Below are 534,216 nucleotides of genomic sequence, written 5' to 3' on the forward strand. Positions count from 1 at the left end.
ATAAATTGCCTCTACGAATTAATTTTATAATGATTTACGTGCATAAACACCTCCTGATTTGGATGGGTTATAATCAGAAAATGGGTCATAAACTAGGACCAACAAACACTAAAATCGTTGTCGCCAGTTAAATTATCTCCCAAAACTTATGAGAAAATTTAGTGTGACATGGCTCCTGAAAGATTCATGTTTTAAAATGTATGGTTCTTGTCAAGGTATTTATTTAGTCACCCGGGATTTGTCGGACCTTGATCATGAATTAACATTCGGGTAAAATAGAGAGTCCGGGAGAAAAAAAAATTTTCGAAAGAAAAAGTCCCCAATTTCGGTTACTTGAGGACGGAGAGGGGTCACGACCTCCCCCCACTGAGTATACACTGTTATAACCAAACGAAAGGTAATTTCATATCCTCATTCCTCAATATCTTCACAGATTCAGAAAGAAAATACAGATACCAACAAATGATCTACTAGTTATCTACTGTTTTAAAGAGTTAAAAGCGGAATAAAAAAAATGTTTGCGGAAAAAATATGTTTGCGACTACTTTCGAGACGAATTCGATTTTGGCAAAATCGGATGTACACAATGAACTTTCCCAAACACCGGGAGCAGCAGGATGTGACGTCGGGCCACTCCCCACCTCCCCTTCGACGCATGCGCCGCAGACGGATTGGCTGATGAAATCCCAATTGAACTTCCTTCACTTCTGGAGAGCGAGCGTGTTTTAAATGCTGCTAGTCGACGTTTGACAGTTCATTCCCAAACAATTTCACGCTATGTGTTGTCCATCTGGTATCTCCCGAATGAAAGGCTCGTTTCGGCCATCAACATTCAGGACTATTTGATGATTGTTAACTATATGATTTAAAAAAAATCCTAAAATATGGCAAGCAACAGAAAACCGCTTGCTAATCACGACTCAAAAGTCGAAAATAATGAATCCACCGATGTGCAACTGAAGAAAAAAATAACCCTCATCAATGGGGTCGCCATCATCGTAGGTACCATCATAGGCTCCGGGATTTTTGTGTCACCTAAAGGAGTGTATGAACATTCAGGATCTCTTGGCGTGTCTCTGATTATATGGGCACTTTGTGGTGTGTTTTCTATGTTTGGTGCTCTGTGTTATGCTGAACTTGGAACTTGCATAACTAAATCAGGTGGTGATTATGCCTACATAATGGAAGCATTCGGCCCTGCTTTGGCGTTTCTAAGACTTTGGGTAGGTCTTCTTGTCATAAGACCAGCAACTCAAGCTGTTCTAGCTTTGACGTTTGGATACTACATGCTGGATCCGTTCTACCCCGACTGTTCACCACCAGATGAAGCATTAAGATTATTAGCTGCTGTTTGTTTATGTAAGTATATGATTCTCTTATTTTTGATGAAGGCGAAAATTATTTCATTCAACAAGGATGCTTGTGTTGAATTGGAAAAAAAAATCGCGAATCTTTACTTTTGTACCAAAATCTTACTTCAATTCTCTCCATAAGATTACCCCAAGATGAGTAACTTTTTGTATATCTGAGTATAAAGCAATCCGAGTTTTCTGCAGGGGGGGGGGGGTCAGAGTCATCTCCTGGGGGGGGGGGAGTGTTTCAGTCTTTGCATATGGAATAAATTACCGTCCTAAGATTGATATTGTGGTTAGAAACAGATGATACTGAGGGGTTATCTCCCGAATCATCCCTTGCTGGTCCCCTGCGTGAGCACACCATGATCCAAATTTTTCATTAAAAAAGTTTACTTTTTACGAATCCGGGGAGATTATATCGAATAAGTGTAAAAAGTCGTTTTGGTAGATCTAGGAAGTACATTTGTAGAGTTAGCATGTTCCCTGAAGTGAGCGATAATGGTAAAAAAATTCCTTAGAAATACTGTACAAGTTTAAAATGAAGTGTGACGCAATCCCCTTATTCACTTACCTTACCGGTGAGTATGGGAATGCGTTGCGTTTCATTTTAAACTTTTTTTAATTTATGGAATTTTCAATCACTGCAGTTGACCTTAGGGCATAAACTGATCACAAGAACATTTTCTTTATATCGTAAAAATTGTTAAAAATCAGGTACACCCGAACCTGTTTTTATGCAGTGGATAGGAACCGCAATAAAAAAAAAAAAAAAAAAGAAAAAATCGCATAAAACAAATTGTTTGAAATTTCACGAGTTGCTGTGAAAAGTTTTTTTTGCAACACAGTTAAAAATTATTTTTTTATGCGGTGAATGGGGACCGCATAAAAAAAGTCTGACGTAGAAAATAACCCAAAAATTTACGGAATAACAGGAATTGCTTCTTTAAACGAAATCAAGATAAACCAAGTGATAATTTTGCAGAATAGTTGGAAAAAATTTCACGAATAAGGAAATTTTAGGAGGTCACAGTGACTTCCCATCGGAGTAACCCTGTCGTCACTTAAAGACACTACCCCCGCCACTTGTTTTATAAATAATTTCATCAATTAAGTCCCAATCTGATTGAAATTTTCATATACTGCCAAAAAAAAAAAAAAACCGCACAAAAACAGGTTTGAGTGTACCCGTACTTTTTAAAAAGCATGGTACTTTTGTAGTTAATATTTCCGCATAGTTTCGAAAGTACAAAACATAATATTGTTAAATAAGATACATATAATGCAAAATAAAATCCTGAAAAATCTGGAAAGCGTGATCTAAAAGTTGTAAACATTCAAGAAATATGACGTCAAAGAAAGCAATAAATTTTATATGTTTGCTATCTTTCATTTTGAATTTGTTCCTTAAAAACCAATTATTTAATCTGAATGTTGCGACGATAATTAACGTAGATATTCCTAAACTTTAATAAAAATATAATTGTCAGTTCTTTCGTGGTAATAAAAAAAGTTCGTCCTACTTTTAGGTTGCTCGTTTCTCCGTTCTAAGGAAATGTTCACTGTAATTATTTAGCAAAAGTTAAGTTAAATTAATGTAAAACTGCTCTAGTAACATTAAATGGTAATTCAACGAAATTACGATGAGTACTTTGCGGTACGTTCCTAATTGGATGCGTAGCTTCGAAACAGTGTGAACGAATCATGGTGTGCACGCCTTAAATGTTCGATGATGAAATATTGAGATGAATGAAACAATGGTTTAACCTGTAACAGGTGAACTCATGGAACGATTTGTTCAGTCTCGAGGAGCATCATTCGTTTGCGAGACGATCAACTCTATTAGATTCAAGGCCAACTAATTTTTCGAATCGAATTTGTGCAAATTTCCGCGATGCCGTCAACGTATCTGAGAATCAGGGTCGGCCCGAACTTAATTTTTAGTTTTCCTAGTAGAACTCCAAATTTTGCCGAATGAAACTCTAAATTTTGCCGAATGATGATAATTTCGCCGAATAAGACAATTTTGGGAAGTCGCGGTGACCTCATGTGACTTCACATCGGGTGCCCCTGCTGAGAAATGTCCTCGTCGTTAGAGCGTTTTAAAATGAGAATAACATTTTGTGCTCTATAGCAGCAGCAAGTTTTATTTTCATGAAAGTTCACAACGTTGTATTTGTTTTGTTATTTTGTGGAAGTTTTGCAATTAAAATCATCCATGTAGTCAAATTTTCTCGCAATAATGTTTCTCAGGGTTGCCATCCTTGGAGGAACAATTTGAGGAGAATGTGGTGATTTTGAGGAGCAAAAAAAGAAAAAAAAAACATTTTTTTTTTTTTGAAAAAAAAAATTGTTGGTTTTGCTTCGTTACTTGAGAGTTAATCTACTTATTCATAAACATATAAATAAATTCGATTGCAATATATTTGCAAGTTTTTGTTTCCTTCTGCTGTTATTTGGTGTTTTTAAAAGACGGTTTAGTTTAGTTATATCGATTTAAAACTATCGTCTTACAAATTACTTAGTCTTATTTTCAGTTCTAGTTACTTCTTACTTTCTGCATCGTTATAATTTTCATTGTATTCTCAGGGAATGTGCATGTTATTTCAATGGAGATGAAATCATTTGGCTCTGTAACTCTCGAACTAGTTTCTTTTTTGGATTAAATTAAAAGCTTTAAGTACACAAAAAATGATTAAATTTGATAGCTTTCTAGAATTTCTAGAATCTAAATATTTGCTGCCCAGAACAGCTTAAAAAGTTTTAGGCTGAAAGAAAAAATATTTAAATGTAATGTTGTAAAAAATAAAAAAATAAAAAAAAGGTCCAAAAATGGATTAGAGGAATAATTTTTCAATCTTAAACGTGTCAATTTAGTATTGTAAACATTTTTTTAAAAAATTATATCTTTCAATATTCAACTTTTTAAATTCTTAAACCTGAGAAAAATGAATAATCCAGCAAAATTCGTCTCCCAAAAGTAGTTAGTAGTGAGTGAATTTGGAAACATAAAAAAATGCTTGTTATTACTACATTTCGTAGATACGTGGTGATCAGTACACGTAAGAAGAATAGTTGTAATTAACTATATTTTAAATTTAGAAAAAACTAGTTTGTTACAAAATAATGTAGCTTTTTAGACCACTGCTGTTTTTTTTCCTCCGGGTTACAAAATGGATTTCAACATTAAAAAGCTTACGCAGCTTTGCTTTTTGTTTACAATATTCATTGCTGTATTGAGGTCAACATGCATGATCAAACATTGAGCTGTATAATGATTTTAAAACCCAAACGATTTTTATTGCTTTAATATTTGAAAATCCGAATATATATAATTTTGAGATGTTCAACCAGCTAAGTTTAATAAAAGTATCCTGAAAACATTGATTTACATAACTCATTCAAGTGGTTAATTAAAATAATGTTGACATTATATGAAAAAAAGAAGAAGAAATAAGGAAATATTATTTTCTTTATCAAAGATTTGGTAGATAGTCGTATCAATCGTACTTTGCGTCATATGTTGACAGAGATATTTTTAACGCTTCAACAAAAAATATTTCTTGTATTCATTGTGGTAAAGGGATGAGGGGGAACAAGGGGGTTTTTCCGAAATTTTAAAGTTTTTTTCTGATAGAGCATGCTTAAAAAGATTGGATTTAACCATTTTTAAATAAAACAAAATTTAATATTTTTTAACAATTATTTTAATCGGTGAGCAGATTGAAATTCAGTTTTTTATGTTTCTGCACATGACATCACAATTGATGAAATGCCATTCACTGATGCTATTAGCGCACAGCGCAAATTATAGCATGGCAACGCGGTTGACAGCAGAGCATCAACATTTAATCGCGGCAATGTAGTAGCGCGCCAAAGTACATCACTTGTGACGCCATAAAGATCACGCCTTATTTCCAAAATCGGACATTAAAAAAAAAAAAAACTGTTTTTGAAAATAAGTTTTTTTTTTTTGCTCTTTCTGTCAATTTCAGTGACTAAACGTAGTACTTTTGACTGAAGGAATCAGCTCCATTGAATTAAAAAAAGAAAAATAACAGTTTCAATATTAAAACTTCGAACAACGGCAACCCTATGATTGGACCACTTTTGCTTGGGCAACCCTATACCACTGGTTTTGTATTATTTTTACCTATATTTTTTATATAACTTATGTGGAAACTCGATGAGGGTAAATTACTCATTTTTTGGTTACCCTCTAGCCCCTGATAACCCTGGTTAGGGGCCGGAAAAGGGAAGGTAACCGAACTTTAACGTTTTCTTTACAGCTTTTACTCTTCATGACAAATTTTCCGGAAACGCGATGAGGGGTTAATTATCTCCCTCATTGAAAACCTTTTAACCCTTGACAACCCTGATTAGCGACCCACGATTTTTGGAAATTCGATGAGGGTGAATTATTTATTTTTAGGCAGCTTTCAACCCCTGGCAACCCTGATTAGTTCACTTAAAGGCGATAGAAATTCTTACTTTCATGTTGTGTTTACAACTTACACCCTTGTGCAAATTAATTGAAACAAACTCGAAAAATATAGAAAACTAAGAAAAAATGATATTTTATTTAATTTTATATAAAATCAAAAGTTTTTAATGCATAATTTGATGTCCAGGACTTCTTACTAATATTTAGACACGATTCCGCGTGGAACCAACCATTTTTTACAATTATATATAATGTTTTTGTCCTTGTCCCAAACATGAATTAGAGTAATTTTTGGCTTCTCCATAGTTGAACGGTTCGTATGTAATAGCCAATTCTTGCATATATCTCAAAGATTTTCAATTGGCTTGATATCAGGAAAGTTCCCAGACCATTCTAGTGTCTCAATTTGGTTCTCAGACATGAATTTCTTGACCATTTTGGAGGAATGGAAACGATCAAAGTCCTGCTGGAAAATCCCCGTTCCATTTGGGTATCGTTTTTTCAACTATGGTAAAAACTTTTTTTTCCAGAATGGTAATATATTGCTCAGAACGTATCATACTTTAAACAGGCTGCAAAGAACCAACCCCATCGTAAACGAAACATATTATTTTGATTGTGTTTATCAAATTGGTTCATGTTCTTTCACTTGGAGATCTCTGCACTTGTTGAGTTCCTTGGCCTAGGACTGAAATTGCTTTCGTCGCTAAACAGTACTTTCCTCCAGTATTCAGCAGTTTAATTCTTTCTTATATTTAAACTCCCAAAAGTATCGCTTTTTCTTCTTTCGTTGTTCAGAAGCTGTTTCTTCATCAGCCGATAGGCTTCAAAAAGACGCCTCCGAACAGTAGTTGGGCTACTATTTATTCCATTCTCTTTTGAATCTCCATTAAATGCTGCGCTAGTCTTTCGAGGGTCTTTTTTACTATGAATAAGTAAAAAGAAGTCCTCTCTTGGCGTTAATTTCGATTTTCGGCCTTATTTCCCTCTCCGCTTTGGAAATATGGATCCTGTTTCCCTATTTTAATTTATAATTCGGCTCACAGTTGCAATACTAACGCCAACTACCTTTGAAATCTCTTTATAGGCGTTTAGAAAGAGTAACAATCTTTGTACGCTTTCGCGGTATCACATCCATCGTATAACCGCTATATATAGGGGCCTTAATCCATTACAGACGATAATGAAATCTCAAATCACGTGATCATAGCTGCAGCTTTCATCTTCGGAAATTCCTGCACATGCACTCTCAGAAGCCCCCTGATTGGTGTAAATTAATGTCAGGTAAAGGATTTAGTCGTCCCATGAATATTTTTACACATTTTAGTTTGATTGGTGACGAATACTTGGAATGATTTTAAAATTAATGGAAAAAAATTTTGTTTCAATTTAATTGCACAAGGGTGCTCTTCATCTATAGTAACAATTTCAGGAAACTCATTTGAGGGTAGTCAAGCCTAGTGGAATCTTAGACTATTGAAGGCGTTTCGTTTCTTCAATGAATAAAAGAAAACTGTAAGACAGACATTTTATGAATTTTTAAGAATAGATTGAAACGTGTGAACAGTTTTTATATAAAATTCAATGGTGCGTGTTTATTGTTTACAAAGTTTTATAAGTAAAAAACAACAACATACATTTTCAATAAAAACTTCGCATTAGTAAGCTCAATCAGTTTGCTGAAATATTAATTCCTTAGCTCCACATGTTTGTTTATCAACGGATCAAATTTAGTCTTCTAAAATAGTGTGATAATACATTTGGAACTCTGTAGTTGCCGATAACCAACGAAATACACGCGGATGACGCTATAAAATCAATTTTCAGTTTACAAATAGCAGCACTAGTTTCAAAAGAAATTCAACTGATTATTTTCAGAATTCGCAAGCACGTAAATTTTGTACGCTTGTAAATACAAAACGAATACGAATTTACTACATGAACTGCAAGGTATTTTTGTAATATTTATCAATGTTTTAGATTTATATTTTTAGGTAAAGTCGTAATTTTTCAAATGGATTTTTAATAATAAACAACCCTTAATAATAAAAAAAGACTATGCCTTTTTAGTAAATTTGTGCCAAACGATTGCTGTTTTTAACAGATTACAGTCGTTGTAAAAGTAATTTTAAAGACATTAAATATTACACACTTGTTCCCAACCTTTTTGGCCCATCGCTCCTCAGAGGTTGATTGACACTTACCACCTCCCCTCCCCCGCCCTCTTCCGTGAAAAGCCATAAATTGGCTCTAGTGAAGTATAAATGATGTATTATAACAAAGCAATTTTATTCTATCACTCTTAAACTAAAAAAAAAAACCAATTATTTAATTTAGTACCTTTTTAACGTTTTTCTCCATTGCTTTTCCAGTACAAACTGATAAGTACCTGAATCGAGATACTTGACCAAGGTCACTGAAAGACTTTTCAAAGCCAGCAATACAATTTTTATGAAATAATTATTTTTTAAATAAGAGTTTGGGGGAACTAAAGGCAATAACTGTTAAAAATTGAAGAAAGATTAAGGAATCCTTAAAAATTCTTTAACTTGGGGATGAATTATGAAAAGATTAACCAGACTTTAACTTCGGGAAGGGTTTTACCAAACACATTTCTCGTAAAATTATTTGATCAATAAAATCTTATTTTATTTGTATATTATAATATTTTCGTCACGATCTGTCAAAATTTTAATAAGAGGGGCTGCTTTAAGAACATAAACAGAAGCAAAAATGACATCTATTAAGCGAAGGAAAAATATCTGATGCGTATACTACATAATTTCACCATCTGTTAAATAATCGATGTCTTTTTTAGCAACTTTCAAGAATACACGTGTGCATTCGAAATTTTACTTAAATTCATATTTTTTGACAGTTCTGAGGTAGGTTAAAATTAGACTCTGGCCTTTTCAAATTTAAAGAATTTTAACATTTTTGTTTGCGTCAGGTTTCCAAAATTTGGAGAAAACGCTGTCTTGTTTTCTTTTTCGAAAGGATATTTGCAGTAACTACGATACAAAAAAAATGCTATCGATAAAGCACTAAGTTTGTACTATTTTTCAAACAATTTCATTTTTCAAGTGAAATTGAAAAACATTAAATAATAAAACAATCACTACAATTTTTCCAGCCAAGAAATGTAATAAAAACTTTTTTTGGAACAGTTTTGAAAAATTTCGGAGGGGGTCTGAACCTTAGAGACGCACCTCTTAAATACGGCCCTGGTTTCTGGATATTTCCCTCCAAATTTACGATAGGCTGTTACGACCACAGAAAACTCCTTCTAACGTGCCCAGTGCACTTTAAATAATTTTTCCACTCGGCAAAAGACAGAAGTGTTGTCATGCTGCTGCATTTTACACGCAACAGTAGTCTAAGTCATTTTTCTCAAAACTAACTAGGCATATCATGCGTAAAATCGCATCTATACAATGCTCCGTTAAAAGAAAGATAATGTGTAATTTTGTCATTCTAACAAAACCATTTTCCCTTACTCGTTTTAAGAAGCAGACTAGAATAGATATCTGTTATAGCGTTTGGTGTGGAAGCGAGGTGTTGCACCATTTTCGCTCAAAAATTCTGTTGTAACACAAAACGCAGGAAGGAAAATCGATATCGCGAACACTGAGGGGTTTTCCGATCACGTGAGTCACACTTAAAAGGGTGAGAAAATATCTTTTTTCAGATATTCTATACAATTCTGAATGTTACAAACCTCAATTGGAAGGTGTTGGATTTCTGCAATACAAAAGAACAACTAAGTGTAATATTTCGCGAGTGTAGATATTTTTGTAACACAGTTCAATCATGCAAGATTTCGCAATGAGATAATTGCTAATATATTTTAAGATTCAAAGTAAATGGCTGTTGATTGCGTTGAGAAATAGCAGACTATCATGCGTATTTTAAATTTTGAAGAAACTGAACTCCGGACTTGAGGGGGGGGGGGGGATTTTTAGACAAGCAACAGTTGTAGTGTAATTCAGTGTTACATTTTCATCTCGTCTGATTTTTTTTTAAATTTGAACCATTAAATATTACTAGTTTTTGAAAGATTTTTTTTTTATATTATTTGAAAATTCGTGTGAGTTTTCAGTCACACACGCGGCGTTGAATGAGATGGAAGGAAAGCAAAATTTTTAAGTTATTGTTTCAGTAATCGTTTGTGCATGTGTGTGGGTTTACATGGTTTTTAAATTGTTTTTTTTTCCTCTCTCTCACAGATACACTTTAAATTAATATTCGCAATGAGCTATAAATTAGAAGTTTTGAGAAGAAACTAATAAGCTCGTTAAAAACATAGATGAAATATTTTCTTGATTTTTAACGAAGTTGACAACAGAATTTTTTTCAGCAAATGCATTAGCAGATGACTGCACAGTTTTGGTGAGTTGATGATTGTGGGCTATTGCAACGAATATCTTGAAAACATGCGTAAAATCTAAAATCTTATTAGTTTTTAGGAATAAAATCTTTGATTTTTTTAATTAAAAAAACAGTGGGTGTTTGGTACTGTATTGTATTTTTGAAAATAAACTATGGATTGCTGAATCAGTGTATATACACTGCATATAAAGGCTTTCAAAATTATCTATTTTTCTTAAATTATTTTAAATCTTATGAGGGTAATTTCGACTGATTATCTTGACATTTGAAGCCAAATGATTAAAATGTATTGCCATAGCTCAAAATTTTTTCTTACTATTAAAAGCTTATTATGTATACTTTTTGTATGTTGTCATCCTACCAGATTTGTATTTTGTGCAGTTTAAATTATTCACAATATGGATCAAAATGTTACGTGCTTTTTCTCCTTTTAATGTCCCACAGTGGAATTTACCCTATGAATGAAGTATCTTTTCGCCAGTTGTCAAAATGTACTTAAAGTTATTCATTGTTTCAAAATTCAATCTTTATTACTAATAATAAAGCTGAAAGTCTAGATCTCTGTCTGGATCGCTGTGACGCGCATAGCCCCTAGTTCGTTCAGCCAATTTTCATGAAATGTGGCTCAAAATTAGTTTGTAGCATGGGGGTGAGCACTTCGAAGCAATGTTTCGAAAATTCGATTTAGTTCTTTTTCTATGATTTTATTTTGGATATAATTCCTCTGCACTGAGCGAATTATCATAAAATGAACGAGTAAATTACCATTACATAGACAAGCAAGTTATCGTAATTTGGACGAGGAAATTGACATAGCATATTGGTGAGAAATTCATCATCCATTATTTGTAAATATACAGGCGAACCAAATGACCTTTTCATTTTTTCCACTACGGGCAAAACCGTGCGGGTACCGCTAGTAAATAATAAAGCATCCCAAAACCCTCATCGTCATCTTTGACATTGTAGGGTACATTTCTGGTTTATCTCTGGACATTTTCATTCGTTTTGTTTGCATCTGATGCTTCTCGAAAAGCTTTGGCAAAATTTTAGCATCCGATTCACTCTGTTTCGGAACTCTCAAATGAAAACATTGCGTAATCTAATTAATTTTAAATTTACCCGATATAGGGGGTCTACGAAACACAAAAAACCTGCTGATTATCTATAAACGAATAAGTTTGGGAACCTATGCTCTTGACCTCTAGAGCAGAGATTCGCTCTTTAGCGGCCGGCACCGGTATATAGAAAAATTTGACCGGTTCTTAGAAATGTTTGCTCCGTCCACGTTAAAAAGAAATTTTAATTTATTTTCTTTAAGTAAATGAATAACAACACAATACTTACAACATACTAGACGACATTTTTTACTTGAATTTTGTAATTACTTTCCTTTAATTTCTATAATTTTCCCCGAATGTTTATTTAATTTTGCATAGTTATAACAATTACGTATTTATAGTTTTAAATGTGTTTCATAACAGTTCTATAATACCAAGGAAAGCTTTTTTTATTTATTCATTATTTCTTTGGGGAAAAGAAAAAGGTTTCAAAATTAGTTTACAAGTTTTTAACGGTTCTTAAGTCAAAACTTTTTTTTTTTTTTTTTGGCAAAAAAAATCTATTTTGAGACATAGTTTATCTTTTAAATGTTCAATATTTGTTACATTTTATAAATTATTTCTCTAGCCTGTTTTTCTGTCAGTCCTCGAGACCGTCCTTATTACTTTATCAAGTTCCATGATTTACTGTTCATTTTAAAGCTTTCATGTCGGCTAAGTAAGAAAAATAGAACCACTTTCTATAAATGCACCGGTTCTCTTAAGTTTGGGATTTAAAATAATCTAAGAAGGAGGTACTTTAATAAATTACAAATTTACAACTGTATTGTCAGAAGAGAGTGCCGAGTATTGTCTGTTTTTCACGAGAAGGCACTTGACTCCGCCTTTGTCACGTGCTATCCAATGATTCTATTTCGCTGTTTTCGGCATGGATGTAAAGGACACTAAGACTGTTTTTTGGCACATTAAAAAGTTTGCCAAAGTTAGGGTTGTCAAGTTGTCTCATTTACAAGCGCAAGGATATGTTTACCGACCGCCCCCGCGTAAAATTGAATGCTGCGTTCGATGAGGAAAACGATAATATCTGAGTCGGTAGGGCATCCAGCTTTCATCCGAAAGGCCCCGGATTCGAGCCTCTGTGAGTGGCCTGCATTATAGCATTTTTGAAGCATGCATTTTGCCTAAGGAATCTTATGAGTTAAAATTAACGCTGCGGGAATGCTCTTCGTTTTCTTTAACTCCTTGATACAGCTTTCACTAACCATTCGGAACTACGACAGATTTTTTGCAGTAAGTTGCCGTACTAAGCCAGGATTAAGGCAGAAATACATAAAATACACCCCCCAGTTCAGTAATTCCTTCCGAGGACTGCAGGTTCGTGCGCACTCATCAGCCCGGAATAGGAAGTAACTGAGCTGGAGGCAGAAAACCTCTTAAAGGAGCCAAGAGAGCCAAACAAAGTGGTAGCTAATGTGTATTTTTATGTATGACAGATTATGAATTTTTTAAGTCATTATCGCATGTAGTTTGTCAGTTTTGAGTCTGGTAATTTATACCTAGCGAACATGTGAATTTTTACATGGAGTGTGTTTACATGATATTTTTGCGTCAGGGCTATAAATTGTGAGCACGTAAATTTCGTACGTGTCAGCTAATCAATCTTGATTATTCTATTGAAAGAACAAATCTGTCTCCTAAACTAAGCCTACGAAGTTCTGGAGTAGGAAAGATGTTAACCTAGTTTCAAGTTGTTCTTCCCGAAGTCGATGATCTGAAGAACTTCATTCAGAATTCTAAACCACATGAGCGTTTGAACAATTTTAGACCATATTTCCTTCAATTCACAACTGAAACTTATACCATTTTTCGAATTGTGACCTAAAACAATTTGGAACGAAACGTGTTGTGTGTGCGAAAAATGATTACCGATTTTTAATTGTTCGTTATTTGAAACGCGTTTTGCATTGTAATAGTGTTTACAAGTTTTGATCCTCTGTTTTTAATGCACATTTAATTAGATCCATTCAACGCGAATGGATCTAATTAATATCGGTTTTTCATGAGTCCTATCAATTGATTTATTACAATAATTATGTTAAAGTCTTTCACGTTATATAAAACTAGCGGTACCCGCACGGCTTTGTCCGTAGTAGAAAATGAAAAGGTCATTTGGTTAGCCTATTTACAAATAATGGATGATGAATTTCTGGCTAATTTTCTGAGTTCATTTGCTCACCCATGTTCCAGGTTATGGTAATTTTCTCGTCCACGTTATGATAATTTGCACGGTAAAATGTTCTTAAAATTGGAGTAGAAAAAGAGCAAAATCAAATTTTCTAAAACCCGCTTCGAGGTACCCACCTCTATGCTACAAACTAATTCTGTGCCAAATTTCATGAAAATTGGTCGAACGGTCTAGGCGCTATGCGCGTCACAGACATCCGGACAGAGATCCGGACTTTCAGATTTATTATTAGTAGGTAAAGATTATAGTACAAAATATTTATTTAGATGTAGACTTGACCCAATATAGCGTAAACGCGTATAAAAATGTTTGTACAGCTGACTTAGCTCAAATAGTGTAGACACATAGTTAATGAGCAACTTAACTCAATGATTCCTAAAACTGCGTGCAGGGACTATCTGAAGTTGAATTTTTAGGAGGGCGGAAATTCTCAATTTACCGAATGGAACTTCGAATTCTGCCGAATGATGATAATATTGCTAGACCGTCTGACAAAATTTGCCGAATTGCATACTGTTTGGGAAGTCACAATGACTTCCCGTGGCTCCCATCGGGGTGCCCCTAACTGTATGCCTCGGTCTCCGGGGAGCCATGAAGTCTTTACGGGGCCCTGTGTGTTTTCAACAACTTCACAGTAATTATAAAAGATAAAACTAATAATTTTCTAATATTTTACTTCACTTGCATTTGCAGAAAAAATATGGGCTCTGTGATGCATACAGGGTGTCCTGAAAAAAAAAACTCTTTTAAAAATTATAACAGGAAAACGTAAATGATAAAAAATAATTCTTGCAGAAAATTCATGTGGTGGGTCGCAAATTTTTCCCCTGATTTCCAAATTTTAGTGGAAAATTTTTCCAATAGATGGCGTTGCAGATAGCAATTCCGCAAATAAAAAAGAATATATATATATATATATATATATATATATATATATATATATATATATATATATATAGAAAATTACATCATGATGTTTCGAAAATAATGAACAAAAGAACGAAACAATATTTTCAAACAATCGTCGGCTGTAATCCCATGTCGCAATCGGAGGAAAAATCAGTGAATTTCAATTCTTCTTTTTATACTTCCCGGCTTAGTGTGTTAAGTGCCATCTATTGAAACATTTTTGAACTAAAATTTGGAACTCGGAGAGAAATTTATTGCCCACCACATGAATTTTCTGCAAGAATATGGTTTTTTATCATCAACCGTTATCCTGTTATAAATTTTTGAAAACAGTCAGTCTTTTCCAGGACACCCTGTACAAGGGTTTCATTAATTTTGCCTGTGAGATATGATTATAGTCACACTTATATTCGGAGAAGACTACTGTTGGGAAACTTTAAATTTCAAGAAGACGCCTTGACTCAAAATACTTAGGGAACATTGATTTAGTTTAATATGTTTTATTGTGAGTTTCCTGGATTTTGTTATTTTGAAAATTAGGTCATAAAGGCATTGTGAGATTATGACTATTCTTTGCAACTTTCACAGCTTTGAATTGCGAACGGCAATCACCCCAAGCTCCATGAAATGAGGGGGCGCCTCAAGGCACCCCCCACTTTGTGTGTCTATGATAGGGCGCATTGCGGCTCCCTATCATAGACACACAAAATAGCAAATGATTACAGTGATTCTCTATGTTTCTTTAGGGCACGAAAATATTCCTCTTTCTGTGTCCAAAACAATCGTTTCCTTTCTATTATTGAAGCAATTTCTGAGAATAAAGCTTTAGAATCAAACAAGAGACACTTTTCCTTTGTCTAGTTCCCAACAAATTTCTTAGAATTCTGCCCCTGCTTGCAACCAGAAAAAAATCTTTGCGGGGGCACATTGAAAAAAAAAAGTTTTTTGATCTAATAGGAAGAGGGGAGGGCGGTCAAATTTTTGAAACTTTTAGTTGCAAAAACACAATTTTAGATCTTCTTTGCAGATGCTATGAGGGAAAAAGATAGATGGATCTTAGCGGAAATTTCTGAGCGCAATTCTAAGCAGTTTTTGATGTTGTTGATTATTTGGGGGCTTTCCACTAAAACTTACAAATATTTGATGCAAAAGAATGACATTTTTGTGTTTAACATATATTAAAGCAAGTATGAAGTTGGTACAAGTAAAACCAAAAACCTCGTGAAAAGAATCATTGGATGAGTCCAGATCGAAATTTAATTTTTTGATGTAATTTACTTCGAAAAATATTTTCAATTTATAATCAGCAAATTAATTATTCGTGTTCTTAGTCTGATAAATGTGAGTAACTAATTTTGAATTGTTTGTTTTTATATTGTGGGATAACATTTCACGAGATCAATATTTGGATATTTTACATTTCCATTTTTTGAAAAGTTTTTGGGGTAATAATGTTTCTTAGAAATATTAGAAACAGGTTCGGTGCTTGGGCTTTAATTTGTATTATGCATAGCACTCTGATTGTTCTGTACATTAATATGTAAAAAATGAAAGTGCGTTCACGCGTATGTCATATACTGATGTCATAACTAACTTGATTTTTCTTTGTGTATCGGGGGGGGGGGGGGGAGGCGCGCCAGGAAACTTTCGCCCCGGGAGCAGTCAGCTCTTCGGACGGTTCTGATCCTAAATAGCAGTAATTTTGAGCTTTTTCTTTTGACCTACATTTTGGAAACAGTAAGAAGAGATGTAATTTCAGATGAATGTAACTGACTGGTCACATTACAAAAAAAAAAAAAAAAAAAAAGCATATTTCATTATTGTCTGCACTTAATTACTTCAGTACAAATAACATTGAACGGAAACTTGTAACCTTCACTGTAGAAACTTTAAATCCAGCAATTGGTTAGAAGAAGTGCGAGAAAATATGATAACATTTTCATTCATATTTTTATGAATTGGCTTGTATAGCGTTAGAAATTAATTGCGCCTCTTTACAACGACTTTACTATGAGTTTCTGAACATCTAAAAAAAACAGCGTTGATATTCTTTTGAAATCGGAAGCTTTTGATCTTGTTCAACAATAGACGGTAAAGTGTTTGAACCCAAACGCATTTAAACTCATTAAGAAGCAATTTGATGAGTTGACAGATTATTACCGCCACCAAAACAATAAAGAACATCAGTTTAAAAATTAACTTGCTCTATCGCGTTTTTGACAGGAATACTGAACAAATAGACAACTATGTGTTGGATGACGTCTGCGATAAATTTTGACTTTCTTGGAATAAAAATTCTTTTTAGATAAGCCAGAAAAACAAGAAAAAATGTGATCTGTGATCAAAACATGTAGCAATTATTTCACCTAATATGACACTTCAATGCTTTTAATTAGTTTTTTATTCAAAGAAAACAGAAATAATACTATTTTGCAATTACTGTAAAAAATAGAAGAAGGGTGAGTTTTTGATGGGTATTTTGCAATAATGCGAGTTTTGACATTTCCGGAAATATAAAACCTGTTGTCGCGAAGTCATTTAGTTCTTTGAAAATAATAAAAGATTGAACAAGACAGATTACAAGACAAAAATAATTGCACAACATTCTTCATTGGAGATTACTGGGGTATTCTAGTTTAGAAATTCAAAAAATTCAATTCCCCCCCCCCCTTCATATTCTCAAAGTTTCGACCTTTTAGAATAAGTTTCTAAGAGGATTTCTGAAAATTCAAATTATTTTTAGAGTTGCAGTTAATTTTGTTAAAATAAACCCTTATATGCTGAAATGAAACTGCAAACTTTAAACGCGTTTTTCTCGAAACTAGTTTTTTCGATACGATTGACAATATATCTCAAGTTCTAATGCACCGATTTACTTGAATTTTGTACAGATTTTCTTAGTACTATCAAAATTGTCTCCGCATAGGGATTTTTTTTTAATTTTTATTATTTGAAAAAATACAAAATTTAAAAAAGGAGCCGAAAAATGAACTATAAACTAGTATGTTGTGGCCATCACGAAACTTTCTTCTATATTTTTCTTTTTTTTTTCTGATCCCTCCCCATGCTTGACGAGGAAGCAATATTCCCAACAAAAACAAAATTACACATGCAAAAACTTGACGACCATCCCAATGTCTGAATTATTGCAAAAGCAAAGCAAAGAGCGAAAATTGAAAGTTATTTTAAAAGCCTTGCTTGAATTAATTACAAATATTTTATTTGTTAACAAACATAAGATGGCAACAGTTAAAAATTTTAAATCATTGAGATAATATTTCCGATCATTTCCATACAATTAAAATCACGAGAAATACGCAGACGACAATCTATTACGATTTATCTTTCTTATTGTTGCATTATTAAAGCTATTTTTATTCAAAAAAAAAAAAAAAAATCAACACCTCTTGGAGCGATTGGCGTCAAAATTGAACCAAAGCCTGTTTACATATGGATTCACATATATTCCAAATTTCAACCAGAACGTAGCATTACTTCTTGAGATAGGGCACTCAAAATGGAAAAAAAGAACGGGTGATTGCGCTACCCCTTTTTAGCTGTTGACACAAAAATAAAATCAGTTCTTATACCCACTAAGGGCTACTTGCCGATAAATTTTTCTTTCATTCCGTTCATTATTTCTTGAGATACAGCAGTCACAATTGACGACAAAAAACGTTCTATAGCTCAACCCCCGTTTGAGTTATTGACACCAAAATTGAATCAGCACCTGTTCCTGTTAATGGCAACATATGGACCAAATTTTGTCTGATTCCGCCAGTTACTTCCTGAGGAATAGCAAGCACGCGTAACTCAAAAAACGTCCCATTGCTCCACCCCCCTTGGAGGAATTCGCGCCAAAAAACCAATGGGCACAAGTTCACATAGGGGCACATATGTGTACCAAATTTCGTTCGATTTCATGCGGTAGTTTTTGCTGTAGAGCGGCCACAAAAAACTGGTCACACACAGACGTGACACACACACACACACAGACAGACAGACATTTTCCAAAAATAGTCGAAATGGACTCAGCACACCTCAAAACGTTCGAATCAGTCAAAATTCGAAATTTGAAAATTTGCACGAATCCAATACTTTCTTCTATGTATTAGATATAGAAGAAAGTAAAAAAAGACGCTATTTTGTGAAAAAAAATTTTTTCAAATCGGCTACGTCTAGACAATTCTACATCCTTGTTTAGTAAGAATTAACATTAACTTTGTGTTTCAGATCACTTGGAGGATTGGAATCACGTTAACCGGGAACCCCCCCCCCCTTTTTTTTAAGAGTCCCCACCTCGACAGCCTCCATCAACTACAATTTTGAATTTTTTTTAAACTATCATGCATTTTTATACTTTTAAAGTATCAATAAAAAACTGGTAAAAATGAATAGAGTGAAAATAGCTACTTTTTTTTTCTATTACGCCCGTAAAATCACCTTACAATCAAGCCTCTAGAATACCCCCTTAAAAATAAATACCCCCCCCCCCCCAAAATGAGAAATTATTAAAATAAATCTGAAGTAGAGTGAGGCAGTTATTGCCGCAAACATTAAGTATAAAGCATATATGTCAAATATAAACGAAATGTTTTATCCTCGTATAATGTGTGTCGCTAAGTTATTCATTATGTGATCAATATGATAGAGCTTGCCTCAGAAAAAAATATCATTTTCCCAACAGTTATTTTTTCAATTAATTTTTTAAAATGTCCGATTCTTCAAACAAAGCGTGGTCTTGATGACGTCACAAATGATGAACTATGGCGCATCTTTCTACCGCATTTCCACGTTATGATAATCAAGAAGCGAATTACAATTGCGCTCTATGCATGCTATCAACCATATCGTTGCCAATACACGAGAGTAAATATGCGAATTAAATATTTTGGACCATGAATGGCAACACTGAATGACATTTCATCATTTGTGATGTCATCGGCAGAAGCGTTAAACGATAAAAGAGCACAGATTTAAGTATTTTTTTTTAAAATATTAAACTTAAACACATTATTTAAAAAATGGTCAGATTCTATGTTTTTAAGCATGCTCTTTCAGAAAAAAATACTTTTAAAATTTTGGAAACGACCCCATTGTTCCCTAAGGGTGTCAAGTGTGTAGCTGCACTTACCAGGGCTTCTAATATTATTTCTTTCACGAAAGCAGATGAGAGGGTCACCTACTGGTTATCTAAAAAATTTTACTTTTGTCACTAACAATTTTTTGCATCTCACTGCTCACTTGTAAACATACTTTAAAATATCATGTTTTGCAATGTCACTTAAACTCCAATATCTTTTTCAGCTTTTTTCACAAATGTTTTAAATTTTTTGTGTTAGAATAATTTTTCAATGGGGATTATTTCCCTACAAATCTGTTAGGAGGTCCTAGGATCCGTATAAAAAGTTAGATTTCTTAATTTTCCGTAATTTTCTTCTTCGCTACAAACTTACAACATCTTTATTCTGCATTTTGACCATTTTTGCACTTGGGAAGTATGTATCTAGGACTAACGATTTCGAAAATAGATTTCTTGCTGATTAAATTGAAGCACGCTGTATATCTACTTAAAATTGCACAATTTTGTTAGTATATTTATTGTCAGATTTCTCAACTGTTTTATTGTATTATTTTTAGGTCTCCTAACATATGTTAATTGCCGAAGTGTGCGATGGGCAATGCGCGTTCAAGATATCTTCACTGGGGCCAAATTGTTTGCACTTGTTGTCATTATTCTAGGAGGTGCTGTTCATATTGGTCAAGGTAAGTCATTGAATACCTAACCTCATACAAAATTCTTAGTTACAAGCAAAGATTTAAGAGATTTATGAAGCACAAATATTTGTACAAGAGACCTTTTTTAATGAAAAGTCACTACATACATTGTAAAGTGTAGAGGCTCAATTTTTTCTTTACCAAGCATGCAAACAGCTTTTATATGAACAAATAAAAACATTTATTGTAGTGACAGAACAAGTATAAGTTTTAAGGGGGGGGGGGAACCAGTTTATACGGATTAAGATGGCCTCCTAGTCAACCTCAAATATATAAAGTAAATGCGCCAAATAAGGCTACCTTAAGTTTCGGAACCCAATATCTCGTTCATTTATGATAGAATTGGCTCTCGTTTTTCAGCAGCTTTAACATAAAGAGACGATTTAGCTTTATTAGGAACATGGGTCTCTAATAAAGCCAAATCTGAGCAAGGATTACTTTTCAAAGTTGAGTCCAAAAAAAAAAAAAAAAAAAAAGTAGAATACAAATAAAAAGAAAAAAAAATTAAAAATGTCCGCCATGTCAGTATAAAAAATATTCAACTACATTTGACAATATCAACAAGTTCCGTCTAGAACTAAATGAGCCAACTTTTAATTATACCCATATCTACTTTCTAGTATCTGATTTATATTCTCAAAAATATCTAAAATCGCAAATTGTTTCAAACATAATTTTTTAATATTTTAAGCTGATTTTTAGGAATAAAATATGCCTTACTCATCTAAAAAATTAGATGCGAAAAAAAAAAACGAACAAATACAATAGCAGCACTTTTTAAACAAAGCAGCTAATACACTTTTTTCCATTAAAAAAATCTTTAACCGCTTTCAAAATGAAAAAATATAAATAAAATTAATGAGCGCATTAAAATAAATACATCATATCAAAAAAAAAATCGTTTTTTCCCTTGTCGCCAAAAAATAATTTTTTAAATGAATTAATGTACTTTCCAAAATAAATAAAAACAGTAAAATGTCAACCCAAAGAAATAATTTTCATTATAAAAAAAAAAAAAAATCGTCGACGCAATTTTTATGCAGAAACATAAAGGACTTCGAGTTTATCTGCCGAAAACTGAATACATAAATTAAAACTTCGAATTGGGAATAAAAACAAGTCACATTAACAATAATTATTTCACAGTTAAAACCATGACTGCGGAGTCGGAGACAATTTCATTTTGGTGTAAAAGAGATTAGGGAGCAGAAGGTTTTTAATTTAGAGACTCGGGATTTGGAATCAGTCATTTTTCATTGAAGTGCGCAACTCTGCTAATGTTTGCGGAGTCGGAATCGGACTTATTTTGGGATAAAGGAGTCGAAGTCAGTCCGTGTATAAATTTTTGCCAAAGCTACGGTGCCAGAGTCGAAGTCTCGGAGTCCGACTAACTGTCGGGCACGGGAGTCGGAGTCAGGTGCCCCTAAATTCTCGGAGTCGGAGTCTGGATTTTGTCGTCAAGAGCTATTTCCAACAAAATTTGTTTGAAGTAAATCCGCCTTAAAGTATGGAATCTACATTGACTTTCAGTTTCCCCGTAGGCGCTAATGTTAAGGGATTTGAACTATTCAAAATTAAACGGAAAAAGTTCAAATCAAAAAGTGAAATACAGGAATGAGGTGTCCTCGCTGAGATCTTTCGAACAAAAAAACAATTTGTTAGAATCAGACAATTCACTCAAAAGTTATTGGGGGGGGGGGGGGGACAGGCAGACAGACCGACAGACATTTTCCCCCCTCTCAATACCTTCTTTCCAATTTTTAATTTTTCGATATTTATTTAATAATTTTTGAGCAATCACGACTGCTTATTGTTCTCATTTGACTGTTTTGATGTGCTATCATTTTATTTTCTCACCAGCACCCTCTGCAGCACCACCGTCGACGGCCTCGCCCTCACGATGCTGCTCCTCTTGCGAAAACCGTCTCCAGGTTGCGTCCATATCCTACACACACACACACGCCTACACACACTCATGCCTGCGCACCGACACAAACACACACTCCTAAACACACACACATAATCATGCCTGCACACAGACACAAACACATATGCCTACATACACACACACACGAACGCCTACACACACCGCTCGAGTAGACACACCGCACTGCATACACAACACGCACACACATGCATACATACACACACGCGCACCCACACACATGCGCCTACACAAACACACATGCGCATTCATGCACACACACGCTCGTGATTGCGAAAAACATAATTTGAATTCAAGTTGCCAAAAATTCAAATTATTATTTTTTTTTTCTTTTTTTTTTCTTTTTTTTTTTTACTTTTTTTTTTATTTTCAAGATGCATTAAGCATTCTTTCATGCTTTTTTCTTCTTTCTCTGACTTTTATTGGGAAAGTAGTCTAAAAACAAACCGAAAATTCCTCCCATGTTTACTTACATCGAAAGAAGAAAAATCAATTGTCACGGGCACAATTGATTTTTTTTTTCTTTTCACTCTCTTGCATAAATCGTGAAAATGTGTGCAGCGCAGTATCATATTCTACACCCGATACTCCGGTGTCATATTATAAGAACACCTTAGACCTCACAAGGCGAACCACAGCTTTATTGGGTTTCAGTCTTCGTTTCTGGGTTACCAAATCACGGGAGAAATGACCGTACACGACGACCTTTTTCTTTTTGAAATAATCAACTGCATAAATTATGCTTCAAGAACAATAAACAATTTTTTTCAACACTAGTAAACTGCAGTGAACCGTAAAGAAACAAAACTTAGTGTAAAATAAGATCAGGTAGTTTTGAAATCATTCTTATGAAATAACTTTAGCTTCATTATTGCCTAGTAACAGGCACGTAGCTAGAACTTTAAGGGGGGGGGGGGTCCAAGGTTGCACGAACTTCAAAAGAGGAGGCATGCTAAAGCAGAATTAGTAGCTGATAATTACACAAGACTAAGATAAATCCAATTAAAACTGATCATTAAAATATGATAATTAACTAAAATTAATTAAATAATTGAATTTAATAGAGTCATTAGTTAAAATTAGTTAACAAAAAGTTTATGTTAAGTGGTAATCACATACAAAGTTTCCAAATATGGGTGAACCTCTGTCCTCCTGAAAATAAGTGATATATTTTCTATTAATAAAAAGGGCACAAGAAAAGAAAAACGGAAAACGAAAACTGTTCTAGAAATTACTTGGAAAATGCATGCGATAATTTAATAGAATATTAAAGCTTTGTAATATATTTCAACAAAATATGTACATATGTACTTATGCCATTTTATTTGAAAACTAGAAAGTCACCCGTCAAGGCATGACGGGTGAAAATTGCTTCAACTCTTCTTCATTTGAACGAAGCAATTGCCTGTTTGTTGATATTTTGATAGTTGAAATTTTAACTCTAACACCAGTGGATTAACCCTAAACTCCAGTAGATAGCGTTCATTGTTTTCGTTTCTTCATTCCTCTGATATGACACAGTCTTACCAGTAAAACTGTTCAAGTTACCGGATCGAGTTCAGCCTTGTCACAATAAAGCCTTTCCTTGCATGTTAAACATTACCAAAACATATTATCGAATTACATACCATGCCATGGTGCGAATTCATTGTTGAAACACGCGGGTTACTCGATCATCGGCACTATTTATATGAGGATAAATAAATCTATATCTATGGAGTCGAATGTATAACTATATGAATGTTACATAACGTAACCCTGTCCGATTTGAACAAGATTTCAGGCAAAATCCCACAACTCTCTCAACGAAAATATTAACAAGGTTTCATTTAAAAAGCTTGAATTAGTTTTTATTTATTTACATTTATAATATTCTTTTGATACCACGAAATAGAATGATATTTCCAATCTTATCCGTTTTCTAATTATCATTCCTAATCATCAATTAAAAGCTTGAACAAAATATTAACTCTTTGGGGGACGGAGGCTTCCTTTGTTGCAACCATTTTTTATATATATATTTTTTCTTTCTTCAGCCAACTGATACAGTGATTTCAGTTAGCTGAAAAAAAAGAGAAGCAAGAAATAAATGGTGTTCTCAAGTGAAGTCGCTATTCCTCAAAGGGTGAAAGCTGTTCGAAAAAATTTTAAATATCGGAAAAGGCGTATTGCCGTTTTTTATCATTATTTTTTTCTTTCTAACGGGGCTGTGTTAGAGGCTTTAGTTTTTTGCGGAACAAGTGCGAACCAACGATATGGCATCCAGTCATTCATATGCCACCATTAAGGCGCGGATGTGAATGTCACAGGAAAATTTGATGCCCAGTTTCCACCAGATGGAGACACCTGAGCTCTCTTCGATGCGAAACTGCAAAATGAATTTAATTTTGTCAAGAGTATTCACAGTCAAACGAACTAAGGGATCTTTTACATGCCGATTAATGAATGTATACCTAATGAATTAAATTAAGCATCTGTGTAATTTTATTTTAACAACATGTTGTTAATTTTAACAACAATACATATCATATTTTACGACGCAGGTAATGATTTTTTTTCTTCAATACGATGTTAGCAAAACACTCTATTGCAAGAAATAGTAAATATCTTTAGCTTGAAGAAAATAAGTGTTTAAAACAAAAGGCAAAATATAACAGAAAAGCTCAAAAACATTTACCTCGTATTCACCTTTTTTTGTTTCTTTGCTTGTAACGCAGTAAATAGCGGTAATTTTCACCTAGTAATTTATAGTTAAATGCACATGCCTGTTTTTTGTTAATTTAATGCTACCTTCAATTTACTAAAGATGGATGCATAGATGCTAATTAAATAACTCCTTAGTACAAAGCCAGTGAATAACAATCAGAAAATGTATTCCAATGATGCAAATACAAATGGAACAACATCGAATAAGATTTTTTTTCGTCAATTAAAAACTAACTGTTTTTCTTTTGGGATCATAGAATCACAATTCAGTAAGATTTAAAAGTAATAATTTCTAATAAATTACTTATTACATGCGTTAATATGGCCGAACTTGTAATTTCATAAACTGATCACAGTAAAATATTCAAGTACTTTTCAATTTAATTTTTCTATAAAATTTTGATACCGTAAAAAGTTTGTTACATCAACTTGAAGTTTTATTTATTCATTTATTTTATTTATTTTACCTTCAAACACGAATTTTTTTTGGGCATTTAATATGTTCCATGATCATGCTTAAATATTGGGGGGGGGGGGGGAAACATCAGTAAAATATCTACGTAATTTGTTACTCAGAAAGGAGAGAGATGCTAAAAGTAATCTAAAAGTTCAAATAAAATTTTTATCAAAATGTAAAATGAATCTGAAATGAACCATGCCAAAAATATAGAGTTAAAATGCAAAAAAAAAAAAATCAATAATTATTTTTCTCATCCTCAAACACACGAAATGTGTAGAATTTCTTTTTTCGCTGCTTGCTTAGAATCTAAAATTAGTTTTTAAATGAAAAACACATTAAACACGTAAAATTGCTCGTATTATCAAGAAAACTTTAAAAAGGAGCACTGCGACTTACCTAGTTTGGGTAAACTTAATTTTCTTTTGCATACAATTTTGTTCAAGATATGTTTTCTATAAGTATAACGTAGATAAAAACTGCGTGTTAAAACAGAAAAGAATCGGAATTCAATTACTGATTCACCAGGAACGCACCTCACTCTGGCTGTCTTTCGTACAACATGCGTCTACGAAATCCACGAAAATCCAAAAAGAAAAGAGAAAGAAATAAAGAAAACCACGCCAATGAGCCTGTGGGATACAGCGGAAGTGGCAATAAATGCTTGTTTTTACTTTGCCAATGGCAATTTGATGGACCAAGGAGAGGGGCTGAATTTCAAGGTCACAGGACCAGCTGGTTTGAAAGTCGAAAGGGACATTTCCCCGTTTCGGACGGAGTAGGTGACACAGCAAAAAGCAGACGAAAATTGGGAACCTGCAGTTGTTGCACGAGGTTCTCGTGTTCTGAATTGACTCAAGCGCTGAGAAAATTGCCGATTACTGGGAATATTTAAGGGGAGAGAATGCTGCGTTTTATAAAATCATTATCTTTCGGAAAAATTTTGTTCATGCGAGATGCAACAACTGAGAAAAAAGGAGAAGGGTCTTTCGGGAAGGGGGGGGGGGTCCGGACCCCATGGACCCCCCCCTTGGCTACGTCCTTGCTAGTAACTAAAAACTGCTTTTTGATGACGCTTTACCATTAGTTAAGCTTTCTGATGACGATGAAGTCACGATCTAGCAAATTTAGTTCGAAAGATACTATGAAACTGTTTATGAGAACTTATGTTGAAGAAATAATTGGACAACTATTGAGTACACGCTTTACAAAATTATAACACTTATGCAAAATTTCTAATGGTTGCTACATCAAAAAATGGGCTTATAGCCGTATTGGGATTCATGGTCTTATTTGGCGCACTCATCTAACGTTACCACGGACACTTGACGACACCATTCGCATCTTCCTACGGCACTCAGGTTGGGAATCCTCCTTAGCATTTTTTCGAAAAAAAAAAAAAAATAAGAATTGAATTCCTTACAGAAAAGTACAGACTGTTCATATATTTAAAAGCTTAAAAAGCAATGTAAAAACCACCAGGAACGCAAATTGTAAGAACATTAAATTAAAAAAACGAACTTCCGAGAAGCTATTAAAAATAGGGGAATATGAGACAAAATTAAACCATTAAGGTTACTACAGTAAATTTGAGCGTCCCAAAAAAGCTGAAAAACTTACCTTTTTTTTGGGGGGGGGAGGGGGGCAAAGTGAAAACGTAAAATGTTTTTCTGATGGAATAATTTCTATTCGATTATTAAAAACATAATAATATTTATATAAAATGTGAGAAAAATAAGTAGGTAAAAAAAAGTGAATGAATAAAAAAATAAGTGAATGAATAAATAAGGGAATTATTGTTATGTGATGAAAATGTAAATAAAATAATAAGTAAATGAAGACATAAGTGATTTTATAAAAGATTGAATAAGTAAAGAACACGAACTATATTTCACTTTGCCCCATCCAGTTTGCCCTACATGCACTTGACTAACTCAACAAAGCATTTAAAATACAAGTATATAAGCTTACTATCAAACAAATAAATACTTCACCGAATATTAGTAGGGCTCAATTATTATTTAAAATGTTAATAACAATAACTTTATCATTTCGTAAATTAAAATTATTTTTGACATGCAATAAATTATTTAAATATGAGTATCATTTTCTTAAATTGCTTGCATTTTCATATTCTATGATTTCCAGGGGTAACTTTTTTTTGACTGGGTTGAACAACATGGGTTGCTTTATAGTTAAAATACTACTAGATATGTGGCGCTAAAAGCAGAGTAAATATTTCACCATTTCACTTTCCCACATTTCTCTGCAAGATTGAAAATCATTTCAGTACTCTCAAATTATTCACAACTCCAGAGCTCGAATATGCTACTTTCCGCTGATTAACAATACTAAAGTAAAGAAAAGGGTAAAACATTCCATTCCACGTGTTTTCTTTGGAATAAATTACAGGTTTCAGACAGTTTATGGTGTAATGTAATTTCAGAAGAATAGAAAAGAAAACTTTCCACAAACACGCTGAAAAGTTACTATCATTCACTAAGAGTCAAATCAAGCTATAAGTTACAGCATTTGTTTTTTTACCTTTTTCATCCGCCATTAGACAGTGGCTGAAGCGCCCCCTGTAGTTTATTGGAGTTGCGAATAGTTTAGAGATGAAACTCGAACATTACGCAAGCAGCCATTAATTTGCTCTTACAATATCTGACGTTATTAACAATCTTAGCAAGTTATGGATGTGAGCAAAATATCTTTTACTAAAACACGTCTTCACTGTTCTACAAGATTAAAAAAATGCCAAGCTAAAGGAATTTAAAAAAAAAAACTCTTCACGGTCGTTCCAAATGTGCGCAGCAGGTCTACCCGCAACCTTATCTATTTGTGAAGAAATATTTAAATTTCATAAGTCAAAATCCGTAGAGTTAACAATCTCATCTCGAATTTAAGCCATAAAAATAAGCAAGACCTCATAGTGGTAAAGTCACATCATGTGCAACGTGATGAATGGTCCAGAGTACATGAATTTTTCATGAGAATTTCACTTCTTTGGCCTGATAAAACAGAATGCTTTTCTTCATGAGCATAACCTATGAAGCCATGACTCCGATAAGACTTAAGTTGGGTATTAGTTTCAGGCTTGCCTTTCGCTTTTGAGAAGTGGTCGCATAAAATTTTGTTTCAGGTGTTGAAGGATATGGTTCAAACGGGGTGTGATTTTTATTTCATTGGGGATTTTTCAGTTGTTTAAAGTTTCATTGAAGACAAATATCGTGATAGTATCAAAACTACGGATTTTTGTTTAACCGTTCTCAGAACTAAAGTTGGAAGCAAACATAACAATAAAAATTACAGACACTCGTTACCAAGTTTCAAAAAAGCTTGATTTTTTAAAAGACTTCCATCTATTAAAGCGGTATAATCTTATGGTATGTTGTTTTGTTCATAGCTCAAATGGACGTCTTGTAACCTGGAACTTGTGTATGAATGAGAAAAAAAAAATAATAAAAAAATATCTGCGTGTATTGATTCCAATTATTCCAAGAAAATGACTCCACAAACGAAGAAAAGTGCGGATTAAGTCAGGTAGAGAATTTTTTTTTTATCATTATCTAACTTTCTGTCATAAATTTGAGTGTCGAAGCATGCATATTTTTCTGAGAAAGTTTGGTTTGAAATGACTTGAGCCGCTCTTTTCCTCCTTTGTAGAGTCATTTTCTTGGAATAATTAAAAACACTAGGAGCATTAAATATTGTCCTTTTCTGACCTAGACAAGTTATTTTGTCCTTTTGAGTGCATTATGAAAAGTGCTTAGTATTTTTTTTTTAATTCTGTTATTGTGTTTTTTTTTTCATTGTAAATGTATTTCAGAAATAGAATAATGTAACCATCACGATTTTTCATATAAATGCTTTATACTAAAGGAAAAAAAAACATATACGTGTCTAAGCATTTGGAACTAAAAATTAATAATTGTCCCCCTCTTGGATTTGTTTGTGTGCTAATTTAGTTGACACCATTCAAATATTAAAGGTTTTTGAAACTAATTCATGTTTCACAACATACAAGATATTCGTGATAAAGATCCTAATATGTGTCTTTACTTAGCCCCGTTTTCGATTATTGACATAGACGAAAATAAAAATCCTAAGAAAGCAATGATAGTGGATAAATTTCGTGCTTGCTCCAGATAAACTTTGATTCAAAATATTTATTATGATTAATATTGCTGTTGTAAGACAACAAAATGTATAATAATGGGTTTTATATTTAACATTTGATGGGGAAATTACATGAAATTTGTTGTTTTCCATCCTAAACGAAAAGATAATTTTATTTTAAAATTGAATTTTTTAGCGTTAAGTTGTATCTTAAGATTAAGCGAATCATTTAATGAAATCCCGAAGTCTCTAAGTGTTCTAGATCCTGAGATAAAAGTAAAAGCAGGCCTCAGATTTTTCCGTGACAATCAGGCCAAGTACAATAAAATTGCTTAAAAAAACTCTGGATCTGCTAGAAAAGATCGAAAATCTTTCGCTGGAAGACACTTGTCCAAACATTAAAATCACACTTAAAATTTATCGAATCCTTCCTGTTACGGTAGCTTCTTGTGAACAAAGTTTTAGCCAACTCAAAATGGATAAAAAAAATAGTACTAACGAATAGCAAATATTGATTTTGTTGAATTTATGTGAAATGGTGGAGGGAGGCAGGGGTTCTCCGAACTAAATTTTTCGGGAAGGAAATTTCAATTGTACCGAGGTATAAAATACGAGTTAGTGTACACATTAAACATTTTTAACATCTAATGAGATTAAATATGTGGCATCATTGAAGGTAATTTAAAAAAGAAAAAATAACATCGAAGTTTTAATATTATCCCCACATTTGCCGAATCAATAGATTAAAATTTTCTGCTTAAGAAAAGTTTTTTTGGGAGGTCAGAGACCTCTCGTGACTTCCCATCAGAACGGCATGGGGGGGGGGCGCAATTTCTTTTGTTCACTAGGGGTGCTAGATTCCGTAGGTACACCACTGAATGGAAAACACAATGGAATCTGGTTTATAGCCCAGTCAATAAAGGTTTTGTGTCGCAACTAATTTAGGGAAAGCTAAATTTTTGCAGGTTGTTAGTACATAAAGTGTACACTAAAAAAATACAAAGTCCCGACCTCTACCCCTCTTGCTTTCTCCCCCACCCCCTCCGAAACATTGCAAGAATAGTACTATGATTATACGCTTTTTGCGCTTTTTGTGTCGCAACTAATTAAGAGAAAGCTGAAGTTTAGCAGGATGTTAATACGTAATGTATTCTTTAAAAAAGTACAAAACCCCGATCCACACCCCTCTTGCTTTCCTCCCCACCCCCTCCGAAACATTGCAAGAGCAGTACTATGATTATGCGCTTTTCGTCAAGCAACTAATTTGGAGAAAGCGGATGTTTTTCAAGATGTTAGTACAAAAAGTATACACTAAAATAAGACAAAGTCCCGACCCCCATTCCTCTTTCTCCCCCCCCCCTTCCGAAACATTGCAAGAGCAGTACTATGATTATATGCTTTTCGTGTCCCAACTAAATAGGGGAAAGCTGATTTTTTTCTTCAAGATGTTGATATACTACGTATACACTAAAAAAAAAACACAAAGCCCCTACCGCTATTGCTCCCCCCCCCACCCCGTCTGAAACATTACAATAGCAGTATTATTATTATACGCTTACAGCTGGAAAACTAATGATGATACCGAAGTATTCCTTTTTATTTCACTTCTTACAATATTATAAACCAGTGGTGCCCAACCTACGTTCCACGGGCCACATCCGGCCCATGAAAGTGATCAGTGTGAACCGTTGTTTTGCGAAATGTTACAACTCGAGGACTATGTAGCAACTGGTTTCTGAAAAACAGATTGCATTTAAAAAAAAAAAAAAAAAGACATAAAGTTATTATAACTACAATTTTTCTGTTAGAAGGGGTCATTTAACAGTTTGTTGGCTTGGTCTGAAATATTGTTACAATGCATTCCATGCCAAAATTCAGCTTTCCCCTAATTAGTTGCGACACGAAAAACGTATAATCATAGTACTGCTCTTGCAATGTTTCGGAGGGGGGTGGAGAAGAAAGCAAGAGGGGTGGGGGTCGGGACTTTGTATTTTTTTAGTGTATACTTTATTTGCTAACATCCTGCAAAAATTCAGCTTTCCCTAAATTAGTTGCGACAAATCCTATTTTTTTACTTTCATTGACTGGGCTATTATCCGGTTCCCGTTTGTTCGGATCAAATACTCATATATATAACAGCGAATGATCGAGTAACGCTGACATCATCAACAATGACACTCGCGCTACGACATAATTTTATAATATTTGACATGCAGGGAAATGCTTTATTTTGACAGGGCTGAACTGGATCCGGTAACTTGACTGTTTTACTGGTAATAGCCATTTTAGGATGATGAAGAAACGTAAAAATGGTAAACAAGGAACACTCTACTGGAGTTTAGGGTTCATCCACTAGAGTTAGGGTTAAAAATTTCAGCTATCAAAGTATCACCAAACTGACAATTGCTTCATTCAAATGTAAAAGCAATTTTCACCCGTCATACCTTGAGCGGTGATTTTCTAGTTTGTAAAGTTAAAAGTGAAACTATATTCACCTATCGAGTTAAAATAGCGAGGACTGAATTATGAATACGGCAAACATTAGTTTTTTTTATTAAACGTAAAACTCCTGCATAGGGTCACGTGGGGAGCATCAAACTTCTTGCTCCTTGGCGCCCTAGATTTATTGGCGAGTGTTTGCAAGCGATAGATTGACAATTTTAATCTTTCCGCTTCTTGAAATCTTTTAAAGATTACTTGCAAGGGGGCATTCATTGATTAGGTAAGGGTCCCGAGGAGGAGGGAGACTAGAAAAATCTCTACACACCCTTAATTCGGGGGGGGGGAGCAAACCCATTCATACGTATTATATTCCAAACCGATATTTATATTAGAAATCGGGCGGCCAAGTGGTTTTCAGGGATCATATTTCATTTGCGTCTGGAATTAAAACATGTATAAGGAGGAGCTGTTAATTACTTGTTTTATAAAGAATGAATAGTATAAAATATAATAATAGAATTGCACCATCATAGTATGTTTCAGTTTTTATCAATATCGCATCATATAATATATTTGAAAAAAAAAATCTTTGAACGTCAAACAGGAAGTTTCAGTGTAACTGATCCTTTTCAAACAACATTTTTTGTTTTGAAAAACGAAATGGAATCTTACGTAAAAATAGGGGGAGGGGTTTGAAAAATCTAACTTACCCTTACAGGGGGTAGAGGGGGGAGGTCGAAAATTGCCAAAATGATCCTTACGTAATTAATGAATGGCCTTCAACTTATAAACACAGTCTGCTACAGGCATAATTGAGGAACGGCAAATGGGAAAATAAATTTTCTACTTGTTCCAAATTAGTTTCTAAAAATGTCAAAAAATTGCAATGAATGCTTATGAATTTACCAGAAAGCAGTCATAATGTCCTATGCAAATAATACAATAGAATACTGAGAGAGTATTTCATTTAAAATAAAACACACGATTGCAATATTTACTATCTAAATTTTATTTAGAACAAAAAACCAGACAGAAGCACTTCTAGTTTATCAGAAATGAAATATACAACTTATTCGTTATTAATTATTTGAGTACACTAACCAGAATCATAAATCCATAATGATGGAGGTGCCCATCCCTCCAAAAGCACCGCCTCAAATGCCACGTAGTCCTCCCCCCCCCCCCCGAAAAAAAGACCCCGTTAAAATAACCTTCCGCTAAAAATTTCATTAGCTTATTTTGTGCAATAACTCCCCCCCCCCCTCGTGGACACTTCGAATCACTATTGATAATTCATACAAAAAAAAAAAAAAAAAAAAATACAATTTTACTTACAGTTTCACTTACCCTTAAATAGTATTTCTTTTGTATTTTCCTTCTAATTCTCCTATCCTGGAGTTTTTCAGTTATTTCTTTCGCATAATAGTGTAGCCTAATTTTTAAATATTCAAATAAATTAAATTTTATTAAAAATATTCGATGATTTTCAAGTGGGGTTTGGTTTTTCGCGTGTTTCAAAAGTTCAGGAAAAATGTTAGGCTGGATTTCCTGGAAATAATACGACAAAAGTAACGACATAGTATTGTAGTTGCGCAATTTTCCTACAACTTGTGCTCGTCGGAAACTTCTTTCAGCTATTCTGCACAAGATTACTACGGCTTTCCCAGGCTTTTTAAGCCCCCCCCCCTATTTTTTCCTGAAATTAAGTCTGCAGTGCAAGAATCTTTACACATTTCACCAATGCACTCAAAACGTTTCAGAACTTTTTTCGATGATACAACATCAGTGAGATCTGTTTAAGCTTTCAAAATTTATTATGGAGTCGCATTCTTTGTTTTGTTCTGTTTCATTTTCTAGTTGAAATTGCGCATTTATTCTTTGTGTGTCTACGTTAAATGCTGAAGAAACTTTTAAAATATTTGTGGAATCTGTTAGTTTTGGTAATATATAAAATGCTTTTCGCCAGAAAAGCGATAATTGGCTTTCTAACTCTATTTTTAGCTAATAAAACCAATAAGTTAATAAATAACTGAGATATTATTAAAGTAAAAACTTACTAGTGGAATGTTATTGGTCCTCCCTTGGGGGGGGGGGGCGGTTTTTCCTTACATCCAAATGCAGAACAATAAGAGACCATTTTGTTTTAAAACAACTCTCCCTCGTAGAAACACATGCTAAGCTACATCGCGGTGAGTGCTTGTCACGTGGTAAAAACCATTTTCGTGCTGGCGTGAGAAAGGGTTGCCACATACTCTCTCTAAACATCTTCACTCTGAAACTTGGAGCGCCAGTCGAACACCACTGCAACTGAATTATGAATGATAAAAAGTTCGCGAGAAACAATCCTATGTAATTTTGTTACAAAACAGGGCTATTTCACCGTCGCGTGCGGGACAGTCAGACGATTAAATTTCACCAACATTTCCTCATATCTCTTTATATTTTAACTAGTGGTACCCGCACGGCTTCGCCCGTAATAGAAAAATTAAAAGGTCTTTTGGTTCGCCTGTCTGGCGAAATGCATGGTGAACAAATAATGCATGGTGAATTTTCTTGCCAATTGGCTTGTACCCATGTTACGGTTCCACGTTATGATAATTTCGTAATTTACTCGACCATCTTATGATAGTTTTGTTCTTAAAATTGGAATAGAAAAAGAACCACATCGAATTTTTGAAAAATAGCTTCGAGGTGCACACCCCCATGCTACAAACTAACTTTGTGCCAAATTTCATGAAAATCGGCCGAACGGTCTAGGCGCAGACATCCTACAGACATCCAGACATTCTCCGGACAGAGAGACTTTCAGCTTTATTATTAGTAAAGATTAAAAAGGGCTAAGCATTTTTTTTTAAATCTTTTAATTTTATACGAAAATACTTCAGACACAGTTATATTTTTATTCAATAATTTTTATTTTTAAAATTTAATTGATTTGCATCCGTTACATGTGGGACATCCAAAGTCAACCTCTTGTAACTTGCTGTATGAATAAGTTAATATTTCTGCTCTATTTATATAGTAATGACAAAATAAATTGATGATTTTGAAGATGAAATATTCTGATTGACTATAATACTGAACTGTTTGCATTGACTGTAGCATTTTTCAGGTCATACAAAATATTTGGAGAATGCTTTTGAGGGCGAATTCACTGCAAAATCCATATCCCTAGCTTTCTATTCCGGACTTTTTGCATACGGAGGCTGGTATGTATTCCATTATATTTAGCAAGATTTTATACTAAAATAATAATTTTTATATTAGATGGTAATGCAAACGAGTACCTTTTAGAAAGCTAAGCTTATTTGGCACACTGTGGTGAAAATAGCGTACAGATGTTTCGGAACTCATTGAGCCACCTTTAGTAGAATAACTCCAACCTCTTGGATTGAAAAACAAGAGCCAGGGTTCGTACCGGTCATGGAAATCCTGGAATGTCATGGAAATTTATTTAAAGTCACGTAAAAATGTCTTGAGTAGTAAGAAAATAACATAACGAAAAGAGCGCTGGAAATATTGGGTGATTTAGTAATATTGCATATAAATTGAACGATCTCAAAAACAAATCCGAGTTTTGGAATCCAATTTCATGCGCTTCTGTAACAGCCGCTCGCCTTTTTTTGTGTGATGTGATTTAACTACTGAGGCATCACTAATTTTGAACTCACCATTATTTTCAGTACTTCTTATATTTTATATTCTGTGGTAGTGGATTTTAACGTTCTTGGTTTTGCCACGCCCCCTCAAAAAGTGTAATTGAATTGCATCGGAGTTCATTTCAACTGCTCGTGAAAAGTTCATTATTAAATGTATCAGAGTTTATCTTATGTTGAAGACTTTAAAATAAAGATTTTAGTCAGGCGATAGAACATAGAAATAGGGGAATCTTTACTAATAATAAAGCTGAAATTCCCTCTGTCTGTCCATATCTCTGTCTGTCAGGATCTCTGTGACGCGCATAGCGCCTAGGCCGTTCGGCCGATTTTCATGAAATTTGGCACAAAGTTAGTTTGTAGCGTGGTGCACCTCGAAGCGATTATTAGAAAATTCGACGTGGTTCTTTTTCTATTCCAATTTTAAGAACAAAATTCTCATAAGATGGACGAGTAAATTACGAAATTATCATTACGTGGAACCGTAACATGGGCACAAGCCAATTGGTGAGAAAATTCACCTTACATTATTTGTAAATATACAGGCGAACCAAAAGACCTTTTCATTTTCTAATACGGGCAATGCCGTGCGGGTACCACTAGTTTTAATACTATAAAACAGTAATGCCCAACATACAGCTCGCAAAACTGATTCTTTTGGCCAGCTGAGATATCTGATTTGGAAAAATCAATTTGCTGAAAAAAGTAGCTTTTTTTTAATGAACGAATATGCTGTCCAGTTACATGGGTAATTAGATGCACTATTGACATCAAAGGGCAATGTTTTTATGAAGTAAATTTATTATTAGAAACTTAGTAATGACTCATTAAATCTTCGTCCCATTCATTACTATTCTGCCCTATTTATTAAATATTGATTAGACAATTTAACGTCAGTGTATTGCATTCACTATTTGAATTTACGTGATAAAGACAAATAAGAATAATTTATTAGTTTCTGCAATGTGCACTGATGTTTTTTCAGTCACAAGTGAGTGCCCCAATGAGGTAGTAGCACTCATTAAAAGTTTTTTTAATGCCCATTTCCGAAATTGGCGTGTTTGACATTAAATACAGTGAAACCTGTGTAAGTTGACCACTTGCGGTGCACTACTTTAGTGGTCTACTTAAACAGATGATCAACTTACAGAGGTTGATTTATACGATAAGGGCTAATTCCGTGCCTGAAAAAAGCGCTCAACTTAGACACGTGGTCAACTTACAAGGGTAGTCAACTTCACAGGTTTCACTGTAGTACTATTCTCCTTGTGTAACAAGGTCATAAACATTTTAATGAAGTCATGACAGAGTCTTGGAAAAGTCATGGAATTTTTTTATCCAAATTGAGTATGAACCCTGTAAGAGCTTTATAAATCTGAAATCTAACCTCAAAGCTTTCAGTTCAAATTTTTGACAAGCAAAATTTTTTTATTAGTTTTTTGTTAACGTAAGAGTAACTGCAATATATATATATATATAAAACCTTTAAAATATGCTTGTGCACAAACCACTCTGCGTGGCTAGGACCCAATTTCAAAGTAATAGAAAAATCCGAACTTTTCCTACAGAACTTGAGAATGAATTGAGTAAAATGAAGACATGCAAATTGAAAGTTTCATTACTGAACGGACAAAACAATTTTTAACATCTTCGCAGATAATTTTTGACAACTTAAGTGTCGTTAACACATCAAAAAATCTGTCATTTTTTTATTATGAGTCGAAAAATTACAATAATTAGTTCATTTATGTTAATTTGAAAAGCAGTGAAGATATTTGCACACTTGTTAACCGATACATTGCGGCAAGTATAAAGCTTGGTGCTCAGAAAATCTTAAGCAATTCCTAGTAAATTTAGAGGGGAAAAAACATTTGAAATGAATATTTTGCAATTTACGGTTTTGAATATTCAAATGAAATATAGAAAAACTGATTAAGTAACCGAGGTAAATGTAGTAGACTAATATTTTAGTAGTTTTACTGCATTTACTGGCATAATATTGACGAATAACTCCTTAAGTATTGAGAAGTTACCGGAAGTTAAGCAAAAATATTTTAAAACTAATTACTGGTTCAAAGTTATTCTGCTATACTGACGATTTTGAAGGATTTCCGAAATGTGAAGAATTTATTTTTATTTTACTTTACACTTTCGGCCTCACCGGGACACGTATGTTCCGCAGACATTTCCAAAACACCTCATGGTATAAATAAACTTGGAATTTAGTGCTTGTCTCACTGGCTCTCTGTGATTACACTGATACTTCAGTGGAACTTTTTACCAATAAGTTACCGGTTTTACCATTTTACCAACTTGATTTAAGCTACTAAAGCTATAATTTTTTGAAGACTTTTGTTGAAAGGGTCAGGGGCGGACTGTGTCCCGGAAGAGGGCGCCAATCTTGGCCTCCAAAGAACACAAAAACAAGGTGGCAAAAAAAAAAAAAAAAAACCGTCTTGTGACTGCCGATAGAAATGAAAACTTAAAACTACAAAATAAATTTGGTGCGTTTGATGCGCGTGTGTGGTGTGTGTTTAATTTTCACTTAAAATTAATTGTAGTTTCAAAAATTAAAATTTTATAATTTGTAAATTCAAAATATCAGCTACAGTCTAGTTTTTACATTTATCAGCAAACCGAGCATCAATTATATACATTTATAAATTGTCTATTTCAGTTCCTTTACAAAGTAAATATATTTGAAAATAAATTCTTAGTTTGTGTTATTCCGTTTTCCTTGCATAAAAGTGATAAACAATACACATACTGAACTTTCCACATAATCAATTTACTGTATTACCCCTCTTTAGTCGACATGTCGAGAGATTAACCAGCATGATACCGGGAAATTGGGATAGCAAAAAAAAAAAAAAAAAAAAGGAAGTTGCATCAAAAAATAAAATAAATTAAATTAAAAAATACAATGTTTGAATGATAAAGGGGGTTCAGGCTTAAGGGCGCATCAGCCCGCGGGCCAGTCCGCCCCCGGAAAGGGTTAATGTTTCAACCAGAAAACAAAATTTTCCACATGTCGGAAATAACTCTTTTTATTTCTTGTCTCTCTTTCTCTCTTTTGAAGCTATGATTTTTATGGGACGTAGTGACTGACAGTCGGATTGCACTGAAAAAAGAAATAGACGTAACAAAAGTCCGCCGTGCATGCGCGGAGCTTAATTTACATAATATATCTGTAGTTTAACAATTTTTCTGTAGTGAAGCTCACGTTGCGCAATTGAGTGGGATATGTTTTTTATTATCAGTTTTAAAGGGTAGTCACTGGATAGTGGACAAGCCGAGAGAAGCTAATATTGAATTGATAAGTTTAACTGCGTAACTGAGGTTTAATTGTATTTGTTGTTTCAATGTACTTTCAATAATAAATGTTGTTCAATAAAATGGCTTCTGTCGGCCAGTCCTGCGACAGCCGTTTTTTTTTTAATGTTAAAAAACACATCATTCTCTCGGTTAATCTAGAACCACCAACCCTTTAGTCTGCAGCCGAACGCCATTTTTCATAATTTAACTGCATATTTTACAATAATGTAGAACGCATAGAGTAAAATAGAGAGGCCACGCTTTACCAAGAAATTGAAGCTGGAAGTTGCACCGATGTATCAGGATTATCAGTTTCTTGCTAAAGATTGTGGATACATTTTGATTCAAAACATTGCATTATTGAATCTCAGTTGGTAGTTAAGATATTGTTGTAAGTTCATGAAGCACATTTTTCAAAACGTGAAAACGTGAATTAAAATGTAAACCAATCCACCAGCCACCTTTTATTCGGTTCTTTTGCAAGATTGGTAATCAACCGTCCTCGCGAAGTGACCACGTTATCAAAACCTCACTCATTTTCGCACCGATGCATTCTGGCTTAAATTTCATCTCCTTTTTACCACACACGTGTCCTCTCTTTTAAAATTTCTGTACTCTATGATAGAACGAGATATTTTGATAAATTCAAATCAGCTCTCGAGAGTTGATGCCAAACAGTAATTTCAGAATCTTTCAGTCATACTTCAGCTGAATACAGCGTTGCTCACTTGTTTTGTAAAATGAAATACAGAAACTGATGTTATAGTTTGGCCAGCAAAGTACTTTCTATTGTTCCTTTTGAAGTCAAATGTCCTAAAATACATGGCAAAATGTTAATCCACCATGGCTCAAATTATTCTAAATAACTGCTGCATAGTTTCTCCTAACTTTTATCATTATCTTATAGGGGGAAGAATGATTTTCAAATCTGGATGACAAAATACTAAGTATTAAAATCCGTGGACTTTTTCACAACATTAAAAACTGACACATTATAAATGAAGGATAATTAAACACAAAAACATATTTGCACTATAAGAATTTATAGCATGAAATCAGCAATTACAATCCATTAGCATTTGTTTCAATATATGGCAATATTTTAACAAAGCAAAAAAAAAAAAAAATTTTAAGGAGTGCAACTTGTATGGTTTCTAGGAAGCCATAAATAGGTTGATAGCGAAGTGTTAAGAATAGTTCTCTCCGAAAAGTAATCGGAAGTAACTGACGCAGCGACCGGTTTATACTGCCGTCGCGTGTTGAAATCAAGTTATATAATCCTCTTAAAGGATAAATTTTTTCTTTCCTTAATAACTACATGGCCTTTTCACGAAATTTGAAGAAAATGAAGGATACGTGTTTAAATTTGCAATTATTACCAAGAACAACAACATAAAATGTCTATTTAAAAAGAATCACGGAAAGTGAATAATAGAAAATTGAATGGTTTTGTCAGAATAAATTTTTGCTCATAATGAATTTCATAATATGCGTTCCTCTGTCTGTCTGACCATATTTTAAGCAAAGATAAATAAATCCTTCGACTGATTCCCAAACTTTGGTAAATAGCTTTAAATAGTACATTATAATAGAATGACATATAAATATGTTTTTGACCAGGCATGACCATTGGCTTTACTTCTCTTTGCATCGGGAGTGGCGCTTTGCTTGCCCTAAGCCACCGTTTTAATAAGCAACCTTGTGTGTGTCTGCATGCTATCGCTTTGAGAACAGTCGGGAGTTAGGACTCAAGCGAGGTATTGAAAAAATCAGAATTTTTCACAATACCCATTTGGACCTGTCCTTTTTTTTATAGCACTCTAATTAATGAAGACATAAATGTAAATACAGTTGACATTATTTCGCAAATCTAATGGTAAAAAAATTCTAAAACATTCTGAAATTTTTGCTGCCATTCAAAAGCGCAGAATATTTTGCATAATAGGAAATTTGTTCAGAGCTTCTAAGCTAGTTATAACTTGCGTTATAGCCGTTATAGCCTTTATTTAGTACATAATCTGAGGCTCTTTGCTGCTACAAATTCTAATGTTCGTGCTCTTTTGGGTGCCATTTCTATTCCGCATCAGATTAATACTACTCAGTGATTAAAACTTTTATCTCATTATGTGTTAGAAAATAAACTTTTAAATAAATGTTTAACCCCTGCTTTTTCCTTTAAAAAAATTCTTTATTGTTGGACGTTTTTACTTCCTTTTACAAAATGGAAATATTGTATTCTTGAAAAAAAATTTCACTCAAAAATTGGCCTTAATTTCCATTTTTCTCACCCCCGAATGAATGTTGAGTTTTTTCGCCGACCCGACCACACATAGATGACACCCGAAATATTCAGTTTGACGATCCCCGAGTTAATTTCAACGAATTTTCTCGTGCGTATATATGTGCGTATGTGTGCATGTATCTCGTATAACTCAAAAACGGTATGTCTTAGAAAGTTGAAATTTGGTACGTAGACTCCTTGTCGGGTCTAGTTGTGCACCTTCCCATTTGGTTGCATTCGGATGTTTCTAAGAGGGTCTTTTGCCCCTTTTTGGGGGGAAATCATTGTTAATTTCGATGTAAACTCAAGTGTTGTTATAATTTGTCGGACACTTGCGATACATCGCCAGTCTTTTGGTCGCAGAGTTTTGTCGCCAACTTGGTGACAAATTTGGCAATTTTTTTTTTTTTAATTTGGTTTCAATTTAGCCACTGTTAGTGATATTTAGAGGGTAAACAATTGAATCACATTAAAATTGCCAATAATGGGGAGATGACATTAAATTGGAGTAAAAGAAGTCATGTGATGCACACATCAGCTCGTTTGCAAGTGTTTTTGCATGCGTTTGGGGCATCGTTATCTAATTTAAGAATTTCTTTGTAAAAATGATATTTAGTTTAACTCATTAAGTGCGTTTTGTTTATTTTTTTTATTTTGTCAGCTTAAAATGACTTTTAATGTTGCAGTTTTTTAACAGCATGATTTTTTTAAGTAGAGTAAACACATTGCTTTTCGGCATGTCACGATTTTGCATAATCGTTTGGAAAAAGGAAAGAAAGAGTTATAATTTAAATGTTTACATCTTGAATTCAAATTCTGGTTTTCGTAATCACGAGTTGCTATTGGACCTTAAACGCTGGGTCTCTTGTTTCTACAAATGGCTCCAGTCGCCCAAAATCGACTTTATTTTATACGCTAACCTCTCGACTTCACACAAGGGAGAGGAATAAGGCACTTTTTGATTACTTGTAGGGAAAAAAGAAGAAAAGAAAGAAAAAAAAAAGTTGCTTTAAATTCAAGACCATTGAATATTAAACATCATGAAAATATGGGGCTAGCTGTTACTTAAAACGATGAACTATTACTTAAACTTAGTTCTTCAAATTTTCTTTAAGTACAAATCCGAAAGCAACCAAAAATCAAGGCAGTTTTTTTTTTCTTGTTTTGATTAATATTTCATTAAATTTGTCACAATAATGTAGAATGAACTTAAATAAGAATTTACACTAAGATGATGTATTCTGTTTTAGGAATTACTTAAATTTTGTCACAGGCGAGTTGAAAGACCCGTACAAGTAAGTATTCTGTAATTTTTATCAATTTAATTTGTAAGACATTCCCTGAATTTCTACCACTATGATTCTGAACGTAGCATTATCATGAAGAAAAACACTTGGTAACATTAATAAATATGCATGTGTGTTATGTATAAGTTAGTGTAAAAGTCTTAAATCTGATCAAAGTCGACATAAGCCGGCAAGCAAAATGCATTTCCATCAAAAGAAATACAGTAAAACCTGTGAAGTTGCCCACCCTTGTAAGTTGACCACCTGTCTAAGTTGACCGCTTTTTTCAGGCACAGAATTAGATTTATATCATATAATTCCACCTCTATAAGTTGACCACCTGTTTAAGTTGAACACTGAAATAGTGCACTGCAAGTGGTCAACACACACAGGTTTCACTCTAGTGATGCTTCAAACTGCGTTTGAAAGTAAAATCACATTAAAAAAAAAAGCTAATGATGCTTCGAAATTCTTTCGAATGCGTAAACATGTAGATTATTGACAGTTATAAAGACATACGAAAACCAAATTAGACGTGTACATCATGATATATTCGCAAGCTTATCTTAACGTATTATTTATTATAACGTATCTTAATAAGTTATACTGAATACTATCGACAGTTTTATTGCAATTTTATGCATATGCGCTGTCTTATACACTCGATATATTTGTATTTAAAAATTTCTATGTAAGTGTCATGGAGTGTTGATTTCAAGCAGGTGAGTAAAACTCAAGCAAAATGCAATTGCGACTGAAAAGTGAATGGGGGGGGGGGCGAAAAAAAAAAAAAGAAAACGACAGGTAAAAGCCATAGAATTTTTAGCGGCGGCAAAAAAATGAAGGAGAAAAAAGCACAGAATTTTGCTAAGGATGGTCTTGAGAGCATATGAGTGGTAATTGATGCAAATCTAACTGCTTAACTCACGTTTTTCTTAAGATTTTGATGACTTATGTACATAACTCTTCTCGAAGAAATACTTAGACATGAATTAGAATTACATTATTTACCCCTAAGTATTTTGAGATGTCACCAACACTTGGTAATTTCATTATGCAAGTATGGCTTGTTTAAGTAAAACAATTGATTTACTAATATCTAAATATAAACTAAAAGTTACTGCTTGTGCTAAATAATGTTTCGTGAACAGATATACAAAGTAAAATAAGTATATATAATCTAAAAATTTTGACACTTTTGCTTTTTTTTTAATAATTTGTAGTTTTGGTTTCTAAATTGAAAAATAAAATAAATGAACCATAAAAAGGGGGGGGGGAGAGAGACGTTTGCCCTCCCAAATCGCTGCCATTGGACGGGAGTTTACCCTAGGTAAAGCGATGTCGTTTCAGTTATTTTAGATACGTAGATACTGTAACAGCAAATGATCATTTTTAATCATTTCTAGATTATTTTTTTTACAATATTTAATTAAATTCATTTAGACCATATTTTTCGATTTCATTTTGAATTAGTATTTTTAAAAAAACACATCACAATTTTTAACAGTATCTGGAATTGTTCGACACTGCACACGTTTTGCACTGCATAGGTAACTTTTTTTTGATGATAGCTTCATGTATTTTGGTTCAAAATTTAAAATATTGTGCTTCAATGGTGCTTTTTTTTTTGTGTGCGAATGGAAAATCTGCGTAACCAAACTATAGCTTATAGAAATATGGAGTAGTCAACTATTGAACAAAGCAATTAAAAATAAGAAAAAAAGACATTAAAAATACATATAAAATAATTCTTCAAAACTAACCCTTGGTAGTAAAACCTTAATTATTCAGAAACAAATTCAATGTTTATTTATTTATTTATTTATTTTTATAGTTCAAGTTATTCTCACCTGCAATATGAACGCATGTGACAAGAAACACTCGAATCATTAGTTTTAGTTTTGAGAATCCTAAATAGAATTATGGGTCAGTAAGGAATCTAGCTTCACTGTAAAAAGGATTCAGAAACGTTTCTGGAAAGTAATGGGCAGCTAATGTGCCCAATTTCTGCCTGGAACATATCTCGCAAATCCCAGGAACGTTTTCCGCTAAAAATCAGTAACCTTCCTGAAATTATCCTTGACTCTGTCTGAGAAATCTGGAAACCTGAACTGTTAAAGCTAATCTGGAACTTTCAAGGGAAATTCGATAGGTTTTATGTAGCTAATTCGAACCTTCCTCAGCTACTAAGCAAGTTCCAAAAGCATCAATTCAACTATTGCCACAGAAGAAGTGAAAGTAAGAACCAATCACCTCTTTTTCAAAGCTGAAGCTATCCAGAGAGCTTTTAGTCAACCTGGATGGGTTATATAATCAGGGTTGCCAGATTTAAGAACAGTAAATACGGGACGGGCATCTAGGCCTAGGATTGAAAAGGGGGCGAGAGAATATTTTTGAGGAGTCTGTTCATGATAAATATGAAAAATTCAATCGTAACAAAGCCTTACATCTCACAAAATGTCGCCTATTAAAGTATAAAAATCGTTTTCATTGCGATCGACGACGCATGCGCAGAGGCATATTTCCAACATTATTCAATGAGCAAAGAAAAGGCTATTTTACGGGGAAGTAGCTGAAAATCTGTGTAATCCAGAAATGTTCCACGTAAATAATCAGTATGACGTTTCGGAATTTTTTTTAGTGTTCTAAAGATTAGCGAAATTAAAATACCGTTTAACTTTTTTTTTTCAAATTAAGTATTTCATTAGGCATGGCGTTCAGAACCAATTGAGTCAGTGAGAAGCAAAGGGATGTAAGTGGACAATTTAAAGCTTCGAGTAGATCCGCGTTAAAGTTCAGATCCTACGTAGGCTTTCATTTAAAAAAAGAAAAGTGTAAATCATGCCGTGCTAAAGTACCTACTAGGGAGACTAGCAGAAGAGAGGTTATCCAATCGTTTGTACTGGTTATCTCCAAGTTTTAGTTTTGTCACTTACATCCCTTTGCTTCCCACCATGGGTGCCCATCCCTCCTAAGTTCAATGGCGCAAATTCCCCCCCCCCCAAAAATTTTTCTCAACCCCTTTTTCTCTTTTTATTTTTTATTTTTAGCTTTCTTTTTTATTTTATTTATTTTTAAAAATATTTTTTATTAATTTATTTTCAAAAAATAGTTTTTATTTATTTTTTAAAAATATTTTTAAATTTATTTTTAAAAATATTTTTTAATTTATTTTTTAATATTTTTAATTTATTTTTAATTATCATTAATATTTTATTAGAAAAGTACTGTGCTACACCAATAACAGTACCAAAGACCATATACTATCTCTTGAGCCCCAAGACAGATGAGGGGCTCATCTACCATTTGCACTGATTATCTACAAAGTTTTAATTTTATCATTTACATCCCTTTGCTTCGCACTTCCTCGATTCGTGACAAGAAAAATGTCCAAAAAAAAAACTGATCTGCGCCTTCGGCATATTGGTAGCGACATGTTTGAATAAAAAATTACGGCTTAAAAGCTCTATGCAAATTATGTCTTGAGTTTTGAAAGTGTAATTTCGTTTATAATGAAATTAGAAAAAAAAAAAAGCAACACACCCATTGCAAAGAACATGTTAATTGAGTAATAGATATGGGCGAAAGAGTCCTTTCGGTGTGTTCGTGCATGACTGCAGGTAAACGAGTGTCAGTTACCGTATGATCTCTTGTCGGTTTTCACGGAAATGTAGGTTTCTGCATCAGTAGGCACTCAATGCCAAATCAAGGATAAGGTTACCCTTTATGAGGTGTTGGTTTCGTTTTCCTTTGTGATTTCAGATTGTTTTCCAGAATCTTTAAACTATTACTCAGCGAAAAGAAAGTTGAGCAGTCTGGCACCAGTTTGGTGCAACTGAAAATTAATGCAATTGTTTTTTAGGACTTCTTGAAGTCCATATTACAATTTTTTTTAGTTGCTTCTAAAATTGACCCACATACATTTTGATGATGATAAAAAATGCAAACTCATTAAGTATGAACTATGGTAAATACTTTGAGAGTAGAGAAAACGGATTTGATTTTAAAAGACAAATAATAGTATGTCTTTGAGAAAATCTCATGACAATTGTCAACATCAAAAGTTGCCCTTTCTTCTTTTTTTTTTTTTTTAATTAAATTCGAGAGGAGGATAACAAAACGTATTAATCGTATTTTACTGTTTCCAGACCCATCAATTCTAATCTTTCCAGGGGGGAGGGAACAAACGATATAAGTTCAATGCAAAAATAAAACACGTCCACTTATCTGTTAATAAAGTAACTTCTCAAGGCCGGAAGGAGGGTAGTTAATTGCACCTTCTTAACTAATTCCCTTTATAGACGGACCTGGCTATACTTTAGATATGCTTTTTTGTTTTAAATCGATTTTGGAATTCTAATTCTAGCGTAATTAATCTGTCGACGTCTTCGTATTTATTTTCAATTTCGGGGGCAAAAATCCACCCGCGCCTTTAATTTTCCTGCAAATAAAAAAGTTTTTTATGTCAGTTGGAATGTGGATAACAAACAGTAAATATTAAAAAAAAAAAAGATTAACAATGTTTTCTTTCCTTTTTGGCAGCCATGATGGTACTCTTTCTTGCTTATTTCTCTTCTCTTTCTTCTCTTTTTTGCGTAAAGTGGCTTTTCCAATCTTGTGTCTTCCCTTCGTTTGCGCTTCTTTCCCTCTTTTGATACGTTTGGTGTGTTTTTGGTTCATGGACCTGTTTCTTGTTACCTATGTTTTTAAATTTGCGATCATTTCAGCTCCCCCCCCCCTCCCATCATTAGAGACGTAGAGACGTGGGTCATTTCATGTGAAATTTTGTTCATTTTTTTAAAAATATTTATTTATTTATTTTTAATTATTATTTTATTAGAAAGGTTCTGTGCTACCGCCAATGACATACCACATACAAACACACACAAACTGAATAAATAAATGAAATATAAACAGAATAAAATAAAATAAATAATTTGAATAAAAAAGAAATCTATAAATAAATTTAAATAAATAATTTTAAAAAATTAAAATATCCCCCCCCCCACGCAACTTACATCATAATCCCTCCCTTTGGGCCCCTCCCCTGCTTTGATAGCAAAATTCAAATGGCAGTAAAATTTAAAACACAACAACAAATGCTCTAATGACAATTTAACTATTTACTACTTTTAGTTACTGATTTAATCCTACTTTAATTTCTTTTATCTGCAGAAATCTTCCGAGAGCTATCTGGATTGGACTGCCGCTAGTTACTTGTGTCTACGTTCTCGTGAACATCGCATATTTTGCTGTTGTCCCGTCAACCGAATTGCTAGCTTCCCCTGCCGTTGCCGTGGTAAGGAAATTCACCCTTTTCTCGTTCAATTAGTAGGTTCTGAAATTCTTTTTGACGAAGCATTGATTGGCAAATTCTTAACGATTCTAAATCAAATTCGCGAATCAGTCTGAGTAGAAATATCAGAATACAAAGTGTTTCGGTTACATGTGTTTTGTGTCTTATCCTCGTATAAATAATAGCCGATGATCGAGTAACCTACATGTTTCAACAATGAAACTCGCGCCACGGCATGATAATTTGATAATGTGTTTTGGTAATGTTTAACCTGCAGGGAAAGGCTTTATTGTGAAAAGCCTGTACTGGATCCGGTGACTTAACAGTTTTACTGGTGAGACTGTGACATTTCAGGGAAATGAAGAAACGAAAAAGCGGTCAACTATGAACGCTACTACTGGAGTTTAGGGTTAATCCATTGGAGTTAGGGTTACATTTTCAACTATGAAAATATCACCGAACAGACAAAGGCTCGTTCAAATGTAGAAGCAATTTTCACCTGTCATAACTTAACGGGTGACTTTCTAGTGTCATGAGATTCAATAAATTATGCTTTTTTTTTTTTTTTTTTTGGAAAATTTACTAAGGGGCTTGAAAAGTTAATCATTTTATTTTTTTATACATTTTATTTTTTTAAGTATAGGATTTTTAGTTAGACCGAGAAATCTTTTTTCTCCACTCATCGTTTCGACTACTTTTGTTACTAGGGTAGATATTGTCTTATTAAATTTTCAATAAAAATGCCTAAATATTTCTGCTTAATAACGCAAAAAGCAAAATTTCGAAAAATAGTTTGTTACGAAAAATTAAAACTCAAAGTTTTAAAACATGAATAGTACTTGGGTCGTTGCCGGGGCGAGAGGGGGGAGGGGGATTTGAGTGGAGAATTTACGGATATAGCCATCTCCAAAACTCAAATTATTCACTTTTGACCGAACAAAAGGACTAAAACTAGCTTTATCCACCATTTATTTTTATTTCTATCTACCCCACTGAATGATACGTTTAGTCAATAAAAACTTTTCTTCTTCAATCAAAGTGTGTAGCAATTCGTTGTCAATTGGACTTAGATTGAATGTTACACAGATTCATTGTTCATTGATTCACTGCGCGTTTAGGTCTAAAAAATTCAAGTTTCTAATTTGTCGCCAGTAGCCTGCAAACACTTTTACATTAAGAGCCTCTATTTTATCATTAATACCCACTTTTTCCAGGACCATTTTTATTTAAAAAAATTTCGGTTGAATGTTAGTTAAACTAAGCCGCTAGACTAAGACCTTTAGTCTCCAGAGGTGGCGAAAGGCAAGTGATTATTTTAAAGTCTAGCGTGGTTCACATTTTTTGTGGTTAAAATGTAGCACTGTCTTTGTAGATAGTGATGTATTTGTATGATAATTTCTACAATCAAAAATGACATGATTACAGTCAAAACATACGATTTAACTCCCAGGGGTGCCCACAGGGGGGGGGGATTATGGCGCAGGTTGCGTCATCAAAATGTTTGGGGGGAGGGATTTGAAATTTTTTTAAATTTACTTATTTAAATTCATTTATTGATTTATTTTTAAATCGTATTATTTATTTTACTTTATTTTATTCTGTTCATATTTTATTTCATTTAGTTATTAGTTGCTGCGTGTGTGTGTATTTTATTGGTGTAGTACAGAACTTTCTAATAAAATAATAATTAAAAATAAATAAACAAATAAATAAGTTTAAAAATAAATACATTTAAAAAATTTAATAATAAATTAATTTATTTTTAAATAAATCAAATTAAAAAAAGAAAGCTAAAAATAAAAAAAGAAAGAGGGTTAAGAAAAGTTGGGGGGGCATTGAACTTGGGGGGGATGGGCACCCCTGTAACTCACATGTAGTTGGAGCAAACATAACCTGGCAGCGTCGTAATGCTGTGATTAGGATCTGCGTAGTCTTCACAATGCTAGTAAACTTTGCCCAACTACAGTTGTGATCAATCTATATTTTTTATCGAGAAAGAATTACTTAAAAAGCCTTAAAATCATTAGAATGAACATATCGATCAATGAAAGCGATGACTTTAGACCACGATGAGTTTGCGAGAAAAAATTAGACAAAATAGTTGTCGCATTATGACTGCAGGAATATTTCTTTAGTGTTTACTTCAAAAATCAATCTTATTTTCTCAGTGAATCCCATGTTTTTAGTAATAAAGGAAGTTGCGGATGTAAACTATATGAAAAAAAGAATAAAAGTTCTTACTTACATGGAAAGACTCCCAAAAAATCTGAATGTTGAGCATTTATTAAAAATTATCTTGCCACAAAAGATTTTCTCTACCTGAACTTCTGAAAGAACTTGTTGCTTGCTGCGTGTTGTTGCCATAGAAACGCTTCTCCTAGATTAGAGGTTACCATAGCAATGAAAAGGCATTCGAAAAGCGTGAGGGGAAATTGTTTCTGTTACGAAATGGGAAGTCAGGAGACATTTTTGCTTTTCATCTCACCTCCTTAATGACTATAGGAATGCAGAGAATTCGAAATTTAAGTTCACGCCGCCGTATTTTTGTTTTTTTCCCTACCCTTTTTTTGGAAAAAAAAGAAAAAAAATTCTTCTCTTGTTTTACTGAAATATCCGACATCGGTATTTTCTGAAATTAATGAAAATATTCAAACTCATTAAAAGTAGTAAAAAAAACTTTGATAAAATTTAAAACCTAAAACATTTACTCGATCCAAAAAATTACTATTATGTGGGCTATAAATATTTAATTTAGTTCTTAAAAATCTAGTCATTTAACTGTAGGGTTTAGCAACGCTTAAATTTGTTAGTTCACTTTTTCCTTTTTTTAACATTATTTTACTTAAATGAAGTGTGAAAATTTATCAATTCGCAACTCCAACGAACTATAGGGGGCACTGCAGTCACTGTCTAATGGCCGACTTAAAAACTAAAACAAACGCATGTGGTAACGAAGAAAATGCTAAAGTGTTGTGATTTTTGTTCGTATGTATGATATTTTTCGCTTTATTCTTTTTAAATTAATTTTCAAAGTCTTGTGGATATTCTGGCCCACGTAGAAAGAAATGAGAATTCAAGAAGCATTACTAAACGTCAAAGATTAATGCAAACTTCGTAGTTCTAAGCAGCTATTTCCACGATGTTGAATTCGATATTTATCAATTCTTGATAAAACTAAATAATAATTGTGGCCTGACAAGAACAACAATTAATGCTAGAAAATTAATATGACATTACAAATTATTATCGAAAGAAGATGATACTTCTTTGCCTTGCTTGGCTAGCGCTTATTGTTTTGCATTTGTTGCTGAGTTATTTCTCTCGAATTCCCGAATCGGTTAATTTAAAATTTTTCTGTTTCGATTTTTCTAATTTCTGAGTTACGATTTAATTATGTCAAGTTATGCAAATCATCTACAGAATTCTTACGGATATATGGTGGTAGTTTTCTTTTCAGTTGATTGACCATTATTTCTTTTTACTTATCGAATTCTGTAATCTTACTACCATTTTATTCCACTCATGATAAAAATTAAAAATGGTTTAACTAAAAACGCGAAATCTCGCCAAGGCTACTTTGCTCGCACAATACTAAAACTATAACACTAAACAAATTTGGCGAAACCTTTCAGCTGAGAATAAAAGGAATAAAGTAAATTCTTTCTTGGTGAAACATTTTTCATTTTCTTCTACGATAATATATTCAAGAAAATATTTTGCATACCGTCCATTCCAACTAAATGCTGCTGTAAAAGATGGTTAGTTAGATTAATTTAAGATTAAAAAAAACTCATATTCTTACAAATTCATACAAAACAATAAAAATTTTACCTTGTATAACGTTATCCAAGTTTGTTAATCCAGTTTTCGCTTTCACTATTTTCAACCAACTCATATTTTAGAAGGAAATAAGGAAAACTAACATTATTTTGAGAAGATCGAGAATACTACTAAGAGACGAATTAATTTCTGTAGCTGAAAGCAAACTAAGACTCATCGATTGCGTTAATAAATACTCAGAACAAACTGCCTGTGTTTACGTCAACAGACACACGTGGAACGCAACGTGGCAATGTTTTAGTTTCATCGGCAGTTTTGTAAATCACCGCAAGGTAGCGTATTCGAGCGCTGGAGTTCCGAATAATGTGTTGCTTTCATTGCAAATGCATAAATATAAACACACTTCCTAGAAGTTTCGTTTCACAAAATAATATTTTTCATTTGTTGAAAGTGGCAAAAAAAAAAAAAAAAGTACATGCTTATGAGAAATGTTTTGCTAGGCCAATGTTTAAAACAGATTGACGAAACCAGAAATAAAGTAAAAGTTATGTCGTTAAAAAAATGCATAACAAGTATTGAGCAATTACGAATTGCTTATTATCCTCTCTAAACCAAAAGTTGATGACGACGATTATTTTAAATATTTATTTAGAGAGCGAAATGTTTGTTGTCATAGTTTCAAATCGTCTGCGGTTTATTTTTAATCATTTTCTTTTCAGGGCTTAACTCAAGAAGATCTTACCTTAAAAAAAGTTTTTTTGTGTGTAAAATTGCGTTTTTTCAGGAAAAAAAAAACACCTTATAGATGAACTGTAACAGCAAAACTTCCTCTTTATACACAATTTCCATATTACTACTTCTTATCATTTAAGATCGATAAGAAATAAAATACATAATGTTATACACCGTAATATCTTTTATGATATGTGTAATCTGCCATAAAATATTTAACTTTTTTACCGTAGCCTAATCACCATTTCTTTTTTATGGATATGCGTCGCATTTCCTATTCTAGAAAATCACCAGTCATAATATGACGGGTGCTAATACAGTGCTCAAAACAATGAAAGGATATTGAGGTTTTGGGTTGATTTTGAACCTCTAGAACTTTTTGGATGATTGATATACTATCGACAAGCGTTAGTGAACTATTTGAGAGAAAAATTACTAGGGCTCGACCGATGGCATTTTTTGGCCGATGGGCCGATGCCGATTGTTGGCCGATTGTTCAAGGATGGCCGATGGCCGATGCCGTTGGCCGATGGCAAAAAAAAAAAAAAAATCAAACAGAAATAAATTGATAAGATTGTCAGGGATTTAAAGGATCATTGATTCATTTCACTTTACTTCCTTTCTACGAATAAAGAATTGTAATCACAAAAAAAAAAATCAGATTTCGACCTAAATTTCTATTTTACTATCACCAAATTTATACTTCACAAGTTTTTTCGGCACATCTGTACATGCATATGTACCTAGGAACATATAGATAACCAAATATCCATTTTGAACGCCTCCTCAGTTAATTATCGCAAATTCTCTTGTGATGTCTTCATGCGCGTAAACTTGCGTCACTCAAAAACGTTATGAAATAGTAAATTGAAAACTCATACGTACGTAGTATGATCTAAAAGTTCGAGGACAAGTTTTATAAATCCTTACCCTGAATAGTTCACATTACCGAAGCACATCTATCTACAAAATAGTCAGCTTGAACGACTATGCACTTCTGCCAACGTTCATGTAGCTTTTTTAAGTACTTCTGGAAGACATTTTTCGCAACCTCCTGTAAGGCCTCTTGCGCTGTTGCTTTAACTTCATCGTGGGAAAGAAAACGATTTTCATGTTGAGGATGCACGGTTTGATTGGTCAATACTCTGATATGACAAACCAATGAAAATAACGTTTCGTCGGAGTTAGCTCCATGTGACTTTTACCTGTTCCCAGCAAAAAACATTTGCATGGACGCCGCTTTCATCCGCCAGGAGAAGATAAAGCTGCATCATAGAAGGTAGCAAAAAATGGCTTCTAGGCGTGTTCCCAAAAGTTATATGAACACTGGCAGAAGTACATAGTCTTTCAAGGTGACCTTTTGAAGGTGGATGTGCTTCGGTAATGTAAACTATTCTGGGTAAGGTTTTATACAGCTTGTCCCCGAACTTTTGGATCGCACTACGTACAATCTGCATAGAGTGTAGTTATGCTTCTCCTTTTTTTAACTGTTGTATGATGAAAGAGAAAGAACAACAGCCAAAAAAGAAAAAAAAAAAAGAAAGAAAGACAGAAAGAAAAAAGGAAGAAAAACAAAGAGACTGTTTAATAACCAATTAATTTGTTTTTGTTTTTTGTTTTTTAATTGAACATTCAACTAAGATTTCAGTAATATTGTAATAATGTATGGATTTAGGTACATTAAACATAGTTAAAAAACGTTAAATTATGTTGTTTAATCATTAAAAAAAATAAGAATAAAACTATGAAACCGTCAACAAATTACGCAATTAAAGTGGAAAAATTGCACGTAGACATTTTTTAGTCATCAAATTAACCAAAAAAAAAAATGTTACAGATAAATTACAATATTAAATCAAAATAGGAATATTTTTATACTTATTTAAAATTTACGAATAGAAAAGTTTGCATTTTTCATGAAAGCTATAACAGTGACATAAATTTTGCTGAAAAAAGAAATAGCCATGAAAAGAGCGAGGTTCTTTAAACGCCGCTACAATAAACAAACTCAATAATTACACTAAGTTAATAACTGAATACATATACTACTTGATCTGATGTTTGAACACGTAATATTGAACAATTTGTTTAATCTTTTATGAAGCTTTTCAAACAAGTTCAAATTAAATTTTTCAATTTAACAATTTTCTGGAATTTAAAAAATTGCATAATAGAAAATCCTTGAAACTTTTCTATAAAAAACGAAAATATCTCATTCATTGATTTTATATAAATACATAATAAAAATAACTACTTACAACAGAAAAAAAAATCGATCGCTATTTTAATGATGCAAAAAAAGATGGCGCATTACGAAATATAGTTGAAACAAGTACGAGAAATACGCAAAATGACATTTCTTGACTAAAATAAATAATCGCTAAATATTTAAGAAATGCTTGAAACGACGAGGGAGGTTTGGGGGGGGGGTGTCACCCACTGATTTTGGAGTAACTCACACTTCGGCCTCATTTTTACTTCCTTTTACAAAAAAAAAGGAAGTATTGTATTCGCGAAAAAAATTTCACTAAAAAATCAGCCTTAATTTCCATTTTGCTCACCCCTAAACGAATGTTGAGTTTTTTTTTTTTTTTTGAACCCGACCACACGCGGATAAGTGCCTAAGAACGTATAGAACCCGAAATATCCATTTTGACAATCCCCGAGTTAATTACAACGAATTTTCTTGTGACGTCCGTATGTATGTATGCGCGTATGTATGTCGCATAACTCAAGAACGGTATGTCCTAGAAAGTTGAAATGTGGTACGTAGACTCCTGGTGGGGTCTAGTTGTGCACCTCCCCTTTTGGTTGCAATCGGGTGTTTTTAGAGGGGGCTTTTGCCCCTTTTGGGGGGGGGGAATCATTGTTAATTTCGATGCAAACTCAAGCGGTGTTATAATTTGGCGGACACTTGACGATAATTTGCCAGTCTTTTGGTCGCCAAGTTTTGTTACCAACTTGGCGACAAATTTGGCGATTTAAAAAATATATTATTTTTTTTAATCTGGTTTCAATTTGACCACTGTTAGTTATATTTAGAGAGTTAACTATTGAATCACATTAAAATTGCCAATAATGGGGAAATAACATTAAGTTGGGGTAAAAAGAAGTCATGTGATGCACACTTTAGCTCGTTTTAGTACAGAATCGCTACCACCAACGCCTCGGAAGAGTTTCTGAATCTACTTCAGCACTTCCGAAGAAAAAATTCAAGTCCCTTTGATTTCCGAATTATGTCACTATTCAAAACGTCCTTTATCAATTTCTTACATTAATGCTCTAATGTCTTCCTAAACAATAGATAAAGTTTGAAAAAAAAATCTCTAATTTTATGAATGGTATTAGTTTCAAACAACTCAGAAATACAACTAGAGTTTAATTTCAGAAATTGAGGGAGTGGGAGGAGGGGCTCGCAAGTGTTCTCGGAAATTAAAAAAATAGTCATAAAAAATAGAGTTCAAAATAATCATAAACATTGAGCAAAAAAACCCTTTCAAAACTTGCATCCGAGTTTGTTTTGACGTGCAGTGGCGGATATAAAATATAGCAAATGTTGCAATTGCGCGAAAGGCCTCATTACCGCAGGGACACCGTAGGAGTTACAAAAATGCTTCTGATAAATGTTTTACAACTTCTATGATAGAGAAATAGGGCCCCAAAATGTATTTCGACGGGTCTCAAACTTGTAACTCCGCCGAAGCGATACAGAAAAGACTGCATTACTGTGATTCATATTACAAATATCGAAAAATTAAAAATTACCGTCGGTTCAACGGGAATCTAATAAAATGACACAAAAACCGGTTTCGCCATCTCATATTTGTTTCCATAGTCTCTAAATCGGTAATATATCACCAAATGATCGTCAGTCTGAGACGCTATATTAGTTTTGCATTGAAATAAGTAATTAATAGCCACAAAAAAATGAGTAAACAGGCTTTTCAGAACACGCGATCGAAAACAAAAAGGGAAGTGCACAACTGGAACGTACGCACACCCCACATGCGAAAATTTATCCTTCTACAGCTTACCATTTTTGAGTTATAACTTATGAGAGATACATACGTACATCCAGCTGCAAGAAACAAAGCAATAATTAATTTGTTTGGTACCTAAGAATGCAGTATTAAAAACTCTTTCAGGGGTTACTGATAGGGGTGTCATACAGAAATTTAAGTAAACAATTTTGTATGGAAACTATAACTTCCTTTACTTTGTATTAAAAAGTAAAAGAGCAAAAGTCCTTTTTTTTTTTTTCAAAAACATCGGCCAATTCCATCGGCTTTTCGATGTTTTTTAAGGCCGATGGGCCGATGTTTCCTGCAAGCTAGCATCGGCCGCCGATGCCGATGCCGATGGCTAAATTGTTGAACCATCGGCGCCGATGCATCGGCATGGCCGATGCATCGGTCGAGTCCTAAAAATTACACTTGTATGGCAAAAAAAAAAAAAAAACTTTTTTTTTTCAACTTTTGGGTACAAAAAAAAAAGCACTTTGTGCGTATGAGAAAAGCGATAAAAAATTGTGGTTTTCTTAAAAGAAAATTGCTTCTAATAGGGGGTATGGTAACCCCGGACGACCAGCAATGTAAAACACCTCTGAGGCATGGATAAGGCTATTAATGAGGGGCTGGGGTATTCTGCCCCACTCCTCATGAAGCGCTCTTTCCGGCTCTTGGAGAGTTAGGGGAGGTGGTAGGCGTCCAAAAACTCGTTGCCTAGAATGTCCCAAACATGCTCTATTGGGTTCATATCTGGAGAACACGCAGGCCATTCCATTCGAATGATTCTTTCCGCCAAAAGAAAATCATTCATCAAGTAAGAACGATGTGGTCTGCAATTTTTCGTCCATTAACATGAAGTCACCTCCAATTGCTGCAGGGTAAGGGACTACAATAGGTGTGAGGATCTCATCCCTACTTTGACGACCGGTCAGAGTTGCATTCGATATGACATGCAGCTCGGTGCGCCCATCAATGGAGATGCCAACATGCACCATCACATCACCACCACCAAATTTGACACTTTCGGGTGCGAACGCTGGATTGTTTCTAGTGCCAAGCTCCCTCCAGATGAAAATACACCATTAAATGGATAAAGACAAGAACGGGACTACACTGTAACAAATTTCGGAAACGTTTCTGGATTTATCGGAAACGTTTCCGAAATAGTAGGAATCCTTCATCCAATAGCGAACTCCTCAATATTCAGAAAGCTTTTTGTTATTTCAAGATATCTAGAAGCGGAAGTGATGACGCAACGCTTCGAAACCTATTTCATCCTTCCAACACTGGCGCCAATGAGTCGGAAATAACGAGAACTTCTTTTTTTCTTATCTATGGTTGCTGCAGTCAGCAACTGTTTAGCATTGGATTGCTTGTTATTTCATGTCTAGAGAGTAGTAAAATGTGTCGAAACTAATTTTACGCCTTTGCATTTTGGACTGCCCTTGATTTTTTAGACGATGTACGCAGCTATTATAGTTAATAACCATTTGCTTCTTTACAATTTCCAATGCGACCATAATTAGATATATATTGTGTGTTCAAGCGTGAATAGTTTCAACACCCGTGTTTATACTTAATGAAACGAAACCCTTTGGATTACTTATTCAGTTGTAATGGAGGTACTTAGATTTTCTTCCGCTCATGTTCACTTGTAAGTATTAATGAATATTTTAAAACATGTTGTTATATACATTTATATTTTTGTTGATTTGCATTTGATGAGGCTCCAATTGTAACTGTTTTTGGGTTTATCGAATTAATTTAAAGTTATCCTACATACCTATGTGCGCGGTGTACTATTTGTTGTAACCAACTGAAACTGATTAATTACGCAAAAGAAATAAGATTTATATTTGAGAAGCAATCACAGAAAAGTTATTTCGAAATACTTGGATGTACATACATTTTGGTTCAAAAAGAAAAAAAAATCAATTGTTTAATTCATTAGAAATATGGTAATGCAAATATTTTCTAGTATTGTAATATGCTTCACAAAAAATGTGCCGGTATAATTTATCTTTTTTTATTATAATTTATTCATTCATTTAAAAATATTTATACCATTAGAAAATGACCATGTTATCTATTAGTAAGAACATAGTTATGAAATTAATTCATCTGCTTATTCATTTTGTTAAATGTGGTTAACAATTAAAAAATTCCTTGACATTAGTTCCGAAATAACATTTCCTTCGTGGATATACTAGTTTAATGTAGGACAGTCAGGAGGAATGAGTCAGTGGCAAAAATGGAACAGCTGCATTTACATGCTGAAATAAAAAGTAATATTATTTCATGTCATCGTTTTAAAAGTGATCAGTTTTTAAATACTATGTTATTAATATGCAATGCACATATGGTGAGAAGACGAGGGGCGTTCACCACGCAGACTGTGCCATTGACATTTTCAAGGGGTTGCTTTTTTAAGGTGGGGGGCGCTTTATATCATTTTATGGGTGCACCATCACTCTTATGGTGTGGGGGGGGGGACTCTCGTATATATGAAATGGAATAATCATGTAATAGAGTTCAATGTTTTAATAAATAAAATATATAATGCATTTTGCGCACACTCTAAAAATAAAATCAGTAACCTATTTTGATTAAGTATCTATATTTGTGATAAACTGGAAAAGGGCAAGAACAGAAGAATAAACCCGAATGGTTCCAGCAGGGGGACTTTGGTGTCATATTTAAATTCATCAATTTCTCTGTTGGTACTTTTCGGTACACTTTGTTCGTCAAAGAAATTGACTTGACGTGAACGAATTTCGGAACGCAAAGTGTAGGTAAGTTCTGTCAAATTTTATCCGAAAATAAAAGCTATCAAGTTTGATACAAGATATGTTTTTAAGTTCTGCATTAAAAATACAATATGTTGATAATTTTGTCTTGAAAATATTGAGAGAAAAACTGAAGTTTAATATTGTTTAACAAACAATCCCACTTTTGAGAAAGTACTCCCCTTCCCTCCCCCGACGATTTTGTGATTATGAATGAAACTACTATATTATTTCATAAATTTTCAAAAACTTATAACTGTGCATATGTTATGCTGTTAACCATGCTATTTGTCATTAGAAATTCAGAAAAAAAAAAAAAATCCACGAATGATTCTAAAATTGCTTGTTTCATTGCTCTTAGATATGAAAGAATTGAAACTGATATGGCATGCAATACTATAGTAAAGAATTATTTTTTAGAAAAAATCACGGAAAAAGGATTCCGAAATTCTCAGAAACGTTTTTGAAAATTGTTTGGAGAATTCCGAAATACTCGGAAACGTTTTCGAAACTTTCATGAACCACAGCTGCACAGAATACTCAGAAACATTTCTGGAAATTACGGAAAGAGGATTCCGAAATACTCAGAAACGTTTCTGAAAATTACAGAAAGAGGATTCCAAAATACTCAGAAACATTTCTGGAAATTATAGAAAGAGGATTCCGAAATACTCAGACACGTTTCTGGACATTACAGAAAGAGGATTCCGAAATACTCAGACACGTTTCCGGACATTACAGAAAGAGAATTCCGAAATACTCAGAAACGTTTTTGAAAATTTCATGAACCGCAGCTGCACGATATACTCAGAAACGTTTCCGATTTTTTTTTACAGTGTAGTCAGAGAAAAAAACATTGCTCCATTCATTTCTTCTCCAATTCACATGCTCTGTTACCCACTCCCTGTAACGCGACGGTGTCTCACAACTAATGTGACACAGACCATTGGTCGACGAGCATACATACTTACAGCGTGAACGCAATTTCGGACAGTTTGTGTCAAAATTGTGGTGCCAGTAACGGAGCGAAGGTGTCGTTGTAGTGGGGTGGCATTCATACTTTGGTGCCTCGGAGCCTTAAAGCTAAATAACGGTTTTCGTTGAGCGTTGTTGACCGTCTGCGACCTTGCCCTGATCTTCGGCTAGCATTTCCAGTCTCTACACTGTAAAAAAAATCCAGAAACGTTTCTGAGTATATCGTGCAGCTGTGATTCATGAAAGTTTCAAAAACGTTTCTGAGTATTTCGGAATCCTCTTTCTGTAATGTCCAGAAACGTGTCTGAGCATTTCGGAATCCTCTTTCTGTAATTTTCTGAAACGTTTCTGAGTATTTCGGAATCCTCTTTCCGTAATTTCCAGAAAAGTTTCTGAGTATTCTGTGCAGCTGTGGTTCATGAAAGTTTCGAAAACGTTTCCGAGTATTTCGGAATTCTCCAAACAATTTTCAAAAACGTTTCCGAGAATTTCGGAATCCTTTTTCCGTGATTTTTTCTAAAATATAATTCTTTATTATAGTATTGCATACCATATCAGTTTCAATTCTTTCATATCTAAGAGCAATAATACAAGCAATTTTAGAATCATTCGTGGATTTTTTTTTTTTTTTTTTGAATTTCTAATGACAAATAGCATGGTTAACAGCATATATGCACAGTTATAAATTTTTGAAAAATTATGAAATAATCTAGTAGTTTCATTCCTAATCACAAAATCGTCGGGGAATTGGAGTGGGGGTACCTTCTGAAAAGTGGGGATTGTTTGTTAAACAATCTTAAACTTCAGTTTTTCTCTCAATATTTTCAAGACAAAACTATCAACATATTGTATTTTTAATGCAGAACTTAAAAACATATCTTGTATCAAACTTGATAGCTTTTATCTTCGGATAAAATTTGACAGGACTTACCTACCCTTCGCGTTCCGGAATTCGTTCACCTCAAGTCAATTTCTCTGACGAACAAAGTGTACCGAAAAGTACCAACAGAGAAATTGATGAATTTAAATATGACACCAAGTCCTCCTGCTGGAACCATTCGGGTTGATTCTTCTGTTCTTGCCCTTTTCCAGCTCATCACAAATATAAATACTTATTCAAAATAGGTTACTGATTTTATTTTTACAGTGTGCGCAAAATGCAATATATATTTTATTTATTAAAACATTGAACTCTATTACATGATTATTCCATTTCATACATACGAGAATCTCCCACCCCCACCATAAGAGTGATGGTGCACCCATAAAATGCTATAAAGCGCCCCCCTCCCCTTAAAAAAGCAACCCCCTTGTAAGTACACTGTAAAAAATCTCGGAAAACTCTCTGAATATACAAAAAAGTTTTCCGTAATAAACAGATTCGCCCTCCGCAGTTTTCTGCTATAATCAAAAACGTTTCCCGTTTAGCAAGAAAGTAAGAGTCTACGCATGCGCAGCTCACATGGCATTTTTATAGTCCAGCAGTAAATCTAAACTGAAACTTTCGAAAGCACGCAATGAAAACAAGTGCTGACTCATGTATGCGAAGTAACACTCATCAAGGGGATTAGTAGAAGTTTTGTTCCTCGCATGAATTCACTGAAGATAATTTTAAAGTCTTATATTTTCTTGCTTATGTATCGTCATGAGATTGAATTTGAAGCTATGTCACTTATTTTTAAGTACGAAGTGCAAATTCTCGACGCATGCTCGCGGAAGGAATACAAACTGAAATTAAAAACCAAATAACTGCCGAGAGGACGCCATCTAAATTCATTGCGTCGCATAACTTGTGTAGGTAATTTACTTTTTTCTTGGATACTTTTCTTCTTTCTATACCAAATGGGTAATTTTTGTTGGCAGAATTTTATTCTGTCATAAAAATCACCTTTTTGGTGACCAAAGCCTGCAAAAGACCACCACCGACGAATAGGTAAGTCGCTTTGCAACTCTATTACTTTAAAGAGATTTAGTTCATATAAATCTCGTTAAAAAAACTATTTTCTTCAGTATCATTTTTTCGTTGTGAACTATTGCAATTTGAAAATATTTTACATTACATAGAACACATATTTAAAGTGCAAGTGTGTCTAGTTTTATTCTGTAAAATTTATGAATTGAAGATTATAAAAAAATTTAAATAAGTGTTATTGTGTACTTTGTTTTTATGTGTCAATCTCAGTGAATATTTGGCTGAAAATTTATGTATCAAGCATTATGAATTAAATGTTATAATATGCAAATTGTCAGGTTTGATAGTTCGTCTTTAAGGTTGCATGTTTTCATTCTCTTGTAAACAGTGTAGCTAGATTGTATGAAGTAAAAAAAAAAAATATCTCTTGTAATTAGGAACATAGTGCTTCAGTATTATCTAAATGACGATATCTCTTTAAATATTTGCATTAGCGAAACGCTTTAAATTAGTTAAATGTGTATTAATCTTTTTAACAAATAGATGCATATATGTATTTAAAAGTGTCTTCATTTTTTTCGTTTTACTTGCCTCAATTTTACCAAAAGCAAAAAAAAAAAGACTTAATAAAATAATTTTGTATTTTTACACCATATTAAAGTATTTGACTTATAATTTATATGATACTTTGATTTATAATGTATATGATACTTTGATTTATAATGTATATGATGTTGCTTTTTCAAGGGGGGGGGGTGGGCGCTTCATAGCATTTTATGGGTGCACCATCACTCTTATGGTGGGGGGGGATATTCTCGTATATATGAAATGGAATAATCATGCAATGTTTTAATAAATAAAATATATAATGCATTTTGCGCACACTGTAAAAATAAAATCAGTAACCTATTTTGAATAAGTATTTATATTTGTGATGAGCTGGAAAGGGCAAGAACAGAAGAATCAACCCGAATGGTTCCAGCAGGGGGACTTGGTGTCATATTTAAATTCATCAATTTCTCTGTTGGTACTTTTCGGTACACTTTGTTCGTCAGAGAAATTGACTTGAGGTGAACGAATTCCGGAACGCGAAGGGTAGGTAAGTCCTGTCAAATTTTATCCGAAGATAAAAGCTATCAAGTTTGATACAAGATATGTTTTTAAGTTCTGCATTAAAAATACAATATGTTGATAGTTTTGTCTTGAAAATATTGAGAGAAAAACTGAAGTTTAAGATTGTTTAACAAACAATCCCCACTTTTCAGAAGGTACCCCCACTCCAATTCCCCGACGATTTTGTGATTAGGAATGAAACTACTAGATTATTTCATAATTTTTCAAAAATTTATAACTGTGCATATGTTATGCTGTTAACCATGCTATTTGTCATTAGAAATTCCAAAAAAAAAAAAAAAATCCACGAATGATTCTAAAATTGCTTGTATTATTGCTCTTAGATATGAAAGAATTGAAACTGATATGGTATGCAATACTATAATAAAGAATTATATTTTAGAAAAAATCACGGAAAAAGGATTCCGAAATTCTCGGAAACGTTTTTGAAAATTGTTTGGAGAATTCCGAAATACTCGGAAACGTTTTCGAAACTTTCATGAACCACAGCTGCACAGAATACTCAGAAACATTTCTGGAAATTACGGAAAGAGGATTCCGAAATACTCAGAAACGTTTCTGAAAATTACAGAAAGAGGATTCCGAAATACTCAGACACAGAAAGAGGATTCCGAAATACTCAGACACGTTTCTGGACATTACAGAAAGAGGATTCCGAAATACTCAGAAACGTTTCTGAAAATTACAGAAAGAGGATTCCGAAATACTCAGCCACGTTTCTGGACATTACAGAAAGAGGATTCCGAAATACTCAGAAACGTTTTTGAAACTTTCATGAACCACAGCTGCACGATATACTCAGAAACGTTTCCGGATTTTTTTTACAGTGTAGTTTAATATCTTTTGGTCTTTTGACCATATTTATCGAATCTTCCACGGCTGATGAGCTCCGAATTCAACCTTTCAACTTTATTCTAATAATTGCTACTTTTAATTTTCTTTTTCTCATTGCTATTCATTGCTTGTGTATTTCATATATATACAAAAATATATTATTGAGAAATAATTCTTGTTTGTTATATTTGCAGCTTCTTTCCCTTAAGGGCAGGTATATTGCAACTAAAATAAATCGTACTAATGAAGCTCTGCTGAAATAAATAATATTTCATGTATAATATAAATTATAAATCAAAGTATCATATACATTATAAATCAAAATATCATATAAATTATAAGTCAAATGCTTTAATATGGTGTAAAAATACAAAATTATTTTATTAAGTCTTTTTTTTTTTTTTGCTTTTGGTAAAATTGAGGCTCGTAAAACGAAAAAAATTAAGACACTTTTAAATACATATATGTATCTATTTGTTAAAGAAATTAATACACATTTAACTAATTTAAAGCGTTTCGCTAATGCAAATATTTAAAGAGATATCGGTTTTAGATAATACTGAAGCACTATGTTCCTAATTACAAGAGATAGTTTTTTTTTTACTTCATACAATCTAGCTACACTGTTTACAAGAGAATGAAAACATGCAACCTTAAAGACGAACTATCAAACCTGACAATTTGCATATTATAACATTTAATTCATAATGCTTGATACATAAATGTTTAGCCAAATATTAACTGAGATTGACACATAAAAACAAAGCACACAATAACACTTATTTAAAGTTTTTTATAATCTTCAATTCATAAATTTAACAGAATAAAACTAGAGGAAAATAGTTTTTTTAACGAGATTTATATGAACTAAATCTCTTTAAAGTAATAGCGACTTACCTATTCGTCGGTGGTGGTCTTTTGCAGGCTTTGGTCACCAAAAAGGTGATTTTTATGACAGAATAAAATTCTGCCAACAAGAATTACCCATTTGGTAGAAAGAAGAAAAGTATCCAAGAAAAAAGTAAATTACCTACACAAGTTATGCGACGCAACGAATTTACATGGCGTCCTCTCGGCAGTTATTTGGTTTTTAATTTCAGTTTGTATTCCTTCCGCGAGCATGCGTCGAGAATTTGCACTTCGTACTTAAAAATAAGTGACATAGCTTCAAATTCAATCTCATGACGATACATAAGCAAGAAAATATAAGACTTTAAAATTATCTTCAGTGAATTCATGCGAGGAACAAAACTTCTACTAATCCCCTTGATGAGTGTTTCTTCGCATACATGAGTCAGCACTTGTTTTCATTGCGTGCTTTCGAAAGTTTCAGTTTGGATTTGCTGCTGGACTATAAAATTGCCGTGTGAGCTGCGCATGCGTCGACTCTTACTTTCTTGCTAAACGGGAAAGGTTTTTGATTATAGCAGAAAACTGCCGAGGGCGTACGAATCTGTGTATTACGGAAAATTTTTTTGTATATTCAGAGAGTTTTCCGAGATTTTTTACAGTGTAAAAACCGTTTCCATCTCGTAGAAATCATATTTTGCAAAACTCCAATAGCTTCTGCTGCTTTGGCTTGTGTTTTGTTTCCTTCTAGCCTGACAACCACTTTAGAAGCTTCTGATTCCGTTAAATGAGTTCGTTGAGGCATCGCATTCATCGAAACAACGCGCTTACTGAATGTCGATCATTATTTTCTGCGTAGTCTTACAATAAGTTAAGAGCGAAACCTCATTCGCCGCCACTGAAACGTCGTCTTCGACGTCAAACTCAAAATTTGCATACTGCGACGCTTAAAATTAAAAAGAATTTGCATTACAACTCCCTTCTTCGATTCTATGCAAAAAAATATTTGCTAATACCTTTTTTTGTACAAAAACTTACAATATCCTTTAATTGTTTTGAGCAGTGTATCTTGGTCACTTCCATTTCATTTGTAGAAACAAGAAACCCGAAGAGTAAGAACCTATCGCAATTCGCGATTGTGAAAAACATAATTTGACTTCAAAACCTCAAAATTAAAATGAAGGCTGGATGCTGTTGTTCTTGAAAATTTCTTGAAACATATTAATGTATGTCAAGGTTTTAAAACAGGGTATCGATATTGATATCACATGATGAGTACCGAGATCTATTTCTAAAAACATTTTTCGTCATTTGAAAATGATGACATACAAGACATTGTTACTAAGCATGCTCTCGAAAAATATCTCAAATGGAACGGTAAAAAGATCTCTAAAAATTAAAAAATAAATTAGCTTTAATATTGAGAGTAAAAACAGCCTTATATCACTTTATATGAAGTTAGTCGACAGGAAAAAAAATCTTTTTCTAAAGTAAAGACTTTGCTAATTTGAAGATGTTGTTTATTTTGAAAAGGCTAAAAAGTAATTCCACTGTAATACATTTATTATTTGTTGAACAAACTATCCTGCAAGAACTCCACACATGTTATACTCGGGATTCTCAAATAGTGGTCTGGCGGACCGATAAGAAAAATTTTACCGTTTCAGAGTTTTTTGCTTGTCGACATTAAAATATGTTCTTTACTCAACAAAGAAAACAAATACATAATAATAATAATAATATTCCTGTGCATCTTTTATGTGATTTTTAAAATTTTTATAGTTTTCTTTGATTTTTCCGCAATGTTAATTATTTATGTATAATTACTAGCAGTACCCGCATTGCGATGCCCGTGCTAAGAATTTAAAGAAAGTTCGTTGAATAAAAAAAAAATCCACGCCCCCCCCCCCCCCATCCTTATGTGAAATGATAATTTTTTCTTTCTCTATATATTGTTCTTAAACTAAAGCTTTGGCGAATTGCGTGAAATTTTGACTTAATTCATTAATTTTGAAAAAACTAATGCGAAATTTAGAATTCGGTTTTCGAAGTGCAGACCCCCGGAGTACGTTCGAGTTTTGTACCAAGTTACAGAGCTGTAGGTGCTATGGCGCCTCCTGGCCATCGGGTACAAAGAAACAAACGCCGTCACCTTTATATATTTAGATTACAATAATGACTTATATTATTCTTACCATTTAAATTTTTTGTAACTTATTTAACACCAAGTTTAACATTACCATTTATTATTATTTTTATTATTATTTTAAGGAAGGAAAGTCTCCGAATCAAAAGTTTTTGTTTCTTTTTTTGAAACAGAAAAAAAGAAAAGGGAGTAAAACGAAAAAAAATAGGAAAAAATATCTCTCTAGTCCGCAAAAAAGGAAAAAAAGACCGGTCCGCGATTTTTCCCCCTCAAAAGCTCTCGTTGGTCCTCGGATCAAAAAAAAAAAATAACAATAATTGAGGAATATTGTGTTAGATTCTTGTTTCATTGCATTGCATGAATTTTATGAAGAACTTGGTTCTTTTTTTCAAAAGCTCTCGCTGGTCCTCTGGTCAAAAAAGGTTTAGGAACGCTGTGTTAGATTCTTGTTTCAGTGCAGGAATTTTATAAAGAACATGGATTTCCCTTCTATAAAATACAGTTTAAGTTTTAAAGGTTTCCAGAAGCTATATTTCAAATAGTAATTTTTGGCACAGTAACGGAAGTATCTTAAGGAATCTATCTGATATTGAGCAAAAAAAAAAAATTCTGAAAATCTAAAAAATTTAACTGCATTAAGTCGAAGTCGAGCCCATGTTCTTTTATAAAATTCACGCAATGAAACCAGAACCTAAGCTATACGTATAGAGGCTTCGTAGGGAGGCCATTTCACAATATCTAGTCCAAATGTAGAGTCCACAACGTGACACTTTATTGCCATAAGTATTTAATTTACTGTGATTAGCAAATCATTTTATTTTCGATTTGCCCTACCATCACACAAACGCAAAATAAAAGAATGTGCTAATCTGACAGTAAATCAAATAGTGATGGCAAAAAAAATGTCATGTTGCGGTCTCTTACATTTGAATAAAATACTGTGAGATGGGCTAGGGTGTTTTTTGTAATTAATGATCCGGGGTCTGTTACTATGGACTTGCACTAAATTAAACCCAAACGATTATTCAACTGTAAAATGTTTCGCAAAAATTCATATTATCACTGAATATTTGTCAGCGGTATTCAGAAAATATTTATTGTACGTCTGCTATGAAAAGAATTCCACCTGCTCTACATGGTTTCCTGAAGAGTATCATTTTCTTTTCTTTTAATAAACTGTTGCATAACACTACAGATTAATTCTCCTGGAGAGCAATAATTTTGCACTGCTGGTGAAGAGCAATGATTTTTGAATTTCTCCCAACCCGCCATTACTTACTGTATATTTTACATAGACTGTATTTTAATTTCATTAAAAAAAAAGAAAACCATTTTAGTCAGGTTGTGGTATGACTATCGTTTAAAACTAGACTGCTCGGTGCAATATATGGGCACATTTTTTGAGGCAAGCCTTCTGAACTGCCACTATATAGGGAGAGTTAGGAAGAGTGGGATGGTAGGTGGAATGGAACAGTATCATTTATGCAGAAATAAAACGTAAAAAATCAATTCTAGCCTGCCCAATAGGTGCAGCAGGTTAAAATCAAGCGAAAATAGATTCAAGCTACTGCATCAACTGGATAAGCAATCAAGTATTTGATAACCGATCGAAGCGAGATAAGGTCACAAAGCGTTCCAAATGGAAGAGGTTGCCCTTCCGGGGGTTGGTGAGAAAAAACGAATCGAAAGCTCTTGTTATTTTTTTTTTATCTAACGTACACCATTAATGACCCCAAAACGAATAATACGTACGGAGCAAACCCCTTACTGTTTGTTCTTTTTGAGAGCAATAAATATCTGATTCATACTCATTCTATCGAAAATATTGTTATCATTTTTCCCTGAAAAATTTTATGAAAATGCTAACAAATTATATAAATTTCGTAGCTGCTAGTTAAACATAAGCTCATTTAAAATAGAATATTAAAGTCATTTTATATTAACACTGCAAGACATTGTTTCTTTAGCCATTTATTAAGTTTTTTGAAACTGGCATTGTATTGGGCTAAAAAGAAATTAAGAGTTGATAAGGATTGAGATGTTCTTTACCCTCTCGAAATTTCAGGATAAACTCTTCAGTGATTTACAACATATTTAGCAAAACGTGTAAAATCGAAGGTGGTCGATCGTTTATGACAATAGTTTCTTTTTTATTTTATGTTTGTGTATTTTGTTTGAATAAGCATTAGGATGAAATGGCTTGGGGTGTAAAATTTTCTTTTTAATTTGTTGCAAAACCATGTAGAGCAGATATTTTAAATGTATGTGGTTTTCTAACTCTTATCTCTCTATTTTTCACAGCGGTTCCCCTTCCCTAAGTTTAAGGGCGCACCCCCGTAAACATCGCGAAGACCCCCCTCCGAAAGCAAGAGCCCCACCTCTAAAAATGAGAATACCCCTCAAAACAACCCCTCCCTAAAAATTTCAATGGCGCAGTCTGCGCCATGACCCTTTCCCCTAGATGGGCACCCCTGTTTTTCATGTTATGTCTTGTGAAGGTTTCTACATCGTTTTTGCACTTTTAATGAGAGAAAATAATTATTAATTGAATGCGAATACGTAATGCTTAAGGTTTGTGGTTAAGTTGCCTTTGCTTTGAGAGTCCAAACAGAGACTACCGCCATGCACATCTGTTGTGATCAACACTCGATCAAAAGAAGCTTATAACAGTTCGACAAACGACGCATGTTACTATCATAGCAGTTCGACAAATGACGCATGTTACTATCATAGCAGTTCGACAAACGACGCATGTTACTATCATAGCAGTTCGACAAACGACGCATGTTACTATCATAGCAGTTCGACAAACGATGCATGTTACTATCATAGCAGTTCGACAAACGACGCATGCATCTATCATTTTTTTGTGGTTCTGACATTCTATTAATGTCACCAATTTCCTGGAGAAAAGGAAATTAAGGTTCCAATTGTTCTTAAATATGCTAGTAATTTGAAGCTGAAACATAGAACATTAGATTCAGACTTGATGTGAAGATCGGCGAAGCTGATCTGACTTGCTGTAAAAATAGTCCAAGCTTATCAGACTTGCTGTGCAAATCGGCCAAGCTGATCACACGTGATGTGAAGATCAGTCAAGCTGATCACACTTGATGAGATCAGCCAATCTGATCAGACTTGATGTGAAGATCAGCTAATCCGATCAGACTTGATGTGAAAATCAGCCGAATACATTTGATACGAAGATCAGCTAGCTTGGTTAGATTGGATGGAAGGTGTCCGAGAGGCTGATTAGATGTGGTGGAAAGATCAATTAGTCTGGTTAGACCTGTTGAGAAGATCAGCCCAAACTAGACCCCTATGATGTGAAAACCACAAATCAGTTAACTGCGTGCTCTGAATGGCGCAAGGTGGTGATCTTGCACTTATTTATTATCAAGTGCTATCTCAATCCCGTTCAAATCGTTATTGTGGCAAAGTGGAATGATGTTGGTGGTAATTGAACGAAAAACCCAAGTGATCGAAACCCATTGACGTTTTTGTTTGACCAAAAGACAGCAAGGCTGGCGAGGGACATATATTTTTCGTTTTCTCATATGATTATTTATACCTTTTTCAGTTGAATGTCATACTGATTACTCTACTCAGGGGTCATCCACGAATAATGTCACTCACTCTTTTGGGGGAAATTCCCAAGACCCAAGAAGACATCTCAAGATCATTTAAAAAAAAGAATTATTAATCAATATTTTGTTTACAGTCGACTCCCGCTACAACGCGATTTGATTTACGCGAAATGGCTGTAACACGATTTTTTCCCCAAGTTACAAATTTTACAGGTAACGCGATTTTTTCGTCCACAACACGATTTTTTTAGAAGGAAGTCTCGGTTTCGTTGGTTACTAAATATTGATTTAGTGAATGTTATTACATCCCTTCAAGCATCACTGAGAGTGAAAGTTCCCACATCAAACCAGTCTACACACCGAGTTGTTAGTGCATCAAATAACCGCTCAGCATCTTTCATTTATTTATTTTTTTCATTCTAAATATTAAAGTTGATGAAATATATTGGTCTGGCTTAGTGGAAACTTTATCCAAAATTTGTGAAGATAGGAAGAAAAGAAAGTTTCTGATTTAAAAAAAAAAAGGCTTAAGATTCTCGAGGTGCTTGAACAACTGCAAAACGCCGATGGTAGTACAACAATAAATATGAGTGGATCTTCCATGCGTACAATTAAAAGTCATAACAAAACGATGTCCGTAAAAGTTCACAACTTAGTTTTAATATTTAAGCTTGCAGATCAGTCTAGCAAAGTAAATAAAATGAAAATGGAAGCTGCTCTTGTATTATGCATTAAAGAGATCAGGAAGAAAGGCTGTTGTCACAAATTTAGCCACAAATAATCATAGAGCATAAATTATCATTACCTTCCTTTTTTAACTCATAAATATGTTACTGTATCTACTGTACAGTGTATAGTACTATTATAGTGCATTATTTTATTATTATTACATACTGTGCGTACCGTGCTGTTTTATTTTATGTCTTTCCCTCCCATTGATCATTCATTTTGTGCATCTTAAAGTATTTCGTGTTGAATAAAACCCTTTTTATTTTTTAAATACAGTAAAAGTTCTGTTCTTTATCTAAGAAACTGTAATGTATGGTTGAGGAATGCTTTAAAGCAGTTTGAGGGGTGTTTATAAGTGTCTAAAGAAATTCGGTACGGTTCTAAAAAAATTATGTACGTATATTTTTCCACAAAGCGATAATTTCAACTTACGCGAGGAGTCTTGGACCGCATCCCTCGCGTAAGTCGGGACTCGACTACTATTGTAATTGACCAATACATTAAAATTTTCGCTAAACTTCTGTCACGAAAATCTTGTGTAACTATTTTGTCTCAACACCAGTTTTTTCTTTCCAGACGTTCTCCACCCTAATGCTCGGACCGAAAGTAGTTTGGTGCATGCCCATTTTCGTTGCTCTCTCCGTGTTTGGAAGTGTGAATGGAAATCTATTTACATCTGCAAGGTATTTTTATGTACACTTATTTTTATGTATAAAGTTCAGACATAGAAGAAAATCAATGTATTAGGTATGTTGCTCGAAAAAAAATAGCTTGGTTAGAATGAGTTTGGTGGAAATAATCATAACTTAGTTTTGAGTAAGTGAAGGTTTAATTTTAAAAATCTGTCAAAAATCAGGACTGAAACGTCAAGAGGAGGAATTTTATCCTCATATAAGTAGGAGAATGTGGGGCAAAGTTAAAAAGTTAAAATAACTTACTTTTTTCAAAATGAAGAATTGGAATTTCGTTCTGAAAAGTTCGGCACATAAAGAAAGAGCTATAAATTTATAATAAAACTTGTATTGAAACATTATTTTTGGAGGTAAATTTGTATCTCCCCAAAAAAGATGGAAAATTTGTTCTTGTCTTAGCCAAACACGTTATTGACGTCGTCAAATGGCGCATTTTATTGTTTACATCTAATCTATCTTTAATATGACCACAGTATAATAGGAAATTCTCTTGGCCGCTGATCTAGCCTGCTGCCCGGAGAAACTGATTTACACCACTACTTTTCTCACTAAAAGAAAAACATTAGGTTAGTGAACAAATTTTAGGCTTTCCTAGTAGCCAATAAATTTCAGCCTCCTTTTCACAACTTAGAACCCAAATCCATGCTAAAGGCAAAATGTAGATTTCTTGACTTGCACCACAGTCATTCTTGCCTGTCCAAATATACGCCATGCTTCCCTAAAAATGGTGGCAAATACAAATATTAGACATGTAGAGAAATAAAAAAAACTGCTATGGGATATGATTGAGACACGTCGAGTCAATGACAACTTGAAACATACTTACGCGGCGTGTGAATTATAGAGTATCGTAGTAATAATCTTTTTTTCTGCGATAGAAATCCTAAGAGTTAATCAGGGAGATGGGGACACCCCGATGGGGAGGTTACGAATAGTCACTGCGACCTTCCAAAAATATCCTTATTCGGAAAATTTTGTCTGACAATTTGGCAAAATTGTCAGACATATATGACAATTTGGCAAAATTGTCATCATTCGGCAAAATTTGGAGTTCTATTCAGCAAAATTATCATCATTTGGCCAAATTTGTAGTTCCATTTTTCGAAATTATCATCATACGATCAAATTAGCAGTTCCATTCAGTAAATTAAGAATAAAAAAAGCATTAAATATCGTCGTATTATCTACCTTCTAAAGTACAAAACCAAATAATTAGAATTTTGAAACTACAATGCTTTAGTCCTTCATAGCCATCGCCTACTCGATCCTGCTTCGCTCGTACAGTTAATAATAGAAACCTTGTAAAGAGAGAAAAAATAGCTGGGGTTTCTATATTGGCTCAAGTCACTCCAAAGATAGATTGTTTCGATGGCAACTCGTCTATTTTATATAAGAACATGTTTCATAATTTAGAAATAATTAATGGTATTTGTCAAATTTGGGCTGTCGCCTCATTTTACGATCACATTAATTTGATGAAGTACCGTAACATCAGCTATTAATTTTATGCTTCGCCATTAAAAGCAAAAAATTGTTTGCCACACGATATGATAAACACGTGGCTAAGCGTGATTTGAGGTGTTAACGATGATCCTCTACTTCCTCATATTCCGAGATCCTCCGTTTCTTCCATATTTTCGATTTTTTAACCGCAACTGACCTGACATCTGAAAAAAAGTTGACATTGAAATGACATTAGTTCTGATTGCGTTGTAGTTAATTTTCTTTATTTATCCATACAGGCGTCCCTTTTATAACACGGTACTTGTACAACACGGTTTCGATATTACACGGTACCAAATTTGCGATTATTATAAGAGGGTTTCGTTATTACAAGGTACAAAACTTTAATTCATAACTGCACGGTTTTGATGCAACACGAATTTTAAAGGAAAGAATTTAATTTTTGTTCAATACACTGTAAAAAAAAGTATGATAACAACTGTAATAAGTTTTCACTTTGTTTTTGTGAAACTTTTACGAAAAATTGTCTGTCTTGGGCTCAAAAGTTTGGTTTCCCCATATAACACTAACTTTTAAATACATAATACTTGATTTTTCTCATCGGTGTTCTAAAAGCAAAGAGGTGAATATTATTTTGTTTCCAATGCATTGTAATAAAATAACATTATCATTAAAAATAAGCTAAATTTCGCAAATGATGAATAAAAAATGTAGTGGAAACAAAATATAAAATAAATAGAATGATTCTATTTATTTTATTTTAAATTTTGTTTTGTTGTCGTTGCTCAGACGAACTTTATTGCTATAGATTTTTTTCTTATTTTCCCGTAGGCGATATTGTTGAGGGATTTGTACACTGTTAAAAATTTTCCGGAAAATTTACGGTAATTGTTACTGGCATCCATGTTGCCAGTAACTATTACCGTAAAAATCAAATGTTACTGTAAAATTTTACGGTTTCCTTGGTAGACCGCAACAACCAATTGGCGCTGGGATCGCTTATTTCTCCGGTAAAAATTACCGTAAAAATCAGCGATGCGTTAGCCCGCCATTTTACAGTAACAATTACCAGAAAATCTTCCTGAATTTTTAACAGTGTACTGTTGAAAATTGAACGAAAAATATTTCAAATCAAAAAGTGAAATACAGGAATGAAGTGTCCTCGCCGAGATCTTTCGAACAAAAAAAAATTGTTCGAATCAGACTATTTACTCAAAAGTTATTGGGGGGGGGGGGGTAGACAGACGGGCCGACGAACAGTCGATCTGTCGCTTTTTTGTTTTTGTTTTTTTTAATTTTTGACTTTTTTTGTTTTTCGCGATATTTCAAGATGCAAAAATTCTCTCATGCTTTTTTCTTCTTTCTCTGACTTTTACTGGGAAAGTAGGCTAAAAAAGCATAAAAGAAGGCTTAATTGCATCTTGAAAATATCTTGAAAAAATGTCAAAAAGAAAAAAATTAATTAAATAAATATCGAAAAATAAAAAATTGGAGAAAGTGTGGTATTGAGATGGGAGGAAATGTCTGTAGGTCGGTATGTCTGTCTGCCCTTCCCCCCTAATAACTTTTGAGTGAATCGTCTTATTCGAACAATTTTTCTTTTGTTCGAAAGATCCCGGCGAGGACACCTCAATCCCATATTTCACTTTTTGATTTGAACAATTTTCCGTTCAATTTTGAACAGCTCAAATCCCTTAATATAAGCGCTTACGGGGAAACTGAAAGTCAATATAGATTCCGAACTTTAAGGCGGATTTACTTCAAACAAATTTTGTTGGAAATAGCTCTTGACGCCTAAATCCCGACTCCGAAAATTTTGGGGCACTTGACTCCGACTCCTGTACCCGAACAGTAGTCGGACTCCGACTCTTCGTTTGTTACTTTGTAGATTTTGCAAAAATGTACACGGAGGAAAATGTCCGACTCTGACACTCGAAAATTCCGCTCAGACTCCTTTATCCAAAAATAAGTGCAACTCCTCAAACATTGGTAGAGTTGCGGATTTTAAGTTTAAAAAAAAAACGATTCCAACTTCGAGTCTCTGAATTAAAAACCTTCGGCTCCAGAATCTCTTTTGTCCCAAAATGAGATTGACTCCGATTTTGCAGCCGTGTTTTTTGCTTTGAAATAGTTATTGTTTATGTGATTTGTTTTTATTTTCACGTTAAAGTTTTAATTTATGTATTCAGTGTTTGGCAGAAAAATTTTGGAGTATACTTTAAGTTTAGACAAAAAGATATGCACAGACGATTTTTTTTATCGACAATGAAAATTATTTCTTTAATTTCAAATAGTATCCTTTTTATTCAATTATTTTTTGAAAGTACATCTATTCATTTTTATAAAAAAAATTTTTGTCAACAGGGGTAAACAACAGGTTTTTTTCTTTTTGGAAGAGGTTAAAGATTTTTTTTTTTTGAATGGGAAAGAAATATATTAGCTGCTTTCTGTTTTAAAGGTGGTGCTACTTTATTTGTTCGTTTATTTATTTTTTTACGCATCTGATTATTTAGATGAGCGGGGCATATTTTATTTTTAGGTGTCAGCTTAAAATATTAAAAAATTATGTTTGAAATAATTTGCGATTTTAGCTAATTTCGAGAATATTGATCAGATACTGAAAAGTCATTGGTATACGGGAAAGTAGGCTCGTTTAGTTCTGAACGTAACTTCTTGTTATAGAAGTGAAATAAATCTATTTTACATTTTTTATTAGATTTTTTGCTATGGGATCACACGAAGGTCAACTTCCAGAAATCATTGGGATGATAAATACCCGTCGATGTACACCTGTTCCAGCTCTCCTTCTAACGGTAAGTCTTGCTAAAATCAACTTTAACTTTTATATTACCTTATGAGTCTGCTACTAATAGTTAGTGCCTACTTCATACAAGATGAATTTTTCAAAAAAAAAAAAACTTATACGTCATTTATCAATATCTATTATCATTGTATCAACCAATTAATTTAACAGAAACGATTCGTGGATTCTTCTAGCTTCTGCTGTAGACTTCTTTGTTATGTTTTTCATAACAGCAATCCAACGAACGTTAAAATCTGTTTTACCAAGTAACAAGTTTTTTATTCAGGAAAACTTGGCATAGCTCAGCAGCTTTAGCACTTATACTTGAGCTGATGTTGAACTTTGAGCAGTTGGATTTGTTAGTTTTAGTGCAAATCTCTGCAAACTTAGATGAGCAAAATGAGCTCCTATATTGCAGTTTGCTACAGACCGGAAGTCTTTGCAGATAAAAGCTCATTATTTTCCATTGAAAAAGGCGTTCCTTGTAACGCCGAAACAAGTGCCTGCAGTAAACTGCAGTTTGTGCTATTTGACGTTGTTATTTCTTATTTTTTACTTTTATGCACAAAAGTATTTATTCAATTTATTATTACAATTGTTTGAAGTTTAGTGCATTGTCAGAAATATAAATATAAGCATTAATAATACTTTATAAGCTTACCTAAGTTAACTGTTAATCATAAATATTTTTGGGAATGTAAGTTTAATTTTAAGGGAAGACACTAACTTTGCTAGAGATCTACGTATGCGTTGACTTTAACTATGCAACAATGCGATGCTTCCAATATTTTTTACCTGACTGCGCGTGCGCGACGCAAAGGAGGATAATGTGTTTATGAGTCTGTCTGTTTGCTCCTATGTGGCGTTATGAAGGCTAAACGCTTTGGCCAATTTTGATGATTCTTATGTCAATCGATTAGTCTTAACTTTAGGATTGTCAACAACCAGTCACCATATTATCAGTTCCTATCAGTTGATCCTTCTAGTCTGCTTTTGAATTTATAATTTGTCTTATGTATGCATTGATTATAAAACTGTTTAAATGATGTAGTTATTCAGTAGTACTTAATAACATTCTAAACTACTGTGCTTATGTTTTTTTCTTTTTGGTTTTCACGCAGTCGGGTTTTTGTTTTTATTTAATAATTTATTTTTTTTTAATACGATATGGGGCTCGTTGGAGTGAGTCCTATGTACTCTAGTTTTATGCCGAAAAATTAGTGAAAAAATTGTAAACCAAACTCAAAGGGGGAAAAAAAGATCGGTTTTGATGATTTGAAAAATATTTGAGGGGAGAATACACCCACGAGCCTCTTAATTTGCTCCAAAAGTTCATGCTTTCAAACTGTGCACCTCTCTAACCCCTCAGAAGAGTGTTGTGACTCTGGGTTAAAGTGATACACGTTATTTAACATAAACAAACTATTTATTCTACATTAAGATTTAAAATTAAGATTTACACATAACAGAAAAAGCACAGAGGTTGGCGTGCAACCTTCTGTTCTGGAGTCAGAGATGGAACTGGATGTTAGGGGATCCTTACCCCTTGGAAAGGACAAACTTTGGACACTTTCTATTGGCTGATGTCCACGTGAACAGTGCGTGGTGTACATGTGCAGTACACGTGATGTGTGGGTGTTATACCCCACATAGATATTTTGAGACTGACTGATCGTCACCACATACTCCCCTCCTAGCGACAGCGAATTTTTCAAGACTGAAACCGATCCGGGAACCGAACACGACGTCCTGAACGGGTTGTTTGATTTGAACAACGCTGACTTGTAGAAGATGAGGTGCTAGGTGGTGTTTCTGCAGTGGGAGTAGTGCTAGGACAAGGATCAGTTACTTCTGATTGCACTAAAATGCGGGCTTTAGCCGGTCAATGGACACTGAAATTATTTTGCCATTGACATCAATGTGAAACACTTTATCATTTCATTGATAACACGGAAGGGGCCATCGTACGGGTGACGTAAGGGATGTTTCACACTGTCACAACGTAAAAACACATATTCTGTAGTTGAAATTGAAGAGGGCACAAATATAGGTTTAACACCATGCCGTGACATGGGCGGAGTGCGAATATGACTCATGTGGTCTTTTAACTTTCCGACAAATGTAGTCGGATCAGTAGGCACACAATTTTCTTCAAAAAATTCTCCTGGCAGCCGGAGGGGAGAACCGTACACAAGCTCGGCAGAAGAACAGCCTAGATCGAGTTTAGGAGCAGATCTGAGACCAAGCATAACTGTGGGGAGTACTTCTGTCCAGCGCTCAGTTGCATAATAGCATTTTATTGCTTGCTTTAGAGGACGGTGAAACTCTTCAATCAATCCGTTCGCAATTGGATGATACGCTGTAGTGCGGATTTTTTTCACACCGAGAAACTTTGACAAGCAACGAAATAATTCTGACTCAAATTGCCTGCCTCGGTCGGTTGTTATGATGGAGGGGCATCCGAAACGTGAAATCCAGGTTGTGTAGAAATTTTCTGCAACTGTTGGAGCAGTCATATCCTTCATGGGCACAGCTTCAGGCCATCGCGAGAACCGATCTATCATCGTTAGACAATAGATGTAACCGTTAGAAGGTGACAGTGGTCCCACGATGTCAAGATGGACATGATGAAATCGATTGGATGGTTCGCTGAAATTTTGAAGTGGCGATTTGATATGTCGGTGCACTTTTGATTTCTGACATGGAACACAATATTTTGTCCATTTTACAGAATCTGTAGACACTGAAGGCCAGATAAAACGCTGTCGAACGAGCTTACTGGTGCGTCGAGAACCAGGATGTGCAAGGTTATGTATACTGTCGAACACAAGTTGACGAAATTCTTTTGGGATGTATGGACGAGCAATTCCAGTAGATAAATCGCAATACAATTCTGACTCAGAATTTGGGAGCATGATTTTCTTTAGTTTCAGAGAAGTATTTTTAGATAACAACAACTTTAACTCAGGGTCACAAGCTTGAGCTTGGGATATTTCATTGTAATCAATTTTACTAGGGAAGGATATGGCAGAAATGCGGCTCATTATATCAGCTGCTATATTAGAATGGCCAGAAATGTGGCGTACATCACAAGTAAACTGGGAAATAAATGATAATTGGCGAATTTGGCGAGGTGAACATTTTTCAGGTTTCTGGCGAAAAGCAAATTCTAGAGGTTTATGGTCAGTATACCAAATGAATTCTCATGCTTCCAACATATGACGAAAATATCGGATAGAAGCATAAGCTGAAAGTAATTCGCGATCATAGGTACTATAATTCATTTCTGTTGGACTTAGACGTCGAGAAAGAAACCAAGTGGTTGCAACTCATTATCAATAAGTTGATGCAATGCACTACCAATTGAGAAATCGGAGGCGTCAGTGTGCAATACAAGTTTTGCAGACGGAGAAGGATGAGCTAAAAGAGTAGCATCAGCCAACAATTGTTTACATTTTTGAAAAGCGGCAGTAGCTGAAGTCGACCAATTAATTACAGTTTTATCTTTCTTTTTTACAGATCCTTTCAAGAAATCGTGCAATAAAATTTGCGCTTCCGCTGCATGCGGCAGAAATCTTCTGTAAAAATTCATAAGACCTAAAAATTTTCTTAAGTCATGTACAGTTTCAGGTTGTTTATAATCGAGAATAACTTGAACTTTACTAGATAAAGGTTTAATTCCTTCAGGAGTAACTAAATGACCTAAAAAATTTACCTCAGATTTACCTAACACACATTTTGATGCATTTAATTTTAATCCATATAAATTAAGCCTCTCAAAAATTTTGCGGAGATGCATTTTGTGTTCTTCAACAGAATTAGAAAAAATTAGAATGTCATCTAAATAAACATAGCAAAAAGATAAACCACGTAACACATCGTGCATAAAGCGCATAAAAGTTTGGGAACCATTGACCAAACCGAAACTTAATTTAGTATATTCAAAAAGGCCCCATGGGGTGGTCACTGCAGTTTTTGGAATATCAGGTTCATGAATCGGAATTTGGTGGTATGCTCTGAAGATATCAATTTTAGAAAAAATGGACTTACCGTGAAGCGCGTGAGAAAAATCATGTAAATAGGTAATTGGATAAGAATCAAATTCTGTGACAGAATTCAATTTGCGATAATCACCCACTGGTCGTATCGATAAATCCGCTTTTGGCACACAATGAAGAGGCGAGCTCCAAGGACTTTTAGAAGGGCGAATAATTCCTTGCTCTAACAGATATTCGAATTCACTTTTTACTTGATCGTAAAGCGATGGATGCAAACGACGAGGTTTCGAAAACACAGGCGGGCCTCGCGTTAAAATGTGATGCTCTGTTGAGTGCGGAATTGACTTCCGAATTAGCGTGGGGTTTGTTAACTCGGGAAATTCTTTGAGGATTTCTTGAAAGGCACAAGAATTTTCACACACTAAATGCACTGATTTTTGAAGAGTTGGTTGAACACTCCCAAAAGCACGTAAAGATGTTTCAGAATGGATCAACCGTTCTTTGCGTAGATCTATTATTAGATTGAAATGCTTCAGAAAATCCGATCCAATGATGGGGCAAGTGACGTCAGCAATGACAAATGTCCAAGGAAAATTTATTCTAAGTCCGAGGTCAAGTTGCCGGTGAACCACTCCATACGCAGGAATTTTGGAATTGTTCGCTGCGTATAAGGAAAATGCTGAGGTGGAGTTTCGCTTTTCCGGAGCTGAAGGAGGTAGGACTAAAATTTCTGATCCGCTGTCAATTAAAAATTTTTGACCAGTTTTTCGATCGAAAACAAATAATCTGCTGGACTTTGAGAGATTTTCCGTCATCCCAGCTATGGCGGAGTGAGACCGTTTTTTTGATCGTCGAAATTGCAAGGTGCCGTACACTTTTTTGCATTTTGTTGAAAACGGCGATGGTAATAGCACATTCCACTGGGACGCTGTTCATTTCTTGAATAGAAGCGCCGACGGTTGGTCGAACTTCTGCGGTACGGAGAACGGGATTTTCGGGTGGACAGCTCGTCGACTTTCCGCGTGAGCTCCGAAATTTGACGCTCCAACTTCTCCATGGGGGATTCAGGAGCAGGCGGCGGAACACTGCTTGTTGTCGCGAAAACAGAGTGCGGCATGGAAACTTCCGCGATTTTATCCGTTATCTTCGACAAATTATCCAAGGACTCGGAACTGGCGGAAAAAATTGTCGAAATGTGCGGCGGCATTCTTTGCATCCACAAGTTCTTGAGAAAATTGTCATCTAAGCGGTTTGCAGAGAGTTCTTTCAATTTTCGAAGGAGTTGACTTGGACGGTCATCTCCCAGCTGGAGGTCGGAAAGCAGCTTTTTGATGGTTAGTGTTTCCGATTCAGCAAACTCCGATATGAGTCGCTGTGCAAGAGCCTGGAATTTATTTTGCGCTGGAGGATTCAGTACAATGTCCGATACGTGTGACAGAGTCTCTGAGTCGATATTGGCAACTAACGCTGCATATTTCGTTTCATCGGCTGTAATTCCGCTGTAAAGGAATGCGTTGTCGCACTGCAAAATCCATAGGCGAACATTTGCTCTCCAGAAAGGGGGAAGCTTCAGCGCTATGCGAGAAACTTGACCCGTAGCTGCTGCGAGGGGTGCGTTATCAGTTGACATCTCGCTCGGAAGAAGGGGAGAGGGATGCGCAAAATCCGCTGACTAGCGTCTCCTTAAGATGAAGCTGTAGAAATGATGAAGATTTTTACTGCTGCATTCGTTAAATTGCCGGGTCACCAGTGTTGTGACTCTGGGTTAAAGTGATACACGTTATTTAACATGAACAAATTATTTATTCTACATTAAGATTTAAAATTAAGATTTACACATAACAGAAAAAGCACAGAGGTTGGCGTGCAACCTTCTGCTCTGGAGTCAGAGATGGAACTGGATGTTAGGGGATCCTTACCCCTTGGAAAGGACAAACTTTGGACACTTTCTATTGGCTGATGTCCACGTGAACAGTGCGTGGTGTACATGTGCAGTACACGTGATGTGTGGGTGTTATACCCCACATAGATATTTTGAGACTGACTGATCGTCACCACAAGAGTGTCAATGAATGCTCCTTTTCCCTTCAATTAAAAAAAAATGGCTATAAAACTGTCGAAAGCTGAAAACAAGAGGGGGGGGGGGGCTCTATTAACGAAAATTGGGACGTTTTGGGGAAAATGGTGGAAGCTTTTGGATTCATTTTGCATTAAAGTCAGCAATAATTATGTTGGAAGCATTTTGAAAGTTTCTTTTTTTTTTTTTGCATCACAAAATTTTTTAATATTTTACATGTTCCTTATGCACTAGGGCAGCCAAATTAACTTTCCGGGGGGAGGAAGTGGTAGAAAACGTTGCATGATTAGGTTACTGGAGGGAGGCGGGAGCCTGATTTAGAATAAAATACGTTGAGGAGAGGGCGGGGGGTAAAAGATGCTTTTTATAATCTTTTGAAGCAAAAAAACACGAAAGAAATTGGGCTGCTACTGCGCAAAACTATTATTTTTTATTTTGTTCAAAGTCAAAGCTGCTTTAAATGATTGTCGAAATGCAATATTTACTTTCAAATAAGTCTGTTCTTTTTCCGTTTTATTAATCTCCGATCTTCCATGACAATATTGTCCGAAATGCTTTCCTTAGCATTCGAAGTGAAAGTTGTGGTGGCGCCATCTATTAATAAGAGAGAAAAGCAAACATAGTTAGTAATTAAGATAAATAAATACCTTTGTGTGTGCTAAATAGTAAAGTAAGAACTAACTACGTCAAAACGCACAAATTACAGATTACTGCAGACACGTGTTTCGGCGTTACAAGGAGCGCCTTTTTCTGTGCAAAAAGTAATGAGCTTATGGATGAAAAGACATCAGACAAAAGCTCTAAGAGCTAAAAAAGCAAGCAGCTTAAAAGACATGCATTATTTTGAGGGTAAGTTGTTCTAAAAACTGCAGTTTTAATTTTATGTTCGGTATGTTGAAGACTGTTTTTTTCTAATGAACCAGAATCAGTTTGAAAGTGATGAGGTTTTGTCTATTTTAAATTCCATTGATCCTTATATTCAATTTTCTTGTGAGAAAGAACGGAATAATATTTATTACGTTCTTGATTACAAGAAAATCGGAAATCGACACCAAACAATAGCAACTTACTATTTTAGTTTGAAAATTTTAATACTAAAAAAAGTTTATTTAAATCAAACTTTTCATGCGTTTAATTTCATAAGTATGATTCTGTTCTTGTTAGACGTATTTAAAATAAGATACCGATGCACCTCATTTTTAAAACAGTAGATGGCAGCACCAACGGTTTTAACAAACGTGTTTTTCTCGCATTTTTTCAGGTCTTTTTTTTTCTTCTTTCAAGTAAAACAACATGAAGATTTTAAAATACGCAAAATACTAAATAAATAAATTTTAAAAAAGCAACAAATGCGACTCAACACCTCGCAAGAAATGTTTTACTAAACTGAGGTAAAAATTCTGCCGGATCTGTTTCCACCTTTTGTGGGTTATATATGGAGTTCAGCATTTTTTTTTTTTGCTTAAATTAACTAAACGAAGGCACATCAATCTCAAATTTCCCCCCATCACTTGATTTGAACATTTTTTTTCTTCAATTTTGATCAGTTAAAACATTGTCTTTGGAGAAATTTAAAGCATGAAAAATATAATGATCTTCAAAACATTTTTTTTCAAAATTTTGTTCGGTTTTAGTTCAAGTATATTCATAACATATTTTTTTTCACAAAAAAGTGCTGCACTGTTTTTTTCTTTTTGAACAACCAGTAATACTTTTAAGTTTACTTTAACGCGACTTGGCTTTTCTTAATCCTTTTGTGATGATGGGTACATGTTTAGATGCCAAGCACGGTCGGGAGTTGCGGGTCAAACTAGGTACCAAACAAAAATCAGAATTTTCTGTCATGCTTATTTGAGGGCCATGACCAGGCTTTTACTTTACCGAGGGTTTTACCAAACGCATTTATTTATTGAGAAATATTTATAATGAACAAAAAGCATCATTTAGGATAGTTTTTTTAAATTTCGGACGGGTTTGAACCCTATAGTCCTCCTCTTTATATACAGCCCTGACTCATTTATCCTTTTCTCATCTTTATAGTACAGTAATTCATTAATATATTAATTAAGAAGCCAGTTAACATTCTTTTGAAAATTTGTGAGTAAAAAAAAATCTATGCGCAGACCCTGATTTCCGTAAGGGCAAGTATGGCGCTTGCTCTGGTCCCTTGGTTTTCGGAGCCTACAATCCCTGTTATTTGGTTTTTATGTTTTCAAAATGTGAAGAACGTAAAGGAAGCAGTATCATTTAATTTCATACGAGGCCGACATCTATTTGTGAGTTTAAAGGGAGTAACTGCTCCACTTCTCCTCCACTCCAGTAAAATGAATGTTCCAGTATGCGCCCTTGGTTTCGAAAAAAAAAACTTAAGCACATTACATTTTTTATGACGGATGGTTTTGTCCTTTTATTTTTTCTCTCTCTTTCAAAAAAGTCATGAAATAATAACTATACATAATAGGGTTGTTCAATTCGAAACTCCAGGGCACGAATACGCTACTTTGCGGTGATTAATAATACTAAAGAAAAAGGTAAAACATTCCATTCCACGTATTTTCTTCGGGGTAAATTACAGGCTTCAGACAGTTTGTGGTGTAATGTAATTTCAGAAGAATAGAAAAGAAAGCTTCCCACTAACATGATGAAAAATTAACTGTTATTAACTGAGCGTCAAAGCAAGTTATAAGTTACAGCGTGCGTTTGTTTTACCTTTTTCATCCGCCATTAGACTGGCTGCAGCGCCCCCTGTAGTTTATTGAAGTTGCGAATAAGGGGAAAATGCATTTTATTAGTGTAAACTGAAAATGATGCATTGTTTCAGAAGAAAGTAAAAAGCTTTTAAATACTTGCATCAGTTAAGTGAAGTGTGCTGAGACATGTGTTTGTAGTAAATTTTAGCTAGCCACGATTGTTGCAAGATTAATGTTACGGTATCTTGCTTCTTTTAGTTTTGGCTATTTAAAGAATCGTACCTGATCTAATGTATTAAAAATATTCGTACTATTTCTGAACATTTGACGTTATTATCCTAAATGTTTTTATGTTTTCTGAAAGCACTTAATCGTTTGATATTTATTAATTAGACTACAGAAGCTTTGAGTTTGAACCAATACGTTTATGAACCTAAGTTACGATATCAGGAGATTTACCGTGAAGATTAGGTATTTTTTTATTGAAAATTATGTGTGCTGATGTAGAAATCTTTGGAATCACTTCAAGTCTTAAAGTTGGTTCTTGCATTTTCAATTTAAAATAAAAAGTTCTTCACTAGTTTTTTTTTTTTTTTTTTTACTGTTGTATATTTGAGCATCATTACATATATGAGTTCGATTTTTGAGAAACAGAATATAGTACAGCAGTCTGTGCAATGTACACTGGTGTGCAAAACTTAAGCAACAAGTGGTTTTTCGGCCACAGCTCCCCAACAAAGTATAAGATAACCATGAAATTGCAGTAAAATATGCACGTAACTCAGTAGAAAGACTATGCAAATTTTAGAAATAAAACGTCGTAGGTGATGTAAGTGTACGTAAAACCTTTTGAATCGGTGCGCGCAGGTCAAAGCTGTGATAAAAGGATGAAGAGCACCGTAGTTAAAGACATTCGCTGCAAGTGCAAGTGATTTGTTTTGTTAAACATGTCTTCAAGAAATCATTTAGAGGACTTTACTCGAGGAAGAATGATTGGGAAGCTTGAGGAGGGGCGTAGTGTGACCAGTGTCGCCGAAGAGTTCGGGATCAACAAAAGTGTTGTTTCTCGTGCTTGGAATATCTTTAAAACTACTGGTACAGCTGTTCGGAAGGTTGGTGGTGGCCGTCCAAGGAAAACAACACCAAAAGATGACCGTTACGTTGTCGTACAGGCGAAAAGAAACCGTTTTCAGTCAGCGAGCGCCATATCTCAGCAACTGTTCACAGCCACAGGACGACAAGTATCAAGATTTACAGTGGCCAGACGCCTCCACAACGGTGGCTTATTTGCTAGACGTCCTGAATGCTGCATACCTTTAAAAGTTAGCCATCGACGGCACCGTTTAGAGTGGTGCAGAGAACACGAAACCTGGACACCTCATCAATGGAGTCGTGTTCTCTTCACAGATGAGAGTCGTTTTCGTGCTTCAAGCGATTTCTCAACGTCAGTTGATCTGGAAAGAGGTTGGAGCTCGATTTCATCCCAATAACATCGCTGAAAGAGATCGTTACGGTGGTCCTGGAGTTCTCGTCTGGGATGGCATTATTGGTGAACGGGCGGACTGAGCTTCAGATCTTCGACCGAGGTTCTGTAACTGGAGATCGCTACTGAGGTAATCCTACCCCAAATGCGTCTGTTCCGAAGGGCCATTGGACCATGGGCGGGTTTAGGCTGTGAATTCTGGGGGTGCAACAATACAACAGTGGCGTAGCTAGGGAGGGGCAAAGAGGGTGGTCCGCCCCGGGCGGCATACTTTTCGGGGTGGCGATTCAGGCCTTTTGATGTGAAAAAAAGTCAAATAAGGGATTATACTTTAAATCTAATACTGGAGGCAAAGAAGAAAAAAAAATTAAATCAAATAAAATTAAAAAAAAAGCACACATTGAAATGTAAGGTTTTGATATGACTGAACGATTCGAAGTTGAAATACTTCCGCAGTAAACCCCTGAACCTTCCTCATTCACTTAACGTCCTCTAAGACAGACTTAAATTGTAATTTTAAAATTTAAATTTCGAAAAATATTCACATAATATCAAATATATTTCTGTAAATATATGTTTTTGTATATAAATATCAAATATATTTCTTTAAAAGTTTTCTTTACCAGTGCAGAGTTAATGCGGGGAAAACAAATTGTTGGAACTTTGTTATCGAATAAAAGCTGCCTCCCTATCGTCCCCAAAGGCTAAAACTTCAGTTTTGATAAAGATTCGGTAGAGAACCCCCCCCCCCCCAACGTTACTTTTAAATTTACTATTAAATTTTTGATGTAAATTCTAAATATTTCTCCGAGCTAGGCACCTGAACGCCTCCCCCCCCCCCTTTTTTTTACGGAATAATAGGGATTAAATCAGTTTTCCTTTGCTTCCTTAAATGAAGTTTTCCATTTAAGTTCGATGATTTTCAATGCTTTAATGTATTATTAGCTGCGTCTCAATGAAAAGGCGACAGATAGAGAAATCGCCCCGGGCGACAGAAACTGTAGCTACGCCATCATTGCAATACAGGAGATCAGGGGGGAGATACAGCTCTGCCAATGGCGACTGGAGCTGCAAAGGAGACTATTTTTATGATAAAAGCGACTATTTTAGTCAAAATATGGGCAAAAGCGACTGTTTAGAAATCAGTTGTAAAAAAAAAAACGGCGACTATTTTAGTAAGTGTAACTAAAATACATAAAAAAGCTTTTTTTTTTTCTACTAGGAGAAAAAAATTGTGACAAAAAGAAAAGAAATCGCATTTAAGTTTACCCCCTAGTTGCCGGGGAGAAAAGGAAATGTTTTACCGTGTTTAACTTTTAAAAACAATCGTTTTAAAAAGTGGGAAAATGAAATGTAATGAAACATTCACGACCAGAAATGTGATGTTTATATTTTTTGCATAAAAAAAGTTTCGTTTTTACGATTGCGATTTTCGTCAAGGTGCCGTTTTTGTGAGTGAGGTTTTTGTTAAGGAATAGTTTTTGCAATCGCGATTTCTGAGAAAACGTTGTTTCCACTACTACTCCTTTTCTTTTTTTTAAACTGTTTTTTGGCTTTTAATTTCTTTTATCCGTACTATACATTCATTTGTTTTAAAACGAGAGCTAATTTTCAATCGATTTGAAATATTATGAATGTGACGCTTCGAGCTCTTTTTATACAGTTCGTCTTTTACTGTTGTCTTTAATTAACAGTTAGACAAAGAGAAATTATTTTAGAATGTGTTAGTACTAGTTTCTCTAGTGTTTGTTGAGGGTTGTTGAACTAAAGTTTGGAAAATGTTTTTTTTTTTAAGTTTTTCTTTTCAAAGGTTGGGCATGGCAATTAATATGATATGAATGCTATTTTTTTTTGAAAAAAAGGGAGACTATTTTGGAAACTCTTTTCTGTATTTGATAACTGTTTTGGAGACTATTATTCATATTAAAGGCAACTAAAGCAACTCTCTTTAGTATTTTTTTTTTTGTAGCGGAACGCAGTGGCTGCCCTGGGGGGGGGGGGGTCTTCCTTCAGAAAAGTTTGAAATTTTACAGTGGAAATGTTGGTTTTTAGTTGATTTCAGAGTGATTTTATTGCACTGTATACTGGAATGATGTGTAAGGACTTTATATCGTTTTTGAGATAGCATGATTACAATAGCATATTTTTTGACTTTAGTAGCCATGGTTGCTTCAAAGAAAAAGAAAATTATAATGTTATACCAATACATACCCAATCACAGAGTATAAAGTTATTATATAATGCAGCACTGAAAAATGATTAAAGGAATGTTTTTATTTGATTTATGTAATTATTTATCATCTTTCTTTTTCAAATGGAAAAATACTTCTTTTTAATTCGTGTAGCACAATAGTAGTTCTTTTTAATTCTCTTGCACTGGCGATGTGCGGTTACCGGGGTCACACAATAAACTGCCTATTATTGTATTTTTGGGTTTGCTTTCAAGTAAATTAACTTTCATTGTAGTTGTAGAAAAATATAAGTTGTTTTACAAAATTTCTGATAAGAAAAAATACATATTTTTATATAAGTATATATTTTCTCCTGATAAAATATATTCCCTTTAAATTTTCTTTGAAAATCCAAACAAAATTGCTAGGGGTGCGGCGCATCCCCTGGCACCCCCGTAAATCCGCCTATGAATTGGACCAAACTTCATTTTTATGGATGACAATGCCCGGCCACACCGTACTGCTAATGTTCAAGAGCTACTGGAAAGTGAAGATATCAGACGAATGGATTGGCCAGCTTACTCTCCAGATCTAAATCCCATACAGCATGTGTGGGATGCATTAGGGAGACGTCTTGCGACACGACAGTATCCTCCTCGTAACACCCATCAGCTGAAAGATGCGTTAAAGGAGGAATGGAGACGTTTACCCCAAGAACTCCTGGATAATCTTGTGCTTAGCATGGAGAGACGATGCCAAGCAACTGCAGCAAGGGCAGGGCATATCCCATACTAGGGAACATCTGCTAGTTGTACTTAGGCTTCTTCAGGCAATCATGTGTAACGCCACTATATATCAAATAAATCCTTTTTTTGTTCCATACCCTACTTTAAGCTTTATATTCATTTCTGCACCATTATTCTTTCACCATCATTTAAGTACAAAATAATGTACATCATATTCAAATTTCATGTCAATCGGATAATTTCTTGTAGAGTTATGACAAAAAACGCACTTGTTGCTTAAGTTTTGCACACCAGTGTATAATTGTACCTTGGAATGACAGCAGCAACCAATATCAGAGTTAGACTAAATTTAATTTATGATAGAGATATGTTCACAAAATACTAAACATTTAGGTCCAACAGCGATCAATTTATGTGACAATCTCCTCGCTGGTATGTTTATATATATTGGCACACCAATGAGGGTGTATGTGAATAGAGTATTTTAAAATGGATTGGTGGCGTTCTATCAAAATGGAATTACGAGAGAACGGTGACAGATTTTAGATTCATTCTTGCGGATTATTAACGCACGAAGTCAGGATTTTTTTTTTAAATATTCAATTTCAAAGTGTTATGTGGTTTCAAAATTTTATCAACAGATGACGCTGTGAATGTTTTCAATCCATCATTAGAAATTCACTAAATATGTTACCTGAGGATTCTCTCAAATTCTCCACCGTTCGCTGTAACGGTATGTCTCAAACGAAACACAAAATTAGCGGTGACATTCTCTAAAGTATTTATTGCAATATTTTCATTTATCACTGTCGATCTTGACTGGGTAGTCAACCGGTGTGGGATTATTTATTTATTTATTTATTTATTTTTGATGAAAAATATTAATTAATTCCCATAAAAATAAATCGCATGGATAACGATCTGGTGAATACGAAGACACTTGTGTAATCCAATGCGGTTATTAAAATATTCCTCAAGGAAAGTGAAATCCTTCCTAGTCCGATGAGGACACGTGTGCAACGATTCTGAAATTGTTATACACTTGCCCACTGACAAACATGCCAATGGATATGGATTGGTGTTTCACTGAATTCTTACTGTCGAACAATTGTCACCGTTACAGCAAATTTTAATTAAATATATTTAAGTTTAAGTCAACTAAGTAATAATAGAAAATTTTTAAAACATCTGTAATAATTTCAAATATATTTGTTCTTGAACTCCTTTTATCTTGATATTTAGCCTTGTTGTATATTATGGGAAAAAAAAGGCTTAAGTTATTACAGGAAAAAAAGTATTAAACAGCTTAATGTTAAATACTTCCTGGGTTGAAATGTTAATAAGGTCAATGTTTTAAATTCTTTTCAGTGTTTCATGTCCCTCCTGATGTTGACAACCAGCGACATTTACGTCCTCATCAACTATTTGAGTTTCGCCCAGTGGCTGTGGACAGGTATTGTGATTCTGGGATTGTTGATTATGCGAAAGACTAAACCTGATCTGCACAGGCCCATCAGAGTGAACCTCATTTGCCCCTTGGTGTTCTTGTTATGCTCAGTATTCCTCACAGTCATGCCCATGTTCGCTGAACCGTTCGAAACTGGAATGGTTCTCCTCATCATGCTCGCTGGATTCCCCGTGTACTTGGTGTTCTTTTACAAACCGAAGAGAAATGTTCCAGGAGAAGAAACTTTCAATTGTAAGTATGCGTTTCCATATTTACAATTAATATTTCAATGATACAATTTCATAATCACTCGTAACTTAGGCCTCCTTCACACGAGGCAACTTGGTTGAAACAACTTTCGTAAAGTGATTATCAAAAAGCAAACAGGTAGAAAAGCGAAGGAATCGGCAAGCATCCTTTACTCGACATCCTTACCTCGGCACGCACGGTAGGCACTTGTGCTGCTACCAAACTCATTCCGATGTGTTGAATCAACTTTTTAGTTGCTTCAACCATGGCCCCACAAAATTTCGCTTTCGCTTATAGGCCGTGACAATCCCCGAAACTCATGGCAACAAAAAGTGCGCTACAGGCAATCCCTGTTTTCCATTACGTAGCCACTGATTGGTGGATGCACAGGAATGGATTCAGCGCCTCTTGCGGTCAAAATGGGCGACGTATGAAGTTTCAAATATTTCGAAAATTTCAACGGCAGATCATAGCTGCATCGGTTTAACACAGAAAAGTCATAAATTGTCAAAGCCCATAAAGCGTCAGTGCCATTTAGTGGAGCCGTGCTTCAACTCTTCGGGGCATATTCGAACCTTCACTCTAGGCACGAGTAAACTAGTTGAGTCAATTCGGCTTAGTTTTAACAGCGTTATAGAATTGCTGCTCGAATTAATTCGGCTTATTAGAAGAAAATGTGATTTCACAATATTGCAAACTCGTGTGAAAATAACGAAAAACGCCAGTCAATGACAATCAACGTTTGCGAAACATTTATTCAACTAACTACCTCGTGTGTAGGAGATCTTAAGCTTGACAGTAATCTTACATATCACAGTCGACGCTCGATTTTACGAACTACAGTAGACGTCGGCTAATTGAATCAGTGGTTAATTGAATCAACCGCTTTATTGAATCAAATTGACGAAAATAGAACAAAATCCAGCTTTATTGAATTAGCCACTCTATGGAATCAAAACTGTCTGGAACAAACGTGATTCATATAAGCGACGGCCACTGTACTTGGGACAAAGAAAAAAGTTCGTAAAAATGAGAGTTCGTAAATTAGAAACGCATCAATATATTTCATTGACACGTTCTATCAATATAATTATTTTTTTTGTTTGCTCCAAATCAAAAATCGCCTAAACACAGAAATTCTGGTCGTAAATTAAGGTTAGATGACAACTTTAAATCTAATTTATTTCTCTATAAGAGCTAAGACGGAGGAAAATGAAATTACAATTTAAGAGTAAGGCATTATTTTCTTCCGTGCAATTTATTTTCCCGGCTGCTGGAATTCTTAGAAAAGAGCAACGGTTGGTCTTACGATCAGTTTTTGTAAAAGCGATTTTTGCCGTTTCCTGTTCGTAAAAAGGAATACAAAAATCACATCGTTTAAATGGAAGACGTTTCGGGACTAGTAGTTCGTAAAAATCTCGGGGGTTCGTAAATTAAGGGTTCGTAAAATCCAGCCTTAATACTTTAATGCAGGACATTTTTATTGATATAGAAAAAAAGAAAAATGTTCATTTTTCAAGTATTTAATTTGTAACACCAATAACCGTGTAAGACAATTCAAGAATGAGACGTTACACATTGTTAAAATTGAAAGTTTTTAGGGACTAGCCAATTCGTAAAATCTCGAGTATTCGCAAATAAGAGGCTCGTAAAATCGAGAGTCATACTTTATTGCTACCAGGGCATGGTTATTGATGTGATATATATACATCACCCAGCCCTAATAAATGCATTGTGCATAAAGAGAGAATAGCTTATATTTTCCGTTTATCTACTCTAATTATTACAAGTTCGTACGTTCGAATTTGAAAGAAATTTGTGAAAAAAAAATCTTTTAAAAAACGTTTTTAAATTGATGTATCATTGAAATCTTCGAAACCTGTATTGTTTCAAAAGCCCGAAATCTACAAATCTATTCTTGCTTAAGTTCAGTCTTGAAATTAGTTTGTTAACGTGACTAACAAAAATATCTTAATTTCTTTAACTTATGTGTTTGGCAAGAATAAAGAAGCAGAATCGGCAGATCTTAGGAGATTCCCTTTCAATAATCATGTAATATTTTTTTAAAAAATGTCGCATATGAGGTAGACTAAATATATCTGTAAATGGTTACTGCCTTTGTCCAATTATCCGTGTGCGATTTTTCAATTTTTGGAACATCCTTACGGTTCAAAACCGCCGGATAATTCGTTTCTTCTGAGTTTTCAATGAATCACCCTATATGAATCATTAAACTATTATTCATGATTTGCGAAGATAAAAAAAATGAAAATATGTAAATGTTGTGATTGATGAGGAAAAGAGGGGAGAGTGAATCCAGTTGTTTCGTAGGAGTGCCGATTAACGTGGTTTCCAACTCATCTATGTTAACATATCTACTGTGTGGCAACGGTTAATTCAATTTTGCTTCTGCAGGTATTTGGATTTAGTCATCTTTGTTAATAACTGCGGTGTAGCGTCTAAATATGACGTTTTGTTCATTAATTGTTGGCCGCTGCAATTATTCCGGACATGTACAGGTTTTATTTTGACTTATAATTATAGTATAGTGGGATTATAAAATCTGAAAATGTGTTAAAAAAAGTATCTTAATTCAGAATATTTGAAAAAAAAAAAAAAAACTTGGGTGTATGCATTTAAAAAAAAGAAAGAAAGAAAGAAAGAGTTTTAAAAGCAGCAAAAACGTATGTAAAAGAACACCGATATATTCATATGTTCTTTTTGACTTCTTCCGGAAAGAGAATATTATTTAAATTCGTCAATAAAATTTTAGATCGCCTTGGAAGACAATTCTAAGGTTCATAACACGGTACAATTCCTTTAGATGTGCATAACACGGCATAAGCAAAAAAAAAAGCATTCTGTTGCTTTTCAAAATTGTTTACAGTTAACATAGCTTTCAACTCTCCGCGTTGCGTTTTTCTTGCTAATTTGAATATTAATTTGGATGTTTTATTATACGTTCAGGGCATCCTTATTATGAAAGCATGACTTTAAAAATATTTTTTTTACTGATTGTTTTTCATAATTGCGTACTAGTAAAACTATATGAGTAGTTATGTTTAAATCTTTTAGCTCTGATTATTAATATCTTATTCCTTATTTTATTTCAGCAAAAATTACAAAGATGTTACAGAAGTTACTGGAAGTTGTTACACCAGATGAAAAGTTTTCCTAATTTCTCAAATTTTCAAACATTCCATGGAACCACGTGTGAGAGAAGCAGCTATAAACTAAAAATAGGGTTGATGGCCTTATTTTTGTTTTTGGACAAATCAGCGAATGTTTAACGTATTTATTAAACACGTAAAATGTTGCCTAATTGTTGAAATATTTTATGTATTGAGTGTAATACAATTTTTACGAATTACGACTAATTAAGAAATATTTTACGTATTTTTGTTGAAATCAAAAATCATATGAAAGTGATTTCTACCTATATCATTCATTGTTGTTATGGAAACAGTTTATTTTATTGGTGCATGAATATTTTGGGCCTTGAGGCTAAGGTGAAAAAAAAACGTATTTGTTTTTTCTCAAAATACTGACACCAAATTGTAATTTATTATAATTCATAGTTTTTTGAAAAAATATATTTTTATTAAATATTTTTATGATATCTACACCTGATTTTATACAAATTAAATTTATGAAAATGTATGATAAATTTGAACATTGTATAAAACTATTTGCTGAAAAAATAAAAAAACCTTTTTTTCTCCATTTTTTTTTTTTTTTTCATTAGAAGATAATCATTGAAATGTTTTCCTAATAGTGTAAAATCAAACTGCAAATTTCAAACCCAGTCTGTTTTTTAAACAAAATACAATTTCCGTACATAACTATTATTAGAAGAATATATATCTGCCTTGTTTCCTAGAAAAATACAGTAAAGCCTGTCTACAACGATACTGTTGGGACTTAAAAAAAGTATTGTTATAGACAGGTTATCGTTACAGACAGTTTGATTATTAATGCTGACATATTGTTGGCGGGATCACGGAAAATATCGTTATAGACAGGTTTATTGCTACAGACAGTATTGTTATACACAGGTTTCACTGTATTGACGGAAGTAGGAAAAACTTTCTCCGCCATCTTGGATGTTCTGTTTTTAAAAGTGTCAGTTCGCTTCCTTCAGGAACGTAGGGGGATTTTCGAACGCCAAAATAGTACCGTACCGTTAGAATTTTAATTAGAGGACCCGGAAATGGCGTTTTTCTATAACATGAGAGCAAAAAAAAAAGCTCCAAAAATAAGAATAAAATATCTATAAAAACATCCGGCTTTTCTGCATCAGACAAATTGTTTTACTGTTCCTAAGTAATTAGAACGTGAATAATTATTTATAACTAATTTCATGTTAAAGTGTAGGTTAGCCTTCAATTAGAAATTCATATTTGATCATGGTCATTGTTAAACCAAGGCTTCACTCGATGCGCGTCTTATCAGGCTCATGTCTGTCATTTCTCAAAAGATCAAAGGCGCCGACTTGCACACAAGAGAGCACTGTAGTATAACCGGGGAAAACTTTGTTTATATTAGTTAACAAATCATTTCTGCTGTAAAAAGAGATGCTTTTTCAATCTTTATCGTAAAATACTATTTCTCATAGGCTTTCATTTCTGGCAAAATGCATCCCTGAAGCACAGGGGACTCCAAAGCATTGTGGGCCTTCGACCTCACTTTTAGTAAGTCGGGGCTAGGGATTACGTATAAATTTTTCGAGACATTTAATGTGAGTTGATATCGAGAAGGGTTCAGACATTACTCTTCCTCTAAATTAAAAAAAAAAAAAATTCTAAAAAGGAAACCTTGCTGTTTATAAATTTTATAGTATTTTACTGCATATTTAAAGGAGGTATTTAATGGCGCAATCGTTAAGATTTCGACAATAATTGTTTTATTCTCACAATATCGGTAAGACTGCAATACATATTTTCTCTTTTGATATTATTTCGTTATAGGTACGTCGCTTGGCTTGGTGAGTTTCCTTTACCTTGCCGAAAACTGAAAAATTGCACTTACATCATAGTCGGTGAAAATTGAAAAATAAAGCTTACATCGTCATATGTTTGCTTCTTTTTCTATTTTTACAAGAATTACGCACTTTAAATATTTATTTATGACTCGGTTAATTTATTCAGCTGATTATATCACATAATAATTTAGAATTGAAATTGATTTAGCGAAATATTTTAGAGATTTCTCACATTTAATAGCTCGTTTTTTATTTGGCGACTTATTTTACTTTTCTTGATTAAAAATCCACGAAAAAAACAATAACATACTGTTTTGACAAATAAATAAATTAGATCATCGAAAGCATTTAAAGTTTTATTACCAATATATTTATTAAAAGTTTCCTGCCAGTAAATGAAACCACACTGGAAACGATATTAAAAGTTTCAATAAAATATTAAAAAATCCGCTGAACAAACTGTATTTAACAACAATAAAAGCTTCATTTTATTGAAACCAAAAAACCAAATACGCGGCAACAAATAAAATGAAAAACCATCGCCAAGATTTAAAATGCATCGTGATGCACATATATGTAATCCTTGGCGTTGCAAAATTTGACAGCATTCTTTATTTCTTGCCATTTAATATTCACATTAAAATCATTGGGGAATTATCTCCTCGCGGAACATGTGAAATTGGCGAAAACTCTTCTTATTGCTAAAATTGCTGCTGCCAATGTTTATTCTTCTGATACTTTGATGGAACTTTTATTGTTTTTTAATCAATTGATACATTTATTTAGCGAATTATTTTACCCTTTAATTGATCTTTGGCTGGATTATAGTAACGTGGTTGCTTCCTAATACTGTTCAGTTTTGATTTGGCAGATTATTAAATAGCTTAATTTAATTTTCTAATAAATTATTTTTTTTTCATTTAAATGTCACTTTTTATGCTACTTAATGGTTTTTTTTTTAATTTGATCTTTAGCAAATGATTAAAAAAATTGTAGAATTTTTTTTTCTTTTTTTTCGCGGCATAATTTATTAAGGTGGCGAAATTTCTCCCCTTTAAATTTCCTCACAATGCGTAAACTTTTGAATACCCTTTACCTTTTGAACAGGTTTGTTTTTATTTTTTTAAATGTTATTATTTTTATTCATTTATTTTTTCGACAGGCAAAAATTTTGAAAATTTTACTGGCATGTTTTTCCTGGTGAATTCATTATTGTTTCAATGTACTTTTAAATGATTTAAATTTCTTTTTCTTTAATATACAACGTACTCCTTAATGATTTGAATTGTAATGTATAATGATAGACACTAACGATCAGTTTTATGGCAAAGTTTTAATTTGATATGTTTTTTACATAACATTCTTTAAAATATTTGTATTTCTATGTATTTTTTGTGCATTTTATTAGTTCTTTAAAAAAATAAAGATATCAAACTGAGCTATTCACCATTTTCAGAATATGTCTTTAAAAAAAAATGATTTTGAATTAAACTTTAAAGTATGAAAAAAAAATACTAAAATATTTTTGAATGTTTCCATAGATATATTTATCAACTAACAAAAATGTCCAGCGTTGCCTGGATCAGAAATAATTATGAGAAACAATCGCTACTTTCATTTGTTTCCTGTTTTAACTGATAAATATATTTAACAGTTGTGCTTGATGAAGCATATGTAATTAGTTTTTGTATAATAAAACTAAAATAATTTTTCTTGATACAAGTTATTGAGCATAGTTCATATGTTTAATTAGACAGTATGGTTTCGTCCACAAGATGTAACGTTTAATTTTATTATATTACGCATAATTTCATTCAGAACCAAATTTACAATATTTGTTTTTTTTAATTGGAAACAGAAATTACTCCCCTCCCCCCCCAAAAAAAAACAGTATTTCCAAAACATGTTATTCACATACGTTTTCAAACAGAAAACTTCTTTTTAAACTCGTTTAAAATCGTTATTTAATGTATAAATTGCAATAAATACTAACTTCTATTTATATTTATTGAAAGTTAGCAGTTACATTACTCGAACAATTTTTAAAATGCTTCATTGCGAAAAGTTAGAATAATTTATCACAAAAATTTTTCATACAGGGAATTTACATTGATTTAACTTGAGAAACATCTTCCTCAGCTTATATTATATTTATGTGTTTTTGTTTCAAAACTTAATTTTTCTTGAAAAACAGAGTTTCATATTGTTTTCACTTTTTACCTAAAATATCTTTTCACACACACAAACACTTTTTTCAGGAAGAAAAAATCCGCTTTTAAATTAACTCAAATACTTTTGAATTCAATTTTGAATACCTATTCTCTTCAAAAATAAACTTATCTGATGTTTATATAGGTGAAAGTTGCCACAAATTCCAACAGATGTCGCTGGAGTCTGACCGGGTTTTTTGTTTGATTAATTGATTTCACACTATAACTTTTATTGAAATGACTGAGCCTGATAAGACGCGTATCAAGTGAACCCTTGGTTAAACAATGCTTTAGGAAAATTTGTAGAATAAAGAAAATAGTTGAGAAAAAAAAATCTGCAGCCTTTTTTTCTCGAATATAACCAAATAAAATTCAGGCTTTTGCTTTGAGGATTTTCCTGTAGTTGGAGGATTTAAAATACTTCCTTTTTGGTTATTTTCCCGCAATTTTTCGAGAAATTTTAGATTTTTTTTTTTTTTTTTTTTTTGTTCAAGCCTGGTTGTTGAACAAGCGTCACTTGACCTAACTTTTATTTTCGAGGTGGACCGTGCAAAGTCGGACGACGCAACTAGTAACCAATAAAATAAACGCTGACGATGCTATAAAATAAAATTTTTACTTCTGAATGGCAGCTTTAGTGTTGATGGAAAGTAAAAAGAGATTTATCTTTCTCACCATTTGCTCCACGCACGTTTTCTTTAGTTATGCACTCATAAGAAAGCCTTTTTTCTTTTTTTTTTTTTTTGTGAAGAATTAAAGTTAACGACTTTGTTTATAGCCTGAAATATTTGCTAGAGATCGGTAAACTTGATAAGCAGTCTCTGTTGTGTCTGGTTGTAATGATTTTCAGTCCACGAAATCCCACTCAGAACATTTAAATTTTTGTCATAATGGGGTCGTTTCCAAAATTTTTAAAGTATTTTTTTTCGGAAAGAGCACGTTTAAAAACATAGAATCTAACCATTTTTTAAAAAATTTCTTTAAGTTTAATATTTTCAAAAAAATTACTTAAATCTGTGCTATTTCCTCGTTTAACGCTTCTGCCGATGACATCACAAATGATGAAATGCCATTCAGTGTTGCCATTCACGGTCCAAAATATTTAATTCTCATCTTTACTCACGTGTATTGGCAACGATATGGTTGGTAGCAAGCGTAGAGCGCAATTTTAATTCGCTGCTTGATTATCATAACGTGGAAACGTAGTAGAAAGATGCGGCAAAGTGCATAATTTGTGACGTTATAAAGACCACGCCTTGTTTGAAAAATTGGACATTTAAAAAAATTAATGAAAAAAAAAAACTGTTGGGAAAATAAAAGTATTTTTTGGGTCCATGTTTTTTTTTGCTCATTCTATTCATTTCAATGACTAAAAGTAGTACTTTTGACTGAAGGAATCCACTCATTGCCGCCAGCGATGTGCAGCCACGTCGTAAGTAATCTGAAGACTAAACTTTGTTTTGTGTGACACGTCAAATTTTGCAATTTTTTATCATTTAAAAACAAATTACTGTTTTTTCTGCTTAAAATGTGTTTGAATCTTAATTAGGAGGAAAAATATAATTATTTTTGTCTCATGCATTTAATTAATATTATTTTTTAACTTTAAAACTTAAAACACGTTTGTCTCCATGATGCAATTTTCCCCGATTTTTTACATTCTAACTCTTATAAGTTAGTAAAACTAATAAAGATACAGTAATGAAATTGGAGAATATCTTTTTCAAACAGTTTAATTTTTATTTGGAAAATTTGAAAAGAAAAAAAAGTTGTTGCAAAAAATGATTTTTTTTTTTTTTCAAAAAAGGTATTTTAGAATTTTGGAAATTTTTCTTTAAATATTTTCTTTTTTCACTGAATTAATATTTTTAAATTGCCGAACAAAAAGTAAAACTTAGATATTTATGCATATTTTTTTTTGAAAATATTTGAAATTTGTCTAAAAATATTGAGTTTTTTAGCAATTTAAAGCAACCCCATTTAAAAAGAAAATTAATTAAAATTAAATTAAATTAAAAATCTATATTAGGTTATGATTTTGCTTGTAAAACAGACGGTGAATCAGTGCAAAAATTTCAAAATTTAAAACTGTTTATTAATTTTTTTTTTCAAAAGGCGTCCCAGACCTCCATAAGAAGAAAATTTTTTAAACAAAACAATAATATGCAGGTTTAGGGCCTATAGTTATAGAGGCCTTAAGTCTGTTGATCTAGGAGGTCAATTGGTCAATTATAAAGTGCTAAAAAGTTTGACTAACTGAATAACAGCCACAGAGCAGAAGGTAGTGTAATCAATACAGTGAAACCTGTGTATAACGATACTGTCTATAACAATAAACCTGCCTATAGCGATATTTTCCTTGGTCCCAGCAAAAGTTCAGCATAAATAACCAGACTGCCTATAACGATAACCCGTCAATAACAATATTTTTTTTAGGTCCCAACAGTATCGTTGTAGACAGGTTTGACTGTACCACGCATGAGGCATGGGAAGCAAAGGGATGTTAGTGACAAAACTAAAACGTGGAGATAACCAGTACAAACGATTGGAGAACCTCTCTTCTGCTTTAGGGCAAGAAATAGTACTAATAGCCCTAGTAGGTTCATAAAACATCTTGTTTTAGAAATTTGGCTTTTTAAAAATATATAATGAAAAATTAAATGTTGGCAATATAAACGTGTTTTCTGGTTCCATATTATTTATATTGCTTATTCTAACAATTTCACTAATTAAAAGTAGTACTTTCGACTAAAGAACCTCTCCTCTGCTTTAGGGCAAGAAATAGTACTAGTAGCCCTAGTAGGTTCATAAAACATCTTGTTTTAGAAATTTGGCTTTTTAAAAATATATAATGAAAAATTAAATGTTGGCAATATAAACGTGTTTTCTGGTTCCATATTATTTATATTGCTTATTCTAACAATTTCACTAATTAAAAGTAGTACTTTCGACTGAAGGACCCCCCCCCATTAATGCAACAGCATTTAATTGGAGGGTTACTTGTTGTGCTGATAAAATATTTCACTCGTTGAGAAAAGAAGGAACTGATTCATTCCGTGCTAGATAACTGCGAAATCTCTCATTTCAAAAGTGTAATTAAAAATTAAATGTTGGGAAAAAAAGTATTTTCTTGCTCTATCTTACTAATTTTGCTTATTCTACCAATTTTAGTGTCTAAATGTAGTATTTTTCAACAGTATTTAATTTGCGGGTTACTTAAAGACAGCCAAGTTGTGCTGATAAAATATTTCATTCGTAGAGAAACGAGATGATGTGTGCATCACATGACTTCCTTTTACACTAATGTAATGTTATTTTCCCATTATTGGCAATTTTAATGTGATTCAATAGTTAACTCTCTAACTATCGCTAATAGTGGCCAAAATGAAACCAGATTTTTAAAAAAACGTTAAATTTGTTGCCAAGTTGGCGACAGAACTTGGCGACTAAAAGCTTAGCGATATATCGCTAAATGTTTGCCAAATTATAACACCACTTGAATTTGCATTGAAATTAACAATGATTCCCCCCCCCCCAAAAAAGCTGTAAAAGACCCCTTTTGGAACATCCGAATGTAACCAGAAAGGAAGGTGGACAACTAGACCTCACTAGGAGTCTACGTACCAAATTTCAACTTTCTAGGACATACCGTTCTTGAGTTATGTGACATACATACGCACATATATATATATACATATATATATAAATATATATATATATATATATATATATATATATATATATATATATATATATATATATACGTACATCACGAGAAAACTCGTTGTAATTAACTCGGGGATCGTCAAAATGGATATTTCGGGTGTCTATACGTTCTTTAGCACTTATCCACGTGTGATCGGGTTGAAAAAAATACTCAACATTCTTTCGGGTCGAGCAAAATGGAAGTTAGGGCCGATTTTTGAGTGAAAATTTTTTCGCGAATACAATACTTCCCTTTTTTGTAAAAAGGAAGTAAAAAGAAAGTGATTCATTCTTTGTTAGACAACTGTGGGAATATTAACTTACATTGTTATTCAAAATCGCCACTGGCAACTAAATAATAGATATTTTTATTCAAATTCTAACGATGCGAACACTTTTTCAGCTACGAAGCAAGTATGTGCATGTACCTTACAGAATTGTGCTTTGCGAACTGCCGTTCCTCCTTTTATTTATGACTAAGTCATAGCTGTTAGTACAGGTTTCTCGCGGTGTGTGTGCGTTTTTGCCAAGTGGAATATCATTACAAATTTGCGTAAGCAAATGGCCATGAACGTTTCCCAACTGATTCAAGTATGCATCTGGTGTGAGTGAAGAGCAATGGTAGGTGGTTTGTTTTATAATGTGTTATGTGAAAATACTTTTTTTTATTTTAATTTCAATGAACTTTTATTAAAATAAATCTGTAATTGTTTTGAAAAAGCAGGTAAAATGTTTTGAAAACCTTTCTCTGAATATTAGCTCTTACGACGTACTTTTATCAGATAAATCTCTTTTTAATGCTTCAAGAAATCCGAATAATTTCAATGTTAAGTTAGTTCATTTTTAAAAATTTCAACTGAATTAAAATTTTAGAATAGCATCCAAATTTTGCATTATGAGTTGTTTCCTTTTTAAAATTCCAATGATTACAACAACAAAAACAATTGATAATGATAGTAAGAAAGAAGAAGAAATTAATTATTGAGGTAACAAGTAAAACAAGAGAAGATTAAGTGATTCTAGCCCGTTTAGATAATTTTAAGCAGTTGATAGCATTTACAATGAACGCATGTAAGAGGCATAATGCTGTAATATTTCTTTTTTGAAAAGCCACAGTAGAGTATTTTTTAAATAAAAAATAACAACTTTTCCTCGAAGAAAATTTTATACGTCAATATTATTTGCTATATGACTTTTCATTCAATTTTATAATAATTGTTATTTTTATTATTTTTAGACGTTCCTTTTTCGGCGACTAGCTGTTCCTTCTTTCTAAATTTCATATCCTTTACCTACATCATTTGTAATTTTAGCGCCTCATAATTGCTTTAAACATTTTGCATGAAGTTTTCTTTAATTTTTTGTTAAATTTGTAAACAAATTTTAGTAATGCATGAAAAAACAATGCAATTCACATGGCTTTTGAGTTTATGGCTATTATGCATAATAAGACATTTTCTTTCAAATTTCATGTCTCCCGAATCTCTTGATAAGATTATAGTTTAATTTCTTTTTTTTTACGTTCAAACAGTTAGAATTACTGATGTAAGTATTCATTACAATATTTTATATCATCTCACTCAATGTAGTTTACCTTTTTCTACACAAAGCATATTTTGGAAGCCCATCTAGTTTTCTCCACTTAGCTGTAATTTTCATGATGTTATTAAAAAAAAAATAAATAAAAAAAAATAGAAATGTGAAAAAGTAGCATGGCATGGACACGGAAAAGAAAGGGGGTAAGTTGAAGTGGGACACATTGTGACAAAGGGGTGGAGGAGGGGTCAAAATGTTGAATAAAGTATGATATCATTTCTGGTCAGCCCCTTAACTCGGCAGTATTTCACTTATTTTACCCAACACCTCCTCTCTCAAACCTCCTCATTCTCGACTGCCAACGGAAGGCATTTTTCAAGATCAAGACTTCGTAAAGTTTGTATTATTTTAGCTATAAAAATTTTTTAAAGCGTAACTTCGTAGATTAATGCTTTCCAACCAGATAAGTTTTCTAGTAATCATTATGCATCTAATTTCTTAAGGCAAAATGTTGGTTAGGTAAATAGTGCTGACTGTTGAATACGTCTTAATACCTAAGGGTACCCCGCGCTTGCCACAGATGAGGATTCTGGGATGAGTGAGGCCCCGAAGACAGCTCAGCATTTTTGAAATACCCAAGATCGTAGCTAAATACGAAGATAGCGATTGAGCACATTTAAAAAGGCATGCATTTTAAAAATCTTTTGACACAGTTGCATTCTAGACCTTTTTTTTACGATGAATCTCTATTTCAAACCCATAAGAAGTTTTTTCATGTTATGACTACTTATTTTCTCTGGCAAAAAAACCACAAATCTTTTCCCTTCTTACACCTCGTCTAAAAATGTGCAAAAAATCAACGTCGTTTTTTTTTCCCTCTCTTGACAGCCAGGTCGAGTGACTGCTAGTTAGACGAGTTTGAATTAAATGCTGCTGAAACGAAAATGCTCTAATAGTTCAAGATCTTGATCACTTAAAAATATGACACAACAGGTTGAAATATGCAACAGATTATGCAAATGGAGAAGAAGTTATGCTGTAAAAAATGGAAAAGATCATGGGACTACCGGCTCGAGCAACGAAGACAGTAAGTTTGTTATATATATATATTAACACATTACTTCTTTGTAACATTTCCACTTAAATTTCAACCGAAATTTCTATTTTGTTTACCCACAAATGACTGTTGATTTTTTTTTCTTTTTGACATGTTCTGACGTGTGACTACGAATGCATAGGTAGCCGATTTTTTTGTCTGTCTCGGAGTCTATTATCACGCGTTTTCTCTTGATGTCTAAATTTGGATACATTCATACATTTGTACATATTCGGGCAATCCTCTAGAAAATGGCAATATCTTTTCCCAGGCTCCTAACGACTTTCGAAAAGTGTTTTCCATTTCGTCCATTTTATATATTTACTAGCGGTACCCGCACGGCTTTGCCCGTAGTAGAAAATTAAAAGATTATTTGGTTCGCCTGTATATTTACAAATAATGGATGATGAATTTCTCGCCAATATGCTATGTTAATTTGCTCGTCCATGTTATAGTAATTCGTTCGTCCATGTTATGGTAATTTGCGCGCCCATGTAATGGCAATTTACTCGCCCATGCTATGGTAATTCGCTCGGTAAATGGGCTTAAAATTGGAATAGAAAAAGAACAAAATCGAATTTTCGAAAAATCGCTTCAACATGCTCACCCCTATGCTACGAACTAATTTTGTGCCTGATTTCATAAAAATCCACCGAACGGTCTAAGCGCTATGCGCGTAACAGAGATCCAGACCTCCAGAGACACAGTCAGCTTTATTATTTTTAAAGATTTATCACCGTCTAAAGAACAAAACAACAAGCATTTAACGGTGCTAAAAAAAACTTAGATTTTTACAATGCTTCAAGTATTTTAATTTAAAATCAAGTTTCGTTTTTGCTAGATTTTATACAATCACCTGTTTCCAGCATTTAAAACCTATCCCCGGCATTTTGCATCACAACCATCAAACAGCTTTTACATACTTCCATGACCAATGAAAGATCAAATAACCTAGTTTTAGTAGCAGCCATCATAACTTTGTTGATAAAGTAAGAATTTTTTGTTTTGAAATTTATAAACTTCCTTATTTGGTGCATTTAATAGTGAATATATAAAAAAAATTTTTTTTTTGCGATCCTGACTCATTATGAGTAACTTTTAGCATTTATGCGCAATTGTGTCCTTTTTACGATCTTTTTCTGCAAAGCTGTGTTCAAGTTATGCAAGGTTTTAACAAAAGTAGCCATATTTTGTGTCTTGTCAGGAAAAATATGATAAAAACTTGAATACCATCCATGTCATTACTATCCAGCGCAAAAATTATAAACATGTGGATGGTACTGATTAACCGAAGATTAAATAATACTAAGTGCATTATTTGTAATGTTTTAGACGCTTGTTTTTTTGAAAGTTAAGTGTTTTAACTGCAGATTTTTAATTCCATTAGTTTATTCGAAACTCATTTGGAAAATTAGTTTATGAGTATTTTAAAATTTTGCAATGCTTTAGTAGTTGTTTTGGTATATTTTACTTAATTTTAGACAGCAAAATTAATAAAGCATTAATTAACCAATTGGTTAATGAATCAAAATCAACGAAAACTAAGTATAAAAATGCATTCATAAAATTTGTAGAAATTAAACTAAACCATCAATATCACTTACTTGTGAATGTATGCAGTTTAAGACAATGGGGTCGTTTCCAAAATTTTAAAAGTATTTTTTTCGGAAAGAGCAGGCTTAAAAACATAGAATCTGACCATTTTTTAAATAATTTCTTTAAGTTTAATATTTTTAAAAAATTACTTAAATAGGTGCTCTTTCATCGTTTAACGCTTCTGCCGATGACATCCCAAATGATGAAATGCCATTCAGTGTTCCCATTCACGGTCCAAAATATTTAATTCGCATCTTTACTCACGTGTATTGGCAACGATATGTTTGATAGCAAGCTTAAAGCGCAATTTTAATTCGCTTCTTGATTATCATAACGTGGAAACGCGGTACAAAATGCGCCAAAGAATATCATTTGTGACGCCATGAAGACTACGCCTTGTTTGAAGAATTGGATATTTTTAAAAAATTAATTAAAAAATAACTATTGAGAAAATGAAAGTATTTTCTGAGTCCATGTTTTTTTTCTTTTTTCTTTTTTCTTTTTTTTTTTTTTTTTGCTTATTCTACCAATTTCAGTGACAAAAAATACTACAATACTACTTTTGACTGAAGGAAACAACCCCATTATATGTCTTTTCTTTATAAAACGTTTCAAACTGCAGCCCTTGTGAAAAGGTAAAAATTTGAAAACTTGGAACGCAAAATAGCACTTTTCTAGATAATCGCTAATATGCACGGATGTGTCTCGCGATTATGAAAGATGGTGTTAAGGCTCTTGACAAGCTTTTTGAGGAAAATCAATGTGAATTTCAATGTAAAATGATTTAATGTCGTGAATTGGCAGGATTATGGTCGACTTGAAGCAATCGACAAGACCTGCCAAAGGTACACTAGCCCCATAAGCAATGAATCATGTGGCTTATCTATCTTTCAAACATCAAATCATGCTACTCTTTATCTACTAGAAAATCGCCCGTCAAGGTATGACGGTGAAAATTGCTTGTACATTTGAACGAAGCCATTGCCTGTTAGGTGATATTTTCATAGTTGAAATTGTAACTCTAACTCCAGGAGGTAACGCTTATTGTTGAAGATTCTTCATTCCCCTGAAATGACTCAGTCCTACCAGTAAAACAGTTAAGTTACCGGATCGAGTTCAGGCTTGTCACAATAAAGCCTTTCCCTGCATGTTAAACATTACCAAAACATATTATCAAAATATCATGCCGTTGCGCAAATTTCATTGTTGAAACTAACGGGTTACTCGATCATTGGTTATTATACATATGAGGATACCAATTTCAAAGACAATAGATTGAGAAGCGTCCAAGCACAGTAAAGTGAAATCAAAAACCAATATTTATTGCTCACAAACCAGGTATCTGAAAGTTTTGTTCAATAAGGTTTTCTTTCATGACTAGAAAGTCACTCGTCATGGTATGACGGGTGCAGTTGCTTTGGAGAGATTTCGCGCCCAACATGCCGCGCTTAGATAGATTTAAATGCCATCAAAATGTTTGACATTGATTTAAAACGAATAAAATAAATATATTAATTATGACAGGAAGTAATAACTTCTTCCCACATTGTTTACGTAGGTTCTTATTTCAAACAAGCCTTTTAGTAAAAACAATTCGTTTGAACAGTAATTTCTCCTTCCATATATGTTTAAAGATTCAATAATCATTCTCCATATTCACATAATGATTCATTTAACTATGAAATTCTCATCTTGTCAAATGTAAGTAAAAAGTTAAACTTTCAAAAGAATTTTCTTTCTATTTATCATCAAAATTTAAATCTTAACTTAATGGTAACTTCTGAGGTTTAACTAAGGTTGAAATCGTATAATTAATTTCTAACAAAATAGTTACGAGAACCAAACCGTTTTCCGAACTTATTTTCACACACAAATGGTCTAAGTTTTATCTAATACATAAAAATACACATAAAATACAAGAGCTGCTCTCCCGTGCGCGCCCATAAATATTATGCCCAGCTTATTCATTTTAAAAGATGGTCTGATCAATTTGAGACGAATCTCTACGTGCAAAAGTTCAACAGGCAAGACCCATAAATATAATTTCCGATTTGAGTACCTCACTTATTTTTTTAGTCATCCTCTTTTTTTTTTTTCAGAAACTAAAGAGCCTTTATGGAAAAGACGTTACACCATCGCACTCCATGGATTTGCCATTTATTTTCTTCTGAATGCTCATAGAATTAACTTGAGTGTAGCCATAGTAGCTATGGTGGACTCTTCGGATCATGAAAATGATACCATGAAATCAATCTCAAATGCATCGACAGAAATGATCAGTGAGCTTTCTCATGATCAAGTATGGTAATTTTTTTAAAAACATTATGTATTTTTGTATTTTTAAGTTCTATGCTGATGCGGGGAGGGGGATGGGCAATCGCAGCATTTTTCTTTAAGCCTTCTGTGGGCGCGGCCTCTATATCAACATGAAAAGTCACCTCTCCGCAGCTCCAAAATCAAAAGGTCACATATCTAACGTAGCAATCAATATGGCCGCCAAATTCCGTTTTACAGCAAACAGCTATTTTACATGGAGTTACCACTTTAAAAAGTTGTAGAGGCAATATTAAGAGCAAATATGCAACATAAATAATCAGCGTGGCACAATAATTTTAATTAAAAAGCTTAATTTAATAATCTTATAAACATTAATGTTGTAGCTTGGCTCTGCTGAAATACATCCTGACCATGAAAGAATTTATTCTTTCTTGGGTAGTTCAATGAAAACGGGACGATATGTGTGAAGTTCAGTTTAGTTATTCTCGTATTAATACTTCTGCTGCAACACAACTCAACTCTCTAACAGTAATATTTCCCAATTTCACTGAATTCTCATAAAAGAAATTAACTCGAATCCCAGCTCGGGCATGGACGTACTTTCTTTCTCCTGTCCTTGTCCTTTCTTTGTGTGAATGTGTTGTTATGCTGTGAATGGTTGTCACCCCTATAAATGTCCTTATGGCATGTGTGTACTGTAGAAGTCGGACTTCACACCAAATTACGGTACAGTTGGAAAAGTGAAGCAGCGCACCCCAAATTGCCAGCATCGCTGGCACACGACAACAACAACAACAAAAGAAATTAACTATGTCCGGGTCAGACTTCATTTTACAGGAATCAAACAACAAATGATTATAATTTATGATAAATTTTCCTTTATCTATTGTTTTTACTTTACTGAATCATCTCGTTTTTCGAAATTTATAATCAGTGAAATCTGAAATGTTCTAACGTAGTTTTAATTTTCTAACTGAATAAACACTTATTAATTACACATGTATTTAATATTTTTTAGCAAGCTACAAAGTATAACTGGAGTCCGAAAATCCAAGGCGGTATTTTAGGAGCTGGATTCTTTGGATATGTGTTGTTTTTAATAGCGGGAGGAAAGCTGGCTGAAACGTTTGGTCCTAAAATCGTACTGATCATCGGAACGTTCCTTTCCTCGTTCAGCACCATGGTTACTCCATTTACAGCCAATGTCAGCCCTTATTTTGTGATGTTTATTCAATGTGTACGAGGAATTGCACAGGTTAGTTTTCAAAAGGTATAGAAATTATTAAGTCTTATGTGAACAGTTCGGTTATATTGACCACAAATGCTAACTCATCTAGTCAAGAATTAAGTACAGACTAACCGACAGGGCGGCTAGAATGGCCGCATTGGAGGCCTTTTTCACTTCGCCACCTACAGCACCTTGTCCAATCTGGTGCGCACCGCCTTAGACGGTGTATTTTAGCGGCTTCACCCCTTCGTGCCAAATACGGTGGAGAAAAACATAACCTTGTAGAAAGAAGACTGCCGTGTACAGGTAAAGGGCAGTAACTGCAGATTTTTCATTTTTCACTTTTTTGCATTTTTGTCATCTATTGTACGTTATCTTTACTGTACAACCTCGCTTATTTGGTTTCCGCTGAAAAAAGGCGCGAAAAAGACGTCTAATTCCAACATTTCCAGACTGTTAGTATTGAATCGAAAACGCGTTTCATCAAATATCTCGAAAACTCATTTCTGCAGATACTGCCGTTTACCTGCACGCGGCAGAAGAACGGAGAGTAGGATTTGGCAAAGGGCCAGCTTTTGTGCCATCGTGATTTCCTTCGGGCGGCAAAAACGTCATTGAGAATTTACGTTTTAATTAATGTCTTCGCTAATTATAATCGTGGAAAAATGAAAACGGCCAACACATGATGTTAAAAAAAATACGAATCTATCGATACCCAGTTCGATGCTCAGTTTTCTCTCATTCACCAGGACGATAACATAGATAGATCCATAGATACCACAACTTTTAATAATATTAGATGTTTCAATTAGAAATTTGGTGACATAACAATCTCCAATGTAAGAATAAGGATTCTACTCTCTGATAAACATCGTTGTCGGAAAATAATGTTATTTATTCTAACCCGGCATAACTTACGTGGGATCCCGAGCAACCCCAGTCACTGAAAACCTTCTGTCTTTGATAGTGCAATTTATGACTGATATGAATCCGAACCTCAGTTGCTTAGTTTCTATACGTTTTCTTTTAAGAGCACCTACTAGGGGTTGGTGTTTTTCATCAAAACGCATTTAGTTTTTTAAACGTTATCTGCAACTTTAGGATAAATAAGGGAGGGCGGTCCAAAACGGGTAGGTCGCCCAAAGCGGGTAGGCCTTAGTATGCCCCCCCCCCATGGTGTGTAAGCGGCGATGAATACGTATGTCTTGTTTACATGAACACCCTCGAGTTTTAATCAGTCCCTGCGAAGCAGCAGGACTGATTAAAACAGTCCAGACCCAGGCTTAAAACTTTAAAAAAAAAAAAAAAAAAAAAAAAAAAAACATTTCTAAAAAAAAAAAAAAAAATAAATAAATAAATAAATTTTTGTAACTTGTGAGCAGTCTAAGGTTAATTTCTTTTTTTTGATTGTCAATAATAGTACGTTATTCTGACACCATCCACCTACAAACTACAATAATCATTTCGTTTGTCTCTTTTTTAAATTTAAGGCTATAATTATTGAAATAAAAAACGTGCCGTCGGGCAAAGCGGGTATAGGATTTAATAATATACTTATTTATGACTTCTTGACTCGTGTGTTGACTTAGACTTTCTATTCAAATAGGATAAGCATAACTTTAAAAAAAAAATATTTTTTAGGATGGCAATTAATTAGTCTATTAATTTAATCAATTATTTCTTTATGTTTTATAAACAAGTATGATGATTTTAAATTGGATAAGTACAACATTTTTACATATTTTTTATAATGGCAGGTAACTAGTCAACTATTTTAATCATTTATAACTTCATATTTGATTGGAAAAAGTACCAAATCACAATTTACTTAAACTTACCTGCTTTGGGCTCCCTGGTGGGGCAAAGCGGTTTTCCCAAATGTTTGTAAAGATTGATAATAAACAAATATATTAGGTTTGAAAAACTACAAAAAAAAAAAAAAAAAAAAAAAACTTTTATTTTGAAGCTCATGTGAACCCTGATAGGAAATAAAACCGAAATTGTTGCGATAAAAATCCAAAAACTACAATTTTCGTGCATTCTTCAAAAACCTACCCGCTTTGAGCCTCCCTCCCCTACCACTGGGGGCCAAATTTCAAAAACCAAAATCTCTTGGGTTAAATGTTCGGCATGGTAAATGCATGTGAAATGTTTTTGATGGTATGTATTAAGTGTCTTCACAGTGTTTTTTTATGTCGCTTCTTTTTTTGAAATATAGCAAGTTTTTCTTAGAAAACTGCTATAGTAATCAATTTAAACTCTCTTAAATTGTTATGTATGTGTAAAAATATCTATTTTTCAAATTCTCAATGAACTTCTGTTAAAATTTAAGTGTATAATATGCGAAAAATGTATGTATAGTTTATTGAGCAAAAATTAATAGATGGGGTCATAGATGTACCGCATGCGATCTTTTGTGTGCTGCTTAGCAAGCGAGGTCCTCAAAGTCAAAATCATTATACCTAATTACATACAATTAAATTTAAAAATATTTTATAATTATCTGATTTATTTATTTATAACATTACTTTTCAAGCATAAGCATTTATAATTATGATTGAAATAAGTTTTTAAAAAAAAGGTAAATAGAGCAATTTTCAAGAATATGTAGCATATAGCTGAGTCGTGAGAGAACACGTCCTTTTACGAACTGTTATGTTATGTATTGTGTATTTTTGCACCGATGAAGAGGCTCCGTTGTAGCCTTGAAATAGCTATATGCTGTATTGTTTATCATCTATTTAAGTTTATTTTTTTTAGCCTACTTTCCCAGTAAAAGTCAGAAAAAGAAGAAAAAAGCATGAAAGAAGGCTTAATGCATCTTAAAAATATCGCAAAAAACAAAAAAAAGTCAAAAATAAATAAAATAATTAAATAAATATAGAAATATTTAAAAAATATATAAATATTAAAAATTGGAAAGTAGGGTGATGGGGGGAAATGTCTGTCTGTCTGTCTGTCCCCCAGTAATAACTTTTGAATGAATAGTCCGATTCGAACAAACTTTTTTTTTGTTCGAAAGATCTCGGCGAGGACACCTCATTCCCATATTTCACTTTTTGATTTGAACTATTTTTTGTTCAATTTTGAACAGTTCAAAAAACTTAACATTAGCGCCTACGGGGAAATTCAGTGCAATTCCGAACTGTGAAGCGAATTTGCTTCAAACAAACTTTGTAGGAAAAAGCTTTTGATGAAAAACTTGTATATAAAATTTCTTTTTGATTTGAACAATTTTCCGTTCAATTTTGAACAGTTCAAATCCCTTAACATTAGCGCCTACGGGGAAACTGAAAGTCAATGTAGATTCCGTACTTGAAGGCGGAATTACTTCAAACAAATTTTGTTGGAAATAGCTCTTGACTCCAAACTCCACTTCGACTCCGAGAATTTAGGGGCACTTGACTCCGACTCCGACTCCTGTGCCCGACAATTAATCGGACTCCGACTCCCCGACTTCGACTCTGACTTCGTAGCTTTGGCGAAAATTTTTACACGGAGGAAAAACCGATTCTTATAGATTCGACTCCGACTCCTTTACCCCAAAATGAGATTGACTCCGACTCCGCAGCTATGGTTTTGACTGTGAAATAATTATTGTTGATCTGACTTGTTTTTATTTTTACGCTAAAGTTGTAATTTAGGTATTCAGTTTTCGACGAACAAACCTGAAGTCATTTATGTTTCTACATAAAGATATGCGCAGACGATTTTTTTTTATTTTTTTTTTTGACAATGAAAATTATTTCTTTAAGTTGACATTTTATTGTTTTTATTTATCTTGGTAAGTGCATTAATTAATTTAAAAAATTGTTTTTGGCAACAGGGGAAAAAGAAACGACTTTTTTTTGATATGATGTATTTATTTTAATGAGCTTATTAATTTTAATTATTATTTTTTCGTTTTGAAAGCTGTTAAAGATTTTTTCAATGGAAAAAAGTGTATTAGCTGCTTTGTTTAAAAGTTGCTGCTATTTTTTTTTACGCATCTAATTTTTTTAGATGAGTGAAAAATATTTTATTCCTAGAAATCAGCTTAAAGTATTTTAAAATTTGCGATTTTAGCTATTTTTGAGAATATTGATCAGGTACTAGAAAGTAGTATGGGTATACGGGAAAGTAAGCTCGTCTAGTTCTAGACAGAACTTCTTGTTTGAATCATATTGTAGCGCAAAGAGCTTTTTGATTGTTTTACTTTTTTTTTTTTCAAATATTGTTCAATTTTAATATTTTACTATTTTTTTAAACAAATAGTTATTTATTTACAAAAAGTTAAGAACTGTGTGCTGGAAACGTCTTGTTGCTGATTCAACTCTCTGGTATTACGTCAGAAAGGCATTATTGTGCTTTTTTCAAGCAAATAAAAGTTGCATTGAAATGCTGTAATAATTTATCTCCACACGTGAAAGGATTAAAAAATCAGCGAGGCAGTTCTTAATGAGATGCCCAATCACACTATACAGTAGATTTTCGGTTTCTGGAGGGAATACGTATGTTCTTTGCATTGGAAGTATCAAAACTTATCGAAATGGATTTGACTCACCCTATCTGATCGCTCTTGAGTACTTTTTGTTGGGCACATTGAAGGACACTGTACTAGAAGAAACTAACGCCTGAAAAAAAGGAGCTTGAAGAGGAGATGCAGGCGGCGGCATACACATTCATTTCCATACACGCACTACAGGAAATACCGGCAAACTATATTGTTTGTTTACTCCAGCTATGTGCTGCTAAAGATAAGTATTTTGAAAAGATTGGAATTTGACTGCCGCATTTGATTACAGATGTTCAGCTCCGTTCCGTATCTTGTGTTATCTGCTATCATCTTTTATAAATCGTTTTGATAAATATACATAAAATTATTTTTTACTATGAGTGATTTTTTTTCTTCTTCCTTTGGTCGCCTATGTTTTCAGACTTATTGTAATTTGAAATTAAATATTCTTCCGCGAGAATAAAAAGCAGCATCTACCTCTTCATTTATCTCACAACCAAGTTCAATTTTAGGGCTGTATGTTTCCATCAATGACAGTTCTATCTGCAAACTGGTTTCCCAAGCCAGAGCGAGGACTTCTATCTGGTCTTGCCCTTTCTGGATACATTCTTGGACTGCTACTGGTTGGAATTTTATCAAGTATAATGTGTGATAGTGTCGCCATAGGGGGTTGGCCTTCAGTTTTTTATGTCTTTGGTAAGTGCATGTAGCAAATGATAACTGAGAAGTTTGCATTCAAACAGAAAAAAGTCTCATTACGTCACTTGTGAAGGGGGGAGGGAAAAAAAGTAAATTGATAAAAAAATTTAAATTGAAATTTCCCATTTCAGGGCCAAACCATATTTTTTTGAAAACCGTAGGCTGATTTAAAAACGATTCTATATACTATATTTTCCCATACTTTTAGTTTCAAGTACCTTTTTTAGCGTCGTTGCAACAACGACGTGTAAGGTCCGAAATCGAGCAGATTAAATTTGTTTAACGATTCAAAAACGGTTTGCACTTAACAAAAGATATTAATGAAAGTGTTTTGCAAAATTTGCGCAAAGCCAGTTTTTAGTACCAGCATTTTTAAGAGATTGGGCACCGGTAGAATCGTAATTCAAGGGGCTGCACTCGTATGTAAATCAATTTTGTAATAAATTTTGGAATTTTTAAAGTATTTTGTAGTTTATCCCTTTTGGGTCAGTGAAATTTTTTTTTAAAGTCCAAAGAGTGACTATGCACCCCCGTACACGTCCTGCTAGCACTAATTAACATAAACATGACATTGATGATGTAATTTGTAGTTTGGATATTTTGTAGTTACCTCTTTTTTGAAAAATGAGCCAAATGTAACTTATTTTAAAACTAATATGAAACAATATCAATACACATAATTTTTTCATTTAAAACACATATTTTCCAAAAGCCAAGGGTTAGAAAAGCACCTTCTTTGACCCCCCCCCCCCCCTGCTGGCTTCGATCGTCACGAGTAAAACCGTTCAGGCCGTGGTGGCCTGCTCGGTAAGCCGTCGGACTTGTGACCGGAGGATTCCGGGTTTGGGTCCTCGCTGGTCAAAGATACACCGTCTTCATTGATGGTGACTGGGGGACGTTAAATATGCTCGTGGTCAAAGTCCTCCAAGTGAAACGATACCTCTGGGAGTGCTGGTCCAGGGATTGCTCGGTTTCTGGTCTGGTTCAAAAAATCAGAGCTGTCTTCATGGTCCCATCCAACTGGTTAAGCCACAAATAGTGGTAGGTACGGAGACTCTGGAGTGAAAGTAAAACCGTTCAAAAAGATGTAACTCATTGTCGCAATATTGCATATTTTAAACGCAAGCTAGTTTCTGTAGACTATCATTAGTCTTGCCAGACGTCCCGGTTTTCAGACAAAATCCAGGTGTCGCGCCCAGTTTACTTCACGTCCCGGAAAAAGATAAATTTTATTACAGATGTCCAAAAAAGTCTAAGAATAATTAACTGGGAAGGATTACCTTGGATAATTTCTTTGTCATTTGTAACATTGACTTGAAAAATTAATATCAGATTAACTTATGAGGATTTTTACAACAAGATTGAAACCAAAAAGACTTTTTAAAAATAGTCCTTACCAATGAAAAGTGTATGTGAATATTGTTCATTTCTTTATACCTTATTCAAAGTGTTTCTTCTCCCTAAAATAGTAACATACAAGAAGTAAAATTTTAAAATTTGGCTGCTTGTGTCATTTTTTATAACCCTTGTTTTAGATTTATAATTAGTGACCATTTACTCATAGCATTGAGAATAAACTGCCCTGTAAAATATTCTAAAAGCCCTGCAGCAATGTGTGCCTTTTTGAATACTCGCGACGCTGGTGGGGGGGGGGGGGAGGGGGGCATCTCGGGTTCCCGGTTGAACATTTCTGAAATCTGGCAAGCCGAACTATCATATCATTTGCCGGAACATTTATTTTTAGACCTGAACGTCGTGAATGCTCGAGGATTCCAAAGAACTTGGACGAATTTTAATACAGTATTGACTTTTCTCCCACACACTACCCGATACATTAAGGTTTTTCAAAAAATTTGCAATTGCAGCTATCAGATTTTTATTGCGGCATTAACGCAATATAATGGCAAAAAACAAAGTTTGTAGACATATTTACACAATATAGATAGATAGATAAATAGATATATTCTTTTCTACGAATTATTCTATCTCGGCAACATTATACTCACTCAGGTTCCGACTCTCGTTCTATTTTCTAAAGCAACGGATTAGGCCGCCATTTTTTACTTCGTTTGTTATCATAATTCATTGTCATATTATTTCATTGCTACAACCATCTAAAAGATAAACGAGCTGTTGTGTGCATCACATGACTTCCTTTTACTCCAATTTAATGTCATTTTTTCATTATCGGCAGTTTTAATATGATTCAATAGTTTACTCTCTAAATATCACCAACAGTGGCCAAATTGAAACAGATTACAAAAAAAAAAATCGCCAAATTTGTCGCCAAGTTGGCGACAAAACTTTGCGACCAAAAGACTGGCGATATATCGCCAAGTGTCCGCCAAATTATAACTCCACTTGAGTTTACATCAAAATTAACTATGATTTCCCCCAAAAAAGGGGCAAAAGACCCCCTTTGGAGCACACGAATGCAACCAAAATGGGAGGTGCTAAACTAGATTCCACTAGGAATGTACCTACCGAATTTCAACTTCTAGGACATACCGTTCTTGAGTTATGCGACATACATACACACATACATAAGTACATACAGACGTCACGAGAAAACTCGTTGTAATTAACTCGGGGATCGTCAAAATGGATATTTCGGGTGTCTGTACGTTCTTAGGCACATATCCATGTGTGGTCGGGTTGAAAAAGAAACTCAACATTCATTCGGGGGCGAGCAAAATGGAAATTAAGGCCGATTTTCGGGTGAAATTTTTTTCTCCAATAGAATACTTCCTTTTGTGTAAAAGGAAGTAAAAAAGGATTACAATGTCATGAACATTTCTTGCTCAGGATAATGCAGAGATTTATAAACATATTTTATGCAATTAACTTCTGCAATGTAAATGTACCTGCAGTTTTGAATTCAGTGAAACCTGTGTAAGTTGACCACTTATGGTGCACTACTTTTGTGGTCAACTTAAACAGGTGGTCAACTTATAGAGGTTGAGTTATATGAAATAGATCTAATTCTGTGCCTGAAAATAGCGGTCAACTTAGACAGGTGGTCAACTTACAAGGGTGGTCAACTTGACAGGTTTTACTTATTAATTTCCGGTATTAGTACCACTATTTTGATCTCTTTTTACGCACCATAACCTTAAGATTTTTTTTTTTTTTTTTTGATTTTTTTTTGCACCTGGAAGCATTTATATAAAAGTTATATTATGCAATAAAATTGCAAGTTTTTGAGAGAAATAAATATTTTATTAAAAGGTTCATTTTGTGGTTTTAGGAGGATTTGGAATTTTCATTTCAATACTTCAGCTGCTTTTTTTGACGAACATGCCTGAAGACGATCCAAGAATATCAAGCGCAGAATTGAAATACATTTTAGATAATCAGGAAAATAAATTAACTACAAAGGTAATAAACACTCATTTTCCTTTTATTGCAATGAAAGCAGATAGAGTAGTGGAAACGAAGTGCTGGCGGAACATATTGTGCATTTCATGCGGCTAAGCTTTATTATGTTCTTGAAAGCAATTTTTTTTTATACAGATAATGCAAGCATTCTATTCAGGGACAAAAAAGGGAAATAATAGTTTTTTTTCCAGAAAAAAATCATTCATTTTGTTGAAATACATTTTATTCCTCTGAACCTCGATTCTGGGATCTAATGGGACATGCTAATTTTCTGATAGGACAGATGAATTAAATTACTGCATATGGAATTAATGACAAATTTATTGCTTGACAGGAAGAAATAATCACGAAAACTACTATTCTACATAATATTCTAAACGATTTTCCAAACAATTAATGCAAAATGCACCTCGCTGTGCGACATGGTGAGTGTTAAATAGTGTTCAACCAGTCGGTCCAGTTTGACAGTTTTCGTTCCTATTATAATGAATGGGCATTTCTAAAGCTTTTACATATTGATATGCCAAGTTTCTGTACTCAAAACTTGTTGGTCCATGATGTATTTTAAAGACAATATTTAAATATCCTACCGAAGATTTTTCTTGTTCAGATGTAAATACCTTTTTAAGAACAGCTAAGGTTTAAAATAAGGGTTTTTCTTTTATCAATAGTTTTATTAATAGCTGCTGTGTGTACACAATGCCGCCTTATATTTTGCCATATTTTTAGCAACAACTCTGGGGGCGCGTAAGGGTCTTGAGCGGAATCAGAAGCTTCCGAACAACTAGGACATAATTTGATAAAATAATATGGCTCTGATAAAACGAGCTATGAACTTGAAGGTATTTACCTCTTTTAGGGGATTTTATTAAAAAAGAGAAGCGCTATTAGAGCGCGGTTTGAAATTCTTTGGCAAAATAATTAGCAAAGGACCGAACTCAACTGAGAACCAATTACTCTTACCTATTGCTCTAAAAATAGGTAACCACTGGCAAGGTCATAGCTTAATTTATCTGAGTCACACTATACCATACAGTTACGAAATATTCAACGCTTTGATTGGAATTCAAATTCTGGTCAAAGCGCTGGAGTCTTAAGCTGTTACTTATGGCAATGAGTACTTTTTTTCTTAATATTTCGCATAACGCTTCTATATATAACACTAAGCTTGTGTTAAATGCTTATGGTTATGAATTTTAAGAAATATTCTTTTTTCTCTGTGACAGAGACCAGCTGTTCCGTGGCGGAGAATATTGAGTTCTATGCCAACGTATGCCTTGTTTCTTGGCGCATTTGGTAAATATTGGCTATGCATTCATTTCCTGTCAGTTCATCCAACATTTCTAGCAACCGTTCTTCATTTTCCGATGAAGCAGGTAAATATTTATTTGAGTTGAAGTTTCTTAAATCTGAGTTTTCGAATGAAATATTCCATTTCTAGAGTAAAACATGGGGGAAGAATAGGTCCTTGTAATAATGCATTACCGAACCATTTCTCCTAACTCCGTAGAGTTATTGTTGTTTTACGATGATACTAAGACCCGTGCAATAGCTTCACTGTATTTTAAGATTATGAGTGGAGAAGCACAGCTTAAAACACTAGCAAGCTGCAGAAGTACTGAAAACTAGATTGATCAAGGGTTGCTTTCGACGGCCACAATCGGTCGACCGGTGACTAACCGATTCTTAAACGCAGTGTTTTATGAGATTTTCCGGTTTACTGGTTGCTACCAATGTCGTTCTATCAGCCTCATTGGTTGATCTACCGGTCGACCGCAAGTTAAACTGGTTGATTGAACCACGACGTGACATTTTTGACCAATTTATAAGTAATTTCACCTGCGTGTTATTAGTCAGCGCCATGTCTGAGTAAGTATCCGGTGATTAACCGAAAGCATTAATCACCGGTTCCTTGAAGCATTGATTGGTGAACAATCGGTTAGTAACCGCTGACGTCATTAGCTGTCATGCGATCAACCGAACGTTCGCTACCGGTCGAGGTCGTCGAACGTAAGCAATGTAAACCCTTGATTTCCAAGTTCTTCCCAATCCAGAAATTCATTTAAATACTTCGAAAAATATTTCAATTAATGTTAATGAATGTTATTAATAAATGTAATAATCATAAAGTTTCAAAGTAAAATGAAAGTAGCTTAAATATTTACTTATCTCCAATTGGAAAACCTGTGCAATAAGATTTATTTTGCGTTTCACAATGCATACAAAATCGGTGAAATCTTGCCAAGCACGGGATTTGAAGTCGTTCGTAAAATGATGTCACGCTTTAAAGGGAGGACGAGGGTTCCTGGAATTGTGACAATTTGTGATAAGGGGGATGACGTAGGTAATCCGAAGAGTGACATCGCACATTTTTTAATAACAATAGACTGATGGAAAGTAGCGTGGAATCGTGTGACAAGTGGGATGGGGGTAGAGTGGAGTGCGACATTTTGTGATAACCAAGTCTATGTCCATAAGTTTTAACTCAAATAAAAATGTTTTGCATTTATCTCCGAAGGTAGTGTTGTACAAAGACTATCCTCCGTTTTAACAAATTTGAATAAAAAGACAGTAACATAAGATCCCCTATCCCACTGTTTTATCGTTCCAGGTTACAATAGGTTCAAGTTAATTTTTTTAACTAACATTTTGTTCAATACATTTTTATTTATTTATACAGAAGCTAAACAGCATCACATCAGGCATTACTGTTGTCTTGGTTAAGTAAAACGACGCAGAAAATTCTGTTTTAGGGTAGACCTTTTCTCCGCACACACCCCACCACTTAGCTGAAAGCCTTAGGTTCTTTTTTTTTTTTTTTTTTAACGTTTACGCAGTGCCTTTTTTTCAAAACGAATTATAACTGGAGAGTCAACAGTCTGCTTCTGCTCCCTAGCAAATATCCTCACAAGTTTTTGAGCATCAGTCGAGCTTCGGTCTAGCAATCAGAAAGAACAATCTGTTTTCTACCAAGTCGAGTAAATTTTGAGTTAAACGTTATGAAGCTTATTGTGAATAAATAATAGTTAGTTAAAAAATAACCAATATATAAAAATTAGCAAAATTTTATCCTTTTCTGAGAATTGTATTTGTATGAACTGAAATGTTATTATTCTTTTTTGCGCCTTAAAACTAAATCCGAACTTGGCGACGGGGCAAGTTTAAGCGTTGACGTCTGAGCCCCTTTACGCATGTTCTTTCTGTGTCTTACTTTAAATGTGCCGTGATGCTTTTTTCACTTCAAACTGTCTCAAAACTTTTTAGCATTCCGTGTCCGGGGCAAGTTTACGCAACCGACTTAGACTCAAAAATATTTTTTTTAACGGTTAAAAATGCAAGCTCAGCACTAACCTAGTATACCAATTTTGACTACATTAACTGCTTCATAAAAGCTCAATGTCTAAAATTTCCTAAGTTTAAGCATAAAATTTAAAAAATTCATTGAAAAAAATCCTCGTAAACGTGGCTCGGTCTACCCTGATAATCCATCATACCATTATCTTTTATTTTTATAGAATGGAGTACTGGTTTCCGTGCCTCACGTGCTTTCGATGCTCTGCAATGTGGTATCGAGCGTATTGTCTTCGTTTTTGAGTTCAAAAAATTACTTAAGTATAAGCATACTTAGAAAATTTTGGCATCTTCTTGGTGAGTACGAACACAAAATTCGTGTTGTGTTATTTGCTACCTAATATTTAAAGTTTTCTTCTAATATTTCATTTTCTAAAGTCGAGTAAATATAGAAATTCATATGACTGATTTTTTTTTCCTCTTCTTATACTAAAAATACAATTCAATTCTCTTAAGTCTTACTGCACTTAATAAGTTCAGTACATAACGGTGCTATGTAATTGCATTTTAATTATAATTTGGAGAAAGATTAATATCATAGGATTAATAAATATTGCTAATGCTAACAATGAGAGAGTAGCGTTTCTTTCAAAAAGTGATATTGAGTAAGTGACTTTGTTGACATGGCAAGCGTTTGGTTGTGAAATTATATATATTTGAAAAAAATAATAATATCTTTTAGACTATTAAAAAATGATGTTAAATGAATGAATTAAACAAAATAACTAACTGATCCGTGCGAAGCTTTCGCGCTCGATATTAAAAATTCAAAAAACCTGGTTTTTTGAGTTTTTTTAAACTGTACATTAGGGTGGTCCAAAAAAGGCCCTTTTTAAAAAATTCCTGATTTTTATTGGTCCTACCCCCTCATTTGGTTCCATCTGAGTAAAAAATAATTATTGTGAAGTTTGAGCTCATAATTTTAACATTTAGAGGTAGCTCAACAGCCTCAAAGTTCCGCGTTTTACCATTTTATGCCATAAATGCAAATAGAAATAAAATTGACGCTAGGAAAAGTATATAATTTATTTAATTAAAATTACCTGCATTTTGTAAGTTAAAAATAGTTACATAATAATAATATTTCAACAGTTATTTATATGACTTTCTTCAGTACACATCAGAAACTCTGCTTTTTACATCCGGGATATGCTCCTCAATGTTCTGCGACAACTTGCAACAAGAATTGGAATTGTTCTTCATTGCATGTCATTTTTCTATTAAACTGTTTTATAAGGGCTATACCCCTTTCAGCATTACATTAACAACTGAAATTCCTTGAATAATCCTTTTTGCTTTCCTAAGATCCTCCTGAAGCACCCAGATTTCTGGATCTACGGGAATGAAGGTATCAGCAAAACCCATGCTTTGAAAAAAATGAAATTGACCCCTTTGTCACAAGTTCTTCAAATTTCATATCCATAAAATGTTTTAGCAAAATCTTAGGGCGCTCCACCACGTTATTTTTCCCATTTGCTTCATTCATCGCCTTCACCATCTGTCTTTTAATGCAGTGTGGCACTTTATTGGCAAAAAGGGCTAATGCCACGAGCTCTTCTGACAAATACCACATGTGATTGGCAAGTTTCTGAGTTGCAGTTTTGCATATGTCTTCATCAATATTTTTATACTTCAATAAAGATTTCATTAAAATCGTTATACGGTGCATTTTGAGGCATAGAAGCAGTCGTCCAAACCTTTAAATACACACGTACAACAAATATGCATATTTTTTGCAATCCCTTTTCTTCTATTGACGTGATGGTAAATTGACAGCTAAACATCCATATTTTGAACAATACAAAATTTTGGACATCCATCTAGCATGATGCATAGCCCCAGGAGATACAAATTTGATACCAAGTGGAGAAGCTTTACCGAAAAATATTAAGCATGGTTCAGGACATTCTCCATAATCATCTCTCGCTTGCGTGTCATGTAGTAATCTTTCAACAAATACTATTTATTGTATCAGCCTTTACATCTGTAACTTGTGCTAAAATGTCCTTATTGTTGATGCCTATGATGTATTAGTCTTTGAATTCCCAGTTGGCCTGGAATCGCTTAAAAAGAGGTACGTAAGGTGCGGAAGAAAAACCCAAACATTTATTAAACACCGCACCAATAATTAATTCCATAATCTGATGTCGACATGGAAAATATAGTAACCTTTTCTTTAGTTTTTGCTCTAGTGAAACACGGGTACCCTTGCTTTCCCCAGTATTGACACTCGTTGTGTCAAAGCACATTGCAGAAACTTTGACCGTTAGACCCCAGTCCTGCAAAGCTCACCTTCTTTATTTTTTTTTGTGCCATTGTACTTCTGTTTTTTTTTTTTTTCAATAACTTCCATTGTTAATAAAGTTTTTCTAACTTGGGCTGACAGTTTTGGGGTCTTTGCACGGGTATTCTGGCTTTCTGCCAAAATTTTGTTATTTCTTCTATTGTATTTCTTGAAGATTCTCTTACAGTTTTCTTTAATTCAATATGGTTATGAAGAAACATACCCAATGCCATATGAGTGGAAGGTAGTTTACTACCTGTCATCTCACTTATGGTTGAACTAAGAAGATAAACCTCTGATTTTGATCTAATTGATGTATTTGCCATGCTCAGTTATTTTAAAGTAAAGAGACATATGCATTTCAAAAATAAGGGCAAACTGCCATTCCAACAGTGGTGAAATCAAAACCAAAACAATTAAGAATACACACATAAGCAACAACAAGTTGAAAATTTATTCGATCACGACTGTTAAAGGAATAGATTTTATGTATTAACTTTTATTTACAAAAGTATTTTCAAAATAGCTATTGTTAAGTCTCTATATAAAATAGCAATTTTATAAAGCAATTGTTTTCTTGTTAATAAAAATAGCAATTGTATTTTACCTTAGTAAGGTCAATGGTCGTTTATCGTACGCGTTCTATTCAGCAATGATGAAAACTTTATCTGCGTTGAGCTACCTCTAAATATTATCGAAATGTTTTAAAATTTTGTCTGGTTTATTTTTTATTACATTGGAACAAAATTGGAGGGTAGGACTCAAAAAATGTTCACCTTCGAAATTTTGGACCACCCTACTGTACATTAACGGTAAACAGTACTGTATTTTTAACAGTAACAGATTTGTTTGTTTATTTTTCACTGATAGTTCTAATAAAACGAAAAATAATGTTTTATTTTTCAAGTTTGATAAAGTATTACAGTAGTAATAACGTATACACTAAAAACATCTTTGATAAGTAGTATATATGATACTCTAATGTGCCATGTCAAAATAAACCGATTTTTTTTCTTCGGATTTCAATGAAACAATGCAAATTTAGTTTAAAATCCTGTCCCCAACGATGAGGATTAAATATTCATGCATATTAGGGTTAAAATTCCGCTAAGCACATAAGTCATAAAACATAATTTTTCCGCGCATGGGCATTTGAACTTACTACCGTCTCATTATTGGCTTGTCAATCTAACCAACAGTGCCAACAGGTCTCTAAATCGGGCTGCAATGCGTTGTAAAAAAGATTAAATCGTTTTTTTCGACAAATTAACCGAATGTAAATTGTCTTTTGTAATTTTTTTTTTTGCTTGAAAGCGGTGAAAATGATGCCTTACGAAATTCGACGAAGTATTGAGGAACTTATGGTGTCTCCCTCTCCAAGAAAAAAAACACCTTTCAGAAGTAATCCACAAGGCAGTGCCCCCACCAAGTAGAGCAAAAGCACGCTAATTCGAATCAAACAAAAATCCAAGCGAACCATCCTCTTCTCAATGCAACTCAGGGTACTTGCGATCCCACTGTAACTTCGTTATGGCTAAAGCTAAAAGTCCGAATATTTAGTGACTAAGAGGACATGCGACAGGGAGCTATACTTGCAATTTTTTTTTCATTTATACTTACAGTTTAAAAATTAATGCCAGTCGAAGTTCTTGAATTTTGCCACTGACAGACGATTGATCATCAAAAATCTGAGGTACTTCTATCAGTGGTACAGGCTTGAAATTTTTCATTAAGCTAGTATTTATCATGTAATCGAAGGAAAATTTGAAATATTCCGAAATTTCAGTCACATGGTGTAGTTTTATTATTGTCTTCAATCATTGGTAGTCAGTTAACCAATAAATGACGATCTCTCACTAACAAAAGTCAGTCGGAGTTTAGCATTGTCACATTTAATAATGATAAATAGGACTCTTGGCAATTTTTGTTATTGTAGCTAGTTTTCTTGACGCCCAATGATTAAATATTTCGGCTTTCGGCCCATGTTTTTTTTTTTTTTCAGTATAGCGGAGTCGGAGTCGAACTGATTTTGAGAGAAAGGAGTCGAAGGCTTTTAAATTTCAAGAGTCGGAGTCAGAGTCGGTTATTTTCCTTCCTAGTCTGCAACTCTAAGAAATGCATGTTTTCACTTTTATTTGTTTAAAAACTTTAACAAAAGGCTTTTGGGTAGTTGAAGGTAAAACTTAGTTCTCACATAATTTGCGGTTTTCCATATGCTGTATTTTTATTCTAGGTTGCTTGCTGTATTCCCTATGCCTTGTTGCAATGATTGTATCTAATTCTGACAGCACAGTGACAATCACCTGCACCATTATTGGAATATCTGTTTTTGGATTTGCCAATAGCGGTATCATGATTGTGCCTTTAGATATGACACCAACTTTTGCAGGTAAGTTTTGGACAATTATCCTGCCTTTTCGCACACACAAATTGTGTGACCATCAGATGTTATTTCTTTTCTTTTTGCTAATGCCTGATCATTATGGCTGTTGTAAATAGCATTTGACGTCATGGTTTTCTTGAATGGACTATCCTCGCACCAGTAATGAAACCGACACTTGGTTTCTGACAGCTGTAGTTATTTCTGAGAATTCACGAAAAATTTTGGTCATCGTGAGGGCATTAGCCTCTTTTCCAAGCTTTATTTTTATTGCTTTTATTTCTTTATTTTATATTCCAACGTGTAGGTTGGACAAAATGATTGTTTAAAAGTGGTGTTCCTACAGTGAGCTCTAAGTCCTCCATTTCTGTTTTAAAGTCAAAATTATCAATTCAAAACGTGAATTAACAAACTAACCGCCTACCATGGCTTGTACAAACAGCTGCAGGGGGGTGGTACTAAAAATCTTTGCGTAACCTTACTGAATAAATTCGGTGACAGCTTAGTTGCCTCCACTGCTCTAGAGTAACTTAACTGATATAACTGGTGTAAGTTATACATCACTTGTGGAAGGTTACACCATAGCTATAGCATAAGGCCTCCTCACTAATTTCAGCGTAACGATATACTAGAATTTTCTGTATGCTTACAGAGAAATTGCTTGAAAGGTTACACATTAGCAAAATTTAAGCCTTCATCTGACTTTCTTATTTTTAATTGTAAGTAGACTAAACTTCAAGTTAACTGTTCGATGGTATAAATTTTTCAAATATATTAAATGATAAAGTAATAATTGTTTTCCATATGATTTAAATTGAAATTACAAGAATAAATTAGTAGGTTACAATGCTTGAAATTTCGTCATAACAGCATTTAAAAAAAAAATCATCCTAGAAACACCTTTTTTACAGCTCTTACTTTTAACAATTCGTTTATTTAATATTTATTATCAAGTTTATGCTTTTTCACAACCAACATACACCAAATATTTCGTTATTTTAATATACAAGCGAGACATAAGTGAGGATATAAGCTAAGTGGGGTGTCCGAACCTACAACGCGCGAATCTCACAGACACATCGCAAAGCAGCAAGATCTTCCACCGCTCCGCCACCAAATTCCGATTTTCGTTTCGCCAATAAGAGTTCACATGTTCAGAGCCGATTCTGATCTTTACGCATGCGCTTTAAATTCCACTAAAACCATAAAGCAAGGTTGCTCCAACAATTTGAGTTTTTAAAAGAGTGATACTACACACTTCAGAATTCGTGTAACGTTACACCCATTAATACTGGTAACCTTACACTTTTTTTTACTGTGAAATGTACAACCCGCATGCAGCTGTTTGGTGCGACTTCACCCTTTTCTTGTCGTCTGCACAGGAACTTTAATCAACAGTACATTATGTAATTATCTACTACTAACACTCCGCATTTAAGGCGCAAGCGAATAAAATGGATAACTGTTTTAATGTAAAAATGAAGTCAGCAGTCGCGGAACACACTTATAGTGTTGGCGCCCATGACACTACCAAAATTCAATTTTAGCCAAATTTTCAACCAAAATTCTATTCTATTCAAAGAAACCAAAAGACTTTCAAGGATTTCCAAATATTACGCTAGATTCAACAGAGAAGCGATCGAAATTTTCAAACATTCCAACAATTTTAACGAAAAGGAAGAAGGAATTAAGATCAACAAACTCTAGCATACTACACTCAGACGGATTATCCCGAGGGATACTTCTAGCCAACCAGAAACAGCGACGGACGTCCAGCAGCCAATCCCCAACCAGAATGAAGAGAGCTCAAGTTTCAGCCAACTAGAATCGAGGACGAACGATCATCAGAGAATCCTGGCTCAGAACGAAGGATGGGAGAGGTAGCTCTTCCCACACAAAAAGTGAGAACACTTTGATATCTGCATCAGACTCATTCCACGCTGAGCGTTCGACCTCGTCGGACGTGTTTTTCTCCTCTCTCGTTTTTCTACGATGCCCAAGCACTCGTCACGGAAGAAGTCGGGGATAACGGCGTAGAGGCCCTTGTTAGGGCCGGCGGGGTAAAACCCGTCATCGAAACCGTCCCCCAGGGCAGCAATCGGTCTTCTACCGATTCTCTTATATCAACGACCTCCTCTCGAAGCGAAGGCTCAGGTACTAGGACCACTGGAATATCTCCTAGCTTCAAGGAAATCCTTCTTCGTTACAAGTACGATCTCCAATCTACAAGGGAAAGACACGAGAAGCTTTTGACCAACCTACGCTTGTTGGCATCTCGGACTACCTGGCAATCGTCTGTGACTCCCTCTTAATCATGACGGACAGAAATCGCTGGACAACGGAAGAAAGAAACCTCTACCATGATGCGAATCACCTACTCAGGGAAAATCAAGGGAAGTTGTACAGATTATTTCCAATGAAGACCATCCCCTCGTCCAGCGACAGCGAAGACGAGACCCCAACGCCGAATGAATTCGTGAAGGCCAAGAGAACCTGTCGGAGCCCGACTAAGGATGCGGAGAAAACTATCACCACCATTAACAAGTACGCACCCCTTTTTACAAAAGACGATGAGACACCAAGTCAAGAGACGACTAATCCTAGTATGGTAGGTATCCAGGCTGCATCCTCCGCTAACAAGACAGCTCCCAACATGACCAAGGCTCGGCCTCCTCCACCCATCACTGTTGCCAACCCCCTAATCCAGTTGAGATCTTGGAATTCCTGTCCAGGGTGTGCGCCTGAGCATTACAGGGAAAAATCACTGGTGAGGATCTCCATATTTTTCCTGCCCTTGAAGACGACATCGACCTGATCGAGAAATGCCTCCAGGAAAAACGACTCCAGTTCCACAGCCGAGTCCTTCCCAGCAAACGACTGCTGAAAGTAGTGATCCGAGGCCTGCCCATCAATTTCCCCACCAATGACATTCTCCAGGACCTAAGAAGATACGGCTTTGACGTCATCAAGGTACTCCAAATGAAGATAGGAACCGAGAAAAGACGGTTGCCCCTCTTCCTGGCTGTCTTAAACAAGGATGACAAGTCCGACGACGTCTTTGGTGTCGGAAACATAGGATTCCTCAGGATCAATGTGGAGCGTCTGCGTCCCAAGGCTACAATCATCCAGTGCTATTAATGCCAGAGATTTGGCCATACGGCGGTCAAATGCCACCGTGCGCCCCCCCCCCCCCCATGCCTCAAGTGTGGCCAGAAGCACAGGTCTTTCGACTGCACTAAAGACAAGTCCACCCCAGCCTGCTGTGTCCTGTGTGGAGGAGCACACACAGCTAACGCTCCAGTATTCCCTGAAAGACTAAAGCCAAGACAGCACAAGTCCCCCCGGACCTTCCCAGCCCAAGTTGACAATGCATGGACAAAAAAGACTCCGCGTGCAGCACCCATGACCTCAACGGACTTCCTTCCGAGACAGAATCAAGCCAGGTGTTGGTCCTACTAACCCAGGTCCTCTCCCAGCTCCAGGCTCAACATAGACAAATCGACGCCCTCACAAGCGGTCTCGCAGCCCTAGCGAGACCATAAGCTTGCTCCTCACCCCCCCCCCTTCTTTCTTTTCCCGTAGCTCTGCTTCGGCACGTTTATTCTGCTCAAAACCCTTCACCAGGTCAGGTAAATGGGGGTCCCCCCCCGGCCTGTTAACTATTGCATGGCATGGCATCTGCATCAGTTGCTAGTAAGTCACTTCCCTGGAAGCTTCGACCACGCTAACACTGAAGATGACCGCCGCAGATGCAGCCGAAACGTTTGGAGTAACAACACTCAGACCACGGCACAACAGCCCGGAACCTTACAACATTATGATAACTGTTGTAACTAACATCTACGCATATTCAAATCGTATAAAGTGAGATTGGATGGATGAGGTTCCACGAAACATTACGACCTGACCACCAAGAAATAACTCTACAAAACCTGACTTAACGCTAAGCTCACTTTTTTTCTCGAGGTGATAAGGTTAGAGACACACAAACAAATGGGCAAACGTGCACTGATTTTAATTTTTCTTTAGCAGAAGATTGTATTGATATTCTGTTTTAAACGGTAGCATGCAACGAAAAATCTAATATTGTTTGCTCCAAGTTTGCATTGAAAATGGCGTGCACTTGTAGCGAGTTACTAGTCCAATGAAAACAAAGCTCTTCGAAAACAAATAAAGTTTAAATTGAAAATGCTGTTGGCTACAACGTTTCAATAATGCTGCTGACGATACCTGTTTTATTCCATTATTACTTGTGTTGTTCCAATAGCAGTACTTGCTTTGGACAAGACAATACGTTGTTTCTTCACGTCGCATTGTATTGATCAGTGCTTGAACGGTGGGTAAATATTTTCGCTGCGTTGCTTGACATTGAAAAAAAAAAAAAAAAAAAAACCCCACGTAACAAGTATATACAAGTACGCTCCTTTTGCTCTTCCGTCAGGTGTTTTAGCACCAGCTTTGCATAGATCTTCCTCATGCCCAGATCGTTTCTGCGATTGCTCGGATGTTCAGACGACGGTCAGTGTTCAATACATCACGCACTTTTTGCACATTTGGATCCGTGTGACTGGTCGATGGACGTCCGGTGCGCTGTTCGTTGCGGTCCTCTTGAAAATTCTTGTGCCGCTGGAAGACTTGAGTTCTGGATAAAGTTTCCTCACCATAAACCTCATTGATCATTTGAAGAGTTTCCGTAGGTGATTTCTTGATTTTGACATAAAATTTGATATTAACACGTTGTTCGATGGTACGCTCTATGTTCACTCAGACGAGATCACTAAACACGCACTGCTCTCTTGCACCATGCTAACCCTCCAAGTGTTTGGGGAGGTAACTGACTCGGGTCCTGCCCCTTCCCTCGATCCCCCACCACCACTAGAGCACCAACAACCGATTCACAAACGTTTTACCTAGGCGGCACAAACTCAGTTCGGTTACTTTTTATACAAACCCTGTATATCAAGCTTTTTTTTTTTTTTTTCAGTTTTTGATACATACATTTCGGTACATACTTTGTACAAAATAGTTATGCATATTACAGGTTCCTTGAATGCCTTAAATGCCTCGATCGGATCTGTTGCTGGATTTATACTTCCTATGGTATGTGGTGCTTTGACGAATGAAGAGGTAAACATTTTTTTTATCAGAAAAGTTGAAAATATTGCTTTTAATTGTGTGCATTTGCACAGCTCGTTTTGTTTAAATTTGACATCTTTAGAATGCAGAAATTTCGATTGTAGGCAGCACCTTTTGCACAATTTATCAACTGATACTTATAATTTATGTACACATACAGGATTTAGCAAAAAAGCTTGGCAATAAAATTAGTTGTTACAAGACAACACTTGGTGCTAATTCTTTTAATGAAACATAGTTACTGCCACATTAATGTTATTTTAAAATATAAGAATTATTTTAAAAATAAGAATTTTCGCAGGAGTATTAAGACTTGAAGTTAACTCAAATCGCCGAAAAAGCACTTTCCCTTTTCAGTGAGTTTCTGTCAAAAATAAACAAACTGTCTCATATTCACAAGTTACCACTCATTTAATAGACAATAGATCTTTTTAGTCCCGTTGCATAGGATTATAAGTGAGTTAAATAATTAGTTGATAAAATTGCAAGTACTCACGTTTGATTTTTATACAACAATTATTTTGAAACATTATCATGTAAATTATCTATATATTATGGACATATTTTTTTGTGTTTGAAATTTTAGAATCAAATTTATCCTGTGATGTTTTTTTTCTAGCAAACAGTACAGCAGTGGAACAAATTTTTCATCCTTAGCATTGTAATAGCCATGAGTACGGCAATATTTTTTTGCGTATTTGGATCTTCAGAAGTTCAAAGCTATAATTTTGCTGCCGAAGACGTGTCTCCAAGGACAGAAGAAAGGAAAAATGATTCAAAAGCTGTTGAATCGAAAGACACTTCGTAATTTTTCAACAACATGCGAATAGAATTCTAATTGCACAAATGCTGAACAAGTTTTATGAATATTCTATTTTTACGTTTAGAACATCATTAAAACATGTATTCATTACACATTTCAGAGAAGCAATTGTGTAAGTACAGGTACAAGATTGATGTAAACCCCAGATAGCTCAACCCACTGTTGCGTGTGTGTCATTTAATTGTACTTTTCGTCCAAACGTCCACTTTTTCATGGATCGGGTGAGCTATAAGCCTGAGCTCGAATTTTGTCTCCCGCAAAATGTAAATATAAGCACATTTAATAGATTTTATTTCAATAAAATGCACTTTGCTTTGATTTAAAAAAAAAAAGAGTTAAAAAAAAGCTTTTTATTTTAATGTATTTTTTAGGGTAAACATATGAAGGAGAAATGCCTATAAAGATTATCAGCACAAAAAAAAATACACAAAACACTGAAGCCAGGAAGCATAGCATCCGAAAGGAAAATCTGCAGGGTGACTCAAAAGTCAGTAGACTTTTAACCACGACTGCAGAATCAGAGTCGGACTGATTTTGGAGCAAAGGAGTCGAACTCGGGAGTCGAAAATTTTACGTTCAACAGTCGGAGTCGGTGATTTTCATTCAAAATTCGTAACTCTGCTAGTGCTTGCGGAGTCGGATTCATGGAGTTGGAGCCGGTAATTTCCTCTCAAAGTTCGCAACTCTGCCAGTGGTTACGGAGTTGGATTGATGGAGTCGGAGTCTAAGCTTCTAAATTTTTTCGGAGTCTGGAGTCGGAGCTGGTCATTTCCCTTCGACTCCGCAGCACTGTTTGAACCCTTAACATTTTAAAACTACGCTGCTCGACATTGAAAATGCAACACCAAGAAGGAGTGTTCAGAAATTTATGAAAATTTTAGAGTAGACGTACATCACTGAGTTATGTAAATGATGTGAAATGCGCAGCTCTCCGACGCACGTGAAGTAAGATATAAGGGAAGGAACTTGCAGAATGGGCAATATTCGTGTCGTTATGTCTGACTGGAGAAATATCGAATAAATTTTGTTTTTGTCTTGGAGAATACGGGTAACTCGAGAGAATGTTAGGCCGCCGTCAACGAAGACACTTCCAGCAGATAGACGATTTTACGAGAGGTATGGTGATCGGACTGAGAAGGGGAGGTTGGTCCGTACGGCAAATCGCAGCTGATACCCACATGGATGCGAGCACGGTGCATCGGCTGTGACGAAGATGGTTGGAACAACGAAATGTGAGAAGATTGAAGGGTGCAGGGGCAGCCAGAGTGACGTCAGAACGCCTGGATCGACGCATCCACCGACAAGCTACAGCGGACCCACAAGTCACTTGTTCCTCGATTCTGCAGCAGGTGCAAGACACCCTGAATGTTCCCGTGTCAACCAGAACCATTTCCCGTCGTTTGGTCGCACGTGGTCTGCAATCAAGGCGTCCACTAAGAAGACTGCCATTGACCCCACAACATAGACAGCACCTTTAGTATGGTGCCGGACTAGAGCGACGTGGATGACAGAATGGCGAAATGTAGTCTTAAAAGCGCAACTGGGGCACATCTCGTTACACTTTAGTGATAGGGATCGAAACTTTGTACAGAACGTTTTTCGAAATTCCAAAAACTCAAATTTTAGACGATCTTAGCGGTCGTTAAATGGGGTTCGGGAAACTCTCCTCTGGAAAGTTTTTTAAATTGAAGTCTAAAAATAAGCACTTATACAACACCGATGAAGTTAAGGTATAAGAAGAATGAGATTCATTCCTCCAGAATTTTGTAGAAAGAGTAGTTCCAAAAAAAAGAAAAGAACTTAATTTGAGACGATCTTTCATGATGTTAGGAAGTAAAGGTTTGGAAATTAGTAAAAAGATAAAAAAAAATGAAATCAATCGCCCCCTCCTTGAATTCTTTCTGAATCCGTCCTTGTCTTCATCTGACGAAAGAAAGCGGCGTCCCTGCAAATGGTTTTTTTTTGCTGGGAACAGGTAAAAGTCACACGGAGCTAAGTCCGAAGAAACGTTGTCATATCAGACCATTGTATTCACCAATCGAAGAGTGCATCCTGGAACATGGAAGTCGCCTTCTTCCCCACGATGAAGTTAAAGCAGCAGCGCAAGAGACCTTACAAGAGGTTGCGAAAAATGGCTTCCAGGAGAGCTTCTAAAAGCTATTAGAACGTTGGCAGAAGTGCATACTCGCTTAAGGCGACTATTTTGTAGATAGATGTGCTTCGGTAATGTGAACTGTTCAAGGTAAGGTTTTATACAGCTAGTCCTCGAACTTATAGATACGTGCGTATGAGTTTTCAACTTACTATTTCATAACGTTTTTGAGTGACGCAAGTTTACGCGCATGAAGATATCACACGAGACTTTGCGATAATCAACTGAGGAGGTGTTTAAAATGGCTATTTCGTTCATCTACATATTCTTAGGTGCATATGCATGTACAGATGTGCCGTAAAAACTCGTGAACTTTAAATTGGGTGATCGTAAAATAGAAATTTAGGTCGAAATCTATTTTATTTTTTTTGTGTGTGTGATTACAATCCCCTATTCGTAGAAGGGATGTAAAGTGAAATGAATAAATGATAATTTTAATCCCTGACAATCTTAGCAATTTATTTCCGCTTGATTTTTTCTTTTTTTCCATCGACCATCGCCATCGGCTATTTGGAGAAAAACAATCGGCCATCGGCCATCTTTGAACAATCGGCCAACAATCGGCGGTCAGCCTATCGGCCAAAAAATGCCATCGGTCGAGCCCTATCTAGAAGCGAATTAAATATTGCGCTCTACGCTTGCCATCAACCATAGGGTTGCCAATACACGTGAGTAAAGACATCATTTGTGATGTCATCGGCAGAAGCGTAAACAACGAAAGCGCACTGATTTAAGTAATTTTTTTAAAATATTAAACTTTGACAAATTATTTAAAAAATGGTCAGATCCTATGTTTTTAAGCATGCTCTTTCAGAAAAAAATACTTTTAAAATTTTGGAAACGACCCCATTCTTTAAAAAATATATTAAAAATATTTTCCTTTAGAGTTGCGAGTTTTATGTGTTATTGACACCAGGCATCATTTTATATTCAAAACTAGCGGCAAATTTAACTTTAAAATGGGGTTGTTTCCTTCAGTCAAAAGTACTACTTTTAGTCGCTGAAATTGATAGAATAAGCAAAAAAAAAAAAAAACCCACGGGCCCAGAAAAACTTTCATTTTCCCAACAGTTATCTTTTAATAATTTTTTTTTAAAATGTCCGATTTTTCAAACAAGGCGTGGTCTTGATGACATCACAAATGATGCATTTTGCCGCATCTTTCTACGCGTTTCCACGTTATGATAATCAAGAAGCGAATGAAATATTGCACTCTACGCTTGCCAGCAACCGTATCGTTGCCAATACATGTGAGTAAAAATGCGAATTAAATATTTTGCTCAGCGAATGGCAACACTAAATGGCATTTCATCATTTCTCATGTCATTGGCAGAAGCGTAAATAGTGAAAGCGCAAAGAATTAAGTAATGTTTAAAAAATATTAAACTTAAGCAAATTATTTGAAAAATGGTCAGATCCTATGATTTTAAACATGCTCTTTCAGAAAAAAAATACTTTAAAAATTTTGGAAACGATCCCATTACAGATGGTAACAATTTAATATTTTCTTTAATAGGAGCTTGAATGTGTTTTTTGATTTAAAGTAAATTAAAAGGTTGTGCACATTATTTTTTTTTAACCTCATGAATAGAGCAGTTTCAAAATTAATTTTCTAAAATTCAAAAGTAAACAATAAGTTCTGTCCAGAACTAGACGAGCCTACTTTCTTGTATAACAATGTCGACTTTCTATTTTTAGTATCTGATCAATATTCTCAAAACTTGCTAAAATCGCAAATTATTTCAAACGTAACTTTTAAAAAAATTTAACCTGGTTTCTAGAAATGAAATATGTCTTGCTCATTTGAAAAAATAGACGCGTAAAAAATAAATAAACGAATAAATGAAGTAGTAACACATTGTAATCAAAGCAGCTAGCTAATATATTTTTTTCCCATTTAAAACATCTTTAATCGCTTTAAAAAAAAGAATAAAGAATGAAACTTAAGAAGCTCGTTGAAATAAATAGATTGTCAAAAAAAAAAAATCGTTTGTTTTATTTGGTGTTGCTAATATTAATTAAAATATGAATAAATTTACTTTAAATATAATAGCAAGAAGTTTCGTTCAGAACTAAACGACGCTACTTTCCCGTATCCAATATCGACTTTCTAGTATCTGATCAACATCCTCAAAACAAGATAAAATCGCTAATAAATTTAAACATAACTTTTTTAATATTTTAAGCTGATTTCTAGAAATAAAAATATGTCTCGCTCGTGTGAAGAAATAGGTGCATGGAAAAAAAAATCAAATAAACGAACAAATAAAGTAGTTACATATTTTAAATAAAACAGCTAATATATTTTTATGATTGAAACAATCTGCAAATCGCTTTTAAACAGGAGGGGAGAAAAATAATTTGAAATCGAACGCTAATTAACGGAGATAGTAATAAAAAACGCATTTTCGTCCTAAACAGCTCTTCTTCGCTAACGGAAGGTCCATTTTTTTTCGAATTTGATATGGTTGGAAAGGTCTTTAAAAAATACTCCTAACGAAAAAATTGTCAGGGCGCCCAAGGTGCAATAACCTAAATCCACTAGAAAAAAAGTTATGAGCGTTTTTAGTTAGCGAAACTCAAAAATTTAAATTTTATCTCTTGTAAATTATTGAATTTCATTGTTGGAAGCGTGAAACATTAAGTTTTAATTCATTTTTTAACCGCTTTTTCTACACGGAAAATGCATTTTAGTGCTTTGAGCTTGATATGGTTGAAAAGCTCGTGAAAACTACTTTTAAAAACGTTTACCCCTCGTTTCAGGCAAAAAAACGAAAACCCACTAAGATGACTAGAAAAGGATTTAGAATCAATTATAAGTTAGCGAAAATTCATTTTTATTTGGTTTTCCACGCGACTTAGCCTGAAAAAATAGCTAGATAATATTGTGTGTTGCCATTTCTCGCTTGACCGTAAAGAAATGTCATTTTTTTTTGTTATTGAGGCTTATTGGGTAACTATGGGCATTAAAAATATTTTCATTTTGATTATGTTTTCGTGATTTTAATATTTAAATAAATCATTTTACGGAGTGAGGGAGGGAGGACTTTCAGTTTCGATAAAATTACCTTCTTCTCACAATAATACCTGCATTTGCTATCGCCAGCAACAAATCTCAAGGTGAAACTTTTGATAAAATTGGCGTATTATTACGACGTCCAGTGTTTTCGCATGGACAATTATGTTGCCGGGAGTAGAATTCGTTCATTTGACTGTTAAAAATTTTATATTTCTCACGGCAACGGTCATGAACTATTTTTACAAAAAATATTGTTTGTACGAAGTTTTACGTATTAAGGGAGTTTTGCGGCATCATTTCATTCAGAACGACTTCCATAATTGTGAAATTGGCAAACTTTATCCATTTTGGCACCAATGCCAGGACGAGAAATATTTTTCTTCTGCATTCGTAAAAAACGAGTACAGAAATGTCTATTTGCAAGGAACTGACTACGAATGAAGTCCCTCTTTAAGGTGAGGTTCATTAAATTGTAACCGTGTAAGAAATTATATGCTCCACGCGGTTACGTTGCGTAACATTTGGCAGGGATCCCAAGATTAATGACTTGGGATCTCCATAATTGCGTAATGAGGCTTTCCGCGATTGCCTACTGCGCAGATGCATGAGAGCACCTGGGTTATATGGCTATAGACAGTCATGAAGGCATGACTGCAAAAAAACTAGTGATGTTCCGGATATCCGTATCCGTATCCGCGGATATCCGAGGGAAAATAAAGATCTGTATCCGTATCCGTACCTTTACTTTTTTGACGGATCTTAAACGGATCATTTCTATTCTAAATTTTTTTAAATATTTGAATAAAAGACTCTTAAATTCCGTTTAAATTAGGTTTTATTCCCTATTTAAATTATAAGGTATCATTTCAGAAGCCAATCTGTAGCCCCCCCCCTCCCCATGTTGCAAAAAGGAAGGGGAAATAAGTTTTAAAAGTGTGTATCAGTGTGTCTTTTTGTGGCATCGTAGCTCCTAAACAGATGAACCGATTTTGATAGTTCATTTTTCGTTCAAAAAGTGACTTGGTCGAAAGTGTTCTTAGCTTGGCCTCGTTTTTGTAGAACTTTAATTACCGGAGATATTAATTGAAAACCGATTTAACGTTTTTCGCAATTATGATAGTAAAAATTTACCCGTATGTTAAAAATGTTGGCTCTAATTGAGAGAACGAAGCTTTCTGCGTTTGATATTTATTTGAAACTTTCAATTTATATACAGTATAGGAGCTATCATCTTGTTAAGTAAATTTTAATTGCAATTCTAAGTCTTTATACGCGTGATTAGTAGCGATTTCATAGTCGAAAGATAAGGAGAAAAAGCTCAATGATTTAAAATTTTTACCTGCTGTCAGTTCATATTGTTAACAAATGTGTGTTCTGACCCGCGAAATTCATCTTAATATAAGGTCGGCTCTCCGTGACATGTTTTTTTTTTTTTTTTTTTTAATTTTTAATTTAATATTAGTTTTTGTTATTTATTTGGGGTTTCTGTTATTCTTCATTTTTGTTTTTCTTAGCATCCTTCAAAAAAAGTGAGACTAAATTCTCTATTTACTGTTTGTAAAGGTGTCCCTGCTCTGTATTTCGTCGGTCGGAGAAGTTCGGTGGAATGGGTCAGCACTGCATTTATGCTGAAATAAAAGGGAAAAAAATATTTCTAGCCTGTCCAATAGCAGCTTTACACTCCTGTATCCTACATCTACCGAGTAAGCTAGAAATAATTTTTCACATTCCATCTACGCATTAACGCAGAGCTGACCCATTCCTTCCAACTCTCCCTCAATTTTAACGGAGATTTCATTAGAGTAAATCAAAGTCTTGATTATATTTTTGCTGCAGTTGACATTTTTTGAAGAAACTGTCATTATTCTGACGGGAATACCTTCCGTAACAAATTTTACACTTGGATAGTTGAATTGGGGAGGAAAAAGAACCGAATAGCGGGATAACTTTATGGCATATCTTTTGACCGCTATTTGGGAAAAAGGGCAACTTGGCTGCCCATCATGTATATTGTGAGTAGAAAAATGAATTAGTTTGCGTGTGTTGTGAACATGATCTCTTCAATTCTCCCCCTCTCCAAAATTTGATTTATGGAAAATGTGACAAAGAAGAAGGGGCGAAAATTCTCCTCTATATTGTTTGGTGCCGAAAACCCGATAGGGAAAACCCGGTAGGGAGCCTTGGGATAGAAGGAGAGACTTCGGAAACAAAGGTAAAGATTTGAACCCTTTTTTGCATGAATTTATTCAATCGATTTCGGAATCAAAATGGATGCTACGGAAAAAGCTAAAGTTAAAAGAACCTCGTTAAGAGGAAGTATTACAAAGTTAATCAAAAAATCTGAATCCGTATTAGAATCTAAAGTTGAAGATACTAACTCTGATGAACTAACTGAACTATTAAAACAAATAAATAAAAAAGAGTCAGAACTAAACATCCTGAATTCCGAAATCGAAGATGCCATAACCGATCCAAAACTCTTTGAAAATGAATTAAATGTAAGCGAAGAGTATTCTGACAAAATAACAAGCATTCAAGTGAATAAAACGCCGGTTTGAAAAAGTAAATAATGATCACTGTGCATCTACTATTTCCGGCATTTCTCAACATAATGTAAATCAAGAAATCAAACCTATACCAACATTCAGTTTGAAACTGCCCAAATTGTCAATTAAACCTTTTTATGGTGATTCTAGTCTCTTTTTTGAGTTTTTTGACAGTTTCAATAGCGCAATTCACGAAAATGAAGCGTTGCCAACACTTGAGAAATTTGTATATTTGAAATCTTTGTTGTCAGGGAAAGCATATAATATAGTATCCGGTTTTTCTTTATCTGAGAAGAATTACGATGAATCTTTGAATTTATTAAAGGATCGTTATGTTAAAGAAGAAACTGTAATTGCATGTCATATGAATAAACTATTAAATATTGAAGCTGTAAAATATTCTTCAAATGTGAAAGGTCTAAGAAAATTGTATGATTCTTGTGAAATTAGTATAAGAAATTTAAATTCATTGGAAGTAACTTCGGATTCTTATGGTCACCTTTTAATTCCGATCTTGATGAAATTATTACCGTCAGATTTAGTTCTTGAATTTCACAGAAAGAAAGAACCTTTTAAAAGTGATGTATCTGAGTTAATAGCATTCATAAAGAGAGAAGTTGAGTGCAGAGAGAGAGCGCAATGAATGTGTTTGGAAGAGGCCCGAGTGAGGAGTCCGTTGAAAGGAAGCAGATCAGCTCAAACGATAGATTTAATCCTAAGAGGTATACTGCCGTGCTAAGCACAGATGTGGTATCTGCACATTTTATCAAAATTGAGTAATTGTCACCAGGTGGTCGTTAGTAATTTAATTTACCTAAATGTCAAGTTTTTTGGCGATTTGTGAACGTGAAATATTAAAAAAAGCTTTAAGAAAAAAGTCATAACTGCACAGTTTGCGGAGTTTGCTAAGGCAGTTTGAACGTAAGTGACAAATACTAAGCCTTTAAAGTGGTATCTGCGAAGTTACCACTTTTTCCCTTAGTATTTTTTGTAGATACGGCTTTTATACTTTTGTAAAGCAGCATATTTAATAATGTAGCAGTTTATTGTAACAGAGAAATTAAAATTAGTTTACTGTTGAATAGTTGATACAGGTTGATAATAAAAACTAATACAACTTTGCATAATTGTTAAAGTAAATATTCAGATTTTTCTATTCAAATGTTTATTTAAAATGCAAATTCTAAAAATGAAATGCATGTAAAACATTCCTATCTAATTCTTTCCTACAAAAAAAAAAAAAAAAAAAAAAAAACGCGTTTCATTCTACAGCCAGTAATATTTTTATTTAAGTATCGTCTACTGTCAAAATTATCTTCATGCTCGGTAAAAATTAATCTAGAAAATAAAACACATTCTTTGCATATATAAAACAGAAAATTGTTATGGATTACAGTTTTAACTGTCCGGAGTTTTGAAAATGCTATCTTTCAGAAGGAAGATTCTGTTAGATTTGTATTAACAAAATAAAGCGAAACAGCTAAGTCCAAAGAAAGCAGAGGTTTTCAGTATTATTTAATGATACTTTGAGCACGTTTTACTAAGCTATTTTTGTCGTATCTGTGCAGATACCCCTAAAAATGCCTAGTAATTGTCACTTACGGTGAAAATAGCTTAGTATATGAAAAGGTTTTGAAAAGAAAATTTTTCGTAACTATACATTTATTAATTTTAAATTAAGATTTTTACAAAAATACTCTCTTACGGTTTTTAGATAAGTTATTTACGAAAAGACTACCGCAAGTTGAGCATTTAATTAAGTCATAAATCAAAGAAATGAGATGTAAAACTTTAATCGTCGATTTCTCATTTTGAGCTCTATTGCAGATACCACATCTGTGCTTAGCACGGCAGTATAACACTCCGTTCACTGCTGCTTTAAACATAAGTTCCGCGTCAAATAAATTCTGTATATTCTGCCGCAGTAACCAACATTACGGATCGCAATGTAAGAATTTATCGGATGATAATAAACGCGCTAAATTGAAAAAAGAAGGCAGATGCTATAAATGTTTCAGGCGTCATTTATCAAAAGACTTTAAGATTAAACTAACATGCGATAATTGTAATAGTCAGTCACAAATATCCGATTATTTTGCAAGAAAGAAAAGGAAACCGAATTAAATGCGGATCCACCAGAAAACGAAACTGTTGTAAGTACGTCTCACTCAGAACATAATTCAGTTTTATTACAAACTTGTAGCGCTCAAGCTTCGGCTAAAAATATAACAGTAGACATAAATATTCTTTTTTATACAGCATCACATAGAAGTTTTTGCTACGAGAAGTAGCTGAAGCACTTGATTTAAAGCCATTAAAAAGAGAAAAATTACTAATTTATTCATTTGGGAAAAGAATTCCCGAACCTTCAGAGTTTGATCTCGTTAAATGGAATGTTAAAAGCTTACGAAACCCAGATATGACCTTCCAGATAGAAGCTTTAGTTACTAATCACATTTCAGGAGCAAGTTTAGGAAATCAAAATACTCCATCCCTTAAAATAAAAGAAATAGTGAAATTGCATAACCTTAACCTCGCGGAATGCTCACGAGGGAAAATTCAGCTACTCATAGGAATGGATTACATCTTCGACATCATAAAGGGAGCCCCTATAAATTTATCTAAACATCTATTCGCTCAGAAGAGTATTTGGGGATATTATTTTAGGTAAGATACCAACAACCTTCAATGATCCCACGGCTTGTTTTAGCGTTTCCGTTGAAGATGATTTGAATCAGCAATTAAAAGCGTTATGGGAAATAGAAGCGATCGGATATGATACAGAAAAAGAATCCGTACATGATGTAGAGTTTCTTGAAGAATCCGTACATGATTTAGAGTTTCTCGAAGAATTTGAAAATTACTTAACGTTTGATAACGGCAAATATGAAACAAAATTATTGCGGAAGTTACCGAAAACACAACTGAATAATAATTATGAAGTCGCTAAGAAAAATTTCAATCGTCTGTCAAAACAATTAGTGAACGATAAATTTTTACTTGAAAGTTATAACAAATTTTGCGGGTACAATTGCGTGATAAGGTTATAGAAGAGCAGCAGGATCAGTCCATTTTAGAAAATTCATATTACATGTCCCACGGACCTGTAATAAAAGCGGACAATTTAAAGACTAAAGTTCGAATTGTTTATAATTCTTCTTCAAAGGGAAAAAACTGTCTTTCGCTCAATCAATGCTTAAATCAAGGACCGACCCAGATTTAATCCTTAAGTTTCGTAGACATAAAATTGTGCTCTCCGCGAACTGTGAAAAAGCATTGCAACAGATAAAAATTCATGAATGTGACAGAGATTATCTGAGGTTCTCGTAGTATAAAGATTGTGATTTTGAACAAAATCTGATATCCTGACAAGTAAATCACGTGACCTTCAGCCTAACCTGTCCTGCGTTCCTTAAGTTAGCTGAAGAAAATTGGCCAGTAGGGAAAATGCCATCTTCGAAGTTTGAAGAAATTAAAAATGAAGCTTTGTTGAAACTTGAAAATTACAACTCCTGGAAGAAATTGAAACAATTAACGGCATGGATACAGAGATTTTGCAGAACTATCAGAAAAAAGAAGCAAGATCGCTATTTGGGAGAACTGAAAGTAGAAGGGTCATTCCATACAGATTCAACGAATGAGTGCGCTCGACCATTTTTAATTTTTTTGAAACTCATATGCCAAAAAGATGCATATGAATGATGTTTAAAACCACTTTTATTTTTTCTCTAACCTTAACGCTTGATTTTTTTAGAGGTCATCAAAAGTCATTTTCGTAGTCAAAAATGGTACTTTTAGACCTTTGCATTTTGGTCCAAATCTAGTTGAATAACAATCATGGCAGAACATTTTGCATTTTGATGTTAAAGTACATAAGCTAATAGTCTCACACACTGAGTTATGTAGCTGTAACTTAATAATTAAAATAATGGCAGCAGGCCAAAGTTCAAGGTCAAATGTGAAATTTTTACTCATTTCAAAGGGTCATAACTCGCTTAAAGGATGAAAACACAAAGTGAAATATGGCACAAACTAATCACTGGAGTCACACTAATGAGAAAATATAGCTGTAGTGTGTTTGTTTACCCTTTATAAATTACAGCCCCTCAAAGATCAGAAAATTGAGAAAAATGACATTTTTAGACCCCTGTAAACCAAAAGGGGATGGAATTAAAAATAAAATTTCTTAGCCAATTGAATATTCTATTCAAGTACTATACATGTTATATATTTTGTTTTGTGTATTTGGTTTTAAAGAAAGATACAGGTCTTTGAAATTGAGCGATTTTGCTAGTTGATTCACACACTAAAACAGAAATAAAAAGTGTTGAAAACTTCATTGCACTTTCTCAAATTACGTATTGTGTGCCTATGTAATATATTATACTGGAAAAAGATATTTTAAGTATAAAAATAATTATTTTAACTTTTTTTGATAACTTAGAAATATTTGGACATAAATGAGTAGTTCATGCATAATTGACAGCTTAAGTAGTTTATTTATAGACTATCTACACACACACATTTTCAATACATACAAACATACGCTCAGTACATTAACTTATGTAACTTGCCTAAACACGTGCAAAAGCATTATCTACATAGTTGAAAGGAAAAAAAGGGTGCAATTTTCATTTCTTGCTTCAGTGTATTTTTAAGAAAATGAACTCAGTACTATAGTTCTGGTGGTGATACAGCATGTGGCGTACTGAAATACTTTACTCAAATACACAACAGAAATAGAAAGAACTTTCCTAATTTATGTAATCACGAAACGGATGACAACTTGAGAGCTGAATAGCATTTCTATGCAATATCACACGGTAATGGACATTGTAATAGAATCAGAAGAACCGTAAAAATAATTGATACTACTAAAACTAGCTTGCAAAGAACTAATAGAAGTCACATTTTATTTCCTACAGAAATGTATACCTTCTGCATTTTTGCTACTAAACATTGCATGTATCTTTGTGAGTATTCAGTATATTAAACTAGCTGAAAAAATGCTGCAAGAAAGGTTTGACTCTAAAAGTAAAATTCTCAATACAACATTTAATCACTGCTTTATGCCACCGTATTTAAATATTATCACTGTAAAATTATTGTCTCCTAGCAATAGGTATGAAGAATAGTGTGTTACTAAAAAGACTATCAAAAGAAAAAGCCCATTATTGGCAAAAAAAAGTTTTTACATAGCTTGTGTTGATCATTAAATTTAGAACCGCTGTCATTTTCTTGCTCCTGGTACATTTTCAAAGTATCAAATTATGAATGTGCCTTGGTATAGCATTCCAAAACGCCATACACTTCAGTCACCATTACAACTATAGGACTACTAGGTGTGTTCATTGTTTCAAAACTACACTCAAACAAGAAATAAAAAACGCACTTTTTAAAATTTTAATTTTGTATATATAATGTTTTTGCATATGTTTAAGGCAATTTAGATATGTTAATGTACAGAGCATATGTTTGTGTGTATTGAAAATTTGTGTGTATAGATAGTCTATAAATTAACTAATTAAGCTGTCAACCAAGTATGAACTACTCAGTCATGTCAAAATATTTCTAAGTTATCAAATTAAAATAGTTTTTTTATACTTAAAATATGTTTTTTCAGTATAATATATTATATAGGCGATTTAAGAAAGTGCAATGAAGTTTTCACATCTTTTATTTTTGTTTTATTGCGTAAATTGACTATCAAAATTGCTCAATTTCAAAGACCTGTATCTTTTTTTCAAACCAAATACACAAAACAATATATATAACATGTATAGTACTTGAATGGAATATTTAATTGACCAAGAAATTTTAATTTTAATTCTATCCCCTTTTGGTTTACGGGGTCTAAAAATGTTATTTTTCTCAATTTTCTGATCTTTGAGGGGCTATAATTTGTAAAGGGTAAACAAACACACAATTACAGCTATATTTTCTCATTAGTGTGACTCCAGTGATTAGTTTTTGCCATATTTCACTTTGTGTTTTAATCCCCTAAGCGAGTTATGACCCTTTGAAATGAGTACATATTTTACATTTGACCTTGAACTTTGGCCTGCTGCCATTATTTTAATTATTAAGGTACAGCTACATAGCTCAGTGTGTGAGACTACTATCTTATGTACTTTAACATCAGAATGTAAAATGTTCTGCTGTGATTGTTATTCATTTAGATTTGGGCCAAAATGCAAAGGTCTGAAAGTCCCATTTTTGACTACGAAAATGACTTTTGATGACCTCTAAAAAATCAAGGATTAAGGTTCAGAGAAAAAATAAAAGTGGTTTTAAACATCATTTATATGCATCTTTTTGGGATATGAGTTTCAAAAAAATTAAAAATGGTCGAGCGCACTCATCCGTTGAATCTGTATGGAATGACCCAGAAGAGATGGACGAAGCAGAAATTTATTGGATTAAGTACGTTCAAGAAGAATGTTATCCGGAAGAAATCCACGCTCTCAGAGCAAATAACAAGCTCTCTACTCAGTCAACAATACAGAAGTTGAATCCGTTTCTTTCGGAAGGTGGACTGCTTCTACTAGGTGGAAGCTTGCAAAACGCAAATTTCTCTTCAACTCTCAAGCATCCAATTGTGTTACCATCCAATCATATCCTTGTACAGATGATAATTTATGATGCTCATGAAAACGTGTTCTATTCGGGAGTGTCGGGCACTCTAGTGCAAGTCCGAGAAAAATATTGGATAACCAAGGGTCGCCCAGGCCATCAAGTTCGCTTTGAGCAGGTGTATTGTCTGCAAAAGATTTCATGCTCTACCTGGAAAACAGGTAGTCGCGTCACTTCCATTATCGAGGATTGAACAGTCATGTCCTTTTCATGTTATAGGCATTGATTATGCTGGCCCTCTTTACGTCAAGGATAAGGAGGAAAAACATTACATTTTGCTTATAACCTGTGCCACCACACGTGCAGTACACTTGGAACTTGTGAATGATTTAACTGCAGAGACCTTTTTTTGGCATTTAGGAAGTTTGTGTCTCGAAGAGGAATGCCTTCTGTAGTTTATTCAGACAATGCCAAAACTTTCAAATGATCAAACTTGGACTCGAAGACAATTTTTTAAGTAATAAAACACCTAGAAAATGAACGTTACTTTGCTGAGAAGAACATTAAATGGGTATTTAATGTGGAGAAGGCTCCTTGGTGGGGAGGTTTTTATGAGAGACTAGTGAGAAACGTAAAAACTTCTCTACGGAAAATTTTAGGTAAATCCTCCCTCACTACGGATCAACTTGAAACGACAATTATAGAAATAGAAAGTGTCATCAACTCTAGACAGTTGACTTTTTGTACAACGAACAGAATGAACCATACCCGTTAACACCAGCTCATTTATTAGTAGGGAAGAGACTTCTAAGTTTGCCATCAATAAAATTACTTTGCAAGTCCCAACTCTCTACTAGGAGGTTGCTAATTAAACAATTGAACTATCGAGAGAAACTTATGAAATCATTTTGGAAAAGATGGTTAAAAGAATATCTGTTAGATTTAAATTCAGCACATTTTTCTCTAAACAAGGGAAAAGTAAAGGAGTTTAAGGTAGATGACATAGTTTTGATTCGAGATGATTTTTTACCAAGAAAGTTTTGGAAGCTAGGAAGAATTATTGCAACCTTCCCTGGTAGGGACGGGAAAATAAGAAGTTATGAAGTGAAAACAGGTACGACAATTCTTAAAAGACCAGTGCAATTACTGTATAATATGAAATAGATATTTTTTAACAAATTAAAAAAAAAGTATTTGTTTTATAGTTAGAATTTATTATAATTGTGTAAAAGTGTTCTAAATTATTGGTTTAAACATGATTTTTTTTATTTTGGTTCAAATTTCAATCATGTATATATTGTAAATTCGAAGTATTTGTTAAAGTTATGTTTTCGTTATTGTATTTGTAAATATTGTATATTTATTTTATTCTTCAAACTGTTAGATTTTAGTATAGATTATTGATACATATTTTTTCTTTTCTAGTTCAAATTTAATGTTAATTAAAATTTGCTCAATTTATGAATATGGAAAATGAATAACTTATGAATGTAAAAATCTATAATTATGAAAATTTATGAATTTGGTAAGTAATTATTTGCACAAAATATGGTTTAGTAAATTCATGGCTGAATTTTATTCAGAAAAATTAATGGATGGAGGAAAAAAAAATCTTGGAGTTCAGGTAAGAGAAATTCTGTATCTGACAATTCCTATGGCAACTTGATAAATATTTTTAAGGTCCATTCTTAAGCTATTGAAATAATATTTAATGGTTTTGAAATATGATGAATGAAAATTTTATTCTGTATTTCATACAAAGTATAATGTTTGGAACTTGGATAGAATTTATTAACATGATTTATGAAAATGTATGGTATTTAAATTTATCTCTGAATTTGATTTAAAAAGTAATAAGATTCTTGACTATAAACTCATGTGCTCTCAAGAAAATAATGATGAACCATTGTTAATCCGGGGAGAGTGTGTAAGAAATTATATGCTCTACGCGGTTACATTGCGTAACACTTGACAGGGATCCCAAGATTAATAACTGGGATCTCCATAATTGCGTAATGGGGCTTTCCGCGATTGCCTACTGCGCAGATGCATGAGAGCGCCTGAGTTCATATGGCTATAGACAGTCATGAAGGCATGACTGGAAAAAAATCTCCTGACCGAATAGCGGGATAACTTTATGGCATATCTTTTGACCACTATTCGGGAAAAAGGACAGCTTGGATGCCCATCATGTATATCGTGTCAGTGAGTAGAAAAATAAATTAGTTTGTGTGTGTTGTGAACATGGTCTCTTCAATTCTCTCCCTCTCCTATGGTTGATTTATGGAAAATGTGAAAAAGAAGAAGTGGCGAAGATCATCTTCATGACTTAGTCGCGTTTATTTTCTTTCGTCTTTCTTGGCGGCGGATTTTCTTTTGTTGGCTGCTAACGTTTGGTTTTCTTGGCGGCCGGGACGCTCCCGCGTCCCATGATAAAGCCTTAAGATTAAGAATGGTATACATCTCAGTCAAAAGCAGTTCGAATACATCTAACGTTATATTGCGGCAAAGTCATTTTAAAAAATCCACGCACCTACAAAATTTTTCTGCTGCTAATGAAAACAAAAATAAATAAATAAAAGAAGAGTGAATGATCGCCTCAGCAGCTCAGCTTTTTTTTAAAAAAATCACACAACAGCAATTAAATTATTTTTAAAAAAAAGCACAGACAAAAATATTCTAGGAGCCTCAGTTATTTAAATCTCACAGATCTGTTCTGTAACTTCAGTTTTTAAAAGTTCATAAAAATGTCAAATGAATATCAATTTTACAAAACTCATACAACTGAAAACAGTCATCATTATCATTAAAACATCAGTTTTTAATATAGCTACGCAACTTCTTGAGGAAGCTTAGTCTTAATTTACTTTTTTATCTTTCAGTTAAATTATATTTGTTTTGCAATAGGCAGTCATGGGAAAAATTAGGTTTTGGCGAATAACGGTTCAATACGAAAGCTGCTTATTTCAAGCTAATTCATTTAAAAATTTTATGTTAAAAATTGTCATTGATTCTTTTTTTAACTAAAACTCTTAATATTGCATTTTTTTCCTAATAAATAATCATAAAAATTACAATTCGATAAAAATAATATGCTGTTTCGGAAAAACTGCACAAATAAAAAGTTTTTGTTTCTATATTTAGTCACTCAGATAACACATCTGATATACAGGTCTTACAAAACCAGTGAAGTAAAAGAAGACAGAGATGAGGTTAAAAGATCATCATGATTGTATAATAGAGAAAGGCATAGTTTTAGTAAAGTTGAAGGACACACCGCTTAGCTCTACTTACACGAAAACATAATGCAGCACCGGCCTTTTTGAGTTAAGTGTAATATGACGTTGAAAGAACAAAATTTATTTTTAGGACCGAAGAAGTAATTATTATAATTTACCGTCCAGGAAAATGCTAAGCTCCATGGGTAAGTTTTTTACTTTATAAATTTTACTTACTGTTCGTGTGTTGCGGAATTTGAGTATATGACTGAAATTGACGGAGTTGCCAAGATAAACTAAAAGTAGGTAGTCAATAGTAGATGCTCTTTTTTAAATCTTGAATTAAGTATCTAAGATAATTTTGAAAAGTGTAATTAAAAATTTTATTACTTAAATTATTCAGGTACCTAAAATTCAACGTAGGAAGTTTTGAAGAAAACGTTCTACAAGAATTATGTACATATCGCTCACAAGTGACACTAGTAACACATCCAATAAATAAAACATTGGAGGTAATGAAGATTTAACTTTTAATTAGTTTATTCTCAAGTATTGCAAAACATGTAAAATACATAAATATGATGTTAACTGGATGTTTTTTGTAGTCTATATTAATAGTTTATAGTTTAATATCGAAACTTTTTCTTTTAATTTACAAAATTTTAATTACAGAGGCGTGAAAATTATTAGAATAATTATGATTTTTTCAGTTTTTCTTGAATACGTTGGTAAAAACTTGCAGTAATTCATGAAGGCTGATTTACTTTGTTGTTCCAATCAATTTTTCATTCCTTTAGAGTAGTTTTGGGTGGCCTTATTTTGTTTAATGCTGTCATTTTTAAAAAAGAAAAACATTTGGTTCAAACTAATGAATTGCTTACATTGCTAAAGAAGGTTTGAATAACAATCGAATTTAAAACGAAATTTAAAATTGTCTGATTGCTGTTCTAGTATTTCCTTTAATTTCCTCGGGTTAACCTCAGTATTATTTTATTCTTAAAGCAATTCTTTTCGCAGCTTTAATTAGTTTATAATTGATAGCTGAATTGACTTTTGTCAAAAGATTTTTGCAAGATAATAAGTGAAGCTTGTATTGGGCAAAAATTGTGTATGAACAACATGTAAGTTGGAGCAAGGTGAGAAATATTAATTTTCCTTTGAATATTAGGTTGAAGTCAAGTTGCTCAATCCTTTTCCTGAAATCATATTTATTGCATACTGACTAAAGATTTGGAACTGTTTTTAAATGTTGCTGAAACTTTTTTTATGAGAATATTTCTTTAAAAATTACATGCGTTAAGGAATTTTTCAAGGCCTATTTTTCAAGGAATTTTCCTTAGGCATATTTTTATGATCAGTCAATGTTTAAAATATCAAAAGAAAGCAGTTAATATATCAAGAGAAATACCAATAAAGTATTTTCCCCGATTTGCCTAGCACAAACAAATAAACATCTTACCCAAGTTATATATTGGAGCGTAATTTCCATTCAGGATGATGAATGTTATGCATTGTAGAAAGCATAATGACTCATCATCAGCATGAAAAAGTGCTTGAGAAACGGTTTCATAATTGAAAGATTGGTTTCCAAATGGAGATTTCATATCCATGCATGATGGAGCTCTCTGTGTCTTGATGCTTTATCTGCAACCAAAGTTTTGAATGAAAAAAATATCTAAACACTTCCATGGCATGGAAACTGTCCAGATATGAGCCCAATAGAGACTGAAGCATTATAAAGAAAACATTAAGGAAATAGAACTTTACAAAACAAGAATTGTCTGACAGAGGGACTCATCCAAATTAGGCACTATGACGAGGAAATACAATTAAATTGCCAAAAACTTAAAAGTATGCCAAGACGTATCTAATCCTTAGTAAAAAACAAGGGGGTGCACCGTCAATACTAAATGTAGGAATATTTTCAAAATAAAGTATTATTTCTTTCACTATAAATTTCACAATTACTCTAATAATTTTCACACCTCTGTATGTGCCTTCTATCCTGAAAATATGGCAACCGTGCTTGGCTATTTCCAATCCAGACTTCAGGATTGAGATCTGGTTGTGTGGTGTTTACTTGGAATGATGTCAAAACGAAAATCGAATGTTTTAGCTTGAAACATAAAGTCGATTTGTAAATACTAGTGTTCGCCCAGTGGTCGAAATTCGACCATATTCATAAATGAATATTTGAGAAAACTTGTATGAATTTAACTATTTCCAACATTTTTATTTCTACTCTTGCTCATGTTTACTGCATATCTGAAAACATACAATTTTAATATGTACACACAATACCAAACAGTAATAATTTATTAAAATTTTGGTTTTTGTCTGTTAATCTCAAAATAAATGAATGAAAAGGGATATTTCGGTAATGGGGTTGTTTCTGAAATTTTCAAAGTAATTTTTATTGAAAAAGGATGCTTAAGAACAAAGGTTTTAACCATTTTTTAAATAATTTGAATAAATTTAATATTTTTTAACAACTATTTTAATCGGTGCGCAGATTGAAACTAATTTTTTGGCATCAAAAGCTATAAAATGCCACTCATTGATGCCATTAGCGCACAGCGCAAATTATCATAACCCGAAAACGCGGTTGAGAGCAAACCGTAAATATTTAGTGCGGCAATGGAGTCGCGCGCCAAAGTACATCACTTATAATGTCATAAAGACCACACCTTATTTCCAAAATCGTACATTTAAAAAAGTTTTAAAAAAACAACTGTTGAGAAAATAAAAGTTTTTTCTGGCTCAACATTTTTTTTTCTTATTCTATCTATTTCAGTGACTAAAAGTAGTAATTTTGATTGAAGGAAACAACCCCATTGAGAAACTGGTGTGGTCGACAAATTGCTGGCTTGAATAATTTTATTTTGGATATCATGTTGCTTTGTGCTAACCCTAAGCAAATAAATATTTCCCTACTCTTTGTTTACGTATGCAAAGGAAAAACATTTTTCGCGCTGGCATTGGAAACAAAAAAATTGACGCCAATGGATAAAAGGCGTCCACCAATCACCAATTATCCAAATTTTGAAATCTTCCCGTATGAAATGAAGCATCAAAACTCAATTTATACGTAAAACTTCTGTGTGAACAATGTTACTTATAAAACGTCTACTATTATTGAGTAAGTTGCTTCTTCGTCATTAGAAATATAAATTTCCAAGTATCAAATGAACGAACTCTACTCGTGTCAACATATAACTGTCCATTCAAAAACACTAGGCGTCGTAATAATAGTGCAATTTTTTAAAAAGGTAGACTTTGTGATTTGTTTATGGTTAAGGGCGGTGCATAACTGATGTCACAGTTTTCAACATTTCCGATCCTCTAACCCCTTTGTCACAATGTTTTGCACTTCAGTATACCCCCTCTTCCCTTTGTCATATGTCACGCTGTTTTTCATAAACGTTCCTATAAAATAAAGGCTTGTTGTCACGTTCTCCCCATTGTATGCTCCTCTTGTGATGTCTTTCCTCTCCCTTGTCACAAACTGTTACTATTTCATGAACCCCACCTTAAAACGGGACTTCATTCGTGGACAGCCCCTATTTTGAGGCAACCGTATGCAAATATACATTTCCCTACTCTTTGTTTTCGTATGCAAAGTAAAAACGTTTCTCGAGCTGCAATTGGTGCCAAAAAATTGACGCCAGTAAATGAAGAGCGCTCGCCAATTTAACAATTATCAAAATCTTCCCGAATGAAATGATCCTGCAAAATTCAGATTATACGTAAAACTTCTGCATGAACAATACTTCTTTTAATAAGTTTAATATTATTGAGTAAGTTGCCTTGACCTCTGCCGTTAGAATTATTAAATTCTAAACAGTCAAATGAACGAATCCTACATGCTACATTAAAAATTGTCCATTCAAAAACGCTGGACGTCGCAATAATAGTGTAATTTTTTTAAAAATCGTGTTTGTGACTTGTTTACGGTTTAGGGGAAAACTGACAAATGCTCTTTTCAAAATTTCGGATCTCTCTTCCCTTTGTCGCAAAGTTTCACACTTCACCATAACCCCCTCTTCCCTTTGCCACATATCATACTGTTTTTCATAAACGTTCTTATCAAAAAAAAGTTTGATGTCCCATTCTCCCTATTGTATGTTCCTCTTGTCATTTATTTCCTCCGCTTCGTCACGAACGGTTACAATTTAATGAACCCCACCTTAAAGAGGGATTTCATTCGTAGTCAGTTCCTTGCAAATAGACATTTCTGTAATCGTTTTTTAGGAATGAAAAAGAAAAATATTTCTCGTCCTGGCATTGGTGCCAAAATGGATAAAGTTCGCCAATTTCCTAATTATGGAAGTCGTTCTGAATGAAATGATGCCGCAAAACTCCCTCAACGCGTAAAACTTCTGTACAAAAAAAAAAAAAAAAAAAAAAAAATTTAAAGTAGGCATGATCTTGCCGTTAAATATAAAATTTCCGACAGTCAAATGAACGAACTCGACTCACGACAATGACAACATATTATTTGTCCATGCGAAAGCACTGGACGTCGTAATAATACGCCAATTTTATCAAAAGTTTCACCTTGAGATCTGTTTCGGGTGATAGCAAATGCAGGTATTATTGGGAGCTGAAACTGAAAGTCGTCCCTCACTCCGTAAAATAATTTATTTAAATATTAAAATCGCAAAAACATAATCAAAATGAAAATATTTTAAATGCCCGTAGTTACCCAAAAAGCCTCAATAATAAAAACAAATGCAAGTATTTCATTTCTTTATGCTCAAGCGAAAATTGGCAACACCATAATATTTTCCAGCAATTTCTTCACGCTATGTCGCGTGAAAAAGCAAATAAAAATGAATTTTCACGAACTTTTAATTGCTTCTAGCGCTGTTTCTAGCTTTTCTAGCGGGTTGGCATTTTCGCTCGGTAAACCAGGCAGAACGTGTTTTAAAGCATTTTTTACGAGCTTTCCAACCATACCAAGCTCGAAGCACTAAAATGCATTTTTCGTGTAGAAAAAGCGGTTTAAAAGATGAATTAAAACTAAAAGTTTCACGCTTCCAACAATGAGTTTCAACAATGGAAAAGAGATAAAATCAAAATTTTTGAGTATCGCTAACTAAAAAATGCTTCTAACTTTTTTTCTAGTGGATTTAGGTTATTGGACTTTGGGCGCCCTGACAATTTCTTCGTTAGGAGTATTTTTCAAAGACCTTTCAAACCATATCAAATTCGAAAAAATTGGACCACCCGTTCGCGTAGAAAGAGCGATTTAGGACGAAAATGCGTTTTTTTATTAACATCTCCGTTAATTAGCGTTCGATTTCAATAATTTTTACTGATGACACTAAAACATGGCAATAGCTACCGAACAAAAAAAGAATGAAAGAAATCGGTTCACAAACAGAGGAGGACTCGGTACCTAAAGAAAACGGCTTGCTATTAATATATAAAGATAATGAATGACTTGTATCCGATAAAAGAAACAATTAAAAAAATCAATGTAAGCAGACAAAAATAAATTTTTAAATACGTACGTTAGTAAAATGTATTCTCTGTCCATGGGCGCCCATATGCAAAATTATAAGGGGGCTCAGATATTTTAACCATGGTTAAGCATGATATTTTCCCCATGAAAACCAATTTCAGAACAGATTAGAGTCATTAAAATTTGACATTTTTAATAACTTATTCATTAGCTGGAGAAGAAATATTTTAACATTTTTGTAAAGAAAAAAGTACTAAAAGCAAGGAAGTTCTAATTTGTAAGGGGGGGGGGGCTTGAGCACCCCATGCCCCCTATGTGGGCACCCTTTTCTCCTGTGAAAATATTTTTCTACTGTACTAATAACTCTTTTTATTCTAAAATATGATCGTTACTGCCTATTTAACATACACAACTTCTGAAGAGAAAAAGGGACATTATTCTTGAAAAGGCTGGGAGGGGAACTTCGGATAACTTGATCATTCCATAACTCGAAGCTTTTAGCTGGTCGGTCCCTTGTGACTTCGAGTTTTCGAGAGCTCACTGTATATACGCAGGAAGATTCTGTTTTTAATCTTTACATGTCTTTTCTACCAGAACTGTCTAACCAAAAAATGCTTTCCAATTAACTCTCTGACATTAGTCTCAGGTTAGACCATGTATAGCCACGCGTCAGATTTTTCTTGTGATAAATGAAATGGAATAAATAGTCGTTATCTTTTTATCGATACATTTTTTATTGTCTCTCTTTTTCTTTCAGAAACTGAAGAACCTTTTTGGAAACGACGTTACAATATTATGCTTCATGGATTTGCAATTTATTTTCTTCTGAACGCTCACAGAATTAACATGAGTATTGCCATTGTAGCTATGGTGGATTTTCAAGGTCACGATGGAAATCATACCATGCAGTATTTAACTAACACAACAAGAGAGATGAGTAATGGACTTTCGCATGATCAAGTATATTAAATTATGCGTAGTATTTTGATTTTATGTGTCTTTACTTTCTACCACTTAAATACTTAACTTTATGTATTAATTATCACTTTAAAAAAATGATACCATAATCTATGACCATTTTGTTTCAACGTCAGGGAGCATTCATTTTATTATCTGCATATGAGCTCAACCTAGTCTGCTTTTTGTACTTGTTCATATTAATTCTCCCAGATTATTAAGAAGTACTCACAACATATTTCACTAATGAGAATTAACACTTAAATAAATTGAGTTAGATACATTTAAAACACGGAAAAATTCTGAAATGTATTATTATCACGAATGAAATGATACAATTTATGTTTAATTTCATTGTAAAGTTGTCGTTCCTCTGTTCCTCTGGATAAAGCTTACTACTTTTCATTTCATATGCAACACATCTTTCACACGCTTTGCAGATGACGTAAATTGGAAATGAGATGCCTTGCAAGATGCAGACGATGAAATCGCACGGTGTTTTAAATTTTTTGCCAAGTCTTTAAATCTTGCCACTTTTCTTGAAATTTCGACAGACTTTAAGCCCCTATATCTCGAAAACGAGAAAACGAGGGCACACAATTTATGGATAAAAAAAATGGCTAAATATGCTCTTTCGAATGCAACCATTTTGAACTTTTTCCATGATTACCGAAGTCGTGAGGTTCCCTGGTAAGAAGCCTAGATTCGAAATGTTTGTCAGAAACATCTCAACGAGGCACATTATCTATATTTAAGAGCATAAATGGCACCGATGTTTGCGTAGAAATATTGAATTAAAAAAAAATTTAGGGCCCTGGTAGCCCGATCGGTAGAGTGTCGGATTCGGGGCCGGAGGGTCCCGAGTTCGAACCTCGATGGTCGAAGATCCACCGTCGTCATTAAAGGGGACTGGGCGACGTTAAATATGCTCGTGGTCTCAATGTCCTCCAAGTGAAACGATACGTCTGGGGGTGCTAGCACCAGGTAGCTATTAGCTCCTGAACTAGTTCTAAATTCTCATTAACAGTTCGATTCGGTAATAGTGCTGCCATCTATCGGTATAAAAAAATAACGGAGGCAAGGCACTTAGTATGCAGTCCTCAACATAAATACAGTTGTAGTCAGTTGTGACTCGGAATCGAAATCGAAAAAACATTTCAATGCTCCTTTAAAAAAGTAAGTAATTTTAAATGGTACATTTTAGGTTATGCATTTAATACGACTACATTTCAGATTCCACTCACTTAATTTTTTTAAAAAATAACATTTAACTTTTTAAATGTTAGTTTTTTTGCTTAAAAGTATGGTAAGCTAAAAATGAAAATTGTGTATCGTAAAGATTATAAGATAAAGACTGTGTGCCATAAAAATTTTTGGTAAGAAGCGAAAATTTTAACTTTTTTATTTTTACATTCTGAACTGACACTTCACCCGCACGTTTTCTCTCACGCCACGCTCCTTTTCTTTCTGCGCCTGACTTAGGCACATTTACAACAAAATTGTTTATTTTAATAAACAAAATAGATTATAAGCAACGAATAAACTAAAAAATTCTTGAAATATCGAATATATAAAATTATCGATAGTTATGCATAAGATGTTTCACGTAAAAAACAATTTAAAGGTTCTTACACCTTGATAAAAAAATATTTCTCACATGGGCAGGAACTAAATTTACCCTAATTTCACAAAATATCCTTATATTTTATTTTGCAGTACCCTGTCAAGTATGGCTGGAGTCCGAATATCCAAGGCTGCATTTTGGGAGCCGGTTTCTTTGGATACTTGCTATGTCTGATAATTGGAGGAAAACTGGCTGAAACATTCGGTCCTAGAATAATGTTAATCATTGGAACATTCGTTTCGTCATTCAGCACCTTAGTAACTCCATTTACCGCCAACGTCAGTCCTTATTTCGTAATGTTAATTCAATGTGTTAGAGGAATTGCTCAGGCAAGCTTTCCAAAAGTCTCTCATTATTTTATTTCATTTAGAAGTTAATGAATCCATGTCATGCCCTGATAACTGTTTCAGCAATCACCTTAGATTTAGCTCAAAATGCAGGGTTTGCATAAAAAATATCCCAGTTTCAACAATTTATATTTCGTATATTATTACACTTAGGGGAAGTTGCTGTGCCCACAGACAAAATTTACTTTTCAATTTTTGCTGGTCTCTGGGAATGGATCGAAAAAAATTTCTGGCAGAATCTACAACTTATCACCTAATTTGGCAATTTTTATCAGGTGAAAATCTCAAAGGTTTCAACTTCAAAAAATTTTTCTTAAAAACTATTTTTTTTTTGTCCGTGGGTACAACATCCCTGAAATTACGCGTTTCACCCAGTGAACCTTTAACTATTTATTAAAATACGAAGTAAATAATCAAAACTACTATTAATTTCATAAATAAGAAATCATTTTCTCCTGCGCTTTCGGCGAAAAAAAAATCATTGCATTTTGTCTACGTTCGAAAAATTACACTCAAAAACGGACTCAGTTCAACTGGATTTGGTTTGAAATTTTAAGTGTTTGCTTAAAAAAACATGTGCTGGCATCCAAGCCCTAACGGCTAAAGCAAACTGCTATGAGAAACTGCATCAATTTTCAAAAATAAAAACACTTCTTCTAAATTTTATTTATTATTTCTCTAGACTGTTTGTTTAAATCGCTACGCGAGATCTTCCTTCCTTCTTAATCAAATTCCATGTTATACGATTTATTTTAAAGCGAATCATGCTGGATGATGACAAAACATAGACCCACGGTCTTTTTTTTATTACACATTGCTTCAATGAATAGCATTCGAAATTCAGTGCATTTGCTCGGTTAGTTGGAGTTTTGTGCTGATAAAAGGAATGACGCTAGTTCGAATCCGTGCCAATAAGTATCCGTTTAATGTTTCTTTTTTTTTCGTCAGAGGCTCACATTGGCAGGATTATTTACCGCAACCCCATTTTTTACATGCACAATTACTGCCTTTTCACGAGTAGAAACTTTTAAAGATATTTTTGTTTACATTGAAAATACGTGCAACCAAAAAATGAGTGATGATCACATTATCACCCCATTGTAGTTAACGAGGTTTTGTTACTGATGTCTTTAAATTACATACCTTCTTTTGTGCGTTTAATTTTTTTCCGTTTACTTTAATCCATATACTTTTTTGGATTCTTCTTCATAATGTTCCTTCTTTAAAATTTTTAAAGATGGGAACGATTCGAAGCACAGTGCGGAGTTCCGCACGGGTCGGCTAATTGAATATAATTATGTTGTATAAAATATAAGTGGGGCAGTTTAAAATAGAAAAAGTAATAATAAAATTTATCCTGAATAACTGTACCTTAAATATGAAGCCTCGACATAAATACAGTTGTAGTCAGTTGTGACTCTGAATAGGAATAGGAATAGGAAATATGAAGTTCATTTGAACGAATGAAGTTGGCGAGAAGCATATATTCTGGATGAGAGTAGAAAATTTTTCATATAAAGCTTCATATATATATTAGGGCGTTCTTTCATCAAATGCTGCTCAAACTTAGCAGCATTTCTTAGAATTGAAACAAAACTAACAACGACCTTAAAATGAGCCTTTATTATTACTTATTATTGCCACGTTTGTTACATTTGATACATTTAGAAAAAAAAAATCATGTCAAATTGTTCAATACCTGTTCTATTGGCAACTGCTGCATAGTTTGTGTAATTGTTTGATTTTTTTTTTCTTGACACCAAATTTAATTTCAGGGCTTGATGTTCCCTGCAGTGATGGTGCTATTGGCTAACTGGTTCCCGATAGCGGAACGTGGACTTTTAACGGGGCTTGCCCTCTCAGGATACATGTTTGGACTTCTAGTGCCAGGGATTTCATCTAGTTTGATTTGTGGGAGTATCTCCATTGGAGGTTGGCCTGTTGTATTTTACACCTTTGGTAAGTAAATGTCTCAAATGATGAGTGCAATTAATAGCAACCGGGCTTTTGTTTGCAAGAAACACAAAAAAAAGAAAAAGAAAAAAAAAATGATGACCATAGTCTAATTTTAGGAACGCTTGATATCCTTAAATCGGTGGCAATATTTTTCGTTTTTATAAATATTAAGACTTTTGAAACATTTAAGAAAACTGTAAGTAGTTATACCTTAAACCTTATGTTTAAAATGATTTGAAATTAATATGCTGAAAAATAGTACATTTGGTTAAAACAGTAATTTTTGGGTTGCATGAGTATTGGTGCCACGTCTGTCAATCTCAAAGTCTGGCACCTCGTAATATAAAAATCTTCAGTTAAAATTATGGGTGTTTATTTATGATCACAGTATCTGAATTTGAAAATCATATTCAGATTCAATCAAAATACAGGGATTCTTGAAATAGACTGATTGTTTTCAAAAATTTATAATGGGAAAACGGTTAATGATTAAGAAAACTAATTCTTGCAGAAAGTTCATGTGATGGGCCGTAAATTTTTCCCTCTAAAGTTTCAAATTTCAGTTCAAATGTTTTTAATAGATGGTGCTTCATATTGTAAGCGTGAATCAAAAAAGAAGAATTGAAATTCATCGATTTTTCCTCCGATTGCGACTTGTGATTGCAGCCGACGGTAGACATTTCTCCAATTTTGTAATTTTGTTTGTTAAAAACAATTTTCAAAATATTTTGATGTATTTTTTATATTTCTTTGATTTACGGGCTTAATATCTGCTGCGCCATCTATTGGAAAATTTTGGAACTAAAATTTGGAACTCAACATTTACGGCCCACCTCATGAATTATCTGCAAGAATGAGGTTGTTTCCTTCAGTCAAAAGTAGTACTTTTTGTCACTGAAATTGATAAAATAAGCAAAAAAAAAAACCATGGACCCAGAAAATACTTTCACTTTCCCAACAATTATTTTTTAATTAATTTTTTTAAATGTCCGATTTTTCTAACTAGGCGTGGTCTTGATAACGTCAAAAATGATGCTCTTTGGCGCATCTTTCTATCACGTTTCCACGTTATGATAATCAAGAAGCGAATTAAAATTGCGCTCTAAGTTTGCTATCAACCATATCGTTGCCAATACACTTGAGTAAAGATGCGAATTAAATATTTTGTTCTGTGAATGGCAACACTGAATGGCATTTAATCATTTTTGATGTTATCGGCAGAACCATAAAGAATAAATGCTCACCGAATTAAGTAGTTTTTTAAAAAATATTAAACTTAAACAAATTAATTAAAAAATGGTCAGGTCCTATGTTTTTAAGCATGCTCTTTCAGAAAAAAGTACTTTTAAAATTTTGGAAACGACCCCATTAATTTTTCATCAGTAACCATCTTCCTCTTATAAATTTTTGAAAGCAGTCAGTCTATTTCAGGTAACCCTGTACATAATAAATAAAATTCCTAACAACGTTTTTCTCACTATGTTCAATTTTGAGAAATGCCATGGAAGACTAGAAAAAATAGTGTAGATATTTTTTTTTTTTACTTTGAACATTCCACTATACTTTGTGCTGAAATGTTTTACGAACGGGGTGTGAATTTACATGACGATGCCCCGTGTATATATTTTTCTTGTTATCGCTCTCATGATGTTTAAATGGCTCAACGTAAATGTTATGACAACCTTCTTTTCCGTGAAAAATGATTACTTAAAGTTAATATTGTAAAGTTTTCCTTTATATAAATCCAATTTAATCTCCAAATGTGTGTGTCTAATAAAAACGCTAAAACTGTGCAAGATATTTCTCTGAAAAGTTCAGAAAAGTGCTTTTTTTTAGAACTAGGAAGGTAACCAGACCAGTTGAACTTCTTTTAATATCTATTTCAAATGCAAATTTAAGTAAAGTATCGACACACATTCCTGATTATGTGAAGGAAAAAATGATGACACATAATAACACTTTCGTATCAATAGATAACTCTTCACGTAATGAAATTTACTAATTAATTCTTCGAAGTTATAACAGAAAAAGAACGCTTAGCTTGATTGTTAAAGACACGATTCCTCTAATCGAGTCATATATATATATATTGTTTTTCAGCTGCGTATTTTACGGAGTCTAGAGGGTAAATTTAAAGCATGAGCTTTCAGAACTGTATTTAATGTAAAAAAAAAAAAAATGTATCGGAAAACAAAACCTGTTTCTCAAAAATGATTCTTTATGTTTTATACCATGAAAAAAAAAATTATTCGTGGTTGAAAATAACTGTGAGGTTCAACTTGGATGGAAAGTATCAAATTTAACTTACGGTTAAAATTTAAAAAAAATACTCATAAAAAGACTGCATCCGTTTTGTTTTGCTGTAAAGAAAAAATTGATTTATCTCTTGTTAATAAGATTTTTATGCATAACTTTAATGTTTCTTAGAAAATTTTTATTTACATTGAGAAAAAAAAACTGAAGAAAACTTACTGCAGTTTACCCTCGAACAGTACTAAAACATTTCACTAGTACCTTTTGTTTAATTGAAACATTTTATTATATAACTCAATATTATGTTTAAAAAATTATTTTGGTATTTTTAAGGAGGAATTGGCCTTATTATTACCGTACTTCAGATGCTTTCTTTGAAAAGCTTACCTAAAGATGATCCAAAAACATCTAGAGCAGAATTGAAATTTATTTTAGGAAACCAAGAGAATAAATTGACATTGAAGGTAACAAATATTTTGTTTGATATTGCGATTAAAACAGAAAATTTGCAGTGAATTATGTCTAGTGTTATGAGAGAGAGAATATAAGAACATTAATTATCTTTCATGCTTTTGCTATGAGACACATTTTTAAATGAGCATTTTATGAGTGAACAGCAAATGTTTGACTTATTAATTCAATGGTGCCCAACCGGCGGGTGATGAAGTTGATATATAAGGCCCGTTGTTATGTTTAATATTACAGATCAAAAAATATTTTCAAGAAACGTCTAAAATAATCGATTATCTTTATTTGGTATTGAGCACGATTGTTGTACAGTCAAATATCCGGAAATTTTTTTCGAAAAGACGAAAATGATGACTTCGTATCGATAAAAATAAACGTGCGATAATTGTAACAACAACTTTTTGCTTTCAATATTCTTTCTTTTTATGTGTATTCCAGCAGTAACTTTTAAAAAAAGGATATATGTTCTGGCTCGCGAATCTTCAAATGAGATGCTACTCTCAGGTAAAAACGGTTGAGCACCGCATGTATTATTTTAATCTAACAGACATAGATTTCATGATATGCCCTTGGTTCTGATTTTTTAAATTATTATAAATATATGTTTATGATAATTTTTACAAAAGTTTTAAAGGTTTAATAATCGTATCACTGGAAATCAAGTCCGTTTTATGATGGAGAAGAATTAATTTTTTGCCGAGTTTATTGAAAAATCCACTTGATGGTTGGTTTATTTGGTTTTTATGGCGCAAGAGCCCTTGAGGGCTATATTGGCCAAACGATATTTTATTATATACTATTTATTTTTCATTCAAGATTACAGTCAAGTAAGTAAAAGTTTTTTGAAGTAGAAAACATTAAACTTCATAATCCACTTGAAACAAAGTTGTTTGTGATTATAATACCGTAAACGCGGGGTACTTTGGCCCAAATTTTGGAAGTTTTCTCATTTTTTCTCGCAATAGTTTTGTAACTATTCATATTTCCAAGTTGTGGAAACTTGTTCCACACATCTCGAGATCTCTCGATTTATTTTTTGAATAGTGATCAGTTTATTTCCAAGTATTTTTACCCTGTATTATTGCTTTTTATTTGAGCCAATGTTACCCTTGCGTTTGGGTTACTTTGGCCCAAAGTGGTTTTCGCTATTTAAAATCATTCCGTAACTTAACTAGAGTCAAAAGAAGAGGTATACAGTCGAGTCCCGACTTACTCGAGGGATGCGTTCCAAGACCCCTCGCGCAAGTCGAAATTTCGCGTTGTGGAACAAAGTATGTTTGGAATTTTTTTATAAGCATGCCCAATTATTTCAGACATGTGTTTACACCCCTCATATTGTTTCAAACCATTTATCAACTATATATTACCGTATCTTTTATAAAGAACTGACTTTTTACTGTATTTTAGAAAAAGCGTTACTATTTAACATAAATTACTGTTATGAGGCACAAAATCAATAATCAATGAGAGACATGAATTAAAACAGTACGGCACTTACATTAAGCACATAACTGCATTATAATAGCACTGAACAGTAGATATTGTAAACTTAATTATAGTTTTTAAAATGATGCAGATGACGGTTTATGCAGTGTGGGAACACCCCTTTTTCTGACTTCTTTTAGCCACAATGAAAGAGCAGTTTCCATTTTCATGATGTTTGTATTTTGCTCCTCAGACACTACTCCGCCAGCTTCAGTATTAAAGCTAAGTTCTGAACTTTTACGGATTTCCTTTTCTTGAATTTTAATGGAACGTGTCGAAGATTCACTCATACCTAATTGTCGTGCTACCTTCGAAGTACTTTTTAATTGTTCAACCATATCGAGAATCTTGACCTTTTCTTTAATGCTCAGAAACTTTCTCTTTTTCTTTCCACTTTCACCAACTTAAAATGAAAACGCGCGTTTGAGTGCCATTCCATTTTATCAACGTTCATTATGTAGAATGAAGGAGAAAAAAAAAACACGCGTTAAGAATCGGAGAGGTTATTTGTATAAACTAAGGCAAAGCGTTGTTTAGACTAATGCAGTGTGTGAACTTCTACTTTCAGTGATGCTAAAGGGATGAAAGTCCATTCACAAAACCAAAATTTAGTGTCAACGAAGCCCAATCTAACGCTCGGCTGCTAATTTTCAAAAAAATTCATGTTGCAGGCAAAGAATTTGTGTCGGCAATAAAAAATTCATTACTCATGAAAAACTCGCGTTATAGCCATTTCGCGTAACTCGAATCACGTTGTAGCGATATCCGACTGTATTCATGCGAAAACTATTTATTTGAAAGAAAAATACATTTTAAAAGAAGTTTGAGTCGCACATTTTTCTTAAAGAAAATTGATTTAAAAAAAAAACTGTGTGCATACGTAGTTATTGTCTCGAACATTGCCGACAGAGAACGGTCATCTTTTCATTAGTTTTAGAGGTTAAATAATTTTACTAACCGAGCATCATTTAAAAAAAAATGATCCTAAATTCTCGGCCACTTCCAAAACTTGCTGGTGCGTTCCATATTTAAACATTAGCTCCTTCTCTCACATCAACACCTTTGCTCGTTCATTCTGCATCAACAAAATTCCGTTAACTTTACAACAAGTTTAACAAAATCTGTAAGAAGTTAATGCAACTAGATCAACTTTTTCTAAACTTGCTACAACTTTCAGTTCTTTTTCATTTTTCATAATAATAGCCATGTAACTGAGCCCTGATAAATTAAGAATATTTTATGATTAAAAGGGCCTCGCAAAACTGCATCGCAGACGTCTACTTTTGCTCTCGCGCCGCCAGAAGTTAGTTTCCTATTCGGCAGTATATCACCAAATGATCGTCAGTCTAAGACGCTATATTATTTTTGCATTGAAATGAATAATTAATAGCCACACAAAAATAAGTAAACAGACTTTTTAGAACATCCGATTGAAAACAAAAAAGGGAAGTGCACAACTGGAACGTACGCAGACCACACAACCACTTACGAAATTTTAACCTTCTACAGCTTACCATTTTTGAGTTATGATTTATGAGAGATACATACGTACATTCAACCGCAAAAAACAACGCAATAATTAACTTGTTTGTACATGAATGCAGTAGCCTATTAAAAACTCTTTCAGGGTTGACTAAAATAGAAATTTATACTGAAATTTAAGAAAACAATTTTATGTGACTTACTTCCTTTACTTTGTATTAAAAAGTAAAACAGCAAAGGTCCTTTTTTTTCCCGAAAACATCGGCCAATTCCATCGACTTTTGGATGTTTTTTAGGGCTGATGGACCGATGTTTCCTCCAAGTTAGCATCGGCCGCCGATGCCGATGGCTAAATTGTTGAACTATTGGCGTCGATGCATCGGCCAAGTCCTACTGCAAACCTTAGGGTCCCGGTTTTTCCCCTCTTTTCCCTACATATTATGCATTGGACGAACTCATTTCGGCACTCACAGAATTAAAACACTTTTTTCTTTTGCCCGAACTGAAGTCGGGCATTACAAAATTTCTGCATTTGCTATGCCCGAACCAAAAACCTGATTCACTGATCGAACATGAAGGATATACAAATCTATCCTAATACGTAGTTACATTTCAACAACTTTACGAGATTTGGCATCCCAAATTTTAGTAACCCTAATTTTTCAACAGTGAAAAGTAAAATCCAAAATGCCTTGTACGTCGCCTGCTTTATATAGTGGCTCTAATTTTCCTCATGCATTATCTCTGAAAACATCTGGTAATATTACATAATTAACAGTAATAAATAAGGTGCACAAAAATAAATAAGGTGAAGGCGGAGAAAATCATCGGAGGCAGAAAAAGTAACGTGTACGCTTTTTAAGTTTTAATATTTTGCATGAAAAACACTTTGTTCTTTTTAACATAGTTTAGTTTTTACAACTAAAATATGCTGCTAACACTAGTGTTGCACATAGCATCCTTCTGCACTACTTTGTGAGTATAAACAATGATATTCTTACCTGAATTTATTCATTTTACTTCTTTTGTAGAAAAAGTTTGTCTTATATTATTTGGATTGTGGATTTGTGAAAAATGAAGTTGATAAAATGTTCTCTCGTTTCTCTCTTTTTGACAGAGACCAGCGGCTCCTTGGTGTAAAATATTACGTTCTATGCCAACTTATGCCCTCTTATTTGCAGCCTTTGGTCAGTATTGGCAAGGAATTCATTTCTTGTTGGTACATCCGACATTTTTGGCAACTATTCTTCACTATCCGTTGGCTGAGGTAAATTTTAAAAGAAAAAAAGAACTTGGCTGAAAATGTTTTTTTTTTTTTTTTTTTTTTTTTTTTTTTTTTTTTGACAAGAGTAAAAGTTTGAAGTATGGATGGCAGTTCCTATCAATGTTAGTTTTCGAAACTAACTTACATAGAATAATCCGGTACAAATGTTGCATTTTAAAACCATTTTTTAAGAATAGTATTATGTGATTCGGAGAAAGAAAACACGGCAATTTTTGAATAGAACGACCGATTAACCGGCCCACCGGTGACTAACCAGTCGCGTTCTGATAAAGTTACCGGTAGTCGACCGTAAATGAAAACATTCTATATGGACATTCACCACACTAACCACTGACGTCATCAAACGTCATTAAACCAACCGCCCGGGTAAACCGTTTGCAGTATTCAAACAAATCTTACTAGTCACACAAGAAACCAAGTTATTTTTATGTTTTTTCCAAATGGGTTCTGAAGTTTGCTCCTCACCGATTAAAGACTCGTCCTTTCTTCAAAGGTTGCTATCAATTATTTTACGTTTCACTGCTATGATTAAATGCCTATTATCACTTCAGAAGTATAAACACAAAAAAGAATCCCATCAGCTTTAAACAGTATAAATTCTCTTTTTATAGGCTTGGTTAAATAGTGAGAATCTTAAGGTTGTTTAAGTTTTATATTGCATTTGTGGTAGTTTTACACTGCAAATTTTTGGCTTATACTTCTTGATATTGGAGGATAAGTTTTTTTTCATACAATTTTAGATTCTAGGGGAGGGTGAACCACAGTGAGACAAAAAAAAACATATTTTTCATTTTTCGTATATTGGTGAGTTCTAAAGCACAGAAACATATTTGATTATATTAAGGTATCAAATTATAGTATATTACATCAAAATTAGCCCATTAAATGTTAGAAAAAAAAGTTATGAGGCTTTATAAATTTGATGAAAAGTGTCTCATTGTGGCCCAGTTATGGGCCACTATGAGACATAAGTAGGGCCACAATGGGACAGCTGAATAATCACTGGACCTAAATAACGAAATATCACTTTTACCTAAAGTTTGCAAAATAAGTACCTTTATCTAGTTTATTAAAGAAACTTAATAGTGAAGTTGCTACCTATTAAATGTTCATATTTTGGCTATTGGATATTGTTAATTGACCCTCAAAACTAAAAAATTCACCATCGCCGAATTTTAAAACACCGTGATTGATTTTTAATGAATTTTTAAAAATCCACGCGCAAAAGTGCGCTCTTCTGAAACGTCACGAGCTTACGTCACAGGGCACTAATGGGCAGCCTTCCGACGAAGATCCCTTGTTTTCGCTAGGGACATTTTGAGCGCGCCGATATTTTTATTTTTTAGAAATTCAATAATCCTTTTGAACACACTATGGAGGCCGGATTCGTTAAAGCACAATATAAATAATCTTCCTCAAGTAACATCAATGATGATATTCGAATATTTCCGAGAAGATGAGAGGTTTAATGTTCCAGAAACGCGAGGAGTTAAATGCGAAGAGATAAGCCTTTTACGTTTCCTCTTCGAAGTCGAATGCACGTCCTTCGGTTTCTCCCATAGACATGGGAACCGGTTCGCTAGCGTTTCTCCCCTATCGGAAGAGCACATGACGTCACTTCTTATGCCATTTGACGTCACAAGCGCTTGAACTTTAAAAATTAATTTAAAAAAAACTACTTATCGTATCGCAAAGATTTTTTCACCTATGATGTTCATACATGTTACTCTATCATATAAAAATAAAATTGAAAAATCGAAAACTTCCCTATTCAGTAAAGTATTTAAACAAAAAATAAGCAAAGGTTAAATTTTAGTGTTTTTCAGCAGTATTAATACATTCTGGAAATTGCATTATAAGCACTCTCCCTTCTGAATGGATATCTAGCTCAGGCAGTTTTCCCAGGATATCTTGGCTGCTAATATTCGAAATATCGTTATCTATATAAATGAATTTATTTTTAGAGGAGTTAAAACTCTTCAGGCACTGTATTTCTACCTCATAATCAGAACACTTTGTAATGACAACCAGAGTATTAAAGGCCTATCCTCTGAATCAAGCCCAGAGTTGCAAAGAATTATATTAATTTTTCTAAAGCAAATTTTAAATATTTAAAACTGTTTTTTTTTTCATACATACAAATCAATTTTAATTACAGTAAGCAAAAAAAAAAAATCATCAGGATTAAAAAACGGGAAAAGAATAAAATAATAAATTGCAAATATTAATTGATGATTAACTTATACAATTACTTTATACAAACATTAATTATAATTATAAAGTGCTTTGAAATACGTACCAACAAACTTATGGCAAGTTGATTTGGCAAACTTATCAACAACTAACCGGTTTCTAGTTTTGTTTTGTACAAAGCTGTGTAGTGAAATAAAAAGTTCACTCGTAATAATTAGTTAAAATATAAATATTTTTAATTCAAGCCTATTTTTCATTGTTATTTTTTATTTTATTTATTTATTTATTTATTTTTTTTTTTTTTTTGTAAACTAAAACAAGTAGATAAGTGTTGTACACTTGCTTACTGCTGCTTGTGCCACAATGAGACGTCTCATTGTGGCTCAAAAAATTGTCTCATTGTGGCCCAAACAACAAAATAAAGATTTTGCTTCATATAATTAAAATAAACCATGAGTTAAAAATAAAATAGCTGAATAATTGAAGAGATTAAAGTGTCAGTAACAACATAAACTACAACACTTAGATTAACTGATGAAGTTTTTCAAGATTATGATAGATGTAAGAAATTACCTAAATAACTTTCAGTGTTCAGTAAGTTACCGCCCTATAGCAGGGCTAAGGCAGAAATACATGGAATACACCAGCAGCTCAGTCATTTCCAGCCGAGGACTGCAGTTTCGTGCTTATTAGCACTCATCAGTCTGGCATAGGAGTGACTGAGCTGGAGGTGGAAAATACCTTAAGGAAGCCAAGAGTGCCGAACAAACTGGTAGCTAATACAAGAATTAGCACTGACCAGACGAGTGACTGAAACAATGGTTTGGTTCAACTCGAATATTGAAGGCAAGGCCTGCCTTGCCTTCAATGACTGAAACTTCAGGCAAGGCATTTGAGCCAAACTTTGAAATTCTTTGTTCCACAACCATTCCATTAAAGATGTTTTCAAAGTGAGCTTTACCTCAAAGAATTTATCTCTCTGTTTCGCTGCATTTGTTTTGTAACAATGTTTTAGCTATCATTTTATCTTGTAGCAATGTTTGTACTTCTATATTTTGCGATTATTATTTTTGTTTAAAAAAAAACACTGTGTAGGGGAGGGGGTGCTTGTCACTTAGTACTTAGTGCACAAGGGGTTCGCTAAACTTGTACAGATTTTGGAAGGTGTTCGCAAGGGAAAAAAGCTTGGAAACCGCAGCTGTAGATCATTTTATGTGCAAAAATGGAAGCAATAATAGTACAAAACGCCTTCATGTAGACTCTAATGCTCAGACTAGTTTATCTTTGATTTGTGCTTAGAAAAAAAACTGAATACTGTCTTTTAATAGCTGGACTATCAGCGTACAAGAAAAACAGGGTCCTGCAGGGAATTGCTACTTTTTCAAAACGAATTTATTTTTAAAATAAATTATATTTGTTATACTCCACAATGGTTACAAATACAATGCCATCTTACAAGCATATGAGCTCAAAAAATAATGAATTGTAATTCAGTTGGGAAAATGGCATCATCAAACTACGGCCGCTCTTGTCTAATGCAGAGTGGAAAAAATTCTCATACACCTTTCAAGTAAAGCATGGGGAAATTCTCAAATTTCTCGAGTAATGACTTTTGAAAAATCTTCAAGATTTGGAATTGTTAGATGCAATGGAACAGCGCCGTTTCTACCAGCAATGAAGTGAAAGCGAAATCTTCGCTGTGTCTGCACTAGTGATGGGCATAATTGAGATCTTTTGATAATCCAGATCTCGGGAATCGAGTACTTCTGATAATAGAGCGATTGATAATCAAGATCTTTTTAATTCGAGAACTCGAGCGATTGACTTCTCGAGATCATTGGATTCGAGCACTCGAGCAATTGTCTTCTCGAAATCTTTTGAATCGAGATCTCGAGGTGTCTTAAATCGAGATCTCGAGATGTTTTAAATCGAGATCTCGAGATGTTTTAATTCGAGATCTCTAGATGTTTGAATCGAGTTCTCGACCAGTATCTAGACTTCCTGAGTTCCAGAATTAAGTTAACTTTTACAGGGATACCCGCTAGGTGTCCATGGCGCACACAGCGCCAATAAAATTTTAAGGGGGGAGGAGGCTGAGAGCGTCTTTTAAATCTCATTGGGGGGGGAGAGAGCTCTTGTCCTAGAAGTTACTCCATAATATTTGAGAGGGTGCGTAATCGCTCTTCAGGGGTCGGGGGAGTGGGCAACTCTGACTTCTTAAACAGCCGACTTCTCAAATTGTTTCTGTAGGGTTGCGCACGAGGGGAAGGGGTACAATCAAGCACGTAATTTAGGGGGTCAAGAAGGGGCAATTTCCCCACCCTTATCCGGTTTTCGAAATAATTGTACTGACATATATGTGGACGTAGGTTCTATTATTAATTTGTATAATAGGCACTGAGTACATATACTCTACCCATATGACAGATCTGCCCAGGTAACTAAATCCTTTCAGAAGTCAACTATTGAGAGGTTCATTTGATCATTACATCGATCGAGAAGTACACTGCTCGAGTGATTGACATCTCGAGAACTCGAGAAATCAACATCTCGACAAGTTCACAAAGCGAGAACTCGAGCAGTCTATAGCTCGAGAACTCGAGAAATCAACATCCCGAGAAGTTCACAAAGCGAAAACTCGAGCAGTCCATCGCTCGAGAACTCGAAAAGTGATAATTCTCGAGCAGTCATCGCTCGAGAGCTCGGGAAGGGATAACGAGAACTCGAGATCTGAGGATCGAGAACTCGAGAACTGATGATCGAGAACTCGAGATCTGATGATCGAGAACTCGAGATCTGATGATCGAGAACTCGAGAACTGATGATCGAGAACTCGAGAACTGATGATCGAGAACTCGAGATCTGATGATCGAAAACTCGAGATCTATGATAATCGAGAACTCGAGATCGGGTACTCGTGATAATCGGGTTCTCGAGTGATCTTTGATAATCGAGTAATTCAATTATGAGGACTCGATTATGCCCATCACAAGTCTGCACTAAAGCTTGACTACGGAGCGATGGCGGGTTAAAAGGAAGCGAGAATGGACCACTTTATTTTGTAGTTAATAGAATTTGTGAGAACGCACAAGCAGTCAAGTCTCGTGTTTTCGCAGATCCTAACTATTACAAAATGCAGTGGTCCGTTTCCGCCTCGAATTCACACGTAATCTCTCTGTGGTCAAGTTTTACCCAATGAGCGTTAAAACAAAGGTGTTGAAAACAAAGAAGCGTTGTTCAGTTGACCAAGATTCCATGGCTACTGAATTCTCAACTAATTAAAATCTGTGCATCCATAGTTTCGCATGCGCTAGTTCTTCTAACCTCTATGTTATGGTGAACTGTAACATCTACCACCTACCTACCAGACCCTCTAAATTTGGCAATATCATGTGCTCGAAATGTTATTTATTTACGATTTAAAGTATGCATAATCTTCTCTTTTACAAGACAGTTGTTAAACTCTCTTATAATGTATATTTTACAGAATGGAATACTTGTTTCTGTTCCGCACCTGCTTTCAATGATCCTTAATTGGGCAGTTAGCTTCTTATCCTCTTTCCTCTCCTCGAAAAAGTACTTAAGCATAAGCAAAGTTAGAAAATTCTGGACTCTTATGAGTGAGTGAATTTGTTGTTGAAGTAAGAGATTTTTTTTAAACATTTTATTGTTATATATATTTACGTTTGATATTTATATTTACGTTTTAGACAGTATAAGATATGCTTTACAGCTATGGATGAGCGAAACGCTGTATGGTTAATAGAGGGCAGGTGTTCTGCATTGTGGCGTATCTTTGAGGTCTTGCGCGCTGGCGAACTGTAGAGGGCGGGCCCATCTTCCACATGACGTCATCAAAATTCAATTAGATCAATAACATTTGCAGTTCATTACGAAACATTACTAGTGCTCATTCTTGAACCAAAGAAACAGAGGTACATTTCCTCAGTTCTAATTTATAACTATGCATTATTTCTTCTAAATTAATGTTGAAATTTTGCTTAAAAATATTGGAAAAATATGTGTATAATAAACATAATTTAGTACAGTAGACCCTCGTTTTACGTGGATTTATTTTACATGGTTTAAGATTTGACACCTTTATTTTATTTTACGCGTGCGAGTTTCGTTTTTACGCGGATGTGGCAATGCAAACAGATAACATTTTTCCCTCTTTTAAAACCCAGACTCCTAAAGATTGCAGATTACGCGTTATCAACTGCATTTTGGCCTGCTAATAATCGAGCTTGTGTCACTGGAAACACTTTATGACTAGTTCCAGAGCTATTTCCAGAAGTAAAGTTATTAAACTCACACAATTCAGAACTCACTGGAAGAAGAGCTTTTAAGAGTGACAAAGTATTCCAAAACAAACGAGGATACCGACATCGGTGACGCACAACCAAAAACGTTCACGTTAAAAATTTTGAGCCATTCCTATGCAATAGAAATGATCTTTCTGATTTGTTTGTGAAGGAAGATTCTATAATGGAAATGACGCAAGTGATCATGGATGCGTTAATGCTCTGCAAAGTATTATAGAGAAAAAATTCTTAATGACTGCCAAAAGACTATCATAGCCAGCTCCTGTTTATGAACAGAACACGAAATTAATTTATGTTTTCTTTATGCATGTTGTGCGTAAAAATCGATCTAAGTACACATTAAACTTATTATACAATTAGTCATAACTAGAATGAAATATTTTTTTATCTGCGGAACCTAAGCCTTATTTTAACACTACTATTAGGTCTCAATTTACGCGGTTTCGATTTACGCGGCATTTCCGTGGAACGTAACCCCCGCGTAAAATGAGGGTCTACTGTATAGTACTTACTAAACGAAGAAGAAAAAATAAAGAAAATGTGAATTAAAAATTGACACTTCAAACATTCTATTATGATTAGGAAATGAAAACAAGCATAAAAAGTAAAATATCACGTGGTACCTTATTTTCAGGTAGAGCTATCGCGAATTGGTGGGTGGAAGGGAAGGGAGTCTCTCGACGTCCCCTTAATTTTTTCAATTGTTTATATGTGTATAGAGACATTGAGAGTAGATTCAGCCCCTGGTTTAGGAAGGAAAAGGGAGTCATCACTATAATTAGATCTGAACATTACCAATATCAAAAGCAACTCATAACAAAAATGTTCACATAAAAATAGGAGGGGCAGAGAAATCTCCCCGAAAAATTCCAAACTGTAGGTTTAAAAATGTAGTTTTAGACGATCTTTCATGATGTTAGGCGTTGGGAGAGGAGAGATAGCTTTCTTCCGGTATTTTTTCGAAATTGAAGTCTAAAATTGTAGGTTAGCTTCGACAATTTTAGGGATAGGGGGCTTTCGGGAGTTTTCAAAGGTTTCAAAATATAGTTAGAAAAACGCAGTTTACGGCGATTTTAGGCGATTCTAGAAGGAGAAAACATTCGAAGCCTTCTTCGAGGCTTAAGAATTGCAATTTTTAGCTGAATTTAGATGATATTAGGCGGAAGTATTTTTTGGTAACTCTCTCTCCTAAACTTTTCGTCGTTGAATTCAAAATTTAAAACGAATTGAAATGTTTTTATAGAGAGAGGAGGAGACGCTCCTCCGAGAAATCACACTTTCAAAACGCAGTTTAAGACGATCTTTGTTTGATATAGTGTATCTCATTCGAAAAAGTTTCAAAATATTTCTTTCTCCATCGGTAGTTGAAATGTGGTCCCTTTCTCGATAAAAGAAGGATCATCTAGAGCAGCATTTCTTAAATTGTGTTCTGCGGAATCCCAGGGTTCCACGAAGTTCTCTCAGAGGTTCCATGAGACTTGCATTTTTCATTCGACATATTTCAAATTTGTCACTTAAACAATCAATAAAAACGCTTTCCCAAAATTAAAAATAAATTTACTTTTGCTTTTGTATACTAATATGAGCCTTATTACCAAATCAGGGTTAGCCACTATAGGAATAATTTTACTTGTCGTCTAAAATTGGGCCTTTACGATTCAACTTCGAAATTTTTCCAAGATCAGTCATAAAGCACCTTTTTCTTACTTTTAAACACTTCAATTTCAAAAGCATTCCAGAAGAAGCTACTGACCCCCTAATATCACCAACGATAGTTTAAAAGTGACTTCAATGTTGAAAAACTTATTGCACACCAAATCAAAAACCCCAAATTCCCTTTTCTGCATCATTAGCAAATATTGCCTAAAATTACGATTTTTCACGTAAATTTCAAATATTCTATTATTAATACTAGCCACTCTCCTAGTATCTGTGTCAGCATTTGAAAGCACAATTTTAACATTTAATGAGTGAGAACCAATTTAAGTCAATAATATAACATACAATGACATCAAAGTCTCTGATTTATAAATAACTTAAAACATTGTTGTTAAATAAAAGACACTTTAGTTTTTAAGTTTTAAAACTCTTTCTTTGTAAATTTTAGTGAATTATTAACACTATTGTTGGTAAAACACATCAGTATTTCTTTTCCTAACAAAGAAAATATTTTAATCATAAAACTCATGCAAAAATTCTGAGGTTATTTATCCCTTTTAAAAGTACTCAGAATCACAAATAGGTATAGGTGACTCGTGCGAGGGGGCAAGGGGGGCAATTGCCCTCTCACTTTCAACAGTAAAGGGGCTTTTCCCCTCCACTTTTCTAAGTTCAAAACTAAGGGTCGAATGAAAAATAATAGTGATGAACTATTCACGTGTTAAAGAAAGAACTGACTTAAAATAAGTGTTTGTTGTTTTATGCTTTTTTATGTTATTATTTCGTAAAAAATAAAATAGAACTTTGACTTTGGTAGGAGGGAATCTTCTGCCGCCATCTAAACCCGCTTTTTGAGTCCGTTTCTCGAATTTTTGGAAGAAGGTCAATTCATTAAAAATGACGTAAAAATTAAATTGCCTAATTTTTGAAGAAAAAATTTATCTTTAAGGCTGTGGCGCCCACCAAACCTGCCTCCCCCCGCAACTCCTTTCACCCCCAACTTTTTGGGGGGCACAATCCGACTATGCAAATAGGAGTGTTTTGGTGTTTTATAATACTAAATAAATGATAATTAGCAGTTAGCAATAATTAGGGGAGACCAGGGCAAGATGACGAGCCGGGCAAGATGACGAATGTCTTAATTTTTCCGATTTAAACTAGGTAACTGCATCAGCTGCATGCAAAACGCTCTTCTATCTGCTGTCGTTCGTTCAGCAATAGCATAGAGATGCTGAAATCGCTATATTTGTGTTAGTTCTGAAGCTCTGATTGTTTACCGTTGCCACGGTATAACTTTTATGAATGTGCAAATAAGCTCTGCTGCATATACATGTAGGATATATCGTGTCTCTTGAGTATTTATGAGTAACTTAGTTTAAATACTACCTATTACCATAAATAAATGTCAATTAATCGCCTTTTTTATGGCAATTGAGAAGAATCCGTTTAAACAGGCAGTCTGGGGCAAGGTGACGGGTAGCAACGCGGGGCAAGGTGACAGGCAGCAACGCGGGGCAAGATGACGAGCTTGCCTATTGCCCCTGTTCCGGAATTTATTAAACTAACTATGTTGTCCCCTTTATTAAATTCCTGTAAACGCTGTGTGTTTGTCCACGCGACCTTGCGCTTCTCTTCTGGGGCTAAAGACGCATTGAATCAAGGGAGGTATCGTTCGAAAGCGGGTGACCAGGGGCTATTTATAAACTAGTTGACCAAATGACTAGTTGAATGAATTAAACCAAGTAAAGAATCTCCTGCTCTGCTGATTATTGACAATCATAAAACTCACATAGCTTTGCAGGCTATCTTATATTGCAGTCAAAAAACATTATCATGCTTGGGTCACCATTTCACACATCGCATCGTCTCTAGCTCCTGATGCGTCATTTTTCTGCCCATTAAAAACCTACTATAGCCAAGCATGTGACAACTTTATGGTCATTCATCAAGAACAAACTATCACAGAAAAAAAAATATTGGTAAGCTTTTGAGCACCGCTTACTTCAAACAGCTACAGTTGGAAATGCCGATAAAGGGTTTAAAGAATGGGGTATCGAGTCTCATAATTTTCTTGTTTTTAGCGGACTATGACGTTGTTGGCTCTGAAACTGAGAATAATAGCGCTAATCCTCAGACCTTGGGAGTAGAAAACCAACCTATAAACCCTTTCTAGGTTAAAGTAGAAAATTGCCGCCCTTCTTCTTGTTCGCTTCTGGTGGGGGCAACTCACTCAACCCCCAAGGTACACCACTGGAACTGCACGAAACAACTATTAAAGATTGTTGTGTGATTTATGTTTCTAAAAATCAAAGTAAAAATATAATTTTATTTTTTCGAATTTGTAAGGATTAAACAAAACCTTATTGCTTGACGAAAGTTAAAGAAAAAATTAATTTGAACTTTTCTATATTACATGCATGATTTTAAACTAAGCAGCTGTTGTGTGTGTGCTTCATTCTTCTTCTTCTTCTTCTTCTTTTTTTTTTTCATATCGTTTTTCACTTTTGACTCGTTATTTTTACAACGTTTACATTCTTTGGAAAGGAGAGGAGGGGGTAGAATCAATAAATTAAATGTTTGGTTTAGGGCAGTGTCGGATTCAAGTTTTTATACCGAGCTTCAACCAAAAAAAAAAAATAATAATAATTCTGCATGCTTAACGAGGAAGCAATATTCCCAACGAAAACAAAATTACACACGCCAAAACTTGATGACCATCCCAATTCCTGATTTGTCTCAAAAGCAAAGCAAAGAATGAAAATTGAAAATTATTTTAAAAGCCTTGCTTAAAATAATTACAAACATTTATCTGTTAACAAACACAAGATGGCAACAGTTAAAAATTTTAAATCATTGAGATAATATTTCGGATCATTTCCATGCAATTAAAATCACGAGCTGAACGCAGACGACACTCTGTTACGATTTATTTTTCTTATTGTTGCAATTAAAAAGCTATTTTTATTCACACAAATAAAAAATAAAATAATAAAAAAATTAATTTGAAGTTTGACATCTTGAATTCAAATTATGTTTTTCGCAATCACGAGTGTGTGTATGTAGGCGTGTGTGTTTGTGTGTGGGGAGTATGTGTATGTGTGTGCAGGCATGTGTGTTTGTGTCTGTGTGCTGGCATAAGTGTGTGGGTAGTTGTGTATATGAATATGTGTGTGGGGGGGGGGGTATGTGCATATGTGTGTAGGCATATGTGTTTGTGTCTGAGTGCAGGCATGAATGTGTGGGTAGTTGTGTTTATGTGTGTGTGTATGTTTTTTGTGTGTGTATGTGTAGGTGTCTGTATGTGTTTGTGTGTGTAGGTGTATGTGTTTGTGTGTGAAGGGGTATGTGTTTGTGTGCGAAGGTGTATGTGTTTGTGTGTGTGTATGTGTGCGTGTGCGTGTGTAGTTGTGTGTGTATGCGCGTGTGTGTAGGACATGGATGCAACCTGGAGACGGCTTTCGCTGTAGGAGCAGCATCGTGAGGAGCCGGTCGACGGTGATGGGGCGGAGGGTGGCGGTGGGAAAATAAAATCAAAGGACGCCAAAAACAGTCAAATGAAAGCAATAAGCAATCTGGATTGCTCAAAAATCAGCCCCCCATGGAGCGATTGGCGCCAAAATTAAACCATCGCCTGTTTACATATGGATTCATATTTATTCCAAATTTCATCCAGAACGTAGTATTACTTCTTGAGATATGGCACTCACAATGGAAAAAAAAAGAACATTCGATTGCGCCACCCCCTTTTTAGCTGTTGACACCAAAATAGAATCATTTCTTATACCCTCTAAGGGCTACTTGTCGATAAATTTTTGTTTGATTACGTTCATTATTTATTGAGATACAGCAGTCACAATTGACGGCAAAAAACGTTCTATAGCTCAACCCCCGTTTGAGTTATTGACACCAAAATTGAATCAGGATCTGTACCTGTTAGGGACAACATATGGACCAAATTTTGTCCGACTCCGTCAGTTACTTCCTGGGGAATAGCAGTCACGCAAAACTCAAAAAACGTCCCATTGCTCCACCCCCCTTGGAGGAATTCGCGCCAAAAACCAATGGGCAGAAGTTCACATAGGGGCACATATGTGTACCAAATTTCGTTCGATTTCATGCGGTAGTTTTTGCTGTAGAGCGGTCACAAAAAACTGATCACACACAGACGTGACACACATACACACACACATACACACAGACAGACAGACATTTTCCAAAAATAGTCGAAATGGACTCAGCACACCTCAAAACGTTTGAATCCGTCAAAATTCGAAATTCGAAAATTTGCACGAATCCAATACTTTCTTCTATATATTAGATATAGAAGAAAGTAAAAAGGGAAAATAGGGGAATTTACATTAAAGCATTTTTTATACTGAAAATATTTTTTTTTTTTTAGTTTGAAAAAAGAAAGAAAAAAAAGGATGATTTTAACCTGTTTTCCATATGCTTATTGTTTTAATTACTTTTATTTCATTAGCAATTAATTGAAATCTTTTTCTTCAGGTTCTCTGATATATTCGCTTTGCTTAGTGCTTATGATTTTGACAAATGCTGAAAATGCAGTGACCATTGCCGTATCTGTGATTGGAATAGCTATTATAGCGTTTGTCAATAACGGCATAATGATTGTTGCTCTAGATATGACACCCACTTTTGCAGGTAAGTTCTCTGCCATTCCGTAAGATAATTAGTATCCCTTTAAAACTGGCAAATTTGAGACAACCATAATTAGACGAACCGCAGGCAAAAGAAATTAACGTAAAATAAGAGAAATTTTTTAAAATTAGTATGTTAAAAACTTTAATTAACATTAATATGTTAAAGTGAATTCCTGATTTTGCGTGTATCAAGAGACTGGGTTAAAAATGTAACGAATTCATAGAAAGCAAAAATCAAATAGAAAAAAACTAAGCGTGGTGAAATGACTCTTTTAAAAGGTATCTTACATAATTAAAAACTGAGCGTATGTATGTTCGTATCTATGTCCGAGTCACTTCTTTCGAACGCCATTGAACTGACCATTGAACCAGGTATCAATTGATTCGTAATTTTCCAGTCTCTATGCTATTTTTTACAATCCTCCGATAATAATTAGCGGAGATATCAATTAAAAACTATATTAATTGTGGTAATTAGATTTCGACATAAAATCCCTATTTTTCGAAGGCTTTCCTTCATTTAAATTATTATTCAGTGCTTCATCTCATTTTTCCGTAACAATGTTTTTACTAAAATTTGTAGCGTGATGAAAATCATTGAGAAGAAGATCTGTTACCATTTTTCTTTCTTGAATATGAACAAATAAAATTCTGACTTTTGTTTTGAGGCTATTTCTGCATTCGGGGGGTTTAAATGTTTTCTTTTTGGTTTTTTTTTTCCGAAATCCGCCGCAAAAGTTTACAATTTTTTTTTTTCAAGCCTGATTGTTGAACACGCGTCACTTGAGATAACTTTATTGTCGAGGTAGACTGTGCAAAGCCGGGCGACTCAACTAGTAATATCTATATTTTCGAACAGAACACAATTATTAATAATATTTGAGATCATTTTAACGCATTATAGTGAATCCGAGCGTTTATGGAGAAAATATTCCGTAATAGTGGAGTTCAAAATAGTCTGCAATATAACCGGATGGAGCAGTAACATTTATATAGTCTTAACTTTCAACAGCGTGAATTAGCTTTAAAAAAGCACACAAGGAAACGTGTTGCTTATTTTAGGACTTTTGTTTTCTTTCTCAGGAAAAACGTAAAATGCGGGACATTCATAAATAACAAATTTTTCATCCGGGTTAAATTAACACTATTAAAATACGGTAAAACTGGGACCGAAATGCAGAAAAAACGTTGATTCGGTGGACGAAAAATCGGGGTTTAACTGTTTTGTACATAAAAAAAAGGTTTATATATTTGAGAGTAAATTTGTCTCCACCGGGTCATTGTAGAATCTCCCGAGTCGAAAATACAATGCATGAATAAAAGAGCTATAATAGGCTCACACATGGTCTGGATAAAAAATAAGTAAGTTAGATCCATTGGATAAAAGTCCCCGAAGTTAGTTCCGTATTTCGACTGAAACGCAGTAAATAGAACTGCCATTTTTATGCTGGTGAAAAAACATTACGTCAAGGCAATTGGTGATTTTTGAGATGTGATTTTTATCAAAGTGCATATTATTATGATTTGAGAGTATAAAAGCTGTAGTTGCGCCAAGGACAGATGGAGGATGAACTGGAAGCGGCAAAAGAACGCTTCATTCTGTAGCAGGTATGAGCAGCGGGAATAAAAATATGCGGTACTTAAAAGATCCCTCTAGTATTCATTTGGCTTTGAGTGCTCTTGGCAAAAAAAAAAAAAAAAAAAAAAAAAAATCCTTGTGCAGTTTTGCATCGAGGAGAGACCAGATGCCACAATCTGATGGAGAAACTGGAAATGAAAATTCTCGTGGTAATGACTTTCGCCAAAACTGGTGCAAACGTCAGGGAATGGGTGCTTTTTCGGGGGATCATATTAGGTCTGTAAAAGGGAAGGCTCTTACGCAGATTTATGAGAAAGGTCGTAAGGAGATCAGCAAAAACACGCAAGCAATAAAAATTTTACTATTTGTGCGTTCTCTCTGGTCTTCTCTCTTTATCTTCGCTTGATCCATATCACCATGGCACAACTATACCTGAAGAACATGTTTGCAAATCAAGATCATTGAGTGGCTGATTGAAAATGACTTAGAGAATGCTGATTGAAAGTAACTTAGACTTGTTGCTCTCTAATCTAACTATTCTCCACGCGCATCATCATTTGGCGATGCCATCTCGAATCTCCAGCGATATTGATGTTCGAATGTATTTTTTTAACTCTAACCCTCCCCTTCCCCCTTCCAAGTCGTGATGCTGCTGTGTTTAAAAGGAAAATGTAGTTTGAAATATTGCGAAAATTTTCCGAATTGAAGTATTTATATTTGTCATGAACTCAAAAATCCATGTAGGGTATCGTCCCTTAGGCGGGTGTAACCCGTAGCATACCGCACCCCTCCCTCCTCCTCCTACTGATTCTACTATTCCATGAATCAGTAGGATATCCTCTGTATATCCTTCCATATATTAATGTACACGACTGAAATTAATGATGCCAGCATTTACTGCTAAATCTACAGAAATACTGTTCGGTCTCTAACCGATGTCATAGCAACGGGAATGACGACAATTACCGGCAAATGTCGACATTTACTAGGTTTCAATACTTTAGTGACATATCTACAAACACAATGTTTATACAGATATACATACAGATGGAAGGACTGTTATAACTACACTGTGTGTGTGTGTGTGCAAATCTTCAGACTCTTTTTGAACACTTTTGACCATGAGCAATTGTCCTTGTTTAGAGAACATTTTGCAGCACACTCTTTGGAGTAGTTTTCAAAACACTCTTGAGAACACTCTTTGGAACAATTATTGTGTTCAGCACACATTGGAAATTTTGAGACCAATTTTTTAACACTAAAACATGTTCCTTTTTTTAGAACCCTTTGTAGCACTCTTTTTTTTGGGTTATTTTTTGAATCACTTCTTAGATTATACTGGTAGTTTTTGCTGTTTATTTAACAGCAATCTCGCGGTTCCGCTGCCAACTGGGCCTCGTGCAATGGACATTCTTCGACCAGAGAAGTCCATCTTTTTTCACATCATTTGCGATATCAGTCGACAGTCATTTCTTGTAGCAAAATTTCTAATACTGTTACATTGAGAGATTCTATTAAGTTGCAGTTAAAGAACGCTGTTGAACTTAGATGTGTTTCAACAAAAAAAAAGTCCGATGGTTTAACAAGTGTGCCTAAATGTGTTTCCAATCTGCTCTCAAATGTGTTCTACTGTTACAATTTAACAAATATCCTGAACTGGACACAGTCGGAGGACATTTCAGTGCACTATATTTTTAACGAAGCACATTTGGAACACAACTCGGTAAACATTCTGGTAACTGGAACACTTCTTCTAAAGTAAAGTGTTCTAAGCAAGTTTCCAATGTGTACTGGGAATTTTCAGTACAATCTTCCAGAATGAAAATCTATCGCATTATGACCCCCCCCCCCCTTCTATGGAAAAGTTCTGTCTGTATTGGTGCTGCTAGCTATCATTGTACTGCTCCTGTAACTGCTGGAACCGTAGTGCGAAGAAAATGCGGTTTCTTTCTCAAAGCTCGCAAGGAATTTTCAGAACTATTACACAGAGGAGTGCTTTTTCTTTGGTGCTCAGAGTTTGAGAACTGATTTTAATACATTTGAGACTCTGAATCAAAGTATGAAATTATTTTTTCTCTAACAGATCTACTTTTCCAGATAAGTTCTGCTGTTTTACCCAAAATGTTCAGTTTCAACTCCTTTTTGCGCATTTCTCAATCAAATTTCGGTAACCCGAAGTTCATAACTTAAAAATTCCTTTATCTCGAAGTTTTTATTGGGTTTTAAACTTTTGAGACTGTTGTGGAAACTTCCCATAACTCGAATTAACAAAAACTTGAACGTTTTAGCCGGTCCCTTGGGACTTCGAGTTATGACTGTATAAGCATCTGAAACAAAGATTGCTTCCAGAAAATGTGCCCTATTGTCAGCCTGAAGTCCAGTTACTTTCAGGAAAATTCACTACATAGAGTGAATATCTGGTGAATTTAGTAACAACGCTTCAACGAATTAAGGTCAACTTGAAAGCCCTTGCTTTGCATATATTCACTTCGAGTGATCTGCGAAGATCTCTGTATATAATATTTTCAGTCCCCAATTAAAATGGGAGGTGACCCTAAACAAACTTTTGGAGATCCTCTGCAGTCAAATCTTATAAACATAAACATTGATGGGAAACTAGGAGTGGTGGTTATAGAGGTGTTGAGGTATTGAACTGCTCATTCAAAATATTTGTTGGGAGGAAGAGCATCCCACACTTGTAAAAAAAAAAGGTAAATAAATAAGGAAAGGTTCCTGAATTTTCTGACCTTTATTTAAATAATATACAACAATTTCAAACTTTTTAGGGTTCTTAAAAATCGGAGACCCATGGTCAACAGCCTAATTGGTCTGTTTGGTAATTGAGTTCTGATTTTCTGTATAATACAACAGGAATAAAACTTCCATGTTTTATTTTTTATTTGATCTATAGATGTAACTTAAACCCGTGTCACGTATATTTAAATGTTATATCTTAGAAGTGTCAGTTCCTGGGCAAAAACCGATGTCATATTTGAACTCAGGGCACCAAAATCATATGAAATCAATTCTAAATACCCGGATACCAAAATGACTGTTCCCCTGTGTTAATTTTAGATTTGTGTTGTTGATTTGTGTTGGATAAAACTCCATGGTTAAAAAGGATCTCCTGTGTACTGCTTATTTTTAGGGAATAGTGTCATACTTTTTAATATTTTATTTTACTCTCTTTGTACAATGTAAACATTTTAAAGTTAATGTAAAACCTCGTGCAATATTTGACCACATTTATCAAAGAGAAAAACTCACTCCATAATGCTTAAATCAGTTATAAGTCACGTTATTTTTTTCATTTAAACATACTTTAAGGTAAACACAGTAGTATAGTGACCAGTGCTTCAGTAGTGGTCACTTCAAGGTTACTCATATATTTTGAAAAAAGAAATGAACAATAATTTGGTGATTGATATATTGGTACTTATTGTAACTCTCATGTTGAATGAATTTTATTCATCAGTTATTTGAGATTCTTCAAATGGGAGAATGTCAGATGGCAACCACTGAAACTGTCAGATTTTGAAGTGGCCACTGGTTTGGGAAAAAATGGATAAAATTTAAACGAATTGAAATTCTGGCATTTCTAGAAAATGGGACGATAAAGGAAGAGTTGTGTGGGATCATTGAGTTTCAAGAGAGGTAAATAATATTGCAGACTTATAGTTAAAAACTATACTTCACTGTGGCAACTACTAGTGCGTTTTAAACCTTGAAATGGTCACTACTGAAGCACTGGTCACTATTGGTATGTTTACCTTATGTGGCATATTTATATTTTACAGGCTCTTTATCGGCTTTAAATTCAACAATTGGAGGCTTAGCTGGGTTTTTACTTCCCGTTGTATCTGGCGTTATAACGAACAAAGAGGTAAATACGATTTTTGTATGAAAAAGAGATATTAATAACCTATTTTTGTTCTTTCAACCTTTGATATATATATATATATATATATATATATATATATATATATATATATATATATATATATATATATATATATATATATATATATATATATATATATATATATATATATTTTTTTTTTTTTTTTTTTTTTTTTTTTTTTTTTTTTTGAATTTATTGTTTTTCAATTATTGATTTCTATGGCAAATTACCTGCCATTGTGCCTTTTAAAGTACTGCCACGGAAAAAATGTGTAAAAATTAACAGCATCATCTTAAGTGTATAAACGCATTGTTAACTGAAAAGCAGATTTACAAATGTTGGATAATGTAAATTCAAAGGAACGGTGCAATTACGTCAAACGTTTCTAGAAAGGGCACTCTCAAATTTTGAAAATGTCCAACAATTCATACCAAATAGAAAACAAACACAATACAGTGAAACCTGTGTAAGTTGACACCTTGCGGTGAACTACTTTAATGATCAACTTAAAGAAGTGGCCAAAATATGGAGGTTGATTTTTATGACATTAGGACTAATCTTGTACCCGACAAAAACATTCAACTTAGACATTTTCAACTTACAAGAATGGTCAACTTCACAGGTTTTGCTGTATGTTTTACCTCATGCTGAACCCATTTCTGCGAGTGTGACATTTGTACCTACTATAAACTTGCGCTTCAATACAGTAATTTTACAATACATAATACAGTGAAACCTGTGTAAGTTGACACCTTGCAGTGCACTGCTTAAATGATTAACTTAAGGAAGCGGTCAAATTATGGCGATTGATTTATATGATATAGGACTAATCCTGTACCCGACAAAAGCATTCAACTTAGACGCGTGTTCAACTTACAAGGAAGCAGGGGCGGCAAATAGGGGGATCAAGAGGGGGTGGTTGCACCCCCAAATGTTTTGAATAGAAGGATAGAAAATGGGTGAATTCAATTTGTGGAAGTCGGAAATCAATGTTCATTAAAAAAAATCTCGCTGGTTCTCAGTAACTATTTGATGAAACGCGACACATTCCCAGATTAGAAAAAGTGTTTTTCGTTATTTGGATGACGACTTAGAAATTCATGAAGTATTTTCCGGCCTTTTCAGAACATAGAAAGCTGATAGAGAATAATGGTTGATTTTAACTAAAGAAGACATTTCCTCATATAGGCTAAATATTTCATACTTGTATGCCCAGTGTAATGATGATCTGTCCAATATGAGAGGCTAGTGCAAAGTGGTGTGGCTGCAAGGTTTTCACAAGAAAATTCCTTGATATATTACATTCACTTTTACACTCATTTTTAAGTGTATATTTATTTGATGAGTGTCCATCGCTTTCTTTTGCTAGAAACACGTTTCAGCTGCTCAATGTATTATATGCTTTCATGGAAACTTCTCAAAAATGCATGTGATTATTGAATTTAAAAAAAAAAAACATATACAAATACCGTTTATGGGGCTCTATAATTATGCAATCTCGGAGTGACAAAAAGTGGTCTTCAAGAGTTAAAACCATTAAAACATTTCTCGATAACTTCAAAGCACCGATTTGACGACTGGAAGAATTATTGCAAAACGATTCTTTCAATGGTGAAAAAGCCCATGCCCTTTAGCATGTATGACATCGTTTGAAGTTTTATTGAATTTGTATTGAGGAAATTTTTTTTAAAAATGCTTTACTCTATCAAAACATCCTCAATCCGCTACCCTTAATTTTCGGACTATTCAAGCCAAAGTTCAATCGACAATTGATCTGTGCACCATACTACCATAGTTCAATCTACAATTGAAACTTAAAATAGATTTTGCATAGATGTATATTTCAATCAAGCGTGAAACTTTTCAAAAAAATTCTTTCTCCGAGCCAATTTTAAAAAAGCGCAAAAAAAATAAAAATAAAAAATAAATAAATAAATAAATAAATAAATAAATAATCAAATAAATAAATAAAAGTGACATAAACCCACATGATGATGTGAAGTCAAAGATTTATTTTTTAATATTTTGTATGAAATAATAGATTCAGTTTCAAGTGAAACTAACACAAGATTTGATGATAAATATTTTTCCGTATGGTTTGCTCTATATTATCTGAATTGGATTTCGAAAACGAAAAATAAAATGTTTCAATTATGAGAAAAATTTTTAGCATGAGGCAAAAAAAATTACAAGCAATATACCGACAAGACCGGTTCACATCCAGAGACTGCAGTTTCGTCCTTGATATGGAACCACCATTCTGGAATAGTGAATAACAGAGCTGGAGGCAGAGGACATCTCATTGAAGCTGAGAGGCCCAACGAAACTAGATTATTCAATGATGAAAAGTTAAGTTCCTCACAATTTTTTTAGTTGCCTGGGTGATTTTGAAGAGCAAGATATAAAAAGTGTTTTGATACATAACTTTGTTACTTCAATTATTTTTTAACTATCAATCAGCTTAGCTAGTAGAGAAAGATTTTTTTATGTTTCAGGAGTTTAGAGAATTATTTTTGAAGCACAATGGGCAAAAGATTCAAACAAATGCTAAAAAGCATGCTAAAGAGCATGAGCTTTTTCACCATCTTTTCTATTTAGCTGTACTGGCAAAACAGCACGACACTGGGCACTGATAGATTAGTAACACGATTCCCTGCTCTTCCGAATTCCAAAAATCATGCATTAAAACTTTTCCAAAAGATATTATAACTTTAGTATCGAGATGTTTTGCATGATAACTTATTAGAAAGTGAATCAAAATTTTAATTGTTTCTAAACACTAATTTTTATTCATATTAAACCGATTTTATGACCACTTCCTGTTAGCTAATGTGTGTTTAGGACTGCGCTGTAGCAATACATATTTGAGAAACTCGACCCCCAAACGAAATGCTGAAATGCCGCCCCTGCAAGGAAGGTCAACTTTACAGGTCTTACTGAATATTTTACTTCATGCTCAATCCATTGTTGCGAGTGTGACATTTGTACGTACTATATATTTGTACTTTAATTAAGGAATTTTAGTTTTGATGTATCTGAACATAACAAACATTTGTGTTTCTTCATTTCAATCATGTATCAACTTTCTAAACATATTTTTTGTGTTTAAAAATGTGAATTTATCTTTTATTTTTATTTATCTGCAGAAAATTATTTTTCTTTCTTTTTTTCCAGCAAACACTGGAGCAATGGAACAAGTTCTTCATATTAAGCATTGTGATATCCATGAGTTCATCAATATTCTTTTGCATTTTTGGATCAGCAGAAGTTCAAAGATATAATTTTGCTTTGGAAGACATGTCTCTTAAGCTTGAAGAAGCAACGAAACAAAATTCAAAGGCTGTTGAACTGAAAGATACTTGAAACCACATATGACTAGGATTAAACTTGCACGCTACCACACATAAAGTTCATAATTAGACTTTTTCTATCTTACTATACGATTTTTCATTACAACAACATTGTTATAAGTATTGCATGGATGGATTTCATTTCACTTTTCCATGAAACATCTGCATGAATATGTCGTTATTGTTTAATAAATAGAAATTTATCGTACTCAAAATGTATAATGTTTCTATGTGTCACGGTTTTTTTTTTGTGGTAGTAAGATTTCAGTGCTAAAAATATCGTACTTTGCTTTGCTTTTAAAACCAACCTAAAAGGTTTTCGAACTTTTTTTTAATGTTAAATTGAATTTTTTCCTAAAACAGAAACAGAAGAAAAAGAAAATTGTAAGTCTCCACAAGTTTAGAAACTATTAAAGTCTAACTGTAGCAATGCGGGTCGTGAGAACCGAATACAGTAGATGAGGCACAATGCATAATGTTTTAAGTTTTTTTAAAGCAATAGCTGATACCAATGCGGATGAAAACATACTTTGATTGTTCACATGTTTTCCTTCAGTTGTATATGGGTCATTATGTTGAAAATAGTAGGATCTGGTGGGGGGAAATGGGTCTAAAATTATGGTTTTCTTAGAAAAGGCCCTAAAACCAAACAATTAAATTTATTTTAAGGAAACTTTTGACGCATTGTATATGCATTAAGCATGAAGCAAGACCATTTAATTTTGTTTTATTGTTTTTTCTCAGTGACACATTTAAACGATCAATGCTTTGACAGACCCACTTTCTCCCATGTTCGGGTGAAGAGGGGCTAGTTCAAAAATTATAACTAAACAAAAATGTGGAAACATTGTTTCAACATTTATGGGGGGTTATGAATTCAATGCATTTCACAGAAAAAGCATCAAAATGCAAGAAAAAAATGCATATAACTACAATATATTTTTAAAATCCAAGTGGATGGGTCAATCGCCCCCCTCCACCCTCCTGGAATGTTCAAATAAAGGTCTGTTCTCAGCTATACATCTTTAGAGAAATCTAGATAAAAGGAAAATAAAAATAAAAATGGTATGGAAGGGCAACTGTGGAGACATTACGTCTCAGTATATTGCTGTCAATCACTGTTAGAAAGTACATCTTTCTTCATTATTTATATTAAATGCGAAACATCAATTATGATCTGAACAACTTTTCCTTCCTTTTTGATGTACGCTTGACCTTAAATCTGTTGGTATGCCGTATTTCATTTCACAACGTAGAAAGCTTTATGCTGAAACGTGTAGCAATTTATTCTAATCAAGAGAAATTTACTTTATAAAAGTATACAATCTAACCGCATAATGCTCACAAAAAAAAAAAAAAAAAATGAAGAAAGAAGGTAAGTGGATGGAGTATGATACCGATTTCTTTTGACAACAAATGATTACTTATGCTCAAAAATAATAGGCTTATAAATCAAGATAATATTTTCCCACTAAAGATAGATGGAGCAGTTAATGAACACTTAAGCGAAATTTCATTTTAGGAACTTAACCTCATCGTTAAGAACTAGGTAAATGACAGTTAAAGCATGTAATTCATATATGAAGCGCCTAGAACTAAAATGGTGCAAGTTCCACAATTAAACATTTGAAGATACCTGGTACAAATGGTAAAAGAAACTTTTATCTGTTTTCGGGGAAGAAATAGTACTAGCAACCCCGGTACGTAGGGGAATGTGGGGAAAAATGAAATATTAAAATAACTTAGTTTTTTCAAAATGAACAAATTGCAAAATTGTTTAGAACATTAACATGAAGAAAGAACAATATATTTTATATATAAAAAAAAAACCTGCGTTGAAACAGTATTTGTTAATGTTGGCAGAAATTTGTACTAATAAAAACCAGCACCGGTCGACGCGACGGTGGTACTGGCAGAGAGTGCTGGTGGGAAAATAAAATGATAGGAATTCAAAACAGTCAAATGAGAACAATAAGCAATCGTGATTGCTCAATAAAAAAATACTGCACCGAATATTTATTGGTCCCAATAAAAATTTAAAATATGAGGAGAAGAATTTTATCATTTTATAACAAAGTAAATTTTTGACTCACGACAAAATTTCCTAAAATGAGTATTCATTTTTGAAAACTACTTATATATTATCATCTAATTTGATCTTTAGCGTTACATTTTTAATGAGTAGAATAAACTACATGTGGTACTACATAGTTAAACTATTACTAGATAGGTAGCGCTAAAAAAAAGTAAATATTTTATCATTTCACTTTGCCCGCTATTTCCCTTACCCCACCTTCCCCTACTGTTATAAAACATGGCACGCGTTTCACTCAAAACTTTTTTAAAAAGTCCCATTTGTCTCTCGCTTAGATGTAAATATGAGAGGGCTTTTGGGCCATTCTACAGTCGTGTGCAGGACAATCGGATTCCAATCGAGTCTTTTTTTCCACATCGGATTTTTTTTACCAAAAATTTGTTATAAAGCTCAATATTTTTAAAAAACTGGAGATATCATTTTCTTATCGTTACATTTAGTACAAAGACACGTCAGACGTAGTAATATTTTTATTAAACAATTTTGTACCTTGAAATAAAATTAATTTGCAAGCGTCACGTGCGGGGCATGTAAAGTCAACCTCTTATTTGTTAAAAGATTAAATTAACATTTCTGTTCTAATAAAAATACAATTGTAAAACAAAAAGTCAAGGCTTTAATGTAAATGAAACACATATAATTTCCCAAGAAATGATAGTAAGTACTATTGAAAAAAAATATAATGCATAGCTTCACGTGCAGGACATTTGGAAATGTTACTAAGGACCACATTTTTAGAATGTCAGAAACATAAGTCAATACACAACAGAAAGTATTTTTTAAACACTTTTTGAAAAAAAAAAGTACAGTTTTAGTGAAACACATTAACAAATTAATAAGCCATTAAATGGTCTACTAATGAAATATTTTGAACTTGAAATGGAATATATTCTGAAGATTTGGTCTCTCGTCGCTTCACCGCGGCATTTAAATAAAACACATAGAAGTAGCAGTTTCTAATGAAGTGTTGCATCATTAGTTTATCACTGGATGATTCATATTATTATTGAGAGGGCATTTTTTTTTCCGTAGTTTACAACATGATGAGACAATTTCTGACTAAAACGGTGCACCTGCTAAGGAATGTTAAGGAATTAAGGCGATAATATAATAATTTTAATCCACATTTTTGAGCAACATCAAAATTTTAAATGCATAAGGTTTTACAAAATTGAAATTGATTCATTTTTTTATGCCTTGAGACCAGCATTAATCATGGTTTGACCCTTAACATTATTACTTTAATGTCTTAATTATTCATTTAAATGCCCTTCTTTAATTTTTTGTTCATACGTGAGACAGTGAGAAGCAAAAGGATGTAAGTGCTAAAATTTACATACAACCAGTACAAATGACAGGGGGACCTCTCCTCTGTCTTTGGGTAAGAGGTAGTACTAGTAGCCCTGGTAAATGCAGCTATACAGCAGGATTTAGAATAACTTTTCAATGAAAGTCTACCTAGGACCGAAACATCTATACACTGTAAAAACGATTCAGAAACGTTCCTGGAAAATAATGGGCAGCTGATGGGCCCAATTTCTGCCAGTGACGTATCGTGAAAGAGTCAGGAATGTTTTCCGCAAAAATTCAGGAACCTTCCTAAAATTATCCTGGAAACCTCCTGAAAAATTCAGAAATCTTCCCATTTTAAAGCCAGCCGTATTTCTGGAACTTTAGAATAAACTTATGAAGGTGTAATATAGCAGCTAGGCACCTTCCTGATTTAACAAGAACAATTCACAAGCAGTACTGCAAACATGGCCAAAGCTAAAACAGAATTGCAAGTAAGTATCGAAAATTTTACTTTCTTGCAATTCTTTCAAAGCTACGTAGTCCATGGACTAATTCGCTCTTTTTGAGAACTTTTTAAACAGTCTAGGCGGGCCTTAGTCAAACTGAATCCGATACTCTTTATAAATGCGGTCAGTTAATCTTCAAAATGGGATCTAAAAATATTTTTCATAACAGTGAGAAGTCTGCTTTCATGCGACTTGTAGCAATTCAGGAAACTTTTTGGCAATGATATTTGATTTTTCCAGGAAGTGTATAAAAACCATTAAAATCCCGAGACGTTTAACAGAAATACTCAGGAACGTTTCGGATTTTTTTTTTACAGTGTAAGTTTTATTAAAAACTTAAAGATGTCTACTTTCATCTCTTTGCTTTCTCCGGCTTAAACATAAAAAAGAAGAAGAAATCCTTATTTGGGTCTATTCCACTTCCTCGCACAGATATTAATTATGATGCACAAATCATCCTTATCACGTTAACAAAAGAGAAGCAAGGGAGATGGTTCTTCATTATTTCTTACTTACTAAAGCCAACGTTCCTCTTCCACTGAAGGGCACATCAATTACAAGAAAGGTTATGATTCTGAACGTAATATCGCTCTGCAGAATACATCATCACTATGATATTGTAGTACTTTCAAGGAAGAAAAAAATTATACGTTCCATTCGGAAATACTTAATTGATCTTCGATATGAATACACAAGATTCTGCAGGTAAGTTTTTTGGACTATATGCCTCAGTTAATGTCCATTGTATAATTTTCTGCGTGATGCAGAAAAATTCAACTGCTTATCAAAATATACTAAAAAATGTATCATTTTAAAGTTTAATAAATTGGTGAGATTTCTCTTGTCGAGCGTGGTGGTTACGGTGGACTGGCAAGGATGCTTAGTTAAATGTTAAGGGTCATTGCTTAGCTATAATTGAACTTCCCTTTGTCAGAGGGAATTCGCTGATATCTAAAACTGATGAACCGTGCAAACGGTAGGTGGGGGGGAGGGGGGACTTTTGGGTGTCGTCATGTCCATTGCATAATTGATATGATTGCTTGTCTCTGCTTTGATGCAGTTGCAATGCATATTTTTGTACAATAGATCATTCAAAAGGGTTCTTTCCTTGATTTGACTTGACTTTGAAATGACGCAAGCAGTACATTGCAAAAAAAAAAAAAAAAAAGTCATTTACAATTGAATTTAAAGTTTATCCAACGAAATTTTGAAGAAATAAATTTACCTTTATTTTTATTAGAAACATAAAAATACCATTTTTTATGTTTCTAAGAAAAATAAAGTTTTGCGGCAACTTTTGAGAAAACAATGTGACAGCCTAAAATGCGTCGTCTACTAAATTTTCTAACCTAATTTTGGAAAAATTGATACTCTAACCCAGGATTTCCAGGAAAAATCCGTCTAGCTGATTGAGCAATTTTTCGCAAACTTGGTACACTCTCGTGATCGTTGAAATGTTTGGTTTTTCTAAACCAGAGGTTCCCAACTGGTGGTTCGCGAACCCCCAGGGGTTCGCGAGATGCAAGAAGGGGGTTCGCGAAAATTTCGGTGCAATGGCGGATTTTTCCTAGTTTGGTAAAAAAATTATAGAATATTCAATTAGCACACATAGTTACTAATTTTTTTTTTAATTTGAAAACGCGCCAGACTCTTGTATTAAGCTCAAAAAAAAAAAAAAAAATCATTCAGCGGTTTTATAATCTTGGTTAAAAAGAAATTTTCTCATTTTTTTTTTTTCGATAGACAACAAAAAGAGATATCCTTCCTTCTTTATTGCGAGGCGCCATGCAGAAACGTTGTATTAAGCTGTGGCGGGGATCACGATGACCTTAAAAAGGCGCCATCGCGTGGAGTCAATCAAACAATATACATAATATACATATGTCGAAAAAAATAAAGAATTCTCAAACAATGCATCATAGGGGTATTATTTCTAATCTGATTGAAATATAACTCGGGAACTTCCGTCGAATTCAGTCATCGAATAGCAGACATGACAGCAAAAGGCTCCAAACTTAAAATTTATTACTGGATTTTACCCATCTGTTCGTTTTCAAAAATATATAACATCAGCATGCTCATAGTTCTGGGGAAATAGTTGTTAACAGACGTATTTAGAGATACTTTAGAGATGCTTGAAAACAAGTGATTTTGTTTGCAATTGGTTTTGCTACGTGAACTTGCTACTCTGTTTGTGAAGTTATAATCGTGTTGGTAATTTTTATGATTTATTAACTTTCTGCTGTTATGGATCGATGGTTGAAAACTGGTAGTTTGGTTGAGCGACAAATGGACAAGCAGTCAATCGATCAACCCTCAACATCAGCAGTAACTTTCGAATCAACACAGGATATTCAAATAGATAGCTGTAATGAACTGCCGCCTCCCTCGAATAAACAGAAAAGTGAACTAGGGGAGAAAAAAGGACAAAAGTGAAAATATGACAGTGACTATTTACAAACGGGCTTTTATTTTACTGGAGAAGAGTCTGAACCTAGACCGCTTTGTCTTCTCTGCAACGAAGTTCTAGCGAACAGCAGTTTGAAACCGTCACTTCTGAGAAGACACCTCGAAACAAAGCATCCGACACACAAGGACAAACCTATCGAATAGTTTAAAAGAAAATTGGAATATAATAAAAAGTGTAGCGTCTCTACGTTCCTGTTAGAATCCAACGAAGATAGTAAAATGGTCCTTGAAGCTGCATATCGAGTCAGTTATAGAATTGCAAGATCTGGACAGCCACATACAATTGCAGAAAATTTAATTGGACCGTGTGCTAAAGATATTGCTAAGTGTATGCTGGGAGAAAAGTCAGCAAAAAAAAAAATTGACCTGGTTCCGCTATCAAACAACACAGTATCACGCAGAATTACTGATTTGGCAAGTAATGTGGAGAAAGAACTTGTGAATAGAATAAAAGAGAATAATTTTGCGATCCAACTTGATGAGTCGACTGATGTAGCAAACGCTGCAATATTACTTGTCTATGTTAGGTATATTTTTAACGATACAATTAAAGAAGATGTACTATTTGCAAAACCTTTGAAAACCAACACAACTGGAGAAGCACTTTTCGAACTGGTCAACAGTTACTTTGAAGAAAATGGAATAAATTGGTCTTTGTGTGTGGGTGTGTGCACGGATGGTGCAAAATCAATGACAGGAAAATTTGTTGGCTTTGTGGTGCGAGTAAAGAAGATCTACAAGAAAATTGAATGGACTCATTGCTGCATTCATAGACAAGCATTAGCATGTAAGCGTATTCCCGCAGAATTATCCGCTACTTTGAATGATGCGGTAAAAATTGTAAATTTCATAAAATCACGTGCCACAAACTGCCGTCTATTTCACGCGCTTTGTGAGGAATTGAGAAGTCTTCATGTTACTTTACTTCTTCACACAGAAGTTAGATGGCTTTCCCGTGGCAAAATTTTGACACGCTTATTAGAATTGAAGTCAGAAGTCCAAGCATTTTTTGTTGATCATCCATTTCACTTGTCCACTTGCATATTCGATCTTCTTTGGATGCAAAGGCTTGCATATTTAGCTGACATCTTTTCAAAATTAAATAAATTAAATCTATCCTTGCAAGGTGCAGTTGTTAATATTTTCGTTGTATATGATAAAATTGAAGCTATGATAAAAAAAATTGAATTTCTGGATCCAATGCCTGGAAATGGGTGAGTTTTCTTGTTTCACTTCTCTTAGTAGTTTTTTTATCAGAAAACTCAATGAAACTTGATGAAAGCGTTAAAAGAAATGTATGTGAACATCTGCAACATCTTGAACTATTTTTTGACGAGTATTTTCCTAATAGGCGTAACGTCCCTCTCTCAAACAACTGGATACGCAATCCTTTTGAAGGAAATCCATGCTTAGAGAACACCCTGACATTACTTGAAAAGGAAATGCTCATCGGGTTATCCTGTGATAATTCATTGAAAACTACCTTTAAAGAGCTTTCGCTAATTGACTTCTGGCTCAGTGTAAGAAATGACTATACCGTTTTGTCCAAAAAAGCAATTCGAATTTTATTACCATTTTGTACAACATATCTGTGCGAGAAAAGGTTTTCCTCCTATACTTATCTCAAAGATAAATACAGAAGCAGATTGAATGCAGAGCCTGATTTAAGACTCAAACTGTCAGACATTGAACCAAACTTTCAGTTTCTTAGTTCCGTCAAACAGCCACAAATATCGCATTAAGGATTTTTTCCCCAATTTAAAGTATGCTTAAAAAATAGTTGGTTTATAAAATTTCTTGTTTATAATTTTTCTTGTAGATGTAGTTTTAACTTTTTATTAATGTTTGCACTTAATGATATTTTACAATTATATTTTTGTTTATTGCAATCAAATGCTGCAAAAAATGGAAAGCAAACATGATGTTTTTTTATTGTTTCTTACATGTTACTAATTTCAACATCAGGGGGTTCGCGAACTTTTTTGCCTGTTCCAAGGGGTTCGCAAAGAGAAAAAGGTTGGGAACCGCTGTTCTAAACTAACAAAAAATCAATCAGCATTTGTCAAAAAAAAAAAAAAAAAAAGAAGAAGAAGAAGAAAAAACGTGCACGTGTCATTTCTTTAAAGAAGTTAAAAGTAGTTTTTCGAGTCCCAGTAAAAATGTCGTAAGATAAGCTTTCTAAGACCCTGTGTCGTTGCATAACAAGATGTTTTGAACGTTTAATAATCATTTACATGTGATTTTTCAGAAACGGAACTTTGAGAAACTGTGTTATATTTCATACCATGAAACACAGTATAAATTACATAAATGGGTTTTTTAAACTAAACTACTATGCTGCCGTGGGCGGGTAAAAAAATAATTGCATTTTTTTTTTTTTTTACGTTAGCTTTATTGTACACGCTTGCTCATTTGGTTTCAACTGAAAAAAAGGCGCGAAAAAAACGTCAAATCTCAACATTTTCCTATTGTTGGTATTAAACCCAACACACATTTCTTCAAATATCTCGAAAACTCCTTTCTGCAGATACTGCCGTTTACCTGCACACGGCGGTATACTGTGACGAACGTCACTTTTTTGCAACCTTCAATATTTACATGAAATTCAGCTTTCAATTTCTCTAAAGTTTAGGTAAATATTATTGTAAAAACAACGTTTTGCGTCATTTGAATTCTTAAACTTCAGCTTTCATGCAGAATAATTCTCATTTATGCTTATAATATAACATAAATGAATATTTATTCAAAATATTACGTGTGACGAACGTAACTCTGAAAATGGAACATTTTAGAAATAGACTCGTTTAGTTTTTTTTTTTTTTGACAGGTACATGTCAAAATATTAATTAATAAGAAAGCACTGATGCTTTGTCTTAAAATTGAAACTCCTATCAACAAATTTTCAATTTGGATTAGATAAATGCTTTTTTTATTTGCATTGTGCAAAATTTATTTTTTTCTCCTCTATTTTGAAATGAAACTTTTTATCCCAGGGCTTAGAATTTCTGATCACCAACCTTTTTGTGTGATGGAAGTGTTGCAAAAAACAATGAAAAATAATAGCAATTATAAAGTTAGTTTTGTAAATAAATTTAGCAAATTAAATTCATTGCTAAATTTAAGCAAACATATATTTGTGGAATTTGGAGGTATACGCGGTTTAAATATATAGCGTTAGGTAAATTATGGGGAATCGAAGCATCTGGGATTGTGTTTCTTGTAGTTATTTATAGAAAGCAGTCAGACGCACCGTACAGATGCTAAATGAGATTTCTTTATTCAGTGCACAGCGTGAGCCCCGATTTATTTTTAGCTGCACGATCGTTATTTTGAGATAAGTGCATAGTTTCCCAACCGAAACATTTAAGTTACTAATGCTGAAATAGTTTTTGGACTCTAAATATCGTTCACTCATGATTTTGAAGTCAAAAATAAGTGTAAGATTTCTATAAAGCACCATGTGATTACTGCATTCTCCTTCACGAGGTCTAACAAATACAGTGAGCGGCGTCTAGACTGTGCAACAACACTAAAAGAAGTGTTGTAACGTTACCCGTATTAATGGGCGAAACGTTACACGAATTTGAAAGTGTGTAGCATCATTGTTTTAAAAACTCAAAATATTGGAGGAACCTTGCACTGTGGTTTCAGAAAAATTTAAAGCTCATGCGTAACGATCAGAATCGGTGCATAGCAGGTCAACACTAATTATCGAAATGTTAAAAACGAGAGGTAAAAGCCCTTGTTCTGCGACCTGCCTGAGATTTTTGCATTCTGAGTTCTGACCGCACTGAGGTTATTTCCTCTCTAAGTGCAACAAAATTGTCTTGTTTGTATATTTAAAAAAATAAATAATCGGTTTACACTGCGTGTTAAAAAGCATGAACTTTATAAATCGTTCAAGAAAATCAGATGAAAGCTTAACTTTTTCAAGCATTCAGAAAATTCTGGTGTAACGTTACGCGGAAATTAGTGAGACGTTCTACGAGCGATGTGTAATTTTGCACCAGTTATATCAGTTAAGTTACTCCAGAGCAGTGGAGGCAGCTAAGCTGCCGCCGACTTTTTGGAGTTAAGTTACACAAAAGTTTTTACAGTGAATGGATGCATGCCGCATCGTTTCCGGGTACAGTTTCTCCTCACGGAATACCACTATTACTAAAATTGAATTTTATCTAACAATGTCTTATTTTACTATGTTACTGACTTTAATATTACTGAAGCAGGTTTTGGGGAATTGATTGATGTTATGAACGTTTTTCTCCGTTTTCTTAACATCTCGATCCTCGATATCAGTTGTTTCAGACATTGAATGATAATTAAGGACTGGTACTAAGATACAAGAGAAGAGGAAAATTCATCAAGTCAAGTAGTACTCAGCCTTCCTCAAATCAGTTTATGGCATGCAGAACCTGAAACTGGAAGTACAAAAGTATAATCACCTACTTAGAACCCCAATAAAATATCTCATTTCAAGATTCTTGGTACACCTTCAAGAAAGGTCATAGAACGCAAACAATTACGAAAACAGCAGTACTTTTCTCCTCTATTGATAATTTTCATGCTAAAGAATCAAATGAAAGAATCTATTCCAAAAATGTAAAAGCTTAAAAAAACAAGGTGAAGAATTTGATTTTCAATGATGGGAGAACCTCATGACAGATCATCAGATAGTAATAAATGTCCAATTATTACCGAGTTCACTACATGAAAATGATTGACTTTCTTTTTGTTTTTAGTTAATAACTATTACTTCGGGTATTTATTGCTTAATTCTGTTCGTATGACGGTTGTGGCATTTTAAAGGTGCGGCATCTTACCCTGAATGTACGGGTGACGCGCCCCAGTATAAGAGTTTAGAAAAGAAATATATTAATTATTATTTTTATTTTTATTTATTTATTTATTTATTTATTTATTTTTTTGTGCAGCCATTAACATGTTGTGCGACAAGACAATCATCAAATATCACATTATTATTTATTTCATTTTATGTGCACCCGTCTGGTATTTTACACTACTACCTATCAAAAAGTGCAGCTTCACTCCCGGATTTACCCTATTTAAATGGCGTAAGTCTTTCTAAATGCCTTGAGGAAGTTAATCGAAGACCAAAAGTTATTGACGCTCTCTTCCAGGCATGTTTCTAGGTAGCGTTTTTTTATGAATGTTTTCCTTGACTTTTTTTGCAGAAGCCAACGAGCCTTATTGGAAACGACGCTACATGATAGTACTCCATGGATTTGCAATTTATTTTCTTATCAATAGTCACAGAATAAATATGAGCGTTGCCATAGTGTCAATGGTGGAAGATGCAGATCACGGAAATCATACGGAGAAACAACTATCTAACACATCAATTGAAGTTATCGATGGAATTTCTCATGATCAAGTACAGTAACTTCTTTGCAATTTTTGACTTTATATTTTCCCTCACTTTGTTATTACAATTGTGTTAAATGACTAGTGTTGGATGAAAATTACATGGATACTATGGGTTGATCTAAACGGAATTTAAAGCATATGTACTTTCTCTTTTAGTACCCGATTAAGTTTAATTGGAGTCCAAAAATCCAAGGTGGCATTTTGGGAGTCGGTTTCTTGGGATTTGTGCTGTCTTTAATAATTGGCGGAAGATTTGCAGAAACATTCGGTTCTAGAATAATGATTATCATTGGAACATTCATTTCGTCTTTCAGCACCATGATTACCCCTTTAACAGCCAACGTCAGCCCTTATTTTGTGATGTGTATTCAGTGTGTTCGAGGAATTGCACAGGTAAATACGCAAAAAGGATTTTAAATTACGCGCATTGTTTGTTAGTATGTTTACTGTTTCCACTGATTTATCTTAATTTTTCTTTCAATTTATTACTTTGTGTTCCTGTTATTTGAACTTTTGCACTTTAATATTCTTCCCAAAGTAATTTTTAAGTTGCCGAAAGAGTAATTTTTGAAGTTAAAATTCAGTGGAACCAATGCTTCAATTTATGTTGCTGTGCGTAAGTTTATGAGGGAAGTTCATTTGAATTGTTCGTGAATTTCTAAATTGGCTAAACGCGCTTTTTTTACGCGCAACGTTGAAAACTTAATTTTTTGAAACTAACCGACCCTTGACAGACAAGTTCTGGCAAAGCTTGAATACATTCTGCAAACGGTATGCACGTGCTTGACTATATCATCTAGAATAATAATTGCAAGGTATTTATTACTATTTCCAACATTCCCTAAATGACATTTAAAGAAGTATGTTAGTCTGATTATAATAGATTTCCGTATTCACTTGCTAACTACATGCGACGAACGGAAATGCTTTCATTGGATTGTGTTAACTTCTCTTCCGCTTTCCGAAAGTGTTTTATTGCGCATGCGTTAACGTAATTCCAGTTTTAAGTATGCGTTCGTACTTAAAACAGAGAACAGCGAAAACTCATTTTTAAGTCAAAATTATTACTAATGACATCTTTCTTGAGTTTGTAGTTTGGACCTGTGTGTTGCTAGATCAGTCTAGCCAAACAATTCAATGGGTACAGATTGCTGTAGTGAGAAAACTATATATTCTTAGACACTATAATATATTTTTTGTACATATCTGTTTTTTTTTTTTCCATTGCTTTCTACATCCAAAAAATTTTTAGGGGTTGATGTTTCCAGCTGCCACAGTTCTAGCGGCGAACTGGTATCCCAGAGCGGAGCGTGGACTTCTATCCGGGCTCGCCCTTTCAGGATATGGTTTTGGAGTTTTGGTGTCAGGAATTTTATCGAGTTTAATTTGCGATAGTGTCTCCATAGGAGGTTGGCCTTGTGTTTTCTACATCTTTGGTAAGTAAAAGTCCCAATATGCGTATGAGTATAACAATATCTAGGATTTCGCCCTGTTCGAGGTTAACCACAATAACTTCTCTCCTCGTCAAATTAAGGGATCGTTTAGCTTAATTTTAATTCAGTAGCGTAACTATGGGCTCTAGCGCCCCTGGCGAACGAAAGAAATTGCGCCCCCCCCACCCCCAGGGTTGCCCACATGGGATGTCACCGGAGTTCATTGTGACCTCCATTTAATTTTATTTTTATTTATTTATTTATTTATTTATTTTTATTTTTATTTATTTATTTATTTATTTATTTTTATTTATTTATTTATTTTTTTTTGGAAAATTTTGATCAATTGATTCGACAAAAAGGAGGCAACATTGTTCTTTTTTTTTTCTTATTTTGTTTTTTAGAATTGTTTTCAATGATGCCCAATATTCATTCTCAGTTGATGTAATGTATATGTAATGTGTATAAATATACATACCCCCGCCCCAGCTCTTTTTCTTGTGAGTTTTTTTTTTAATTTTTTAAAGCATATTTCAAATTTATTGATAAAAAAAAAACTCTTAATTTTTTTGAATTAGTCGAAATACCACCCTCTTGGTTGCTGCACCCCTGGCGAAACCACTCTTGCCAACCCCTAGTTATGCTACTGTTTTAATTACAAAATTCTTGCTTTTTTAACATACAGAATTAGCATAAAAGAATATCCCGGTTTTCAAAATTTATATTTCATAAACAATTACACTTAGCACTATAAATGATACATAAAAATAAAGATAAACTGTGAAAGTTTTTTTTTTTTTTTCACTCACAAATGTTCGATGTGTGCGCCTTTCGTTACGCGACACACATCTGTAAAATACATTTTGGAGCCTTTCACTGTCAATTTTTTGCAGTGCTGCACACATCCGATCTTTCAATTTTCGCAATGTTGGTGTCAAACTGAAAGATGAAAATAAACAATGGATTCAAAAAGCGTTACCTTGGAAACGCAAAATGAAATGGTTAAAAACTTGAACAGAGAACATATTTTTGAACTTCATTTAATTTGCTTGTAACTTTTTTTCTAATGTAGTTGAGGGTTAAACTTTCGACCTTAGGTCGAGTTAGATCTGGAGTAAAAAAAGCAGCTCTATCAAATGCTGTCAAAAAGAAAACTGTGGGACAATTCCTTCACTTTTTATTGATGGATTTAATGAAGAAAGTAGTACCTAAATTTCAGCTAAGCCTAAAAAAATTCGAGCTAAAAACGTAAAAACTCCCGCCGCAATTAAGTTAGAGCATTGGAACAAATTGCGCAGAACGCGGAAAATTCTTCCTTTTCCAATGGTATATAATATTATTATTTGCGAATAATTTTTCACCCCCATATTCTGGAATTTACGTGAAAATTAGGCCTAAATTGGAATAAAATAAGAACTATTCATCGAATTGTTTTCGAACTGGGAGGTCATTCCAAACATTTTCTACTTTCGAGTTCGAAACGTTACGTCAGAGCCGATCACGTGACGAGAAATCTCGCAAAGTGGTATTCTGAGGAAAAAAAATTCTTATTGCGATGTGGCGACGAGTCCAAGTTCCAGCCGCGATGGCGGAGGAAGAGTTTTTTGCCGCTTTTGGCGGCGCGGGGGGGGGGGGAGGCACGTGATTTCTTCCAACCAATGGTCTTTAGGCGCAGATACTTTTTGTTTTGCTCCATCCGTGCAAGATAAGGCGCGAATTTTGACGATTGGCACGCTAATGGCTCATACTTCAAAGAATACGTTTTACGTTGCAAAGAATCACATCGAAATAATTTTAGATTTTCTAGAAGCAAATCCAGAATTCATAAAAATAAATTCACCGAAAATTTTACAAAATAGTACACAAAGGAAAAATGAGCCGAGGGCTAAAGGTAAGTCATATTTTATGCATACGAGTATTTCAATATTACAGTGTCTAAAACAAAAATCGAAGAGGGGAAAAAAGCCAATACATACATGAGAAAAAAAATTAACCGTACATTTTGTTGATTTATAATATAAAACCATCTATAATAGTAAGAACGTCTTGTATGAAATATATTTTTCCCGAGAAACTATAATCAAAATAATGATAATAATAATTACTTTAGAAAAAAATCATGATATCAAAAAAAATAAAAAAATCCTAACTGTCTAAACGCAGACGAAGAAATATTAATAGTCCGTAATCGGGGATTGTATATTATGTTGTTGTCGTGTCTCGTGTCGAATGCGAAAGGTTTAGCTGCATCCAAAAGTCTTGATGAAAAAAATCTGTTAATTCAAATTGAATATAAAACACTAAAATGCAGGGGGGGGGGGGGGGGCTAGGTTATGGCGCTGACTGCGCTATTGAAATTTTTAGGGGATGGTGGTGGTGTTTTTGAGGGGTATTTGTTTATTGGGGGGGGGGGGCTCTTGCTTTTGTAGGGGGGAGACTTTGCGATATTTGGGGGGAGGGGCACCCCTGCAACATGTAAAAGGTTTGTTGGGCTAATTGAGCTTTTGGGGATGAGAGCAGTCAGAACAGAGTATACAATCTTCCATATTAGGATTGGTAATGTAAAAACCAACCTTTCCCCCCCGCTCAGTTGTAACTTGTAATTATAGCAACAATCTCAGTATCAAAGACATATTCCAGTTTTTTTCTCTTTTTCTTTAAAATTATAATTTAATAAGCATATGCTTAAATAAAAAGTTTTATTTCTTCATTATTCCTGTTTTCAAATTCCATTTTTTTCTAGGTATTGTTTTCCAAGACCCAATCTTAAGATATCTTCAAAACAGTACTTTTTTAGATTTCCTTTTCAAAACAAGCAACTTGTAACTATGATTACATAATTTCATCTTTATCTTCAAGATTAAAAAGTCAAAACAGCAATCTTGGTTATAAGAGCAGTTTAAAATGAATAAATACTCTGCTTCTGTAAATGTATATTGAAAAATATTCGTAAAGGGAGTAAGATTTTTTAATCATCGTTTCACTTCAGCTGATAAAGAACTTTAAACGTTCAACCCAAAGGAAAGATTCTAAATTGAAGAAGAAATGAAAAAAGGAGCAATCGGGGCGAAATGGATCAAATTTTGGAAACAATTTCCCAGAAATTACCAGGCTTTGTACTTTTTTGTAATTAGTTAATCAATATCAAATTTCAATAAAGAAAAAAAAATTTCTTACAAATTAAATTCAATTGAAATTGAATAATGACAGTAGGTAACAAATAAAGAATTTAGGGGAAAAAAGGGGGAGGAGGATTTTACAGCAAAAGAAGACAAAAAAAATTACATTCGTCAGTGGTGTACCTAGCATGGGTGACAGACGGGGCGGTAATTTGTGATGTCACCGCCCCCCCCCCTTAAACGCAGAAAAAAAGGGGGATTGTATATTCTGTGTAAACTTGAAATTCATACAATTTTCAGAAACAAATAGTCTTTTTGTGAAACAACTAAATTTTAAGTGGGATAATGTACAAAAGGACAAATAAAAACTATGAACGCTTTTTATATAATTTGCCCTATACGCATTTGTGCAGGCCGTCAAGCGGTCAAAACCAATAAAAGGGAGTAGAAAATTCATAGCTCCTTAATTTTTTCAAATGCATTATTTCTTGAAAATGGAAGTCCCCGATCCCCCGCCCAACGTATTTTCTAAGTGATGGATTTGGTTAAAAGAAAATGAAATCCATGGAAATAAACAACCTTAGCCGAGAATGCATTTTTATTCATAAACTGACATCTTTTGCATTGAAAAAGGAGCTCTTAATGTCTCCAAAACACGTGTCTGCAATTTAATTCGGATATTTGTGTATTATAATGTTGTGAAAGTGGGTTTAAGTCTTTTAAGCATTGAAAACTTGTTGTAAAGCGAGAAATGTTGCATATATACCTATTTTATGTTTGCAGTTATAACTCTCCCCCCCCCCCCTCTCTACCCCCTGCACCATTTTTGGGGTTGGCCACATCCTAATTCGTTTTCTTCGTACCAATACCATACCTTTTAGAAAAACCAACTCCCGTAGTTTTATTACGAAAATTTCACCGAAATCCACTTTGCCCCCACCCCCACCCCTTCTTCCCTGCAAAATGTTTTTGCAAAACTCCCGTTTTAGTGTCACAAAAATTGAACGGAAAACCACTTGCCCCTCAATGCAGTTATATGACCCCCCCCCCCCCACTTTTCAATGCACCATTTTCAGGGTTGGCAATATCCTAATTCGTTTTCCTCGTGCCAATACCTTTCAGAAAAACCAACTCCCGTAATTTTATCAAAAAAATTCCACTAAAAACCATTTGCACCCCCCCCCCTCTGTACCATGTTCGGTGTTCGCAACATTCAAATTAGTTTTTCTGAAATGTATTGGCAAGCGGAAAACTAACTCCCGTTTTTGCGGCACGAAAATGGAACGGAAAACCACTCCCCCTGTACAGTTACGACCCCCCTTGCCCCCTGCACCATTTTCGGCGCCGGCAAAATCCTAATTCCTTATTTGTTATCCTCCTGCCAATAAATACCAGTCAGAAAACTTACTCCCACAATTGTATCACAAATTGAATAGAAAACCACTTGCCCCCCCCCCCCCGGTGCAGTTTTAACCCTGCCCCCCTTCCTGAACCATTTCCAAGATTGGCATCATCCAAATTCGTTTTCCTCGATCCAATACCTTTCAGAAAAACAAACTCCCATAATTGTATCACAAAAATCGCATAATCTCACCTACTTCGGGGCAGTCGAGATTTCGCTCGCAAGTAAAGGCGCGAAAAGTCACTTTTTCCCCTTCTTTTGGAGCTTAGAATCACAGCCATCTTAACACAAGGCCTGCGCGCTCATTCAACATGGCCGCCCGTGAAGGCGGTTTGTTTACATCTCATAATAGCTCTACCGTGAATAAAAATTTAGATTTTTTTATAATCCATTAAAAAAAACAGTTAATTTTTACGTGAAATACTCCGATACATCTTTAAATTAAAAATTTATATCGTTCGAGTTTTAATATCGACACAAATAGTTCTTAAATAGTAAACTAAATTAAAATTCATGCATGACACATTAAATATTATATTCGCAATAAATATATAGATAATGAATAAAAATGAAAATTTTAATGGATAAAAAGAAAATACACTTCAACTTCAAATCATAATGCAAAAGAAAGTACGAAATAAATTTTGCTTACTGTAAATTGTAAAATGATTAAGACAGACGGGGAAGATAAACGGGAAGTGCATATTTCTTATTCATAAACTAATAAATATTTTGCATTTTTCACACGAATGATTTACAGTAGTATTGATTTCCTTTGATAAAAATACAGACAAATGAAAAAAAAAAATAAGATGGAATAAAATAAACCAATATTTAGCCATATTTCTAACTGTTACAAACAAAAGAAACAGCATACATTTTTGAGAAAAAAATCACTCCAATACCCAATAATAATTACAAAACATCTGAACAATTGAAACAAACTAAACAATTGGTATAAAAGGACAATACTGATGTAGATTTCAGAGTAAAAAATATAATTAAGATTTATCATGAGTTATCTGTGAGTTTTTTTTTTTTTTTTTTTGGAGAAGTTATTCTACAGTATGTTATAAATCGTTTGCATAATATTTCTCAAAATCAAGAAAATGGTGTGAAAGCTAAGCTTGTAATGGTCATGTACCACATTTCTAATGCATGGCTCGCTAATAGTTGTTAAAAGCTTTAATTCATTTTCATTTGCTATGAATTCCTCCAAAAAAAAAAAAAAAAAATCCACAACATTTCAAAATACATTTATAGAAATAGAAGCTGGGTCTAAAAGAAAAAGTTGGTGTTTTTCAAAAGTCACGATTTCATGTATCTATTAAACTGCACTCTTCAGAGAATTCATATTAAAAAGCTCCTTGAAATTTTAGTTACAAAAAATAATCATTTACCAAAGTGAAGACAAAAAGTTTCGTCATTAAAATCGAAAGCAATAAACGTGTATTACATGAAAAAAACATAAATAAAAATGTGTACCTTTCAATAATAGAGTATAGTACCTTACAGAAATAGAAACTGCTTTAAAAGTTAAAAGAGTTGCTCTTTTTAATGAACCGCGATCTAATGTATTTATTAAACAGCACACTCTTCAGCCAATTGATGTTAAAAAGTTCCTTTAAACAATAGTTACAAAAAATAATCATTACACAAATTGAGGGCAAAAAAGTTTCGTCATTAAAATCGAAAGTGATAAAAATATGAAGCATGAAAAAACATACATAAAAATTCGCCCCTTACAAGTAAAAAATCCTTAAAATATTATTTTACAAGTACAGTAAAACTCCTCTAATACGAACACTATCAAGACAAAATTTTTTGAGGGGTGTCCGCATGACAGAGGTTTAATAATACCTTTTAATTTTACCTTAGAATCGAAGAATTAAATACTGTCCACATAGGAGGGGTATCCGCTAGGAGGGATTTTACTGTATTTATTTTTATTATCAATTATGCTTAAAAATAACCATTGGTAACCACACTTACCTTCTTAACATTTTTTAATCCAACAATAGTAGCTTCAAACATATTTGGAAATGTTAAACATTTGATACGTTAAATTTTCACCACCAAAGTATCCCAACGGCTTATAATGTAAACTTGACGAAACGTAACGTTTTAGCACAGTCAAATACAAAGAACAAAAAAGAAAACATCATTTCAAGTCTCCATAAAGACAGTTGATAACGTATTCACACATTTGGAATAAATATTACTTTGCTATTTGATACTAAAGTTGTGAGATGAAATACAATATTGCATCCGCAACGAGCAGCTACTTGAAGTCCACAACACTGTTTGAACTAAAGGGATTTCCCCGCTCAAAGCCTGCTTGAGGTCACGTGACACCGATTGCGCAATACAGCGCGTAGGCCTGATATATAGAAGGCTGTGTTAGAATACGAACTTGCGAGATTTATACTGCGAGACTGCGATTTTCCTTAAAGCGCCATCTAGTGAGACGATCAGAACTAATCTCGCAAGGTGAATTTCGAGCTTGGAATAAGCACCTTGGTCTGCAAACCATCCCAGGACTTAAAGGAACAAACTGTGAAAATTTCAGCAAAATCGGCCGGGTAGTTCTCGAGTTTTGCGAGTTCAAACACACAGACGCTTTTTGGAGACTTCATTTTATACTATGTAGAGATGAGTTTTTAAATCCGGGATATTAACATCTGGTTTGTTTATTAAAAGAGCACCAAACGTTAGTCTTGTTTCTCATTAACTACTAGTGGTACCCGTACGGCTTTGCCCGTAGTTGAAAATTAAAAGGTCATTCGGTTCGCCTGTATATTTACAAATAATGGATGACGAATTTCTCGCTAATTGGCTATGTTCATTCGCTCTCTTATTCCACGCATGATGATTTCGTAATTTACTCGTCTATCTTATGATAATTTTGCTTCGGAAAATGTTCTTAAAATTGAAATAGAAAAGGAGTAAAATCGAATTTTTGAAACATCTCTTCGAGGTGCACACCCCCATGCTACAAACTAACTTTGTGCCAAATTTCATGAAAATCGGCCGAACGGTCTAGGCGCCATGCACGTCACAGACATGCTACAGACATCCAGACAATGAGACTTTCCGCTTTATTATTAGTAAAGATAAAGAAGATAAATGCGATACAAAAAAAAAAGGATTAAAAGAGATTTTATCGCAGATACATTGACTCTTTACATTTTATAATTGGGGCAAACCCAGCCTGGCAGAGCCGCAATGCTGTGATTATGATCTGCGTTGCCTTAACAAGTTTAGCTTTGCCCCAACTATTAGTTTATTGTGTTTTTATTTATTGCTTTGTTGTAATCATTCCAAAAATGTGCACCGTGATGTTTATTAATTATTTATTTTCCAGTTTAAGAAGTTTTAAAGACAATTAGAGCAGTATTTATGAAACTTTTACAATGTCCTTGCAGTATGAATTAAAGCTATGCAGAATCAATATTAGGGTTAATGCTGTTCAAAAATAAAATGGTAAACGCACAAAGGGATTTTAATATTTCGTTTAAAAAATAATTTGATATTTCAGGAGGATTTGGAATTTTTATTTCAATACTTCAAATGCTGTCTTTGAAGAACTTTCCCAAAGATGATCCAAGAATATCAAGAGAAGAATTAAAGTTTATATTAAAAAATCAGGAGAACAAATTGGAATTAAAGGTAAAATTTAAAATATACTCGCATTTCAAATGGATAAATTTCAATTCAATTCTGTTTAATTCTTAAATAATGAAGTAGGAAATTAATGATGGAAAAAAGAAAAAATATATTTTGCTATTATGGAATATTTAGGGTTTTCGCAAAGTACTGAAAAATGTAAATGTAAGCTTTTTTTTTTACTTATCAAGAATTTTCGATGCAAGTCTTGTGCAGTTTACTGATCATATAGGGGGAAGGGGGCATATATGAACACGGGGCACAGGTGAACGTAATTTTTATTTATTTATTTATTTATTATTTATTTATTTATTTATTTATTTATTTATTTATTTTTAATTTTTTGAAAAATACCAGAGTTATTGCTGTAGGGGAATGTGAGGTAAAGTGAAATGGCTAAGATGACTGAGCTTTTTCAAAGAGAAAAAATTTGAAATTTGTATTGAAAATTACAGTACAGAAAGAAAGAGCATTGTATTCATTAAAATATCATTTTTCACTTTTGGTAGTAAATTTGAACTTTCAAAAAAATGGTGGAAATTTTTTGCTTTAAAAATTCATGGGGCAAAGTGAAAAATGAAATATTTTTCTTATGAAATATTTTCTATTCGATTATTAAAGATATTGTTGATCAAATAAATAAGTAATTAAAAGAAAGAATGAATAAATGAAAATAAAATGGAGGAATAAACGAACACTTTAATTTATTAATTGATATATGAAGAAAAATAAATGAGTAAGTGAAAGAGTAAATGAATAAGAAAATGAATGAATAAATAAGTGAATTACTAAAGGAAATAATGTAAATGAATTAATACATGAACACGTAAGTGTTTAAGGAAATGATTGCGTGAGTAAACGAAATTTGCTTTTTCACTTTGCCCCATCCACTTTGCCCCGCATGTACTCGACTACTTCAGCAAAATATTTAAAACACAAAAAAGCTTAATATTAATTAAATACATATTGTACTGCATATTAGAAGGTCTCAATCGATACTTAAAATCTTAATAACAAGAACTTTATTGTTTTATAATATAAAAAATAATTTTTGACTTGCAACAAAATATTACAATTTGAGTATCAATTTTTGAAAATTGCCTGTATTATCATATGCTTTAAAATTCGGCGGTATTTTCCCCCTGACTGGGATAGACTACAATTGCACCTACATTGTTAAAATATTACCAGATAAGTGGCGCCAAACGCAGGGTAAATATTCCACCTTTTCACTTTGCCCCGCTATTTCACTTTGCCCCTTATTCCTCTACTAGTCCAACCTCTTAACCAAACTTTTTGAGCAATTAGACCCTTTATGTTTCTCTGGTGGGAACTTGTTTGTTTGAGCATATGTTGATTGTAATTTTATCACTACCTTTCACCCCTGAAAACATATTTTGTAACTGTTAAGCTAAAATTAATCATTGCAAACCATTATATAAACATTTAACTAAAATTATGACACTGTTTAACAGATTTAATTAAATTAAGATTTCTCTTTTTTATAAGTTTTCTCTGGTAGATGACGGGACACTTGTGAACTGAATATCTAGGGGCACATGTGAGCGCAAACAGTAGCGTAACATATTTTAAGTTTTATAAAGTTAGTGCAAATATTCATAATTATAATTTTTCTATAATCAGATTGTAAATTCGTTACTTATTATTATTGTTGTCAAATATTTATTTATCTTACATAATTAAACTTTGAGCGTATGTACCTATGTATCTATCTATCTATTTATGTCCGAGTTACTTCTCCCGAACACCAGTAAACTGATCGCATCGAACCAATTTTCGATAGATTCGTATTTTTTCCTTCTTTATGTTTGGCTATTTAACATAATCCTCCGATAACAATTAGCGAAGATATTAATTAAAAACTATTAATCGTGATACTTAGATTTCGACATAAAATCCTTATTTTTTCGAAGGTTTTCCTCCATTTAAACTATTATTCAGAGGTTGCCAATTTCTTTCTCGAACATGAGCAAATGAAATTCTGGGTTTTATTTTGAGGCTTTTCCTGTAATAGAAAGATTTAAAATGTTTCTTTTTTGTTAATTTTATCGGAATCTTCAGCAAAATTTTACTCATTTTTTTTTACTCAGCACGCGTCACTTGACAAAACTTTTATTTTTCGGGTGGACCGTGCAAAGCCGGACGACGCAGCTAGTTTATTTTTATTTTTTGTTTCAAAATCCTTTTGTTCCAAAATAGTGGGTCTACAATTAAGCGTTATGTAATACAGTATCCGCACCGGGATGACGTCATCAACAATGAAACTCGCGTCATAGCATGATAATTTGGTAATATTTTTTTGTAGTGTTTAACATGCAGAGAAATGCTTTATTCTGACCCGGGTAAACTGAATCCGGTATCGTAACATTTTTACTGGTAAGACTGTCAGTTTAGGAAGATGGAGAAACGAAAAAGGGGTCAACAATGAACGCTATCTACTGGAGTTTAGGGTTAATCCACTGAAGTTAAGTAAAATTTTCAAACAGGCAATTGCTTCGCTCAAATGTAGAAGCAATTTTCACCCGTCATGCCTTGACGGGCGTTTTTCTGGTTGATAATATTCTTTGAAAAACAAAGAAATGAAAAAAAAAAATGTTCCTTCATTTCCTCTACAATGGTTCGGCAGTAAACTACCGTCTTTAAATCAGGGCTTAGACAGAACTGCACGCAAAATACCGGCAGCCCAGTTCCAGAGATTCCAGTTTCTTCCTTGTTCTGGAATCATCAATCTGGACTAGTCAAAACCCGAGCTGGAGGCAGATATCATCTCATTGAAACTGGGTAGGCCTACAAACTGGTAGTTAAAAAGAATCTAGAACAACAGCGAGTTCCCACGTTCTGCCTTTAATTGTCAAGTTGAACTGGATCATTGCTGCGGACTCTCGCTGGTGTGCGAGTTCCCAAGCTTTACCTTTAATTGTCTAATTGAACCGGACCATTACTGCGGGCTCTCGCTGTTGTGCGAGCTCCCAAGCTTTGCCTTTAATTGTCAAGTTAAACTGGACCATTGCTGTGGACTCTCGCTTTTGTGTGAGCTCCTAAGTTTTTCCTTTAATTGTCGAGTTGAACTGGACCACTGCTGCAGACTCTCCCTTGTGTGAGCTCCCAAGCTTTGCCTTTAATTGTCAAGTTGAACTGGACCATTGCTGCAGACTCTAGCTGGTGCGCTACATTTTGTAGCTACGAGTTTGTTGGAACTCCCAGCTTCAATGAGATGACATCAGCCTCCAGAATATTCCGAATTTATTAGTCCAGCAAGGACGAAACAGCAGTCTCTGAATGTCATTAACCAGGCTCTCGGTAATTTGCGTGGAGAGGGCGTATCTCTAGAAATTGGTCGATAAACATTTCCGTTTTTGCGCTTCAGGTTGCTTAGAATTTATTTCTTCTCATCATAAGTTCATGCTCGATGCAATGCTTTTTTTCTTGCATTTTTCTGTCAGCATAAACATTTATATACTTCCCATACAAGAAAAGCACATCGTTGTTTGTGTTTTCTATACCTATAAGATACATTATTATTTGACGCATTACATTTAAGGATCCACTAAAAATGTTATTAATCAAATAGTCTTCTATTTTTGTTTCGAACAGAGACCAGCGGTTCCGTGGAGGAAAATATTAATTAGTATGCCAACATATGCTCTTTTCATTGGAACTTTTGGCCAAACTTGGATAGGAGCTCATTTTCTATTGGTTCATGCGACATTTTTAGGAACCATTCTGCATTATTCAATGGCTCAAGTAAGTATTTGCTTCTTAACAAGTGGCTGGAAATTTGGTGTTTCCCCAGTTTCGCCGACAGGAAATGTCCCTCCCCCTGCTTTTCAGTTTCAATCTTATCTTCTGATATATTTAAGGGAGGGGAGGGATTTAAAATGTCTGCGAAACTGGGGTTAAACCGGAAATTTATCTTTTAAGAGGAACTATTTTATCTTTGTGCTGTTAGGCTGCAAGGCTAGGTCCTCTACATAATGATGGATTTGAAATCTAGTTGCCGAGCTGTCTTTAATGGAGTTTGTAAAATCCTGTGCAGTGGACTTTCTCTATTCTAAACACTCATGGGACCGAACAAAAGTGTTCAGATTATGTGCGTTTTCATTATAAAGGAAGACCAGAGAATGCATGTACATACATTCTATTGCGTTAATGAACTATGTCTAGTAATTTGTTTAGTGATCCATACCGGTGGCTGAGATACAGGTGCTAAACTTCAGATTGGTGGCTAGTGCAAGTGCAATGTCTAATTCAACTCAGCATATAACCTAACTCCTTCACTTCTTTTTTTCTTTTTTAATTTCATACACGGAGAGAAAAAAAAAAGAATCATTTTTTAATTTATTTTTGCAGTATGTAGGGGAGACCGGGTCTAGTAGGCGAAGGGGTAAGTGTGCGAATTTTAAATAATTTTCTTGTTTTTGGTTTAACAGCTCCAAGTGCACTGTCACGTAACCACTTAGATGCCTCGCTACTTTCAGTGTATTTTCAGTGAAATCTGCCAAACCAAACGTGTTGCACGAGAAAAAAGTGTTTTCTCGCAGTGTTAATTTTTTTTTTTTTTTGTTCTTAATTATTTTCTTATGAAACATATAATAGTAGAGTAATTTACCAAAACTTATTAAAATTGAATAGCCAATGCTTCTACGCAATAAATGACGTCTTATTCGGATTATTTAATGAACCCATTTTAAAATCAGTGTAACTTGATTTCAATACGGCGACTTGGGGCTATGCTTTGTCACACTTGCCCCGTCACGGGGTAAGTTGGCGAGCTGTTTGGGATAAGTTAGCGAATTCAGAAAAACTCGTAATAGACATAGAAAATTTCGCATAAAGCATCAATGATGCTTTAAATAAGCAAGTAAAACTTACCAATAAATGAAAAAAGCGAAATTAGTATTGTAATTGCTTTAAAATTAGGTACGTTACACCATACAAAAAATTTAACTGATTTTAGAAGTAAATGCTGAAAAATGCAAACTTTATTTGAAATGAATTATTTTATTCGCCTCTGTTCTTCTTTTTTATGTTTCTTTTGGGTTTACATTCTTTTTTTCTTGGATTCAGCGATTTCTTGTATGTTTTGGAGCCTATTTGTGGTGATTTACGTTTTTCTGCTAAGATTCTTTCTTCCTGAAGAGCATTTTTGACTGGAGTATTAAAGTATTGCCAATGCTGTAGACCTCTTCCGTTTCCATCCTTTTTTGATCTGAGGGTCATTCCATACGAAATGAGCAAAATTCGCAAAAAAGTGATGGCCGCATGGTAACAGATTTTTATGAGTAGGTATACAGAGGTTCCTTTTATGCCTATATCAAAATATCTAAAATATTTTTGCTTAAATTTTTTTATTTGAATAGTTGCATGCGATTGAAAATTGGTCAAATTGATCAGCATTCTGATAAATGCTGAATGTTGCACTTTTGAAGGCTTGTACCTTATTAACTATTTAATGAAAACATAAAAGTTATATGTTGCTGCAATCTATGGAGTAGGGTAATTAATCTGATATCAGTAAAATTTTCAAAGTTATTATAGTTAACTTTTAAGCTTGTTTCAAAAACTGAAAATATTTCAATTTTCTCATAATTACGCATTTTATTTTTTAATCTCAATCTTTAAGGAATGCATTAGCTTTGATGAAATTAATACCTAATAGTGTGCTAAGTATCATAAAAGAAATACCTTACTTTTGAAGTTGTATTTTAATTCCTTTGTCTTCAAAATTAGTTTTAAACTTAGTGACATTTTGTAAAATGATGATTTTCCCCTTCACATACACACAAAAATTCAAATGAGGGAAAATGCAGACAACTTTAAAATTTTACAAGAATATAGAGTTGTGTTTCTACTATTTGCTTGAAGAAACTTGAAATTGGTTTTTGATTTCCAAACGTAAAATAAAATTCAGAAAAATAGTTTTTTTTTTTTTTTTTTTTTTTTTGTTTTATGGGTCAATCCATACAGGTTCGATCATTTTTAACTTTTTTTTTTTTTGAATTTCATATTCCTAAAAGCTGCATATGAAAGATGTTTAAAACCACTTTTATTTTTTCTCTCAACTGGACCTTTGATTTTTTAGAAATCATCAAAAGTGATTTTCGTAGTCAAAAATGGGACTTTTAGACCTTTGTATTTTTAACAAAATCTATTTGAATTACATTTATGACAGTTAGTTTAACGCTTTGATGTTAAAGTGCATAAGTTGATAGTCTTACATGCTGAGTTACGTAGCTGTAAGTTAATAATTGAAATAATGGCAACAGGTTAAAGTTCAAGGCAAAATGTAAAAATTTTTCTCATTTCAAAGGGGAATAACTCACGTAGGGGACGGAAACACAAAATGAAATACGACAAAAACTAATCACTGGAACTATGCTAAAAAAGAATATGTAACTGTTGCTGTGTGTTTGTGCACCCTTTATAGATTACAGCCCCTCAAAAATCGGAAAAATGACGAAAATAACATTTTTAGACCCCTATAAACCAAAAGGGAATGGAATTAAATATAAAATTTCCTGGCCAATTGAATATTCCGTTCAAGTACTATTCATGTTATACATATTGTTTTTTGTATTTGGTTTGTAAAAAAGATACAGATCTTTGAAATTAAGCAATTGTGCTAGTCAATTCACATACTAAAACAGAAATAAAAAGTGTGAAAACGTCATGGCACCTTCTTAAATTACGTATATTGTGCCCTATATAATACATTATACTGAAAAAAACATATTGTAATTTTCAAAATCATTATTTTAATTTGATAACTTAGAAATATTTGAACATGAATGAGTAGTTTCTACTGTATGGAACTTGTATGGATTGACCCTTATGTGAAATTACGAGAATTCAAAGAATTAGATAAACGACTAAATGATGCAAACGCAAGTAAGACATTTATTTCAATTAAAAAAATTTACATTTTAGACTGTACTTCATAAATATGCTTTTGAGAAAATGAAACACGGAAGAAATGGTTAGTTTTGCTAAACTTACAAAATAAAAAGAAGTAACTAATGAAATTTTACCTTAGTTCAAGTTACTCTATTAACAAAAATACGCTGATACCAATGATTAAAATTTAGTAGCATCTAAAAGACACTTCAATGTGTTACGTAAAAAAAAAGAGTAAATTTAGAGCATTCCCTCATCTTCAAAAAAAACATCTGAAACAGAGGAAAAAATGAAATTTTTGGAAATTTACGATTTTTCAAAGTACGATTTCGTCATCAAGAAATTCATAAACAGTTACTAAATTAGAGCAGATAGTTAGTTATAGACAGTTTTTCAATCTGAATCATTTTTACTGTTATATTTTCATTAAAAGAGCTAGAAGAGTGATTTAAATTCTGAAGTAAATTGGCAAAATTTCAATCTTTGTTAATATCTCAGATTCAAAAAAAGATTCAAATTAATTTTACTTTGCTCTTTCTCAATAGGAATTGTTTATAGAATGCGGAAATATTTTTTTTAAGTGTACGTTTATAACTTATGGAGTTACTGAGTCACAAACTGGTAGCAATGGACTCTGAAAATTTAGGCTTAGCGTAAGCATCAACTTCTAATTTCAATAACAAAGTAACAAACAGTTTTTAAACTTCCATACTTTGCATTTCCTCATAGATATGTATGGTTTACCTAAATAAAATTTTCATTGAAATCTGTGACATGTCAGCCACAGCTGATTTGCTCATTTCGTATGGAATGACCCCTGACCCTCTCCAGTTTCAGGATAAGGTCGTATTTCATATGGAGTTATCCTCAGAGACTTATGTGGGTTTGGCTGAGACATAGCGCTGTCTTCAGTAAGAAACTCTAAATCTGAATTATTGAATGAAGTAGCAACTGAATCTGCTGTAGGACAGGTACATCCAGTTTTATAATTTTCTTCCAACATGGTTGCTGCTAGGACAAAGAGATTCACTCATAGATCCAGGAAATTGGGAGTCTGACCGATCACTGATATAACTTGGTATAAACTCACAGTCCTGAAAAATGTTTGAATTTCAGGGAAACACACCAGTTCTTTTGAAAACATTCATAAATTTTATGGGGTTTACTTCTTGTAGAAAAGCAACTGTTACCACCGTTGTTAAGTCGTAAATCGTCATTGGCTTTTCCGGATTATTCACCGTCTAAGAATCACAGGCGGAATTAACATAATTTTCAATTGGTCATGTAGACTCTTATTAAGAGGCAGCAACTTATGGTTACAGTGTGGGGGGAATAGAGTAGTGTTATTATTATTTTCACACAATAGTGTAGTAGTTTCCTTACAAAAATCAAGCCTACCAAATTGACGTGAGTCTTAAATGTTTAGTAAGGGAATCAGAGGTTTTTCTTTGAACTTCTAGTGTTTTTAGCAAAATCCTTTAAGAAACCCAGTTGTCATCTACCCACTAGATAATGAACCATACACGCAGCATTACATCTGGTGCGGTTTTCCCGTTGTTGTTTTTTCTCATTTCCAGAAAGAAGAGCACGTACGTTGGCAATTGTATACGCATGTTTATAAGAAATGTTAAGCTCAAGAATAGTGTAACTAATGCAATTATTTGACAGATTACAGAATTTTAATTTCATTTGTTTAATGTTTTGATTTTAAAAACTTAACTTGGGGCAGGTATGCGAATTCGCACACATACCCCGAAAAAAGTTCGCAGCCCCAACTTGCCGGATTGAAATCAAGCTACACTGGTTTAAAAATGGTTTCATAAAATGAGCCGAATAAGACGTCATTTGTTGCGTAGACGCATGAGCTAGTCAATATTAAAAAGTTTTGGTATATTATTCTACTATTATATGCTTTATAAGAAAATAACTAAGGATGAAAAAAATACTTAACACTGCAAAAAAAACAACTTTCTCTTGTGCAACACGTTTGGTTTGCCAGATTTCACTGAAAATACACCGACAGTTCGAAGCATCTACGTGGTTACGTGACAGCTCAATCAGAGTTGTCAAACCAAAAACGAGAAAATTATTTAACATTCGCACACTTATCCCTTCGCATACTAGCCCCAATCTCCCCTAATACCCAGGAAAGTAATTTTTTTCTACCTCTCTCCACCTTCCCCTTAATATTCTTCAATGTTTGTGTTATTATTGTGAATGCATCTCACACTTAGCAATTTGATTTATAGGAATTCCCGAGTACCTATTCTGAACATGTTCATTTAAAAATAGCGTTCATAATTTAGTGTAGCGTTCTTATTATAGGGTGTTCAGAATACAGAGAAGTCAGCCTATGTTAAGTCTATGAGGTTTGGGCCGGTGACATTAAAATGTGTTTAGAACATCGGGGTTGTTCACATTAGGGAGTGTTCAGAAAGAGAGTTCACTGTATGTTGAGCACAATGTGCGTTATAAAAGTAATGAGCATGGTTTCAAAAAAATATATATATCGATCCAATCAGAATCAAATCATCAAAAACTTTTAAAAACTTTGCCGTTTTAAATATATAAAACATCGCTCACGGTATGTTCGCTGTTTGCAGTAAACTGCTGCTAAAAGCCGTGGTGGTCTGATTGGTAAGGCGTCGGACTCGTAACCAAAGGGTCTTTGATGCCAGCTTGTCGAAAGCCCTCCGTGGTCGTTAATGGTGACTGAAGCACGTTAAATATATCGTGGTCACAAAGTTCTCCAAGTGAATCAATACCTTTATTGGGAGCTAGGCCAGGGATTGCTTGATTTCTGGTATGGATAAAAAAAACAGAGTTATCATCTAGGCCTCATCCAACCTGCAAAACCATAAATAGTGGTAGGTACGGGAGACCCTCGAGCAGGGGCGTAGCTAAGGGGGGGGGGGGGGGGTTTGGGGACAAACCCCCCCCCCCGAAACGTTAGTCTCCAAAAAAAAAAGAGAAAAAGAAGAGAGAAGAGAAAGAAAAAAAAAAGAAAAGGAAAAAATTCCAAGCGATTATATATATATATATATATATATATATATATATATATATATATATATATATATATATATATATATGTGTGTATATATATATATATATATATATATATATATATATATATATATATATATATATATATATATATGTATATATATATATATATATATATATATATATATATATATATATATATATATATATATATATATATATATATATATATATATATATATATATATATATATATATATATATATAAAAGAAGTAACCCCCCCCCGAAAGTCGGGTCTAGCTACGCCACTGCCCTCGAGTGTGATATGGTATGACACATTGCTGCCATTTAACAGACTAAATATTTCCCGCATCTTTTATGATCATTCGAATTCCTTTATTTATATTCACTGCAAATAAAACAAATTGAAATTCTTATAATGTGGAAATAAGTTATACGGGTCATTCTCCAGAAAACGTAACTTCTGAACGCAAATTATTTTCAATTTCAAAACCGTTTGTTGTCTTTTTTTTTTTTTTTCATTCTTACATGAAAGTGTTACCTGCTAAAAGTATCCGTAAACAATGGCCCAGGTAAGTTCCAATTATTTTACTCGTTCTTTTTTTAATTTAAATTTTTATATTATTAATATTTAAATTTTTAAAATAATAATAAAAAAATGCCTTGTTCACGGAAATAAAAAATAAAAAAAACTTTTAATTTTAAAAATCGAGGCCAATTTAATATCAAAGTAGTAGTTATGTTTCTTGTGCTAACAATGAGCTATTTTAATGATTAGTGGGTATCTAATATTAAGCTCTCTTAATTAAAGTGTGGCTTAATTTTTAGTTATCCTTCTAAATCAAATGTGTGTTAAAAATAGTGTTTAGTAAATTTGAGAATATACTGGCAATTTATAATTTTAGTAGAATGTCTAATATTGATGTATTTCCCGTCCATCAGTTATTTTCACCTCAGAAATAATGACATTGATAAGGTCTGTCACGGAGGTGAGGAATTTTCCATTAAATTCCTAATGGATAAATTTTTCAGGGAAATATTTTTTTTCTGTTGTTACAATTTGTACATGTTAAACATATGAAAACATGTTCACTTCTTTTTCTTACATTAATTTACATCCCTGAAATTCAAGTTCATGGAGGTGAGAGCTGACTTAGTTTTTCAAACAAAACCAAAATCTTCTTGTTTTTCGACAAAATTCTCACAACTTCTTTGTGGCTGAAAATAAACAAGAGGGCTCCCTTGTATCATGAAAATAAAATGTGATGTCATTACTGCCACTGTTAATGAGAAATGGCATTTTGTATTTAGGTAACGGAGGTGAGAATTTATGTGTTTATCAGTGTTGCCAGATGGTCAAATCCAGATTTCCCCTTCCTACTTTTCCCAAAAAAGCGATGTTTTCTATAAAAATTCCCCAAATTCAAAAATTATTTTTTCACTAATATTTTCATAAAATGAATCGACTTCCTTTAATATTTTTGTCTCCTGAAAAAAATTTTTTCCCCCAAATAGCCAAATTTTCTTATAAAATTCCCCAACTTTTTTTTCTTCCCATTTTCACTTTTTTTTTTTTTTGTCTTCTTTATCTTTATCTTTCTTTATCTTCTTTACTAATAATAAAGCTGAAAGTCTCTCTGTCTGGATATCTCTCTGTCTGTCAGGATCTCTGTGACGCGCATAGCGCCTACACCGTTACGCCAATTTAATGAAATTTGGCACAAAATTAGTTTGTAGCATAGGGGTGTGCACCTCGAAACGATTTTTTGAAAATTCGATTTTGTTCTTTTTCTATTCCAATTTTAAGAACATTTTCCCGAGCAAAATTATCATAAGATGGACGAGTAAATTATCAAGCTATCATAACGTGGAACCGTAACGTGGGCAAGCCAATTGGCGAGAAATTCATCATGCATTATTTGTAAATATATAGTGGAACCAAAACACCTTTTAATTTTCTACTACGGGCAAAGCCGTGCGGGTACCACTAGTCATAAATACAAGCGCCTGACCGACAGATAAGAAATAGCCAAATGTTTTTTTTTTCTACTTGCATTTACTACTCTGCTTCTGTATGTACATTTAAACTATGATTTTTTTTTATTTATTTATCCACGAACACTCTTCATCACACTTATTTTTGCCTGTTTCACATATCAACTAGTGTTTCATGCAGAACATTAATGCGAATTCCGTAGCATAATATTCCACATAATGCGAAATGCGAATTCTATAAAGTTGATCAAAGCTAAACCAACTCTGTTTGATACTAACAGTGTAACTACTACTTCTTGTCGTGAATCTCAATACGAAAAAAATTCTTTTTTCCCCGAGGTTTTTTCTTTCCTTAGGTTTTCCCCAAGAAAAAAAAATTTTCCCCAAAGAATTCCCCTCAAAACTCATTTCCCCAAAATTTCCCCAGAGATCACCAGATTTCCCCAAAATGGGGAAATTTCCCCCAATCTGGCAACACTGGTGTTTATTCATGTGTGACATGGTTCCTCATCCGACTAAAACGAATTAAAATACAATATTAAACAATTAAATATACTTAAACAATTAGTATTTGAGGCACTTGTGAAAGGAATAATAAATAAATAAGTATATATACTTTTAATAAAACACGTTATTAAGCAACATAAACAGTCACACCAGGTGTGTGAGATGCCACGGAGGTGAGAATTCACATATTGTGAACCAAAAATATATTGAAATAAAAATTATTATTAAAAAGTTGTAATGTAAAAATTGTGCGCAAAATAGATATATTTTTGATGAAATTAAAAAGCATTGTTAAATGAATTGTTCCTTAAAGTTTTTACAGTAAAAGGCGTGTGACAGAAAAGTTACACCTTTTGAAGAATGACCCATACGTGCGACCAATACCACTTCACCTCCTCTTTTTCCTAACAACTTACACCAGAAGCAAGAGCATTGGTTATTCAATTCGATTCAAATAAGTAACTGCTAGGGAGCGAATAGGGCAATTGAACCACTCTTACTTTGGGTTGACTTCACTACTGTAGTCATTTCAACACTTTGCACAAAGTTAATGCTAGCATGGCTTCTAGAAACCTTAGATGTCTGTCTCCTATGAAGAACGTAGATGAATTATGGGAAAAAGTTCATGTTCCGAGTCCGGAGAAGCAGAAAAACCTTGTCGGAGGATTGCTATGGCATTTAGTGGCCCAGGTAAGTTTCACTACGTAGGTATTTCAGCGTCGTTGATTTGATTAACCAGATCATTTAGACGTGTGTTAACTACTTAGAGTACTAAAAGGCTTGGGCTACGTTCGGAAACAATCCACCGGCACACCACGTAGTAGTCAGATTGTGGTTAATGACGTCACTGGTATTTTTCTGGTAAGTCTGGTGGAAAAGCTGTGTTTCCGAACACTCGTGGTTACAGAGCGTTAGTTCTAGCTCAACAGCAGACGACGCTTCAATCAAAGCGTAACCTTCGTGATGAGATAGTCATGTGCGTTACGGCCAAAGAGAGAAAAAACTAGAAACACGACTGGATTGGCCAAAAAATGCCACGTGAAATCTCTAACTATGTTGAGGCGGCGGTGCGAGCGGTAGCAACCGGGTCAACCACCAGAGAGTGACCACAGCGTTTCCGAACCGGTAGATGTCGTAACCGGTTCGATCCATCCTTTTTTCAGAACGTACCCTTGTTTGAGACTAGACTATTTGACACAAAATACATTCACAATCAGTGAGTTAAATTTTAATCAACTAATAGAGTAAGAACACATGAGCGCCAGACCTATGTCATAGTATAAAGGTCCAAAATTTTTCAGCGTAAACACATCACAGCAGGTAAGAAAGGTTTACCACTATTTAAGCTGAGTCGCACTGGCTTTGGCAAGAAACAGGTAGCAAAATTTGCGTCAGAAACTGAATCATTCCATGTCAAGTGACCTCGTTGTCTCCACCCGATCATCTCCAATTCAAACGAAATTTCATAGAGGTGCAGACATGCCTTTGAAACTAATCTGTACAAATTTTCAGCTTCCAAGACCCAAACCCAAATCCCGAGGATCTAGGATCAATAAAATAAAGGGCTCCAAAATGGCGGATCAGCTTCGGGAAACGATATGGCCATGTTTAGCACGGTTCCCCCATTAGAGGCCATTTCGGAGCATATTTTTTTTTTCTTTTTGAGGTATCCTAGACCCTTATGATTTGTGTTTTGGAAGCTAAAAATTTTCATTGGTCAGTTTCAAAGGCATGTCTGCACCTCTCTAGAATGTCCTCTAAATCGGAGTGGTTGGATGGAGACCACCAGGTCACGTGACATTGAATGAATCAATGATGTTTAGTTTTTGCAGCAATTTTACGCACCTTTCTTACCTGCTGTAAATCCTTACGCAAGAAAAATTTTGCGCCTTTATACTATGACGTAGGTCGAGCACTCATGGGCTCTTGAACTACAATATTAGATGTCAATATTTTCTTCTTAAATAATTAACTTATGAAGAAAAGTCTAGTTTTAGTTCTAATACAAAATACATTTCTTTGTATATCTTTTTCAGACTGGAATACTTATTTCCGTGCCGTACGTGATTTCAATGTTCTCCAATGTGTCTTCGGGTTTCATATCCTCGTTTTTGAGTACAAAAGAATACTTAAGCATCAGCAAAATTAGAAAATCATGGAACATCATTGGCAAGTTTAAAAACTTTTTATGAGGTTACTTGCAACCTAGTAATAAAGCATGACAAAGGAAAAAAAGTTAGAATATTTCTTTTTCCAGAAATCTATAATTTTAATGATTCAAATACGAATGTGACGACCGTCAACAGACATATTTTATTTCTAGAAATCAGCTTAAAATGTTAAAAAGATATGTTTGACATGATTTGCAGTCTCAGTTAATTAACAGAATATGATCAGAGTCTAGAAAGTGAATGTTATTATACAAGAAAGTTGGCTCGTTTAGTTCTGGATGTAACTTCTTGTTTACCATAAGACATTCGTTAAAGGAAGAAGCGCCGTAAATAGCTATATAAACGCACCCTTTCTCAATTTAGTACCTTCTTAACGACACCATCAACAACAGAGAGTGAAACAATAAGTAAAAACTTGGATTTGGCAAAATAAAATTAATAAAAAACGTAACTTGCTAAACAGTGTCAGGCTAGTCAAAAGATGGTCTAAAATTACGTCTATAGGTAAGAAAACGTGTTCCAACAACACGCATCCTACAAGAAGTTAATTAAAAACTTCAATAAGTAATTTTCAATTACAAGACGCTTTTGCCTTTAAATGATTGCATAATTTTGTATGATTAAATATCGTTGTTGTCCCATGTTTGTATCTATGGAAATGAAGTGGTGAACTGCTTCCCAAAGGAGCTGAATTCACGCATGTCGGTGGTACTGTTCACAATATGCGATTCACCTCCTCTAATTGTCTAGAAGTCCTTCATCTTCAATTAATTCTGTCGCTTGCCTGTTATTTTTGGATAAATCCTTTTGTGGGTGTGTTTCTTTTCATTGTATCTATTATTGTTATTATCACTTAAATTTATAGTTAGTTGTAATTTCTTTCCGAGAAACGATACTTTTCCAACATCAACATCATTTTCTCTTGAGAGCAGGAGAGGTTTGTATTTGCTTTTTGTTATCCATTTGGTTTGAAATTTACGATAAACTTGACTAAATCTGATATTGTTAGTTTCTCTTATATTTGTTTTTGCTTTTTTTTTAAATTCTTTACAACTATAATTATGTAAATATCTGAAAGTATGTTTCAATTGATTAAGCTTTATCTCTATGCATAATTTCAAGGCACTTTATAATTTCTAAATATGATCTTTCAGGTATAAAGTCAAATAGTTAGACAGGACAACAAACCAATACTGGTGACAACAAACGCCATTTGTTATACTAAGAAAAAGATTTTGCCAGAAGTTAGTACCGTTGAGACTAATATTTTTTTAAAAACTTATAAAGCACGACTGCAATTGATGATTAGAATAAATTTTTCACAGGACAAACGCATTCAAAATTACACTCGAAATTGACTTTCACAAAAGGGAAAGTGAGTGACGATTCATCTCACATCTAGCAATGACAGTATCATTTTGCAATCTTTAGACTACTTTTGTTTAATGATAATCTATTAGTTTGTGCTTTTGAAGCTAAATTTTAACATCAATAGGTTGATTTTGGTTCTGTATCATGGAAAAAAAATTGTACATTTAAAATATAAGTATATATTTAATAAGTTCAATTGAAAATTCTTTAATTGAAACTATTTATTATTTTCAGTTAATACCGAAAATACCGGTATTTTACCTCTGCAAATACCGGTATTGCAAAGTTGCTCAAAATACCGGTATTTGGTATATATACCGGTTTTACAAGCATAACTTAGTAACGTTTCTACTAATTGAAGTTGTTTAATTAATAACTGTAAAACGACAAGCAAACCTCAATCAAAGAGCATATTAAAATATGAAAAAAGTCACTTGCGAGACTATAGATACATTGCGTTAAAAATGGACTAAAAATAGTGTCAAAAACGGAGAGATGGTGAATGACTTTCAAGCGGAAACATCATCTTTATCATTTGAAAGGGTTGTTTGTTATTATTTTGTGGGAGAACGCGCCTTTTACTACTCGGAGCAGTCTAATTCTACCTATTACAAACTATATACTGTCCAACTCTGGCAAGTTGAGCTCCGCTGCCCGACCAATTAAACGATTCCATTTGTTGAAATGGGGGTGAGAAAAAACGGCTTAAAAACTTACGGATTTAGTTTGCAGTGTTATTGCCTATTTGGCGAACAATATAATTCAGGTAAGAAGCAGCAAGCGCTACAGGATTTTCTCGCCAATAAAAGGGTTGCAATGGTAGTCCAACTCTGCATCTAAAAATTCCTCTTCCTACCGATTGCTCTCCCTTGAAAGAAATGGACTAGCTCAAGCCCATAGCGCAACTTCTCAGAGGTGGACAGTAAATTGTGCTTCCGCTTCAAGGTCAACGGCAATCTCTTCGTGGTCAAGTTTTATTTATAGCAGTTCAAAGAATAGGTTCTTTAAATCTCTACTCTACTAAGTTCTACTAAGATGCATTCAGAAAGTCTAATATCATGCTTACTAACGAATAAATACCTTTGTGCTGAAAATTCAAAAAATCAGTAATCCAACGTCAGAAAGCACAAATATTGCAAAATATTGCAGACACGTGTTTCGGTGTTACAAGGAACACCTTTTTCAATGCAAAGAAATGTGAGCTTCTGGATGAAAAGTCATCCGAGAAAAGCAACACGGTGGAACAGGAGATAGTATAAATATCAAAAACTAGAAATTAAACAAAACAAAAAAGATAAAATGACACCTGGAGGCAAAATTTATTATATAATTCCATCAGGAAAAAAAACCGTTAAGTAATAAATTTTCCAAGAAAACCCATAAACAATGCAAAAAGTCCAAAAATGAGACCACTCTGAATAAATTAGCAATAAATTTGCCCACGGGAAAAACTATGTATGAAAGCAATGTATCAAATGGAGAAATGCATTTAAGAACAAAGTGAAGGATAAACATATTGGAATTAGTTAATCACAAAACGAAATAAGAAAGCAAAAAATGAAAAAAATAAAAGTAAGAAATGTACGACGTTTACATAAAAAATAATATAAAAACTAAACCAATTTTAACAAAGGAGTCCACACAGAAGAAAAATAGGGAATTGCAGTAAGATCATTGACTAAATTAGAACGGTTCCTCAGGATGTGGAAAGATTCCCAAAAATCAAGATCCAACGAATTGGGGCATTTTTGGATAATTTGATAAGAACCCTCGACCTGAACGTTCGTAAATAATGAGTTCACATCAAAAGAAGCCATTAAAGAATTATTTGGAACGCAATTTTTGATGTGAACTCATTATTTACGAACGTTCCGGTCGAGGGTTCATTGTTATGCCTTCAGAGTAGACTGTCTGAATTTCATTTTACTTCTAAGGAAATTGAGGATTTAGTTTTCCTTACTCAAACTTGTCTAAAGCAATGTTCCTTTGTTTTTAATGCTAAATTTTATACAATGTCGGATGGTTTAGCAATGGGAAACCCACTTAGCCCCATCCTTAGTGATATTTACATGCATTACTTTGAGCTCAAGTTGTTTCAGGAACTACAGTTTCAATTCTATGTTCGCTATGTTGATGACTGTTTTGTTCTTATGAATCACGATCAACTAAGCATTGTTGATGCTTTATCTATTTTAAATTCCATTGATCCTCATATTCAATTCTCTTGTGAAAAAGAACAGAATAATTGCCTTCCATTTCTGGATGTTCTCGTTTCTCGAACTGAGTCCGGTTTTGAAACTACAGTTTATCGCAAACCTTTTGCTGTTTCATTACCCCCACATAGATTATCGTCTCACCCTCCTAATCAAAAATATTCAGCTTTCAACACATTTGTTTATCGTGCAATGAATATTTGTTCTTCACCTGAGCTTCTTAATGCGGAACTCAACTATTTAAGAGCTGTGGCTGTTGATAGAGACTATCCGCCCACCTTAGTTGATTCCATTTATAAAAAACTTTGCAAAAAATCTCAAAATATTGCTCTTAATAGAACTTTTAACACTAAGAATTTAATTGTTCTGCCTTTCTTTCCTGGTATTAGTTTTCAGGTTGCTAAGATTCTGAAGCGATTCCAATTCCAAGTAGTATTTTCTCCTATTAATAAACTTTCTTTCTCTTCTCTTAAAGATCCTATTCATCCACTTAATTGTTGTGGGATCTATAAAATCGTTTGCAATTGCGGACTCGGATACATCGGACAGACCCGCCGTTCTTTGAAATTTCGGTTAAAAGAACATCAAAACTATGTGAGGAAACAACAGCTGAATAAATCCAGTATTGCCCACCACTGTTGGGAATCAAATCATTCTTTTGATTTTAACTCTTATCAAATTATCCAAAAATGCCCCAATTCGTTGGATCTTGATTTTTGGGAATCTTTCCACATCCTGAGGAACCGTTCTAATTTAGTCAATGATCTTACTGCAATTCCCTATTTTTCTTCTGTGTGGACTCCTTTGTTAAAATTGGTTTAGTTTTTATATTATTTTTTATGTAAACGTCGTACATTTCTTACTTTTATTTTTTTCATTTTTTGCTTTCTTATTTCGTTTTGTGATTAACTAATTCCAATATGTTTATCCTTCACTTTGTTCTTAAATGCATTTCTCCATTTGATACATTGCTTTCATACATAGTTTTTCCCGCGGGCAAATTTATTGCTAATTTATTCAGAGTGGTTTCATTTTTGGACTTTTTGCATTGTTTATGGGTTTTCTTGGAAAATTTATTACTTAACGGTTTTTTTTTTCCTGATGGAATTATATAATAAATTTTGCCTCCAGGTGTCATTTTATCTTTTTTGTTTTGTTTAATTTCCAATTTTTTATATTTATACTATCTCCTGTTCCACCGTGTTGCTTTTCTCGGATGACTTTTCATCCAGAAGCTCACATTTCTTTGCATTGAAAAAGGTATTCCTTGTAACACCGAAACACGTGTCTGCAACATTTTGCAATTTTTGTGCTTTCTGACGTTGGATTACTGATTTTTTGAATTTTCAGCACAAAGGTATTTATTCGTTATTTAGTTGGCTTAAACGGGCCGTACGTTTGCATTCTACTTTCTTTTTTCTTTCTTCTTGCCTTGGGTTGTATTTGTTATATCTGGTAGTTTTTGAATTTTGCTTCATTTTTCTTATTTTGCCTTGTTACTGTTTTAATTTGATTTGTATTTTTGATAATAATTTGTTCTTATGTGCTTTGATATTTTGTTTTTGGAATGTCTCAAATTAATAGGTTTTGCAATCTTCGTATTAAGAAGTTTCGCTTTTTGAACCACTTAAAATTTCTTCAAGAATGTAGGCGCAGGAAAGTTATTCCGAATTTTATTTCTTTGAAATGTAACTTACCACGGTCTGCAAAAATTGATAAAGTTATTTTTCGGTCGAAATTGGCTCTACTTAGAGCTTCGATCCAAGAAACTAGGAAACGCGTCTCGTTTATTGAACGTGAGCTCTATGATTTGCATCTCTCTATTTCAAATTCTATTTCTGATTTTGATTATGTTGATAGAACTTCTTGGTCTAGAACCCTTCGCTCTTCGGAGAATCATCAAGTTGTTTTGAAAAAGAAATTAGCTAAACTTTGTAGAAATTCGAAAGTTGTTCCTTCGGAAAATTTACCAGTGGTAAATAAAAATGTTGTCGTTAATATTTCAAGTGTTCCTTTAAGCAGTTCTCAAATTAATGCTCTGAAATGCAATGATAACTTTGCTCTGGCCAGCAAACCTTCTTTTTCTAAGCTTATTGCTCCTATTGAGAAAGCTTTTAAATTTAGTGCCTTATCATCCAATCAAAAAGATTGCGTTAAGCATCTTATTGCTTCTAATGTGGACTTTAATTCTAGAATTTCCAATCCCGTCTTTACTAATACTGTTAGTCGTACTGTAAAGAATTTAATTTCTAATTCAGATATTGTTGTTACCAAAGCTGACAAGGATGGTCAAATTGTTGTTCTTGACAAATCATCTTATGTTGACAAAACTAATGATTTGATTTCTTCTGGTCCATACTTAGAGATTTCTAAAGATCCGAGTGAAAATGAGTTAAAGGCTATTTCTTCTGCTGTCAAGTCTGTTCAGTCTATTCCATTAAATGTTAAACGCTCTGTTATTCCTTCTATTGCTAATTGCGCTAGATTTTATGCTTTACCTAAGGTACATAAAGCTGGCATTCCTTTCAGGCAGATTGTTTCCAATATTGGTACGGCTTCTTATAAACTTGCAAAATATTTAGTCTCTGTGTTTTCTCCTCTTATGAGTCATAATGTATTCACTGTAAAAAAACTCTATCGATTTTGTCAAAAAAATTCAGAATTGCGTTCCAAATAATTCTTTTATGGCTTCTTTTGATGTGAACTCATTATTTACGAACGTTCTGGTCGAGGGTTCATTGTTATGCCTTCAGAGTAGACTGTCTGAATTTCATTTTACTTCTAAGGAAATTGAGGATTTAGTTTTCCTTACTCAAACTTGTCTAAAGCAATGTTCCTTTGTTTTTAATGCTAAATTTTATACAATGTCGGATGGTTTGGCAATAGGAAACCCACTTAGCCCCATCCTTAGTGATATTTACATGCATTACTTTGAGCTCAAGTTGTTTCAGAAACTACAGTTTCAATTCTATGCTCGCTATGTTGATGACTGTTTTGTTCTTATGAATCACGATCAACTAAGCATTGTTGATGCTTTATCTATTTTAAATTCCATTGATCCTCATATTCAATTCTCTTGTGAAAAAGAACAGAATAATTGCCTTCCATTTCTGGATGTTCTCGTTTCTCGAACTGAGTCCGGTTTTGAAACTACAGTTTATCGCAAACCTTTTGCTGTTTCATTACCCCCACATAGATTATCGTCTCACCCTCCTAATCAAAAATATTCAGCTTTCAACACATTTGTTTATCGTGCAATGAATATTTGTTCTTCACCTGAGCTTCTTAATGCGGAACTCAACTATTTAAGAGCTGTGGCTGTTGATAGAGACTATCCGCCCACCTTAGTTGATTCCATTTATAAAAAACTTTGCAAAAAATCTCAAAATATTGCTCTTAATAGAACTTTTAACACTAAGAATTTAGTTGTTCTGCCTTTCTTCCCTGGTATTGGTTTTCAGGTTGCTAAAATTCTGAAGCGATTCCAATTCCAAGTGGTATTTTCTCCTATTAATAAACTTTCTTTCTCTTCTCTTAAAGATCCTATTCATCCTCTTAATTGTTGTGGGATCTATAAAATCGTTTGCAATTGCGGACTCGAATACATCGGACAGACCCGCCGTTCTTTGAAATTTAGGTTAAAAGAACATCAAAACTATGTGAGGAAACAACAGCTGAATAAATCCAGTATTGCCCAACACTGTTGGGAATCAAATCATTTTTTTGATTTTAACTCTTATCAAATTATCCAAAAATGCCCCAATTCGTTGGATCTTGATTTTTGGGAATCTTTCCACATCCTGAGGAACCGTTCTAATTTAGTCAATGATCTTACTGCAATTCCCTATTTTTCTTCTGTGTGGACTCCTTTGTTAAAATTGGTTTAGTTTTTATATTATTTTTTATGTAAACGTCGTACATTTCTTACTTTTATTTTTTTCATTTTTTGCTTTCTTATTTCGTTTTGTGATTAACTAATTCCAATATGTTTATCCTTCACTTTGTTCTTAAATGCATTTCTCCATTTGATACATTGCTTTCATACATAGTTTTTCCCGCGGGCAAATTTATTGCTAATTTATTCAGAGTGGTTTCATTTTTGGACTTTTTGCATTGTTTATGGGTTTTCTTGGAAAATTTATTACTTAACGGTTTTTTTTTCCTGATGGAATTATATAATAAATTTTGCCTCCAGGTGTCATTTTATCTTTTTTGTTTTGTTTAATTTCTAGTTTTTGATATTTATACTATCTCCTGTTCCACCGTGTTGCTTTTCTCGGATGACTTTTCATCCAGAAGCTCACATTTCTTTGCATTGAAAAAGGTGTTCCTTGTAACACCAAAACACGTGTCTGCAATATTTTGCAATATTTGTGCTTTCTGACGTTGGATTACTGATTTTTTGAATCATGCTTACTATTTGTTTTCATTTAAAGTTTACTCAATTTTCTTGATTATATGTAATACAGTTGTTTGTAAAATATTGTTGAAAATTTATATAACGAATCAGCATTAATCTTCCTACATTCAATAATCATCCGTATGTTTTTTCTAGGCAGTGTAATCTATTCCCTGTGTCTTGCTCTTTTGATTTTTACAAATTCTGAGGACACAGCAGCAATAGTCTGTTCTATTATTGCAATAGGTATTTTGGGGTTAATGAACAGCGGTGTGATGATTGTTGCTCTGGACATGACTCCAACTTTTGCAGGTAAGTTTTAAACAAATACGGTGCGAAGAAAGGACTTAGAATTGAATTTATACTATTATTGAATTTTACTGATTTCAAACATTATTTTGTCTGGAAAAACTGCGTAGTACTTTTTAATTCGTGGAAGTAAAAACTATTATATGTTATAATCAAATAAATTTTGATTAAGGTGTATACTGTCATGGTCAGATAAAGAGCAGTAACTACAAACTTTTCATTTTTCTTTTTTTTTTTTTGCATTTTTGTCTTCTATTGTCTGATAGCTTCATTGTAAAAACTTGCTTATTTGGTTTCCGCTGAAAAACAGGCTCGAAAAAACGTCTAATTCCAACATTTCCCTATAGTTAGTATTGAATCCAAAACGCTTTTCTTCAAACATCTTGAAAACTCATTTCTGCAGTCTGCAGATGCTGCCGTTTACCTGCCCGCGGCAATATAATAACCAGTAGAGTGAAAATTCAATTTAGAAATGAAAAATTTGTCTCTAAAACAATTTAAACTTTTCCTTTTAATAATTGGAGTAGTGAGATGGAAAGGGATGTAAGTAGACTTTTTAAAGTTTCCAGAAAAACGCGAAAAGACACCTGATAAAAGAACACGCGTATAGAGTAATGTCGTGCAACTATACTGTCTATTGAGTGGCCAATTTAATGATGCTAAACAATTGAGCTAATAGGGATACTTTTATTTCAATGAATCTGAACATAAAAATGTTCTCACCACACAACCACCTTTTACGCCAATCAGGAATGAATGTTTTCTAATAGAATGGGTACGTGTATTAATGTTCACGCGTTAGAAGTAATACTTTTTAAATGCATAAGTTTGTGCACTCATCTATAGCTATTAAAATTTCGTAGAAATAGGGAATATTACTTTCAAATGTAAGCAAAGATGACGTTTTCGTTTGCATTCGAGGCAGTGAGAAGCAAAGGGATGTACGTGGACTATTTTAAGTTTCCAGTAAATCGTGTTTAAAGTTCAGCTGCCAGGTAGGCTTTCACTAAAAAATTTTCCGAATCATGCTGTACAGCAGCACCTACTGTCTGACCACGGATTGTATGGAAAGACAAACATCCGTTTTACAGCCATAAATGGACGAATCTATTATTTTTTAGCATTTCAGCTTTTGCAGAAGCAGAGCCTCATTAAATTGAGCAGAATACGCGCATCAAATTTTTACTTTTCCCCCCTCATTCAGATAGATTCGTCTTATCTGGACGTTTGAAAATTCCATACAATCCGTGGTTGGATACTTGGGCTTCTAGTACCAAAGATATTGCTAGTACTATCCCTTTCGCTTAGACAGAGCAGAGGTCTACCTAACATTTGTACTGGTTATCTCTAAATTTTTAATTTTGTCCCTTATATCCCTTTTGCTTCTCGCTGCCTCATTAGAGATCTGAATTTGCTGAAACAAAAATTAAATGGAACTTGTAAGAGGATCATTTAATTTATCTCTCATTTGGAAGAAGAATGTCACAATACGGAAAAGGGAAATTTTACAGGAGAAGCGTTTGAAGTTGAACTCTTCAGGCAATTTGCATTAAGAAAAGTAAGTTTGCTGTGCTCTCCAGTGGTTACTGCCATTATTTTGCAAAGAAGATAACGTCCTTTGAAGGCCTGTAAGCGAGAAAAAAGAAAATTAAAAAATTCGTATTGTGGCACTCTTCCTCCAAACGAGCGATATATATTTAGTAAGTTATCGCCCTAGCAGAAAATACTTAAATTACGTACAGTTATGTTTGCAGCCAATAGACGCAGTTCACATTGTATTACAGAAAAAAGATAATACCCCGATAGCAATTATTATAGATGAATATTCTTTTACTAAAGAACTTTAGTAACGTTCAAGCATAGATTTCGACCGCTTGCAGATCACTAGTTTTAACTAGGTAGAGTTCATAATTTGCTTAAGAAATTAATTATCTTTTGTTTAACATATTTGCATTTTATAGGTTCTTTAAATGCTTTAAATATAACAGTTGGATCCTTACCTGGCGTTATACTTCCTATAGTGTGTGGCATTATTACGAATGACGAGGTAAACATGTTTTGATTGTGGAATATTTAATTACATACCATATTAAATGCCTATTTTATTTATAATTTCTCTTTGCCTTTTGTACAGTTACTGATCAACTTACGTTTGTGTATACGTGCTGCAAAATATAAACTTAGGGATGTGGTCATGAATGCGCAAAACAAAACATTAAATAATGTATGAAAAGAAAAAAATCTTGTTACCCTGGGATGCAGTAGCTGATATAGTATTTTTAAAAAAGGCTAAAAGAAGTTTTCGATTTTTTTCCTTGATTTTCAGCATTTTTAGTGTCTACTGTAGCCTTAAGCAAGTAGAACGACAGTTCTTTTGCCTAATGTGCTCAGCACGCAGTGTGAGGTGATATCTGATGTTTCAAGGAGCTTGGAAACAGTCGGCTCGAAGTCCAGAAAAGGCACAAGCATGTAGAGAACACTTCTACTAATCGTAAGGCCATCAAAAAGCCAGTTCAACGAAATAAACGGGTTTCCATGAAAACCATCAATTGTGAAATAGGAATATGAGATCGATCAGTGTGGCTAATGGCGAAAATAGAGCTTTGAAAAAAAGCCTTACAGGTTTTAAAACGTTCAGCTTTTCACAGATGGAAACAAAGTTGTGCGGTTCCAAAGATGTCAAAACTTTTGAGATGGGCCGCAAGTCAGCACTGAAAGAGATTGTTTTTCATTGATGAGAAGCTCTTTACCCTCGAACCAGCTCACAACTCCCAGAACGATAGGATTTGGTCTGCCAACACTCCGAGCACTTTGACAAATTTTGAACATTGCCAAAATCCATCGTGAGTCTTTTTCAGGGGTGGAATTTGCTCAAGCGACAAAAAGAAATCTCAAGTTTATGCCAGTTATAGCGTTAAAATGAACCAAAAAAAAAAAAAAAAAAACCACCAGCATATTTTACAAGCTGTTGCACTTCCTTGGCCAAAAAGCACTTTGGAAATGTAGACTGAAAGTTTTAACCAGACTCTACACTAGCTAACACAGCCAAAAAGACAAAAGAATGGTTCAAAGCAAATTTTCATGGCATAACATCCTCTGTAGTGTAGTCCCCCTATTCACTAGATCTCAATCCCATGGATTACAGGGATCTATCTTCTATCTTAGAATCTAGAGTCTACTCTAAAACCACAAAAACTTGCACTCTCTAAAGCAATTAATTCGGTGGGAATAGGTTAACTTAAAGTTGAAAGTCTTGCAGCTCATGGCTGATGATTTCAATTAGCGGTTACTCCTCTGCAACGCTGCAAAAAGCGGCTTCTTTGAAACCAATTAGATTTATTTATTAATAAATTTATAACTCTTATTATTATTTGTTATTTCTTGTTAATTTATTTTCAATAAAGTTACATAAAAAATTGCTTGTCCGGGTTTCTGCAGCACACTGTATAAGCTATTACAGTGAAGCACCGTTTATACGTTTCTCTTTTATGCGTTTTTATCAATTATACGTTTTTACAATTGGTCCCTGCAAAGTCTAATACGTATTAACCTATACTTATTATACGTTTTTTCGTGTGTACGCTTTTTTCATATAGTCCCATCAAAAACGTATAAACGGTGCTTCACTGTATTAAAAACGTTTTCCTGAGGTTTCTTGAAATTTGTAAAAATGTATTAAACTCTATGTATTGAAATTTAGAGAGAAAACGTTATTTCAATTATGTTGTAAATATTAAAAATTTTTCTTTCATTCAGAAAACATTTGCTCAATTTTAGGATAGTCACTAATTGCGTAGATTTGGGAAACTGTCGCATGAGGCAGGTGAATTTCAAGTACCCTTGTTCGTTTTAATAGCTATATAGTTTATATTCTTCCCGGAAATGTAACGAAGTTACTTTCGTGTTTTTAGGTAAATAAATACCTTTGTGCATAAAAAGTAAAATAAGAAACACCAACGTCAAAAAGCACAAATTGCAGATTACTGAAGACCCGTGCTTCGGCGTTGCAAAGAACGCCTTTTTCAATTCAAAATAAATGAGCTTATGGATTAAAGGACATCCGATCAAAGCTTTTGTCATATCACCCATTTGGAAGAAGAGTGCCACAATACGAAGAAATACAATTGTACAGGAGAAGCGTTTGAAGTTTAAATCTTTAGGAGATTTGCTGTTTAGAGCAAAAGGAAATTGCTGTACTCCCTAGTGGTTAATATTAGATTAAAAAGACTGTCATTATTTTCCAAAGTAGATAACGTCATTTGAAGCCTTTTAAGCGAAAAAAAAAGAAAGTTAAAAATTCCGTATTGTAGCACTCTTTTTCTCAAACAAGCGATATGTCTTTTCATACATAAGCTCATTTCTTTTGCATTAAAAAATTATTTTACTTTATTGTGTTTTTTTTTCTTAATTTCAACAACACATTAATTGTGTCTTTGTTTCTTTCATTTAGCAAACAATAGAACAGTGGAACAAATTCTTCATACTAAGCATTATCATAGTTATGAGCTCAGCAATGTTTTTTTCAATTTTCGGAACTGCTGAAATTCAAAGTTATAACTTTTCACCGGCGGAATTGTCACTCAAGGCGGAAAGAGAAACAAAAACATCATCCTAGGAACATTGAACTGAAATAAACTTCTGGTATCACAAACAACAAATGACTCTCATTCACATTTACTTAGTCAAATTTATAAATTTTAACTTTTTCTAATCGAAGTGAAATTCAAAGATACTACTCATGCGTCGAAGATGAAAAGAAACCGTCAAAGACTACAAATGAGGAGGAAAAGAAAGAAATGTAGCAAAGTTTCATTCTGAGTGATATACTGCTGAGTTTTCCAAACAGATAGAAGCGGAATCTATGCCCTACACATGCAACAATAAATTGAATTTTATTATAAATCACGTTCTTAGCAATTAAAATTTCAAACATCACATGACTATGAACAAATTTCACCATAACCCATTTTTTACAATTAGTTTTTAGATGGAAGCTGTTTTAATACAATGAAAACATTGAAAATAAATTCGGTACCTCAGAGTCAGACTAAAGTAAGTCCAAAGATGGCAATTTTCAGGTTATTACTGTTTTATATGCATAATCTTATTCCAAATAGAATCATCACAACGTAATTTCATTTTAAAAAAGTCTTTATAATTATTACCTGCATAAAAGAACGCGAGCCCTATCCTTTGTGCTCGCCAGACGAAAGTTTTTTCGCTCTCCGGAAAATTAGCAGTAATGTGACGTACGTTATTCATGTTCTGAGGTACAGAATTATCGAGAAATTTTATTACTTTGGGATAGATGAATTATCTTATCAAAATAAAAGCTTTATGTAAACTCACATACGCCTGGGTTTTCCCTGGACGCATTGTTTCGAATACGTAGTATTTTGAAACTGAAAGGAAAATTCTCTGCAAGAACTTTTTTAAAAAGTGATATAGAGTTACTCATCTAAGAGTTATCGTTTTCGAATTTACATTTTGCATTTCATGCTCAAGAAATACATTTTCTGGTATCTAATCTGTATTATGTAAGAGCGAGGGACAGAGAAAAATGAGTGAGTAAATTTTTCAATTTTTTGTTGCCAATTTGGTAGTCAGTGCACTCTATTCACGCAGTGTTGAATTACTAACCTAATGTACATTTTTTCTCAAATGTTTTAATGATGGAAACTTGAATCTTTCAGTGTTTTCAAAAGATATTTAAGAATCTACTAAAGTGAAGTTTTAAAGTATTTTTGTTTTTTTTACATGCTAACAACTTTTAACAAATAGTCACTTTTTTAGCCTACTTTTCCAGTAAAAGTTAGAGAAAGACGAAAAAAGCTTGAAAGAAGGCTTAATGCATCTTGAAAATATTACAAAAGCAAAAAAAAAAAAGTCAAAAATAAAAATAATAATTAAATAAATATCGAAAAATTAAAAATTGGAAAGTAGGGTATTGAGATGGGGGAAAATGTTTGTCGGTATGTCTGTCTGTCCCCCACCCCCTAATAACTTTTGAATGAATAGTCCGATTCGAATAAACTTTTTTTTGTTCGAAAGATCTCGGCGAGGACACTTTATTTCCATATTTCACTTTTTGATTTTACTTCAAACAAATTTTGTTGGAAATAGCTTTTACGCCAACTCCAGACTCCGACTCCGAGAATTAAGGGCCACCTGACTCTGACTCCGACTCCTGTGCCCGACAATTAATCCGACTCCCCGACTTCGACTCTGACTTCTAAGCTTTGGCAAAAATTTATACACGGAGGACAAATGATTGCCTCCGATTCTTGGATAGTCGACTCCGACTCCTTTATCCCAAAATGAGATTGACTCCGACTCCGACACTATGGTTTTAACTGTGAAATGATTATTGTTAATATGACTTGTTTTTATTTTCACGCTAAAGTTTTAATTTAGGTATTCAGTTTTCGGCGGACAAACTCGAAGTCATTAATATTTCTACATAAAGATATGCGCAGAGATTTTTTTTTTTTTTTGACAGTAAAAATTATTGCTTTAAGTTGACATTTTACTGTTTTTATTGATTTTGGTAAGTGCATTAAATCATTTTAAAAAAATATTTTTGGAAACAGGGGAAAAAGAAACGATTTTTTTTTTTTTTTTTTGATATGATGTATTTATTGTAATAAGCTTCTTAATTTTAACTATTATTTTTTTGTTTTGAAAGCTGTTAAAGAATTTCTTTTTTTAATGGGAAAAATTGTATTAGCTGCTTTGTTTAAAAGGTGCTGTTATTTTATTTGTTCGTTTTTTTATTTATTTATTTTTTTTATTTTTTACGCATCTGCGTTTTTAGATGAGTGAGGAATATTTTATTCCTAGAAATCAGCTTGAAATATTTAAAAAATATGATTGAAACAATTGGCGGTTTTAGCTATTTTTGAGAATATTGATCAGGTACTAGAAAGTAGTATGGGTATACGGGAAAGTAAGGCTCGTTTAGTTTTAGACGAAACTTCTTGTTAATGAAAGAAAAAGACAGTTTTTAACCATAAAACATACGAGTCCTAAAGCAAAAATTTTACTTTAGTACAATTATGAACACATAAATAACAAGAAGTTCTGTCTAGAGCTAGACGAGCCTACTTTCCCGTATATCCATACTACTTTCTAGTACCTGATCAATATTCTCAAAAATAGCTAAAGTCGCAAATTTTTTCAAACATATTTTTAAAATACTTTAAGTTGATTTCTAGGAATAAAATATTCCTCACTCATCTAAAAAAATTAGATGCGTAAAAAAAAGAAGAAAAGAAACGAACAAATAAAATAGCGGCAACTTTTAAACAAAGCAGCTAATACACTTTTTTCCATTAAAAAAATCTTTAACAGCTTTCAAAACGAAAAAATAATAATTAAAATTAATAAGCTCATTAACATAAATACATCATATCAAGAAAAAATCGTCTTTTTCCCCTGTTGCCAAAAACATTTTTTTGAATGAATTAATGCACTTACCCCCCCCCAAAAAAAAAAAAAAAAAAAAAAACAATAAAATGTCAACTTAAAGAAATAATTTTCATTGTCAAAAAAAAAAAAAATCGTCTGCGCAATAATTATTTCACAGTTAAAACCATAGCTGCGGAGTCGGAGTCGAAGTCAATCTCATTTTGAGAGAAAGGAGTCGGAGTCGAATATTTAAGAATCGGAGTCAGTCATTTCTCCTCCGTGTATAAATTTTTGCCAAAGCTACGAAGTCAGAGTCGAAGTCGGGGAGTCGGAGTCAAGTGCACCTAAATTCTCGGAGTCGAACTCTTGAGTTTGGCGTCAAGAGTTATTTCTAACAAAATTTGTTTGAAGTAAATCTGCCTTCAAGTACAGAATCTACATTAACTTCCAGTTTTCCCGTACGCGCTATTGCTAAAGGATTTGAACTGTTCAAAATTGAACGGAAAATTGTTCAAATCAAAAAGATATTTTACATACAAGTTTTTCATCAAAAGCTTTTTCCTACAAAGTTTGTTTGAAGTAAATTCGCCTCACAGTTCGGAATTGCCTTGCATTTCCCCGTAGACGCTAATGTTAAGTTTTTTTGAACTGTTCAAAATTAAACAAAAAATAGTTCAAATCAAAAAGTAAAATATGGGAATTAGGTGTCCTCGCCGAGATCTTTCGAACAAAAAAAGTTTTTTCGAATCGGACTATTCATTCAAAAGCTATTAGGAGGGAACAGACAGACAGACCGACGGACCGACAGATATTTTTTCCCATCACAATACTCTACTTTCCAATTTTTAATTTTTCGATATTTATTTAATTATTTTAATTATTTTTGACATTTTTTTGTTTTTCGCGATATTTTTAAGATGCATTGAGCCTTCTTTCATGCTTTTTTCTTCTTTTTCTGACTTTTACTGGGAAAGTAAGCTAAAAAGGGGATTAAATTTCAAAGTAATATGCACACTGCAAATAACAGGAATTGTTTTTAATGACTAAAGTAAAAATTTTTTTGCTGAACATTAGTGCTTTAAATTTTGAAATACTACAATAAATAATAGCACATAAACGTAAAATAATAAAAAATCAAGTTGAAAAATGACTAGTTTTTATTATTTTGTTATATTTGTATGGACTGTCTCGTAATAAACCCCAAATATAATCTCCCATCATATTCTGATTTTACTCGCCTTGTAACATTTTTCAAAGTCCGTCACATCTTGGTGAAAACGCTCTCCTTGCTCCTTTAAGTAGGCACCCATATTATGTTTAAATTGATTCAGGTGAGCATGTAGCACATGAAGTTCATGAGACATTATAAAGTCCATAATTTCAAAGCTCTCAAGCATGTTTTCAATCATTTTCTGATAATTGTTAGCTCTGTTTCCGAGAAAACTCTTCACTAAAGCTTTAAGACTCTTCCAAGCTAGTTTTTAATTAGGATTGAGTAATTGCGTGAACTCATCATTGTTCATTTTTTTTAATTTGTGATTCAACAAAAATACCCGATTTAGCTTAAGCTTCAGATAATTTGGGAAACAATTTTTTTGAATATTCAAAAGATTTTGAACTTTGATCCAGAGTTTTCACAAATTGCTTTATTAGGCCTAATTTTATATGTAGTGGCGGCATCAATATATTCTTAGGGTCTACAAATGGTTCCCATTTGACATTATGTTTCCTACCCGAAATTCGACTCGATTAGGCCATATACGCTGTTGGTAATGTACTGAATCTGCTCTGCTTTCCCATATGCAAAGATGAGAGGAATACGTAGCATACTTGCCTTGGATTCCAACCAGAAAACCAACTATCTTGAAATTTCCTATTACCGACCAAACATATTCTGTGTGTTTTAATTTCTCTAGTACCACTTTAAAATTTCCTTGCTAAACTTCCACGTAACTTTCCTTGCACATTACAGAATGTGATAAGGGGAGACTGGGTAATTGGGTTCTGTTGTGAAGGGCTGCTTTTAAGCTTTTGAAGAGCTATTGATGAAAAATCGCCAGTCAGAAAATAGGCATGGTGTTCCAATTTCCTCGAACAAATACGTCACATTATTACAGTAACAAAATCCATCTTCTTTAGTGAAAAAACACAAACAATTGATGGCAATCTCTTTGATTAGTTATTTTCACATTATTTTCAAGCAAATTTCACTGTTTTAATCGGGAACCTAGAATCTCTGCTTTATTCTTGGGCAGGTTAAGGTCTCGTACTAAATCATTGAACTGTGTGAAGCTGAGGGGTCCTGATGTTGACGCCATCAAATTTCTCCAAGAACATTTTCTTTTATTTTAAGAGGGAGAGGGGGCGCTAAATCGAGGTCTCGCCCCTGTTCGAAAATGACCCAGTTACGTCCCTGAGCAGACGATAAATTTACAAAAAGCAGAGTCAAAAATCAATTAAATTTTTTCTCCTACGCTCAGTTAAAATCTTCAGAGCATACTTATAAAAGTAAAACAAACTAAAACAGACTTTAAAACCTATGGATGGATATTTTAGTGTTTTTCGATGGATAGTATCTGAATTCATGCATTAAAACAGAAACACAGATTTTTTTTTGACCTGTGCTATTGTGGCTTTTTATTGCAATTCGCTTTATGCTCCCCCTCACTACTTTGAAAAACGGTCTATCATTTGGTTTTCGTCAAAGAGATTTTTTTTATTGACATGCCCGTCTTTACCATTTTTCTTCATAAACACCAATACAAAAATCATTAATCTTCATTTGTGTCCGTTCACTTCTTCTCACAGATATTACTCATGATATATATATATATATATATATATATATATATATATCTTTTTCATTACGAAAATAAAAAAGGGGCAATGGAAACGGATCTTCATTACGTTTTACTCACAAAAGAACGTTCTTCTTCCATTGAAGGACACATCAATTACAAAAAATGGTATGATTCTGGATGCGATATCACTCTGTGGAATATATTATCATCATAATAGTGCAATATTTTTAAGAAAGAAGAAACTATACGTTGCATTCGGAAATATTTAGTTGACCTTTAATATAAGTATGCAAGATTCTACAGGTAAGGTTTTTTTGTATAATACTATAAGCCTCAGTTAATGTTCGTTGTATAATTTATATGAGTCCTTGCCTCTGCTATGATGCAGTTGCAATGTAGATTTGTATGATACAGCATTCATAAGGGTTCATCCCTTCGTTCAAACTTAGAGTTGATACAATCAGTAGATTACCAAAAAAAGGGGGGGGGGGAATCTGTTAGTCCTTTGAAATTTATAGCTGGATATATATCTCCAAGTCTATATGGTGTATTTTTGAAGAAATAGTTTCTTCTACGTTGAAGCATCTTAACTATGTGTTGTTTCTGAAAAAAATAAAGATTTGTGGTAAGTTTTAAGAAAAAATTTGACAGCCTGAAATCGTTCACTAACATTTCTAACATAACTTTCGAAACATTGATGCTCTAAACCAAGGATTCCCTAGCTTGTCCCATTTGAGACACTCTTTTAAAGACTAGAATTTTCTCATGACACCTCAGCCTGTCTCTATTATTTATGAATAAATTGAACAACCCTCGTCTCTTCCTGGTGCATCAACTACTTATATTGCGTAACTATTTCATAATTTGGAAGTTTTCCTTCTGTTTTACGATAATAGGTGTAACCACGCTATTAAAATTGGAGTGGAGTCGTTAAAAGTACAGACATTTGACTCAAAAAAGTTACATTGAATAACTGTTGCAATTTAAAAAAAAAAGGTAGAGATAAAACCTCCGGTTATAGCTTGTCCATCATGTAGAGTATCTTCTTACCAATTAACAGCCTCACATTTCCAGGCTTCCTCCCTAAAAAACTCCTTTTCGAAGTGAGGAGCAGAGGCTATTTCGATTTCTCTGAAGGAATCTACACAATACGTCTTATATGCTTAGTGAGAAGACAGGCTAAAAAGAGGAAAAAACAAGTCAAATGACCTGGTTTCTATTTCGTATTCAAAACATTGGAAATCAATTCATTAACATTCAAAGGTAAAATTTCATAATTTGTTTAAAGTAATCAACGAACGTTAAGAAACAAAGTGTTAACTGTTTCGTATTTCTACAAACAATCAACGTTTTGAAAAGTGAAAAATGTTTATTGGAGCAAAAAATCCTAACAGACTACAAAAAGATACACTAAACAATCACATCAATCTTCATCCCTAGTGCCTCAACATACGAGTTGATCTTCTCAGTCACTCAGCTGACAGAGCGAAGCGACGCCCCGGTTGATCCAATGCTTTTCGGGCTTGTCGGAAGGCAAGTCGATCATCATCACGAAATTCGTGGAGTGGCCCGTGGTGCTGAGCGTACCCCTCCGAGCACTCGTTTTGTACATGGGGCAGGTGTACGAAGAAGAGGGCTGGAAGTCTGACTTCTTCCCTGGTTTGATCCACATCTGAGGAAAAAGAGTCAAGGAGGTAGGGTAGACTAAGGACAGGCCGACTTGTCCGACATTTTGGTTCCAAGACAGATTTGGATCCAACCTTGTTTCTAGTGTTTATAAATACGTTATAATATTCGCTGGTTGCTATGTCGTAAAACAATTGATAGGTACTGAGTTGGGAAACATTTTTTCATTTCAATCTCCCCAAAAAACTAATACAGAACCGTTAACGATGTCCTAAATTTGAAAATAATTACATGCATAAGCTAATATGATGTTGTCTGTTATATGGTACATGCTTAGAGTTTTTAACGAAGCTATGAATTTTTAAAATGAAATTCCGCATAAGTGCTGGTGGTATGGCGGACCAGCACTGGTCCTTAGAAAAATTTGACCGGTCGGCAGAGATTTTTGCTCGCCCCTACGCTAAAAAAATTTCCTCACTCAAAAAAATAAATAAATAAATAATAATTATTAATGAAACACGATAGCAAAAATAACATCCCATTCGTCGTCATCCTTTATGTGACTTTTGTATTTAATTTCCGTTGTTTTCAATTATTTTTCAGCAATGCTTATTATTTACATTTCAGTATTAGAATAATTACTTTTCTTAATCTTATCATTTAAATATTTTTCTTAACTTTTTTAATTCCAAGTAAAGATTAATTTATATATTTTTAAATTTATTCATTATTATTATTACCTTGTTGAAAAAAATTAAAATAAACATCAGTGTTCGCAATTTTTTTTTTTTCAAAAGTGCTTGACAATAACCGAGTTAAAAGCATTTTTTTTTTCACAAAAAAAGAAAGTGAGAAAGAAATAGAAAAAAAAGAGAAAAAAAACCTCACCAGTCAGTAAAATACAACGGGCGCCTCTTATATGAATCAAATTTGTTCTAAACAGTTTTGATTCCATAAAACGGCTGATCCAATAAAGCGGCCAATTTTAATAAAGTTGGATTTTATGCTGTTTTTGACAATTTGGTTCATTAAAGCGGCTGATTCAATTAGCCGGCGTCCACTGTGCATTCTCTTTTTTCAACGGTTCTCACATGCAAGATTTTCTCTCTCTCTCTCTCTCTCTCTCTCACTTTTTTTTTTACAAAATAAGAAAAAGAAAAGAAAAGAAGAGATAGAAAGAAAGGAAAAGAAACATCATTGGTCCGTGAATTTTTTTTTTTTTTTTTTTTTTTTTTTTTTTTTGTTTAAAGACCTGGCCGCCACGCGGGTCCAAAAAGGTTGAGAAACTCTGAGCTAACCTACATGTATAAAGGTTTCTACAGTGGAAGGCACAAAAATGCATCACTTGCAAATATTCACATTTTGAAGAACTTTTCGAGAAGAAAGAGAGCGTTTGTTCTGAAACTTTTTGCATTTAAAAGATATTCTTCAGTTGACATTTTCAATAAGCATAAAGTTCCCATGCAATTAGAGAATCTGCAACAGATTGAAGAAACAAGAAATGTTTTTTGATCATTCGATGACACACATGGGCGCTCATATGCAAAATTTTAAGGGGGGGGGGCTCAGATGTTTTCCCCACGGTTTAGCAGGATATTTTCCCATTAGAACACGATTTCAGTACATATTAGAGTTATTAAAATTTCATATTTTTAATAACTTGTTCACTATAAGCTGGAAAAGAAATGTTTTTTTCATTTTCGCAAAGAAAAAAGTATTAAAAGCAAATGAACTTCTAATTTTAAAGGGGGGTCTTGAGCCCCCACTTGCCCCCCTATATGGGCGCCCTTGATGACACACCAAAATTTCTCAGCGTCAAATCTTTATAGCACAAACTGCATTGATGCAGTATTCTGTTGAATGAAAATTGAAATCCGCATTACATACTTATACCAAAGACATGCATGTTATTTATTCTAGAAAACAATTATTATAACGTATGGAAGTAGGTTTTTCACAGGCAACTCCATTTTAACACATCTAGGAAATTGAACCGAAAAAGAAATAGAAAGGATACGACAGGTAGGGTGTCGTAGAGCACTTTGGCATATGACTCATTGAGTCTCATTTTCTGACGATCCCAACGCGCTCCTTCCAGATATAAACCCTGAAAATAGAGAGACACGTTTAACATTAACATTTTATTTAACAAAAGATTTAGTCTTGTTATCCGAACATCGTGGTGACAGTAGTCCAACTTGAAAGATTGGGCATCTAGCAAACCGTTATTATCTTTAAAAAGTTTTTGGCAGCTGATTTTATTGCCTAGATGTCTCGCAAAGTGGGAACTAGTCTTCCTTCTAGTTCATGAAACCTCAGTTTCTTTGCTGTTATTAATTTATCCATTCCATTAAAGCAAGATAGAACATAATGATTTTTTTTCCAATTAAGAGCTTTAATATAAAATTAAATAAATCAATAAACTAAATTTAAAAACTCTTACGTATAAATGAAATTTGCTCATACAATATACTTAGCACAGAGGTGATAGTGGACCTAGGTAAAACTTTTTGAAAACTATGAGGAAGCTTGTCCTACACCCTGTAAAAGTTCTTCAAACATGCATACAAAAATAACTGAAAAAAAAAAAAAAACATTACAGTTTTTTTTTAAATAAATGTTCAGTTTTCGAATGTTGTCAACCCAAAATTTTCGGAAACGACAACTCAAAATTTTCGTAAATTTTGGATCACAAACAACCCTGATAGCAATACAGTAGTTTTTTTTTTTTTTTTCACAGCAGACATTAGGGAAAGAAACTGCTGCGCTGTTGTGCGAAATGGTGCTCAAACAACCTGGGGCTCCTAATCGTGCCCTCCATATTTCGTGGGACTTGAATCAATTGACTTCTCCCCTCCCCCACCCCACCCACACACACACACACACACACTCACAGAGAAGGCACTGGTAATGGCAATAAACCATGTTTTGCTATACTATTTTGTTTCGAATCGTCTGCAGAAGAGAAATTAGTTCACTGTTAGACATTAGGCGACCGAATTTGCAATTTTGTGGCTAACAAAGGAGATTTCAAATTCTAATTTTTTGCATCAGTATTCTTGATCAGACAATTTTTATCTAAGTCCCATATCACTAAAATTTCAATTTTTATATATCATTGCTGAATAACGAAGAATATTTCGTTATTTTTTCCCATTAAATTTTTCCCATTATACTGGCTAAAACTTCCTAAATTGCAGGACCAAAAAGATGATCACTTGCAGAAAACGGGTAGGCGTAGAGTAGAAAACCATTTACAGCTTTATTTAATTTAGTTAAGTATTTCGACGATGATGCTACTATAGAAAATGAATTGATATCAACTTATTTCAGTGGCGTGACCTATGAAATATAAAACTAACTAGAGTGATACATCACCAGATACATTAAATCTTGGAAAAGTTCAAGATTTTACTCTAATATACTTCTACTACTGTCTTCGCTGCATCGAAGTTTCATTTCGAATAACTTTCTTTCAGAGTATTTTCCACTTTAATGTTATATCAACCACAGTCCGCATTACGAAAAAACTTTCCCACAACCTTTGTTCAAAACAAATTTTGCCTCCTCAAAAATATAGGGGGGGGGGGGAACAGTTGAATCTTTTGAATAAATGCTTACTTTTACATAAACACCGTCTTCTGGTTTTGTATCGGAATCAGACTCGAAGGAAAGTACTTCGAATTGGTACCCCAGAAGATCAATAGGTATGCAGTATTTTCTGGCGTAATTCTGAGAAGCTCCTGAAAGAAATAAAAGGAAGAAGAGAAAGAAAAAGTTGATAGAGGGAACTATCACGTCTAGTATATGTGTGTCTTAAAAATATATACAATTAATAGATAGACAATTAGACTTATCCACTATCCTGTCAGAATTTTGTTTTGAGGGAAAAGTGTTAAAATAAGCCAGAAATTTCTCTTGAGCTGGTCAAGATAGTACAGAATATTTATCCATGTATAGTATCATATTAGAATTGGAAATTTGAATACTAAAACTGATCTTAACCGGAAAACACCCTTGGATTTGTCCAAATATCGAAATTGGTCAGCATTACGCCAATTATAATTACACATTCAGTATAGTGAGAAGCAAATAATAGTGAAGAAGAAAATTTCGTCCAATCAAACAGAGAATATAAACTTTTATTTTGTTTCAGAAAAACTAAAAATGGTTTTCGTTATATATTTAGAGTCCGATTTAGAAATCTCAAAACAGTAGGCTCCTTGAGCAGTACAATAGATAAAAGTGACACACATTTGCAACAGCGGAGTTATTGCATATGCTATTGCCTAGGGTCCACAGAGGGTAAAAACTACAAAAGTGAAATGCTAGACAGCAAAAATAGGCTGTTTTGATGTCAAAAGCCACATTGTTATAAACTTCAACCATAGCTCTAAAAATGCCACAACAAACGTTTTAAAGTAATATTTGTATACATTTCTACATGGTCCGTAATTTTTGGAGACCCCTAGGCCGGGCCGGCCACACACACACACACACGCATGGGCTTAATATTGAATCAGGTGTATCAAGCAGTACCAGTGAATGTGTTTACATTTTTTTACTCAAAAAAATCTGTAACAATTCGGCAGTTCAAACAGCTGAAAAAAGACAATTTTAATTCTAGTTTATTATGTAAAAAGTGATGACTTTTCAAACTTTTCGAGCTTTTGAAAGCAGATCGGCAGGAGCAGATGTTTTTCAAAAATAATTTTAAATTTATAAACTTTTTAAAAATCATCTTTTCCGTTTTCGCAAGCAATTTTATGTCCTGAATTGAGCCGCTCCTTAAGTCTAAAAATGAACTTAGATATGCTTGTGATGTAGCATTAGTGCGCTATATTTATATGACGTACCGCGCTCATTGTTTATCATTTCCTGATAGAGTGAAAAACAATGCGATATCGAGCCGATGTATGCCCAGAAATATAAATGCACACTAATGTTATATTATAAGTACATTTTAATTTTCCTTCAATTTGTGAATTTAAGTTGAATAATGCGGGAAGGTTCTTTATTGAAGATCTCCGATGCGACTATGACTATGCAATATGTAATGTTTCCAATATTTTTCTTTCTTTCTTTTTTTTAACGTGAAAATGTTTCAGGCATGGAGCTCATAGAAGTGAGTCCTATACTTTGGTTATATGCCGAAAAAAAAAATGAAAAAAATATTAAACAAACCCATAGAAGAAAAAAGGATCGGTTTTGATGATGTGTTTTAAATATTTTTGTGGGATAATAAATACTCCCGTGAGTAGCAACTAGCTTGCTCCAAATATTCATGCTTTTGAGCTCTGCACTTCTCTAACCTATTAGGAGACTGTTAATGGTTTTTGTAATGCTCGCTGCCTTCCATATAAAAATATAATGGGTATAAAATTTAAAAACTGAAAAAAAAAATATTAATTTGAATTTTGGCATCTTGAATTCAAATTATGTTTTTCGCAATCACGAGAGTGTGTGTGTATGAATGCGCGTGTGTGTTTGTGTAGGCGCATGTGTGTGTATTTGTGTCGGCGCATTTGTGTGGGTGCGCATGTGTGTGTGAATGTATGCATCGTGTGTGCGTGTTGTGTATGCAGTGCTGTGTGTGTACGCGAGTGTGTATGTAGGCGTTCGTGTGTGTGTATGTAGGCATATGTGTTTGCGTCTGTGTGCAGGCATGAGTGTGTGTGTAGGAGTGTGTGTGTTTGTGTCTGTGCGCAGGCATGAGTGTATGTATGTGCGTATGTGTTTATGTGTGTGTGTGTGTAGGCGTGTGTGCGTAGGATATGGACGCAACCTGGAGACGGTTCTCGCAAGAGGAGCAGCATCGTGAGGCCGGTCGACGCGACGGTGGTGATGGCAGAGGGTGCTGGTGGGAAAATAAAATGATATAAATTCAAAGCAGTCAAATGAGAACAATAAGCAATCGTGATTGCTCAAAAATTGGGGGCGCCATTTCCATGACTTAGAATGTGATGGGGGAAAATGGTGGTCACATTTGGATTCAGGGAGTCACGCTACATAAAAATTTGCAAGAATGGTGTTAGAAGCATTTTGACGGTGGGGAGTGACACGCAACCAAAGCTCTGTCTCGCTACTTGCAAAGAAAATAAACTCTACTGCTGGTTAATAGATGGCAGCATTACATTTCCAATGAAAACAACTTTACTTTTGGTTAATAGATGGCAGCACTACATTTTCAAAGATGCATTGAAGACTTCTTGATTCATGCATGGCTCCATAAGTGGGGCCATGGTTAATTACGTAAATGATGTTTCTCCTATTAGACTTGCGAAAATTAAAGAAGTAAAGTTTGTGTTAGCTATTACAACAAACACATTGATTGTACATGAAATACACACATTGTTTGTGTTCATCTTTTCCTTCAAACTCAGTTTGTTTTTTTTTCAAAGGAATGTTTAAATTTTTTACCTCAAACTCGAAAAATATGCAGAAAATTCGAGAATTTTTTTCAAAAATCGTATTTTTTCATGCGCATGAATTTTATTTTATTTTTTTTTTTTTTTTTTTTGAACTTTCTCTCAAAGAGGAGAAAACCTAAATGATTTTTACCGGAAGGCTATCAGCTACAATTCAAGTTTTGAAATCCATGACTTTCCCTGACTTTCTGTGACTTTAGCTCGTAACTTTCGATGACATGGGATGCAATTTTTCCAGAAGAAACATTAATTTTTCATAATAAAATTTGCATTTCGTGAAGAGTAAATTGCAACCATGTTTATAAACATTCAACTTAAAGTGAAATGTAACTAGTTCAGCTACTATTATAACTAAAAAACAATGTATGCAACAATGACTAGTAATACACATGAAATAATTAGAGTTTCAAGTTAATTATTTTGTTACCAAGAACCCCATTTATAAATCTCTAAAATTTCTGGAAATAATTCCAATAAATCATACAAAATTTTTATATAGGTAAGAATTTACATGAAACCAAATTTATTATTTTGTCTCAGAAAAATCTGATGAGACACACAATAATTTTTCAATAACTAAAAATACCAATAAAAGTTTAAGTTGAAAAATTATTTTTCAAAATAAAAGAAGCTTCAAACACGCAGCAAAAATGATATTAAACTACTGGTGAACAGCGAAGCATCTGGTTTAAGCTTGATTTTTTCTTTTGCATTTTTTAAAAATAAATATTTATTTTATGCACAAATTAGAAAATCGCCCGTCAAGGTATGAAGGGTGACAATTGCTTCTACATTTGAACAAAGCCATTGCCTGTTTGGTGATATTTTGACACTTGAAATTGTAACCCTAACTCCAGTGGATCAACCTTAAACTCTAGTAGGTAGCGCTTATTGTTGACCATTCTTTCGTTTCTTCATTCCCCTGAAATGACACAATCTTATCTGTGAAACACTTAAGTTACCGGATCGAGTTCAGCCTTGTCACAATAAAGCCTTTACCTGCAGGTTAAACATTACCAAAACATATTATAATGCCGTGGCGCGAGTTTCATTGTTGAAACACGCGGGGGTACTCGATCATGGGCTATTATATATATGAGGATAATGCATCTAAAACTTATTATCTTTTAAAGCTAGTAGTTTTCTAAAAAAAAAAAAAAAAGAAAAATGTGACTAGCAACAATTTAGTAAATACTAAAATTATGTTTACAAGAAATAAAATTAAACAAATCAGAAAAAAAAAAATAAAATAAATGAAAGTACTTAATTAACTTACCAGACATTACCAGGTATACTACCGCCAAAGTTTTAGGATGGGCTACAAATATTTTTAAAAAAATCCGATTTAAAATTTCCTGATTTCTGTATTTTGTTGATGTCTTAAATGTCCTTAATTAATTCTTTAGACCAATTTTATTTTCAAAAATGTTCATTAACTTAAGACACTGCTGATAATTAATGATATTTTTATAAGTCTCTTGAATGAACTCGGATGCTTAAATTTTTTTGAGTTGAATAAGAGCGGAAAAAATTAGAAATATACCCCCAAAATAAAATCCCAACTACAAAATTAGCCAAATAAGGAGGTTAAAAATAATGCCAAACACAAAATTGCAAACGTCCAAACGGTAGAATCACATCGTAAAGGAAAACGAACGAGTATTATAGCAGAGGATGCAATCGGATTTCGAAATGTGTGAAAACTCGGGACTGAAGGGTAAAAGCGTATGATACGGCTAAGATGCGTAAATTTTGCACTTAATAATTTGTAGAATTTGATAAATATCATGTTCTTGATCCCAAAATCCATGACCAGATGTCCGCTTCCATGACTTTTGAGCATTTTCTTGCTGAAAATTATGACTTTCCATGACCATTTTCAATCATGGTGGAAATCCATGACTTTCCCTGACTTTCCGTATGCGCGGACAGCCTGTTCCGATTAATCGGCGATGAAATATTTTTTGATTAAAATTACTTCAAATGCATAAATTAATAAAATATACTTAATGAATTTGTAAGCAAAAAGTAAATGTGCTTCTTTATTGTTTTAAAGGAAAAATAGGTGGTCGTGAGTTACTAATACGCATGTCTCTCTCGGTCTCGTCTCCCCCCTCCCGCACCCCTCACAATTTTGGAGGAATAACCCTATTTCAACACATTTTTCTTTCTTCTTTTTTTTCCATTTATAATATTCACTGTTTAGAGAACATACATTTCACTGACTACATTATACATTTTACAATTTGTTTTTTTTTTTTTTTAAATTACTCACTTTTTATTTAACAAAAATTGTATTGTATAACATGCTTTTTTTTAAATTGTGATTGAAACAATATTATTTTTTTTAAATTTAATTTTACTGCTTCATACACGGATACTCTTGGGGAAAACTTTGAGGAGTGTTGAAGCAAGAATTATATAGCAACATATGTTCGCAAACTGAATGCTGACGCGCTACATACACAAAATGGCAGAAACCGATGGCCACAACTTTATTACACAAAGGTGATTTTACACAATATTTTAGTTTTTTAATGAATCAATCCACCTCCCCTCAGTTTGAAACTGCAATTAATTTCAGAAATTATTGAAAATACCAAAAAATTCATTCTCCCGTCAGTTACTTGTGTGAAGGCAAATAAAACAATTTAGTGTTAGAAAAAGTAAAAGTTACCTGTTAAAAATGACTGTGTAAAAAAGAATCCAGAAATCCAAAACACGTTCGGAGCTCCAGTTTCAACCCAGGAACCAAAAAATTTTAGCCTAAAGGGAAAATAGGTTTTGTTATTCCAGAGAACGAAAATTCTCGAATGTGGATTTAAAGAAAAAGAGAGAGAGAGAGCATTTACATTCATGAAATGGAAATTCAAATTTAGTCGGAGGAAGAAAACATTTAAAGATGGCCCATGGGGGGATCGAACCCACGACCTTCGCGTTATTAGCACGACGCTCTAACCAACTGAGCTAATGGGCCACGTCTGCACTTGCAGTGCAAGAAACAAAATGAAAAAATAAAATATTAAAAATAAGGTAAGTGAATATAAAGTAATGGCTCATGGGGGGGGGGGGGATATCGAAGCCATGACCCTTGCGTTATTAGCACGATGCTCTAAACAACTAAGCTAATGGGCCACATCTATGACTGTAAGGTGGAAGGAAAATAAAAAAAATGAAAGATTGAAAATTAGTAAACGAAAATAAGGAATGCTCCAAGCGGGGATTGAACCCTAAAGCTTCACAACGTTCTAACCAACTGAGCTAATGGGTCATGTCTGCACCTGTAGGGAGGAAGGAAAATAATAATAATAATATATATATATATACAGTAGAACCTCTCAATAAGGGACACTTAGGGGACCAGACATTTTGTCCCTTAAATAGAGGTGTCCCTTATTTGGAGGTGGATGAATTGATGCATGCTGTGTACGTAGTATAACATCACAATAAACATCAACTATTAACACTTAAGATTAAATACTGAAAATGTCTCATTATGTTGAAGAAAATTCATAATTATTCAAATTTCTAAGTTTATATTATTTTATTAATTAAAATTTAATCAAAAATTTTGTAATGGTAAAGTTTTGTATCACACAGAAATAATTTTGAAGTAATTCAATACATGTATTTGCTTTATGTTATGTAATTTACAATGTAATATACTATGTGAATTACAATTAATATGTTCAAATTTCTTAAGTTTTATATACAAAGCTAATTAGTTGCCATGAACTCTTCGTCGGCCCTGAACCAACTTGAATAAATTGTTGAGAGGGCAAATTATGCATTTTAATTTCAGCAAGTTTTTTTGAAAATACATTACTTTTTTCCTTCACATATAATTATGTCAAACTAACCTCAGTGAATTTTTAGAGGAAAAGTGAAACTTGAATTCTAGTAAACTCACTTTTTCTTATGTGCTTATACATTATTTCTTGCATTTTTTTTTATTTTGTGACTGTCCCTTAAACAGAGTGTCCCTTAATTAGAGGTAAATACATGGAAGTCTCTATTCAAAGGGACAGGGACCAGAAAAAATGTCCCTTAAATAGAGGTGTCCCTTAATGGAGGTTCTACTGTATATATATATATATATATAGTAATCACATAAAAGTAATGGCCCATGGGGGGATCGAACCCACGACCTTCGCGTTATTAGCACGACGCTCTAACCAACTGAGCTAATGGGCCCACGAAAGTAAGAAGGTAAAGTAGCAAAAGTAAACATAAATTCGTTTAGTTTTACACGAGGAATTAATAGTATGAAGGGAGACAAATTGAGACAATCGATTTTCTTCTTTGAAAAAACAATTTTCTTACCAAGTTCACGAAACATCGGAAGGAAAGAAATATTTTTTTTCAAAAAATGACCAAATAAATATTTTAAAACATAGAACATTGAAGAAAGAAACAGCAAACTCTCTCTAATTAATTTATTTCAACAAACTAAATGATTAAATCGTTCGTTTTCGTGCAAATAAAATTGATTGCAGAGAATACAATGATTTGTTTCAAACTGAAACTGAATAAGCTATTCATTCCCTAACAAAAAAAAAAAATCAAATTTTGATCCTGTAAAAAAAATTGTTATTGCAACGGCCGGGAATCGAACCCGGGCCGCCCGCGTGGCAGGCGAGCATTCTACCACTGAACCACCGATGCGACACGTAGTTATGGACTAATGTACTAATAAAATGTTATTTTTGTGTAAATTTTCAGCTTTGTTGCGTCTAGCCGTAGGCTACGGTCTAACTTTTTTGTGTTGGTCAAGTTTGGTGTGATATTCTTTTCTTATACCTATTTCTTCTGGTTTTTCACACCTTTTCGTCAAGTATCATTCAAAAGCGATTTCAAGCTTCGCTAGTGCGGGGGTCGCTCTAGCGTTTAAATAGCTAAAATTTTGTTTTTTTTCAATTAGTTTCTGTACATTCATTTTTTTTTTTAATATTTTTTCTCCTTTATTGCTTTAAATTTTTATTTCATTCAATTGGTTCATCTCTCGAAGGAAGAATTTATTTTTACTATTTGTTTTCATTAAAAGTTTTATTTCTCTAATCACAATTATTGTAATTTTCGCTTAGTTTAAAATGAATTTAATTTCACATATTTAAAATTAATCACTATTTTGAATTTGATACATTAAAAAACATTAAATTTAAATTCGTTTTTTTTTCTTTCATAAACATCAGTAGGGCATCAGGGGGGTGCAAGTGCACTCCTTTTTGCAAAACCATACGCCCATGTTTCCACATGTTTCGCAAAAGCAATTGTTAATGGGGGGGGGGGGGGGGGCAGAGCCCGATCATTCTGATATTGGAGCTGGGGCACATTTCTAGTTCAGCTCTCCCCCCCCCCCCCCCCCCCCCCCCCCCCACAACCACGGCCCGACTAAGATATTTGAAGACACTGGGGACGAAATTCATTTTGTGCCCCCTCCCCATATTCCCGCTTATTCTGTTATTCTGCTTAATATAAAGCAATAAAATATTTCGATACTTGCGTATAACACACCCATGCTAAATTTGGTAGTATCTCGTATCTCAATATGGTATATACATTTCAAAAGCAGAGACACGTAGCATATGATAAATTATATAAGGTGAGGCTAAACTTTGCCCCTTTCAGTAAATACCAAAATTATCCATGATATAGCTTTTAATGTTAAATACAGACTAAACTTGGAGTGGTTTTCTGATTTGCAAAAGAGATTAAATTTTTAAGGGGAATTTTCATCAACAAATCAGAGATTTTTTTCTTGTCTTGGAATTTACAAAAATATCAATGATATCCTTTTACTCTAGATTCTAAGTGAAATCATCATTTATTTTTTTAATTATAAATTAAGGGGATTTTGGCCTCCTTGACATCTAAGAGGGGGCCCGTGCCTCGCGTGCCCTTGCGGTAATCAGGCTCTGGGGGGGGGGGGGGAGAAATGTGGGGAATCCTGAGTTCCTTTCTCCTAACTCACACAGTAGTGTGGATCCACGTTTGAGACTGAGGCAAGGAAATATTCAGCACCTTGCAACTTCCGGGTTATGCTGAGGGGAGTCAATTCACCCTACTTCTGTAGGGGTTTTTTTGCTGAAACTCGAAGTATAAAAACTTTTAAAAAAGGATGGGTTAAGGGCAGCAGTTTCAAGTTTTTGCCCCGACTCAAAATAGTCAAAGATCTGGCAGATCTCTTAAATTTCTCAAGTATAATTTTAATTAGATGCTGATGCTCGGCAGGGACGTAACTAGGTCATTTTCGAGCAGGGGCAAGACCTCGTTTCGGCGCCCCTCCCCCCTTCCCATAAAAATAAATATCAAAAAGTTATTATTTAAAAAATAGAAATTTAAATTAGGGCAGTGATAAGGAGGCCGCATGTGTTGATAAGCCTATAAATGCGACTTTTACGTAGTTATCAGTTTTTATACAGTATACACAGGATAGCATTTTTTAATATTTCGATAGTGGGTAAAAATCATTAAATATTTCATTTATTATTTTCCATACGAAGTTTTTCAAGGAAAACTATTTTGTATTTCCACAAGAGAGTAATTAACAACTTGTTGCGTTATTTTTTTTTTATCAGGTGGCTCTGCCCCAGCTCACTGACACATACCAACCCCCATTGCAATCTTATTTGATTCGCGAAGATTTAAATCATCTGTCAAAAAAAAAAAAAAATCAGATTGAAAAACACGTTACGAGTTCCGCTTCGAACAAAATGAAAAATCTCCTCTCCCTCCCATAAAAAATAGAGTTTAATTGAAGAGCTATTTTTTTGAACACAATCCCACTTCTACCCGAAAATATAAAAATAATTTGATTGAAATATGCGTAAATGAGATGATATTTGAAAAAAATAATCGCTTTGAAGAGCATTTTCCCTCGTTCCAAACTAACTTTAACCAACTTCCACAGCTATAGGTGCTGGTGCTAAAGGGGCTCCTGAGCATTGCAATACGCTAGTTTTGTCCGTTTAATAAACTGCTTTTAAGTTCGTGGTCTCTAATAATATATTTTGCTCTTTAGCTCCGGACTGAACATAGGACTTTTCACTAAAATAGAAACCCTTATACCTGCTGTTCTAATTTGTTGATAAAATTGTTACAAGCTTTATTTGATGCAGAAAAAATCATTTTGGAACAACATGAAATATTAAGGGATGAGAGAAATCTTTCATCCCTTGAAAGGCAATTTATGTGAAATTTTAGCTTAAAAAATTAATTACAAAAAAAAAAACTAATTAGAAATTTAAAGTAAACAACCCCAGGATTAAATCCTTGGGGCTCGAAGTAATTTTGTACAAAATTTTAAGGCTAGGAGCTCTGAGGTCTCCTGGACGCAGGCCCGCCACAGGCATCTTTTCACAATTTCTTTGACGTTACTTTTTTTTGTTTTTTAATGTATCGAGATGCGATTTTAAAATTACCACTTTAAATGAAAACAATAAAACAGAAATGTTTTCAATTATTTATTTTTGAGTATTTATATTATACTACTATGAAGAAATATGTAAGAAAAAAAAAACAGTATTCAACAATATGTCGCAATAACGTGTGAAATAGTTTTTACTCCAATGAAAAATTTAGTGGGCTTTTTGTTTTTGTTTCTCATGTTAAAATAATTGAATATTGCTACTACTTAGTAAATAGATTTTAATCCAACAACTTACAATAGCTCGAATTGATCAGATTGTCTTATTTAAACATTATTTTGAAAACTTTATACTCGACACATTTTAAATTGTCACAATCTGTATAATTAAATATTAATTATTACAAGAGCTAATTTTTATGAAGGACGCGCATTCCCCAACTCCGGTATTTAGTTATACATCTGAAAAACATTTTTTAGAAAAACAGATACCTAATGTGCTTTATATTAAAATTCTTTCTATTAACCTTTAAAAAAAACACAAAAATCTAAAACATATTAACACTACATGTTTTCAGTGAGTTTCTTTTCAAGCTATTTCCATTTACAGTACAACCTTATTTATCTGGACTAACTTGGACCGAAGGCAATTTGAATAAACGAAAATCCAGATAGTACGAATAATAAGCAGTAATTAATTCACAAATAAGAAAACTTATCTTTTATTAGCAGGGAAAAACGATCTTTTGCAGCAAAATTATATAGAATTGTTTTTCGCAAATACTTGGTCATTAATAGTTCAGCTGGCAGTGATATCAGACTGACACTCCAAATACGTCACATAGTTTATTAGATGACAATAATTTGTTGAACCACCTATATATAGCAGTTGTGTATTTAATCAAAATAAGCGAAAATTTGGCACATTTATAGTTTCGTTCTCACTATCATTAATTTAGAATTATCAATTTAGTGAATATATTTTTTAACTCTACAAATTTGATCCGAATGAGCCAGACGTCTGGATAAACGGGAGCCAGATAAATGAGGTTCTATTGTAAATATAAATATGCATCAAAAGTACCAAAGCAAAATTTGAGAGGTATAAAAAATAGTTGATTTCTAACATATTAATTGAAGTAGATGATTTAAGAACATTGAAAATATTGTGTGGATGGCAAAAATATGTCGAAACTAAGTCTAAAATTTCTCATTTTAGCTAAATTTATCTCTAAAAACCTTAGTATTTTCTAAACAAAAATGGGCAGCCTCTCGCATATTAAATTAAATCTCCATTATTATAGTACGAGATTTTTCTCCAAGACTGAGAAAAATTGTAAACTAAACTAGGCCAATAGAAGAGTGCAATGATTTTCCCCTTAGGCCAATGGGGGTAGACAAGCTCTCGTCATTGTAAATGAGAGGAAGACATCATGTTGGCAGCTTTATGACGTTTAAATTGTATAAAAATGACATTTGAGCATTTCTGCTGTTTTGTACTTCTCATAGCTTTGCTCCTATATTCCTCTTCCGAGAGGGAGGTTCTTTAAATAAGATATAACAAGTACTAGCCACTCTAAGAAAATACTCTCATGCTATTTACTGTGCCATCCTCGCTCTCTTTCGGTCTATCTTTACCACGCTTTATCCCATTAAACCATGCAAGCTTTCTGCCCTCGCCCGCACTGAGAGTTTTTTTTTTTTTTTTTACTTCTAATAATTTGTTCTTTTTTTTTTTTTTTACAAAAACTAATTTGAGCATTTACTTTGTCAGTTTAGCGCCCCTAAAATCTGGCGCCCGGAGCACAAGTCCGTCTGCCCCCCTCTAGTTACGTCCCTGATGCTCGGGAGAACCACAAATTACACAGGCATAATCAGAAAATCTGCAATCAACTTCTTGTTTTGTTTTTATTTATTTATTTACTTTTTTTTTCCAGTGTATTTTCATCTCCGAAACTACCCCTTCACACATTCAGTTTTAAAATTTTGAGAAACATTACACAAAAATCATTATTTAGTTTTGGACTAGACTTATTAATAAAATTATTTCTTTGCTTTCCTCGGGCGGTCACCTGCTTATGTACTTAGATAGGAGGAGCTGTCACTGCTTTTATGTAAACAACTTAAACACAAATGAAAATCCGAAAATAGCAATATTAATGGTAATTATTTATCACAGGTACTGGCATGTGTTCATGGTTCAGAATAGTGTATAAGTCGGCAAGCCTCTCCCAGAGACCAATAGTTTTGGTCAGTCTGGTACAACTAGAGGCCCACTAATCATTTGTGTGGGCCCCAGTCCTTCCTGCTCAGAAAATATTGTTATATTTAATGTGCAGAAAAAAAATTGTTTGTCCCTTCTTACTGCTTTAATTTTTGAAAACACTACTTATAAGGTTTTTCTAAACTTCATATCAGCATGAAAGTAAAAAGTATGAATGATTTTGAGAAACTTTATCAGGAAATGAGTGCCAACTATCACCTTGGTTTCTCGTTTATAAAATGAATCGGTATTATGTTTATCCTTTTTAAGTTTGAATAAAATATATGATTCATTTTATTTCTTGGGTGTCTCTGGTCTCCACATTCCTATATATTTAAGTTTCATTGACCCTCATAAACCACACTGATTTAGAAAATGTAACACAAAAGATAGCTTCTTCTCTCTACTTTATTCAAAACTATTATTTAATTCCATCAATAAAAGGAAGGTTCTACAAGATATATTTTATGGTTCACATTAATCTATATTCTATGGGGCAACCATATGGTTCATTTTGAAAATCAATGTATAGTGATTTTCAAATAATTATTATTATTACATTGCTTTAATTTTTTTTCCTTTTTATTGCTTCTTCAAACTTAAATAACATGTGTCTAAAATACACTGATTTATTTGGTAGCATCTTCGTAGACATATCTTCAAACCTATAATTGCGGCAAACCTAACCTAGCAGAGTTGTAATGCTGTGATTAGGATCTGCATAGCCTTCGCAATGCTGCCAGGTAAGGTTTGCCTTACTATAGAATATATTTCAAAGCAGGTTGAGGATCTAAAATTTAATAATTTATTTAAATTGATAGAAGTTTATAGAGCATTAGAAGTATCTTTTAGGATACATATTAAGTTTTAAATAAAAAAAACTAACTAAAATCTATTTTCTTGGACTTCTTTCAGCAACTTTTCAAGTGCTGGATTGGGGGGGAGGGGGGTCGAGGCATAGCCTTAGCCCTGGGCGGCAAATCAACCATAATTGTATTTTTTCCCCTTTTTCATGAAAGCTCAACATAAAAACTTGAAGGAATATGGGCAGAGATGGCTCACTACAACCTGGTTCTCAGCAAGTCCCACCACCTGGTTCTCGTACCACCATTTTCTGAGCCTGGCTCCACCAGGCTCAGAAAATCTTAGAATTTGGCACTGAACTTTTCTGTAGTACTAAGCGGTCGTTATATTTTTGGAAGTGCTGAATTCTAGGGGGAGCAAGGAGAGACCTCTGCCCCGGCCAGAAACTTCTGAGGGCAGCAAATTCCCCCTATATCTGTGGGGAGTTTTAATTGAAATTCAGTATAAAAACTTGGAAATGAAGTTCATCCTGAATGCATCAAATATTTCCTATTGTATATAAAGATGTCTCAGCAACATTAAAACCAAGTGCAAAATAGTAAAGAAGAGGAATTTGCCATTTCAATGCTTGCTCCTAGCATGCATCAAAATTTAAAAAATACTCATGGAAATAAACAAACAGTCCTAAACTTTCTGAAACTTGCAAAAAATAGTGACAAATGGAAGGCAATAACTATGAACAACAAAGACTTATATCCTTTAAAAATGTGCACATTAAGTTGAGATTTTGTCCCCCCTTTTCTTCGGATAATGTTGAAAATACAAGCCCCAGTAAAAAACAAAACCACCTTTATTTTTTATAAAAATTATTTTTATTTGAACAATGAGTGATTGAAAAGCAGAAATACAAAAACTTATAATAAAAAAGTAAATAAATAAATTTTGCAATAAATATATAAAAAATAGAAAGAAAATATAACTAAAATGAATTGCAAAAGAAATAAAACAATTTACACCATTAGAAATTTTATGTAACTGTTTTGAATGATAACAAATAATTCTTAATATCAAAAACTGAACAAGTGTAGTTGAAAATTGCCATTACTTTACCAATATCAAAGCACAAAATTTCAAAAATGTAACACACAGGTATCTTGGGGTTATAAAGAATTCATTTTCTGGCACAGAAAAAGCAGAGTTCCTTATCGCCCCAAAAAAACACAGCGGCAACTATTTAACTATTTTGCAAATGACCAGGTCTGATAAGAGGTACTAGTTTATACTTCTACTCAATAATACAGTTAAATGCAGCATCCTAGGATATTTTCTGCAGAAACAGCACTCCCCCCTCCCCCGGACACAAATGTGCTCTCAGTCAAAAAAAAAAAAAAACTAAAATTAATTCCTTCTGGCACATAATAGCTTCAAGAGTCTTCTGAATCATAAAACAAAAAAAATTAAAAATGCTGAAATATTTAAAATAATTTAATATTTCCAACATCACCTTCCCACCTTAAAAAAATGAATCACTGTAATATAAATGGAAGTAAGGTTACAATGAAGCATTTCTTTAAATAGTGAAAATGTGTCAATCTTAGTTCACAATTACATGCCAAAACAAGAATCAAAAACAAACTTTTAATGAGTTAAGATGTAATTCATTTTTTTCCCTGGAAAAAAATTTTTCTTAAAAATAATTTAAACCACAACAAAAAAAATTATGATTGTTTTGTTCTCATTTTCTGATTTTAGTATGTAATGAGACTTAACATAGGCTGACCTCTCTGTACTCTGAACACCCTATAATATGAGCACCAAGGTATTCTGAACGCTTTTTTTTCAATATGAACACCTCAGTATTCTGAACGCTATTTTTCAAACCTGTTCAACTATTTCCACTCTATATACAGAACATGTTCAATTTGGTACTCTGGAATTCCTATGAATAAAACTGGAAAGCCTGAAATACACTCACAATTTTATCACAATGGTTGAAGGGCATTCAGGAGAAGATGGAGGGAGGAAGAAGAAAAAGTTTCCTGGATATTATTGCTATATGCATGGATATTAGTTGCATCAAGTAGTATATCTTTAAAGTAGGATTACCAACAAGCAATATGTGGCTGAGAATCACGTAGAAACCTTTTCACGTGGATAATAATATGTACTTTGCATGAGAATACACAATGCAAAAATCGATTAAAAAATCATTCTTTTTTCTCTGGTTTTGTACTGATAACTGTATTGTAATATTTTATTGTTGAATGTTAAGTAAAACTTTTTTAATTAAAAAAATAAAGAAAGCAATACAAGAATTTAGGTCCTACTGAGTTCAATTAGACATTGCACAAACCACCAATCCAAAATTTAACCCCTCTATCTCAGTAACTGGTATATAACTCACTAGGCAAAGTATTGAGTGTAGTCCATTATCACAATAGAATAAATATTATGCATTATCCAGTCTTCCTCTATGATAAACATCCCATAATCTTTGCACACTTTAGTTTGGTTTCATGAGTGTTGAGAATAGAGTCCACTGTAATTTTTAGTTGTAGCCTTCTTACATTCTAGTATGATATGTGTGATAGAGTTTCTATCACAGTGTGCATTTTCCCTGTGTCTTCTCCTTCTTTCACAATTTATAATGAGGAGAGACCTTTCACCAGCAGTTCTTCACTCATAGTGTTGTTCTCTGTGGCGAATGAGGTCACGTGAGACGTTGCACCAATCAGAGACATTCGAATTTAGTTCTCAGGCTTCGCATCAAGTGATGGGGTGTTTTGTTTGGTTACTGGCTTGTCACGCTGTAATTAGGAATTTCAGTTAGGGAGAATTAAATACTAATTTGAAATTGAGAATTTGAATTGAGACAGGTGACAAGCCAGGTGAAGGTAATGATGGCAGAGAAGCGTTTGGAGACTCAAGAGAAGGGGGAGGAATGGCTGCGGGGAAGAGGTGTCCGAAAAAAAATCCATGATGCCCGCAAAGGGATTTGAGTATTCTTTTGGTTCTTTTTTTTAATTTCCTTTAAATATGTTTTTGTTTAATTTGAATTGATTTAATTTCTGTTTTCTTTTAAAAAGTGTAAGACACTTTCTACTGACAAGAGTCAGACTACCGTGCGAGATGCACGGGCAGTCGGAACATGAGTTATGTTCCGAGCTGTTTTTGTTTTTCTTCTAGAAATGCATTAGTGTGATTTCTTTTGGTAATCTTTTTAAGGAAAATGAATTTATTTTGAATCGTACACGAAAAAGGATTTTCATAAAAATAAAAACGAAAAAGAACATTTTCGTTTTCTAGCTGAATTGGTGTACTTCTCAGAAACTTTCACAGTTGTTCTTATCTGTAATGTTATTTTGATTAACTGCGGAGACCACCTTCCTGTTGAAAATAAATCATTACTGAAAAAATGAATAAATAACCAGCAAAAAAAAGGTTCTTATGTGACATATTGTCTGTTTTTCGAGGGATTTCAAAGGGGCAGAGTTCCCTATATATGGTATGTGTTATTTTTGAGAAAGGAGTGAAGTGTCTCCTGTTGATTTCAGGTTTTTCAAAATGTTGGAAAAAAAGATGAAATATTGATGCGAAACACTCTTCCAGAAAAACAAATTTAAAAAAATGTAAACTGGAACTATGAACAGACAAAATTTGAAAATAAAAATAAAAGCACTTGGTCCTCATTATTCTTGCCTTTTCTTTTTTGCGGCTGGATATTGCCTTTTGGATTTTTTTTCCTTCAGTTGAAGAACTTTTTCAAAGAAGGGGCTGATGGCAGTTTGGGACCCACAAAGAGAACCAGGCCTTAATACGGGAAGGGGGTGATGTGCTTTTCAGTTTTCAAAGTTTTTAATTTCAAAAAGTGCCTTCAGAGTCGACCGTTACTTTTGCGAACCATTTCTGGGTTAATCTAATCCAAATACCCAAATTGAACTGAAATTATCACTGCCACAATATGCTCCCCATTTTTCATAACATCTATCATTTATTTGTCTTTTTCCCCTTATAACTTTAAAATTTTAAGTGATACATTATCAGAATACATTATACTTATTGTTTAAACATTAATATCTTTATACAAATCTGTTTTACCCTAATTTCCAATAATATGCTTTTTTGGCAGGCTGCTGCACACTTGAACTGATTGTACTACTTCACTCGCTTGATACAATATACGTATAACAATAGTTTATTATTACTATTATTCTTTATTTTTTATTTAGGAAGACATCACTAACTTTATATGCTTAAACAATCAAGACAAGAAGTAGGTTAAAGCAGAGTAAGACAACATAAAATTTCAACATGCTTTTTTAAAAAATTCAAAATGGATGAACTTACCTAGCTAATACGTCTGTTATATAACTACCTAATGGCTTTAAGGATGGATATGACTTTGCAGCCCACATGGCGGGAACTTTTCCGACCAACATACAATCAAATACTTCCTCCAATTCGGAAGACATTACAACAAGCCCTTTTACAGCTTTTTGAAGATTTTTTAGAGAATCACGTACAACAGATGTTAATCTATTAAAACGTATCAACTCCTGCCGAAGAACGGTATTCATTGACTCAGTATAAACAACAGGGTACTTTTCTATTACCTATAATTAAAACGAAAGATAAAGTATATAGTTGAAATTAATAACAAATCTTTCAGTTGAGTTAACCAATAGATTAAAGCGAGTTCATCCAGTCCTTTTAGATAGGAAGTGAACAGAACGTGTTTCAGAACGAAAGGCAAAGAGCTATAGAAATGCTTCTGAATAGAACCGAACATAATCAAAGGGAGGAGGGGGTTGCAAGCTAATTTTATTTTTTAGGTACTGCAAAAGTAAATGTTACACACTCATACTTTAAATTATAAATTTTTGCCATAGAACTGTGAAGAATAGTTAAAAGAATATGCAAACTAGGAAAAATATCAAGTAATAAGCAAAGTGTAGATTTTTGGAAAAAAAGTGATGTTTAAACATATAATATGAAGAAACAGGTTCTCATTTTTGCATGCTGATGAAATACAACTTCTGTGTGTATTGTTCAATCAAGTCTTCACTATTGGAGTAAGCTTTAAGCAGCTTTTAAAAAATACGGTATACTCTCAATACCTCAAAAAGCTCGATGTGACGAAAAATTATTTTCCCTGTTGATTTTGAGTGTTTACCTAAGGTTTTTTTTCATTCTTATGTTGAAGTGCTATCAACATAATAAAATATGTAATAAAAACCTTGTTACATTGAATATTTTTTCGGGAAAACCGCAGTTTACTGTCTTGAAGCAACTGGATTAATATTTCCTCACACACTTCATAATTTCTCTCAGGGGTTTGGACAGATTCAGAGAATTTTATCTACTATCACTTTAATTCTAGAGCCTGCGGAAATTTCAGAAAATGTAAGTCCTGAGAAGCCCAAGAAACCTACCTAAAGCTTTTCGCCCTTTTCTCGCACCATTTAGTTGGACCTTTAGACTGTATTTCCATCTCCACTCAAAACTTGTTTGAAACTGTTCTGTAACTTTTTGGTAATCCAAATCTTTGATCAGTTTAGTCATAGTAAATCACTACATTTTGCTATTTTACTAGAGCGTTCTTTTTTATTCTTTTCTCTATTATTTTTGGCTCATTTTAAAAATTAAAATTTTTGCATTCGGTTTAAGACTTCTTTTCAATTTTCATTTCATGTTTCCACTTATTTTCAACTATTGTGACTAATTTTTAGAATACTAGGGACTCTGCTACCTGCTCTTTAACATTCACCAGCCCCCTGCTTCGTAATCTTATTTGATTCACAAGGATTTAAGTTGTCAATTAGAGAGAAACTGGTTACCACCAGGCTACTGGCTTGGTCAGAAAGCACCCCTTCCCCAGGTTCCAAAATAACTCGTACCAACTTGCAGAGCCATAAGGGCTTAAGGGCTCCTGAGCATTGCTAAACTGCTGTTTTGTACGTTTGAAAACTTGCTTTCATATTTGTGGTCTCTAGTAATATATTTTGCTCTTTAGCTCGGGGCTTGAATTGAGTTGAGTCTAAGATTTTCCGTTAAAATCGAAACCCTTAAAATTTGTGAATAAAAAGGAAGAAACATGCGAATTGAAAAGACGTAACTATGGCAACGCCAAATAGAATATCAATAATTTAAATGGAGATAAGATTTATTCGAACTTAATTTTTAATGGCTTACAACTTTTTCTCTTTGGAGATAGAAGCTCAGTTTTTCCACCATAGGATGAATTAGATCTGAAGTAAAAAAAGCTTCTCTTTCCAATGGTGTCAAAAAGAAAACTGTGGGACAATTCCTTTGTTTTTTACTGATAGATTTAATGAAGAAGTAGTGCCTAAAAACGCAAATAACTCCCGCCGTATTGCGTAGAACGTGGAAAATTCTACGCTTTCCAACGATATATAATGTTAATGTGTACAAGTAATTTTTCACCCCTTTAATAGGCAAATATGTGATTTTTGAGCTTAAAAAATTAATTACAAAAAAATAATTCGAATTTTAAAAAATAAAACCCCAGGTGCACACCCCTGGGGCTCGAAGTAGTTTTGTACGAAATTTGAAGACTGTAGGTGCAATGGGGTCTCCTGGACGCATGCCCGCCACAGACTTCTTTCTAGAATTTCTTTGAAACCTTACTTTTTTTACTATAAAGAGATTACTTTATTATGATTACGACCTTGTTATCTCAAAAACTTGATATCTTGAAACAAAATTTACCGTCCCTTCGACTTCCTAATATCAAGAGTATACTGAATTTTGGATCATTAGTTCTAGAATAAATTGCTCTTTTTTTCTTATTTTATTTAATTTTTTTTAATTTATAGAAGACAAATGTGTTCTATTCCTATTCAACAAAACATTCCAGCCCAATGTAGAACATTCAGGAAAAAAATATTCAAACATATGTGAAAGACTCCATAAAATCATATATTTTCATACACGGTGAATAACTGCAATCGCCTTAATAATATTTGAAAAACAATGTCTTGCAAACCAAATTTGTAGCTAACATGTGAAAAAAAAATGAGTAATTTTCTATCGCACTATAGCAAGATGTGCAGATTAAATCTTGAAAAAAAAATCCATAAAAAGTAAAACCTCCTTTGCAAATCCCTAAGCCCCTTCCAGTTTTCAAATCGTATTTACACTATACTGCATTCAAAAGTTATATAATAGATACTTTTGATATTTAGATCTTATTGTAGCCAAGCAAAAAGATGATCATATCTTGTATAACAATGCATATCACACATAGCACTTCTACTTATGTATATTATTGTTACTTATATTTTTTGTACACAATAAAAAACATCGCCAAATTCAGCTGAGTAGCAGTTGTCATAAAACTTTCCCATTGGGTGCAGCATTGCTCATGTAAATTAACTTTTTTGACTATTGATTGTAATTTCATAATTGTTTTTTTCCCTTCATATAAGAGAGAAATCAAATGATTTATAATTTTCATTTCAACCAAGTTAAGTTTTTAAAGTTTATAAAACAATAATTATACCATTTCAATATCAAAATCTGCAGGAAGTTTCTCAAGGATATCAGCAGCTAAGTCATAGATCATGTCACCAGAGGTTTGAGCTCCAGCACCACTTGATCGAGCTTGAGTTAGAAGAATTCCATCCAAAAGCTATGAAACAGACAGTTAGTAAAAACAAGTATGGTTTTAGCAACATGAATAAAAAGAAAGTGAAAATTACCTTAATTTTTTATCTGATTATATAAAATAAACATGATACTACACACAATTAAAAACCTGAATATAAAGTAACATATAATTCAGTAAATAGAGATGTACATTTTAACAATAAAAAAATAACACATTTCATTTAAAATTTATGGATTATAATGTTTATATTTTAATGAATAAGAATAAACCGAGAAATAATTTTAAAAAAAAAGCACACAACATTATGGTTTCTTTTTGAGATAAAATACTTGTTTCAAAATACTTGAACAAGAAATATATTTATCACTGCTACAAGTGTTGTTGTGAATAAAAGTTAGACAATTTGGATGAAAACTTAGACAAAAAAAACCTGTTAACCTTAAAAGTTAGAATGACTTTTGTATGAGTTATGAAAACAATGTTACTTGTTGTGTTTCTTGATTATCTTTTGTAATATCAGCATTTTCATGTAAACCAAAGACTTCAGGATGTGGATTAATAGGCAGGCTACGGATATATTCTACAATATCATTGTGTTCCAATTGATCTGGGATGAAGTATAGGGAGCTTTCAGAGAACCTGAAACAGGTAACAGGAGTTTCATCAGATAGTGAATTGAAAGGTTTTCTTTTTAATATTACATGTTTAGCTGGGGGGAAAAAACAAATATGAATTCTCTTAAAAAATTTTCACTTGTTTTAAAGAAAACTTTCAAAGCATTTGCGACATCTAAGCATTATGACACTGCTAAATGGTAAACCTAGTTTTTAAAACAATCAAACAAATATAAATCAAAAACATCCTATTATATTACATACTCTTGGCTTGGACATTAACAGAAGTTAGGAAACAGGCAAACTTTACAAAAAAGCTTAAACTGGGTGAATATTAAGTTTTACAAATTTTTAACTTTTCCTCCTTCTTTTCTCTAAGCACTGGTTTTGCATAATATGATTTCAAATTTCAAAAGCATTTAAGTTTAATAGAAATACAAATGTGACTACTTAAAACAAATTCTGAGCATAGCTATACAGGTCTTAGTAGTTTTTTAATGATAGTCTTCAGAATAAAAAAATGAAATGAACTTTAATCCTCAAAATATCAAGGCTTAATCCAAACAAAATTGAAAATTATACATATGGAACATTTCATATATTTTGCTCCCTCCTCCCTGCCATGCATGGTTAATTTAATGTGTAGCAAATATTTAGATACATGCTTAGAATAAACTTGAAGGAATGACTATTTGGATTTTAAGGTGAGGATATTTTGGCATTTTCTCATAAAAGTTTTTTGCGGACTCATTGTGGATAGTTATTTTTCCCATTAATGCAACGGTAGAAATTCTTAAAAGAAGTAACTGGTCCTGCAGACCAGTTAGCATGAATATATGCTAGTTTGTAGACAGTATGACTGGTCCAAGTTAACACTGAATTTAATTTAACATGAAATATGTTCCTTCACAAATTTATAAGCATTTATTTAAATCTTACTTATTTTTCATTTCATCTGTGTATTTTATACGAATCTTAATTCAAAGTGTTTTAAAAAAATAAATAAATAAATGAAAATATTATGAAATGGCTTAGTTTACGGAGATTGTCTACTAATCCTACAGACTACTGAATTCCGTTTTATCTTGATCAGAAGCAGTTTTCAGTGATCTCAGACCAGTGGACTACCAATGATTTCAGACGCTGTAAATGGATGGGCATTTCTTATTTCTCTGAGTAAAATTTTCGTTAAATACCAAAAATAATCACATAATATACTGAAAGGTAGCACTATTTTAATTTTAGAGAGGTGGGAAGGCGAACTGGCTTAATTATTATAACAGAAGAATTTTAATATTTATCTGCAAGTAGAAATATAATATAGAATTTTAATATTTATCTGCAAGTAAATATATATATACATTCAGTGAGCAAAGTTTAAGGAAAATCTAACAAAAACGGTTGAGAATTATGTTCCCTTTAGGAGAAAGGGTGCCAACACAAAAATTTGGCCAATGTGGTTCTCCAGGGATACTAATAGCGCTCTAAATTACAAACAAGCAGCTTTTCATAGGTTTAAAGAAACTGGCCACTGTGCAAATCGGCTCCAATATTGTAAGGCAAGGCGTAAATTTAAGTATTTAGTACGGATTCAGAAAAGAGAGTTGGAGCAAAGACTGGCAGATAACATAGACAGGAATCCTAAGAGGTTTTTTGCATACGCTAATCGTGGAAAGTTCAAAATAGTCATATTGGGCCACTGGTTGATGAGCACAGAATTTTAATTCAGGACGATAGTGATATTTCTAATGTTCTTAATAACTTTTTTTCTAGTGTTTTTAACGACAACTGTATCTCAACAGTTGACACCAGCAAGACACAAGCTATAGTACAGCTTGAGGACATTGTATTTTCCAGGGATGACGTTTTACTTCATTTGAAAAAAAGTAAAGAGACTAAGGCTCTGGGACCAGATAACATTTATCCAAAAATTTTAGTTGAATGTGCAGAGGAATTAGCAGATGTAATTGTAAATATTTTCAACGCTTCTTATAACTCAGGGACAGTGCCAGAAGATTGGAAGCTGGCTAACATTACACAGCTCTTCAAGAAAGGGTCTAAAGGAAGTGCGGGAAACTATAGACCTGTGAGTCAAACTTCGGTAGTTCGCAAAATTTTTGAAACATTGATAAAAAATAAGATAGTAAATTTTTTAGAGACTAATAATCTATTGACTAGTTTTCAGTATGGTTTCAGGAAAGGTAAATCTTGTGCAACTAATTTATTACATTTCTATGACAAAGTTACCATGGCTTTAGACAATAAGAAGCCTGTAGATGTTGTTTACATTGATTTTCAAAAAGCTTTCGATAAGGTACAGCGTGTTGCTCTACTTAGCAAGTTAGCTGATATAGGAATAAGAGGGGAAATTTTCATTTGAGTAAAAAACTGGCTGACCGGAAGGAAACAAAGGGTAGTTGTAAGGGGAAATTATTCTAAATGGAGTGAGGTTTTAAGCAGGGTTCCTCAGGGATCAGTGTTAGGGCCTGTTTTGTTTTTTGTTTTTATGAACAATATTCATAAAAATATATTTCTGGGAACATGAATTGTTTTGCTGATGATGTCAAAGTTATGGGGATTGTAGAAAATGAAGAACAAGCAAATCAGCTGCGAGAGGATCTAGATCATATTACGGAGTGGGCTGATAAATGGGGTATGGCTGTTAATGTTGGGAAATGTCAAGTGCTACATTTAAGGCATGGAAATAAGTGTACAAGTTATTGTTTGCAAGGTTCAGTCATTAGTCAGGCAAAAAAAGTTACTGATCTGGGCGTCTTAATAAGTCGAGATTTAAAGTTTAGTCAACAGTGCAGCATAGCTAGTAACAAAGCCAATAAGATGCTTGGGTTTATCAATAGATCTATTTCAAACAAATCTAAAGAAGTTCTTCTGCCCTTATATAGAAGTTTGATTAGACCTCATTTGGAGTATGCTGTTCAGTTTTGGTCTCCTTATCTTAAGAAATATATTAATGTATTGGAAAGGGTTCAAAGGCGGGCTACAAGGCTAATAAGTGGACTTTCCCACTTAGATTATGATTCCAGGCTTAGAAGGCTAAAAATGTACAGTCTTGAGCAAAGAGACCGAGGGGACATGATTCAGCTGTTTAAATTTATTAAAATGAAAGATGTTACAGGCTAAAGTTTAACCCTGAAAACAGGACAAGGGGTCATTGTTTTAAACTATTTAAATCTCAGGCTAACATGGATATGAAGAAAAATTATTATTTTAGCAGGGTAGTGAAACCTTGGAACAGCTTACCGGAAGAGGTGGTAATGAGCAAGGGAGTAGATAGTTTTAAGAGGGCCATTGATCTTCACTGGGGATTGTAAATTGACTAGGAACAGCTTAGCTGGGTCCAGAGCCTGTTGCTGGTCTTCACTTTTGTATTTGTATTTGTATAATATTTAGCTTCTGCTTGATAAGTTATTGAAAACCAACTTAAAATCTAATTATTTTAAAATAAAAAAATAATTCTAATGCAAAATACACCAATCAAATCAAAACATAAACATACTTGTAATTTTGTTCTACAATTATTTCTGGTGTATAAACTAATGACAACAAGGAAAGGAGCAATCTACGATCTTTGTCATCAGTTACTCGTCCACCATAATTACACTCTCCAGTAAGGTATGTCAAAGCATCTAAAGGCAACTCTTCATAATCATTTAGAAACATCTAAAAAAATGTTTAAAATCTGCATAGTCAAGTAAAAACTGAAGGAAATAAATTCAAAAAAGTTCATGTAATTATCATGAAACTTACACCCTGTCATTTTAGTGCCAAAACAAGTGACTAAAGTAATGCACAATTTCTATATGATTGTTTTGAGTGGGGTATTTGTAGCCATAACTCTTCCATTAAATTTTAGTGAACTATGTTACATCTTTAACCGTTTGACACACTAATTAAATGAGTGAAAATATAATACCTATCAGTTCAACCATTATTTAAGCTTCCTAGTGAAGTTGACTAAAAAGTTAAACCAAACATTTGTCTTAGTTTTATACAATACACTGCTTTGAAATATTAAAGGAAAATATAGCATTTTTTAAAAATTAAATTTTGTTAATATTATTTATTTTTTAATGGTACAATCTGTGTTATTTTTAGCTAAATGAAAGAAGCAAGTGTATGCTGTTCTGATTCAGATAGTAAATGCCATTATCAACTAGTTTCGTATTTCAATTTGTGATATGGTATAGCCATAGTGGTGTTCCCATAGGGTATAACTCCATATACGCCGTATACTCTCAAACATTTTTTAGATACAGAGCATATACCCTGAAGCTTAAAAAATTTTCATATTATTACACATTATGTATATGATCGCATATACATATTGTGCATAACTGATTACTGGGAGTATACCCTCATAAAAATTAATGGGAACATCGCACTGTATAGCATCTATTATTCAAACTCCAACTATCCAAACTGTCCAAACATCTAAACATACTACCCCTCTCTTTTTTTTATGGCTGACCACGCCAACTCAAAAACATTCATCTAATGCGCAAAAGAATAAGGAAATGGGAGATGGAGAAATCAAGACACACACAGAGACATCAGAATTCTAACAGTCAAATCTTGGCCAGCACAATGTGTGAAATAAAGTTGTCCATGCCCAATATTTTATAAATCTATCATATTACTAAATTTGATTGATACACTCACTAACTGCTTTTATTATCCACTGCTTTTATTATCAGAGGCATCCCTGTACAGTTTCTTGTACCACTATCCAAACTTTTCCTAATTTGCTGATCTGGTTCAGTCTTGATGGGTTCAGATAAAATCAGCACTTTGCAGCATTTGCCATTATCCTAAACTGCAGAGTTTTTTTTAAAAAACAGCTACAAAAAGAAATTTATCTTTATCTGCTTTACAAATCAAGCTGTAGTATTAGCTTTGCAAAAGTAAGCATCTTTATCACAATTGATGACCATGCTGTGTCTGTATAGGGTAAAGGCAGGATATTATACTGCTATTTTTCAATCTCCATACAAACCAGTCAACGCTTTTGGTTGAAACAACGATATTAAAACATATATTCAAATTCTTAGTTATGTTTCAGTAAACTGAAGTTACATGATAATAAAGTGAAGGTTATTGCTGGAACTTAGTGATTCATTGAAATATGGAAAACAGCTTCGGTTTATTTAAGCTTAGTTCAAACAAGACTCAATTTGCTCATGTATGTTTTTGTGTAAATGATGCAGCTTTAGTCATCTTATAAAAAAATTCAAAAAAGTATGCAATATTGCACACAATACGTATTTATCAGAGTTACTTCCAAAGTTCAAAGTGATCATTTTAGTATTTGAATCATAAGTTAAATTTGTCATTCAACACAAACTTTTTTTCAACACAATATAAAAATTAAATAATGAAGTTAGAAGTATTTTATGAAGAATTAAGTTATACACACTCACACACACAATATCTTACCTGAAGTTGTGTCATGCTAATCCTTAAATCAGATTCATTGAATTCATATGGAATATTCCAGCCTAGAGGCCCAAATTTTCTTCTTTCTTGAACCAAAGCATGAAAGAAGCAGAGGCCAAACAAAAGTTTACACCATATATCAGGCTATAAGATGAGAATCAACGTATAAATAATAACCACTCTGAAGTAGATAAAAGGTTCAACATTTTTCTAAAATAGCTCGGCAATACTTGTAATTAAAATTAATTAAACTTGTAGTGAAATATTTCACAAACAAAAAACATTGCTTGTAATGAAAAATGGTTATTTTTAAGTTTGATATAGAAGTTTGGCTAAAATATGTTAAAATGCATACATGGATTAGATTTATATTTTGATTATTTCAAAATGAGAGATGTTAATGGGAGTAATTTAGCAGTAAGTTACCACCCCAAGCCAGAGCTAAAGCAGAATTACCTGTGATATACCAGACAGCCCGGTTATCACATTCAGAGACTGCAGTTTCGTTCTTATTTGAACTCCTCAGTCTGGACTAGTGAATAGTCAATCTAGAGGAAGATGTCATCTCATTGAAGCTGAGAGTGCCAACAAACTGGTAGATAAAGTAAATTTATCTTAAATTTTTGCATGGAAAGAAGGACCAGGGATCATTGTTTTAAGGTATTCAAATCTCAGAATAACCTGGAAATTAGGGAAAATAACTACTTTAGTAGGATTGTGGGCACTTGGAACAGCTTACCAGAAGATGTAGTCAGCAAAGGGGTAGATATTTTCAAGAGGGCCATTGATCTTCATTAGATACTTTTAAATTGCCTAGGATCCGGCTAGCTGGGCCCAGAGTCAGGTTGTTGGTCCCACATTTGTATTTGTATTTGCACAAATTTATTTTTCTGGTACAATGTTGCACTACTTTTTATCAAAATAATTTAATTACATTAAATTTTTCACTGAGTTTAAAGTCTTCCGAATTGGCAGGATCAATTCAAACTAGGTTAGTAATTCAATTAAAATGTATTTTACATATGTTATATCTTAAACTATGCACTGCACAACTTTTCGGTACTTAAGGAGTGTTTCTACCAATCGACACAATAATATCATTAAAACATAAGTGAGCAGTTAAAAATTGAAATTGTGGAATAAAATTACCCTGAATAAATTTGATTTACAAAGTTTGGATTAATATTTGAATATTAATACCTTTATTTTTAAAATAAAAAGTCAATAAAATATTTACCTTATTACAACCAGCATAAAAAGAAGTGTTTGATATTGGATCACTGATGTAAGAACGCAAGAGATTGGCTCTGAGACCTTTTGGGGGCTCATTCGTCATTTTAACACCTAAGAAAATGGCGAAATTATTATAATATTGCAGAATAACAAAAATAGTTTTGGCAAAAATTCTGTCATTAGCATTCATAAACTATACTGTGGTGCTAAGCAGGGACAATATCTGCACATTTAAAAAAATTGAGTTATTGTCGTATTTTACCTAAATACAATGCTCTAAGTTCATTTAAGAATGGGAAATATATTTTTTAAAATTCTTTCTCAGTTTCAGCTTGGCTCCAGACACCACTTTTATACTTAGAACGGCAGTATACTGCCTTGCTAAGCACAGATGTGGTATCTGCAGTAGAGCTCAAAATGAGAAATTGACGATTAAAGTTTTACAACTCGTTTCTTTGAGTTATGACTTAATTAAATGCTCAACTTGCGGTAGTTGTTTCGTAAATAACTTATCTAAAAACCGTGAGAGAGTATTTTGTAAAAATCTTAATTTAAAATTAATAAATGTAGTTATGACAAATTTTCTTTTCAAAACCTTTTCATATACTAAGCTATTTTCACCGTAAGTGACAATTACTAGGCATTTTCAGAGGGTATCTGCACAGATACGACAAAAATAGCTTAGTAAAATGTGCTCAAAGTATCATTAAATAATACTAAAAACATCTGCTTTCTTTGGACTTAGCTGTTTCGCTTTATTTTGTTAATACAAATCTAACAGAATCTGCCTTCTGAAAGATACCATTTTCAAAACTCTGGATACTGTAATCCATAACAATTTTCTGTTTTTTATATTCAAAGAATGTGTTTTTTATAATGTTTTATTTTCTAGATTCATTTTTACCGAGCATGAAGATAATTTTAACAGCAGACGATACTTAAATAAAAATGTTACTGGCCGTAGAATGAAATGCGGTTTGTTTGCCTGAAAGAATTAGATATGAATATTTTACATGCATTTCATTTTTAGAATTACATTTTAAATGAACATTTAAATAGAAAAAGTTGAAAATTTACTTTAACCATTATGCATAGTTGTATTAGTTTTTAATATCAACCTGTATCAACTATTCAACGGTAAACTAATTTTAATATTCTGAGTTACAATAAACTGCTACATTATTAAATATGCTGCTTTACTAAGGTATAAAAGTCGTATCTACAAAAAATACTGAGGAAAAAAGTGGTAACTGCGCAGATAACACTTTAAAGGCTTAGTATTTGTCACTTAAGTTCAAATTGCCTTAGCAAACTACACAAACTGTGCAGTTACGACTTTTTTCTTAAAGCTTTTTTTAATATTTCGCGTTCACAAATCGCCAAAACACTTGACATTTAGGTAAATTAAATTACTAATGATCACCTGGTGACAATAACTCAATTTTGATAAAATGTGCAGATACCACATCTGTGCTTAGCACGGCAGTATACTCACTACCAAAAGTTAAGCAGGGAAAGAAAAATTTTAAAGAATGGGATTCCAATTTGCAGACCTAATACAGTGAAACCTTGCTAACTTGACACCCCAATGGAACATGAAAAAATGTCAACCTAAGTGGATGTCAACTTACCGAGGTTCCATATTTTTAATTCCTAAAGAGTTTCTATATCACTTACTTACTAATGCTTAACATTATTCATATTATGAAAATTAATTCCAATAAATGAATTTTCTTTCTTTTTTTTTTTTTTGAAAACACATAATACAATCACTGATGTTATTTGAACACCTTGTAAGGAGTAAATCCATAATTTTTGAAACGAGATAAAAAGCGTCTTGTCGGTCAGGTCAGCTAAAGGGCAATTCCATGAAACTAGAGACATCACAGTAAAAAAAAAAAACTTCATTTTATCAGTAACCTTTTTCTTTCATATGAGGTTAAAAAGACTGTATTTTTATAAACTATGTAAAAAAAGTTATAAACACATTTTTGTAAGTTTTATAGGCAAATTTGAACAACACTACTCAGTGCCCACGTGTCGTTGTATAAGTGGTTCAAAAAGTTAACCCCTTTTTTCACTTAGAAAATTAATTGTTATGTCTACAATCTTATTTTTTATTGAAATTTAGTTTACATAGGAAGAGATTAGACAAACAAAGAAACTTTAAGCTGTTATAATTGTCTTTTAACATTTTTTTTTAAACTAGGCCTCATACAAATGTAACATCAGTCACAAAATTGTATAAAAGTTTGCACTGCTTAAACAAAAACAAACCCAAGTTTTTAAAAAGTCATATTCTCTTCATTTATGATGATATCTTTAATATTAATCTCTTAAATATTTAGAAATAGTTGAGTTTAATTATTTAAAACTTATTTAAAATATGTAACATCAGTCACAGTAACATCAGTAACATTTCTCTTTTCAGTAATAAATCTCAAACAAATTGCACAAATGTCATTAACTGCTGCAGAAAGGCAAAAAAGGAGGCGAGATAATTAAGAAATAAAGGAAAACATGAAAACTACAAAAAGTAAAACAAAGTAGAAGCTAAAAAGAGCGGATGATAAAAAATAAATAAAATAGTTTTAAAAACCTAGCATAATTACCAAAGTTAGTTCAGAATAGAACTAAAAAGAGAAATTAGATGATGAATTAGAACAAGAGTAGAACAAATTTAAAGTATTGAAGTCACAGGTTTAAACTATTAACTGCATTACCCCTCTTTAAAATAATGAAACTTTGGTAAAATCTGTTAATTATTAAAAGCGCTCTTTGTTATATCTTCACAAAGGAAAACTGCAGCCGTAAAAGAATTTTCCAACATGGAATTTGACAAACAGATACAACTAATTCCGAATGTAATACATTTGAAAAAAAGTGCTATATCATCGACACAGAAATATTTCTAAATGTCACAGCTTCATGCAAATTTCAGAGCTATCGCCATCTGACTTGCACACAGTTATGTTATAAAGAGTTATATTTAAGTAATACTTTTTTTTTAATTCATAAGTTGCAGCAGGTGTTTAGCAACAACACTTTTTTTGCAGTTAAGGAGGGAATCACTTCCAGCAGAGAGAACATGTTCCAAAATTGTTGAATGCAACTGGAGAACGGGTTCTTGAAGAATATGACTAAGAATTATATCACGAGAAGTTAGATGCATTGAAATTAAAAACTAAGAGTATTTAGTAACTGTCAAGATTCAAGCAGAAAAACATTGGAAATAGCCTGTCAATGTGAAATGAAATTTATTATTCACATGAGAAAGGAATAAAATAATTAGTGCACTAGATGTAATAAATGCAAGAGGACTTTTTATTTTATGAAATACATCAAAAATATAACTTTTAAAACTTTATAAATGTACTTTTCTTGTAATGTAAATACAATTTTAAACAAAACATGTGCTAATTTCATTTTTAAGGAGAAATAATTTATAATTGCTGTAATTTATTGTAGATGTAACGTCAGTCACAAAATCTTTGTATCATCAGTCATGGGGATTAAATAATTTTTATATTTTCCGTTTTTAAATTTTTCGAATAAAACAAAGTGTTTTCATCAAGTCTAAAATCTCTACTTTAAGGGGAAAAAATCTGTTTAGATTTTAGGTTATTAGTTTGATGAGGATTTCAAATTGTATATAAGTCAATTTTCTCAATGTCTCTTCTGCATAACATCAGTCACGTTTTTTTATTCCCCTTAATTTCACATAAAAAAAATTCCTCAAGTCTGAAAACAAGTGTGGGAGTAGTGATGTACCATATCATGTTATTTTAGATCAATTTCAGGAGAAACTAAATTTAATTTCAAGACAGTGCTGAGTTTGTAAGTTAAAAATAGAGTAAAATTATAACGTCAGTCACCGTGGACAGACCCTAAAGATAAAAAGTCCTGCATACATTTGTTTGAAAAACATGTCATGGTGCCTTCTTTCGTAAAAGGACTTCCATCGGTACATTTATCCTACCCTTTCCAAGCCTGTTATAATTGCACTAACAGCACAGTGTGGTGGCTGACTCTCCAGGATAAAAGATGGAATTCTCTAAAAAAGCTTTCAAGAAAAGGATTGGCTGACCATGAAACTGCAGCATAAAAATCAGAGAAAAAGTTAATTTGAAAGAATTGGTAGCAAAAATTAGACTAGAATAGCAATTAGATGTTAACTTATAGGAGTTCCTGAAAATAGGTGTCAAGTTAGAGAGGTTTTCGGCAATTGAAATTAGCATTGGGTCAACCATAACAAAAATTAATGTCAAGATACAAGGGGTAGTCGAGTTATATGCATGTCGAGTTACCAAAGTTTCACTGTATTTCAAATATTTTCCTCTTTGGGGGGGGGGGGGTGATGACAAATAGGGGAATTCAATGCATATATCGAAAAACAATGGGAGCCACAGCCATACAAGAGATCATATGTAAGAATACATTCATTTTTCAAAGCCAGAGCAAGCAATGGCCTCCTCTTGACTACCAAAATCTCAGACCTGCCAATCTGAATCAAAGATTCAGCAACTTGCTGCAGAGATAGATTAAGGGGTGTATTCATTGATCCATGCTTAAAAGTTGGAAGTGCGTATATAGTGCGACATTGTAGTAGGAAAAGTATTACTCTGTCTAATATAAAAATTACTCTGCGGCATAGAAAACAAAATAATAATAACAAAAATTGTTTTTATAGATGCATGCCTATTTTCTGGTGACTTAGCTTGGTATGTGCAACTGCAACTTTCCTGAACATGTAACATGTTTGGACTTAGCGACTTTTGCTTGAATGCATGAATTGCTGACGATATATTGTGTTTTCTGACATTATATATTGCTGTTGATGATGTACAGTGAAATTCCATTATAACGAATACTGATACAACAAAATACCCATTACAACAAACAAAATGTTTGGTACCATTTTAAAACCCAGTACCTGGACGACCGAGCCTCGCTCGGCTTTAAAAGAATTATTTTTTGTCAAATTGTATTTTTTTAAGGTTCAATACTTTTTGTAATATACTTGAAAAGCTTCACGTTAACGAAATATTATGTACTCGACCTTCTTATAACACTAAAGTACCAAACAAAGAAGATTCTGAATGTAATTAAATCAACATTTTGCTTTAAACTATCTGTTACGTTTGTTTCCACTATACAATTTTCTTGTCAGTAATTAAAATATTTTGACCTTAGTTTTGCTATGGTGAAATCGGTTTTTAACCGAATACTTCCTTTCATACTATGATGCGTTTCACGATTTTATTCCAATCGAGATTTTCTTTTTGAATAAGTACTTTCAGTTTTTACGCCAGAAAATGCTACATACAGCATGATATCCATCAAAACTGATGGTTCACAAACCATTCCAACAAATGATAACAACTGTCTTAACAAAACAAACAATCTCAAGACATACACTTCTTCGAAATAAAATTTAAATGCGTGATTTAAGAAACATGTTAAACTATTTGAAGTGTAAAAAGAAAATAAATAAATAAAATAAAATAAGATGGTCAAGCAATAGTTTCACTTAAAAAAGAAAAAAAGCCTTACATCGACTTACATAATGCTTTTGAATTTGTTTTCAGCCAAGTGTGTTTGAAATTAGCCAAAGTGGCCAATATCAGCCAAGCCTGGCAACCCTAAGCAAGTATAAAATTTTAAAGCGAGAAGAGACAAATTTTCATTGTTATGGTTGCAAATCGTCTGCCTGATGCGTCAATTCAGTTTACTTCAAGGCTTAACTCAATTAGACTTTGAATTAAAAAACCTTTTTTTGCAAAAAATCGCGTTTTTACAGAAAAAACACTGATGTAGATCAACTTGGAATGCTAATTTACAATTAAATCCAAAATTTCATCCAAATCGCTAGAGCCGTTTTCGAGATACAAAATATATACATGCCCACAAGAATTGCTCGTTTAAATATATAAGATTAAGACGATGTATAAAATATCTTGCTTTAGCGAAGTGATTTTTTCAAAAACTTGTTACAATGAAATGTTTTTCTCAAAGTCACTCAGAATATTTTTCCTTAATACTGTTCTTGGAAACTAAAAAATGACTTTCAGAAGTCGTAACGTGAAAACTATGTTTGTACTTTCAAAACAGAGCCTTTCAAGGTGGAAATCAGTTCACGCTGAAAAGTAAGTTGATGTTTGACCACTAAAACCAGTGTCTAGCATCGAGCAGTAGATTTCTGAAAAGTATGGCACCTTGCCAATTCACAAGGGGTTAGAAAGTTTCCAACTTTTCTGGTGGCATAAGCAGTGGCGCTGACTCCATAGGGCTTGAGGGGGCCCGAGCCCCCTCAATAGTTTGTTTTGGGGGGCAGAGCCCCCTCAATAATTTAGGAACATTATTTGTCATTTTATGGTTTCTAAAATCACAAGATTATGTTGGTATTTTTTACTTTCCTTGTTTGAAGATAGTTACATTGTAAAATACCTTCAGTAATGAATTAAAACAAATAACTATTGCGGTAGTAAGCAGGTTCATTGAAAACGTGTGGTGTGAATAATGATAGTGTTATGGTGCTGAGAGCACTCATAGAATTTGTCCCAGTGCGCGAAACTTCGGGTGAAGTCTGTTGCCGGCAACGCTCTCATCTAAGTGTTGCTGATCTGGAAAAAATATATCAGGGTTTGATTTGTACGTTAAATGGAAGGAGTGATAGTTTTCTTCAATTATTAGAGTAAATAAAATAATCTGTATTAACTTTTTAACTCTATTAAAGCATTAATTTTGAGACATTATTTTTATTTAATGAACTCTGAGCCTTATTCAAAGCAAGCTTAAATTAGTTATTTCACTTATAGTACTCAAAGTGCGACACAATCTTTTATGCTTTATTCTTTTAAAGATAGTTTAGATTTATTTAAATATCATTTCAATCTTTTCAGAGCTATATATTCACTGCTCTGTAATAGACTAAAAGCATAATTATTACTTTAAATTAAATTAGCTGTTTACGAAAATACCATGCATGATTTTTTTTTTTTTTTCAAAGCCAAAAAATGTGTCAGCTTGTCGAGTTTCTCAGAGTGTTGATTTACCGAGAGTCGAGATTTTGGGGTTCTAATGTTGATCATATGATTCTAAAATGCTTAAAAAAACTTTAAAACTCACTATTTTTTATTTCAAATTTAGAAAATTTCCCCTGGCAAGGCCCCTGTTATGGCACCCTCCCACCCCCCCAATAGTTGTTATAAATTGGTGTCACTGGGAGTGCCTTTCCATGCAACTCAAGTACACTAATTTGTATAGTGACGTAGCCTAGCTATGGCACTGCACGGCTCCCCACAAAATTGGAACTGTAAAATTATCCCTCACTTAAGGCAAGAGACATGATCTAATTGAAGCAGAAAATTTGTGTACCAATTTTTAGATTGTTTTTCTTGTAAAACGCCATGTCACACATTGTTTGTATAAATTATACACATCAGAAAATATGTAAGTTGGCATTTTCAAAGCACAAAAATCTGAATTGTTTTCCAGAGGGGGGGGGGGGGGGGTCCGAGCTTTAACATACTCCCTAGACCCCGGTGACATCCGGCCCCCCCCCAATAATTTTTCCAAGTCGGCGCCCCTGGGCATAAGTGACGTCCACAAATTAGAATCTTTTATAATGTTCTCTGGGATCAAATCCCTCATACAAAATAACACTTTTTGTGAAGATGAACAATGAAAAAAAAGTTCAGTGCTCAATGTTTTTCTGTTTGTTTTTTTAGAATAAATAATGTGTTTAGTTATATTTTAGATTATTGGGAATTATAAATGTTGTAAATTTAATTGTATTAGAGTGCAGATTTGAAAAATTAACACATAAAGTTTTAAGATGATTCCGTTACAACGAACATTCCGTTACAACAAAAACATTATCGGTCCCTTGGAGTTCCTTGCAACAGGATTTCATTGTATTACGTTTTCTGGCAAACAATAAACCTAATGCTAACAATACACTATATTTCTAAAAATAAATACCTTCAGCATTATTTTTTAAATTTTTATGTAAGAGCTAATTTACTTGACTTTTAAATAAAATTTTGACAGAAACAAAAATCACTTCACCAATAATCATGAAATATTATCATTCTTAATTTCCTTACAGAATAATTTCACAATGGAAATATTCTGTTTAATTATAGCATTAAAAATATGTAGATCCATCAAATCACAAAACATGAAATTAGCAAATTATATTTAAAAATATAAATGCATGCTTTGTTTTAACTAGCTGCATTCATGAAATAATCAAAAGAGAAAACTTCATTTTAGTAAATAAAACTTTACAAACTGAGAAATATTCATTCGAGTTCAAAAGACAATTACAGAAATAAATGTAACAAAGAAAGATTTAAGAAAATACCATTTTGTAATATTGATACAGGAAATGATTCAGCTGGATAACTTGTCAGCCACAAACGAAAATTTATATCAGTTTTGTCAGGAGTAATTACCTATTTGATGATAACAAAAATTAATAAAAAATAATTTGTGCGCAAGTAATCACAGCAAAATAAAATAATATATTGGCTACTGAATTGAAATGATGAAATAATACTTCTTCACAAATGTTTTCTAAGGTATTCATCCAGCTTGTTGCCAGGTGACAATTTTGCAGTACAACCCAGGATCCATCAACTAAGGCTTTATCAATCATTGATTTAGCAATTGGGCCCTGAAAATAGCAATATTTAAGATACTTAACAAATAAAAAGCATTTTAATACATAATCGTAGGTCCTTCATTTCACATTTTTCCAGGGGGGGGGGGACAAAAGATAGATACTTTATGTAAATTTTACCAGAAAACAATGAAAACCATGTTCCCTTATAGGTAAAAACATTAATTTATCAAAGCCAGGAGAGTAACTGACCCCCCCCCCCTCCACCATCCCCTTAAATGACAGGACTGCACAGTCCCAGATGTAGAACAAAAAATTTAAAAGCTTAATTGAGGCAATGAGAAGCAAAGGGATATAACCATACCTGTCCTTGCCCAAGGGAAATTGTTTGAATTTTACTTCCTGTCATGCTAATATCTGTGCCGAATTTGAGAAGTGCAGCCATGGGGTCAGCTCCAGGAGACAAGATAAATATCAAAGGTGTACAACAAGAGGAGTCAGCATAGGATCCAACTAAATCAAAAGTAGGAGGCTCTATGTAAGACTGTCCCATGTTTTCGCACACAAAGTTCTGCAAGAAAAGAAATGTTAACTAATGAGGATTATAATTAATTAGCCATCTGCAAGAAGAAAACTAGCATTAATACAACCAATATAGTATATGCAAACATTTTGGACCATTGGTTTTATAAAATAATCAAATAATAGGAAATAACATTCGATGAAATAACAATACCACAAGTCACATATGAATCGAATATTTCAGAAAGGGCATAAGTCCAACTAATGTAACTTTTCAGGAATCAATAAAAAGTGATTATTTCATTCAGGAATGAACTAAATTCTACGAAATTTTTTATGATTATTCTAGCCACAAGGCGGATCATTACCTCACCTTAAATTACGTTTCATTTTGTCACTGAAATTAATTTAAAATTTTTTTTTTATTTGGATTATGCTCTTTCTGCAATAAATATCCTGAAATACTAGTTTAGAGTGATGAAAATGCAAATCATAGTGAAACAGATTTGTTTCAAACTGATTTATGATACTAAAAAATCAATATAACAAAGTGACAAAAATAATTAGTGAAGTCCGTTTTCATAAATTCATTATCATAAGAAAATACATCCTGTATTTTCTTCTTTCTCTAGTCTTGTTTTAGTGAAATGATAAAGTCTGGCGTAAAAAAATACAAAAACTAACAAACTGAGATAAAAAGCAAAAGTTTAGTATGCAAATTTTCCCTTTATACTTGAAGGTAGTTCAGCCGACAAGCGTTACTTTGTAATATTCTCTTGAAAACGGACTATAAAATAACTAGGCTGAAACCTTTCCTTTGATGTTCTATTGAATATTTAAGCATCATTAATGTTGATGATTGAAAACATTTGTCGCCCAGTAGAATCTTTTTCCAAAATCTCAATTTGGGAGATAAGTCCTCTTAAAAAATGAAGGACACTTGTTTAAGCAGTTACAGACTTAAATGTTTTCAACAGATTTGACGGTGAATCTTGATGTAATTTCAGTATTTCACTTATAAGAGATAGGATTTCACATGGTTATAGTCTGTCATATCTGTTGAGCATTCGCTTTACTGTCCCAAGATCTCGGTCATAAAGGACAAGTGAATCTCCTCTCAGATTAAAGTCATCAGCAATCTTGTTAAATTTCTTCAGTGTTATTTCTAGGAAAAGTCTCCTGCAGTAGTGTTCTTATTTTGACCAGCGCACATCTCACTGAAAGCATACAGTTTTTTTGCAGTTCCTAGAATGATGTTAATAAAACCCATGAGAAAGTAGCGAATTTCAGTCGGATTCCGTGATTTCAAATCTCCTCCAACCCCCCGAACTGACGAACCTACTATTACTGAAATTATGTTAGATCAAAGGAGCTATTTGTTTTTATTTCATAACGCCAAAATAATCTACTTCTATGATCTTGCCATTGCTTCTAACTACTTCTTCCTTCGCGTTTAGTGCAGAAAGGGCATCAAGTCCGGGACTTACGCCCTTTCTGCACTCGAAAAATGTGACACCTAAATGAAGTGCTTTGTTGTACAAGAACTGACTTCCCTGCTACACTAGTCGATGTCTCTACATACAAGCATGGAAAAAACCACAGCTAACTGAATTTTGAAAAAAAAAACGTGACTTATGCCCTTTTCCTGCAAATATTGATTCATATGAAGAGTTAGCAAAACAAAATTTTTATAATTAATTTATTCATACTTGCAAACAAATGTATAAAATATCTGCAAACATTTTTGATTTTTATTTTTATGAAATAATCAAATAATGTGAAATCACATTCGATGAAATAACATGATCAAAAGTTACATATGAAGAGTTAGCAAAACAAATTTTATTACTGAACTATTCATAACTTGGCAATAAAGTGTATTGTATATTACTGTAACTTTTACCTGAACAGCAGGTATTAGCTTGTCAGGCCGAAGACACCTCAGGATGACCATCTTGTGAATTCCAGTCAATTCTTCAAAGGGAGATGGATACTGAAGCTCGTGGGGATTAGGTGAATCATATATTTCTTTCCAAGCTGATATATTGCTTTTAACACCTAGGCAGTTTTTGAAACCGCTTATGAGTTTGAAACCAAATGTATTGAAAAATCATCAGCATAAATTTTAGAATGTATATGAATTTTGAATTATTTTTTATTTTTGAAAGTATATTTTACAAAACGTAGAGGAAAGTAGTCTTTAATTTTTTTGAAGGCAAATTGGTTCAAAAACAAAGATTTTGTCTTAATTCAGGAGACCGATGATAAAGGGGACAGGTGTACAAGAGATTGTTCGTGCCATGCAATATAGAACTTTTAGATAATTTATTCAAAAAATATTCACAATGCATTCATTGATCAAACAAACTGCCAATGAAAGGAGTTCTGGGGTAACAAATAGGCAGATTGAGCATTTTCTCAGGGTTACCAGTTATAAGGCAGCACTTATTCTTATAGAAAGCTTTTTGAAGAATGAATTGGGCTTGTTAATTTAAGCAAAATTCAGCTTTTCAAGTATAAGGCCTATTAAAGCACAGTATGTAATCAATAAAAAATTCAAAAGACAATTAAAATTAATGTAAATAAAAAGGAAGACATCATGCTGGAAAGAAAATTTGAACATTATGAAATTACATCGCAAGGGGAAAGGGAAATTGCTAACATGTACAGGAGTGAATATTGAAAAAAAAATTCTTGACAGATATTTTTGTGTCCAAAATTTGGTTTTTAAGTATGTAAACTGGTTGAATACAGCACATTATTAGCAGTTCCTCTTTTTGAACACCTTTTATAGAAAATAAGTTTCTTAAAGTATAAATGCACTACACAATTATGATAATTTTGTCAGAAATCAACAAAGTGAAAAAATTTGTTTCAATTTTAAGAATGAATTTTTCATTATTAGGTAATGAATAACAGATTTCTCTTAATTATGATCATGAAATACAAATTAAATAACAAAGCAAAAACATCTCAACTTTTCAGATTTAATTAATTCACTAATTATTATTGTTTATCATCTTTTATCCAGTTTTGTCTCACTCTGTTTTGAATTGTTTTAAACAGATGGGAACCCATCAAAGAACAAAAAACTATCACCTCTTAACACATATTGTTTCCTGGATGGCCATGCACTCGGTTTTTATCCAGGAATAGAGAAATCAGTATCATTCTGGATGTTACCAAGCTAATTAAGTGATTTAAAATCAGTTAAAATCTTCATTACATAAATATTGAATGTTATCTTACAAAAAAAAAAAAAAAAAAAAAATCCAAAGATTTAATTGCATTTTTTACTAATATAAAGATTGGTTTAATTTATTTCCCTTTTGGTGAATCAAATTGGGATACCAATAATGAAACATACTTTCCATGAGTTCTCCAAGAAGAGGTAAATTGGAAGCCCTTACAACTTCTGACCAAGCTCTGTCAGTCAACCAATCAGGAGCTGGATTTGGGTATGGATTGTCGAGAGCAACCCCTCCAGTAAGTAAAAATCTCCATACATCTTCATCTACTTCATTCCTTCAATAACAAAATATAAACAAACACAGAGCTGAATGAAATACAGTCGAATCCCATTTTAACAAAGTCCAAGAGAGCAGCAAAATTATTTCAAAGCAATAAAATTTTGGCATACCGATATTACAAATGTGGACATTGCTAATTACTAATTTGAGCTGGGGGTTACCAAAATCTTTGCTAAACTAAGAAGTTGCCTGCATTGAATTTTGCTAAACCGGGATTTGAACATAATTAAATAATTCTAATCATAGTTAAAGAAATCAATATAATGCAATCCAAAATGCATTGCAGGCATCCATGCAAAAAAAAGTCATTAAATAATGCTTAAATGAAACATGAATATGCACTATGTAACCTTTTACCTGTCGTATAAAAGATAACTATATCAATAAAAGAGCAATTTACATGAATAAGAAAAAATGCAAGTAAATTAAATTTTATACACAACTATCATTTTTTTTTAAATTAAATACTTTTCAGGCTATAATAAAAAAATGTTTGTTTTGTTTGCATAATGTCCACTGAATTTATCTGGTAAACATTTAACATAACTTATTACCTCTTAAACATTATTCGTAAATGTTTAACTCGTAAATTTCAGTTTAAAAAAAAGGAGCAGAAATTACATATATTATATATACAAAGCAGGAGCGATTTGATGCCAGAACACACTAAAACGCTGTTACAGTACTGATTTTGCTGAAATATAAATTTCCCTTTCATCAAAAATAAATAATAATAGTTAGACTCAGGATTCAATTGGTATTCCAAAACTGCAAAATTTATAAATTCATTTTAGATACAGAAAAAATCAATAAAAATAATACAAAAATGAATATTTATATGAATAAATATTTTACACTTTGCAAATAAAATATCAATTGATCAATATTTTTTTTTTAGGAAAAAAAGTAATAGTGTATTTAAATAGTGCATCGAAAACATTTCTGTTGCTACTTATACTGAATCTTTAGTCTTCATTTCAAAATACACAATTTTATGTTTAATGAGGAGTTAAATTCAGGTTATAAATGTAAGAAATGAAAAAGGAAGCAGTAGCCACCGGGTTCAGGGGGAATACAACATTTCTCACAAGCGGACAGTATGTTATGTTTGAAGACAGCATTGATGAGCTGTTGGAAAAAAAAAATTGTCTGTTTTTATACAAAAATTGTGAATTGGCTAAGATACAAATGAAAAAATCAAGAGCAAGCCCTATGGCTCCTCCCACTGGAGATAGAAGAGGCATCTCTGAGAAAGGTAGTGTTTTCACACACTTCTTCAGAAGGGGTCTTTAGAATTGATTGGCAAGGCCAAGACCCTAAGTGTTGCTCGGGTGTGCATGCAAAGACGTTGACATAATGAAAATTGATTTTTCATTTCAATACAAATACTCTAAAGCTTATTGTAACACTACAAAAGTACTAACTTTATGCTTATGCAAATATAAATACAATTTATTATCTATGCAAAAATCAAACAATAGTGAAAATATGGTAATTAAGTAATTTGTAAAAAGATGCAATCTGAAAAACAAGAGTAAAAAAATGTTTTTATGAATGGTTAGAATTTTTAGTCTTGAAGGCAAAAAGTATTTTTTGCATTATGTTCAATATATTTGAATTATATGTAATAACAAAAATGACATAGGTGTTCATTGCAGGCGATAAATAATAATTTATATACTTATAACAACAAACACTTTTTTTTACCTTCCACGCAAAATACCAATGCATAGCAAAAATGAAAAAAGTAATTTGTCTTTTTCAAACAACGATCTGCAGACATTTCTATATATACTTGCTGTGAAATGATCATTCAAACACTCAATTCGTGTTTCAAGAACATCTGATTTTTCACTATTTTCAATAGACTGAAAAAGAAAGAAAAATAGAAAAGAAGAAGATGCTGAGTATAATTTCAAGAAAATGAGAAGACTTATTCAGATAAGACTTTTTTTTTTTTTTTAAATGAAGCTATTACAGAAACAAAGCAAGAAGTTACCGCTCCATAGATGGAGCTAAGGCAGAATAGCAAGCAAAATACAATCAGCTAGTTTAAAGAATAGGGAAGTATCAACCTATCAAATATTCCAATTTTAACTATTGCACAATGTTGACAGGCTTACAAAACACAAAAATTCACCATGGCCGGATTTTTAAAACCAACGATTGATTTTTTATGAATTTTTTAAAGAGCGATGCGCAAAAAAGAGGTGTGGCCTAAAACGTCAGCAGCTGACGTCATTTCCCTGTTCCGATCAGAGCTCCATTTCCATGCCGTGTTGCGCCTACCAGGAGGTGAATAGCACTGTCTTTTTCAGCCTTTTTAAAGCATTTAACCAGCATTTTTTCCATCATGGGGCTAGGATTCACGAAAGGTCAATCCAATAATCTTCCTCAAGTAAAGTCATTCATGGTGTTTGACTTTTTTCGAAAGGACGAGAGATTTAATGTCCTAGAAGTACGGGGAGTGAGACAACAAAGTTTCACCATTGTTATTCTTTAAAATTGTACGTACATATCCGTCTATGTTTGCAGTTCATATTATTCGCATTAGTTTCCCTTATCAAGATTGATCATTTCCATTTGTGTGTTGATGGTTTTTTTATCTGAATATATAAATTACAATGTAAGAGCGCTATTCCAGTTCTTACTTGGCGGCTTTTAATGAGGCACGCATTTTGTAACAACCCTACTGCAAGTGATTCCAGTACTAAGTTTTAGAGCAGTTTTTGCATGAAAATTTTTCGCTTTGTTGGCAATAAAAGCTGATCTGCTTTTTGTTTTGTGGAAAATTGTTTTAAATCCACTAATACATGTTAATTATCCTTGAGTTTTTGTGCAACTTAGCAAAAAAAGGAAAAATATATTTTTTTGCTCTTTTGATAAAAATAATAAATTTGAAAATGGTGTTCATTTCATAAAATAAGTACCTTTTTGCAGGTGAGAAAAGTCTTGTATATATAGAAACGCTTCTGGTGATAAACTGAAAATGTATTTTTAAATTATCAATTTGTAATAGTTAAAATTTGAAGATAGTTTGAATGTTAAAAAGAAAGTATTAATAGTTTTTGCATTGTTATTCAAGGCCGTATCCAGAATTTTTTTTCGGGAGGGGCCCGGATTAGCACATTGCCCTAACACACACACACAATATATATATATAGACACACCAAACGCATAAAAATGTTAACATAGAAGACTTTTTGTCTCTATTTTTAATGATTCCACTGTTTGGACTGTTGTTATTTTAATTTCTTATTATTTTTCTTATTCACCTTGTAGTGGTAAGGATAACAGGAGAGTGTCCCTTTAAGTCGGATGTAGAAAATCCATAATTTCAGGGGGTCCGGGGGTTTTTCCCTCCGAGAAATTTTTGAAAAAAAAATCTGTATTTTGAGGCCTTATATTAGGTAATTGAGACTACAAAAATATGAAAAAAAAATAGGCAAACAAAGTCTTTTAAAAGTTATACATTCTTTTGCAATTCAAGATAAAACAAAATAAAAATTGCTTGCTTGACAAATCATGGAACTTAAAGGACAGAGAGGAAAAACGAGAGAGGAGAAAAAGAGAAGCACTTCGTCATCTGCTCATATCGGCTTTTAGTGAAGTTTGTTTTTAATCACTCCCCCTATACCCCCCCTTTTTTTCATTAAATGCCCTACAGTATGAAAATTGTACAAAATAATTTAAAAGAAATGGTGTAGACATTCAGAAAATAAGAACGGAAGAGTAATATTCTAACCATTTGGACAATTCATACTTTATTTTCTTGTAAGATACAAAATTGAAGAACTTTTCAAGGAATTTCAAAAACTTAAATAATTTTCAAAGACTCTCGAACAGTTGAAATTATTTGAAGCTCATTATTTACACTTTTCAGAAGTTGATTGCACAGTCTTACAAAATGATTATAACTTTGTAAGACACACCCGTTTTAAGTTAAAAATAAATGCAACGAAATATTTCTCGAAACAAACTTTTTTTTTTCAATCACAAGTAGTGCAGAAAATGAAAGAGAGTAGAGTAAGTGTTATTTTTTTTCTCATACTAAAGGTATTAACAGTATGCAGTAGAAGTAAGAAAAACAAACAAACAATAACAAAAGAACTTCCATGATACTGAATTCGGCATTAAATAAATGCAAGACAAGAAACATATCAGTCACAAAAATGATCTTGAAAATTATGCTACAAAAACGCGAGAATCGTGATTTTTGCAATTTTTACTCAGGATGTATCAAGGAGCTGAATTTGGCACATCTTGGTAACAAGATACTCGCCTAATCGGAAACTAGGGGCCCAGCCTTTGGGGAGGCCCCGGCTCGAAATCAGTACAGTGTAAGTTTTATAAGAGTTTTAAGTGGAGGAGGGCAGGGTCGTGCACAGAGGGGAGAAGAGACACCTGTTGGCCCGGGCCCGAGCTTAAATGGGGCCCAATATTTTTAAACCTAGGGTTGCAAATATGGATAAACAATATGGAGGGGACCCAAAAAAAAAGCATTTGTGACAGCCTCAAAATTTCTCTGCACGCCCCTGGAGGAGGAAGTGCACAGAAGTCAGTTCGGTAGACTTGAAAAGGCTAAGTCCTAATTAAAGGTCTAAATTTCAAGTGTGCCTTGCAGCTAATGAGAACTAGAACTGCTTTTTCTGTATTTCTTCAAAATATTATAAATTTTGAATAGTAGCAAAATTAAGAATAAAAAAAAAAAACTTTGTCATTTTCCTTTTCTGACATTAGGAATTAAAAAAAAAAAAAACCCTCCTTCTGTTTTACGGTACCAAACATCTCGGGTTTCGAGGGGGGCCCAAGCCCGTCAGGCCCCCCCTCTGGATACGGCCCTGTTGTTATTAAAATGGAAATAGTAATGCATCTATTACTTTCTATTTAAGTTTATTGTGCAGGGTTTAAATTCCTTTGTTTACTTGCATTTTTTTAAAAATATCTCATATGCTTATTAAACATTTATTTATGAACAGTTGTGAACATATATTTCAAACTGTATTTCTCACTTGACATAGTTTTTAATTAAAATGAAGTGCAAATTTTCATTTTCAAATTTTAATTAATAAACACACTTGAAAACACTTCTTTCGAAGATCCTGCTGGGACGACGGAACAATAACAAATCGCTTGTGAGGAGTTTTTTTTGATGTAGATACGCATCCAGGAACGAAGCAATACTTGTAATTGATTCTACTAGCCATGACAAAGAAAATCAAATTAAAAACAATCGCAGAATGCATTAAACCCTACAGACAGCAAAGGATTTTCACTAGCCTTTTATGCGCGCTGCTGTTAGAAGGCTCTTGTTTTCCCGCGCCTTCCCCCAAAGATCGCCAAGCACTTCTTTGTCCTAGCCAACCCCGCCGCCTCGCAGCGCGGCAGTGACGTCAGTCAAAGGACTTACAAGCAAATGACGTCACTCGCGCGTGAACTTTAAAAAATTATTTTAAAAAAAAGTATTAGTCTTATCGTAAAAATTTTTTCGCAGATGATGTTCATGTATGTTACTCTATCAAATAAAAATAAAATTAGAAAATCGAATACTTCCCTATTACAGTCTGCCGTTTCGTCCTTGCTTTGAACTCATAAGTCTGAAATAGCCATAACAGAACTGAAGGAAAAATCTTTATAAAGAAGCTAAGTATATCAGAATGGAATCTGTATCTCCATAATGAGAGCTAAAAATAGTAGCCACACAATTTTCTCTAAACTACGCACTGGAGTGCTGAAATATTTTTAGCTACCAGTATCAGGATGGACTCGACTTCTTTGTGAGATTTTTTGCCTTCAGTTTTCTTATAGCTATTCCAGGCCGATGAGCCCAAAACAAGGACCAAACCAAAATCTCTGGATACTCTAATGAGCTGTTAGGTTATTGCTTGCTATTAGAATAAAGAAGTAATAAAACTTTCTTTTTTAGAAAGGAGAAAGTATTTTGACTGAAGTGAATTAATTTTTTTAATAATGTTTGGAAGCCCAAAGCAGTATTGTATATTTCTTATTAGAGAACAACATCACTTAACTTGATGACTAATTAAATGGACAAGAGCGATGATTAACTATAACTTATTTTCCAATTTTAATATAGACCACAAGGGTCTAATCTCTGACAAATGAAGAATGGGATCTCCCACATTCAGAATTAATTTTCACATTAAAATCATTTGAATTCCACGTAACATTCCACATAGAACTTAAAAGAAGTACAGTAGAAGTATTTTATCTAGTTATGTAGAAGTACAGTGTTATTCAAAGCTTTGCACTATTTTCTTTTGTGATATAGATTGTGACTGTGTTATAGATTGTAGTGTTCCAATTCTTCTACTGTTTTAGAGCAAAATTTTGCAGAAATGTGCACTAGCTTTATTTCCTTAATAAGATCATCTTTAGTTCAAATTGATCTGATTTCTTAACCATTTAAAAAATGATTATTAAATCCCCAATGTCATCAATTTTAATAAAATTTCTAGACATGTTTTTTTTTTTTTCTGCAATTGTACTTTGCCTTCTGATTTCATATTTTCCTCAGCTTCACAAGATAATCTGTTAGATTAAAATAACATAAACATGAACTAAGAACATACACATTCTATTATTTGTTAGGAAAAATTGCTTTCTAATGGATTGATATAACTATTAAGAAACAATATTAGTGGCAGATATTGGTAAAGGAGTTTCATTTTAAAAAATTAAATAAAAAGAAACTTACAATAAAAAGGTGCATTATTCATTTAATTTGCTTTGCACATTTTTTTAAAAATAATAACTGAAAATAAATACCTGATAATATAAAGAGATAAACCAAGAAAGAGAATACTGATACATGGGATCAATGTTACTCAAGCTTGAAATGCAAAAGAATAAAATTGAAGAATGCACAGCAACTGGTTGATAACCGTTACGCACAGCATCTATTTCTAGTTTTGTTTCCTCAGCTATTATCTACAGGACAATTAAAAAAAAAACAAAAAAAACATTTTTTCAGAAATTTAAATTAAGATAAAACATTTGATTTCTAGATTTAACACATATTTGAATTGCTTACTTCTTTAGATGATATTTCCTCAGACAGAATTTTAGAAGATGTTAAGACATGGCAGCCTGTTTCATCTTCCAATATGTTCCCCTTAATTATGAAATTAAACAAATGAAGCATCAATTAGTTCCAGGGAAATGTTTGATCAAATAGAGACTGTCTTTTATATGTTTACAATATATAAGCACAGATGGTCACGGACATGTTCTCAGAATGCAGGCAATAGACCCTACAAGAACTGCTCTCACGTGGACCCCTGATGGCAAGAGGAAGTGCGGGCGTCCAAAACTAACTTGGCGTCAGATAGCCATACAAGAAAGAAGTGGCTTTGGTTGTCCAAGCTGGGGGAGTGCCAGGGAGGCGGCATTAAACCAGTCTTAACTAGGCGTTAAGAGAATCAAATCAATATTAATACAATTTTTGCGAGCCCATCATAATCGCAAAATATTTCAAATTTATTTATAAATCAACTTTTATACTGTTTATATAAAATTGGTGAAATTTTCAGCTCGCAAAATCGTTTACAGTTTGTAAAAAAAATTTTGAAAAAAAAAAATAGAACCGACTTCAAAATTGCTCTAAAAAGTGAAAAATAATTTTATTCTTTAAACACCATCGATAATGCTTTTAAACATAATTTTTGAAGTTGACGCAAAAACAAAACGTAAAATCCAGTGTAACCATGGTTCGTTCATATTTTTTTTCAGAAAAGCATCCAAAGTTACGAACGAAACATTTATATCGCTATTCAAATATGCTGTCATCAATGCATAATGTATGTGATAGTGAAGAAACTGGTCCTGGTTAAATTTATAGTTGTATTTGAGTTATGGCTGTGAATGGTTTTATCTATCGTTTTTGCGCCAACTTCAAAAATTATGTTTAAAAGCATTATCGATGGTGTTTAAAGAATAAAATTATTTTTCACTTTTTAGAGCAATTTTGAAGTCGGTTCTATTTTTTTTTCAAAATTTTTTTATTTCATTCTTTTTAGTGTAAATGTAGGTATTTCAGAAATAATAAGAAGTTACCATCACGAAACTTCACATTTTTTTCTTAAAAATGCTCCATACTAAAAAAAAAACTATTGACACGCGTTAAACTTTAAGCGATTGGCACTAAAAACTTATCTTTGTTCCTCTCTGGAAATCATGCGTAGTTAATTTAATTATAACCATTTAAGTATTACGTTTTTCCTAACTAATTTACATTCCACAGCATCTAAGTTACTCATGATGCAATCCTGTATTTTCTTACTTAGCCCCGATCATCTGTTATCGGCATAGATGATAACGATAAAAATTCTACAGTGTAGTTGAGTCAAACCTAATGGTAGCATTGTGAAGGCTAAGCAGATCCTAATCACTGCATCACCCCGCTTCCAGGTTAGGTTTACCCCTACTATGGAGCAATAGCACTGAAGAAAGGAAGAGTTTGATAATTCACATAGTGTTACTATAAATCAGCAGGGTTACTAAAATAAAATTATTTACGCCAAAAATGAGACGACAGCGCCAGATTCCTCATTATCGAAATATCCCTTGAAGAAATTTGATGCTTGCTTCAGAGAAGCCTTCATTCAAAATTATCATTACAATTACTATTAATGTTACTGTTATATGGCACCAAACTTTTATAACAATGAGTTTCCTATTGTCGCGTAGATGAAGATAGTGAAGACAATGTGAAAGCCAAATGAAGCGAATACTCGTTAGTCTCAACTCGAGATCTTTATTCAAAACCACATCTCCTTATATACAACTTGAGAAAGTGCTGGAACTTTCCAGACTTGGAAAGATACAGAAATTAATAGAAGATTCGAGAAAATACGGGAAACAGTAGAAACGAAATTTTAGTAAAATTCACTTTGTCCTAGTCGGGATTTGAACCCGGGTCGCTCGTGTGGGAGGCGAGAATTCTATCACTGAGTCACCGTTATCCACGGATGAAAAGTGCGAACTTCGCTACAAAATCATTTAATAGGGAAATTGCATAAAATTTACTGTTTTTTGCCCATAACTTTTTTTCTAAAGAAAAAATATGATCAAACAAAGTAATGGGACCTAAGTTGAGCCATCCCCTATCCATTAAAAAAAGAATCATCAAAATCGGTTCACTAGGTGAGACGCTATGAGTGGACAAACAAAAAAAAACATACATATGGTATGAATTGATAACCGCCTCCTTTTTGAAGTCGGTTAAAAATGAGTGCTTTTACAATACTCAATGCCATTAGATGCGAAGAAAAATTTCAAACCTTTATCAAAGCTGAAATTTAGAAATTGTGACGTTTTTCCAGTCATGAGTATTCCTTGAAAACATTAAGACAAGAAAGGCAGAACGATAGTTCAAAGCAAATTTATCAACTTTGTTGATATTTCACAGAAATAAATAAAATAAACAAATAAAGGAATAGTACGTACTACATGCTTTATTATTTTTTCCATGCACATGTTCTTTACAAGCGATAGGTGATAAGAAAGTTCAATTATACTTTCCAAGTCAAAATGTGACTTATGGTCACTTTAACAATGAGTGAGATTCCCTGGTAGTTTCCCATAATGTTCCATAATAAACCTTTGAATTTCGAAACAGCAAAAGTATATCTAGAAAACGTAAACTGAAAGTTTTGAATCTTTTGAAAAAGACCAATTTCTGCAGAAATTTTGATGAAGATTATAAGAGATACAAAATCTTACTTCAGAAGATGACAAAACTTCCAAAATTCGATCTTCAATTTCCTTCAGCTGTCTCTTATTCTCAGCACTTTCCAAGATTAATTTATTTTTACTTTCTTCCAAAGCAGGATTTTCTTTAGCCGCAACAATGCCAAGCAACTGATCTTGCAGTCCAAGGGGAGTAATCATAAAATTTATTAAGGTAACCTGATGGTGAGAATAATTATAGAAATTCCTTTCGTTCAACTTGAATAGTACACAAAGCATAAGCAACTTATTATGTATCGTAGACAAATAATAATACATAGGTACACATGTTATAATGTGGAAAACTTTTAAAAACTAAATTTTGGTTGCTATGTTTAGTGGCAAAAGATTACTAAACTTTGGTTACTGGCGGTTAATTCTTAACCATTACATAGCAACTAAAATGTTATGAAACATGTTAAATAGCAACCAAAATGCTATAAAACAATCATAAATTTGTAACAACATAGCAATGAAAATTGATTAAAAATTATTACAAATACTGACCTTGACAGAAATTTCAGGCAAGTAATGTGGGTTTTGTAGCCTAGTAGTAATATAAAACCTAAAGTCTGGAGAATACTGTATAATGTTATCTCCCAATTTCATCATCTGTCAAAAAAAAAAAAAATTCAGAAAATCATGCGAAATAATTAAAACATTTCTTGACATTCAACAAAAGAAAAAGAAAAATATGTATTTACCTCCATTCCACCTTCTTTGAAGGTAGCCTTGGTTAGTATGGGTTCGAGAACAGGATCCAGATCTTCACCAACATTTTCCAAAAGAACAGGGTGACCAAACTGCAAGGCATACTCAAGCACACGAATATAATTGCTGTCAGTCAATTTAATTACATCTAAATTATTTTTCTTTTCCATATTTTTTATCCATTTACTTGCTTGACCTACAATTTAGAAAACAAAAAAATCAGTTAACCCTTGGAATTCCTCAATAGTTCACTTTGTGCATGGCAAAAATCTGTATAAGATTTGAAATGAAGACAGTGGAATTTTTACAGATCAGTTTTTGAGTGGAATTTGAAGCAGGAATAAATTAATTAATGACAATTTATTTTAAAAAAAAACTATTTTTAACTTCTAGGGATGTAATGTGGCAGCAGGGCTCTGGTGTCCTGATGAAACATATGGAGATTTGTAAGTCTTTTTTAGATAAAATTTAGTGCAGCACATATCATGGGACAATTATTTCTTGCCCAAAATTAAATTAAACAAATTGTATTAATTGCTAAATTTTATTACTACAATGCTGTTTTCTCCTATGCAAATGGATAGCAATGGCAAAAAGAATTTAAAAAAAAAAAAAAAGACTGGAACTGATATTCTACTGACCTTTCATATTAAGTTAGGTCTTTTTAAAAACTTTAAATTAGGTCTTTTTAAAGACTTTGTAACACTAGTGCTGAATTTGAATACACTTAAAGCCAGAATTTCTATGTATTAATAAAGTACAGTTAAAACATCACATCTTTGGAGAGGCCCACATTTTCAAAGTGAATAAATTCTTGCTGATTAATAATAGACACTTAAGTGGGATGTTTCTGATGACAAATACAGAAAAAAAAGAACAATAGCTAAATTTTAGGTCATTATTTTAGTGTTAGTCACGCATGTGATTTTGAGCATTTCTTTCAAACTTCTGTCTAGTGTTAAAAAGCATCTGTGGGTGATGGAGAAAAACTGATTGCATATTTGAATTCATCGCATCATTTTACATTAAGATCAGGTATTTTTCTCCGTGCAACAGAAAAAAAAAAGTTTTTTTTGTAGACTAGTGTTATTTATCAACCTTCCTGTAACAGCTACCTATGCAATCTCCTAGTTTGCTTATTTTTAAACTTTATTTAACTGATAGCAACTGTCAGCAAACAGTTTTATCGCGTAACATTTTCTAATTAATCACTTTAAAATATAATAATAATAATATATCTTTTACCTTGATCTCAATTATAAAATAGTAAAATGAATGTAATAATAGCTTGAGCAGGTCGGGAAATTTCTGAGAGTGTTTGGTAAATTAAAATAACTTTTGCCAAGAAAGCGCAAATCCAAAACATCCGATAAAATATTAAGTTTTTTTTAAGCTAAAGACTTGATCTAAGGAAGCTTGGTTATCACTCAAAAGTACAAAATAAAATCAGTACATGATTTATTGCTTACAACACTCAATAATTGTAGTTAATCCAAAAATCTTCAGATTAAGGTTAATTCTAAAGCGGTATAGTAAAAACTATTCACACATAGGTACAATAAAAGCATTTGTTGGCATTTTGTGTAAAATTAACTCCAGACGTACATATCCCCGAACTCTCTCCGCAATATAGTGCAATATTTTTGTTGAAATTTTAAAGATGAAGTTTAAGATTTAATATTGGAGGAATTTTTCCAGAATTAAAGTATTTCAATTTTTATAAACTCTTAAATTAAGTTGAGGTGTTACCCGCCAGATGGGTGCCATCCGGGAGGGGGAGGGAACGCCCTCCCAAGAAAAGCTTTTCGACTTAGCAAAAAAAGTTTTTTTTCTCTCTCAAGTTACAGCTTTTAAAAATTGAAAGCACAGGATTTGGTCAACATTCATTTGTTAAGCATTAAAGGGGAGCAAATCAGCAACCAGTTTTTTTTAAAAAATTGGTTGCTGATCTCACTTGGTCAGCGTGAAAAAGTAATCGCACTTTCGAAATTGCAACTATTGGATAATTTGATTTTCAACTTGATTTTTTAACGCTGTATGCATCTTTGGTTTAAAATAAAATACAACGCGAAAATTTCATAAAAAGAAATGAATATTTCAATCTCTGTTCAGGGGTTTTCCACCTTCCCGTGAGGGTGGGGGGATTTGAAAAAATAAATAAATAAAAAAGCCAGAGTCGGAGGTGGAGTCAGAGTCGGACGCTTCAAAATCCAAAAGTCTGAGTCGGTCATTTTTCTTCCGCCTCCCCAGCCATGTGTAGCAGGCCTCCACATTGTGCAGCCTGGATAATGCTAACTCCAAAGGCGACTGGTGCCACAAAAAAGTGAAAGGATCATCAAAGGAAGTGGATAGGTGAGAGAGGGGCAGGTTAGGTGAGCGGAGCACCTGGAGCTTCTTTTTTATTTGTAAAAAATTGCACAATTTTTAGGTCTCATTATTAGTTACATAACTTTCTCTAAAACATTCGGGACATGACCAAAAAAATCATGGGAATGGTCACAGTAAGACTCCTTCCTTTCAATGAAATACAAATACAAATACAAATACAAATGTGACGACCAGCAACAGGCACTGGGCCCAGCTAGGCTGGTCCTAGTCAATTAATTAGTCCCCAATGAAGATCAATGGCCCTCTTAAAGCTATCCACTCCCTTGCTCATTACCACCTCTTCCGGTAAGCTATTCCAAGTGCCCACGACCCTGCTAAAGTAGTAGTTTTTCCTGATTTCCAAGTTAGCCTGAGATTTAAATAGCTTAAAACAATGACCCCTTGTCCTGCTTTCCCCGCAAAAATTTAATCCATTTACATCTTTCATTTTGATAAATTTAAATAACTGAATCATGTCCCCTCTGACTCTCCTTTGCTCCAGGCTATACATGTTAAGCCTATTAAGTCTGGTATCATAATCTAAATCTGAGAGTCCCCTTACTAATTTAGTTACCCTTCTTTGAACCCTTTCCAATACAAAAATATCTTTCTTCAGATAAGGCGACCAAAACTGAACAGCATACTCCAAATGAGGTCTTACTAAACTCCTATATAAAGGCAGAAGAACTTTCTTAGATTTGTTTGAAATAGATCTATTGATGAACCCAAGCATTTTGTTGGCTTTGTTACTAGCAATACTGCACTGTTGACTAAACTTGAAGTCCTGATTTATAAAGACACCCAGATCCATAACATTTTCTGCCTGATTTATGACTGAACCCTGTAAACGATATCTCATACGCTTATTTCCATGACCTAAGTGTAGCACTTGACATTTCCCTACATTAACTGCCATACCCCATTTATCTGCCCACTTAGTAATATGATCTAAATCCCCTTGCAGCTGTTTTACTTGTTCTTCATTTTCGACAATCCCCATAACTTTTACATCGTCAGCAAAACAATTCATGCTTCCAGAAATATTATCATTGATGTCATTCATAAATATAATAAACAAAAGAGGCCCTAAAACTGATCCCTGAGGAACCCCACTTAAAACATCACTCCAATTAGAATGATTTCCTCTCACAACTACTCTTTGCTTCCTACCAGTAAGCCAATTTCTAACCCAAAGTAAAGTTTTTCCTCCTATTCCAATGTCAGCTAACTTGCTGAGAAGAGCAACATGCGGTACCTTGTCAAAAGCTTTTTGAAAATCAATATAAACAACATCCACACATTTTTTGTTATCTAAAGCTGAGGTAACCTTGTCGTAGAAATGCAATAAATTAGTAGTACAGGATTTACCTTTCCTGAAACCATACTGCAAACTAGTCAACAGACTATTAGTCTCTAAGAACATCATGATCTTAATTTTGATCAAAGTTTCGAAAATCTTACAAATCACCGAAGTCAAACTTACAGGTCTATAATTCCCAGCAATACCTTTAGACCCCTTCTTGAAGAGTGGCATTATGTTAGCCAGCTTCCAGTCCTCTGGCACCGTCCCCGAGTTATAAGAAGCATTGAAAATATTCAAAATAACATCCACTAATTCCTCTGCACATTCAACTAAAATTTTTGGATAAATATTATCTGGTCCCGGAGCTTTAGTTGCTTTAATCTTTTTCAAATGAAATAAAACCTCCTCCCTGGAAAATACAAAATCCGAGAAAAATATAAAGTGTACTAATTACTTCAATTCTTCGTACTTTAAACAAGTGAATAAAACAATTTTATCGTTTATAACAAATAATATCTTTGTGCTGAAAATAATGGGAGCTTTGGATGATTTTTCATCCAAAAGCTCTCACTGCTTTAAAAAAAACTTTCCAAAAAACTCTCACAAAGCTCCAAAAGCATTGAAAAAGGCGTTCCTTGCAACACCAAAACATGCGTCTGCAGTAATTTGCAATTTTTGTGCCTCAAAACCTTGGTTAATTGATTCATTTAATTTTACTGTTTTTCTACTTTCTTTGTGAAATCCATACTTACATATGTACACATACATACATATGGGTCACCAAAATATCCTTATTTAAACCATCTTTGCACCAATTTTGAGGTTCTTTTATGATGTTTGTGATTAAGTATGTAACTTTTTGCCCCCACCATTGTGATCATCATAAGTTCTTCTGCCACGTATGTTTTAATTGGAGAGAAAAAGAAGGTGGTAGATTTGTTTTAATTACTTTAATGCAGGGTTAAATACTAACACAATTTCATGTGTCTCTCTAAAATGGCCCAAAAATTCAAAGCACATTCACGGTATTCATTCTCATTTGCCAGCTGGTATAAAATAATTTGACTGACCAAATTTAATTTTAAAATTAATTTTTATTGAAAACAATAACATATACTAGACTTATGTACTGTATTAGGATTTTTTAAAGAATAATGTTGGCTGCAATCAACTGCAGAGCAAATGGTATCACTGAAAAATGTATAAGTGAAAATTAATCAGTTGTGTTTCAAGCACCTTGGGGATCCACTAGCAGAGGCCATCTTCTACCAAATTTTACGATGATGCTGTTCTCTATGGAAAAATTGTCTACCGGCAAACCAGCAATTTGCCACTCTCTTATTAATACTGGCTCCCCTAATGTTTCAATGACTGAAAAATCATCTGAACAAGGGATTCCTGACTCTTTGCAAAGAGATTTCCATGATGAAATGCATTCCTAAAAAAAAATTGCTATATGTCATCAAAAGTGAAATATTTGCAAACATTATAGCACATAACATTATTTTATAAATTTTAAATTTAGAGGCAAAATAATTGTATTGAACTGCTTTTTCGGACACAGGCTTCTCTCAAAAATACAAAATGGCTTTATCAGGTTTAAGGCAAAATAAGAAAATTATTAACATCAATTACTTGTCTGAAGTCCACTGTAAAAGCTCCTAGATAAGCAATTACACCAGAAGACAAAAGAACATCCCCAACTATGTTCCCATAAGCAAGAGTCAAGTTCTGAGCAGCTGCATTCCATCGATCCTTTTCCCCACCTAAGCCACCAATCATTTTTGTGGCTCTCTCCTTCTTTTGTTCGCAGAGCTCTAAGTTCTCTTCTAAATCCTTTTTTTCTTTAGTTTTGCTGGTAAAAGTATCATTTAGCTCTTGTAATTTGTCAGTTACCTTGAAAAAAAGAGAAGTTGAAAATAATTAGAGCTAATATTAATAAATTTTAATAGGTTTTTTTTTTTTTTTTGTGAAAAACATATTAAGATGTAAATTTGCAATGAAAACTAAATTTAAGCTCTTTTCAAATGAGCATATAAAAGAATTCAGAGTAATGAGTAACAATTAACTGGTTCAGTTCCTTGTTATGAAATTTCTTAGTTCAAATTTTTGTTCAAATATAGATGTAGGACCATTTTTTTTAAAGACAGTAAAATGTTTTATGTAATTAAAGAGCGTTATAAATCATAGAGGTGCATTAAAAGGGGCCCATATAGCAAAGGAGTCAGGTTACAGACTGGGTCATCGAAAAGATTTGTTTTTAAAGGCATTTTGTCTAATTTTTTTTTTTTTTTTTTGAGGGGGGCTCTGTAATATGGGGACAGGGGCAGGGGCGGATACAGAATTTAATTTTAGGGGGGGTCATGCTCGAGAACGTAGTCTTACGCACAAGAATGCTCTTCTACTCCCCCCCCCCATCATTTTTATCATTGATAAAAATCATTTTTAAAAAGTTTTGTTTTAAAATAATTTTTCAGTTTAAGAATGTAAGCCGAAAAATTTTTCGGAAATGACAACTAGAAGTTTTTGGAAATTTTGGATCATAAACCCCTGGTTGATTGAATATTTTCAAAATACTCGACGCATCCCATCTTGTATGCAGAAAAATAACATCGCTAAAATAATAGTAAAACATCACTAAAAATAACAGTAAAAAAAGGGGGTGAAAATCTAATAAAAAATTAAATATTCAGTAAATATAATGCGGACTTGATAAATTACTCACAGACTGATTAATTCCAATTGTAGAAAATTGGAGGTTGACGAAGACGTTGCAGTCTCAGAGTCTGATACAGGAACTTCAGATATGTTTCCATCGGTTTTGAGTTCATCAGTTTTTTCAACACTCCAAAAAAAAAAGGAGACCACACTGCTTTGTCACCCGAACACTTCATTGTTTTTGTTATAGGTCAGGGATTCCCAAAGTGGGTGCCGCAAGGAGGGGCGAGGATTGCCGCGAGCTGTCCATATTTTCAATATGCGTGTATAATTGAAATAGATTAGGGTGTTGTGAGTCGGAAAAAATTAGGAACCCCTGTTATATGTAGTTCTTTTCTAACATACATGGCTTTTTTCAAAAGATATTCCGTCTCGTACGGTGGACTAGTTTACAAGGAATCTTTATAGAATGAGGTTTTGCGCTAACACGACACTCAAATTTTACATTTCTTGCACAATACTAAATCCAAACACTGATTTAAACTAATAAACTATTTACAGCACATTTAAAAATAAAGTCAGCAGGACTAAAAATGAAACTATCTAAAAATTACAATAGAAAAAAATTATAATCTACAGAGACTTTACATTAAAAAAAAAAACATTTACACGCTCAAAAGTTTCATTGATTGAAACGATGCCTGTAGCTTTGGATATGGTTTTGCAATAACTATGGTTGATTCAATTTGTTGCATAAGTGATCAGGCGTCAGAAACTTCTTTGTTACTTTTCATTATACTGGTTTCTGAACTCAGAGCCGCAGAATAACGGTATCGAGAAAAGCTATTTTACTGTCTTGTCTACATATTTTAAATATATATGCTATTAATAGAAAAGTGACAGTTAATACCCCCCCCCCCCCCCAAAAAAAAATGTCAAAAACTATTTACTATTTTTTATTGTGGTTTTGGTCCGTCTTTTCTGTTTTTTTTTCAAGCAGTCATTTTCACTACTCAAATGCAATGAACCTTAAAACAGATTACAAAGTATTGTCTCAGACTTTGTTGGGGGGATCATGCCTCCCCCCCCCCTCCTTTATATCCACTTCTTACGGCTTCAATCAAGTTTTTTATTTTTTCGAGCAAAAATTCAAATACAGCTGAGGGTTAGGGGGAGGGGTCATGACACCCATGACTCCCTCTTATATCCACCACTAGATGGGGGTGCATCATCCCTCTTTCTGGAGTGGGTACCCCTAGCTTTTTAATGAAGGAATATTAAAAACTCCCAACTTTGAAAATATATGTAGGCATAATATAAGTGCAAGTCATTCTTGAGCATGTCGGCAGCACAGTGGCAGATTTTTTTTCCCAGCAGTCTGAGAGGCTGATTTAAAAACACAAAACATTCTGCAAGGTAAACCAGCATTAGATTAGTTGTAACACTAATCATAAATCATCCACAAGAAATGTCAGAAAATAAAGTGCTAACTTTAAAAATTAGGAATGGAGCATTCACTAAAATTCAAAATAAAATAGGGAACAGGCACAGGTAGCTAGCTGCTGGAGTCCATGCTTTTGACATCTCAGCCATTAGGGGACTCATGCATAAATCTAGGGGGGGGGGGGTGATTTTACAGATTTGACTTTTTTCTTCTTTTTTTTTTTTTTTTTTTTTTTGCTTCATTCTGAACTGAATTTTCCCACTCTAAATTCAACAAATTCATGCAGCAAGGGAAAATAAAAATTGTTCCAAATCAGAAAACTGCAGATCTCCTCAAGAATCTGTGACAGGCTCTTAACGTTATGTTGTTTCTTCGATTGGGGACGGCAGTTACTCGCCAAACTTCGTGATTTTTAAAAGTCTGGAAAGTATTTTCCCGTTTTGAAATTCTGACATTGATGATAAAATTCAGAAAAAAAAGATGAAGTTGAATTTTCTGTCTCATAAAAGTCAAATACAACGAAATATTTACTTACAGCTTTCAGAGCTTTCTTCTTTTCATTCAAAGCTTTCATTTGAATAGCTACTTCAGCTGAAGCTTCTTTCAATTTTATTTTTTTCGGAGCAACCACTTTGTTAACACGATCATATACATCCATTGCTCTCACCCAGCGACACAAACCTTCACATGCAACTGACACTTTCTTGATAACAGCAGGGTCAAAATCTGGATTTGAAGAAAATCTTTGGGAAAATAAAAATGAGGTATTTTGAAAAACATGTTAAATGATGCATATTCATTTCATAGAAAATTTTAACCTTCAGTTTTGAAATTGTCTTACTGTAACTGGAACATTAAAAATATAATCAAATGCAAATCAAGTCAAAAAATTTAGTTGCCCATTAGAAATGTCAGAACTAGATATGGGAAGTAAAATAATACATATATATCATATACAGTCAACTCTCAATAGCTCGAAGTCCCAAGGGAGCAGGTAAAACGTTCGAGTTATTGGTAGTTCGAGTTATGGGAAGTTTCCACAACAGTCTCAAGAGTTTGAGACCCGATGAAAACTTCAAGATAGATATAAGCTTTGAGTTATCAAGATTCCACTGTATGTCGGTCTTTTAAACTGGGACTGCATGCCACTGCAATTTAAAAGCAGTTAAAGCATTTCTTAATTTTTTTGTAACTGGTTTCTAAGCACGTTTGCTTTTAAGAGATTTTTACTTTTCTGTGAACTTTCTATTATTATTCTAAGACAAGGGGTATTGTTGAAGTAGTAGGAACAACTAAATATATACTTTTTTTATTTTGTAGAATGGGGGAAAGGAGTTGCAAAAATTCTGGTTGGCGGAATCATTTTTACAATTTCTAAAACCAACATTTTTTGGAAACAATGGGTAAAAGAACATGATTTGTAAAATGAATAAATCAAGCACGGGTCATATAAGATTTACATTATAAAACATATTTATAATATATTATACATTAAAAAATACATTTTAGTTACAGAAGTCAGTAAAAATTTCTAATCATTCAAGAAACTTGCGGAAATGAGTTATTGCTACATTTTGTTTAAAATAAAAAAAAAAAAAAACACAAGTCTGAAAAACGAACAAAATTCTTCAATGCTGCTTTAATTATATACAAATTGGTAAACTTCAGAATAAAAATTTTAACTAGAAAAGTAGATAATAATTATGTTCTAAAAACACCAAGAAAAATAAAAAGCTTTTTCTAGGAAATAAGCGTATATATGTAAACAAAAGTAATTTTTGATTGTGAATTAAAAAAAATAAAAATGCAAAATATTGGTACTCTTCTAAATTCAGTCAATTTATTGCATAAACAAACACAAAAAGTTTCATTAAGAATTCCTTTTTTGAAAATTTTTAGGAAGAATTTTCAAGGAAAAGGAATCTTTCAATTTATTGAAAATCAAACTATTTTATAGCCATAATATATTGATAATGTGTCAGAGCAGGCATATAACATAGTTTATTTACAATTTGTATTCATACTTGATGATGATGAAATGGTGATGAAGATATGTCCTTGATTATGACCTGGCCTGACAACAGCCAGCAGAACCCTTCCTTCTCGCGCTCTGTGAGAAGAAAATAACAACCTCTCATGTCTAACAGGACCAAGAGACCTGCACTCTCTCTTGTGCTTTTCCAGGGGTCAACTGTCCCCTCTTGGCATGGACAGCGCTTTCTCTTCTCTCTCCCCATTCCCCATTTTTGGAGAAGTGCAGAGTCAATCGCGCATGACATAATGCATACAAAATTACAAGCTAATGAAACAAAATAAAACGGAATCTTGCTAAAGGGAGATTTCATTACTTCAAATGGCTTTGGCAACAATTATCCTAGACAAGGGTGCCCATATGCAAAATTGTAAGGGGGAGTTCAGATATTTTCCCCATGGTTTAGCAGGATATTTTCCCAATAGAAACTGATTTCAGTGCAGATTAAGAGTCATTAAAATTTGACATTTTTAATAACTTATTCATTAATGGCTGGAGAAGAAATGTTTTTACATTTTTGCAAAAAAAAAAAAAAAAAGTACTAAAAGCAAGGAAGTTCTAAATTCTAAGGGGGGGGGGGGGCCTTGAGCCCCCACTTGTCCCCCATATGGATACCCTTGATCCTAGATGCTCCTCAAATTTTCAATAAATGACTTTCATTTTTCTTTAGGCTAATGGCAATATTTAGAAAAACAAAATAAAACACTAGTGTGTGTGTGTAGTACAGCTCTATCAGTTATTTAAAGAGATGTAACTTACTTTTGTCGAATTTTTTGAATTATAGATTCTGGAATATTGTCTTTATCATAAGATTTCAAGGCATCCAAAAATTTCATGTCACCAAGCATTTTTTGAGACGGTCCCCAATAATCTTCTATCATTTTCCCAGAACCACTAGGGTCTGGTTTTCTTTCAGGTTTTACTCCTCTCATTATACATATTGCTTCCATGACTAATTTTACACCTGGTGGGGGATTCTGAAATAAATGCATAAAAGCTGTAGTTGTCCAAATCATTTTTCACATAATAATTAACCGGTATAAATAAAAGTAAATGTAATACTCAAAGAGTATAAAAATACTAAAAAAGTTTCACTCAAATTTTTAGCCTACTTTCCTATAAAAGTGAAAGAAAGAAAAAAAAAGCATGAAAGAAGGCTTAGTGTATCTTTTAAATATCACAAAAAACAAAAATAAATTGAAAATAAAAAAAAAATAATCAAACAAGTACCTAAAAATTAGAAATTGGAAAGTAGGGTTTTTGAGATGGGGGAAAATGTGCGTTTGTCGGTCTGTCTGAGTTTTGATTAGAGGATAACACACAATAGTTTTACCTTTCATTTAATCTTCAAATTTGAAAAAAAAAAAAAAAAAAAAAAACATTTATTTATAAAAAGAAGTAGATAAACTTTACAATATAGTTACTTTGTAGTTATAACTGTCCCCTCATATTAATCTGAACTGGTGTCATATTATTACACTCCGTAGTAACCAATAGAAGACATTCTGAATAAAGTAAGAATAGTCTGAATTACTAACTATCCAAATTTGGACCAAACTGATCAACTAAGTTTTAGTCTGCAGAGTCCAAGATACTTATTATTACAAAACACAAAATACTATTCATAACAAAAGATAGTTTGATAACTTACTTTCATTGCTTTAACTAAAGTTATATCAGCTGGTTTAAGAGTATCAAGAGCTGCAATAGCTGCTTCCATGGCTGGGATAGCTTCGGCTAAATCTCTCTCACACTCATCTTTAATTGCCTGAGCTTGAGCAGCTTTCTTATTAGCCACTGATTCTTCAGCTGCAACAAGCTGTAATTCAAAAAGTAATCATAAAATACCAGTTGAAGCAAAATACATGAAATGCACAGTACCAGTCCTACAGAAGCTCATGTATAAGGAACTTGGAAGGGTTCTTCGAAGCAAGAAATTGCATTAAAAGAATCTCAAAGCTAAACATATCTTACGTTTCTCAGAATCACTCTATTTTTGTTTTCATTTATTATTTCTTTAAAAAAGATCAAAATAAGATATAGAGACTTGAAATAAGACGAGTAATTGCAGCAGTTTCATCGTTCGCCTCAGAAAAAATGAAGGTCAGACACCACTCAAATTCAATGCAATCATTTAAGGGCTTCATCAGAATTCTCTATTGAGGTTCACATTTGCAAAGGCCGGCTCTGGAGAGTCACATAAAGAAAGAAGTGCGAAAACAGAAATAGTTGAATCAATGTAACGAGCTCCGTAGTTTAAACTTGGCAGATAATGTGTTTACAGTTGCATGGCAGTTTTGACTATGCAAAAAAGAAAAAAGGTTATCTGAACCAAAAGTTTTAAAAGTGGGCTATCACAGGCGGCTCATATAAGGAGAGGGTGAGAGGATAAGGGTGCAACTGCCCCTCACTTCCAAAAGTAAAGGGGTCTTGCCCCCTCACTTTTAGAGCTAAAGATTAATGATCGATTTAAAAAAGATTTTTCTGGGTTGATTGATTTATTTCAAGGAAATAAAAACTAAAAATCCAAATAACTGAACTTTTCTCATGTTATTCAAATAAAACTTTGGATAGAAAGAGGGAAGTCTACAATGGCCATCCATTCTGATTTTTGAGGCCATATTCCACATTTTCTGGAGGTCACTTAATCAGTAATGTTAAAATCCAATAATATAGCGATTTTTTTTTTAAATCAGCTTCAAGGGCTCGCCCATCTATCCCCTATAAGGTAACGCACCAGTAGTGGCCACAATTAAGCATATTTTGTGTATTTTTTAAACTGTGGGTCTACAATATTAATTCCAATTTTTTAGCTCAATGAGCGTATTATAACCCAACTATTCCTGAATCGTCCCATTTTCTAAAAATGCCAGAATTTCAATTTTTTTCAATTTTTTATCCATTTTTTTCCCAAACTTCAAATTTGATCCAGTAGTGGCCACTCCAAAATCTGAGATTTTCAGTAGTGGCCACGTGCATGATTCAGTAGTGGCCATCTGACATCCTTTCCTTAGAATTTGCATTACTCACTTTAAATTCAAATAGCTGATGGATAAAATTGATTCAATATGATAGTTACATTAAGTACCAATATATTATTCACATTTTTATTGTACATTTCTTTCTTCAAAGTACATATGTACTTAGGATAAAATAAAGAGTTTTTAGTAGAAAATTTGTATTTGTATTTTTTGAACGCTAATGTAAAAAAAACAGTAAAAGAAAATGAATGTACTTTTTAAGTATTCTACATATGAACTTTGGTAAGTGTGAACTGAATAATTATTACCACTACAAAATTATCTTTACTAATAAAAAAACTGAAAGTCTGCCTGTATATCTGGATCTCTGTCTGTCTGGATGTCTGTGACGTGCATAGTGCCTAGACCGTTCGGCCGATTTTCATGAAATTTGGCAAAGTTAGTTTGTAGCATGGGGATGTGCACCTCGAAGCTATTTTTCAAAAATTCGATTTTGTTCTTTTTCTATTCAATTTTAAGAACATTTTCCTGAGTAAAATTATCATAAAATGGACGAGCAAATTACCAAGTTATCATAACGTGAAACCCTAACATGGGCAAGCCAACTGGCGAGAAAGTTACCATACATTATTTGTAAATACATAGGCGAACCAAACGACCTTTTAATTTTTCTACTAAGAGCAAAGCCGTGCGGGTATCACTAGTTCATAAGAAAATAGTAAGTACACAATTCAATGTAACTCTAGGACAATCTGTTTCTTACAACTTAAAAAGTATATCAAAGGATATAGGAAATTGGCAGCATAAGTTTTCAATACTACTAAAGGCAGGGTGTCCATGCATTTAGTGAGTCATGGATTTCGGCTATGATCAAAAATGGTCATGGAAAGTCATGATTTTCGGCAAAAAGTGCTCAAAAATCATGAAAATTGGCAATTGGTCATGGATTTTGAGTTCAAGAACATGCATATTTATCGAATTCTACACATTAGCTTAAACTTAGGCATCTTGGCCATTTTTTACGCTATTACGTGTTAATCCCAATTTTTCACACATTTCTAAATCCGTTTTTCTTTTCCTTGTGATTTTACCTTTTGGACATTTATAATTATGTATTTAGTATTATTTTTAACCATCCTTATATGTCTTATTGTGTAGTTGAGGACTTTTAGACTTCTAATACTGCCAATCGCATTCGATGCAAAAATTTTAAAACATCCGTGTTGATTCAAGAAACTCATAAAAAATATCATTAATTCTCAGCTATGTCTTAAGTTAATGAAGATTTTAGAAAATAAAATTGGTCTGAAGAATTTATTACGGACGTTTTGTACATCAATAAAATACAGAAATCAAAGAATTTTCTAAGGTAAAATTTTTAAAAAGACCGTAAATGTTACATATTTCACAAATTCGGATATTTTACAACATTTGTAACCTATCATAAAACTTTGGCAGTAAATATCTGGTATTTTCTGGTAAATTATTTTTTAAATACCTTAATTTAATGTTTTATTTTTTCTGATTATTTATGCTATTTATTGTTACATAATTTTAGTAACTACTAAATTATTGCTAGTCATAGATAATTTAGAAAATTACTAGCAGTACCATGCTCCTATTTTTATTCGGTAAGCTTTGAAGTTTTATTCGATTAAACTGATAATTTCTTCCTTCCCAAAAATTTGAATTTTTGGCGTCCCTGACTATTAGCTGTCATAAATAAATATGAATTAATAGATTATAAATTGCAAAACACATACTTACTGACATGATTTAGACTTCCATGAGAAAAATTGTTCCATAAACAAGTGTTATAACTGAGAATTTTATATATCACGGCTTTTTACTAATTTTACGGTGTGTGACTTACTTCTAATAAGTGTTTTATCTTAAGAAAATCTGTATTTTCAAGAAATGATTGCTTAAATCTAAGAAATTAAAAATTATCTGCTTTGCTTAGAAAAGGGATTACTTCAATTAAGCATTGTGCCCTTCCCCCTTCATTTTTTTACCTGCTCAGCAAGCAGGTTGCAATCTCTCTCTCGGTTCTGGTAGAATTTTTCTCCTCTATATGTACTAGCACCAAATTCATGTTTTTTTTTTTTTTTACCAACAAGCTATTTAATAATTCCCCCCCCCCCCGATATGTGCCCTAGGCCAGGGCGTATGGATCTAGGGGATGGCCTGTTGAGTAATCCGGGCCTGTCCATAGAAGAGGTAAACGCACTAGCAGTCGCCACAGTGAAGCATATTTTTCTGGCTTTTTTAAACTGTGGGCCTACAATATCAATTACCATATTTGAAACAATGATCATATTATAGCCCTTCTCTTCCTGAATCGTCTTATTTTTTAAAATGCCAGAATGTCAATTTGTTCAATTTTTTTCAAACCTCAAATTTGATTCATCAGTGGCCATTGTACAAGGTACATGAGTCAGTATTGCCCATATTGCTGTTTAGAAGTGGCCACCGGGTGGCCACTACTAGATCACACAATAATAGTATGTCAGAAATGAGGCAGGTTTTTATGTTAAGAGATTACAACCTATTAAAAGGGAAATTGAGTTGATTTATGAAAAACCTTCCTGATTCAATAGTGGCCACTCGGTGGCCACTTTTGAATTTCCCAACTTTTTTGGTACCAGTAGTGGCCAGGTAAACTGTCAGCAAAAAAACAACTATTTCAAGTTGAAAACGTTCCGAACATGATCTTTTACATTTCATAACATGGTTACAGCTCTAAAAATATTATTTTGAGCATTGTTCTATTCATAATACAACACAATGTTTTTATACCTCGTTATGGAGAAGCGTTAGAAGACAGCTGAAAAAACATCGACAATCCAGGCGACCGTATTAAATAATTTATAACAATTTTCCATGATGCTCTACCTACTCCTCCTTGAACTGCCCACTTCACTATAGCCTGAGGTCTACCTCCTGCAAGTTTGAATCCACTGGGACCCCTAGAATCCTGATTTTTTAAATATAAACCCTAAAGTGGCCACTACTGAAGTAGTGACCACTACTGGTGCATTTACCTTACTTCTTTTGACTCCTCCCTTTTTTGGTGCACCAGCTGCTTATGTGAATTGTTACTTCAAGACAAAATCCTGCAAATAAAATACAAAAAAATAATAAATGTCAGAAATTTCACCTCTTTTTGCGATTCAACATCAACAGTTTCGGCTTCAATAACAACCATAAGACTTTCGATTTCGGCAGCTTTTTTTACAAGTTCTGGCTGAAGTTCTGTAATTTGGTTCTGCATGACTGCTATTTGAGACGCAGCAAATTCAAGCTTTTCAAGACCAACCTAGAAACAAAAAATATTAACTGAGAGTAAAGTAAAGACTTGTGCAACATTTTGCTATTTTTTATTTAGAAACCACATTTCTGAGACTTAGTTTTGAAAAAAAAAAAAACTATAAAATAACGATGCTTTTTATAGAAAAAGCAAGGATTCAACATTGATTTTCAATCTTAAAAGAGTTTTGATGTCCTTGACAGCAACCTCTGATTGACCTATGGAGTTTGACCCAAGTTTGTGTGGCCGTCCCACTATGAGGATTAAACAATTTAAAAATTTATATGAAAAAGAAACTAATGTTAAGCTAAACTAAAACGTAGAATTATTTTTATGTTTGACAAAGAACTAGAATGCTTAAAGAAATTTCAGTGTTTTTACGCCACACAATTTTTAAAGATCAAAATAAAAAATAACGAGTAGTGGTAGTATAAGTAGGCATATTTGGAATAAGCATAAATAATCAAGTTCTTACAGTTAAAATTTGAACTACACAGAAAAAAAGATTTTGAAGAAAATATCTTCCATCAAATTGATTTCATTTTTTGAATCTTGTGTGCAATAAATTAGGACTAATTTTAATGTTTTAAACATAAATAATACTTACAATATAACGATTCTTTTGAGCCAGCAAGTCACCTTGTTTTTTGGATAAGAGATCTTTGAAAGTAATAATAAGTCCTAAATAAGATGTAGGAGTAACATAATTCTTTCTCTGAAGTTCAAAATAAAATCTGAAATAAGGAAAAGCAATTTTCTACAACAAAATAAATTTATTGAAATTCATTGAATTTCAGTTCATACAACTTGAAGTGTTTAAGCAGTTTAATAAAAAAATGCAATAAAACATAACTAAACATTTTTATTTTCTTGCTCTTTACAAGCATTCAAAATATTTGAGCATAATACTAAGAAATAAAAAAATATTAACAAGCAAAAGATTTTCTAATATTTTACTACTCAATCATCATTTTTGTTTTAATGTCATGTATTACAGTGATTTCATTTGTCATAAGCAAGGTAATTATTATTTCAAAATTTATGCAATTATAAACATTTTCCAAATTATTTGTCAGAGTGAAAAAAAAAAATACTTCAAAATAACTGCAGAGAAATTCAAGTTGTTGATTGGTTTATTAAGTAAATGTAGAAAGTTATTCAAAGATGTACAAAATTACTACTCAGGACTTAATGTCTAGAAAACGTTTTCGAGATCTATAGTTTTAAGAACTTATTTTAATAACCTGTGCTTCGTCCAATATGTAAAAAATCACCTAAAATTGAAAAGAAGTATAGAAGTTAAGTCTCCATAAGCTCCCTGGTAAATAAGGGTCTGATATTACTATTGAAGAACATAAGGATATCGCAAGGTCCGGGGAAATTAACATCTTCAGCAATCCATGTTGAAGTAGGGGAATATGGGCAAAGTGAAATGTTGAAATATTTACTCTGCTTTTAGCACCACCCATTTGGTAATATTTTAACCGTGTAGTCTATGTTAGTCAGGATAAAAATACCACCTAAGAATAAAGCATATGATAATACATGCAATTTTGAAAAAATAATACTCATATTTTAATATTTTGTTGCAAGTCAAAAATTATTTTTAAATATGAATAGAGACCTTCTAATATTATGTGCAGTATTTATTTAGTTAATATTAAGATTATTTGCATTTTAATTATGTTGCACAATCAATCAAGTAAAGGGTGTCCCAAAATTAACGCAAGATTTGAATTTGCCGCCATTTTTGCAATAAATGGCTGGCAACCCTGAAAAAAGAACAATTTGGCAGCTGAGAGTTTAGGGTAATCAAAAATGGAGCATTATACGATACAATAACGCGCTTTCATTATTGAACAATTGTTTCAAAAATAATGAAAGTTGAGGCTGATCAAACAGTTACTGTTAATGGCGCTAGGTATCGCAACACGGTAATGCACGGGTGGTTGTGGGCTTGTTGATATAGACCTTTGAATTCAAATAACCCCATAAGAAGAAATTTAAAAATGTTAAATCACACGATCTAGGGTGCCAATTTTGATGACCGAAATGAGAGAGTACGTGACCAGGAAATGCCTGATGCAGTAATTGAAATGTTTCACTCTCTCTAGCTGTATGGTACAATAACACCGCATTTTTACTAACCCTAAACTCTCAACTGTCAAATTGTTCTTTTTTCATGGCTGCCAACAATTTATGGAAAAAATGGTGGCAAATTCAAATCTTGCGTTAATTTTGGGACACCCTTTACATACAGGGCAAAGTGAAATAATTAATTTTGTTTGCTCACTCAATCATTTACGAAATCACTTACGTATTCATTTATATATTCATTAAATCATTTACATTCTTTCATTAAGAAATTCATTTATTTATTCATTTATTCACTTATTTTCATATTCCTTCTCTCTTTTACTCACCCATTTATTATTCTTCATACATTAATTAATTTATTTATTTATTTAAATATTTGTTTATTGTTTCATTACATTTTTATTTATTCATTCAACCTTTAATTTATTGATTTATGTGATCAAAAGTATGTTTCACGATGGTACAGAAAATACTTTATTAAAAGAATATTTTGTTTTTCACTTTGCCTCATGGAAAACAAAAGTTAAATTTTCCACTTTTTTCTTTTTTTTTTTTTTGAAGCAGCAAGTTTTATGCCAAAAATTAAAATGCTGTTTCAATGCAAGTTTTATTACAAAATACTCTGTTCTTTCCTTATGTATTGTAACTTTCAAAATAATTTCCAATTTGATCATTTTGAACAACCAATTTGTCTCATTCATCTTTGCCCTACATTCCCCTACATATAATAAAACAGCTGAAACATTTAAACTACACCCAAGGGTGCCCACAGTAGGGGGATTATGGCGCAAGTTGCGCCATCAAAATTTTGGGGGGATTTTTTTTTCCAGAAGTTTTTTTTTTTTTTTTTAAGAACATGAAATTTTTGATTTTTAGAAGGAAAAAAATATTTAAACTTTTCAACTAGAAATAGGGGAGGGAGGGCCCAAAGTGGGTAGGCCTTCTTATGCCCCCCCTCCCATGGTGTGTTAGCGGCGACGAATACGTATGTCGTGTTTACCTGAACACCGCTGAGTTATCAGTTCGCAAGTGGCATGGCACAACCAGGCTTAAAATTAAAAAAAAAAAAAAAAATGATACATTGGAAAAAAAAAATTAAGTTTTGTAACTTGTGATTAGTCGAAGACCAGTTTATTTTTTATTGTCAATATTTTGACACTATCCACCTACAAAAACTACGATGATCATTCCGTTTTTTTAGAAATTAAAACTACGTAGTTATTAAAATAAGACGGTCATTCCGTCTTTTTAAATTATTAATTCAAGGTTATAATTATTGAAATAAAAAACGTGCCTTTGGGCAAAGCGGGTCGGGCAAAGCGGATATAGGATTTAATCATATATTTATTTAAAATTTCTTGACTCGTGATAGGATTTAATCATATATTTATTTAAAATTTCTTGACTCGTGACTTAGTCTATTAATTAACTCAGTTATTTCTTTATGTTTTATAAACAAATGTACTGACTTTAAATTGGATTAGTACAACTGTTTTATATTTTTTTTATATAATGGCAGGTAGCTAGTCAACTATTTTAATCATTTATAACTTCATATTTGATTGGAAAATGTACCAAACCACAATTAGTTAAGCTTACCCACTTTGGGCTCAACGGTAGGTTCAAAGCGGGTATTTCACATATTTGTTAAGTTTGATAATAAATAAATATTGGGTTTTAAATAAGACAAAAATCACTTTTAAAAGTTCAAGAACCCTGCTAGGAAATAAAACCGAAATTGTTGCAATTAAAATTCAAAAACTAAAATTTTTGAGCGTTATTCGAAAACCTGCCCACTTTGGGCCATTCTCCCCTACATGCATAAATATTACATTTGTGACGTACTCATTCCAAAATTTATTAGCGGTGTCTCTTTTTCAATAAAGGGATCATCAAAGACGGGATGGAGTGTCCGTTGCAAATCAGGATCAGACGATTTGATTTCTTTTTAATATATTATAAACTAGCTGCGTCACCCGGCTTTGCAAGATTTACCTCGAAAATAAAAAGTAAGTCAAGTGATGTGTGTTTAATAATCAGGCTTGGAAATATATATATATATATATATATATATATATATATATATATATATATATATATATATATATATATATATATATATATCTGAAAAATTTCCCGACAGATCGTGGAAAAATAACCAAAAAGGAAAAATTTTAAATCCCCCAATTACAGGAAAAGCCTCAAAACAAAAGCAAGAATTTTATTTGCTCACAGTCGAGAAAAAAATAGCAATAGATCTTTCTTTTCAGTGATTTTATTGACGATAATTAAAACTGAGCTCGCAGTAGACAATAAGTTTCCGATTTTATTTTGGTGTTCCTTTACTTAAAAATGCGTACAATTTTTCTCCTGTTGACTTTACAGCCTTATTGATGGTTTTGAAATCCAAGATAAATAGATCTACTTCAGAGGTATTTTTGCGGGCTTTCAAATGAGACTAAAATCGAACTGATTGGATAATTATTTCGGGTAGAAAGAGTCTTTTAATGCCATTTAAGGTCCTAAAACTAAAATTGGAACTATTCGGTACTTCTGGCAATAGATCCATGCTTTTTTGCCGCTTGAAAATCCCTCTACGTTCCTTCTCGGGTGCCCAAGTATGTCCCTGTCAAATTTGGTCGAGATCCGACATAAACTCGATTTGTATGGAGAACAAGCATAGATATATGCACATATATTCTTTGTTTTATTTATATAGATTTTCTGGAAGTAACACAGTTTTGTATAAGAAATACGTGTAACAATGATGAGAAAGAGGTCAAAAATGGCTAAAATAAAGTTTTTAAATTGTTCCCCCCCCCCCCCGTTATTTATTTATTGTTTGTAAGGATTTTGACCACTATGCTCTAGCCTTTAATGGATTCATTTGCCCCAAAACAATCGTTTGAAACTAATTTTGAAGTTTTCGAATACGGTAAAACCTGTTAAGTTGACCACCAGTCTAAGTTGACCGCGATTTTCAGGCACAGAATCAGATCTATATCATATAATTCAACCTTTATAAGTTGACCACCTGTTTAAGTTGACCACTAAAGTAGTGCACCGCAAGTGGTCAACTTACACAGGTTTCACTGCAAAATATTTTTTAGCCCATCACTTGAAAATTAATGCACTTTCTTCATAAATTAGCTTAAGTTTACGTAGAATTTTTCATTTCACTTTACTCTCGTTTTTTCGACCATTTTCAAATTGACTGTTCTTTCAATTCATAATTAGATGATTTTTATAAAACTTTCAATGACGTTAGGTTCCACTGTTGGAAGTAGATCGTTTTATTCTTCAGGTATTTTAATTATTTTTCTAAAATCATTTTTATTTTCTTCTGTATCTGATATGTTATAGAAGGAAGTATTAGATTCGGGAAAATTTTCGAGTTCTGAATTTCGATGTGTGCTAAATAGCTGAATCAATTTTGAGGATTTCCGAAAAATATCTGTTATAGTGAATTTGTGTGTGACCCATCTTTTTTGGATATGCGACTGCAATTTCGGTAAACTTCCAGTTGAGCTCCTCCACTGTAACGCTCAAAAAACGCCCTCTTTGCCATTAAGAGTAATCTAAAACTGAGTTTCCAGAACTGCAATTTTGAAAAATTTATGGGGAGAGCCACTGAACCTTCCATCTTCTGAACAGGATCAAAGATTATCTGCAATTGCCTTTTTGGAGTTTCAATTTCGAAAAATTATCAGGGGAATGCCATCGAACTTCTCCTTCCACTAACATTACCAAAGATCTATCAAAATTGCGTTTCTTAATCAACAGCATTTAAGTGGAACATTTAAGTGGAGCGCCCCTCTCCCTTCCCCCACTCTCATCAAAATCATTAAAGATTGTCTTAAATTTGGTTTTCAGGCTGCAATCTCTAAAAAAATTTCTGGGGAGTGCTTCCGAAAACTCCTTTCCCTAACGTCACGAAGGGGGGCTACAAGTGCGATTTTAGAGCTTCAAATTCCGAAAAATGCCTGTCCCCTGACCATAGACAGCCTGAAATCGCCGTTTTTATGAACTACTATTTTGAAAACGTTTCGGGGGAGAGTCCCCGAACCCACCTCTTTTACATAACAGAAGAGTATCTACAAGTACTTTTTTGATATTTCAATTTCGAAAAAAAATACCGGGGAAAGACCACCGAATCGTTCCAATCGATGCCACCAAACCTTCCCAATTAATGTCTAAAACTGTGTTTTTATAACTACAATTTCAAAGTTTTTCCGGGGGAGAAGTTTTACCCCCGGACCCCCCTATCTGACTGAATATTATACTTCCGACAAGGTTCAACCTGCTTACATCCAGTAATGACTTAATCCCAAACCAGAAAGGTGAATCCACGCTTTGTATTTTTTTTTATTTATGTTTGAAAAAAAAATCTAAACTTTTTTACTCAAGGGTCATATTGTAAGTTTTATGAGGTGAGATGTGTCAACAATCCAATGATATTTCGGTTCAGATGGCAGTAGTTAGCTTTACCCCCCCTCCCCACGTTAGTTTTCCTGGGAAGTAGAAACTCGAAAGAGTGATACCTTTAACCTTATTCGAAAGCGAGAAAATTTTTTTTTTTTTTTTGGGGGGGGGGGGGGATTTTGCGCCATTGAGCTTGGGGGGGGGCACCCCTGACTACACCTTACTCTAGTCAACTTACTACACATCAGGCATCAGGCTAAACAAACTCTGAGGCATATACAGCCAACCAAATTGTAAAAACCTAACATAAAAAAAATACAAAGTAAAACAAAGAATATTCATTGTTAAGAAACTTTATGAGACTTTGAAGTCATTCAGATTACAATTTTTCCAAGGCCATTTTTCCTTAAATTTTACACCACAAACATACCTCTCAGACATACTGTACACACTTTGATGAAAATGCTTGCACATAGTCACGCAAGCCAAACGAATACTGGAATCGATATCAGATTCTTCCAAAAACTTGTTTGCTACCATTTCAAGAGCATCATCCGGCCAAGACTAAAAAATTTTAAACATTAAGAAAAATATAATTAGCAAAAAAAAAATGGATGTTTATAAAGAATGAATTATAAAATTGCAATCGATGCAATAAATTGGAGTGATACCTATTATGAGAGTATAGGTATTTTTAATAACCTTACAATTACTACATACACAGTCAAACAGTGGCGACAATTGTGGTTTATAAGTGCAAGGGCGAAAATTTTTGGGAAGGTGAAGACACTCTTTTAGGCTATATGCTATGTTGCTATGCTTAAGAAGAAAGGAAGGGATTCTGAGGTTCTCTTCAATAACTAAATTTGAAGTGATGAAGTTCAAAAACCTCCATTTTAGGCTTCTTTTGGCGATTTCAGAAGATTTTAGGGACTAGCACTGTTTTTTTTTTTTTTTTTCTAAATTAAATTCTTGAGAAATGTTATTGCATGCTATATTTACTTACGTAAGGAAATAAAATACTGAAACTAGAATCTTAATACTGAAACTTTAGGCCAACTTTTAAGTTAGGAAAAGAAGTCCAAGTACTCTCTCCCGGAAAAGTTTTTCAAAATTGAAGTCTTAAAATTGCAATTTTAAACTATATTTGATAATTTAAGCTATCAGATGATCTTCCTAAAAATTAAAATCTTAAGAAACTTTTTGACAAGTGTTGAGGCAGAAATAAACGCAAGGCCATTGCCACCCCTCTCCCCTCCCCTACTACATTCAAATGCAAATAAAGATTAAGTATGTTTACCTGCAGGTAATACAAATTTTTAAGTTGATCTTGTAATGACCATATAAGACACTCTCACAAAGAAATTTGGTTAATTAAACTAGAAATAAAAAAAAGCAGCAGGCGGCAGAGTTTGGTAAAAACTTTAAATGAATTTCATCCACAAGTTCATTGATAGTGACTGAAAATGATAACATATATATTACACCTACAAGTATAAAATGTTGGCTTTCTCTAAATGCCTAAAGAATATAAACAAGAATTAAAGTGTAGGGAAAAGTATGAAGCATACAGCAGTTCATACATTTTCTATGAAATTCAGCATTCTTTGAAAAGCTAAATAATGAGCTGGTAATGTATGAATGAATCTAAGCAAAAAAAGAATTGTTAAATAGGCATGCACAGATATTTGAAATTAGGGGATATTTACAGTACTGGTGGTTTAGAGGTTTAATTTAAATAGACATTATAGCATTAGGGTTCTGCATTTCATTTTATGTATCTTCAATAAAAATTCAAAACACATCTTAATAAAAGTATAAAACAACAATTAAAAACACATTTTGTTTTATTTCAGTTTTTCCGATAAACTGTACTGACTGTATTAACAAATTCAATGTTGTTACGCATGGTTACAGTAAATATTGCATACTCAAGAGTAACAAAGACCATTTCTAAAATTGAAGCCATATGAGAAAAGCAGCTACTTTTAGCAAAATTTTTCATTTCTTTTTCTTGCACTGGAGAACTTCTTATGTTAAAACATGTATATGGACTTCACTGCAAGTTGGCCTTACAATATTCAGTGTTAGTTTGTTATAGTGTAGTAATATAGTTATTTTTATGCCTAAATCAGGATTTATAATTAACTAGCAGTACTCACACCGTGCCCATGCTGAGAAGTAAAAGGAAGTCCGTTGAACAAAAAAAAAACCCCGCCCTCGGGGCCCTTCTGATGTGAAATGATCATTTTTCTTCAACAAAAATGTGGCACACCTTTTTAAGAGAGCTATTAAAGTCTCTTTGGAATTTAAAACTATTCGCAGAAACACATAAAAACATTAACGGTTGCTTTAAAACTGAAAATAATCCTTCAACTACTTAGTTCATCACTTAACGCACCAAGTAACTACACTACCATAACTCTGCTTTTTAGCGAGTGAAGTGGTTTCTCCCCTGCAATTTAAAGTGTTTTGTCACTTAAACAGGGCTATAATAAAAACGTTAAAACAACAATCACAATTGAATAATCTGACAAATCAAATTATTTACTTAGATAAGTAACTGTTTTCAACTATAAGAACAAAAACAAACACTGAAGAAATAGGGAAAATAAAACTGAAAAGAAAAATCCTACAAAATCAAATTATGTACCAGAACATTGAAAAAAAAAAATGCCTCCAAAAATCTGTTTGCTTATCACAACAGCCTAGCATGGGCATGGTTCCTTGCAGCTATCGACACTGTCGGTCAGTGCCCTCTCAATCAGTTAACTTACCCCCTCATATATTAGGAATTCATAGAACTAAACAATTAATTAATTAAACATTTAATTTGCAATTACAAACATTTCGGTCAATCTTATTTTTAAAAAAATAGCCTATAGCTTTCCTCAATAAATGAACTATTCAACACAAAAAGAATTTTTCAATTCGACCAGTAGTTCCTGAGATTAGCGCGTTCAAACAAACAAACTCTACTGCTTTAAATTATTAGCATAGATTTCAAGATTTGCTTAGTTAAAATTCCAATCAAATTCTAACTGATCAGTTAAGATTTAATCAAAGTGTTACGGAAACAATTTACCTGAAACCAATCAATAGTACAGCAGTTAATTAAGGATGGAAACATTCTCAATCTGTTTCGAAGTGCAGCACCAATAGGACTCATGGCTAGTACCATATGAAGATTCTGGCGAACCCTTTCAATAAAAAAGTTGTACAGAGATAACGGAGAAGTGTCAATTTTTTTGCCCTGTAAAGAAAGTAAAAGAAAAAATGACATAATGAATCTCTTAGATTTCTGAATTCCAAAAGCACTACTGCTCATTATTACATCATAATAAAATAAAATTTAACAATTCATAGGGAAAAAAAGGTAATTTATTTTAAATATGGAAAAGTTATCAATTTTATGAGCAAGACTCAGTTATGTGAATAGTCAAACAATGCTAAAGCATAAATATTTGGCTTTATAAATTTCAGTATTTTCTGCAAGACACTTATAAATATTTTTTATATGAAAAGCAGATGCTGCTCTAGTTATTACTTTACACTTTAAAAACACATTTCTCCAAAGCACAAATATAAGACAAAATATTGATCTAGGTTATTTCAATGCATCATTTGGAATACAGTACAATATCTTGTACTTTTATACTTAAATGAAATCTGCATTTATTATAGCTAATCAGCAAATATGTAGAATTAATGCAACAAATAATTTATCTTTCAATGATAACAGTAAAAATGTCAATTGTGGTTTGTTAAAAAGGTAACATATTTTACAAGGTGGTAGAACAACATTTTTCTATCTTTCATTAATAAGGTTTTAAAACATTCAATTTATAAATAATTTTTGTATTTTAATTAGCTACTAATTTTATTCAGATCTAAAAAAATCAGTACATATTAATCAATTAATATAACTTTCTTACACAATTATTTTTTGAGGTTGATCTTTGAATTCTGTTATTCTTTCACAACACGTGAAGAAAAAAAACCTGCACATACACAACAAATAGTAAAAGAATAGAAATAGATAAAAAGTAAACACATAAAACGTTAAATATCATTCTAGAAAATTTTTTATATGCATAAAAAACCCGTGATTCGGAAAATAAGACATCATACAGTTTCTCTTGCAGCAGCCTGCATCTTTTCCAAAATGTCAGCTCTCTCGTCAGCTGCATAAAGATTTGGAACATCTCCAGTATTCAAAATCATATTAATGTCTTCCACAAATGATTCATCCTTGATTTGGTTATCATTAAAGAGGAACACAGTAGCTTTGCCATCAGCTCCAGCTTTTCTAAGAACCTAAAACAAAAAAATGTAATTGTTAAAATATGGAATATTTTTATATACATTTTGAAGAATGATATCAAAAACTTTTATGAATGTATGCAAGGGAGGAAAAGCATTTGGTTCAGTAGAAAACTTCACAACACATGAATGTTGTTTAAAAAAGTTCATGAAAAAAAGTTAAATAAAATTATTTTTCACTTTTTGATAATTGATATTTTTCAGTATAATTCAATGTGACAAACTGATTATAAGATCAAAAAAGTAAGCATAGAATAAATCTAATAAATATTTTTCATTTTCCAACAGTCGGAAGGGAGTCTATTATTTTCCCCTAAACTCTGCAGCCCTGGTAGTTATATATCTTACCATTTGATTCATCAAATATTCTAGGACAAAATTCAAACTTTTTCTTATTGATTAGTTGTTTTAAAAAATTAATATTTAATAAAAAAGATAAAATAGGTTTTGATTCGTCCCATATAACAAAGTCTGTTAGAGAAGTATCTGACCTAAAGCCCAAGAAAAAATCAGGCAAACCTGGAGCGTTGGAAACTTAATCACTCATGCTGCAGTTTCCTTGGAACTCCACACCCTTTTCTTAGTGGTGCTGTTATTATTGGAAACATTCTGAGAAGGCCTGTTTTGGAAGGGAGTTCAGCTGGGTTATTGTTGAAGCAATACAGGGTGCGGAGAAAGTTCCCACAATTTTGTTTAAAGCGTTTTTTTTTGGCGTTAAAATCGTATGTTGGCGATTTATTTGGCACACATTGTTTATTGGCATTAAAAGTATTTGAGGTTTAATCTTTTGTTCTTTGTTAGTTCATTGAGTTAGCGAGCTATGAATCCTGAAAATGTGCGTGTTACTGTCTTTAATTACACAAGAAGGGAATGTAAAAAGGGAATAAAAACAGTCAATATTATTCGAATGACTGGATTCAAGAGTAAAACAGTCTACGACGCTTAGTGGTTGTCCTCTGCAAAATGCCTGGAATGAGATAATGGTGGATGTGTGCGCGAGCATCGTCTGCAATTTCAGACTGCGGCTCTGTAAATGTATTGAAGCCCAAGGAGCCAATTTTGAACAATTGTTATAGTTTTTTTGTTTAATGTTATTATTATTGTTTCAATAAAGAGTTTTTATTGCTTTAACTTGTTGATTTGTTGAATTATGTGTTAGTTACAGCCTATTGAAATATCAACTAAAATTGTGGGAACTTTCTCCGCACCCCGTAAAGTCCTCTTTTGTCTGAAATCTCGCCCATTTAAATCATCTAAAGAGCTGGGGAACAATCAGCAGCCACTGGGGGGCATGGCAGGATTTCAGGAGAGTAAGGATCCTGCTGAACCACAGGAATTTGGTTTTTTGCCAATACTGTCAGCATCAAATTCAAGAAATGGGCTCGAAAATCCTCACCAAAAGTGGTGTGCATCTTCTGAGTAATTTCCATTTGGCTGTCCCCAATTTATGGCAAAATTTGATGCAGCATCGCTGCTCCAGTCCTGCTGCCATTTCTTATGAAATTTAAAAAGAACAACAAGGGCACCATACACCACTTCAGTCAAGGACTGTTTTCCAACAACTAACACTTTACACAGAAAGAAAAAAAATCATGCATGAACACGAACATTCAAGATTAGCTCATGCAAACATACTTGATTCATATCCATTAGGTTTTCAAAGAAAAATAAGGCTGGATACTTTTATAACAGACCTTGTATATTAATGGGAAAGTATTTGGCTATATATATATACATATAAAGATACTAAAAAACTTCAAAAAGTGCCAATTTTCAAACCTTTTTAATATCATCTCGCCATTCTGTACTTGTATAATTTTTTGTGATTTCAATTTGAAATGTCTCATATCCAGCCATATAAGTAGCTAATCTAGCGGCACTTTGTCTACCACTACCACCAATTCCTAAATGGGATGAAAATTCAATAAATTAGGAACAAACCAATATTAGAATAAATACAAAAGAAACAAAGAACAAATTCTGTATCCAACTACTCTGATCCAAGTCTTTATCAATTCCTAATGAGCAATCCTATCAATTCCTGAAAAGCACTTCTTAAAATGTTTTGAATCGTTGTTGGTCACAACTGCTCTTAGCAAACTATTACAATGTCTACAATCTAAGGAAGTGCTGCTTTTTTTTCTGATTTCATGAATATGGGACTTAAATAGTTTAAAACAATAACATTGGATGATACCCTCCACACAAAGATTCTAGACACCATTCTATTCTACTAATCTATTCACCCATTCTAATCTACTCATAAACTTCCATTCTACTAAATTTAAGGAACTGACTCATGTGTTTTGGACTTCCCAATGTTTCAGACTGTACATACTAAACCTTGTAGGTCTTAAATCAACATATACATCAGAAAGGCCTAATTAAAATAGAAGTTCTCCTTTGAGTTCTTTTCGATAACTTTACAACCAAATTAGTAAGCACACAATATATGAAAAGGTTAACATACAATAAGTGAGATAGAAAGGTTAACCAATATTGGTATAAATAATTAGTCTTTCAGAGTGTCTTTCATCCACAATTTCATAATTTTTAACAACCCCACTAATCATTTAATAGTGTTATTGCATCTTTGGCATTAAACTGATTAAAAAAAAAAAAAAAAAAAAAAAAAAAAAAAAAAAAAAACCTCCTAAATCAGAGTATAGATATCCAAAATTAAAAAAAAAAAACAAACTTATTATAAAAACCATTCAGAGTAAATTATTATCCTGCTTCAAAGTTATTCTGCCACTAATGATGATTTTGAGCTATGTGAAAAATGTGATCTAAAATAAATGTTTTTAATCAAAAGTGGAGCAACTTTGAGACTGATAAATAAAATTTTTGAAAGTTAAAAAACTTTACACATTAACTTCTAGTCTACATTCTTAAAAAATATGTACAGTCATAACTGTTCAACTGCTGAAAAGAAAAAGTGAGAGAAGAAAAAAAAAAACTTACCAACAAGTAAAACATGACCATTATCTTGCTTCAGAACACGGGAGATACGAGAAACATGCTCAAGAGCAAATTTGAACAAAACAAGGTGCATTGGAGTCTTGGTCATTTGATTAAAATCATCTAAATACCTAAAGAGTTAAAGAGTTTCACAAAGCATTAAAAATAAGTCACTTCGATTATACTGTATGAATTCATATAAATAGGCTTGTTTAGATTCATAAGCTTCTACTTGAATTTCAATCAGGGCTTACATTAAAACGCAGGATTGTAGAACTCTTAGGAATGACGTGCGCCAAGGTGTATCCCTTGCCAACTTGGTAGCAGGGCCCTCTCTCTATAAAACTTGTAAAATTTACACTTCTTGTATAATGAGCTAGGTCCTCTGGAGGGCCCGGCCTTTGTTTCTGACTAGGCTGACATGACCTCTCATCAACCTGTGGATTCCCACAATATTTTCCAAAATCTCACTCAAAAAAATCCATTTGCAGGCTGTTCCCATTCAAATTACCCTGAAACATTTTGGTCAAGGTAAAAAATCCCATCTTGGAATTTTCCTAAGCATGGACCCTGACCCCAATAAATAAAATTTTATAAGCCATAAAATAACCGCAAGGCACTGGATTGCATTTTTTTTCCTAAGTCATAGAACAGCCAATTATGCAAAAGTCAACATTTTGGATAACAATTCAAATTTAACTTCAAATCAAAGCCTTTTTTTAACAGAATAAGTTTTAACTCAGATAGAAAAGTAAATTAAATATTTAAAAATGTTTCATTGTTAAAAAAACTTAAATGGGAGATTGATTGAGAAAGTTTATATATAAATTTCATTATTATTTATCCATTTCGTATTTTAATTCACTTTAATATCATTATATTATCTTGTTAATAATGAATTTGAAAACAAAATTTTCTCATAGCATTTCTACTTAAGATGGAAAAGATCAATTTTGAGACCTTGCTATAGTGCACTTCACTACTGTTGGCATTCATCTTTGCACGAGATAACTTCATAATAGATTGAAAAAATGACAAACGATAACTGTTAATATGTTTTACCTCCCTCACCTTCTTAAATATTGTATTAATTTAGAAAGATTATAATTTGATAATTGCATGAACAAATACTTTTTTTTCTTTAATTACAAGATTATTTCTTTTTCCATTCATAATCAAATTAAGAGAAACTTTAGCATAAACTGCAGTATAATCTCAAACTTTTGAAAAATAAGAGCTGGTTCTCAACTTCCATGTCTCCTATATTTTTAAATAATTTATTAATCCCTGCACAGCTTTGCATACCCATTCATCACTTCTGATAGCTCTGTTAAATCTTGCACTTCATCATAGATTCGAGTTTCCTCATCTGGGTGCATATAATCTCCAAAGAACAAATTCCTGAAAAAGAAGAAAAAATAAAATTACTTTAGTTTTATTAACATGCATTATATTTGATTGAACTTTCGATAAATTCAAAACCTAATGTCGTTTGCATGTTTCTGGCTCATAACATGCAGAGTTTTCCCTCCTGGTTTACCAAACTTTCCAAAAATTTGGCAGCACATAGGTAAATTATTACACTAAAATTTGAAATAAAAATTTTGAAAATTTTCTGAAATATGAACATTTAAAGCAATTTATTACTATGCAAAAAATAAATAAATAAATAAATAAAAAAGAAAGTCAATCAAATTCAGAGGCAATTATTACATTATTCAATTACTTGCTTTCAGTTTTGTGAATGACCCACCCAGCACAATGATGCACATTTATTGAGCAATTTTTTAAACTCTTCATAAAGTAGACTCATTTGTGCATGGATTACGTTCCACGATAATGCAAACGTAAATCAAAACCACATAAATTAAGACTTAATAGTAGTGTTGAAATAGGGGTTAGGTTCCAGATTAAAAAAAAAAAAAAATCATTCTAGTGATAGGTAAATATTGGACACAAAACTGAAGAAACATTTTGTTCATACTACATTTTAAAGGGGGTTTTCCCCACAAGCAATGCTTTGCATGTAGTGTTTGTTGCGATTGGTGCTTCTACTACTGTCTAACTGTATGATTTATGCAAAAAGCATTGAAAATCCTCCTCTTTTGTATGCCTAAGAATTCCCATCTTGGTAAATGCTTTAAGCTGGCAATTTTTGTCACATACCAATTGTTCTAATGCCATTTGTGGTTTCTTAATGCGATTTGCACAAACAAAACATGGGAATTGCCAATCCAAAATTTCAAAAATTGTTCACTGTAACCTTAATTCTGAGCTCTGCATTGTTTAAAATCATTAGAATATGGAGCACATTCCTTCAATTAAATGTTTTTTTTTAAATTTCGGTTTGATTAGATCAGATGATAGATCCCTCAGACTTTATATGTAGGGTAAGATGTTTTTGGACCACACTGTACAATAATTGCAACTGCTGTACTCAATCTAGCACTTTTTGAAGGTAGTCTTATTAAGATGACAATAGGCTTTGAAACTCATTAACTATTTGATGTAACATCTGGAAAGTGGTAGTTCAGTCAGGTCATATACAGCAAACATAATGTTGGAAGCAATATTTTAAAACATTGATCACAGAATTTTTTTTTTTTTTACCTAATATCATCATCCTCAAGAGTACCTGATGTCAAATGGGATAGCACTTTGTTCAAGGGCTGTTTAAAGTGCAGATTTGTTGTTTCTGATATTATTTCAAAGAACTTTAACCTGCAATTATAATTTAGAAACAATAAATAAAATTCAAAACCTTTTATTTTACATTTTAATTATTTAAAAAAAATGGATAAAATACACACCTGTCAGAATCGTCTACTAAACGATCATAGAAAACTCTGTAAGCTTCATGGATCCATAGCCGGATCAGCTTGTTAGCTTCAGTAAGATGAGTTTTGGGCATCAAAAGAACTCCATAAATTACTTTAGCAAAATCTCTTAGATTGAAAACATAGTGGCTTTTTGTAGGTGTAGGCAAAAAATTAGCTATAGCAGCAATGTAAATCTCATTAGTGGCTTGAACCACAGCCTAAAAATTTTTTTTTAAATAAGTTATGAGTAACCAAAGTACATAGTATTGAATTCACAATGAACTAACTCTATTCAAAGAAGAAAATGGATTCAAACACAAATATTCAATTTCAATCAAAGTAATAATTGTTTTCAAGTGGTCTGAGTGGTCTATGATTCCCTGATTAAATTGATGATTAAGTAAAAATATTGAAGAGCACAAAAAACAATTTGTACTTTTAATAATTATCTAAAACTGTGCCTTTAGAAAGACAAAACTATCAAATAAAATCTGTAATTTTAAGTGATTAGTTATAAAATACAGTGAAATTATGCTCACTCTTCAAAAAATAAACTTCTTTATGATCAAAATACTGTATGATCATCGATTACATGGAAAGGCTAATATCCGGTTTATAGGCGGAAATGGACGTATCTATTGGTTTATAGAGGTGTTAGTTGGTTTGATACAGATGCGCACTTTTACCTCTATTATTTAGCCTTAGTTTTGTAAAAGTGAAAATTTGCTCTCAGCAACATTTTTTTAATCTAAAGCATATTCGATTTATATTCTCACGGCAAAAAATAATTGATTTATTTATTCACAACAAAGTTTTGAGCTTACCATTTTGCTTTTACAATCCCGAACGAAATGAAAAAATTTTATTTTCTTTTTGTTATTTCCATACTAATTATTTTTGTTTCTACTCATTTTATTTTAGAGAATGCAATAAATGAATAAGGCCATTAGCGACAAACGTGCGCATCAAAATCCCATCGTTATTTTCCCCTTCTCCCCTGCTAGATGCATTCAGACGGAATTGTCTTTACTTGGCAGATTGCCAAATTACATACAATCGGCGGTCAAACAGTAGTTGAAGATCACTTAAAATCAAATTTCTTTAACATCACAACACCATTTTAGATTCCGTTAATAAATCAGATTCATTGCATTAGAGTTCCATCATAATCGAACTTTACTACAGATTTGTAGCTGTAAATATACATTTAAAGTTCATGTCAAATTATTTTCTTGCTTTATGGCAATACATGTATTTACGAAGTTCCTTAAATATTAAGTTATATCCTCACCTAATTAAGACTCTAAGAATACTTAAAGCATAACATATGGGAAAAAAAGTCAATTGAATTAGCGTTTACCTTTCCAAGCCTCTGAATATTTGTATCATAACCTTTACAAAATTGCCAATTGACAATGGAAGTAAAAACATGACACAATGTTTCATCATCAAACACATCAATCCCCATTATGTTTAAATGTCGCACAAAACGTGATGTAATATCATTCCGGCCACCACCTGGAGGTCCCATAGCTGTTATAAGGTTCTAAATGACAAAAAAAAAGAAGAGAAGTATTTATGTAGTTAACATACTACATATAATAATATTACACTAGAATATAATTATATATGAATAATATTACTCATTAAAAACAATAATAAATACTATTATCATTATTATTCTATAAAAACTTATAAAAAAAGAAATGTTTCATTAACATGGCACTGAACAGAACTATTATTTGAAAAATTTTAGGAACAACAAAGAAAATTTAAAGAAGCTGTAGTAACTGAGAATTTTTCATTTAAAAGAGAAAATGCAAATTTTGGCGATATTTGATATGGCTATAACACAGGCCCATCATTTCAATTTTTTACATGAGAAGTGGGGGAGGGCAAAGGATTATATGTGTATTGAAAACAACAAAATAACACCCACATATTTGTTGATACTGATTTCTTGGAACATGAGGGGGGGCATAGCCCCTCCTGCCTCTAAATCTATACTAATAATATAAAGCTGTAGAGTTTGTTTGAACGCACTATTCTCAAGAACTACTTTCTAAGACTACTACGGTTTAAATTGAAAAATTCTTTTTGTGTTGAATAGTGCATTTACTAAGGAAGGCTATGGGCTATTTTTTTAAAAATCAGATTGAGTGAAATATTTGTAAATTAAATGTTTGATTAGTTTTTTAATTCTATAAATTCCTAATAGATGTCGGGGTAAGTTCGGTTCTATGAATTCCTAATAGATGGCGAGGTAAGTTAACTCATATAGAGGTGCTGGCCGACAGTGCTGTAGCTGCGAGGGACCATGCCGCACAAACTGATTTTTGAATGCATTTTTTTTTTTTTTTTTGGCATTCAGGTACATAATTTGATTTTGTAGGGTTTTTCTATTGGGTTTTGTTTTCCTTATTTCTTTAACGTTTGTTTTTGTTCTTATAATTGAACATAGTTACTTATATAAGTAAATAATTTGATTTGTCATATTATTCAATTGTGATTGTTCTTTATAACGTTTTTATTATAGCATTGTTTATTTGGCGAAACATTTTAAATTGCAGAAATAGACTGCTTCACTCGCTAAAAGGCAGGGTTAAGGTGGTGTAGTTGTTAGTGATGAACTATACAATTGAAGGATTATTTTAAGTTTTAAAGCTACTGTTAATCTTTTTCCTGGGCTTTAGCAAATAGTCTTAGTTCCAATTAGACTTGAAGAGGGTTTTTGAAAAGGTGTGTAAGGACTTTTGGTTGAAGAAAAATGATCATTTCACATCAGAAGTGGGGGAGGGGATTTTTTTTTAATCCACAGGCTTTCTTTAACTTCTTAGCATGGGCAGGTACTGCTAGTGACTGATATAACATAATGTTTAATCAGAATAATACTGTTGTGCTAAACACAAATGCCGTATCTGCACTCTGCAGGTTTTATCAAACCTGAGTTTGTTGTCGCCAAGTGACTTTTTGTAATATGTTTTACCTAAATACAATGCTTTATGATCAATAGTATATGGGCTTGGGCATGTTGGATATATATATTAGAACAGACAGCTTCTGGATTAAATATACAGAGATGTAAAATTTAAATCAGTCATTTTTATTCTGAACTCAGCGGCAGATACTACTTATATGCTTAGCACAGAAGAATACATATCACGTTTTGAATCAACACACAAAAACAAGGTGTGGAAAAGCTTAAAATTACTTTTAATCTTATAAAGCTAAATTTGAATTTAAAAGAAACATTTGAAATAACCAAACTGAATTGATTTTAAGAAATGCAAAACACTGAAACTTAAAATTATGGTAGAAAAAATACAAAAATTAAAACATTTAAAAAATTTTTACCACATCAACAATTTCTAAGATTGATGTGTCTTTTTTATCAAACCAATGACCATGGTCTATCCATTGGCGAAGAAGCTCTATTGGAGGTTGAGCACCATATACTTCCTTAGCAGGCATATTCAAATCGTCCACAAAGACAACACATTTCTTTCCCATGCTGGGACCAAAGACACCTTTCCTTCGTCTAAAATAAAATGAGAAATATATAAATGGTCCATTTAATCATCAATTTTTTATCGATAAGATTAAAAAAAAACTAACTAAACATGCTCATGTAGTAAAGTGAACTAAAAAGTTTTTTAAAAGGTCTTTGAATGTAAAGTATTCATCAGTAAGAGGATAGTTTACAGATAACTTATTTTTTTTAATCCATTTAAAATAATAGGAATAAAATAACTGATCAAGCAATTAACTTTCTGTGAAAAAAAAAGCATGTGGTTCTCCCCATTTACATTTTTGCAAGGATTCTGCATCATTGCAAAGCACTAACACCTAGGCTAGCGAACTAAACTTCTTTTAAATATTCCAAGTTTTAAAATAAATTCAATTATCAGCATGAATAAAGTGATCAATAGTAACTATAACATCAAGACTATGGATGGGATATACAGAAAAATGTCATAACCTCCTTCAAAACATTTAGAGATCATGGGGAAACTGAAATTGATAAAAAATACTTGTGGAATCTCTTGAAAAACATTCCAAGGCAATTTTTCGAAGGGAATATTCAGCTAGGAACAAAGCCCTCAGAAACGAGTTGATGTGTGTATCACATGACTTCCTTTTACACCAATTTAATGCTATTTCCCCATTATTGCAATTTTAATGTGATTCAATAGTTAAATCTCTAAATATCACCAACAGTAGCCAAATTAAAACCAGATTTAAAAAAAAAAACAAAAAAAAATCGCCAAATTTGTCGACAAGTTGGCGACCAAAAGACTGGAGATATATGCCAAGTGTCCGCCAAATTATAACACCACTTGAGTTTGCATTGAAATTAACAATGATTTCCATCCAAAAAAGTGCAAAAGACCTCTTTAGAAACACCCGAATGCAACCAAAAGGGGAGGAGTACAACTAGACCCCACTAGGAGTCTACGTACCAAATTTAAACTTTCTAGGACAAACCGTTCTTGAGTTATGCGACATACATACATACGCACATACATACTTACATACAGATGTCACAAGAAAACTCATAATTAACTCGGGAAATGTCAAAATGGATATTTCAGGTGTCTGTACATTCTTACGTGTATATGTACGTGTGGTCGGGTCGAAAAAAAAGTCAACATTCATTCGGGGGTGAGCAAAATGGAAATTAAGGTCGATTTTGGAATGAAAATTTTTTTGTGAATATAATACTTCCTTTTTTGTAAAAGGAAGTAAAAATCGGAGGTAGCACTACTTAATATGGTCATGCATTTGATAACATGTAATAACATATAAGGTTAAATAAACACTATCAAAAAGCAGTGACTGAATAAATAGACAGATTCAAAGTCTGGCATGTACATGGAAAAGCAATTGCTAATAAAAAATAAATAAATATACAAATATGTTATTATAGCCAAACAAAATGTTACCTATCTAATTTTCCCATTATTATATCTTGTGTCTGGCTAGCACTTGTTCGGGCTGAGAAATTTATGCTGTTGGGTAAATACCTACAAGGAAAGGTTATGATTAATTTTAAATAACTGTAAGTTTTAAATGAGTTAAAGTAATCTCATATTAAGTTTTTCTTATCTTAGTTATTTCATACCAAAAACTAAACAAAACAGCCCTTAATGAGTTTATATTAATCAAACATTTGAAAAAGTCTTTTTTCTTCCTTACTCTAAAAAAGTCATTTAATTTTTAAGCATTTCTTAGAAAACATGCATAAATATTCGGTTTATATTTATAAAAACACATTGCAAAACTTTTTATTACTTTATGGTAAAATACATTCAGTTTTCATCTTATGAAAAATGACGTTCTGGAAAATTAAATTGTTCAACTGATCAAATGTGCTTGCTTCTTTTATTTACTAAATTTTTATTCATTTTAAAATGTAGCAATCATAATCGAATTTACAAGATTATCGTTATACATTCAGTAATAAATAAAAACACCTAATAACTTTGATTTGGAATAAAACACCAAGCAAATGAAAACCAGAAATTACACAAACTGAGTACAATTCTACGCTATGAAGGGGTTAAGGTTGAAGAACTAAGGGGGAGCATTTTTTAAAATAATGATTAATTTTATTATCATTATTTTAAAAAATTCTCCCTCAGTATCTTAATAGTTGTTAGTATAATTTGTTAATGAAGCCATCTAGGGAGAGACGTGTTCCACTCTTACAGTCAAAAAAAAAAAAAAAATAGGTATTTGATCAAGCATCTTTTCACACAAAAATTACTGTGATGCAAATCAGGCTGAGATGCAAATGCCTTTGCTTATAAAAGGATTGCCTTTCTAATATTGATATTACCAAAGACAATATTTAGAAATAGCAAGACTTGGGAATAGTTGAGCAAGAGGAAATGTTTCTTCATACACTATTTTTCAGTCTTGACGGTTAAGATATCATTTTAAAATTATTTATTGTAGCACATGAAGGCACAGCTTAAATGTACGTAATGCAGCAAGAATATGCAATTAATTTTAAAATTTCCCAAAACTAAATCAGTCCTACTCTGACTCTGCAGCTCTGGCATAGATTCAGAGAAAAATGATCAATTTTATGTCTTCTACCTTGACTCTGACTCCACAGCCCAGCCCTTTTTTAATACTTCACCATTCAAAATTAAAATACGTAAAGTTCCAATAGACATCAGAATTTCAGAATTAATTTGGAAATCAAATTAACTTACTTCTCTTTTGGAAGGTTAATGATGAAATTATTTGTTATTGCTGATTTTCCAGTGCCAGTAGGTCCAACAAAAAGAACGGGTACATCATGAGATGTGTAAACTTTCAGCATGAATTTTTGGCGTACTGTTTCATTAGTTGGAATAATTAATTCATTCACCTGCAGATATGTTAAAGTAACTTTCAACATTATCAAAACACAACAAATGCATTAAAGTTAAAAATACCTTTCTGCAAAATTCATAATAAATTTTATAGAATAATAATATGCTTGCAATAAATATTCATCAAATTTAGTATACATAATTTAGAAAGACTGAGAGGGGAAAAAAGTTATGTTTAGTACAAGAAAAAAAAGATGGACAAAAAGTCATATAAGTACAGTAAATGAGGTAAAACACCAGTTATGGCCAGTGCTTCAGTAGTGGCCACTTCAAGGTTACTTATAAATTTTGAAGAAAGAAATGAACAATAATAATGTGATTTTTTGTTGGTATTTAATGTATCTATCATATTGAATCAGTTTTATTCATCAGTTATTTGAATTTAAAGTAAGTAATGTAAATTCTTGGAATGGGAGAATGTCAGATGGTCAGTACTGAAATTTTCAGATTTTTGAATAGCCAGTACTGGATCAAATTTGAGATTTGGGAAGAAATGGATAAAAAATTAAACACATTGAAATTCTGATGTTTTTAGAAAATGGGACGATTAAGGAAGAGTTGGGCTATAATACACTCATTGAGTTTCAAGAGAGGTAATTAATATTGTAGTCCCACGCAAGGGCGCCCATTTAAGGGTGCAAGGGGGGGGTTCAAGGCCCCCTCCCCCCTTTGAAATTAGAATATCCTTGCTTTTAGTACTTTTTTCCTTGCAAAAATGTAAAAACATTTCTTCTCCAGTCATTAATGAATAAGTTATTAGAAATGTCAAATTTTAATGACTCTAATCTGTCCTGAAATCAGTTTCCACGCGGAAAATATCCAGCTAAACCACAGGGAAAATATTTGAGCCCCCCCCTTGCAACTTTGCATATGGGCGCCCATGGTCCCACGGTTTAAAAACATACTTCACTGCGGCCACTATTAGTGCATTTTAAACCTTAAAGAGGCCACTACTTAAGCACTGGCCACTACTGGTCTTTTACCTTAGTAAGTAGCATTGGTGCAATTAAACAGAAGAAATATTTTAAAACAGAAGAAAACAAAACAAATATAAGATGGTTGCATAATTTTACTTGTGTGTGTGAGCATGTGCACCCAAATGTGTGCTTGATTGCCTAAGCGTGCATGGTGCAAATCCAATGTAGAAAAATAAAAATTATAATTTTAAAACCCTGAAGAAAACTTACTCTAGAATCAAAAGGCAATTCTAGTTCTTCTTTGCTCAAAGTATTCAACCAAGTGACCCATGAAAAATTTTCATAATTAAACATATAATCATAGACTAAGCCTTCTTCAGGAAAAATCTGTTGCTTATTGAGTTTAAAACTTTTAGGCTTAGGATGTTCCAAGTTCCCTCCAAGCAAAAGATTTCTATAAAATTCATCAAATAATAGGCGACTTTTTGTATTCATTGTTGCTCCAATAGTCCATACAAGGGAAAAAATAAAAAATGATTGGATTCCACGCTGTGTCTGTAAATAAAATTGAAATTTCAATTGAACAATGAAGTAAATTTTAGAACATAATTTATTTTAAGCAACAAAAATAGTAACGTGCAATCAGAAGCTAAAGATGCAGATAAAAATTATAAATTAAGTACGAATTGAGAAAACAGAATCATCAACTGTGTTAGTGACTGATTAGATTCATTGTATAGCATAACTGAAAAGTACATATAGTATACTCCCGATTATCCGTGAGCGGATTATCCGGTTTGCGAATTATCCGTGCAACATTTCAGAATCACACTTTTCTAAAGCTTCGATGATATTATCGATAACATTATTGAGGAAGTTCAAGAAATCAAAGGTTTCGAATCAGTTGACGCTGAAAATGTCGAAGAGTGGTATAAAAGCGACGAATGTGAATCAGGATTTCAATGTCTAACTGACGAAAATATCATTGAACTTGTTACTAAATCAAACGCAAGTGATGATACCAAAAACGAAGATGAAGAACATGAAGAAAATACAATTTCACATTCTACTGCTCTACAATCTGTGGAACATTTATTGGATTACATGAGTGAAAGAAGTTACGATTATGGAGAAATAATTGCAGTAAGAAAAATTCGTACGGAAATATGCAACAATTTAAACAAACAAAGAAAACAAAAATGTATCACCGATTTTTTTTAAGCAATAAATTTCGAAGAAAAGTTCCTGGTTTGTGTGAGTATGTATATATATTATTTAGTTTTTTCTGATTTCCCCTTAAATAGTTAACCTGCATATTCCTTAAATGATTTTTCGGATTATCCGTGTTTTTCGATTATCTGTGCTACGCCGTCCGGTGATTAACACGGATAATCGGGAGTATACTGTACATATATTCTGAATTGTTGTTAACCCTAATGTACAGCTTTAATATTGATTTCATAAATTAAATAATATATCTACTTTATTTTAACAAAGTTATAATTACTACTTTGCATTTATTGCCCCCCCCCCCTCAACTCCAACCAATTGAGCTAAATATTAAACACAGAAATAACTTTTAACCAACTTTATATACGAAATTTATGTTTTGGGTATTTAAATCTGAAAAGTTCATGAATATTTCAAAGAGAATAGCAGTGTTTTTCCAACAAAGAAGATGACAAAAAGATATTTTTACATTGAAAACAATACAGATATTTCTTGGGAATGAGCTTTGAATGAATTTGACACGGTTGGTTGTTTTGATGACATCAGTCCCACTGAAACAATTGTTAAAATGTTATTTATTAACGCAAATGTAAAATGGCAATAGAAAGAAATACAAATCATTGCTTAGAATAAAAGAGAAATGAAGCTAATTTACAATAAATTTCTAAATGAAAAATTGCTTTAAAGAGTAGTTTTATGATTTATATACCAGAGTAAAAAATACATTCAACTAATTTAAAATAAAATTCTAGATGGAAAAGTTGTTTTCAAGATTTGGACCGCAGCCGAAAAATTCTCTTTTGAAACAATTATTAGAATTTTATTTTTTGCTCACCCATATACAAAATGACAACAGGAAAGAAATAAAAATTCCTGAATAAGGTAATGTTAATTAACGTTTTAATTAATATCTCCGTTAATTAAAGTCATACAATTATGTGATTGGTCCTATTGTTTTCCTTGGAAAATTTTGGATTGATAGGTACCTCTTTCGACTCTAGATTTGCAGCCATTCTCGAGAAGATCTAGCTTCAGATGGGCAGACAGTCAGACGCAAACAGATTTTAATAGTATGGATAGTGTGACAACAAAACTTGTCACAATTTCAAATAATACCTCATACTGGAAATCAATTAACTCCATGCACCGGACCTAGATGTCAGCACCATACAGCGCATCGAATGAAAACCCGTTTTTCTCCCAGCCTATCTGGAGAGAGATTTTTTTTCTCCTTCCCGCCACTTGCTCGGGTAGCCATGGAGGGACGCGGTCGGATGACGAGAGAGGCCTGGAAGAAGCGGAGAAAGAGAGAAGCTTTTCTTTGGTAGAATGACTCAAGTATGAAACAATAGAAAAAATCAACTCTCCACCTAAAAGAACACCGTCTTCGGCCCAAGTGGAATTAGAGTGCAGGCTTGAATAAGCCACATAGTGCCCGATGGAAGCAGATGGCGGCCAGAAACGAGCAACTCTGAACTCTGAAACATAGCCCCGGCACGACTGAGCACGTGTGAAAATGGCGCAACGACTTCCCACCGCCTGAGCTGTTACCATATCCCCGGAGCAAAGAGCCTGGCACAGCGGAGCAGCCCCAGCGCAGCAGAGCAGCCCCTGCACGTGTGAAAATGGCGCAACGACTTCCTACCGACTGAACTGTCACCATATTCCCGGAGCAAGGGTAGGAAACATCCTAGCCCTGTTGGAGAAGTGTCCGGTTCCCTCGCCGAGTAAAGGTGAAATCCGTGGCCGATAAGGCGAAGAATCTGTATCTAGTGCGCGTGTCTCTCAAGCGAGGGCTCGTAGAGGTCGATTCTACGGCCCGCGCGCGACCTAAGGTCGCTGCTATGCTCCAAAATACCTCCGGCGTCGTCGTACAAGTGTTTGATCTGGACTCTGTGGGTGAGATTGATTCTTTCTTGTACATGTATATTTTCTTTTACCATGTTTAACCCCTAGGCGCATGCATTTTTCTTTTACCATGTTTGTTTAATCGGAATAATTTCTAATGATACCATAATTTGCAATCATGTTCATTTTAAGGTGTACACCTAGTTCAAGTTATTGTAATGTCTAATGTCTCCTAGAGAGAATAAAGAAGTGTTTTTCTGACCTAACGTTAATCGTTTTTGATGCAGCCTAACTCATACTCCTAACTCCTGTAACCAGGAGATTCTTGTACTAACCACTATACGCAAACAGTCCGCCCTGCTGGCGGTAAGTCAACACCCCAGCATAACAGATAGCAAAGGAGAGTTAGAGGGGACATGATTCAGTTGTTTAAATTTATCAAAATAAAAGGTATTAAAGAGTTGCATTTTTGCACGGAAAGCAGGATAAGGCTCATCCTTTTAAGCTATTCAAATCTCAGGCTAACCTGGAAATTAGGAAAAATCACTAATTTAGTAGAGTTGGGGACACTTGGAACAGCTTACTAGAAAAGGTTATAATGAGCAAGGGAGTTTTAAAGGTAGCTTTAAGAGGGACATTGATCTTTGTTGGAGACTAATAAATTGGCTGGGACCAGCCAAGTTGGGCCCAGAGCCTGTTGCCAGTCGTCACATTGGTACAGAGGCGTAGCTAGACCCGACTTTCGGGGGGGGGGGGTTACTTCTTTTATTTTATATATATATATATATATATATATATATATATATATATGTGTGTGTGTGTGTGTGTGTGTGAACTTTTACATACTTTGGAATGGGGTGCCCCAAGTACGATACTTGTGTCAAACAAAACAAAATCAAAGAATTTTTTTTATTTATTTATTTTTTGTAATGTTTTGGAAAATTTAATTTTTTTTTCCTTTTCCTCCATTTAATTTAAAGTGAAACTTTCTAGCAACAGGTCTAGTCAAAACCAGTCTATCCAAATCAGGGGGAAAATCAAATATCTGATGAGCGTGTTCCGTTCATTTCAGTGTGACTGCTTAATTTAGAGGTTAACACACATCTACAAAAGCTGGCATCCCTGAAAGCTAATAGATGGATCCATTTCCGCCTGTGAACTGGATGCTTGACTTTCAATCTCATCGGTGGTCAGACTATTTTTACTAACTTGGTTCGCACTAAAAGCATGAAATAAAATAAAAAAAGACTTCTTGATTATAACCTGCAAAAAATGAAATGACTTTTCATATCGTTATATTTATATGTTGCTTTTTATATGTATTTACATTTATGCTAGTTCTAAAGCAGTTAATAAAATTTGAATTAAAAAAGAGGGAAGAAATATAGGCAGTAGAAAGTTATTTGCACAAAACTGCATACCATCTGTTCTCCTTTCAAGTTTTTATTTTTAATTTTATTACCTGCTTTAGAATTTACATAAATATCTATTTGAGAGAGCAACAACAATTTTCGAGTGTTATAAACAGAAGTCTTGTTTATTTTCTAATTTTTAATGCAAACCAAACTAACAGAAATAGTACAGAACAGTCTAGATTCATTTCGTTTTTAAACATTTTATTCATGTAATGCTATGCAGTTTTTCTTTTTAATTAAAATAAAATTTCCTTCAGAAGGGTTCGATGGAATTAATGCTGCTTCAGCAGACTGTACTTCGTTTTCTTCAGAGGACGTTATCTTTCTCTTTTTAGAGCAACCATATTCGTCATTTACATTTTTTGGGGGGGGGGGGGGTTAAAAAGCTTGTTATCGGTTTTGCTCGCTTCATTATACAAAAACGTTCACTTAGAATATACTATTCTAAATAGTTCAGACTGCACGTTTTTAAAAGAATACGCAGAAAATACTGGCTGACATTTTCGACAAATCGATGTGATTACGGTGGATTTTCTGGTTAGCAAAGGCCGTTTAGACTATGATAGCACAACGCCAACAAAAACCTTATGTCTCGAATTCCGGCTATGCTATCATTTTTGGATTCGAATCCCAATGATCTTCAAATCAGCAAGCAAAAGCATTTTCTTCAACTCGAAACAGAAAGGGCTGAGAGGGCAAAAAAAGGAGAAATGCGTTCCACAAATAGGTTTTCTAGGAAGATTAACCGAAGGACAGTCGTTTCGAGCACTTTCTTGGAAGAAGAGTAAAGGGGTGAAATTCACAAATTGAGTATTAGTTGCATTATGGATGAGTATTTCAAGTTCATGGTTAAAGGTCATTCAAGTTAAAAGCCATTTTGCTCTGTTATCTGGTTTAGTACTGTTCTGTGATCGCTCTCTTTCTTAAAATTATGATTCCTTAAAGAAAACCAAGATGATAGGAGGGAAAAGAAAGTTGAAGATTTTTTCAAGTAAAGAAAAAACGAAAATCCTAGAATATTGGCCAGGTTAGATTTGCAGCAATTGCTAACCTCAAGAGGATAAATAATTAATCAAAAAACAAGAAAAGAAAAAATCAGGCGCCAAAAAAGCAATAAAAGACGTTTTCTTCAAAAAGATATGCTCAAAGTTTCTTTTACTGTCAAAATGTTTCCTTAAACTGGCAATAAAGCACTTAATAATGTAATAATAGAATAAAGACCTAACAAAACTAATACAGAGGAATTTTGATCAAGAGCCCATGTTGTCTATAGTATCGATTTCAAATTTTCACCATCATATTCCAAATTTCTATAAAGTTTCTTAAAGCCCCCGTGTTAAAACCTCTTTATCTCGATTGTTTTCCTTCCTGTGAAATTCGAAACATACAGATTCAACTCTATGTAATATTCCCACTGCGCCGCTCATAAAATTAAACATACTTAACAATTTTCAGAATCTATGACAAAAAAAAAGGTTACATATACGTAGATTTAACAAATCAATCTCATTTCTAAAGCGAAGTGTGAAATTTCACTCAATTATCAAAAAAATGTTGCAGCATAGTGAGGAGTGAGGCGTCTTTACGCTTGAGGGTCACTCATTGAGCTGATTTTCAATGGCACTGGGGGGGGGGGGGAGCGAAGTGAATTTTTGACCACTGATTTTTGATTTTTTTTCTTTTCTTTTTCTTTTCTCTTCTCTTTTCTTTCTTTCTCTCTCTCTCTCTCTCTCTCCTTTTTTTGGGGGACAAACATTTCAGGGGGGGTTTTGTCCCCAAAAACCCCCCCCCTTAGCTACGCCCCTGCATTGGTATCTGTATTTGTAAAAAGAACAGTCACACATAATAGAAGAAAAGGATTTACATCCATCAAGCGGACAGATTCATCTAGGTCACTTGGTTGTGATGCCAACATATCTTTCAACAAGCAATTGAAGAGTTTCTTCAATGATGATACTAGGTGAACGTCTGAAGTTTTCAAGAACATAGTACACTTGTGCTTCAAGAAAAATAAAGCTGGTTCAACAAGCCACTCAAACAAATCATCTACTAATGAAATATAATCTTCAGCAATATCTGTATCACTAAGTGATTTTAAATAGGAATCCTTTGTTGGCCTCCATCCAAGCTGTTGAACATTAAAAAAGTTATATGAGAATAGCATTTCACTAATGGTAAAAAAGTTCGCAAAAATACTTTTAACAACAATCACTTGAATTATTATTATTCATATCTGAACAGACAGAGAGAAATTTTTTTTTCAAATACCACAACTTAGGCATCAAACATTAATTTCACAAAGACTTAAACATCTATTATACTAAAAAAGGACAAAAATGAGTATAATTATGGGCTAGAAGTTAAGTGAAGCATTTTAGTACTCATATAATCAGAAAATTTTAGTTATGTACCATGCTAAATCAAATTCATTAAAAATGCATTAATTGTACATCACCAAACATATTTTCTAATCATATGCAGTATTTTATTCTTGTCAAGCTAAAGCAAATCAATTAAGCCATTTTACCTAATAATGACAAAGTTTACAATTAAACTCAATACCAATATTTGAATGCAATTGAATTAATTAAGGAACACTAATCCTATTCCATTTTTGGTAACTTGAATGATTTACATCTAAGTAAGCAAAGAAGGCAACAATTCTGTGCATAAGAACAGAGCCTTGAGGCGTTTCGTGCCAAAACAAGCTCAATCCTCTTCGTAAAACTTTACAGAAGAGACAAAAAACATTCATGAATTGAGCTGGTTTTTAAAGAAAACCGGATTAATGATAGCAAGTTTTTATCTGATGGAGCTTGGAGGGTTCAAAATCACTTTTGGGCATGATAGTATCAAAGAAGAAGTATCAAATTGAGAAATGAAACCTTTTTGAAAATTAATGGGTTGAGCTATTTTTTATACTAAATGCCAGTAATAAACATAAACATAAAAATATAAAAAAAAATCTTGAAGGAAGTTTTGTACAAAACTATCTTTCCATAGTTAAACTGAAAGCATAAAAACAACACCATTTTAACCACACATGCTACAATAAAAAGGCTAATTTTAGCATTATAGAAAAGCAATAACAAATGTAATTAAATTTAGTTAAAAAGCAGTAATTTTGAAGTTAGCCAGCAATTCCTCCGTCAGTTCTGAAGAGTTCATTAATGACCAAAAAAAGGAAATAAATATAAGTGATTATTAAGGCGTCTTCATTTCACATTTGATTTTACAAACTATACCATCATCAAAGAACTTTTTACCCAATGATGAGCCAAATACATTGGTAAACTACACATATTTTTTATCCCTTGACATACAATAAGGTGTTGGAGATCTCAAAGTGTTCTAATGGCACACGAAATGAATCATGTAGGTGAGATTCTTGGAAAGTGAAATGACTGAAGTCTAGGTGATATAAAAGAGCCTGCAATGACATGTGAAATTAATGATGTATATGAGATATTAAAACTTCTGTAATGTCATTTGGAATAAATGATATCTTGGAGATGTCAGTCAAGAATGGTACTTGAAATTTATGATGCTTCCTACAGAGACGTCGAGGAGTTTGTAATGCCATATATAAAATGAATGACCTTTGTAGATGCTGTTGCGTTTCAAATGATTAAAATTATTACACTGTGACTGTAAGATATTTTATTAGTATGTCAAGGGGTTAAAACATTTCTTACGGAAAAATATTATAATGAAATGAGAAAGAGTCAATATTTTTCGAAAAAAAATAATTAAATATAATAAATCTTTAATTTAGAGCATTAACTCTCAATAAAAGAAGCGTAATTTAATTAGCATACTTATAAAATCAATGAAGCATAAAATATGAGTCTTATACAACTAAATGTGTACTTGATGTGGCTCCATGTAAATCATTCCACATCGCGAAACGGTTGCAGGAGATGCCTGTTCTAAATCTGCAGGTTCAAAAATCAGGTTCATTGAAGCACTCATTTGTATTATTTCACCACTCATCAAGCATAGCTACAAATGGAAAATTTAAAATAAAAATGTTCGATGATAACATTACTCAAAACAAAATGGGTTACATGAGGGTTGTTCGGAAAGTAAGTTCCATTTTGAAATAAAAAAAGAACAGGTACAAATAGAGCAAAGAAATTTATTGCACAAAAATTTACCACCCTTACGCTATTTTCCGACATTGTTCACGTGATTTTCATAGCATAGAACAAGTTTTTGAAAACCTTTTCGTAGAATGTTACCGCCTGTGCAGGCAATCACAAGGACACTTACATGGCTTTTGCTGGGATGGTTTTGACCATCCCCCGCACAGTCCTTCAAACAAAGGTAACAATAATTTCAGTTCTAACAAGTCAAAAAATAAAATTCTTATGTTAAAAGATTTTCAAAAATATTGCGCACTTTTCTATAAAAAAATTTCCCATAAGAAGCAGAATGTTGATTTTCGATGAATACATGGTAATAACCAAGTTTTTAGATTTGTAGATAAACAGATTAAAATGAGATTCTATGAACTTCTACAACCATGGTATTTCTACAATGATGAATTTGCTTTGTTGTTTAATTTTTTGAATTATGAGGAAAGTAAATGCGTCAATTTTTTTATTTTTGGTAATTTAATTAAGTACTTGCTATTAATCTTTTTTTCATTAAATAAAACTAATTATTTATTTAATAGTTTATTTTTTACTATTTTTCGTTCTCGAAAATCTATAAAATCAATATGTTTGACAGCATATTGGTGTATGATATGAGAATGGGACTTACGAACTTGGATCCTCCCCTTGCAAAATTAATGTGTGCGCCACTGTTCTTTCCTATCCAGAAATTGCTTCATAAACTTAGGATGGATAAATCACAGAGATTGATTAAATAAAGTTTATTAAAAGTTTAAAATGTAAAAAGCACAAACTGTTAGTTTCTGCTGAAGTAAAGTTGCAAAACGGTTTACGCATAACCAGAAACATATCTTCACAGCTAAGCATAGGCAGCTGGTGCAGCCAAAAAGTGTATGTGTAGGAGATAATCAAAAGACATGCGAGAGTGTAGGTGGAGGGGGTGCTTCTAAAGCTGATTTTTCCTCATAAAACTCGGCTATATAACGATTGGTTTTAATGTTATTACTGATTAACTGTACTTCACTTTTTTAGCTTTCACTTGCATGAAATGAATCAATCTACACTGAAAAAAACCATTTTTTGATTAATTGTTTATTTTGAATATTGAAAAGCAGAGGGGCAAGGCCCCTTTACTTTGAGAAGTGAGATGTAGTTGTTCCCCAGACAAGCTGTTTAGACAGCTAAGGCTACTACTTAAAAATATAATTAAAAGAGGCATTTCTTTATTTTCAATGGGAAGATTTAGTCAAATTATCTAACAGAATAAGCTAAATCCTCCTAGAGCATCACAACAATCTTTTGTGTTTCTAGGGCCAGATTAGAGCATGGTCCAGTGGGTCCGTGAACCTGGGCTCCATAATTTTAGGAGTGCATACATTTCTTTCATTAGAAGGGGGTAGGATACATTTATTTATTTCTCCCTTTATTTGGAACTACTGCTTTGAACATGGGTGGATTTTGTTGTGAGAGGGATACCAAATTTTTAAAGAACCTGGGTATAATTTTGACTTGATTAGGCCTTTGGCATTGCAACTTTGAGGCATGTTTAGTTGGCAAGGACTGACTAGTACTAAGTTGAAATTGAAAATGCTTATAAATACAACAACTACTTATAAATGCTACAACTTATACATTAAAAAGTTGAATACATATTCGAACAAAAAATAGTAAGAAAATACAAGTAAATAATAAATTCATGCAACCATACATCAATTACTGCATACCATATTATTTTTAGAAATAAAGAAGTTTTGATTAAAAATTCAGAAATTACGGAATTTTGGAAAATTGACTTTCATAAAAAAGAAGTGCAAATTGAGAAATATCACTCAAGTTTTGAAAATTACGAATGAAAAGGTTTGCTAAAATATTTAATAATCACGAAATTTCTAATCTGAATTTTTTTATTGATCATCTTTACACTCATTTCAGGTTACATGCTTAGTTTTAAAATTTAAGTAAACAGCAAAAATTATAACAAAAAATGGATTTACGAAATAAATTTGACATATTTTAGAATATCTTACAACTTGACAGAAAAAAAATATATGATAGTAAATTTATGCCTTGAGTGTATTTGTTGAGTTTTCATAAAGAAAGAAAAAAAAAAATTTTAAAAAAATTCTACCAATTAAATCAACAAATTGAGTTTAAGCCGACCAAGCCATTTGTAAGCATCAATTATAAATACCATGAAAGTTTTAATTGTAGAAAAATGAATAAATCAATTTATTAACTTACCTTTTTGTTGTCATCTAAGACAGTGTTCATATTTTCAATCCAAACAGCATCAACAGGCCCATCAAACATTATCCACTTCCTATCTTCAGATGGATCACTTGCATAATCCCGAAAAGTATTTGCTAAAACTCCTGAGATGATTGTGAAAAAGTTTTAAGCATAAGCTAATACTAAATGATAAGAAAAGAAAGTATGAAATAAAAAGTAGAAGATGATCCTGTTATGCCTTTCTTCCTGTAAGATGGGCTTACTTAAGGTTTTTTACACAAATGCTCGTAGTATTAGGAACAAGATGGAAGAATTGAAAAGCATAACAATAGACGAAAGGTTGGATATTATTGGAGTTACCGAGACATGCGCTACCGAAAGTGATGATGATTTATTATCTATTGCTGGGTATAATTTGTTTAGACAAGATCGAGTAAGTAAAAGAGGTGGTGGGGTTTTATTTTATGTCAGAGACACTTTAACTTGCAATGAATTGGTAATTAATGATAAACCTAATGAGATTGATATGATTTGGCTGGAGTTGATGAGCAATAAGGGCAATAAACTACGTTTAGGGAACATTTATAGGCTATCCAACTTAAGCCAGGGTCAAGATGAACAGATGTTTAGTATTATTAGTGACATTTCAAGCAAGGGGTCAGTCATTATAATGGGAGATTTTAATTTTCCAGGAATTGATTGGAATAATTTTTACCGTAGTAATAGCAGAGAAGAGGAATTTTTGAAAGTAATTGGTGACTGTTTTTTAGATCAAATTGTAACTCAGGGTACTCGACAGGACGTGATTTTGGATCTAGTTTTCTGTGATATGGAAGGTTCTGTTCAGGGGTTATGTATAGGGGAACACATTGGAGATAGTGACCAGAACAGTATTAGGTTTGGGATTAAATTTGATACGCACAAAGTAGAGAATTTTAGGTTTGTGCCCAATTTCAGAAATACTGATTTTGTGGCACTTAGGCAGAGTTTGAAAGCAGTATTTTCTTTTGGATTGGACAATAGCGATGTGAATCTTCAGTGGGCAGAGTTTAAGGAAAAGCTAGGGAAAACGGTTGGGGATCATGTTTCCTTTAACAGAAAGGGTGTCAACACTAAAATCTGGCCAATGTGGTTCTCCAGGGAAACTAAAGACGCTCTAAATTACAAGCAAGCTGCTTTTCATAGGTTTAGAGAAACTGGTCACAGTGCAGATAGGCTCCAATATTGTAAGGCAAGGCGTAAATTTAAGTATTTGGTACGGATTCAGAAAAGAAAGTTGGAGCAAAGACTGGCAGATAACATAAACAGGAATCCCAAGAGGTTTTCTGCATACGCTAATTCGGGGAAAGTTCAAAATAGTCATATTGAGCCACTGGTTGATAGCACGGAATTTTAATTCAGGACGATAGTGATATTGCTGATGTTCTTAATAACTTTTTTTCGAGTGTTTTTAATGATAACTGTATCGCAACAGTTGACACCAACAAGACACAAGCTGTAGTACAGCTTGAGGACTTTGTACTTTCCAGGGATGACGTTTTACTTCATTTGAAAAAAATTAAAGAGACTAAGGCTCCGGGACCTGATAATATTTATCCAAAAATTTTAGTTGAATGTGCGGAGGAATTAGCAGATGTAATCCTAAATATTTTCAATGCTTCTTATAACTCGGGGACAGTGCCAGAGGACTGGAAGCTGGCTAACATTACACCGCTGTTCAAGAAAGGGTCTAAAGGGAGAGTGAGAAATTATAGACCTGTGAGTTTAACTTCGGTGGTTTGCAAAATTTTTGAAACATTGATAAAATTTAAGATAGTAAATTTTCTAGAGACTAATAATCTATTGACTAGTTTTCAGTACGGTTTCAGGAAAGATAAATCTTGTGCAACTAATTTATTACATTTCTATGATAAAGTTACCATGGCTTTGGACAAAAAGAAGCCTGTAGATGTTGTTTACATTGATTTTCAAAAAGCTTTCGATAAGGTACCGCATGTTGCTCTACTTAGCAAATTAGCTGATATAGGAATAGGAGGGAAAACTTTCATTTGGGTAAAAATCTGGCTGACTGGAAGGAAACAAAGGATGGTTATAAGAGGAAATTATTCTAATTGGAGTGAGGTTTTAAGCGGGGTTCCTCAAGGATCAGTGTTAGGGCCTGTTTTGTTCATTGTTTTTATGAACAATATTCATAAAAATATATTTCTGGGAATATGAATTGTTTTGCTGATGATGTCAAAGTTATGGGGATTGTAGAAAATGAAGAACAAGCAAATCAGCTGTGAGAGGATCTAGATCATATTACGGAGTGGACTGATAAATGGGGTATGGCTGTTAATGTAGGGAAATGTCAAGTGCTACATTTAAGGCATGGAAATAAGTGTACAAGTTATTATTTGCAAGGTTCAGTCATTAGTCAGGCAAAAAAAGTTACTGATCTGGGCGTCTTAATAAGTCGAGATTTAAAGTTTAGTCAACAGTGCAGCATAGCTAGTAACAAAGCCAATAAGATGCTTGGGTTTATCAATAGATCTATTTCAAACAAATCTAAAGAAGTTCTTCTGCCCTTATATAGAAGTTTGGTAAGACCTCATTAGGAGTATGTTGTTCAGTTTTGGTCTCCTTATCTTAAGAAAGACATTAACATATTGGAAAGGGTTCAAAGGTGGGCTACACGGCTAATAAATGGACTTTCTCACTTAGACTATGATTCCAGGCTTAGAAGGCTAAAAATGTACAGTCTTGAGCAAAGAAGAGACCGAGGGAACATGATTCAGTTGTTTAAATTTATTAAAATGAAAGCTGTTATGGGGCTGAAGTTTAGCACTGAAAACAGGACAAAGGATCATTGTGTTAAGCTATTTAAATCTCAGGCTAACATGGATGTTAGGAAAAATTATTATTTTAGCAGGGTAGTGGAACCTTGGAACAGTTTACCAGAAGAGGTGGTAATGACAAGGGAGTAGATAGTTTTAAGAAGGCCATTGATCTTCACTGGGGATTGTAAATTGACTAGGACCAGTCTAGCTGGGCCCAGAGCTGTTGCTGGTCGTCACTTTTGTATTTGTATTTGTATTTTGCAACAATTTATTTATTTATTATTACTGTGGCTTTAACCATTTGCAGAAGATTTTACATAACCTTATTAATAACTAGAAAGTTGCCCATCAAGGTATGACGGGTGAAAATTGCTTCTACATTTGAACAAAGCAATTGCGTGATTGGCTATAGTTTAATAGTTGAAGTTTAAACATTAACTTCAGTGGATTAATCCTAAACTTCAGTAGATAGTGTTAATGGTTGACCAATTGTTTCTTTATTCTCCTAAAATTACAGTCTTGCCAGTAAACCAGTTAAGTTACCAGATCCAATTCAGCCTTGTCAAAATCAAGCATTTCCCTGCATGTCAAACATTACCAAAAAAACATTATCAAAAATCAAGCCACGGCACGAGTTTCACTGTTGATGACGTCAGAGTTACTTGATCAAAGAATTCGCTATTATTTATATGAGGATTTATTACTATTTAGGCTTTAACTATTTGAATTTAAACTTTACATCCAATGTTAATCTCACCATTTTTGAGATTTTGCAATATTAAAATTTAACTATGATCAAACATCTCGGGCAAAGATCATTAAAATGTAAACACAGCTCACCGTCTGTCCACTCATGGGAGGCGGGGTCAAAACAACCATACAATTGTCCCATTGTTATTGCTTTGGGATTTATGATTCTGTATTGAACCTTATTCTCTGTTATTCCACATTCAGGTCCAAGCTTACACACATCAGTTAGGGCTGCAGCCAAAGTTTGATAAGCACAAGTTTTTCCACCCATAGGATCTCCAACAATCATCAATCCATGCCGTACTAAAATCATCTCATATATCTAATAAACAGTAAAAATTATGTAATGATAGTTAAAAGAATATATTTACCATCAATAAGGAGTCACAGAGGAACATTTAATGATGATACAATCATAATAAAACTAATAGAATCCTTAGCAAAGATAAAGAAACAAAAATACAAAATGGGTTCATTACAAATTTTTTTTGGCAAACACACAATGTTTCCAATAAATTTATCTCATAAAAATATCATTCCATGGTAATAATTTTCTGCAATTTAAACTCACAAAAATCCAGTTTTTTAGACCTAAAGCACATAAAAAATAAATTACTGCAAAAGCAATAATGATGAACTTTTTATTTGATACATTTTTATCAAATTTATTTGGGAAAAAACTTAACTGAAAGGGAGAATTAAAGTCATTGTTTACTTTTAGCCTATACATATGTTCGCGCAAAAAAAATCAAAATACTTTCTGACCATAGATTATATGGAAAGGCTAATGTCCGGTTTACAGGCGGAAATGGACGTGTCTATTACCTTTCAGGGATGATAGTTTTTCTGACACAGATGTCCATGTTTGTCTTTTAATTATTTCGACTCAGTTTTTTAAAAATTACAATTTATTCAATGCAATAATTTTTAAATCAAAACTATATTTGATCTACATTATCACTCAAAAATTAATTGATTTATTTTGTTTACAACATAGTTTTGAGCTTAGGATTTTGTTTTTAAATTTCCAAACCGAATGAAAACATTTTATTTTCTTTTTGTTGTTTATATAGAAACTCATTTTGTTTGCACTCATTTTCACCGCAATTAAGAAAATAAATAAATAAATAAATAAGGCCCTAGTGGAATTATGAAACTTGTGCATCAAAACCCCTATTTTTCCTTCTCCCCTGCTAGATTCATTCCGATGGAATCGTCTTAACTTTACCAATTGTCAAATTACATACAATATGTGGTCTAACAGTAACTCTCATTTTTTCATTCTTTGTTAGTTACAAATGAATTATTTGTTTATTTCTGGTTCAGAGATCTTAACCTTTTAAATTTAACACACACTTGCTGAACAACCTGCCATCACACACATTATGCATAGTTGCAAGGTGTCAAACATTTTAGTCAAAGCTTTATACAACTTTCCAATAAAAATATCTTAAATTGCATTGCATATATGTGTAAATAAATCAGCAGTAGCTCTTTTAAGTGGGCTGATTCTATTTGGTAATGGCTCAGGAGCCTCATTGGGCTGTACTGTGTCAAGCTAAATTGTTTAGTGGTATTTCATTATGCAGAAAGTCTAAAGAAAAAGCTGCCTTCACTATGAAATTTTACAAGAGGGAACCTTAGTGCAAAATGTGATTGAAAGGTAGAAGTTAGTTGGTATTAATTGGTAAAAATATGGTAAATTAAGCTAAGCTGCAATGTTAACTTTAGAAAAAGCTGTCAAATGTTAATATGAAAATGATAAGGATGATTATAAGTCACTAGGGCAGCTAGAAATCTCCCCTGGGGTTTTTAGCCATAACTCAAATTGGCAAATATGGCTTAAAATCAGTGGAGTTTGCTTTTCTTTCTTTTTTCGGGGGGGGGGGGGGGGGGGATAGCACTAAATTCCTCTTCACAGCACCCTTAATCATAACATGTTGATATATAATCGCCTTTATTCCTTAGACATTATGTGCATTTCTCACAAATATTTCAGTGATTTTTTTTGCAGATGCGAAAAATGAAATTGCCTTTCTCTTTTGCAATTAATTACAGTTCTGGTTGCAGCCAGAATTTTATAAAACACAACAAAGAAACAAGAAGAACTTGAATTTGATATTTTGTATTGCATCATCATTTTGTATTTTGCGATTGGGAAGCATCTGTAAATTTCTTAATAACTGAGGAAGAAAAAATGTTTGATACCTGAATTATCTTATTTATGAACCAAGGCACAGGTTGTAGATTTTGTTTTTCTATATTGTCATTCAGAGCTTTGTATAAAACGCCATAGTCTGGCTTGGGAAGAATAACTCCAGGGAATAAATCAGATATAATCCCCTCAAACAATGGAACATCCTGGAAGAAAATAAAACTTTCATTTTTTAATTACATTGTTATTAGTACCTGGACCTCCAAGCCAAAAGAAATATTTTTTGTTAACTCGTGGTTTTCTAAGGTTCGATACTTTTTCAATATACTTGAAAAGCATCACATTAACGAAATATTAAGGTTCTCCCCAGGGGTTGGATATGCATATGCTTTCAAGAAGTGAGAGATATACATGCAAACGCTTCATCAGCATTATAATCATTTCAGCTATAAGAAGCCTACTACTGAATATAGGTCTCCTCTCCCTCACAGACATCCACCTAGGGAAACTCTGAGCTGGTTGCGTATAAATATTTAGAGCATGGTATTGCCAAAAAAGTAGTTTCTAAGACCAAACATGGAGTCAATAAATATGATAAAATGGATTGAAAATGCGCGGCGACCTTCTTATAACACTAAAGTACCAAAGAAGATTCTGAATGCAATTAAATCAACATTTTTATTTAAACTATCTGTGACATTTTTGTTCCCACTATACAATTTTCCGGTCATTAATTAAAAGATTTTGAACTTAGAGCCAATTTAACTATGGTTTTCTACCCAAAACTTCCCTCCATACTATGTTGCGATTCACGATTTTATCCCAATCGAGATTTTCATTTTGAATAAGTACTTTTAGAGTAGTTGGTCACTTTTATGCCTGAAAATGCTACGTACAGCATGCTATCCATAAAAATTGATGATCCACAAACCACTCCAACAAATTATAACAACAAAATATAAACAGTCTCAAGACATATGTTCTTTCGAAATAAAATTTAGATGCGTGATTTAAAAAAAACATATAAAACTATTTAAAGTGTAAAAAAGAAAATAAGTAAATAAAATAAAATAAGATGGTCCAGAATAGTTTTGCTTAAAAAAAAAGTCTTACATCGACTTACATGTAGTTACATATGGCTTCATTCAGAACTAGTGGCATCCGCATGGCTTTGCCCATAGTAGAAAATTAAAAGGTCATTTGGTTCGCCTGTACAATAACAAATAAAGGATGATGAATTTCTCGCTAATTGGCTATGTTAAATGGCTCGCCCATGTTACGGTTCCACATTATGATGATTTCATAATTTACTATTCCACGTTGTGATCATTTGTTCGGAAAAATTTTCTTTAAATTGGTATAGAAAAAGAACAAAACCGAATTTTCAAAAAATCACTTCGAGGTGCACACCCCCAAGCTAATTTTGTGCCAAATTTCATGAAAATCGGCCAAATGGTCTAGGCCCTATGCGCGTCACAGAGATCCTGACAGACAGAGAGAATTCCTCCTTTATTATTAGTAAAGAAGATATTAATCCATTTAAAAGGCAGTCAAGAACAGGAAAAGTAATTACAATAAACAATTGAACATGCAACAAAAGTAGCAATTTAAAATCAAAAATAAATCTGTAAATTAGAGGATTTCACAGTTGTAGCAGAAATAAAGAGAAAGTCATTTCAAGGAGTCCATGACAGATCGCGCAGACCAATAAAGCTTTCCAAGTAATTTTAGTTTTTGATCAGTTGGGTCCAGTTTCGAGCAGGAGAGAAGATGAGTAGCATTTATGTTGCCAGAACCGCAAATTAGACAGGTACTAGATATTAAGATACTTATCTTGTGGAGGTGCTCAGCCAGGCAATCATGACCTGTAGAGAGCCTAAAAAGGGCCAGTTTCCGCTCAAGGTTTATTACAATGGGTCCTCCATATCTCTTGAATTTCGGCCCAAAATTAGCTGTTTGAGTTGGCTTTGTTTATGACCATAAGTTGATCTCGAATTTGGTTTTTGCAAAAACGAGTAAGTGACTCACTGAGAATGGGACAGTTCAATCTGAAGAACCTTGTTTGGCCAGGGAGTCAGCCATTTCGTTTCCACAGATGCCCACATGTGAGGGAACCCACTGGAAGATAATGTTCTTATTTGCAGCTCGTAGAAGAATCACGTTCTTTTTAATTTCTGAGATGATATTTGATTTGGTGATTTAGATCTTTGTAACTGCTTGAATAGCTGTTCTGGAATCAACCAAGATTACAGCTTCGGAGAAGTCGTTTAGTCTAGATTGAAGATTAAGCACCAGTAAAATGACATGGATCTCTGCATCAAAGTACATCAACTTACATAATGCTTTTGAATTTGTTTTTAGCCAAGTGTGATTGAATTTAACCAAAGTGGCTAATATCAGCCAAGTCTAGCAACCTAAACAAGTTTAAAATTTTAAAGCGAGAAGAGACAATTTTTCATAGTTATGATTGCAAATCGTCTGCCTTATGTGTTTTTTTCAAGACTTAACATAATTAGACTTTATATTGAAAAACTGTTTTTTGTAAAAACTTGCGTTTTTTTTTTACAGAAGAAACACAAACGTAGATAAACTTAGAATGCAAAACTACAATTAATCTAAAATTTCATCCAAATCGTTAGAACCGTTTCCGAGATAAGAAATATATATATATATACTAGCAGTACCGCACAGCGATACCCGTGCTAAAAATATAATGGAAATCCATTGAATAAAAAAAATTGTCGCCCTTCCCCTTCTGATGTGAAATGATCATTTTACTTTGTATAAAATGCGTACACACCTTTTCAAAAAAAAAAAAAAAACATAATCAAGTTTCTTTGAAATTTAAAACTTTTTGTCAAATCATTAAATTAGATTTACTATTGCTTTGAAACTCTATTTAGCAAGTGAAGCGGTTTTTACTGCAATTTAAAATTTTTCACCAAATAAACAAAAAAAAAAAGATATCAAATAATTTCTTTCAAATGTAAAAGAAGTTCTGCAACTCTATTGTTTATCGCCAAACTCGCCCAGCAACCATGCTATCATAATCCATCCAAAAAAAAAAACATCCAGTGGAACATTCAAAAATCATCATCAGAAAAAAAGAAGAAAATGTTGTACCTTTCACTCGGATAAAAACAAATCAAAAGTTTCCTTTGTTTCAAAACAAATCTTCAAAACAACGAATTACATTTACAGTTGCTCTAAAACAATAATCCTATACTGAACTACTCAGCACCTAATGCGCGAAGCGACCACGCTACCAGAACCCAGCCTTTTTACAAGTGAAGCGGAAGTTTTTTCTTTGGCAATAATAAATGTTTTGCTAACAAACAAAAAAGTATAAAATCACATTAACAGTAGCTTTCAAATCTTTATATATTAAGAGCTGCATTGCCTGGCTTTGCCCAGCTCACGTTGAGAATAAAAATTGTGTCAAGTGACATATATTCAACAATCAGGCTTAAATAAAAGCAAAAACACCATGCAAAACTACCCTTCCAAACAATGATGACAGATATTAAAATACTTTTAAGAAATTAAAACGCGAAAGATGGATTTTAAAAGTGTAACCATGGAAACACGAAATAAAATAAGTTAAAGAAATTAAATGCAAAATAAGGAAAGAAACAAGGAATTCATAAAGCGTAACTGTGGAAACGCAAAAATAAAATGGTTGACAACCTGAATCAAAATGACATTTTCCAAATTTGGTTTAAAAACACTTGTAACTTTTTTTCCTTTGAAGATAAAAGATAAGCTTTTCGGCCATAGGACGAGAGAGATCTGGAGTAAAAAATGTTTCTTTTTCCAATGGTGTCAAAAAGAAAACTGTGGGACAATTCCTTCACTTTTTATTGATAGATTTAATGAAGAAAGTAGTGCCTAAATTTCAGCTAAGCCTAAAAAAGTTTGAGCTAAAGACACAAATTACTCCCACCCTAATTAAGTTAGAGCATTGAAACAACTTGTTTAGAAAGTGGAAAATTCTACCCTGTTTAACGATATATTATATTAATATGTGGAAGTAATTTTTCCCTCCCATATTTTCGGGAATTTATGTGAAATTTGTGCCTAAATTATAATAAAAAAAGAACTATTTATTGGATTTTTCGAAGCTATATAGCCTATGTCACTCAGTAAGAAAGCACCTTTCATGTAGTGGAAGAATTTTTCAAATAGGTGCAGTGGTTCTGGAGATTACCTGGAACATATAAACACACAAAAATCCGCCCTCTCTCTTCATAATATTAGCATAGACATATATATATATATATATATATATATATATATATATATATATATATATATATATATATATATATATATATATATATATATATTAGGGTGCATTATACGCTCCATCAATTTTTTTTTTGTTTACAAATGCTTTGTCCCTAAGCTACTTTTATTCTACATACAAAATTAATAATTTGTGTGAAATTTTTCCCACTTAGAACAATGTCTATGTGTGCCTCCTGACAATTGAAAGCTATGAAAACTCAGAAAAATAACACACTAAGCAATTTTTTACATTTATTTAATTATTGATAGAATTATTTGATTTATTGAAGCTAATTTATTGTATATTTCATAATATTACTTTGTTAAATATTAAAGTTTGGCTTAAAAGTTGGCTTTTAATCAATTTTCCTCCTTTTGCGAAGATTTGGCAGTTGTTTTCGATCATGCTCAACTACTTGTAATATATTCTGGTAAGGATCTTCAGTTTTGGCTGATATTAAAAAGTCATTGGTCAGCTTTATTCCTCGCTCAGCACAATCGTTTACTACATTTATTCCTTCCAAATTAGTTTTTGAAGTCCGATATGAAATACAATTGTTTAACATCTTCCACCATGAATTCTGAATGTAACTTCAAAATTAAAAATAAAAACCAGGAATCAATGCCAACAAAATCAGACAGTGTTGAAGAAAAACGAATTTCTGTTGGAAACTGTGGTTTTCCAAATCCCATGCCGAATCTGTATTTTGGATTAGAAAGATTAGCTGGCTAATAAACTGGCTAATATACTGTCAGCAAGAGCACGACAGTCTGCTTCAGGCACTTTATCACTCCATAGTGCTAGAGGTACAGTTTCTTTTGTCAGATACCAAAGGTGATTTTTAAAAGCATTAATTGCACTTCCAGAAATTTCTGAATTAATAATACTTTTATAAGTAAATGAAAGATTTGCAAGTCATTCCATGGTGCATCGAAGACAGAATTGCACATCATCCAATATGAACTATATACCAAAGTGACAAAACAAAATTTCTAAATTTTAAAACTTGTTGATGTGTAGTTATTGTTCCAGTTGGTAGTTCTTGGATTTGATGTTGAAATAAGCAAATTTTGATTGAATAAATTAATTTTGCCATCTGCTTTATATAAAGTTCCGAGACATTTAAAGTCTGCTGCAGTTATCTCATTTGGCTCGTCACTTTGGCTCACTGAGAATAAAAGACAAAGTTGAACAAATTCTAAGTAGTCACCTCCGCAAAACACAACATTTCATTTAGCTAATTTAATAACATTGTTTTTGCACTCGTCAATTAATCTTCTTGTGGACTCACTGAATGAACTGTCACCAAATTTGGATAAATTTATAGGTATATCAGCGTCACTCTTCCACAAACTGCAGTAATGTATAATGTTTGCGAAATCTGTTAAACAAATATGTCTGGTGACTTCGATGCTTCAATTTTTAAATCATCAAACACATGTGACAATATAATTTCTCCAATGTGGTGACGGCAAGCTGACCACAGGAGAGCTTTACTCAAACGCTCTTGAATAGCTACACATGCTGCAGTTATATGTGCTGTATTAGAAGCAGTTGTTACAAACGACATATTACCTATTGAGTCAGACCAGTGCCATGAATTTAGCAAATTAGTTGTTAAATTAGCAATGATCTCCTTTTTTTTTTATTTTTGTCTGTTCCTATTGGATATGCTGGTACACCAAGAAGCTTAACTTCATATGAATTACCTACTATAACTGTAAGCCTTTCTTCTTCAATATTTTGATTTGTTAAAGTTGGTAAGCGTTAAGAATCCCAGTGCAAAGTTGCAAAATCATAACCATTCCATTGATCCTTACAAGCTTTGACAATGTCTCTGACACTTGATCGTCTTGCTCTGTCTGTTGTTGCATATGATGCTGAAATTTTGGATGATTCACCACCTGCTTCTGCTGTTAAAATTTTAGTGTATGAAGCTTGCTGTGCTGGTGTCATTTTAAACGTGTTGCTAATGACATAACATCAGGTCGTTTTATAATATCATGTGGAATAAAAGCATATGTACCAGTTCGTATTGTACGATGATGATTTCTGGTATTATGAGTATTATAAATCTGATCTCTCGGATCTGTCTCATCACTTGTATCACTTACATCACTATCTTCATCTCTTTCAATTTCATCAGTAATAGATGAATTAAAACTTGTATTGAAGTTTCTTGTTTCCTTGGCTATTTTTTCACAAAATGCTGCTTTTGATATTTCACCCATTTCCTGACACTTAATGTTTTGGTGTAATATTTTATCGTGTGAGCCAAAGGTTGCTAGATGATCACTTTTCATAGATTGAAGAAAAGCTAAATCTTCTGGATTTTTTATAAGGCATTCTACATTTTTAGGCCATAATGAAAAAGATTTAGCTAATTCTTCGTCCATTTTCTTGACTTCATTAATGGAATTTGTTGTATTTCTTCTTTGAAGAGGCATTGCTTTTAATTTTGTGTTATCTTCATGAAGTTTTAGTATTTTCTCACAGGATTTACTTTCAGTAATCATTGGAATGTTTGCTTTTGCATAGAAATCAGATATTTTTGACAAGACAAGTTTTGAAGACTCCCATTTGGTAAGATTCTGATCGGCACCTTTCTCAAGATGATGCATCAAGCAGCGAAGCACTTGCAAGCTAGTGGGTAAACGTGAGCCCTTAAATTCTGAGTCCTCTTGAGTTATTCCAAGTCCAAATACCATTGAAGATTGTCTGGTTTCGACTTTTACCTTTTCTACAGATGAACAAGGCTTTGTTTGTGGAGAAAATGTCACTGGTTCAACAGCAGCTGATTTACTCATGTTTATTGAAAGATTTCAAAATATGTTACTTTCGAAAATTCATAGACCTTATGATATAAAATAGTATAGATCAACTTATTTAAGTGGTTTACAACACATATGCACAAGAATAACAAGAAGAAAACGTAAAGAACTAGCATTAGCAGTTGTATGATAGAAGAAAACGGTAGAAAGTTGAAAACAAATAGTGAACCTAAACTTACAGTTACAAAAGATGTTATGGAAAGTTACTGAAAAAATGGTAACAGTTGAAGTTAACACAAGTACAATGCAAATTAAATAATTTAAAAATTATTTCTTAGTAATGCACTTTGAGTCACTTTTGATGTTATAATTGTTCATTTACCATAAAAAAGAAACTTCTTGCTTGAGGTGGGATACCTAAATCAATTTTGATTTTCATAAAAATTCATAGGAATACTATCTAGTGGTATGAGAACATTTTTAAATTAGGGACAAAACAATTCTAGACTAGTCGAGCAAATGATGCACCCTAATATATATATATATATATATAGTCACAAGAATTGCTCGTTTAAAGATATAAGATTACACATTTATATTTTTATTTATAATTATTAACTAACAGATGTTTTATTTGTAAGCAATTATTATCAGGGTTCTGTCCAGGATTTTTCACAGGGTCCTTTTTTGTGAAAAATCAAATAAATTTGTGAAAAATCAAATAATTTTGCAAAAAAATATTTTTTTTTTTTTGCAAAAACGAAAGTTTAGACTCTTGAGATGGTGGAAACTGCATCATTGACACTTAAAGTTGAGTGTTTTCCCTCTTTTCTGTTGAGAATATCCTTCTTTAGTGCTTTTCTAGTATTTGGGGGGGGGGGAGAGAGGCATCGCTCACTGGGAGATGGGCACCCCTCAAGTATCAATATTTATCTACCATTCTACATCATGTTAAATTATAATAGAAATGTTATTTGTATAGTATTTAAAACAACTGTAAGAAAAAAAAATTCAGTCAGGGGTTCAGCATTTAAATTTTTAACCTAAGACACTGTTTAAGAGCACAGAGTTTCGTTTAAAACTTATAAATTCTGCGATTTTTACAAAAACAAAAAATATTTTATTTGTTTACTTCTTAACTATAAGCGTACTAAACGTCGAAAATGCGAAAAATCAGATTCCCATAGCGGATGCAAAGAGATTGCAATCCTCAAAGTGAAGGCATCAAAAGTATAAAAACGGCTTGTAAAATAAATATTTTGGATAAAATTATTTTAGAATTGCATTTTAGAGCCCTATGATAAACATATCATTAATATCTGGACACAGTTGAAGTAAAAATAATAATAATAATAAATAAATAAAATAAAAAATAAACGATCGATTCAGCATTTTAATTATCGACTCATAAAAGAAAATGGAATTCCGCTTTAAATACCTGAAATAAGCTTTGTTACAAAAATAAAGAACCCGTTTCATTTATTTGCATCCTAATAAAGCGAAGTTAGCTTGAAAAAAGAATGAAATATGATTCTCATATCGGATGTAAAAAGATTTCGTTTTTCAAAATGTAGGCATCTATAGAAAAAAAAAAGGTAAATAAAAGAGTTCCTTTTAAGTTAATTATCCTTTTTAGCATCGAAAAATCAAACCCATATAACTTTCTCCCAAAATAACAGTTTAACATCGCACCCACCGCCAGACGCTAAGTGCTAGACGCTGACGCTAAGTGGTGATTAGTTTGAATTTGGTAACACTATCTGAAGCGATCACATCCCCCCCCTACTACCCTTTGCAGTTCTAAGTTCATTTCGCTGTATATTATTGATTATTAAATCATGAGTGGGGAGAAAAGTGCTTACTACGCCTATTCAGAGAATGTTGACGCTTTTTCAAAGAAGTTTACAACAACATCGCTGCATAAAACAAACAAGCAAAATTATAAACCAAACTGACTTTCAGCTGTTAATTTCTTTCAAAGAAACCAACAACAGGCATTATATTTATTTGGCCGTAGTAATTAGTAGTAATTATTTATGGCTTGCAGGAGCACCACAAGAGGGCCGATTTTTTTTTCTTTTGCGAAATTAGCTGATTTTGTTGAAGTTGATTCCTCTAATTTAACTTTAAAAAAGGTTCCAACCATTATCGTTTTTAAAAAGGAAATATGCTGTATTACTTTAATCTGAGATTTGCTCTTTCAATAAACAATTTGTGAAAGATCCGTTTTTGTTTATCAGAATTTTGTGAAGGGTCCGTTTTGGTTGATCGGGATTTTGTGAAAGGTCCGTTTTGGTTGATTGGATTTTTGTGAAAGGTCCCTTTTGATTGATCGGATTTTTGTGAAGGGTCCGTTAACGGACCCAAATTTGCTCTGGCCAGACCCCTGATTATGTAAGATGTTTTAAACAATAAATATGTTTCCAACTCAAAAGAAGTAATCCAGGGGTGTGCCCTCTAAGAGCAAGAGCCCCCCTCCCTAAATATCACAAAGACCCCACAAAAGCAAGAGCCCCTAAAAAATGAGAAAAATACTTGTCAACCTCCCCCCCCCCCATAAAAATTTCAATGGCGCAGTTCATGATCCCACCTAGATGGGCACCCCTGAGTAATCTACTACCACAATTGCATTAATAAATTATTTAGAATGCAATAAAAATATAACATGCACTTCTGGCTGACCATCCAGGCTGACAAGAGATCAGGGGGCTTATTACCAGCTCTTCGGAAGGGAGTGAGATCGGGAAAAGCAGGCGATTTCCCGACGCGTGCACTGTTGGCTTATTACGAGCTGTACGGAATCGGGAAAAAAGAACCCGTTTTCGGGTTTTTTACTCATTCGCTTTAGAGGTGGTGAGATCGTGGTGAGATACAGTGAGATGGAACTTTTTTAATATGGCGGACATGTTAGTGTTAGCACGATTTTTGTATTTTGCCATTGCAATCAATTAAAACGTTTTGCATCTAACTGGAGAGTCTTACATGTTGAACCCTTCAAAAAAGCAACTTTTTTATACACATAAAATGAAACACAGCGCTCTGAAAATAGTTTATAGAACTAACATTATTAACGTAACTAAACCAATGGATTCCCCAGGTCGAATTACATACAATTTTGCTTTTTATGTTACCCTACTTTTCCGTAAAAGTAACTTAAAGATAAAAAAAGAAAGAAAGAAAAAGATTTAAAACATTTAGAACCCTTGAACTAAAACAACTGATTCCTGTAGCCAAAAATCAACAATGTTATTCGAATATATATGCTCTCAGTTTAAAGCTTTTAAGTCAAGAAGACACAAAAACATAACAATAAAAATGGAAATAACTTTCCACATTTACTTAATATCAACTGACGTGCAAATTGAATGATTTAGTAAACTTAAACAGCTCATTTAATGCATACACAACTTGAGTAGCTGGAGTAGCGTATGATTCAAAGGGTTTAGGCTGTATTTGGGCGGTAAGATTGTGCTCCCGTGTGGCACGGTTGTATAAGCACGCGCGTTGCACTAGCGTGATCGTCGGTTCAAATCCCACCGGTAACATTTTTTTCAAAAACTTGAGTAATTTGGTAATTTTTTTTTTTTTTTAATATTAATGTTTGTTACAGTTTTTTTCTTTTTCTTTTTATCAACAATCAGATCATAAAATATTTTCTTCTGAATTGAGAATTTTTTTTCAATGCGATTTTGTTCACAAATAGATAACCTTTGAAAATAATTATAAATTTTGCTCTAAATTTCTTTTTTAACCTAATGATTGTTGACTAGATGAGGAAAGATTGATGGGGTGCAATTCGGTTCTGTGATTTTCTTCCTCATACGATATTAAAAACAAATGAGCTAGAATTACATAACGCCTAACAGAGAGCACAAACATGATATCGACCAAAACGTTTCTTTTTCCTTCTTCTTTTCGTTTCTTTTCTTTTTTTTTCTTTTTTGTTTTTTGAAAAATAAATTTTGTTTTAAGAAAACTACTTCAACTCTAGAAAGATGCTTCTCTCCTTACCGAATGGAAAACAAAGGAATAAATAAATAACTTGATTTAGAGACAGTCAAATTGTATTTTTCGTAATCAAATTTGAAATAGGATAGGAATACAAAAATAAAAATAAAAAAAACCTTTCGAGGCATAATAAAAATACGCAGAAATGTTTTTGTCTATAAAATAAAAGTAATTAATTACTCGTAACATTTCTAAAGTAAATAAAATAACTTTCATTAGAATAAAGACAACAACCATCGAAAAACAAATTAGAAAATGACGTTTGCAAAAGACAAAAATAATAGGAGTCTATTTACATGAGAAATACTCACAATTGATAGATTTATCGTGTCAAAAAATTGAATAAATAAAACGAAAAAAAGAATTTATAAGCTACAAAAAGATTTATCGCCTGCAAAAAAATAAAAAAGTTAAATTAATGAATGGGGTCCCGAAATTCGCTATTTACGTTCAGCAACACAACGAACCGATGGTTGATTTTCGCAATGATATTAAATCACCGTGACTAGCTATCTGCCAATCACAAGGACAATAAATTGAAAACATTAAGCCCTAGCAAAGGGAAATCAGTAAGCAATCTTGATTTATCAAAAAAAGAAAAAAGAAAAAAAAATCAAACTGTATGCAAGAGGGGAGGGAAAATTCATCAAAATTACTGACTATTCCATCAAGCAGAAACAGAATACGGAAACATACTGCAAAAAATATTACATTTTAGTGTAGATATCAATGTGGTTTTGACATTTTTTTAAAACTATTGTACGCTAAATTTAAAATGAAATGAATTTAAAGTCTTGTTCATTGAATTACAAAACAAAGCCGTAACTTTCACATGAAGTAAATTAAATCATGAGAGATATTTTTTCTAAATAAATCCCCATACATTAATGTACTTTATAAGCATATCCTAAGTTCATTTTTAATTATACTTATACAGTGAAACCTCCCTTAACGGACACTCCCGAATAACGGACACCTCTAATTAACGGACATTTTTGCAAGTACCAGTCCCTCAATATAGGCCATTCCATGTAATTCACTCTGAATAACGGACACTCCGAATAACGGACAGTTATTTCACAAAAAATTTCCCTTGCGATCATAGCACTTCCTGTTTTTTTTTCTTTTCACAGAATATCTTAGTAACTGCTTGCATTAAAAAGCTTCTCATCCTCCACAACTGATATCCCCCCCCCCCGTCATTTCCTTATCACTGTTACTTAGAATTAAAAGGGTGGTAATGGGCAGAGGCAGCGATTGGGGCTTAAAAGTTGGGGGCAGAAAAAAAAGGAACTAAAAGGCATGGTTCTTTTTTGCGGGCAGCAAAAAATGAAAAAGAAAATAAAAGTCATAATTTTGTAACGGCTAGTTTTGAGAGTATTGAAGCAATTAAGTGAAAACTGATGTCAGTCTGACAATTAACGTACGTTTTTCTTAAGATTTTAATGAATTTTGTACTTAATAACAATTTAAAAGTTACGATAAAAAAGAGGAAATTGGGCGCTTTTTCTAACTGGGGCTCTCAGGAGATGCAATTGAGCAGATCGGCACCGGTAGTAGTCGGCTTTATGGCGCCGTGGTTTCATTGGGTTGTTTAATTTTTAGACATTGCCAACTGTCATGCATCATGCAATAGTGATACTTGAGATAAAATAAATAAATTAACCATAAAAAGTGTGTGTGGGGGGGAGGGTTGCTCCGCCGAATCGCCGCTGTTGGTAATGCAAAAAAGAGATGTCAAACTGTTTTAACTGTTTACTTTAATTGATTAAATGCTTTTCAAGACAAGTGTGTGCTGTCAGTATACCTTTATTAAGAAAAAACAGATTAATTACACTTGACGTAAAATGTAGTAAACCTTTCGCAATTGTTTCGATTGTGTTCTAAAAAGGGAACAACAGCCATTTTGAAAAAGGTAAATTAAGTAGTTCCTCCTAATAGCGGACACCTCCCAATAACGAACAAAACTTCTGGTCCCTTGACTGTCCGCTATTGGGAGGTTTCACTGTATCTGGAAATGCAAGTTGAATAACAGAGGAAGGTTATTTACTAAAGATCTGCAATGCGACTCTGAAAAAAAATGCAATGCTTCCTTTTTTTTCTTTTTGTTTAATTTTTTTGGCTTCATAAAAATTTTTTCTGACATGGAGCTCACAGAGTGTAGAGGAGTAAGCTCTACACTCTAGTTTTAGGTCGCAAAATAAGTGAAAAAATTGTAAAACAAACCCCCTAGACAAAAAATATGGGTTTTGATGATTTTTGAAATATTTTAGGGGAAATATCACTGTGAGTCTCTTGACTTAGTCTAAATGTTCATACTTTGGAACCTTGCACCTCTCTAGACCTTCAGAAGAGTATCAATGGCTAATTTTATGCTTCCTTTCCCTCCAAATAAAAATAAAAGGCTATTAAACTGTTGAAAATGGGGGAAAAATGGGAGAGGGGGCACCATTTCTAAAAAAATGGGACATGTAGGGAGAAAACTGTGGTCATATTTGAATTCCGGGGCTCATTTTACACAAGAATCAGCAAGAATTATGTCAGAAGCATTTTGAATTTTTTTTTTTTTTTTGCTACACTGTGTAATTTGTCTAATTTGAATAATCTCTGATAGTTAGAACAAAAGAAAGCTAGCGGCGAATTTAATTTAATAGCAAAAGTTTTATGTATATATCTGTTTGAAAGAAAAAAATACCATGGATTGCATACACCTTAAAATATTGAAAATTTTAAACGTTTTCTAATAAAATATATGAATTAATACATTTTAAATTTAAAAAAATCAATTTTTCCATTTTAATACCAAAGTTTGTTTTTTCTCCCGCCGCGAAATTTCCGGAAATTTTGCATCTCTAATTATTTTTGAAATTTCATTAGTTATAAAAAAATGTTTAACATGTGGTGAAAAAAAAAACAAAAAACAAAAAAACAAAGCCACTATTAAACTTCAGAAAATCCATAAGAAACGAGAACACATAGAAAGAACACCATTTCAAATTTTCATGCTGCAATCTCTTATTGGTTCATCTTACACACGCCTACAAAACGACGTCATATATTTTTCCCGAACGGCAAGTCTTTCCCACTGTGAGTATGCTTCTCACTTGCAGTTCGTAATACGCCTAACGACTTCGTTTGGAATGAGAAAGGTGAGATTTCTAGCTTCCCGAAGTCGAAGCCGAAGAGCTCGTAATAAGCCCCCAGGTCAGCCTCGTTGGAAACTAGGGACCTGGTCCTTGTGTGTGTGGAGGGTTAAGGAGGGGGGAGGGGGCACAGAACCAGAGTAATGTAAATTTTATGAGTTTTATAGGGGAGAGGGAACAATAAGTAAGGAACACGTCTTGACTCTCGGCAGCCCTCCTGACCATCAAAGTTTTTGAAATATAGAACTTCCTTTATTTCATAAATTATAAATAGGAATGGTGAAATATCTCATTAATAATATTACATTTATCAAAGCCTGAGAGTTTCAAAATAATAAAAAAAAACTTTCATTAACTACACTCACGGGCAGGGCTAAATTTGCATGGAAGTTCATGGACATAGGAGTTAAGTCCATGCACTTTTATTTTCAGGAAATTTTACATATTTAACTATCCACTCTGCCTGGAGTTGCACAGTCTACATTGAAAATAAAAACTATGTCAAGTGTTGCATGTTCAACAATCAGGCTTAATTAATAATTAAAAAAAAATACATAGTGTTAATTTTCCCTTCAACAAACAAGCACATAAAAGAACAGTTTTCCGACTCAAAATAGATCTCTCTTTGGATTTCTTTTTTTTATTCAACAAATTCAATCATCATTATCAATAGGCATAAACACTCTTTTTATGAAATTATATTTTCTGAAAAAAATCTCCCCTATCTGAATTTGTGAATTCCTAAGCATCAAACGACCTGCGAGCCAAATTTGGCAAAGGTTGGACAAAAACTGGATTTGCATAAGGAAACTTCCTTGTGTGAATTCCTGAGCATCAAAAGACCTCTGTGACAAATTTGGCAAAGATGTGAGGTAAACTGAATTTGTACAAGGCACACTCACATCTATCTTTAAATATCAAGATTAAGCCTGATTAATTCTGAAGACTACAGTATTTTTGCACTTATACTGTTGGAAATAAAGTCCTGCTGCTCATGGGGAAAGAATGCTTATGCATATAAGAGGGATATCTGAAGAAAGCATTTGAAACAATGAACTCCTCAACACATTTAAACATTTTATCTTAATGCATGCGAATAATAATAAAAGACATACAAATAGTGTATGCAAATAGTGTGGTTTTATAAATTACTGATGGAAGAAATGAATTAGAAGGTAAAATAAATTTGGAACAAGAATATATATTTTTTAGATTCTTACAATGATGACAGTGACTAGAGTACACATTTTTGAACATTATGTAACTATACTGGGAATAAAAAAAAAAACTCTTTTTTTTTAGTAAAAGTACTTTGCATTAGAGGTTATTAGATCCAGGTTGACAACCAGGACACTAAGTGTGAGTTGGACAATAAAATTCTTTAAAAAATATATCAACAAGTTTTTTGATATAAAAAAATAAACGTTTTAAAACAAACTGAACTTAGAGCTATCTAACTAATAATCTCACCTGAGCCAAAAACTTTGCTAGATTTACATCATTTATAGCTCTTAAAACAAGTATTGCTTCTAATTCATCAGGATATTTCAATTTGAGATTACCAGCAGCAGTAAGTACCGACTTGACAGCTCTCATCCCGTAGTCATAATGATGTTGTGATGAAAGTTGTTCAGAGCATAACTTGTAGGTAGCAACGATTTTCCCAGCCAAACTGTTGAAACGGACGTTTGAGGGATTACAAATAATTTCAAAAATATGATCAATAAAAATTTTAGTTTAAAGTTTAAGAAAAAGTCAACAAAATGCAAGAAACAAAATAAGAGAATTAAAGAGGTTTCTTTTTTTTTTCATTCACAGTATGAAATTAGAATAGGAGCAAGCCAATGATATTTGGGGTGCCAAAACAGAAAAAAGCCAGATTTGACATTTACACATTAGCCATTGATCAATTTTCTGAGCACTATTAAAATGCTCTTTTATTGAATCTGAAAGTGAACTTGAAAGGTGAAGGTAATATTATGTGAATCAGGGACACAGTTAGGAGGTCCGGATCTTCGTAAATGAGATTAGTTTTTAACAACTTTTGTTTTCTTGTATAAAGTGATGCTACTTTTTGTAACTTCATAACTTTTTTGCAAAATTCTGAAATAGATAAAATAAATTTTGAAAAAAAATAAAACTAAATCATATGTTTTAATTTTTTATTTTTAGTATAAAGTGCTTTTGCCAAAAAAAAAAAAAAAAAAAATCTGCAAAAAGTTCTAGTTTTAAAGGGATATGTCAAAATTATATCTTAAAATATTATTATAGGACATTATTTCTTAAGTTTCTTCTGTTAATTATACTGTGACATGATATTCACATAATACCATTTTCATTGTAATAATACACCTTTCAAAATAAATTTTCACACACCATTTCAGATTGCTAGTATCAATGCTATGAACCAATTAATCACAAGATTTTATTTCTTTTTTCCATCATTAATGTAAATAATTTAATTGCTCAGTTGTGATGCAACATAGAAGAGTTGCCATCATTTCTTAAGCTATCTGAAAGGAGTATAAAGAGCATAGCACCATCAAGTCATGTGTTGTGTCTAGACCCTGCAAACATTTTATTGTGAACAGCAATACACAAATAATTTGTTTTCAGACGATTGCTTCAGGTATTATGGTATAACATTAAAAAGATTAGGATTCATTAGAGTTCTTTTTGTTATCTTATCGATGTATAGCATCAATAAGAAATCTGAAAAGATAGACTGAAATTTAGGCAAAACTATAACTTCTAGAAACACAACGTAATCACCTTGCACGGCAATCCTTGATTGCAAAAATATTAATTTGCAAGAAATGAATTAAAGTTTATTTTTTACTAACTAATTTCATAAGTTTCTGTATTTAAGAAATTGTAACAACTATCATCTTTATCATAAATCTTCCAGATGAAACACTCAAAAAAAAAAAAGAGGGAGGAATACTTTTAAATGGCACTCTACTTGCTTGATAAGAACATGAAAAAAGAATGTCTTACTTTCGAGCTTCTACAAAACCCATGGAATAAAGTGATATTTCACCAATTAAAGCATAATCTGGCACCATCATTGCAACAGTTCTAAACAAAACCTAAAGTTAAAAGACATTGCTTTAAATAAGGTATTACAAAATATAAATCATGATTAACAAAACTCTAGTCACAGCATCAGGAAAAAACAGTATCACATACTTTTTTAAACTGAAAGCAGAGGGATTATCAATAACACCATCACTACACAATAAGTATACAGATCAGATTGACATTTACACAAAAAGGAGGGGCAGAAAAAAGCAATGCAAACAAATGGATATGAAAACACAGCAAACATTTGATTATTTTCATAAATTCGTAAATTATGTATAACTGTTACCACATTATTACCACTCTTTAGTTAATTCAGGGTAAGTCTTTCAAACAAAAAAATTTTTTTTTTAAATTGCAGTAACACTGATAGTATAATAAAAATAATAATAAAACAAATGACTTTTTGGCTTTTTGAAATTAAACTAAGACATAAGAAAGTATTCTTCCACTAATAGTCATTTAAGCTGATGCTAAAAATTGGCAATATTATTTTCAGAATTTTGTTCCTTTGATATAAAATCACTGAAAGAAGGCTACACAATTAAATCTGCTTTTATAACTGATGACTATATTGTGATTATTTATTTTATGACAGTCAATAACCATTTATGCACAAGAACTTCAATTTGTCACGTTAAACAGAAGGAATAAATAATTCAGCAAACTTATGTTTTAATTCAATGTTAGAAAGTTAAGTAAAGTTTCAAATTAAAAGAAAAACATAGTATCAATTTGAAAATCACAAATTACATATACTCATGCTTATATTTAAGCAACTATTTTTTACTAGGTCACAGGGCAGCAAAAGTACAGGATTGCTTCTATAAAAGACATTCTTAGTGCAGGAAAATCACTTTTGTTGGGCTAAGAAACTATAACAAGGATGAAACTTGACCCCAACAAAAGCAAAATAATCACTTTTATACACTACTGTTACACATTCAACTTTTTTAATGCGCTCAACTACACATACTAAAGTTAGCAAACAAAGGTATACCTTTAAGTTATCTGGAAGCTCCTGGCGTCCAGCATAACCAGGATTCATGGTGATAAACATATTGCAAGATGGGTTTAATGATAATTCGGTTCCTTCAAAGAGAAACTGTGCCAACTTCTGAGCCTTGGCATACTGTATACTGTGAATTTGTTGAGCTACGACTGATAATACTTCAAGTTCAATGCGATTGAATTCATCAAAGCAGGCCCATGCACCTGATTGAGCTAATCCTTTGAAGAACTTGCCCATAGCTTTGAAATCAAGACCATCAGAACAGTTGAATACAACACACTGAAAGCAAAGTTCACAATAATGTAATTCATAGAAGGAAAAAAATGAGCTACCCCATCAAACAATATTCTAAATTGGAAAAATACAAAGCGCAGTATATGCAGTACGTGTAAACCACTTACAGCATATGTTTCAAAGACATTTAAAAAAAAAAACTTGTTCTAAAAGGAAGTCGATTGCCACAACACCAAAAATGTTCAGTTAAAATTTAATGATGTTATGACTTTCAACTGTCTGTATTAATGTAAACATTTTATTGAAAATAAATTATCTTCCATGTAAAGGTCAACCTTTTAATACAAACAGTGGTTCATCCTTTACTCCTAAAGTGATGAAATTTCTTTTAGTATATATTTGTTAGTCTGTCAGTTAAAATAGAATGATTAAATAGTAATTTATGTTTTAAGGTTAGTTTATTCTCTCACATCAAAAAATGATGAATACAAAAATATAAAAACTCTTCTGGTTTTCAAAACCAAGCATTACTGTCAGCAATTATAAACAAAAAACTAATGAATTTCTATTAAGCTATAAAATAGCTACTCAATAAGCCCATAGAAAACACTTGCTTGTTTTGCAACAGCTTTAGCTAAATCTTTGCTGGTTTCTGTTTTGCCTGTCCCAGCAGGCCCTTCAGGAGCTCCACCTAAGTTTAACTTCAAGGCTCCCATCAGTGTTCTAAAATAAAAAATTTCACAAATAAAAAAGATATGCAAATATTTTAAATAAATAGCATTAAAGGCAAAAAGTAATGTTCATGATTTTTATTTTAATTTATTTTGTTATTTTAACTGTTAACACTTTCACTACCGTGGGCGAGGCATCTTATCGCTGAAGATTGAAATGTTGTAAGCTACGGATGAGATAAGTAGATTGCTCCAGTGTATCCAGTATATTTATCAAGCCATGGTGGCCTGATTGGTAAGGCATTGGACTTGCAACCAAAGGTCCCACGTTCGATCCCAGTTGGTCGAAAACCCTCCGGGTTCATTAACCATGACTGGGGCACGTTAAATATGCTCGTAGTCACAAAGTCCTCCAAGTCATTCAATACCTCTGGGGATGCTAGACCAGGGATTGCTCAGCTTCTGGTCTGGATCAAAAAATTAGAGCTGTCTTCAGGGTCACATCCAATTGGCTAAACCACAAATAGTGGTAAGTACGGGGCCCCTGAAGTGTAAAATGTGAAGTGTCCCTATTTATTAACTTATCATCATTACTCAGTCTATATTAAGTTTTACCAAAACTTCTACAAGATAAAATTCAGGAGCCTTACTGCGCCTATGATTGTGCTAAAGTAGAAAGGTTTTTAAAGTATTAATTAACTATTTAATTCTTTCTAAAACAAAAATCTGGAACTTCCATATAAATGCTAAATATTTCATCATTTTACTTTCTGACAAGTTATAGAAAAACATTGACATAGAAATATACACTTTTATCTTTCTACAAGAGATCTGACACACTTTTAAAATCTATCCAATAAGAATTAAAATTACACAAATAGCAACAATTAATTTAATCCCATAGTAGGCATTAGTGATGTTCTGGATATCCGTATCCACAGATATCCAACAGAAAATAAGGATCTGCATCCGTATCCGTTACTTTTTTGGCAGATCTGAAACGGATCTTTTCTATTCGAAAAATTCTTAAATATTTGAATTAAAGACTTAAATTCTGTTTTAATTAGCTTTTATTCCCTTTCTAAATTATAACTCATAATTTCCGAAGCCAACTAACCCCCCATCGCAAAAAGAAAGGGGTAATAAGTTTTAAAAGTGTGCATCTGTGTGTCTATTTGCGGCATTGTAGCTCCTAAACAGATGAACCGATTTTGATAGTTATTTTTTTTTGTTCAAAGGTGACTTGATGAAAAGTGCTCTTAGCTTGACCTGGTTTTTGTAGAACTGTAACCACCGGAGATATTAATTAAAAACCAACTTAATGTTTTTTACAATTATGGTAGTAAAAACTTACCCGTACATTAAAAATATTGGCCCTAATTGAAAGAACGAAATTTTCCATGTTTGATATTTATTTGGAACTTCTAAGTTATATACAGTAAGAGCTATAATCTTGTTAAGTAAATTTTAATGCTATTCTAAGCCTTTATAAGCGTGATTAGTAGCGATTTCATAGTCGGAAGATAAGGAGAAAAAGCTCGACGATTTAAAATTTCTATCTCCTGTCGGTTCACATTTGTTAACAATATGTATTCTGACTCGCGAAATTCATCTTAATATGAGGTCGGCTCTCAGGGGAATTTTTTTTTTTTAATTTTTAATTTAATATTGGTTTTTGTTATTGACCTGAGGCAAGGACGTAGCCAAGGGGTGGGTTCATGGGGTCCGGACCCCCCCCCCTTCCCGAAAGACTCCTCTCCTTTTTTCTCAATTGTTGCATCTCGCATCAACAAAAATTTTCCGAAAGACAATAATTTTATAAAAGGCAGCATTCTCCCCTTAAATATTCCCAGTAATCAGCAATTTTCTCAGCGCTTGAGTCAATTCAGAACACGAGAACCTCGTGCAACAACTGCAGGTTCCCAATTTTCGTCCGTTTTTTGCTGTGTCACCTACTCCGTCCGAAACGGGGAAATGTCCCTTTCGACTTCCAAACCAGCTGGGTCCTGTGACCTTGAAATTCAGCCCCTCTCCTTGGTCCATCAAATTGCCATTGGCAAAGTAAAAACAAGCATTTATTGCCACTTCCGCCGTATCCCACATTCTCATTGGCGTGGTTTTCTTTATTTCTTTCTGTTTTCTTTTTGGATTTTCGTGGATTTCGTAGACACATGTTGTACGAAAGACAGTCAGAGTGAGGTGCGTTCCTGGTGAATCAGTAATTGAATTCCGATTCTTTTCTGTTTTAACACGCAGTTTTTATCTACGTCATACTTATAGGAAACATATCTTGAACAAAAAATTGTATGCAAAAGAAAATTAAGTTTACCCAAACTAGGTATGTGGTAGTGCTCCCTTTTAAAGTTTTCTTGATAATACGAGCAATTTTACGTGTTAATGTGTTTTTCCATTTAAAAACTAATTTTAGATTCTAAGCCAGCAGTGAAAAAAGAAATTCTACACATTTCGTGTGCTTGAGGATGAGAAAAATAATTATTGATTTTTTTTTTTCATTTTAACTCTTATATTTTTGGCATGGTTCATTTCAGATTCATTTTATTTTTTGATAAAAATTTTATTTGAACTTTTAGCTTACTTTTAACATCTCTCTTCTTTCTGAGTAACAAATTACGTAGCTTTTTTACTGATGTTTTCCCCCCAATATTTAAGCATGATCATGGAACATATTAAATGCCCCCCCCCCCAAAAAAAATCGTGTTTGAAGGTAAAATAAATAAAATAAATGAATAAATAAAACTTGAAGTTGATGTAGCAAACTTTTTACGGTATAAAAATTGTATAGAAAAATTAAATTGAAAATTACTTGAATATTTTACTGTGATTAGTTTATGAAATTACAAGTTCGGCCATATTAAGGTATGTAATAAGTAATTTATTAGAAACTAGCAAAAATACCCGGCTTCCAGGGTCAGTAATAATTATGAGAAAAAATCGTTACTTGCTTTTGTTTTCTGGTTTAAGTGAAAGAATTTAAAACACATCTTTTTGACGTGATTAAAAATCGATTTTCCTCCTTACCCATAAAAGTAAAATAGCAATAAGTATAAAGAACAAAATAGTATTCATTTAGAAACGAAAGCTCTATATTTAAGCATATACAAATTTCCAAAACATGAAGTTATTCTTCTTATGTTTAAAAAGATTAATCTGTTGATACATTTTTTTTAACATGGAGTCTAAAACCTTCTCTGTATTGCTATTGAAATTGCTCGTAATCCCCTTATACTTGCTTTAGTTATTTTGGGAAATTTCAATCATTGTGGGCTCTTGGTGTGATTTTACCGAATTTGCGGGAATCGTTTTGGGATACCTTCGATGATGCTCCCTCCTTCTTTCCTTACTTTTTGTAAAACGATATGATATTAATTTTCGTTACAAAGACATTATCGCCAGGTGCTGAGATACTTTTGGTCCCCATAAAATGGCGCTAAAGAGTTTCATCCGAAATGTTTCCAAAATAAGTAGTAAAATTTGGCGATTGTTTGAAATTGTGCAAAAAGGAATATTAATGAAAGTTTTTGTGCTGTTTATGGATTTGCCTAATATAGTTGCTGGATTATTTAACACAGAAAGTTTTTTAAAGATTCCTTGATTTGCGATATTTTGTTTACATGGTGAAAGCTGAGAAACATTATGACGTTGTCTTCGATTTCAAAAACAGCGACGTTGAAAAAAACTACCAAATGCATCAGCTACGGAAATCTTTCTGCAAAAATTTTGGCGATCTGCTGGTTAATTGAATAATGAGTAAGTGTTCAATCAGCATAAATAATAATAGAAACCATTAATTACACTAAAGTTTCGTTTCAATGGAAACTGATCAGCCAAATTATATATTATTTGCCAATCTTGTGCAAAAATCTTACTTCAAGATTTGACTTGAGAAAAGCCTTGAACAGTCACGAAAAGCAAAGATAGTCAACAATACAACAATTGTCGCTATCGACAGGGAGTTGAGATGATACACTAAATACTGTATTGAGTTTAGGAAAGCCTTCGAACATGGAACTAAAAAGCTCATAACTCGTTTTTTATTCTACTTAAAAATTTCGAATAGGCGCCATCTTCAGCAGAAAAATCAGAGCTTTCGATGGACATATAATGTAAATATGTGCAAGTATTTTTTCATCCCTATATCAGAGAATTTATACGAACATTGTATTTTATTGCTCCCCTATGGGGGTTTTGCCCCCCATAACGGGATGAAAACTACCCTATGTGTTATTCTGATGCATAAGCTATATTATTGTAAAGTTTCATCAAAATCCGTTCAGTAGTTTTTGCGTGAAAGAGTAACAAACATCCATCCATACATCCATACATCCATACATCCATACAGACAAACTTTCGCATATATAATAGTAGTAAGATTATTACTTTTAAATCTTACTGAATTGTGATTCTATGATCCCAAAAGAAAAAGTTAGTTTTTAATTGACGAAAAAAAATCTTATTCGATGTTGTTCCATAAAACATATTTGTATTTGCATCATTGGAACACATTTTCTGATTGTTATTCACTGGCTTTGTACTAAGGAGTTATTTAATTATTAGCATCTATGCATCCATCTTTAGTAAATTGTGAAGGTAGCATTAAACGTAACAAAAAACAGGCATGTGCATTTAACTATAAATTACTAGGTGAAAATTACCGCTATTTACTGCGTTACAAGCAAAGAAACAAAAAAGGTGAATACGAGAAAAATGTTTTTGAGCTTTTCTTTTATATATTGCCTTTTTTTTAAACACTTATTTTCTTCAAGCTAAAGATATTTACTATTTCTTGCAATAGAGTGTTTTGCTAACATCATATTGAAGAAAAAAAATCATTACCTGCGTCGTAAAATATGATATGTACTGTTGTTAAAATTAACAACATGTTGTTAAAATAAAATTACACAGATGCTTAATTTAATTCATTAGGTATACATTCCATTAATCGTCATGTAAAAGATCCCTTAGGTCGTTTGACTGTGAATACTCTTGACAAAATTAAATTCCTTTTGCAGTTTCGCATCGAAGAGAGCTCAGGTGTTTCCATCTGGTGGAAACTGGGCATCAAATTTTCCTGTGACATTCACATCCGCCCCTTAAGGGTGGCATATGAATGACTGGATGCCATATCGTTGGTTCGCACTTGCTCCGCAAAAGGCTAAAGCCTCTAACACAGCCCCGTTAGAAAGAAAAAAATAATGATAAAATACGCCTTTTCCGATATTTAAATTTTTTTTGAACAGCTTTCACCCTTTTTAGGAATAGCGACTTCACTTGAGAACACCATTTATTTCTTGCTTCTCTTTTTTTTTCCAGCTAACTGAAATCACTGTGTCAGTTGGCTGAAGAAAGAAAATATATATATATATATATATATAATGGTTGCAACAAAGGAAGCCTCCGTCCCTCAAAGAGTTAATAGTTTGTTCAAGCTTTTAATTGATGATTAGGAATGATAATTAGAAAACGGATAAGATTGGAAATATCATTCTATTTCGTGTTATCAAAAGAATATTATAAATGTAAATAAATAAAAACCAATTCAAGCTTTTTAAATGAAACCTTGTTAATATTTTCGTTGAGAGAGTTGTGGGATTTTGCCTGAAATGTTGTTCAAATCGGACAGGGTTACGTTATGTAACATTCATATAGTTATACATTCGACTCCATAGATATAGATTTATTTATCCTCATACAAATAATGCCGATGATCGAGTAACCCGCGTGTTTCAACAATGAATTCGCACCACGGCATGATATGTAATTCGATAATATGTTTTGGTAATGTTTAACATGCAAGGAAAGGCTTTATTGTGACAAGGCTGAACTCGATCCGGTAACTTGAACAGTTTTACTGGTAAGACTGTGTCATCTCAGAGGAATGAAGAAACGAAAACAATGAACGCTATCTACTGGAGTTTAGGGTTAATGCACTGGTGTTAGAGTTAAAATTTCAACTATCAAAATATCACCAAACAGGCAATTGCTTCGTTCAAATGAAGAAGAGTTGAAGCAATTTTCACCCGTCATGCCTTGACGGGTGACTTTCTAGTTTTCAAATAAAATGGCATAAGTACAAATGTACATATTTTGTTGAAATATATTACAAAGCTTTAATATTTTATTAAATTATCGCATGCATTTTCCAAGTAATTTCTAGAACAGTTTTCGTTTTCCGTTTTTCTTTTATTGTGCCCTTTTTATTAATAGAAAATATATCACTTATTTTCAGGAGGACAAAGGTTCACCCATATTTGGAAACTTTGTATGTGATAACCTTCAGTTTAATGTTAATTTACAAACTGACAATAATTAATTTACCACTTAACATAAATTTTTTTTTAACTAATTTTAACTAATGACTCTATTAATTTCAATTATTTAATTAATTTTAATTAATTATCATATTTTAATGATCAGTTTTAATTGGATTTATCTTAGTCTTGTGTAATTATCAGCTACTAATTCTGCTTTAGCATGCCTCCTCTTTTGAAGTTCGTGCAACCTTGGACCCCCCCCCCCTTAACAAAGTTCTAGCTACGTGCCTGCCTGAGGTTTGTGTAATTCTTCATTTTGGTTTTTCTCGGCATCCTTCAAAAAAAGTGAGACTAAATTATCTATTTACTAGTTGTAAAGGTGTTCCCGGCTCCGTTATTTTGTCGGTCGGGGTAAGTTGGGTGAAATGGGTTAGCCTTGCATTTACATTGAAATAAAATGCAAAAAATTATTTCTAGCCTGTCCAGAAGCAGCTTTACACTCTTGCTCCTGTATCCTACATCAACCAGTCTATCTGCAAACAATTTTTCACATCTTATCTAAGCATTCATGTAGCGCTGACCCATTCCTTCCAATTCCACCTCAATTTTAACGGAGATTTAAAGAGTAAATAATTGAATCTTGTTTATATTTTCGCCGTAGATGACATTTTTTGAAGAAACAGTGCCATTACCCTAACGGGAATACTTTCCGCAGTAAATTTTACACTTGAGTAGTTAATTTGGGTAAAAAAAATGAGATCCGTATCCGTATCTGCGGATCTACTTATTTAACGATCACTAGTAGGCATCCTCTTTTTTACAGAAAGAGAAACAGAAAAAGAATTTTGCAGAGTACTAGAGTTTTCTTTATCAATTCACTGTTAAATTTTTCAAACTAACAATACTTAATTTCCTTTCCCTTTTCTTAATTTTTAGTCTTATACATAAGAATATTTTTCACAATTGAAAGCACACACATTTCTTTCTATTTTAATAATTCTGTGGTAAATTTTTTAAATGCACATTTTTACCTCCTACGCTGTGATGCAAAAGAACATAGGATTTCATTTGCTTACGAACAGCTATAAAGTCAAATTTTTCATATCCAAAGACCTCCTTGGATGTAATCCACAAAATTTTATCTCTCAATTCATTCCACAGGAAGGAATAATCTAAAGTTAAAACATTAAAATATTGATTCCCTTTGCCCCAACTGACAGTTTGTCTGATTAATACATGCTAATTATTATTTTTTTTTTTTTTGGAATTTTTTGATGTTTAAACTCAAAATGATATCAATTAGAAGAATTTAAAAAAGTTAATTTTAAGTTGTCAGTAGTACAGCTCATGACCTGACATGTTTTGATGAAACACTTTACCTGTAACATCTATCTGTTAAAGGAGTAATGACCAAACGAGGAGTGTTTCCAAGATACTCATAGCCATACTCAAGATCTGTAGTAATCATGCGAACAATAATGGTTTCATTTTCCCAATAGTAGCGTAATTGGCTTATCCAGTTAAAATCATTGATGTCTGTTATTTTTTGATCAGCAAGTTTCGCAACTTCATCACGAGCTAAAAAAGAAGTATCATTAGGATGGTTTGTTTTGGAATATTCATATGATTACACATAAACTTTTATCAAAAATTTTTAAGTTTCTTTCATTACTTGTCATATAATGTATAACAGAACATTTTTATAACAGCTTAACTTAACTAAACAAAATTGAGAAGCATTTTTAAACTTACCATGCACATCAATAACAATAAGTGCTCCCAATGTCAATCTTTTATTAGGTTCTAATTTTCCTCTTACAAGCTCAACAATATCATCAATTTGGTGATTACATTTTTGTCGATATTTCTAAAAATGAAAAAACTGCTCATCATTCCTTCAGAGGTGAGTAAAATAAACATTTAGGTTGAAATTTGAGCGAAAGATTCTTCACTACCGCAATACTTTCTTTACCACAAAGTTTTTAAAAAAAGTTGCTGTATTTAATTACTCTCGAGTAGTCTCAGAAGTAAATAAATGCACTTTGTTTTCAAAAATATGAATAAGGTGAGTGAATAAGGATTATATATGTAGTCATTTTCAGGGGGATCAATATACGAGGGTTGTCCGTAAAATAAGTTTCCCTATGTCTTTTTCACAATGAAAACTTTTTTTACTTACATTGAGTAATGCATTATTGAAAAGCTTGGACTTTAAGCTTTTTTTCAACGTAGTCCCCATTGACTTCGATGCAGTTTTTCATTCGGTAGCTATTCTTTTTATGCCTTTGTCGTAGAGGTTCCCCCCCTCCCCCCATGCTGCAAAGGTAACTCAGAACCTCTTCTTTCAGCTCTTCTCCGGTTGCTAAATTTGTACCACCGAGATGTTTTTTCAAACCCGAGAAGAGATGATAATTGCTTGGGGTCAGGTCCAGGATGTAGGGAGGGTGTAAGACTTTCTCCCATCCGAAATTTGCAATGAGCGAGGTGGTTATGCAGGCTGTGTTCGGACGAGCATTGTCCTGATGAAAACAGACTCCTTTTGTCAGCATGCCCCTTCTTTTGTTCTGTATGGCTCTTCTAAGGTTTTTTAGCATTTCACAGTATCACTGATCGCACTTCAAATTAGGCAGGAGAAGAAATCGGAAGCTCCATTCTCAATGGCTGCCAAAACTGCACTAAAGGTCTCAGCAAGTTCAACAGAGTGGGGATGTGGAGAGGAGAGACTAAGCTACACACTAGGGTTGCCACATTGCGTGTAACAGTGATTCGCGTGCTCGTGGCAAATAGGGAAACTTACTTTACGGAGAACCCTTGTATAATAGCTTTTTTTTTCATGAATGCTGCATATTATTTTTTTTTAAATAAATGCTATAGATATGAGAATACATAAGCAAATAAAAATATATTCTCCATCAACAACAATTAGCTTTCAGTATAATTTTTTGATGAAATAATTGTATTTTGAAATCATTGTCACATTGTCATTCAGTGTTATGTGTTATCCAATGTTATCTCAAGGACCATTGTGTAAAAAAAGCTTTCAAAATGAAAAGCATCCTATTCATATTAAATTCCCCTTTATACAATGCTTCTTAAAAACTGGACAGGACAATTTGATCACCGAAATGCTTTCTAAAAATATTGCAAATAATAAATAAAATTAAATTAAAATAACTGATATGTACGCATATTAGATGTAAATTGAAAACAATTGTTATCCCTTCAAAGTTTTATAGTAGAATTTAGAGTTACCAACCTCCATGGTATTGTTCTCAAGTGCTTCAGCAACCTCTGCAGTCCAGAAAACTGAGCACACGCATATCACAACTTGGCCAGGCCAGCTCAAGACATACTCTGTTCTCGGTAGCTCAGGGTATGACAACAAGGACTTCCCAATAACATGTTTCAGCGAAGCAAGCATAGCCACTTCAACTTCAGCTAACCACTTTTCAACCATCCCCTTTATCCAAGGTCAAGTGCAAACAATTAGCACAAAATTATACTTTACAAACAATTTTATGAAAAATGAATAACACAGAAAATGAATATTGACATCAATATACATTCAATAAAGAACAAAAATCTAAAGAAATTAGTTTTGCACTTAAAAATTTACGTTTTTTTATTGTTAAAAATAATCTAAATGAAATTACTTTTGCAGATGCAGGGACAACTTTTTTTGATAAAGGAACAACTTCTTTCTCAGCAGAAATCATGCCAACAATTTCATTGTCTTTTGTAAACTCTAATCGTGCAATTCCTTCAAAGCATTTTTTCAGATGTGGCTGAACTCTGTGAGGGTCTTTTGTTTCAGATAAGATTTCAAGAAGTTCATCATTTGAGAGAAAGAAAAATCTTTAAAGGAATCAAAAAAGGTATTTAGTAGATTACTAAAGATAAAATATTTGAAAAAATATTTTAAGTTTAATTTAACTATAAAGAGTGATAGATATTAATTTTCATAATTTCTAAGAAGATATTGATGTTTAAAGTATAAAAATGCTATAAAACAAATGTTTTTCGATGATATGGTATCAACTAAACCTTCCTCATATTGACTCTAGAGTCTAGACAATTTTTTATTTCTTTAATTTTATTTTAAAAAAATATTATCATGAGTACAATAACACACAAATTAGGTGATGAAGCTCACATTGTGCATTTAAAAACTAGAAGTCATAGGTTTTTGTTACATATTTTGTGTAACCTCTGGTACTAGAAGAACATTTTTCTATGCTAGTCAAAAGAGCAGCACAGAAGGAAAATGAAGCTTATTAGTGAATAATCATACGCATTATTCACTATGGAATACAGGCCCAAAAAAAAAAAAAACTAATAGAGTGGAATGACTTTTATTTTTATAAGTGAGTGTTTTTTTTTTTCTCTCAGTAATCTCTATCATTAAACTCTGTTGGCGTCTTTGTTGAGATTATTTTAATAAGTAGAAATGAAGCAATATTGTGCTTAGTACTTGAATATAATAAATTTGTTAATGGTACTTTTTTGCTACAATAAGTTCCTACTAGGAGTGGAAATTTATTTACTTTGGACCTTGGTAAGAATTGAAAAATTACACCTCCATCATCACCTTATTTGCTCTTCTTTTTCAAATTTTAAAGAAACTTCTGATTTTTATTTATGACTCAACCTATTCATATTTGCTTTGCTGATTATTTTACATGTTAATGATGCATTTAAAGTTAATCAGGCAAATTATTCTAAGGGGATTATTCATGTTACTTAATAGCTAGCTTTTTTATTATATAGATTCTTTTACTTTTAATAATTTAATTATTGAAGGATCATTTTCATTTTTATTAAAATTTTAGTCTTGTGTTGTTTAAAAATCCATTAAAAAGACAAAATAGTACAGTGGAATTTACATAACTTTCATCAAACATGGTGACTATAAATTAAATTAAAAACAACCAACAAGATTAAAAATACACCATGACGTACATATAACAGTAAAGTATCTGAATAATAAGCAAAACAAATAATACTTGGTCACAGAATTGTATTTTTTTACTTCATAGGTGTAACCTCTGCTCCCACACAAATGGGACAAAGGCTGCAAAATGTAATAAAGATTTAATACTGACACATGTATTACCTTGAATATAGGTTATCACATTTGTAACAGTATTTTTATTCAGGAATTAAAAATGGAGCCCAAGAAAATCATTAACATGTTGTCAACGACTTTATTTTAGGGACATAAAATTAGGACGCATGGGCACCCCAGTCTAAAATTTTCAGGAAAAGAAAAATTCTGAATTTGCTGAAAGGCAATTTCAATTTTTTTATAATGATGAAATACAAGCAGATGATAAAATACAAGGAGATGCGGGCCAAATATAAATAACTTAAAGTAATTTTTGATTTGTCTAAACATTGGCAAAATTTATCAAAAGAGCATTTTTTGGGAGGCCACAGAACCTCCTGCGACCTCAAAATGAGCCGCGCCAGTTAGAGTACAAATTTAGAACGACTTATATGGTTGGCAGAAAGTAAAGCAATAAATTAACAGAAAGCACGTTTACTTTAATTTTAAACTTGAATCACTGAGGATTTTAAAAGTGCAGAAACTAGTTAACTAACATTGCAACATAAAATACCTTGGAAAGTATAATCTTTTCTTCTCCAAGTAATCATTTAATCCTTTCTGAATTTCATCAAGAAGTACATTGCATTGCTGCAAAGTCTGCAACATGTTTGGATGAGATGTTGCAACTAGAACATGTGGATCAGCTGCCTAGTATTCAATAAGTAAGTATAAGTATTTAAATTATGGTGCATCATAATCAAATATAAATCAGAGTAGAATAAAATTATGGTGCATCATAATCAAATATAAATCAGAGTAGAATAAAATTACTCAAAATTTATCAAAAGCAGCATAATGTTTTATTTGGGAAGAAGCAAAAACTCACATTTTTCTCATAATAAATCAAAAAATAAAAGAAAACCACCCTCACACATGTGGAAATACAGTCGGACCTCGATGTATCAAAGTATCAAATTGCCGGGGAAAATTTGATATATAGAAACAATCTTAGTTTGTCATAAAAAAAATCTCCTAAAACATTATAATTAAAGCTAATTTTCGTGTGAAGCCCAATTTCGAAAAATACGAGCATCAGATTAAATGAAAATTATGAGTAAAAAGATGAATCAATATGAAAGGTTTATTGTATATTACAAACCTTTCAAAAAACAAAATAGTTCTAACAGCAGTTACAACGATCATATACTTTAAAAAAAACTACGGATATCTTGCTGAACAGTCTGTTTTGTAGAATGTTCATCAAAAAAAATTTCACATTTATTTAGTCCACTAAACATTTCATCAGGAACATTTTCCACGAATTGCAGGCCATGACATATTGTTTCTAATGCTTCTCGCATTCCGTTTTTTGAAGGCAGATTATGCATTCATATTCAATTTCTTCTATTTCTTCGATTTCCTTTTCATTGCCGGTAATTGAACTTAATGTATTTTTGTCTGTAGGATAATCAGCAACAATCAAACTATCATCGACTGTCGGGGAATTTATTAAGATGAATGCCATCTGTAATATGCCTTTGAGAGTGCAGAGTTTCCCATGATTGTTGGATGTGGAAAACGTCTTGCTCTTCAATTTCTGGCAAAATATTGAATCCAACTTTTTCGAAAAAGTTTCTTATTGTTGATTCTAAAATGTCATTTTCCTACACTTTGGCTATTTCTGTCATGCATATCCTCAGATCAATCACCTTATGTAAATTTGACTCTTCGTTTTCTAATGTCCAGATGAGTCTTCGAAAAAAGCGTTTTCAGTAATGAAGTTTCAGAATTTTTATGACACCCTCGTCCATTGGTTGTAATTTTGAAATGGACTTTGGAGGTAGAAAAAGCAAATTCACATTTGATAGTTTTGAAGACACATTGGGATGGGCAGGGCAATTGTCTACAAGCAAAGCAATTTTTCTATTTTGATCACACATTTTTCTATCCAATTTCGAAATCCACTCTTCAAAAATGTTACTAGTCATCCATGACTTATTATTGGATCGGTAGTCAATCTCTAAAGATATTACATTTTTGAACGCTCTTGGATTCTTACCTATGATCAATAAACAAAGTTTCACTTTGCCACTCATGTTAGCACCTACAAGTACAGTTATTCTGTCTTTGCTACTTTTGCCACTGCGACAGCATAGTCTTTTAAAGTTAAAGTTTTGTTTGGTAAACACTTGTAAAAGAGTCCCTATTTCATCGACGTTGAGAATGTTATCGGGCTGATAATCTTTCAGGATTTTTTTCAACTTATTGTTTCTCCAGTCATCACAAACTGCATCATCCACACTTCTGCTTTCTCCAGAAACAACCTTTTCTTTGATTGCATGCCTTTTCTTAAATTTGTCAAGCTACATAGAACTGACTTGAAATTCACTACATCCAAAGTGCTTTGCATACTCCGACGCCTTTTCTTTGATGAGTGGAATATTGGCAAATTTCTCGAACAACCTTAATCCACTTCAAGATGGCCTGGTCCACTGTTTCATAACTGCATGTTTTTGAATGTTTTCTATTGGGATCAGTGTTTTCATATGATTTCATTACAGCATATCGGTTTTTTATGATGGTTTATACAGTGCTTGGGTACTACCATAATTGGGCTAAAATACCAAATTTAACAGAAATGTCTTTTTTTTTTTAAAACCACAATCTACGTCCTTCAAATCCACATTATCTACAACACTAAGGCATTTTCTTTTCAAAATTGTAATCGAGAGGGAAGACAAAATCAAATCGAATTGGCAAAGCACTAGTTAGAACAATTTTCACTGAAACTAAGCAATAAACATGGAGAGAGGAATCACCATCAGACAAAAGGTATAGCAATAAACTGGTTTTTCAATAGGACAGGTCACAACCAAAATTCGAAAACGAGTAGGGGTGAGTGGGAGTTCGGTGTAATTTCACAATGGAGAAACAATGTGCTTGTCCACCCCAGGGGTCCACCCTTCAACTCCAGCTGACTGTGGGGTTTGTGGTGAGCTTTTCTGACCTTCTCTTTTTTCCAGACTTTCATTTTTCACGAGGTAAATGTCTAAAATGGGGGAAAATCTCCAATTTACACTTTTAAAAAAATTCGATATATGGAGATTTTTTCGATATATAGAAAGTTTTTCTATGTAATGAACATGCAGATATATAGAATATTCGATATTCAATATTATAGAAAATTTTGATATGTGGAAGCTTCATATATGGAGGTCCGACTGTACATTAATTTTCAAAGCAATGAAGGCTCCTACCTGATTCCTATAAATGATGTGTCTGATGTACAAAATAGATGCTAATTTTATCATAAAATCTAATTTGATAAAAAATATTCAAATAATTAAACATTTTAAATAAATATTCTAACAGAAAAAACAAGTTTATTCGTACATATTAAACTAATATTCTAACAGGATGCATGATTTTATTCATAAAATAGGGTGGTTCAAAAATACATGTAAAAAAATAAATTTTATTCTAGATCACAGGACACCCCTTAATATTTTTACATTTGTGGATAGTAATATACTGGAAAAAATTTAGCTTCCTACTTTAACTGAAAGAGGGTGCTCAATCCCCTCCCCAAACTTCATAAGGATGGGGAGAGGGGGTTAAAAATACATTGAACTGAAACAATGATGTTAGATATTATAATATACACGAGTAATATGCATTGCATATACATTGCAATAAAATAATTATGTACAACAAAACAGCTGGGGAAATGTTTCTAAATTTGTGACATTTTCTATATTATGGCTAATGTTAAAGAAAGGGGTCATTGGGCACTTTCTTAAAATTTGATTAAGATGCTAAAACTTTTACAGCATAATACTATTAGTAAGTCTAAAAAAATAGGGGATGTCCTGGACTCTAGCTGAAAAAAAGTTTTTTTGAACCACCTTAGGACCTTTAACCTTTGGATTGCACCAATGCAATCCAAAGATAAATGAGAGAAGAAATAATTAAACTTAAAAAAAGAAATGAAATCAGAAATTCCAAAAAAGTAATATTGGTGAAAGACTTACAGCTTTAGCAGCAGTTTCACGCCAACTTTTATCTACAGTACTAAATTTTCTACCTTCAACAGGCATCTGTTGCATAATATCTTCAGAGCTGAATATGGGTTCCAAATAAAGCCATGTTGCTTGGCACTAAAAATTAGCAACAAAGAAAGAATTAATAAATATTTAACTTGAAATTAGACATATTCTCCATGTTACGCGCCACTATAAAACTCCTTGCCTTTAACCATGAATCCAAAACGTCCTGCACTAGAAGCAACGTCTCTTCCCAAAGTCTCATTTCTACTTCAAAAGGTTTTATGTAAGGAGAACCTCTCATTGTTTGCACTTTCAATATATGATCATCTAGCAACACCTGAATATCATCGACAGCGGACAGAATAGGAACACCCTATTTAACAGAAATGGAAAAAAAAAAGCTTTAATTTAGATAACACATGAATTAATTACTCTAAACGTTTGTTGATGTTTAAATTATAAGTAAACTGTCACATCAATTATGTCATAATTCTTCATATAAGACTCCTAAAAGCCTAAAATATTACATTTTAAATTAATGAGATAATCATTAAATGGGAATATTTTGTTGAGATCAACAAATGATCTACAAATACATAGTCATGATGGGAAAGCTATGTACCAAATTGACTACTTTCACTTAATATAGTTTACAGTAAATTCCAATAGTTATGATCAGAGCTCTATGAATAGACAAATTCTGCATTAATGGCCAGTTTTTTCATTACTATGAAGATAGAACAGAATTTTTTTCCTAAGTGGATCATTGCTGAATCTTGAGGGAAATAACAGTACACACAATAATTTAACAGAGCAACATTAAAAGATAAAATGCAAACAAAAACCCTACAGTCGAACTCGTTTATAACAAGCACTGATTTAGCGAGAACGTGGATTTAGAGCAAAAATCAAAAATACTTGGTTGGTCTATGGTAGTATAACTCGCTTTTAACAAGCAAACCCCGCTTAAAGCAAGCAATATTTTTGCAATTCATAAAATTTCTATTGACTTTAAAGATCAGCTTAGCCTTTTTTTTGGTAAATTTTCTTTAACATTCCAAACTTAACCAAAGTTAGTGATAAATCATAAGTCCTGAGAACACAGCATTTTTTTAATTTGTGGAGTAAAGAAACATTTAAAAATTAGATATGTATATGCATATGTATATTTTTCAAAAACAATTACATAAGAAAGAGACATTCAGACATTTCAAAGAAAAGTAACCAATTTCTTTGGAACACAGTGATTAACCCCTTCAGACCTGGTGTCCGGTATACCGGACATACACTTTAAACAGCTGCTAATCATTTGATAATTGATTTAATTAGTTGATTTTTTTTTGTAGTTGACTCTTTACATTCTACTTATTATAATCAGTTAAATAATTTTTTGTTTTGGGATTCACAACACTGACACATAAGGATTGAGAGATAGAGAGTGGCTCATTTTTCCAACCATGGATTTTCATCTGAAAAGCGAGGTTTTTTGCCTGATTTTTTTAAAAATATATAATCTTTAATTAATTGTTTCAAACGCTTATATTATGTTTTATAATTGTTTGTAGAACATTTTATAATGAAGTTGGTTCGGTATTTTATCGTTTTCGTATATGAAATATTGATTTCAAAAATATAAGTCCAAAATATTGGACGTGCCATTAACTCTTTTAATTTTTCTCCTACAAACTCAAAATTTTGTCTATAAGATACCCTTTACCATAGTACACTGTGTACCAAATATCGGCATTTTTAGTCCAATATTTCATAATTCCGACTGAAGGGTTTAAAAAGAAGAAAAAAGACAACTATGATAAAATTTAAAGATTTTTTTCATGAACTCGTTTTTTATGAACACTTGGTTACAACGAGCTAATATTGCGGTCCCTTTGTGTTCATTATATGCGAGTTCGACAGAATTAGAAATTTTTAACTGAGGATAAAATATTTTAACCCTTTTTGCCTTAGCAATTTGAAACAATCACTGATGTGTCTGTCACCAATGCATTACCAATACTTAAGTGTGAATCATAATATTCCACTAATGCCTCATGAATAACTTAATGATAAAGTACATAGATCCATTTAATTGATAAAGGGATATGAATATAAATTCTTTCTAAGATTCTCATGTTTTGGGAATTTGACTTATTTTGTGTAAAAAAATTACTAATTCTATTTTAATATATATATATATATATATATATATATATATATATATATATATATATATATATATATATATATATATATATATATATATGTATATATATATATATATACTTTTGGAGATAAGAATGACAGATAGACAATATAAATTAAAAAATAAATATGGAGAAAATCAGTCTGATCAGTCTAAAGTTAGTTATGGAATACTTTCATGGTAACTTCTTTTTGCCCAGGAATTATCTAAGAGAAATCAGTGCTCTTGCTTCAAAAAACGTAAATGTGATGAACAAGGATTGGCTAACTTTGTGAGCTTGTATTTTACATTGAAACTAAAAAGATAATAGCTACTAAACTGTGCTTTACACGGCAACCAACTAAAGGAAATTGAGAAGTTATTTTCATTGATTAATTATTTATTGAAAAAATAGATTTAAGGAAGTAACAGTAAATTACCGTCTCACGATAGGGTTTGAATTCAAATTCAATATCTTTCCATTCATCCTTCATTTTTGCCATTGCCTTTTCCAGCTGAAATTCTTTAGAAACTGTTACAGAAAGTTCTTCAACTCTAAAATGGGAAAAGAATTTTTTATTGAAGAAAAATAATTGTACCTTTGTTGCAAAGTTATAACTTGCATAAAAAATTGAACTGAAGTAAACATTTACTTTTCAATATGTCGGTTTAATCCAACACGTATCATGTCTTCCAATGTTGCTTTTGGTCCAGGCGCAATTTTGAAGCGCAGGAATCTACTCGCCTGTATGTTAAAAATAAAAACATATTGTATTTCTTGTACCATTGAAATAACCGTTGTATTGTATACCAAGTTAAAAACTATTAACCCTACTAAAACAAAGCTTTTGTAACAAAAACTTATCATTTTCTTCTTTTTTTTAAATCTTTATTTATTATTACTATTATTATTATTATGTATATTTAGTTCTATTTATGCTTCAAATGCAAATTTCAACACACAAATATAAAAATCATCTGGGAATTTTAATACTTTTCCATAAAATATAAACACCTTAATTCAGCAAATTTTCTCTTTTTATCTAGTTGTAGCACAATAATAGAAAAAGATAATACAGTAACTATTTTGCTTGTATGAATAATTAATGTGTACCTACCTACTTTCATGCGTAACTTTCAAGTGACTAGCATGCAAATAAAGAAGAAATTGAAATAAAAGACGACAGCATCCTGTGAAAAATTCATTTAAAATAGCTGTTGAGTCGCAAAGTCATTTGAGACAAACCAAGGGAACTCTTGAGTGTGAATTAAAGAATAGTAAAGCCAGCAGAATTAGTAACTATCTCTTTGTCTTGCTAACTCACTTTAAGACAAGCACACATATCTATTTTTTAGTAACTAAATAATCGAGTTAATTTATAACTTGCATCAGGAAAATGGAAATTAAGAACCTGTAGATAAAATAGTTAGTCCTGTGGCAAGCAATTACCATGGGTGCAGAGTTGATTGAGACTTACTGTCTCCCTTTCAAAATTATTCCATAATGTGAGGACAGTGTTGCCATCTATCAAGGCCGAGAATGAACTCCTGTTCAATTGCGAGCCTTTTTTTGCAGGAGTAAGGCACTCCCTTCTGCCTTAACTCCATACTGATTATGTGAATGGGGTTCAGGTCTCCCAAGTTGCATAAATAACAACAACAACAACATGATATGACATTTTTATAGTGCTGTAACAGTATATTTCCAGTGCTCTGAAAGAGATATATAATTAAAACTCTTGTGTAGCTTACATATTGCCAATGTCGAGGCTTAATTCCGGGATTACATATGGCTAATAAAAGAGGAACATAATTTCGGAAAGCTTCAATTTTCTCTTTCATTGTTTCGGCGACAGCTCTTGTATCAGGTTGCCCAGCAAAGGTCTTTACCAATCTGAACATGACTTTCCACATTTCTTCAACTTGGTCTCGAATGTGCTCTGCATTTAGTTCAGCAAATGGACCTATTGTTAGTAAATTAGTAATTTACTAACTCATATTACTAGTACTAACTAGTACTAATTAGTAATTTACTTTTATAGTAAAAAATTAGTAATTGAAAGTCAAAATAAGATTTTTTGAAGTAGGCAACTTAGGCCACAATTATGATCTTAATAATATCTTTAACAAGAGAGAAATAATAACAAAGAGCAATACTAATTCCCTATAAAATAATTTTGTTGTAGCCCAAAGTGTCGAGCATTGTGAAGGCTACACAGATACTAATCACAGCATTGGAATGCTTCTTGGTTAGGTTTGTCCCAACTATAATTTTTACATTTTTATAAGACAACCTGTAGTAAGAAAATGTGTAAGTACTTATTATTGAAAAATTTGCAATAAAACTAATAACGCAGCATAGAACACAAAATGTTATAATTAAATTGCATGACAGTCAGAAATGAAATAATTTAAGAAATATATCTTATTAATAATTACACATTATTTACATGTACGGTAGAACCTTGTTTATCTGGGTTAAATTTAATCCGGTTCATTGAAGTGCTTAGAGGTACAACAATTTCCCCACTATAAAAATTACTAAATTTTTAGTCTACATCATGTATATTTAATAAAGTTTTTTTTATATAAATACAGTTCATTGCACCTCATAAAAGTGTCCTTACCATAGTACCAAATTTTATAGTTTCTGAAAAAATCATATGCAGTATTCCACAACTTTTCATAAGGCTCCTTTTCATGAAACATTACTGGTATTGAAGGTTCCACAGTCAAATCATGACCTAAAAGTCGTTCCTCTTCATTTATTGCCTGAGGTAAAAAAAATTATTTGAAGATTAACGGTTTTGATAAACAATGGTGCATGTGCACAGGAATTACATAATATGTAGATATGAATTTTTACACATTTTGAAGCATTCATACATAAACAGATATAAATATTTACATATATGTATGCACACACAATATGAAAAGTCACCCCTGATATGCTATGTTCACGTCAGGGTTCACACTAGAGAAAAAACTAAGGAGGGATCCCCTCTATGATCAAATTTTTAAGTGAGATCCTTAAAATTGAAGTGGGACTAGTTTTCTCTCTTTTTTTAATTACTTCAACATTTGAAATCAATATTTATTTGAACAAAGTATTTGCACATCATGTAGTACAAAACTCATTTAAAGAGCATAACATTGAAAGAGATCCTCCCATTTGTTTGCTAAAATAAATGTGCACCTTTTTATTTTACAAATATGGACTATTTTTTTCAAAAAAAAAAACTTACAATGAAATCTTTTTATTTCTGCTACATAGGCAAGATTCTTTATTAAAATCAATCATTTACTAAATGGTGTGCTAATGAAGTACTCTCAATTGTACAATCAAAAAAATGTATCAATGCCTCAAAAAAAAAATAGTAAGTCAGAAAATGGCAATTTTGTCAAAGAAAACATTTTGGTGCAGCTTTGACACAAAATGGGTAAAAAAGTACTTTTTGTTTGGTACAACTAGAACCAGAAGATAAACTCAAAGTTTCCGAAGGAGTTTGAGCTTTCAGTAAACCAACAGATTAAAGCTATTCTCAATCTTTCACTCCTGGACTTAATTCCTGGATTCTTCTGTTCATTGATAAGATGGCATCTGAAAATTATCTTAAGCCATTCTTTGGCCATCTTCTTAAAATAAATGTGAAAAATAAAAAAATCCAAAATGAGAAATTTTGAAATCTCCTTAATGTATGTCGGTTAATGGTGATCAATGGGGACAGATCGCAAAGGGATTTGTAATTGAGTTGGATTTTAGAAAAAGTCGCGGGTCTCGCACAATCCCACACCCTAGTGCAAGACTAAGATTCAAGTCAAATATCTTGAGATTGAAAAGCTGGATAGAAAAAAATAAAGCGCTGCAATGATATATTTCAAAGTATACACCTCTAAAATTTAAAAAAGGACGATGTAACTTCAATTTAGTGATAACATTCAAAACTTTTTGAATCTTTAGAACCCTATTATCCTCTAAATGGGTCAGTGCTGTGTTAAGGCACCAATTCACATGGGGGTATATATGTGAATAAAATTTCATTTAATTTTGGACAACTGTTTTTCGACTAGGAGGGCCCCAAAAAATCGGTCACATACATACATACATACAAACACACACACAGACAGACATTTTCCAAAAATGGTCAAAATTAGATGGGCACACCTCAAAACTTGCAAATCCATCAAAATCCAAAACTGGAAAATTTTCATGACTCCAATACTTTCTTCTTTATACTAGACATAGGGGAAAGTAAAAATACAAGTACATGCTACTTGTGGATCTCATCCAAAAAAAAAAAAAAATACTGTACAAATCTTTTCATGCTGAAATTTTGAATTATTTTTTCTTGTAAAATTTTAGCTTTTTTTCACCACCAACTAAGAAACAGTCTGCAGACTTTTTCAAGAGTCTGCAACACACATAGCAGCATCATGCTGGTTCTGCTACCAGGTTTAACAGCATTCTTCAGCATTTAATATCAGAGCTAAATACATTTTTTAAACTCAAAGTAACTTACAGCTAATTCATCTCTTGCATCAACTAAACATTCATGTAAATATTGTAGTCCTTCTACAGCTGCTCTTGATTCATCAAGTGTAGCTTCCTAAACAGGAAAGATATAACACTGATCAAAGAATCATAATGAAAACATCAATTTATATCATTTATACTAGTACACTTTCAACTATATATGACATAAAATTCAATTATAATCTTTCAGCTGCTTTTGTCTCATGTGTGTAGTTAGTTCCCTATGAGTTACTAAGAATTATGGGCAAAAGAGGGGGGGGGGGGTAGCTAACAGAGACATTTGGGGATTGCTGATTGTCATTGCAAAGAAAGAAGCAGTTTTATTGTTTATAATTACAGCTGATAAAAACTAAAGAATACCCAGTCTCAATCTTATTTTCCTTTTTAAAGATTTTTAGTGAATCATAATTTTTGGTAAATAACAAAAACAAATATCATTAAATTGAAATTTTAAAAACAAAAATCCACTAGAATAAACACTCTTATTTACTAGAATCAATAAAACTCAAAATCAATGATATATATATTTTTTTAATCATTCAGTGGTTTAAAAAATTATTACAATCTAAAAAAATACTTAAAAAACAAGAGAACAATTAAATAAAAAATAAGAAACTCATTAGTTTTTGACAGAAAGTATTTACTCTCAATTTTTGCTTTTGAAAAATAGTTAAGACTTCTTTAAGCATAGAAACATTTTAAGTAGTTTTCAAAACTATTTTATCAGTTTAAAAAATTATCTCTCAGCCATACATGTGGAAAATGTCTATGTTGCACTCAGCGCTATAGCAGTTTATCTAAATTTGTTACATCAATGACATTTTCCATAGTTAATATTCTGGAATCAAAATAGAGTCACCTCAACATATTTTGGAATAGGGGAAATAATCATTATGACAAAGCTTTGGAACATTTGTGACAAGGCTTTTCTTTACAAAACTTGGCAACGGGTCACAGATTAAGAGAAAAAAGTGTTTCTAGATAAAAAGTAATGCAATCCATCCAGAAGCCTTTGCTAATTATCATAATAAAAATAATAAAATTTAAAAGAAAAATCAGCTATGTAACTTGTTACAATACCTGAATTAAAGGTAGGTTTTTAACTTTACGTGCACAGAAATCCATATTATTATTGAGCATATGAAGTCTGTCAACTAATTTATTTTCGGCTTCTTCCCTTTTCTTACGTAATTCAATTGATGTGGTTTTAAATAATTTTCGCATTTTCTTTGGCCATCTCAGCATAGTACTATGACACATCAAATCTTTTTCTGCAAAGAAAAGGAAAACAAACATGAATTCTTAATAAAAATGTAAGAGAAAATATGCAGAGATTTTTTTTTTTTTTTTGGTACATTTAACAGAAGTAAAATACAAATATTTTCTGATAAATTCCTTACAATAATTGAGTTAGCATAAGCAATAAACTTGAAACTTTTTTTACCTAAATAAAAATGCATAGCAAAACAACTTCTTTTCCAATACGTGTTTTTGAACATTTGTCTGTTTTAATCAGTTTAATTATAAGTAAGAGACTATTCTTTCAATAAAGAATATCTACAATACGATGAATTCAGTTTTTCATGTGTGTTTAATAAAAATCTTCACATTCAAAGCATGTCATAAGAAAAAAATGGATTGTAAATTATTATGTATGAATCTTATTGCACATATTTGGCTCCAATAAATATGCACAAATTCATATTTTAAAGTAAAATTTTTCAAAATATATTAAAAATACACAGTACTGTATATAACAAATTTTTTTCATTACAGTCCACTCCTGCTACAGCGGGATCCGACTTACATGAAATGGCTATAACATGATTTTTTCCCTGATAAAGAATTTTGTTCCAGACACGAATTCTTCACCCGCAACACGAAAATTTTCAAATGAGAATCGCAATGTGTAAGTATCGGGTTTGTTATTAGCTACTAATTTTTTTTTCGTGAATGGACCTTCATCCCTTTGGCATCACTGAGAGCGGAAGTTCCCACACCATACTAGTCTGAACATCGCTTATACAAATAACTACTCCTCATTTTCCATTTATTTTTTTCATTCTATATGGGAAAGTTGAGGAAATGTAATGACACCTAAGAGCGCTGTTTCATTTAAAATTTGTGAAAATAGAAGGAAAAAGAGAAAGTTTCTGACAATTAAAGAAAAGCTAAAGATTATGAGCTTTAACAACTGTAAAATGCGTCGAAGGTAGCATGACAATTAGGTATGAGTGAATTTTCCATATCTACAATTAAAAAGCAAGAAAAGGAAATCCGTAAAAGTTCACAGAGTATTTTCTAAGCAAAATGCAAAAATTAGGAAAATGGAAGCTGCTCTTGCATTGTGAATTTAAGAAATCAGGAAGAAGGGTGTTGCCATAGATGGAAACGTTATAAAAGAACCAGTGAAGCAACTGTATTGTGTATTTAAAATTATATTAGAATAACGGTTTGATTATGCAGCATAAATCATCACCATCTGCGCTTTTTTAAGTTACAAATATCATTACTGGATCTACTGTACACTATATGGTCTTTGGTACAACTATAGTGCATTTGTTTTTCTTATTACATAATGTACGTACCGTAGTGGTTCATTTTACATCTTTCTTTCCCATTGATTTTGTGCCTCTCAGCAGTTTTTTATGTTAAATAACACTTTTTTTTAAATACGATAAATAAAAATTCAAATTTTTATGTAAGAAACTGTAATATATAGTTAAGAAATGGTTTTAACAGTTTGAGGTGGTGTTTAGTGTCTTTAATCATATGGATATGTTTATAAAAGTTTTTACACATACCCTTTTCCACAACGCGAAATTTCAACTTACGCGAAGGCTCTTGGAATGCATACCTTGCCTAAGTCGAGACTCAACCATACTATTTTCGAAATTATTGAAAAGATTATGCATTTTTGGAGCATCTTAACTGATACTATTAAATGCAGCTTTTATTCATTACAAAAACATTTGCTTACCAGGAAGAACAGCATTATTCAACAAGAAAATTATTCTTTTGACAGCTTTCTTAATTTCCTTGACGAGTGTAATTATTTTTCTGTCTGTAGCCTAAATGTCAAAAAAGAATTTAAAAAAAAAAAAAAAATTCATACTTTCAATGACAAAAATGGTCCAAAATTTTAGAACAACATTAACAGCAATTACTTCTTTTAAAATATCGGTCATCTGGACAAGTTCTTCAGTGTTTGTAACGGGAGTAATTAATTGTACTTGCATTTGGTGAAATTCTTCACAGATCCTACAAAGCAGAAGCATAGAACAATTCACCACTGATAAATCAAAAAGCATAAAATAAAGTGAGTTCCAATTTCAACAGCACAAAACGAATTATGCAAATTCTAAAATATTATAAAAACAAGAACGAAACATGACAAAATTGTACTTTCATTTAACAAAAGCAAATTCCATTGGAAAGGAAGTAATTCATAAATGCGTTTGGTGCATTAGCAAATTCAAACAAAAGTTGTTTTGTGACACTAGCAACAAGGCCAGTTTTGCTCAAATTATAAAGCAATACAGTTTATTAACTCAGGTCTGCAGACATTTACTTGAAGCAATTTTTACTAAGAAAATTTGCTGAAGAAATTTTGCAGGTTCATTGAATAGTTGATTTACATGATGTCATTTTAAATACATTTTTAATGATTTGAAAATGAAACTGGATCAACAAATATTTTAATAACTTAGTTGTGGAAACATTCATTTGAAATTTGAAATAGTCACAATTGAGTATGTATACTGAAAATGAGCTTCACGATTTCTAATAAAAGACAATTTCTAATAAAAGACAAAAACGCAAATATTAGAAAAAAATCCTTCAATATCCCGCCTGTTCTGATGAAAACCCTTCATGGAGTGGCATACCCAGAAAAACATTTTAGAGGAGGATATGGTTAAATTTTGGAAGGGGATATAGTCAGTTTTAGTCCTATGATATGGTCAAAAAAAAAAAAAGGGGGGAAACTTCAGAGATTCCGAGAGGGATAGATCGATCCCCAAATCCTCCTTCCCCTCTTCTGGATATGCCACTGTTTTCACTTTAATAAGCTTTAAACAGGAAAAATAAGCTTTAAACAGTCAAATTAAAGCTTTAAACAGAATTTTTCAAAGAGAAAGACACAAGAGTTTGCTCACTTACGAATGAGTATGTTCGGCATTGGCTTCAACTTGAAAATCTATTAATTGTTGAGAAATCATATCTATTTGTTCACAGAGTTGTTGCTTTAATGCATCACAGTTTAAATTCACAATGCCCAAATTAATGTTGCTTTTTTCAGCATGTACTTTGCATTTGTGAGATCTTACTTCTTCAATTTTCTAAAGCAAAAATAACTGATACAGTCTTAAGAACATAATGTACTTGAAATCAACGTATATGTTTATGAGACATAAATAATTCAACACTATCAATCAAAAAAAAAAAACATATTTCTTACAATGAAAAATTTCACAACTAACTGGAGATAAACACAAAGCAAAAACTAAAAGAACAAGTTAAATGAAAAATTATCATATAAGCTTTGTGCTACAATATGATTAAGGTGAAAAAACAACGTAAATAAAGCACAAATATTCGAGAAAATGCAGCATATAGCTATTTCAAGGCTACAATGGAGCCTCTTCATCAGTGCAAAAAGCTCACCAACACAACCAGAAGTTGCGAGAGAACTGACAAAAAACCAGGTGGACACCGGTATTTATACCAAAGAGAGCCAACCAATAAGAATACAGGAACATGACAACAAACAACCAATCAGCCAACAGCAAGTACGCTCCGGGCTCAAAGCAAGGCAAGAGACAACCAATCAGAAGCCAGGAGACAAAAAGAGTGCGAGACACCAAAGAAACAGGAAAGGCAATTATAGAAATTGCTTCCAAATATCATGAAAAAATGGAGTGCTGGAAAAATCATTGACAAGAGAATGAGAATTTTTCCAAATATGGTAAGCTTCCCAGAAATCGAGGTGATAAACCGAAGAACATTTACAAATAATCTTTGCAGAAGTTGCGAGAGAACTGACAAAAAACCAGGTGGACACCGGTACTTATACCAAAGAGAGCCAACCAATAAGAATACAGGAACATGACAACAAACAACCAATCAGCGAACAGCATGTAGGCTCCGGGCTCAAAGCAAGGCAAGAGACAACCAATCAGAAGCCAGGAGACAAAAAGAGTGCGAGACACCAAAGAAACAGGAAAGGCAATTATAGAAATTGCTTCCAAATATCATGAAAAAATGGAGTGCTGGAAAAATCATTGACAAGAGAAGCCTGATGAAGAGGCTCCATTGTAGCCTTGAAATAGCTATATGCTGCATTTTCTCGAATATTTGTGCTTTATTTACGTTGTTTTTTCACCTTAATCATATTGTAGCACAAAACTTATATGATAATTTTTCATTTAACTTCGGCTTAAACGGGCCTTTGATTATATTTTTTTGCATTTATTATGTCTGATGTGAATAGGTTTTGTAGTCTTAGACTGAAGAAGTATAGGTTTTTGGATCATTTGTCCTTTCTTTGTTGTTGTAAACGAAAGAGAATTATTCCCAATTTATTTCTTTGAAATGTAATCTTTCTTCATCTCCTAAAATTAGCAAAGTGCTTTTCCTCTCCAAGTTAGCTCTGTTAAGAGCTCTTATTCAGGAAACTCGTAGGAAAATTTCTATTATTGAAAATGAGTTGTTTAATTTGCATCTCAAGCTTTCTAATTCCATCTCTAATTTTGATTTGATTGACAGTAAAAGTTGGAACAGGATTCTTCAGTCTACTTCTAAGCATAGGTCTATTCATCGTAAGAAGTTTGAATCTCTTTTCGCAAATTATGCTGATAATGCTTCTGATGTTTTCCCTCAGGTGAATCAGAATGCTGTTCTTAATCTTTCTTCCAAACACTTGACTTCAGATCAGCTTAATGCTCTCAAACTTAATAGCAATTTTGCTTCTGGTTCAAAACCTTCTTTTCCTAAGTTGGTTGCTCCAATTGAGAAAGCCTTTAGATTTAGTGCTCTCACTGCTTCTCAAAAGGACTCTATTAGGCATATCATTGCCATTACTGTGGATTTCAATTCCAAATGGACTTCAAATACTTTTAGCAAGCATGCTAATTCTTCCATCAAAGTTTTGTGTTCTGATCCTGATCTAGTTGTTACTAAGGCTGATAAAGGTGGCCAAATTGTTATTCTTGACAAAAGTTCATATTTAGATAAATGTAATGAGCTCATTGCGGTTGGTCTTTATGTGACACTTCACAAAGACCCTAGTATTAGAGAGGTTAATCTTATTAAAAATGTTGTGAAATCTTCTCCTATCATCAGTGAGTCTTCAAAAAGGTCTTTAACTCCTTCTGTTGCACATTGTGCCAGATTTTATGCTCTACCAAAGGTACATAAACCCGACATTCCGCTTAGGCCTATTGTTTCAAACATTGGTACTGCTTCATATAAACTTGCTAAGTATTTAGTTTCTATCTTCTCTTCTGGTTAGCAACTCTTTTACTGTCAGAAATTCTGTTCATTTTGTTCAGAAGTTACGTTATTTTAAGCCTCATGGTTTAACGATGGCTTCTTTTGACGTGAAATCACTTTTCACTAATGTACCGGTTATTGGGGCATTGGATTGTCTTAAATTGAGACTCCAAGAGCATCATTTTTCTAGTTTTGAGATTGAGGAACTCTTTTCACTTACTCGTGTTTGTCTTGAATAGAATACTTTTGGTTTCAATGGTACTAACTTTCGAATGTCTGAAGGTTTAGCAATGGGTAATCCTTTGAGTCCTATTTTAAGTGACATTTATATGCACTATTTTGAGACTAAACTTTTTGAAACCATAACGTTTCCGTTCTATGTTCGGTACGTTGACGATTGCTTTGTTTTGCTTGACCAAAACCATGTTGATAATGAATTTTTACTTTTTACTTTAAATTCTATCGATCCTTGCATCCAATTCACTATTGAAATGGAAACTGATAGTTCTCTTTCATTTTTGGACGTCTTTATTACTAAAAGTAATGATGAATTTATGACTTCGGTGTTTCGTAAGCCTTTTGCTGTTACACTACCTCCTCACAAATGTTCTTCTCATCCTCCAAACCAAAAGTTGGCCTCATTCAAGGCTTTTGTGTTCCGTGCTTTGAACATCTGTTCTTCCTCCAATTCTTTAAATGCTGAGCTTTCTTATCTTAAAGCAGTGGCTTTCGATCGTGGTTATTCTCCTAGCATCATTGATTCAATTTATAATAAGTTAATTAAGCCCTCTCATTCTGAAAAGGTTTCTGCTTCTAGTGCTTCGTATACTATTGTTTTGCCTTATTATCCAAAAGTTAGTCATCAAGTTGCAAAGATTTTGAAGAAATTTGGTTTCGATACAGCTTTTTCTCCAGTTAATAAGATAAAATTTACAAACTTAAAGGACCCCATTGATTGCCATAGCAACTGGGGCATTTATAGCATCTCCTGCAAGTGTGGACTTGGCTACGTTGGACAGACTAAACGTGCTCTCAAGCACCGTCTGAAAGAGCACGAAAACTATGTTAAGCATAAAGAACTTGCTCGTTCTTCCATCGCTCAGCATTGCTGGACTTCTGGTCACTGTTTTGATTTTTCATCTGCAAAGATTATTTGTAAATGTTCTTCAGTTTATGACCTCGATTTCTGGGAAGCTTACCATATTTGGAAAAATTCTCATTCTCTTGTCAATGATTTTTCCAGCACTCCATTTTTTCATGATATTTGGAAGCAATTTCTATAATTGCCTTTCCTGTTTCTTTGGTGTCTCGCACTCTTTTTGTCTCCTGGCTTCTGATTGGTTGTCTCTTGCCTTGCTTTGAGCCCGGAGCGTACTTGCTGTTCGCTGATTGGTTGTTTGTTGTCATGTTCCTGTATTCTTATTGGTTGGCTCTCTTTGGTATAAATACCGGTGTCCACCTGGTTTTTTGTCAGTTCTCTCGCAACTTCTGGTTGTGTTGGTGAGCTTTTTGCACTGATGAAGAGGCTCCATTGTAGCCTTGAAATAGCTATATGCTGCATTTTCTCGAATATTTGTGCTTTATTTACATTGTTTTTTCACCTTAATCATAAAAGAACAAGTGCTAAATTGGGAGAATACAGCTTAAAAGCTATTGCCCAAATACTACTGATTTGATTTGATCCTTCGCCTTCCCTTCAACCCAACTGTCAAACAGGTTCTACTGCAATTGGCCTGTAGTACTCTAGTGCCTAAACAAAATTTGGAAAAAAAATTTTTTTTTTTTGAAAGGAAAATTGATTGAGAGTGTTTTTAACTAGGTTGTGTCTTTGGACGACATTCATTAATAGAGATATTAATTAGAAACCTCTAAAAGGTTTTTCGTGATTTTTGCATAACAAAACATATTTAAAAAATTAATAAAAAGTAGTTTTTCTGCGTCTGATAGAAAACTTTTGGAACTTCCATGTTATATAAAATTTGAATTATAACTTTTTTTAAAGTAGATTTTAAGTACAATTAAGCCTTTATTCATGCAATCGGTAACTGAATTCATTGTTGACCGACAAGGAAAGAAAACGCAATGATTTAAAATGTTCATCTGTTACCAGTTTCTATTTGTTAATAAATAAAGTACTTGTAATTGATTTTTAATAGAAAAGGCTTTTAAAAGGATCTTCACGTTTCCCACTTGATTCTAAATTTGTGACTCAGTCCAGGTTTATTAAATTCTTAATCTTAGTTATTTGTTAGTATGCACCAAATGTGTTATGAATTTTTGAAACTGAAATTATGTTTAAGTGCTGATGAGGTTGCCCTTATTCTAATAATAGAATATGATTCCTGAAGTGAAAACAATCAAAAAGTAATGTAATACAAAACTAAACATATCTAAATGAAATACATTTACCTCAGGAAAAATCTGAACATCAATTTCTTCAGAAGAGTTTAAAAACCGATTGACATCCTTTTCTAGAGTTCCATTTAATATGTAATCGAATTTTCTAAAAGTTTTCAGATACCTATAAATATTTTGTAATCAAGTTACAGTAGTACTTTCAATTGCAGCACAAAAATTTAAACATGCTTATAAGTGTACCACACATTTGTACAGTCAGCTCTTTCAAATTTACTGATCTGAAACACCTAAATGAATAAAATTTACATAAGATTGCAGATGTAAGAAAAGAAGCTTACATTTGAGTGCTGAGTAGAAATTTGGGCCAGCTTAGTAACATTATTGGATGTATGTTAAATGTTAATATAAATTGAATTTTCATCTTAATGAAATTAATTTCAAAATTATCTTTTAGCAAGTATTAATGATCTAAGATTATAGTTGTAAGAGTATGTCAGACAAGATTGCTCGTATTTCGACAACTTGCTTCCAGCCATAATATATATATATATATATATATACAGGGGCGGCAAATAGGGGGGTCGAGAGGGGGCGGTCGCACCCCCAAATTTTTTGAGAGGAATGATAAAAAACGAGCAAATTCAATTTACATAAATCGCAAACCAATATTCAGGAAAAAAGAATCTTGCTGTTTCTCCGTAATGGTTGAAGAAACTCGACATATTTTCAGACATGAGCAAGTGTTTTCCATTTCTTATTTAAATAACTAGAAATTCATCAAGCTTTTACCAGCCTTTTCAGAAGAGAAAAAACTGATGAAGAATCATGGTTAATTTTAACTAAAGACGTAAACCTCATATCGGCTAAATATTTCACTCTTGTGTGCTCTGTGTAGCGACGGATGAGAGGTCCGTGCAGTGGTGTGGCCGCATGATTTTCACTAAATGCCTTGGTATTTTACATTCATTGTTACGCTCACATTTTAAGTGTGTCTATTAAATGAGTGTTCATCACTTTCTTCTTCTAGAAACACATTTCAACTGCTCAATGCATAGTATACTTCCATAGATACGCCTTAAAAAATACATACTATTTTTGAAAAAAATATCTCACCATCAACAAATATCTTTTCTGTGGGTTCTTTAACAATGCAATCTCAGGGTAACACAATAGGGCCTTTAAGAGGCAACACGAGATGGTCTTTTAAACCGTAAAAACTGTTCTCGATAATTTCAAAGCAGAGATTTTGGAAAAAAAATTCTTTCAATAATGAAGAAGCTAATGTCCTTTAACATGCCTTCATATGAATTTTTATTCGTTTGTTTGTATTGTGGAGAGTTTTGGAACAATGCCTTACTCTATCGAAACATTTCCGATCATAACCTTAATTTTTGGACTGTTTAAGTTTCAGTTTAAGCTACAATTGAGGTTATTAATAAATTTCAGGTGGATGTATATTTCAAAAAAGCGTGAACCTTTTCAAAAAAAAAAAAAAAAAAATATTTCTCCAGAAAATTTTAAAAAGGTGCAAAGAATATTCAAATGAATTTAGAAGAAGTGACTAAAATGCACATGATGATGTAAAATCAAACCTTGATTTAACATATTGTATAAAATAATAGATTCAGTTTCTAATGAAATTAACACAAGATTTGATGATAAATATTTTCCTCTATATTAGCTGGATTGAAAACAAAAAATAGTTTCAATTATGAGTAAAATTTATAGCATGAGGCGAGAAGAATTGTTTATAGACTAGCCTAACTATTCAATGATGAAAAATGAAGATCATCACAATTTTTAAAGTTACCTGATGATTTTGAAGAGCAAGATGTGAAAGGTGTGTTTTCATATACGTAACTTTGTTACTTTAATTATTTTTCAAATATTCCAATCAGTTCAGCTTGTAGAGAAATAATAATTTTCGTGTTTCAGGAGTTTAGAGAATTATTTTCAAAGCACAATGGGGGAAAAAAAAACTTAGCTGGAAAAAGAGCATGATACTGGGCAAGTGCATTGCTGGATTAGTAACAAGATTTCCTGTTCTTCCGTATTTTAAAAATCAAGCATCAAAACTTTATTACAAGGTGAAAACTGTAGTACCAAAACACTTGGTATGATAACATATTCTAAATCAAACTACGAATTTTGTCATAAAAATTTAAATTTTTTTGAACACTTATCTTTATTAATTCTAAACCCATATCATGATTACTTGCTGTTAGTCAATATGTGTTTTGGTTCCATACTGTGGTAATTCATATTTAAGAAACTCGACCCCCCAAATGAAATGCTGAATTGCCGCCCCTGTACATATATATATATATATATATATATATATATATATATATATATATAGTTTCTACTCTCTCAAAAATAAACTTCTTAATAATAACTTCCCAAAAAATATGATTAAAAATATTTGCTTAAGTATAGCCTTCAATGAACATTTTACTTCTCCTGAAACCGTTTAACTGTTAACCCCTTGAGGACCAGCGCGCGGAAAACAAAACGCACTCACGGGACCGAACGCTCCGCAATGGAACGTCGCCACGGGCCCACGCACTTTGAGCTGTTAAGCCTAATTTTCCTAAAAAAATCATATAAAATCAGAATTTCAATATAAATACTCCAAATTTATAGGATATGTAAATAATGTATAACTACTTAATATTTATTAACACCAAAGGTATAACACTAAAATAAAAGAAATAAATATGCAAAACACTAACCTTCTGTATGCACACAAAAATAAAGGATACGATACGCAAATAAACATATGAACAAATGCCATTGAAATCAGAATGAAAAAAACCTGTGCTTTACTAGTCTTTATGAACTTAATTTTAAAAATTCTGCTGCGTGTGGTATAGTTCAAAACAAGGATCGACACACAGTCCTACGTTGCATATTTTGCACTCATAGTACGAAGTTTGCCTTGACTTTTTGTTTTTTGCGCAAACGACGCATCGTCTTCTAGCTTTGTTACCTTTTCCATCAATGTAAATTTTCGGAAAATGTCTACCGGATAATCGGAAAGGTTGAGTGTCCGGTGATTTTGGAGCTATCTTATGAGTCTTCGGTTTGCTAAACTTATCAGTTATTTGATGAACAATTCTAGTTCTGAATTCCAAAGCTGATAGTTTTTCCCCTTTTACTTTCGAATATATAATGTTTGCGTTTAGAAGTGCCACATCTAAAAATCCAAAAAACAGTTTTTTATACCATTTAACTGTTTTTCTGAAAGCAGGATAATGGTGAATGACTGAATCACCGCAGTCAACGCCTCCCATGTTTTGATTGTATTCAACAACACACAATGGCTTTGAAATGTCCTCTCCAGTCTTTCTGTCTTTCTTGCCGACTGACACAATAACATTGTCATGAGCAGTTGACAGCATTAAAACAGTTTTCTTTTTGTCCTTAAATGCAAATAAGTTCACACAATTTTTCTGCATCACAACAGTTTCATTTTTTTTTTACATCAGGAATGATTTTCGGCATTCCTTTTCTGTTTCGCATGACTGTCCCACACATGTTTGTGTTGTTTTCATGCAGATATGAAGCAAGGTTTGGGGACACAAAAAATCTGTCTAAATATAAGTTGTATCCTTTTCCCAACAGATCTGATAAAAGTGTTTTCACAACTCTCTCACCGTAGAGACCTGCAGTTTGAATGATCCCAGTATCCTTTCCAGTGTAAACACAACAGTTCCATATGTATCCTGTCTGCGATTCACACAATTTATATATTTTTATTCCATATCTCGCTCTTTTAGATGGTATATACTGACGAAAACTTAAACGTCCTTTCCAACCAAACAGAGTTTCATCAATGCATATGTTTCTTTCAGGCGTAAGTATGGACTTGAAATTTTCTATTAGTGCAGTTAGTACTGGCTTGATTTTCTCCAGTTTTTTCGCTTCGGCATCGGAATTAAAATGCAGGAATCTCAAAATGTCTAGGAATCTGTTTCTTGCCATAGCCATGCTAAAAAATGGTGTTAAAAGCATTGTATTTGTAGAAAAATACATTTTTAAGTTAGGTTTTCGGATGATACTCATTAGAATTACTAATGAGAGAAATATCATAAGTTCATCCACTGTTATGTTCTGAAAAGGCTTGATAAGACAGCTAGTTGAGGGTTCAGATTCACTTTGCTTTTTCTCGATTATTTTCTGAGCAAAAGCATTTGTTTCATTGACGATGATATCTAAAAGTCTCTCATCAAAGAAAAGGTTAAAACAATCCAGTTCAGTCACTGGCTGCGCAGTGGTAAAATTTGGTCCAGTTCTCACCGAAAAGTCAATTTCCGGAATTTGTTTTATCTCTGAAGACCAATTAGTGGCAGGCTCAGAGCAAGCATCGCCTGCAACCTCTTCATCATAATCATATCCTTCAGTTTCTGAGGAAGATGAACCTTCTGAACCACTATAATTTCCTATATCACAGTCACTATCTTTGCTAGTTTCAGAATCACTTTCATTCATAATTTTACTAATTTCACTCTCCGTTAAATATCTCGGTCTTTTAGCCATGGCTAACAAAATTGAACTAACTACATCTCTTGCACATGCCTTAAAAATCCCACAAAATACACCCTGAAGAACCCCTTCTCCCATCTTAGCCATCTGGATTCAATAATCGAAGTTCAGCAAATGAAAGAAATGAATAAGAAAGAAGCGAAAGCAGAAAAGAAACCGAAATTAACATGTACTTCCAAATCAAAAGTGCGCTTCTAACGAGCCATAAATCCTCAGACCTCTGCTAAGCACTTTGAGAAATATTCAATTCCCTCCCCCTCTCATGTATTAGTCAGCTAGATATAGTTATTTCATTACTGCATTCGAAAAAAGCAAAGCAATAAACAAACGCGCTGGCGTCCTTTTAACTGTCAGTTTAAAGAGCCAGAACTCCCGGTTTGTTTACATTAATAAATCTATCCTCCTAACCTATCAGACAGCGCGAAACTAAAACTAACGCCTGTACATGAAGGTCAAATACCATGTGACTCGAGTATGATGAAAGTTACAACCATTTAGCGCCATCTATTATCATTTAAAAATTCAAATAAATCGTTCCGTTTTGAAAACGCGCCTACGTGCCGCTGGGATGTAAGCGTCGACAAGAGAGCGTCGCGGTAACGTGCCGCTGGGAAAATAAGACAGGAATCGTTCTGTCACGGCGGCGTGCCGCTGGGTTCGAACGGGTTAAAACATATGATGCAACCATGGTAAACCAACCTTTTGGCTTGTGAGATGCGGAAGCCTTTTTCACGTGTTGAATGGATGGCATGAATGAAAATGGACTGGTTTTTGGACTTGGATATATGTTTTAATCTGCTTTAAGGTTTTTTTTCATAGGATTGAGCTATGGATTGTTGACAACTGAATAGGGCATGTTTTTTTTTTTTTTTTTTCCGGATCTTCAGTTAAGATAATTTAATTTTTGTTATTGGCAAGTACTGTCTGTGGAAGGCTAAGTATTGGCACTTCGTTTTCCTAATTAGTCAAGGCGAAAAACTCAGCTTTTAATTTTAGGTTTAAGTTTCTGTTTGTTGTATATAGTTTAGCGTGTGGTTCTTTTTCCAAATGTTATTCTGTAATGCACATACTGGAGCTTAAATACTCTTATTTTAGCTTATAGTTTAATTTTTTTGGTCTTTTGACTATATTTATTGAATCCTCCACGGCTGATGAGCTCTGTATTCAACCTTTCAAATTTTTTCTATTAATTGCTGCTCTTGCTTTTCCTTCTTATTGTAAAAATTATTAAAAAATCTGTTATTTTGCCTGTATTTATATACATATATATATATATACATGTATTCATATATATAGAGTGAAGCACTGTTTACACGTTTTTGAAGGGACTGTATGATAAAGTGTACAAACAACAAAACGTATAATAGGTATGGTTAACGTGTATTAGACTTTGCAAGGACCAATTTTAAAAACGTATAATTGATAAAAACGTATGAAAGAGAAACGTATAAACGGTGCTTCAATGTATATTCAATTTATTTAATGATTTTAAAATAGTTTTAAACAACAACTTACTGATCAAGTCCAATGCGATTGACCTTCAAGATCTTTTGTACGGTTTCAATGCAAAATGAAATCATTTGATCATTGCTAGGAACAGGGTATAGATTCATTCCTTCACTTTCCAAGATTGCTAGCAGAACTTTATCAGGCTAAAACAAGAATTTGCACAAAAATGAGTTAAGTTAAAATATTAAGACTAAAAGGAATAAATGAATAATTCTGGTTTTAAATCACGTTCTGAAAAGTTCAACAATAGAAATGTTGAATATAATTGATTTTAAAAAAGCAGCAATAAAAATTTTATATCAGTTTACAAAGCAATGTATAAAAATAAATACAATACTATTGCAAAATTCTAAAAAGGAAAAAACCTGAATTTGTATTTGCACAATGTGATGGTAGTTCAAAGGACAGTGAAATGAAAATCATGTATGATAGAACATCATTTATTCAGCTCTCGTTGATCTGGATCAAATTTGTTGACATTTTTTAAATTTCAATTTGAAATAAATAATCGTTTAAAACTATGACGGAAGGAATATAACTTTTAGTATGTCAAACATTTGCTTTTCATTTAATTAAATGTACAGCTCCTGCATCATTTATTGAAAAACATATCTAACGAACATCATAAGCAATAAGCATACATGTAGTGTCACCCCCATACCATTCCGGCTGAACTATGTGCCTGAATTTCATTTAAAGGACACACATGTTTGAAAAAGACAGTAGACCAATGCTTGTTAAGAAATGATGTGAAAATGATTTTTATACTTTTAAGTATCTGTTAAGCCATTTTTTTTTACAATCAAACAAACCATTATTTTCTATCGTAACTAACAAGTCTTCATATTGTTACAAATTTTGTAAATAGTAATTACTTTTATGATTAATTTGTTGTAATCTGGCTAAATTTGGCGGTTATGCCATTATCTTTCCCCCAAAATTATCTTAGTAATGTAACCTGTAAATAGTTTAATGTAATGAATATACAACCCCCTTACATTCGAATGAAGTATATGGTCCCTCCATTTCTGAAGGATAAGATTTTTGAATGAATAAAAAGAAAATAAAATGAAACTTCGGGAATCAAAATGAAAATCAGAAATAAAATGAAAACACGAGGAATGTTTGAGAGCTTTCTTTCGAGATTTAAAAATCGCCATGACGGCATGATCAAAGTTAGTCTTGACTGAGCCATCGCGCTAGAATGTGTAGTGTATTAGCTCTCTTTTGTGAAGCCTTTGAGCTGTGTTTTTGCATATTTTGATGCGAATACGTGTGTTACCATTGTGTTTACGGTGTTAATGGATGTTTGCCTAATTGCTATGGTTAATTTAGCAGTTACTAAGGATATTTCTTGTAAATATTTGTAAATAAATCTCCTGTGTTTTCTCAAGAACAGTGTTGTCATTTAAAAAATTTCTTGAAGTGGCTGGACTCTTAACAATATTTTAGGATTTGTTATGTTTATTATTAAATATTACCCAGCTCATCTGGATTTCTGTTCTAAAAACATTTTGTGCATAGAAATATTATATCTCCAATTACACTATTCAAGGGTGCCCATATAGGGGACAAGGGGGGCTTGAGCCCCCCTTTGAAATTAGAACTTCCTTGCTTTTAGTACTTTTTTCTTTACAAAAATGTAAAAACATTTCTTCTCTAGCCATTAATGAACAAGTTATTAAAAATGTCAAATTTTAATGACTCTAAACTGTCCTGAAATCAGTTTCCACAGGGAAAATATCCAGCTAAACCACGGGGAATATATTTGAGCCCCCCCTTACAACTTTGCATATGGGCACCCATGACACTATTAATGGCTAGATGTTACAATCAGAGAGTGCAAATACTTCAAAAAAACATATCTCCAAAACTCAATTTATTCAAAGGGTAAAGGTTAAAATGGACACTAACCCTAGGCATATAATGAGAAATTTCCAGTAACCTATAGATGACTTCTGTAAATTCTTTAGTCCACTCATCATGATTCATTTCAAGCTCTACACTTCTATTACGAACTATTACACGAATAGTTACAATTGGAAATTCAGAAAACTCAACTTTTTCCCGTTGAGTGATATCATTACCAATCTAGAAACAAATATTTTAGTTAAAAGTACATAGCATCAATAATTTCAGCTGTCCAAATTGAGTACTTGTATAATTGCATACTAAAAAATTCAAAACATAAAACATTTCTTTAAACAAACTTAAATAAAATTCAACTTTGTTATTCAACCTACTAAACTTAATATCAAAATCTAAATACTGAGGTGATGGCAAACTTGGGACAAAAATCTCATACTGATGTTCAACTTACAAGAATGCTGAACTCATAAAAGAATAATAGAATTTTTAGGTTTTATATAATAAACATAAGTTAAGAAACCAGTTTAAAAGGGAAGAAATAGTTGATGACGGACGTTTGTAAAAGAATATTATATGATAGTTCTGAAAAGTTACATTATAGTTGAAAAAGAAAAGAAATAATAAAAAGAAAATATAAATCAAATGTCACTGCTTTTTTTTAGTATTGTTAGCTCACAAGCAAAATTCTAAAATCTAGTAATTACCAAAAAAGTATAGATTTTAACATAAAATCTGTAACTGAAAGGTTTATGTTAAATAACATTTTCAACTCTCTTAACAGCACACTTTAGAACATTTATAACTTGATTCTTACATTTGTTACTATAATTGCATTTAAAATACTCTGAAAAAGTCATAAATCAGTCTGATTGATGGAATTTTTTGAACAAATAACAATAATAATAATAATAACAGTTAATAAATTCTCAAAATTTATTTGATTTTTGGATGCTGGAAAAAGCATGAATTACAAATCAATATTTGTTAATTTAATCAAAACAACATTCCTTAAACTTAACATCCAATTTTTCTCCACAAGATTTTTTGTTAAACTTGTATCACTATACATCTAACTCCAAATCTTGATATACTGAATGAGATAAATATATTAGCATCTGGAGTTCCACTTCAAACATGTGGAATATTTTTGTATGTAAATCAAAGATTACTTTTTGAAAAATGATAAAAAAAGTTCCTGGGATCATAGCTTCTGTTAATTTTGAAATTTCATAAAGTAAAATCTTAAAATAAAATATTGACATTATTTTTTGCACTGAAAAAGAAGTTTCTTGTAACCCGAAACATATCTTTGTTATTTTATTGTTATTTATGCATTTTGAACACCATTTTACTAAGAAATGAATAAATATCTTTTTTTTTTACAAAGTAACAATAAGAAGAACAACACCATTAATGCACACATTTGAACAAATTGCAGACACTTGTTCCACACTTTTAATTTTTTAAACTTTTTGCACAAATGAAAGCATTTTAAGGGTTATGATGAATGCTTCCATAGCAGTTCTTGAAAATTCAAAATACATTTATTCTCCCAAAACCTACGCTTACAAATTTTCCCTTTAAGTAAATAAATGTTTTTTAATACTACTTTTGAAATACAAAACTAATTTAAATAATAATAATATATGCATGAATGAGTTTTAAAAAGAAATCCCCTTTGACTCACAGCATATTTATGAATGAGCTTCATCCAGTTTCGTGTGTTTTTTGTAATTAATTGTCTAAGCATTGATGACATAATCACACCAATAGATGTGAAATATTTTTCAATTTTTTCTGAAGAAGCTCCTGGAATTCTAGGAACCAAAAGTGCCCAGTCTTGATGACGATGATCAATTAAAACTTGAATGCAATCTTCAATCCATCTATAATCAAATTTTGTAAAATATCATATTAAAAAGGGAAAAAATTATACAAGATTCAATAACTATTTTTGATTACTAATAATGAAAGTTTATCTCCAATTTTAAAAAAGGGAAATGTTTTAAAAATCAATTTAAGCATGGAGAGGATAGATTCTCCAGAAACAACATCTCCTATTGGGGGAAACCAGTTTAGGTAGGGTCAAAATATTCACTTTTTTTTACATCAAAAAATGTTAATCAATCTACTCAAGTATATGTTGCCAAAATTTCAGAGAAAAATTCCCATTAGTTCGGATGCTATGAGCATTTAAGTGACTGGGGAGACCCTCCGCTTTGAGTCCACACCTGTATTAATGTCCCTCATGTTTTTGCAAAAATGCTTTTACAGTAGATAAATAACTTGCATGACATGCTTGAAAAAAAATTAATAAAATGGTAAAGGCAACCCGATAGACTAGTTAATTTTATAATTGCATTAGAGATACAGAAATGGACCTATAAATAGATAAATTTGGATAATCAACCAAGGCGGAGAAGAGACCATATCAGCTTGGTTGGAAACTAGAGGTTCGGCCCTTGGGAGGGTTTGGCATGGAACCAGAGTAAGATAAGTTTCTGAACTTTTATAGAGGGAGGGGATATAGAGACCAAACTGACAAAAGGTCCACCTTGGCTTCTGGCGGCTTTGTAAACATTATTAATTTTGAAAAGGGACAAATAGATAAAATGATCGCAGGTGGAAAGCTACTTTGGGATATATAGCTACATAAACACATGGAAAACATAAAATTAAAATAATAAATCTTTGTTTAGCTATTTTTGTCGAGTAAAAAAGATTTATCTATTCAAGTTACAGTTAAGGTCAAAACAGACCTTCGAGAGAGGCACCAAGGATATAAACTGCATATTTTATTCTGGCATAAGCATTAAACATTTTAAATGTAAAAGCAATATTTAAAACTCAAACATTGGATCCATCATTATGCCTTAACTCAAGGACGAATCCAGAAAATGTTCAAGGAGGAGACCACTGTTGCTTACTCTTTACTCTTTGAAACTTCAGCTTCTAAAAACTTTTGAAAGAGTGTACTGAATCCCATAGCTTACTTACCCTTATGTAATCAAAAGTGTCCCATAGCTGTGTTTCTTTCGAAACATATCCAAAGTTAGCCTTTGAACCTTGCCCTAAATCATCTAACAAGGAGACGTTACGGTCTCGGAAACTCAGATTGGGATGAGATTTGGCAGATTAGTAGTATCCCTTAAGGGTACTCTCAGGGTAAAGTAATAAAGCACACTAGCCATAAAATTCCGAGAAAACAGCCTTTGAAAATTTACGTGCAACTTATAAACTAGTAGAGATTGTTCGTAAACAAGTGCCCAGTGGTCATGTGGGCAGCGCTCTGGGGTTCCATGCGGCCGATCCGGGTTCAAATCCACTGCAAGTTTTTTTTTTGTTCATTTATAAAGTGACTATTACCGCTTTTTGCAGTTTGAATTGAAGGTAATATTTAATTTTAAAAATATGATGTATTTTTAATGTGTGATAGTACATTAAAACTCTATTTACTATTTTCATGAACAAGTGATTACACATTTTTAGATATCATAAGCTTTGACGATGTAAATGATTTTTGCAATAAATACACAATCAGTTCCTTTGTGGATGAGTAAGAATGTTGTTTTATTGCATATAAGCAGGTAGTCAAATTTTAAAAACCCTAACCATACTTATCGAGCAATGGTTTTGCTCCTTGATTCTGTTATTTGCATGGGCGGATCCAAGGGGGGGCCATAGGGGCCATGGCCCCCTCCAAAATAATTTCAAAAATAGCTAAAATCCCCCTTTTTTGAACAAAAATGCAAAAAAATACCCTTATAATACATACAAAGTCTAACAATAAGGAAAACAATGAGAATGGGGCCATGGCCACCCTGAGAAAGATTCAAAAATGTTTAAAAACCTTTTTTAGAGCTAAATATCAACTAATCCTTATTATTCCTCGAAGTCTAACAAGAATAAATAAAGATGCCGGGAAACCATAAAATCACACTGAGGAAGTTTCAAGCAGTGGTGTTCCCCTCCATATACGCCATATACTCTCAAACATTTTTTAGACATATAGCGTATACTCTTCAGCTTCATAAATTTTCATATTATGACATACTAGGTATTTCATCACATACACAAATTGTGCGCAATGGATTACTGGGAGTATACCATTAGAAAAATTGATGGGAACATCACTAATTTCAAGTCTAGTTTTCTAAACCCTCTTTCCTAGCCTAAATTGAAAAAAAAACTTCATTGTAATTCACTAACGTCTAACAAGAATGGAAACAACGCTAGAAGGAGGGCATAGCCACCCCACAAATATTTCAAAAATATCAAGTGTATACCAAATATTTGGGTTCATTTAGCATAATGGGTTCGTCTTGTCAGATGTGTTCACTTCCCCCATGGGGAAAAGAAAAGGAATATGTGTTAGTAAGTGTCCGATAAAAAGTTATACATTTAATGATTGCGCATTAAGTTAAAATAAGACTTAAGTTTTAACCGGCTTTATACAGTGCTATGTAATTATTCTTCATTCCCTTTTTAATATATGGGACCCTCCAAACCACTCCTCTTCCTCTTGTTAATATTACCAAAGATCGTCTACAAACCATGTTTTTAAAAATATGTAAAAGTGCCCAGGTGAGGGTCCCTCACCTCTCCTTTTCACCAACATAATTCAAAATTGGCCTAAATTTTGCTTTAAGCGCTTGAGTTTCAAAGTGTTTCCAGGGGAGAACTACTTCCTCCCTGACATCATTGAAAGTCTTCAAGAATTGCGTTCCTGGAGCTTCAGTTTCGAAAAATTGCTTGTCCTCTAAAAGTTACTCATGAATCATGGATTACCTACATTTGCAATTTAAAGAGTACAATTTTGAAAAAAATTTTGGGAGTAGACCTCAGAATCTCTTTAATCCCTAACCTTACCAAAGATAGTCTAGAATGCGTTTTTAAGTCTATAAATTAGTAAATTTTTCCTGGGATGGGCCTTCTAATCTTTCTTCAACTTAACATCACCAAAAATAGTCCAAAACAGACTTTTTAAAGCTACAATTTTTGGGGGGGGAGGGGGTAGCGCTCCAAATCTCTTCTCAACTACCATTACCAAAGATAATGAGAATGAATCTTTAAGACTGCAAATTGGAAAAACTTCTTGGTATGGGCCCTCGAATTTCTCCTCCACGTATCATCAAGAAAAGATCTTATTAAACTGCGTTTTCGGCTATTAAAAATATCCGCCGTCGAAACCCCGAACCTCCCATTAGCATTATTGGAGATAATGTTTGCATTTTTAAGGTTTCAATTTTGAAAAATGGCTGGAGGGGGGATGTCGCACCGGAACCCTTAGTATTACGAAAGACAGCTAAAATGCCTTTCTAAGTTTGCAAATAAAAAAAATTTCCTTAAATGAACCCCCAAATCCCTCTTCCCTTTAACATCATCAAAGATCGTCTAAAACTGCATTCTTAGAGCTACTATTTCGAAAAATAGACAGGGAAGCGCCACCGAACCTCTTCTCCCCTAACATTATAAAAGATAGTCTAAAATATGTTTTTAAGACCACAAATTCAAAAAAAATTGCGGGGGAAAAATTCCCCGGGCCCCCTTAACTTCGGAGTTAAGATTATACTTACGGTTGGTTTATATCGGTTTTCTCTTAAATCAAAAATAAATAGTCCGATACAGTCGACTCAGAACACAGTATTGATTACAGGAATACCACTCTTTGAGGCAATGATACATGAACATGTTTATTAAGAAAAGAGGAAAATTATTGGGAAGGTTACAGCCTTTAGGTTAAACTTACATCGCCTAGTGAAAATTCCTTTAAAAATGCTCTAGTTAAAGGTGGGCTATACTAATATTTGAAAAATTCAAAAATTTTCCAAAGCATCATATTTTTCCAAATGGTCCCCTCCGAGAATTCTGTCTGGATCCACCCTTGGTTATTTATAAATTTATCGTCTGCTGTATTTTACATTGAATATTCAACTCTTTATTTTCCATCTATTATCGTCTGCAATGTTCATATTTGTTTTCATCATTAAATTTATTTATCATCTATGCTGTATATTAGACTGGAACATTCTATGCCGTGAAAAAGGATTTCAGTTTTTAAAATATTGTGAATCGAAATGGTTGGTTATAGAAGTAACCCTGAAACAAATAAAATCTGTTGGCAAAATGGATCAAAATTCATTGCACAGTGAAATGTTGAAGCAGGGACTAAAAGATGCGGTCGTTTATTACAAGAGCTTGCTTACTGAAAATCATTTCATTGCATCAGAATCATCAAGTTCAATTTCTCGTGAAGCAATGTTAATGGACGAAGAAATTTATGAACATACTATGGATATGCTGGTTGAAAAAATACTTGTAACTCTTGACAAACTTGCTCATGAAAATGAAACCTGTGAGGAGGAACCTTTCGAGCAAGTCCAAATTCAAAGCTCATCAGCTGAATACAAACCAGAAGAGAAAAAAGGAAGCGAGGTAGAGCATCTTCCTTTGGATTACAAAATTAAAGTTGTAAACATAGCAATGGCTCACCCCATATGGAATCTACAAACATTACAAAAGAAAGGATGCAATCGGTTAAAAAAAATGAATATTTATCGCAATGGGAGATAGAAAAGTAATCAATTCTTGGACATATGATCGTTTTCTAGAAGCTCGAGAGAATTATCAACAAGTTACTACTCGGAACTTGCAACAGTGGGCTTTAGCAGCAGCATGACAGTTTACAGATTTTGAATTTAAAGCATTTGACAGTTGGGTAAAATAATTGAAAAGGAAACATGCCATTCGTCAATGAAAAGTCACAAAATTTGTTTTAAAAAGAGAAGCTGCGACGATCGAAGAAACTGGTTTCTGCAGACACTTTTGTAATTCAGACGTTAAAGTTGATATTAAATTTCAAAAACGATTATGTTATCAATACTGACTCAACAGGTAAGTAATTAAAAATTTATTTTACGATCTTCAGACCAAGGGTGGATCCAGCTTCTGGTTTAGGAGGAGTCATTTTCGGAAAGGGAGGGGTAAAAGAGTAATTTTTGTGCGAAATGGGCAATTTTTTTCGAAATATGTCCCAAAAAATGCAATGTTATTCTATCATTTAAAAAATGGATCCTGAACCCCCCCCCCCCCCACCCTCTCTCTGGATCTGCACCTGCTTTTGACAAAATATTTTAATTCCCATTTCCTTTTTCCAGGCTGTCAGTATCAGTCGGTGTACAACAGGACTTTGGCTCAAAAGGGAAGTATAACTATTTTCGTCAAAAGGCACGACATGAATAGAGTAACACATTCATACACCGCACAATATTCTCTTACCCTGTCTGGAAAAGTTCTGCCACTTGTATTTATTTGTTTACAAGAAGCAACTGGTATTTTTGGCCCCCGAATTCAAAAAACAATTGATGAATACTCGCAAAAATATAAAAATATCAGAACAACATTTTCGAAATCAGGAAAGCTAACGACAGGACTATACATCGAATTTTTGAATCGTTGCTTGAAGTTTTATGTGGGAAAAGAAGAATTTCTATTGATTATCGACTCTTGGGGAGAACAAACGAAACCTGAACTATACAACCAAATTTTCCAGGATGATGAAAAATCTCCAACTTGTACAGTTAAAGTGATTCCACCAAAATGTACTCCACTTGTTCAACCTTGCAATGTCTATTTTTATAGACAGGTAAAGAATTTAATAAAACATATACTAAATTGCGCGTATCTCGTTGAAAATAATGGACAAATAAATACCCGTGAAGACTGCACAAAAATACAATCAATTGTCCATCATCAATTGTCATTGCCAATTTTTGATAAAATGATTTGATATGCCTGGTATGCTTCTAAACTTTCTGACAAAAGAGAAATTTTCTTGAATGTAAATGAAGTATGTTTTCCAATTACTCTTTCACAAAAAAGTTGCTCCTGTAAGCAATCTTCCTTTATAAATTGTGCGAGATGTCAAAACAGTTTTTGTTTTCCATGTTTTTATGATAAATATCATTCTGGTGTATATATATAAATAACAACTATATTGTTAAAAATCATCTATAAACTAAGCTCTACAGTAATTTTGTAGCCGTTGTAATTCAAATTTCAACTTGTATCGATTAAATTTATCTCCATTTTCTATATTAAAGTGCTTTACCGTGTTTAAAAATTTCGCATTATCTTCAATTTAAATTGCACAAAGCTGTAACAGTTACTTTATAAATGAACAAAAGAGAAACTTGCAGTGGATTTGAACCCAGATTGGCCGCATGGAACCCCAGAGCGCTGCCCACATGACCACCGGGCACTTGTTTACGAACAATCTCTACTAGTTTATAAGTTGCGCATAAATCTTTAAAGGCTGTTTTCTCAGAATTTTATGGCTAGTGCGCTTTATTATTTTACCCTGAGAGTACCCTTAAAGGATACTACTAATCTGCCAAATCTCATCCCGATCTGAATTTCCGAGACCGTAACGTCTTCTTGTAAGATCGACTAAAATTGTGATTTTGGGGCTTCAATTTCAAAAAAAATTCTGTAGAATGTTGCGGTCCCTATCCCTAGAGTAATCAGAGATGTGCTATGATTGCGTTTTAAGATTTCAATTCCGGGGATAAGCTCCTTTTCTTCTAACACCATCAAATATTACGTGAAATTGCGCTTTTGAAACTTTAATAACGAAAATATACGGGAAGAAAGTTCCTGTTTCTTGGCTGAAGGAGGGGAGACTGCTACCATCGCCCCTCCCTTGTATCTGTCCTTACCTTAATTCAACTAAAAATGTTGCATCGCTACATGTGCCAAATTGAATTATAAAGTGGAAAATATTTTACACCTATAGAAATATAATACTCACTCATACACAACAATAATGAAAAATTGCTCATAATTTTGAGTAACAATGCTGGTGAGGGTATGTATGACTAAAAGTGATAACAAAATGCTTGACGGAAAGGGAGGGCCGACTTTTTCACCGCAAGAGGCATCGTTAAAATTCATGTTAGTGTCATCATAATAAGTAAATAAATTCCATCAAAAAACATGATTACCCGTCACGTAATATGCTTCGCATTTTATTGCAAGTAGATTTAACAAATTCTCTAAAATCTTCAATGAAGGGCGGAATCGGACTTTTAGCAAAATTTTCAACAGGCAGCAATTCTAAATCTTGATACCTAAAATTGTAAACATATGATTCAGAAAATAGACAAACATAGAATGATATAAACAAATAATCAAAACAAGGAATTGTGATTAAAATCAAGAAATCAAAACTGCTGATTTTTTCTTTTTTCTTTACATAAAAATGACTGATTTAAAAAATCTTAAGGATAAAAAAAAAACAGGATAAAAATCAGCTTTCGGTCAACTGACAGATAATTAAATGAAGAAAAAATTACCTTAAATCTGACCCCCCCCCCCCCCTCATTCCCTAAATTTTAATGGTAAGCTTATAAAGGAACGGTACAGACTTTTCCAGAAAAGAAATTTGAAATATGGTTTTTATTAATATTGAGAGCACTGAATCTAATGATAGGGGTCTAATTTTTTGAACCCCACTATAGGGAACTGTCTGGCATTGAAGCAATGAGTTTAATATAACCAATGGTTTCACTATATCAAATTCTATGAAAAAATATTTTTATCTTGTGCAGTAATAGTAATCATGACGAATTCTAGCCCATTGAATAGTGAACACTTTTAGCAGAGCCGCTTCCACATTTCCCCTTTGAACCCTGCATAATTTCTTGGAGAATACAAAAAAAATTTTCATGAACAACCAGATCCTACTGTAATTTGTCCAAACGTTAAAAATTAAACTTCAAACAGGATAATTCCTTGGATTGCTTTGACTGATTGCTGCCATCTTCACAATACATTTTAATAATTTTAACTTTATCTTCAATAGAAAATGCTTTCCTTTTTACAGATGAGCCATTTTCACAAAAATTTTAGCTAATCTTGAAGTAAACAAAAATCTGCTTGTATCAGAATGGTCATAAGAATAATGAGGAGAGCCACTGTAAAAACAGGGAAACTCTTACACTCCTTTGAAAGGGTGATTTGTCAAGAATATAGTGTTAGAGATTAGTTAAGTCTTGAAATTAGATAGAGGCCAGGTGAACAAGTATTTTTTGGTAGTTGATTTCTAGAACTGAGAAGTGGTGAAGAAAAGAGGGGGGGGGGGGAAATAAGAGGAATGTATTGCTTGAGAACTTGTTTGTACTAGGGAATATAATGAAAGAAAAATTTGACACAGGGAATGGAGTGCCATTTTATTTCAGTTACAACTATAGGCACCCATATGGGGGGGAGGCAAATGGGGACTCAAGACCCTCCTTAGAAATAAGAACTTCCTTGCTTTTAGTACTTTTTTCTTTATAAAAATGTAAAAATATTTCTTCTCCAGCCATTAATGAATGAGTAATTGAAAATTTCAAATTTTAAGAACTCTACTCTGTATTGAAATCAGTTTCCATGGGGAAAATATCTGAGTCCTCCCCCTCTCCCCATTTAAAATTTTACATTTGAGCGTCCAACTAGTATAAGTTCAATGTTGTATTACTAAAAAGAGAAACAGATGGAAGTTAACTTTAAGTTTACCAGAAAATGAACTCAAGTTTCTTTGCTAATCACTATTCTAAGTGTATGAAATAGCATTAGGGAAATGGGAGTTTGGATTGGATGAGTAAAAAAGTTTACTACAACCGACTGTTCACAATATCCACGGTTCATTATAGTGGGAATTGTCTGAATTACAAGCATCCAAACGGAGCCATTCATTTCAATATAACATCCAAAGTCAAGTATCAAGTATTTTTCAATTCTTAAGCCAATCTGTTCAAGAACTATAATTTAAAATTTGTTTCTAGAGATAAAATATTTTCATTGAAAGGATTTATTTGACGGTGAAAGCGGCAGAGAAATTATGAGAACTGCACATTTGATAGACATAATGAAACATATTTTCTTTGGAAAATTCATAAAAGCGGAAAGCTTCTCACATACACTCAAACCTGTTTTTGTGCAGTCCGAAATAAAAACATCTTTCAAAACTTCACAAGTAACTAAAAATATTTCTCACAACAAAAATTACTGTTGAAATACATAAAAACAGATTTGAGTGTACTACAGTGTTTAAACTAACAAATCACTGATTTCTAGAGGTTATTTTCCCTGCTTTTTGTCGTTAAATGTATTGTTTTTAATTTATGCAGAATCTATGTACAGTAAACTCCCAATTATCGGCGGTCGGATTATCCGCGGGTCCTTTAACTTTTTTTTTTGAAACTTGTAATTGTGTTGTTGTTTGCTTTTGGATTTTGCATATATTTTTTATATTCAATGTTAGTAGATGCAATGTAACAAAGTTTTTAGTTATAATTTGAATTGAATGTGTGATTGTCATTAATATTTTTATCTATTGCATACACTAAGTATCGTTTTTTACCTATTATTCGGGTTATCCACTGTTTCGCTTATCCGCAGTTACTGTGCCACCCTATTCCGCGGATAATCGGGAGTTTACTGCATATTAAAGTCTAACCTAAAATGTTTAATAAACTGCAATTATTTATTATTTTGTTAGTTTTGCTTTTTCTTTTCTTTTAAAATGAAGCATAAAAAGTAAAAGTTTTGCAGTATTTTTAAATCAGACTAAATAACGTGCAATATCTTGTGAAATGACATTATAGCGACCGATTTGGCTTGGACAAAACAAGGGTCCTTATAATGAGTGGCGACTCTATAATATTCTGAAATGGCTCTGACTGGCACAATCAGTCAATAATCCTACTGACTAAAGAGTTTTATTTTCTGCAGGTCTTGAATTGGTTGACAGCTGTACTAACACATATAGAAAACTAGTTAAGAAACAAAATTGTTGCTTACTTTTGGGCCCATAAATATGCTATTTTCTTTATGCATAGACGAGGCAAGAATATCTTTGTTTTAAGAATATTTCCAGTAGTCTTTACAGAATTACTCCAAGGAAATGGAGGTTGAATTTGCCTATAATTGTAACAAAAAAATTAGTAAGACAGAAAATTGCGAATTAAAAATGCTTCTATATGCAGATAAAAATAAATAAACAAAATTTAAAGTAAAATGAAACACACAAGCATATATATATATATATATATATATATATATATATATATATATATATATATATATATATATATATATATATATATATATATATATATATATATATGTAAGGAGAGGGTTAAATATATGTCTAACATACACTTGAGGTTGCTTCGGAGGAATTCTCTTGATGTTTAGACGTTTTCTCTCAGCTGGATCCAACAAGACATAATCAACTGAAAACAAACGAACAAATCTGTAGAGCATTTGAAAAGATATATTTTATTTTCATGCAGACATACATTTATGTACACCTATTGTGTTAATGAATCTTTGCCTCTTCATCATTTAAAAATAATTTAAACTCCATACAACTCACCTATGCCCTGTTTAATGGCTGAGAAGTAATTTTCTTTAGTTTCTTCAAAAAGTTTGGCAGTGATGTCAGGATACATGGACAAATGATTCAAATTAACTTTGACCCTTTTGCATAAAAGTTTCAACGTGAATTTTGGACTGGGAATATCTTCACTACTGATACTATCAACATAATAACAGTATCGCTGAAATTATACAAAATAAATAATATCATATACAGATAAAATGTAATATACAATGAAATCTTTTTCTGAAAATTAACTCTTATACTTTTGCATCCTCCACGTCTTGTAATTTAGGCAACTTCAAAAAAGCTTTTTTTCTTTGCTGCAGAGGACTTACTGGCCTATGAAACAAATACAAAATAAAAATAAGTTTTTCTTAAATTAATATTGGTGGTAAAGGTGCATTTATCATCAATGGTGCTTGTGGTTCACAAAACAAATTTTGAAAATTAAATGTGCAGATATAATGCAAAAACATGTTATTTATTTTTTTAACTGAAATAAATCAATATTTTTGGCAAATTTCGTATGCCATTTATCATGCTGTTTTCAATTCTGAGCATTAGTCTTTCTTTGCTTCACATATATACTCGTAACATACTCTTCTACTAAGCACTTTGATTGTTGAAAGTGGATTGGAATAAAATGTTAAATTTTGTGAAAAAATAACACTAGCTTACTTTCTTTTTGGTTCTAAGACAAGATCTTCCGTTCCTTGTTTAGTTTTTCCCTTACTTTGCAACTTGTGTCTCATTGTTCTTTGTAAAAGAAGAGTTATGGAAAAATCTTACATATATTAAAAGATGAACTATAATTTTTTTTTTTACATGCAAAATATATAAATACAGTAAAACCTCTCTAATGCCGACACTAACGGGACAAAAAAATTTAGTCTGCAATAGAGTGGTGTCTGCAGGACAGGGGTTTAATAATGTTATTTGCCTTGGAATCGGGGAATTAAAAATTGTCCTCATAAGAGGGGTGTCCGCGTTTGAAGGTTGTCCATTAGGAGGGGTTTTACTGTATATCTTGATTTATTACTAAGTATTATACTAGTAATAATATACTAGTAGATATTGGGAAAACAACACAAACCCACATATAAGTCGAGGCCCTACTTTCTGAAAAAATCGGGAGTGTTTTGCTGCTATTTTTAAACATAAACGTTAGGGAGGAAAATGAACGATAATGAAGATTCTTATGTTACAGAACACCCGTATACTTTTGTACACTTCTGCAATTGCGATTTTTCTGCAGGGTTTGATTTCACTGTACACTTTTTGATACTTGTTGCTTTTATTTTAAATTATTATCAATAAAATTCTGCACTAGAGCCATATTATATTACTTTTTAAAAAAGAGCAGAAATTTGCGACGATCGGGAAAATTTGGGAATGTGACAACTCCTGCACTTTTTGCGTAGTTGACCCTTTATTGTAATAATTGTATTTTTTTCAGCCAGACCATGCTTAATTATAGCAGAATGTGTAAGTGTTTACTTTTTTAGCATCTGTTTAAAAGGATTGGACTAAAATCGGGAAAATGTTCATGTTTTTGAATATGTTTTTTCTAAGAATTGTTCAGAGAAAACTTTCAGAACTTCTATCCTGCATATAAGTTGACCCCCTTACGTTTAACCTCAATTTTTTGTACTAATTTCTCAACTTATACACAGTATATAGGGTCATTCCACGAAAATGTCAACCTGCAGGCAAAAAGTTCAAACTCAATCAATATTAATGTGTTATAAATAATTTTAGAGGTAACATTCTTAATTTTTGAATCTCATAAAAGCTTTTTCAAGATGGATGCTGTGCTTAGAATAATTACATCTTAAAGATCTTCAACAACAACATGTAAATTTTAACTAAAAAGCATTCAAGAAGCTTGACCTGTAAATTTTTAAGCATACATTCCATGTAATTTTTTTTTTCAGTTATTGCTTATATTTTGAGACTTCAGTTCCTTTAATTTTTTTCATTGAATTTTAATTTTTTTTCTCGTTGAACCTAATTTGAATTCTGCGTTGAACGACCTGATACGTTTGTCACAAAACATTATATTTTCTCTTCCACACTTTTTATAGGACTATAAAAAGAAAAATTTCCTAGAATGCATTTAAAATGTTGAATTTTTATTAAATTATTTACACGATTACCTATCAGCGTGACAAACATAACATATTGATTGTGATGAACATAATCGCTTGAAAAAAACACTGCATCTTTCGAACGTTTAGTTCAATAAAAAATAAATGAAATGTATATTTTAAAATAGGTGTTTTTCCAATGTCACTGATTTTTTTTCTTTTAATTTTTGCAACAATTAACTTGGTTTTCAACAAATATTTGTAGAATTTTCTTGTTTTGCATTTTATGGAAAAATCAGCAGCTTGGAAAAAAGAGAGAGAGAGAGTTAAAGCAGATCAAGAATGGCAGGTAAACAAAAAGAAAATGACAGGAAAAAAGCAGCAGAGTGTATGCGAACATTACAGCAAAAAAAAACTACATACACAAACCGATTAAAAAAAATCAAGAAGACTGAGAAATCAAAAATGAAAAGTCAGGAGATGAGAATCAATTGTAGAGAAGCTAGTAAGCTAGCTTTATACAGAGTTTTCAACATGCTAAGTTTATGGAAAGATTTAAAAAGCATGCTCTTCCACGTAGTCCCAAGAAAAAATAGGCTTTTATATGTTATCTTGCTAAATAGTAATAATTATATTGTAATTACTGTGGCAGAAATGAAAATCAAAAAGTTCCTGGAAGAAGCCTTCTTGAAAAAAAACAATCCTTACAATGGATATTGTTTTTGTAACGAAGATTACATTTGTTGATAGCTATCTGGAAATAAACAGTTCTGCTTGTGTGTGATTTAAAGAAATAAGTGTGCTGTAAAGACCCAAGACAGGAAAAAAAATTCTATATTTTCTTCTTTATTACATTCTAAACTGCCATTTCACTCGTTTTCTCCCATGCCAAGCTCTTGTTCTTTCTGCGTCTGACTTAGACATATTCACAACATGATTGTATATTTTAAAGAAGAATATAGATTATAAACAGTGAGAAAACATTAAAAATTACTCGAAATCTGCCTTTTAGCTGTTGCTAAAAACAATAAAAATAATAGTAATAATAAAGTTAATTTTGATAGTAAAAGTTAACAAAATAAATTCAAGGCTAAACCTTAGCAATGTGGATTATACTCTTGAACTTGAATCAAAGAAATTCCCAAAAACCTGTACAATTTGAAACAAAGTGACCAAAATCCACAAATATATGCTTACTTTAGCCTTGAAATTAAATTGTTAATTTTAAAAACAAAATTAAATTTAAACGCCATCATTTTTCATTTTTTCTGGCAACAACTAAAAATCAACCAGGCCCGTCACACAAAAAGTTGAGGATCAGAAAAGCAAAGCTCTTGCATAAAAAGTTTCATTTTAAACTAGAAGAGAAAAAAATTTATTTTTCACAAAGTCAATAAAAAAGCATTTACTTAAATCAAGTTGAAAATTTGTTGATATAAGTGTTACTTTTAAGAAAAAGTATCAATGCTTACTTGTTAATTAATATTTAGACACATAACGGTTTAAAAAACTAATTGAGTCTTCACCGTGACGTACGTAACTTCAGAATAATGCTCTTCAATGTTATGTTCGTCACACATCATATTTAGAAGAAATATTCATTTATGTTACATTGTAAGAAAAATGAGTTATTCTTCATGAAAAATAAAGTTAACCCTAGAGAAGTCGCATTTTCTTTTGTTACACTAGTGCTACCACTTCGGTCTTTTCCCTGCCGTAACGATCCATGAGACGAAAGCAGAAGAAAGGAAGCGCCAGGGAGAAAATGACACCTGACTAGGATGGCACGCTATTGGTCTAAATGACCAACATACATTTCCAAAAGCTATGCAACCTTGAAATATCGAAGAAAATTCTCAGAACTAAGTGTGTGAGCTCTGGAAAGTCTCACCTTCAGCTACACAGATGGGTCCCATTATTAGAATAAGGGGTGGTGAGATAGAGCGAAATATCTGACAACAGGCGGGGAATCGACCGAAGCGCGACTTCTCTAGGGTTAAGGAATGAAACTAACGCATTGCAATGTTTTTACAGTCAACTTTAGAGAAACTGAGAGCTGAATTTCATGTTGCGAATTCAAGGTTGCAAAAATATTACGTTCGTCACACTATAGTCTTAATTTAGTTTCAAAAACCAATTTATATTATTTATACTGTGTTTTATTGCATCAATATTGCACAGAAGTTTTATTCTTTCACAAAATTCTACAAAACCACAAGTACATGATTATTAGATGTTTTAAACTCATGTTATGCAACAAAACAAAGTCTCTAAATGTTACGTTCGTCGTTATGGAATGACCCTATATGGTAATTGCAAAGAGGTCATGGGTGGCATCATGGTAAAGGAATCTGACTCCAGATCAGAGGATTCCTGTATCAATATCTTAGGCCATAAAAATCCACCCAGTTATAGCAAGATACATGTTCATTAAATTTATGGGCCAGAAAGTTTTGTGTGTGATTCCTGAGCAGTTATCAGGGGTACATGATACTGAAGAAACTTTCCTACCCCTTCAATCTTGTGTGAATTATGGTGGTGGGCAGATCCAGACAATAGGACAAAAAAAAAAAAAAAAAAAAAAAAAACCCTGTTTGCAGACAATTTTGATTTTTTTCCCCACAAATTGATGTATGATTAAATTTTTTTGCCGAGCCAAAAATGTTACAAAATTTGATGTTTCCTCCATTTAAAATGTTTACAAGTATAAGTACACGCAAAAAAAAAAAAAAAAAAAAAAACATGCTGGACACATATGGCATAATGATACGAACTTGCTTTTAACTTTGCATTTTCGCTGTTGGCTGAGATCAGTGGCGGCTCGTGTCTTGAAAAAGTGAGGGGGTCAAATCATGGGTGCACTCACATCCTCCCCCCTCCCCGTTTTTTAAAAGGATAAAATAATTTTTTTTTTCAAATATTTTTTTAATATTTAAACTTTCTTTAAATAATTATTTGTGTTGAATAAATAAAATTAAATTCATTTTAAGCTCTAAATCATCATTATCGTAATCTAATTACTTGAAGGACAAGAGTCAAGAAAGTAGCAAACGGTCTAACCAGGTGCAAATGAAGGCTTCTTTCTCTTACTATATGTTGTTTATTTTACATAGCCTGAACATTCAAGCTACATAAAATAAACAGCATACAGGCAGGGCAACGGTCTCTGCGAAAACTGCAGTAAATATCGGGGTTCAATGCGTTAGTGTTGAGGGAGAAAAAAGAACAGATAATCCGTGGCAGCGTATCATCCATACCTCATTAACTTTACACGTGTTTAACAAATAATCCGCGGCTGATGCGCAGGAAAAGACTACAATCCTTTTTTTTAATTTCAAGCACGTACGCACACACACACAAAAAAGGAAAATAAATAAAAGTATAAATTATTGTCTGAAAAAAGTGAGGGGGCCCAGGCAACCTCCGGCCCCTCCCACGAGCTGCCACAGGCTGAGATATATAAGCCCTGGAAGGAACACAGTGCTTTTTTGCAGAAAATTTTAAGGAAATGATTTGAGTTTGCAGACAGTTTTAAATTTTATCTAGGCCTGGTGGTGGGTATGAATGGCATTGAGGTAGCAATATTTAATCTTATATCCGTGATGAATGGTAGTGCTACGTCTCAATGATTTAGCTTTTTTTTACTCTGCCTACTAGGTGCTCATCCAGTAGCAAAAACAGCGTGATTCTTTGACACTTGTCGCAAATTCCTGAGGAGGTCAACAGAACTGTTACCTTTGTGTTAAACAGATCATTAAATTGATTTGAGTACAATATAATCAAAATATGAATATACAAAAAAGGATATTTTTGTATGCAGAGGTCATCCAAAAAGGAGGAAGACGCATTTCATGAATACTCCTAGTGTCTGGAATTTCAGATCCACCTCTGTAATTTGCCCCAATTAAGTTGCTGGGGCTGTGATGATATTCTTTAGCTTTGTATGATATGAATTTTGTTTGACCATGAGGAGCAAACAAAGGAGGATATTCCTCAGCAGCCTAAAAGAAAACTTTAGAAGTATGAACTTGAAACACACATCATGAGCAATTTTACAAGTTTTTCTAGCAGCAAAAAAGATTTTATTTTGCAAAAACCAAAAGCTTTTTATTTATTTATTTATTTTTTAATATATAGATGACTATTAAGTTTATAGAAGTATTATTAAGTACTTCAATAAAACAAGACAAAAGAATAGGAAGCTTAACAAAGCATCTAATGCTGTCGAAACAAAAAAAAAAGTATTTTTAATCAACAATATTAAATCTTGGGGATTAAAGATAATATTCAAGACAAATCATACCTTATTAATGCCACAAAAGACATCAATTTCAGGCAATTTGCGCTTTACTCCTAAACATTTGTGAGCCTCTTCTTTCTGAGCAGCAAGTTTTTTTCTGAATCTACTGTACATTCCGCAGTTTTGTTAAGTACTAAACGACATTGCAAATGTTCGCAGTTATTTTCGTGTAAAAAAATACAGTTGAGAATGATTCAGCAAAAAAAACTGTGATACTTATTAATCATTTTCATTAAGCGAGACTTTTCAAAACTATAAACTAAATTATCATCATACCGCGGTACATGATATCGCGCATTGTTAGTTCAAATTTTTGGGGTTGCTATGGAAGCAGAGTTATACCGTTACAGCTACGAACAAAGCCAAGGTCGCGCGGTGGTCAGGTTGCAGCAATGAGGGACTCTAGGGTTGCGTTCGACGAATCTCACCGGTCTACCGGTAAGTAACCAGTTACTAACCGCGTCGTTCTAATGATCAACCGCGGTTACCATTTTAAGCAGTTGATTGGTTTATTGGAGCACGTGATCATTAGCTGTCACGTGATTAACTAACCGGTCGCTCTCGGTCGTGCTCGTCGAACGCACTCTAGGTGGAAAAGCTGTGTTTCCGAATGTTTATGGTGACATCGCGGTAGTTTTAGTTCAGCAGCAGATGACGCTCTCATAGACGCTCCAATCACAGAGCGTGTAAAATTTGATACACGATCGGATTGGCCGAACCATACAACGTGGTCTTGCAAACCATGTCGAGAATGCAGTAGAAGCGGTTGCAACCGGATGCGTTTCCGAACGCTGGTCGGTGGCAACAAAAATCAGATGATTGCGTTTCCGAACGCTGCGGAGGCATCGGTGCGACCGCGGCGAGTTTCCGAACTTACCCCTGATTAATAGATCTTAGGCTATGACGTAGCTGGAATTTCTCTAGGAAGTAGTAGTGAAAGAGGTCGTGATGTCGAAAGAGACTTTCGTGATGGGAAAGTCATGTGCTTTACGATCAAAACATGAAACACGACCAGATGGATAACACAGACTTTGCGACGTTTGTGATCTCGCTAGCCGCTTCCACACAGCGGTGCGACAGGTTGCTAACAAGTCGACCGCCAGAAAACGACCGCAGCATTTCCAAACGCGGTAGAGTGACGTCACCGGTTCCACCACAAGCGTTTTCCGAACGCTTGCGGTGGCACCGAAACGACCGATCCTTGTTTCCGAATGCACCCTTATGGTAAGGCTTCTATGGTTGCGTTCGACGAACCTTACCGGTCCACCGGTAAGTAACCAGTTACAAACCGCAGCGTTCTAACATCTATCGGTTAACCTCACCGGTTACCATTTTAAGCTGTTGATTGGTTGATTGGAGCACGTGATCATTAGTTGTCATGTGATTAACTAACCGGTCGCTCTCGGTCGTGCTCATCGAACGCAACCTATGTAGTTTTATATAGCGGCTCTATCCTAAGGAGACTAACCGCAACTTCATCAGCCAAATCAACCGCGGTCGACCGGTGGCTCTACGCGAACCATAGACTAATAATAAGAATAGACCGAGCTATGGCAACCCTTTTGCTGCTCATAAACCAAACCATGTGACTAGTGGATATCCTAGCAACAGCGGGCGTTGATCGTAGCAGACGATCGAAATAAAATAAATAAAAATTGATGGAACACGGAAGAATGATCTTTTATGGAGTCCGATTTGTAAATTTGTTATTCTAAGTTGTAAATATTTTGTTAATATAGTGAGTTTTTCGTTTAGAAAGTATTGTGCATTTTCTTTAGTCAATTTCAATAACTCTCTAAGCAATTAAATATTCAAGCGTCCAAAAAGAATCTGCAAACGGTAAGATTTTTACCTACAATTTCAATTTAAGATACCGATTAGTACATTTTTGCGTTAACGCAAAACGTTTGCGCCATTACGTTTACGCCAACGCTGACGTAGTAGTTCCGAATGAAATAAAAGTTACTGAAAACTGTGACCAAAAACTATTACTAGTGTCAAAATAATGCATAACTAAAAAAAAAAAAAAAAACTGTTCAATCTCTGCACTTGGAATTTTTTTTTTAATGAAAACACATTGTCTTAAAATACATGTCGAGTGTCAAACTATAGATAATGCTGCCATCTAGCAACCATGCTGCCAAAGTCTTCGCCAAGCCCTTCCACTAGTCACGTGATACATCTATGAACCAATTTTCTTCATCAGCAAGAATGCAAAAGCTCGGTCTACTCTTATTATTAGTCTATGATGCGAACGAAACCGAAAAAGATGTTATGATAGTGCAAAAGTAATTCATGCGCAAAGTTCACAAAGCAAACTGATTAAATGAGTGCACAGAGTTCTAAACTGCAAATTCTGATAAAATCTTAAATTTTTTCTTTTTGTCACATGGAATGATAAAACTGCGGGTATTGTCCTCTGAGCAGCTTTGTTTTAATTCATTTTTCACTGTTAATAGTGCAATTGAAACTCGTTTTATTTAATAACAAGTGGTACCGACACGGCTTTTGCCCGTAATAGAAAAATTAAAAGGTCTTTTGGTTAGCCTGTATATTTACAAATAATGTATGGTGAATTTTCTCGCCAAATGGCTTGTACCCATGTTACGGTTCCACGTTATGATAATTTCGTATCTCGCCAATTGGCTTGTGCCCATGTTACGGTTCCACGTTATTGTAATTTCGTGATTTACTCGTCCATCTTATGATAATTTTGTTCTTAAAATTGGAATAGAATAGACACATCAAATTTTCGAAAAATAGCTTCGAGGTGCGCACCCCCATGCTACAAACTAACATTGTACCAAATTTTAATAAAAATCGGCAGAACGGTCTTGGCGCTATGAGCATCACAGAGTTCCTGCAAACATCCAGACATCCTCCGGACATTCAGAGAGATAAACTTTCAGCTTTATTATTAGGTCAAGATTCATGAAAATCGGCCGAACGATCTAAGCGCTATGAGCGTCACAAAGATCCCACAGACTTCCAGACATCCTCCGGACATCCAAACAGAGATACTTTCAGCTTTATTATTGTTAAAGATCACCGGACTTGATGTGCTTCGCGAACGTGCGTAATGCTAAAAACAGACTATGACTAACTGAAAAAGTTCGAGAAAAGGGATAAATAAAAAGAATAAATAATAAAGCATTACCATTTCTTAATTTGACTAGAAAATCGCTCATTAAGGTATGATGAGTGAAAATTACTTCTACATTTGAACAAAGCAATTGCCTGCTTGGTAATATATTTTGATAGTTGAAATTTTGACCCGAATTCCGGTTCTCCGGTGGATTAGCCCTAAACTTCAGTAGATCTCGTTCATTGTTGTGTTGACTTCTTTTTCGTTTCCTCATTCTCCTAAAATGAGTCTTATCAGTAAAACAATTAAGTTACCGGATCCAATTCAGCCTCTCCAAAATAAAGCATTTCCTAACATGTCAAACACTACCAAAAAATTATATCAAATTATATGCAGTAGCGTGAGCTACATTGTTGATGACGTCAGGAGCGTTACTCGATCATTCGCTATTATAGATATGAGGATGAGGAGCCAAGACGCTTAAAATCAGTAAAACACGATTACAATAAGCGTATATCGTATCAGTGGTGGCTCCAGAGTGGAGCCATAACCCCCTCCAAGAGCCGAGTAACATTTTCAAAAATGAGAGCTATAAGTCTTTATTTTATGTGAAATTCTTTTTACTGTACATCATCAGTTTGACATCGAAGCAATTTTCATATTTTTTGTGTTCCTCCAATCAAAAAAAAATTCTCCAGACAAAAAATTTACTTTATTTGCTTTCACAACTAATATTTCGTTTGAAAAAACCCACAATATAAATAAATACAGCGGTACGGTGTGTTAACTCGCAAAGCGCAACACGAGTACTACTTTTTTTTTTTTTTTTTTTTTTAACATTTGTTCCATAAGCGAATTCTTCAAAACTTCAATGTCTAATTTTATGTATTTCATGAACACTGCGGCCTTTTTTTTTTTTTTTTTTTCATTCAGAAAGAATTTAACGTTATGGTGCCTAAGTCCGAATAATGCTAAAAATTTATTAAGAATTAGCTTTGCATCGCTAAAATAAAATGGAGGACCAAGACCAAGTTGCCAAACTCATCAAAGCAGGCCCTTAACCTGGGGGGGGGGGGGAACATCATGAGGCAATCCCCTTGCTTTTGGTGACTAATGCCCTATGCCGTACCTTAAAATTACAGGTTTAAAAAGTGAAATTCTGGTGGAAAGTCCTAGATGCCCCCTCTCAATAACATTTACAAAGATACTCTGAAATTGCGCTTTAGGAAATTCCAATTTCTAAAACTTTCTGGAGAAGAGTAACATCATCAAAGGTGACCCATAATCCCATTTTTGGAATCTTCCAATGCCGAAAAATTTCCATGGGAGAGTTCCGACCCCCCCCCCCCCCTTCCCTTCAGTTCCATTAACGTCATTAAAAGACAACCTACTACTGCGAATTTAGAATTTTAATTTCGAAAAATTTACTGGGGAAACTTTTGAACCTTCTTTTTTTCTCTCTAATATGACTAAAGACGGTCTGATCTGAACTTTGATTTTAATAACTTCAATTTCCAAAAATTTCGGGACGTGCTCCAAATCCTATTCTTTCCCCTAAGAATAATAATGCGTTTTTAGGATTACAATTCCTAAAACTTCTTGGTTAAGAGCCCTCCAACCACCTTCATCTAACGACATCGACGATCAGGGGTGCCCATCCCCTTCCCCAAGTTCAATGACGCAAATTCCCCACAAAATTTTTCTCGCTTTCGAATCGGGTTAAACATAAGTTTTTTAAGTGTCAACTTTCTAGTCGAATTCACGGAGGGGGAGGGGGGCATGGGGTGCAGCGTTAACAAATACCATTTGAACTTAAATATTGTTCGATTGTTCCACCTCCCCTTCCCAAAATTTATTCCGCGGACCTTGAGTAAACAAATTTTGGAGACCCCTGAGTTTTGGTGCAACCTTTTTGTTTTTCAAACGTATGAATAATTACAGGGAGAGTGGATTCAACTTTCTGCTTAGGGATGGAGTCATTACTAGATGAATACAATATGAACCTTGAAATGGAAATATAATAATCACTTAGCGATGGGTTCCGGGGGTGTCTCCCCCGGAAAATTTTCGAAATAGTAGTTTTAAAACCAGTTTTAGACGATTTCTGGTGATGTTTGGGGGATAAAAAGTTCGATGGCCTCTTTCCGGTAGTTTTTCAATATTGAAACTTCAAAAAACGCAATTGTAGATAGTCTACCGTTGTGTTAAGGAGAGGAACGGGTTCGAGGGCTCTCCACCGATAAGTTTTCAAAATTGTAATTCTAAAAACGCAGTTTTTGACTATCTCTGGTAATGTTAGGGAAAAAAGAGATTCGGGGGCTCGCCTCCGGAAAATTTTCGCGATAAAAAGTCTTAAAAACCATATTTTAGGCTATCTATGGTTAGGGGACAGGCAGTTTTCTGAAATTGATCCTCTAAAATTACAATTGTAGCCGACCTTTGTGACGTTAAGAAAAAGAGTTTTTGGAAGCTCTCCCGGAATTTTCTCGAAATTGAAGCCCTGAAAATAAAATTTAAGACGATCTTTAATAATGTTGACGTGCGTGGGGGAAGGGAGAGGGGCGCTTCACTTAAATTTTCCAACTTGTAGCTTTATGTAAAAATGCAGTTTTGATACATCTTGATAATGGTAGTAGAAGGTGAATTTCGGTGCCATTCAACCGGAAATTTTTCGAAATTGATACTCCAAAAACGCAATTCTAGGATTGTCTTTGATTGTGTTAAGGATAGAGGGGGGGGAATCAGGGGGTCTCTCTTATAATTTTTTCAAAATTGCAGTTCTAGAAATGCAGTTTTAGATGACACTTGATGATAAAGATGGTGTTATTCGGGCGCTACAGTGAGAGGCGCTCTCCTGAAAGTTTCCCAAAATTGAAGTTACTTAGTCAAAAAGGATGGATAGCACACAAATACCCTGTAACAGATATTCTTCGAAAATCCTTAAAAATGGATTCAGCTATTCAGCACACATGGAAAATCAGAACTCGAGAATTTTAACGAATCAAATATCCTTCTATGCGTATCAGATACCTTCTATGCTTCCATCAGCGAAAACAAACATCACTGAACTTTTTAATAAAAATCATCTAATGATAAATTGAACAAATCAGTTTAAAAATGGTACAGAAGATGATAGTAAAGTGAAATGAGAAAAGTTCTACATAAGTTTCAGCTAGTTTATGAAAAAACTATAATAATTGTCGATTAGAGGGATTAAAAATATGTTATTTGCAAACTTCAAAACTAGTTCTTAACGATTGTCAAGGGCAAATGAATCAATGAAAGACCAGTGCATAGTGGTCAGAATTATTACAAACAATAAATTAAGGAGAGGGGAAAACTTTTTATTTTAGTCATTTTTGATTACTCTCCCTCTCAACTCTGTCACACGTATTCATCATGCAGAATTGTGCTACTTCCAGAAGATTTATAATAAATCAAATAGAAAGCCAATCGTCTGATCAAGCTTTAAAGCGGGCACCAACTCCATCCCGTCTCTGATGTTCCCTTTATTGAAAAGAGACACGGGTATTAAATTTTGGAAAGAGTACGTGAAAAAAGTATTACTTATGCATCTATTTCTTGTAGTGCACTGCTTTAGTGGTCAGCTTAAACAGGGAGGTGGTCAACTTATAGAGGTAGATTTATATGAATTATATGATGTAGAATTAGTTCTGTACCTGAAAAAAGTGGTCAACTTACAAGGAATGCCAACTTTACAGGTTTTCTGTACTTTAAATAAGTATAAAAGAACAAAATAGTATTCATTTATCCTTTTATATCCTTGTAAATATAAAATTAGAAACTAGTATCCACGGCATTTAAGCACGCATACTACTAAAAAAATTTAAAAAATGAAATTAAAGCTTACTTGTTTAAAAATGGTTTATTGATTAACCAATTAATTGCTTTGCAGAGTATCTAACCTTTCTCATGTGTTCATTGAAGAACGAATCTGTTAAAATTATTAGACTTTCGTACACTCTCTATTCCTGCGTTAGTTTTTTTTAAAAACTTGCAGTTTCGTGGAACGAAACTGTAGTCTCAGAATGTGATAACCGGGCTGTCGGGTATATTACATTCAATTATGGCCTTAGCCCTGGCTTAGGAGTGGTACTTTTTACTGCTAAATACCGAAACTTTGTCTTCAATTCATGAGTCGAACCGCACCATGCTTCGGACACTCGCTGGTGAGATAAATTCACTTTATCTACCAGTTTTTTTTTTTTTTTTTTGGCGTTCTAAGCTTCAATGAGATGACATATATCTCCCTCCAACTCGGTTATTCCCAATTCCTGACTGAGGAATTATAATAAGAACGTGATGCAGTCTCAGGATGTGATAACCGAGCTGTCTGGTGTAATGTGCATTTAGTATTTTTTCCCTTCACCATTAATAATTACAATCAGTCTTAAAGGAACAAGAAAGCTCAGCTTAATATTTTCATAGTTTTCGGTTACGTTTTAAAACTTTTGCTTACACTGTATCTGCTGGAATCTATCTGAACCCTATTTTTATACCAGTACCATATTTTGCTTTTTTCATCTGAAGCCGTTTCTACAACATGTACTATATATGTATATTTATACCGTCGCAACCTATTGCGGTCAAGCAGGGCTTGAAGTTGAATTTCAGAGAAAGTATCTGTTACTACTAGAACTGAGTCTTCATCCGAGTGACATTCCTTCTAGATATTTTCTGCAATGGAACATCAAGGGGTAAATGCTTTTGTTGTCATTTCAATTACTTCCCTCTGCCTTCTGGGGAAGTCTATGTCTGTAAAGGTTGCAAAAGCCTCTTAAGGTGTTTGTTTCACGGCAACAGTCAGATTATTAGAGGAAAAATGCTTTTTTCAAAGTTCAGTTGTTCTGGTTGGTAAGGGATTTAGTTTTTTTTTTTAATTATTATTTTTGATAAATCACTTTTTTTTCTGTAGTGCACTGGCTTATACCAACTACACTTGCCATCTCATCAACAGGTACCTACCTGATCTAGTAGTTCTTTAGTTTTACAATTTAGCTCTTGAAAGGAATTTGATGGTCTCTCCGGTAATTAAGCCGATGCTGTTGTAGACCACTAATAGAAGATCTAAGCCAATGTTTTTTATTTTTCAAGAAACGGTCATCATTATAACATTCAGATGCCTCTTTAAATTTGAACTCAGTTTCGAAATACTTCAAAACAAGACTCAATATGATCTGCATATTTACCAAATTCCTTAAGTTTTTCTTCTGACAGTGTAAACTGTTCATTCATTATCATGGCTTTGAATTCTTACAGGATATCTTATAAGTTTAAAAATGTAAAATATTCGGAAGTTTCAGGAGAATCCATAGAGAAGTAAGGAAAAACTCCGAACTTGAAATAATTGAACTTTTTTTATTCACCAACTTTAAAATCCTAAAAAACAAAATGGTGGAAATGAGCTGAAGATTTTTTTACAGAATACCATAGCAGAAGGTAAATTTTATGCCCATATAGGAAGTATAACCCGACTTGACCGGAAAAGTAAACAAAAACCTCAGTATTTAAAAATTTTACGTAAAAATAAACACCCAATTTTTACATACTTTCAGACAGTAAGAAAATGACAAATGTTAAAGTAATGCAACGAAACAGGATTTTAAGTCAAGCTACATACCTCCCTTTTCCATTTTCAAAAGTTGGTTTATCTCTAAATTTTATCACAATAACGAGAAAAACGAAGACTTAGAACGAAAACCGTCGGAAACAAAAGAGAGCAATTCCAACAATGTCTAAGTTTCGTCTAGCGTACACCAACAGGGAATCAACACGGTTTTTTTACTGCTGTCCTTTTATAGAAAAGTTATCCGATCTAAAATAAAGTAGGTTTCAAACAATTTTTATCAAACTTTCGAATTTTGGTTTTTGTCCGGTTTTATTGGCCAAGTACTCCTATATGTGCCTATCCTTTTCCGTGTGCCTACCACCATACGACGATATATATATATATATATATATATATATATATATATATATATATATATATATATATATATATATATATATATATATATATATATATATATATATATATATATATATATATATATATATATATATATATATATATACGAAGAGTAAGGGCTATGTAAAAGATCTCATTGTTGCTCAACTATTTGCCACATTTTAGAGCAGGAATGAAAATGGAATGAGCAAATCCAATCATAGGCTAAGCAAAAGCTTGGGCAAAGAGCTTAAGTCACGTGACTCAACAACGACGAATGGCTGACACGTTTTGCATGAAACTAACGAAATAAGACCGATTTCTTCCAATGCTTCAATGCTTTTCTTTAAAATCTATCAGGTGACTTGGGGTCTTTTCTTCACGAATGAAAGTCTTCACTCACACCATTTTATCTTTTCTTACTGAGCTACATAAAAGCAAAAATAGCGCCCCACACTGATAAAGGCATAAATCAAAATGCTGTCGATCTCTTTTTCCTTTCGCGCCAGAGAGAGAGAAGTTGGGTACATAATTGAGAAAACTATCAATTCCTTCCTTGAAAAAGGCAGCAAATAAAATAAATCATGCTTACGTTCTTCATACTTCTGTGACTAATAGTTGTTTTTGACAATGAACACTTTAAAATTAGCAATCGTAACTCGCAAATACGTGCATTGACAACTGCTTTTACTAGCAAAAATATCGTCATTCCTTACTCCTACACTGCAGAAACGATTCAGAAACGTTCCTGGAAAATAATGGGCAGCTGATGTGCCCAATTTCTGCCTGTAACATATCTTGCAAAACGCAGGAACGTTTTTTTCTAAAATTCAGTAACTTCCTAAAAAAAAATATCATAGAAGCCTCCTGAAAAATTCAGAAATTTTCCCGTTTAAAGTCAGTCATGTCTCTAGAACTTTAGAGTAAACTTAGGTAGGCATAAAATAATAGCTTAACACCTTCCTGATTTATCAAGAACGTCCCAAAAGCAGTATGGCATACACGGTCAAAGCTAGTACGGAATTGCAAGCAAGTAACTAGAATTTTTCTTGCCTGCAATTCTTGAAAAGCTACGCAGTCCATATTGCCGTGTGCAGGTAAAGGGCAGTAACTGAAAAAGTTTCTCTTTTTTTTTGCTTTTTTGTCATCTATTGTACGCTATCTTTATTGTACAAGCCCGCCTATTTGGTTTCCGCTGAAAAAAAGGCGCGAAAAAGACGTCTAATTCCAACATTTCTCTATAGTTAGTATTGAATCCAACACGCATTTCTTCAAATATCTCGAAAACTCATTTGTGCAGATACTGCCGTTTACCTGCACATGACAGCACAGACTTATTTGCTTCTTTGTGGAACTTTATCAGTCTGGATAGGCAGTAATCGGACCGAAGACGATTTATAAATACGCTCAGTTAATCTTTAAACTGGGAGCTAAAAATAATTTTCCCAACAGTGAGAAGTTTGCATTCGTGCGACTTGTAGCAATTCAGGAAACCTTTTGACACAGATACTTGGTTTTTCCTGAAAGGGTATAAAACCATTAAAATCCCGAAACGTTACACGGAAATACGCAGTACCGTTTCGGATTTTTTTTTTTTTTTTTTACAGTGTAATAACGAATCAATGATTAATAAAATACAAAATGATAAAAATATTATTGACTTTGAAATCTACATTTTTGTTAGGAATTTTTTTACACTTAAGATTTTGTATGCATTTATCATTTATTTTATACACGAAAATTAATAATAATTTTAAAATGATAAGTTACTGTTCAATTTTATTAGTTAAAATTTGAAAGTATGGCGCCTGCCGTCCGACCGGTATTTTAGCATGTGCTCTTAGGTGCAAAAAGGTTGGGGACCCCTGTCAGTTGTACAACATCTTACTACTATTATATATTCGGAAGTTTGTCTGTATGGATGTATGGATGTTTGTTACTCTTTCACGCAAAAACTACTGAATGGATTTTGATGAAACTTTACAATAATATAGTTTATGCATCAGAATAACACATAGGGTAGTTTTCGTCCCGTTATGGGGGGCAAAACCCCCCTAGGGGGCGATAAAACCCAATTTTCGTATAAATTCTCTAATATTAGGATGAAAAAATACTTGCACATATTAACATTATATGTCCATCGAAAGCTCTGATTTTTCTTCTGAAGATGGCACCTGTTCCAAATTTCTAAGTAAAATAACAAACGGGTTATGAGTTTTTTAGTTCCATGTTCGAAGGCTTTCCTCAACACAATATAGTATTTAGGGTATCATCTGAACTCCCTGTCGATAGCGACAATTGTTGTATTGTTGACTATTTTTGCTTTTCGTCTGACTGTTCAAGGCTTAACTGAGTTAAATTTTAAAGTAAGATTTTTTGCACAAGATACATGGTAAATAATACATGGATTTGACTGATTATTTTCCAGTTTTACGCATCTTCTGTACGGAATTAAAACTCATCTTCTTTATCTTCTTCACTAATAATAAAGCAGAAAGTCTCTCTGTCTGGAGGATGTCTGGATGTCTGTAGGATGTCTGGATGTCTGTGACGCGCATAGCGCCTAAATCGTTCGGCCGATTTTCATGAAATTTGGCACAAAGTTAGTATGTAGCATGGGAGTGTGCACCTCGAAGCGATTTTTCGAAAATTCGATGTAGTTCTTTTTTTATTCCAATTTTAAGAAAAAAAAAAACTATCATAAATTACGAAATTATCATAACGTGGAACCGTAACATGGGCACAAGCCAATTGGCGAGATACGAAATTATCATAACGTGGAACTGCAACTTCGGTACAAGCCAATTGGCGAGAAAATTCACCATACATTATCTGTAAATATACAAGCGAACCAAAAGATCTTTAATTTCTCTATTACGGGCGAAGCCGTGCGGGTGCCACTAGTTACTAATAATAAAGCTGAAAGTCTCTGTCTAGATGGCTGGATGTCTGTGACGCGCATAGCGCCTAGACCGTTCGGCCGATTTTCATGAAATTTGGCACAAAGTTAGTTTGTAGCATGGGGGTGTGCACCTCGAAGCGATTTTTCGAAAATTCGATGTGGTTTTTTTTTATTCCAATTTTAAGAAAAAAAAATATCATAAGATGGACGAGTAAATTACGAAATTATCATAACGTGGAACCGTAACATGGGCACAAGCCAATTGGCGAGATATGAAATTATCATAACGTGGAACCGTAAGATGGGTACAAGCCAATTGGCGAGAAAATTCCCCATATATTATTTGTAAATATACAGGCAAACCAAAAGACCTTTAATTTTTCTATTACGGACGAAGCCGTGCGGGTGCCACTTGTAATATATAAAAATCTTCTGTGCGGACGTTTGTCACCATAAGGATTTTAAACGGCTGGACCGATTTTGATCAATTTTTTTGTGTGCAATTAAATTGTGGCAAGCAAGGTTTCGAAGCGCGATGGATCGAATCCGAAACGTTTTTGTTGATTAATTAATTAATTTAAACATTGAATGGTTATATCTCCCAAATGATTAATATTTATTTTAACCTATTGTTCAGCGAGAACTTAAATAAATATTCAACCCGTGGCCAAAGGACAATAACAAAGCCAGTTCTGCTTTTGGTAATGAAATTTCCCACCGTGTTATGTCAATTGAGAATAGATAAAACATAGAGAGTGAAGCCTTTATTTCTTGAAAGCAACGATTTTAGGTCCCGAGATATTTTTTAAAGTATAAAGTACTGGAAGGTTCACGCAAAACGTGTGTTCTGGCGTCGTAGTTGAACCATGTGACCGGATCGGTGCTTTACCTTTTCCGAACCAAATGATCAGAAAGTACCGTACCTAGCAACATTTGTTTCTCGCCATCGCTCAAATCCATCTGAGTTTTGGCACCATTGTCAAGAATACTTTAAGGATTATCAAACTAATAGGTACATTATCAAAGGAAAAGAGGATGGAATTTAAAGACGAAACAAATTTTATTTTCGTCCAGATAAATTGCAACAGGGTAGTTCTGTACACAAAAGATCAGTGCAATGGAAGATCTTTATCTATGGTGGACAGAACAAATCAGGCAATATATGAAGTTTTACAAAGTTTTCGTTCAAAAGATCGGACCGCTAATCGGTCGGAGTTGGCTTCGCTCACTGATCGGCTGAATTACAGTAACGTGGTGACTTGGCGACTTTGGCTATAAACAGTAGAGTTGCGTGATCATTTGTTTACATTTTAAAGCTACTGTTAATGTTATTTATTGTATTTTTTGTTTATTTGGCGAAATATTTTAAATTGCAAAGAATTGTTTATGGTTTTTAAAGAGTGATTAGTCATTTTAGTTGAAGAACGTGTTTATTTTACATCGGGAGGGGAGGGGGAGTGATTTTCGCTTATTCAGGCAACTGTTTTTAACTTTATCATTTTTCTAAACGTTATCCTTTCGATTGTTTTATTCTTTTTCATATGGGGGACGTTGTATCGGGATTTCCAGTTTGTTCTAGATGGGTAGTTAGATTTTTTGGGGGATATTTCGATAATTGGGAATCTGGCGATCTTTCTTTATTGGCGTCAATTTTTGACTCCAGCGCCTGCGCGAGAGGTATTTTTCTTTGCAAACCGAAACAAAGATATCGGAAACATCTATTCACATAGGGTTACTATAAGTTAGCAGGGTTACCAAAATAAAATTATTTGCACCAAAAATGAGACGACCGCGCCAGATTCCCAATTATCGAAATATCCCCGATTTTTTACACTTAATATCTGAGGACGCTTTTTATCCTTTGAGTATGGCTGAAGGAACAAACCATCAAGTACGGGGGAAAAAATAGTTAATAAAACAACTGCTCAGTGGGCATTAGATAAATCAAGTTGTAATAAATACGCATTCTGACACCAAGCAGCTTAAAAAAATTTCTTTTTACTTATTTTTTTCAACAAAACGGTTCAAACACTTGATGGTTTATTCAAATTTTTTAACTTTTCATTTTACAAAGTTTGAACAGAACAACTTCTATCGGGTCCTCTAGTATCTCATGAATGTAGATTAAGCAAACATTTTAAGCAGTTTTATAAACTTGGCAAGTCTCTGGTGAATGTATGGCACTGTGGTCCTTTTTCCGATAAATAACGGATTTGGATTATTTTACATTTGTAGCTTTAGTGTTGTTGTTGATTCAGTAAACACTATCATCTGACTCCATATTATTTATTAATCTTACAATGATACACACCAAATCAAACGCGTCTGTTCGATCGCCGAATTGTTTTCGTTCCACTCCTGCTCTCCGCTCGAGTTGAGTTGCTCGCTCGCAGGAATCAGTGACTTCACTTCACTACACACTCCCTCCCTAGAGCAAACGATTAGGAATCATAATACTTTAAATGAGGGGGGAACCTGACAATCCTTCCGCTGAGTGTGGTATGAGTGCGATTGCTCGGCGGTGAAATTTCCTCTCGAAATGCACCTTGGGTGGGTTGATCCGTGAAATCCCTGTGTCTTTGGTTTTCGAGGGGTTTCTCGTCGTTGTCCTTTACGATAAAGCATGGTTTCAGTCGATCAATTGAAATTCTTTTGACAGTTCCATTGATTCCAATGTCAAAATACTTTGGTGACCGATGTTTCACAACATAAGGCCCAAGATAAACTGGTTGCAAAGATGAAGTGACGGCATTATTGTAGACGAAAACGTGTGAGCAATTCAAAAGCTGTTTTGAAACGAACACGTTCGTATTACCATGGGTAGTCGTTGCAGAAGGTTTTAGGTTGCGGATAATACTTTGTAGCCTTTGTACAAACTCTGAATGCGTGACATTAGGAATGGTGTCAACAAACTCTCCGGGTAAACGTAGAGGACTTCCGTAAAGGAGCTCGGCCGAAGAGTATCCTATGTCTTCTTTCAGTGCAGAACGCAATCCGAGGAGAACCAAAGGTAAAGGGTCAACCCAAGATTTGCATTGTTGTAAATGACATCTCAAGCTTGCCTTAATAGTCCTGTGTTGTCGTTCAAGCAGTCCGTTCGATTGTGGGTGGTAGGCTGTGGTTCTGGATTTTTGAAACCCGAAGTATTTGCTCAAAGATGAGAAGATTTGACTTTCGAACTGACGTCCTTGGTCAGACGTAATACGTTGCGGTATTCCAAAGCGTGAAATCCAGGTTGAGATCATGCCTGTTGCAACTGTTTCTGCTGATTGATCTGCCATAGGAACAGCTTCAACCCATCTCGAAAAACGATCAATCATCGTTAGTAAGTATCTAAAACCTTGACATGGTGGCAGGGGTCCAACGATATCAATGTGAACGTGCTGGAAACGTTCGGTAGGAACCTTGAAGTCCATAAGAGCTGATTTGGTATGTCTTTGTACCTTGGATTTTTGGCATTCCACGCATTCCCTGCACCATAACTGACAATCTTTATTGATATTTGGCCATATGAATCTTTTTGTAATTAATTTTCTTGTGCTTCTAATCCCTGTATGAGATAGGTTATGAATAGAAGAAAATAACTGTCGTCGGAAGTTTGGAGGGATGTAGGGTCGATTACTCTTGGTGGAGACATCACAATAAATGGATTCGTCAGTTTCTGGAATGGATATTTTAACCATTCTCAGCCTTGGGTTATTCTTCAAAATTGTTAAATCGTGATCATCTTGAAGTTTTGCAATAGCTGCGTAATCGATTGGAGATGGTGCGGATATTGTATCTATTCTGGAAAGGGTATCAGCAATAATGTTTTCTTCTCCTTTGATGTAGCGAATATCCGTTGAAAATTGAGCAATATAACTCAATTGTCTTGCTTGTCTGGGAGAGGCTTTGTCCAAGTCTTGTCGAAAAGCGTATGTGAGGGGTTCGTGGTCCGTATAGATTTCGAAAGGCCTTCCCTCTAGTAAGTATCTAAAATGCTTAACTGCACTGTAAATGGCCAGAAGTTCACGATCGTACGTGCTGTATTTCCTCTGTGCCGGGGATAGAGTTCTTGAAAAGAAACTAAGAGGTTTTTTTAATCCAGCAATTTCTTGTTGAAGGACAGCTCCGATGCTTATGTCTGAAGCGTCCGTTACCAAACTCAGTTGAGCCTCTGGATCTGGATGTGATAAGAGAGTCACCGAACATAAGGCATCCTTGAGCCTGGAAAACGATTCACGACTTTCGTCAGTCCACTGAAGAGGTTTGGTGCTATTCTTTTTATGGCCAGCAAGTAACTTGGTGAGTGGTTGCTGTATGCCAGCGCATTTAGGAATGAATCTGTGGTAAAAATTTACCATTCCCAGGAACCGTCTCAGGCTAGTGGCAGAGCTAGGTTCGGGATAATTTTTAATGACATCGACTTTGGATGTACAAGGCTTCATTCCCTCGGAGCTGATTTCATATCCGAGAAATTGGATGTGTGTTACACCAAATATAGATTTAGAAAGGTTAATGCGTAGACCATACTCGTTCAGTCGCTCAAAGAGAAGGAACAGATGTTTTTGATGTGTCTCTTCATCCTTCGAAGCAATCAATATGTCATCTAAATAACAGAAAAGAAAGTCTAATCCCTGCAACACAGTGTTTATCAGACGTTGGAAAGTCTGTGCTGCATTGCAAAGGCCATACGGCATGAAGGGGAACTCGAATAGCCCAAAAGGCGTGGTTATGGCGGTCTTTGGGATGTCCGCTTCATGCACCGGTATTTGCTGGTACGCTCGCAGTAAGTCAATGGATGAAAAAATCTTAGCTCCATGCAGTATATGGTTACAATCCGTTAGAAATGGTATCGGATAACGATCTGGAACCGTAACGTTGTTAAGGGCCCTGTAGTCCCCGCAAGGTCTCCAATCACCTGATTTTTTCTGGGTTAGGTGTAGTGGGCTGGCCCAACTGCTCTTGGAAGGGCGGCACAAACCTTGCTGTAGCATGTAGTCAAACTCTTTTCGAGCGGCCTTTAATTTTTCTGCGGAAAGTCTGAGCGCTTTACTATATACCGGTGGTCCCTGTGTGGTGATGAAATGTTCAATATTATGATTTACAATTTTGGTATTTACAATATTAGGTCTTAGCAGATCAGGGAATTTTGAGACTATGTACATATATGGCTGTTGCGTTTCTATTTCGGTGATGACTGGTCTTCTCGTTGAAAAAAACGTTCCCTTTGTTGACAGTTTTGTATTTCCATCTATTAGCATTTGATTTTTGCTGTCGATTAAAAGGTTGAAGTTTGCCAGAAAATCTATCCCGATGATTGGCTTGTCGACATCGGCTATTATGAACGGCCATACAAAGTCTCGTCTGAGGCCAAGATCGAGTCGTAACAGTTTCTGCCCAAAAGTTTTAATTTTCGAAGGGTTTGCTGCAAATAGTTCAAACTTATGTACATTTTTTCTTTCCGTGAGCGTTGGAGGAATTACAGAAATCTCCGCCCCTGAATCTACTAGGAAAAGGGCTGCTGATGCTTTGTCACTAATGAAGAGGCGACTCAGCTCCACCCCTAGGCTCCCTGTCGCCGTGGAAAGCCGGGGTATCAGTTTTCCTGCACGTCGGGGCCCTCACGCCGTAGTTGAAGAGACATACTGCATGGTTGTAAGCATTTATACGCTTTATCACCAAACTTTGAATGGAAGTAGCATATCCCGTGCTGATCGGAGGGTTTGCGGCTGCCAGCTTTGCTGTGGCTCTTCCCACTATGCTGACGACGAGCTGTGGAACGTCCCCTTTTGTTTAAATTTTCCACTAGTATTCGGAGATCTGTTATCTGTTTTTGGAGGGATTCCAAAGTAACCATCGACACATTAGTATGTGACACCGAAGCCAAATTATAATTATTGGGTGATCGAAGGTCCCAAATTTTATCAGCCATGGTGGCCAGTTTATTTAAATCATCGTTGCTGACTGATAGAATGCTGCGCATGTCCATTGGGAGGCGTTGCAAAAACAAGGTTTTTAGAAAATTTTCACTAACCTTTTGGTCGGCAAGATTTCTCATTTCACAGAGTAAAATTGAAGGTTTACGATCCCCAAGTTCAATTTGGGTCAACAATTTTTGTGTCCTTTGGGATTCACTGTCTGCGAAAGTCGAAATCAGGCGATCTTTTATTGCGTCATATTTGTTGTTGGGTGGTGGGGTAACTAAAATGTCCGTAACTTGCGCTAGGATTTCCGCCTCTATGGAACTGACGACTAGGTCGAATTTTGTTTCGTCACTTGTGATTTTTGCACAGCGGAACTGTGCTTCTAACTGCAGAAACCAAATCCTGGGATCAGGCTTCCAAAACGGTGGAACTTTCACTCCAACATGACCCACAAAGCAGGCTTGCTCAGTGCTTTCGGTTTCAGAAAGAACGTCCGTTGAAACGCTTTGTTTCGGAATTTCTTTATCAGTACTCATTTTCAATGCACAAAATAGTCCGGAGGTCACCACTGTAGCTTTAGTGTTGTTGTTGATTCAGTAAACACTATCATCTGACTCCATATTATTTATTAATCTTACAATGATACACACCAAATCAAACGCGTCTGTTCGATCGCCGAATTGTTTTCGTTCCACTCCTGCTCTCCGCTCGAGTTGAGTTGCTCGCTCGCAGGAATCAGTGACTTCACTTCACTACACATTTTTACGCTGCTTTTAATTGCAAAAATAGATATTGAATTAGATTGCATTCGTTGAAGAAAATGAATTTAATTGCAAAAAAAAAAAAAAAAAATGACATTTTAAAAATTTATTCGATAGGCAGAATTATGATAACGCGGTTGGGACGAGTGTTCAAAAATCTTGGTTCAAAAACTTCGCCAAACTAATTTTGGTAAAAAAATATCATTAAATACTATGTATAGGGTATTGCAATTAAAATTAATTCATCAAATTAGTGAAACAACACGCTCAAATAACATTAAAACTGCTATTAAAATGTAAATTAATTTACCAAATCCATTTTATATCTCCAGACTCACCAGGCGACTACGTTAGCGTATTGGCGAATTTTTTAAAATTTTAATGAAACTTTTAATTTTCTTTTTTTCTTTTCTTTTTTTGTGTGTGTTTTAAAGAATTAATGGTGCTAATTAGGATTTTGTGGAATTAATATCCCTACAATAATAGCGACAATAGAGAGTATTGTTCTTTCTTTCTTTTTTTTTTAAATTTGTTTTTTATGCTATGGACCTGTACTGATGAAGATTTTTGGAATTAATCATGAAGGAGATCTTCAGAAGGAGATGTTATTTGAAAACGCTGATATCACCATTCTAATAAAGACTTTAGGGAATGTTCCTCTTTCCGAAATGAGAAGTTTTTTGTACTATTGTCCTCATTTAAATGGGAACTTAAAAAAAAAAAAAAAAACTGTTGTGCTTACTCTGATTTTAATGGTATTTTTACTCGGAACTTTTTTGGTATTTTAATCAGGACTGTTTACGTTTTTAAGAAACAGTTCATTTTCTTTACGTGGGGGATTTTAAAGGTTCGATGTCCTCACTCTAAAGGGACATTATTAGAATTTGGATTTGTAGTGACTGTTGACCCTATTTTGGGACGATTTCTCCGGTAAGAAGCTATACAATAATTTAGATAGCAGGTGTAGCGCTAGACACCATTTGACGGGGATGGGAATTATAAGGGAAATGGATGACTTTATTTAAAAATTGTTGACCTCACTCGAATTGGAATTTTTGAGAATTACCCAAACTAACTTCTTTACAACTCCTGAACGTTTTCCTGATTTATGTTGTGTGATTTTTTGGGTGTTTTCCCAGTTTCGCCGACATTTCATTTACCCCCCCCCCCACTTGATTTTCAGTTTTCATCATATTTTTTGATATATTAAAGGGGGAGGCCATTTTAAATGTCAGCGAAACTGGGAAGAAACCATTTTTTGGTAACTACTTGACCTCTCCCTGTGCTGACCATTAACTTGAATCGATTGAAAAAAAACTACATCAACGTGAGTGAAGCCGCGGGTAAAAGCTAGTTTGAAAATAATTGAAAGAGCACTTTGAAATGAAATTTAACTTCGTTCAAAGTTACCCTACTACTCTGGGTAACCTTGAATCATGTGAAAAACGTGATGTAAAAATTGAAACAACTGTACTTTTTGAATTAAAAAACTAGTATGTTGTTGCCATCACGAAACTTTCTTCTATATTTTTCCTTTTTCTGATCCCTCCCCATGCTTGACGAGGAAGCAATATCCCTAAAAAAACAAAATTACATATGCAAAAACTTAACGACCATCCCAATGTCTGAATTATTGTAAAAGCAAAGCAAAGAGCGAAAATTGAAAGTTATTTTAAAAGCCTTGCTTGAATTAATTACAAATATTTCATTTATTAACAAACATAAGATGGCAACAGTTAAAAATTTTAAATCATTGAGATAATATTTCCGATCATTTCACGTTCGGATAAATCTGCAACGGTCTACCTCTGATGTCACAAGAATGGGTGGAGCTACGTAACCTTCTGACGTCACATCGTTTTCCTTGCGAAGTTGATTTTCGCGTTTGATAATTTTTTCTTTTCGCTATTCGATCATATTTTTTTATTTATTTATTTCTCTTTATTTCCTTTTTATTATTGTTATAAAACAGAAAGGGAGTTTATTTTTAAAGCAATAATGTTTTTACTTCATATTTAATTAAAATATTATTTGTTTTTAAGACATAAATTTGGCGTTATAAAAATATGATTATTTTATTCGAAAAATGGGAGGGGGGAGGAGATATCAAGAAAAGTTTTTCAAGTTATTTACCAAAATATGCTTTATTTTAGCTATTTAAGGGAAACATTTTGTGGGGAAAAATAGATTTTAAGTTTCTGTAAAATAAAACGGTATACGAAAAAAAAAATGGTAAAAAAATCACGAATTTTTTTGTTATAAAATAATTTATTTCCCTTGAGCCGAGAAATAACAGGAATTATCTAACGTTTATTAGCACAAATAAATAGATTGTTGAACACACGTGTTTCGGGGTTTCCAGGAACCCCTTTTTCAATTCAAAGTTGTGAACTTTTAGATGTAAAGACATCCAGTAAAAATCTGTTTATTTGTACTAAAAAACATTGGTTATTTCTTGTTAATAATATTATTAAAGTTTAAAATAGGTGGTGACGATTGTCAAAATAAGTTTATCAAGTTACTCAACCATTATATTTTTATTTTAGCAATTAAATAAAATTTAATAGCCAAATGGGATAATTTAATAGCTAAGTTTATGGGGAACAATAGGTTTTAAGAGTCCGTGAAGTAAAACAGCTGACAAAAAAAACAATGAAAATGGAAGAGCAGGATGGGGAGTGTGTGGGGGGGGGGGGGGGCAATATTGTTATACCAAATCCAAATTATTTCTAAGGAATAAGAGAAAACAGAGGCATGGATTAAAACGAAAAATATACATTACTGAAGTTTAGTGCATTTGTGCTCAGGCATTCCAACTCCTTTAAATGACTGCTTTTGACAAAGATTCGTTTTTTTTTTTTTTTTTAAATTATTTTATGGAATAAACTAAGATGACTTTAATAAGAGTCCCCTGCTCGTTTCGCTACGCCTCAGACCCGGGTTTTATGCCAAAGTTCGTCACGGTCAACTCGGCCTTTCATTTCTTCAGTGGGTCGATAAAACCAGTACCAAGCGTGCTTTGGAACCTAAACACTAGGGGCTGCGCGTTCGGCTGACCGGAACATCTGATTTTAGCACCCCAGTGCCAATTGTTAGTTCATAAGTTTTGTTGATTTTAATTTCAAGGATATAAAGCTAGCAATACGTTTTTTAAATGAATAAACTTGTAAATATAGGATCGAATTGAAAAAGTTTAAAATTTCGGGGGAGGGGGAATGAAATGAGATGGAAGTGTAACTTTTTTTTTCTAGCAAATACTTGGTAATAGATTAATATCAGATTAAAGTAACAGAAATAGCAATACCTCCGTAGTCAACGTGTTAAATAACACTAGCCTACACTCCAGGCTCCCTGGTCAAGAGCGCCCATATAGGGGGGAAAGTGGGAGCTCAACCCCTCCCCTCCCTTAGATATTGGAACCTCCTTGCTTTTAGTACTTTTTCTTTGCAAAAATGAAAAAACATTTCTTCTCTAGCCATCAATGAATAATTTATTAAAAATGTCACACTTCAAAAAGTCTAATCTGCACTGAAATCGGTTTCTATGGGGAAAATATATCCTGCTAAACCATGAAAAAATATCTGAGCGCCCCCCCCCCCCCCTATTTTTAAAATTATGCATATGGGCGCCCATGTTCCCGTACCTACCGCTTACACATGGTTTCATTGGTCAGATAGGACCCTGAAAACAGTTAAGTTTCTTGATCCAGACCAGGAGCTGGGCAATCCCTGATCTAGCACCCTCGAAGATATCAATTTGGAATGGAAACTTGGAGGTCTTCGTGATCACGACTGATTAAACGTGACGTGAACCTGTCACCATTAGCGTACACGGAGGATCTCCGACCAGCTGCATAGAACCCGCGATCCTGCAGTTGCGAATCCAACGCCCTACCGATCAGAAGAATACGGCCACATGTTAAGAACATGCAAAGGTCGCTGTATCATTTACCTGGAGACCCTACTCAATGGACTTCTTTTTCCCACTAATGGATTTTACCGCAACGCTGTAATTGAATTCTTGACTTCAAAATTCAAATGATTGCCTGGGACTTGATACTGGATGTTATGTTTTGGATGTTGCGTGCTGGATAATGTTTTCGCTTAAAAAGGATGTGTGAAATCGAAAAGGTCGTTAATAAATAATTCGATTTCGAGGTGCATGGACGCTACCATCCAAGGGGAGGAACATGCCAGCGGATGCTCGTGGACTAGAGGACATGGACGCGCCACCACCTAAGGAGGAGGAACATGCTCGCGGAGGCCCGAGGACCAGAGGACATGGGCGCCACCATTGAAGAAGATGGACACGCTCATGGAGGACCGTGCACCAGAGAAGTTTGCATCATAAGTATAGAAAAATGCAATCAAAGGAAATCAATTATTGTCAAGTAAAAACAATAAACAACCGCGATTGCTCAAAAACATATTTATATAAACTTTTTTATTTTACTTTTTTTTTTTAATTCAGCAATTGTGAATTACTTATTGTTCTCACTTGACCGTTTTGGGCGTCCGTCCGTCCTTTGATTTTATTTTTGCCACCACCGGTGGATTTTTGGAGGGACTCCACTTCGTCCACCCCCTCCCCAGTCCCCATACTGCTACTCCAGCGACACCGTCTCCATGTTGCATCCATAGCCTACACACACGCAGAGGCCTACACGCACACACACGCCTGAACACACACACGCGCCTGCACACACACACACGCCTGCACACACACACACGCCTGCACACACACACACGCCTGCACACACACACACGCCTGCACACACACACACGCCTGCATACACACTAACACACCTACATATACACGCCTGCACACAACAACATGCCTGCAGATAGACTTACACTCACACGCCTACATACACACACAAACTCGTGATTGCGAAAGACATAGTCAAAATTAAAATTAATTTTTATTTATTAATTGATTTTCCAATTTTTAAAAAATTATGTGAATAATTATTTATTTATTTAATTTATCTTAAATCGACTTCTAAGACGTATTTCTATTTAATTATTCAGTTCAAAAGTTACATTTTTCTGATCACAATATTTCTGCAGTTTTGTATTTGCCCTCTGCTTAAAATGCAGTTATTTTTACTTTCTTTCTTATTCAGTAAAAGTAGTTACTTTCTTTCTTATTTAGTATCATTAAAAACATGCTTAAAAATATTTTTAAAGTATTAAAAAGTTTTTGTTTCTAAATTATTGCAACTTTATTTTTTAAAGTCGACGGGGGGGGGGGGGGGTACTTCTTGCCAATTCAGGTAAACATAAGCGATGGAATAATTTTAATCGTGATGTATTTTGCAGTTCTTTAAGATATTTTGTAATTTTTCAATATGTTTAATTAATCGAATTAGTTTTTATAAGTCAAATTGAGGAATGCCCCTAAAAATAATATAAACACCTAAATATAATAGAAAACATAGTGATATATGTTTAAATTTATTATAAATAACTAGTAAAAAAGTTAATATAAAAAAATGTTTTTTGAAAATTGTTTTTTGATTTTTTTCTTTTTTTTCAAAAGCCGTGAGGTATAAGAAATCCTTCTTGCACCCCCCCCCCTTGCCGCCATCCATGTGCACATTTCTTATTTCCTGCGGAAATAATAGGTGTCACATCATTGTCGTACCAGTAAAATTACAAAAGTATAAGAAAAAAGAAATGAATGAGTTAAAAAAAAAACAAAAACAGCGAGACTAAAACAACGTAAATCCGCTTATTTCAGACCGGCTGAAGAAAACGTAGCTCCACCCATTCCGATGACGTCATATGGCAACGTAGCTGTGACGTCAGTGGTAGACCGTTGCAGATTTATCCGAACGTATTATTTCCATACAATTAAAATCACGAGAAATACGCAGACGACAATCTATTACGATTTATCTTTCTTATTGTTGCATTAATAAAGCTATTTTTATTCGCAAAAAAAAAAAAAAAAAAATCAACACCTCTTGGAGCGATTGGAGTCAAAATTGAACCAAAGCCTGTTTACGTATGGATTCACATATATTCCAAATTTCAACCAGAACGTAGCATTACTTCTTGAGATAGGGCACTCACAATGGAAAAAAAGAACGGGCGATTGCGCTACCCCCTTTTTAGTTAGCTGTTGACACCAAAATAAAATCAGCTCTCCCTATTGGAAAAAAAACTGATACCCGTTCGTTATTTCTTGAGATACAGCAGTCACAATTGACGACAAAAAAGTTCTATAGCTCAACCCCCGTTTGAGTTATTGACACCAAAATTGAATCAGCACCTGTTCCTGTTAATACCAACATATGGACCAAATTTTGTTTGATTCCGCCAGTTACTTCCTGAGGAATAGCAAGCACGCGTAACTCGAAAAACGTCCCTTTGCTCCACCCCCCTTGGAGGAATTCGCGCCAAAAACTAATGGGCACAAGTTCACATAGGGGCACATATGTGTACTAAATTTCGTTCGATTTCATGCGGTAGTTTTTGTTGTAGAGCGGCCACAAAAAACTGGTCACACACAGACGTGACACACATACACACACACACACACATACACACACACATACACACACACACACACACACACACACAGACAGACATTTTCCAAAAATGGTCGAAATGGACTCAGCACACCTCAAAACGTTCGAATCCGTCAAAATTCGAAATTCGAAAATTTGCACGAATCCAATACTTTCTTCTATATATTAGATATAGAAGAAAGTAAAAATCACTATGTTTGCTCCATAATTATTTCCTAATTATGTATTTTTTTAATTTTTACTTTCTTCTATATCTAATATATAGAAGAAAGTATTGTATTCGTGCAAATTTTCGATTTTCGAATTTTGACGGATTCGAACGTTTTGAGGTGTGCTGAGTCCATTTCGACAATTTTTGGAAAATGTCTGTCTGTCTGTGTGTATGTGTGTGTGTGTATGTGTGTGTGTGTGTACGTGTGTATGTGTATGTGTGTGTGTGTATGTGTGTCAAGTCTGTGTGTGACCAGTTTTTTGTGGCCGCTCTACAGCAAAAACTACTGCATGAAATCGAACGAAATTTGGTACATGTGAACTTGTGCCCATTGGTTTTTGGCGTGAATTCCTCCAAGGGGGGTGGAGCAATGGGACGTTTTTTGAGTTACGCGTGCTTGCTATTCCTCAGGAAGTAACTAGCGGAATCAAACAAAATTTGGTCCATATGTTGCCAGTAACAGGAACAGGTGCTGATTCAATTTTGGTGTCAATAACTCAAACGGGGGTAGAGCTATAGAACGTTTTTTGTCGTCAATTGTGACTGCTGTATCTCAAGAAATAATGAACGGAATGAAAGAAAAATTTATCGGCAAGTAGCCCTTAGTGGGTATAAGAACTGATTTTATTTTGGTGTCAACAGCTAAAAAGGGGGTAGCGCAATCGCCCATTCTTTTTTTCGAATGTGAGTGCCCTATCTCACGAAGTAATACTACGTTCTGGTTGAAATTTGGAATATATGTTAATCCATATGTAAACAGGCTTTGGTTGAATTTTGACGCCAATCGCTCCAAGAGGTGTTGATTTTTTTTTCGAACAAAAATAGCTTTATTAATACAACAATAAGAAAGATAAATCGTAATAGATTGTCGTCTGCGTATTTCTCGTGATTTTAATTGTATGGAAATGATAGGAAATATCTCAATGATTTAAAATTTTTAACTGTTGCCATCTTATGTTTGTTAACAAATAAAATATTTGTAATTAATTCAAGCAAGGCTTTTAAAATAACTTTCAATTTTCGCTCTTTGCTTTGCTTTTGCAATAATTCAGACATTGGGATGGTCGTCAAGTTTTTGCATGTGTAATTTTGTTTTTGTTGGGAATATTGCTTCCTCGTTAAGCATGGGGAGAGATCAGAAAAAAAGAAAAATATAGAAGAAAGTTTCGTGATGGCCACAACATACTAGTTATTTCTTAGTATCACAAGATTTGTGAAATGTAAAATACTGCACGGTATATTGCGATGCATAGATAAGAGAGTTCAAACTGCATTCAAAAGTAGCTTCCAAACAATCACACCGGAATTACTGAACATTGAGATCTGTACGGTGTACTCAACTTGCTCCGTGAAATAAAAAGTTGAAAACTGATATTATAACCTTGCCACCGGAGTGCAGTTTGGCAATTGGACATTGAGATGTGTACATTGTAGCCAACTTGTTCTGTGAAATAAAAAGTTGAATACTGATATTATAGCCTTGCCAACAGGGTGTAGCTTGGCAATCGGACATTGAGATGTATATAGTGTAGCCAACTCGTTCTGTGAAGTAAAAAGTGGAAAACTTATATTGTAACCTTACCAACAGAGTGTGGCTTGTTCTTACTCTACTTGCTTTCTAGTTTCTTTTAAAGGCAGACATACTAATGAAGCACACACACACTTCGTTTTAAAATTACCTTAAATGGCTGTATATCAGTTTTAAAATTCACGTTTCCAAGTAAGAGTCATTGAATGACTTTTGATATTCAAATTGCGTGCAGTAACAATCATTGTTTTAAAAATCAAGGCAGCCACTTTTTGATGAGAGTCTAAGGTGAACGGTTATGCTAATTTCACACAGATAGCAACAGCAAAAGAAATCTAGCTGTTGATGCATGTTTAATACACGGAAATTTCTTTCAGTGATGAGTCTTCCAGGGTTTTGCTATTCTATAACGCATCATAGTGCCATAAGTAAGCAGCGTCTGCTGGGTGAAAGTAACTTTTAATGATTAAACAAACAATAGCCAATCAGTAAGCGATTGCCAACATGAAAGCGTGTTAACTTATCTAAATTAACGAATTACGGAAACTGAAAATGTCCATGAAAGTGTTGTTGCTGTTGCTGTCTGTGTGAAATCAGCATTACTGTAACATCGATCACCACGATTCATTGTTCTTACAGGAGATCTTGAGTTAAAAATGACTAATAGGGTAAATTTGGCACTTTCCTCGCTAACGCATTTCAATCATCTCTTTTATAGCTGTTTTCTTTTGTTGGAGTGTCATAGAAAAATACGTCTTTGTTGTTGTTTGTCTGAAGACAGTTCTTCAAAATGCGAAGAATCGTTTCTAGCCTGCGATCCAATGCAAGCAGATGCTTTTCGAGTAGAATTGGCCTAAGTGGGTCCTTCGATAATGAGCATCTCATGATGTCCGACAACTTTACCGGGCTGAGGTGTAATTCCAGCAACGTTTGGAATGTTTGGAAGCGAATAAAGCAGCACTGGTAAAGGGGAGCCAAAATGGACGTCTCATCGTGCTTGGACTTTCCGAATCTAAAGAAAGAAAAATTTCAAGATATTTTTTTTTTTGGATCAAGAGGAAAAGTAAGGTAAATAATAAAGATTTTGCATCCATCTTACAAAAATGTTTAACTAAGGGTGATCCAAAGCCTAAAATTGCAATGTATCTTCCTTACCAGGAGACCACACGAATACTATAATAATGAAAAAAACTTAAATAGTTACACTATTAAAACTGCGGGTTGTACATGGCACCTTTTAGGGTGAAATGTTGTAGCACCAATGGTACTTTCGTAAGGGTGCCAATTGACTCCTTACGACACCCCTATGTAACCCTTAAAGGTGCCATTTGGCTCACATTATAGCATCCTCTGGCACCTCTAAGGGTTTTCTTTTGGCTTCCTCTGGTACCCTTAAGTGTGCTACAGAGACCTAAACAGCACCCTTATGGGAGTGCTGATAGTTCTGCAACGTTTCGCTTTTATAGGTGCCATATATCAACCTGCAGTTTTCAACAGTGTAACAATCGAAGTAACATATTGAAATCTTTTCTTTGACTCATAATTATTTGCCCTCGTCTCCCTGTTATAAAAGTATGAGGTCTTAAGGTTCACCATTTTTTTAATAAAGCTGTCAAATTTAAGAACTTTGCGAAAGGTGGAGGGCACCACACTACTTCTGCATGTGGCAAGACACCCTTCTGCAAAGCATGCGCAAAAAGCACCGAAACTCAATAAATTTGTGACTTTTTAAGACCCCATATTTCGTTAAAGGGGACACGATGGCAAATAATTTATGCGTCCAAAAACTGCTTTTTCTATTATTGTTGTCGGTTTTCCATGGGGAGGCGCTTCGCCCCGCCTTCTCGAACGCAGATTTCAATTTTACGCGAGGGTGATCGGTAACCATATTCTCGTGTTTGTAAAGGAAACAACCATAACTTTGGCGTACATTTTAATGTGCAAAAAATCAGTGTCCTTTACATCACTTGCTTCACTTGTCTGTAGCTGCTTTCGTTATTCCTACATTTTAAAAACTGCTGCTTTTGCGACAAAATGCTATGATCCGAATATGCCTTCAGTCGAAAACAGTGAAATAGAATCATGGGATACGACGTGACGAAGGCAGAGTCAAGTGCCTTCTCGTGGAAAACTTATTTATATTTTTTTCACTATCGCACTATCGGAAGACAAATAGAATCCATCTCCCCCAGTTTTAGACGTTCTTCCTGCTCAGTCGGACAGGTTACATGCAAGTAATACAGATAGTTTTCACAAATCTCTTCCAACACTTTCGGTATTTTGAGAAATTTTAAGGCACAGAAAGCAAACATGAAATTTTGCAGATAGCATAATGATGCGTTAGGTGCGAAAAAAAAAGAAGAAGAAAAAAACTTGAAAGTTTGTGTTATGAGGAATAAGGGATAGCGGCTGTATCATCAAATGACAAACGGTGTTGCAGAAAATTCACGAAGCAGTAAATAGTGGGAGAGCATTAGTTTTTATGTTATTTAATTTGAACTTAGATATATGATATGATTACATTAAAGATAAGAGTAAAATACATATTCCGCCTCAGCGGCCAAGCACAACACCTTCCTCATCTCAGAGGAGAAAACCAACTGACCCCGGAGGGTCAAAGTTCAGTCGCGAGGGGTCGCAAGGGATGTGGCAGCGCCCTCTAAGCGAACGCGTACAAACATCCTCCCCCGCGATGAACTACAGTTCATAAAATTAATATTCCATGCTTCTCACCTATTTTTTTTTTTTTTCACGTAATGCACAATTTTACATTACTCACATAAAGGTACTTCCCCCCCTTTTTTTTTTAACTTCTAAATTTAAACTTTGCATATCAAACTTTATAAATTTCAACAATTTAAAACTAAATTATGAGAAATCATACACATCAAATGAAATGTCAAAATTCCAGCTCAGCAGACAATAATTAACATTATAATAACACACATTAACTCTAGACTAAACATATGAGAATCTTAATCATTAACTTTGACATAAAACATTGCGAATAGAATGAGAACAAAATGATAAACAATTCTAAAAGCATACATGAAAAAACAAACTAAATAAAACATTTAAAAAGGATACAATAATAGTGACAGTTCTTCCCTCTATTATTTTTTTTTTTAGTCCGATGTGGGTAAGACGGCAAGTTTGGAGATTGGTCTCTTAAGTTCACCTAAAGCTGTTTTAACTTTCACTACCCGCACTAATTCATCCGATCCTGGGAACAAATCAACAATCCTACCCAAACGCCACTTTAATGGTGGTGTGTTATCTTCCTTAATTATAACTAAATCATTAATTTTCAAGTTTGGTTGAGTTCTAGTCCATTTTGAACGTCCTTGCAACTGGCAAAGATAGTCCTTATGCCAACGTTTCCAGAAACTTTGAAAAAGTTGTTGCGTTAACTTCCACCTGTTTGTATAACTCAGTCTCTCGTCAGTGAAAGAATGTCCATATGATGGAGTTAACACTAAATAGTAAAAATCAAATAAAAAATCATTCGTCATCGTCATTTCGTCATCATCATCCTCAACAACTTTTGGCTCTAACTTCATTTTCTTGGCAGCAGGTTTTTTAGTCTTTTTATTCCCTTTTGGAGATTTTTTCTTGGAAGCAGATGCATACACAACGAAAACTTTTTGCCCCTCTATCGTGAGGTTTTGATTGGCTTCAAAGTATTGGGCAGCAAGCTGTTCAGTGGCATAGTAAGCATGAGCAGTCCTAAAATTAGAATCAAAATTCAATGATATCTGATATGCGTTTTTGAACAGTTTAGCGACATCCGCAATTCCCATATTAAGTTGCAGGGAGGTAATGTAAAGTCTTTTCAAATTTCTATTTTTCGCAAAAGATATGGTGTCTACACCTTTTGCTTGTTGTTTGCTCTTTTCTCCGGCGTAGTCTATCGTCAAGGGAGCATTGCGTAGCCTTTTCTTCTGTAAAATGCTGTGATTTTCTTCCGCCTTTGCTTCGGAAGCGACAACAAGGAATCCAAACTTCTTGTTCCTGCCCTTCTTCACTCGGCCAGAAGGAAGAATAACATCTACAATATCTGTTGACAATACCTTCAATTCCTCAGCAGTTGTATCCAATGGAAGATTGCCAATGAAAAGGCTTCTTAAATCTCGTTCTCGTCTTTGATCAATGTTAGTTTTCACACTTTTCATTATTTGCTCTGAATACTGTGAGGTTGCGGACTTTTCTTTTTTAGGAGATTTCTGTTCTTTTTTTTGAGATTTTTGTGGACTTCGTTGTTGAGTCGCCTCCTTCACTGGTGTTTTGTTCGCCTCATTTGGCGTCTTTTCATTTTTGTTGGGAGTTTTCACGGGAGTTTTATTCTGCAAACTTTTATTTTTGACATTGTCATCGTCTTCTTCCAATTTATTTTTTAACCCCAAAAAACGCCTTCTAGCTACGGAGAAATTATCCTTTAGACCAATATTGTCCATTTTCCACTGAAGTTTCGTGACGTATCTTTCCTTCGAATATTTCAAAGATTCTCTAAATGACTCTATAATTTCCGAATCACCTTTTCTTTTTATGGACAATTTTTCATTTTCGTCCATTATGCCGATCGACTCTAACTTCGAAAACGATTGCAAGTCAAAATCGGTTTTTCCTTCTATAGTAACATGAAGAGCATTGTGCTGGGTTTGAGTGGAACAACCGTCAACTTGTCCCACCACAGTTAAACCGAATATCGTTGGACACACAAAAAGGCTTTCGCTGGATCTTCATCACCCCCGGCAATTGTAGCTTCCAAAAATAGTCAGCGCCAAGCAGCACATTCACGTTTCTGAGAGAGGGGTCCATCGAATCTGACAGGGACCAGCCTCGGCTGGTCATTAGGGTGTCCCGTCCATATATGAGAAAAAAAAAATTTTGAGCTACACTATCACAAGAGATGTCAAAATTTGCGAAATTTTTCACAGATTACGAAAAAGGTAAAAAAAATGGAATTGCGTGTCATCTTGAGGGCTCTACCGCTCTTTGAAGTTTTGCATATTTTAGATTTTTGACAGACCTAAACGATATGATTTAAAAAATACAAAAATAAAGTTTAGAAAGCATTTTATTTAAGAAACTAATGAAACAAAGCACAAGAAAACAAAATAAACAAACTACAGTTTATAAATAATGACAAAAGTTTAGAATTTAAACTTAATTTTGTGTCCAAAATTTGGCATTTCTGCGCGAGATTGCAACCTGGTTCTAACGAAGCCATCTCTAGAAGTAGCGTTAGTAACACTTTGTGAAGCCTGTGTTATTAGTTTAACACATCTTTCCACAGATTGTGAGTGGCAAGGAAAGTCAACGATTTCCAAGCTATTATCTTTTGCCACAATTTGAAGGTTATCGTTAGAAATATGTCGAAGAACTGGTGGTGCTGTAACCTGACACTCTTGCCAGACAATTATTTCCGTATAATCTTTAGCAGAGAAGTTAATTTTTGGTGTTTTAAATATTCTGCGTTTAGTGCTACTTTCAGCCTCTCTAGCTTTTTTTATTCTTCGTAATGCTAACTCCCGAATGTGCTCCCTATCATCAAACAACATACTGACCAGCAGGTTTTCTGGGTGCGCCAAAAAAGCATTTCTTTCGATAACAGAATACACAACAGATTTCAAGTTTTCGGGTAAAAATCGAGAGTACACAATCATTTGAAAAAGATGTTTGGCTGCTTCCTTAAAAGATGACTTTTGCTTGATTAAGAACCAAACTGGAGCATACACTTTAACCACGTAGTTAACTAGCAATCGCAAATTTTCTGTTGGATTAAGAGTACTTACATAAAGTCTGAGTATACGATTAGCAGAAGTAAGCCATCTCGAGTGGGCCCTTTTTCCAGGTTGGCGATTTGCCAGCTCAGGACTACAGAAACCAGTTGATACAGCTTGACAAATCTCATAAAGATATTTTTGATCCGTGCTTAGTTCATCAACCACATTTTTCGGCAAATTAGGCAAATTACCATGCACCGCGCAAAAAGACAATGTCATTTTATTTTCACAACCAGCTAACTGTTTTCCAATAGGTCCGGAATATTCTATAGGACCCAAAGTGCAACCATCTAAGGTCAAGAATAAATGACGAAGGGGTAATTCGTTGGCATGAAGCATACACACACACCATTGCAATGGTCTTTCCAAATACTCCTCTAAATATTGAATCACGCCACCCTTCCAACCGGTGTTTATTGCAGTTCCGTCACATCCAACGCAAATCACGTCTTCTAAATTCAAGCATTGACCTTCTAATAGAGCTGTAATCGAAGTTAGAATTGCCTTTGCAGTGCCACGACTTGGCGTTGTGTGTCCCAAATAAATTGATCCGGGTTCTGCTAAAATTGAGATGTGCTCTTCTAAAATTTCTTTGCGATAGTAACGAGCTCCTATTTTCTCATTTATCAGAGTCTTGTCTTTACGTCCATCAAAGTAAATGCTTTTTATAACAATACTTCCAATATCTTTGGAAGCTTCTTTCCGAGCTTTAGCTACAGCTCTGTGGATTTTGTTTTTATCAGCAACTAGAGTTAAATCTTCTTTTGAAACCAAGCCGACATCAGCTAAAACTGCAGAAGCAACAGCAGCAGCAGATCGCGTCGACAAACCGTATCTATCACAGACCTTAGCAACTGTTGGCAAGATCAGTGTATTCCTATTTGTCGTTGAAGTTGATGGTGTCCCTGTAGAGGCCATATTCGTCTCTGTTATGGTATACGTTTCTGGAGAAAATTCACGCATCGAATCGTCATCAAAATTTGCTGAGACAGAATCGTTATTTTCAGTAGAAGACTTTTTTGCTGCCCTTTCAAGTTTTCTCTGCTGTTGTTTCATTAATCTAGCTGTTTCTTTCTTATCGACACCTCTTATCACCATTTTCCTGTCATTTCTTTGATCCAACAAGAAACTTCTCTCATTGATGGGAACTTTTTTAGGTTTTAAACACGAACAAGACTCAAATACAGGGCACTTACAAGCCGCAACGTCGAAGAGCTTCTCAGATGACTCTAAAAAGCACTTCAGTTTATTTTCAAAACTATCACTTCGTTTGCTTCTGGGGTATTGTTTGAAATTGACGTACTTTTCGAAATAGAATTTTAATAATTGAATTACTTGTTCCTTAGTTACGACTGGAATTGAAGCTTTTGTCCAAATACTGTTGATTTTTTCAGAAACAATTGTATATATACCTGAACTGGAAGGGTCCTTTCCATTATGCATACATTTCTGTTCGCTCCTGACAAATAAAATAAATTTTATGACGTCTTTTACAGTAGGTAGCTGCCGATCATCAAGTTCCTTGTAGGGTCCCAGTATAGCACAAGTAGTATCACTACGTCTCGAACTCATTACTTAAAACTAACAGAATCGGCATATAACACTAAGAATTGCAACTGTACTTTTATAGCATTAAAATTATTTTGGCTACGAAGAAAACACCCGTGAGTCAAGCCAAGAAAGCCCTCGAAACAAGTAAAAGGAATTAGCAAGTTGAAACCAAACAAAGTCGAAGTCGTCAGTAACATATTGTTGCATGCAAATCGAGACGCAGCGCCAAGCTTCGTGGACGATTCTACTGCGGAAATGGGGGTTATTCCCATATAGGCATTAACAGTAGTAATCACCATATGTTTTTTTTTTCCTGTTCGTGTTGATATTACGAATCACGATCTTTTTATTTCAGCTGTCGAGCTTTTATTTCACAGTAAATTTATAACTTTATTCGCAGTACTTCTTTTTCAGTTGCCATTAAAATGACAATTTTTCAAAACTTTGACGATCGGTAGAGCCCTGAAGATATAGTTTTATTCTATTTTTTAAATTATTTTTGTAATTTACGATCGATTTCGCAAATTTTGAGAGGTCTTGCATTAAGAAAAACGGAAAAAAAAATTTTCGGGACACCCTACTGGTCATAAATCCAGTGACGTCTTCTGCCTCAAGCGGCGACAAAACAGAGGTCCCTGATATGACATCAGTTCCTAGAACTTCCACCGTAATGCTTTGTTGGGGGTTCGCGTTGTTGACTAACTTCATTCTAAAGACATCGCATATTTCTTCGCTACCTAAACTATTTCCGAAAGAATAGATTTTCAGCTTTTCCTTCCGAATGGAGCGTAATTTTAGCTCATCCGCAAAACGTTTAGTAATAAAACTTTTTTCACTTCCGCAATCAAGTAAAATGCGTGTTAGTTTTGATCGAAAACTTGACGTAGCGTTAACTATACATGTTTGTAGCAGAACTCTTTTCTGAGAAACATTACACTGTGAAGTAGACACAAGAGTTTGATTTTCCGAAGTATTTACTAACACAGGGTTTATTGTTGTGCTGCAGAACAATTTGTCATGGTCAGTACTTTCACAAATTTCGCAGGGCTGTATCTTCGAACGGCACGCCGAAGCTATGTGCGAATTTCTAAAGCATTTGAAGCATCGAGATTCTTTCCTTATCTTTCGCCTTTTCTGTTCATCCGTAAAATTCAAGCATTGTGAAGTCGGATGGCTATCAGAGTTGCAAAAAATGCAAAAGATTTTTACTGCAGCGTTAAACGACGAAATATTTTTAGTTCTACTGTTTCTACTTTTATAAGTATTGTACTGAGGGTTCGCGATTTCCCTCGTTTTAATATTTTCTTCTCCTTTGATTAACTTGGCGGTTTCCCGACACTCCACTTCATTTTTGATAAAATCTATTAATTCTGTAACTTCAAAATTTTCCTTAGAGGCTCGCTTTCTGTGGAATAGGGAAGTATCAACCTATCAAATATTCCAATTTTAACTATTGCACATTGTTGACAGGCTTACAAAACACAAAAATTCACCATGGCCGGATTTTTAAAACCAACGATTGATTTTTTATGAATTTTTTAAAGAGCGATGCGCAAAAAAGAGGTGTGGCCTAAAACGTCAGCAACTGACGTCATTTCCCTGTTCCGATCAGAGCTCCATTTCCATGCCGTGTTGCGCCTACCAGGAGGTGAATAGCACTGTCGTTTTCAGCCTTTTTAAAGCCTTTAACCAGCATTTTTTCCATCATGGAGCTAGGATTCACGAAAGGTCAATCCAATAACCTTCCTCAAGTAAAGTCATTCATGGTGTTTGACTTTTTTCGAAAGGACGAGAGATTTAATGTCCTAGAAGTACGGGGAGTGAAACAACAAAGTTTCACCATTGTTAGTCTTTAAAATTGTACGTACATATCCGTCTATATTTGCAGTTCATATTATTCGCATTAGTTTTCCTTATCAAGATTGATCATTTCCATTTGTGTGTCGATGGTTTTTTTTATCTGAATATATAAATTACAATGTAAGAGCGCTATTCCAGTTCTTACTTGGAGGCTTTTAATGAGGCGCGCATTTTGTAACAACCCTACTGCAAGTGATTCCAGTACTAAGTTTTAGAGTAGTTTTTGCATGAAAATTTTTCGCTTTGTTGGCAATAAAAGTTGATCTGCTTTTTTTTTGTGGAAAATTGTTTTAAATCAATACATGTTAATTATCCTTGAGTTTTTGTGCAACTTAGCAAAAAAAGGAAAAATATATTTTTTTGCTCTTTTGATAAAAATAATAAATTTGAAAATGGTGTTCATTTCATAAAATAAGTACCTTTTTGCATGTGAGAAAGGTCTTGTATATATAGAAACGCTTCTGGTGATAAACTGAAAATGTATTTTTAAATTATCAATTTGTAATAGTTAAAATTTGAAGATAGTTTGAATGTTAAAAAGAAAGTATTAATAGTTTTTGCACTGTTATTAAAATGGAAATAGTAATGCATCTATTACTTTCTATTTAAGTTTATTGTGCAGGGTTTAAATTCCTTTGTTTACTTGCATTTTTTAAAAAATATCTCATATGCTTATTAAACATTTATTTACGAACAGTTGTGAACATATATTTCAAACTGTATTTCTCACTTGACATAGTTTTTAATTAAAATGCAGTGCAAATTTTCATTTTCAAATTTTAATTAATAAACACACTTGAAAACACTTCTTTCGAAGATCCTGCTGGGACGGAACAATAACAAATCGCTTGTGAGGAGTTTTTTTAGATGTAGATACGCATCCAGGAACGAAGCAATACTTGTAATTGATTCTACTAGCCATGACAAAGAAAATCAAATTAAAAACAATCGCAGAATGCATTAAACCCTACAGACAGCAAAGGATTTTCACTAGCCTTTTATGCGCGCTGCTGTTAGAAGGCTCTTGTTTTCCCGCGCCTTCCCCCAAAGATCGCCAAGCACTTCTTTGTCCTAGCCAACCCCGCCGCCTCGCAGCGCGGCAGTGACGTCAGTCAAAGGACTTACAAGCAAATGACGTCACTCGCGCGTGAACTTTAAAAAATTATTTTAAAAAAAAGTATTAGTCGTATCGTAAAATTTTTTTTGCAGATGATGTCCATGTATGTTACTCTATCATGTAAAAATAAAATTAGAAAATCGAATACTTCCCTATTCTAGAGTCAAATCCTCGGGCAATAATTTCAGTACAATAGGGTTCAATAGGTGGCCATAACTGCCACTTGCAACATTTAAAGAATCTAGATTTCTAATATTGATTAGTAACTGATCGTAAAGATTTCGGAGCCCTAGGATGTTTGAGGAGCTTCTGACTGGCTCCAAATTCAAAAGTTTGTTCATGTGGCTGTTAATTATTAAGTCTTTTCTACCATAACGGTCTTTCAATATATTTATGCAAGCATCGTAATTGCTTTCATTCAAAGCAAACCCGGAAACACAATTGAATGCAGGGCCAGACAAAAGAGTCTTCAAGTAGCTGAACTTTTCTAATTTGTTTAACGTTGGATTTAAATGTATAGCGCTTTCATAAACGTTGAAAAATTCCAGCCACAAACATGTGTCACCATTAAACTTTTCTATGTTTAACTTCGGTAATTTTATATTTGTATGAGTAGTCGTGTTCGAACTAACACTACTCGCAGAGCTACTTTCATTTACAGAATTTACATTATTTCCATGTCTACGAATACAGTTCTTAATTTTAAATTTATACGAAAGAATTCTATCGTTATATTCCTCACATGATATGAGTTCCTCCTCATAGTCCTTCTCCACAACAATTAGAGCATCAATTTCTGCGTCTAGATCTTTAAGAGTGTTACCTTTGTCTTCCAGTAACTGGTAAAGCTCATTCAACTGGTCAATTTCATTCAAATTGGGATCTTGTTTAATTAAAGGCTCAACCTTTGATATAATGCGTGAGACTCCAGCTCTAACTGAAGCACGTTTTTTTTATATTTTTTCTAAATTATTCATTTTGAATAGAAATTGATGCTTTTCATGCAGATAACTTGAAATCTCTCACCTGCACTCTTTTATAGCATTCCTTACTTAAATCCTGTATCCGGGTAATCGGCACCATGCAGAAAATTCACGAAGCAGTAAATAGTGGGAGAGCATTAGTTTTTATGTTATTTAATTTGAACTTAGATATATGATATGATTACATTAAAGATAAGAGTAAAATACATATTCCGCCTCAGCGGCCAAGCACAACACCTTCCTCATCTCAGAGGAGAAAACCAACTGACCCCGGAGGGTCAAAGTTCAGTCGCGAGGGGTCGCAAGGGATGTGGCAGCGCCCTCTAAGCGAACGCGTACAAACAGGTGTCCGTTCACACAGCGTTGAAAATAAATCAGTTTTGATGTAATTCAACATGGTATAATGGCTTCTCATCCTCTTAGTGTCCCAAACTAACCATCAGCAACTTTAATCTCTTGAAAATGGGGGGGGGGGGGGAATCAAAGAATGAGGTCGTTTCCAAAATTTTAAATGTATTTTTTTTTTCTGAAAGAGCATGCTTAAAAACATAGGTTCTGACCATTTTTCAAATAATTGGTTTCGTTTATAATTTAAAAAAATTACTTAAATCGGCGAGCTTTCATTGTTTATGTTTCTGTCCGATGACACCACAAATGATGAAATGCCATTCTGTGTTGCCATTCACTGTGCAAAATATTTAATTCACGTCTTTACCCACGTGTATTGGCAACGATATGGTTGATAGCTAGCGTTGAGTGCAATTTTAATTCGCTCCTTGATTATCATAACGTGGAAACGCAGAAGAAAGATGCGCCAAAATGCATCATTTGTGACGTTATCAAGACCACGCCTTGTTTGAAAAATCGAACATTTAAAAAAATTAATTAAAAATGAACTGTTTGGAAAATGAAAGTATTTTCTGGGTCCATGTTTTTTTTTTTTTTTTTTTTTTTTTGCTTATTTTATCAATTTTAGTGACTGCTTTTGACCTACTTTTGACTGAAGGAAACAACGCCATTATAGTTGATAGAAAAGAAAAAGCGTAAGAGGAAACTGCGTCAGTACAGGAAATTTTAATTTTCCTTTTCACGCGTTTAGTTTTATACTCTCTATTTGCTATTGCGTTATTTTCGGATAAATAGTGGAACGCAATCCGGGCATTTAGCGAATGATGGCTGCACCTAGAATAAAAACACTTTCAACATCACCGTGAAATTATTTCCCACAGTAACTCAGTACAAAGAATTATCTGCGTAACGCATAGCTATTCAGGTAGACATCATCATTATAATGGGGTCGTTTCCGAAGTTTTAAAAAGCATTTTTTTCTGAAAGAACATGCTTAAAAACAACTTAGGATTTGACCATTCTAAAAATACTTTTGAAAAAGTTTAATATTTTTTAAAAATTATTTTAATCGGTGCGCAGATTCGATTTCATTTTTTACGCTTCTGCACATGACATCACACGTGATTAAATGCCATATACTCATGCCATTACTGCAGAGTGCAATATTTAGTTTGCTTCTTTACTCGCGTGTACTGGCAACAATATGGTTGATAGTAAGCGTACAGCGCAATATTTAATTCGCTTCTGAATTATCATAACGGGGAAACGCGGTAGACAGCAAGCGTCAGCATTCAGCGCGCAAAAGTTCATCACTTGTGACGTCATAAAAACAAGGCCTTATTTGAAAAATCGGACATTTAAAAAAATTAATTTAAATTTAAACGTTTTGAAAATAAAAGTTTTTTCTATCTCCATGTTATTTATTTTGCTCATTCTATCAACTTCAGTGACTAAAAGTAGTACTTTTGACTGATGAAAAAAACCCCATTGCGCAAGTGGAAGCTATTTAGAGCTACGTTTGTTCTTCACACTTGCCAAAAATATAACTGTCTTTCTCCTCACAGAATGAAGTTTCATTACTAGGATTAGAAAATTAAGAATTCATTCAACAACCATTTTGTGAAAAATATTTAGTACAGAAGTTTTAATTCTTCGCGAAAGATTTTTCACAATCGAACACCTTATGTTTTCGTTACTACAGCAGAACGTCATTTATCCGGCCCCCGTTTATTCGGATTTCTGGTTTATCTGGATCAAATTTGTTGAGTTAAAAAAATTATAATCAATTCAATTATAATTCTAAATAATGATAGCAAGAACGTGATTACAAATGCGCCAAATATTCGTTCTTTATTTTCATTAAATGTACAACTCTGCTTAGGTCGCGCAATAAATTATAGTAATCATATGAACAACATGGCGTATTTGGAGCGTCAGTCCAACACCACTGCAGCTGAACTATAAATAATAAAGTGTTTGCAGGTAGCAATCTATATAATTTTGTTCCAAAGCATCGTTTTTCGCTGTAATAAAAGATGAGTCTGCGAATTTAAGAATGTGTTTTGTTTATTACCCATATTCCTGGATTATCCGGATTTTCGTTTATCTGGATTGCCTTTGGTCCCAGTTAGTCCGAATAAACGAGGTTGTACTGTACTTATTTACTTTTTTCCCCTTCAAAGGAAGAAAAATACATATGTCACGCAATAATAACGATTAAATGTTTTGTTTAACTTTTTTTTTTTCAAATTTAATTACGCGTTAAAGCTATGTAATTTACAGCTAAATAATTTATGCATTTAATCTTTCGTCTTTTTAATATGCAGAAGTATACGAGCAAAAATCCTCAAAAATGATTACTTTTACTGAATAACAGCTATTTTGATTTTTGAATAAATTGTTAATCGGAAATGGTGCACAAATCATCAAATGGTTCTACCCATCCTCATATACTCATATATAATAGCCAAAATCACTGATCGAGTAACGCTGACGTCATCAACAATGAAATTCGTGCCATAGCATGATAATTTGATAATATTTTTGGTAATTTTTGACATGCACAGGAATGCTTTTTTTTTGCAAGGCTGAACTAGATCCGGTAACTTAACTGTTTTACTGGAAAGACTCATTTTACGAGAATGAAAATACGAAATAGTGGTCAGCAATTTATGTTTTACCGGAGTTTAGGGTTAATTCACTGGAGTTAGGGTCAAATTTCAACTATTAAAATATCACCACACAGGCAATGGCTTCGGTCAAATGTAGAAGCAATTTTCAGTCAAATTAAGAAACGGTAATGCTTTATTATTTATTACAATAACTTTAGAATGAATATTGTGTATTCAATGGAATTTTAAATTGTTGTGTTCCGAAATAAACAATTGACAAACTAATTACGAAATGAATCCCCTCGTTTCTGCATATTTTAACTAGTATATGAAATGATGAAATCATTAGTTATGTGTTATCCCTTTGAAATTAACTTTATAATTTCAATCCTATAGAAAAAATATGTTTGATTTTATCAATATTTGAAAATTCTTTCTTTAGTTCTAAGTAATTGTTTTGATTACTTAACAAAATAATTGCTTCTTACCCTCTGCCATGGTCAAGATGAACTATGAAGCTGTCATTTCCAAACGTTCTGAATGTTTCATAATGGTGGCGGTCCATATTGCCTGTAAAAAAAACTAGGACAATCGTATGGAATATTTGAACAAAAAATTAAGCGTCAAAAAGCAAGTTTTTTTAAATTTTTTTTTCTAATAAATGTGTTATTTTTGGTCGTGTTTTATATTTTAATCGACACTCTTTCATTGAGTAGATCGGTTGGAGTACTAGTAGCTGTTAAAAAAGACTAGCAGAAAATATTTTCCTGAAATTAGGGAAAGGTATGTAAAATTGCAAATTCTCACTCAACATTTCTAGGAGAAACCCTTTTGAACTATTACAGTGCTGGCCAAATTATTAGACTAAAGAGTTTTCTTTTTTTGTTTTTTGTACACTATTTGTACTAAAATACTATTTATTTTACTGTTAAAGTACAGTACATACTGTACACTGATTATTACGTTATTTTAGCATAATTTAATATTTGCAGGTGGTAGCACTGTCTGCTTTGTTTATGTTCTTTGTCTATCTACCTACCAGGAACATAACCTCAATCAGCTTAAACCGTTCACTAGTTCTTTTTATTAGTGTGTTCTGTTACATTTAAAGTTAGTTTTAGTAATTAGTGAGTATGTGTATGTGAGTATATATAATAGTGAGTATAAACAATTTTTTACCTCCTTTTTTAAAAAGTTAAGAAATGGTATAAACCTTGTGAAAAGTTTGCCAAAAAGACTTAAAATGCTCATCAAGAACAAGGGAATGCATACATAAATATTAGATAATTATTTTAATGTTCGTTAATGTGTCTATAGTTATGTAATCAATAAAGAATTTGCTTTTAAAACAGTCTTAGTCTAATAATTTGGCCAGCACTGTAATTGCAGTAAACTATAAGAAAATTGCTATGTAACCTCAGCACTTACGTAATTTAAGACAGGCATTTTGAAAATTCAGATAAGGGCTTAGCCTTAAATATTTAATTTATATTTATACACAGAGGTGTTCCTATACGGCATACCCCATAAATGTCGTATACTCGCAAACAATTTTTAGATACATAGCGCATACCCTCAAGCTTCAGAAATTTTGTATTATGACAGATTTTGCACATAATCGCATACACATATTGTACGTAATGGATTACGGGGAGTATACCTTCAGAAAAATTGATGGGAACATCACTGATTGTAAATGCTAATACTGTTTTTAAATATTTTTTAATATTTAATTTATTATTTTAAAGTATGAAATACATTTTTCTTTTACTTGCAACTAAAATATATTTCATTTTTAACTTAATAATTATTTTCATAACTTTATTTTACATTTAAATTTTTATTTTTTGATGCAATTGTATTTTGTGTATTTGTCTTTGTTTTTTTTACTATAAATTCTAAAGCGAGCAACTATTTTTTGTTTCTTTTTTTCAAGATTTATGACAAACATGCAATTTACCGACAGCAAGGTTATCCCATCCAGAGACTGTAGTTTCGTCCTTGTTTAGGACTCATCAGTCTGGAATAGTTAATAACTGAGCCAGAGACAAATGTCATCTCATTGAAGCCGAGAGTGCCAATAAACTGCGATTGTAGGTTAAGTAAATTTATCTCACCGGCAAGAATCCGCAGACGTGGTGCGGTTCAACTCTCAAATTGAAAGCAAAGCTGACGAAACTGCATCTCTGGCGGATCATCGAGCTGTCGGAATATTGCATGTAATTTTGCCTTAACCCTGGATTAGGGGCTGTAATTTACTACTCAATTAGTGACATACTTCGATGCTTATTCATATTCGCTCTCGGTAGGAATAAACTTTTCAAAATTAACTTTAAACTTCATGCAGTACAAGTAGAATGAAAGGGGCAGATCTATAATGATAATCTAATTGGAGGAGGGTTCTTTTCGTTCCATATGTGCGAACAGTCTTAATACATAATCAAGTTTTAAGCTACATGCTGGTAGTTCTGTTAACAAGATGTACACTAAAGCCACTGACACCCCGATTATTTCTGAACGCCAAGAGCGATTGCGATTGTTATAATAAAAGTTCGATCTAGGTACAGTAAGGTTGCCATGCGCTACACAATGAAGCCGCTTTCAGCACCACCTAGTGGCAAACTTCGGAGCCCGCGTTACTATCTCAAAACTGTAGAAGATAACAGCTTGACCACGAAAAGATGGCAGAGAAGCGGAAACATCATTTGGATCATTTGTAATAGGTTGTTTTTGTTATATATTTTAATAGTTTTGGACAGAAGATCAGCGAGATCGCGCCTCTTACCGGTATTTTCTGACTGATTCTACTTATTACAAATGATGCAAATGATTTTTCCTCTTCAAAGTCATCCGCCATTGGTCAAACTTTACCGGCAAAAAGTCCCTGAATGACAGAATAGCTTTGAGCGAACCTGATAAATATAGTTTAAATGGACTTAATAATTATTATTTCTTAACTTTGGAGAGGTATACAAAAATTTAAGAGTTTTTTTTTTTTTTTCGTTTTATAAAGACACATGCAATAAAACCATTAAAATAGGAATGGGGCAGTTTAAAATAGAGAACTTGCTACCCTTAAATGACTTCACTTGGCGTATTTATCTGGCTAAATTTAATTAGTTTTTAAAACCATTTGAAAACTAATATATTTGAATTGAATTTGGAGCTCACCAGTTAAAAAGTCAAGAACTGCCATATCAACAATATCTGCTAAGCGTTTAAACCGAAATCCTGGACTAGGCTTTACCACTTCTTCGCAGTAGTCATCATCGGTTTCCCACTGCGCTTTCCTGTGCTTGTTGTAAGATCGTCTCCAGGGATGTCTGTGAGATCTTCGTTTGCCGATGGAGCTTGGGGGTAACATTGCACAGAAACTTCCCTCCAGTGTGTCGGGATTTCCACAAATGGCATGTCCTGTGTCGCAATAGTATGTGCAGAAACCATGAAAGCATATGTTTCCGGCTGCAAATATTAAAGGCTAATTAATGACTCAGCAACGAATTCAGAGTCAAACTCATAAACAGTTCAACTGAAACAGTTTAGAACGCAACGGGAGAAACCAGGTGTTTCCGAATTGTAAGCAACTTAATTATAGTTGCCTGCCGACCTCTCTTTCCAAAACTGCAGTTTCCAGATTCATAGAAAAATGCAGGAGATTTTATATAATCTTATCCTCATGTACAGAATAGCGAATTCACTGATCGAGTAACGTTCTGGCATCATCAATAATGAAACTCACGCCATAGCATGATAATTTGACAATATTTTTTTGGTGATATTTGACATGGGGGAAATGCTTTATTTTGACAAGGCTGAACCGGATCCGATAACTTAACTATTTTACTGGTAAGACTGTCATTTTAGGAGAATGAAGAAACGAAAAAATGGTCAACAATGAACGCTATCTCCTGGAGTTTAGGTTTAATACACTGGAGTTAGGGTTAAAATTTCAACTGTCAAAACATCACCAAACAACAATTGCTTCATTCAAATGTATAAGCAATTTTCACCCGTTATACCCTGACGGACGATTTTCTAGTTTATAATAATAAAATTAAACCAGTTGTTGCAATTAATAAAAATTGACCTCTTGCCGGTGGAATATATTTGAGAAAAAATTCAAAAATGGAAAAAAATTTCCTCTTTTAATGTTGTTCGATCATCTAAATGTTAGAAATCGACATTTCTTCACAAATCTGTGGGAAGCAAGTATTCTTCATCATCGTCTGATTCCGACATCGTAAAGGAATGGAGTCTCAAGAAATGTCCTTCCTGACCAAAACGTAAGACAACGTGGTGTAGAATACCCTGTAAAATATGGGCACTCTTCTGTTGAAAACTGGTATCTGAGCATGTAGATGAAAGAACCTAACAAGTATTATTCATCATCGTCTGATTCTGACGAAGCAGACGAATGGAGTCTCAAGAAATACCCTTCTTTGACCAAAACCTTGAAACAACGGGGTGCAGAATACCCTGTGACACATGGGCACTCTTCTCTTGAAATACTGGTATCTGAGAATGAAGATCAAAGAACCTAACAAGTATTCTTCATTGTTAAGAAACAATTATTAAGGTTTAGTTGTCTTAGGTTGGCAACAGAGTTAAAATATTATATCTTCAGAACGTGCTAAATTAGTTCAAGTAAAATGTTTGGTCTTATGTGTTTGTAATGTGCTTGCGTCTTTCATAATAAATATATATTTGACCATTGCCACTGAGTAATCTCTGCATATAAATAAAACCTCTACATTCATCACCGTCCGATTCCGACATTGCGAACGAATGGAGTCATCAAAACATTGAGACGACGGGGAATAAAACCCTGTAAAACATGGACATAACACTGTTCTGTGGAAATAAAGGTGCACGGGAAGATTTTAACGAACTTAATCCCTGATTCTCCGTTCTGGGACATTTCATTGCTTTAAAAAAAAAGGAGAAAATGATCAAATAATCTTCATATGTAAAAGATTTCTTACCTGGTGATATGAAAAAAGTTTTGATCAATTCTTCCTCAGTTATTGCATATACCTCAGTAGTAATATTTAGCAATCGTCCTACGACAGGAGGACATCTTCTGAATCCTAAAATCCTGCGGAATGCAAAGCAGATGAAACTAACATAATAGAACAAAATACTTTTGTGTGAACATTTTCAGAATATTCTAAAAATATAGCAATATTAGTCGAAATTTTTCAGCTCATTACAACGCACAGTTCTTGATTTTGGATTCAACACCTTGCGGTGAGTGATTTTTGAAATTAGTCAAAGAGGAAAAACATTAGACTATACATTGCACAGGAAAGGTAGATGTCTGAATGGACAGATCCTAAGTGGGCGGGTTTTGTTTTACCTCTTTTAGCAGCCATTGTTTAGAGAGTGCAGTGCCTCCTACAGTTTATTGGAATTGTGAATACAATGTTCTTCTATATTTTTTCAGCGATGTGGAATCTTTTCCAATAATAAAGCTCAAAGTTTATCTGGATCTCTGTCGGGATATCTGTCCGGATCTCTGTGACGCGCATCTTTACTAATAATAAAGCCCAAAGTTTGTCTGAATTTCTGGTTCTCTGTCGACATATCAGTCCAGATCTCTGTGACGCGCATAGCACCTAAACCGTTTGCCCGATTTTCAAGAAATTTGGTTCAGAATTAGTTTGTAGCACGATGGCGTGCACCTCGAAGCGGTTTTTTGAAAATTCGATTTTGTTCTTCTTCTATTCAAATTTTAAGAACATTTTACCGAGCAAATTATCATAACGGACGAATATATTACCAAATTGTTGTAACGTGGAAACGCAACATGGGCGAGCAAATGAACACAAAAAAATGGAGAGAAATTCATCATCCATTATTTTTAAACAGACAGGTGAACCAAATGATCTTTTAATTTTCTACTACGGGCAAAGCCTTGCGGGTAACGTTAGTTAGAAATATTTTGGTTTTACTTAGCATGGTTCCGAGCTAAAGTTTGACACAAAATTGCATGAAGAATAATAACTTGCTAACGTTTGAGAAATTAGCACATAATAGTTATTGCGAATGCTAATTCTCTTATATATGCGAATGCTAATTCTCTTATATATGCGAATGCTAATCTGCAAATGCTAATTCTTGCGAATACTAATTCGAAGCCCAGTGGCAGCGCTTCGCGCTCCCACGTCGCAGATCCAGATTCTATCCCAGGGATCGGGAATGGTCGACTCAGCCGTTCATCCTTTCAGTGGGTCGATAAAATGAGTACCAAGTTTGCTTGTGAGCTAATCCTTAGGGGTTCCGCATTAGGCTGAACACCTAAACAGAACATTTGCCTTGCACCCCAAAGCCCTTGGTCAGGAAGACTGAGATGTGAACAGCAGACCTTGGCTGTCGTACCACTGGGTTTGGGTGTTTTTCCCTCCAATTCGGCTTTTAAAAAAGGGATTCTTTTTATAATTTTAATTTCAAAATTCTCGAATAATTTTTTTTACAAATAGTTCTAAATGTACAAGCATGTTTGGAACTTTTGACTTTATGTAACTCATGTGACTTTTACAAAGGGTTATGCCAAATATCATGTTTTCCCATATACCAAGTGATATCAATGAATTTCTGAGAAGGATCACTGCTGCTTTTAGCTCCCATTAATCGTGACATGCTGAAGTGAGTCAAGCAGGAATTTCATTCCTTGATGTCAGCAGAAGCATCAAAATCTCTCATATTTAACATTTGTGAAACGAAATGCATGATTTTGGAATAGTTCTTTGTCAGGAAATATATAAACTTTGGCGTTTGTGTTACAATTTTTTATTACTTATTTATTTATTTATCTTCTCGCGGCCCTTCCAAAACCGGAAAGAGGCATTCTGTTTTTTTACGAATGATTAATGATTAAGATATACTAATGTTACAAATTCATATTTTTTAATTTTTCCTTCTTCATTTATTTTTACGGGAAAATATATCATAAAATAAGAAATGGAATAGCACACATTTTTTTCCCCATTTTTTTTCTTTTGAGCCATCACGAATTCCTTATTACCTTCACTTGACCGCAGTTGATGATCCCTTGATTTTTCAGATTACCATGACGATGAGAATAAATCCAGCTCATTGTTTTTAATATTTATTTATGTTCTCATTGTCTGCAGTTTGCATTCAATCTCTAAGACTCAACTCAAGCAGATTTTACATTAAGAAACTGCTTTTTTTTTTTCCAGGGAAAAGAAATGAGTTTAAAAAGGAAAACTTCTTCTATATATAAATACAAGTTTTCCAGATAACTGATTCCCATCATTTACAGTTAATGAGAAATAAAATACCATAGCAGTATACGCTGCAAATGTAATCTTAATGATAAGAGTGCTAATTTGCCACTAAAAGCATAGCTTGACTACGGGTTTTTTAATGGATGTGCCTCGAATTGACTAATGTGAAAATCATCAGTCATACTAAATATAACGAGTTCGAATTTCTTCTGCATTTCCATTCCATTACATTTGTAAAATCTAGAAACGCAACGAGTAGGGTCCAATTGCAATTCGTGATTGCGACAAACATAATTTGAATTCGAGGCGTCAAAATTCAACTGAATGCCAGGGGCTGGATGTCGTGTGTTAAATTTCGTATGACTTAGAATAATAAATCAGATCCATTCAGTAAGTTACCGCCCTATAGCCAGGGCTAAGGCAGAAATACATGAAATACACCGCCAGCCCAGTCAATTCCAGCCGAGGACTGCAGTTTCGTGATTATTAGCACTCATCAGCCGGGCATAGGAGTGACTGAGCTGGAGGTGGAAAACCTCGTAAGGAAGCCTAGAGTGCCAAACAAACTGGTAGCTAATACAGAATTAACACTGACCAGACGAGTGACCGAAGCAATGGTTCGGTTCAACTCGAATTTTGAAGGCAAGGCAATTATATTCAGTAAGTTACCGCCCTATAGCCAGGGCTAAGGCTTTCAGTTACCGTTACAGAACAAATAATGCAAAACAAAAGCTATCAAACAATTTGACACTTCTTACTGAGTAAGGAATGCTGCAAAAAAATCTCCAATAAATTTGTCATAAGTTCATGAATAAGATCTAAATGAGCCATGGAACCTCCCTAGCAATGTCCCATTTGTTATCATCATTTGTCTTTTTGCTTATGTCGTTCCGATATGCCAACTATGCCGGCCATTTGCGAAACGATGCCCCATAAATTATTTTGAAGAGCAACTCCTCATGCCCATATAACCACAGATAGAAAAACAAATTATTTCAATAAACTTTTCTTTGGTTCAAAATAGAATAGTTGCACGTACGGATGATTTTTAAAAAATGTTTTCAGAACATCAAAAGGTTTTTAACGAATCGTTCAGAACATTGTTAATACATGATGAAATAATGTCAGTTTAAAACTTCCAAAGTCATGAAAGTTTTCCGACTTTTGTCGGATGTCTTTTCATCCATAAGCTCATTTCTTTTGCATTGAAAAAGGTAACACCGAAACACGTGTCTGCGGTAATCTACATTTTGTGGTATTTGACGTTGTTATTTCTCATTATAATTGTAATAACTCCAGTTTTATCATTTGACTATCTTACTTTTTGATACAAACTCTATGTAAATCGTTCGATGCTTTTAATCTCAATCCTAAGAGATTGGTAAAAAAAAAAAAAGAAAAGAAAAAAAATTAATACAATTTAAACTCAATTGTTGGTATAAAAAAAAACATGAGTTTTGGAAGTACGTTACAGATAAAGAAAACTATAGCCTGCGTAATTCTTTTTTTAGGTTCAGAATACATAGGGGTAAGTTCATGAAACTAGAGACATCACAGTAAAAAAAAAAATCATTGTATTAAGTATTTTTTTCTTTCATTGAGGTGAAAAAGACTGTAGTTTTATAAACTACTAGCTGCGTTGCCCGGCTTTGCCCAGTCTACCTTGAAAATAAAAATTGTGTCAAGTGACGTATATTCAACAGTCAGGCGTAAAAAATAAATAAAAAAACATCATGATTTCCCTTATAAACAATGACGACAGATATTAAAATATTTTAAAGAAATTCCAGAAAGATGGATTTAAAATGCGTAACCATGAAAACACAAAATAAAATAAGTTTAAGGTATTAAAATGCGAAAGAAAATGGTTGCTCAATTTGAATGGAATCGAGATTTCTTAAACTTGATTTAAAAAGGCTTGTAATTTTTTTTCCTTTCGAGATAAAAGCTTATTTTTTCGACCATAGGTCGAGTTAGATCTGGAGTAAAAAAGGTCGCTTTTTCCAATGACGTCAAAAAGAAAGCTGTGGGACAATTCCTTCACTTTTTATTGATTTATTTAATGAAGAAAGCAGTGCCTAAGTTTTAGCTAAGCCTAAAAAAATTCGAGATAAAAACGCAAATAACTCCCGCCGTAATAAAGTTAGAGCATTGAAACAAATTGCGTAGAATGCAGACAATTCTACCCTTTCTAAGGGTAGTATTAATATGTGCAAGTAATTTTTCACCCCCATATTTGAGAATTTATGTGTAAATTGGACGTAAATTGGAATAAAAAAAGAACTATTCATCGAATTTTATTCGAACTAGTCTGCAAACCTTTTCAGGACAAACAAAAGGAACAAACTGTGAAAATTTCAGCGCAATCGGCCGGGTAGTTCTCGAGTTTTGTGACTTCAAACACACAGGCGCTTTTTGGGGACTTCATTTTATACTATGAAGAGATGCAAAAAAATTTATAAACACATTTTTTTTGTAAGTTTTATAGGCAAATTTGGACACCACTACTCAGTGCCCGTGTGTCGTTGTAAGCGGCTCTAAAAGTTTATCCTTTTTTTTACCTAGGAAATTGATTGTTACGTCTACAATCTTAATTTTTTTATTGAAATTTAGTTTACATAGGAAGAGATTAGACCAACAAAGAAACTTTAAACTGTTATAATTGTCTTTTAACATTTTTTTTAAAACTAGGCCTCATACTCTAATGTAACATCAGTCAAAAAATTGTATAAAAGTTTGCATTGCTTAATTAAAAACAAACCCAAGTTTATAAAAAGTCATATTCTCTTCATTTATGAGGATATCTTTAATATTAATCCCTTAAACATTTAGTAATAATTGAATCTAATTATTTAGAACTTATTTAAAATATGTAATATCAGTTACATTTCTCTTTTCGGTAATAAACCTCAAACAAATTGCACAAATGGCATTGACTGCTGCAGAAAGGCAAAAAAGGGGGCGAGATAAATTAAGAAATAAAGGAAAACATGAAAATTACAAAAAGTAAAACAGTAGAAGCTCAAAAGAGCGGACGATAAAAAATGAATAAAATAATTTTAAAAAACCTAGCATAATTACCAAAGTTAGTTCAGAATAGAACTTAAAAGAGAAATTAGATGATGAAGTAGAACAAGAGTAGAACAAATTTAAAGTACAGTTGACTCCCGCCACAACGCGATTCAACTTACGCGAAATGGCTATAACGCGAATTTTTCACGAGTTACGAATTTAAGAGCTAACGCGAAGTTTTCGCCTATAATACGAATTTTTCAGAAGAAAGTATCGGCTTCGTCATTAGCCACTAAATATTGATTTCGTGAATACTATTACATCCCTTAAGGCATCACTTACAGCGAAAGTTTCCACATCAAACTAGTCTACGCATCGCGTTGTTAATCACTCAGCATCATTCATGTATTTATTTATTTTTTCATTTGAAGTATTAAAGTTGATGAAATATAATGGTACCTTAGTGGCACCTTCATCTAAACTTTGTGAAAATGGGAAGAAAAAGAAAGTTTCTGATTCCAAAGGAAAAAAAGGGGGGGGGGAGTAACATTCTTGAGATGCTTGAACTTGTGCATCTTAGTATTTTATCTTGAATAAAAGTTTTTTATTTTTTAAATACAGTAAAAGTTTAGTTTTTTATGTAAGAAACTGTAGTGTATAGCTGAAGAATGCCTTAAAGCAGTTTGAGAGTGTTCATAAGTGTCTAAAAGAATTTGGTATGCTTCTAAAAAATTTCTATACACATATTTTTCCACAACGCGAAATTTCGACTTGCGCGAGGAGTCTTGGAACGCATCCCTCGCGTAAGTCGGGACTAGACTGTATTGAAGTCCCACGTTTAAATTATTAGCTGCATTACCCCTCTTTAAAATAATGAATCCTTGGTAAAATCTGTTAGTTATTAAAAGCGCTCTTTGTTATACCGTCACAAAAGAAAACTGCAGCCGTAAACAAGATTCCAACATGAAATTTGACAAACAGATACAACTAATTCTTCACTTACTACATTTGAAAAAAAGTGCTACATCATCGATACAGAAATATTTCTAAATGTCACAGCTTCATGCAAATTTCAGAGCCATCACCATCCGACTTGCACAGTCACATTATAAAGAGTTATATTTGAGTAATACTTTTTTTTAATTCATAATATAAGCTGCAGCAGGTGTTTACCAACAACACTTTTTTTGCAGTAAAGGAGGGAATCACTTCCAGCAGAACATGTTCCAAAATTGTTGACTGCAACTGAAGAACGGGTTCTTGAAGAATATGACTCACAATGTATCACGAGAAAATAGATGCATTGAAATTAAAAGCTAAGAGTATTTAGTAACTGTCACGATTCAAGCAGAAAAACATTGGAAATAGCCTGTCAGTGTGGATGAAATTTATTATTCACATAAGAAAGGAATAAAATATTTAGCGCACTAGATGTAATAAATGCAAGGGGACTTTTTATTTTATGAAATACATCAAAAATATAGCTTTTAAAACTTCATAAATGTACTTTTCTTGTAATTTAAATACAATTTTAAACAAAAAATATGCTAATTTTATTTTTAAGGAGAAATAATTTAGAATTACAGCAATGTATTGTAAATGTAACAACAGTCACAAAATCTTTGTATCATCAGTCACAGGTGTTAAATAATTTTTATACTTTCAGTTTTTAAGTTTTTCCAATAAAACAAAGTGTTTTCATCAGGTATAAAATCTCTATTTTAAGGGGAAAAATCTATTTAGATTTTAAGTTATTAGTTTGAAGAGAATTTCATATTACGTATAAGTCAATTTTCTCAATGTCTCTTCTGCGTAACATCAGTCACGTTTTTTTATTCCCCTTAACTTCATACAAAAAAAAAAAAAATAATCTTCAAGTCTGAAAACAAGTGTGGGGGCAGTGATGTGTGTACCATATCATGATACTTTAAATCAATTTCAGAAGAAACAAAATTTAATTTCAAGACAGTGCTAAAGTTTTAAGTTTAACAGAGTCAAATTGTAACGTCTGTCACGGTGGACAGACTCATTGCGAGATATTATAAGTCATTTAATACCAGTATTGTATCCGTGGGTGAATTTAGATTTTTTGCAATCAATGCTCAAAATTATGCTAATTATTTAACCACGTGTTAATTATCAGAAATTGAAGTTATCTTTAAAAAAATTTCATTGGTAATATTTTAAAAAGTAAAATTCTATTCAAGGGCCAAAAGTCTAATTTTTCAATTAAAATTTGAAAAAAAAAAAGTTCAAACCTATGCGTCTGGAATGCAGGTTTTCTTATTGAATGAAGTTTACGTATTACATAAAAATCATTTCCTCTTTTTGGGAAAGGAGGATTTCTCTGCAAGATCTTGAGGCTATTTTCATGATCGTAAACGAGGTTCCAAAAGTACTGAATTAAAATTAGAAGTAGCTGCGTAAGGATAGGTGAAATACACCGCCAGCTCAGTCATTTCCAGCCGAGGACTGCAGTTTCGTGCTTATAAGCCTCGGCTGGAAATGACTGAGCTGGAGATGGAAAACCTCTTAAGGAAGTCAAGAGTGCCAAACAAACTGGTAGCTAATATAGAATTAGCGCAGACCAGACGAGTGACCTAAGCAATGGTTCGGTTCAACTCGGTGTATTTCACGTATTTCTGCTTTAGCCCTGGCTAATGGGCGGTAATTTACTGAATATACGTAAGGATAGGTCCTGATGAACAACTTCAACTCTTACCTGTCCAAATGAAAGGTGGCAATTTCACTGATGTGTCGCTCGTAATCCGAGAAGTAAAAATGGTTGGGTAGCGTTTCCTGTTCCCGATCGAATCTGACTGACAAAAGAAAGAATTATATCAGAATGAATGATTTATCAAAATGTATAAAAAGTGCTTTTTGTGAGTTTTTTTAAAAATACATGAGCTGAATTCTGAAGCATCTGTCACAGTTGAAAAATTCCGATGTAACTTTTTATATGAGGCTGTCCAAAAAAATGATGTTACGCTTTTTTTTTTCTTATCAACATAATTTATACCTCTCTACGTGACAAAGGATCATACTTCACCTTTCCTCCTCCTCTACCCTTGTCACATGCCACACTATGTCACGTAAATAAATTGTAAAAAAAAATGTTTTTATTTCAACCGAAATGTTTGTTTATGTAATACAGTGAAAGCCTGTTACAATGAACATCAGAAACTCACCTTTGTCAGAAACTCATAATTCCACGAACACTTCCCTCCCCCCCCCCTCCATCACCTGTTAAAGCGGGACATCATTTGTGGATGACCCGTAAGTTGAATTTTGAAGCATCTGTCACAAATGAGCAATTTTATCTTAATGATAAGGTGAAAGTAAAAAAATCTGTTTGATCGAAAAGTACTTCCTAGCGATAGACACTTAAGAAAACGTTGTATTCAAGTTAGAAGAGTGGGTGCAAATGTTTCAAGTCACTTCCATTTCAGTAAGTTTCAATTTAGAAAGTTGCGTACTTCTATAAGCATTCCTTTAAAAGGCAAAATTTTAGAAGAAAAACGAATGTCTTAATACTAGAATATTAAGAAATTTCTTAACTGCACTTTTATTATTTCAACTTTTTGAATTGTGTATAAAATTTATATGCCGTTTTATCTTTCAATTCGTTCCTTTTTTTAATTGTTACATCCGATTTGTTACAAAGTGTATTCATTTGATCCCCATCCCTCCTGTTGTCACATCTCACGTTGTACAACGAACACCAATACATACAACAAAATATACATTTGAATAAATATTCAGTCCCAATTATGTTTTCATTACATTACCTGAATCAGGGCCGGATTTAGGGGAGGGCAGGCGGGGCTACTGCCCCGGGGCCTCCACAACAAAGGGCCCCCACAATAAAATTTTTACAAAATATCCTAACTTTCACGGGTCGAAAATATCGGATCCATACATGTATATCAAAATATTCGGATATATTTCAAAGTATCGGATATTTTCGAAAATATGATGATCTTTTCGATCCCTGATTAGGGGCTTCTACTCCTTCGTTGCCTCGGGGCCTCCACACTTCTAAATCCGGCTCTGGCCTGAATTCCCTTACAACGGAATTCTCGTTGCAACGAACAAAATTTGCGGTCTCTTGAAGTTCATTGTAACATATTTCCCTGCATTACCTAAACTGTTGCTTTTAGGCGTTTTATAACGTTTCGTGTCACCCCTAATTCCCCCTTGTCACAAACTCTCACAATATTATGAATATCCCCTCCTCCTCAAAGAGGGACGGGACATCATTTGTGGGCGATTTTTTTGATGTATCAACATCTACTGCTTAAAGTAACTAACATTTAATAATTGGCAAGGACCAGTATAATACAAAATGTGCCAACTGAAAAATTGACAAAATAAATAATAACACAATACTTTGCTGAAAGCTTAAAAGCTTTCAGCAAAGTCCTACTAAAACAGTAAAAAAATCTCCTTTTTATGAAACTTTAATTCAAAGATAGAAATGTATTTTCGAACCTCCATCGTTTTTGAAGATATGCTTTAATACTAGATCATAGAGTTCCTTTTTTAGTCATGTTTAGGAGAAACATCATTGTACTTAAACCTATTATTTCGCAAGGAATTTTTTCTAATTTCATTTTAAAGAATTCAAAAACAGCAATTGTCTCGAGATAAAACTTCTCATACTCTTGTTAGTACGTTTCTTAGTTCCTACAAATGGCAAAAACTATTTTCTTCTGTCTCTAAAATGAAACACATCTAACGCAGTACACACTCAAAAGCATCGTGAAATGGATGACTGAACAGCTGTTGAAAGAGAAATATTTTACGAGCCCGGTTTCGTTTTACATTCTACGGAGAAACACTTGAATGAAGAAATGAAGAACATTTGGAAAGAAAGTGGAAACAACTCGCCAGAAATTTCTGTAAAACGGTAAACATATCAACAAGCTTATAAGAAAAAGTTTTGTCAAGTGTTTGCGAAAATGTTAATGTATTATTTTTTGTTATTGTTGTGATTATCGGTGGTTTTTCATAGTAATTTCATCAATGCGCTTGATGGAAGCTTGTAATATTACGTCTTTTTACCTCATTCTAGGGGTACCACCCTAAGGGAAAGGGCACCCCCCAATAGCCAGAGACCCCCTAAAAGTGAAAAATACCCCTCAAAATAGTCCCCTCCTAAAAACTTCAACTCCGTCATGACCATCCCCCCCTAGGTGGGCACCCCTGCTCATTCTGCAGAATAATTTTACTGTTTGTGGAATTTTTCACTGCATATCATCTTAGAGGATTCTGAACTTCTTACACCTGATTCTTTCTGAACTTCTTATACTGCCGTGTAAAGCTCTAAGCTAGGATTTCTGAATAGTAGCCACTGGTTATCAAAGTCACAAAAAATGTTCGCCACTTTCGACTTTTGGTGTGTAGCCATTTTTGAAAAATATATTCAGGGCACAAAATAAATAACCTTAAGGAAGTTGACTCTGAATTACGTTGGTAAGGTGGAGTCGACTGATGCGCTGAACGCATAGGATTGGAAGTGTGTTCTCGTAGCGCGATATAGTCATATGATTTATAACAAATAAATAACATACGGTTGTCACTTATGGCGACTAAGACATGATAATTTGTTAGCCATTTGCAATAAAATGATTGCCCGTTGGCGACTGGTAACCTCTAATATAGAGCTTTACTGCTATGCTAAGTGTAAAAGTCGTACCTGCACTTTTAATTAAAATTGTTATCATCATCAGGCGGTTCATTGTACCATGTTTTACTTCCATACAATGTTTCACAGTCATTTGTGAGTGAAAAACATTTTTCAAAAAAAAAAAAAAAAAAAGAAAGAAAGAAAAAGGAAAAAGTGGCATTAGAATCAAATAATACATGGAAGCTTAAAATTTCCACTAATTTGTCACTTTAAGCTCAGCTGCAGATATAACTTGACTATGAAGAGATGACGGATGAACTGGAAGCGGAACTTTCATTTTGTCTGCAAGATCACGTGATTGCTAACTTTACTTCTTGGCGTGTTCTCGCTAATCCTACCAATTACAAAAGGAAGTTGTCCGATTCCAGTTCATCCGCCATCTCTCCTTAGTCAAATTATACCACTTTTCTGCTTAGCTCTGCAGTATGAGGGTGGTCACCATGAATTTGTGTATTGAATACTGTAGAAAAAACTTGAGAAATTTCCATCAGGTAACTCGCTAAAAGTTATAAATCACATCCAAACAAGAGTTTTATCCTCTCGCATTTTAAACTAATGATTGAAATGCTGAGATTTTATCTGGATTCTTTTCGTTTCTAGTTGAAAGTCATCTTTGTGACTTTAAATGTCTGAAGTGAAACGAATTATTCATTTGGGACTCTGAGCTTCTTTTTGAATGTAAACAAATTCTAACAGTAAGGTTAAAAAAAAATAATAATAGTAACCAATCTAACTTGGCAGAGGGTAATTTAGGAAATACTAATATTCTTCTTTATTTCTTTCGTAACATCTACTTCGTTTCAATTTACTTCAATTTAAGGAACGGTTCAAGGGATGTTTTCAATGCTTATTCAATTTACTTTAGAAAGAGTTGTTTATGAGTGAAAGTAAGAGGAGTATTTTTTGAGAACCGCACATAATCTAGTGGTTAGAGCTACTGCCTTTCACGCAGATGATCCCAGTTATGGTAAGACCTCTCCCACTCTATTTTGACTTCTCACTAGGACTGAGCGATACACCGATGTATTGTAATGTATCGATATATATTTATTACCGCTGTAACGATATTCAGATTTCAATCTGTCTGTCGAAGAACCGCACTTTATTAAGAACTATTTAAAATAATGACTTAAAAATACATAGTCATTCATAATTCTTTGTGCTTAATGAGTGGCTCCTCAGCCAATTCCTCCAGATTTCCCAGACGTTTTACGGATTTTCATGCCTTTTCTCGTTGACCTGATCACGAGCAAAATTTTCGAGTATTTTCGTGCTTTGCAGAAAAAAAAATTGTATCTTGCTAATTTTGGTGCTACGAGCGTTTTGTGGATCTGGAAAGCCGCACCGCGCCGTGTTTAAAGTCAACAGGGTTGCCATAAGAGAATTTAACTTGTTGCATTCAGATGTTGTTGTTGTCTTGTGCCAGCTAGGTGTGCAATTTGGAGTGCGCTCCTTCACTTTTCCAACTGTACCGTAATTTGGTGTGAAGTCCGACTACCACAGTACACACATGCCATAGGGACCCGTTTATAGGGTAGGCAACCATTCACAGCATAACAACACATTCACACAAAGAAAGGACAAGGACAGGAGAGAGAAAGTACATCATGCCCGAGTCGGGATTCGAACCCGGGACCACGTCATCGCAGTCAGACTCCTCTGACCACTTGACAAGGCGGGCAGCTGCTGCATTCGGACACTCAGATAGAATCCAAAATAGACGTTCTTTTGGTTAGATGAATAATTACGTACATCTGCGAACTTCCGACAATGTAGGTTAGTCACGGGAAGGATCGCTAGTTACAGGGTTCGAGAAGGAAAGCCGTGTTTGCATGTCTTTCGATTTCGACGGTTGCAAGTTTGCTTTCAAGAAAAGGCCGATTGCGTTTTCTTTCGAAATGGTATCGGAATTAGCGGAGTTATATCTTGTTCGTTCAAGATCCGATATTTTATTTTATAAGACTTTTATCGTGCTTTCCGCAAAACGCAATCTTTTATTGAAGAGACTAAACTCCTTTCAAAATACCTTCTCTGGTAATTTTAAAGGGATACTTAGCATCATGACCCCCCCCCCCCCTAAATGGGCACGCCTGCTTTAGCTATTATTCGAATAAATCGATGTAATATTTACTTATCAAGATGTCCGATGGCGTTTCCCTGTTGCAGGTCTTGGTATGCAGATGATGTAACTAGGGGTACCCATTCCCCTCAACTGCGATAGCATCTATCAATTTTACCAATCCCGCATTTTCCCCCAAGAAATGCGACCCACTAATAAAAAGACTGAAATTCTTCTAAAGTAATTCTTCTCGAAGTTTCAATAGTATAATCTGCCTCATTATCCCCCCCCCCCCGCACGCGCACATGAGCATCCTTTCCGTAACTGTTATTATTAGAATAAATTGCTGAAATATTTATTCACCAAGATTGCCGATGGCTTTTCTCTGTTGTAGACACTAAGCATTGCATTTATATGCTTTTCAACCCCCCCCCCCCCGCCGTAAAATGTTGAATTTAACCACATAAATATATCTAAAACATCGATATTAGGAGAGCGATATATCGCGGTATTAAAATTCTGATATCGCCTAGCGCTACTTCTCACTAAACGGTAAGGCGTAGTTAGAGAAAAGTAATGTTTGAGTTATGATTAAATCTCACCTCATCGGCTTAAATATCGCTTGGCTTCCTTCTTGGTAAGTGATCGTTAATTTTAATTGAGTTCCTCCTTCCTTCTGTTCTACAAATAATAATAATGACCATGATAATAAAATAATAACAACAAAATAGAACATAACTTCACTAATAATCTTTACGAACTCTAGGAACTACAAAGCGAAAGATAAATATTTATTAATTCAGTAAATGTGAAATTAACCAGGGTTGTGGAGTCGGAACTCTGGTTGATGAAAAATGACCGACAGGGGTTCAGACTCCTAGTAAGGGGCGGAATGGGTCTTCCAAGAGGGCGCCAACCTTGACTACCCAAAAGAAGCAAAAAAAAAAAAAAGAAAGAAAAAAAGGGGGAAGGGCAAAACCTTGAGGGCCCAAAAAAAAAAAAAAAAAACATACACAAAGGCGTGCAAGTTTGAAGCCGCAAAAATAAATTTAAAAAAAAATCCAGGCGCACAGGTTTGAGGGCACAAAGAAACCAAAGAAGATCAGGTTTATGAGCGCAAAAAAAAAAAAAAAAAAAAGAAGAAGAAGAAGAAAGAAAAAGTGAAGTCGCACACGCTTGAGGGAGCAAAAAAAAAAAAAAAAAAAAAAAAAAAACGATGGCGCACAGATTGCATTTGAGGACGCATCAGGCCAGTCCCCTCATGCTTCTAGTTCAGGAATTTTAGACCCTTAGACTCCGACCTCGACTCCTTTACCCCCAAAACAGCTTTACTTCTGCAACAACGCAATAAACGCACAAATTTGCAAAAAAAAAAAAAAAAAAGAAAAAAAAAACGTGTTTTGGGAGAAACGTTTTTTTTTTTTTTTTTTTTTTGATGCATAAAAGATATGAGCTTATGGGTGTAAAAATATCTGAGAGAGATGAAATCTTTTATCGGATGGTCCTTACGACTACTAAGAACAAGAAGCACAGTACCAAATATTTAGTGCCTTGGAAAAATTTCCAATTGTTTCAGGAAAAAAAAAATATTTATGACTATTGCGATGCTTAACGCTTTTGAACAAAATGCCATAAAAATGGGATATGGATCTGTACGAACACTATTAAAATTGCAGTTAACGGTTATTTTCTTTTCTTTTATGGCGAGATAAACACATCTATTAAACGAGTTATCGGCAGGGAAAACCGGTTTTCCTCATCCCTATTTTACCTAATGGAATTTTTTAAGCCTCAGCCCATCGGAAGTCAACTAGTCAGAGTCATACTAACAAAAAAAAAAAAAAAAAAAAGTGAAATTAAGTCAAGATTGATTTCCGATTGAAAAAAAAAGCTGCTTCTGGAATTTCATTTGGGTTGGGAGAAGGAGCTCTGTAAACTTGGTATTTCAGAATGTATTCTTTATGTGAAGATAATGAAATTGAATAAACATAAGAGCTCTGAATTACAGAATGGGGTCGTTTCCAAAATTTCAAAAATATTTTTTTCTGAAAGAGCATGCTTAAAAACATAGAATCTGACAATTTTTTTTAAATAATTTCTTTCAGTTTAATATTTAAAAAAAAATACTTAAATCGGTGCTCTTTCATCGTTTAACGCTTCTGCCGATGACATCACAAATGATGAAATGCAATTCAGTGTTGCCAATCACGGTCTAAAATATTTAATTCGCATCTTTGGTTAATAGTAAGCCTAGAGCGCAATTGTAATTCGCTTCTTGATTATCATAACGTGGAAATGCGGTAGAAAGATGCCCCATAGTGCATCATTTGTGACGTCATAAAGACCACGCCATGTTTGAAGAATCGGACATTTGAAAAAATAATTAAAAAATAACTATTGGAAAAATGAAAGTATTTTCTGAGTCCATGTTATTTGTTTTGCTTATTCTGTCAATTTCAGTGACAAAAAATACTACTTTTGACCGAAGGAAACAACCCCATTGTAATTAAATGAAACTTCTGAAAAGAAGGAAATTTTAATTTAAAAATTAAATCTTTAAAAAAGAATTAATCGTTGCGGAGATTTAGAATTAGTTTCTAAAATGTACTAGGGAAAAAGACTTTGAGAACAAATATTTCACTTACCCACGTGGACTATAGGCAGTTTCGCCATATCGTAGAGAAGTGAGTCAATATTTTCATCATCTTCAGCATACAAATCAACAGAACTGATGTGCAGTTGAAATAATTCCAAGTGCGTCATATTCTTTCTGAATGAAAATAATAAGTTCATTAAAAGATCATCAGTCTATGCATAAATTAGGACTGCACTGCAAAAAACTGGGGACGTTTCTGAATGTATGGAGCAGCTACGGTTCACGTAATTTTCAAAAAGGTTTTGAGTATTTCGAAAACCACTTTCTGTAGTTTTCCAAAAGTTTCCGAGTATTTTAGAGAACTTTTTCCTGTGTTACTCAGAAACTGTTTAAAGTATCTCAAAAAGTTTTGAAACACTTTTTGAAAATTTATTCTGGATTAGAGTAACTATTTTGTCCAGTGTTTTGTGTTCGTGGTGAAGTAAGTGGACAAAATTTACAAGACACAATATGAAACTCCTCTTAGTTTCCAAAGGGTAAAATTGTGGTATTACGTAAGAGAATATTGATTTTATTCAATTTCATGAGCTTTTCCATCTCAATATCAAAGGAATAAAAAAACAGAGAAAAATTCTCATCAATATGAAGTTTAATGAGTTAGCAGGAAAAATGCACGAAATCTCCATGTGTTATTTGTTACGTTAATTAATATGACATACTAAAATACATACAAATGAATGCAACGCACTGAATAGTATATTTAATCCGAAATGTTATTTAAAAAGTCCTGGCTTTCGAGCCTACAGGAAGCGTGGCTGACTATGATTGAGACGGGCTACTTAGAAGTTAGATTTTAAAGAGAAAACTAACGAATGGCAATAAATGGAGCAAAAGGAAGCATAGGCATTGATTCCATTAAAAAAGAATAAAAGGTAGAGAGAATGAAGTTTTCAATTCTGGAAGCTAGGATCCCAAGTCACTTGATATATTTGAAAGAAAAGGATTGGAAGAAATTGGGTTTCTTCCACTCGCTTTACGTAAAACGTGTCTCTCATTCGTCCAGCTTGAATCATGTGACTTCAGATCTTGGCCTCAGTATTTCCTAAGACAATGATTAGTACAGAAATAGACCAGTTACTGTCTGACCACGGAAAGGCAAACATCCGGTTTACAGGCGGAAATGGACGCATCTATTAGCTTTCAGGGATGCCAGTTTTTGCAGATGCATGTTAGTCTTTTGAATTGAGCACAGTCTCATTCAAATGAACGGAACACGCGCATCAAAATTTTACTTATCTCCCCCATTCAGAGCCTCGTCTTAGCTGGACGATTGCCAATTCCATACAATCTGTGGTCAAACAGTACTAATTCCTGCTCTAAGATTGATTCACATTAAACTGTCAGCATAATTATAATGAAAACATCAATTCAAAAACTTTGAGCTTCGGTGCGCTGTTTTATTTCTTTTTTTCTCCCTTTTTTAAGGTTAGTTATTTATTTGTTTATTTTATTTATTTATTTGTTTATACAGAAGCCTAACAGTTTCACACACATAGAGAACTACGTACAAAGCGCATTGCCTCCGGACACACACAGGAGGGATGTACAACACAAGCGAAGGAAGTAACATCCAAGGAACTGACGGGAATCGATCCCACGACCTCCGGCTTAGAAGACAAAGCTTCTACCACAGAACCACGGCGGCCCATAACATTAGTCCGTACAGCGAATTTTCTGTTGAGAAATGAGTACTTACTCGGGAATAATTCCATGAATGTCTTGAAGTGTTATTCTTTTTTGTTTTCTTGGAAAATTTCCATCGTGTGTTGCAGTTCTCTTGGGAAGAAATTGCACTAAATCAGGGAACTTCTCTCGCTTGTCTGTTTGAGAGTATCGTAAAGAATAATTGCAGGCGTCCTTCGGATTACTTTGGTGTGATTCTTTTTCAAGCAGTGAAACAGGAGATTGCCTACGAAAAATGGTGGGGGAGGGGAACGAAATTAACTCCGTCAAAATACATAATGTATTTTAAATTGTAGAAATAGTTACAAAGTAGATGAGGAATGAATTAGATTGAAATAAAGAAAAAATGAGAGTTGTCAAAAATGTGCAGAGGTAGGGTAAAATCGCCAATTTCGTCTCCCTAAGCTTTTTGGCCTCTGATTAGCATGTGTTGCGATCAATACGCAAAAAAATATATATAACACCGTCAACTAAGTGTCTCCATGGCATTTAAGCTGAAATACAGGAAAGGCAATTAGTTTTAAAAAGTTTTTTAAATGAGCACTTTTACAAGATTAAAAAACTTGTCTTGTTTTCGTCCTCCCTCCTATACTCACAATGAAAAAGGTAATAATAAGTTAAAAACCTGGTAGTACAGTGACCGCTGCTTATTTGAATCATTGTTGTTTCAAACAGTGTTGATTCAATTGAGCGGTTCATTCAATAAAGCAAAAATATGTAATTTTTTTCCAAAGGGGAGTTATATACTCAACTTAAGAGAACTTCATTTAATTCTTAGTCAAACAAGATAGAGTACGATTAAAAGCATGCAGTTCACGCAAATTTTTTAAAATTTAAAGAACTTTACCGTAAAACAGTTTGAAAAAGAAATTACAAGTTCAAATTTAATTTATCTGCTTCGAAAACTGTATCTGCTGTTGAATGTTGAAAATAGGTAGTAATTAATCTAGGCACTCTATTCAACGTCATAAACTTACTATAGGCATCAGAATTTACACCTTTGTTGCTCCAATGTTAACGCTATCGGTGATGAAACCTAGCGCGCAGAAGTTGAACTGACAACATTTCTCTCTGCATCTCAATGTTTTTTTTTTTTTAAATTTTTCCCGAGAAAACTTTCTAGAAGTGTGTGTGCGGCACTTTGTCTTTTCCTCTTTTTACAGTTTTCGGAAAAAAAATATTTTACTAAAAGTTGGCAAAGAAAAAAAAAAGACTGCTGATACACCACGTTTCTTGGAAACGGTTAGTCACATACTCTTGATTCATTTAAGCGGTGTTTTGATTCAAATATCAGGCGATTTTTCAATGTTAAAGCTGGATTTTGTTCTGATTTTGAGGATTTGATTCATATAGGCGGCTGATTCAATTTCTCACTGATTCAAATCCAGCTTTCACTGTAGTAATAAATGCGAATCAATAATAATTGTATTAAAGAAAAGCATTATAAGTAGCGCTTTTTTTTAAAGAAATACTTTAACAAATGTAAAATTGATTTTTCAAGAATCCAAACAAGCGTCACAACTGATTTTTTTCCCTTTATTTTGTTCTTCGCCAGGGGGCGCATAATCGGGAGGTGCATTGAGGGCAACGAACCTATGTTTCTAAATGTCTGTCTTCATAGAAACGTTTTTTTGGCACATAGGATGCTCTCCACCAACGTTTTTATTTCAATTTTGGAAGGGGACGAAAATAGGAACACAAAATAATCGCTAATATGGTGGCTTCCTGCTCGACGTGAAGTGAACTTAAACGTAGCAAAGCGCTTAAATCATTCAGTTTACAGCTTACCCTAAAACGAATATGTCAAATACAACCAAATGAACACATTTTTAAAAATGCAAAAGAGCATTTACAAATTGTATTACCCTAAATCAAGTTTTCAAAAAAATGAAAAAAAAAAAAAAAAAGCTTCCAAACGGCAACGCAGCGTACTAGACTCATAAACTTCCACAAATAAATAGAACTCTTGACTGAAATCAGAAAAAAATATCAATAGTGCCGACACCTAATGTCTGACTGGAGAATCTAGGAGGGATGAATCCCCTCCTGGCGGCACGGGGACGAAATATGGCTTTGTTACCCTATTGATATATCGACTAAAAACATTGATGTTTTAAAACATACATTTTTGAATTATTTTACATATTTGTACACAGTCCGCTGTACAAAGGTGGTGGTGTTAATTGGTTAAGTGGTAAAAGGTTAAGTGGATGAGTGAATCGACATGGAAGAGAACATTGAACTCAAAACATCAATGTTTAAAAAAAACATACAGAACTACAAAACTATCAATCACTTCTTTCTTAAATGAGGTTAAAATTATGCTTATTTAAAACTAACATAAAAACGTACCTAAATTTTTCATTCCGTAACACAACATCTACTGTTTCATTTTCATTTGGTGAAACTTCAACAGCTCTGTTGCTATCCGTGTAATCCTGACGTAGTTTCTTCCTTGCTTTCTTGTGTGTTTTTCTTCCGTGATTTACCGCGTCCAGGTCCAAAATTGGTGTCTTTACATTAGTGAATCTCATTATATTTGATGGCTCGGAATATGTTGAAGTAGATAAATATAAACTAAAATATGCACTAATTAGGATCGACAAAGCCAAAAGGGTACTCAAAATAATTATTCTAAATTTCAATTTCATGTTTTCAGTTCAGTTCAGGTAACGTAACAAACTGAAATCGTAAAAAGGACTGCTAACAATATTTGAATAACATATTTTATACTGTGTTTAAAATATATTATCAAATGTTCGCCTATTAAATGCATCAATATGAGCTTCTCTTTTTTTTTTTTTTTTTAGATACAGTTAAATTATTGAATACAGTTTTTTCGTTTTAACTCATAAATAACGCGAAAGATCTAGAGCTTCGTGAATTACGGATTCTCGTCTTTGCTAATACTCGTATGTTTGAAGTAACAAGGTTCAAAGTTCTAATGATAACTAATAGCAAATTTAGATCTGAATCATCTTAACATTCATTTTCAGAATGTAAAGAACATAAAGATATATTGTTGCGCGCAAATATTGCGCTGAACTATGGTAGAACATAATTAAGTTGACTAACTACATGTGTGAAGCTATAAGAGAAACAAAATTTAAACTTTTAAAGAATTTCATGTAGTCTTTCCCCTGTAGTAGTAAATGATAATGTTCGATCTCTTCTGAGTCTGAAATAAAGAGAAGGGCATTGTTATGTGAAGCTACAATAATAAGATAAAACAAGAAACGAAAATTAAATACTGCATAGAATACATACGATTTTTTTTTTTTTTTTGAGCATAACATCTTGTACATGTACACTGGTGATTATTCAAATGAATACTCAAAACAAAAAAAAAAAAAAAAAAATCAAACGTTTTGAAAAAAAATATGATTATATATATATATATATATATATATATATATAATTTTTTTTCACGTTTTATCAACTCAGCAGTATAAGGAACCAAATAAATTATTTATCTAATTGCAATTTAAAGTTCTTCCACTAAAGATCAAGATTAGCGGACGCCACTCGCCACGTGACGTCTAAGTAAAACGAAGTGACCACTAAAAATGTTTGTATCATTCGCCTCCCGGTCGCCACTTGTCCCATCTCCTCTTCTGTCTCCAGAAGTTTCAACCTAACAACACATCTTTCTGTTCATACAGCCAGTGAATAGTAATGTTAACTCTTCATTTAAACCTGCGGTTCAAAGTGATCCACACGGACCTCCAGTGGTTAACGCTTGAGAGGGGTCCATGTCAACGAAAGAAAACGAGCTGATGTGTGCATCACATGACTTCCTTTTACTCCAATTTAATGTAATTTCCCCATTATTGGCAATTTTAATGTGATTCAACAGTTAACTCTCTAAATATCACCAACAGTGGTCAAATTGAAACCAGATTAAAAAAAATAAATAAATAATTTTTTTAAAAAAAAAATCGCCAAATTTGTCGCCAAGTTGGCGACAAAACTTGGTGACCAAAAGACAGGCGATATATCGTCAAGTGTCAGCCAAATTATAACACCACTTGATTTTACATTGAAATTAACAATGATTTCCCCTTAAAAGGGAGCAAAAGACCCCTTTAGAAACACCCGAATGCAATCAAAAGGGGAAGTGCACAACTAGACCCCACTAGGAGTCTACGTAGCAAATTTCAACTTTCTAGGACTTACCGTTCTTGAGTTATGCGACATACATACGCACATCCGCACATACGCACATACATACATACACTGTAAAAAATCTCGGAAAACTCTCTGAATATATAAAAAAGTTTTCCGTAATACACAGATTCGTACGCCCTCCGCAGTTTTCTGCAATAATCAAAAACGTTTCCCGTATAGCAAGAAAGTAAGAGTCGACGCATGCGCAGCTCACAATTTTATAGTCCAGCAGCAAATCTAAACTAAAACTTTCGAAAGCACGCAATGAAAACAAGTGCTGTGACTCGTGTATGCGAAGTAACACTCATCAAGGGGATTAGTAGAAGTTTTGTTCCTCGCATGAATTCACTGAAGATAATTCTAAAGTCTTATATTTTCTTGCATATATATCGTCATAAGATTGAATTTGAAGCTATGTCACTTATTTTTAAGTACGAAGTGCAAATTCTCGACGCATGCTCGCGGAAGGAATACAAACTGAAATTGAAAACCAAATAACTACCGAGAGGACGCCATGTAAATTCATTGCGTCGCATAACTTGTGTAGGTAATTTACTTTTTTCTTGGATACTTTTCTTCTTTCTACCAAATGGGTAATTTTTGTTGGCAGAATTTTATTCTGTCATAAAAATCACCTTTTTGGTGACCAAAGCCTGCAAAAGACCACCACCGACGAATAGGTAAGTCGCTTTGCAACTCTATTACTTTAAAGAGATTTAGTTCATATAAATCTCGTTAAAAAAAAACTATTTTCTTCAGTATTATTTTTTCGTTGTGAACTATTGCAATTTGAAAATATTTTACATTACATAGAACACATATTTAAAGTGCAAGTGTGTCTAGTTTTATTCTGTAAAATTTATGAATTGAAGATTATAAAAAAATTTAAATATGTGTTATTGTGTACTTTGTTTTTATGTGTCAATCTCAGTTAATATTTGGCTATGTATCAAGCATTATGAATTAAATGTTATAATATGCAAATTGTCAGGTTTGATAGTTCGTCTTTAAGGTTGCATGTTTTCATTCTCTTGTAAACAGTGTAGCTAGATTGTATGAAGTAAAAAAAAAAAAAAAAAAAACTATCTCTTGTAATTAGGAACATAGTGCTTCAGTATTATCTAAATGACGATATCTCTTTAAATATTTGCATTAGCGAAACGCTTTAAATTAGTTAAATGTGTATTAATTTATTTAACAAATAGATACATATATGTATTTAAAAGTGTCTTCATTTTTTTCGCTTTACGAGCCTCAATTTTACCAAAAGCAAAAAAAAAAAAAAGACTTAATAAAATAATTTTGTATTTTTACACCATATTAAAGTATTTGACTTATAATTTATATGATACTTTGATTTATAATGTATGTGATACTTTGATTTATAATGTATATGATGTTGCTTTTTCAAGGGGGGGTGGGCGCTTCATAGCATTTTATGGGTGCACCATCACTTTTATGGTGGGGGAGGGGTTATTCTCGTATATATGAAATGGAATAATCATGTAATAGAGTTCAATGTTTTAATAAATAAAATATATAATGCATTTTGCGCACACTGTAAAAATAAAATCAGTAACCTATTTTGAATAAGTATTTATATTTGTGATGAACTGGAAAAGGGCAAGAACAGAAGAATCAACCCGAATGGTTCCAGCAGGGGGACTTGGTGTCATATTTAAATTCATCAATTTCTCTGTTGGTACTTTTCGGTACACTTTGTTCGTCAGAGAAATTGACTTGAGGTGAACGAATTCCGGAACGCGAAGGGTAGGTAAGTCCTGTCAAATTTTATCCGAAGATAAAAGCTATCAAGTTTGATACAAGATATGTTTTTAAGTTCTGCATTAAAAATACAATATGTTGATAGTTTTGTCTTGAAAATATTGAGAGAAAAACTGAAGTTTAAGATTGTTTAACAAACAATCCCCACTTTTCAGAAGGTACCCCCACTCCAATTCCCCGACGATTTTGTGATTAGGAATGAAACTACTAGATTATTTCATAATTTTTCAAAAATTTATAACTGTGCATATGTTATGCTGTTAACCATGCTATTTGTCATTAGAAATTCCAAAAAAAAAAAAAAAAAAAATCCACGAATAATTCTAAAATTGCTTGTATTATTGCTCTTAGATATGAAAGAATTGAAACTGATATGGTATGCAATACTATAATAAAGAATTATGTTTTAGAAAAAATCACGGAAAAAGGATTCCGAAATTCTCGGAAACGTTTTTGAAAATTGTTTGGAGAATTCCGAAATACTCGGAAACGTTTTCGAAACTTTTATGAACCACAGCTGCACAGAATACTCAGAAACATTTCTCGAAATTACGGAAAGAGGATTCCGAAATACTCAGAAACGTTTCTGAAAATTACAGAAAGAGGATTCCGAAATACTCAGACACGTTTCTGGACATTACAGAAAGAGGATTCCGAAATACTCAGAAACGTTTTTGAAACTTTCATGAACCACAGCTGCACGATATACTCAGAAACGTTTCCGGATTTTTTTTACAGTGTACATACGTACATAGAGACGTCACGAGAAAATTTGTTGTAATTAACTCGGGAATCGTCATTATGGATATTTCGCGTGTCTATACGTTCGTAGGCACTTATCCACGCGTGGTCGAGTCGAAAAAAAAATTCAATATTCATTCGGGGGTGAGCAAAAAAGAAATTAAGGTCGATTTTTGAACGAAAATTTTTTCGCGAATACAATACCTCCTTTTTTGTAAAACGAAGTAAAAAAATTGGAGGGACATGAACAGTTGCGTACATAGACTTCGGTGCGCCCCCTATAGATTTATAATTGCCCCCCCCCCAAGAAAAAATATATAATTCAGAGCGTGCGCCCTCATACCTCTTGCATTCCCCCTGCTCCGCGGTGGGTGCGACGGTGCTATGTACGCCACAGGTCATGAGATGCAAATAATGATCCTCAATCTTGGATCCCACATAAGCAAGTTATCATTAAAATTTAGGTGCTCAATAAATGCTATAGAACACCACACCTGATTATTTCTTATGTATTTATGTAAAATAAACTCCTCCGATATACAGGTAGTTATTAAAATAATGGAAACACCTGTGAATAAAAGTGACATTTTTGAATGCGCTTCGTAAGTTATAAAGAATAAAACTAGCTATCATTTTTTTTTCGTAAATAGCAATATACAATATACATATTCTGGTAGTATATGGTAGCTCAAATGAAGTTCTGGAATTCTTGGAGTTTTTTCAAGCGCGTAAAATGTCGGACCTCTCAAATTTTAAAAGAGGACAAATTGTTGGACCGCGTCTAGTTGAAGCAAGTGTAACTGAAACATCTCAACTTTTTAGCGTTTCTAGAGGTACAGTATTTAAAGTCATGACAGAGCATCATACACACAGCGCGGTAAGAAGCTCGGCAAAGAAAAATAGTGGAATGGAAGATAAGCTTAGTGAAACAAACCGACGGGTATTAAAGCGGATTGTAATGTCTACAAATCGAACAATAGCAGCAAAAGTAACCACATAACTCAACCACCATATGGATTCACCAGTGTGAGTGATTACAGTCAGAAGGCACCTTTATTAACAGAACATTTACGGCAGAGTAGCGATTCCCAACACACTTGTCACAGAGTGGTTTCATTATTTTGATAACTACCTGTAGGTCATAAAAATTTGTTTTAAACTTGAGAGCACTATATTTCTCTCTCTCTCTCTCTGCTTTTGCAGAAAAAACCTATGTTTTACCTTTCTTCTGCACCCACTTATTAAATCCGCCCTTGATTTTCACCCATTCTGCTTTTTTTTTAATCTGATGATTTGATAGCACCTTTTGAAAATTTACTATTTTGGAAAGTTTTCAAGATTTTCTAGTGGACATTTTACATGAAACAAAAAATCAGTTTATACGCGCTAACAGGTAAAGTGATGACATGTCTCTTCAAGTAATTTCTTCATAGTTCTGAATAAAACTCGCTTTCACGCTTGGATCTTCTACCAGATTCAGATAAAAATCACTGCAGAAACACATAAAAAAAATATCACTTACCAAAACCATCATCATGAATTCGGACATGTCAAAACTTTAGTTATGCCACCCATTCATTGCTAATATTTCACCCGCCAAGTGCTGCCTCTGACTGAGATTTGTGTAAACTTGTGAAGGGAGTGTGTAAGCAGCTGCGAATAATGTGTACACTCGCTTATGGTTTTGGACTAAGCTTTTATTGTTTGCTTAGCTGTCGAGCAAGAATCGAGCTTTTCCTCCTTTTATTTAATAATATTATGCGTTTGTTGTGGATACGATATTTTTCGAAACTCTTCTACATTGAACTTGAAAATAAAGAATAAAAGAGCAGAACTGGAGTCTGCAGAATTGAACTAAACTCGCTTCTCTAAGATTTCGCAATTATTTATTAGACGTTTTAATATATACTAGGGTTCACCCAGCAGTCGAAATTCGACCATATTCATTACTGAATATTTGAGAAAACTTATATGAATTTTCCTGTTTCTAATATTTTTATTTTTACTCTTATACATTCGTTTACTGTACATCTGGGAACACATAATTTTTACATGTACTCAAAATACCAAACAGTAATAATTTATTCCAATTTTGCTTTCTGTATGTGGCACAGCACACCCTATTAAGGCTTTTGCACCAAAAAAAAAAAAAAAAAAAAACCCTAACAGAGCCCTAATGAAATGATACCGCAAAATTCAGCTAATACGTAAAACTTCTGTATAAACAATATTCTTTGTAAAAAGATCACTTAATCATGCCAAATTATTCAATATTCTTGAGTATCTAAGTAGGCACGACCTTTTCCTTTAGAGATATAAAATTTCCATGATGAAACTCTACTTGCATGAACAAACTCTACTTGCGACAGCGTACAAATAAAATTAAGTATTAAAGGCGCAAAAACAATCAAAAGCGAAAAGATTTTAACTCCGTAATTGCCTACGAAGGCTCAATAATAAAAACAAATGCAAAAATTTCATTTCTTTATGCTCAAGCGAGAAATGGCAACACATATCAACCAGCAATTTCTTCACGCTAACCATAGACTAATAATAAGAGTAGACCGAGCTATGGCAACCCTTTTGCTGCTCATAAACCAAACCATGTGACTGGTGGATATCCTAGCAACAGCGGGCGTTAATCGTAGCAGACGATCAACGCCAGCGCGAAATAAAATAAATAGAATTGATAAAACACGGAAGAATGATCTTTTATGGAGTCCGATTTGTAAATTTGTTATTCTAAGTTGTAAATATTTTGTTAATATAGCGAGTTTTTAGTTTAGATAGTATTGTGCATTTTCTTTAGTCAATTTCAATAACTCTCTAAGCAATAAAAGATGCAAGCGACCAAGAAGAATCAGCAAACGGTAAGATTTTTACCTACAGTTTCAATTTAAGATACCGATTAGTACATTTTTGCGTTAACGCAAAACGTTTACGCCATTTCGTTCACGCCAACGCTGACAGCTCCAAATGAAATAAAAGTTACCGAAAACTGATCAAAAACTATTCCTAATGTCAAAATAATGCATAACTAAAAGAAAAACAGTTCAATCTCTGCACCTGGAAGTTTTTTTTAATGAAAACAAGTTGTCTTAAAATACATGTCGAGTGCCAAACTATAGATAATGCTGCCATCTAGCAACCATGCTGCCAAAGTCTTCGCCAAGCCCTTCCACTAGTCACATGATACATCTATGAACCAATTTTCTTCATCAGCAAGAATGAGAAAGCTCGGTCTACTCTTATTATTAGTCTATGACGCTAACTAAGTCGCTTGAAAAATCAAGCAAAAATGAATTTTCGCTAACTTATAATTGCTTCTAGCTTCTTTTCAAGTCATCTTAGCGAATTTCTATTTTTGAACCGAAGCGGGGGGTAAACGTTTTTAGAAGTATTTTTCACGATCTTTCCAACCATATCAAACTCAAAGCACTAAAATGCATTTTTCGTGCATGCAAAAGATGAATTGAAACTTAATGTTTCACGCTTTCTACAATTAATTTCAACTATGGAAAAGAGACAAAATTAAAATTTTTGAGTTTCGCTAACTAAAAAACGCTTATAATTTTTTTTCTAGTGGATTTAGGTTATTGGCCTTGGACGCCCTGACAATTTCTTCGTTAAGAGTATTTTTTCAAGACCCTTCCAACCATATCAAATTCGAAGAAATTGGACCATCAGTTCGCGTAGAAAGAGCCATCTCGGATGAAAATGCGTTTTTTATTACTATCTACGTTAATTAGCGTTCGATTTCAAAATTTTTGATTGATGACACTAAAACTCAGCAATAGCTACCGAACAAAAAAAGAACGAAGGAAATCGGTTTACAAACAGAGGAGAAACCGATACCGAAAGAAAACGGCTTGCCTATTAATATAAAAGAATATAAAGATATGTGGCCATTTATGGTACCTCAATTCAAAGATGCCATACCTTTATCATGCGTTTTAATTTCCAATGCCTATCTAATTTCTCCTTGCAATACTCTTTGTCTCAAATACCACAATAAAACTGTCAAATGAATTTATTTATTGATGATTTATTTTCGATTAAACTGTCCTTAAAAGACTATCTGAAGATCTCACTCATTGTGAGGGGAGGAGGAGAAATTATTTTCGAAAGCCTTTTTGGATAGTTGATTGAATCAATAACCCAGAAGTTAGCTGATTTTGAGCCGAAACAAAGTCTGATGGTAAAATTTTGAGTTAAGGAAATCGAATTCTTTCAATCGATATCGGAGAGAAACATATTTTCAAGTTAAAATAAATACTTCGAAGAAAATAAGTTCGATAATTGTTGAAATCTTGCCTTATCGAAAAACCATCGATAAAAATATTTTTTAATCAAATGGTCAAAACAGGAATTGAAGGAAAATGAAAGGAAGATGCAAGAAACAGTTAACAGATTTAAAATCTACAACTTTCGTTTTTGATTTTTAAATCTGTTTTTAACCTCTTCCGTCCCGCTGTCGCCTGTAGGATACAGTAAACACTATTTACAAAACGAGTTTAAATAAAATGTATCAATGCTGCACAGTAGTAGTTAATTTTCTTGTTAGTAGATGACATTTCTGAAAAAAGTTATTTCATTGACAAATTTTTATTCATAGCTTGTTTACAGTCAACTAAATAAAAATAGCGTTTTCTGGAGAAAAAAAGCTAAGGTAAACACACCAAGGAGGTAATGAAAATGCAACATACACTGTAAAAACGATTCAGAAACGTTCCTGAAAAATAATGGGCAGATGATGTGCCCAATTTCTTCAGGTAAAATATCTTGGAAAAACCAGTAACGCTTTCCGCTAAAAGTCAGTAACCTTTCTGAAATTAACCTTGAAACTTTATGAAGACGTGCGAAATCAGCCCTGTTAAAGCCAGTCATGTCTCTAGAACCTTCTAGAAAAATTAAGTAGGTTCAGTATAATTGATTAGAACCTTCCTACTTTACCAAGAAGGCTCCATAAATATCAGAGCGACCACGGCTAAAGCTATGCAAGAAGGAACCAAGCATATCTCTTGCCTGCAATTCCCGCCTTGCAAAGCTGTAGCTATCCATTGACATTTTCGCTCTCATTGGGAGATTAGTCAATCTGGACAGGCCGTAAGCAACTTTAGGCCGATACACTTAATAAACACGCTCATTGAATCTTTAAACTGGTTGCTAAAAATATTTTCCACAACAGTGACAAGTCTGCACGCGTGCAACTTGTAGCGATTCAGGAAACTTTTTTGTGATGATACTTGCTTTTACGGAGAAATAGGTGAAAATGTGTGAAATCCCGAGACGTTCCACGGAAATAGCCAATAACGTTTCGGAATTTTTTTACAGTGTATAAGGCATCCATTCTTAAACACACACATTCTAAGAAGAAACAAATATGACTTCTTTAACACTGTTGCTAACTACGATAAGAACATACTATTTTGCATATAAAATATATTTAATTTCCTGGGGAAACACTCATGAGTTGCACTTAAGGACACAAGCTGAATTCAAATTTTAATATGTTAGATGAGCAGTTCAGTAAAATCAATTTCGGCTGTGTTTAACTCACAAATATTACTTCTTTCTTTAATGTACAAAAAATAAAATAGCTGCTTGAAAGCGTATAAAAAAGATAAAGTTTATGCAAACTTTCTAGTCAGGACAAGGAAATTTCCATTACTAGCTAACTAAAGTAATAGAAAAGGTTTATTAAGGAGTCGCAGTACCTCAAAAATGATCAAACGATCAAAAAATATTTTATTGCTTACTAGTGGCACCCGCACGGCTTCGCCCGTAATAGAAAAATTAAAGGTCTTTTGGTTCGCTTGTATATTTACAAATGATGTATGGTGAATTTTCTCGCCAATTGGCTTGTACCGACGTTACAGTTCCACGTTATGATAATTTCGTATCTCGCCAATTGGCTTGTGCCCATGTTACGATTCCACGTTATGATAATTTCGTAATTTATGATAGTTTTTTTTTTCTTAAAATTTGAATAAAAAAAGAACCACATCGAATTTTCGAAAAATCGCTTCGAGGTGCACACCCCCATGCTACATACTAACTTTGTGCCAAATTTCATGAAAATCGGCCGAACGGTTTAAGCGCTATGCGCGTCACAGACATCCTACGGACATCCTACAGACATCCTACAGACATCCTCCGGACAGAGAGACTTACTGCTTTATTATTAGTAAAGATTTCAAAACTACAAATTATTCCAAAGACAGGGAAAAAGTTTCATCGCTTTGTGTGTGTGTGTGTGTTTTCATGTTATTAGAATCACTAAGGATTTTATTTCTATTAAAGACACAGCTTTAAAGTAATACTTTTTGCAGTCAGAATAATATATTTAACAAAACTGTGCATTAGATAAGCATTTTATAAATTACTCAAATGTTTAGAGCATGTTATACCTTTAAAAACAAAATATGATTTTTTACACAATTGATCACAGAAAATGTTCCAATACATATATAAACAAATGGATGTACAGATTTTTAGCGATGAATATTGTGATTTCTCAGCAAAAATCTTTTTTTTAATAAGTGAAAAAATTAAAAAAGCCATAGAAATTTTAAAAAATTGAAATTTTCTTAAATTTTTTGAATTTTTAAAAAATGTGGGCAATATTTTAAGATTTTGAAAATAAAGTATTAGTTGCGAAATGAATGTGTATGTTATTGTTTCAAAGAAAAGCACAATATTCATACATTTAAAAAAATGTTCAAAAGGTATTGTGACTCCTTAATTTACAATAATGAAAAAAGGCACTGAATGCAATGAATTTAATGTAAAACAATACCCCACTACATGCTTATGCAATGTCAAAAAACAAAAAATATATCAGTTTTAAACTTAATGGAAAAAGTCAGGACACCAAACTGTCAATCGTTTTGAAAATCATCCATTTATGAAAATCATGAAAGACAGAAAAAGACTTTTTTTTTATTTTTAAAAGAGTTCTTGTCTTTTTATTAAGATGTGTATTTCGTTACTGTTTTGATTTAATGGAAGTTTGAAAGGATTGTAGGATAAGTTCATTTTTTAAATGAATAATTAAATAGCCTAACTACTAACAGATAAACATACAATCTAATTTATTATGCTTAATTTCATTGAAAAGACACGTGTTGCTTCATATATCCTTGGCAAATTCTTTTCTTTTTAATTTTATTGCTATAATATTTTTTTTTTCTTTAGTTTCATTTTATTTCATTTAACAACAATATGAACCATTAATTTTTCTTTTGGTAATATTTGTTCATGTTTTTTCTAATAAAAATACTCTGAACTTCATGTCCATTAAATTTATTCTTCTGAACTTTGAAATTTTAATCAATAAAAATCATGATTGAAATCAATGATTTTTTTAAATAAAAAAATCAACTGATTTAAATCATGATTCAAAATTCAAATCAATGATTTTTTATTAAAAAAAATCCACTGATTTATATCATATGAATTAAATCGGGTTGAAAATACGTAAAAAATAAATAACCGAACAGTCTTTTAAACAATGCAGCTAATAAACTTTTTTAAATAAAAAACTCCTATAATCGTTTAAAAAAAATTACATATAAAAAGCTTAGTAAAACAAACACATCGTGTCATAAAAAATCGTTTGTAGTTCTTCTGGATAAAAATTATCATTTTCTTCTTTGCCAAAACTAATAAATTAAAAAATAAATATACTTTGGAAAATAAATTAATTTATTATAAAATGTCAATAAATAGTGTTAATCAAAAAAAAAATCGTCTACACAACTGTTTTATTCTGCTGAAAAATGAAGCACTCTGAATTTCCTTTTATTTCCCATTGCAAAAAAGGAAATTTTTAAATTAAAACATTAAAATGAAAAAAAAAAAACTATCTCAGCATTTATTGTTTCACAGTAAAAACTAAAGCATCAGCGTCGGAGTCATGGAGTCGAAGTTGGACCAACTGTGTAGTAAGAGAGTCGGAGTCTGAGTCGGAAGTCGAAAGTGTTAAAATTCCAAGAGTCGGAATCAGCCATTTTCCCTTCTAGTCTGTATGGAGTTCTGTGGAGTCAGAGTCGGAGTCGGACTGATTTTGGGATACAAAAGTCGAAGTCGAAGTCCCTAAAATTCTAAGAGTCGGAAGCTAGTCATTTTCTTACTCCGCAGCCCTGGTAAAAACGTTTATGCTTTGAATTCATTTCATTTTGATTCAGTCCTACTTAGCTCCGACTTCTGTCGATGTTAAGTCTACACGGGATACGGTATTTCGAATTTTATTAATAGCTTTCATTCTATTTTTTGATACCAAAAATTTAAAATATATCCAGAACCGGCACAATTTTTTCTTTTTATTTTTTATTTATTTATTTATTTTGGCAAAAAAAAAAAACATTTTTTCGTGTTATCGTTAATGCCTTCAACAGAGGTTTTTTTTTTTTTTTTTTTTTTTTTTTTTGATCAATATTGCGATAGTAGAGCGTGACAACTCTTCTCAGAAAAAACGCTTTATAAAAATTAGTTATTATTATTAATTAAATGTAAAGTGACCAGACGTCCGATTTTGGCGGGAAAGTTCCGTTTTTTGTCTCACAACCCCGCTGGCCGAGTGTCTTGCTAAAATGTCTCACTTTTTCCTATAAGTACCGCTTTTCTGTTTAAGTTCCACCAAAGGAGGGAAATATAAATCAATTCAATTTTTGAACATTTTTACGAGCATTCACCGTTAACAGTACAATATCCTTTTTTTTAAACAAAGATAAACTTTTCGTATTAATTCAAGTAACTTTTAGATTTTTGAGAGGCAATGAAAATTTGCTAATGAAAATTGCTTCCAACAATATGACTGATACCTTTGTCGTTATTTGCTGTAAGCTTCAGTTACTGACGGCACATTTAGTTACTTTTTAACTTAAGTTCTTTATAGGTACATCTGAATTATTTCTCATTTTTTAATTATGCTCTTACTTCAAAATTTAAGATTTCAAAGATATGAATGTTGCAAGGGGGCTTAATATACACATTTATGAAATTTTTGAAATTATGCAACACACATATCTACAGACATATATATTTTTCACAAAATATATATGCATTAATTTTGCAAGGTTGGCTTAATTCCGAATTATTCTTCATGTGAAAATTCTGGTCATATTAATTTAACGTAAGTACTCAAAATATACGTGTTGATGTAAAAACTACTTACTTTTTTTCCCCTTCAAATCGAAGTACAACTACATCGCCAGCTGCGCGACCCGCCAAAAGTAAGCATGGTGAACGAAGATTAAAAATTGCAAGAATTTTTGGAAGTGCGAAGTTCTACTGAGCTATAATCGGCTTTGGTTATCCCATCGCTTATTATCGAATGTTATCGCATTTTTGATTAAGCTGCCATCTTGAAGTGTTCTGACGAGAAATGGCTTATCAGAAAACAGTTTGTTTATGCATTTGTGTTCCTCTGAAGAAAACATTCAAAATTGAAACCGTCTTCTTTTCAAGATGAATGTCCTGTTATTTTATTCTTGCAATCTTACAGTTCAGAATAGGAAAATTCAAAACGCTCCTTCAGAAATTGTTCTATTTTGTTCAACGCATTTGGTCAAATGTGACATTTTAGCGCATATATTTGCATATTATTCCAGAAGCTTAAAACTTTGGTTGAATATTTGAATATAAGGAAACATTATGTATCATTACATAAAGTATTAACTTCCAGAAAAATATTTTGTATTTAAAATGTAATGATTTGTACGTGCTTCTGTTATGGCTGTGCAGTCGCAACTGCAGCGCGTACAAATCACGTTTTTTAAGTGCATTTTTTTTTAAATAAGTTGATACAATTTTATTTTGATAGCCTTATATTTAAATGCATGAAAATTAAAATCCAAAGCTTAAAACTTTCGGGAATAAGTGAACAGTTATTTATAAAACTGTTAAAACTATGAAAATAGATTGAGCAAATTTCAGATACATGAGATAATTTCACATTTTTACTTCCTTTTCCAAAAAAGGAAGTGGAAAGAAAAAAAGGTTCGCGAATAAAAGAAGGAAGTTGTATTCGCAAAAGAATTTTCACTCAAAATTCGGCCTTAATTTCCATTTTGCTCACCCCCGAATTAATGTTGAGTTTTTTTTCAACCCAACCACACGCTGATAGGTGCATAAGAACGTATAAACACTCGAAATATCTATTTTGACATTCTCTGAGTTAATTACAACGACTTTTCTCGTGACGTCCGTATGTACGTATGTATGTATGTATGTGCGTATGTGCGGATGTGCTTATGTGCGTATGTATGTCGCATAACTCAAGAACGGTATGTCCTAGAAAGTTGAAATTTGGTACGTATACTGCTAGTGGGATCTAGTTGTGCACCTCCCCTTCTGGTTGCATTTGGGTGTTTCTAAAGGTGTCTTTTGCCCCTTTTTGGGGGGAAATCATTGTTAATTTCGATGTATACTCAAGTGGTGTTATAATTTGGCGGACACTTGGCGATATATTGCCAGTCTTTTGGTCGCCAAGTTGGCGACAAATTTGGCGGGTTTTTTTTTTTAATTTTTATTTTTTTAATTTGGTTTCAATTTGGCCACTAGTGGTGATATTTAGAAAGTAAACCATTGAATCACATTAAAATTGCCAATAATGGGAAAATGACATTAAAATTAGAGTAAAGGGAAGTCATGTGATGCACACATCAGCTCGTTTTCTCATAGTTTGTAGTTTTAAATATTAACGTCTTGTTCTGAATTTTAAACATAATACATATTTCATTGTGTCTGTTTTAATGGCTAATTTACATTTTAAACTGATTTGTATTTGTGTTGCAATTTAAAGTTCGTTGAAGATAATACTATAGTTGTTAGTTGAAGATGTTTGTTGTAATTGTTTGTTGAAGATAATACAGGGCTGGCATAAAAGAATATCCCGGATTTAAATATTTATATTTCATACTTACCACTATAAATGATAGGGGAGACTGGGGTTACTTGATCCCCACTTTAGCTTTCAATTTTTTCCTCTCCTGCAATTTATCAGTTTTTTTTTCTACTTTTTATTTTTTTAAGTACGTGAACAAAGGTAATTTTTTCTCTCTATCTGATAGCATTTTTTACTTTCTTTTACGAAGTAAAGGAAGTATTGTATTCACGAAAAAAATTTCACCCAAAAATCGGCCTTAATTTCCATTTTGATCGCCCCCGAATGAATATTGAGTTTTTTTTTTTTTTTTTTTTTTTTTTTTAACCCAACCACACTTGCATATATACCTAAGAACGTATAGACATCCAAAATATCCATCTTGACGATTCTCGAGTTAATTACAAAGAGTTTTCTCGTGACGTCTGTATGTACGTATGCATGTGCGTATGTATCTCGCATAACTCGAAATGGGTATGTCCTAGAAATTTGAAATTTGGTACGTAGACGCCTAGAGGGTCTAGTTGTGTACCTCTCCTTTTGGCTGTATTGGGATGTTCCAAAAGGGGTCTTTTACACCATTTTGGGGGGAAATCATTGTTAATTTCAATGCAAACTCAAGTGATTTTATAATTTGGCAAAAACTTGGCGATATATTGCCAAGCTTTTGTTCGCCAAGTTTTTCGCCAACTTGGTGACAAATTTGACGGGTTTTTTATTTTAAATCTGGTTTTATTTTGGCCATTAATTAGCGATAGTTAATGAGTTAACCATTGAATCACATTAAAATGTCCAATATTGGGAAAATTATTTGTATAAAACGTTTTGTTTGCTTCAGTTGGCAACCAGTTTGGGGTAAAAATATTTAAAGTATTGGCTTACTCCAAGGCACTATTATCATTAAATTGGCTTAAAAGGAAGTCATGTAAAACACACATCAGTTCATTTTAGTTGAAATTAAACAGGTAGTTTTGGTGAAATAATTTTTTTCAATAATTTCATGAAGGGATCATGTATCCCCACATCAAGGGATACTTGATCTCCTCATGGGGGATAATTGATCCCACTGAGAAAATACGCAGACATTTCATTAGATTCAGCAATTTATTTATGAATTTTAGTTTTCTACAGAGTGTTTCTAAAAAATAACACTATTTCAATTTTTTTAAAAATTAGATTACAATAATGTGAACACTAAATAACATTGTTTTAAATTCCACTAGGACATTTGTAAAAAAAAAATGTACACTACTTCTATGAGCTTACGATGATTTTGATCAGTTACGTATTCTCCAACTAGCTGCGTTGCCTGGCTTTGCCCGGTCCACCTTGAAAATAAAAATTGTGTCAAGTGACGTATATTCAACAATCAGGCGTAAAAAATAAATTAAAAAAAACATCATAATTTCCCTTTCAAACAATGACGACAGATATTAAAATACTTTTCAGAAATTAAATCCAGAAAGATGGATTTCAAATGCGTAACCATGAAAACACAAAATAAAATAAATTTAAGGAATTAAAATGCGAAAGAAAATGGTTCACAATTTGAATGGAATCGAAATTTCTTCAATTGGATTGAAAAAGGCATGTAACTTTTTTTCCTTTTGAGATAAAAACTTATTTTTTCGACCATAGGTCGAGTTAGATCTGGAGTAAAAAAAGATCGCTTTTTCCAATGCCGTCAAAAAAAAAAAAGCTGTCGGACAATTCCTTCACTTTTTATTGATTTATTTAATGAAGAAAGTAGTGCCTAAGTTTCAGCTAAGCCTAAAAAAATTCGAGATAAAAACGCAAATAACTCCCGCCGTAATAAAGTTAGAGCATTGAAACAAATTGCGTAGAATGCAGACAATTCTACCCTTTCTAAGGGTAGTATTAATATGTGCAAGTAATTTTTCACCCCCATATTCGGGAATTTATGTGAAAATTGGGCCTAAATAGGAATAAAAAGAGAACTATTCATCGAATTGTTTTCGAACTGGTCTGCAAACCTTCTCAGGACTTAAAGGAACAAACTGTGAAAATTTCAGCAAAATCGGCCGGGTTGTTTTCGAGTTTTGCGAGTTCAAACACACAGACCATTTTGGAGACTTCATTTTATACTATGTAGAGATAAAACTAACAACTTTTACTTCTTTTTACAGAAAAGGGAGTATTGTATTCGCGAAAAAATTTTTACTCTAAAAGCGGCCTTAATTCCCATTTTGCTCACCCCCCCCTAATTATTTTTTTTTGACCAAACCACACGTGCATATATACCTAAGAACGTACAGACACCCAAAGTATCCATTTCGACGAATCGCGAGTTAATTACAGCGAGTTTTCTCGTGACGTCTGTATGTGCGTATGTGTGTATAAGCGTATGTATCTCGCATAACTCGAAAACGGCATGTCCTAGAAAGTTGAAATTTGGTACGTAGACTCCTAGTAGGGTCTAGTTGTGCACCTCCCCTTTTGGTTGCATTCGGGTGTCTCGAAAGGGGTCTTTTTCCCCTTTTCTGGGGGAAATCATTGTTAATTTCGATGTAAACTTAAGTGGTGAAAAAATTTGGCAAACACTTGGCGATATATCGCCAACATTTTGGTCGCCAATTTTTGTCGCCAACTTGGCTACAAATTTGGCGAGGTTTTTTTTAAATTTATTTATTTATTTATTTATTTATTTTAAAATCTGGTTTCAATTTGGCCACTATTGTACATAGTAAACGAAGTATTGTATTCGCAAAAAAAATTCCCCTCACATTTCGGCCTAATTTTCCATTTTATGCATCCCCGAATGCATGTTGAGTACTTTTTTTTTACTCTACAGCACGTGCATATATGCCTAAGAACGTGCATCCCAGATAACTCAAAAACGGGTACGCCGTTGAAAATTGAAATTTGGTATAATCCTAGTAGGATCTAGTTGTGCACCTTCCCTTTGTGTTGCATTCGAGTGTTTCAAAAGGGGTCTTTTTCATCTTTTTGGGGTAAAATCAGTGTTAATTTCAATACAAATTCAAGTGATGCTATAATGTGGCGAAAACTTATCGATATATTACCAAGTTGGCGATTTTTTTTTTTTTTTTTTTCAAATGTGGTTTCAATTTGGAGCTATTGGCAATATTTAGAGAGCTAATCATTGAATCTCACATTCGCCATTTCTTTGTGATTGATTGTGGAACAAGGTTTTTCATTTGTCTTATTTTTCTGCAATGGTCTGTTTATAAGAGCAGAAAAGTATCATTTCAAATGATGTAACTTGATAACATCATTTTGTTTCACAAACTGAAATTTTTCCAGATATCGTTTGATTTTTTGAGCTATTTTTCAACGCTTAAAAATTTTGCAAGCAAGAAGAATTGCTATGCAGGAAACAGGAACCGCCGCGCCGAGTGTGCTGCATCAAGGGACGTCTGATCCACCTCCTGGGGTGACGCTGTTGACCAGCGAGATATGCAAATTTACCGATTGGCATTTACATGCCTACTGCCAACTTAAAGGGCTTTTTGATGAAGCTGACCACTACCTTCTGAACCTATGCTCCTTAATGAATGAAAAGAGACTGATTTTGGACGCCAACGCCTGGACCCCTTGGATCAAGAAAATGAACCGTCTGGCCGAAGTAATGCTGGTGAAGTTCCCGCTAGATGAAGAGGGTAAAAACCCAAATTTTATTATTCTGCGGGAGTACCATAGCATGACAAATCTGCCAGGCAAAAAACCCCCTAACTTTAAGGCAACAGTGCCGTATCAAAAGAGAAAATCTACTGAAGATGGGTTTCAGAGCCCTACAAAATCCTGCAAGGTTAAAAAGAATGAGAAGGTTCAACCCTTAAAGGTTGGAAACATGTTCAATGCTCTTAGTCAGGGTGGGGGGATCTCCACCGATTTGTCTGACCTAGACATGGATACACAAGAGGAGGTTGTCCCAACCGTCCCTCCTAAAATCAAACCCATACTAGCCGTGTACCCAAAAGAATACAGGGATTTTGTCACTGGGCTTAAAACAGAGACTCAAGCTGAGTTCAAAGTAAAGGTTTCCGGAGAATTTGCCAGAATTTTTCCGGCCACTTCTGACGATCACAGAGCCATTCCGGAGTACCTGCTCCGAACTAAGATACAGCATTACGTACAGCTGGCTAAACATAATCGCCCTGTCAAAATTGTTGTTAAGGGATTGCCATTGACAACGGATAAAGATGATTTAAAGTGGGCTCTTGAAGAACCTGGCTACGGAGTTAAGAAGGTCGCGCAGCTTGTGCGAAAGGGTTCCACTCCTTTGCCGATTTTTCAAGTTCACCTATCACACAATGAAGGGGTTGAAAAAGTCTTTGACTTGACCAACATTCTATACACATATGTCACTGTGGAGGCATATAAACCTAGGAAAAGCCCTTCTCAGTGCCACAGATGCCAGAAGTTTAACCACAGCTCTGAGAACTGTTTTATGACCCATAGGTGTGTTCGGTGTGGGGGTGAACATCTCTCCAGTGACTACCCGCACAAGGCTGCTAAGATGGATAAACCTATGTGTGCCAATTGCCAGGGCCCTCATCCTGCCTCTTACAAAGGATGCCCAAAATATAAAAACTTTATCAAGAAATCCTCTAAAACTTCCCCCAACCCCAGGTCATTTACTTCCAACTCAACTAATTTCCCAGCACTCCCTAGTCAAAAACAAGCTGAGAGTAACAGCGATGGCACTGTAAGTGCCCCCAATGCTTTCACACACTTATTCGCCCAAAAGGCCCGAGGCTCAGCCATCGCGGGAGCTTCAAACAGAGCGACTCAAACCACCTCTGCTAGCGACGTGAGCACTCTGGCCCCAGAGCAGCCTCGTCGCAAACCATCAACCGGTGCTTTCTCGGAAGCTGCCGGAACATGGGACTTTATTAAAGAGATCTTGGACTTTTTCAAAGTTCTGAACCTCCCTGCCATCATTAAAACTATCAAACTGGTTCTGCCTGAAATTAGAAAACAATCTGACCCTATCAATAAACTTTGGGCTCTTTTCTAAGCTTTCATGGAAAGTGATGAGTTATTTAAGCGCATATAATGGCTTCCCCTCTCTGCCTTTCTCTTTTGTCGTGGAATGCCTGCGGGCTGCTCGACAATATCACTGAACTTAGGCAGCTTGTTTATGAACAAGCGCCCGATATTATCTGTGTGCAAGAGACGCATCTTAGACCAATCAATCGTGGAATTGGGATCCCCAATTATAACTTTTACCGCAATGATCGACTTCCAGATCAAAATAATTACACTAGGGCATGGGGGGGGGTACCTTAATTTATGTTAAGAGCTCAATTCCACACCACCAGAACCCAACACCAAGCCTTTTGGCACTTGAAGCTACCTCTCACAATTGCACCAAAATGCTTTTGCCCCATCACGATTTTCTCTGCGTATGGCCTAACACTCAGACACATGAGGGCGAAAGAAATTGTCTCGAAGCTCCTTCGGGATCAAGAAGCAGTCTTTCAATACCCTCATAGCACAATAGTTTGCGGAGATTTTAACGCACACCATACCTTCTGGGGCTGCAATAGAACCACCGCCACTGGTAGAACTATTTTTGACTTTGCCCAAAAGGCAGGAATTACCGTCGTAGCTCCTCCCACACCTACACGTATCACTGTGACCAGCGCATCTACTATTGACTTTGGGATGGTCAAATTGTTTCCCTACAGTTGCGAGGTGACTTCGCTTGCAAAGCTCTCCTCGGATCACAACCCAGTTAAATTTGTTTTTGACACGGTTACAGTGAATACTGCACTTCCACACGCCTCGAAACCTGATTGGCCCAGGTTTCGTAAACTCCTGAACTCCATTCACTTTGATTTTCAGGACATCAATACTGGGACTGAGCTCGATTCTTCTGTTCACAATTTAACTAATGCCATTATTAATATCCATTCCAAAACCTCCATCCCCATTTTAAAGCAAAGCTATGCTAAGGAGCTCCCCCTCCACATCAGAAACTTAATTAGGTCAAAAAATCAACTACGAAAAACTTATCAACTCCGCAGGGATCCTGCTTCCAAGTCCGACCTCAATAAGGCGCAGGAGCAAGTTAAACAAGCAATTAAAAGGCACAAAAATGACTCATGGACTCAATATATTTCCTCCCTTACTGCAGACGACACTTCCATTTGGAAAGCCGTCAAGCGGCATCAGGGGACGTATAGACACATTTCGCCCATTAAAGGCAAAACCCTTCCAGAAGGCCAAACTGTAACTGCTGTGACTGATATTGAAAAGGCAGAACTTTTTGCCGATCATTTCGAACAGCAGTTCACACCTAACAACACCAGACATGACGATACTGAATCACTTGTTAACATCACACTACACAATTACTTCACAACTCTACACGCTAGCAACACTCTTCAGATTCAGCCTTCAGATGTTCTAAGCTATGTCAAAAAGTGTAAGAAAAAGAAAAGCCCAGGCCTTGATAGAATCACCAACTCTCTAATTAAAAACCTGCCAATTCGTACTATTTTCTATATTACCCAACTCATCAACAAAATACTCGAGTTGGGTCACTTTCCGCAGGAGTGGAAAACTGCTATAATAATCACTATTCCAAAAAAGGAAAGAACAACAGCGGAGCCGTCGGAATACCGACCAATCAGCTTGCTCTCAGCTCTCTCCAAAATTACTGAATTCTGCATTCTCAATAAACTTCTTGACTTTCTTGCGGATCACAACATCATACAAGCTGAACAATTCGGCTTCCGCAGGAAGTACTCTACAAACCACCAACTACTTAGAGTCACAGAACTAATCAGAGAGGCTGAAAAAAATCATCAGAAAACCATCGGGCTTCTCCTTGACATAGCGAAGGCATTCGATAGGGTTTGGATTGATGCGCTAATTTACAAACTTATACGCCTTGGCTTACCTCATGCACTCATAAACATTATCAGCTCATATCTTATGAATAGGCACTTTATCGTTCGAGTGAGAGAAACTCTCTCAACACCTAGACACATACGGGCCGGGGTGCCTCAAGGCAGCCTCTTAGGCCCAACTCTTTACTCAATTTTCTCAAACGATATCCCACACATGGACAACACGCATCTTGCCATTTATGCAGATGACACCTGCATACTAGCCACCGCTCAGGGACTTTATCAAGCCTTTTCAACAATTCAATACCACTTGACACATCTAGATATCTGGCTAAGGACTTGGAAAATCAAAGTTACTGCCAACAAAAGTATAGCTACCTGCTTTTTTACAAGAACAACTGAGCCCCCTCCTATTAAACTGCATCTTTATACCGACCCGATTGATTGGTCTCAGCGGGCGAAATATTTAGGCATAACTTTTTAATTAGGCATAACGTAATTTAACCTGGCGACCTCACATTGAAGAGGTACGCAAGAAGTACCTCACTTCGAAAAAAACCACTAAATTGTCTCCTGCACAAAAAAAGCGTTTTATCAACGGATAATAAACTGCTCATTTATAAGTCCTGCCTAAGACCCATTATTACCTTTGGAGCGCCCATATGGGCGACTTCTGCAATCTCTAACTTTAACAGAATTGAGAACTTGCAGAGAGTGATGGTTCGAGCGGCGTGCGACCCTCCCTGGTGCGTCCGTACGGACAAGCTGGTGGAAGAGGTTGGCATCCCGACGCTCCACAACTTTTGAAAAAAGCTCGCCAAGAGATTTCACTGCAACATCTCCCGTGTGGGCCGTGGTAGCCTGATCGGTAAGGCATTGGACTCGGGACCGGAGGGCCTCGGGTTCGATCCTCGCTGGTCGAAGACCCACCGTCGTCATTAAAGGGGACTGGGCGACGTTAAATATGCTCGTGGTCTCAATGTCCTCCAAGTGAAACGATACCTCTGGGGATGCTAGTACTAGGTAGCTATTAGCTCCTGGACTAGTTCAAAATTCTCACTAACTGTTCGATCCGGTGATGGTGCTGCCATCTATAGGTATATAAAATAATGGAGGCAAGGCACTTAGTATGCAGTCCTCGACATAAATACAGTTGAAGTCAGTTGTGACTCTTGAATAGAATAGAATAGAACATCTCCCGTATTGGCAATCCACTACTCAACAACCTTCCAAATTACGATCCATTGGATCCGGCAAATTCTCGCAGGCCTCGCGCTCTGCTAGCTTAGTTTCAAATTCGAAACGGGATGAGTGAATCCCTTATCGGGTTCATACCTCGTTTCGACTCTAGTTATTGTACTACACTCTGGCTGCGAGCATGCTCCTATCTATTTTCATTTCACTATTTTTTTTTAAATTCCTTATCAACATTTTATCATTGTCTTAATTTTATTTTATTATTTTTATTCATTCAAATAGCCTAGAAATCCCCCACGGGGGGAAAAAGTATAAAACTTAAAAAAATACGTAGGAAGCGGAAAAAAAACTTAAATTTATTTTAAAAAAGAAGAACTTTAGTTGAAATTTACTTTGAAGAGCCTTTGGCTAACTATTATGGTACTCCCGTTAGAGGAAGCCACATCTCTCGTACATCCACGCAACCATCTTCTGCGCCAAAATAAAGCCATGTCCCCAACCGGGGAACTTTCAACATACCACACCAGAGGATAAGGGGCAGGGCCCCAGGTGCCTCAAGCAACGAACTTATATTTCCGTGGCATTGAACCACGTCAAAGTTGCCGATTTCTGGAAAATTTATCAGTGTAAAACGTTTCTACTTCGTTTTACATAGTAAAGAAGTATTGTATTCCCGAAAAAAATTCCCTCACATTTCGACATAATTTACCTTTAGTAATACCCTGTTAATCTCTGTAAAATGCTTGTTTGTTTCAGTTCGCTGCAAACAAGGGGTGAAAATATTTAAAGTGTTTCCTTGCTTACTGTAAGGCATTATTTTCATTAAATTTTTGTAAATGGTTCAAGGAGGTTTTTCAAGTGTTTTATCAAGCTCTCACCCTTTTTATTCACATTAATCTTGAGTGGGGTAAGGATCCGCATTGCGGGGTTTTACCCCATTTTGTGGGGCAAAACCCAGCAATTTTGTTTTCCCGCTAAATTGTAATTTTATCAATTATTACTAATTAGACGTAGGTAAAATTTGGAAGGATTATAGGTAACAACCCACGCAGTGACTCTAATTTGAAAAAATGGGAAAATATGCCCTTTATTGACCATGGTGGTATTAAAACTGAAAATCGCGGGGTTTTACCCTCACCTACCCTAACTGCAAATTTTTCATTTTTTTTTTTAATTTTATTTATTTATTTATTTATTTATTTATTTATTTTTTTTTTTTTTTTGCATTTTTGTCATCTATTGTACGTTATCTTTATCGTATAAGCTTGCTTATTTGTTTTCCACTGAAAAAAAAAGGCTCGAAAAATCGTCTAATTCCAACATTTCCCTATTGTTAGTGTTGAATCCAAAACGCGTTTCTTCAGATAGCTTGAAAACTCATTTCTATAGATACTGCCGTTTCCCTCCACACGGAAGTTTAAACTGACCCTAAAATTAAGGGGAACTAGCGCTTTTGATTCGTAATTACAACATTAAAATGAAAATGCAATGTGGAGTTGATTCCTTTAGTAAATGGGGTAAATTGAACAATAACTTCTTTAAGGTTAAAATGACAGTATTTAAATAGCTAATTTGGTAGTTTTACTTTTGATAAATAATAATTAATTCTGATAAATAATGCTGGTGAAATGTTTTCTATGGTTCATAGAATCTGCTTTTTGACCTGCAATAGTGGGAAATTCAAATTGAAAAAAATCTTATTTTCTAACATGGTAACTATTATTGAATAAGTTTACTTTGATTTATAACTTTAGTGCAAGCAAGTATACTTTTTAATATATACCTACTAAATTAATTACACTGCTTAGTGGGAATACAATTTTACATCAAAAACGAACATTTGTACAAACGATCGAAAAATGCGTTCATTGTATATGCGATTCGAAGGTGTAAAAGAAAAAGTAAAAAAAGAACAGTTTGAAATAAGCTTGTTGAAATTATATTTCTGATTAATACAGTGATTAAATTTTTTCAATATTTTCTCAAACTCTGTGCTATGAAAGTGAAAGGAATCAGAGCTGCTGTAAACAGAGAGGTCGATAAACTTTTCAGAAAACTGACTCTAGCGGGACCGTAATCAACTGATAGTATCAGTAAACACATTTTTTGATTCCAAACCTCATTTTAAAAAAATATCAATCAAGAATTGTGTCGTGCAGTTGCAAAACCGGTCACCTCCAAAAAACTAAATTTTTGGGGAAAGCCATTTTACTATTACATCAAGCATAATCGAGGTCAAAACTAAATCTCTTCGGTTTTTAGTGATATTAGGGAAGGGTGTTGGAAAACGTTTATGTAAATGATGGTGGTATGTGGAGGAGGGTATTTACTCATATTTTAATTTTGGATTTGGCCGGATTTGCTACTAATTTGAACTTAAAAATTGCTGTACCAAATTTAGATATTAGGATTTTGGGGTACGATTAACAGAACTTTCAAGAATAAGACAATATAATTTGAAAAATCAAACAGATCAGAACAGCTGACCAGAATTACTTTTAAGTATAATAAAATAATATAAAAAATAAAATAATATCAACATTTAAGAACTACAGTCTCATACTCTTTCAGCATTATCGTCTTCAACAAGCTCACGCATTTCTTCCTAATGTTCTACATAACTACTGTTTTCTTCCTCTTCGCCTGTGCTTCCATCACCTTGAGCAGATGATGCCATCAAGATGTTTTTGTAAAAAATCAAGCGCTCGTCAGTCTCCCAGTTTGACCCAAAATGTTTGGTCAGTAAGTTTTGGACATCGCGCACTTTCTGAAGCTTCACCACTAAACCTGGATCCCTCTAACCTCAGATCTATAGAAAATCGCTCCTTGAACCAGCACCTTATTATTCTGCTTGGTTATGAAAAATCTCTTCGTTGGTGCGAATTTGAAATGCCATTGGTGCTGGGGGTTTGAGGATGGTACTGCTGGTTCTCTTTCAATCAATATCAGTGTAGTCTCTTCCTGGCTTGTACACTGTTCCACTTTTTCGAGAGAATGTCGTCAAATTCTGAAGACTGAACGAGGGTCTCAATTTTTTCCAACTTCTTCTCAATTTGGGCGAAAACACGATCTGAAGGAATAAAAGAATGACCAGGAATGGGGAAAATGACTTCCACTTTTTTAGATGGGTTGGGGCATGTTAAATGAGGATTTTGTCGGTTTTGCAGTGACTTTAGGTTAGGGTGGGCCGAAATAAGCCGAAAATTTTTTTTTTCCGAAATCAATTTTTGGATAGCGCGCAAAAGTTGCGTAGTGAGCTAGTTAGCACTCACAAAAAATTTCTAGGATATTAAAAAATATCTAGCCGGCGCTATTTGACACTGAAAATTCGAAAAAAAAAAGAGAAAAATGAATTTTTGTCGAAATTTTTTTTAAAAACTACATTTTAAATATTTTGCTGGAATGCACCGAAAATGTTATATAATGAGCCAGTTCTAGCCCATAAAATGTTTCATTGAATTTAATGAGCATTTAACCGCTCCTTTCCGACATCAAAAATTGGAGAAAAATGAAAAAATATTGAATTTCTTTAAAAACCAATGTGAAAATTATTTTACAAAATTAAATCATAGACCAATTAATTAAATAGCACTATTAATCATAGTAATTATTATCACGCAATAGTACCACATATTTTCTAGAATTACATATAGAGATAATAAAATTTTGAAAAAGAAATTTTCAAATTTGATTCATAATACCTCATGCATAATGAATATTATTTTTTGGAATAATATTGTCCCTTGTTATCAAATGATGGAAGTTCTTTCCTAGCTTGAAGTTAGACACGAATGTATCTATCTCGTGCAGTTTCACCTTGAACTTTTATTGCAGTTTCGGCTATTAGTTTCACACAACGTTTCACAACTTGCGTGTGACAATGAAAATTTCTCGAAAGTGAACTCTGTAGACGGTTCTTTGCACATTTCTTTCAACTGTTGGTCTCCTAGATATTGTATGAGTCTGGCACACGCTCTGTTACAACACAGTTTGCCCAATCAAGTAAATCAACACAATCAACGGCTTCAAAATTGAGTTTAGGACGCTTAAAAAATCGTACACCATCCGAGCTCTTCGTCTTCTTATTTCTAGAGTTCAGAATGCGCCTAACAGCTAATTCCCGAATGTATTTTCTTGAGTCAAACAACATTGTCAACAGTAGATGTTCAGGATGAGCGAAATATGCATTGTTTGAGAGATCTTTGAAAATTATCTTGCTAACGTTGTCTGGAAACTGCCTTGCAAGAGAAATCATTTTCCAAAAATGTTGGGCACCATACTGTCAGTTCGGTTTCATTTTTATTTCAAACCACATTGGAGCAAAAACTAACATTACAGACTTTACAAGCATTGTAAGATTTTCTGATGGGGTTGGAGAGTGCCTATATACAAGCGTAACAAACGGTTTGCAGTTGTCAGCAGGGCTGTGGAGTCGGAGTCGGAGTCAAAGAGTCGGAGTCGGACTGATTTTGGGGTAAAGGAGTCGGAGTCGGAGTTGTTAGAAAACATGCCGACTCCGACTCCGGGCTTATTTTTTTCCTTCCTTTTCTTATTTTTTAAAAACTGACTACCATTTGGTTCGATTACATGTATAAAAAGATACTAATGAGAAAATAATTGCTATTATGGCAATCAGCTAGCTTGAGTGCTTACCGAATTTTCTGTAGCCGTCTCCTAGTTTGCTTGCTTTTTAACTTAACTAATAGCAACTGTCAGCAAACGGTTTTGTTGCTTAACATTTTCAAGTAATCACTTTCAAATAGAAATGGAAATATAGTGTTTTGTTCGATCTTAGTTATAAAATAGTAAAAGCAACGTAACAAACTAATAAGTCGAGGCCCGTAGCTGAGGTTGAAACGTTTAAAGGTGATCGGCAAATTCAAAAAAGTTCTGGCGCGAAAGTACGAATCCAAAAGATCCGATGAAGTAATCTAAATGTTTTTTCTTTATTAAGACTATTTCTATAAGTTTGGTTCTCACTAAAAAGTATGGAACAAAATTAACGAAATGCTTTCTTGATTACAACACTCAATAATCGCAGTTAATCTTAAAATCTTCATATTAAGGTTAATTCTAAAGCAGCCAATAAAATTTAAATTAAAAATTTAGCGAAGAAGAAATATAGGTATGGTAAAATCTATTCGTACAAATTTGTATACCGCCGCATTTTGTGTAAAATTAGCTCCTGACGTATATGTGCCCTATTTTCGTTGAAATTATATTGATGAAATATAATTTAAAATATAATCGTGAAAATTTTCAGAATTAAAATATTTATATTTTTTATAAACTCTGAAATTATTTTTGGGTGTCATCTACCAGATGGGTGTCACCTGGGGCAAACCACCCCTTCTTAAGAAATTGGATTTAGAAAAAAAGCCTTTTTTCTCTCAAGTTATAGCTTTCAAAAATTGAAAGCACACGATTTGATCAATATCTATTTATTAAACATTAAAAGGGGGCAAATTACACATAATCCTTTTCAAATTTTTTAAAAGAGATTTTTAAGTCATCTCACTTTTTAACTCCTAACTATTAAAAAATTTGATTTTTAAATTGAATTTCTAACGTTGTATGCGTCTTGGGTTTACAATAAAAAACAAAATGCGAAATTGTCATAAAAAGGAATTAATATTTCAATCTCTGTTTAGAGGTTTTCCCCCTTCCTCTGAAGGGAGAGAGGGAGTTGGAAAAAATACAACTTTAAAAAAAATTTAAAAAAATCCGGAGTCGGAGTCGGAGTTGGAGTCGGGTGTTTCAAAAATCCAGGAGTCGGAGTCGGGGTCGGAGTCCGCCATTTTCCTTCCGACTCCGCAGCCCTGGTTGTCAGCCATCGCAAAAAATTAGCATCTTATGTAACTATTTTTTATTTTAGTGTGTGCATTTTTTAAAATTTGCGTACAAATGTCGCATAAAATTAATTGAAGTAATTTTTCTAAGTAACGTATTGCATAACATTTCAGTATTTACTTATTTCGAAACTACTTTAAATTTTTTTTTTTCATTTTTCCCATGTTTCAGTCTTAAAGGAGCGTAGCTAAATATTCTACGAAATGTATAAAAGTCTTTGAGGATTTCAACTAATTCACTGACAGATACTTTTAATGTTTGCTGAAACTAACTTCAAACTTTTATTTTTGACCCCCCCCCCCCTTTTTTTGGGGAAAAAAGTGCATTTTTGCCCTTTTTTCAGTTTTTCAAGGTCAAATAGCGCCGGCTAAATATTTAAAAAAAAATTAGCGAAATTTTTTATGGGTAATAACGGGACCATATAGCAACTTTTCCGCACTATCCAAAAACAGATTTCAAAAAAAAGTTTTTCGACCCACCCTACTTTAGGTATCCAATAGGTGGAACATGTATTTTAATACCAAAACACTGAAAAAATATGTTTCCCAAAATTGAGGAGTTGGCCGGTTTTGCAACTACACGACACAATTAAGGTAAACACCCCAGTAGTGACCTTTGCTTCAGTAGTGGCCACTTCAAGGTTTAAAATGCTCTAGTTGTGACCACAGTGAAGTATATTTTTAAACTGTGGGTCTACAATATTAATTACCTCTCTTGAAACTCAATGAGCGTATTTTTGCCAAACTCTTCCTTAATCGCTCATTTTATGAAAACTCCAGAATTTCAATTTGTTCAATTTTTTATCCATTTTTTCTCAAACCTTAAATTTGTGCCAGTAGTTGCCACTACGAAATCTAAAAATTTCAGTAGGGGCCATCTGACATTCTCCCATCCATAGAATTATTTAAATTCAAATAACTGATGAATAAAATTGATTCAATATGATAGTTACATTAAGTACCAATATATTATTCATATTATTATTGTTCATTTCTTTCTTCAAAGTATGTAAATGACCTTGAAGTGGTCACTACTGAAGCACTGGATACTACCGGTGGGTTTACCTTATATGAGATTACGGAACATGGAATTCTAATAGCGGCACCCAAATCTGATGTAAGTAAATCCACCTTTTGTTTTTAAGAAGTTCTATATTTGTCTGTGAAATTCACATCTCTAACTGCTCTGAAGAAAAAAAAAGTAAAAGTTATTAATACTTTGAAAATGCAAGAATATTATTTTTTTATACATTAAGTAGCACTCGCTAAATTATTTTCCAACGATTTTTATCAGTATGAAGAAATAGCATTTCCGATCTTATTAGCTGTGGTCGAAATGGAAAAGCAAATCCAGGCGTTTCGTCAAGTTCTGTGGCTGACATACTTAAATTAGTAGTTAATTTCGATGCGACTGATGAACTGCTCCGGTTGCTCTGGCATTTAAGCAAACTGCTGGTGGGTGCCGGTTCCTGATTGAATGACGTTCTCCTCTGATGGTGTTCTGATGGAATGTGGGAGTGGTGGCTTTAGATTCAAAATCAGTCGCATCGAACTTAACCACTGAGGATGTCAGCCGCTGAGCTGGACGAAACGTCTGGATTTTATTTTCCATTTCGACCACGGCCAGTAAGCCCGGAAATGCTATTACTTCATACTGACCTGCGAAAGCCTTAAACAGTTTTAATTTTTATCAGGTTTATTATCTTTTGGAACTAATAAAATTACCACTTTCGACTGATGAGATGTTATACTATGTAAAAAACAGTATGTAATAGTAAATGAAATGTATTTATCCTCCCATATATTAATGTTGATTTTTTTTGTTAGATGTTTAATTATTGTAATTGATAAGAATAAGTAAAATTATATGGAGGAATAACAAAGAACTGACTAGCACCCTGTGCCAGAGGTGACGTGGTGTCTCAAGGAAGCAACAAAAAAAGAAAAGAAAGAAAGAAACTAAGTCACACAGGTTTAAAGACGCCAAAAAAAAAAAAAAAAAACGAAATTATCCGTGCCATTGACATTTGTGCCTTAATGGTGGCACATGAAGACAGGATGTTGTATTGGGGAACAGCACTAGGTCTGCTAAAGGCTAAATAGCCTGACGCAGCCCCATTAGAAATTAAAAAAATATACATAGATATATAAGTTGTACAAAAGTAAGACTTTTTTTTCTGGGAAGTTCGTTGAAAAGGAAAATGTTTTGGATGCTGTAGTATTGACGGTTTACTCCTAGTTTCGCTGACACTTAAAAGTTCCCCCTCTTTCAACATGAATAAACAAGAAGTTCCGTCCGAAACTAAACGAATCTACTTTCCCGTATATCAACATCGACTTTCTAGTATCTGATCAATATTCTCAAAATTAGTTAAAATTGTAAATTATTTCAAACATAACTTATTAACATTTTAAGCTGATTTGTAGACATAAAATACGTCTCTCTCGTCCAAAGAAATAGATGCATAAAAATATAGATAAACGAACAAATAAAGTAGTAGCACCTTTCCAAAAAAGCAGTTAATGTATTATTATCCATTAGAAAAATCTTCAATCGCTTTCAAAACGAATTAAAAATAACAAACTCATTAAAATAAATACACTCCTGTTTGTGAAAAATGCAACACCACGAAGGACTTACGCCAGTGAGCTGAAAATTGCAGGAAATGTAAAGTAGGGCATGATATGCAAATGATTAGAATTGCAGACCGGTAGCGCATGCGTATGCTGAGCAGCGCCCTCTGAACGGCGGATCGAACCGAATATAAATGGACGGCTGTAGCGAGTCGTGTATGATTATCGGTGGTTATATGCTAGAGTAAACGTTAACTGAATCTTTACTATGCCTCTTCAACGAAAGAAAGCGAAATTTGAGCAAATTTCGGAGTTTGAACGGGACAGAATAATCGGCCTTCGTGAAGTTGGATTGTTTTATCGTGCAGTAGCCGCTCGTGTGCAGCGTAACAGCAGAACAGTCATGCGTGTTTGGAAGCAGTGGACGGACGAGGGTCGGACAGTTCGGAAATCCGGGAGTGGACCCCGAAATGTGCGTCAGCTAGCGATGACAGACACCTGGTGCGTATGGCACTGACGGACCGCACAGCTTCTTCTAGACAATTGGCAGCACAGTGACCAACAGCTACAGGTGTTTCATCGTGTGCTTCATCAATTCGAAAACGTCTGTTGCAGCGTGGACTGCGAGCAAGGATATACAGGATTCCTCTCACGCAAAACCATTGCCGCCTGCGCCTACAAAGGACCAATGTGCATAGGAACTGGCGTGCTGATTGGCAGCAAGTCGTCTTTTCTGACGAATCCCGCTTCAATTTGTGGTACCATGATGGTCGAATTCGTGTCAGGCGCTATGCCGGTGAACGGCACATTCCGGAGTGCATTATCGAATGCCACAGTGGATGAACACCCGGAGTTATGGTCTGGGGTGCCATAGCGTATCATGGAAGATCACAATTACTACGAATTGTGGGCAATTTGAACAGTATCCGATACATAAACGAAGTTTTACAGCTCCAAGCTATTCCTTTTTTGCAAGGATTGCCAGGGGCTGTATTTCAGCAGGATAATGCCCGTCCACATGTCGCCAGGACTGTCAAATCCTACCTTGATTTGCAGCAGGTACAGCTTTTTCCTTTTGGCCTATATATTCCCCGGATATGTCACCGATTGAACATGTGTGAGATTTCATTGGGCGGCATCTCGCTCGTGATCCTCGTCCTGTTGCTTCGACAGACGAACTTTATTTGCGCATACAAACAATATGGAATACTCTTCTGCAGGCAAATATTCAAACTTTGTTTGACTCCATGCCGAGTCGTGTAGCAGTTCTTATTACGGCGCGTGGTGGCCATACAAAATACTAATTTCTATTTCTTTTTATCGTTTGTTTGGTTTGAAAATGTAATCATTTATTTGTGTCATTACAACTCAGATGTATATTTTTTCTAAATTGTGTATCATCAAATTTCATTCAACTATGATGCTTCCCTCATGGTGTTGCAATTTTCACAAACAGGAGTGTATATTATACCAACAAAAAAAAATCGCTTGTTTTTCTGCTGTTGCCAAAAAATAATTTGAAAAAAGAAGATGAAATGCGGTATCAAAAATGAATAAACAACAACAAAATGTCAACTTAAAGAAATAATTTTCATTATAAAGAAAAAAAAAACGTCTGCGCTCATCTTTGTGTTCAAACTTAAAAGATACCGAATTTCTCCGCCAAAAACTGTATTCATAGATTAAAACTTGACAGTGAAGATAAAAACAAATCATATTAACAATCATTATTTCACAGTAACAGCCACGGCTGAGGAGTCGGAGTATATCTCAGTTTGGGGTTATGGAGTCAGAGTCGGGATTTTTAATTCGGACTCGGAGTCGGAATCGCTCACTTTCTCTCAAAGCCCGCAACTCTGCCAATGTTTGTGGAGTCGGTGTCGAAGACTTTAAAATACCACAAGAGTCGGAGTTAGTCGTTTTCCAATTCAATTCTAAATTTTTACCAAAGCTACGACAGAGCCAGTGTTGCAGTCAGGAAGTCGGAGTCGACGGCTCTAAAACACTAGGAGTCGGAGTCGAGAGATAAGAGCTATTTCCAACAAAATTTGTTTGAAGTAAATCCGCCATTAAGTACGGAATACTATGAATTGCTTTTTAGTTTCGCCGTAGACGCTAATGTTAAGGGATTTGAACTGCTCAAAATTCAACGGAAAATTGTTCAAATGAAAAAGATATTTTTTATACGTGTTCTTCATCAAGAGCTTTTTCTAACTAAGTGCGAGATTTATATTTGCCCGTAGGCGCTGCCTTGAATTTCCCCGTAAGAGCTAATATTAAAATTTTTGAACTGTTCAAAATTGAACAAAAAACTGTTCAAATTAAAAGTGAAATATTGGAATGAGGTGTCCTCGCCAAAATCTTTCGAACAAAAAGAAAGTTGGTCCGAATCGGACTACTCACTCAAAAGTTATTAGGGGGGACAGACAGAGAGACCGACAGACATTTTCCCCCACCTCAATACCCTAATTTCCAATTTTTAATTTTTCGATATTTATTCAATTATTTTACTTATTTTTGACTTCTTTTGTTTTTCGCGAAATTTTTAAGATGCATTAAGCCTTTTTTCATGCTTTTTGAGCAATCACGATTGCTTATTGTCCTCACTTGACCGTCTTTGATGTCTGGTTCCTTTTTCAGCTGGGACCAGGGACCTCTGCAGCACCACCACTCACCATCCTCTGCAGGCACGGCTCCTCCTGTCCTGAGTTATCTGCTTCTCCTGGAAGGAGGCAACCATGTCCTACACACACGCACGCTCACACACATACACACACACCATTTCACAGATATACACTCAAGAGCCATTACATTATGACCACCCTGCTAATAACATGTAGGACCATCTTTAGCCTTCAAAACTGCTAGCACCCGGCGTGGCATTGATTCTAAAAGGTGCTGATAGGTAGTCTGAGGTAATCTGATAGGTAGTCTATCTAGTACCAAGCACTCACCAACTGTAATTCTCTCACATTACGAGGGGGTAGCAGGGCAGCACGAATTTGGTTTTTCTAAGTAGGACCATTGATACTCTATTGGATTAATGTCAGGTAAGTTTAGGGACCAAGGCATGACTTGAAAGTCCCTGGAATGTTCCTCGAACCAATCCATGACGATTTGACCCTTATGAGGTGGTGCATTATCCTGTTGGTAACCACCATCGCCCGCAGGAAAAACTGTTGCCATGAATGGGTGAACCTGGTCTGCAACTATGTTCAAGTAGCTCACAGACGTCAAGGATTGTTCTACGGGGATTATGGGACCTAATGTGCTTCATGAAAAGATTGCTCACACTATAATACCCCCGCCACCGGCTTGTATCCGTCCAACTGTGCATCCGGGAGCCAGGGATTTCTTTGGAAATCGGCGTATTCTCACACGCCTGTCGGGGTGATGGACCAAAAAACGTGATTCGTCGGACCATGCAACCTTCTTCCATTCCTCTGTCCAATTCCGATGTTTTTTGGTCCATTATAGCCGCATTTGGCGATGACGTTTCGTCAGTGCAGGAACATGCTTCGGCCTCCAGCTG

At 33.6% G+C, this 534,216-nt stretch overlaps 9 protein-coding genes and 3 non-coding genes across 16 annotated transcripts; 5 read left to right on the forward strand and 7 right to left on the reverse strand.

Annotated features, from left to right (window-relative positions):
• The first annotated feature begins 739 nt into the window (after positions 1-739).
• On the forward strand, positions 740-94,681 carry LOC129219666 (large neutral amino acids transporter small subunit 2-like). Its single transcript, XM_054853942.1, has 9 exons — positions 740-1,359; positions 20,041-20,166; positions 34,960-35,056; positions 42,350-42,394; positions 47,561-47,684; positions 71,729-71,835; positions 76,025-76,121; positions 90,645-90,975; positions 94,086-94,681. Exons 1-9 carry the CDS (start codon positions 885-887, stop codon positions 94,148-94,150), a joined length of 1,467 nt encoding a protein of 488 aa, XP_054709917.1. The 5' UTR covers positions 740-884; the 3' UTR covers positions 94,151-94,681.
• A 7,718-nt stretch (positions 94,682-102,399) lies between these two features.
• LOC129221167 (sodium-dependent phosphate transport protein 3-like) lies at positions 102,400-132,414 on the forward strand. Of its 3 annotated transcripts, XM_054855617.1 has the most exons (11): positions 102,400-102,489; positions 104,293-104,491; positions 108,196-108,395; positions 109,392-109,628; positions 114,609-114,792; positions 118,043-118,173; positions 119,400-119,549; positions 121,689-121,821; positions 126,042-126,197; positions 131,230-131,315; positions 131,944-132,414. In XM_054855617.1, exons 2-11 carry the CDS (start codon positions 104,386-104,388, stop codon positions 132,130-132,132), a joined length of 1,572 nt encoding a protein of 523 aa, XP_054711592.1. In that variant the 5' UTR covers positions 102,400-102,489; positions 104,293-104,385; the 3' UTR covers positions 132,133-132,414. The 3 variants fall into 3 exon arrangements, with proteins under 3 accessions (XP_054711592.1, XP_054711593.1, XP_054711594.1); XM_054855618.1 differs by lacking the exons at positions 102,400-102,489; positions 108,196-108,395 and having other exon boundaries at positions 104,369-104,491; XM_054855619.1 differs by lacking the exons at positions 102,400-102,489; positions 104,293-104,491 and having other exon boundaries at positions 108,263-108,400.
• Positions 132,415-159,652: 27,238 nt separating this feature from the next.
• LOC129221323 (putative inorganic phosphate cotransporter) lies at positions 159,653-188,822 on the forward strand. The gene is made up of 7 exons (XM_054855789.1): positions 159,653-160,009; positions 162,593-162,723; positions 166,812-166,961; positions 172,660-172,792; positions 179,663-179,818; positions 185,194-185,279; positions 188,472-188,822. Exons 1-7 carry the CDS (start codon positions 159,832-159,834, stop codon positions 188,658-188,660), a joined length of 1,023 nt encoding a protein of 340 aa, XP_054711764.1. The 5' UTR covers positions 159,653-159,831; the 3' UTR covers positions 188,661-188,822.
• A 4,279-nt stretch (positions 188,823-193,101) lies between these two features.
• On the forward strand, positions 193,102-237,781 carry LOC129220461 (sodium-dependent phosphate transport protein 3-like). Of its 2 annotated transcripts, XM_054854880.1 has the most exons (10): positions 193,102-193,246; positions 200,203-200,402; positions 200,552-200,788; positions 201,648-201,831; positions 209,888-210,018; positions 213,631-213,780; positions 224,497-224,633; positions 232,775-232,926; positions 234,885-234,970; positions 237,374-237,781. In XM_054854880.1, exons 1-10 carry the CDS (start codon positions 193,225-193,227, stop codon positions 237,536-237,538), a joined length of 1,464 nt encoding a protein of 487 aa, XP_054710855.1. In that variant the 5' UTR covers positions 193,102-193,224; the 3' UTR covers positions 237,539-237,781. The 2 variants fall into 2 exon arrangements, with proteins under 2 accessions (XP_054710855.1, XP_054710856.1); XM_054854881.1 differs by lacking the exon at positions 200,552-200,788.
• Positions 237,782-244,516: 6,735 nt separating this feature from the next.
• On the reverse strand, positions 244,517-401,772 carry LOC129220726 (dynein axonemal heavy chain 3-like). The gene is made up of 66 exons (XM_054855156.1): positions 401,714-401,772; positions 400,720-400,813; positions 400,533-400,623; positions 398,633-398,823; positions 397,539-397,625; positions 395,646-395,790; positions 394,771-394,982; positions 393,672-393,763; positions 393,459-393,573; positions 391,042-391,212; positions 390,821-390,950; positions 387,365-387,497; positions 385,400-385,601; positions 385,003-385,206; positions 383,499-383,613; positions 383,126-383,324; positions 375,418-375,526; positions 374,558-374,848; positions 373,474-373,565; positions 371,947-372,148; positions 356,320-356,472; positions 354,202-354,433; positions 350,555-350,685; positions 348,066-348,197; positions 346,060-346,323; positions 339,973-340,257; positions 338,624-338,781; positions 337,346-337,426; positions 335,757-335,940; positions 333,763-333,948; positions 332,394-332,620; positions 332,194-332,304; positions 330,889-330,984; positions 329,587-329,714; positions 328,402-328,526; positions 326,431-326,616; positions 325,385-325,552; positions 322,730-322,863; positions 316,388-316,514; positions 315,631-315,789; positions 311,141-311,308; positions 310,249-310,466; positions 307,993-308,200; positions 304,991-305,251; positions 304,592-304,793; positions 299,679-299,881; positions 299,482-299,586; positions 298,969-299,154; positions 296,279-296,359; positions 296,014-296,175; positions 290,935-291,095; positions 289,065-289,222; positions 287,601-287,755; positions 285,540-285,746; positions 285,113-285,229; positions 284,918-285,008; positions 276,554-276,660; positions 275,317-275,460; positions 273,380-273,543; positions 269,734-269,887; positions 269,141-269,269; positions 265,966-266,231; positions 253,863-253,951; positions 248,379-248,500; positions 246,775-246,864; positions 244,517-244,803 (listed from the first exon to the last, which is right to left on the reverse strand). Exons 1-66 carry the CDS (start codon positions 401,770-401,772, stop codon positions 244,597-244,599), a joined length of 10,356 nt encoding a protein of 3,451 aa, XP_054711131.1. The 3' UTR covers positions 244,517-244,596.
• On the reverse strand, positions 254,089-254,162 carry Trnai-aau (transfer RNA isoleucine (anticodon AAU)). Its single transcript has one exon. It is a non-coding gene; the product is annotated as a tRNA-Ile (tRNA).
• Trnai-aau (transfer RNA isoleucine (anticodon AAU)) lies at positions 255,306-255,379 on the reverse strand. The gene has a single exon. It is a non-coding gene; the product is annotated as a tRNA-Ile (tRNA).
• Positions 255,780-255,850, reverse strand: Trnag-gcc (transfer RNA glycine (anticodon GCC)). Its single transcript has one exon. It is a non-coding gene; the product is annotated as a tRNA-Gly (tRNA).
• A 2,544-nt stretch (positions 401,773-404,316) lies between the features above and the next one.
• LOC129220727 (uncharacterized) lies at positions 404,317-406,390 on the forward strand. The gene is made up of 2 exons (XM_054855157.1): positions 404,317-405,176; positions 406,345-406,390. The coding sequence occupies exons 1-2, from the start codon at positions 404,317-404,319 to the stop codon at positions 406,388-406,390; spliced, it is 906 nt and encodes a 301-aa protein (XP_054711132.1).
• Positions 406,391-406,672: 282 nt separating this feature from the next.
• Positions 406,673-411,034, reverse strand: LOC129220728 (piggyBac transposable element-derived protein 4-like). Its single transcript, XM_054855158.1, has 4 exons — positions 409,886-411,034; positions 409,392-409,824; positions 408,924-408,992; positions 406,673-406,689 (listed from the first exon to the last, which is right to left on the reverse strand). The coding sequence occupies exons 1-4, from the start codon at positions 411,032-411,034 to the stop codon at positions 406,673-406,675; spliced, it is 1,668 nt and encodes a 555-aa protein (XP_054711133.1).
• A 12,289-nt stretch (positions 411,035-423,323) lies between these two features.
• LOC129220729 (dynein axonemal heavy chain 3-like) lies at positions 423,324-433,253 on the reverse strand. The gene is made up of 8 exons (XM_054855159.1): positions 433,143-433,253; positions 432,699-432,840; positions 427,431-427,536; positions 427,016-427,091; positions 426,747-426,930; positions 426,528-426,603; positions 426,170-426,289; positions 423,324-423,453 (listed from the first exon to the last, which is right to left on the reverse strand). The coding sequence occupies exons 1-8, from the start codon at positions 433,251-433,253 to the stop codon at positions 423,324-423,326; spliced, it is 945 nt and encodes a 314-aa protein (XP_054711134.1).
• A 26,924-nt stretch (positions 433,254-460,177) lies between these two features.
• Positions 460,178-499,420, reverse strand: LOC129219851 (extracellular serine/threonine protein CG31145-like). Of its 2 annotated transcripts, XM_054854161.1 has the most exons (9): positions 498,994-499,420; positions 496,655-496,867; positions 494,948-495,072; positions 492,905-492,983; positions 487,277-487,369; positions 479,275-479,387; positions 477,464-477,754; positions 474,781-474,862; positions 460,178-461,047 (listed from the first exon to the last, which is right to left on the reverse strand). In XM_054854161.1, exons 1-9 carry the CDS (start codon positions 499,290-499,292, stop codon positions 460,735-460,737), a joined length of 1,608 nt encoding a protein of 535 aa, XP_054710136.1. In that variant the 5' UTR covers positions 499,293-499,420; the 3' UTR covers positions 460,178-460,734. The 2 variants fall into 2 exon arrangements, with proteins under 2 accessions (XP_054710136.1, XP_054710137.1); XM_054854162.1 differs by lacking the exon at positions 487,277-487,369.
• Positions 499,421-534,216: the final 34,796 nt, after the last annotated feature.

Source organism: Uloborus diversus, chromosome 4, assembly GCF_026930045.1.
Source record: "Uloborus diversus isolate 005 chromosome 4, Udiv.v.3.1, whole genome shotgun sequence".
NCBI classification, from domain to species: domain Eukaryota; kingdom Metazoa; phylum Arthropoda; class Arachnida; order Araneae; family Uloboridae; genus Uloborus; species Uloborus diversus.

Bases quoted from the DNA above. Each gene is read 5' to 3' on its own strand.
- LOC129220461 (XM_054854880.1), top strand. From the start codon at position 193,225: ATGAATACACAAGATTCTGCAG. The intron at 193,247-200,202 runs GTAAGTTTTTTG...CTTTTTTTGCAG, and splicing joins GAATACACAAGATTCTGCAG to AAGCCAACGAGCCTTATTGG. The intron at 234,971-237,373 runs GTAAACATGTTT...TCTTTCATTTAG, and splicing joins GCATTATTACGAATGACGAG to CAAACAATAGAACAGTGGAA.
- LOC129220729 (XM_054855159.1), bottom strand. From the start codon at position 433,253: ATGTACAGTAGATTCAGAAAAAAACTTGCTGCTCAGAAAGAAGAGGCT. The intron at 432,841-433,142 runs GTATGATTTGTC...GTTTTCTTTTAG, and splicing joins TCTTTTGTGGCATTAATAAG to GCTGCTGAGGAATATCCTCC. The intron at 427,092-427,430 runs GTAAGCTAGTGT...TTTGTTTCATAG, and splicing joins GTCTTAGAACCAAAAAGAAA to GCCAGTAAGTCCTCTGCAGC.
- LOC129219666 (XM_054853942.1), top strand. From the start codon at position 885: ATGGCAAGCAACAGAAAACCGCTTGCTAATCACGACTCAAAAGTCGAA. The intron at 35,057-42,349 runs GTATGTATTCCA...ATTCTGTTTTAG, and splicing joins CTTTTTGCATACGGAGGCTG to GAATTACTTAAATTTTGTCA. The intron at 76,122-90,644 runs GTAAGTCTTGCT...AATTCTTTTCAG, and splicing joins TTCCAGCTCTCCTTCTAACG to TGTTTCATGTCCCTCCTGAT.
- LOC129221167 (XM_054855617.1), top strand. From the start codon at position 104,386: ATGACACAACAGGTTGAAATATGCAACAGATTATGCAAATGGAGAAGA. The intron at 109,629-114,608 runs GTTAGTTTTCAA...GTTCAATTTTAG, and splicing joins GTGTACGAGGAATTGCACAG to GGCTGTATGTTTCCATCAAT. The intron at 131,316-131,943 runs GTAAACATTTTT...TTTTTTTTCTAG, and splicing joins GTGCTTTGACGAATGAAGAG to CAAACAGTACAGCAGTGGAA.
- LOC129220726 (XM_054855156.1), bottom strand. From the start codon at position 401,772: ATGATTTCTCAACAATTAATAGATTTTCAAGTTGAAGCCAATGCCGAA. The intron at 395,791-397,538 runs GTAAGTTACTTT...TTTTTACCTCAG, and splicing joins ATGCAAGAGATGAATTAGCT to GCAATAAATGAAGAGGAACG. The intron at 340,258-346,059 runs GTAAATCCTTTT...TTTTATTTACAG, and splicing joins AATCTGTCCGCTTGATGGAT to ACACAGCGTGGAATCCAATC.
- LOC129220727 (XM_054855157.1), top strand. From the start codon at position 404,317: ATGTCTGAAGGTTTAGCAATGGGTAATCCTTTGAGTCCTATTTTAAGT. The intron at 405,177-406,344 runs TTTTTCATCTGC...ATTATGTTTAAG, and splicing joins ACTTCTGGTCACTGTTTTGA to TGCTGATGAGGTTGCCCTTA.
- LOC129219851 (XM_054854161.1), bottom strand. From the start codon at position 499,292: ATGAAATTGAAATTTAGAATAATTATTTTGAGTACCCTTTTGGCTTTG. The intron at 492,984-494,947 runs GTAAGTGAAATA...TATTATTTGTAG, and splicing joins ACTGCCTATAGTCCACGTGG to AACAGAAGGAAGGAGGAACT. The intron at 479,388-487,276 runs GTAAGAGTTGAA...TGCATTCCGCAG, and splicing joins GCCACCTTTCATTTGGACAG to GATTTTAGGATTCAGAAGAT.
- LOC129220728 (XM_054855158.1), bottom strand. From the start codon at position 411,034: ATGGCTAAGATGGGAGAAGGGGTTCTTCAGGGTGTATTTTGTGGGATT. The intron at 409,825-409,885 runs GTAAAAAAAAAA...TTTGCATTTAAG, and splicing joins TGCCGAAAATCATTCCTGAT to GACAAAAAGAAAACTGTTTT. The intron at 408,993-409,391 runs GTAACAAAGCTA...TGATTTTTTTAG, and splicing joins AATTTACATTGATGGAAAAG to GAAAATTAGGCTTAACAGCT.
- LOC129221323 (XM_054855789.1), top strand. From the start codon at position 159,832: ATGTTCCCTGCAGTGATGGTGCTATTGGCTAACTGGTTCCCGATAGCG. The intron at 160,010-162,592 runs GTAAGTAAATGT...GGTATTTTTAAG, and splicing joins TGTTGTATTTTACACCTTTG to GAGGAATTGGCCTTATTATT. The intron at 166,962-172,659 runs GTAAATTTTAAA...TATATTTTACAG, and splicing joins TTCACTATCCGTTGGCTGAG to AATGGAATACTTGTTTCTGT.